At 44.7% G+C, this 574,854-nt stretch overlaps 12 protein-coding genes, 1 long non-coding RNA gene, 3 other non-coding genes and 4 pseudogenes across 69 annotated transcripts; 7 read left to right on the plus strand and 13 right to left on the minus strand.

The window, feature by feature from the left end:
- Positions 1-1,938: 1,938 nt before the first annotated feature.
- LOC129041473 (phosphoserine phosphatase-like) lies at positions 1,939-24,259 on the minus strand (annotated as a pseudogene).
- Positions 6,043-6,145, plus strand: LOC129041912 (U6 spliceosomal RNA). The gene has a single exon (XR_008504018.1). It is a non-coding gene; the product is annotated as a U6 spliceosomal RNA (small nuclear RNA).
- A 16,396-nt stretch (positions 24,260-40,655) lies between the features above and the next one.
- Positions 40,656-61,216, minus strand: LOC129041474 (beta-glucuronidase-like; annotated as a pseudogene).
- Positions 61,217-89,150: 27,934 nt separating this feature from the next.
- On the plus strand, positions 89,151-90,396 carry LOC129041475 (cyclin-J-like; annotated as a pseudogene).
- Positions 90,397-155,669: 65,273 nt separating this feature from the next.
- Positions 155,670-156,151, minus strand: LOC129040758 (interferon-induced transmembrane protein 3-like). Its single transcript, XM_054495596.2, has one exon. It carries the CDS (start codon positions 156,125-156,127, stop codon positions 155,729-155,731), a length of 399 nt encoding a protein of 132 aa, XP_054351571.1. The 5' UTR covers positions 156,128-156,151; the 3' UTR covers positions 155,670-155,728.
- An 11,062-nt stretch (positions 156,152-167,213) lies between these two features.
- On the minus strand, positions 167,214-206,473 carry LOC129040760 (uncharacterized). 3 transcript variants are annotated; one of them, XR_008503723.2, is made up of 5 exons: positions 205,788-206,124; positions 196,994-197,102; positions 177,322-177,474; positions 168,137-168,197; positions 167,214-167,531 (listed from the first exon to the last, which is right to left on the minus strand). It is a non-coding gene; the product is annotated as an uncharacterized LOC129040760 (long non-coding RNA). The 3 variants fall into 3 exon arrangements; XR_008503725.2 differs by having other exon boundaries at positions 196,994-197,113; positions 205,788-206,096; XR_008503724.2 differs by lacking the exon at positions 177,322-177,474 and having other exon boundaries at positions 205,788-206,473.
- Positions 206,111-207,861, plus strand: NUPR2 (nuclear protein 2, transcriptional regulator). Its single transcript, XM_054495597.1, has 2 exons — positions 206,111-206,570; positions 207,645-207,861. Exon 1 carries the CDS (start codon positions 206,271-206,273, stop codon positions 206,562-206,564), a length of 294 nt encoding a protein of 97 aa, XP_054351572.1. The 5' UTR covers positions 206,111-206,270; the 3' UTR covers positions 206,565-206,570; positions 207,645-207,861.
- A 7,401-nt stretch (positions 207,862-215,262) lies between these two features.
- On the plus strand, positions 215,263-220,895 carry CHCHD2 (coiled-coil-helix-coiled-coil-helix domain containing 2). Of its 2 annotated transcripts, none has more exons than XM_054495594.1 (4): positions 215,263-216,132; positions 218,030-218,279; positions 219,469-219,613; positions 220,612-220,895. In XM_054495594.1, exons 1-4 carry the CDS (start codon positions 216,083-216,085, stop codon positions 220,620-220,622), a joined length of 456 nt encoding a protein of 151 aa, XP_054351569.1. In that variant the 5' UTR covers positions 215,263-216,082; the 3' UTR covers positions 220,623-220,895. The 2 variants fall into 2 exon arrangements, with proteins under 2 accessions (XP_054351569.1, XP_054351570.1); XM_054495595.1 differs by having other exon boundaries at positions 215,977-216,132; positions 219,469-219,617.
- Positions 220,896-221,706: 811 nt separating this feature from the next.
- LOC129041876 (small nucleolar RNA U13) lies at positions 221,707-221,800 on the minus strand (annotated as a pseudogene).
- Positions 221,801-229,323: 7,523 nt separating this feature from the next.
- On the plus strand, positions 229,324-242,242 carry PHKG1 (phosphorylase kinase catalytic subunit gamma 1). 3 transcript variants are annotated; one of them, XM_063668343.1, is made up of 11 exons: positions 231,338-231,495; positions 233,201-233,317; positions 234,395-234,573; positions 235,141-235,195; positions 237,897-237,992; positions 238,436-238,501; positions 238,704-238,867; positions 239,900-239,990; positions 240,107-240,260; positions 240,398-240,523; positions 240,853-241,121. In XM_063668343.1, exons 1-11 carry the CDS (start codon positions 231,428-231,430, stop codon positions 241,096-241,098), a joined length of 1,362 nt encoding a protein of 453 aa, XP_063524413.1. In that variant the 5' UTR covers positions 231,338-231,427; the 3' UTR covers positions 241,099-241,121. The 3 variants fall into 3 exon arrangements, with proteins under 3 accessions (XP_054351544.1, XP_063524413.1, XP_054351543.1); XM_054495569.2 differs by lacking the exons at positions 231,338-231,495; positions 237,897-237,992 and adding an exon at positions 229,324-229,344 and having other exon boundaries at positions 240,853-242,242; XM_054495568.2 differs by lacking the exon at positions 237,897-237,992 and having other exon boundaries at positions 231,342-231,495; positions 240,853-242,242.
- Positions 241,475-257,932, minus strand: SUMF2 (sulfatase modifying factor 2). Of its 4 annotated transcripts, none has more exons than XM_054495572.2 (9): positions 257,639-257,932; positions 253,386-253,542; positions 249,010-249,124; positions 247,921-247,965; positions 247,402-247,552; positions 245,233-245,288; positions 243,969-244,053; positions 243,647-243,791; positions 241,475-242,611 (listed from the first exon to the last, which is right to left on the minus strand). In XM_054495572.2, exons 1-9 carry the CDS (start codon positions 257,739-257,741, stop codon positions 242,527-242,529), a joined length of 942 nt encoding a protein of 313 aa, XP_054351547.1. In that variant the 5' UTR covers positions 257,742-257,932; the 3' UTR covers positions 241,475-242,526. The 4 variants fall into 4 exon arrangements, with proteins under 4 accessions (XP_054351547.1, XP_054351546.2, XP_063524414.1 ...); XM_054495571.2 differs by having other exon boundaries at positions 247,351-247,552; positions 257,639-257,787; XM_063668344.1 differs by lacking the exon at positions 243,647-243,791 and having other exon boundaries at positions 247,351-247,552; positions 257,639-257,787.
- Positions 257,933-258,006: 74 nt separating this feature from the next.
- On the minus strand, positions 258,007-270,451 carry CCT6A (chaperonin containing TCP1 subunit 6A). Its single transcript, XM_054495566.2, has 14 exons — positions 270,037-270,451; positions 269,538-269,601; positions 267,524-267,658; positions 266,237-266,410; positions 265,603-265,706; positions 263,912-264,022; positions 263,492-263,651; positions 263,311-263,393; positions 262,369-262,465; positions 261,592-261,739; positions 261,062-261,195; positions 260,165-260,267; positions 259,247-259,319; positions 258,007-258,988 (listed from the first exon to the last, which is right to left on the minus strand). Exons 1-14 carry the CDS (start codon positions 270,171-270,173, stop codon positions 258,916-258,918), a joined length of 1,596 nt encoding a protein of 531 aa, XP_054351541.1. The 5' UTR covers positions 270,174-270,451; the 3' UTR covers positions 258,007-258,915.
- On the minus strand, positions 261,404-261,538 carry LOC129041827 (small nucleolar RNA SNORA15). The gene has a single exon (XR_008503963.1). It is a non-coding gene; the product is annotated as a small nucleolar RNA SNORA15 (small nucleolar RNA).
- LOC129041834 (small nucleolar RNA SNORA22) lies at positions 266,532-266,665 on the minus strand. The gene has a single exon (XR_008503969.1). It is a non-coding gene; the product is annotated as a small nucleolar RNA SNORA22 (small nucleolar RNA).
- PSPH (phosphoserine phosphatase) lies at positions 270,398-310,872 on the plus strand. 29 transcript variants are annotated; one of them, XM_063668350.1, is made up of 9 exons: positions 270,441-270,884; positions 282,848-282,966; positions 287,827-287,969; positions 289,883-290,013; positions 300,117-300,275; positions 301,599-301,733; positions 303,777-303,922; positions 305,987-306,135; positions 310,076-310,872. In XM_063668350.1, the coding sequence occupies exons 5-9, from the start codon at positions 300,136-300,138 to the stop codon at positions 310,181-310,183; spliced, it is 678 nt and encodes a 225-aa protein (XP_063524420.1). In that variant the 5' UTR covers positions 270,441-270,884; positions 282,848-282,966; positions 287,827-287,969; positions 289,883-290,013; positions 300,117-300,135; the 3' UTR covers positions 310,184-310,872. The 29 variants fall into 29 exon arrangements, with proteins under 29 accessions (XP_054351558.1, XP_054351562.1, XP_054351559.1 ...); XM_063668347.1 differs by having other exon boundaries at positions 270,447-270,884; positions 282,869-282,966; positions 287,779-287,969; XM_063668351.1 differs by having other exon boundaries at positions 270,453-270,884; positions 282,869-282,966.
- On the minus strand, positions 305,809-354,003 carry NIPSNAP2 (nipsnap homolog 2). Of its 4 annotated transcripts, none has more exons than XM_054495581.2 (10): positions 353,848-354,003; positions 341,535-341,674; positions 341,404-341,449; positions 338,204-338,298; positions 337,494-337,564; positions 335,885-336,025; positions 334,870-334,901; positions 324,534-324,628; positions 322,091-322,174; positions 305,809-306,028 (listed from the first exon to the last, which is right to left on the minus strand). In XM_054495581.2, exons 1-10 carry the CDS (start codon positions 353,937-353,939, stop codon positions 305,982-305,984), a joined length of 843 nt encoding a protein of 280 aa, XP_054351556.1. In that variant the 5' UTR covers positions 353,940-354,003; the 3' UTR covers positions 305,809-305,981. The 4 variants fall into 4 exon arrangements, with proteins under 4 accessions (XP_054351556.1, XP_054351555.1, XP_063524415.1 ...); XM_054495580.2 differs by lacking the exon at positions 305,809-306,028 and adding an exon at positions 319,366-320,540; XM_063668345.1 differs by lacking the exon at positions 305,809-306,028 and having other exon boundaries at positions 319,366-322,174.
- Positions 354,004-362,664: 8,661 nt separating this feature from the next.
- On the minus strand, positions 362,665-367,638 carry MRPS17 (mitochondrial ribosomal protein S17). Of its 2 annotated transcripts, none has more exons than XM_054495600.2 (3): positions 367,519-367,638; positions 366,126-366,265; positions 362,665-363,018 (listed from the first exon to the last, which is right to left on the minus strand). In XM_054495600.2, exons 2-3 carry the CDS (start codon positions 366,246-366,248, stop codon positions 362,749-362,751), a joined length of 393 nt encoding a protein of 130 aa, XP_054351575.1. In that variant the 5' UTR covers positions 366,249-366,265; positions 367,519-367,638; the 3' UTR covers positions 362,665-362,748. The 2 variants fall into 2 exon arrangements, with proteins under 2 accessions (XP_054351575.1, XP_054351573.1); XM_054495598.2 differs by having other exon boundaries at positions 367,501-367,628.
- Positions 367,639-384,105: 16,467 nt separating this feature from the next.
- On the minus strand, positions 384,106-432,806 carry ZNF713 (zinc finger protein 713). Of its 10 annotated transcripts, none has more exons than XM_063668371.1 (7): positions 432,396-432,782; positions 414,910-415,021; positions 413,923-414,011; positions 408,371-408,626; positions 403,043-403,169; positions 402,632-402,724; positions 384,106-386,662 (listed from the first exon to the last, which is right to left on the minus strand). In XM_063668371.1, exons 4-7 carry the CDS (start codon positions 408,536-408,538, stop codon positions 385,638-385,640), a joined length of 1,413 nt encoding a protein of 470 aa, XP_063524441.1. In that variant the 5' UTR covers positions 408,539-408,626; positions 413,923-414,011; positions 414,910-415,021; positions 432,396-432,782; the 3' UTR covers positions 384,106-385,637. The 10 variants fall into 10 exon arrangements, with proteins under 10 accessions (XP_063524441.1, XP_063524438.1, XP_063524442.1 ...); XM_063668368.1 differs by having other exon boundaries at positions 414,568-415,021; XM_063668372.1 differs by lacking the exon at positions 408,371-408,626 and adding an exon at positions 431,709-431,826 and having other exon boundaries at positions 414,568-415,021.
- Positions 432,807-455,882: 23,076 nt separating this feature from the next.
- SEPTIN14 (septin 14) lies at positions 455,883-535,074 on the plus strand. 4 transcript variants are annotated; one of them, XM_054495604.1, is made up of 11 exons: positions 455,971-456,053; positions 456,731-456,799; positions 471,704-471,824; positions 473,409-473,604; positions 474,997-475,183; positions 483,483-483,644; positions 501,547-501,643; positions 510,933-511,101; positions 512,798-512,930; positions 524,420-524,588; positions 534,396-535,074. In XM_054495604.1, exons 2-11 carry the CDS (start codon positions 456,746-456,748, stop codon positions 534,398-534,400), a joined length of 1,293 nt encoding a protein of 430 aa, XP_054351579.1. In that variant the 5' UTR covers positions 455,971-456,053; positions 456,731-456,745; the 3' UTR covers positions 534,401-535,074. The 4 variants fall into 4 exon arrangements, with proteins under 4 accessions (XP_054351578.1, XP_054351579.1, XP_054351580.1 ...); XM_054495603.1 differs by lacking the exon at positions 534,396-535,074 and having other exon boundaries at positions 455,883-456,053; positions 524,420-527,003; XM_054495605.2 differs by lacking the exon at positions 524,420-524,588.
- An 11,129-nt stretch (positions 535,075-546,203) lies between these two features.
- On the minus strand, positions 546,204-562,584 carry LOC129040765 (phosphoserine phosphatase-like). 2 transcript variants are annotated; one of them, XM_054495609.1, is made up of 4 exons: positions 562,303-562,584; positions 558,951-559,109; positions 557,134-557,269; positions 546,204-546,709 (listed from the first exon to the last, which is right to left on the minus strand). In XM_054495609.1, the coding sequence occupies exons 1-4, from the start codon at positions 562,353-562,355 to the stop codon at positions 546,602-546,604; spliced, it is 456 nt and encodes a 151-aa protein (XP_054351584.1). In that variant the 5' UTR covers positions 562,356-562,584; the 3' UTR covers positions 546,204-546,601. The 2 variants fall into 2 exon arrangements, with proteins under 2 accessions (XP_054351584.1, XP_054351582.1); XM_054495607.2 differs by lacking the exon at positions 546,204-546,709 and adding an exon at positions 547,490-547,643 and having other exon boundaries at positions 562,303-562,560.
- Between the last annotated feature and the right edge of the window lie 12,270 nt (positions 562,585-574,854).

The raw sequence follows: 574,854 nt of genomic DNA on the forward strand, positions 1-574,854 counted from the left end.
TACAGGCATGTGCCACCATGCCCGGCTAAATTTTTTAGTAGAGACGGAGTTTCTCCATGTTGGTCAGGCTAGTCTCTAACTCATGACCTCAGGTGATCCGTCTGCCTTGGCCTCCCAAAGTGCTGAGATTACAGGTGTGAGGCACCATGCCCAGCCCTGTGAATTACTCTTTATTGCTTTTCCCGTCTTGATAAATCAACTCTGTCTAGGCTGCAGGCAACATGAACCTCTTGGGCAGTTACAATAGGAGGAAGGATGTTCCCAGGTGGACAGGTATGCAAACCTCCCTACAAAGTCCAAGGAAGCTGAGGGGCCCAAGGAAGAGTGGAACCGCCCAACAGGTTCACCTTGCCTGCTGCCTAGAGAGAGCTCATTTACCAAGACAGGGGAATTGCCATAGAGAATAATTCACATGGAGGCAGCTATGCTGGAGACCTGAGTTTTATTATTACTCAAATCAGTCTCCCTGAGCATTCAAGGATCAGGCTTTTTTTTTTTTTTTTGAGACTGAGTCTTGCTCTGTCACCCAAGCTAGAGTGCAGTGGTGCAATCTCAACTCACCACAACCTCCACCTCCCGAGTTCAAGCGATTCTCCTGCCTCAGCCTCCGGAGTAGCTGGTATTACAGGCATGTACCACCGCTCCTGGCTAATTTTGTATTCTTAGTAGAGACGGGGTTTCTCCATGTTGGTCAGGCACCAGCCTGAACTCCAAACCTTAGGTGATCCGCCCACCTCGGCCTCCCAAAGTCCTGGGATTGCAGGCATGAGCCACCGCTCCCGGCCTTTTTTGTTTTTTAATCATAATACAATTTTTTTCTTATCAACAAAAGTCTGGCATGAAATGAAATAGAACATTTTGAAATACATACAAAGAGACCAGGCATGGTGGCTCACGCCTGTAATCTCAGCACTTTGAAAGGCCGAGGTGGGCAGATCACAAGGTCAGGAAATCGAGACCATCCTGGCTAACACAGTGAAACCCCATCGCTCTTAAAAATACAAAAAGTTAGCCAGGTGTGGTGGCGGGCACCTGTAGTCCCAGCCACTCGGGAGGCTGAGGCAGAAGAATGACATGAACCCGGGAGGCAGAAGTTGCAGTGAGCCAAGATCGTGCCACTGCACTCCAGCCTGGGCGATAGAGAGAGATCCGTCTCAAAATAAATAAATAAATAAATAAATAATAAAGACAGTGAAAAAAATTAGTCACATATTCTTGAAAGAATTACTGGTAACATTTCAGTGTCCTTCTAGCACTTTTTTCTAAGTATACATATAGATTTTCCCAACCAATCAGATTTTTCTTTTTTTCTTTTTTTTTTTTTTTTGAGACGGAGTCTCGCTCTGTTTTCCAGGCTGGAGTGCATTGGCATGATCTCAGATCACTGCAAACTCTCCCTCCCAGGTTCAAGCAATTATCCTGCCTCAGCCTTCCAAGTAGCTGGGATTACAGGCGCCCGCCACTACGCCAGGCTAATTTTTGTATTTTTAGTGGAAACGAGGTTTCACCATATTGGCCAGGCTGGTCTCAAACTCCTGACATAAAATGATCCGCCCGCCTTGGCCTCCCAAAGCGCTGGGATTACAGGCGTGAGCCACTGCGCCCGCCCTTAATCACATTTTTCTAAAAACTAAGTGGGAAATCTCATGGGGTACACAAGGTAGATTCGGCCACTGTCGTGTATGTTGGGGTTTTCAGAATGAGAGTCTGGAGGGGTTCCCCAGCACCGTCTCTTCAGCGGCAATACCGCTCTCGGCCACAAGAGGGGGATGTGTGCTCAGGAACGTCGGCTCCAAAGCTGGAAAGGGTAGCCCTGGCACCTGGCGCTGGCAGCTCCCACTTGGGTCATCCTTAGTCACTCCTAGCTTTATTGCTCACTGCTCAGTGCGCTTCTTGGAAACCTTGGTTCATGAGGAAAAAAAAAGACAACTCACATGCTCACTCTTGCACCGTTCTGCCCGAATTTGACAAATCTTTGGACAGCTCTCCCCTCGTGTTGCAGCCTCGGGCTTCGCAGGTCATCGCCCCCAGCCTCACACCCTTCACCAATTTCCCATCATTGCCCAGGACCCATAAGGCCTGCTGGGCCCGGATGCCCTGGTCCAGCTTCCGGCCTCCTTCCCTGTCGCCTGCCACCCCACACACTCTGTTTTCAAACAGCAGTGGGCTTACCTCAGCTGCGATTGCGATCACTCTCCTCTGCCACCGGCAGACCTTCAGGCGTGCTGCATTTTTTTTTTTTTTTTTTTAGACGGAGTCTGGCTCTGTTGCCCATGCTGGAGTGCAATGGTGCGACCCTGACTCACTGAAACCTTCGCCTCCCGGGTTCAAGAGATTCTCGTGCCTCAGCCTCACAAGTAGCTGGGACTACAGGCACCCACCACGATGCCTGGCTAATTTTTTGTGTTTTTAGTAGAGATGAGGTTTCACCATGTTGGCCAGGCCTGTCTCGAACTCCTAACCTCAGGTGATCCACCCACCTCGGCCTCCCGAAGTGCTGGGATTACAGGCGTGAGCCACCGTGCCCGGCCTGAACTGGGCAAACCTTTGGACAGCTCTCACCTTGTGTTGCAGCCTCGGGCTTCACAGGTCATCGCCCCCAACTTGACACCCTTCACTGGTTTCCCCTGATTGCCCTGGACCCAGTCTCAACCTCTTATAAGGCCTGTCAGGCCCCAATGTCCTGGCCCCACTTCTAACCTTTGTCCCTGCCGCCCACCACCCCACATACGGTTACCAGACAGCACTGGGTTCATGTCAGCTGCGACTGCGAACACTCAGCTCTGCCACCAGCAGACCCTCCTGTATGTAACTTTCCAGAAGGCTCTTCCCAGCATTTTTTTTTTCTTTTCTTTTTTGAGATGGAGCCTCACTCTGTGGCCCAGGCTGGACTGCAGTGGCATGATCTCGGCTCACTGCAACCTCCACCTCCCGGGTTCAAGCAGTTCTCCTGCCTCAGCCTCTCAAGTAGCTGGGATTACAGGCACGCACCACCATACCCAGCTAATTTTTGTATTTTTAGTAGAGACGGGGTTCAGCCATGTTGGCCAGGATGGTTTCAATCTCTTGACCTTGTGATCCACCCACCTCGGCCTCCCAAAGTGTTGGGATTACAGTGTCAGCCACCGTGCCCGGCCTTCCCAGTATTATAAGCAGTTACCTCTTCCCAGAAGTCTCCCTCCACCCTGCAATTCTGTGTTATGTAATTCTGAGCTTCTGTGGGGCACAATGAGCCCCCGTCACACCACTTAGCATGCTGGAGTGTCTGCCTGCCTTCTCAGATGGAAGCTGCATGAGTGTAAGCATGTGTCAGCCTCACGCACACATACCCCCAGCACCTCAACACTGTGCTTGGCACCCCATAGGGCTCAGTAAGGATTTTACTAAATATGGCCAGGTACAGTGGCTTGCACCTATAATCTCAACACTTTGGGAGGCCAACATGGGAGGATCACTTGAAGCCAGAAGTTTGAGACCAGCCTGGGCAACATAGTGAGACCCCATCTCTTCAGTATATTAAACACTTAGCCAGGTGTGGTGGCGTGCACCTCTAGTCCCAGCTACTCAGGAGGCCGGGGTGGGATAGTCACTTGAACCCAGGAGCTCAAGGGTGCAGTGAGCTATGATTGTGCCACTGCACTCCAGCCAGGCTGGCAGAACGAGATCCTCTCTCTAAAAAAAGTTGACTAAATGTGTGAATGAAGGAATGAATGAGTGTGTTCTTCCCTGTTCCCCGAGAAGGGTCTGCAAAAGCCAGTGCCCTTCCTTGCATCTCCTTCCCTCCCTGTTCACCAGGTGCCTCTCATTGTCTCCCAAGCCTCTGCAGACACATCCCAAGGAACAATGCTGCTGAAGGACTAGTTCTGTTCCTTGTGATGGTGGAAAGAAATGGGATTCAAGCCAGGCACTGTGGCTCACGCCTGTAATCCCAGGACTTTGGGAGGCTGAGGTGGGAGGATTGTTTGAGGCCAGGGGTTTGAGCCCAGCCTGGGCAATATAGTAAGACCCTCATCTCTACAAAAAGCAAAGATTAGCCAGGTATGGTGGTGCATGCCTGTAATCCCAGCTGCTTGGGAGGCTGAGGCAGGGAGATAGCTTGAGCCCAGAAGGTTGAGACTGCAGTGAGCCATGATCACACAGGTGCACTAGAGCCTAGGTGACAGGGTTAGACCCTGTCTGTAAAAAATACTAAAAAAAAAAAAAAAAAAAAGAGGCCAGATATGGTGGCCCACACCTGTAATTCCAGCACTTTGGGAGGCCAAGGCAGATGGATCACCTGAGGTCAGGAGTTCGAGACCAGCCTGGCCAACATGGTGAAACCCTATCTCTACTAAAAGTACAAAAATTAGCTAAGTGCGGTGGCACGCACCTGTAATCCCAGCCACTCGGGAGGCTTAGGCAGGAGAATTGCCTGAACCCAGGAGGCGGAGGTTGCAGTGAGCCGAGATCAGGCCACTGCACTCCAGCCTGGGTGACAGAGCAAGTTTCCATCTCAGAAAAAAATTAAAATTAAAAAAATAAATAAATAAAAGTATGGGATTTGGAGTGAGGCCAACCCAGCCTCAGAACTGGCTCTACCTCTTACCAGCTGTGCACTTACCTTATTTTCTCCATTTGCAAAGTGAGGAAAACAGGACCAAGCTTGCAAGGTTTCTGTGAAACAGCGCCTGCCAGCCTGACATGTGGTAGGCAGTCATTAGATCAGGGTCTTCCTCCCTCTTTCCCAGTGTCCCCGCCTAAGCTCCCTCTGGAGCCTTGAGACACACACACTCCTGTAATCTCAAGTAGCAGCCGCTACTTCCCTGACACACCTCTATCCTCCCCAAGGTTACCCTGTCCTCTATCCCCCCACAAAGATTAGTGCCAGACACAGAATAGATGCTCCAAAGATATGAAAAGAATAAAGGAGTGAATGAAGCAGCCATTGTAGTATCCCTGGGGGCATGTTCCCCAGTAGCCACCAGCCTCCTTTATTTTTTTTCTTTTCTTTTTTTTTTTTTGAGGAAGAGTCTCACTCTGTCACCCAGGCTGGAGTGTAGTGGTGTGATCTTGCCTCAATGCAACCTCTGCTTCTGCCTCCTGGATTCAAGTGATTCTCCCGCCTCAACCTCCCAAGTAGCTGGCATTACGGGCACCCACCACCATGCCCGGATTTTTTTTTTTTTTTTTTTTTTTTTTGAGATGGGAGTCTCAGTTTGTCACCAGGCTGGAGTGCAGTGGCGTGATCCCAGCTCACTGCAAACTCTGACTTTTTGGTTCAAGTGATTCTTCTGCCTCAACCTCTTGAGTAACTGGGATTACAGGCACACACCACCACACCCAGCTTATTTTTGTATTTTTAGTAGAGAAGGGATTTCACCATGTTGGCCAGGCTGGTCTCAAACTCCTGACTTCAGGTGATCCACCCACCTCTGCCTCCTAAAGTGCTGGGATTACAGATGTGAGCCACCATGCCAGCCGTCAGTTTCGGTACTTTTTTTTTTTTTTTTTTTTTTTTTGAGACAGAGTTTTGCTCTTGTTGCCCAGGCTGGAGTGCAATGGTGCGATCTCAGCTCACCGCAATCTCTGCCTCCCAGGTTGAAGCAATTCTCCTGCCTCAGCCTCCCAAATAGCTGGGATTACAGGCATGTGCCACCATGCCTGGCTAATTTTGTATTTTTAGTAGAGACAGGGTTTCACCGTGTTGGCCAGGCTGGTCTCGAACTCCTGACTTCAAGTAATCCACCACCTCAGCCTCCCAAAGTGCTAGGACTGCAGGCGTGAACCACCACGACCGGCCAGTTTGAGTGCTTTCTATCAATCCACCTTTGTCTCCTGACTCTTCCTCCTCTTCATAGTATTAATTGAGTCCATCTAGTGATTTTTAAATTTTCCTTATTGTATTTTTGTTTTAAAATTTCCATTTGCGTCTAGGTGCAGTGGCTTATGACTTTAATCCCAGCACTCGGAGGCCAAGGCGGTCAAATCACTTCAATTCAGGAGTTTGGGACCAGCCTGGGTGACATGGCAAGACCCTATCTCTACAAAAAACACAAAAATTGTGCTCTTTTCAGTAGCACATACTAAAATTGGAACGATACAGTGAAGATTAGCATGGCCCCTGTGCAAGGATAACAGGCAAATTCGTGATGCATTCCATATTCTCGCCACAGTCTGCTGCCTGTTACTTCGCTTTGCTTCCGTTCCCCGGATCCTGCCATAATGTCACAGGGCCCATGATGCCATAGCCTTCCCATGTTCGTCTCCCATTGCACCACTGAGGTTGGAGACTGGAGAACAATCTGGCCATCCCCACTCAGGCGTAGCACCTTGCCACCTGCCCCCTCGTGCAACAATAAATAAATTTTTAAAAATACAAAAATTAATCAGGCATGGTGGTACACACTTTTAGTCCCAGCTACCAGGGAGGCTGAGGTGGGAGGATCACTTGAGTCCGGGAGGCAGAGGCTGCAGTGAGCTGAAACTGTGTCACTGCACACAAGCCTGGGCAACAGAGTGAGACTCTGCCTTAAAAAAAGAGGGCTGGGCATATGTACCAGCTACTTGGGAGGCTGAGGCAGGAGAATCGCTTGAACCCGGGAGGTAGAGGTTGCAGTGAGCCGAGATCGGTCACTGCACTCCAGCCTGAGAGACAAAGCAAAACTCTGTCTCAAAAAAAAAAAAAAAATTAGCCAGGCGTGGTGGCGGGCGCCTGTAATCCCAGGTACTCGGGAGGCCAAGGCACCAGACTCACTTGAACCAGGGAGGCAGAGGTTGCAGTGAGCTAAAATTGTGCCATTGCACTCCAGCCTGGGTGACAGAGAGAGACTCCATCTCAAAAAACCAACAACCAAAAAACAAAAAACAAAAAACAAAAAAATCTAATAAAAGGATAGTAAGGAAACAGTAAGCAACTCTACCTATGTAAATCCAACCAGTTGGATGAAATGGACCAATTCCTTGAAAACTACAAACTACCAAAAAAATACTCAATATGAAACATAATTTTTAAAATCTTGTAACAGTGTTAAAAATTGAATTCATCGTTTTTCACTTTATTTTATTTTATTTTGAGACTGCATCTCACTCTGTCACCCACTGGAGTGCAGTGGCACAATCCCGGTTCACTGCAGCCTTGACTTCCTAGGCTCAGGTGTTCCTCCTACCTCGGCCTCACGAGTAGCTAGGACTACAGGTGCCTGCCACCACACCCAGCTAATTTTTTTATTTTTTGTAAAGACAGGGTTTTGCCAAGTTGTCCAGACTGGTCTCCAACTCCTGGGGCTCAAGCAATCCACCTGCCTTGGCCTCCCAAAGTGTTAAGATTACAGGCATGAGCTACTAGGCCCAGCAGAATTCTTTTTTTTTTTTTTTGAGATGGTGTCTCAGTAGTCTGTGACCCAGGCTGAAGTGCAATGGTGCAATCTGAGCTCACTACAACATTCACCTCCTGCGTTCAAGCAATTCTCCTGCCTCAGCCTCCCAAGTAGCTGGGACTACAGGTGCCCACCACCACACCTGGCTAACTTTTTGTATTTTGAGTAGAGACAGGGTTTCACCATGTTGGCCAGGCTGGTCTCAAACTCCAGACCTCAGGTGATCCACCCACCTCAACCTCCTAAATTGTTAGGATTACAGGCATGAGCCACCATGCCTGGCCTTGAATTCATAGTTTTAATAAAGCAATTTCTTGTCTTCGTGGTCGCATACAGCTAGTTTGGTGATTCCCTGGAAGGACCCATGTGACTCCAGATCAAGTTATACTCTAGTGAAGATTTATTACAGCGGAGGATACAATACGAGAACCGCAGGAAAAAGGACATTAATAGATGAAGGCTGGAAGGTCAAATGCACGCTTTCTTATCCTCTCTCTGCAGGGACAGCACAGACATAACTTTTCCAGGAGCAAACTGCAAGGACTTGTGTGAGATGTCCTTGCCCAGGAAATCCCACTTGAGTTCTGGAGTCAAAATTTGTGTGGTTAGGCCAGGCACAGTGGCTCACCCCTGTAATCCCAGCACTTTGGGAGGCCGAAACGGGAGGATTGCTTGAGTCCAGGAGTTTGAGACCAGCCTGAGCAACATGGTGAGATCTAGTTTTTATTTAAAAAAAAAAAAAGAAGAAGAAGAAAAGAAAGAAAAATCAGGCCGGGTGTGGTGGTTCATGCCTGTAATCCCAGCTCTCTGGGAGACCAAGGTGGGAGGATCACTTGAGGTCAGGAGTTTGAGACCAGCCTGGGCAACATGGTGAAACCCCATCTCTACTTAAAATACAATATTAGCTGGGCATGGTGGCAGGCGCCCATAATCCCAGCTACTCTGGAGGCTGAGGCAGGCGAATCACATGAACCTGGGAGGCAAAGGTTGCAGTGAGCCCAGGTCGCACCACTGCACTCCAGCCTAGGTGACAAGAGTGAGACTCTGTCTGGAAAAATAAAAACAAAAACAAAAACAAAAACAAAAATTGTGGGCCAGGCATGATGGCTCATGCCTGTAATCCTAGCACTTTGGGAGGCTGACGAGGGTGGATCACCTGAGGTCAAGGGGGTACAGAGCAGCCTGGCCAACATAGTGAAAGCCCGTCTCTACTAAAAATTTTAAAATATTAAGTGGGTGTGGTGGCACAGGCCTGCAATCCCAGCTACTCGGGAGGCTGAGGTGGGAGGATCACTTGAAACCAGGAAGCGGAGGTTGCAGTGAACTGAGATGACACCGTTGCACTCCAGCCTGGGTGACATTCCTGCCATGTGACCAAACACAGCCCTAAAGCACCAGGTTGGGCATCATAAATCTTTTTTCATTGTGTTTTAGAAATGGGGTTTCACTATGTCCCCCAGGCTGGAGTGCAGTGGCATGATCATAGCTCACCTTACCTTCTTTTTTTTTTTTGAGACAGTCTCATTCTGTCACCCAGGCTGGAGTGCAGCGGTGTGATCTTGGCTCACTGAGACCGCTGTCTCCCGGGTTCATGTGATCTCAAGTAGCTGAGAATACAGGCACTCGCCGCCATGTCCAGCTAAGTTTTTGTATTTTCAGTAGAGACAGGTTTTTGCCATGCTGGCCAGGCTGGTCTTGAACTCCTGACCTCAAGCAATTCTGCCCACCTCGGCCTCCCAAAATTCTGGGATTACAGGCATAAGCCAGTGTGCCTGGCCAAGCATCATGAATCTTTATGTTTACTTTAAACCTACTGACAGCCTGGTTCATCTGGGCTCACTGTTTTGGGCGTGGAGGATAACATCTGACCCAGTAGCTATGTGAATATTCCAGGAGTTGGTTTTCAGTTTGACCAACAGCCATCACCTTGGCTACAGAGATAAGTGAGAAATGAGTGAAACGGACCCCTCTGTTAACTCTTTCCTCCCACTCTTGAAAAAGGTATCTCCAGACCCAGATAGTTTCACTGGAGACATCTGCTCATAGTTAAAGAAATATCAACACCAATTATACATAATCTCCAGAAACAGAAGTAGGAGCACTTCTGGACTGATGAGGCCAGTAGAGTTGATCCTTATAACTGCAGGCTCCCCATCCATGGATTCAGCCAACCACAAATGGAAAATATTCCAAAATATGGACTCCTGGCATGGTGGCTCACGCCTATAATCCTGAGAATCACTTGAACTCAGGAGGCAGAGGTTGCAGTGAGCTGAGATCGTGCCACTGCACCGCTGCACTCCAGCCTGGATGACAAGAGTGAAACTCCATCTCAAAAAAAATAATAATAATAACAAAGAAAGAAAAAGAAAAAAATCACCCTGGGTGGGCATGGTGGCTCACACCTGTCATCTCAACATTGTGGGAGGCTGATGAGAAAGAATTGCTTGAGCCTAAGAGTTTGAGACCAGCCTGGGCAAATAGCAAGACCCTGTCTCCACAAAAAAATTTAAAAATTAGCTAGGCGTGGTGGTGCACCTGTACTGTAATCCCAGCTACTTGGGAGGCTGAGATGGGAGGATCGCATGAGCCCAGGAGTTCCAGGCTGCAGTGAGCTATGATTGCAACACTGTACTCCAGCCTGGGGAACACAGCAAGATCCTGTCTCAAAAACAAACAAAAAAACAAAAACAGAAAAAACTCAGCTCTGCCATTACCTCTTCAAAACTTTTCCTTAAGTTGCAGTCTAGAGTTGAAGACCCCTCCGCTCAGCTCTGGTGAGAGGCTAAACGAATAAGAACACTTGGACCATCATATTATAATAATTGCTTTATTTATTTGTTTGTTTGTTTTGAGACAGGGTCTTGCTCTGTCCCCCCAGGCTGGAGTGCAGTGGCACAATCACGATTCACTGCAACCTCAACCTCCCAGGCTCAAGAAATTCTTCCACCTCAGCCTCCTCAGTAGCTGGGACTACAGGCATCACCCATCACACCCAGCTAATTTTATACATTTTTTATAAAGAGGGGTGTCAGTTGGGCACAGTGGCTTACGCTTGTAATCCTGAAATGCCTAACCTTGTTTTTACTTCAACTCGTTACTTTAAATTTTGTCCTGCTTGTCTCTTTAAATCACCTAGCCTTGCTTCTCATGTGAATAAGACTCTCTCTAGCTAGGAAAGCCGGACAAACTCCAATTGACCCTTTAATTTACAAGACACTAGGGCTCCTCACTCAACCCCCTTTCCTGAGGAGTTGGCCTAGGTAAACAGATCCTCAGCATTTCAAAGGAGCCCAATTAACTGATAAGGTACCAACACCAACAATGTATGAAGTTCCCAGGAATTTTCTCCAAGAGATAACAACATAAAACCTTGAGTTCGTGTCCGGCATAGACCCTATATCTAATTATAATGAAAGATTTAGAACCTTGCACCTGGTACCGTTGCTCTTCTTGTAACCATTTGTCTTTTAAGTTGTGTATCACTCTGTAACCATTTTGATTCTTTTGATTCTTGCATGTTTTTACTTCTGTAAAATTATTACATTTGAGTCCCCCTCCCCTTCCTAAACCTAGGTATAAAAGTTAATCAAGCCCCTTCCTCGTGGCCGACAGAATTTTGAGCATTAGCTGTCTCTTTGGCCGCCGGCTTAATAAAGGACTCTTAATTCGTCTCAAATTGTGGCGTCTTCTTAACTCGCTGGGTACAATCCCAGCACTTTGGGAGGTCGAGGCGGGTGGATCACCTAAGGTCAGGAGTTCCAGACCAGCCTGGCCAACATGGTGAAACCCCATTTCTACTAAAATTACAAAAATTAGCTGATTGTGGTGCCACATGCCGCTAATCCCAGCTACTCAGGAGGCTGTGGCAGGAAAATCGCTTGAATCCAAGAGGTGGAGGTTGCAGTGAGCCAAGATCACGCCATTGCACAGCCTGGGCAACAAGAGTGAAACTCCGTCTCAAAAAAAAAAAAAAATAAATAAATAATAAATAAAATAAAATAAAAGAGGGGCATCTCCTCATGTTGCCCAGGGTGGTCTTGTATTCCTGGGCTCAATCGATCCACCCACCTCAGCCTCCCAAACTGCTGGGATGACAGGCATGAGAGCCACTGTGCCCAACCAGAGCTGGGCTACATATCTTTATTAAGCTTTTCATCAAGGCCAACTGGGCACTGGCTCCTGCTCCACCAGTCCTGTGTGGCTGCAGAATGAATGGCCCCAATAAAGGTTCTCCCCCGAGCCCCCTACCCCCAGATCTTCCTGCAAGGTTGGCAGAGCTGGATGCTCTGAAAGCTAAGGGCATGTGGGCCAACCAGGGGAGGAAAACATGTGAAGGCTCACAGGTCTGGAGTCTAATGCCTCACTGAACACAGAACAGCCACCCCGCGTGCAGCTGCAGGGCAAGGAAGGTCAGCTCTTGCCCCCTTCTCAACCCTCCTCCCAAACACCAAGCAGGTTTCTGAGAATAGCAAAAGGCCAGCAGACCCGTCTTGAGTCAGGGCCTCTGTGATCAGAAACATGCAAACAACCTTTTTTTTTTTTTTTTTGAGACTGAGTCTTGCTCTGTCGCCCAGGCTGGAGTGCAGTGGTGTGATCTCTGCTCACTGCAACCTCTGCCTCCTGGGTTCCAGTGATTCTCCTGCCTCAGCCTCCTGAGTAGCTGGGATTACAGACACCCATTATCATGCCCAGCTAATTCTTGTATTTTTAGTAGAGACTAGGTTTTGCCATGTTGGCCAGGTTGGTCTCGAACTTTTCACCTCAAGTGATCTGCCTGCCTCGGCCTCCCAAAGTGCTCGGATTACAGGTGTGAGCCACTGCTCCTGGCCCAAAGACCTTTTTCTTCATGCTTTTTGGGAGTTAATTAAGCACCAGTATCTGAAAAGCTGTTTCTGCCTCCCACACTTGGAGGGCATGGTGGAAACAGAGTCCAGGAATGCACAAGGCTGGGAATTAGATTCAGCAAGTTCTGGGATAGAAAAACTGAACCTAAAGGAAAATCGTATTGTGCTCTCAGCAGTACTTTGTAAAGAGTGTTTCAGTACCATTATAAAAAGAGGCTGGGTGTGGTGGCTCATGCCTGTAATCCCAGCACTTTGGGAGGCCAAGCAGGAGGATTGTTTGAGACCAGGAATTGGAGACCAGCCTGGGAAACATGAAGAGACCCCATCTCTACAAAAAAAATATATAAAAATTAGCCCAGCATGGTGGTGCATGCCTGTGGTCCCAGCTACTCTGGAGGCTGAGATGGGAGAATCCCTTGAGCCCAGGAGGTCAAGGCTGCAGAAAGCTATGATTGTACCACCACACTCTAAACTGGTCAACAGAACAAGACCCTGTCTCAAAAATAAAAATAAAAAGACATGAGTTAGCTGACTTTTTTTTTTTTAATTTATTTTGAGACAGAGTTTCGCTCACTCTTGTTGCCTGGGCTGGAGTGCAATGGCACGATTGGCCTCCCAAAGTGCTGGGATTACAGGCGTAAGCCACCATGCCCAGTGAAGAAATGATTTTTAGAAAACCAAAAAACAAAGATTGCAGCATCAATAGAGGGCAGTGTTTCAATCATAAACTGTTCCTGCAAAGAGAGGTAGGCCTGGCCTCCCCCAGGGTGCCTTTGCTGAGTGCACAGCGCCTTCCTCCTCGCCTCCTCCCGTCTTCGCCTCCTGGCCTTCTATCCCTCACTGCACTCTCCTGCATCAGTACATGCACCACTGCTCAGGACCCTTTCAGCTGGACAATGTCAGGGCTTTGGGAGAATGATAAGATGTGGTCCTGCCCTCTTCTAACCAAGGCAAGTGCCTACAAAAATAAAAATCACATCAGTAGGTTAATGTTTGAGTTCTCAACTAGATGGCAGGAGCTAGGCGTGGTGGCCCACACCTGTATTCCCAGTACTTTGGGAGGCTGAGGTGGAGGATCATCTGAGGTCAGGAGTTTGAGACCAGCCTGACCAACATGGTGAAACCCTGTCTCTACTAAAAATACAAAAAATAGCCAGGCGTGGTAGCAGACACCTGTAATCCCAGCTACTTGAGAGGCTAAGGCAGGAGAATCACTTGAACCCAGGAGGCGGAGGTTGCAGTGAGCCAGGATCATGCCACTCTACTCTGGCCTGGGTGACAGAGTGAGACTCTGTCTCAAAAAATAAAATAAATAAATAATAAATAAACGAGATGGCAGGCCAGGCGTGGTGGCTCATGCCTGTAATCCCAGTACTTTGGGAGGCTGAGGTGGGCGGATCACCTGAGCTCAGGAGCTTGAGACCAGCCTGGGCAACATGGTGAAACCCCATCTCTACTAAAAATACAAAACTTAGGCTGGGCACAGTGGCTCACACCTGTAATCCCAGCACTTTGGGAGGCCAAGGTGGGCAGATCATGAGGTCAGGAGATCAAGACCATCCTGGCTAACACGGTGAAACCCTGTCTCTACTAAAAATACAAAAAAAAGAATTAGCCGGGCGTGGTGGTATGCACCTGTAGTCCCAGCTACTTGGGAGGCTGAGGCAGGAGAATTGCTGAGCTGAAATTGCATCAATGCACTCCAGCCTGGGCAACAGAGCAAGACTCCGTCTGAAAAAAGAAAAAAAAAATTAGCCAGGCTTGGTGGCAGGTGCCTCCGGTCCCAGCTACTTGGGAGGCTGAGGCATGAGAATCACTTGAACCCAGGAGACGGAGGTTGCAGTGAGTGGAGATTGCACCACTGCACTCCAGCCTGGGCGACAGAGTGACACCTTATCTCAAAAATAAATAAATAAATAAATAAATAAATAAATACTGGATGGAAATCACATTCAGGCCCTGTAATTTCAAAGAAGGGAAGATCAAAGAGAAGTCTGCGGTGTAGAGGAAATCCCCTTGGACCTGGGATCTGGTCCAGACCAGGCACCGCCCTGCCTGGGAGGCCAAGAGTCACAGTGTGTGCACAAGAAATGATGGGGGATTTTCTCTTCTGGGATGAGGGAGAACTGTTGGTAGTACTCTAAGTTTTTTGTTTTTTTTTTTTTTTTTTTTTTTTTTTTTTGAGACAGGGTCTGGCTCTGTCACCCAGGCTGGAGTGCAGTGGTGCGATCTCAGCTCACTGTAACCTCCACCTCCACCTCCTGGATTCAAGCCGTCCTCCCACCTCAGCCTCCCAGGTAGCTAGGACTACAGGCGTATGCCACTATGCCCAGCTAATTCTTATAGTTTTTTGTAGAGATGGAGTTTCACCATGTTGCCCAGACTGCTTTGAAATCCTGAGCTTAGGTGATCTGCCTGTCTCAGCCTCCCAAAGTGCTGGGATTACAGGTGTGAGCCACTGCCCCCAACCTACATGCTACTTTTTTTTTCATTGATTGATTGATTGATGGAAACACTCTACTTTTTCATAGTTAAAACTGTTTATAGGCCATACACAGTAGCTCATTCCTCTAATCCCAGCACTTTGGGAGGCTGAGAAGGGAGGATGGCTTTAGGCCAGAGTTTGAGACAAGCATGGGCAATATAGTGAGACCCCATTTCTATAAAAAAAATTAAAAATTATCTGGGGGTAGTGGCTCATGCCTGCAGTCCTAGCTACTCAGGAGGCTGAGGCAGAAGGATCACTTGAGACTGGGAGTTTGAGGTTGCAGTGAGCTGTGATTGCACCACTGCCCTCCAGCCCGGGTGACAGAGCAAGACCCTGTCTCAAGAAAAAAACAACAAACAAATAAAAATTATTTACACTTATTATTTCACTAGTTGTACTAACCGATACCCTCTTTTTAACCATTTCTGAAAATGGTACTTCCTTCTTTTCTGCCAGGATATAGACACAATATTGCATATACTCATTTGAAAGTACAAAATTCTGTTACTTGCCTTTTATCTTCACTTTTTTTTTTTTTTAAGATGGTCACGCTCTGTCGCCCAGGCTGGAGTACAGTGGCACAATCTCAGCTCAATGCAACCTTTGCCTCCTGGGTTCAAGTGGTTCTCACGCCTCAGCCTCCCGAGTAGCTGAGACTCCAGGTGTGTCCCACACGCTGGGCTACTTTTTAAATTTTTTTAGGGTCTTGCTATGTTGCCAGGCTGCTCTCAAACTCCTCCTGCCTCAGCCTTCCAAAGTGCTGGGATTTACAGGTAGGTGCCACTGCACCTAACCAATTTTGTCTTTTCTTTTTTGTTTTTTTGAGACAGGGTCTCACCCTGTCACCCAGGCTGGAGTGCAGTGGCACAGTCATGGCTCACTGCAGCCTTGAACTTCTGGGCTCAAGTGATCCTCCTGCCTCAGCCTCCTGAGTAGCTGAGATGACAGGTGCACACCACAATCCCTGGCTAATTTTTGTAGAGATGGAGTTTTGCCATGTTGCTCAGCTGGTCTTGACCCTCTGTGCTTAAACAACCCTCCTGCCTCAGCCTCCCAAAGTGCTGGGATCACAGGCGTGAGCCACCGCTCCCGTCTGATTTTGTCATTTCTTAAAAATGAGATTGGGAGCTCCCTGAAAAAACTCTTCATTTTACTTGTATGTATTCCTCATTAAACTAGCCCAATGTTCACTGCTTAGCCAATCCCAACATTGGTTATAAAGTATCTATGCTAACAATAAATTATCTAAGCTAACAATTCAAAGGCAGCCATGTGCAGTGGCTCATGCCTGTAATCTGAGCAATTTGGGACGCCAAGGTGGATGGATCACCTGAGGTCAGGAGTTTGAGACCAGTCTGGCCAACATGCCAAAACCCTGTCTCTACTAAAAATACAAAAAAAAATTAGTTGGGAATGGCGGGTGCCTGTAATCCCAGCTACTTGGGAAGCTAACGCAGGAGACTCGCTTGAACCTAGGAGGCAGAGGTTGCAGTGAGCCGAGATAGCACCATTGCATTCAAGCCTGGGCCACAGAGTGAAACTCTGTCAAAAAAAAAAAAAAAAGATCCAAAGGCTCGGTGCTGTGGTTCACACCTGTAATCCCAGCACTTTGGGAGGCCAGGCGGGCAGATCACCTGAGGTCGAGAGTTGGATACCGGCGTGGCTGGAACCTTTTTTGTTTTTGTTTTTGTTTTTGAGATGGAGTCTCGCTCTATCATGCCCAGGCCGGAATGCAGTGGTGCGATCTCAGCTCACTGCAACCTCCCACCTCCTGGGTTCAAGTGATTCTTCTGCCTCAGCCTCCTGAGTAGCTGGGATTATAGGCACCTGCCACCATGCCCAGCTAATTTTTGTATTTTTAGTAGAGATGGGGTTTCACCACGTTGGCCAGGCTGGTCTCAAACTTCTGACCTTAGGTGATCCAACTGTCTCTGCCTCCCAAAGTGCTGGGATTACAGGCATGAGTCACCTTCCCACCCAGCCAAAAAGGTTCCTTTAATCCTTTTTCATTCATCATTTACAAAGATTATCTCTCTCTTTTTTTTTTTTTTCGACAACCCCTATTTTTAGATCTCAGGAATCTAGGTGGTAAAAACTTCAGCACTATATATATATATAGAGAGAGAGAGAGAGAGAGAGAGAGAGAGAGAGAGAGAGACGGAGTCTTGCTTTGTCATCCAGGCTGAAGTGCAGTGGCATGATCTGGGCTCACTGCAACCTCCACCTCCTAGGTTCAAGTGATTCTCATGCCTCAGCCTCCTGAGTAGCTGCAGTGATAGGCACCCATCACCACACCCAGCTTTTTTTTTTTTTTTGTATTTTTTGTAGAGACGGGGTTTCACCATGTTGCCTAGGTGGGTCTCAAACTCCTGGCCTCAGGTGATCCACTTGCCTCAGCCTCCCAAAGTGCTAGGATTACAGGTGTGAGCCACCGTGCCTGGCCACACTATATTTTTGGTGTAGTTTTTCTTATATTAGAATGACATGATAAAGGCTAAGCCCTATGTTAAATGGACACCTTTGATATTTATGACACTTGCTATATAGCATTTGCTTCCTGCGTTGATTTTTAAATGCTTAGAAATAAAATCCCTGGCCGGGCATGTTGACTCACACGTATAATCCCAGCTCTCTGGTAGGCCAAGGCAGGAGGATCACTTGAGCCAGGAGTTCAAGATTAGCCTGAGCAACATAGTGAGACCTGATCTCTACAAAAAAAAAAAAAAAAAAAAAAAATGAACAAAATTAGATGGGTGTAGTGGCATGAGCCTGCAGTCGCAGCTACTCAGTAGGCTGAGATGGGAAGATTGCTTGAGTCTGGGAGGTCGAGGCTGCAGTGAATTGAGATTGTACCACTGCACTCTGGCCTGGGTGACAGAGCAAGACCCTGTCTCAGAAAAGAAATAAAACCTCTGCTAGTCTCAGAAAATGACGTTAATTCAGAGGAATAAAGTGTTGTGGTGGTTGGGATGCAGTGGCACACACCTGTAATCCCAGCTACCCAGGAGGCTGAGATGGGAGGATCAATTGAGCCCAGAAGTTCAGGGCTGTGATAACCTATGATCGTACCACTGCACTCCAGCCTGGGTGACAGAGTGAGACTCTGCCTAAAAAACAAACAAAAAAACAAAACATAATATTTGACTTCACAGGGCTGTTATGAGAATTAAATGAGGTAATGTATGAGGAACTAGTATATAAAGCATAAAATGACATTAAAATCTTGGTTATAAGAGTTGTTGATGGTATTATTTAGGGAAATGAAACCAACTCATTGAGCACGCACCTAGGCTAAAAGGTGGTGCCCACCCTACAGGGATAAGGCATTGTTAAAAGTTTTAAAATGTTTTTAGTTCCTTATTCATAATTTTCTTGGGTTTGCACAAAGTCAATTGACATAACAAGATTGAATTTCTTTTTATTTCATTTTTATCTTGTAATAAGAGGTTTTTTTGTTTACTCCTGTTTTAAATCTTATGTAGTTCTAAATCAGCTGTTCTTATTTTATTTATTTATTTTGTAGAGATGGGGTCTCACTGTGTTGCCCAGGCTGGTCTCAAATTCCTGTGCTCAAGCGATCTTCTTGCCTCAGCCTCCCAAAGTGCTGGGATTATAGGATAAATCAGCTGTTTAAAACAAAAGTATGGCCAGGCGCAGTGGCTCATGCCTGTAATCCCAGCACTTTGGGAGGTCAAGGCAGGCAGATCACCTGAGGTCAGGAGTTCAAGACCAACCTGGTGAACATGGTGAAACCCTATCTATACTAAAAATACAAAACTCAGCCAGGCGTGGTGGTGGGCACCTATAATTCCAACTACTTGGGAAGCTGATGCACGAGAATCACTTGAAAACCCAGGAGGTGGAGGCTGCAGTGAGCCGAGACGGCACCATTGCACTCCAGCCTGGACAACAAGAGCAAAAATCTATCTCAAAAAAATATTAAGAAAAAATAAATAAATAAACAAAAATATACCCTGAAAAAATATTAGCATCCTTAATACACACAGCAGGAGGACAGGCTTCCATGTTTGTGACTCCATCTCCAATCATGATTATTTTCTTAAAATGAAAATTTTCCTTTAAATGTTTAATCACCTTTCCTTTTCCATCAGATTTGGCTGTTGGCTGCGTCTCAGCAAAACCTACATATTCACCTTAAAAGAGCAATAAAAACAGGGTTAAAGATTCACAGATGTATCTTACCAGTTCCAGCTTTCTGCATAGATGATATATTCACTTAAATGTCACTGAGAAGGCAAAAAATGGCCCTCGGTAAAGTCACGCAACCTGGAGTTCCATACCTGTTGCTGGGAATAAATAAGCTTTGCTTTGCTTTTATTTCCTTTTATGATTATGATTATGAATATAGAAATGGGGTCTTGATATGTTGCTCAGGTTGGTCTGGAACTCCTAGACTCATATGATCCTCCTGCCTCAGCCTCCCAAAGTGCTGAGATTACAGGTGTGAGCCACCACACCCACCCAAACTTTGCTTTTAAATTACAAATATCAATTGTAGAGATGGCTCTTTAAGGTTATAAATACCTAGGGGTGAATTTGTTGTATCCTTTAAGCTTCCAGTAATTGTAAAACCTTGTTGAGATGGCAGAACACCATAAAATATTAATATATCAAATTTATTTATTTATTCATTTATTTATTTTTGAGACAGAGTCTCACTCTGTTGCCCAGGCTGGAGTGCAATGGCGTGATCTCGGCTCACAGCAACATCCGCCTCCCAGGTTCAAGCCATTCTCATATCTCAGCCTCCCGAGTAGCTAGGATTACAGGTGCATGCCACCACACCAGCTAAGTTTTGTATTTTCAGTAGAGACAGGGTTTCACCACTTTGGCCAGGCTGATCTTGAACTTCTGACCTCAGCCTTGGCCTCCCAAAGTTCCAGGATTACAGGCGTGAGCCACCATGCCTGGCCTTAATACATTAAATGTAAAATGTTAATAGATAATGTCACCCAAGAGGAAATTCCAGATTATTTTTGATCAATTATTTCTATTCTTACTATAATTACCACACTCATTCCTGACTTCTTTTTTCAATGATCTCTATCTCTAGACCATTCAAGAATGTTCTATTAACATATTTACATTTTTAAAATATTTGGTTTTAAGAATATCAGCCCCCTTGGCTGGGCGCAGTGGCTCACGCCTGTAATCCCAGCACTTTGGGAGGCCGAGGTGCGTGGATCACCTGAGGTCAGGACTTTGAGATCAACCTGACGAACATGGTGAAACCCTGACTCTAATAAAAAAAATACAAAAATTAGCCAGGTGTTGTGGTGGGCACCTGTACTCCCAGCTACGTGGGAGGCTGAGGCAGGAGAATCGCTTGAACCTGGGTGGCAGAGGTTGCAGTGAGCCGAGATTGAGCCACTGCACACCATCCAGAGCAACAGAGTGAGACCCTGTCTCAAAAAAGTAAAATAAAATAAAAAGTAAAATAAAAAGAATATCACTATCAGTCACTCCTTGATATATCTGGAGATCTGAGATGAGATAACAGCTGTGGCACCGCTATGGACCAGAGAGGGGACAGGAGGCTTCTCCAGGGGCAGCTGTAGTTCAGTAATCCGTTTACAAAAGTCTCCCTTCTGAAGTCTCCATCTTTTTTTTTTTTAAGACAGAGTCTCACTCTGTCACCCAGGCTGGAAGTGCAGTTGCATCATCTTGGCTCACTGCAGCCTCCGCCTCCCAGCTTCAAGTGATTCTCCTCCCTCAGCCTCCCAAGTAGCTGAGACTAAAGGTGTGCATCACCACACCCAGCTAATTTTTGTATTTTTTTTTAGCCGAGTTGGGGTTTCACTATGTTGGCCAGGCTGGTCTCGAACTCCTGACCTCAGGTGATCCGCCCACCTCGGCATCCCAAAGTGCTGGGATTACAGGCATGAGCCACCATGTCCAGCCTACTTTTTGTATTTTTAGTAGAGACAGGGTTTCACCATGTTGGTCAGGCTGGTCTCAAACTCCTGACCTTGTGATCCACCTGCCTCGGTCTCCCAAAGTACTGGAATTATATGCGTGAGCCTCCATGTACAGCCTTATATGTGTTTTTCTAAATGCACTTAGAAATCAATGGGTAGGGCTTGGCTGCTTTAGGAAACCATTCCAGAATTCTACTCTGCCCATGGGCCTAGAAAAACACAAGGTGAGGACAAACAAGGAAAGCTTAGGTTTTCCCTGGAGAAAGAGGAAAGGCAGAAACAGACAGGACCAGACAACTGGCCAGACAAGACAATGTGTAAGTGCCAAAAGAACCACACAGGCCACACCTTTAATTTCAGCACTTTGGGAGGCTGAGGTAGAAAATCACTTGAGAACAGCCTGGGCAGCATAGCAAGACCCCATCTGTACAAAAAAAAATTTTAAAGGCTGGGTATAGTGGCTCAAACCTATAATTCCCACACTTTGGGAGGCTGAGGTGGGAAAACTGATCACTTGAGCCCACAAGTTCAAGACCAGCCTGGGCAACATAGTGAGACCCTGTGTCTATAAAAAATTTTTTTAAAAATTAGGCATGGTGGCCTACGTCTGTAGTCCCAGCTACTTAGGAAGCTGAGGCAGGAGGATCTCTTGAGCCCAGAAGGTTGATGCTGCAGTGAGCTGTGATCGTGGCACTGCACTCCAGCCTGGGTGACAAAGTGAGAACTTGTCTCTCAAAAAAATTTTTTTATATAAATTAGCTGGATATGGTGGCATGCACCTGTAGTCCCCACTACTAAGGAGGCTACGATGGAAGGGCCATTTGACCCCAGGGGTTTGAGACTGCCATGAGCCGTGATTATACCACTGTACTCCAACCTGGGCAACAGAATGAGACTCTGACTCTTAAAAAAAAAAAATAGGCCAGGTGCGGTGGCTCACACCTGTAATCCCAGCACTTTGGGAGGCCGAGGCAAGTGGATCATTTGAGGTTAAGAGTTGGAGACCAGCCTGGCCAACACGGCAAAACCCGTCTCTACTAAAAATACAAAAATTAGCTGGCTGTGGTGGCAGATGCCTGTAATCCCAGGTAATCTGGAGGCTGAGGCAGAATTGCATGAACCTGGAAGGCAGAAGTTGAAGTGAGTTGAGATCACACCATTGCACTCCAGCCAGGGCAATGGAGCAAGACTTCATCTCAAAAAAATAAATAAATAAAATTTTGCCAGGCACAGTGGCTCACGCCTGTGATCCCAGCACTTTGGGAGGCTGAGGTGGGTGGATCACCTGACGTCAGAAGTTTGAAATCAGCCTGACCAACATGGCGAAATGCCGTCTCTACTAAAAATACATAAACTAGCCTGGCATGGTGGTGGGCACCTGAAATCCCAACTACTCAGGAGGCTGAGGCAAAAAAATCGCTTGAACCCGGGAGGTGGAAGTTGCAGTGAGCTGAGATCATACCATTGCACTCCAGCCTTGGCGACAGAGCAAGACTTTGCCTCAAAAACAATAATAAATAAATAAATAAAATTTTAAAAAATAACAATAAAATTAAAGAATAAAAATGAAAATAAATAAGCCACCCAGAGGGCACTCTAAAGCAATAGTTAGATACTCTCAGGAGGATGTGTCCCCCAACACTGGTGCTGAAATACACCTGGAAGCACGACTCCTCTTACCTTATGCAGTGAGTCAGGTGTCCGGGGTGCTCTGCTATGAGTCTCTGCACCTGCTCCCTGGAGGGCTGGATTAGGGGTAGGCGCTCCGTAAGAGCACTTTTGAAAGGCACTGCCCCACCCATGGCTCGCTGTGTCCTGGGAGAAGACCCAAGAGTCAGGCCAGCCAGTTCCGATGTCCTTGAGGCTAACATGCCTTACTGCTTCGGGTCTACACAACATCCACCAAAAGGAAGATGCTACCAAGAGCCCCACTATGCAAAAGACAGGCTTTGCTGCTATGAGAGCAAGGCCTTGGAATAAACTTTTGAAGGTTTGCGTGAAAATAACGTTAACAGGCCAGGTGCAGTGACTCATGCCCATAATCCCAAAACTTTGGGAAACTGAGGTGGGCAGATCACCTAAAGCCAGGAGTTTGAGACAAGCCTGGCCAACATGGCGAAACCCCATCTCTACTAAAAAAGAAGGCAAAAATTAGCCAGGCATGGTGGTGCGTGCCTGTAATCCCATGTACTTGGGAGGCTGAGGCAGGAGAATTGCTGGAACCCGGGAGGTAGAGGTTGCAGTGAGCTGAGATTGCGCCACTGCACCCCAGCCTGGATGACAGAGTGAGACTCAGTCTCAAAACAAAAGAAGCCACACAGCCTATCCATAGGTAGTTTTCTTGAAAGCCATGAGCTGTCAAAATCAAGAAAGAGACCAAAGGCTAAAAGTTCTTCCATGAAAGGCAGTTGAAAATGAAATGGTGGCCAGGCATAGTGGCTCATGCCTATAATCTCAGCACTTCGGAAGGCCAAGGCAGGCAGATCATGAGGTCAGGAGTTTGGGACCAGCCTGGCCATCATGGTGAAACCCCATCTCTACTGAAAATACAAAAATTAGCCAGGCATGGTGGTGCATGCCTGTAATCCCAGCTACTCAGGAAGCTGAGACAGGAGAATTGTTTGAATCCGGGAGGCAGAAGTTGCAGTTAGCCGAGATTGCGCTGCTGTACTCCAGCCTGGGCTACAGATTGAGACTCAGTCTCGAAAAAAGAAAAAAAAGAAAAGAAAAAAGGCCGGGTTTTGTGGCTTATGCCTGTAATCCCAGCACTTTGGGATGCAGAGGCAGGCAGATCATGAGGTCAGGAGATCAGGAGATTAAGACCATCCTGGCCAACATGGTGAAACCCCATCTCTACTGAAAATACAAAAATTAGCTGTGCGTGATGGTGCACGCCTGTAGTCCCAGCTACCCAGGAGGTAGAGGCAGGAGAATCACTTGAACCCATGAGGTGGAGGTTGCAGCGAGCCGAGATCATGCCACTACACTCCAGCCTGGGCAACAGAGCAAGACTCCATCTCAAAAAGAAAAAAGAAAAGAAAGAAAAGAAAATGACATGGTGTATGACTGGGGGACTGGGGCTGTGGAGGGAGGTGCCCAGCTGCAGGGCAGGAGGGCAGGAGGAAGGGAGGGGCTCCAACCCAGGATCCACCAAGAGGCTCTGAACCTTTCCAGGGAACCATTAAGGCCACACTTTCGACCATGACACAAAGCCTCTGGATACTTGGGCCCCGCCCTCCAAGCCATCTTCTTTGGTTAGTGACAGTTGTCATTCCCCTGATCAAGCTAAGAACATGTCTTATCCATATCTGTTTGCCATAAATATTTATATAAATGAATGAATATATCAAATTCAGCTCTAAGGAATGAAAGAAAAAGCCTAGTGCTCATGTTCCATAGCCAGGGTCTAGCACTTCATCCAAAACAGTCACTCTTTAGAAATTCTTTATCATTTCATAAAGTGAATAAAAGCTATCCCTACATTTCTGACACCGCATCCTCAATGCCACACATTTGGGCTAGCTCATCGGTTCCTTCTTCTCTGATGACCGTGCTGTCAACATCAAAACACACAGCACCTGCTGAGGGGAAAAGCTTCCTCAGCTCTGAGCGGGAGACCATCCTTGGAAGAATTTTCCCCCTATAGAAAATAAAAGATAAATATATTTAAAGACATCCAATAAAATTATGAAAAGATCCTACCTCGTCTAATAAGCCAATCTAATTTGTGTCAAAGTCAGTGCAGGCCACATAACAGTGTACTCATGAGTTCATTCCTTTTTCCTTTTCTTTTTTCTTTTTTACTTCCCACATGACACCAATTTCTTTTCTATTTCTTTTTTTTTTTTTAGATGTAGTCTTACTCTGTTGCCCAGTCTGGAGGACAGTGATATGATCTTGGCTTACTGCAACCTCCACCTCCTGGGTTCAAGTGATTCTTGTGCCTCAGCCTCCTGAGTAGCTGGGATTACAGGCTCCTGCCACCACACCCAGCTAATTTTTTTTATTTTTTATTTTTAGTAGAGACGGGGTTTCACCATGTTGGACAGGCTGGTCTCGAACTCCTGACCTCAGGTAATCCGCCTCGGCCTCCCAAAGTGCTGGGACTACAGGTGTGAGCCACCGCACCCAGCTGGTACCAGCTTTTAAATATATTTTATGTTGAGGCTGGGCACGGTAGCTCACGCTTGTAATCCCAACATTTTGGGAGGCTGAGGCAGGCAGATCACCTGAGGTCAGGAGTTCCAGACCAGCCTGGCCAACACGGTGAAACCCCGTCTCTACTAAAAATAAAAATTAATATAAATTAGCCAGGCGTGGTTGCGTGCGTCCATAATCCCAGCTACCCAGGTGCCTCAGGCAGGAGAATCGCTGGAACCTGGGAGGCAGAGGCTGCAGTGAGCCGAGATCGCACCACTGCACTCCAGCCTGGGTGACAGAGCAAGACTCCATCTCAAAAAAAAAAAAAATACATATATAATATATATTTTATATATATCATCAAATATATATATGTATTGTTGAAACAATATTCAATTATTTTTGACCTAATTGTAGCAAGAAAGGAAGCATTAAAGTGGAGGTGTGCATAAGGCTCTGTGGGGACACAGGAAAAATGTTTAGCTTTATCTATGAAACAGGACTTCAGACTGGGCATGGTGGCTCACGACTGTAATTCCAGCACTTTGGGAGGCTAAAGCAGGAGGATTTCTTGAGGCCAGGAGAGTGAGACCAGCCTGGGCAACATAGAGAGACTGAGTCTCTACTAAAAATATTAATAGAAAAAATTAGCTGGGCGTGGTGGTACACGCCTATAATCCCAGCTACTCGGGGGGCTGAGGCAGAAGAATCACTTGAACCTGGGAGGTGGAGGCTGCAGAGAGCCAAGATCGCAACATTGCACTCCAGCCTGGGTGACAGAGCAAGACCCTGACTCTAACTAGAAGAAAAGAAAAGAAAGAAGGCTTCAAGGAGGCACAGGTATTTGAGCCGAATCTGACAGGTAAGTGGCCCTCTAAGTGGGTTGTCAAAGGGCAGGGCATCGATTTGGCATGTGCTGGGAGGAGAGGGATAGAGGTGAAGACAAGGAGAGACGCTTGTGATGGCAGAGGGAGGAGCATGAGCAAAGACAAGGAGGAGGAAGCAGATGACCTGCTGGAAGCTACCCTGTGGCTTGGCCCAGGGGCCTGGCAGTGCATCAGGAGTTCAGACTAAGAGGGTCCTAGGGCCAGGCTAAGGAGCTTAGATTTTAACTTCCAGGTACTGGAAAATGCTTTAAGCCTCAGAAGAAAGGTCAGAGCTAAATATAAGGGCTAAACATATACAACGTTGCCAATGTAGAGGGGATAGTTGATGACATGGTCTGAATAAAGTCCAGGGAAAGGCCGGGCATGGTGGCTCATGCCTGTAATACCAGCACTGTAGGAGGCTGAGGCAGGAGGATCACTTAAGGCCAGGAGTTCAAGACCAGCCTGGTCAACATGGCAAAACCCCATCTCTAATAAAAATACAAAAATTAGCCAAGCAGGGTGGCATGTTTCTGTAGTCCCAGCTATCCAGGAGGCTGAAGTAGGAGAATTGCTTGAACCTGGGAGGCAGAGATTGCAGTGAGCCGAGATCATGCCACTGCACTCCAGCATGGGTGACAGAGTGAGACCGTCTCAAGAAAATAAAAAATTGTAAAAGTAAAGGTCAGGGACAACAGGGAGAAGAGAAGAGCACTAAGGACAGAGCCTGCAGGACCACCACCTTTACGTCCTGACTTGAGCCTGGGAAGGAGAAGGAAAATGGTGAAGTTAAGGAAGAAACTCTGGGAGGCACAAGCCACAGAAGCTGCAGGGGACAGGGAGTCAAAACCAATTTTTTTTATTTGTTTATTTATTTATTTATTTATTATTATTTTTTTTGTGAGACAAGTTCTCACTGTCACCCAGGCTGGAGTACAGTGGTGTGATCGTGGCTCACTGCAGCCTCCAACTTCCGGGCTCAAGAGATTCCTCCTGCATCTGCCTCCCAAGTAGCAGGGACTACAGGCATGCACCACTATGCCTGGCTAATTTAAAAAAATTTTTTTTGTAGAGATGGGGGTCTTCTATGTTGCCCAGACTGGTCATGAACTCCTGGACTCAAGCAATCCTCCCACCTAGGTCTCCCAAAGTGCTGGGATTACAGGCATGAGCCCCCATGCGTGGTCTTTATTTTTTAGAAAATCTTTGGACTAGAATTAGGGTGAAAGGGATCCTCAAGGTTGCCTAGACCAGCCTCCCATCAGAGACTAATAGGTCATATACAAGGCTACACAAATAATATAAGTAGTCTATATTTAGAATAGATTGTGGTTAAAAACAGACTCAAAGCAGCTGACCAACCCACTGCTCAACTGATTTCCAACCAATGCAGTTGGCAGAATAATGCTATTTAAAGTTGTCCTGGAAAAAAAAAAATCTTTTAAGTCAGGGGTCAGCAAGCTATGGCTTGTAGGTCAAATCCACCCTGCCACCTGGTTTTGTATGGCTCACAAGTAAGAATGATTTTTACATTTTACTTTTTTTTTTGAGACAGAATCTCATTCTGTCACCCAAGCTGGAGTGCAGTGTTGCCATCATAGCTCACTGCAGCCTCAAACTCCTGGACTCAAGCGATCCTTCCATCTTGACCTCTCGAGTAGCTGGGACTACAGGTGTGAGCCACCATGCTCAGCTGATTTTTACATTTTAAACAGCTGGAAAAAAAATCATTAGAAAAACAATATTTGTTGGCATGTAAAAATTAATGAAATTCAAATTTCAGGCTGGCTGCAGTGGCTCACGCCTGTAATCCTAGCACTTTGGGAAGCTGAGGCAGGAGGATTACTTGAAGCCAGGAGTTCAACACCAATCTGGGCAACATAGCAAGATCCCATCTCTACAAAAGTATTTTTTAAATTAGCCAGGTGTGGTGGTGCACGCCTACAGACCTAGCTACTCAGGAGGCTGAGGGAGAAAGATTGCCTGAGCACAGGAGTTTGAGGCTGCAGTGAGCTACAACCATGACACTGCACTCCAGCCTGGGTGACAGAGTGAGAGCCTGTCTCAAAAGTAATAATAAATAAAAATGAAATTCAAATTTCAGTGTCTATTAAATCTTTTTTTTTTTTGAGAAGGAGTCTCACTGTCACCCAGGCTACAGTGCAGTGGCATAATCTTGACTCACTGTAACCTCTGCCTCCCAGGTTTAAGCAATTCTCCTGCCTCAGCCTCCTGAGTAGCTGGGATTACAGGCTCCTGCCACCACACCCAGCTAATTTTTGTATTTTTAGTAGAGATGGGGTTTCACCATGTTGGCCAGGCTGGTCTTGAACTCCTGACCTCAAGTGATCCGCCTGCCTCGGCCTTCCAAAGAGCTGGGATTACAGGTGTGAGCCACTGCGCCCTACCAGAGTCACCACACCCGGCCAATTAACATAATGTCTTTATTACACAGTTTATGCCATTCATGATCTGGCTCCTATGCCTATGTATTTTACCAACCTCATTCCCCACAAATATAATACACACACACACACACACACAAATTTTTACACACACATATTATTCACACGGACACACACATACTTTTTTTTATTTTGAGTTAGGGCCTCACTCTGTCACCCAGGCTGGAGTGCAATGATGCAATCTCAGCTCATTGTAACCTCTGCCTCCCTAGCTCAAGTGATTCTCCCACTTCAGCCTCCTGAGGAGTTGGGACCACAGGCATGCACCACAATGCCTGGCTAACTTTTTGTATTTTTAGTAGAGAAGGTGTTTTGCCATGTTGCCCAAGCTGGTCTCAAACTTTTGGCCTAAAATGATCCATGCTCCTCAGCCTCCGAAAGTGCTAGGACTATGGGCATGAGCAACCGTGCCTGGCCACACATCCAATTTATGGCTCAAGGAATACTAACAACATGTTTCTTTTCTTTTTTCTTTTTTCTTTTTTTCGAGACGGAGTCTTGCTCTGTCACCCAGGCTGGAGTGTAGTGCAGTGCTGCGATCTTAGCTCACTGCAACCTACCTCACCTGGTTTCAAGCAATTCTCCTCCCTCAGCGTCCTGAGTAGCTGAGACTACAGGTGTGTGCCACCACATCCGGCTAATTTTTATATTTTTAGCAGAGACAGGGTTTCACTGTGTTAGCCAGGCTGGTCTTGAACTCCTGACCTCAGGTGATCTGCCCGCCTCAGCCTCCTAAAGTGCTGGGATTACACAACTGAGCCACTGCACCCGGCCGGGCTTGTTTCTTATGCATGTCATGTTGTCATGTGTTCATGTGTGTGTGCCTGTTTTTTTTTGCTTTTTTTTGAGACGGAGTCTTGCTCTGTCGCCCAGGCTGGAGTGCAGTCATGCAATCTCGGCTCACTGCAACCTCCCCCTCCCAGGTTCAAGCAATTCTCCTGCCTCAGCCTCCCAAGTAGCTGATTACAGGCGCCTGCCACCATGCCTGGCTAATTTTTGTATTTTTAGTAGAGATGGGGTTTCACCATGTTGGCCAGGCTGGTCTTGAAATCCTGACTCAGGTGATCCACCTGCTTCAGCCTCCCGAAGTGCTGGGATTACAATCATGAGCCACTGCACCCGGCCACTAAAGAACTTTTTTTTGGGGGGGGTGCGGCAGGGGGACGGAGTCTCGCTCTGTCTCCCAGGATGGAGTACAGTGGCGCAATCTGGGCTCACTGCGAGCTCTGCTTCCCGGGTTCACGCCATTCTCCTGCCTCAGCCTCCGGAGTAGCTGGGACTACAGGTGCCCGCTACCACACCCGGCTAATTTTTTTTGTATTTTTTTTTAGTAGAGACGGGGTTTCACCGTGTTAGCCAAGATGTCTGGATCTCCTGACCTCATAATCCACCTGCCTCGGCCTCCCAAAGTGCTGAGATTACAGGCATGAGCCACCGCGCCCAGTCAACTAAAGAACTTTTTAAGAAGGTACATGAGAAGGCCAGGTGTGGTGGCTCATGCCTGTAATCCCAGTACTTTGGGAGGCTGAGGCGGGTGGATCACCTGAGTCAGGAGTTGGAAACCAGCCTGGCCAACATGGTGAAACACCGTCTCTACTAAAAACTCAAAAATTAGCCAGGTGTGGTGGCATACACCTGTAATCCCAGCTACTTGGGAGGCTGAGACAGGAGAACTGCTTGAACCTGGGAGGCGGAGGTTGCCGTTAGCCGAGATAGCGCCACTGCACTCCAGCCTGGGCAACAAGAATTAAAACTCCGTTCCCCCGCTCCGCCAAAAAAAAGAAAGAAATTTGGAAAACAGAATTGGCTAGAAACTGGAATTCACACTAATTACCCCCAGGATGCAGAGGGCTCAGGGAATGGGTGGGTCAGGGGGTAGTGGGTGTCTTGTTCTCATTAGTTGAGTGCTCATCAGGAGCACCCCCCGGTTGAAACTTTCAGATTTATACTAAAAAAATACCCAGAATGTCCACAGAGAAGAATAAATGTGGTTGCACCGTGGCTTGAAGAATTGAGGATCCTTCCAGAGCAGAGTTTTACACATGACTTCTCAACCTGGTCTTCTGGAAATGTCCTGGTCTCAGGGCCAGAAGATCCAGGCGAGAGTCCGGCTCTGACATCTCTCTGCTGTGGGACTTAGGCAAGTCCCTGTGGTTAAGCTACAATGCTTTCCCTATGTCGTGGCGGGAGAGAGAGGCATATGCTTTATGGACCATTCAGGGGCATGTAAAGCTCACATTAAATGAGATAATCTGTCTGCTCATTTTGATTTTCACATCACTGTGCAAGCATGGATTACCGTTACAACCAGGTGGGAGGGTGTCAGAAGAAACAGGAACAAATGTCTTCTAAAACCCAGGTTAGGTCAGGTGCGGTGGCTCATGTCTATAATTCCAGCATTTGGGGAGGCTGAGGCAGGTGGATCACCTGAGGTCAGGAGTTTGAGACCAGCCTGGCTAACATGGTGAAACCCTGTCTCTACTAAAAATACAAAATCAGCCAAGCATGGCAGCACATGCCTATAATCCCAGCTGCTTGGGAGGCTGAGACAGGAGAGTTGCTTGAATCTGGAAGGTAGAAGTTGCAGTGAGCTGAGATTGCACCACCACACTCCAGCCTGGACAACAGAGCTAGACTCTGTCTCAAAAAAAAAAGAAAAAACAAAATAAAATCCAGCTTAGGAAGTCTCTTTTTTTCTCTTTCTTTCTCTTTTTTTTTTTTTTTTTTTTGACAGGGTCTTGCTCTGTCACCTATGCTGGAGTGCAGTGGCACAATCATAGCTCACTACAGCCTCGACCTCCAGGGCTCAAGAGATCCTCCCGCCTCAGCCTCCTGAACAGCTGGAACCACAGGCCTGGCTAATTAAAAAACAATTTTTTTTTTGTAGAGACAAGGTCTCCCTAATGTTGCCCAGCCTGGTCTCGAACTCCTGGCCTCAAGGCATCCTCCAACCTTGGCTTCCTAAAGATCTGGGATTACAGGTGTGAGCCACCATGCGTCGCCTGGTCTCTTCTTTTCATCTGTGAGTTGGAGGCACAGTCTTTGGTAGCTCAGCTTCCTGGGAGAGGGAACGAAACACTGGGCATGCCTGGGGCCTTGGTTAGGGCAGAATTCTTGGTGGATGTGGGAGGAAGGGGTGAAGTGAGGAATCTGGGCAGCTGTCAAGATGAGGAATTCAAAATGTCAAAGGATAGAGAAAGATCTGCAAGAAGCACTAATGTATAATCTCTTTTTTTTTTTTCTTGTGATGGAGTTTTGCTCTTGTTGCCCAGGCTGGCATGCAATGGCGTGATCTTGGCTCACTGCAACCTCCACCTCCCAGTTTCAAGTGATTCTCCTGTCTCAGTCTCCTGAGTAGCTGGGATTACAGGCGCCCACTATTACACCCGGCTAATTTTTGGTATTTTTAGTAGAGATGGGGTTTCACCATGTTGGCCAGGCTGGTCCCGAACTCCTGACCACAGGTGATCCACCTGGCTCGGCCTCCCAAAGTGCTGGGATTACAGGTGTAAGCCACTGCACCCGGCCTAATGTGTTATCTTAATTGACAGCAATAAACATTCATTCACCAGATATCAATTGGTGGTTTTTATTTAACGGGTATATTTCTTTGAAGGTGATGCCACATTGGAACAAGGTCTCATGGGATTAATTTGGATTATATTTAGGGATTGACCATCAAAATTTTGGAACTCAGCTGTTGTGTTCAGTTGAACCACTTATTAACCCAAAGCTAGGTGCAGTGGCTCACACCTATAATCTCAGCATTTTGGGAGGGCAAGGCAGGAGGATCGTTTGAGCCCAGGAGTTAGAGACCAGCCTGAGCAACATAGTGAGACCCCATCTCTACCAAAAAAAAAAAAAAAATTAGCCAGTCCAGGCATGGTGGCTTGCATCTGTAGTCCCAGCTATGCAGGAGGCTGAGAGGGGAGGATGGCTTAAGCCTGGGATGTTGAGGCTGCAGTAAGCCATAATCACACCACTGTACTCCAGCCTGGGCAACACAGCAAGACCCCAACTCAGTAAAATAAAATAATCATGCAAGATCTGAGCTGTTGTATAATTAAAAATTTGTTCTAGAATGTGCCAGGCGTGGTGGCTCAGGCCTGTAATCCCAGCACTTTGGGAGGCAGAGGTGGGAGGATCATGAGGTCAGGAGATCAAGAACATCCTGGCTAACATGATGAAATCCCATCTCTACTAAAAATACAAAAAAATTAGCTAGGCGTGGTGGCAGGCACCTGTAGTCCCAGCTACTTGGGAGGCTGAGGCAGAAGAATGGTGTGAACCTGGGAGGCAGAGCTTGCAGTGAGCTGCGATCACACCACTGCACTATAGCCTGGAGGACAGAGCAGGACTCTGTCTCAAAAATAAATAAATAAATAAATAAAATAGAATAAAATAAAAAATTTATTCTAGAATGAAGAATTTCCCTGGTTTCTGAAAGGGAGCTTCTAAATCCTTGGAATTTCCTGAGTGATAGGAGTGTGTTGTTCACACACTCTGCCCCCGCCTGAGTTTATGTTAATGAGGTGACTTGGGATGGGAGCTGGCCATGCCAGAAATTCCAACCATGTGATTACAGGGTTGGAGCTTTGAGCCAGGGGATATCAGCCCAGCCTGTGGGGTGGGGTAGGGTGGGAGGCTGGAGATTGAGTTCAGTCACATGGCCAATGATTCACTGAATAACATCTATGATGAAATCCCAATAAAAATTCTGGACACTGAGGCTTGAGGGAGCGTCCTGGTTGGTGAACACAGAGGTGTGCCAGATTCTATGGGGACAGGGCCTGGAAGCTGTGCATTTGGGACCCTCCCCTGAGGCCTTGCCCTATGTGTCTCTTTGTTTGGTTGGTCCTGATTTGTACTCTTTATAATAAAACTGTAATTGCAAGTATAGAACTTACCTGAATTCTGAGTCATTTTAGCAACTTATTGATCCTGAGAAGGGTCATGAAACCCCTTTCCCTCCCAGATTGGGGGCCAGTTGGTCAGAAGTGCATGTGGCTTCGTGATCCCTGAAATGGCCTCTGAAATGAGGGTGGTCTTGCTGGGAACTGTGCCCTTAAACCTGTGGAGTCTGATGTTAACCGCAAGTGCCCAGCATCAGAATTGCATTGCAGTAATTGCAGAGCCAAGAGAATACCACACCTTATTTCATTTTGTCAGCCAAGAAATTAACTCTCCAGGGCTTATTTTGTGCCAGACCTGGTGGTGGGTGCCACAGGTACCACCTAACTGTTGAATGCTATGTTACTAAAGGAATTCATGAGGCTCAAAATAGCACCCATGTCAAAGGGACGACACTGTGGAAAACACCGCGATGGGAATTACTATTTTTGGGAGGATGCACAGATTTGGAGGACCAGATTTTCACACACTAAACCAAGGAAGTCAAAAAGCTTCATGAAGTTAAAGGCTGGAAAGGAATTTTTACCATTACCTTAAGAGATGTCCCATTTCTTAAGAACTTGGAGTCATTTCTTGATGGAGAAAGGATTCCGGTGGCAGACACGGTGGTCCTACCTGTGAAATCTCCTTGGGATGTGCCAGTTGTGGTGAGTTTGCTGTGGGGGAAATGTTTGAGACCACTGTTAGCAAGGACTTGAGAAGTGCACCAGGCATTGTGCACCAAGAGCAGGAGGAAGGGCTTGAGGTCTCCTTGAGTCCTCACGTGGATGGGTGGGCCCATGGCAGAGAAGCACTAGTAGATGAGTGTCTGTAAGATCCCATATTGGGGGTTTTCCTGTCCTGGAGGCCAACACCTCCATTTCTCTTTATCTCTCTCATTTCTCTTTCTCTCTGTCTCTCTTTGCATTTCTCCCAGATTCCCAGGTGGTCCTGATGCACCTGGACTCAGGACCACAAATAGAGAACCTCTGCTCTCAAGGGTGGCAGAGAAGTAGATGCAAGTAGCTTCAATTCCTGAATCACCACACATGAAAGGTCAACCAGCAAACACCAACCCGAGGCTCTGAGTGAGAGACCAGCCAGTGTGTGTTTAACCTCTGAGATTTGGGAATTAACTATCATAGAGGCTCAAATTACCTAAGGCAGAAGAAACGATAGTTGTCTCAGTGGAGAAGAGGAAGACCTCACTGAGGTCTCTGATTATTATTCCTTGGCTTAAAATACAAGACTCTTTAAACCCTAACATTCTCCCCCAAGTCTCCCACAAGCCTTGCACGCTGTCTAGATTCTAACTCGACAAGGCTGCAGCAGGAACACTGAGAAAAGGGGGCAGAAGTGAAGTCACCTCAGTTGGCTGAAGGACAGCCTTCTGAAAGCTGGGTATGAAATAAGAATATTGCAAACCCAATAATTTATGTATTCTTTAATTTTTGAGATAATTGTAGATTTGTATGCAGTTATAGAGAATAAATCAGATTCCACACAACTTTTACCCGGTTATTCCGATAGAAATTGCTTGCAAAAATACCGTACATTAACAAAATCAGAATATTGATATTGATACAACCAAGATATAAAACGTTTCCATCACCACAAGCATCTTTCCGGTTGCTTTTTTAATACCCACATCTACTTACCTCCAACCTTCTTTTCTATTGGCTTGTTTTAGCAAATTGCCAAACCATTTTTCCAACTTACATTCTCACCAGCAGTGTATAAATGATCTGGTTTCCTCACATTATCAATAGCATTTATTACTTTTTTTTTAATTTTAGCTATTCTGAGAGGTGTGGGATGATATTTCATTGTCGTTCTAATTTACATCTCCCTAATGGCTAATGATGTTGAATATCTTTTCATGTGCTTATTTGTCCTCTGTATATCTTCTTCAGTGAAATCTCTCATTCATTCCATGTCTTTTTTTTTTTTTTTTTTAATGAGACAGGGTCTTGCTCTGTTGCCTGGGCTGGAACACAGTGGCGTGATCATGGCTCACCGCAGCCTCTAACTCCTGGGCTCAAGCAATCCTCTCACCTCAGCCTCCTCAGTAGCTGGGACTACAGGCATGAGCCACCATGCCTGGTTCATTCAGGGGAATTGTTTGAACCCAGGAGGCAGAGGTTGAAGTGAGCCGAGATCATGCCACTGCACTCCAGCCTGGGTGACAGAGCAAGACTCCATCTCAAAAAATAAAAAAAAATTTTTTGTAAAGACAGGGTCTCACTACATTGCCCAGGCTGGTCTCAAACTCCTGGGCTCAAATGATCCTCCCACCTCAGCCTCCCAAAATGCCAGGATTACAGTCGTGAGCCTTTCATTCATTCTGTAAGAGATATTTGCTGTGTGCAGACTGTGGAGAGGCACAGTTCTAGGAAGTATAGATACAGTGAGAGGCAAGTTACCTAAAGGATCAGAGCAAAAAGACACTGTCATTGCTGGGGTACTGACTGCCTCCCAGACAGGAGCAAGATTAACCATGATCTAAGTGAATGAGTTAACAATCTCAAGAAAAACAATTCTTTTTTTAATTACAAGGGGCAGTTATTGGTCAGTGTGGCAAAGATTCGGAGAGGCATCTTTTTTATGGTGATATCCCTCAGCAGAAGAGAGAGAGAGAGAGAGCACTACAGCCCTCTGTCTCTTTTTATTAGGCAATGCACCTCAATCTGTCTTAACTGAGAAGCCATCTTCCATGTACCTATGTACAGGGGAAAAAGTGCTGATGTGCTACTGTAAGTACCATATATATATTTTTTTGTTTGTTTGTTTTTGTTTTTTCTTTGAGACAGAGTCTCACTCTGTCACCCAGGCTGGAGTGCAGTGGTGTGATCTCGGCTCACTGCAACCTCTGCCTCCCAGGTTCAAGTGATTATCCTGCTTCAGCCTCCCATGTAGCTGGGACTACAGGTGAGTGCCACCACGCCTGGCTAATTTTTTGTATTTTTAGCAGAGACGAGGTTTCACCATGTTTGCCAGGATAGTCTCGGTCTCCTGACCTCGTGATCCACCCGTCTTGGCCTCCCAAAGTGCTGGGATTACAGGCGTGAGCCACTGCACTCGGTTCTGTAAGTACCCTATATTTATAGGGATCTCAACGGAAGGTAACACAGGCTTTCTGGTTACACATCAGTCTACTGAGAGTTGGGTTAGTGTGAGTCTTTCTGAAGATCAATTCCCCCTCAGAGTGCATTGACAATATCAAGTTTCTAGGCATACTCAACTTAGAGGGTCATTTCACCGACTTTGACCCCATGTGAAGCCTCATGACAGCAAATCAATCAAAGTTCCTTGGTGACCTTCCACCTTTACCACAGACCTTTCTTAAAGTATTAACCCAAATTGTTGGCAGTTTCATTCTTCTCAGGCTTTGCGCATGTTCATCTGCCTGCCTAGAATTGTCTCTTTGCTTTGTTTACCTGGAGAACTCCTACATTTCCCCCAAAACCCAATTCAAATATCCCCTTTATTGTGATGACTCTTTTGTAAGTGTTTTTAGTTTTTATTTTTTTGGAATTACCTTGTACTTTGGATGTGCCTTGTTTTTAATCATCTATTAAATGCCTGTTGAATATAGGCTCTAAGGTTGCTATTTTGTGTATTCGATCCTCACACAAACTCCTTATAGAGATTTTATTTTTTTGAGACAGGGTCTTACTCTGTCACCCAGGCTGGAGTGCAGTAGCATGATCATAGCTCAATGCAACCTCAAACTCTTGGGTTCAAGCAGTCCTCCTGCCTTGGCCTCCTGAGTAGCTGGGACTACGGGCATGTACCACCATGCCTGGTTAATTTTTTTTAAAATTTTTGTAGAGATGGGGTCTACCTATGTCACCCAGGCTGGTCTTGAACTCCCAACTGCAAGGGATCCTCCTGCATCAGCCTCCAAACTGAGGAGAAAGAAGCAACCCAAACTAGGGAGCAACCCAAAGTACTGAGATTACAGGTGTGAGCCACCACACCTGGCCAGAGATGTTTTCATCCATATATTATAAATGATAGATTTAAGCCTCAGAAAGTTTAAGTCCAAAGTCATACGGTCAGTGAGTTTCCTAGGCTAAAATTCTAATTGAGATGTGCCAGCTGCAAAGGTCAGGCCCTTTTAAGAACCTCATTCTGATCATAGCACTTGGTTATTTATTTGCTTGTCTACACCTCCATTAGTCTGTGTTTATAAGACCCATGACTGTGTATCACACTCACACAGTCACCGCCTTGCACTGGGCGTGCCATGCACGTGTGTTGAGTGAATAAGTGGATGAGTGAACGAATGAATGAACAAATGAATTTTTCACATGGCAGAGATATGGTCATGTGTAACAGATTTTGAACAAATATTTTATTTCACTGTCTTTAGCTTTCTGTTTTGAATTAACTACTGTTATCTTCTCTTGCTATCCATCCTATATTTTAAAAAATTCCACTGAGATATTCATGGCAAGATGTTCCTCCCAGTCCCTTCTGGAGAACTGTCCAACCACACAGTACTAATTTCATACAACTTAAATGGCCCAGACATTTAGCTTACCTCTCTCATTTATATTACAGTACAAATCTGGGATGTGCTTCTTTAAGTGACAGAAGGAGACAGCCTCTAATCTACACATGATTTCTTCTCCACTGCTCTCTCTGTGTAATGGCAGATGGTTCACAGGCCCATCCTGTGAATGTTATGGTACTTAATGCATAAGCAGAGTCTGGGAGGGGAGGAGAGAGAGATAGAGATGAGATAAAAGACAATTACCATTTGTTCATATTTCAAATCCCACTTAGAGGAGGAGTTGTGGCTCAAAAGTGGAAGGTGGAGATGGAGTGAGGAGGAAGCCAGTTACATACAAGGTAAAATCCGGGAGGTTAGGTGGATATAATTGACAGCAGAGATGTTTATTTCATGCAAGCACAGCCTTGATTTCTTCCAATCTGCTTCCTTAAATATTAGGGCTTCAGGAAGGCAACCTCCATATTTTACATGAAAAAAATTTGCAGTTAAAATAATTATTAACATTTTACTACAAGTATAATGAGTGATTAATGTATTTAATATTTAATTATCTTCTACAGAGCAAATGAATAATTTAAATAAACACTGAGATCCTCTCATGAAACCAAAACACAAAGAAATTTCTAAGAAACTTTTAAAACAATATATAGCCACAGCAGAAACGGGAAAAAAAATACAATAAAGTAGGAGGTCCTTTTCTGACTATGAAATTAGCAAAGATACAAAAATGATGATCCAAATCATGGTAAATATATAATACAATGTGCAGCCTCATATACTGTTGGCTGGAATATGAATTAGTTCCATCTTTTCAGAATTATCTATAAAGAATAGTAAAAGTATACAGAAACATTATCTCTAAATTCTGGTTCTGAAAACTTAAAGAAATAATTCAAGATTGGTGAAGGAAGGAAAGTTTTATACAAAAAGACATTCATCACACTCTTGTTATTACTGGGGTAAAGTGGGTAAAAAATTAAATGACTAAATCTAGAAATCTGGTTTGGTCATAGTACAGTCCTACAACAAAATATTTTAGGTCTTTTACCCACTGCTTTTGTTCACATCTGTAGACAAGCTAAATAGTCAGTTGTATTTCCTTGTAGATTTTGATTTTTTTTTTTAAGATAGAGTCTCGCTGTGTTGCCCAGGCTGGAGTGCAGTGGCACAACCTCAGCTCACTGCAACCTCCCCCTCCCAGGTTCAAGCAATTCTCCTGCCTCAGCCTCCCAAGTAGCTGGGATTACAGGCATGTCACACCATGGTCGGCTAATTTTTTGTATTTTTAGTAGAGATGGAATTTCGCCATGTTGGCCAGGCTGGTCTCAAACTCCTGGCCTCAAGTGATCCACCTGCCTTGGCCTCCCAAAGTGGTGGGATTACAGGCATGAGCCACCAAGCCTGGTCGGATGTTCTTATTTCTTGGCTTTTTTTTTTTTTTTCCAGAGTCAGGGTCTCAGTCTGTCACTCAGGCTAGAGTGCAATGGTGCAATCGTAGCTCACTGCAGCCTCCAACTCCTGAGCTCAAGCAACTCTCCTGCCTCAGCCCCCCAAGTAGCTGGGACTACACCACTATGTACACTATGTTCACCACTATGCCTGGCTAATTTTGTGGGTTTTTTTTTTAATAGGTTTGGGGTCTTGCTGTGTTGCTCAGGTTGATCTCAAATTCCTGGCCTCAAGCAATTCTCCTGCCTCACCCTCCAAAAGTGCTGGGATTACAGGCATGAGCCACTGTGCCTGGTGCTTATTTCTTCCTTCTAACTTTTGACTCTATATAGAACTTATTTTAACATGTGATATAAAGAGTTAGAGGATATGGGTCCAAATCCTGTCTTAGGCATCAGCTATGTTACCTTTGATTCATGGAAACAAAAATGACCTCACCTACCTCACAGATTGCTTGTGAATCTGCTGTGAGTTGGTGCATACAGAATTAGTGAGATTTGTTTTAATTGGTTTCCTAGCTCATGGACAAGGGGCTGCCACACATCACCCCATCTATCAGGAGACCAATAGTAAGAACTGGGGCCGGGTGCAGTGGCTCACACCTGTAATCCCACATTTTGGGAGGCCGAGGAAGGCAGATCTTGAGGCCAGGAGTTCGAGACCAGCCTGGCTAACATAGCGAAACCTCGTCTCTACTAAAAATACAAAAATTAGCTGGGAATGGTGGCATGTGCTTGTAGTCTCAGCTACTCGGGAGGCTGAGATTGTACCACTGTACTTCAGCCTGGGTGACAGAGTGAGACCCTGTTTCCCCCAAAAAAGAGAGTGAGAGAATAGAAACTGGAACAGTTGGAGAAATCTATGTGGAAAAGGCAATCCTGAATCATGTATTAAAAATAAGGAGAGGCCAGGTGCAGTGGCTCACACCTGTAATCCCAGCACTTTGGAGGCTGAGTACAGTGGCTCACATCTGTAATCCCAGCACTTTGGAGGCTGTGTACAGTGGCTCATGCCTGTAATCCCAGCACTTTGGGAGACCAAGACGGGCAGATCACAAGGTCAGGAACTCAAGACCAGTCTGGCCAACGTGGTAAAACCCCGTCTCTACTAAAAATACAAAACTTAGCTGGGTGGTTGGCAGCTACTTGGGAGGCTGAGGCAGGAGAATTGCTTGAACCCAGAAGGCAGAGGTTATAGTGAGCTGAGACAGTGCCACTGTACTTCAGCCTGGGTGACAGACACTGTCCCCCCAAATAGAGAGAGAGAGAATAAAAACTGGAATAGTTGGAGAAATCTATGTGGAAAAGGCAATCTTGAATCACGTGTTAAAAACAAGGGCCAGGCGTGGTGGCGGCTGACACCTGTAATCCCAGCACATTGGGAGGATGAGGCGGGCAGATCATGAGGTCAGGAGATCGAGAGCATCATGGCTAACACGGTGAAACCCCGTCTCTACTAAAAATACAAAAAATTAGCCAGGCATGATGGCATGCGCCTGTAGTCCCAGCTACTCGGGAGGCTGAGGTAGGTGAATCGCTTGAACCTGGGAGGCAGAGGTTGCAGTGAGCCAAGATCATGCCACTGCACTCCAGCCTGGGCAACAGAGCAAGACTCTGTCCCCTCGTCAAAAAAAAAAGGTGAAAGATTTCCATTTCTAGCCATGAAAGTAAAACAAGGATCAGAGTTCCACTCCAGCCTTAAATGCCTAGAACACCAGATAAATGGAAGAACCAAGTGTTTTCAGAGACTGAACGATAGACAACACAGGACATTGATCCCTGCAAGAAGACCAGCAAATGATGTGAGCTGTAGGAGTACCCCAACTCACCACCTGCAGAGAGGTGCCATGGCTAATCCCAATGGACAGGGAGCACAGCAAAGCCAGGTGGCCTTGCACAGTCAAAGGGACAGAGTGTGGTTCTAAGGCAAGAGGCTGGAGCTGGCATGGATGTTTCCTGGAGATAAGGAAGCCAAGCCAGAGAGAGAGATCCAGTGATTCATAGACCAGCCTGAACATGGCGAAACCGTCTCTACTGAAAATTAGCTGGGCATGGCGGTGCGCACCTGTAATTCCTGCTACTCAGCATGCTGAGGCAGGAGAATCATTTGAACCCTGCTGGGAGTGGAGGTTGCAGTGACCTGAAATCGTGCCACTGCACTCCAGCCTGAGCAACAGAAGGAGTGAGTCTCTGCCTGAATCTTTGAATACTGCTTTGTGCGTGTGTATGAAGAAACTACCCAAACTGGGGCACAGGGAGAGGGCATCCCTAGCCTTCCCAAACCGGGTCACTATTCTAATGACCCGGTAGAGGTGGAGGATAATTCTAGGTGACATTGAAGTGGTGATCAAAGTCTTCCCTAAAGTGTTCCCCTTCAGTGATATCCAACTGCCCCCCTACTCACTGGCAAATTTTTATTTACCCAGAACACCAACCCCAGATCTTTTTATTTTTTCTTTTCAGACAGGGTCTCCCTCTGTCACCCAGGCTGGAGTGCAGTGGCATGATCAGAGCTCACTGCAGCCTCGACCTCCTGGGCTCAAGCGATCCTCCTACCTCAGCCTCCTGAGTAACTGGGACCACAGGCATGCCTTGCCGTGTCCAGCTCATTTTAAAAAATTATTTTTTGTAGAGATGGGGTCTCCCTATATTGAGAAAGCAAGTCAGGGTCTTGCTCTCTCACCCAAGCTGGAGTGCAATTGTGCAATTATAGCTCACTGCAGCCTCCAGCTCCTGAGCTCAAGCAATTCTCCTGCCTCAGCTTTTTTAAGTAGCTAAGACAACAGGTGTGCACACCATATCTGGCTTATTTTGTTTTTGTGTGTGTGTATGTAGAGATGGGGTCTTGTTGTGTTGCCCAGGTTGATCTCAAACACCTGGCCTCAAGCAATCCTCTCACCTAGGCCTCCCAAAGTGCTGGGATCACAGGCACGAGGCACCGCACCTAGTCTGAGCCCAAATCTTCCTATGTCTATACTGCTTTCCCTACAAATGCAAGAGCCTAAAAATATGTTCAGCCCAAGGCTACATCCCGACCACAAATACATAAAAACCACCACAAACACAACTATGGCCTTCTCCATTCACTATCGGAGACTGAAATATTTGTTGTTGTTGTTGTACACATAATATTTTATTTGTTCCTAATAATGATGCTGTGAATGAAGGATGGTAAATGTGCTTTGCCTGCTTTAAGAAACCCAGTACCCAGAGAAGTTTATTAACTTTTCCAAATCCGCACAGCAAAATAATGGGAGAAGTGGAACCAGAGTTCCATTTCTCTTAAGTAGTACTTAAGTTGATTCTTCCCATGAAATCAAAAATAAACTTGAAGGCTGGGCGCAGTGGCTCACACCTGTAATCCCAGCACTTTGGGAGGCCAAGGTGGGTGGATCACCTGAGGTCAGGAGTTTGAGACTAACCTGTCCAACATGGTGAAACCCCGTCTCTACTAAAAATACAAAAATTAGCCAGGTGTAGTGGAGCACTCCCAGCTACTCAGGAGGCTGAGGCATGAGAATCGCTTGAACCCGAGAGACAGAGGTTGCAGTGAGCTAAGACTATGCCACTGCCCTCCAGCTTGGGCATCAGAGCAAGACTCTGTCTCAAAAATAAATAAATAAATTAATTAATTAATTAATTAATTAAATAAACAAGCACATTCATTAAGATCCTTCTTGATATTCATTATCATTCCCTAGATACCTGGAAAATAAGAAACTCTACCTTTTCTGTGCATGAAACCAAACTCTGCAATAAGAACCCTTCTTGAGTCTGAATTTATTAGAAAATCTGCATTTATAACACTCTGGATCTCTGGAGAATGTAACTTTGTGTCCAGATGAAAATATGGTTTGACAACAAACTCATGCTATGAAAGCAATTTCAATACCACTTACCTGATGAAACCCTGCAATCATTTCTGCCCCATACTCACTCTGAATAATGGGCTTCTGAAACATCTTATACCAGTTCTCAAACTGGGTAGCCAGCTGCAGCTGAATCAACTCCAGGTGCCCGTAGTCATGATACCAAGAGTAGTAGCTGTTCACACAAACCATGTCCACATACGGAGCCTAGGACCAGAGCGGCAGAGCCCGTTCAGCATCCAGAAGACCACATGACTCAGAACTCACACACTTCAGGGGCTCTTCTGGCAGAGAAGGTAAGAAGGAGATGTAATCCAGGCATTCTGGGAGGCTGAGGCAGGAGGATGGCTTGAGGCCAGGAGTTCAAGACCAGCCTGTGCAACACAGCAAGACCTCAGCTCTAAAAATAAGTAGTAAGACAACTAACAGGGCACAGTGGCTCATGCCTGTAATCCCAGCACATTGGGAGGCCAAGATGGGAAGAGGATCGCTTCAGCACAGGAGTCTGAGACCAGCCTGGGCGACATTGCACGACCCCATTTCTACAAAACAAACAAACAAACAAAACTAGAAGGGGAAGAGCTGCCTCTCAGAGCTGAGAACATCCAAGTTCACCAGTTTAGATCCTGAAATTACCCTGCCCCTCAGGCAGGAAACATGGTCACAAAGTGGCCCAAAACAGGCAGGGCTATGACTCTGCACCGATGTGCGCAGCTGAAAAGGGCTGTGAGAGGCAGAGCAGCTGCCATCACACAGTCCGCAGCCAAAGCCCAGGGCCCCCACCACTGGAACTGACTCCTCTCCAGGCAGCAGTCCCATCACTGGGCTTCTCCTCACCTTGCCCTGGAGAAGCGCTCCCACCTGAGGGGCCGATGCAGTCATTCTCACAGAAAATCTTTTTTTTTTCTTTTTTTTAAAATTATTATTATTATACTTTAAGTTTTAGGGTACATGTGCACAATGAGCAGGTTAGTTACATATGTATACATGTGCCATGCTGGTGCGCTGTACCCACTAACTCGTCATCTAGCATTAGGTATATCTCCCAGTGCTATCCCTCCCCCCTCCCCCCACGCCACAACAGTCCCCGAAGTGTGATGTTCCCCTTCCTGTGTCCATGTGTTCTCATTGTTCAATTCCCACCTATAAGTGAGAATATGCGGTGTTTGGTTTTTTGTTCTTGCGATAGTTTACTGAGAATGATGATTTCCAATTTCATCCATGTCCCTACAAAGGACATGAACTCATCATTTTTTATGGCTGCATAGTATTCCATGGTGTAAATGTGCCACATTTTCTTAATCCAGTCTATCATTGTTGGACATTTGGGTTGGTTCCAAGTCTTTGCTATTGTGAATAGTGCCGCAATAAACATACGTGTGCATGTGTCTTTATAGCAGCATGATTTATAGTCCTTTGGGTATATACCCAGTAATGGGATGGCTGGGTCAAATGGAATTTCTAGTTCTAGATCCCTGAGGAATCGCCACACTGACTTCCACAAGGGTTGAACTAGTTTACAGTCCCACCAACAGTGTAAAAGTGTTCCTATTTCTCCACATCCTCTCCAGCACCTGTTGTTTCCTGACTTTTTAATGATTGCCATTCTAACTGGTGTGAGATGGTATCTCATTGTGGTTTTGATTTGCATTTCTCTGATGGCCAGTGATGGTGAGCATTTTTTCATGTGTTTTTTGGCTGCATAAATGTCTTCTTTTGAGAAGTGCCTGTTCATGTCCTTCACCCACTTTTTGATGGGGTTGTTTGTTTTTTTCTTGTAAATTTGTTGGAGTTCATTGTAGATTCTGGATATGAGCCCTTTGTCAGATGAGTAGATTGCGAAAATTGTCTCCCATTTTGTAGGTTGCCTGTTCACTCTGATGGTAGTTTCTTTTGCTGTGCAGAAGCTCTTTAGTTTAATTAGATCCCATTTGTCAATTTTGGCTTTTGTTGCCATTGCTTTTGGTGTTTTAGACATGAAGTCCTTGTCCATGCCTATGTCCTGAATGGTAATGCCTAGGTTTTCTTCTAGGGTTTTTATGGTTTTAGGTCTAACGTTTAAGTCTTTAATCTATCCAAAACAGAGATATAGATCAATGGAACAGAACTGATCCCTCAGAAATAACGCCACATATCTACAACTATCTGATCTTTGACAAACCTGAGAAAATCAAGCAATGGGGAAAGGATTCCCTATTTAATAAATGGTGCTGGGAAAACTGGCTAGCCATATGTAGAAAGCTGAAACTTGATCCCTTCCTTACACCTTATACAAAAATCAATTCAAGAAAATCTTTTTTTTTGTTTTGTTTTGGATACAGAGTCTCGCTCTGTCACCCAGGCTAGAATGTAGTGGCATGATCTCGGCTCACTGCAACCTCTGCCTCCCACAATCAAGTGCTTCTTATACCTCAGCCTCCCAAGTAGCTGGGATTACAGGTGTGCACCACCACATCCAGCTAATTTTTTGTATTTTTGGTAGAAACGAGGTTTCACCAGTTGGCTGGGCTGGTCTCTTAACTCCTGACCTCAAATGATCTGCCCGCCTTGGCCTCCCAAAATGTTAGGATTACAGGTATAAGCCACTATGCCCAGCCATCACAGAGAATCTTGAGGAAGCTTTCATGAGGCAGCGTTGTGGGCTGCAGAGGGCCTGAAAGAGTCCCACCTAGGAACAGGGCAGAGATGACCAAGTAGGACCACCATCAGCTTCAGCAAAGTGGTGCTCAGGGCTGAGCAGCAGAGGCTTCTGTGTCCAACTGGCTAGTTTCTAATGCGTCCTGAACGTACTTCCTTCTAGTAAGAATGCTGGCTGAGTGCGGTGGCTCATGCCTGTAATCCCAGCACTTTGGGAGGCCAAGGTGGGTGGATCACCTGAGATCAGGAGTTTGAGATGAGCCTGGCCAACATGGCGAAATCCTGTCTCTACTAAAAAATACAAAAATTAGCCAGGCATGGTAGTGTGCACCTGTAATCCCAGCTACACTGGAGGCTGAGGCAGGAGAATTGCTTGAACTCGGGAGGAGGAGGTTGCAGTAAGCCAAGATAGCACCACTGCACTCCAGCCTGGGCAACAGAGCAAGATTCCATCTCAAAAAAAAAAAAAAAAAAAAAAGAATGCTAATGTCAGCCAGGCATGGCAGCTTGTGCCTGTAATCCCACCACTTTGGGAGGCCAAGGCAGAAGGATCACTTGAGCTCAAGAGTTTGAGACCAGCGTGGACAACATAGTGAGATCCCATCTCTACAAAAAAATTTAAAATTAGGGGGAGGAGCCAAGATGGCCGAATAGGAACAGCTCCGGTCTACAGCTCCCAGTGTGAGCGACGCAGAAGACGGGTGATTTCTGCATTTCCATCTGAGGTACCGTGTTCATCTCACTAGGGAGTGCCAGACAGTGGGCGCAGGTCAGTGGGTGAGCGCACCGTGCGCCAGCCGAAGCAGGGGCGAGGCATTGCCTCACTCGGGAAGCGCAAGGGGTCAGGGAGTTCCCTTTCCAGGGGTGACAGACGGCACCTGGAAAATCGGGCCACTCCCACCAGAATACTGTGCTTTTCCGACGGGCTTAGGAAATGGTGCCCCAGGAGAGTATAGCCCACACCTGGCTCAGAGGGTCCTACGCCCACGGAGTCTCGCTGATTGCTAGCACAGCAGTCTGAGATCAAACAGCAAGTCGGCAGCGAGGCTGGGGGAGGGGCGCCCGCCATTGCCCAGGCTCGCTTACATAAACAAAGCAGCCGGGAAGCTTGAACTGGGTGGAGCCCACCACAGCTCAAGGAGGCCTGCCTGCCTCTGTAGGCTCCACCTCTGGGGGCAGGGCACAGACAAACAAAAAGACAGCAGTAACCTCTGCAGACTTAAATGTCCCTGTCTGACAGCTGTGAGGAGAGCAGTGGTTCTCCCAGCATGCAGCTGGAGATCTGAGAACGGGCTGACTGCCTCCTCAAGTGGGTTCCTGACCCCTGACCCCCGAGCAGCCTAACTGGGAGGCACCCCCCAGCAGGGGCAGACTGACACCTCACACGGCCGGCCAGGTACTCCAACAGACCTGCAGCTGAGGATTCTGTCTGTTAGAAGGAAAACTAACAGAAAGGACATCCACACCAAAAACCCATCTGTACATCACCATCATCAAAGACCAAAAGTAGATAAAACCACAAAGATGGGGAAAAAACAGAGCAGAAAAACTGGCAACTCTAAAAAGCAGAGTACCTCTCCTCCTCCAAAGGAACGCAGTTCTTCACCAGCAACGGAACAAAGCTGGACGGAGAATGACTTTGACGAGCTGAGAGAAGAAGGCTTCAGAAGATCAAATTACTCCGAGCTACGGGAGGATATTCAAACCAAAGGCAAAGAAGTTGAAAACTTTGAAAAAAATTTAGAAGAATGTATAACTAGAATAACCAATACAGAGAAGTGCTTAAAGGAGCTGATGGAGCTGAAAACCAAGGCTCGAGAACTACGTGAAGAATGCAGAAGCCTCAGGAGCCGATGCGATCAAATGGAAGAAAGGGTGTCAGCCCTGGAAGATGAAATGAATGAAATGAAGCGAGAAGGGAAGTTTAGAGAAAAAAGAATAAAAAGAAACGAGCAAAGCCTCCAAGAAATGTGGGACTATGTGAAAAGACCAAATCTACGTCTGATTGGTGTACCTGAAAGTGACGGGGAGAATGGAAACAAGTTGGAAAACACTCTGCAGGATATTATCCAGGAGAACTTCCCCAATCTAGCAAGGCAGGCCAACATTCAGATTCAGGAAATACAGAGAACGCCACAAAGATACTCCTCGAGAAGAGCAACTCCAAGACACATAATTGTCAGATTCACCAAAGTTGAAATGAAGGAAAAAATGTTAAGGGCAGCCAGAGAGAAAGGTCGGGTTACCATCAAAGGGAAGCCCATCAGACTAACAGCGGATCTCTCGGCAGAAACCCTACAAGCCAGAAGAGAGTGGGGGCCAATATTCAACATTCTTAAAGAAAAGAATTTTCAACCCAGAATTTCATATCCTGCCAAACTAAGCTTCATAAGTGAAGGAGAAATAAAATACTTTACAGACAAGCAAATGCTGAGAGATTTTGTCACCACCAGGCCTGCCCTAAAAGAGCTCCTGAAGGAAGCGCTAAACATGGAAAGGCACAACCGGTACCAGCCACTGCAAAATCATACCGAAATGTAAAGACCATCGAGACTAGGAAGAGACTGCATCAACTAACGAGCAAAATAACCAGCTAACATCATAATGACAGGATCAGATTCACACATAACAATATTAACTTTAAATGTAAATGGACTAAATGCTCCAATTAAAAGACACAGACTGGCAAATTGGATAAAGACTCAAGACCCATCAGTGTGCTGTATTCAGGAAACCCATCTCACGTGCAGAGACACACATAGGCTCAAAATAAAAGGATGGAGGAAGATCTACCAAGCAAATGGAAAACAAAAAAAGGCAGGGGTTGCAATCCTAGTCTCTGATAAAACAGACTTTAAACCAACAAAGATCAAAAGAGACAAAGAAGGCCATTACATAATGGTAAAGGGATTAATTCAACAAGAAGAGCTAACTATCCTAAATATATATGCACCCAATACAGGAGCACCCAGATTCATAAAGCAAGTCCTGAGTGACCTACAAAGAGACTTAGACTCCCACACATTAATAATGGGAGACTTTAACACCCCACTGTCAACATTAGACAGATCAACGAGACAGAAAGTCAACAAGGATACCCAGGAATTGAACTCAGCTCTGCACCAAGCGGACCTAATAGACATCTACAGAACTCTCCACCCCAAATCAACAGAATATACATTTTTTTCAGCACCACACCACACCTATTCCAAAATTGACCATATACTTGGAAGTAAAGCTCTCCTCAATAAATGTAAAAGAACAGAAATTGTAACAAACTGTCTCTCAGATCACAGTGCAATCAAGCTAGAACTCAGGATTAAGAATCTCACTCAAAACTGCTCAACTACATGGAAACTGAACAACCTGCTCCTGAATGACTACTGGGTACATAACGAAATGAAGGCAGAAATAAAGATGTTCTTTGAAACCAACGAGAACCAAGACACAACATACCAGAATCTCTGGGATGCATTCAAAGCAGTGTGTAGAGGGAAATTTATAGCACTAAATGCCCACAAGAGAAAGCAGGAAAGATTCAAAATTGACACCCTAACATCACAATTAAAAGAACTAGAAAAGCAAGAGCAAACACATTCAAAAGCTAGCAGAAGGCAAGAAATAACTAAAATCAGAGCAGAACTGAAGGAAATAGAGACACAAAAAACCCTTCAAAAAATAAATGAATCCAGGAGCTGGTTTTTTGAAAGGATCAACAAAATTGATAGACCGCTAGCAAGATTAATAAAGAAAAAAAGAGAGAAGAATCAAATAGATGCAATAAAAAATGATAAAGGGGATATCACCACCAATCCCACAGAAATACAAACTACCATCAGAGAATATTACAAACACCTCTATGCAAATAAACTGGAAAATCTAGAAGAAATGGATAAATTCCTCAACACATACACCCTCCCAAGACTAAACCAGGAAGAAGTTGAATCTCTGAATAGACCAATAACAGGAGCTGAAATTGTGGCAATAATCAATAGCTTACCAACCAAAAAAAGTCCAGGACCAGATGGGTTCACAGCCGAATTCTACCAGAGGTACAAAGAGGAGCTGGTACCATTCCTTCTGAAACTATTCCAATCAATAGAAAAAGAGGGAATCCTCCCTAACTCATTTTATGAGGCCAGCATCATCCTGATACCAAAGCCTGGCAGAGACACAACAAAAAAAGAGAATTTTAGACCAATATCCTTGATGAACATTGATGCAAAAATCCTCAATAAAATACTGGCAAACAGAATCCAGCAGCACATCAAAAAGCTTATCCACCACGATCAAGTGGGCTTCATCCCTGGGATGCAAGGCTGGTTCAATATACGCAAATCAATAAATGTAATCCAGCATATAAACAGAACCAAAGACAAAAACCACATGATTATCTCAATAGATGCAGAAAAGGCCTTTGACAAAATTCAACAACCCTTCATGCTAAAAACTCTCAATAAATTAGGTATTGATGGGACGTATCTCAAAATAATAAGAGCTATTTATGACAAACCCACAGCCAATATCATACTGAATGGGCAAAAACTGGAAGCATTCCCTTTGAAAACTGGCACAAGACAGGGATGCCCTCTCTCGCCACTTCTATTCAACATAGTGTTGGAAGTTCTGGCCAGGGCAATTAGGCAGGAGAAGGAAATCAAGGGTATTCAATTAGGAAAAGAGGAAGTCAAATTGTCCCTGTTTGCAGATGACATGATAGTATATCTAGAAAACCCCATTGTCTCAGCCCAAAATCTCCTTAAGCTGATAAGCAACTTCAGCAAAGTCTCAGGATACAAAATCAATGTGCAAAAATCACAAGCATTCTTATACATCAATAACAGACAAACAGAGAGCCAAATCATGAGTGAACTCCCATTCACAATTGCTTCAAAGAGAATAAAATACCTAGGAATCCAACTTACAAGGGATGTGAAAGACCTCTTCAAGGAGAACTACAAACCCCTGCTCAAGGAAATAAAAGAGGATACAAACAAATGGAAGAACATTCCATGCTCATGGGTAGGAAGAATCAATATCATGAAAATGGCCATCCTTCCCAAGGTAATTTACAGATTCAATGCCATCCCCATCAAGCTACCAATGACTTTCTTCACAGAATTGGAAAAAACTACTTTAAAGTTCATATGGAACCAAAAAAGAGCCCGCATCGCCAAGTCAATCCTAAGCCAAAAGAACAAAGCTGGAGGCATCACACTACCTGACTTCAAACTATACTACAAGGCTACAGTAACCAAAACAGCATGGTACTGGTACCAAAACAGAGATATAGATCAATGGAACAGAACAGAGCTGTCAGAAATAATGCCACATAACTACAAGTATCTGATCTTTGACAAACCTGACAAAAACAAGAAATGGGGAAAGGATTCCCTATTTAATAAATGGTGCTGGGAAAACTGGCTAGCCATATGTAGAAAGCTGAAACTGGATCCCTTCCTTACACCTTATACAAAAATCAATTCAAGATGGATTAAAGACTTAAATGTTAGACCTAAAACCATAAAAACCCTAGAAGAAAACCTAGGCATTACCATTCAGGACATAGGCATGGGCAAGGACTTCATGTCTAAAACACCAAAAGCAATGGCAACAAAAGCCAAAATTGACAAATGGGATCTAATTAAACTAAAGAGCTTCTGCACAGCAAAGGAAACTACCATCAGAGTGAACAGGCAACCTACAAAATGGGAGAACATTTTCGCAACCTACTCATCTGACAAAGGGCTAATATCCAGAATCTACAATGAACTCCAACAAATTTACAAGAAAAAAACAAACAGCCCCATCAAAAAGTGGGCGAAGGACATGAACAGACACTTCTCAAAGGAAGACATTTATGCAGCCAAAAAACACATGAAAAAATGCTCACCATCACTGGCCATCAGAGAAATGCAAATCAAAACCACAATGAGATACCATCTCACACCAGTTAGAATGGCAATCATTAAAAAGTCAGGAAACAACAGGTGCTGGAGAGGATGTGGAGAAATAGGAACACTTTTACACAGTTGGTGGGACTGTAAACTAGTTCAACCCTTGTGGAAGTCAGTGTGGCGATTCCTCAGGGATCTAGAACTAGAAATTCCATTCGACCCAGCCATCCCATTACTGGGTATATACCCAAAGGACTATAAATCATGCTGCTATAAAGACACATGCACACGTATGTTTATTGCCGCATTATTCACAATAGCAAAGACTTGGAACCAACCCAAATGTCCAACAATGATAGACTGGATTAAGAAAATGTGGCACATATACACCATGGAATACTATGCAGCCATAAAAAATGATGAGTTCACGTCCTTTGTAGGGACATGGATGAAATTGGAAATCATCATTCTCAGTAAACTATCGCAAGAACAAAAAACCAAACACCGCATATTCTCACTCATAGGTGGGAATTGAACAATGAGAACACATGGACACAGGAAGGGGAACATCACACTTCGGGGACTGTTGTGGGGTGGGGGGAGGGGGGAGGGGTAGCATTGGGAGATATACCTAATGCTAGATGACAAGTTGGTGGGTGCAGCGCACCAGCATGGCACGTGTATACATATGTAACTTGCCTGCACATTGTGCACATGTACCATAAAACCTAAAGTATAATAATAATAATAATAATAATAATAAAAGAAAAAAAAAAAAAGAAAAAAAAAAAATTTAAAATTAGCCCAACACAGCAGTGCACACCTGCAGTCCCAGCTACTTGGAAGGCTGAGGCAGGAGGATCGCTTGGGCCCAGGAATTCAAGGCTGAGGTGAACTGTGATAGCAACACTGCACTCCAGCCAGGGCAACAGAGTAAGACTTCGCCTCTACAAAAGAAAAAGAAAAACGCAGGCTCCAACTCTGGAGTTACTGAATCAGGATCTCAGAATGTAGAGATCTGCCATTTCAAAAAAACTTCCCCTAGAGATTCTGATCAGCCAGGTGTGGGCCACATGAACTCTAAGCTCCCTTAAACTTTTGATATTTTATGAGCCTATTAAATCAAAGTGCAAAAAATGTGAGTCCAAACTGAGCAAACAAATCCCATCTCCCCATGCCCAGCCTCCCTGGATTGAGAAAGCCACACTGCCTGGCGAGTAAGCAGGGAGAGAATTCTCATTAACCCAAAGACCATCTTTGAAAACAGACTGGCTGTGGCCAGGTGTGGTGGCCCACGCCTGTAACCCCATACCTTTGGGAGGCCGAGGCAGGAGGATCGCTTGAACCCAGGAGTTGGAGACCAGCATGGGCAACATGGCGAGACCCTGTCTCCATCTTTTAAAGTAAGAAAACAAAATAAAAAAACCCAGACTGGCAGCGCATGATTCTTTCCAGCTATTCTCATGAGCATGCTTCAGGACAAGCCCAGGCAAAGGTGGGGAAAAAAGGGGTAGGGACCCCCAGGCTCACCCCCTTGTCTGCTGCATAGTTGGAGTTGGTCACAAAGGTCACAGGCTGGGAGGGGTCCAAGGCTTTGATGTGAGCAATCACCATCCTGTCCACAAAAGGCAGAAGACACAGGTTCCATCCGTCCAGGAAGGGCTCAGACACTCTCGCATCCTTTCTGTCCCATCTTCCCCCACCAGAACACAACACAGGGCCAGGCACAATGGCTCACACTGGTAATCCCTACATTTTGGGAGGCCGAGGCGGGTAGATCACTTGAGGTCGGGAGTTCAAGATCACCCTGGCCAACATGGCAAAACCCCATCTCTACCACAAATACAAAAATTAGCCAGGCATGGTGGCACACACCTGTAATGCCCACTACTCAGGAGGCTGAGGCACAAGAATTGCTTGAACCCAGGAGGTGGAGGTTGCAGTGAGCCGGGATCATGCCACTGCACTCCAGCCTGTTCCACAGAGCAAGACCCTGTCTCAAAACAAACAAAAGAAAACAAAACAAACAAACAACAAAAAAAAAGCAGAAAGCATAAAGCCGCTGCTTTCTTCCCTAACTTGAGATGTATTTTACATAAGGGCACATGATTCTCTAGTCTTAGACCAAGCTCTCTAACATCACTCTTTCTCTGCCTCCGAATCCTATGCCCCCAGAGGAGCAGCCACCCTTCCAGGTACACAGAACTGAGGTCAGTGGGCTGGACACTGCCAAAAATGAGGTTGACTCCCTGAAACAGCTCTTGAACACAGGAGTGGATAGGTGCAGATATGGATGGGATATTTATTAATACATCAAGCAAACGGGGAGTGCGGACTCTCAGATGGGAAGCTTCAAAGCCTTGTGACAGCCTGGCTGAACCTCTCCAGCCTGGACAGCTCCCTCCAATTCCTGCTCCAGCAAACAGGCATCTCCTCTGGCCAACTCCCAAAGAAGCCTGTCTGTCAGGCACCTGCTCCTGGAAGCCTGTGCTCTCCACCTTCGCAACAAAGGTCCTGTCCACCCAGTCCTGCTGAGCACACCCCTGTGCCCCAGAGCTCTGAATTGTCCTTTGCACAGGCTGGGACAACTTCTCAGAGCCTTCTGCCTACTGCAGACTTGGCTCACCCCAAAGCACTCCATGAAATTGGGGTGTGGCGTCTGCCTCAAGGAGCATTTCTACAACCTCTACTACCTCTGCTGCAAGTGAAAAATCCACCTCTGAACTCTGAGTTAGAAATGCATGATTGTAAGGAATAAACGGGGCCTGGGCACGGTGACACACACCTGTAATCCCAGCACTTTGGGAGGCTGAGGCAGGTGGATCACTTAAGGCCAGGAGTTAGAGGAGGTCAGTCTGGCCAACGTGGTGAAACCCCATCTCTACCAAAAATACAAAAACTAGCCGGGCACAGTGGCTCATGCCTGTAATCCCAGCACTTTGAGAGGCCGAGGCAGGTGGATCACTGAGGTCAGGAGTCCAAGACCAGCCTTGCCAACTGGTGAAACACCGTCTCTACTAAAAAATGCTAAAGTTAGCTGGGCGTGGTGGCACTCGCCTGTAATCCCAGCTACTCGGGAGGCTGAGGCTGGAGAATCACTTAAACCTGGGAGGCGGAGGTTGCAGTGAGCCCAGATCATGCCACTGCACTCCAGCCTGGGTGACAGAGTGAGACTCCATCTCAAAAAAAAAAAAAAGGCAACAAAGAGCTGGGTGTGGTGACACACATCTATAATCTCAGCTACTTGGGAGGCTGAGGCAAAAGGATCACCTGAGTCTGGGAAGTCAAGGCTGCAGTGAGCCGAGATCCTGCCACTGCACTCCAGCCTGGGGAACTGGAGTGAGACCCTGTTCAAAACAAAAACAAAAACAAAAAACAGGCTAGGTGCAGTGGCTCATGCATACCTCTAATCCCAGCTACTCAGAAGGCTGAGGCAGGAGAATCACTTGAACCCGGGAGGCAGAGGTTGTAGTGAGCCGAGATCACGCCACCACACTCCAGCCTGGGTGACAGCAAGACTCTGTCTCAGAAAAAAAGAAAGAAAGAAAAAGAAAACCACAATTTGGGTGGGTAGATATTTGGTCCCCTGAACTATCCGGGTATGGACGGCCCTCCCATTGGGCTGGGACAGGAGGCTGATCTTGAACAGCACACACCCACTCCAGCCTGCCACCTGCCGGGGTCTCCTTCACGATCCAGCCCAGGGCAGGCAGGGGGCACTCACCTGAAGTAGTAGCCAGCAGATTCCAGGTAGGACGCAGGCTCATTGACCACACACCACATCACCACGGTGGGGTGGTTCTTGTCCCTGCGCACCAGTTCCTCCATCACCCGCATGTGTTGATGCATAGGCACGTGTTGAAGAGCTGCCTGCGGGCCAGGAGGGAAGGGACAGAGGGTCACCCGTGGGCTGGGCAGTCAGAGCGGGTGTGTGGTGGGGACTCACAGCAGCACCAAGCCCATGGTGGGACACTCATCAATGACCACAATCCCATAGCAGTCACACATCTGCAGCACTTCCTCCGCGTGGGGGTAGTGGCTGGTGTGGAAGGCGTTGGCACCAAGCCAGTGAAGCAGGTTGAAGTCCTTCACCAGCAGCGGCCAGTCGAAGCCCTTCCCTCAGATCTAGGAGTCAGCAGAGCCAAATGACCCTTTCCCTGTCGAAGCTGCACTTCCTCCGAGAGCCAGAACCCTGGAGAGCCACCCCATGAGCCCCCTCTCCAGCCCAAGCACCGGCTCCACTGTGGGGCAGTTTGGAGCCATTTACCTCATTGCCCTGAGCTGCCCTCAACTGCGGAACACAGGGAAGTCAAAAGTGGAAGGTGACCAGCAGCCCCTACAAGGACCCAGGAGCCCCAGCGCACCTCCGTATCCCTGTGCTTGTTGATGTTGTGGAAATAGAAAGGTTTCCCATTGATGAGGAACTGGCTCTCGGTGACAGCCACAGTGCGGATCCCCACAGGGAGTGTGTAGAAGTCAGACACAGGCCCCAGTGACTGTGTAGTCAGCCACACCTACGACAGCCAAAGCACCAGGTGTGAGCACCCCGACAACCTGAGCCTCATCCGGTCCGCCTTCCAGCAGAAAGGCCCCTGGTGTACCCCAGCAGCTGCCTCAGGGCTGCAAGCAGAGATGCAGCAATCAGAGGCTCTGCCCTTCCATGGCTGACCCTGGGACCTGCCCTACAAAACTGGGCCTTCCCCTTGACCAGATGAGGTGGCTCGTGGCTGTAGTTTCCATGCTTTGGGAGGCTAAGGCAGGAGGATCACTTGAGTTCAGGAGTTCAAGACCAGCCTGGCAACAGAGTGAGACCCCCCATCTCTATAAAAAGAAAAACTTTTTTTTTTTGAGACGGTCTCAGTGTTGCTGAGGCTGGATGCAGTGGCATGATCTCAACTCACTGCAGCCTCTGCCTCCCAAGTTCAAGCAATTCTCCTGCCTCAGCCTCCTGAGTAGCTGGGATTACACGTATGTACCACTATGCCCAGCAAATTTTAGTATTTTTCGTAGAGATGGAGTTTCACCATGTTGGCCAGCCTGGTCTCAAACTCCTGGCCTCAAGTGATCCACCCGCCTCAGCCTCCCAAACTGCTGGGATTACAGGTGTAAGCCACCATGCCCGGCCTACAAAAAAAATTTTTTTAATTAGCCAGGCATAGTGGCATGTGCCTGTAGTCCCAGCTACTCAGGAGGCCAAGGTGAGAGGATTGCTGCAGCCTGGGAGCTCAAGGCTGCAGTGAGTTGTAATCAGGCCATTGCACTGCAGCCTGGGTAAGAGAGTGAGACCATCTCAAAAAAAACCTGGGCTTCCCACAAAGGGTGGGAAACATCAGAAAGCTCAGAGGACCATGCCTACCTGTTCACCTGTCCTGAGCTCCTGCTGAAGCCCGGGCCACCAGATGGGGGCAAAAGACCTCCCTTAAGCAAGTCCCAGCCACCATTACCTCCAATGAGTACAGATAGGTGGAGCATTCGTGCATCAAGTACGGCCACAAGAGGCTGGCAACCAGCATCTTCAGCTGGCCCTGGGTCCTGGCTCCATTGATCACGACTTTGTTTTCTGCATCCAAAAGACGCACTTCCAATTCAAACTGGTTACTGCACTTGATGGAGATCTGGTCATTCACTGGCCCTACAGGAGGCAAGAGACCAGAGCTGAGGGAGGGACACGACCTGGGCCACACAAACAGGAGTGCCCCGCAGCCACCACTCCCAGGCAGCCATTTGTTTCTGTTGCTTTTTTTCAATTTAAATTTTTAATTTTTTTTTTTTTTGAGACAAAGTCTCGCTCTGTCCCCCAGGCTGGAGTGCAGTGGTGTGATCTCAGCCCACTGCAACCTCCACCTCCGGGGTCCAGGTGATTCTCCTGCATCAGCCTTCCAAGTACCTGGGATTATAGGCGTGCACCACCATGCCTGGCTAATTTTGTATTTTTAGTAGAGATGGAGTTTTGCCATGTTGGCCAGGCTGGTCTCCAACACCTGACCTCAGATTATCCTCCTGCCTCAGCCTCCCAAATTGCTAGGATTACAGGTGTGAACCAGCACATCCAGTGACTTTTTTTTTTAATTGAAAAAAAAATTCTTTTGGCCAGGCACAGTGGTAACACCTGTAATCCTAACACCTGGGGAGGCTGAGGTGGAAGGATCACTTGAGCCCAGGAGTTCAAGACCAGCCTGGGTAACATAGGAAAACCACTTCTTCCCTAAAAATACAAAAAATTAGTCAGGTGTGGTGGTGCATGCCTGCAGCCCCAGCAGCCCCAGCTACTTGGGAGGTTGAAGTAGGAGGAGTGCTTGAGACAGGAATTCCGGGCTGCAGTGAGCTATGATCTTGAGGCAGGGTAGGTAGTCGAGGAAGTGACTGTGTCCTTCGGATGGGCCAACCACGGCGCTGAGACATGCGACGTGTGAACAAGCATGTACAGCTGCTGCACATGTGCACCAAGAGGATGACCCAGAATGTGCTTAGAGTAACACCTCTTCCCAGATCCTTAAGAATTCATCATGGAAGACTCCTAGAAATGGAGTTTCCCCAGTAATAATCAGCGCTGTCTCATCCTTACAAGCAGCCTGCCCTGAATTCTCTCTCTCAGGGTGAACCATGTATTTTGCACTTCACTATTTTTTTTTGAGAAGGTGTCTCGCTCTGTCACCCAGGCTGGAGTGCAGTGTTGCAATCTCAGCTCACTGAAACCTCTACCTCCGGGTTCAAGCAATTCTCCTATCTCAACCTCCTGAGTAGCTGGTATTACAGGCACATACCACCACACCCAGCTAATGTTGGCCAGGCTGGTCTGAACTCCTGAGCTCAAGTGATCCACCTGCCTCGGCCTCCGAAGGTGCTGGGATTACAGGCAGGAGCCACTGTGCCCAGGCTATTCTGCACTTAACTGTTGAAACACTTTTTCCATTGCAATAAATTGCTCTATGCTGCATCATCTTTGCTGTGTGATTCCTGTTTAAATTCTTATTTACTTATTTATTTTATTTTATTTTATTTTATTTTATTTTATTTTGAGACAGGGTCTTACTATGTTGCCCAGGTGGATCTTGAACTTTCAGCTCAAGCGATCCGCCCACCTTGGCCTCCCAAAGTGCTGGGGTGACAGGCATTAGCCACCACACCCAGCCTAAATTTTTTTAAACTTAGAACTGCGGCCCCACAACAGCTGTCAATAATCTCGCCACTGCACTCCAGCCTGGGCGACAGTGCAAGGCCTCATCTCAGAAAAAGAAAAAGATACATTTTTAAAAAGTAAAAAAACTTAAATTTTTTTTTTGTTTGTTTTCTAAAAGACAGGGTGTCCCAGCCGGGCGTGGTGGCTCATGCCTGTAATCTTTACACTTTGGGAGGCTGAGGCAGGTGGATCACCTGAGGTCATGAGTTCAAGACCAGCCAGGCCAGCATGGTGAAACCCCATCTCTAATAAACAAATAAAAAAATTAACCAGGCATGGTGGTGAGTGACTGTAATCCCAGCTACTCGGGAGGTTGAGGCAGAAGAATCTCTTGAATACGAGAGGCAGAGGTTGCAGTGAGCCGAGATTGCACCACTGCCCTCCAGCCTGGGTGACAGCGAGACTCTGTCTCAAAAAAAAAGGGGTCTCTCTCTGTTGCCCAGACTGGAGTGCAGTGGAGTGGTCATAGCTCACTGCACCCTTGACCTCCCAGACTCAAGTGATTCTCCTGCCTCAGCAGCTGGGACTACCAGCACACATCACCATGCCTGGCTAATTTTTAAGATTTTTGTGGTGATGGTCTTGCTATGTTGCCCAGGCTGGTCTTGAACTCCTGGCCTCAAGTGATCCTCCTACCAGAGCCTCCTTGCAAAGAGCTAAGAGAACAGGTGTGAGCCACCATGCCCAGCCCCCTGAAGCTGCCTGTTCCTTGAGCACGATGTGTAGCAAGGGGAGCTGGGGTGACAGCAGCACCAGGGGAAGGGACAGGATTGCACCATGAGCTGTGTGACTTTAGGCCAGAACCCTCTTCTCCAAGTGAGGTCAAACAGGGCTGATTTCGAGAGCCTGTGCCCACTCAGACAGGCTGGATTTTAGCTTCATAGATGGATAGGAACCTGTGAGGGTTTAGAGATGCTGGGAGCACCTTTTTCCTGGGAGAACTCTCCAAACAGGGAACAAACAGAGCCACCCTGGGCCCCGCCGAGGGAGGATCCTACCAGAAGCCCTCACCACTGTCGTGCTCCACGCCATTGGTGACGGTGATGTCATCGATGTAGGTGGTGGGTGTCGTGTACAGAAGCACAGACCGCTGCAGTCCCGTGTAGTTGAAGAAGTCAAAGTCTGTGTTCTGGACAAAGTAACCCTTGGTATACCTAGGGTGGGAGGACTGTGGTTCGATGGGCCCTTGCCCTGAGTCCCTTGACTTCAGCTCACAGGCCTCCTCAGATCCAGGGCCTCCACCCTGCGAAGGCCACCCTGTCCCTAGCAGGAGGACCACGGGGTGGGGCGGGAAGGAGGGTGCATGTGGTGGAAAGAGGATGGTACCCACTTGGAGGTGTTGGTCACATAGCGGATGGTCCCTGGTGGCAGGCTGGAGGGAGTGAGGATGTTGTTGATGGTGATAGTGATGCAGAGGCAGAAGGGCAGGGGCCCAGCCTAGATAGACCAGGCTGCTGATGTTGGCCCCTCATGCTCTAGCGCGTTGATCCCATTCACCCACTGCAGACACAGGAGATATGGCGAGGGGGCAGCAGGTCAGGGCAAGAGGTGGGGCCCTGCTATTGGGCACTCCCTCACATAACCTGCAGCATGGGGGCTCAGGGGCCTGCCAGCCAGACAGGAAGAATGACATCCCAATGGGGTAGATCAGGCCACCTATTCCCCTACACAGGGCACAGCCCCTAGGGCAGGGCAGGGCAGGTACCCCCACCATCCCACCCCAGCAGGCAGGCTGTGGGTGGCAGCTGGGGATCCCATGCAGTTCAGCAGCCATGCCCACTCAACCCACCCTGCCTGCTCCTGGCTGCACTGACCACGATGGCATAGGAGTGGGCGCTGCCAATCATCAGCACCACTCTTGTGCGCAGGTCCTGTGTCCATCGCTCCAGCAGGGTCACCTCCTGTTCGTACCACACCTAGCTGAAAAAATGCCACAACTGCCAGTCCTGGTTGATGTCGTTGAAGCTGGAGGGAACCGACATGTCCAGGGTGGGGCCCAACTGCAGAGAGAAGAGCCAGGCTCAGCTCCTAGGCTCCCAAAGGAATCCAGACAAGCATGCTGCACAGCTGTGTCCCCAGGCCTAGTGTAAGCCCTGACACATAGCTGGGACTCTTGGTGGAAAGGACAGATAACTTGCTGATGACAGGTGAACTCCCAGGGCGGTTTGTGCACCTGGGCCAGCGGGGCCAGGACTTCCTCCTTGGAGTGGATGGGGCCCAATATCTCCTGAGACAGGGAAGAGCCCAGGACCTCATCCCAGCCCGAGCTAAGAGGATTCAGACCCGTGACTAAGAGGCAGATGACCCACTGCCTGTCACAGGGAGGAAGGCTGTTTGGGGGAATGGCGGGGGGGAGCTTTGCTTAGGACACTGTGAGTGGGACGCACGCTGGCACCCAGCCCTCTCCTCTCTTCCTCCTGTACTGAATGCCGCAAAGTCAGAAAAAGGGGATGTAGACCAGGCAAAAGCGGCCCAGACCTCCCTTGGTGCCATTTCTCTGCTGACCACATCCAAGTCAGGAGGGAAACAGGGGTGGCATCCTTGGCCTGATGTCACATCCTGTCCTCTATCTGAACCTTGAAAACCAAGGGACCTTCCTGCCTCGGCAGAGCTGACCTCAGGACGTCTAAATTCTCCCCTCCTCACGATCTCAGGGCCCAGATCTGTGCAGCACATGCCGCTCTGGCCAGATAGGTGTCTGGGTGGCTCATGCTTGTAATCAGCACTTTGGGAGGTCAGCATGGGAGGATGGTTTGAGGTCAGGAGTTTGAGACCAGCCTGGGCAATGTAGTGAGACCCTATATCTTTAAAAAAAAAAAAGCTTTTTGTTTTTCTTTTTTGAGATGGAGTCTCACTCTGTCACCCAGGCTGGAGTGCAGTGGTGTGATCTCGGCTAACTGCAACCTCTGCTTCCCGGGTTCAAGCAATTCTTCTCCCTCAGCCTCCCAAGTAGCTGGGATTACAGGCATGTGCCACCACGCCTGGCTAATTTTGTAGTTTTAGTAGAGATGGGGTTTCACCATGTTGGGCGACCTGGTCTTGAACTCCCAACCTCATGTGATCTGCTCACCTTGGCCTCCCAAAGTACTGGGATTACAGGCTTGAGCCATAGCACCCCGCCCAGGCAAATTTTTAAAAACATTTATTTTAGAAATGGGGTCTCACTATGTTGCTCAATCTGGTCTCAAACGATTTTTTTTTTTTTTGAGATGGAGTCTTGCTCTGTCACCCAGGCTGGAGTGCAATAGCATGATCTTAGCTCACTGCAACCTCCACCTCTGGGTCAAGCAATTTTCCTGCCTCAGCCTCCCGAGTAGCTGGGATTACAGGCACCTATCACCATGGCTGGCTAATTTCTGTATTTTTAGTAGAGATGGGGTTTTGCCATATTAGTCAGGCTGGTCTCGAACTCCTTACCTCATGATCCGCCACCACGTGGTGTGAGCCACCACACCCAGCCCTCAAAAGATCTTTCCACCTCAGTCTCCCAAGTAGCTGGGACTCCAGGCATGCACCACCGCACCTGGCTAACTTTTGTAATGTGTTTCCAGTCTTTATAACATTAGGATCTTGGACTTAGATGTCCCAGTTCCCATGATCATGGTAAGCAGAGTACTTTCCTTTTTTTTTTTTTTTTAATTATCTTTTTTCTTTTTTTTTTTTTTTTGGCTAGGCATAGTGGCTCATGCCTGTAATCTCAGCACTTTGGGAGGCTGAGGTGGGCGGATTGCTTGAGCTCAGGAGTTTGAAACCAGCCTAGGTAACATAGCAAAACCCCATCTCTAAAAAAATTACAAAGATTAGCCAGGCATGGTGGCACATACCTGTAGTCCCAGCTACTCAGGAGGCTGATGTGGGAGCATCGCTTGAGCATGAGAGGTTGAGGCTGCAGTGAGCTGTCATCACACCACTGTACTGCAGCCGGGGGACAGAGCAAGACCCTGTCTAAAAAAAAAAAAATGTGGGTAGTAGAGAAGAAATAACATTAGAAGGCTGGGTGCAGTGGCTCATGCCTGCAATACCAGCATTTTGGGAGGCTAAGGCGGGCAGGTCACCTGAGGTCAGGAGTTCGAGATCAGCCTGGCCAACATGGTGAAATCCCGTCTCTACTAAAATACAAAAAATTAGCCTGGTGTGGTGGCACACACCTGTAATCCCAGCTACTCGGGAGGCTGGGGCAGGGAAATTGCTTGAACCCCAGAGGCAGAGGTTTCAGTGAACCAAGATTGTGACACTACACTCCTGCCTGGGCGACAGAGCAAGACTTTGTCTCAAAAACAAACAAACAAATAAACAAACAAAATGAAAAGAAAAAGAGAAAAAAGAAATAACATTTGATATATATGGACCCAGAAGCTAAAGTGTGTGAAGTATTTCAAGTCCTCAGAGAAGTACAATTGTAAGCATATAATTTCATTCTTGTTGATACCTTGTCATAATGTATCATCACTCCTAAAAGAATGGCCTCAATTATTTGGTGTGTGCAATCTCACACACACAGAGTTTTTGTTTTGTTTTGTTTTGTTCACATGTTTTAGAGACAGGGATGTGCTCTGGCACCCAGGCTGGAGTGCAGTGGTGCAATTATAGCACACCACAGCCTCCAACTCCTGGATTCAAGCAACCCTCCTGCCACAGTCTCCTGAGTGGCTGGACACAGGTGCATGCCACCACACCTGGCTAACTTTTTAAAAATAGAGTTTACATTTTTATGAGAATTATGTGCACTAGAAGTTATTACAATTCTTGTGTTTATAGGGTACAAACCTGTACCAGTACTATAAACAATGATAATATCTTTTCATGAAGTAACAGCCCAATGTATCAGTTCACACTTTTTTTTGAGACGGAGTCCCACTTTGCCTCCCAGGCTGGAGTGCAATGGCACAATCTTGGCTTACTGCAACCTCCATCTCCTGGGTTCAAGCGATTCTCCTGCCTCAGCCTCCCAAGTAGCTGGGATTACAGGCACGCAACGCCACACCAGGCTAATTTTTGTATTTTTAGTAGAGACCATGTTTCACCATGTTAGCCAGGCTGGTCTCGAACTCCTGACCTCAAGTGATCCACCCACTTCAGCTTCCCGAAGTGCTAGGATTACAGGCATGAGCCACCACACGCAGCCAATTTCTCTCTTTTTTTTTTTTTTTCTTGGAGACAGATCTCACTCTGTTGCCCTGGCTGGAGTACAGTGGCACCATCACATCTCACTGCAGCCTCGACCTTCCAGGCTGAAGTGATCCTCCCATCTCAGCCTCCCAAGTAGCTGGGACCACAAGCATGTACCACCATGCCCTGCTCATTTTTAAATTTTGGGGTGACATTTCAGGGTCTATGTTGCTCAGGCTGGTCTGTCTGAAACTTTTTGGCTCAAACGATCCTCCCACCTCACCTCCCACAGTGCTGGGATTAAAGGTGTGAGCCACCCTGCCCGGTCTCCTGGTGCACTTGAAATATAATTCAAACTCCTTACTATGGCCAAGAAAGCTTTGTATGACCCAGCCCCTGCTCAATTCTTACTCTCATTCACCGTTCTCCAAACAGTCAAGCTACTACTTTCTGTTCCTTAAAAGCCCATTCCTGCCTTAGAGACTTCGCACATGTAGCTCCTATAATTTCTGCTTCTTTGTCATTGAAGCCTCAACTCAAATGTCGCATCCTCAGTGAGTTCCCCTCTGCCCACTTTTTAAATTATGATAACTAACCATAGAAGTTCACCAAATATTTCTTTCTCCCTCTTTTTAGACACGAAGTGGAATTGGGTGTCTTTGACCCTGTCATGTGAGGGGTGACCATGTGACGTTTTTGGTCAATGAAATATAAATGGCAAATTTTATTTATTTATTTATTTTTTTGAGAGAAAGGGTCTCACTCTGTCACCCAGGCTGGAGTGCAGTGGCACAGTCTCAGCTCACTGCAACCTCTGCCTCCCAGGCTCAAGCAATTCTCCCAACTCAGCCTCCCAAATAGCTAGGACTACAGGTGCATGCCACCATGGGGGCTAATTTTTTGTAGAGACGAGGTTTTGCCGTGTTGGCCAGGCTGGTCTCAAACTCCTAAGCTCAAGCGATCTGCCCCCCTTGGCCTCTCAAAGTGCAGGGATTACAAACATGAGCCATCACGCCCAGCCTTAAACAGCAAAAAAAAAAAAAAAAAAATTCTTTTGAGGTGGAATCTCACTCGGTTGCCCAGGCTGGAGTGCAGTGGCATGATCTCGGCTCACTGAAACCTCCACCTCCCAGGTTCAAGTGATTCTCCTGCCTCAGCCTCTCAAGTAGCTGGGACTACAGGCATGTGCCACCACATCCTGCTAACAGTATTTTTAGCAGAGATGGGGTTTCACCACATTGGCCAGGCTGGTCTTGAACTCCTGACCTCAGGTGATCCACCCACCTCAGTCTCCCAAAGTACTGAGATTACAGGCATGAGCCACTGCGCCCAGCAAACAGCAATATTTTTAAGGGCCAATGCCTGATTTTTTGCATCCCTTTTTCCTGCCTTGGTAATCATGAAAGCACATGTGAAATTGAGTATCCCTCAGCCGGGATCCCTGAGCAACTTATGGAAATCAAAGCCACCTTTCCAACCTGTGATGGATGTGTAGCATGAATGAGAAATAAATCTTTATCGATTCAAACAACTGAGGTTTTGGAGTTGTTTGTTACTGCAGCTTAATTAGCCTGTCCTGACTGATACACCATGTGCCAGACAGACCCTCATCTGGGGGCTCTACATGTATTATCTCATCTACTTCTCACAACAACCCGATAAAGTAGCTTGTCCTCTTAGTTTGTTAAAAGGAACAGCTGAGGCTGAGGCTCTGTCATTTGTCTCTTTTTTGTCAAAAAGAGATTTGTTTTGGCTCACGGTTCTACAGGCTGTACTAGAAGCATGGCCCCGGCATCTGCTTCTGCTGCAGCCTTGGAAACTTCCACTCACAGCAGAAGGGTGAAGGGGAGCTATGTGCAGATCACATGGCAAAGGAGGAAGTGACAGAGCGGAGGTGCCAAGCTCTTCCAACAACTAGTTCTTTAACTTTTTAACTTTTTTTTTTTTTTAATGGAGTTTTGCTCTTGTTGCCCAGGCTGGAGTGCAATGGCACGATCTCGGCTCACAGCAAACTTCGCCTCCCCGGTTCAAGCGATTCTCCTGCCTCAGCCTCCCAAGTAGCTGGGATAACAGGCATGTGCCACCACACCCAGCTAATTTTGTATGTTTAGTAGAGACAGGGTTTCTCCATGTTGGCGAGGCTGGTCTTGAACTCCCGACCTCAGGTGATCTGTCCGCCTCAGCCTCCCAAAGTGCTGGGATTACAGGTGTGAGCCCCTGCACCCGGCCAGTTCTTGCAGGAACTAAAAGTGAGAATTGGCCAAGTGTGGTGGCTCACACCTGCAATCCCAGTGCTTTTGGAGGCCGAGGTGGGGGGATCACTTGAGGTCAGGAGTTCAAGGTCAGCCTGGCCAACATGGTGAAACTCTGTCTCTACTAAAAATACAAAAATTAGCTGGGCATGGTGGCTGGCACCTGTAATCCCAGCTACTGTAATCCCAGCTGCTCGGGAGGCTGAGGCAGGAGAATCACTTGAACCCAGGAGGTGGAGGTTGCAGTGAGCCGAGATCGCACCACTGCACTCTAGCCTGGGCAACAGAGTGAGACTCCATCTCAAAAAATTTTTAAAAAGCCAGGCGTGGTGGCTTACACTTGTAATCCCAGCACTTTGAGAGGCCGAGGCAGGCAGATCACCTTAGGTCAGGAGTTCAAGATCAGGCTGGCCAACATGGTGAAACCCTGTCTCTACTATCAATACAAAAATTAGCTAGGTGTGGTGGCAGGTGACTGTAATCCCAGCAACTCGGGAGGCTGAGGAAGGAGAATTGCTTGAACCCAGGAGGCAGAGGTTGTGGTAAGCCGAGATCGTGCCATTTCCAGCCTGTGCAACAAGAGTGAAACTCCATCACAAAAAAAAAAAAAAAAAAGAAAGAAAGAAAAAGAAAACGTTTTGTAGTTAGGGTCTCACTATATTGCCTAGGCTGGCCTTGAACTGCTGGCCTCAAGCAATCCTCCCAGCTCAGCCTCCCAAAGTGTTAAGGTTACAGGCATGAGCCACCATGCCTGGCCTCAGACTTTCAAATTTATGCCTGAAGAAGGAATTGACAGAGTCATGGGTTTTATTATACACTCATATATAAAGAGAAAAGAGAATTGCCAATTTTCATCCACTGTGTTTATATATATATATATATAAAATAGTTTTTTTTATTATTTATTTATTTATTTTGAGACAGAGTCTTGCTCTGTCACCCAGGCTGGAGTGCAGTGGCATGACCTCAGCTCACTGCAGCCTCCACCTCCCTGATTGAAGTAATTATCCTGCCTCAGCCTCCCGAATAGCTGGGACTACAGGTGTGTGCCACCATGCTTGGCTAATTTTTTGCATATTTAGTAGAGACAGGGTTTCATCATGTTGGCCAGGCTGGTTTTGAACTCCTGGCCTCAGGTGATCCACCCACATTGGCCTCCCACAGTGCTGGGATTACAGGCATGAGCCACTGCACCCAGCGGCAGAGTTCCTTATATTAAGAAAATACCCTGTCTCCACTAAAAATACAAAAAACTAGCCAGGTGTAGTGGCAGGCGCCTATAGTCCCAACTACTCGGGAGGCTGAGGCAGGAGAATGGCGTGAACCCAGGAGGCGGAGCATGCAGTGAGCTGAGATTGCACCACTGCACTCCAGCCTGAGCGACAGAGCAAGATTCCGTCTCAAAAAATAAATAAATAAATAAAAGAAAACAAAATAGTAAAAACCAGCAGTGTTCCAAAACAAGAACCACAATTATGCTTTATTAGTTCATTCAGTCCCATGTAATTAATTCTTGTTCTGCTTGATCTTGTGTTACCAGTTTCATGAATGTCAGCTTCTCCACTAGAGAACTGGGAATTCTTACTCAGTCCATTGATACAATCTCAAAGTTATTGAAACTATTTCATCATGAAGCATTTTGTAGCTGAAACTACAGGATTGCGACACCACACCCAGCTAATTTTATTTATTTTTTCAACAAAGTCACCCTCTGTCACCCAGGCTGGAGTGCAGTGGCGCAGTTTTGGTTCACTGCAACCTCCACCTCCCAGGCTCAAGCAATCCTCCCATCTCAGCCTCCCGAGTAGCTGGGATTACAGTCATGTGCCAACACACCTGGCTAATTTTTAAATTTTTTGTAAAGACAAGGTCTCATTGTGTTGCCCGGGTTGTCTTGAACTCCTGGACTCAAACAATCCGCCTACCTCGGCCTCCCAAAGTGCTGGGATTACAGCCATGAGCCACTGGGCCTGCCTCTGCAACGTTTTATATTTTTACAGGTTTCTTTCCTTCTACATTTTCCACTTTCTCATTCTGGAACAATTCATTCTACTTTGTGACAAAATGATTCTCTTTCTTTTTTTTTTTTTTTGAGATAGAGTCTCACTCTGTTGCCCAGGCTGAAGTGCAGTGGCATGATCTCAGCCCACTGCAACCTCCGCTTCCTGGGTTCAAGCAATTCTCTGCCTCAACCTCCCAAGTAGCTGGGATTACAGGTGCCCGCCACCATGCCTTGCTGATCTTTGTATTTTTAGTAGAGATGGGGTTTTACCATCTTGGCCAGGCTGGTCTTGAACTTCTGACCTTGTGAACCACCCGCCTTGGCCTCCAAAAGTGCTGGAATTACAGGCATGAGCCACCGTGACCGGCCATCTCTTTTTCATTAATGGAAACATGTCCTTCATACCTCATACCTTTTCTTATAAAAAACATGCCTTATATTCCTTGCATACTTTTCATAGAGTCGTTTCCTTTCACCCTTATTATATTTAGTAGGTCAATTGTGTATATTGACTAGAATTCTTAACACTTCCTCAAACTCCAGGGCTCAACAGATCCTTCTGCCTCATCCTCCAGAGTAGCTGGGACTACAGGCATACACCAGCATGCCCTGCTAATGTTTGTATTTTTAGTAGAGATGGGGTTTCATCATGTTGGCCAGGCTGGTCTTGAACTCCTGACGTCAGGCTATCCATCTCCCTTGGCCTCCCAGAGTGCTGGGATTACAGGCATGAGACACAGTACCCAGCTTCATTTTCTTTTACTTCACTTTATTGTGTTTCACAGATACTGCATTTCTTATTTTTGTTTTATTTAAAAATATAAATAATATTTAAAACAATTGAGATGAGGCCTCGATATGTTGACCAAGCTGGTCTCAAACTCCTGGCCTCAAGCAATCCTCACATCTCAGCCTCCCAAAGTGCTGGAATTACAAGTGTGACTCACAATGCCTGGCCCATTTCTTATCATATTAGAGGATTGTGGCAACCCTATGTTGAGCTAGTGGATTGGTGCCGTTTTTCCTATAGCATGTACTCACTTGGTGTCTTTGTGTCACATTTCTGTAATTCTTATTGTATTTCAAACTTTATTACTATTTTTTTGAGATGGAGTCTTACTTTATTGCCCAGGCTTAAGTGCAGTGATTTGACCATAGCTCACTGCAGCCTCGACCTCCTAGGCTCAAGTGATTCTCCAGCCTCAGCCTTCTGAGTAGCTGGGAAGACTGGCTTGTGCCACTATTCCTGGCTAATTTTTAAATTTTTTTTTTTTTTTTTTTTTTTGTAGACATGGGTTCTCAGTATGTTGGTCAGGCTGGCCTCAAACTCCTGGGTTTCCAGCAATCTTCCCGCCTCAGCCTCCCAAATTGCTGTGATTACAGGCGTTAGCCACCGCGCCTGGCTGTTTCTTTTCTTTTTTTTTGAGGCAGAGTCTCACTCCGTCACCCAGGCTGGAGTGCAGTGGCACGATCTCGGCTCACTGCAACCTCTGCCTCCCAGGTTCAAGCAATTCTTCTGTCTCACCCTCCCGAGTTGCTGGAGCTTTGTCCAACTGGGCTGTTTTATTCCTCCTCCTTCCTTCTTCCTTTCCTCCTCCTGTTTCTTCTTCCACCTCCCTCCTTCCTCCTCCTCTTTCTTTTTCCTTCTCTCTCCTTCCTGCTTGCTGCCATTGCTGCCTCCCAAATTGACTCCTGGCGGGTCCTCCTCCTCCTCCTCCCAAATTGCTGGGATTATAGGCATGAGCCACCAATCCTAGCTGTTTCCTCCTCCTCCTCCTCCTCATTTACAGGCGTGAGCCACCACGCCTGGCTGTTTCCTCCTCCTCCTCCTCATTTACAGGCCTGAGCCACCACACCTGGCTATTTCCTCCTCCTCCTCCAACTCCTCCTCCTCCTCCACAGGTGTGAGCCACCTCACCTGGCTATTTCCTCCTCCTACTCCAACTCCTCCTCCTCCTTCTCCTCCTCCTCTACAGGCGTAAGCCACCTCTCCTGGCTGTTTCCTCCTCCTCCTTCTCTGAGCTACCTCGCCTGGCTGTTTCCTCCTCCTCCTCCTCCTCCTCCTCCTCCTCCTCCTCCTCATTTAGAGGTGTGAGCCATCTCGCCTGGCTGTTTCCTCCTCCTCCTTCTCTGAGCTACCTCACCTGGCTGTTTCCTCCTCCTCCTCCTCCTCATTTACAGGTGTGAGCAATCTCACCTGGCTGTTTCCTCCTCCTCCGCGTCCTCCTCACTTACAGGTGTAAGCCATTTCACCGGCTGTACCTCCTCCTCCTCCTCATTTACATCATCTTGGAAGTAACTAACTTGTTTTTGATTTTACACGCCCATAGGCAGAAGAGAATAAACCTTGTCTCAGATAAGACTTTGCGTACTTTTGAGTAAATGCTAAAACGAGTTAAAACTTGGGGACTATTGAGAAGGGATAATTGTATTTTGCAATGTGAGGAGGACATGAGATTTGATAGGGGCTGGGGTGAAATTACATGGTATGGATTTGCATCCCTGCCCCAAATCTTACGTCAAATTGGAGGGAGGAGCCTGATGAGGGGTGATTCGGTCATGGGGGCTGATTTTCCCCTTGCTGTCCTTGTGATAGTGAATGAGTTCTCATGAGACGTGATGGTTTAAAGGTGTGTGGCACTTCCCCCTTCACTCTTTTTCTTTCCTGCTCCCCATGGTAAGATGTGCTTGCTTCCCCCTCACCTTCCACCATAATTGTAAGTTACCTGAAGCCTCCCAGCTGTGCTTTCTGTACAGCTTGTTGAACTGTGGGTCAATTAAACCTCTTTTCTTTCTAAATTACCCAGTCTCAGATAGTTCTTTATAGCAGTGTGAGAACAGACAAATATATTGAGGCCCCTCCATCCTGTTTTCCATAGTGGCTATTTTAGTTTCACTCACACTGTACGAGGGTAGCCCTTTTTCCACATCCTGGCTAGTATCTGTTATTTTCAATATCTGTTGATAAAGGCAGTTTTAACGGGTAAGATGATACATCATTATAGTTTTGATTCACAATACTGTGATTAGTGATGCTGAACATTATTTAATATGCCAGTTGGCCATTTATATGTCTTCTTTCCAGAAATATCTATTCAGATCTGCTTATTTTTAAATCAGATTATCTGGGTTTGTTCGGTATTGAGTGGTTTGAGCTCCTTATGCATTCTGGCTTTGTATCCCTTGTCAGGTGAGTAGTTTGCAAATTTTGTGTCCCATTCTGTGGGTTCTCTTTCCTCTTATATTGTATCTTATGCCGTACAAAGAGCTTTTTAGCTTGATGGAATCCCATTTGTTTATTTTTGCTTTGGTTGACTGTGCTTTGAGGTCGCAAATCAAAAACCTTTGCCCAGACCAGTGTTCTGAAGTATTTCCTCAATGTTTTATTCTAGTAGTTTCATAGTTTCTAGTCTTCAATAAGTGTTTAATCCATTTGATTTGATTTTCATGTATGGTGAGAGATAGGGATCTAGTTTCATTCTTCTGTGTAAAATTATTCGGATTGCCAGCATCACTACAGGAAGGACTGCCCTTTCACCATACTATGTTTTTGGTACCTTTGTGAAAGATGAGCTGGATGTAAATGTGTGTGTGTATATCTAGGTCCACTTTTTTATTGATCTATGTGTTTGTTTTCATAACAATGCCATGATGATTTGGTTATTGTAGCTTTATAGCATATTTGGAAGCTAGGTAGTGTGATATCTCCAGCTTCATTCTTTTGGCTCAGGACTGCTTTGACTATTCAAGATCTTTTGTAGTTCCATGGAAATTTTATGATTGTATTTTCTATTTCTGCAAAGAAGGTCATTGATATTCTGATAGGTATTGCATTGACTCTGTCCATTGCCTGAGCTACTGTTTTCATTTTAACCATCTTCATTCTTCCAATTCATAAGCATGGAAGAGCTTTCTATTTTCATGTGTCTTCTTCCACTTCTTTCATGTTTTATAGTTTTCTTTGTATAGATGTTTCACATCTTTGGTTAAATGGAATCCTAGATATTTTTATATTGATTGCAGTTATTATAAATAAGATTGCATTCTTGATTATTTTTAGATTGTTCTCTCTTTGTAAGTATAAATGCCACTGCTTTTTGTATGTGGATTTTGTATCCTGCAACTTTACAGAAATATGATGATCACTTCTAACAGTTTTTTAGTGTATTTAGGTTTAGGCATAAGATTGTGTCATCTGTGTACAAAGCAAATTTGATTTCTTCCTTTGTTATGTAGATGCTCTCTTTTCTTCTTTTCTTTTGTTTTGTTTTTTATTTTTTCTTTTTCTTTTCTCTTTTCTTTCTCTTGCCTAGTTGCCCTGGTTCTGACTTGTGGTATGCACTGTTGAATGAGAGTTATGAAAGGGAACATGAGCCTGATGTTTGTTCTCTGGGACCTGAAGTTGCACTCATGTGACAGTTGCAAAGGAAATGGCACCACATGCCTTAGTAACATACTGTCCAGGAAAATGCAGTCCTAGTGCAGGGACATTTTGCTGCCACCACCCAGTGATGTGAAGATCCCAAGATGGTGCTGGGAGGTATGGCTTGTATGGTCTTTGCTCCCGTTCAGCAAGCCCTGCAATAAGTCAGTCTCCATGGCCATCCAGTGATTTTTCTTCATCAGTTACTAGAAGATAAGGTTCATAACATTTGGGAAAGACTAATAGGACAGTGATGTCCATTGTTTATTGCATACCTGCTCTGTGCTACATACTTTAAGCCAATCCCTAATTCTTGAAAGACTTGTGGAGTAGCAGGTGTTATTCCCATTTTTCAGATTGAAAAACAGGCTTAGAAAAAGAGACCCAAGTGTATGTGAGGGCCAGTGTCACAGAACAAGGGTTTAAATTCAGAACTGTTTCCCAGTCCAGACTTTATACAGTAATTAATCAAAAGCTAAAAAGCTAGAACCAGAGAATTTAAGGAAAATGTGGCTGGGCACAGTGGCTCATGCCTGTAATTCGAGCACTTTGGGAGGCCAAGGCAAGATGATCACTTGAGCCTAGCAGTTCAATATCAGCTTGGTCAACATAGTGAATATTCCCTCTTCGGGAAAATTAAAAAAAAAATTAGCCTGACACTGTGACATGCACCTATAATTTTAGCTGCTTGGGAGGTTGAGGCTCACTTGATTTCTCAAGGATTACTTGAGCCCAGGAATTTGAGATTGTAGTGAGTTATGATGCCATTGCACTCCAGCTTTGAGAACAGAAAGAGACCCAATCTCTTAAAAAAAAAAATGGAAAGGTATGCATCTGCTGATGGGAAGGTAATTTTAAACACAGACATGTAAAAGGAAAATAATCCTCTTCTTTTTCTATATGAAAACAATGCCCAGTATTTTATTTCTATTTTAGGTGACAGAACTAAGATTTTATGTAGCATTTTAAATATTTTTCCTTATATTACAATGCTGGATTTCATTGCTCCCTACAAATCCGCTCTGGATTTGTACATGTGTGATTCTATGATATGATATTGGGTAATCTTCTGAAACTTTCCCTAGGGGTTTCCATCCTTAACCAGGACCTATTATATATTGGGGTCCATGATTGTTGTTCTCAAACAATTAAAATGAAAAGATTCAAAGAAAAAATATATCTGACTGTATTTAAATAATGAACAGTGTTTTCCTCTGATGAGATGCGTTGTTCCTCACTCTGGAATAAGAGATCTTTAACAGTTTCTTTTTTATTCAACCAAACCATAGGAAAAGCCAAAATGATCAATACAAATGAGCAGTTTCAAAATTTAGAAATTAACTTTATTTTTGTTTTTTAATTTTATTTTATAGTTTCTAAAAATGTGGCAGTGCTTATGTTATACTTTGCTATGGTTTAAATATATTCCTCAGAGTTCATATGCTGGAAACTTAATCTGCAGTGCAACAGTGTTGACAGGTGGGAGCAGGTCATTAGGTCATGAGGGTTTTGCCCTAAGAATGGATTAATGCTGTTATCAGGAGATTTGGTTCTTAACTGTGGATTTTTGGTTCTTTATCCAGATAAAAGGATGTTTGGCTCTCTCTCCCTTCTCCTCCTTGCCATTCCCCCTTCTTCTTCTCCTTTTTTATTTATTTATTTATTTTGAGACAGGGTCTTGCTTTGTTGCCTGGGCTGGGATGTAGTGGTACAAACACAGTTTACTGCAGCCTTGACTTCTCAGGCTCAAATCTTCCTTCCACTTCAGCCCCCCAGGCTTCTGGGACTACAGACATGCACCACCATACCCAGCTAATTTTTATATTGTTTTGTAGAGATGACATTTTGCTACGTTGCCTAAGCTGGCCTTGAACTATTGAGGTCACGTGATCCACATGTCCCAACCTCCCAAAGTGCTGGCCTTGCCCTTCCCCTTTCTGCCATGGGATGATGCAGCAAAAAGGCCCTCATCAACAGTGGCCCCTCAGTCTTCCCACCTTCCAGAGCCATGAGCCAAATACATTTTTTATCTTTATAAATTACTCAGTTTCAGGTTTTCTGTTATAGTGGCACATAATGGACTAGGACATGGTTCAGATTTATAATATATAAAAAGTAGGAAAGCAACTAAAAAGACCAATGATAAATTACTGTAAAATATTCCTAATGCATTGGGCCAGAGGGATTATCATCAGAGTTTTCCAGATTCTTTTTAAAAATGAGTTAGAAGTTAGCATACACAATTATTGTAATGCTTAGTAACTGATTTGGATACTGGGAGTGGACACAGAGGCAATTTGGCAAAGAACATTAGGTTTGCCCTCCAAATGTAGCTGATGATTTATAGGTGACATTTGTAGCCATTGGGTTGCTCTGATGATTTGGCATGCTGGTTGGGATCTGGGCTGTCTCCAGGCAGGTCATTATTAACTTCTAGATCCTCCACTGCTGTAAGAACTCTGTTGCTTAGCATTCCATTGGGCCAAAGCATTTCTCCAATTCAGACCAAGCTGCCTCACTCCCTTGTAGCGGGCATTTTTCCATGAAAACCAGCTAGGACATCACCACACTAAGTTGCTGCATGTCATCTGCGTCTTCCTCCCCTTGAAGCCACTTGGGTGACTCCTGAGGCTTTGTCACTCTGGCCTGTTCTTAGCCCGCTCTTCCTTCCCGTTTTGATTCTTCTCTAGTATCCTGAAGTCCTCTTAGCCCTTGCTTGAGTAGCTTTCTACATTTCACTAGTATCTTCATCAGAGCCCAGTTTTTAAACAAGGGCAAGATTGCAGTCTGCTTCCTCTCCTGGTCCCTGCCACTCTTAAGGCCGAGCTGAGTCACAGGCCCTCACACACACTTGGGTGGGCAGCACTGGACTCAGCATTTTACAAAGATGATGGCTCTTGTGATATACAGAATGGCCAACTAACAATCTACCTTAATGGCAGCTGGAACAAGGCCAGTTTAACTTTCTGGAACTCATCACTTGGGGTCTCAGTAGCAGCAAACTTATTTCCGTTTGCCTGCTGCATTATTTCTTTACTTACCTCTGTAGTTTTATTTGTTTTATTTTGAACCTCAATGTCTGGCTCAATGACATTTTCATGATCAGTTCCTAGACTACTTCCCTTACTTGCTGGGCCTTTTGTAAGGATTTGATTTCTTGCCTTTTTTCCCCCTTGACATTTCCTTCTTAGCACTGAGGAGTAGAAGGTATGTCTTCCACCCTCTCCTCAGGGAAGTGCAGCATCTTTGGGTGCAGGAGGCCAGATTCCTGCTTACAAGCCCCCTGCAAGTCATTTGTGTAGTCTGTGGCCCAGGTGACAGTGCAGAGGTGAGGCACTGGCTGCAGAGGCTGAGCAGAGCCACGGTGGCTGCAGCTCTGCAGCAGGTGCTGACTCAGCAGGATTGAGGTTCAAGAGGAGAGGGAGGAGGTAGGTTTGGAAAGCTAACCCTCCTGGATTTTTTCTTAAAGGACCCTCAAATGGCACTATGTGAGGGGTCTTTAGAGTTATTCAACCTTTTTTCAGAGAATAACAATCCCTCTTCAAACCTAGGGTAAAAATGCTGTATATGTTTCAGTAGTCACATGGGCTGGGGGTTCAGTCTTTTTTTCGTGGATTTTCATTGTTTGTTTTCAGCCCCATGCCTCACTCCTACTCTTATGTCTTAGTGTCCCTGAGCCCTGTGCTTCTCCTACTTCCTTACAAAGACCTTAAAAAATAGACTCAGGTTAAAAACCTGCCCAAGGTGACAGCATGAGTGACAGGATCAGGATTTGAACTCTGGATGACTCCAGAACCTGTGCTTGTAACATTTGGGTGTTTGATGAATGAATGGATGCAATGTAAGGCCATAAGGAACATTTTTGTTTGCTTGACAGTTACAGTTGAATCTATCAGTCTCTTGTAAGGTTGGTTAGTACAAGTCTAGTTTCCAGGATCAAAGCAGAGGCCTCTGTTTCCCCTGCCCCAGTGTCACAGTACCCTGAGAGGTCTCCAGCCAATCTGCCTGTCTGTGCTCTATCTTAATGGTATAGCCAAACCTTACCATTTAAAGATTCCTCCAGGTTATGCCAAGACATGGGCTTTCTGGTGATTGTGTGAACTAGAGAAAAACATCACAGGCTCACATTTAAAACACAAATTCCCTGTTGTCTCTAAGACCTACCTTTGGCTGGGCACCCACTGGGAACTTAATGAGAATCTGGCATATGCCGGGTATTATGCTCGGAACTAGGGAACAAAGTTGAACACAGCCCTCAAGAACCCTGCAATCTGGAGTGACTCTGCCCAGTCCATTGGCCACTGGCTATATGTGACTATGTGAATTTAGGAGTAAAATTAAATAAATTGAAAAATTCAGTTTCTTAGTCACACTGGCAACATTTCAAATAATCAGCTGCTATATGTGGTTAATGGCTAGTTTTGACTACAGCACAGATACGGGACACTTTCGTGATTGAGAAATGTTATCTTGGACTGTGCCGGCCTATAGGGAAGGCAGACATGCCAGGCAGCTAGACGAGGCTGGCCATATAGTGGTCTCTACCCAGGAGGGCCCAAGAGGAGCCAAATCTGCCTTCATCCATTTAGTTCATACTTTCTGCGGCACTGCAGAAAATGCTTGAAAACAACACAGAAGGTCTCCATGCTCCCAGAGCTTTTGTCCTTTTTGTGTCAGACACTAAACAAATAACAGTATCAGGCAAGTAGAAGTGTTCTGGAGAGCAGTGAAGCAGCGTTTAAGTGGGTAGAGCTGACTGAGGGGCAGGATGGGTGGTGTCTATCTAGGGACGTACATTGGAGCAGAGCCCTGGATGAAGGCAGAGAATGCGCTGTGTGAGTTTGTGTGGGGTGAAGATGAGCGTGAGCTTGTTGGGTTTCAGGGATGTCAAGTAGCCAGAGTGGCTCAGATGGAGGGAGCTGGCTGGAGAATAGGAGGAAATGAGCAGAGGCAGGAGAAACACTGGGTTCCATTCCATTTATCTCAAGCTCCTAGCACTCAAAAAACTTGGGAGCACATATCCCTGATGCACCTGTATGTTTACATAGTCTGTATGTGCTATTAACACTATATTCAGAAGGTGTACTTTCTATCTTTAAAGACAAAAGTAAACATTAACACAGGTTCTCATGGTTTCTCACCTTACCCCAGTGGATCTCGTGCCCTAGTGACATGTGCTGGGAGACTTACTTCCTAGGAAGCCTCAGAGTTGCCTGCATTTAACTACAACGAACCAAGTGTGAACAGAATTGGGCATTCATTTGTTTGTTTTCCTGAAATTAGTAGCTGTGGGCTCCAGAAGAAACCCAGATTGTGAGTAAAGTGAATTCAGTGCATTTTTGTATAGAGTAGGTTTAGTGGACTTTAATTAGGCACAGAATTGGGAGGAGAAGTTGAGGAAGGAACATGTTTATGTAGGTAAAGTGGTAAGAAATGGCACTGATGTATTTAGGAAATGCATTTACTTACAGATGGGGGGAGAAAGAATGTGTATTGGATTCTTCAGCAGTAGTTGCTACAGAATAGGCACTAAAATCTGTATTAAAGAACCACGGAGCTGAGTGCAGTTGCTCATGCCTATCATCTCAACGCTTTGGGAGGCTGAGGTATGATTGCTTGAAGCCAGGAGTTTAAGACCATCCGGGGCTAACATAGTGAGGTCCTGTCTCTACTGAAAAATAAAAAATAAATTGAGCCAGGTTTGGTAGTGTGCATCTATAGTCCCAGTCACTCCGGAGGCTGAGGCTGGCAGGAGTTGAAGGCTGCGGCAAGGTGTTATCGCACCACTGCAATCCCAGCCTGAGTGACAGAGTGAGGTAAATAAATAGAGACATGAGTGCAGTGGTGGGGGAGAGTGAGGGTGAATCTAGGCAGGAACCAGAGCCAGACCCAAAGGGACTGTGTGTGCTGATTGATGTGATTGATGATTGTGAGTTAAACTTTAGCTCAGGAGCTGTGAGGGCCAATGAAAGACCTGAATGGGGATTGATGTGATCCAGTTGGCCTCCTAGCATAGCACTAGCTGGCAGGGGCAGAGGATATGGGTGGGAGGGAAAGAGAATAGTTGTGGAGCCCATCAGACCAATCCAGGCAGGAGTGAGCAGGGCCCTGCTGAGGCTTCGGGAGTGAGGACGGGGAGAGGCAGGTTGGGGTGCTGCTGGAAGGGTGAAACAGTGTGAGTGGAGGTGCAGATGCCTTCATATGCACAATGGAGTGTTTCAGGTAGGAACAGGTGAGGCGGGTGAGAGAAATGTGAAGAAATCAATAGGACTTGCACCTCCCTACGTGTGTGGAGTGAGGGAGAGACATTGGGGATGACTCCTGGGCTTTTAACATGGGAGAGGGGATGACTGTGGTGCCTTTTGTTGAGACACAGGACCTTCTGGAGTAGCAGAGAGGGTGGGGAAGAAGGTGCAGGGTGAGCCTGGCTTTTCACTCAGTGTGTGTGAGGTGCCTGTGGGTTGTCCAGGGAAGGGAGCTGGGACGTGGTTTTGTGTGTGGGTCCGAAGCTCCATTTAAGGCCCAATAAGTTAGTGGGAGCTTGTGTGACAGGCCCAGATGCAACCATCCATGGAGTGTGTGCAGTGATGAGAGTGGAGGGCAGGGCTGCTTCATCAGGGAAGCACCGTGGGACCTGAGGCTCCTACCTCTGAGCTTCCTGAAGGTCTATGAGAAGATCAGAATCCTGAGTAGAAACCTTTAGCTTCTTAGAAAGAAACCCAAATACCAGCTGGGCATGGTGGCTCACGCCTGTAATCCCAGCAATTTGGGAAGCCAAGGTGTAGGGTTTTTAATGTTTCTTGTGCTTAGGGTTCATCGAACTTCTTAGGTCTGTGGGAATATAATTTTCATCAAATTTGAAATTTATTTGGTCATTATTTATTATAATTGTATCCCCTCCCTCTCTCTCCATTAGGAACTCAAATCATGTGTACATTAGGCTGATTGAAATTGTCTCACAGTTCACTGATGTGCCATTCACTTTTTTCTTTAATTTTCTTTTTATGATTCATTTTAGTAAAAGGCAAAAGGTTTGTACAATTTGTAGAGAAATCAGAGTCTGTGTGTTTCATTTTGGATAGTTCCTATTGTTGCATCTTCAAGTTTATGAGTCATTGTTTCTACTGTGTCTAATTTTTGTTAACATCATATATTTTTCATCTCAGACATTATAGTTTTTATCTCTACAACTCTGATTTAGAATTGTTTATGTATTCAATGACTATGCTTAACCTTTTGAATATATGGAATACATTCATAAAATATATTTTGATGTCCTTGTCTGCTCTCTTCGTCATAGACTATGTTGTCCTATTTCTTTGGGTACCTGGTAATCTTATACTGGACGGTGGACTATGTAAATTTTACCTTATTGGATGTTGGATTGTTTGAATTCCTGTGATATTTTTGAGATAACTATATTATTTGGATTTTCATAAGAATTTTTGAGTTCTTGGATGGTTAAATTATTTGGAAATACTTTGATCTTTTGGGGTCTTGCTTTTATAATTTGTTAGGCAGATTTGAAGCCCTGTCCAATCCAGAGCAAATTATCTCCAAATACTGAGGCAAGACATTCTTGAGTATTCTACCCAATGTCCCATGAATTATAAGTTTTTCCAGTCTGGCTGGTGGAAGCAGGTGTTTTTCTTGATGCTATGTGAGCTCTGGGAACTGTTTTCTAATCCTTTTAGTTCCCTTGCATTCATGCAATCACCAGCATTTTGCTGGACACTTGAGGGGGCATCTCTGCAAATCTTCAGAGTTCTCTCTCCTTGCAGCTCTCTCCTCTCCAGTACTCGACCTTATGAACTCCATTCACCGTGGTCTCCCTGGACTCTCAGCTCCATCTTTTCAACTAAGGGAGTCTGCTGGGCTCTTTTTGGCTTCTTTCTCCTTGTGCCACAGCCTAGAAACTCAAGACAGTAAGTTGAGGCTATATTAGGACTCACCTCATTTTTTTTCTTGTCTCTCAAGGACCACTGTTCTTTGTCTTTTTTTTTTTTTTAATTGTTTTAAGGCCAGATGCAGTGGCTCACACCTATAATCCCAACACTTTGGGAGGCCAAGGTGGGTGGATAGCTTCAGTCCAAGAGTTCAAGACCAGCCTAGGCAACATGGCACAACCCCGTCTCTACAAAAAATAATAATAATACAAAAATTAGCCTGGTGGTGTGTACCTGTAGTCCCAGCTCCTTGAGAGGCTGAGGTGGTGGGATCACTTGAGGCTGGGAGGTTGAGGCTGCAGTGAGCTGTGATCATACCACCACACTCCAACCTGGGTGGCAGAGGGAGACCTCATCTCAAAAAAAAGATTGTTTTATACATTTTGTCTGAGTATTTTTATTGTTTCTGGCAGGATGGAAAATCCCGTCTCTGTCACTTCATCTTAGATGAAAGCAAAAGTCCTATAGGAGCTTAATCTGGGGCCAGAGCCTAGCCACAAGATCTCAGCAGAGGCCAAAGCTGGGGATTCATCACACAGCATCCAGCAGGAAAATTGTCTCTCTAGGTCCCACGGTCAGCAATCTCATTCATCATTTTTAATCCCAGTGCTGGTCTGAAATGCACAACCATACCTTCTCTTTGTGCTCATACTGGCTAAACGTGGGAAAGGAAAGAGAAGTTCAAAGTGAGTTTTATTTAATACAGAGTTTGTTGAATTTTTAAAATTGAAAACAGCTTATTGACCCAATTTTTTAAAATTGCAATGTAAATTTAATTTATTTTGGCCAGGCACAGTGGCTCATGCCTGTAATCCTAGTACTTTGGGAGGCTGAGGCAGGCAGATTACTTGAGGTCAGGAGTTCGAGACCAGCCTGGCTACCATGCTGAAATCCCATCTTCACTAAAAACACAAAATTAGACATGGTGGCACATGCCTGTAATCCCAGGTACTCAGGAGGCTGAGGCAGGAGAATTGCTTGAATCTGGGAGGTGAAGGTTGCAGTGGGCCGAGATTGCGCCACTGCACTTACAGTCTGGGCGACAGAGCGAAACTGTGTCAAAAATAAATAAATACATACATACATATATTTAGTTTATTTTAACTATCATATAATAGAATCTTAACACCATGGCTTTTAAAACAACTTTTAAAATAATTGTATTAAAAATCACGGAAACTATGTAGCTCTTCCAATTTACAAAGCAATTTCATATGTATTATCTTTTTAAACTTATATATATTAGTACAGATACATATACTCAGGCTTTTAATGGTTATTTGACCCCATATTTGTCAGCTAGAGCTAGGACTCAAATTCAGATTATTATTAAACTCTGATGTGTAATGTCTAAGTAATTACAGACTCTTAACTTTAAAAAGTTGATGTCATGGGGGCAAAAAGTTGGAGTCTGTTCTGAATTAAAGGAGTCCAGAGAGACAAAAATAACAAAAGTCAAAGCATCCCTCTTGATTCGATCCTGGTTCAAAAAAAAACTACAAAAATATTTAAGGAAAAAATTTGAATATGGATTGGATATTAGATTTTATCAGAGAATTGTCCTAAGTGTCAGAAGTGTGATCATGATAGTGTCATTTGAAGGGGAATGTTTTTATTCCTAGGACATACGTAGGGGAAAAATTGGGGGGTGAAATATAATCTTTACAACTTACAGGTGGTTTAGGATCAACTATATGTATATTCATACACATATATAAGTAAAGCAAATATGATAAAATGCTATCAGTTCTTGAGTCTAAGCAGTGGGTGTACAGGCATTTAATGTATGATTCATTCAACCTTTCTGTATGTTTGAAAGTTTTAACAACAAAGAAGATGGGGTGGCCTGGGTGCCGTGCATGCCTGTAATCCCAGTGCTTTGGGAAGTTGAGGTGGGCAGATCACTTGAGGTCAGGAGTTCAAGACCAGCCTGGCCAACATAGTAAAACCCTGTCTCTCCTAAAAATACAAAATTTAGCCAGGCATGGTGGTGGACACCTGTAATCCCAGCTATTCGGAGGCTGAGGCAGGAGGATTCCTTGAACCTGGGAGGCTGAGGTTGCAGTGAGCCTAGATTGCACCACTGCACTCCAGCCTGAGTAACAGAGCTAAACTCTGTCTCAAACAAACAAACGAATAAACAAACAAAGAGAAGAAGAAGATGGGGGAGGGAATAACCATATTAGCCTCTAAAACAAAACAACAAAAAGAATCTGCAGATGGACAAAGGATGGCTGTAATATTATCCTTGCAGAAAATAAAGAATTCCAGGACTGTGAATTTTCCTTCCCGACATTGGCCATGCACATGATCATGGCAGATGTGGAAAATGTGAAATGCATTTACTTGAAACCAAAAACCTATTTGGATTAAAGTAGGGTTGAAGTGAGTAAGCTACAATTTATGCAAATACATCTGAATGCTTTAGGCCCTCCTTGTTATAACTCAGATACATTTTATCATAGAAACTTACTTCCTAATAGCCAGAAAAAGAAATTTTTAAGTAACAATCTTAATGTGACATCATGTGTTGAGATGTACAGTCAACTTTCATTATTCCCTATAGTTTATGGTCTATAAAGTTTCTGCACATGCTTACTTAGTAAACACTGCATCATTGCTTCTAGCAGAAATATGTACATATATAGATATATATCACACACAGATTATAATCTTAAATTCTACATACAGTGAATCCTGGTGGATTATCTTTTCTTTATTTTTACAAAGGAGAAAATGAGGTTTAGAAGTGCTCAGTGACTTCCTGAGGCTACCCTCTCCCAAGTGTTAGATTTGGAATTCAAACCTGGTCCATCTGGCGCCAGAACCAGAGCTTCTCTCTCTACACTTCACTGTTCCACCTGCATCTCTGGTCATCTCTGTGTGAAGCTAAAACAATAAAAAGCAGCATTGCCTTGTTGCACCTCAACTGGGAATGCATGCCTCGGGTGGCTCAGATTTTTGTTGTTGTTGAGATGGAGTCTCACTCTGTTGCCCAGGCTGGAGTGCAGTGGAATGATCTTGGCTCACTGCAACCTCCAGCTCCCGGGTTCAAGTGATTCTTCTGCCTCTTCCTCTGGAGTAGCTAGGACTACAGGCATGTGCCACCATGCCCAGCTAATTTTTGTATTGTTACTAGAATCAAGGTTTCACCATACTGGGCAGACTGCTCTCGAACTCCTGACCTCGTGATCTGCCCACCTCAGCCTCCCAAAATGCTGGGATTACAGGTGTGAGCCATTGCACCCGGCTGGTGCCTCAGGTTTTTAACTGCTTCACACATATCTGCAAATGACCATGAAAGTGCAGGAAGTATTGGTTTGGGGGACTACAAATAAATTTTAGGAAGTTGGTAAATTTGTGAATACAGAATCTGCATATAATGAGGGTTGACTGTAATTTTACAATCTTTTTTTTTTTTTTTTTTTTTTTGACAAGAGTCTTGCTCTGTCACCCAGGCTGGAGTGCAATGGCAAAATCTTGACTCACTGCAGCCTTGACCTCCCAGGATCAAGCAATCCTCCCTCAGCCTCCCAAGTAGTATGCCACCATGCCTGGCTAAGTTTTGTATTTTTTTGTAGAGACGAGGTTTCGCCATGTTGCCCAGTCTACAATCTTGAACCTTTCTATTAAATTACAGTGGAAGGTATCCATGTGAAAGTTATTTTATTTATTTTTATTTTTAATTCTTTTTTTAAGACAGGATCTTACTCTGTCACCCAGGCTGGAGTGCAGTGGTGCAATTGTAGCTTTTTATGGCCCCAACCTCCTGGGCTCAAGTGATCCTCTCTGCAGCCCCCCTAGTAGCTGGGAATACAGGTACATACCACCTTGCCCAGCTAATGCTAGTTTTTCTTTTTTTGTGGAGATGGGTTCTGATGATGTTGTCTAGGCTGGTCTTGAACTCCTGGCCTCAGGTGACTCTCCCACTTCAGCCTCCCAAAGCACTAGGATTACAGACATGAGTCACCAAACCCATCCTAAATGTATTTTTGTATGCTCAGCAGTGGTCACCCCAAAAAGATGCTCAGTACATCTTTGATAAATAACTGAACAAGTGAATGTAAAGTTAATACCCTATACCCAATAATAGGTGGTGGTTTATGGATAAGACAATTTGGAACTAAAATAAGACCAGGCAAAGATTACCTCTAATTCTTACTCAGCTTTGACCATCAAAACCAAAGATAAATAAGCACTTTAGAAAAATGTTGGCAGAGCATGGTGGCTCATGCCTGTACTCCCAGCACTTTGGGAGGCTGAGGCAGGTGGATCACCTGAGGTCAGGAGTTCGAGATCAGCCTGGCTAACATGGCAAAATCCCATATCTACTAAAAATGCAAAAAATTTAATCAGGTGTGGTGGTGCACACCTGTAATCTCAGCTACTTGGGAGGCTAAGCCAGAGAATTTCTTGAATCTGGGAAGCCGAAGTTGCAGTGAGCCAAGATCATGCCACTCCACTCCAGCCTGGGTGACAGAATGAGATCCTGTCAAAAAAATAAATAAATAAAAGAAAGAAAGAAAAATGTTAAAGCTCATGATATTGCCTCCAGACTTAATGTGACAGGCTGAGCAAGAGTGCATGTAGAACAGTTGCCAAGCAGTTTCTAAATGACAAAATAGGTTACATACCTATGAAAATGGTAAATCATTCTTTAAAGATCAAGACAGATTTTCTCAGTTATGAATGGTGCTAGTTTCTAGTCTACAAAGGCATGTGTTAACCCAAAACATCTAAGACAGATCTCAGTCAGCTTAGGAAGTTTATTTTGCCTAGGTTAAGGATGCATCTGTGACAGCCTCAGGAGGTCCTATGACATGTGCGCAAGGTGGTCGGAGGCACAGCTTGGTTTTGAACATTTTAGGGAGACAGACATCATTCAATATATGTATGATGTACATTGGTTCAGTCCAGAGAGGCGGGACAACTCAAAGTGGGGAGGGGGCTTCCAGGTCACGGGTAGATAAGAGAAAAATGGTTGTGTTCTTTTGAGCTTCTGATTAGTCTTTCCAAAGAAAGCAATCAGATATGCATTTATCTTAGTGAGCAGAGGGTTTACTTTGAATAGAATGGGAGGCAGGTTTCCCCTAAGCAGTTCCCAGTTTGACTTTTCCCTTAGCTTAATGATTTTGGGGTCCCAGGATTTATTTTCTTTTCACACAAGTATTACACAGGCTGCAGCTCGTTACCACGGTATGTTAACTGTGAGGAAATGTGTTAACTGCAAGCTTTAGTGCTAGATTATCCATCTACAAATCACATGATCAGTGAACAATTCTGTCATTTGTTGCAAAGCCCATCACTGCACATCTGTTATTCAGTTCACACACAGCAAAGTGTGTAGGCATGTTGCCTCCCTATCTAATCCCAGTGTTAAATCCATGTGACATTTTATAAAAATGGATAAGTGGAAGAGGGGGTTGGCCAGCAAAGATCAAAGTGCAGCAAAGAAACATAAAGTGATAATACTGGGAACAAAATTTGATGGTGACATAAATGGAGTTATAAAAGTAATAGCTGACCGTGGAAATGTTGGTACTGCGGCTGATACCTTAGACACCCAATCAGAGAATTAGTGAAGGCGAACTTATCAACATAAATGAAGGATTTAAAAAAAGAATGAAGGTGTCCCTGAGGAAGTGGCCCCAGTGGTAAACAACTTTGCGTTAAAGGAACTCTCAGAGATATTTCCCAAGATTGAAAGCACAAAGAATAGAACATTGGAAGCTGATTCAATCTTACTCAGCAGTATGACAGTTCACCAAAATGTTCACTCTGCGTCACAGTTGTACAAACAGGAGACGGCAAGCACTGCTAAAACTACTCTTGATACATATTTCACAAAGAAAGATTTTAGTTCCCAATATTTCAATTACTTAAAATTTCAGTGTATGAAATATTCATTTTCTTATTTTTAAATTTTTCTATACATTTATAATTGACAGTAAGTTTTTAAAGTTCTGACTTTTAAAGTTCATGAAACAATCATAATTTTTCCCACTGATTTTTTTTTTTTTTTGAGATGGAATCTTGCTCTGTCCCCCAGGCTAGAGTGCAGTAAGGCAGTCTCAGCTCACTGCAACCTCCACTTCCCAGGTTGAAGCAATTCTCCTGGCTCAGCCTCCCAAGTAGCTGGGACTACAGGCACATGCCACCACCCCTGGCTAAGTTTTTTGTATTTTTAGTAGAGATGGGGTTTTGCTATGTTGACCAGGCTGGTCTTGAACTCCTGATCTCAAGTGATTCTCCCCCCTCAGTCTCTCAAAGTGCTGGGATTACAGGCGTGAGCCACGGGGCCAACCCCCATTGATTCTTAAGATTGTTTTGCATGGTTCTGGCTTGCACAGTCATTGGCCATTTGATGATCCCCACTAGCACAAAAAACAAGGATTGTCTGTATTTACAATGGTAAAAAAAAAAAAAAAAAAATGCTATTTTATTTGCAATGCTAGTCATTAAACAAAACAAGATAAAATAATGAGGTAAAATAATTCCATCTTTAAAACTTGTTGCATTTTTTCCATGAAAAAGTGTTGTGCATTCCTACAAAAGGAGCAACATGCTGGATGCGGTTGTTGCTCACGCCTGTAATCTCAGCACTTTGGGAGGCTGAGGCGGGGCAATCACCTAAGGTCAGGAGTTCGAGACCAGCCTGGCCAACATGGTGAAACCCCGACTCCTCTAAAAATAGAAAAATTATCTAGGGGTGATGATGCATGCCTGTAATCCCAGCTATTCAGGAGACTGAAGCAGGAGAATTGCTTGAACCCGGGTGGCGGAGGTTGCAGTGAGTTGAGATCACACCACTGCAGTCCAGCCTGGGTGACGGAGCAAAACTCAGTCTCCAAAAAAAAAAAAAAAAAAAGGAACAACATACCGGGGTATAAAATTGCAGCAGAATTAAATTTTATTAGACAGTTGGGGCTTTGTTTTTGTTTTTTCTCTTTCTCTCTCTCTCTCTCTGTCTTTTTAAGAGACTGGGTCTTGCTCTGTTGCCCAGGCTGGAGTGCAGTGGCACAATCATAGCTCACTGCAACCTCAAACTCCTGGGCTCAAATGATCTTCCTGCCTTTGCCTCCTGAGAAGCTGGACCACAGGTGCTTACCACTATGCCCGGCTAATTTTCTTATTTTTTTTTTAATATAAACGAGGTCTTGCTATGTTGCCCAGGCTGGTTTTGAACTCCCAGCCCCAAGGGATTCTCCTGCCTTGGCCAGCCACAGTGTTGGGATTACAAGCATGTGCCACTACACCTGGCCCCTTCATAATAAAAATTCATAACTCTGACATCATCAGCAAGAAAAAAACATTTTAAAAACTGCTGACCTTTAGAAAAGAAAGTTAGTTCAACCATTGTGGAAGACAGTGTGGTAATTCCTCAAGGATCTACAGAACCAGAAATACCATTTGACCCAGCAATCCCATTACTGGGTATATACCCAAAGGATTATGAATCATTCAGCTATAAAGACACATGCACACATATGTTTATTGCAGCACTATTTACAATAGCAAAGACTTGAAACCAACCCAAATGCCCATCAATGATAGACTGGATAAAGAAAATGTGGCACATATACACCATGGAATACTATGCAGCTATAAAAAAGAATAAGTTCATGTCCTTTGCAGGGACATGGATGAAGCTGGAAGCCATCATTCTCAGCAAACAAACACAGGAACAGAAAACCAACACCACATGTTCTCTCTCGTAAGTGGGAGTTGAACAATGAGAACACATGGACACAGGGCGGGGAGCATCACACACTGGGGCCTGTGGGGGATTGGGGGGCTAGGGGAAGGATAGCATTAGGAGAAATACCTAATGTAGATGACGGGTTGATGGGTGCAGCAAACCACCGTGGCACATGTATACCTATGTAACAAACCTGCACGTTGTGCACATGTATCTCAGAACTTAAATTATAGTAATAATAATAATAAAGAAACTATAATGCCAGAAAGATTAAATATATCGGTAAATGTAATGGAATACTAATATCTACCAGTTAATAGAGAATGTCAGATTGAGTTTATAAATACACACACACACACACACACATATATATACACTAGTATACAAATGAGAGTTTAAAAGACAAAAAAAGTCACATAGTTTACTGATATCAGAGAAAATAAACTAAAGCAAGCAAATATTATTGTGAGTAAAGAGGATTTCTATCATGATCAAAGCTTTGCTTCGCCAGGAAGATCATTTTATATTTGTTCATTATTAGTAGCCCAACCTCATTTATAAGATAAAAATTACAGAACTACATGAGAAATTGTCAAATCCATCAACAGAGTGGAATAGGAAAACACACCTTTCCTAGGAATAAATAAAGCAAGCAGTAAATTACGGATGGGTTGAAATACACAGTTAACAAACTTGACCTAATAAATATGCGTATGCGTGTCCCTGCACCAAACAATTAGGGGAATCATATTCCTCTCAACCACACACGAAACATTTATAAAAACTGACTGCACTGTAAGTCAGAAAGTTCTTTAAATTTTTCGCAGGACTGGCATCTAATAGACCACATCCACCATAATTTAATGGTTAGAAATCAGCAATAAAAAGGTAACTAAAACTCATGCATTTAGACATTTCAAAAACATACTTTATAAAGATCTTTTTATTCTGACAATCACACACTTTTTAATTCGTGGGTCAAGGAAGAAATTAGCATGGGAATGCTTCACTACTTCAGACTGAACCGTAATAAAATCTTATACATTAAAAATGTTAGTATGCACTGGGAGCTGCCTGCCGGTCCTTTAACAAGCGGCGGCGCGAGCCTCCAGTCGCTGGGCCAGAGCTGAGACCGGCGTTTAGCAGCAGACTGTCTGCAGCATGAGCGGGGCTGGCGTCCCCAGCACGCCGGAGGGGCTGGGGCTGTGAGGGCCGCGGTTCCGGACTCAAGTTGCAGCGTCGGGCTGGGCGCGCCGCCGGGTCCCATGGAGTTGGAGGGGCAGTGGTGGCGAGGACAGCTGGCCGCCGACATTCACCAAGCGCTTCGCTGCAAGGAGCTGGAGTTGCCCTCCTATAAAGGCCAGTCCCCTCAATTAAGTCTCAGACGGTATTTTGCTGACTTGATTGCCACTGTAAGCAATCGCTTCCATGCCTTTGCCCTTCTGCCCGCCATCTTGCTGTCTAGTTTACTGGACCTGTTCATGGACCGCTATGACATCTCTATCCAGCAGCTGCATTTAGTTGCGCTTTCCTGCCTGCTTCTAGCAAGTAAATTTGAAGAAAAAGAAGAACGTGTGTCTAAGCTGGAGCAGCTCAACAGCCTGGGTTGTATGACTAATATGAATCTAGTATTAACAAAACAAAATTTGCTACATATGGAACCATTATTATTAGAAACCTTTCAGTGGAACCCCTGCCTTCCAACAGCCGCCCATTTCATTGAGTATTATCTCTCTGAAGCAGAACACAAAACAGATCTTCATGACGGCTGGCCAATGATTTGCTTGGAAAAGACTAAATTCTAAATGGCCAAATATGCAGATTACTTCCTGGAAGTATCTTTGCAAGATTATGCCTTTCTAAAGTATACACCTTCTTTAGTAGCTGCTGTGTATGTGTCTTCTTCGAGGATTATACTTCGTCTTTCTCCACCGTGGCCTACAAGACTGCATCGTCTTACTGCTTACTCTTGGGATTTCTTAGTGCAGTGTATTGAACAGCTATTGATTGCTCACGATAATGATGTGAAAGAAGCAAACAAACGGAGAGGTCAAGCAGGACCTCAGTCAGCACAACTAAGTGTGTTCCAGCAAGCCTCCCAGCCCTCACGGCTAGTTCATTTTCAGCAACCTCAATATCTCCATCAGACACCTCAGACCTCACTGCAGTATCGCCATCCTAGTCAGAACAACCAAGCTGTCAGCAGATTGTATCGACCACACACACTTCATCTTACACACGACAGACATGCCCTGCTGGCTTCCAAGCTACTGTTCAGGGCCTTGGGCACATGCATACTGGTATTGGAATGTCACTGGCAATACCAGTAGAAGTTAAGCCCTGTCTGAGTGTTTCTTATAACCGGAGTTATCAGATAAATAAACATTACCCTTGTATTCGTGTTTTGAAAGGTGATTATGTGTGAAGTTGATAACTGACCCAGACTGCTTTGTGACATGAAGCTGTGGGTAAGCATTTTGTAAACTTCTGTTCAAAAGGAAGGGGATCTAAGTGACATCAGAACTCTTCCGGTACCAGCTCCAGGAAGACTGAATATCCCTTTTAATGCACCATGAATCCTGGGAGGACTAAGCAAATTAATAGTGTGTCAAATTCTGTTACAACAAATCCCTGTATGACAAAAATGTTCAAGTGCTGGCTGATGGTCCAAATATTGCGAAAATATTCAATACAACAGAAAATTTGGACAGACTCCAATTTGCCATTTTGAGATTTGACCTGTGGTAGCATCTGGGCCTAATGTTGGCTTCTAAGTCAAAGACTAAATGTTTACCTTATCTATGGACTTGCCAAACAGTCTTTTATGAAGGAAAGTTACAGTATTAATTTTTGAAAAGGTTTTTGATTCTGCAAATTTTTTTGTTCTACACATGATTTTTGAGCTAAGTTTAAACTCATGAATTGTTATGCTATACCAATCTGTGCAGTAAAAACATTTTTTTAGATGATTCTATATAACTTCCTCTCATAAATAGTATAGGTGTCTGGATTTATATACTAAAATTAATGGTGGAGTAGATCTCTTATTTTTAAAATCACGATCATAATTTTTCTTTTTTCCCTAAGTGATCAACCTCAAATTTTTAGAATTAAAACACATTTAACTCAGGGAATTTGTACTACTTGGAAACACTTAACTGTAATGCAACAAGCTTTGGAAATGTTATAGTGTGAACTACCTTTATAACATAGATTAAAATACTCTTGCTAGGGTGTGTTTTCAAATAAGAACATAATATTATAGCTCAGAATGAAGTGGTAGTTCCTGTGTTTCATAATACATATGTAGGTTTTGCCTTTCTCAGTGCAATCCGTGATTTATACTCAGAATCGACATTCTTAAAAAGTTATTTCAAAGGAAGGCATAACTGTAAGAGGCTGGTGCTAGAATAAAGTCCTGTAGGTTTATTTTGGAGGGGACTGTGGCCAGGGTAGTTCTCAGGTTGTGCTAGAGCAACACTTTGTTATGTGGAAGACAGGTTTTTTAAGCAACCTTTGAAGCCAACTAGTCAGTCTAAGCAGGCAAAGGTAACTGATGACTACATTTCAGTAGCTACTTTCATTGAATTGACCCTGCAACTGCCCTGGGACATTTCACTGTACTGGTATTAACTGCAAACAGCAATAATTGTCATTACAGCAAGGGCAGTTTGGGGGTAAAGCATTTTGGAGGAATAACCTTAAAAGGTTAAAAAGTCATTGTAATAACTGATGAAATGTATACATTGTGCTCGTTTCTGTAGGGGAAGAAAGATTTGTTGGAGGGAAGCTTTCTGGTTTAAAAATTGGTAAGGTGTGTCTTTTTGTGTGTGTTTTGTTTTCAAGATAGCACTTGAATAGAAGGGAATCTGCATGGCAGATATGTGACTGTCACAATACGCATTGAAGACAAACTTACTATAAAGATGTGGGTATGCAGCAGGAGTCTCAGTAATCAAGCCAGTGGCCTTTGTTAGGAAGGGAAGGGGCTCAACACAGTGATGGACTGATCCAGATGGCTTCCGGGGATGAATGTGGGTGGGTAGCTTCTGCCAGCATGAATGCTTGGAAAAATATCCTTTCCTTAAAAAGAAAATAACTTTTAGAGTACATAGGGCATAATGTGGATGTATTAGTCTGACAGATAAAATGAAAAAGCACTCAGGTAAGAACACTCACTCATGGCAGTTTTTAAGCATGAAAATTGTTTTCTGAAAGCACCATCACTTTTCCTTTTTAAAGAAGGCTGCTAATTGGATTTTGGTAGTTCTTACCTCAAGAAAACTTGAATTGTTTGGGGGAAAATAGGCTCAAAAGAGAATATATCTTTCACATTCACATTCAGAACTCAGCAACCTGGAGTCCAGTTTTCTGTATTTTAACTACCTCAATAATGGTATGAATGTAAGATATTGGGATGGAGATCCTGACTTGAAACAACAGCCAGCGCCTGTGGCAACTTCATGTCTTGTCAAATACTTTTATTTATTGGTTTATATGCCATTCTTGTTATAGAAGAATATGCCTTTCGAAAATGCTTATTAATAACACTTTCCCAATTTATATTTTAAAAAGCCAAAGAACACTGGATTAATAATCTTTTGGGAGGGTAGAATAAAATAATTACTATTGCTGCATACCCGGGGTGGGATGGGGTGGTTGAAGAACCAGAACTATTTTTAAAGCATTAGGTTTCAATATAAATACAACTCACAACTTCTTGCTTTGGGGGTGGGGGAGCATTGTGTGGGTTTTGTTTTGTTTAATTTATTGATTAGTCTTTGAAGTAGGGTTTTTTTTTGTAGATTATTGGACCATCATTAAATGTGTACTGTGAAGAGATTAATATGTATGAAGGATTTTACCAAAGTCCATTAAATAAACACTATTCAAGTACAGACTGCAAACCAAAATGTATTGGTGTTATGACATGAATTGCAAATAGCAAGTATGGTGCTAAAGTCTACGCTTTAGACCTTGGAATGGAATTAGATGAGTGCTATGCACTTAATTTTAAAATAAAGCTAGTTTTCAGTTTAAAAAAGTGTTAGTATACACTAAAGCAATGCTCATAGGGAAATTTATAATCCTAACTGCTTATATCAAAAATATAAAGAGTAAAAATTAATGGCCAAATCATCTACTGTAAGAAGTTAGTGACAGAACACAGAATAAACCTGAGGAAAGTAGCAGGAAGAAAGTAATAAAGATAGAAGATGAAAGGAATGAAGTCTAAAATAAAGATGCAATAGAAAGAATTATCAAAGCGAAAAATAGCTTCTTGGGAAAGACACAGAAAGAAAAATGCTGCATGATTTCACTTATATGTGAAATCTAAAAGAAAAAAACCAAAACTCTTGAATATCTAGAAACAGAGAATAGAACAGTGGTTACCAGGGGCAGAGGAGTGGGGAGATGGGGAGATGGAAGTCAAAGTGTACAAAATTACATTTATATAGAATGAATAAGTCTAGAGAACTGATACACAACATTTGGGACTATAGTTAATAGTATTGCACCGTATACTGAAAATTTGCTAAGAAAGTAGATTTTAGGTATTTTCACCATGAAAAATAGCTAACTATGTGGGATGATGAATATCTTAATTTGTCCATAATAATCATTTCACTATGTACATGCATATCAAAGCATTTTTTACACCAGATGTAGATGTAATAAAAATAAATAAACAAATATTCCATTGAGAGCATTTAAGAAAAAGGGAGAAAAGGCATAATATCATGATTTTAAAAGGCATAACTTGAAGAGAACAGGTTAGGTGCGGTGTCTCACACCTTTAATTCCAACTCTTTGGGAGACCAAAGTGGGAGAATCACTTGAGGCCAGGAGTTCAAGACCAGCCTGGGCAACATAGCAAAACCCCGTCTCTACAAAAACAAATTTTCTTTTTGAGATGGAGTCTCATTCTGTCGCCCAGGCAGAAGTGCAGTGGTGCGATCTCGGCTCACTGCAAACTCCACCTCCCAAGTTCAAGCAATTTTCCTGCCTCAGCCTCCCAAATAGCTGGGATTACAGGCGTCTGCCACCATGCCCAGCTAAGTTTCGTATTTTTGATAGAGACAGGATTTCACCATGTTGGCCAGGCTGGTCTCAAATTCCTGACCTCAAGTGATCTGCCCGCCTCAGCCTCCTAAAGTGCTGAGATTATAGGCATAAGCCACCGTGCCCAACCCTCTACAAAAATGTTAAAAATGAGTCAGGTATGATGGCACAAGCCTGTAGTCCCAGCTACTCAGGAGGCTGAGGCAAGAGGATAGCTTGAGCCCAGGGTTCAAGTCTGCAGTGAGCCATGATTGCACCATTGCACTCCAGCCTGGGAGACAGAGTGAGACCTTGTCTCTTAAAAAATATTATTAATTAAAACAAACTTTACAAGAGAACAGATTAAATAAAGATAACAAGAGAGATGATGTACATAGTAAGAAAATCAGAAACACCCTAGAAACACTCTAGAAGAAGAAATGGACATTGTCTTGGGGGGAAAAGTTTATCCAGCTTACTCAAGAAGAAATAGGAGATTTGAATGCTCCTGAAATAACTGAACAGATTGAATCTGTACCTTATCCATAACAAAGAACAAACTCACAGAATGCCCCCAAATAAGTAGACTTTTGGTTTTATAAGATTTTTTCCTTTATCCCTATTCATCCCCTACGGTAGAGTTATTCATATCCTATAAAGCTGAGATCTTCAGCTACCAAATCTGATAATGTTTGGAGATTTAGGGAAAACTGCTTAACCAGATACTTCAAACAACAACAGAATCAGTCATATGACCTCATAAACAGTGTAAGTTCCCCAAAACAGCAGAGCAAGGCATCAATGTTTAAGGAACTTCAAACCAACACTTTGGGAAAGTTGAGTTTTACGTTAAAGACACGAAGAGGCAATAAGATGTTAAGTGACCCAGATAAGAAATTAACATCTTCCATTCCCTGAGTTTTCCCATGAAAACCCAAAGTGAATCTAAAAAGTCCACAAGATCTTTCTAGAGCAGATGTTCAAAGTGTCCCAGGCTGTAGTTTTGTAGTTCTCTGAGCTACAGGTTTCAACCATTACTTAGGCTAAATTTCCTAAGTAATGTGGAATTACACCTGTAATTCCAGTGCTTTGGGAGGCCAAAGCAGGAGGATCACTTGAGGCCAGGAGTTTGAGACTAGCCTGGGAAACATAGTGAGACCCCATCTCTAAAAAACATATAAAAATTATCTGAGAAGGGTGGTACATGCCTGTAGTCCCCGCTACTCAAGAGGCTGGAGCCAAAGGATTGCTTGAGCCCAGGAGTTGGGGGATGCAGTGAGCTAGAATCATACCACTGTACTCCATCCTGAGTGACAGAACGAGATCCTAAAAAAAAAAAAAAAAATGGGTTTTATCTTTTTCACTTTGTGCTGCCACCTTTAGAAACTGCCCTCCTAGTTTTATGGGCCATGAGCCCAAACCAACACTGACCACTCACACAGTACTCCAGCCCACCCCTTCCCTGGATCCCACCCTCATGCTAAATTCATCACAAAACTAAGCAATAGATTATGTACAAAACAAAGACTCAGCTTCAACTTTTGCACAATAGCTTTCTACTTGAGCATTTCACAAATACACTTTTCTCCTGTAGCTAGACAGAGAACACTGAAGAATCCATTTTCAAGCAAAGTCTGGTTCAACAAAATATGAGTTAAAGGGGAAGGAGAGGCAACATTCTTCAAGGCAGATTGTCATCACAAATTAAAGCATTTTAACACTCAGGTATAATAGCTTATTTTCAGACAGCTGGGTGGCTTCCTTAGATTTTATTGACAAGAAAAAAATTAATTGTATAAAATCAGAATGTTTGAAAGTAATTTATCAATCACACACAAGGTGATATAAAATGGAGATATAACAGAAAATTAAAAATTTTGCTAGTCCCCTAGGTATTATGTCACATCTCACAGTCCTGAATCACTAGATTTCAAAAAAAGAAAAGCAAATGAAGTTACTATTAGGACTTTTTTTTTTTTTTTTTTGGAAGACAGAGTCTTGCTCTGTCACCTAGGCTGGAGTGCAATGGTACGATCTCAGCTCACTGCAGCCTCAACCTCTCAGGCTCAAGTGATCCTCCTGCCTCAGCCTCTCAAGTAGCTGGGATTATAGGCATGTGCCACCACACCCTGCTAATTTTTGTATTTTAAGTAGAGACGGGGTTTCACCATGTTGCCCAGGCTGGTCTTGAACTCCTGACCTCAAGTGATCCTCCCACCTCGGCTTCCCAAATTGCTGGGATAACAGGCATGAGCCACGGTGCCCAGCCTAAAATGAAATATTTTTACATGAAATATTTTGTTTAATGAATAGAATTTTAATTAATAGAAACACAGGAGGTTATTATATTGCCTAATGGCCATTCTCTTCTATATCAAATGTTACCACTTCATGATTAGGAACAGAGAGGTCTTGAGATGTCTGTTGGTTTTTTAATAAACCACGAGACATGAGGTTTTTTTTTTTTTTTTTCTGAAATGGCATCTTACTCTGTTGCCCAGACTAGAGTGCGGTAGTTCCAACATAGCTCACTGCAGCCCCCAACTCCTAGGCTCAAGGGATCCTCCCATATCAGCCTCCTGAGTAGCTGGGACTAGAGGCATGCTGGCCACCATGCCTGGCTAATGTTTGTATTTTTTGTAGAGACAGAAGGGGTCTTGCCATGTTGCTGAGGCTGGTCTCAAACTCCTGGGCTCAAGCGATCTAATTACTTTTGAGTCTATGTTGCCTGGGCTGGATATGAGTTTTTCTATGGGAGCATTGAAGTCTTTTTCATAACCCCATTCTCCTTTTTTGGTGATGCTAAATATGCAGCACAAGTACCAATACTAACGTGAAATTTAAAAGGAGACATGTGCTTTATATAAGCAAATGTAGTCACTCATTGCTGTTTATCCAGCTTTTCAAACAGACTCACAAAGATAAGCATGGAAGATTACAACTAAACAAGTGTGCTAAATGTGCTGCCTCATGTGAGATTCTGAATAGGTAGAAGATAGGTAGATATCCTCCATTCATTCAAAGGGACAAACAAAAACATTTATTGAACATGGTTATCTGCCAGACACTGGGCTTATTTTATATACATTATTTCCTCTGACTCTGTAATAGGGTAACATTAGCTGCTGTAACAAATAACCCCCCCTAATCTCCATGGATCATCACACTCTTCTCTAATTATCTACTGTAGATGTTCCTGGTTAATGCGTATATTTCTTCCATGCAGTGAATCCAGGACTTGGTTTTTTTCCATCTGTGGGCTCCACCTCTATCTCCCAGGATCCTGGAGTCTTCTTCAGTTTTCTCCCAGTTAGCAGGCAAGAGAACATGATGTGGAGGAGGCATCCAGTCGTGTAACTGTGTTGGCTCATATGTACAGAGATCACACCTGTCCATGTGGTGAGCATAGTTCCAGCCTCACCTGGATACAAAATGAGAACCAGCAAATGCATCACCTGGTTAGATGCCACCCAGAAAAAACTGTATATTACATAAAGGAAAGTGCATGTTTTAGTGCAAAACTAGCCATCTCTGCACAAGTGCTCTCTTTCTCTCTTTTCCTCCGTTCTTCCCTCCTTCTCTCCCTTTCTCCCTCTCTTCCTCCCTGTATCTCTCTCCCTCCTCCTCCTTCCTCTCTTTCTCTGTCACTCTTTCTCTCTCTCTCTCCCTCCCTCTTTCTCTCTCTCTCAAACACATATACCCACAGCCATGCACACACAAACAAATGCTATGAAGTCGGCATATTTTCTTTTCCATTTTACTACTGACAAAGCAAACCAAGAGAAGTCATAAATTTTCTGAGATCTCAGAGTCAATGGGTTGTGATAATCATCCCAGTCTACGAGACTCTAAAATCCTGAATCTTTCTAATATATCATGTGACATATAACAAGAATTTGTACAGCTACTTTGATAGAAAAACAGCTTAGGGCTTATTGGGGACTGGTGTGTGAAGTGACATGTCCTCCTTCAGTTCATATAAATAATGTATTTCTTACCATCTTACCAATCAATTTGGAATGAATTCGTGTGTACCCCAAAGGGCTTGAACAAATGACTATTTATTTATGAGTTTTTTTTCAGATTCATTTTAGAGAACAGCAAAATATTTTATAGTATAATAATTTTTAATATGGCAATAATTATTTACAAGACACATTGGATTGGTTGTAATTTTAATGGAATACTTATATTCATAATGTTTTAAACAACTTTGATTTGGTTTATGATTCACTAAAAATAAAAGTGATACTTGGAACTGGTTCTGCCTGGGTTCAGTAAATTAATGTGGTTAGTCCTGGTTTATAGTTCAGTGTAGTACTGGATCCTGGTAAAAACAGTCTTATTTCAAGTAAAATAGATTGTTATGTATTTTTAAAAATATCTTTCCGTATAAAGTTGTTTCCTTCGTCTTTGAGGCAGTAAATCTTTTATAAGACGAATAGCCCTGGGCCAGGTGCAGTTGTTCATGCCAGTAATCCCAGCACTTTGGGAGACCAAGGTGGGAGACTCGAGGCCAGGAGCTCAAGACAAGACTGGGCAACATAGTGAGACCCTGTCTTACACAAAAATAAAAAATAAAAAAATTAACCAAGCATGATGGTGGTGCTCGCCTGTAGATGCAGCTATTTGAGAGGCTGAGGGAGAAGGATTGCTTGAGCCCAGGAATTAAAGGCTGCAGTGAGCTATGATGGTGCCACTGCACTCCAGCCTGGGTGACAGAGCAAGACAAGACACTGTCTCAAAAAAGAGTGATGTTTCTGAGTTGAGGTTTCTAGAGAGCCTCACCTGGAAAGTAAGCATGAACAGTGTTCCAGCTATTTGGATTGGCATAATGATCCAATCCAAAACTTAGTGACATAAAACGGCCGTTTCGTTATGCTCATGGATTCTGTAGGTCTGAAATTTGAGAAGGACACTGGAGAAGAGCTAGTCTCTGTTCTACAATGTCTGGGGCCTCAGCTAGAAAGCCTCGAAGGCTGTGAGTGACATGACAGCTGGAGGGTGAAACCATCTGAAGAAATCTGGGGGTTGATACTGACTAGGACCTCAGATGAATCTGCTGGTTGTGACATCACCATGTGGCCTCCCCACGTGGCCAGGGTTTTCTCATTGTATATTGGCTGCATTCCAGGAGCCAATATGTCAAGAGAACAAAGCAGAAGTGCAGGACATTTTAATGACCTACTTGAGAAATCATATGGCATCATTTCCACCATCCTCTATTGGTGGAAGTGTTACAGGAGACAGTTGCCAATCCCAATCCCAAGACCCCAAGTGAGGGTTCTTGGATCTCGCACAAGAAAGAATTCAGGGTGAGTCCACAGTGCAAAGCAAAACCAAGTTTATTAAGAAACTAAAATTTAAAAAATAGCGGCCATGCGCAGTGGCTGACGCTTGTAATCCCAGCAATTTGGGAGGCTGAGACAGGTGTATCATCTGAGGTCAGGAGTTCGAGACTAGCCTAGCCAACATGGTGAAACCCCATCTCTACTAAAAATACAAAAAAATTAGCTGGGTGTGGTGCAGGGGCCTGTAATCCCAGCTACTCGGGAGGCTGAGGCAGGAGAATCGCTTGAACCTGGGAGGCAGAGGTGGCAGTGAGCCGAGGTTGTGCCATTGTACTCCAGCCTGGGAGACAAAAGCAAAACTCTGTCTTAGAAAAGAAAAAAAGAAAGAATGGCTACTCCATAGACAGAGGAGACCTGAGGGCTGCTGGTTACCCATTTTTATGGTTATTTCTTGATGAAATGCTAAACAAAGGTTGGATTTTTCATGCATCCCCTTTTTAGACCAGGGTAACTTCCTGACATTGCCATGGCATTTGTAAACTATCATGGCACTGATGGGAGTGTAGCAACGAGGATGACCACAGGTCATTCTCATTGCCATCTTGGTTTTGGTGGGTCTTAGCCCAGCTTCTTTACTGCAAACTGTTTTATCAGCAAGGTCTTTATGACCTGTATCTTGAGCCAACCTCCTATTTCATCCTGTGACTTAGAGTGCCTTAATCGTCTGGGAATGCAGCCCAGTAGGTCTCAGCCTCATTTTACCCAGCTCCTACTCAAGATGGAGTTTCTCTGGTTCAGATGTCTCTGACAGAGGCAATTGCAAAGCTCTTCCTAGGCTCCAGGACAGGGGACATGGAGCACGTCATCAGATGAAAGGGTTGTCAAGGTCACATGTCAGAAGAGGCTGTGGGAGAGGAGAGATTGTTGTGACTATCTTTGGAAAATACAGTCTGCTGTGGGGAGTTCAGGTGATACACTCAAGAAGGTGGCAGCTGCCTCTCTACTGTTTCTCATAAGCTGCTGCTGTTCCCTGAATCACCGCAGGTGTGGCCATAGCTTCTCCACCATTCTTCCCCACAATGGAAGCCAGGCAGCCAGACTGTAATGCTTGATGGACTTCAAGAAAGGCTTGAAATTAACAAAAGAGTATGATAACGTGGACAACTTCCTTCTATAGACTAGCTGTAGCTGTTCTCAGATGCACAGACTTGGCCCCTGAAGAGTAGAACCCTCATTCCAAAGGTCCTGGAATGACACCAGGTTGCAAGAGTCAGCCATCTTGGTTTGGTGGGTCTTAGCCAGCTTGTAAGAGTCAGCCTCTCCCCCAACATCGGCAATGCCCAGGAAGGCATCTCCTCCACCCAACATCCAGGACATAGTTCTCTGAGGCACAGATAAAGTCTATGATGTCCCACTCTAATCTGCCCTTCTCACCCCAAGCTGGTTTGCAGTGGAATACATCCCTTCAAATTTAAGATCTTACCCTTGGGTTCCCCCCAAAAAACATCAGAAAGCTTTATTATATTAGTCTATTTCTCAGAGCATAGAGCATTAAATACTGAATTCACCAGGTATAGGGCTTCAAAGAATAGTCCAGGCTAGGTTTCAGCCCTTCTGTTCAGGGCCCTTGGTATTCTCCAGCAGACAGGTAAGAACTTGCCTTCCTCTGTCTTCCAGGTTAAGCTCACAATTTCCTGTGAGCAAATACATGGGAATACAGACACCCACAGCTTCTCAATATATAATCACACTTGACACACAAAATTACCTATTGGAATAGGTATTCATTTTGCATACTAGGAAACAAAGGCTTAGCAGAAGTGAAGGAGCAGGCTCAAGTGTCTTAAACTAGGATTAATAGCTCAGCCGCTAACTCCCAGTTGTTCTCTCCCTTGGACTACATTGGCAGTACAGATTCAGATACTGTAATTTTGAATCTCATGCACATGAGTCAATATTTCCTACTTGATATTAACTCTTACAGGAGCCTTTGCCACGGGTTGTAGGGAGCTCCCCTGTCTCCCTCCTCCTTCTGCAACCCTCCCTTTTGAGGCCATCAATTTATTTCCCATCATTATCACTTTTGTTTTCAGTTTTCCCTAAGTGATAGAACACCTTGTATCCCAAAGAGAAATGCTGCTACTCTGCAAAGCCAGCCTTTGCACCTCTTTTTAGAGAGTTCCTACGGTGTGGCAGATTTTAATGACCTTTATCTCTCATGCCTGCATTAGGTCACCTGAGCCACGCTGCTCAAAATGATCTAACAACCTCATAATGTAGGCCGAGGCAGGCTCAGACTTACAGTGGGATGCCCGGCCTAATTCATTATACTACTCACAGCCATAAATCACAGGATTCTCCCACCTTTTCTCCCTTGCCTCCTACCAAAAGAAGAGCTCATATGAAATCTATTTACATGGAATCATTATTTAAGTTTTTCATTATATTTGCCAGAAAGCATTGCCAGGATTTCTAAAGCTGTCTTGTGTGTTTGCATTAATGATGACAGTGGTTCATGATATTTAATTTAGCAATTGTGGCCCATTTGGAGGTCATGCCCTGCCATACAGAGACTGGAGACTGTGGAGGGGTGGCTGTCTGGTCAGAAACGTGAGTACCTGACACATATTTAGGAAAATCACAGAGGTATTAACATCTCTGCAAGCTATCTCCACTGCTCCATCCCCACTGTGGTAGCCTTAACCAAGCTTGGACCCATGTCCTTTCTAGCCCAGGTGATTATAAGACCCCCCCAACCAATTCCTTTTTCTGTCTATTTGATCCCTTCCAACCCAAGGGGGAAGCTGAAGCAGGAGGATCTCTTAAGCCCAGGAATTCAAGGCTGCAGTGAGCTATGATCACACCACTGCACTCCAGCCTGCGGGACGGAGTAAGACCCTGTCTCAAATAAATAAATGGTACATCTGACTTTGTTGCTCCCTTGCCTCATACACATCAGTGGTACCCAGTGGCCCAAAGAAGAGAATCAAAGCTGCCAGCTCACCTTGCATGTAATACTCTTTGTGATCCAGCCCTGACCCCCCTAGCCTCAGCTCTCACTACCTGCTCTCCCAAGATGAGATCCATGTTTCAACCCAACACCACTAAACCACCACAACTTCTCAGACACACAGCCTTCCCTGGTGCCCACACTATTCCCTCTGCCTTGAAATGTCCTTTACCTTCTTGACCACCTGGAAAATGTGCTCCCATTATTCAATACCCAGCTCAAATATCACTTCTTTGGAAATGATTGCTTACACCTCCAGAGAAGGTCTAGCAATCCTTCTCTGTGGCCTCCATAGCACATTGTATATGCTTTAATCACAGCCCTTACCTCGTATTCTAATTACTTGCTTTCCTGTGAGTTGGTTAAAGTCAGAGTTCTGGTCATTCTTTCTTTTTCTTTTTTTTTTTTTTCAAGTAGAGACAGGGTCTCACTCTGTTGCCCCAGCTGGAGTGCTATGGTGTGATCATAGCTCACTGCAGCCTGGCTCTCCTGGGCTCAAGGGATCCTTCCACTCTCAGCCTCGCAAGCAACTGGGACTACCACCATGTCCAGCTAATATTAAACAAATTTTTTTAGAGACAGGGTCTCACTATGTTACCCAGGTTAGTCTCAAACTCCTGGCCTCAAGTGATCCTCCTGCCTTGACCTCCCAAAGCACTGGGGTAACAGGCATGAGCCACCATGCCTGGCCGCTGGTCATTCTTTCTTGTACTCCTAATATGGTGACATTCAAATGAGAAATTTTAAAAAAATATGGATTATTTGGAATTCACCTAGACCTATGGAGAAGCCCAGAAATTGGTATTTTTAAGTTTCCAAAACTGTTTTCTTTTGCTGCCAGCCTGGCAAAATCCATAAACACTGAGTTTGGGAACAACCACCCTAACATGTGGCCTGGGTCAGCCCACATGTTTGATGATTGCTTGCTGAATGAATGGAGGAAAATGCATCTGTTGAGCAGGTGGGATCACAGAAGAAGGTTACGCTGATGAAGACGAGGAGAGTAGCTGCTCTTTCCTTCCTCTGACCATTATAGGCCAATGCTGATCTAAGACAGATCCTTTTTAAAACCATTTAAAAAGAAATGGATGATTGATGGGCATTTCGAGTGGGTAAACTGTTATATATATATATATGATGGAATACTACTCAACCATAAAAATTAACGTCATTCACAGCAACCTGGATGAGTTTGGAGACTATTATTCTCAGTGAAATAACTCAAGAATGGAAAACCAAACATCATATGTTCTCACTCATAAGTGGGTGCTAAGCTATGAGGATGCAAAGGCATAAGAAAGTCACGGTGGACTTTGGGGACTCCAAGGGGAAGAGTGGGAAGGGGGTGAGGGATAAAAGACTACAAATTGGGTGCAGCATATACTGCTTGGGTGAAGGGTGCACCAAATTCTCGCAGATCATCTCTGAAAAACTTACTCAAGTAACCGAATACCACCTGTCCCCCAATAACCTATGGAAATAAAATTTTTTTTTAAAACAGAAATGGATGAGACATCAATTTGGGTCTCACATAAGTGCGCTTTGACTTCTAGGCTCCAAATACCATGTATTCCATTACCCTAGCATCTGCTCTTTCACATGGGTTCCTTGTCCTTAGCCCACACAGCCTCTGGAGCTACTGCTTAGAGTCCAAGGATGCCTCTGGAAATCCCAGCACTCACTCCCTTTGTCCAGGCACTGGGAGACCCTCCCAGATCCACTGGGCCTCTGGGCTGTGAACCAACATTGTAAATGTCACCTCCTCTTGGACTGCTTCTACTTCCTTTCTGGATGGGTGATATCTCAGGGGGATCATTCATAGCTCCAGAATTGTCTTCTTCTCCTGGATGTACTTAGAGAAAGCAAGCTTATTCTGAAGCATTGAGTAGCTGATTATAAGACTTTTGCTGGTCAGGCTTTCATCACTGGGTTTGCCAACATCCTCACTGGATGGACACAAACCTTTCCCTGTGAGGACCGGGGAGTGGAGAGGGGAATTTGTCTTTCCTTGTGGCTGTGGAAATGGCTGCTAAGTTCACGTCGGAAACTGTGATGCCTTTGTGCAAAGAACTGGTCCTCCCTACCATGCAGGGCTGGGGCAACCTCTGCATTGTTGACTTAAGGTTCACAGAATTCGCTGCCTGCCAGGGCTGTGTCCTGGCTGCCTCCCAGGTCATTGAAATGCCCACCAGAGATACCACCATAAGCTTCCTGACTTAAACACTTTACCTTCCTAGAAGCAACCAATACACTTTTAGGGACTGACCTCTTAGTCAAGTCATCATTACCCATCATGCCCCAGTTGAGAAAATTCCAGGGAAACGTAGAAAATTCTAGGAAAATAAAAAAAATGAGAAAAAGTGGGAAAAAACTAACATTTGTTGAGTTTCTCTTCAGTGCCTGGGTTTAAACATATATCATTCTACTAAAGGTTTACAACTGCCTCCTGAAAAATGTAGTAGTCTCCCCGTTTATGCATAGGGAAACTGAGGCTCCTATGGGCTGGGTTACTTGCCTGATTTTGTATGGATGTCAAGGCCATGGCTATCTGACCCCCAAAGCCCTTAATCTTTACATTATTCACTCCTTTCTCCAAGTGGGTCCTTCCAGCAGGGCCTAAAGTAAAAGTCTGAGGTTTTGTGTACCTATTGGGCATTTTAATTTGGGAAAATCCTGTAAAGAAAGAGACAGTGCTTGGAGTACACATTCCCAAGGCTTCAGCTGCATGAGACCTCAGGGTTCTAGAAGAGCGGGCTCCAGAGGGCTCAAGGCTCAAGACCCCTTCACTACTGAGCTCAGGAGGCTCAGCCCTCTCTGATCCTCTGGGAAACACAGGGAGAGGCAATTGGCCAATTCATTTCTTTGGTTGGGAGGATACGCTGGAAAGAGCCAGCTGTAAGAATCCAAAATTGAACATACATTTATTAAGAACATACACTCTGCAGGTATTGAACTATGGGACAGGATTTGGGGGAAGAAGGAGAAACTTCAAAAGAATGATTAGATGAAGATGTGTGTATGAGTCTGTTTTCACACTGCTAATAAAGACATCTCTGAGATTGGGTAATTTATAAAGAAAAAGAGGTTTAATGTACTCACAGTTTCACGTGGCTGGGGAGGCCTCACAAGCATGGTGGAAGGCAGAAGGCGAAAGGCGTGTCTTACCTGGCGGCAGACAAGAGGGAATGAGGACCAAGTGAAAGGGATTTCCCCTTATAAAATCAGGTCTTGGGAGACTTACTCAATACCACGAGAACAGTATGGGGGAAACTGCCCCCATAATTTAATTATCTCCCACCGGCTCCCTCCCACAACACATGGGAATTATGGAAGCTACAATTCAAGATAAGATTTAGGTGGAAACACAGTCAAACTATATCAATGTCTTCAAGGAGATGGAGGATAGACTCACAAAGGCATAACTACAATAAGCCTGACAGTCTCTCTGCGTTCTGATAACTAGAAATGTGCTTAAAATGTAGGGGGTTAGTCCACAAGGGGCAATTCATTCTGGTGGGCAAAAGGGGTGTAGGGAAAACAGGCACTTGAAGGATGAAGAGAACGTTTCCTCCCTGTGGCCCCAGCCTGTGTGAGAGCAGCTGGCGGGATATGGGTCTCTGGGGTCGTCAATTCCCTCCCGACCACATAAAGATGGCAGGTGATTATTTTGTGTGCCCGGGCAGATTTCTTTAACTTCCTTTTGGTGGAGACCTATAAATGTGATCATAGTCCCTACTGTAAACTTTTGCAGGCCCTTTTAAAAACTCGCACTCTTAATTCACTTCGTTACCTACCAGGGACAGTGGCACCTTCCACCGATACTTCAGGGGGAGGAAGGAGGTGGCACTTTCATCAGCACCAGCCCTGTCTCCTGAGGGGCCTTCTCCTGTGCTTCCTTCCTGCTCCCCTCACCTCTCCCTGCCTCCCCTCCTCTCCTCCCCTCCCCTCCCCTCCCCTCTCCTGTCCTCTCCCCTTCCCTCTCCTCTCCTCTGGACTTTGTGAAGTCTGGGTGGTAAAGTAAGCCAGCCAGTCACAAAAGACATGGGAGACCTTTGCGATGTGGAGGATGGTTTCATGATAATCCTTCAGTTTTCTGCTGTCAGGATGCCCATCACTTTCTGCCCCAGCCTCTCAGGAATCACCACCTGTGGGCAACCATCTCAGTTTCTCTCTTAGGGATTAGCAAAGATTCAGTCAGTTGACCAGTTCTCTGTTTTGCAGACACAAAGTCAGGAATTCGAATGTTAGTCTTTTTTTTTTTTTTAGACAGAGCTTTGCTCTTGTTGCCCAGGCTGGAGTGCAATGGTGTGATCTCTGTTCACTATAACCTCTGCCTCCCAGGTTCAAGAGATTCTCCTGCCTCAGCCTCCCAAGTAGCCGGGATAACAGGCATGTGCCACCATGCCCAGCTAATTTTTTGTATTTTTAGTTTCTCCATGTTGGTCAGGCTGGTCTTCAACTCCCAACCTCAGGTAATCTGCTGCCTCAGCCTCCCAAAGTGCTGGGATTACAGGCATGAGCCACCGTGCCCAGCCTCGAATGCTAGTCTTTAAGCTACTCGATGGCCAAGTTTCCTCTTCCATTATCTAACTAAACACAAGATTAACCTGTAACTTGAGCTCACTGGTCTCCATCTGAAACTGTCAGGCGAATCTGTGAAATGTCTCCTGATGTTGTGGAAAAGGCCATATGGGCTTTTGCTTGTGTCACTGAAGAAGAAAAACCAAGAGCTCTTTAATCTCCTTTGCATTGTTATTTAAAATTAATATGTGGGCCAGGTGCGGTGACTCGCACCTGTAATCCCAGCACTTTGGGAGGCCGAAGCGGATGGATCACTTGAGGCCGGGAGTTCGAGACTAGCATGGCCAGCATGGTGAAACCCCATCTCTACTAAAAATACAAAAATTAGCCAGGCATGGCGGCACGTGCCTGTAGTCCCAGCTACTTGGGAGGCCGAGGCAGGAGAATCACTTGAACCCGAGAGGCAGAGGTTGAAGTGAGCCCACATCACACCACTGCACTCCAGCCTGGGCAGAGCAAGACTCTGTCAAAAAAAAATTAATATGTGATCTTTCTGGAAAATTTGAAATATTCTAGAATGTATTTAAAGAAAAAAACTTCACAACTTCATAATTCAGAGATAATCACTGTTAACATGTTGGTAGATTTTCTTACACACATATACACATTATTTGCAGTTTATTACTTGCTCCTCCTATTTTCATCAACTAGTCATCATAAGAAGCCCATCTAGCACAGCCATGAGCTCCTGTGAGGAGTCTTGGCTCAGAATAGTCATCGATTGGCCTTTATTATCTTTGTTCTTGTATCCTATTAGTAGCAGCATAGAGAAGTCTGTAGGAATAAGATACTTGGACCTTTGAGGTTTGTGAAACTGCACAAACCCCAAAATTCTAAGTTAGGATTCAGTTAAGAATCTCTTGGTTGTGACAGAAAATATATTCAAAGTTCCTTAAGCAGAAGGGTTAAGGCACTTCAGGGATGTGTTGGTTCACACTACTAAAAATTCAGGGAGAAACAAATAATTAGACATAGTGGAATTCAGAGATTCAAACTATGCCACTAAGGGCTGGGCTTTCTCCACCTCAGCTCTGTTGCTGTGTGGTTTCCAGCTCACTTTGGCTTTTTCTTCCTGGTGGCAAAATGGCAGTGAGCTGTTCCAGCCTTTTCTTCATGACTTCATGGCTAGAAGTCATGAAGATTTGAAGAAAACTTCAAATCAAGTTCTAGCATAAGTCTCATATCATTGGCTTTGAAGCAGTCACCTGCTCATCTCTGAGCCAAACCCATGTCCCAGATGATATGGCTCTCTGATTGGCCAGGCCTTTGGCACACCCCCTTTTCTGGAGCCAATAGGAGTAGTTTCTGCCTCCAAACTTAATGGGCTGAGAAGGGAAAGGTCCTCCCCTGCCAGGAATTGGGGGCACTACCACCAATCTTCCAATCTTCTGATGGAATCAGTGTTAGAGACACTGTCCATTGCTGCTGTTGCTGCTACCATGTATGTAAAGGATTCCTGCTGCCCTGTCTCACACCTCCAGGGGTGCTGATGCCGAGACATGAGTAGCAGAAGAGAAATACAACATGCGACTTTCTCTCTTTTGATGAACCTGATTGATTTTCTTCACATGCTTCAAAGAAGACTTACAGAGTGATGCCTGACCCTCTTACCCTCAGTCCTAAGTTTCAAAACCCAGCTTAAATACCTTGCTAAATTCCATCTGCTTTGTGATATTGAATGAAGTCCAGCCCCTGGTCCCGTCATCTAGCACAGTCATGGGCTCCTGTAAGAAGTCTTGGCCCAGAATAGTCACTGATTGGCCATTGCTTAATTCTTTTTTTGTTCTCCTATCCCATTGGTAGCAGCAGAGAGAGAAGTCTGCAGGAATAAGATGCTTGGGCCTTTGGGGTTTGCGAAACTACACACATTAAATTTTAAAATGTAGAGGTTCTAGGCCAGGCGTGGTGGCTCACGCCTGTAATCCCAGCACTTTGGGAAGCCAAGGTGGGCGGATCACGAGGTCAGGAGATCGAGACCATCCTGGCTAACACGGTGAAACCCCGTCTCTACTAAAAATACAAAAAATTGGCCGGGAGCGGTGGCAGGCGCCTGTAGTCCCAGCTACTCGGGAGGCTGAGGCAAGAGAATGGCGTGAACTGGGAGGCGGAGCCTGCAGTGAGCCGAGATTGCGCCACTGCACTCTAGCCTGGGCGACAGAGCGAGACTGTGTCTCCAAAAAAAAAAAAAATTATATATATATATATATATATATATATATATATGTTCTAAGACTTATCCAGATGTTAGTTTTCAATGTCTCATTTGTCACTAGTTTCACTGTGTTTGCATGCTTCTTGTAACATTTTTGAAAATTTTGAAAACTTTCAGTAAATGTCTTGGCACTAAAAAAAAGTAATGGTAAAATAAAATAAAATGTATAAGTTCTAGATATGTGAGTGTTAGTGCCATGTAGAATATAGGAGAGCTCCCATCACAGCAATCAGAACAAAAGGAAAGAATATTGGTGAACAAAAATAACTATGTGCACAGCAAGCATTTTCCCATGACCTTAAACATTCTCTGAAAGCATGATTTTAATGGCTGCATAATACATTACTGTGTAATGTGCCGTGTTAACCAATCACTGTTCAATGTTTTCTGGTTTTGTGTTTGTTTTGAACTGTTATAATATAATGCTATAAGGAAAATCTTCAGATATAAATCTTTAACTGCTTCTTTATTTTCTCAGGATAAATTCCTATAGTGGAAGTATTTGGTCATAGCCTCAGAAAAGCATTAAATGACAGAACCACCCACTAGATGTGACATGGATCTCACCTGATCCTTACCATAATGTAGAATCTGAATCTTGGTCATTCATTCAGACAGTCTTCATTCGTGCATTCCATTGCTTTGTTAATATGAGGAAAATAGAATATTGGTATTGAAGGGAAATGTAAAGCAGATAACAAACTAAAAGTGATTTCTGCCATTCAGCTTTGGAAGAGTTAAAGTTAAATCAAAATAAGACAATGAGGTCAAAAGCTATACTTTGTGGACTTGTGTATTGGAATGAAGCCATGACTCTGTCCTGCTGGACTCCATCTTGACATGAAACTGCTCTGAACAGTGTGATATTGGTAGAACCCTGGGTCTTGGGCAAGTAGACTAGAAAATATTCTTTTGTCCACCATTTGTTTTTTGTTAAAGTCAACTAAATATGTTAAATAAAATCTACTTTTTTCTATTTAATCATTCAAGCTGCATGGAGACAAAAGTAAATCCAGTCATTCGTTCATTCATTCAATAAACATTTCATAAGATATTTATTTGAAGAACATTATTCTAGATATTTGAGGCTACAGAATTTGAAATGAAGAAAATGAATCTACTTTCTAATAGCTAAGTGAATTATTCTACACATAAAGAATGAAATCAGAAATATGTACATTACCCTTACGGAGATGAACTTGTTCCTAGGTAAAAATAAGACCTAGTGGGAGTTAACTGATTTTATTGTATTAACTTATCCAGAGAAAGAATGTGTTAGACCAAAGGGAAATGTGATCACAGAAGATAGAAAAGGGAGTATGGGAGAAATGCATTTTGGCAAAGCCCATCAAAGCACTCTTTTGGTATCCTAGAAGTCTGTAGAAACACATGATTTGTTTGATTTATCTGCGGACGTATATGCATCCAACTATCACTGCCTAATGATATTAAACATTCAAATCTGCCACCAAATCCCCTTGCTCTGATCTCTCATAATCCATGCAAACTTCTGATGACTTGGCTCTCTATGTAGTTTTCTTAGATGGAGAAAATGTGCAGATCAGGCAAATGCAAATGTCTCCTCTTCTTGTAAGTTGAATTTTTCATCATAAATTAATGAATTGACATTTTGATTTATATACACGAGATTTTTGAGAGCTGGGTTAATTTGCACCCTGAGAAATTGCTCCACTTAATATGCTGAGAAAATCAAGCTTCTATGCCCCCAAGGCTGAGGGTTAGAGTTACTAAAGTGGTACCATCCTATGTAGTCAGCGATGACCAACCAACCTGCCTGATATGTGGACATTGTCCAACAAATGCTTCTTGACTTATATTGGTTTAAATTGAGTGGATTTGATATAATTAAGGTTGGGTGAGCAATAAGGACAGGATCATAGACTTCGAAAGTCACCAGTATAGATCAGATGAATCTATATAAATACATGAGATTGTCCAGGAATCACGGAACTTGTTGAGGGGTGGAAATGGGAGCTGATGGCAGTAACTTAGGGAACGCCCATTAGAAGGATCTGGAGGCTGGGTGTGGTGGCTCACATCTGTAATCCCAGCACTTTAGGAGGCCAAGGTGGGAGGATGGCTTGAGCCCAGGAGTTGGAGACCAGCCTGAGCAACATAGCAAGATCCCATCTCTACAAAAAATTTAAAAGTTAGCCGGGTATGATGGCATGTGCCTGTAGTCCCCCAGCTACTCAGGAGGCTGAGGTGGGAGGAACACACCATCCCAGGAGGCAGAGGCTGCAGTGATCTATAATCATGCCACTGCATTCCAGCCTGGGTGACAGAGTGAGACCCTGTCTCAAAAAAAAAAAAAAAAAAAGGATCTGGAAGAGGAAGAACCGTTACTGGGGCATTTGAGTAAGAGAGAAAATATCAGTGGGCTGAAGATAATGTAATGAAACACTCCAAGTTCTAGTGTGTTCTTCTCTGTCTCTACTCTGTCCACAGATTATCTACCGGCTTTAAAGATTATTTACATAGTCGCAAATTTTTAGCTCAAGCCTTGACCTTTTTCCTGGGTTCCAAACTCCTATATCCAACAGACTGTTTGCCATGTATAATGAGATTTCTAGAAGGATTCCTTAACATATTTGAAACAGAACTGTGGGTGCTTTTCCTACTAAGGGGAGAAGTTTTTTCCTCTTCCAGTCTCCTCAGCTTAGTAAATGCCACTCCAGTTGTTCAAGCCAAAAACCAAAGCATCACCCTTGATTCTTCTATTTTCTCTACACACCTCCTTCATGCATCAAGTCCATCACTATCACCTGTGACTCTATTTCAAAAATAGGTTTCATTCATAAACTTTCCTCCATCCACACTACTCTTAGTCAAACCACCAGTATTTCTTGCAGTCTAGAAGATCCTCCTGACTATATCCCTGGCACCTCTATTCTTTTGTGACTGCACGTTGGTTCACGGTACTCCTCTAGAGCCTAAACATATGCAATGTTTTCCATTGTAACTAGGATAAAACACAAAGTCCTCACCATCGCTTCAAATTTCTGTGTGAACTAGTCCCAAATAGTCCTACAATTCCATTTCCTGCCATTGATGGCTACTATCCAGCCACACAGGGTTGCCTTCTTTTGTATGAATATGCCAAGCTCTTTCACTCCTCAGGGGCTTGGCACTTGCTATTTTTCTGCCCTAGGGCCCTATCTCCAATCTTTTCAAGACCATCAACTGTGATTCCGATCCCACTTGCAATGGACTGAATGTCTCTGCCCCCCACCCCCAAATCTGTGTGTTGAAATCCTAACCCCAAGTGTGATGATATTAGGAAGTGGGGCCTTTGGAAGGCAATTTAGGTCATGAGAGAAAAGTCCTCATGAATGGGATGAGTGTCCTTATGAAAGAGACCCCAGGCTGGGCTCAGTGGCTCATGACTGTAATCTCAGAACTTTGGGAGGCTGAAGCGGGTGGATCACTTGAGGTCAGGAGTTTGAGACCAGCCTGGGAAAAACACGTCGAAATCCCGTCTCTACCAAAAATACAAAAATTAACTGGGTGCACGCTTGTAATCCCAGCTACTTGGGAAGCTGAGATGGGAGGATCACTTGAACCTGGGAGGTGGAGGTTGCAGTGAGCCAAGATTATACTACTGCACTCCAGCCTGGCTGACACAGCAAGACTCCGTCTCAAAAAAAAAAAAAAATAGACCCCAGAGAGCTCTCCAGCTCATGTGAGGATATGAGAAGTTGGTGATCTACAACCCAGAAGAGGGCCCTCACCAGAACCCAACCATGCTGGAACACTGAGATCAGACTTTGAGCCTTCAGAACTATGAGAAATAAATTTTTGTTGTTTATAAGCCACCTAGTCTATGGTACTTTGTGATAGCAGCCTACGCTAACTAAGACACCACTCAGATTTCTCCTTCTTGCTGCCTCTCAGGACCTGATCACATTACCCAGTCCCACCCATAGCCACACTGCAACACATTACCTTGTTCCATTTTCTCCATGATGCCTCTCTGTTAACTCGTTAATTGTCTTTCTTACTCCACATCCCCATCACACCTAATCTATGAGACCAGGGACATTTTGTTCCCACCATGCATTCTCCAGAACCTGAAAGACTGTCTGGCACATAGTAGGTGCTCAGCAAACATTTATTCAATAAAAGATTAATAAATGTGTGGGAGGCCAATGCAGAAGGATTGCTTGACTCCAGGAGTTTGAGACCAACCCAGGAAATATAGCAAGACTCTGTCTCTACAAAAAAATTAAAAATTAGCCAGGCGTGGTGGTGCAAACTTGTCATCCCAGCTACCCAGAAGCCCAAGGTGGGAAGATCACTTGAGCCAGTTGATAATCTGTGGACAGAGTAGAGATGGAGAAGAACACACTAGAACTTGGGGTGTTTTCACATTATCTTCAGCCCACTGAGATTTTCTCTCTTACTGAACTTCAAATGCCCCAGTAACTATTCTTCCTCTTCCAGATCGTTTTTTTTTTTTTTTTTTTTGAGACAGAGTCTTTCTCTGTCACTCAGGCTGGAGTGCAGTGGCATGATCATAGCTCTCTGCAGCCTTGACCTCCCAGGCTCAAAGGATCCTCCCACCTCAGCCTCCTGACTAGCTGGGACTACAGGCACATGCCATCACACCTGGCTAATTTTTAAATTTTGTGTAGAGACAGGGCTTCAGTATGTTGCCCAGGGTGGTCTTGAACTCCCAGGATCAAGCAATCCTCCCTCCTTGGCCTCCCAAAGTGTTGGAATTACACATGTGAGCCCAGGGGTTCAAGGCTGCAGTAAGCTATGATTGCACCACTGCACTCTAGCTGGGGCTACAGAGCAAAACACTGTATCTTAAAAAAAAAAAAAAAAAAAAAAAAAGGAGTAAGAAGGTAAAGGTATGAAACTAAAAGGAGACTATATAAGAGGAGGAGGAGAAAATAGACCTCCTCATTTTTTGCCAGAACATATTATTCCCCACCAAGAATCCCCAGTAACAAACCTAGTTCCATTGGCAATTCTTTTTATTTTGCATTCAAAGACTCAAATTCTTGATCTCTGGCTCTTCTTAACAGCCTCAGGAAACAGACCAGAAAGGAAAACAAAATCCAACCACCCTGTTTAAATACCAGAAAAATAATTTTCATGCATTCAAACTCAATATTTATACTGGAATACAGAAATGTGATTCTGAGAAAGAAAAAAGGTAATGAGGAGATAGAATTAATTGTAATTGAGCCCCACTTTCTATTTTTTCTCACCTTGAACAGATAAGTTAACCTCTCTGACCCTTAATATTCCAGGCTGGGAAGTAGATGCACCAATGATTCCTCTTCTTAACTCTCAGGTCTATTTTAACTCATAAAATGTGAAAAATATATAACAGTGGCTTAAGGTTAGACAGCTTATAGGTTATAGAGCTTGAGAATTTTTTGACAGCTTTGGAGAAAGAGTAAATTATTTTTATGGTCATAAGTCAGGGTCAGTTTATCACATTATACAGCTTTGAAAAGAATTATTCTTTAACCAGAGAAATAACATATTTATATTACTGACTGTTATGCTAGGAATAAGATCCATGACTACAGCATCAACGAAAGGAAGAAACTAGAATGAGAAGAATGCCCAAGGTAATTTATAGATTCAATGCCATCCCCATCAAGCTACCAATGACTTTCTTCACAGAATTGGAAAAAACTACTTTAAAGTTCATATGGAACCAAAAAAGAGCTTGCAGTGCCAAGTCAATCCTAAGCCAAAAGAACAAAGCTGGAGGCATCACGCTACCTGACTTCAAACTATACTACAAGGCTACAGTAACCAAAACAGCATGGTACCGGTACCAAAACAGAAATATAGACCAATGGAACAGAACAGAGCCCCCAGAAAAAATGCCGCATATCTATAACCATCTGATCTTTGACAAACCTGAGAAAAACAAGAAATGGGGAAACGATTCCCTATTTAATAAATGGTGCTGGGAAAACTGGCTAGCCATATGTAGAAAGCTGAAACTGGATCACTTCCTTACACCTTGTACAAAAATTAATTCAAGATGGATTAAAGACTTAAATGTTAGACCTAAAACCATAAAAACCCTAGAAGAAAACCTAGGCAATACCATTCAGGACATAGGCATGGACAAGGACTTCATGTCTAAAACACCAAAAGCAATGGCAACAAAAGCCAAAATTGACAAACGGGATCTAATTAAACTAAAGAGCTTCTGCACAGCAAAAGAAACTACCATCAGAGTGAACAGGCAACCTACAGAAGGGGAGAAAATTTTTGCAATCTACTCATCTGACAAAGGGCTAATATCCAGAATCTACAATGAACTCAAACAAATTTACAAGAAAAAAACAACCCTATCAAAAAGTGAGTGAAGGATATGAACAGACACTTCTCAAAAGAAGACATTTATGCAGCCAAAAGACACATGAAAAAATGCTCATCATCACTGGCCATCAGAGAAATGCAAATCAAAACCACAGTGAGATACCATCTCACACCAGTTAGAATGGCGATCATTAAAAAGTCGGAAACAACAGGTGCTGGAGAGGATGTGGAGAAAGAGGAACACTTTTACACTGTTGGTGGGACTGTAAACTAGTTCAACCATTGTGGAAGTCAGTGTGGCGATTCCTCAGGGATCTACAACTAGAAATACCATTTGACCCAGCAACCCCATTACTGGGTATATATCCAAAGGGTTATAAATCATGCTCCTATAAAGACACATGCACCTGTATGTTTATTGCGGCACTATTCATAATAGCAAAGACTTGGAACCAACCCAAATGTCCAACAATGATAGACGGGATTAAGAAAATGTGGCACATATACACCATGGAATACTATGCAGCCATAAAAAAGGATGAGTTCATGTCCTTTGTAGGGACATGGATAAAGCTGGAAACCATCATTCTCAGCAAACTATCACAAGGACAAAAAACCAAACCCCGCATGTTCTCACTCATAGGTGGGAATTGAACAATGAGAACACATGGACGCAGGAAGAGGAACATCACACACCGGGGCCTGTTGTGGGGTGGGGGGTGGGGGGAAGGATAGCATTTAGAGATATACCTAATGTTAAATGACGAGTTACTGGGTACAACACACCAACATGGCACATGTATACATATGTAACTAACCTGCACGTTGTGCACATGTACCCTAAAACTTAAAGTATAATTTAAAAAAAAAGGAAGAAACTAGAATGAGAGGAATGGAAAATCAATTTGTCTAGTTTTCCAACCCAACATTTATATGCTGACACCAAGTGCTGATAGTTACTGAGTCAAGTATCAGATGTTTATGTAATGCCTCAAACACCACGGGCTGCCAGGATTTCCTTCTGCAAATTCCAACTGCCTGACTTCAGTTCCAAGTAGGATTTCTTTCTTCTTCTGCTCATTCGTGGTTTGACATTGAATATTTTCCAGCTGTGCTTGGTATGGTGAGATAAATGACTTAATAGTTATATATGTTAGACATAATTTTTGTTGCAATAACGTACGAAACCTTGACTAATATTGACTTTAAAACATTGGGGCGTATTTGTCTATCCAACAAGAATTCTGGGAGAGGGTAGTCTGAGGCTGAGATGTCAAATCAGTGATCCACCAGGAAGCCAGCAGTGGTGAGCTGGTAAACGTTTAACAACCATTCTGAAGGGACAGTACTTATGTTTTGTCAATGTCCATAGTGCACGTACTTCCACCATGGTTTGATTTCCAGCGATCAACGTGACACATCTAAGTGCAGAGTTGGGAAGAAACACTCAATTGCATTGCAGTATAAGATATTTCCGCCATAAATATTATACACATAAATAATCTCACAAGCATTAGATAGTAGTAAAATAGTAAAAAAAAATAGTTTGCACTATTACTTTTGTTTCAATATAACTTATTTCATTGTAAGTTTATGTAAGGCAATTTTTAATCATGGCTGTGCTAAACAACAGACATGCAAAATTTTTGAAAAGTTATTGGTCAATTCTTGTAAGCTGGTAAAGGCCAGTTCCAACACAGGCTCTTCACATCATTTTGCTCTGCCATCTTTAAGGTGTGGACCTTCATCCACCCGCCTACTGCTTCATGGTCACAGGATGGTTACTGCCCTTCTGAGCCTCACATGTGCATGCAAGAAGAGAAAGGTACAAAACAGCGAATGTGGCATACCAATTTAAAAATATGTATATTTCCCAAAACCCCACCTAGAGGCTTCAGTTTACAATGCATTGGCCAGAATGGAGTCACGTGTGCCTAGTCTGAAGATGGCTAGGTAGAAGAGGAAACACAAATGATGGCTGGGTTGGCCAACCAAATGGGTCTGCCATGATAATAAAAATGTATTTACAGAACTCCAAAGTTCAAGACACCGTGCTTTGCATAACGAGCCAAAGAAGAAAATAGAGTGGTTCAAAACTCAATGCTTGCCCTCCAAGATTCTTGGAAGATAAGGCTAGGCAGGGTGGCTCCCACCTGTAATCCTAACACTTTAGGAGGCCAAGGCAGGAGGACCACTTTAGCCCAGGAGTTCAAGATCAGCCTAGGCAATACAGCAAGACTTCTTCCTTACAAAAAAAAATTAAAAATTAGACAGGTGCAGTGGCACATGCCTGTGGTCTCAGCTTTTCGGGAGGCTGAGGTGGGAGTTCAGGAATTCAAAGCTGCAGTGGGCTATGATCGTGTCACAGTACTCCAGCCTGGGCAACAAAGCCAGACCCTGTCTTTTAAAAAACAAATAAACAAAGATTTTCGGAAGATAAGACAGAGAAATATAACCAACAATTCCAGTTGAATTTTCCTTTAATAACACACTAAGAGCCAAGTGTTCATTCAGAAGCTAAGTACCTCTGTAGTTGGTAGAGGTGGACATCACTCTGATCTAGGTGGTCCCTTCCAACAGAAGGGCTTATCCTTACAGAAAGAAAAGTCAAGTCAAACAAGTAACTGCCAATGAGTTTATAAATTCTGATTAATTTGAATAATAAATTACTGTACTTTGGGCACTCCCCTATTTCAGTTATTTTAGCTAATTGCATGGGAGGTTTAAATTTGTGTTGAAACATGTGGGCTAAAATTAAATTGCTCTATCAGCAGTGATCTACCTGCTTTTTCTGGGTAACAGATAACTCATTTTTCTAAGCTTAGTCCAATTCTTTTCAACGCCCTCTGGAAAAACCTTACTGGTATCAAATACTTTTTTTTAAGTATTCCATTTAAAAAATTATTTCTATGCAAGAAATATACCACCACGATGGTTAAAAGCATCATGTTACCATTTCCAAAGATGGGCGTAAAACTGGTTGGTATGTTATGGCCATGTCTCTGGACCTTTCTATCAGCATCAAGGTTGAATTAAATTATGCCCATATTTCTTTAAATTTTCTGAATCTCCTCCTGTACCTGGGCAGAGTGGGGACCCTTACTCTTTGCATGAATAACTTCACCAAAATGAACAAGAAGAATGGCTGCTGTAAGTTGCTGAGCTACACAAGCCTCTGGGGCTGTTGAATCAGCCATCAGTTTTGCCTGTTGTAAAATGTTATCCTCTTACTTCCTTCCAGTTTTGTCCTTTCAGCTCTGCACAGGCCACCACTGAATTTTTGCCTTAAAAAAGAAATTTTAGCCTTGTGGCTTGTCTGGCACAATGATAGATCTGGAAAGTTCAGAGAAAGTCTCGCTACGAGATCCTTCGTGAAGGACCTATGATAGACTCTCCTCCCTGGTAACCTAATAACCTTTCTTTTTTTCCACCACCCCATCTTTCTCTCCATATGGCCCACTTTGCCCCATATAAAAATAATATGTTAATCAGCTATTGCTGCATAATAAACTTCCCCAAAACATTCTGTCTCACTGCAGCAAGCATTTCTTTTGCTAGCTCCCAGGTCTGTGGAGTTCGTGGGACATGCCTGCTCTAGGCTGTGGGTCAGCTTAGCCAGGCTGCAGACTCCAGGTTGAATTCAAGTCTTATCTTCTTCATCCATTTGTGTTGCTAAAAAGTGTTGTTGAAGAGTCAAAGTCTGTAAAATATTTGAACAGATTTATTCTGAGCCAAATATGAGTGACCATGGCCTGTGACAAAGCTCTCCATGTGCTCAGGGTGGTCAGGGCACAGCTTGGTTTTACACATTTTAAGGAGGCGTGAAACATCAATCAAATACATTTCAGAAATACACTGGTTTTGTTCAAAAAGGCGGGACAACTCAAAGTGGGGAAGAGGGGAAGGGAAAGGGGGAGGGGGAAGAGGGAGAGGAGAGAGAGCAGGGGGATGAGGGGAGGGAGACTTCCAGGCTATAGGCAAATTTAAACATTTTTTGGATGACAATGGGTTGAGTCTGTCTAAAGACCTGGAATCAATAGAAAGGAAATGTTCAAGGTGAGATAAAAGATTGTGGAGACCAAGGTTCTTTTAAAGTCTCGTAGTGGCTGCCCTTAGAGACAATAGATGACAAGTGCTTCCTATTCAGATCTTTAAAAGGTGCTAGATTCTTAGTTAATTGTTGCGGGGTCAGGCAGAATACAGCCATATTTTTCTTCTTGCAGAAAGCGAGTAGGAGAAATATTGCTGAATTCTTTTCCCAGCAAGGAATAGCCCTGGGGAAGGAATGCATTCCTGGGGGTAGGTCTATGAACGGCCACTCTGGGAGTGTCTGTCTTATGTGGTTGAGATAAGGACTGAAATATGCCCTGGTCTCCTGCAGTGCCCTCAGGCTTGCTAGGATTGGGAAATACTAGCCTGGTGAATTCTAGTCAGACTGGTTCTCTGCTCTCGAACCCTATTTCCTGTTAAGATGTCTATCAAGACAGTGCATGCACAGCGGGACACAGACCCTCATCAGTAATTCTAATTTTGCCTTCACCTTGTGATCTTTATGGCCCGTTGAAGCATGTGATCCTTGTGACCTATTCCCTGTTCGTACACCTCCTCCCCTTTCAAAATCCCGAATAAAAACTTGCTGGTTTTGCAGCTTGAGGTCACCATCACAGTCCTACCAATATGTGATGACACCCCGAGAGGCCCAGCTTTAAAATTTCTCTCTTTGTACTCTTTCTCTTTATTTCTCAGACTGGCCAACACTTAGGGAAAATAGAAAAGAATCTACGTTGAAATATTGGGGGCTGGTTCCCCCAATAGTTAATCTCTTCAGGATTGGGAGGGCCCGGAAGAAAAAGATCTAGCTATGTTAGAGAGTCTTTACAGATGCAAATTTTCCCCCACAAAGGACAGCTTTGCAGGGCCATCTCAAAATATGCGAAAGAAACATGTTTGGTGGTAAAATATTTTGATTTTCTTCTTTATCACGTAATGTTATGCCAGAGTCATATTGGAAAGCAAGTTATGATATATAGTGTTAAGTAAAACCCATCTGATGAGAATTTACGGTTTGTAGGGCATGACTCCCCAGATCCCTTAGATAGGAATTTGGGCATTTTGTAGATGATGAAAAGAAAAATTGGGAGTTCAATAAAACTTTGACTAAAATCCAGGTCTCCTGATTTTCCAAGTGAAGGCAAGATTCTGCCAGTCACCTGCTAGCAGTGTCCTTCTTATACTCCTAGAGCATTTGCTTATAAGCCATCTCCTCTCCAGCCTCCACAAAACCGAACCTCCAGAACAGCCTTGACTTCAGATGGAAGAACTTGATTCAAATCACAGCTCCCACATATTAGCTGGGTGTCCTTGGACAAATTGTATGCTCTCTCTATGCTTTCATTTGCTCTTCTGCAAAGTGGGGCTGATGATGTCTAATGTGCAGTGGAAGCAGTGGAATAATGTATTTTACAGTGCCTGATATGTAGGAGCAGAGTGACACAGCCATGATGATGGTGATAATGAGGGAAAATGAGCATAGTGGACTTAGACACCTGTCCAGAAATAGACCTGCACAGAGAACTTAGAGAAGGGATGTGGCATGAACTTGCCTGAGACCCACGTGGGGCATCTGTGGTTTTTCTGCCTTGGGATAGCAGAAGCAGTAGTTTCCCTGAACTAGGTGTTATCATGAATTTAATGAGCTACTGTTGGATCAATGCACCTTTGGGGTGGGATAGAGGAAAGCAGTAATGGATCTTAAGATTCAGATATTTCCCTGAGGATAGGGAGATATTAGGTTGGTGCAAAACTAATTGCAGTTTTTGCCGTTACTTTTAATGGCATTACCTTTTTTTTTTTTTTTGAGACAGAGGCTCACTCTGTCACTCAGGCTGGAGTGCAATGGCGCAATCTTGGCTCACTGCAACCTCCACCTCCTGGATTCAAGCGTTTCTACTGCCTCAGCCTCCCAAGTAGCTGGGATTACAGGTGCACACCACCATTCCTGGGTAATTCTTGTATTTTTAGTAAAGACAGGGTTTTGCCATGTTGGCCAGGCTGATCTCGAACTCCTGACCTCAAGTGATCCGCCCACGTCCGACTCCTAAAGTGCTGGGATTACAGGCATGAGCCACCACACCCAGCCAAACGGCATTACTTTTAATGACAAAAACCACAATTAATTTTGCACCAACCTAATAGATTTCTCAAAAGGAAAATGGAGATGCACCCCATGGAGATTGGAAGAATGAGACAGTTGATGGGCAGGAAAAAAACTCTGAAGGTAGAAAACAGCAGGGAAAAAAGAATGTGCCACAAGGGACCCCTGTGGACAGTTTATCTTCCTGGGGGCCTTCCTGGTGAGCTACGGATAAATTATCCTTGACAGTTTTAAGGTTTTCCCTCCAATGTTGCAAGTCCCCAATTCCACAGCCTAATCCAAGCTTGAGTGATAATATGATGGAGGACAAAGTGTCAGGAGAATAATGGAGTGCAGTGGTGCAATCACAGCTTACTGCAGCCTCCAACTCCTGGGCTCAAGTGATCCTCCTGTCTCCTCACCAAGCCCCAGTGGTGAACTGCACCTTCTCTGTCTGCTAACAACCCTCAGATTGACATATTGGAACTTCCTTTCCCTTAAAGCCTCTTTTATTTTAACCAGCCCCTTGCACCTTGGTAGAAATGAACCTCCTAAGTAGCTTGAACTACGGGTGTTCACCACTGCACCTGGCTAACTTTTATTTTTTTCGAGATGGGGGTCTCACTATATTGCCCAGGTTGATCTCGATCTCCTGGGCTCAAATGATCCTCCCACCTCAGCCTCCCAAAGTGTTGGGATTACAGGCATGAGCCACTGAGCCCAGCAACTCAAGTGTTCTTTATAAAAACCATTGTTGGTGACCTTGGTCTCTTCAACTTCAGTGATTCCTGACCAGACACCAGCAGGTCAGGAATTCAGGACGATGACCTCACTTCCAGGCCACCCAGTGCTGCGAAGGTAGACAGGAGGCTCCAGATTCCTATGGATTCAGCCTTCAGGTATCTCCTTTCTGGAATGACTACTGCCGGGTTCCCCTGTGGAACTCAGCATGCTGTCCCCCAATCCTTGCTCCCCATGGGTCTCCACAGATTGTCAAAACGCCAGCTGGTTCTCCTCGGCTGCTAAGTCTGGGAGAGGAAAGAGCAGAGGAGTTATGGACATGGCTTTGAGGGTTTTTTCATCATCTAAGGGTTCAATATTTAGAGCAATATTGATTCAATTTATCTAGTATTGTAATGTTCCATTGGTTGCTAGACAACAGAGTTCTTTCTGCTGTGTACTCTGGATGGCTCATGGGAGTTTGACTACCAAAGAGATTACTTTGTGTATGTGGGACTAAATGGACCATAGGTGCCATACATAAGTGTGGGGGGGAATACTGTTTTACTGGGCAGTGTTAAGACCAGTTTTTCTATCATATCTCAGTAGTTGCAATCCAGCCTCCAGAACAAACACAGTAATTCATTTTCACATTCCCTTAAAAGATACCCTCTGAGAACAACTTAACACAAAGTTGTGCTGACGCATAAAACCCTATGTTGTGTGCTTACCATTCAATCCTCATAAAGTTCAAACCTGCACTGGAGCAAGGATGGATTTATTCCTCCCCCTTTCCACCCGCCACAAGCCCATTGATAACCAAAAATAGCAACGTGGATTACAAAAGAGCACATTCTGGTTTGCACTTCAATCCTAGTATGGCAGGGTCTTTCTTCATTTCCCTTATCCCATCTTCCCTGCTCATCCCAAAATTGCCTTCCCTGTTTTTGTTTTTGTTTTTGTTTTTGTTTTGGAGGCTCTTTTGTAAGTCCTTGACACCGATGCTTGCTGTGACTTTAAAATCCCATCAGAACAGCAGGTAATGAGGCACTGTCAGCTTGGGCTATATGGTTCAGTGACTTGGCATTGATGACGTTTATTTTAGAACCTGTATGATGGCCTGACCTATTTTAGGATCTCTGCTTTCACCTTACTTTCCTCCTCCATTTTTGCAATTAGAAGTGAAGATAAAGGGGAATTGGGGGAGGATGGAGAGGGAGAGAGAGAAGAACCTGGAAAGTGATTCTCCAGAAGTAACATGAGAAGCTGCCCATGTTGCCCTTAACATTGGAACCACTGTCATACAGACAATTTCAAGCCCTACTGAATATGCATGAACTGAGGCTGTGTCTGCAAAATGGGAAAAAACTCCAGGGGCAATTCTCTGACTAGTTGCCAGATGCAGCCACAAACCCAAGGCCACATTTGGTATTGTTCAGCATTTTCCCCTGGGGGAAGACCTGTTTGGGAGAGAAATGATCCTGTTCTTCCTAAGAGAAAAGCTGTCTAGAGGAGAGAAAGGAAGGGGAAGGGGCAGGGAGAGGCAAGTGCAGGTAAGTGGCCAAACAATGCAATTTGTAGGGAACAGAAATGGAAAACAGATGCTATGCAGAAGTATAAAGCATTGCCCTGGACCTTCATTAGCCTCTGGAGAACAGTTTCTCAGATCCAGGCAAATCATACAGTAAGTCATTGAGAGCTGTAGACTCATTGTAAGCAGCTCTAAACAATGGCCCTCCTGGGCTGCCTGGTACCCTGTCTCACCATCTTTCTAGTGGCTGTGCAGTAGCCAGCATTCCTCTGATAACCATTGAGGTTTTCTTGCGTTGTCCACAGTGCAGCTGCCCTGGGTCGTGGACCACCGACCTTGACTTCCTTCTTTCCTCCAAGAGTGCTACAACTCCTTTGTTAGACTCTCTGAATAGTGGCCTTGGTCCTTTTGCATCCTTGTAACTCCCACTCTCTTGGAACAAATTCCACTGGAGCCACTAGAAAATGGCTTACAGAGCCACTATCTCCCTCTTGGAGGTCCAGGTCTTGCTGCTCCTGCAAGGTAAGAAGCTCTGCTGTAGATGAAAACACCCCATTGCTAGTTAAAGAGACAAGAACACCTATTCAGAGGAATGCTGTCTACACAGAAGACTCAGAGAAGGCAAGAAAAAGTGACTAGAAAAAGGATGGCTTCTGATTTTGTCAATCTATTTTGCAGCTCATAGAAGTTGTTGATTTAAATAATCTATTAAAAGACTTCGTGGCTGGGCACAGTGGCTCACGTCTGTAATCCCAGCACTTTGGGAAGCCAAGGAGGGTGGATCACTTGAGGTCAGGAGTTCAAGACCAGCCTGGCCAACATAGTGAAACTCCATCTCTACTAAAAATACAAAAATTAGCCAGGTGTGGTAGGGTGTGCCTGTAATCCCAGCTATTCAGGAGGCTGAGGAAGAAGACTCGCTTGAACCCGAGAGGTGGTGGTTGCAGTGAGCCAAGATCGTGCCACTGCATTCCAGCCTGGGTGACAGAGTGAGACTCCATTTCGAAAAAAAAAAAAAATAGACTTTGTGGGCTCTGTCTTCAGGAAACAATTTGTTAGCTGGACTTATCACTACATTCAATTTTAGTTTTTTTTTCTCTCTTTTTGGTAGAAACAAGGTCAAGCGATTCTATTAGCCTGGTCTTCCAATGCACTGGGATTATATGCATGAGCCACTGCACCTGGCCACTGTGTTCAATTTTAGTGACTTGCCAGAGTGGACATTTCTTTCTTACTTGTATTTCTCTGCTTATGACTTGCCTGGGCCCTTTATGTTCTTAGGATCCATCTGCTCTAATGGACTTGCTTCCTGGGCCACAGCCTGGTCAGAGAAGACAGTTATACCTCTGGCTTTCTACCTCCCAGAATGCTGGGACCCCACACCTTTACATTCCTTATTCTCTTTTTTTTTTTTTTTTTTTTTTGAGATGGAGTCTCGCTCTGTCACCCAGGCTGGAGTTCAGTGGTGTGATCTCGGCTCACTGCAAACTACACCTCCCAGGTTCAAGTGATTCTCCTGCCTCAGCCTCCCGAATAGCTGGGACTATAGGCACCTGCCACCATGCCGGCTAATTTTTTTGTATTTTTAGTAGAGATGGGATTTCACCATGTTAGCCAGGATGGTCTCGATCTCCTGACCTCCTGATCCGCCTGCCTCAGCCTCCCAAAGTGTATTCTCTCTCTTTAACTGGGAATGAGGTGTTCCCACATACCCCAGAGCTTCTTACCTTGCAGAAGCAGCAAGACCTGGCCCTCCAAGAGGGAGATGGTGGCTCTGTGAGCCTTTTTCTAGCAGCCCTGATGGAATTTGTTCCAGGAGAGTGGGAGTTACAAAGAAGCAAAAGGACCAGGGCCTCTATTCGGAGAGTCTAACAGAGGAGTTGTAGCACTCCTTGAGCAATGAAGGAAGTCAAGGTCAGTGGTCTATGACCCAGGCAGCTGCGCTGTGGACAACTCAAGAAAACATCAATGACTATCAAGAAGTGTCAAAGCTTGAACCACCTGGGACCTGCCAAGGAGAAGAAAGGAGTGTAGAAGGTGTGGGTTCCCAGCATTCTGGGAGGTAGAAAGCCAGAAGTACAACTGTCTTCTCTGACCAGGTTGTGACCTAGGAAGCAAGCCCATAAGAGCAGGGGTCCCCAACCCTTGGGCCACAGACTGGCACCAGTACTGGTACTGGTCTATGGCCTGTTAGGAACCGGGCTTCACAGCAGAAGGTGAGCCACAGGCAGCTGAGCGAAGCTTCACCTGTACCATACAGCCGACCCCTATCACTCACATTCCCGCCTGAGCTCTGCCTCCTGTCACATCAGTGGCGGCATTAGATTCTCATAGGAGCGGGAACCGTGTTGTGAAGTGTGCATGTGAGGGATCTAGGTTGCATGCTCCTTACGAGAATCTAATGCCTGATTATCTGTCACTGTCTCCCATCACCCCCAGATGGGACCATCTAGTTGCAGGAAAATGAGCTCAGGGTTCCCACTGATTCTACATGATGGCAAGTTGTAGAATTATTTCATTGTATATTACAATGTAATAATAATAGAAACAAAGCGCACAATCTACGTAATGCACTTGAATCATCCCAAAACCATCCCCTTCACCCCCACTGTCCGCGGAAAAATTGTTTTCCGTGAAACTGGTCCCTGGTGCCAAAAGGGTTGGGGACTGTTGCATTAAAGCAAACAGGACAGCTCTGCTGAGGGATCCAAAAACATAAATGGCCCAGGCAAGTCGTAAGCAGAGAAATAAAAGTAAGACATTAATGTCCACTGTGACAAGTCACTAAAATTGAACATAGTGTCCGGGTGCAGTGGTTCACACTCTAATCTCAGCACTTTTAGAGGCTGAGACAGGAGGATTGCTTGAGGCCAGGAGTTTGAGACCAGCCTGGGGAACATAGCAAGACCCTGTCTCTAAAAAAAAAAAAAAAAAAAAAAAAAAAAAAAAAAAAAAAAAAAAAAAAAATTTCAATTGAATCTAGTGAAAAATCCAGCTAGCAAATTGTTCTCTGCAAACTGAACCCATGGAGTCTTGTCATAGATTATTTAAATCAACAACTTTTATGAGCTGCAAAATAGATTGACAAGATCAGAAGTCATCCTTTTACTAGAAAAAGAGTGACTAGACACTCTTTTTTGCCTTCTCTGAGTCTTCTTTTACAATTTCACATGGCAGGTAGGTGCTGCAATATTTTGGGCCCAAAAATATTTTTGAGGAAAGCAAGCTCAAAATAGCAACCTGTCAGACATTGTCTTAGGTTCTTAGCCTATCTCTTGGCTGCCTTGCAGAAGCTGGCTGGAAATTGGACCAGGTGTGTGTTTCCCCCCTCTTTCCCTACATATTTCCTTTCTTTGCCCAGCATATTTTCCTAGGATTATGATTCACATATTTAAAATTAGAGCAGAAAAAGGAGGGAAAGAGGTGATTCATGTTCTTTCCCCATTCCTAGAAATGCTTAGCCTCTGGAATCTAGATTAACAATGTGATGTGCTGAGAGCCTGAAGGAAAATGAAAGAGAGAGGAGGAGGAAGAAAAGGAGGAGGACAAATTGAAGAAGATGGAGCTCACTGCAAATTATATTTCCAGTTTCCAGACTTAGAAGGACATTGCAACTGAAATTGCTTGTGCTTATAAAATTCTATCTTGCTCAAAGAACCTCTTTTATAGATGAAATCAGGTTTACCAGAGGAATAGTGTGTCTTGAATAAATCAGTTCCCTAATGAAATATACCATCAAGCATGAAAAAAATCTAAGGGGTAAGAAGTATTAATGTGTCGATTAAGAGGAATGATGATAAGGATGTCAGCTTATGGAAAGTAACGCTGTGTCTATATACACAGATGGCTTTGAAAGATATCAACTCTTCCTGCAGTTGGATCACAACCAACCAGTTACAAACTGCTTGGTTGCTTGACTGAATTCAGCTGCTTTGGTTTGAAAATTACCCACACTCTGCCTAACATCATCACTTTCCAAACCACTTTGCTGGGTGCTAGCTTCACATGCCTGCCTGAGTTCAAACTGTTGATGGATGACACTTGGGAATTGGCTGAAGAAGAGATTTAACAGAATGTCCTGAAATCAGGAGAGGACCAAACAAGAGCTGCCAGCAGAAAGCCAACTTCAATTGAAGAGAGATACCAAACCGAGATGGTGAAAGTGCCCGAGAGAAAACCAGGCGATTCTAGAAAATTCCATCCTAAAACATGTGCCAGAGAGAACCAGGCGATTCTAGAAAATTCCATCCTAAAACATGTGGAGCCTTTTCTTTCCTAAGCACCAGTGCTCAGGTGGTAATCCTTGAAAACAGGAAGAAAGAACCAGCTCGGTGATCTGGTCTTTCCATACGGGAATTTAGTGAGGGGGGATTATTAGTCAATGACACCTTGGCACTCTCCCTGACATGAAATGTCATTCCTATTTTCATAATCCAGAATTTTTTAGGAACGGAACTGTTGATGTACTGCTTAACTGTTAGTTCCAAGAGAAAGATGGAGAAGTACACAGACAGCCGGCTCTTACTCCAAACATTTGGGATGGAGTTGGAATGACACAAATGTAGACATTCATTTCTAGCACCTCACAGTATTCACACAGCTCCAGAGAAAGGCAGGGGGATGGATTCCTTTCTAATTAGTCACAGAAGCTTTTGATAAGAGCCCCAAGAGATCCATGCCCCCAAATATCACTTGAGCACATAAGTCTACTAAATGCATCCTGGATGAGATGGATAGGTGGTGCCAAGTCCTAAATCTCCTATGGGGTTTCCCTTGACAGCCCACTCTTATGATTTAGGGCACCATCGGTGGCCCTGATTTGATTCCTCACTTGGTAATTCATCTTCTCCAACAAGCTATGGCTCTTGTTTTGTAACGTCCTTCCATTCTTCTCCTTTGAAGAGAAAGAAAAACAGTGATAAAAGCCAGACTTTGGAACAGAATTCTAGCTTTTTCCTTCCAGAATCAGCCCTCAGTAAGAAGAAAGAAACAGACAATGAGGTCAACTTAAAGAAAGACTGTACCTATGGGCAAAACAATGACCATTTACATCAAGTATGCCACCTGTATTATTTAACATGTTTGTATAAGTCCCCTGACCAGTCATAGCAACATATGAACAAGTGAGTGGATTTTTCCATCTGAACATTCTGACTATTTAAAAGTTAAAAACACATATGGGTTTTTGTTTGTTTATTTTGTTTTGTTTTTGAGATGGAGTCTCACTGTCTCCCAGGCTGGAGTGCAATGGCGCAATCTCTGCTCACTGCAACCTCTGCCTCCCAGGTTCAAACGATTCTCCTACCTCAGCCTCCCAAGCAGCTGGGACTACAGGCATGCACCACCACGTCCAGCTACATTTTTTTTTTTTTTTTTTTTGCATTTCAGTAGAGATGGGGTTTTGCCATGTTGCCCAGGGTGGTCTTGAACTCCTGAGCTCAGGCAATCTGCTCCCCTTGGCTTCCCAACATATGGGTTTTTTAAAGAAACTTATATTTTGACTCTTATTTATATAAATTTGTTAATATATTATGTCTCACAATTCTGTCCTACAAGTTATTACTGCCATTTTTTTTTTTTTTGAGACACGGTCTGCCTCCATTGCCCTGGCTGGAGTGCAGTGGCATGATCTTGGCTCACTCCAGCCTTGGCCTCCTGGGCTCAAGTGGTCCTCCCACCTCAGCCTCCCCAGTAGCTGGGACTATAGCTGCGCACCACCACACCTGGCTAATTTTTGTATTTTTTGTAGAGATGGGATTTCCCCATGTTGCTCAGGCTGGTCTCAAACTCCTCAGTTGAAGTGATTCTCCCACTTTGGCCTCTCAAAGTACTGGGATTACAGGCATGAGCCACCACGCCTGGCCATTATTGCCATTTTGAATTTTGTTATGTATTATCTGCTTTGGCAATTGTAAGTTCCTAAACTTCTTGCTTTTACAACATTTGTAAGCAATACTTACTGTGCTTTTATTATAGAAGAAATGCATATGCATTATAGTGAACTTAGAAAAATAACATATCTGGCTAATATAAAGAAAAAACAGTATACTACTATTACTATATACTAGAAATAATCATTATACATAACTTGTTAAATTTTGTATATTTACATGTAACATACATGTTAGATAAAATATATAAATATTAGGGTCCTCTAATCTAAAGGTAACATAGTAACATGTTGCTTTTCTCTGTAAACTTCCCTCATCCTAGTCAGCCCTAATCAGCCTGTAATAAACTCTATCAGTCTGAAGGGAGTTTATTATCAAAAGAAAGCATAGGAAAACTGAAGTAAAATTCAGCTTTTGAAATTCAATAATGGGATTCTGCATCGGACAATATCTTGCAATCTGAAGTATGTTCTGAAGAAAGGTTTGTCTAAATCTCATAATCTCCCCTACCCTAACACAACCCAAGCCAACTATTTTTGTCATTTAGATTGCAGATTTTTATTTAAGAGACTTATTGCTAGAAAGAGGAAAGGGAAAATCTCACCCTCTAATATAGATGTGCCAATTTTCCTCTCTCCAGCCTGAGAAGGGCAGCCATACAGATAAATGAAGGTGCTACAGCAGGCAGATATATGGATAAATGAAGGTATTACAGAGTGCAAAGGAGACCCCCAGCCTACATTTCTCATCTATGACTCTACCTCTGAGTCTTGCCTCTCATGTTTCCCCAGCACCGTCTTGGGGTGCAGTCACATGAATCTGGTTGCAGAGTATCAGACAGGGAAACACCCTGAGATTTGGCTCTCCTGAGCTGTCCTGGGTTCCGGGGTAGTAAGGATATGCAGTAGAGAGCCAAATGGGCTGCCCAGGGGCATGACAGAGCAAAGTGGGTATATTAGTCCATTCTCATGGTGCTATAAAGACATACCTGAGACTGGGTAATTTATAAAGAAAAGAGGTTTAATTGACTCACAGTTCTGCATTGCTGGGGAGGCCTAAGATGTTTAGATCCATGGATTTTAAACTTGGCTAAGTTTTTACTTATGGTTGAGGGTAGAAGAAAAATATTATAGAACATGTAAGGACCTAGGAAACTTACCAACTACTTGCTCTTTGTGGGAAAAAAACATGGTTTTGGAAGACATTCTCTAATTGACCTAGAGCTAAATCAATATTATGAACTCGTAAAAGTCAGTGCTCTGACATGCTTTGTATATAAAAATGAAACTTACAATCATGTAGGAAGGCACTTCTTCACAGGGTGGCAGGAGAGAGAATGGATGCTAAGCAAAGGGGGAAGTCCCTTATAAAACGATCAGATCTCATGAGAACTCACTCACTATCACAAGAACAGCATCAGGAAAACAGCCTCCAAGATTCAGTTAACTCTGCCTGGTGTTGCCTTTGACCCATGGGGATTATTACAATTCAAGGTGAGATTTGGGTGGAGACACAGAGCCAAACTATATCAGTGGGCCTTCTGCAGAGCTGAGATGGGCCCCTAGGCCAGCAGCCTGGATGGAGGATGAGGCAGAAGCTCCAGAATCATTTTTCTTGAGACAGGGTCTCACTGTGTTGCCCAGGCTGGAGTGCAGTAGTGCAATCATAGCTCACTACAGCCTCAAAGGCTGTAGCAATCCTCCTACCTCAGCCTCCCAAGTAGCTGGAACTACAGGCACACACCATCATGCTGGACTAATTTTTATTGTTATTTTGGAGGGACAGGGGTCTTGCTATGTTTCCCCAGCTGGCCTCCAACTCCTGGCCTCAAGCAGTCCTTTCACTTCAGCCTCCCAAAGCTCTGAAATTACAGGAATGAGCCACTGCATCTGACTAGGGATCATTTTTTATACAAAGAGTGTCAGAGCACTGATTTTTATGAGTTCATAATATTAATGTAGCTCTAGGTCAATTAGACAATGTCTTCTAAAACGATTTTTTTTCCCACAAAAAGCAAGTAGTTGGTAAATTTCCTAGATCCTTACATGTTCTATAATATTTTGCTTCTACCTTCAACCACAAATACAAATTCAGGCCAGTTTAAAATCCATGCATCTGGCCGGACATAGTGGCTCATGCCTCTAATCCCAGCACTTTGGGAGGCCGAGGCAGGTGGATCACAAGGTCAGGAGATCAAGACCATCCTGGCTAACACGGTGAAACCCCGTCTCTACTAAAACTACAAAAAAATTAGCCAGGTGTGGTGGCAGGCACCTGTAGTCCCAGCTACTTGGGAGGCTGAGGCAGGAGAATGGCATGAACCCAGGAGGAGGAGCTTGCAGTGAGCCGAGATCGCGCCACTGCACTCCAGCCTGGGAGAGCAAGACTCCATCTCAAAAAAAAAAAAAAAAATCCATGGATCTAAACACCTTTTCTGTAAAACCTGGGGGACATTATTCCATCCCTTTCAGCATTTCATATTAAGGAGTAGAAGTCTGAAGCCAACCTGATATTTTGCTGTCCTGTGGTGAAACATTATTTTCCTGCCTAGATATTTCTAGATGTTTGCAAAATCCTGGGCTTAAGTGTTCCTCTGCCTCTGCCTCCTGAGTAGCTGGGAATACTAGGCATGCGCCACCATGCCTGGTTAATTTTTTCATTTTTTGTAGAGACGATGGGGGTCTCACCACATTACCTAGGCTGGTCTCCACCTCCTGGGCTCAAGCTACCCTCCTGCCTCAGCCTCCCAAAGCACTGGGATTACAGGCATAAGCCACCACACTGGGCCTGTGTGACTTATTTTAATTCTTGGAATTTTTTTTATTGCTAAAATATGAGTGAGTGTGTGTGTGTGTGTGTGTGTGTGTTTGAGTTTTACCTGTAATATAACAAACCATTTCAATCTTTAAATTCAGTTTTTCAGATCATATAGATTCCTTAAACATACATTTTTTATTTTGTTCCATTTGTCTTGTTTCTTTCCTCAGAAATCCCTATCATTCTAAAGTTTTCTCCATATCTGTCTAATTCTTCTGGCTTTTATCTATTAGTTTTTTTCTCCTGAACTCTGAGACCTTCTCAAGTTTGTCTTCCATGTCACTGTGTTTTTTTAATTTTAATACTGTATATCAGCTTCCTTGATTTCTTCTGTTAATTTCTCTTTCTTCTTATTTGTCTCGGCTTGTTAAATCTGCATCTCATTCTGTTAAACCCTTCACCTCTTCCATTTCCTTCTTATGACTTTGCTTCCTCTTTGATCAAGGCAGTCTTCCCACAATTATTGTGGTCACCGAACAGTTTTCTAAAAGGTTGTCTTTGTTCTTTCAGTAAATATTTTCGGAACTATATTTTTCGACTTAGTACACCAAGAACTTCTGCCCTTTTTTTATTCTTCAGCATTTTTTCCACCTAGCCTATGTGAATTATCCTTTAATGTTCTCATCCTGAAAATAGGAAAGCATACCTATATTGGGGGGTTCTCAAGAGATTTCATGTGAACTTCTTTGGGCTTTACTCACAAGCCCCATAAGTGCCAGGATGTCCCCTTTTCTTTATATCAGAATGACCTAAATGAGATTCCCTTAATCAGTGGCTACTTTTACATTGTTTAGCCTGTTGATTTAATATATTGATCCCCTGCAAAATGCAAAATGTGTTGGAAGCTACTTTGAGGTTATAGTTCTTAAGAATAATTATGGGGAAGGAGCCAAGATGGCAGAATAGGAATAGCTCCAGTCTACAGCTCCCAGCATGAGTGACACAGAAGATGGGTGATTTCTGCATTTCCAACTGAGGTACCAAGTTCATCTCACTGGGGAGTGCCAGAGAGTAGGTGCAGGACAGTGGGTGCAGCGCACTATGTACGAGCCAAAGCAGGGTGAGGTGATGAAGTGCAAGGGGTCAGGGAATTTCCTTTCCTAGTCAAAGAAAGGGGTGACAGATGGCACCTGGAAAATTGGGTCACTCCCACCCTAATACTGTGCTTTTTCAACAGGCTTAAAAACTGCACACCAGGAGATTATAACCCGCACCTGGCTCAGAGGGTCCTATGCCCACGGAGTCTTGCTCATTGCTAGCACAGCAGTCTGAGATCAAACTGCAAGGCGGCAGTGAGGCTGGAGGAGGGGTGCCCGCCATTGCCGAGTTAGTTGTTTGATTAGGTAAACAAAGCGGCTGGGAAGCTCGAACTGGGTGGAGCCCACCACAGCTCAAGGAGGCCTGCCTGCCTCTGTAGGCTCTACCTCTGGGGGCAGGGCACAGACAAACAAAAAGACAGCAGTAAACTCTGCAGACTTAAATGTCCCTCTCTGACAGCTTTGAAGAGAATAGTGGTTCTCCCAGCACGCAGCTTGAGATCTGAGAATAGGCAGACTGCCTCCTCAAGTGGGTCCCTGACCCCCGAGTAGCCTAACTGGGAGGCACACCCCCAGTAGGGGCAGACTGACACCTCACACAGCCAGGTACTCCTCTGAGACAAAACTTCCAGAGGAATCATCAGGCAGCAGTATTTGCGATTCACCAATATCCGCTGTTCTGCAGCCACTGCTGCTGATACCTAGGCAAACAGGATCTGGAGTGGACCTCTAGCAAACTCCAACAAACCTGCAGCTGAGGGTCCTGTCTGTTAGAAGGAAAACTAACAAACAGAAAGGACATCCACACCAAAAACCCATCTGTACATCACCATCATCAAAGACCAAAGGTAGATAAAACCACAAAGATGGGAAAAAAAGAGAGCAGAAAAACTGGAAACTCTAAAAATCAGAGTGCCTCTCCTCCTCCAAAGGAACACAGCTCCTCACCAGCAATGGAACAAAGCTGGAGGGAGAATGACTTTGACGAGTTGAGAGAAGAAGGCTTCAGACGATCAAACTACTCTGAGCTACAGAAGGAAATTCGAACCAATGGCAAAGAAGTTAAAAGCTTTGAAAAAAAATTAGACGAATGGATAACTAGAATAACCAATGCAGAGAAGTCCTTAAAGGACCTGATGGAGCTGAAAACCAAGGCACGAGAGCTATGTGACAAATGCAGAAGCCTCAGTAGCCGATGCGATCAACTGGAAGAAAGGGTATCAGTGATGGAAGATAAAATGAATGAAATGAAGTGAGAAGAGAAGTTTAGAGAAAAAAGAATAAAAAGAAATGAACAAAGCCTCCAAGAAATATGGGACTATGTGAAAAAGACCAAATCTGCGTATGATTGGTGTACCTGAAAGTGACGGGGAGAATGGAAACAAGTTGGAAAACACTCTGCAGGATATTATCCAGGAGAACTTCCCCAATCTAGCAAGGTAGGCCAACATTCACATTCAGGAAATACAGAGAATGTCACAAAGATACTCCTCGAGAAGAGCAACTCCAAGACACATAATTGTCAGATTCGCCAAAGTTGAAATGAAGGAAAAAATGTTAAGGGCAGCCAGAGAGAAAGGTCAGGTTACCATCAAAGGGAAGCCCATCAGACTAACAGCTGATCTCTTGGCAGAAACTCTACAAGCCAGAAGAGAGTGGGGACCAACATTCAACATTCTTAAAGAACAGAATTTTCAACCCAGAATTTCATATCCAGCCAAACTAAGCTTCATAAGTGAAGGAGAAATAAAATACTTTACAGACAAGCAAATGCTGAGAGATTTTGTCACCACCAGGCCTGCCCTAAAAGAGCTCCTGAAGGAAGCACTAAACATGGAAAGGAACAACCGGTACTGGCCACTGCAAAAACATGCCAAATTGTAAAGACCATCGAGGCTAGGAAGAAACTGCATCAACTAATGAGCAAAGTAACCAGCTAACATCATAATGACAGGATCAAATTCACACATAACAATACTAACCTTAAATGTAAATGGGCTAAATGCTCCAATTAAAAGACAGAGACTGGCAAATTGGATAAAGACTCAAGACCCATCAGTGTGCTGTATTCAGGAAACCCATCTCATGTGCAGAGACATACATAGGCTCAAAATAAAGGGATGGAGGAAAACCTACCAAGCAAATGGAAAACAAAAAAAGGCAAGGGTTGCAATCCTAGTCTCTGATAAAACAGACTTTAAACCAACAAAGATCAAAAGAGACAAAGAAGGCCATTACATAATGGTAAAGGGATCAATTCAACAAGAAGAGCTAACTATCCTAATATATATACACCCAATACAGGAGCACCCAGATTCATAAAGCAAGTCCTTAGTGACCTACAAAGAGACTTAGACTCCCACACAATAATAATGGGAGATTTTAACACCCCACTGTCAACATTAGACAGATCAACGAGACAGAAAGTTAACAAGGATACCCAGGAATTGAACTCAGCTCTGCACCAAGCAGACCTAATAGACATCTACAGAACTCTCCACCCCAAATCAACAGAATATACATTCTTTTCAGCACCACACCACACCTATTCCAAAATTGACCACATAGTTGGAAGTAAAGCACTCCTCAGCGAATGTAAAAGAACAGAAATTATAACAAACTGTCTCTCAGACCACAGTGCAATCAAACTAGAACTCAGGATTAAGAAACTCACTCAAAACCGCTCAACTACATGGAAACTGAACAACCTGCTCCTGAATGACTACTGGGTAAACAATGAAATGAAGGCAGAAATAAAGATGTTCTTTGAAACCAACGAGAACAAAGACACAACATACCAGAATCTCTGGGACACATTCAAACCAGTGTGTAGAGGGAAATTTATAGCACTAAATGCCCACAAGTGAAAGCAGGAAAGATCTAAAATTGACACCCTAACATCACAATTAAAAGAACTAGAAAAGCAAGAGCAAATACATTCAAAAGCTAGCAGAAGGTAAGAAATAACTAAGATCAGAGCAGAACTGAAGGAAACAGAGACACAAAAAACCCTTCAAAAAATTAATGAATCCAGGAGCTGGTGTTTTGAAAAGATCAACAAAATTGATAGACTGCTAGCAAGACTAATAAAGAAGAAAAGAGAGAAGAATCAAATAGACGCAATAAAAAATGATAAAGGGGATATCACCACCGGTCCCACAGAAATACAAACTATCATCAGAGAATACTATAAACACCTCTACGCAAATAAACTAGAAAATCTAGAAGAAATGGATAAATTCCTTGACACATACATCCTCCCAAGACTAAACCAGGAAGAAGTTGAATCTCTGAATAGAACAATAACAGGCTCTGAAATTGAGGCAATAATCAATAGCTTACCAACCAAAAAAAGTCCAGGAACAGATGGATTCACAGCTGAATTCTACCAGAGGTACAAAGAGGAGCTGGTACCATTCCTTCTGAAACTATTCCAATCAATAGAAAAAGAGGGAACACTCCCTAACTCATTTTATGAAGCCAGCATTATCCTGATTCCAAAGCCTGGCAGAGATACAACCAAAAAGGAGAATTTTAGACCAATATCCTTGATGAACATCAATGCAAAAATCCTCAATAAAATACTGGCAAACTGAATCCAGCAGCACATCAAAAAGCTTATCCACCATGATCAAGTGGGCTTCATCCCTGGGATGCAAGGCTGGTTCAATATATGCAAATCAATAAATGTAATCCAGCATATAAACAGAACCAAAGACAAAAACCACGTGATTATCTCAATAGATGCCAAAAAGGCCTTTGACAAAATTCAACAGCCCTTCATGCTAAAAACTCTCAATAAATTAGGTATTGATGGGATGTATCTCAAAATAATAAGAGCTATATATGACAAACCCACAGTCAATATCATACTGAATGGGCAAAAACTGGAAGCATTCCCTTTGAAAACCAGCACAAGACAGGGATGCCCTCTCTCACCACTCTTATTCAACATAGTGTTGGAAATTCTGGCCAGGGCAATCAGGCAGGAGAAGGAAATAAAGGGTATTCAATTAGGAAAAGAGGAAGTCAAATTGTCCCTTTTTGCAGATGACATGATTGTATATCTAGAAAACCCCATTGTCTCAGCCCAAAATCTCCTCAAGCTGATAAGCAACTTCAGCAAAGTCTCAGGATACAAAATCAATGTACAAAAATCACAAGCATTCTTATACACCAATAACAGACAAACAGAGAGCCAAATCATGAGTGAACTCCCATTCACAATTGCTTCAAAGAGAATAAAATACCTAGGAATCCAACTTACAAGGGATGTGAAGGACCTCTTCAATGAGAACTACAAACCACTGCTCAAGGAAATAAAAAAGGATACAAACAAATGGAAGAACATTCCATGCTCATGGGTAGGAAGAATCAATATCGTGAAAATGGCCATACTGCCCAATGTCATTTATAGATTCAATGCCATCCCCATCAAGCTACCAATGACTTTCTTCACAGAATTGGAAAAAACTACTTTAAAGTTCATATGGAACCAAAAAAGAGCCCGCATCGCCAAGTCAATCCTAAGCCAAAAGAACGAAGCTGGAGGCATCACGCTACCCGACTTCAAACTATACTACAAGGCTACAGTAACCAAAACAGCATGGTACTGGTACCAAAACAGAGATATAGATCAATGGAACAGAACAGAGCCGTCAGAAATAATGCCACATATCTACAACTATCTGATCTTTGACAAACCTGAGAAAAACAAGAAATGGGGAAACGATTTCCTATTTAATAAATGGTGCTGGGAAAACTGGCTAGCCATATGTAGAAAGCTGAAACTGGATCCCTTCCTTACACCTTATACAAAAATCAATTCAAGATGGATTAAAGACTTAAATGTTAGACCTAAAACCATAAAAACCCTAGAAGAAAACCTAGGCAATACCATTCAGGACATAGGCATGGGCAAGGACTTCATGTCTAAAACACCAAAAGCAATGGCAACAAAAGCCAAAATTGACAAATGGGATCTAATTAAACTAAAGAGCTTCTGCACAGCAAAGGAAACTACCATCAGAGTGAACAGGCAACCTACAAAATGGGAGAAAATTTTCGCAACCTACTCATCTGACAAAGGGCTAATATCCAGAATCTACAATGAACTCCAACAAATTTACAAGAAAAAAACAAACAACCCCATCAAAAAGTGGGCGAAGGACATGAACAGACACTTCTCAAAAGAAGACATTTATGCAGCCAAAAAACACATGAAAAAATGCTCACCATCACTGGCCATCAGAGAAATGCAAATCAAAACCACAATGAGATACCATCTCACACCAGTTAGAATGGCAATCATTAAAAAGTCAGGAAACAACAGGTGCTGGAGAGGATGTGGAGAAATAGGAACACTTTTACACTGTTGGTGGGACTGTAAACTAGTTCAACCCTTGTGGAAGTCAGTGTGGCGATTCCTCAGGGATCTAGAACTAGAAATTCCATTTGACCCAGCCATCCCATTACTGGGTATATACCCAAAGGACTATAAATCATGCTGCTATAAAGACACATGCACACGTATGTTTATTGCGGCATTATTCACAATAGCAAAGACTTGGAACCAACCCAAATGTCCAACAATGACAGACTGGATTAAGAAAATGTGGCACATATACACCATGGAATACTATGCAGCCATAAAAAATGATGAGTTCATGTCCTTTGTAGGGACATGGATGAAATTGGAAATCATCATTCTCAGTAAACTATCGCAAGAACAAAAAACCAAACACCGCATATTCTCACTCATAGGTGGGAATTGAACAATGAGAACACATGGACACAGGAAGGGGAACATCACACTTCGGGGACTGTTGTGGGGTGGGGGGAGGGGGGAGGGATAGCATTGGGAGATATACCTAAGGCTAGATGACGAGTTGGTGGGTGCAGCGCACCAGCATGGCACATGTATACATATGTAACTTACCTGCACGTTGCGCACATGTACCATAGAGCCTAAAGTATAATAATAATAATATTAATAATAATAATAATTAAAAAATACAAAAGTTAGCTGGGCATGGTGGCACGCACCTGTAGTTCCAGCTACTCAGGAGGCCGAGGCAGGATAATCGCTTGATCCGGGACACAGAGGTTGCAGTGAGCCGAGATGGCGCCACTGCACTCCAGCCTGGTGACAGAGCAAGACTCTGTCTCAAAAAGAGAAAAAAAAAAAAAAAGAAAAAAGAAATGTAATGGAAAAGCATCAGGCAGCATGCTCTGATATCTCCTTTTTATGTTTTCCTCTAAAATGCCTGTGGTATCATAGAGATCTCAGAGAAATTTCCATTAACTTTAAGACAAATGGGCCTGAAGAGGGAACAGTAATCTGTGGGCTCCATAGACCTCATTTCACAAAGAGAGAAACCCAGGCATTGTAAAAGAAAGTGAGAAACGTGATTTTTCCCTCACTGACCCAAGAAACTAGAGCAAAAGCAACAAGGAATCTGGATCACACAGATGGTACACAAAACACTCTTTCCTATCACTTTCTCCTGCCTCAGCCTTCCCATATCATTTCAACAGCCCTTCAGAGACAGCACCTCCTAGGAACCCACTGGCTGACCTGGTCAGAGACGTTCAGTTTCTGAATGCAGTAAGAGTCAGAGCCATGCACTGTGGCAGAGCCAGAACATGTCAGAGACGGAGAGCAAGTGAGGCAGTAATGGGCTTGTGTCCTAGGTCACTGATAAATGGAGTTGGGTGACCCTGAGTTGGCTTTATGGGTGGTCTTGCTGCCTAATACCCCGTTGGCTTACACAGGGCTGGAATAGTCCTGGGAGCCCTGTTTACTTTGCAGTTGACTTTCCTCAGGAGTGGTGGTCCCTCCCATTTATTTTTTAGGGTGTGAACTAAAATAGTTGTCTCTCTGCCTTAACTTTGTAACTGGCTGAATTGGGTCTTTGACTTGGGAATCATTTTTTAATAGCTTTATTTATATATAATTAACATACCATACAATTCATCCATTGAAATTGTACATTTCAATGGTGTTTAGTACGTTCACAGATCTGTGCAACCATAGCCACAATTTTAGAACTATTTCATCACCTCTAAAACCCCATGCCCTTTCACTATCACCTTTCTATTCCCACATCCTTCCCAGCTCTAAGTAACCACTAATTTACTTTCTCAATAGATTTCCTTGTTATGAACATAATATGAATGGAGTCATACAGCACATGGTCTTTTTTGATTGGCTTCTTTCACTCAGCATAGTGTTTTTATGAGTCATTCATGTTGTAGCATGTACCAGTGCTTCATTCCTTTTCATTGCTGAATACTATTCCATTGCATGAATTGACCACATTTCATGTATCCATTCTTCGGCTGATGAACATTCGGCTTGTTTCCACCTTTTGGCCATTATGAATCATAGAACTGGAATTTTAGAATTGTCATCTAGTCTAAGGGAAAAAAATTTTTGAATTAGGTAATTTCCTTAATAACTTGCTGCTTTTACATTGTTTAGCCTAGTGATTTAATATATTGAGCCCCTGCAAAATGTAAAACATATTGGAAGCTACTTTGATGTTATAGTTCTTAAGAATATTTATAACAGTAGTAGTAATGTCTCTCTTACAAAGACATTATTATTAATGTCTTGTACATTATTTTAGGTAATCTTTGTAACACTATGAATCTGCTATTACCAGTCCCCTTTCATAGAAGACATAAACTCTGATAATTCAGGATCACTAGAAGACAGCTTGGAAGACTTCTAGTTCAGCCTCTTGGTAAGATATATTTTCATATAAAAGAAATCCTTTTATTACCATTTTCCATAACAATTAAGGATTTTGCAGCCCTAGGTTCTGAATCAGAGACAAGCCTGTTTCCCCTATTCTAAATTCCATTATCTCTTTTTCTGCTTTGTAAAACATCACCTTTCGCCTTTTATCATCACATCTGGGTTTAGGGTTATTCTCTTTGGGGGTAGTCCGTAGGAGAAAGATTGCATCAGAAGTCCTCTGAGATGGCTGCTAGCCCTAAAGGTTCTGTGGCATTTTATTCAGAGATGTAGAATGATTCCACCATTACAACAATGTCGGTGGCTTTCCTATCAGTCAATTCCTTTCTGTAAGGTTGGGTAAACCCAATAGAAATGCTGGCCATGTGGACTCATGCTGGCTGGATCTAGAACTACGGGAAACCAGGGTCTTGGGTGGGTCAATGCCAGGGAGGGTCATGTGTTTGCTACAGGAATAATATCATGAGGAAGGGAGATTACCACCAGAGCAAGGAATGAGTGAGAATTCAGAAGGCAAAGAGATGAGTTGGAGGCTGGAAATGGAAAGAAACATAACACGAGTTAGGGCTGTGGATGAATCAAGGTAACTGAAGTCTTAGTTATGTTGTATCTTTGTGTCTTGCTAAAAGGCAGAATTGTCTAACAACCTAAATGTCCATCAGTTGTGACGAATTAAACTATGATAAATCCATACAATGGGTATATCCATACTATCAGTTCTTTAAACAGTGGTAGAAAGCTACACATTTTTCTGGGAAGATATTCATGGTATAGTATTGAGTAAAAACAGGCTATGAAACACCATGTCATTAATGTACAAATGTGTATGTATATATGTGTATGTAATTATGTGTGTGTATATGTGTATGTAATTACGTATATGTGTGCACTTGTGTATAAAATTTTATGTCTCTAAGATGTCTCTACTTTAAGGTAATACTATTGACCAGACATTCACTATTTGCTAGTTACATGCATTATCTTGTCAGAACTTTACAGCAATTCTCAAGTAAAATATTAATATGTTTTAGATGAGGCAAGCAGGACTTTAGAATGTTGAGAAATTGACGCACAGTCACAGAGCAAGCAAATGACAGAGCTGGAACAGCAATGTCAGACTAACTCCACAGGAGATGCCCTCAATCACTGTATCACACCTCTATAAAGAATACAAGAAATATCTAGTCTCTAGTAAGGACCATGACAATCCATGAGCATCATTTCCCGTGTTACTTCTTCTCCAGGGACACAGTGAGCAGATCATTATGAACTTGAATCAGCCTTGAAAAAGAAAGTTCAGCACTCACAAACCTATTCAAAACTGAGTGACTTAATCCTCTTCATATACCAATGTGATGATTACTTTTATGTGTCAACTTGACTGGGCTAAGGGATGCCCAGATGGCTGGTAAAACATTATTTCCAGGTGCATCTGTGAAGATGTTTCTGGAAGAGATTAGCATTTGAATCAGTAGACTGAGTAAAGAAGACTGGCCCTCACCAATGTGAAAGGACACAATCCATTCCATTGAGGGCCCAAACAGTACAAAAAGGTAGAGAAAGGGCAAATCAACTCTTTCTTCTTGAGCTGAGACATCCATCTTCTGCTCTCAGACATCAGAGCTCTGGGTTCTTGGGCCTTTGAATAGGATGTAAGTCCCATTATATCAGCAGCACCCCCAGTTCTCAGGCCTTCAGATTTAAACCTGGAGTTAACATCATCAGCTCCCCTGATTCTCAGGTCTTCAGACTTAGACTGAATTACACCAGGGGCTTTTCTGGGTCTCCAGGTTGCACGTGGCGGATGGTGGAACTTCTCAGGTTCCACAATCCTGTGAGCCAATTCCCATGATAAATCTCCTCTCATATATAAATATACACACATTACATATACATTATATATGTGCATAACATATTATATATACATTACATATTATATAATATACACATTACATATTATATAATATATACATTATATAGTATATATACATTATATATAATATACATGATATACACGGCATATGTTATACACACATTATATGCTATATATAATATAGCTGACATATCTATAGATATACTGTTAGGTTGGTGCAAAAGTAATTGCAGGTTTTTTGTGTTTGTTTTGTTTTGTTGTTTTTTAGAAAGCTGCAGTTTGTGAATTTCTCTTGCTTTTTAAAACAGAATATTTCCCAAACTTGGGCATCAATGGTTGTTTTTTTTTAGGTGGGGGATAAAAGACTGGGCCATCTTCACATACCCTCAGACCCCGGCTCTTGGCAGCCCCATCCGCCAGCCAAACTTCCTACTTGGGGGACGGCTGCTTTCCCGCCACTACCCCCCGACCCATCCAACCTGCACTGCTCGGTGCAGTTTTGCAGCTACTGGCCTTGCTCAGTGAGGCAAAGTTCTGTCTGACCAATTGTCTGTACTTCCCCATCCTGGCTTCGCGGAAGGCACTGGATTTTGGGTATCACTCCATACACTCTGACAAGGGCATCTTTAAAATCTGCGACTTGGTAGTAATTGACAGATGGTTTTAGCCGCAGTTTTAGGAGCACACTGTTGCTGTCCAGCTCCCTGTAGAGTTCCAGGCTTCTGCTAAAGTACTTCTTCTGGGAGTTGAGTGCCTCCACCAGGGCGGCAGAGGTCCCATGCTTCTCCCACTCATGCTTCCAGAAGTGGCTACGATTGGGAAACGAGTGAATTACATCAGGCCAGTATGCCTTCATTTCCGGCAAAACATCCTTAATCTCTTCTACATTTAAGTGCCACGATCCATTACATCCTTCACTTTTATCGGGCCATAGTCCCATGTATTGTCCAGTAATCCGGAGGGTCTCTACAGTCGTTTTGAACTTTCTCGCGTACTGTCTCAGGCCAATGCTGGACCATAGTTTTTTCCACTCATGGTTATCACGCAGGCGCTTGTCCGCACCGCCCAGGCAAAGCAATGCCAGGCAGAGGCAGCCCAGCAGGGCCCCGCTCAGGGCTGCAGGTGCATGGTGCCGACCTGAGGAGACAGGACGCCTCCCGCTGCCGCCCCGGCCCCCACTTCCCACCCACCCACCGCCCCAGGAAGGCTTCCCGGACAAACGCTGTCTCCGAGGACCCCGCGCCGCCGCGCTCCTCCCGCTGCAGCTGCGGCCACTGGGTGCGACTGAGCCAGCGCCTCGCGTGCCCAGCACTGGGCTCCGGGAAGGGCCAAGCAGCCCCTGGCGACCCCGGCCCCTCGGCGCTCCCGTCCGGGCTCGGCGCCGCAACCCACTGCGACCCCAGCTCCTCCCCGTTGCAGCCACCGCCTGCCCAAGGCCACGGTCAGTCGCGTTTCCGCCCAGCCCAGCGACCTTCACCGAAGCACAGAGCCACGCTCCCTGGAGAGGACGCCCCTCTCCCCCCCCGCCCCCCCGCCCCGGCTGACACATCCCCACCGGACGCCACGCCCCCGCCCGGCGTTCACGCCTGGCTCCCCGTTTGGCCCGCAGAGGCCGAGGCTGGAGCAGCTCTGTGGGACTTGCGGGCGTGTCAGGCAGCTGAGTTCCTTCGCCACGCAGGCGCCCCGCGCCTTTCCACGCAGCTCTGCGCCACTCCCCCACTGCCGGGTACGAGCTAGCCCGGACCACCCGTGAGGAGCGCCCTCGGGGGGACTGCCCATGTCTGCGCCACCCCCCCCGCCAGCAAGTGGGTGTGCGGGACCCAGGGCCACCCGGCGCTCCAGGGACAGTCCCCAGCCCAACCCGCGCACTCCGCAGGCCGGCGGCCCGCACGCCGCAACCGCCTTGCACGCCGCCTGGGACTTCCTGACTGCAGACGGTGCGTGGCCGCCCTGGCTCCCTGCAGCTGTCACGTCGGCGCTCCACTGCGCAGCCCGAGGGACGGCTCCAGAATTAGGCGGGGACGTACTCGGGCCACTCCCCTGGAAACCTCTGGGTGCTAGGAGTACCAACATTCCTAGAAGGGCCTGGCCTCACCCAGTCCTGGGCCTTACCTAGCGCTGGGCCTCACCTGCCCCTCCCCGCTGGCCCCAGGAGCCCAGAAGTCATCTCTGTGGGGTCGGCAAAGAGCCGCCTCGGAGCGCGACCTGGGAAGTCATCTTGTGGAGGGATCCTCTCCCAGAGGGACGGGCCACCCCCGACAGATGAAGGGGACTTCATGTCAGCCCCACCTTGACGCAGCCGGGCCCAGTCCCAGAAGCCCAGGCGCCTCCCCCAACACGCTGGCCTTCCCAGCACCTCAAAGGCGGGGGCTCACCACCCCGCCCCCGCTACCGCCCCTGCCCACCCTGCCCACCCGCGTCCCCCTCCGCTCCCCCAACCTCCTCCCCGCTCCCCCACCCCCGTCCTCATCGTCCCCCCACCACCCACCACGCTTGGCTGCCTAGGCCTCCCAAAGTGTTGGAATTACAGGCGTGTGAGCCACTGCACCTGGCTCTTCCTATAACTTTTGATGTAATGTGTTGTGCTGGGTGGGATCATTGTCAAGTTAAACATTAGGATGGAAAACTGACAGCAGGCTTCTTAAGTCTCTTCTAACTCCAAGCCTCTATGAGTCAAATCTAGTCTTTTCCTCATTCATAAAATAAGCATAGTTATTACCTCCCCTGCCTACTTCACACCACGCCTGTTAGCATTGATTGTGACCACACTGGTTTGGAAAGTGCTAAAAATTTAAGGAGTATCCTTTCGGGCAACACGCATCATGCTTACCTCATTTCAGCATGCCAACTCCACATGACTTATGGAAGTTTCCAAAACGCCTCAAAATAGAAAGAATTCTAATATGACCCCTTCCTCCCATACCCATCACCCAGTGGCAGAAATTACCAGTATTTTTTATCTAAGCTCATCATATGGTTTATTGACCTTGTTCCCATCTGCCTTCTCCTGAGCACTTTCTACATTGCCAGCGTCCCCAATGAAATGGAATGATTCGTGGATTTTAAGCTATCGGAGTAGAGAGCATGTCTGTCTTGTTCATCATGGTATCTCTAGTGCCTGACACGGCCCCGGTCATGGTAGGCTCTTAATAAAAAAATTATTCAATAACTGGACTTGTCTGGGCACAGTGGCTCATGCCACTCCATCTCAAAACAAAATAAAACAATTGAACTCATGGAGCTAGAGAGTAGAAGGATGGTTATAAGCTGGGAAGGGAAGGGTAGTAGGGGGGATGTGGGTTGGTTAATGGGTATAAAAATATAGTTAGATAGAATGAGTAAGACCTAGTATTTGACAGCACAACAGGGTGACTGCAAAAATATGCTGGGTGCGGTGGCTCACACCTGTAATCCCAGCACTTTGGGAGGGTGAGGCCGGTGGATCACGAGGTCAGGAGTTTCAGACCAGCCTGGCCAACATGGTGAAACCCCATCTCTACTAAAAATACGAAAAAAAAAATTAGCTGGGTGTGGTGATGCTCATCTGTAATCCCAGCTAATTGGGAGGCTGAGGCAGGAGAATTGCTTCATCCTGGGAGGTGGAGGTTGCAGTGAGCTGAGATTGCACCACTGCACTCCAGCCTGGATGACAGAGCGAGACTGTGTCCAGAAAAAAAATTACCTAGGCATGTTAGTGCGAGCCTATAATCCCTGCTACTGGGGAGGCTGAGGCAGGAGAATCATTTGAACCCAGGAGGTGGAGGTTGCAGTGAGCCAAGATCGAGCCAAGTTCGAGCCACTGCACTCCAGCCTGGGTAACAGAAAGAGACTCCATCTCAAAAAAAAAAAAAAAAAAATTAAAAGACACCAGAAAGTATGAGTATTGCCTTATGGAAGAAGAGAAGCTACTGCCTGTTTGCTTTTACGTGCTCTTTATTCTTGAACATCTGCCTTCTGTCTATCTCAAGATGCATGGACATCATTGTCAGGCAGACCTTGGTTCAAGTCTGGGCTCAGCCTCTTTTACAGTGGTATGAACGTGGTGAGTTACTTAACCTCCAAGGCCATACTTTCTTCATTTGATTTTAAAAATACTTCACTGGCTCTTCGTGGGGATTAAATGGGATATTTAATATTTCACTTACTGTGCCCTACAAAATTCCTGATGGGTTCTCAGTAAGGGATACTTTCCTGATAAGTTCTCAGTAAGGGATACTTTCCTGATAAGTTCTCAGTAAGGGTTTACATTCTTTTCCTCTGTAATTTTCTTCCCTGTGTTATGTTTAAGTAATTTTTTTTTCTTTCATGGAGAAGGTACTAGGAAAGTAAGATGTGGGAAAATGGGACTATTTACATATCAGAAAATGAAGATTAGTAAAAAATTAATACGTGTTTATTTCTTCTGCTTGTCCATGTTGATTTCTCCTGCAAGAATGAACTTGTCTCTTTTTGCTCATTGCACCCAGGAGGGACAAAACCATGTCCAGAGGTCCCCTTGTTGAGGCTCTGACATTAGCTATTTTTTTTACTTTGTTTTGGGGCACACCACCCGCTGGGAACACCGGTCTTGCTGTCTACTGAGAGGCGGAGGTTGCAGTGAGCCGAGATCGTGCCACTGCACTCTAGCCTGGGTGACAGAGCAAGACTCCGTCTCCAAAAACAAAAACAAAAAACAAAACAAAAAAAGAAATGAAGGATGGATGAAAGGAAGGAAGGTACCAGTATGTAGCCTGTTAGGAACTGGGCCAGTGAGCACGCAAAACTTCATCTGTATTTACAGCCATTCCCCATGGCTCACATTATCACCCTTTCTTTATAAATAAAGATATTACAGTTGTATCCTTTAAACCACTAAGTTTGTGGTAACTTGTTATAGCAACAAAAGCAAAGAATACAGTCACCAAGGGTATAATAAACTGTTCAAAGAGGGAGTGGTCGGCAGGGTTCAATGCCCCTGGCATATGGGTGGCCACAGATGGGGTGGTACTCTAAGTCAAGGTGGGGTGTGCATTTTTTAAAATTAGGGTGGAGGCAACAGGTTGTGAGGGCAAGGCTCAGAGTAAGGAGTGGGGCTTCGTTGACCAGGGATGGGAAGGGTGAGCCAGGCTGGAAGGGGTTGGGTCTTTGCACCAAGCCCGCCTCCAGGGGTGAGCCAGAGTCTGGGGCCATCAGCCTAGCTGCAGGTACTGCAGCAGCAGATAGAAAAAAAGTGAGGCAATCTCTAGTTGCTGCTTGGACAAGATTGGCAGGTGGGCAGTGCACAGAAATAGAGCACCTGGGAAGGGGGTGGAGTGTATCTAGCTGGACAGTCCTGCAGACACTTGGCATTAAGAAGGCCTCTTTGGGGCTGGGTATGGTGGCTCATGCCTGTAATCCCAGCACTTTGGGAGGCCAAGGCAGGAGGATCACTTGAGGCCAGGAATTTGAGGCCCGTCTGGGCAACATGGCAAGATCCTGTCTCTTCAAAAAATAAAAAACATTAGTTGGGCAAGATGGCACATGCCTGTGTTCTCAGTTTACTCAGGAGGCTGAGGTGGGAGGCTCACTTGAGCCCAGGAGGTGGACTCTGCAGTGAGCTATGATCATACCTAGCTTGAGTGCTGTCCTGCACTCAAGCAGGACTGCGCCTCTAAAGCAGGACTTTGCCTCTAAAAAACAAAACAAACAAAAAGTAAATAAATGAAAAAGGCTTTTCCATAGGCAACAGGCTGAGTCACTCACTGACTGGGTTGGAATTGAAGGTTAGGGCTTCAGTCCGAGATGAGAATTAGAATGCTAAATGGGTGACCAGGAGCTGGATTAAAACAGAAAACAAATGAAAAGGTGAGACTCCGGGTAGATCCTGGTTTGGGTGAACAAGGTGCAAGCCTAGGTATCAGAATATGCTCCTAGAAGTGGGGGCAGAGGCACCTAGGTGATGGGAAACTGAAGCTGAATATTAGAGCAAGGCCTGGAGGGAGTTAGTTCTCCTTCCTCCACCAGTTCAGATCTGAGATTGTCAGGAGGGGGATCAAATAGCCACAGTCAGAGCCAGCAAGGCTTGCCATAGAGAGCAGAAGTAATGTCACAAAACTGTGTCAAGGAACAGTTAAGAGAAAAGCAGCACCAACCAAGGGTGAAGCCCTGTCTCATCCACAAGTTCTTCCAGTGCTCCTGGTGAGGCTCCTAGTCTGAGGATGGAGCAGATTAGAAGGTGAAGATAGGGAGGGAAGATGAGTGCATGAATATTAACTTAAGGCCAGGAGTTTGAGACCAGCCTGGGCAACATAGCAAGACCTTGTCTTTATATGGAAAACTATATGCTTTTATTACAACCCTGTTTCAAGTTGAAGATGCTGAGGCTTTCAGAGCGGGTTGCTTTGCCCAGATCCCTAAAGCTGTTAAGTTGTGAAAACAGAAATGGTTTTGGGTCTTTGAACTCTCGGGCTTGGGCTGTTTTCCCTGCACCACAGCCAGCTCTCCAAAAAGGACCAGGTCATGATTTGCATCTGGCTTGGGTCCACTTGCACATATTTTATAAGGATTGTACAATCTTGGCTCCTTTTTGGTAGGGAAAATTCTACGCATTTGACTCCTGAGATGTGGACACTAGATTTCATAAAGCTACTGCCTTTTCTGTATTGGCTGTCAGTCAACTGGAGTTGAGATGAGGTGAGAAAGGGCTGGAAATAAGAGCTAATGGATCTGGCATGGAGATATGACACTTGCATTTTTCACTCCATTTTAATCTACAGTGAGATGGCCTCCCATGGAATATTTCTGTGATGAAGTCCTGTCCAAAAAAGAAATCACTCATCACGGATGGTAGAGTGAGATGTAAAAATAAATGAAACTGCATATCAATATTTTCGAAAAACCATTGTTCTGAAAAGAGGAGGGGGCACAGCCAACTCATGCCTGCTGTCATTTACCATTAGGCACACCTGGATCCCATCCTCAGGGATTCCAACTAGATAGGTTTGCACCTGGACATTCAAAGAGCCATTCTGATGCACGTCAAAGGTTGAGCACCACGATGCTAAGTTCTTCCTTGTGACAATTTCACTTTTGTAGGTTTCATTATCGAGTGGCCCCATAACTCCTTGCATTGCAGACATCTGTGCAGAGGCGGGAATCAGAAACCTGCCCTATGTGAGACCTGTGGTGAGAATGACGACACCAGTAAGCCCAGCTGACTTCTTCGAATTTGAGTATTGGTTGGTTAGTTAGTCTCTCTATGACTCTACCTCATTTAGGGTCTGGAGTTGTGCTCCAGTTTTTGAAGAAAAAAATGTGCTGGCATAGTACTCACGAATTGGAGGATTTGAATGGTGCCCTTGACAGCATTAAAAGCCTATCACCTAAGCCTTTCCAAGTGTTCTCTTTGCTTACTTGCCACATGTAGGTTTCACGTCCAGAATAAGTCACCGGCCCTGAGAACATCTGATTTCCATTATCCTGGCGGTTTCTCTGATGGGGCTTCTCTGGGTGAGCAAATGTATCCTTCTTTCTTTCTTGTTTTACCTGGTTGGCATAGGAGGGAAGAAACCCAGCACAGATTTTGGTCTATAATGATTGTGGAATATTTCCAAATGTGAAGTATATAATCCTGTTGGTTCTGCTCTGTCTGCCAAGCGAGAGTCTAACAACTGCATTACAGAATAGAACAGAGAGTGAAACAAATGTGAAACATGATTCTGTTAGCAGGCTGTGCTTGAGGAGAAATGAACACAGTGTAATTAGCATGCATGCTGGGCTGCTTTTTCCCCTTTATGTGTATTCTAAAATAACTTTGGATGGAAAGACGGTTGAAGGGGAAAGGTAAGGCTGATTTGATGGAGCAAAAAATATTGATGAACAATGTGTTTCTCTGGTTCTAATTCAAGGAGATTGAATTTTTCTGAAAATTGTGGCTCAGTGAACAGGCTCATGTTAACCAGAGAGAAAGAGGCAAGCAGTCATCCAGGAGAGGTGGTGGGGTAAAGAACTAATTAATTGTCTCCTCTCTCTCCCTTCCTGGTGTTGACTTGTTTGGACAAGCCTTTCTCAGCAGGGGGACATGATAGGTTAAATGCAAAACTATATGGGAGAGAGGACTGGGCACAGTGGCTCATGCCTGTGATCCCAGCATTTTGGGAGGCTGAGGCGGGAGTATTGCTTGAGCTCAGGAGTTCAAGACCAGCCTGGGCAATGCGGCGAATCCCTGTCTCTACAAAAAAATTAAAAATTAGCCAGGTGTGGTGGCACATATCTGTAGTCCCAGCTACTCGGGAGGCTGAGGTGGGAGAATCGTCTGAGCCTGGGCGGTCAAGGCTACAGTGAGCTGAGCTGTGATTGCGCCACTGCACGCCAGAGCTTGGGTGACAGAGACCCTGACTCAAATATATGTATATGTGTGTGTGTGTGTGTGTGTGTGTGTGTATGTATGTCACCATGCTCAGTATATATGTGTATGTACATGCACATATATACATATATACACACATATATACATATATGTGTGCATATATAGTATATGTTTATTCATATATACACATATGTAGTATATATTTATATATGTATATATGTGTATATATATACACATATGCACATATATACACACACACATATATAAGGGAGAGGTTAGAAAAGTGAACACCTTGCCAGGCGTGGTGGCTCACACCTGTAATCCCAGCACTTTGGGAGGCCAAGGCGGGTGGATCACCTGAGGTCAGGAGTTTGAGACCAGCCTGGACAACATAGTGAAACCCCGTCTCTACTAAAAATACAAAAATACAAGAATTAGACCAGCCTGGCCAACACAGTGAAGCCCCATCTTTATAAAAAATATATAAAAATTAGCCTGTAATCCCATCTACTTGGGAGGCTGAGGCAGGAGAATCACTTGAATCCGCAGGGCGGAGGTTGCAGTGAGCCGAGATCACACCATTGCACTCCAGCCTGGGCGACAAAAGCAAAACTCTGTCTCAAAAAATTAAATTGAATTAAATTAAATTAAATGTAAAAAAAGTGAACACCTTAATACATACCTGTAATGGAATCTGTTTGATTTCTGACTGTGGGTGGTCTTGGAACCCTGCAAGTTCTCCTGAGCCCAGTACTCAGCCTCATCCAGAACATTTGTAGCTCTCCTGGAAGTTAGACCCTATTGCCTGCATCACGATGGACTTTCTTGATCCAAGGCTCTGCCTTTCTGCAAGACCTCTGATAATAATAGCCTAGTGTCATGCTTTGCAAATACTGACTGTCCCCCGATGTAGACTGCTTATTGCTTACTCCATTGCATCTCTTTCTGAGGACTGCTACCATCATTGATGGATTTGGTCCTGGGTCTTGGTCAGCTGCACCTCCAACATTCAGTGCATGTCTATGACAGCATCCGCAATACAAGCGTATTTTGCCTCATGTTACACTACCACTGTGATTCATGAATGCTTGACCTGTGTGATTTCTTTTTTTTCTTTTTCTTTTTTTATTTTTTAATTTTTTTATTTTTGAGACAGAGTGTCACTCTGTATCCCAGGCTGGAGTGCAGTGGCATGATCTCGGCTCACTGCAACCTTTGCCTCCCAGGTTCAAGCAATTCTCATGCCTCAGCTTCCCAGGTAGCTGGGATTATAGGTGTGTGACACCACACCCAGCTGGTTTTTGTATTTTTAGTAGAGACGGGGTTTCACCATGTTGGCCAGGCTGGTCTCCAACTCCTGATTTTGTGATCTGCCCCCCCTCAGCCTCCCAAAGTGCTGAGATTACAGGCGTAAGCCACCATGCCCTGCCTCTTTTTTTTTTTTTTTTTTTTGAGACAGAGTCTCACTCTGTCTCCCAAGCTGGAGTGCAGTGGCATGAATTCAGCTCATTGCAAACTTCGCCTCCCAAGTTCAAGTGATTCTTGTGCCTCAGCCTCCCACATAGCTGGGATTACAGATGTGTGACACCACATCCAGGTAATTTTTGTATTTTTCATAGAGACAGGGTTTCGCCATGTTGGCCAGGCTGGTCTCCAACTCCTGGACTCATGTGATCCACCCGCTTTGGCCTCCCAAATTGCTGGGATTACAGGTGTGAACCATGGCACACGACCAACCTTATGATTTCTAACTATCTTCATGGACAGTCACAAAGCAGTCCTGGGAACCTGGGTTTCAGTCTTGGAAGTTTGGATGTGTTGCTTAACTGCTCACTGTGTTAGTGGCTTTGTCCAAAGAAGGGATTGTGGAAGCTGGACCTCGCACCTTTGCAACTAGGTAAACCAAAAGTCAAAAGATGCTTGATAACAATGAACTGCACTAATGTCTTGGTGTCTTTATTGGGTCTGTGTTTGCTGTATTTCACCTCTGTAGGATGACAGGCATCCTCACAGTGGGACCCAAGTTTGTGGTTCAATTTGGAGAGCATGCAGGATGTTCCAGAAGTATTATAGGATGTCATCAGACATGTTTAAAATGTGTTAAATTTTACACAAACATTTTACTTCTATTTGCAATGTCATTGTCATCTAAATCATAAATCCACTTTTTGAGTCACTTAAATATTTTGAAAGCTCATTATCACTTTTGTCCAACATAGGTATATTTTTTGAGACAAGGTCTTATTCTGTCAACTAGGCTGGAGTGCAGTGGCTCAATCATAGCTCACAGTAAACTTGAACTCCTAGGCTCAAGTGATCCTCCTACTTCAGCCTTCTGAGTAACTGGGACTACAGGTGTGAGGTGGCTCAGCTAATTAAAACAAATCTTTTTTGGTAGAGACAGGCTCTCACTATGTTGCCCAGATTGGTCTCAAACTCCTGATCTCAAGTGATCCTCCTGCCTCAGCCTCCAAAAGCACTGGGATTACAGGCATGAGCCACGGTGCCCAGCTCGTTTTTGTTGAAATCTTTAAAACTTCTATTTGGCAGTGAGTGTGGCTCAAAGGTAAGCAATATAACAAGTATTTTTGGAAAGTGCAAGTTGAGCAAATGCAGGGATAAGTTCATTTATAAGTAGTGAACATAGTAAGTTTAGGCTTAAAATAAAGACACAGTTGTACTATGTAAATAAGAGCATCCTCTGTGTTTCTTTATGGATGGAGTAAGAGGAATTGATTTTGAAATTACCCATGTTAAATTCTTTGGAAGAACTATCGTGTATTTTTAAAATTCTGTTTGTATTTTAAACTCAGTGAAATTCACTCTCTTATATTTTAGCCCGCACCTATAGTAAAAATAAAACTGGCAACTTCTAGTGTTTATTCCATTAGTATTCAATTATATTTCCCAGATAAACAGCTGGAAGCCATCTCTCCAGTGACAAATGTGTTTGATTTGACTTCATCACCACCACAAGGCACATAATTTACTAACATTTGCTGTAGTACAATTTTAACAAGTAGGGTGATTCACCCTGGGAAGGGAGAGAAGAAGAATGCAAAAACCGAGAGACAAAAACAGAGGCAAAGGTGAGCATGGAATTAGTAAGGTGTCTCTGCCTTTAAAAATCTCTATTTTTACAGAAGCACAACCTTGACACAGAATCGTGCACAAATTATAAGGACACAGCTCAATGAACTGTCACAATTTGAGCACATCCACGTGCCAACATTCAGCTCAAGAAATGCAACACATCAACAATCTAGAGCCACCCTTCCATACCCCTCCTATACCTCCCTTCCCCACAGTACCTGAGATTGACTGTGTTTTTGTTGATTTGTTTTTGTTTTTTGTTTGAGATGGAGTCTCGTTCTTTTCACCCAGGCTGGATTGCAGTGGCGTGATCTTGGCTCACTGCAACCTCCACCTCCCGGGTTCGTGATTCTCCTGCCTCAGCCTCCTAAGTAGCTTGGATTACAGGCGTGTGCCACTACGCCCGGCTAATTTTTTTGTATTTTTAATAGAGATGAGGTTTCACCATGTTGGCCAGGCTGGTCTCGAACTCCTGAACTCAGGTGATCTGCCCACCTCGGCCTCCCAAAGTGCTGGGATTACAGGCTTGAGCTGCCGCACCTGGCCTTGTTGATTTGTTTTTAAGGATCTTTGCAAACTGTCATTTGAGCAGTTTCTCAGCCAGTCTCTTGTGAGGAAGTCCTGGGTGTGTTTGTAGATTAAGGTTTCCATGACTCAGGTGTTAGATTTGGGCACTGTGTCCTGAAGTTTCATAGTGGCTCAAAAGGGAGCAAAGGTTTATGATGAGAGGCACGAATCTACCATCCTTTCCCCTGCTGCCTTGGGAAGCCACAGTCATCTTTTTCTTTCTTTCTGCACTGACTTCTCCAGCATGGACACAGGCAGACACCTGATCTATTTCCTTTCAGGATTGCTGCGAGGCTCTGATGACATGATGGATGTAAGAACATTTTGAACAGGATGAAGTATTGCTAAATGATTGTATCCTTTTTTTTTTTTTTTTTTTTTGCAGCAGCAGCACCAGAAACATATACACTTTATTGAATGCCATTGTAAAAAAGTATGTGAGGATAAAGGGCTGATACAGGACTTGGCTCTGGGGCAGGGCAAGGAGTGGAAGGTGGAGTACATGGGATACAGGTCATGGGCAGAGCTCCTGGCCTCAGTGATGCCTCCTGATCTATCGATGGGCTTGGATGATCAACACTGGGATGACAATGAGCAGAATGGTCATGAGGATGCCCAAAATCAGGGCCCAGATGTTCAGGCACTTGGCGGTGGAGGCATAGGCCTGGGCCCCGGTCAGGTCGCCAACCATCTTCCTGTCCCTAGACTTCACGGAGTAGGTGAATGCTATGAAGCCCAGGCAGCAGGGGTTCATGAAGGTGTTGAACAGGGACAAGACAACATGGTCGGGCACGGAGGTCTCGCTGCAGATGTGGATCACAGTGGATGTCGGGGGAGCAGGGCTGTGGGGCACCCCTGGCACAGCCACCTCATGCTCCTCCTTGAGCATCTCATAGTTGAGGGGCTGGCCGCTGTTGACAGGAGAGAAGAAGGTTTGGACAGTGTGGTTCATGGTGTCCAGCAAAGACCAGCGGTGGTCGGGTTCGATTATATCCTTTAACCAATGTGATGGAAAGGTACTGATAGTGCAGGGAGTTATCTTGAACAAGAGGAAGGCATGCAAGTATATGTCCAAACCAAAAGAGGTACTGACCCCAATGGTTTTAAACGGTTTTCTCTGATTCTCTAATTTTGGAGAAATGCCATTAACTTATTAGCTTTTCAGGGCATAACCCTAATAAGGGCCAGTGACAGAATTATCTCTATAGGATTTTATGCAGTGGTCCCCAACCTTTTTGGCACCAGGGGCTGGTTTCATGGAAGGCAATTTTTTCATGGATGGGGGCTGGGGGTGGGGGGATGTAGTGGGATGAAACTGTTCCACCTCAGATCATCAGGCATTAGTTAGATTCTCATAAGGAGTGCACAACCTAGATCCCTCACGTGCACAGTTTACAATAGGGTTCATGCTGAAATGGGAAAAGTTTTTCCTTATCTCCCTCGCAGGGCATGCAATAGGGGTGTGGCTCACTTCTTCAGTGCCCTGCTGCTCAAACCCCTAGGGGGAGCGTGCAGATGGGCAAGTCTAGGGGTTAGTGTTTATAGCTCCCAAAGCCCCAGTGGGCATCTGTTACCACGTGCTCTTTCAGCTTAGCCATCCTCAGGCAGCTTGTGTTAATTAGCTCAATTACATCCTCTGCCTTATCGCAAAGACAGAGGGCTTTCTGTATCTTGGGTTCTTGCCCTAGTGTACTGAAAAATTGGATCACAAGTTGGCTTGGAGGATGGGTGCAAGGCTTTATTGAATGGTGGGAAGTAGCTCTCAGCAGATAGATGGGGAGCCAGAAGGGGGATAGAGTGGGAAGGTGCTCTTCTCCTAGAGTCGGGCTGCTCAGTGGCCGGGCTCTCCTCTGACCTCTGCCGAATTCCCCTTGGTGTCCATGTCATTCCATCATCAATGGCCTGCCAGCATCTGTCAGTGTGTTTTTCTGCCAGTGTGTTCCTCTTGATGTCCAGCTGCTTGTGTGTGTGCCTGCTGGGGTCTCAGGGTTTTTATAGGCACAGGATTGGGGGTGTAATGGGCCAGAGTGGTTTTGGAAAATGCAACATTTGGGTGCTAAAACAGGAATGCCTGTCCTCACGTAGGTCTGTGGGCACAGGCCTGAGGGTGGGGCCCTTGCCAGGGACCCCACTCCTGTCTACCCAGCACTTCCCTACCCCCCTCCCATATCAATGCTCCAATGAGAATCTAATGCTATTGTTAATCTGACAGGAGGTGGAGCTCAGGCAGTCATGCTCACTGGCCTGCTGCTCACCTCCTGCTCTTTGGCCCAGTTCCTAACAGGTCACAGACTGGTACCAGCCCTTGGCCTGGGGCTTGAGGACCCCTGATCTAATGAACTTTATTCTGTTTTGTAGCTGTTCCTATTTTCCCCAACTACATCCAATCCTAATAGCTTGTAATTAGATGCTTAGATTATCAGAAAAATCAAGATATATTAACCTACTAATAGAGGAGTATTTTTACACAGATCCCAGCATATTCTAATATTTAGGATATGAAGTGATGACCTTTTTGTGCTTTGCCTAAGAAATTTTTGGAATACAGGTTGGTACCCTATAGATGATGTGTTAGGCCTTGGAACTATAATAGTTAATGAAGTGGTCACTCTCTTTACCCAATGATATTTTAAATTTCTCAGCAAGTTTTTCTTATCTTTAGTTTCCTTCTTATTTTGTTGTGTTTCCATCTCAGCCTCTTCTCTTTTGGCTTTGCATTCCTGGATCATAGAGGTTAGATGTTGCCTATCAAGAATAAGTTTTCTAGGCCAGGTGTGGTGGCTCATGCCTGTAATCTCAACACTTTGGGAGGCTGAGGAGGGTGGATCTCATGAGCCCAGGAGATCAAGACCAGCCTGGGCAACATGGCGAGACCCTGTCTCTACAAAAAATACAAAAATTAGCTGGGCACAGTGGCTCACGCTTGTAATCCCAGCACTTTGGGAGGCCGAGGCAGGTGGATCACGAGGTCAGGAGATCGAGACCATCCTGACTAACATGGTGAAATCTCATCTCTACTAAAAATACAAAAAATTAGCCAGGCGTGGTGGCGGGTGCCTGTAGTCCCAGCTACTGGGGTGGCTGAGACATGATAATCACTTGAACCCAGGAGGAGGAGGTTGGAGTGAGCTGAGATCACACCACTGCACTCCAGCCTAGGTGTCAGGGTGAGACTCCATCTCAAAAAAAAAAAAAAAAGTGATCCTGATAAGTGATGTTAGCAGACCTCTTTTCCATTTGTCCCCATTTCTAGAGGCTTCCCCAGGCTCCCTGTACGCAGGAGCCTTCATGCATGGTAAGTCCTGCTATGGTTTGGATATGGATTGTGTGTCCCCACCAAATCTCATCTTGAAATTTAATTCCACAGTTGGTGGTATTGGGAGGTGAAGCCTAGAGGGAAGTGTTTGGTTTATGGGGCGGACCTTTCATGAGTGGCTTGGTGCTGTTCTCGCCGTAGTGAGTTCTTCCTCTTGCGAGACTGGGTTGGCTCTTGGGGGAAATGATTCATTCCTGAGATAGTGTGTTGTTTTAAAGCTAGTACCCCCTTGGGTTTGGTCTGTCTTCCCCTTTGACCTTCTCAGTTATATATTGATACAGCACAAAAGGCCTCACCAGAAGCCAAGCAGATGTTGCTGCCATGCATTTTTTTTTTTTTTTTTTGAGACGGAGTCTTACTCTGTTACCCAGGAATACAGTGGCATGCTCTTGGCTCACTGCAACTTCCACCTCGTGGGTTCAAGTGATCCTCCCACCTCAGCCTCCCAAGTAGCTTAGACTACAGGCATGCACAACCACACCTGGCTAATTTTGGTATTTTTTAGTAGAAACAGGGTTTTGCCATGTTGGCCAGGCTGGTCTTGAACTCCTGACCTCAGGTGATCCACCTGCCTCAGCCTCCCAAAGTGCTGGGATTACAGGAGTGAGCCACCACACTCAGCCAGTGCCATGCTTCTTGTACGGTCTGTAGAACAGTGAGCCAAAGAAACCTCTTTTCTTTATGAATTACCTAGCCTCAGATACTCCTTTATAGCAACACAAAATAGACTGAGATAAGCCTATGGGTTGAGCTCTAACTCAGTCTCTTCCCTAACCCCAAGCTTGCATTTCCAACTGTCTGGTTATCTCTCTGTCTAAGTCAAAGAGGCATCTCACATTTAAAGGTACCAAAACAGAATTCTTGATTCTTCTTTTCCCACCAAAATTCCTCCAAATGTACACCTCCCATCTTCTTATCTCAGCAACCCCATTCTACCAGTTGTCTAACCCAGAACTTGAGAGCCACCCTAGACTCTTCTCTCTTACATCATATTCAACCCTTCAGCAAATGCTACAGCTCTGATTTCTGAGTTCTTCCTGAATTTGTGCCCTGCTCACCACCTCCTACTCTACTTCTCTACTTCTCTATCCTCACCTCCTAAATGGGTTTCCTATTTACACTCTTGCCTCCATGGAGTCTAGTCTCCTTGCAGCATTCAGAATGATCCATCTAAAATGCAAAGGAGATCATGTACTTCCTCTGTTCCAAACCCTCTAGCAGTTCCTTATCTCATTGGCCTCATTAAAGAACAAAAAGTGCATTCAGAAAGAAATTCGTGCTAGCATGAATCATGAGATCTTGCCCATGCATCTTCTCTCTTCTCCCTCTCTGCCCTCCTTCTGTTCCCTATGCTTGCTGGAATGTTCTTCCACCAGATGTCTGCATGGTTCAGCCCCCTTTCCCTTACTGGTGTTCAAATACCATTTCATCAGCAAAGTTTTTTTCCTAATCACCCTGCTAAGTAACACCATCAATCATCCATTCCTTTGACTTCACTTTATGTTTCTTCATGGCACTTGACATGTTATATATTTATTAGTGTGTTGACTGTCTTCCCCATAACTGTGCTCACTGCTATATCTATTTATTTTATTTTTAAAGACAGGGTCTTGCTTTGTCACTAGGGCTGGAGTGCAGTGGTGCAGTCATAGCTCCCTGTAGCCTCAAATTCCTGGGCTCTAGTGATCCTCCTGCCTTGGCCTCCTAAAGTGAGATTGTAGGCATGAGCCACTACACCCAGCTGCATGGCTATAATCTTTAGTACTTAGAACAGCTCCAGGTACAATTCATATTTGATGAATGTATGGATGAATTGATCATAATACATTAGTTTTGCTCTTCCCAGGTCATTAAAGACCATCAGTCTGGTTAGTAGTTTTCAAACTATTTTTCTGCTATAGAACATTCTCTGCAAACAAAGTCTCGCAAAGAAGACTAATAATGCAAACCAGATGTATTTGGAGTAATGTGATGGAGTGGCAGGTGGCAGCCAGGGAAGGGAGGTGCTTCTTTCTTCCTGCCAAGCTCCTTTCAACTCTTCATCTCCCCTGGCAGCCTGGGTATGTTTGGAAACCACAAATGTAGATTACCTCACCCAATCCCCATGACTGCCATATAAGGCAGATATAATCACTGCCATTCATAGATGAGGTAACTAACAAGATGGTGTCAGCCGGCCAAGACAACATGGTGAATAAACCTCATGTCTGCCAATATAGTGAAACTGTGTCTCTACAAAAAAAAAAGTAATAATAATTAGGTGGGGGCAGTGGCGCATGCCTGTGGTCCTAGCTACTTGGGAGGCTGAAGCAGGAGGATCACTTGATATCAGGAGTTGGAGGCTTCAGTGAGCTATGGGCACTGCACTGCACTTCAGCCTGAGTGACAAAGCAAGACCCAGTCTCAAAAAAAAAAAAAAAAAAAAAAAAACCTTACGAAGATTTTTGCTGTAGTTGGGATTAAAAAGCATCAAGAGGGGTGGGCATGGTGGCTCATACCTGTAATCCAAGCACTTTGGGAGGCTGAGGCAGGCGGATCACCTGAGGTCAGGAGTTCAAGACCAGCCTGGCCAACATGGCGAAACCCTGTCTCTACTAAAAATACAAAAGATAGCCAGGCATGGAGGCACACACCTGTAATCCTAGCTACTCAGGAGGCTGAGACAGGAGAATTACTTGAACCCAGGAAGCTGAGGTTGCAGTGAGCTGGAGATTTTGCCACTGCACTACAGCCTGAGTGACAGAGCAAGACTCCATCTCAAAAAAAAAAATTAAAATTAAAAAAAATCAAGGGGTCTTCCAACTATTGATTTTCCCAGGTACTGAAGATTTCAGAATGTTTCTTTGTATTTTTTTTTAATGGATTCCCTCCTGAGGTAGGCAGGGGTAGGGGGTACCATCCAGACAGGAATTTGGTCCCCTCTTATAATGATGGAAGAAAGATCATTGAAATAACAGCAGCTCCCTTTTAATGAGCAGGGGCGCTCTGCCTTGCATTTGCTGAGGGTGTCTATGCCTTAACTCACCCAAACTTCCCGTGAACCTAGTAGGTAGGTACCAACATGATCCCAAAATGGAGGCACAGAGAAATCAAGTGACTTATCCAGCTGACAAAAGGATCTTGAGAGTAACCTTTAGTTTCCTGCTCCCCAAGGTTTTGCTCTTTTTCTTGTTTTGAATTCTCTAGCACCCAGGGAGGCCAGCCAGAGACTGACAAGGGCACTTAGGGAGTGGAAATAAAAAACAAAGGCACCTGCAAAGCCAATTAGCAAGTCAAAATTCAACTCCCAAACCTAAGGGTTGGTTCCTTGAGCTAAAGCAGAGAGCTTTGATCACAGTTACTAACTCGTAAATGGACTGACCTCCTTCCCTGCAGGGAAAGGTAAACATTCTTGTGGAAATGTAAACACATCACTAATGGTCTAAAATGGCCTGTAATGGAGGCATAATTTCTTTTGGAAACAAGCCCCCCATCAAGGTCAAGGTGGTGGTATTGTTGTTACCCCCTTTGGGGATGATCTTTCCAAATCCAGCCAGCAGTTTTTCTGTGGTAGTGACCCGCAGGGCAGATGAAGAATGAAATACTAATTTCCCAACCCCAAATCTGCCTTGATCTGCTTGAAAAATCAGCACCTCCTCTGCTTGAGAGGTAAGTATCACTCAGTATAGTTCTCTGAAAAGGAGGTAGATAGGTGAGGTTGAGAAGGTGTAATTACAGGTGGATCCCGGAACATCTCAGACTGTGATACCAGGTGAGACTTTCTCTGCCAAGTGCACCCATGAAAGAAGAACCTTCCTCGCCACCATTATGAAAACAGCTGTCAGGAAAGTGCCCCTGTTATTAAATGTCGCTCTGCACGTCTGCCTGGGAGGCATAATCACAGGTGCTCGACCTGGAGGGGAAGCTGTTCAAGAGGAGGAAGGAAAGAAAACACAAGAATGAGCAAACTAAAAACAAATAAATGAAGTGTAAAAATTCAATTAGAGCTCTAGAAACAGTGAGACGAAATGGAAAAGTGAGAAATGGGGGAGACTCTCTGAAGGTTTCTTTAGCTCTTTGATGAATGGATCTGTCCTTTTGGTGAAAGGATCTATCCTTTTTGTCTCTTTTTTTTTTTTTTAAGTGAGTTTTGCTCTTTTGTCCAGGCTGGAGTGAAGTGGTGAGATCTTGGTTCACTGCAACCTCCACCTCCTGGGTTCAAGTGATTCTCCTGCCTCAGCCTCCCAAGTAGCTGGGATTACAAGCACTCACCATCATGCCTGGCTAATTTGTGTATTTTTAGTAGAAATGGGGTTTGACCATGTTGGCCAGGCTGGTCTCAAACTCCTGACCTCAGGTGGTCCACCCACCTCAGCCTCCCAAAGTGCTGGGATTTCAGGTGTGAGCCACCGCACCTGGCCCCTTTTTGTTTTTCAATCCATGGAGCAGAGGGAGAGGTTCTAGAAAGGTGGCAAACAGGAGAATGTGCAGTCCTGGCACGGCCATGTCTCCCTGGCCCGCCCACCGCTTCCTTCAATGAAATAATGGACTCTTAAATCAATAAACTAGAAAGCTATTGGTGGCATGTCTGACCTGGCCTTTGCAGGTCACAAAAACACAAATGACTATCAAAGACCACTTATCAGGCACAGCTGAGTGAGGGGAAGGGGTAGGTCGGCCACCCAAGATTCAGGCATGAGGAAATTAAGTAGGATTTGTTATCCCCATAGTCATCCCCATGATGGGTCAGTGAACTAAAGACAATTGCTAGGTGTGTGAGTGTCAGTCACCAATTAATAACATTGTCTTTGAGCTGTGGCTGCAAACCCAGGTGTACATTAGAATCACTGGAGGGAACTGGTGGTTTAAAAAGAATTCAATGGGCTGGGCATGTTGGCTTTCGCTAATAATCCCAGTGCTTTGGGAGGCCAAGGCAGGAGGATTGCTTGAGGCTAGGTGTTCAAGACTAGCCGGAGCAATATAGCAAAACCCTGTCTTTACAAACAACCACACACACACACACACAAAACCCACAATTCAATGCTAGGTATCATTCCAGGACAGTTAAAGTAGAATTTGTGGGGTCGGGGCTCAAGTAGCCCCTTGTCTCTTTTTTTTTTTTCTTTGAGACAAGGTCTTGCTCTCTCATCCAGTCTGGAGTACAGCAGTACAAGCATAGCTCACTGCAGCCTTCAGCCCCTGGGCTCAAGTGATCCTCCTACATTAGCCTCCTGCATAGCTGGGACTACAGGTGTGTACCACCATACCTGGCTAATTTTTAGAAGTTTTTTTGTAGAGACAGAGTCTTGCTATGTTACCCAGGTTGGTCTCAAACTCCTGGGTTTAAGTGATCTTGCCTCAGCCTCCAAAAGCACTGGAATTACAGGCATAAGCCGCCTCACCTGGCCCCCATGTCTTTTTTATTTTTATTTTTATTTCTATTTTTTTGAGATAAGAGTCTTACTCTGTTGCCCAGGCTGGAGTACAGTGGTGTGATCTCGGCTCACTGCAAGCTTCACCTCCTGGGTTCATGCCATTCTCCTGCCTCAGCCTCCCGACTAGCTGGAACTACAGGCACATGTAACCACGCCCAGCCAATTTTTTTTTTTTTTTTTTTGTATTTTTAGTAGAGACGGGGTTTCACTGTGTTAGCCAGGATGGTCTCAATCTCCTGACCTCGTGATCCACCCGCTTTGATCTCCCAAAGTGCTGGGATTACAGGCATGAGCCACCGCACCCTGTCAACCACCCCCATGTCTTTTAAAGCTCACCAAGATGATTCTATAATGTCCAGCCATGATGGAATTACCACCTAGAAGGAAGCAGGACTTGTACCTTATCTCCCAGGAATACCCATCCACACCTAATCTAAATCCTCCCAACCTCGAAGGCACAACTCATATGTCACCCCTGAAAAACAGCCATTACTGAGCCCTTAGAGGGTGTAAGATAATGAGCTACACGCTCTCGAGGACACAAATAAGAACAAGACAGTCTCTGCCCAGACAGTTTATAAATGCAGGGAGAGAGAGCAAGTGTCTCCTATTTATAAAATAAAAGAATGAATGAATAAATAAGCAAATGACTTTACAATAATAATACAGCAGAGAAGCAAGTATTATGCGCAGAAGAAGGGATGATTGATGGGGTGGGGGCTGGGGGAGACTGTAAAGGTGGTAGCATTTGAATTGGGCATTGAAGGATTGGTAGTAATAACATGTAACATTTGTTCAGAGCTTTAAAGTTGACAAGTATTTTACATGCATGAACCCATTTAGTGCCTTTCTATAGTGCTTGAGGTTGGCATTGGTTGGTATTTTAGTCTCTACTTTAGAAGTGAGGAAAGGTCAAATGAGCTAACCATGCTCATGTAGCTGGTGAGGAAGGGAGCCCAGGTCTCAAGCCTGGAATCCACTGCCTCTCTGTAACACTGCTGTGGACTCAGGACATTCCTTTGCGGGAAGGACATTACAGGCCAGGAAAACAGCATAAGAGAGACATGGATGTGTCATTTTAAGCATGTAGTTTATACATGGAAGGGTAATTTTTTTTTAAGCAGCCTTCCTTTTAGGAAGAGTATTGTGAATGCAAGAAGGTCTGGCTGACATAAAAATAAATGAAACCATGTCCTTTGCAGGAACATGGATGGAGCTGGAGGCCATTATCCTAAGTGAACTAACTCAGAAGCAGAAAGCTGTTCTCACTTATAAGTGGGAGGTGAACATTTGGTATACATGGACAGAAAGATGGAAAATAATAGACACTGATGATTCCCAAAGTGGCCAGGGAGGGAGAGGTTGAAAAACTACCTATTGGATACAATGTTCAATATTTAAGTGATACGTTTACTAGAAGCCTAATGCTTACCATTATGCAATATACCCATGTAATAAACATGCAGATGTACCCCCGAATCTAAAATTTTTTTTAAAAAGGGTCCAGGTGCAGTGGCTCATGCCTGTAATCCCAGAACTTTGAGAGGCCAAGGCAGGAAGAGGGCTTGAAGCCAGGAGTTTGAGATCAGCCTGGGCAACATAGCAAGATCCTTTCTCTACAAAAAATATAAAAATTAGCCCAGTGTGGTGGTGTGCACCTGTCATCCCATCTACTCAGGAGGCTGAAGTGAGAGGATTGCTTGAGCTCAGGTTACAGTGAGCTATGATTGCACCACTTCACTCCAGCCTGGGTGACAAAGCAAGACCCTGTCTCTAGAAGAAAAAAAAAAAAAAGGCTGGCAGGGAGAGCTGAGATGTTGGTGAAGGTGTCCCCAGAGACCCCTGAACCCCCAAAATCATTAACATTTCTCTTGAGACTTGTCACATCCCGCCAGGCATTCTTCTTGGATGAATTTGTCTCATCTCTCCTCCTATATGATAAACTGCCGAGACCAGCTCAGACAGGGAGACCCTAACCCAGTGGCGCTAGAGGAATTAAAGACACACACACAGAAATATTGAGGTGTATAGTGGGAAATCAGGGGTCTCACAGCCTTCAGAGCTGAGAGCCCTGAACAGAGATTTACCCATGTATTTATTAACAGCAAGCCAGTCATTAGCATTGTTTCCATAGATATTCGATTAACTAAAAGTATCCCTTATGGGAAACGAAGGGATGGGCCAAATTAAAGGAATAGGTTGGGCTAGTTAACTGCAGCAGAGCATGTCCTTAAGGCACAGATTGCTCATTCTATTGTTTGTGGCTTAAGAATGCCTTTAAGCAGTTTTCCACCCTGGGCAGGCCAGGTGTTCCTTGCCCTCATTCCAGTAAACCCATAACCTTCCAGCATGGGCTTTATGGCCATCTTGAACATGTCACAGTGCTGCAGAGATTTTGTTTATGGCCAGTTTTGGGGCCAGTTTATGGCCAGATTGGGGGTGGGGCTTGTTCCCAACATGTCCCCCTTCTTTGATTTGCAAATTGATAAAAGCAAAGGCAGCTTTGTCATGGTGAGCTACTTCTCACAGGAGTCAGGATCCACATCTGCAGACTATACAAAGACAAACAACACAGATTAAAAGCACAATCATCATTGAAATTACAGAGCTTCCAAGTGTTTTTATCCATTTTAATGGGTTACTAGCTGCTAATCTGTTTGCAGCTCCTTTAAGCACTCCAGTTCTTGGCATTAAGGTCAGGTGTGCCTGGGATGCTTTAAATACTTGTTCTTTTAATTTTGCTATATCCAAAAACAAGTTTGTAGAGTGTACTTCAAGGTGCTTTTTTACTCTTTCCCAAATTTTGATCTTATTAAGAGCTATTAATAGTTTACACAAATCCTTAATGTTTAGCTCCTACAGTGGGCCATATCATTTGAGGTTGAGGTGCCACTATACCACCATGGTTCCAGATAATAGGAACTCTTGCCGTAGTTCTTATCATTTCTACCATCTGACCATTTTGTTCAGACCAGCTGAACATAGAGTGGCCGTGGCATGCAGACTGAGAGGTGTAATTCAAACTAAACATCCCCTTAGGGGACCAATTAATAATGATTCCACAGGAATCATTGTGCAGCACCTCTGCCTGTTCTGCAATGCAATCTTCCTAAACAAGTATGTTCGTTATTTCTGGCCAGGTTCAATTTTGTTTACAAATAGGTTTTTGAGGGTAGGATGCTTCAATTATAGGAGCAGATTTATTATGGTAAATACTGAGATCAGAAAGCATGTGTAACTATGTCATAGAGTGATTATATCCAGGCATTATTACCAGCCAAGATTGATAAATATGTCCATAAGTATCATTGTTCTCTGTGTCAGCCTTTATTGAAGGAATACTCATGGCAGTGGTGATAACCGCTATCATAGCTACCATTAAATTACTCATTGTGACTGGTTGTCCCGCTTTCCTCACGTTTTCTTCTGCCATCTGTGACAGCTTCTTGATCTGTCCCCAGGTGAGTGGCTGTGTTCGACAGGTGTTGCTTGTGACAGTTGGGGTCCTCCTCAGTGTCAGTCTCGCCATGGCTGCAACTGAGGGGTCCTTGGGATCCTCCCAGAATCTGGCTCATGATAAGGTTTCAGGTATCTTGATGGTATCCAAATTGGATGTTGATTTTGGCCTGGAGAAACACAAGAATAACCTCTACCCCAAGTTATTATTTTACCTATTTCCCAAATTTTTATCGGATCTCTCCACCAAATCAGTTGTTCTGCTTCTGTCTTTGCAGCTGGTTTCTGTAGATGCTGTTCAGCTGCTGATAACATTTGGCCTTTTGGGCAGGCTCAAAAAATTTAGTTAATAATGCTAGATTCAGTTGCATCTGTGGGGTTCCATATTCTCTGTCTCCCCCTTTCTACTTGTGCAACTGCTGTTTTAGGGAAAGAGTCATTCTTTCCACTATGGCTTGTCCTTGAGAATTGTATGGGATACCAGTAATGTGTTTAATATTCCACATAGAGAAAAATGTAGCTAGAGCTTGGCTAGTATAGCCTGGGACATTATCTGTTTTAATAGAAGCTGGAATGCCAATCACTGCAAAACACTGTAAAAGATGATGTTTAACACAGGCAGAAGACTCTCCTGTTTGGCATGTAGCCCAGACAAAGTGAGAAAAGGTGTCCACACATACATGTACATAAGCTAGTCTCCCAAATGAGGGAACATGTGTGACATCCATTTGCCAAAGAGAGTTAGGTTCCTGTAAAAGGTGAGGAATATACATACCATTTGTCAAGTTGGGCATCGCTGCATAATAGCTTTAGCTTCTTTCCAGGTAATGCTGTATCTGCATTTGAGACCAGAGACATTAACATGGGTTAAATTGTGAAAGTGTCTAGCATTAGATATTGCATTAGCAACTGGGTGATCGGCCATTTGATTCCCTTCAGTCAAAGGTCCTGGAAGAGGTGTATGAGCCCTAATGTGAGTGCTGTAAAAAGGATGCATTCTACTTCTAACTGCTGTTTGCAATTGGGTAAATAAAGTCATCAGTTGTTCATCTGTATGAAATTGTAACTGAGCATTTTCAATTAACTGTGTGGAGTGAACCACATATGAAGAATCAGAAATCACATTAATAGGCATATCAAAAGTAGTCAATACCTCAATTACTACTACAAGCTCTGCTTTTTGAGCTGAAGTATAGAATGTCTGGAAAACTTTACTTTTTGAGCCAGAATAAGAAGATTTACCATTACTAGACCCATCTGTGAAACAATGAAAATGCTTAGCAGGCTGCAAGTTGTTTACTGCAGGAATTGTAAATGCAAACCATTCACAGTCTTGCTCAGCTAAAGGGATAGTAAAGAAACAGTCTTTTAAATCTATGACTATTAAAGGCAAATTTTTTGGAATTATAGCAGGAGAAGGCAATCCTGGCTGTAATGCTCCCATAGGTCATATAACTGAATTCATGGCTCTTAAGTCAGTTAACGTTCTCCATTGACCTGATTTTTTTCTTAATTATGAAAACTGGAGAATTCCAAGGGGAAAATGTTGGAGCTATGCACCCATTTTCTAATTGTTCAGTAAATAATTCCTTTAAAGCCTCCAGTTTCTCTTTACTTTTTTTTTTTATTATTATACTTTAGGTTTTATGGTACATGTGCGCAATGTGCAGGTAAGTTACATATGTATACATGTGCCATGCTGGTGTGCTGCACCCACTAACTCGTCATCTAGCATTAGGTATATCTCCCAATGCTATCCCTCCCCCCTCCCTCCACCCCACAACAGTCCCCAAAGTGTGATGTTCCCCTTCCTGTGTCCATGTGTTCTCATTGTTCAATTCCCACCTATGAGTGAGAATATGCGGTGTTTGGTTTTTTGTTCTTGCGATAGTTTACTGAGAATGATGATTTCCAATTTCATCCATGTCCCTACAAAGGACATGAACTCATCATTTTTTATGGCTGCATAGTATTCCATGGTGTATATGTGCCACATGTTCTTAATCCAGTCTATCATTGTTGGACATTTGGGTTGGTTCCAAGTCTTTGCTGTTGTGAATAATGCCGCAATAAACATACATGTGCATGTGTCTTTATAGCAGCATGATTTATAGTCCTTTGGGTATATACCCAGTAATGGGATGGCTGGGTTGAATGTAATTTCTAGTTCTAGATCCCTGAGGAATCGCCACACTGACTTCCACAAGGGTTGAACTAGTTTACAGTCCCACCAACAGTGTAAAAGTGTTCCTATTTCTCCACATCCTCTCCAGCACCTGTTGTTTCCTGACTTTTTAATGATTGCCATTCTAACTGGTGTGACATGCTATCTCATTGTGGTTTTGATTTGCATTTCTCTGATGGCCAGTGATAGTGAGCATTTTTTCATGTTTTTTGGCTGCATAAATGTCTTCTTTTGAGAAGTGTCTGTTCATGTCCTTCACCCACTTGTTGATGGGGTTGTTTGTTTTTTTCTTGTAAATTTGTTGGAGTTCATTGTAGATTCTGGATATTAGCCCTTTGTCAGATGAGTAGATTGCGAAAATTGTCTCCCATTTTGTAGGTTGCCTGTTCACTCTGATGGTAGTTTCTTTTGCTGTGCAGAAGCTCTTTAGTTTAATTAGATCCCATTTGTCAATTTTAGCTTTTGTTGCCATTGCTTTTGGTGTTTTAGACATGAAATCCTTGCCCATGCCTATGTCCTGAATGGTAATGCCTAGGTTTTCTTCTAGGGTTTTTATGGTTTTAGGTCTAACATTTAAGTCTTTAATCCATCTTGAATTGATTTTTGTATAAGGTGTAAGGAAGTGATCCAGTTTCAGCTTTCTACATATGGCTAGCCAGTTTTCTCAGCACCATTTATTAAATAGGGAATCCTTTCCCCATTTCTTGTTTTTCTCAGGTTTGTCAAAGATCAGATAGTTGTAGATATGTGGTGTTATTTCTGAGGGCTCTGTTCTGTTCCATTGATCTATATCTCTGTTTTGGTACCAGTACCATGCTGTTTTGGTTACTGTAGCCTTGTAGTATAGTTTGAAGTCAGGTAGCGTGATGCCTCCAGTTTTGTTCTTTTGGCTTAGGATTGACTTGGCGATGCGGGCTCTTTTTTGGTTCCATATGAACTTTTAAGTAGTTTTTTTCCAATTCTGTGAAGAAAGTCATTGGTAGCTTGATGGGGATGGCATTGAATCTATAAATGACATTGGGCAGTATGGCCATTTTCACGATATTGATTCTTCCTACCCATGAGCATGGAATGTTCTTCCATTTGTTTGTATCCTCTTTTATTTCCCTGAGCAGTGGTTTGTAGTTTTCCTTAAAGAGGTCCTTCACATCCCTTGTAAGTTGGATTCCTAGGTATTTTATTCTCTTTGAAGCAATTGTGAATGGGAGTTCACTCATTATTTGGCTCTCTGTTTGTCTGTTATTGATGTATAAGAATGCTTGTGATTTTTGTACATTGATTTTGTATCCTGAGACTTTGCTGAAGTTGCTTATCAGCTTCAGGAGATTTTGGGCTGAGATGATGGGGTTTTCTAGATATAGAATCATGTCATCTGCAAACAGGGAAAATTTGACTTCCTCTTTTCCTAATTGAATACCTTTATTTCCTTCTCCTGCCTAATTGCCCTGGCCAGAACTTCCAACACTATGTTGAATAGAAGTGGTGAGAGACGGCATCCCTGTCTTGTGCCAGTTTTCAAAGGGAATGCTTCCAGTTTTTGCCCATTCAGTATGATATTGGCTGTGGGTTTGTCATAGATAGCTCTTATTATTTTGAGATACGTCCCATCAATACCTAATTTATTGAGAGTTTTTAGCATGAAGGGTTGTTGAATTTTGTCAAAGGCCTTTTCTGCATCTATTGAGATAACCATGTGGTTTTTGTCTTTGGTTCTGTTTATATGCTGGATTACATTTATTGATTTGCATATATTGAACCAGCCTTGCATCCCAGGGATGAAGCCCACTTGATCATGGTGGATAAGCTTTCTGATGTGCTGCTGGATTCTGTTTGCCAGTATTTTATTGAGGATTTTTGCATCAATGTTCATCAAGGATATTGATCTAAAATTTTCTTTTTTTGTTGTGTCTCTGCCGGGCTTTGGTATCAGGATGATGCTGGCCTCATAAAATGAGTTAGGGAGGATTCCCTCTTTTTCTATTGATTGGACTAGTTTCAGAAGGAATGGTACCAGTTCCTCCTTGTACCTCTGGTAGAATTCGGCTGTGAACCCATCTGGTCCTGGACTTCTTTTGGTTGGTAAGCTATTGATTATTGCCACAATTTCAGCTCCTGTTATTGGTCTATTCAGAGATTCACCTTCTTCCTGCTTTAGTCTTGGGAGGGTGTATGTGTTGAGGAATTTATCCATTTCTTCTAGATTTTCTAGTTTATTTGCGTAGAGGTGTTTGTAGTATTCTCTGATGGTAGTTTGTATTTCTGTGGGATCGGTGGTGATATCCCCTTTATCATTTTTTATTGCATCTATTTGATTCTTCTCTCTTTTTTTCTTTATTAATCTTGCTAGTGCTCTATCAATTTTGTTGATCGTTTCAAAAAACCAGCTCCTGGATTCATTAATTTTTTGAAGGGTTTTTTGTGTCTCTATTGCCTTCAGTTCTGCTCTGATTTTAGTTATTTCTTGCCTTCTGCTAGCTGTTGAATGTGTTTGCTCTTGCTTTTCTAGTTCTTTTAATTGTGATGTTAGGGTGTCAATTTTGGATCTTTCCTGCTTTCACTTGTGGGCATTTAGTGCTATAAATTTCCCTCTACACATTGCTTTGAATGCATCCCAGAGATTCTGGTATGTTGTGTCTTGGTTCTCATTGGTTTCAAAGAACATCTTTATTTCTGCCTTCATTTCGTTATGTACCCAGTAGTCATTCAGGAGCAGGTTGTTCCGTTTCCATGTAGTTGAGCGGTTTTGAGTGAGATTCTTAATCCTGAGTTCTAGCTTGATTGCACTGTGATCTGAGAGATAGTTTGTTATAATTTCTGTTCCTTTACATTTATTGAGGAGAGCTTTACTTCCAAGTATGTGGTCAATTTTGGAATAGGTGTGGTGTGGTGCTGAAAAGAATGTATATTCTGTTGATTTGGGGTGGAGAGTTCTGTAGATGTCTATTAGGTCCACTTGGTGCAGAGCTGAGTTCAGTTCCTGGGTATCTTTGTTGACTTTCTGTCTCGTTGATCTGTCTAATGTTGACAGTGGGGTGTTAAAGTCTCCCATTATTAATGTGTGGGAGTCTAAGTCTCTTTGTAGGTCACTCAGGACTTGCTTTATGAATGTGGGTGCTCCTGTATTGGGTGCATATATATTTAGGATAGTTAGCTCTTCTTGTTGAATTAATCCCTTTACCATTCTGTAATGGCCTTCTTTGTCTCTTTTGATCTTTGTTGGTTTAAAGTCTGTTTTATCAGAGACTAGGATTGCAACCCCTGCCTTATTTTGTTTTCCATTTGCTTGGTAGATCTTCCTCCATCCCTTTATTTTGAGCCTATGTGTGTCTCTGCACGTGAGATGGGTTTCCTGAACACAGCACACTGATGGGTCTTGAGTCTTTATCCAATTTGCCAGTCTGTGTCTTTTAATTGGAGCATTTAGTCCATTTACATTTAAAGTTAATATTGTTATGTGTGAATTTGATCTTGTCATTATGATGTTAGCTGGTTATTTTGCTCGTTAGTTGATGCAGTCTCTTCCTAGTCTCGATGGTCTTTACATTTTGGCATGATTTTGCAGTGGCTGGTACCGGTTGTTCCTTTCCATGTTTAGTGCTTCCTTCAGGAGCTCTTTTAGGGCAGGCCTGGTGGTGACAAAATCTCTCAGCATTTGCTTGTCTGTAAAGTATTTTATTTCTCCTTCACTTATGAAGCTTAGTTTGGCTGGATATGAAACTCTGGGTTGAAAATTCTTTTCTTTAAGAATGTTGAATATTGGCCCCCACTCTCTTCTGGCTTGTAGGGTTTCTGCCAAGAGATCCGCTGTTAGTCTGATGGGCTTCCCTTTGATGGTAACCTGACCTTTCTCTCTGGCTGCCCTTAACATTTTTTCCTTCATTTCAACTTTGGTGAATCTGACAATTATGTGTCTTGGAGTTGCTCTTCTCGAGGAGTATCTTTGTGGCGTTCTCTGTATTTCCTGATTCTGAATGTTGGCCTGCCTTTCTAGATTGGGGAAGTTCTCCTGGATAATATCCTGCAGTGTTTTCCAACTTGTTTCCATTCTCCCCGTCACTTTCAGGTACACCAATCAGACGTAGATTTGGTCTTTTCACATAGTCCCACATTTCTTGGAGGCTTTGCTCATTTCTTTTTATTATTTTTTCTCTAAACTTCCCTTCTCACTTCATTTCATTCATTTCATCTTCCAGGGCTGATACCCTTTCTTCCATTTGATCGCATCGGCTCCTGAGGCTTCTGCATTCTTCACGTAGTTCTCGAGCCTTGGTTTTCAGCTCCATCAGCTCCTTTAAGCACTTCTCTGTATTGGTTATTCTAGTTATACATTCTTCTAAATGTTTTTCAAAGTTTTCAACTTCTTTCCCTTTGGTTTGAATATCCTCCCATAGCTCGGAGTAATTTGATCGTCTGAAGCCTTCTTCTCTCAGCTCATCAAAGTCATTCTCCGTCCAGCTTTGTTCCGTTGCTGGTGAGGAACTGCATTCCTTTGGAGGAGGAGAGGTACTCTGCTTTTTAGAGTTTCCAGTTTTTCTGCTCTGTTTTTTCCCCATCTTTGTGGTTTTATCTACTTTTGGTCTTTGATGATGGTGATGTACAGATGGGTTTTTGGTGTGGATGTCCTTTCTGTTAGTTTTCCTTCTAACAGACAGGACCCTCAGCTGCAGGTCCATTGGAGTACCTGGCCGGCCATGTGAGGTGTCAGTCTGCCCCTGCTGGGGGGTGCCTCCCAGTTAGGCTGCTTGGGGGTCAGGGGTCAGGGACCCACTTAAGGAGGCAGTCAGCCCGTTCTCAGATCTCCAGCTGCGTGCTGGGAAAACCACTGCTCTCCTCAAAGCTATCAGGGACATTTAAGTCTGCAGAGGTTACTGCTGTCTTTTTGATTGTCTGCGCCCTGCCCCCAGAGGTGGAGCCTACAGAGGCAGGCAGGCCTCCTTGAGCTGTGGTGGGCTCCACCCAGTTCAAGCTTCCCAGCTGCTTTGTTTACCTAAGCGAGCCTGGGCAATGGCTGGCGCTCCTCCCCCAGCCTCGCTGCCGACTTGCTGTTTGATCTCAGACTGCTGTGCTAGCAATCAGCGAGACTCCATGGGCGTAGGACCCTCTGAGCCAGGTGCGGGCTATGATCTCCTGGGGCACCGTTTCCTAAGCCCATTGGAAAAGCACAGTATTCGGGTGGGAGTGGTCCAATTTTCCAGGTGCCGTCTGTCACCCCTTTCTTTGACTAGGAAAGGGAACTCCCTGACCCCTTGCGCTTCCCAAGTGAGGCAATGCCTCGCCCCTGCTTCTGCTGGCGCATGGTGCACTCACCCACTGACTTGCGCCCACTGTCTGGCACTCCCTAGTGAGATGAACACGGTACCTCAGATGGAAATGCAGAAATCACCTGTCTTCTGCGTTGCTCATGCTGGGAGCTGTAGACCAGAGCTGTTCCTATTCGGCCATCTTTCCAGTTTCTCTTTACTTAGCAGCCAATGCTCTATCTTGGCTTATCTGTTAACCATTTTAAAGGTATAGGTTCTGGAGGCTTAACAATGACCACCATCAAAAGCTATTTCCTAATCTTTGGCGAGAACTTTGTTTTTCTGCTTGAAGCGGTTCTTTCAAACCTTGCAAATTTTTTTCTAGTCCCATACCAGGGACATATCCCATTTCATGCATCATATGTTTACTTTGAGGGCTATATAATTGTTCTGGAATTAGAACTTGTGCTCCCCATTGTTGTAATAAATCTCTTCCCCATAAATTTATAGGTACAGAAGTTATAATTGGTTGAATAGTCACATGTTATCCATCGGGCCCTTCAAAATGCAAAATATAACTACTTTGATATACTTCAGGGGCTTTACCAACTCCAACTATGTTAAATTGAGTGGGTTGAATTGGCCACACAGATGGCCAGTGCTGTAGAGAAATGATTGAAATGTCTGCTCCTATATCTACCATACTTTTAAATTTCTTTCCCTGTATAGTTTTTTCACAGGTAGGACATTTATCAGTAATTTGATTTACCCAATAAGCTGCTTTGCCTTGTTTATTTGTGCTTCCAAATCCTCCTGTTCATTTAATTTCACTTTTTCCCATTCCCACATATGGCACGATCAGGAGCTGTGCCATACACTCTCCTGGCTCTGCTTTCCAGGGAACAGAAGTAGATACAACAATTTGAATTTCCCCATTATAATCTGAATCAATGACTCCTGTATGTATTTGTATGCCTTTTAAACTTAAACTAGACCTTCCTAAAAGTAATCCTATTGTCTCTGCTGGCAAGGGTCCAGAGACTCCTGTTGGGACCTTTTGCAGGGGTTCCCCAGGTTCACAACTTTCATGCAGCATAAATCTACTGTGGCACTACCGGCTGTGGGGGAGACAGACATTGTACAGGGGTGAGGGAATGGCCTGAGCTGGAAATGCCCTGGTTTAGAATGGGGCCCGGGATGGGTCCCTCATGGCATTTCCCGAAATCAGGTTCCCTTCTTTATCAAACTTAGAGTGACATTGATTAGCCCAATGTTTTCCTTTTTTACATTTGGACATATTTCAGGATCAGCAGTTTTCCTTTTTCCCCTATCTGGCTGCCTGACTCACTGATTTTTTTCTACATTCTTTTTTAGTATGACCATGCTTCCCACAGTTAAAACAAGCTCCAGGAAATGGAGTATTTCCCTTATCCACTCTCAGTCTTGCCATTGCCTGTGCTAGCAGAGTAGCTTTATGCAGATTACATCCAATATCATCACAGGCCTTGATATAATCAACTTAATGTGCTTTCCCTCTGATAGGTTGCAGAGCAGCCTGGCAATCGGGATTAGCATTGTTGAAAGCTAATAACTGCAACACTATATCCTGAGCAGCTGAATCTGCAATCATCTGTTTAAGAGACTCCTGTAACAGAGCTATAAAATCAATGTATAGTTCTCTTGGTCCCTGTTTTATAGCACTAAAGGAAGGGTATTGTTCCCCACCTGAAGTGATTTTTTCCCAAGCTCTAATGCACACTCCTCTAAGCTGTTCTAAGGCATCATCCTGCATGACCAGTTGTGCATCTAAACCAGCCTGGCTGCCAACCCCCAAAAGTTAGTCTGCAGTTATATTAATTTGAGGGTGGGCCTGGGCATTGTGAGCAGCCTGAATGGAAGCTTCATCTGCCCACCAAGTTTTAAATTGTAAGAACTGAGCAGGAGTTAGACAAGCTCGAGTAAGAGTGTCCCAGTCAGTAGGAATCATCCGACTAGAAACAGCAACATTCTTTAACAGTCCCATTGCAAAATGAGAATCTGGTCCATACTGATTTATAGCTTGTTTAAATTCTTTGAGTAATTTAAAAGGAGATGGCTCAAATGTAGCTATAATATTTCCCTGTTGATCTGGGGGGTGTATTCTAACAGGGAACTGCCAAGCCTCTAAATCACCTTCTCATCTAGCTTGCTAAATTCCTGCCTGAATAGAACTGAGAGCGGTCACTTGAGGTGCTGCTTGAACAGTCACTGGGGCAACTACTTTTCCCCCAGTGTCCTCCAGAAAAGAAAGATCTTGAGGGTTTTTATCTTCAAAATAATAATGAGGGAGTGCAAAAGGGTAGGGATGAACCTCTCCTTCCTTTGCCACTTTAGCTTTAGCTGGTAAATAAACATGTTCTGTAACCTCTTCTGTTACTTCACTATACTCTCCTTCCTCCTCATTATCAGTGTGAAAAAGTTCCAATGCGGAACAAACCAGACCCCACACTTGTCCCATTGTTACCCTGACATTTCTGAGCTCCCCTTCTTACTCACCACAGGGATTGCTTTAAGAGTACTCGGGTGTCCTCCAGCTAGTTCCACGTTCTCCAACTGTCACTCCGGTGACCCTTCCACCAGGATTCGAGCCCCATGTTGGGTGACACTTGCCGAGACCAGCTCAGTCAAGGAGACCCTAACCCAGCGGCACTAGAGGAATTAAAGACACACACCCTAAACCAGCAGTGCTAGAAGTGGGAAATCAGGGGTCTCAGAGCCTTCAGAGCTGAGAGCCTATAAATATTTGATTAACTAAAATTATCCCTTATGGGAAATGAAGGGATGGGCTGAATTAAAGGAATAGGTTGGGCCAGTTAACTGCAGCAGGAGCATATCCTTAAGGCACAGATTGCTCATGCTATTGTTTGTGGCTTAAGAATGCCTTTAAGCGGCTTTCTGCCCAGCCCTCATTCCGGTAAACCCACAACCTTCCAGCATGGGCTTTATGGCCATCATGAACATGTCACAGTGCTGCAGAGATTTTGTTTATGGCCAGTTTTGGGGCCAGTTTATGGCCAGATTTTGTGGGGCTTGTTCCCAATAATAAACTCCTTTGCCAGTCACTGGCCACATCTGTATTTAAATTTCTCTAAAACTCAGCCAGGGTGGATGTAGGTTTTGTGGCTCCTGTAGCTTATACAATTTGAAAAGCCTTCTTTAAGAAAAATAATCTAAAATTATAAACACCGGATTCAGTACAAAGTGAGTATTTATTTAGAATGAAGGAAGAGCGCACTACCAATTACAAATTTTAAAAATAGACAAATATAACAAAACCAGGAAAAGAACAGATATGTTTATTTCTTAACTACCTGACACCCCTTTGTAATACATTTTTAACCTCCAATTTTTTGGCCACATAACTCTTGATTGCCTTTTGAAATGATTTTTAAATTTGTAATATCATTTTTGCTAGCAAGTATGGTTGACTAAAACTAGGTTCGTATTATCGAGGGTTTGCAAATGTTTATTTGAGCATCATAACTTGTTAATAGTGATATTATGTTTATAAAGTTAATTTCTTTGATAACTGTAAGATTTGGAGACATTTCTTGCACAAGGACAAATCTCAAATACTCTTTGTCTTGATGACTCTGAGAGATAGGAAAAAAAGAAAATCACACATCACTCAACACAACACTTCTGACATCAGATGTGTAGGATATGGAGGGGGGTGTTTCCCCCACACACCAACCAAGCAGTTCTCCAGCAGACACCAACTGGAGGTCCTATAATTCAATTCAATTCAGTTCTGATACAATCTATCCAGAGATAGCATCAGATTTAAGACTCAGTCCAAAAACTACCCCCCTCTTCAGATGCCAATCACAAGCCCTAGGTTGTGATTTGTGCTTCTGACCAACTATCAATCAGGGATTCTCACAACCCCCCCTTGAGTTCGATTAATTTGCCAGAACAGCTCATATAACTCAGGGAAATGTTTATGTTCACCTATTTATTGCAAAGGATATTACAGAGGATAGAGATGAACAGCCAGATGGGAGATGAGCATGAGGCCAGGCATGTGGGAAGGGGAGGGGAGCTTCTGCGCTTTCTCCAGGCTCACCACCCTCCAGGAACCCCAATGTGTCCCGCTATCCAGAAGGCCCCTGAACCCTGTCCTTTAAGGTTTTCATGGAGGCTTCATGACATAGGTATGATTGATTACATCATTGGCCACTGATGATCAACACAACCTTCAACCCCTCTCCCCTGTCTGGAGGTCGAGGGTTGGGCTGAAAGTTCCAACCTTCTAAACACGTGGTTGTTTCCCCTGGCAACCAGTCCCATCCTGAGGCTCTGCAGGAGCCAGCAGCCACCAGTCATCATATTAGCCTACAAAAAGACACACTGCAGCTGGGCATGGTGGCTCACACCTGTAATCCCAGCATTTTGGGAGGCTGAGGCATGTGGATCATCTGAGGTCAGGAGTTCAAGACCAGCCTGGCCAACACAGTGAAACTCCATCTCTACTAAAAATACAAAAGATTAGCCAGGTGTGGTGGCAGGCACCTGTAATCCCAGGCAGGAGAATTGCTTGAACCCGGGAGACAGAGGTTGCAATGAGCCAACATGGCACTGCTGCACTCCAGCCTCAGCAACAAGAGCAAAACTCGGTTTCAAAGAAAAAAAAATCACTTTGGAGATTACAAAACCTTTTAGGAGCCATGTGCAAGGAGATGGGGGAATATAATATATATGTCTTATTATAAATCACAATTTTACAATGACCCTCATTTACCAACAGGTCATAGATGTTCTTTCAGTGGTGCTGTATCCTTCATGTTATATATATATATATATATATATATTTTTTTTTTTTTTTTTGAGACGGAGCCTTGCTCTGTCACCCAGGCTGGAGTGCAGTGGCACAATCTTGGCTCACTGTAACCTCTGCCTCCTAGGTTCAGGTGATTCTCCTGCCTCAGCCTCCTCAGTAGCTGGGATTACAGGTAAGCACCAACACACTGGCTAATTTTTGTATTTTCAGTAGAGACAGGGTTTCACCACGTTGGCCAGGCTGGTCTCTAAGTCCTGACCTCAAGTGATCCCCCTTCCTCGGCTTCCCAAAGTGCTGGGATTATAGGTATGAGCCACCATGCCCAGCCCACTGCCAAAGGAAAATCTTGAGTTCCTTCAAGGGAAATTCTAGGCACCCAGCCAGCTCTGAGATGTAAATGAGCAACTTGATAATCAAGAAGGTAATAGTGGCTTAAAATGATAGCCAAGGAAGTTACAGTGAAGAGATGTTTGGTCCCCTATAGAAACTAAAGATAACATCTTAACATATGACCCCAAGTTGCTTTTCAGAAACCCAGACCCTCAACAAATGGATCCACTGACACAGAGACCTCAGATGAGGGGAAGCTGAGGCCTGAACCCTGACCCCCGTTGTTCTAAATTTCTTCCTGCGGGACCTGGAGGAAGCCATGCTCACAGGCCAGAGCTAACATTGTTTTCTACTGAACCCTAATTTTTAAACAAAGCTTTGCCTCCTGAACCAATTTCAAATCAGAAAACCTTTGAAATCAGAAACCATGTATTACCTGTGCCCCCATGCCCCCATTTTTAGATGTCCCATCTTTTTAGGTCAAACCAACGTAGAGCCTCCATGCATTGATTTATGGTTTTGCCTGTAACCTCTGCTTTCCCATCTTTAAAAACCCCTCCTTGCAAGCCATCAGAGAGTTCAGGTCTTATGCATGAGTTACCTACTTCTCCTTGCTTGGCGCCCTGCAATAACCACTTCACTTTCTCTCACTGAAAATCCCCATGTCAGTGTTTGGCTCTGCTGCATTGGGTGGGGGAACCCAAGTTTGATTCAGTAAAAATGACACTTATAATGTATTAGGTTTATGAATTTAGGAAAAACATATGAGAATACAAACACATTGCTGAGGCTTATCCAACACCTTGGAAGAAAAACTGAGGCAAGAAAGGAGTTTGAAGCTTCAGTTTCACCAGCTTCAAAGTAGATCCACCTTTGAACACATTCAAGGGCTTTTGAGAGAATAAGTGCTAAATGAATGAATGAATGAATGAATGAATGCCTTTTTCTCATAATGTGGAAGCCTAGGCTCAGGACTGAGATTACAGAACACTCCAAACAAGGGGCCTGCAGGCACTCTCTTCCTGATATGTGTCCCAGGTTGGTGGGTCCAGCCCAGAATTAAGCACAGTATTCCAGGAGTTATCTGGGTCTGCAAGGTGTGCAGAGTGCACCTGTTGCCTTGCTCATTCCAGGCCATTTGCCTCTATTAATCCAAACTAAAATTGCTGTATTGGGCTTTTTTTCTTTCCTTCTGTTTTTGGTCAACTACTCTTGACATGGATGCATACTGAGCTTGTAGTCAACTAAAACCTTTCAGTGAGGCCGGGTGTGGTGGCTCATACCTGTAATCCCAGGAATTTGGGAGGCCGAGGCAGGCGGATCACCTGTGGTCAAGAGTTCAAGACTGGCCTGGCCAACATGGTGAAAGCCTGTCTCTACTAAAAATACAAAAATTAGCTGGGCATGGTGGTGCACACCTATCGTCCCAGCTACTCAGGAGGCTGAGGCAGGAGAATCGCTCGAACCTGGGAGGTGGAGGTTTCAGTAAGCTAAGATTGCACCACTGTACTCCAGCCTGGGCAACAGAGCGAGACTCCATCTCAAAAAAAAATAAAAATAAAAAATAAAACTTTCAATGTTTCACACTTGCTAAACCAGGTCTCTCTCAGGCTGTAACTGAGCAATTTAAGGTGCAAATGTATGATTCCATATTGATTTCAATTAAATTCCACATTTTTATGCTTAGCTCACCACTCTGGCCTCATGAGATGGGTTTCACTCTCCAGTGTGTCATCCAGCATGATGACTATGGCTACCCTTTCTAGAACATCTAAGTCACTGATTCCAAGACATCAGATGTGGCTCTGAGTGGAGCCCTGAATTCCATCTCCCTGAACTTCCACTCTGGCCTGACATTAATTCACCATCAATATCTTTTTAGTCCAGATGTTTAATCTATTTTGAATCCATGTGGTTGTAATGCCATACAACCCAAATTTCAAACTTAGAAAATATCAAATGCCTTGGTAGACTCTATGTATATTCCATAGTTCCACAATCCAATAGTACAGATATTCCATCAAAAAAATTAAATGGGCCAGGTGCGGTGGCTTACCATGTAATCCCAGCATTTTGGGAGGTGGAGGTGGGGGGATCATTTGAGGTCAGGAATTTGAGACCAGCCAGGCCAACATGGTGAAACCCCATCTCTACTAAAAATACAAAAATTAGCCGGGCATGGTGGTGTGCACCTGTAATCCCAGCTGTTCCAGAGGCTGAGACACAAGAATCACTTGAACCCAGGAGGCGGAGGCTGCAGTGAGCCGAGATTGTGCCACTGCACTCCAGCCTCGGTAACTGAGAGAGACTGTCTCAAAAAAAAAATAATTAAATGCAGTTGGTAGAAGATGCCTTTTTTCTTAACACATCTATTCTTTTTCCTGATTACCATCAAATTTTTTTTTTTACAAGCACATGACACTGGCTTATCAGCATCTGATGTGTTTTGAATCTGTGTCCCTGCCCAAATCTTCATGTCAAATTGTAATCCTCAATGTTAAAGAAGCGGCCTTGTGGGAGGGGATTGGATCATGTGGGTGGATTTCCCGCTTGCTATTCTTGTGATAGTGAGTGCTGTTCTTGTGATGGTGAGTTCTCACGAGATCTGGTTGTTTAAAAGGGTGTAGCCAGCACTTTGGGAGGCTGAGATGGGCAGATCACAAGGTCAGGAGATCAAGACCATCCTGGCTAACATGGTGAAACCCCGTCTCTACTAAAAATACAAAAAATTAGCCGGGCATGGTGGCCGGCGCCTGTAGTCTCAGCTACTCGGGAGGCTGAGGCAGGAGAATGGCGTGAACTCAGGAGGCGGAGCTTGCAGTGAGCCGAGATAGGGCCACTGCACTCAGGCCTGGGCAAAAGAGCGAGACTCCATCTCAAAAAAAAAAAAAAAGTGGGTAGCACCTCCTTCTTCACTTTCTTCCTCCTGCTTTGGCCATGTGAAAGATATGCCTGCTTCCTCTTCACCTTTCATTATGATTGTAAGTTTCCTGAGGCCTCCCTAGTTATTCTTCCTGTACAGCCTGTGGAACTATGAGTCAATTGAACCTTCTTTATCAGTTACCCAGTCTCAGGTAGTTCTTTATAGCAGTGCGAGAACGGACTAGTGCATCTCATTAGCTCATCTGACTCATGGGTCTCTCCAGGAACAACTCTTTGCAATAGGTAATAATACATCTTCCCATGTCTTTTAAGGTCAATGATTCCAGAATGTATTCATATGCAATTATTAATGTCATAATAATACTTCAAGGCTTGTACAATCTCATTTAACAAAAAGCTACCTAGGAAAAAATACAACAATTCTACTTTTGAAAAAGAGTAATGAATTCTAATTACTAATGCCCTGTCCAGCCCCAGGACATTTGACTCCAAAAGTCAGTGAAATTGTACTTCCCAATTGAGCGTTCTGAAATCCAGGTAACATGATACCAGGATTCTAAAAGCCTTCATCTCCATGACACTGTCTTCATTAAAACATGAAAAGAGTTCTACAAAATACTGATTTCCAAACTGCATGGGCAGCCTCTGTTAGGAGTTAGAATGTGTCTACACTTACCTTTCCCAAAGACCTATAATTTGCATTCAAATAACGGTATCAGATTGGAGACAGGATGAGGTGTTAAATACAGTCAAGGAAACCAAGTTCAGAAAGTGGACAAGTTGCATGTTTTACAATAGGGATAAAGCTCCTCAATCTTGAATTTGATTTCTTATTCACTACCTGGAGTTCAGTGTAGACTATGAGAAGAATGGATTAAATCAATGTAGACACCTGGAATATGTGGACTTCTTCAGAAGTTAAGAGCACAACCATTCCTGGCATGCTTCTCCTTCAAATGGGAAGGAAGCCAGATGGAGACAGAGAGCCTGGAGTTGCAGTCAGAAAAGAGTAATTTAAATCCCCAGCTCTGTCACTTAGTGGTAGCCACTTTGGCAACCATTTTGTCCCTTTTGCTCGACATACATTCTTTCTGTAAAACAGGAATGATTTCCCCCCTTGCTGGGCTTTTCCTGAGATGTCAGAGTTCCTGGCAACTAATCTAGTGGTTTTCAAACTTGGTCTCTGGACTGGCAGCATCGGCATCAACGTGGAACTGGTTAGAAATGCAGATTCTCAAACGCTTTCCCAATTCTATTGAATCAGAAACTCTGGAGATGGGGCCCAAGAATCTGTGTTTCAACAAGCTTTCCAGGAGATTCTGGTGTATGCTAATATTTGAGAACCTGACTTAATATAATATCAGTAAACATTTATTTATTGTATTTTATTATAGATTCAGGGGGTACATGTGCAGGTTTCTTCCATGGGAATATTACATGATGCTGAAGTTTGGGTTTCTGTTGACCCAGTCACCCAAAGAGTGAATATAGTACCCAATAGGTAGTTTTGCAAACCCTTCCCCTCTCTCTCCCTCCCCTCTTTTGGAGTCTCCAGCATCCATCATTCCATCTTTGTGTCCATGTGTACCCAGTGAATAGCTCCCACTTACAAATGAGAACAGGCAGCAATCAGTTTTCTGTTTCTGCATTAATTTCTTCAGGGTGATGGCCTTCAGCTGTATCCATGTTGCTACAACAGACATGATTTCATGCTTTTTTATGGCTGTATAGTATTCTATGGTTTACTTGTATCATATTTTCTTTATTCAGTCCACTGTTGATGAGCACCTACGCTGGTTCTAGGTCTTTGCTATTGTGAATATGGCTGTGAAGAACATACAGGTGTAGGTGTCTTTTGGTAGAATAATTTATTTTCCTTTGGGCCTATACCCAGTCATGGGATTGCTGGGTCAAAAAGTACTTCTACTTTTAGTCCTTTGATTAATCTCCAAACTGCTTTCCACAGGGGCTGAATTAATTTACATTTCCACCAACAGCGTATAAGCGGGGTTTTTTTTTTCCTACACAACCTTGCCATTATCTGGTGGAGTTTTTTGACTTTTTATTAATAGCCATTCTTACTGGTGTGCTGTGGTATCTCATAGTAGTTTTGATTTGCATTTCTCTAATGATTGATGATGTTGAGCATTTTTTCATGTTTGTTAGCCACTCGTATGTCTTCTTTCAAAAAGTGTCCGTTTATGTCCTTTGCCCCCTTTTTAATGGGGTTATCTGGGGTTTTTTTCTTGTTGATTTGTTTAAGTTCCATATAGAATCTGAATATCAGTCCTTTGTCAGATGCATAGTTTGCAAATATTGTCTCCCCTTCTGTCGGCTGTCTGTTTACTCTGTTGATAGGTTCTTGTGCTGTGCAGAAGCTTTTTAGTTTAATTAGGTCCCAGTTGTCAAGTTTTGTTTTTGTTGGATTTGCTTTTGAGGTCAGTAAATATTTAGAGTCTGCAGATGAAACACTGGATCACGTCTGTGGTCACTTTCCCACTAGCACACAGCTTGTGCTCTCTGCCGCTAGGACTCTCCAAAGTTAGGCTCCTGTCTCCTATAGGAGGACCTGTCACAATGGCCCACATTCAGAGGCTGCTATTACCAAGGGTACTAGTGGTTTACCAGGAAAGGCATGAGCAGGGTCATATACAACCCCTGACCCAGGGAGGTGTGAAAGTAGCTGAATCAGCTCTGCATGGTTTGGTTGTGCTGAGCCCTTCTTCACCACCACTAGCAATGTCACAAAGCAGAATACAGGCCAATCAACTTGTTCTATTATATATGGGCCCTACAAGGAGTATACACTGTGCTGGGTCCCCAGCAGCCTCCTTTCTGATATAGGGTGTGTCTGTCTAAGTACTTTCTGCCCCATCTCTGACCCTTTAAATCAAGGCAAGAAGTCAGGTATCAAGGGTGACCAACCATCCCAGTTTGTCCAGGACTGAGGGATTTCCCAGGAGATGGGTTTTTCAGTGCTAAAACCAGGGATGTCCCAGGCAAAACAAAACAGTTGGCCAGGCCAGGCACAGTGGCTCATGCCTGTAATCCCAGGACTTTGGGAGGCCCAGGCCTATGGATCACTTGAGGTCAGGAGTTTGAGACCAGCCTGGCCAACATGGTGAAACCCCATCTCTACTAAAAATATGAAAAATTAGCTGGGTGTGGTGGTGTACACCTGTAACCCCAACTACTCTGGAGGCTGAGGCCAGAGAATTGCTTGAACCTGGGAGGGAGAGGTTGCAGTGAGCTAATATGGAACCACTGCACTCCAGCCTGGGTGACAGAGTGGGATCCTGTCTCAAAAAAACAAAACAAAACAAAAAACAGTTGGCCACCCTACAGTGAGATAGCACACACTGCAGACAGGCTTCTTGAGAGATGTTTACCACATTCATCCCTGAGAAGGAGCAGGGAACCTTCTTAGAAGCCTGCTGGGCCCCCGAAGGATGGAAATAAAGGAAAATCTTGAGTTCCTTTAAGGAAATTCCAGGCACCTAGCTAGCCCTGAGAAGTAAGTGAGCAACTTTGTAAGCAAGAAGAAACCCAGGCCCCACCAAACAGATCTGCTGGTGTATCGATCTCAGATAAGGGGGAGCTGAGGACTGAACTTTTGCTGCTATTATTTGTTCTAAATTTCTTCCTGCAGGGCCTGGAGGAAGTCACAACCACAGGCCAGGCCTTAACATTCCTTTCTGCTTGACCCCAAGTTTTTAGACAAAGCTTCATTTTCTTAACCAATCACAAATCAGAGTCTTTGAATCCACCTCTGGCCTGCAAGCCTCTCCACTTCAAAATATCCTGCCTTTTTGGGCCAAATCAATGTATAACCTCCATGTATTGGTTTACAATTTTGCCTGCAATTTCCACTTCCCTGAAATTTACCCCTGCCTTTAAAAATCCTTGCTTACAAGCCATCGGGGAGGTCAGGTCTTAAGTGTGAGCTACCCAATTCTCCTTGCTTGGTGCCCTGCACATAAATGTCCTCATTTCTCCTGCTGCAAAACCTCAGTGTGGATGTTTGGCTTTACTGCACTGGGTGAGGGGACCCCAGTTCAATTTGGTAACATCCTGAGTCTTCTCTGATCCAGACACATTTACTGACCAGAGCCCTGTCTTAGTCTTTGATTTCAAGCCTGTTTCTATTAATAGTTTTTTGGACCTGATGACTGTACTCTGTCTTACTGAGGTTTCACCATTGGTTTCCCCTACTACATTTTGAGTAGATCCACATCTCTGGTTCTCACAGATGGTCTCTAAGAAAGCAATCCTGGCTGGGCATGGTGGCTCATGCTTGTAATCCCAGCACTTTGAGAGGCCAAGGTGGGCAGATCATTTGAGGTCAGGAGTTCAAGACCAGGCTGGCCAACATGGTGAAACCCCATCTCTACTAAAAATACAAAAATTAGCCAGCCATGGTGGTGCAGGCCTGTAATCCCAACTACTCTGATGCTGAGGCAAGAGAATTGCTTGAATCTGGGAGATGGAGGTTGCAGTGAGCCAAGATCATGCCACTGCACTCCAGCCTGAGAGACAGAGTGAGACTTTGTCTCAAATAAAAAAAAAAGAAAAGACAAGACAAGACAAGACAGCAATTGTGTTTCCAGTCATTAAGCCATATATCCATTCTCACTCCCACACACCCACAAGGGGGATATCTTAGCACTCACAGATGCATTTGGGATTCACAAAAGACAAGCACTTTGATTTAGATTCCTCTAGAAGGAGATGCATTCATAATTGACTGTTTTGCCTTCCAATTAGCAATAACATCAACAGTTTCTTGCATACTCTACCCCACTTTCAACAAGTTTGCATGGATAGACACTTATGCAAATGGACTCCTCAAGGAAATTGTGAAATTTCCTTGGGCCTTGTGTTTTGGAGTGGCCAGTATGTCAATAGCACAAGAATCATAAAACAGAATTCTAGAATCAGGATCTCCTCTACCCTTCCCTGGGGTCCTCTGACATATGACATGTAACTGGCTTAGAGAATAGAAGCTAACTGGGTGTGGTGGCTCACACCTGTAGTCCCAATTGGGAGGCTGAGGCAGGAGAATCACTTGAGGCCAGAGGTTTAAGACCAAACTGGGAAATACAGTAAGACACTATCCCTAAAAAAAAAAAAGTTTTTTAATTAGCCAGGTGTGGTGGTGCACACCTGTAGTCCCAACTACTTGGGAGGCGGAGGCAAAAGAGCAGTTTGAGGCCAGGAGTTTGAGACCAATCTGGGCAATATAGTAAGACTCCATCCCTAAAAATTTTTTTAATTAGCCAGGTGTGGTGGTACACACCTGGAGTCCCAGCTACTCAGGAGTCTGAGGCAGGAGAACCACTTGAGTTCAGTAGTTCAAGAAAAGCCTGGGCAATAGTGAGACCCCACCTCCAAAATTTTTTTTTAATTACCCAGGAGTGGTGGTGTTCACATCAGTAGTCCTAGCTACCTAGGAGGTTAAGACGGAAGGATCACTTGAGTCTAGGAGGTCAGGGCTGCACTGAGCTATCATCGTATCACTAAACTCCAGATTGGGTGACAGAGGGAAACCCTGTCTCTAAAAAATATATTTTTTTAAAAAAAGAGAAAGATAGGAGTCAGCAAGGAAACCTGAGGACCAAAGATAGATGATACCAGGGTCTTCAAGAGCTGTGATCATAAGAACAACCAGCATCTATCACATTCACCGTGCACACTGGGACACATCACATTAAAAAAAAAAAAAATTTGCTGGATGCAGTTGCTCACACCTCCCATCCCAGCACTTTGGGAGGCCGAGGTATGTGGATCACCTGAGGTCAGGAGTTCAAGACCAGCCTGGCCAACGTGGTGAAACCTCATCTCTCTAAAAATACAAAAATTAGCTGGACATGGTGACATGTGCCTGTAGTCCCAGCTACATGGGAGGCTGAAACAGGAAAATCACTTGAACCCAGGAGGTGAAGGTTGCAGTGAGCTTAGATTGTGCCACTGCACTCCAGCCTGGGCAACAGAGTGAGACTCCATCTCAAAAAAAATTTTTTTTAATAAAAATGTTTTGTTTTGGTTTGGTTTGGTTTTGAGTCAGAGTCTCATTCCATCACCCAGGCTGGAGTACAGTGGTGCAATCACAGCTCACTGCAATCTCCAACCCCTCAACACAAGTGATCCTCTTGCCCCAGCCTCCAAAGTAGTTGAGGCTACAGGGGCATACCACTATGCTTGGCTAAGTCACATGTTTTGAGCCTACCCACTGTGCTCCATTTCTTAGCATTCTTAACCTGTAAAACAACTTTCACATATTATCTCAGTATGACCTCATGATAAATCTGACAACAACCCTATGAAACAGAGAAAAAGGTACCATTGTCCTTTTTCTGATGAACCAATAGAGGCCCAGAAGAAACAAGTGACTTATGACCCCAACAGTTAAAACCATCAGTTAAGCTGCCCTTGATGTTGTGGGTCAGAAAGTCTCAGCTGATGGTGCATCTCTGCTCTCCATGTCACAAGCTGGGCAGGCGAGGACTAGAGGATCCACTTCCAAGAGGACTTCCTCACCCTCATGTGTGGTGCCTCAGTACTCCTTGGCCTCCATCATTCTACAGGTGCCACATCTTCCAGGCCTCTCCACATGACTTGGACTTTTTACTACACAGAGACCTAATGGTGAACACATGTCTAAGGCAGATGGCTCCCAAGAGGCAGGAACTGGAAGCTGCCAGGCCAGCAAAGAGCTATGCCTGACCTGACCCAGAGTCATTTCTTCTGTGCCCTCTTTATTAAAGTAGTCACAAGGCCTGCTTGGGGTCAAAGGGATAGACACTCTCCAATTCCTGATAAGGTGAAGTCAGGCTGAGAGATTATTCTGGTCACCTTTCCTCCATGTCAGGACTTTGATTTCCAAAATCCCATTTCCTAGTGCTTCCTGACAAATGACACTTTTTCTTTTTTTTTTTTTTTTTTAGACTGGGGTCTTGCTCTATCACCCAGACTGAATTGCAATGGCTCACGCCTGTAATCCCAGCACGTTGGGAGGCCAAGGTGGACAAATCATCTGAGGTCAGGAGTTCAAGACCAGCCTGGTCAATATGATGAAACCCTGTCATCATAGCTCACTGCAGCCTCGATCTCCTGGGCTCAAGTGGTCCCCCAGCGTCTGCCTCCTGAGTGGTTGGGACTACAGGTGTGTGCCACCACACCTGGTTATTTTTTTAATGTGTTGTAGAGACAAGGTCTTACTATGTTGCCCAGGCTGGTCTCCAACTCCTAGCCTCAAGGAATCCTTGCACCTTGCCCTCCCAAAGTGCTGGAATTGCAGGCATGAGCCACCATACTCAGCCAGATAATACTTCTTGATTATGTACCAAATGTAAATGATGCACATACATTTACCTTAGCAGAACATAAGTGCTTCATTCATCCCTTGTCTAACATTTTCCCCAAGAAAACAATCTGAATTTAACCCAATTTTTGGCAATTATAAATTCACAAGTGAAAGGTAAATTTTTGTAAGCCAATAAAATACACATCAGAATCAGCTCTTCTGAAATTAGTAGCGATTCTAGAAACATGTTTGCAAACCAAATGATCAATTCTAACAAAATCGGAAGGGGAAAAGTGAATCTACTTAAGAAAATTAACTCTGGATACTTGACATTCACGTTATCAGCATCATTTGCATGTAAACATTCTGCTCTTTTCAAAGATTCTTATCTAGTCATTAAAGTAGGCCTTGTACTTGGCTAAATGCTTGTCATAATTTCACATTTTCACTCACTAGGGCTGGCCACCCTCCAAGATATTCCAATTAAGAATTTATTCTTCAGGCTGGGCATGGTGGCTCACGCCTGTAATCCCAGCACTTTGGGAGGCCAGGGCCAGTGGATCACGAGGTCAGGAGTTCGAGACCAGCCTGGCCAATGTAGTGAAACCCAGTCTCTACTAAAAATACAAAAAATTAGCTGGGTATGGTGGCAGGCACCTGTAATCGCGGCTGCTTTCGAGGCTGAGGCAGGAGAATCACTTGAACCCAGGAGGCAGAGGTTGCAGTGAGCCAAGGTCACGCCATTGCACTCCAGCCCGGGTGACAGTGTGAGACTCTGTCTCAAAAAAAAAAAAAAAAAAGAGTTTATTACTCTGTCACACTTTCAGGAGCCTGAGTAGACACATAGTAAAATTCTATCTAAAGGATGTATCCCAGGCTATAGCTCCTCTGCCTCCGTGCGATTTTTTTTTTTTTTTTTTTTTTTGGCCTTGGGTTTCTAATGAAAGTAATCTATTGATCCTGTTCAAAAGAGAAACACACAGCTCCAAATCATTACCTCCTGGCAGTAACTGATTTTTGAGTCCTATGTGCTTCACCACACTCCTTTAATGGCAGTTGAATAAATATCTAAAATGAAGACTTTTCAGTCCTTTCTGAAGGATAGTGTCTTCCAAGAGGGGGGCAAAAATCAATAAAACCAATAAATATTTACTGCACATCAAACTATGTGTTCAATGCCAAGCTAGACACCCTCAGGGTCTTTGTCCTTAAGGACGTTACACACAGCAGTGGAAACAGGATAAGGTCAAAAGGATATTTCTGAACTGCCTGAAAGGGACCTCTAACCTGCCATTTGACCTTCCCTTGCTCTTGCTCAAATAACAGCTCAGGGGACCAGGGATGGACATGTGACCAAAGCCGGCCAGTGTGAGCCATTGCTTGTGTGTGGCTCAGCTCAGGGAGACAAACTGGTACAATCCAATTCTCACCAGAATTTGAATTAAAAGGCAAAGAAATTTTTGCCAACAGGGGTGGTGAGCACTAGAGCTGAAAGGTCATATCGATTTAGGGAAGAGGGCAATTTTCAACAACAACTAGAAGGGCTAATCAGCACAAAGAGATGAACTGCACAAATCCACAGCACACAATCAGAAAGAGAAAGAGAAGACAGGCTTCAGTTTGTGATGCCCAGACACAGTTCCCCAGAGACTGCTTCTATTTCTATTCCTTTCCTCAGATTCTGTGAGATCGCTTTACAAGACAACAGCTCCTTTTTGGGCCTGAGATGATTTGACTATGTTCTGTGCCTTAGAACCCAAAAGCCCAAAAGAAGCTCATGCACTTATGTACTAAATGCTGCATTGGCTGGGCGCAGTGGCTCATGCCTGTAATCCCAGAACATTGGGAGGCTGAGGTGGGAGAAACACCTGAGGTCAGGAGTTCGAGACCAGCTTGGTCAATATGGTGAAACCCTGTATCTACTGAAAATACAAAAATTAGCCAGGCATTTGGTGGGCATCTGTAATCCCAGCTACTTGGGAGGCTGAGGCAGGAGAATCGCTTGAACCAGGGAGGTGGAGGTTGCAATGAGCCAAGATTGTGCCATTGCACTCCAGCCTGGGCAACAGGAGTGAAACTCCATCTCAAAATAAATAAAGAAATGTCACATGGGCAATGTTGACAATTCTTGCAACCAGTGTTCACTTGACAGTGCTGGCTTTGGGCTGCAGTTGAGGACTAGAATTTTAAAACTGAGCACAACTTGAAATGATGCAGATAACACTGGCTCTTTCTAAGCCCAGAGACCTTGGATGTTGGCAAATAGCATGCAACAAGAACTCCTGACAAAACCTGCTACATTGTCTTAGAATAAAGGACTGGCTTGCCAGGGGGCAGGGGTGAGCAGGAGACTTAATTGGTGCTACATACCTTTTTGTGTCTTTTGGAATTTTGTTAACATATGCATATTCAAAAAATAAATAAGCAATTTATTTTTTCACAGACAGCACACTTGGGCATAGACAAAACATGTAGCAATGCTACGTTTTCATGAAAACAACATCTCGCCCTAGAAAAACATTTTGTTATTTGACCTGGTTACCGGGTCTACCATGGTCTGGTTTAAAGTAATTTACTCAATCCTGCTGCCAGCTACCCACCTTCCAGAACATTCCATTCCAGCCACTCTGGTCTGATTTTAAAAAGTTGCCTTTTTCCTGTATTTTTTAAAATAATAGTACTCTCTTGCAGCTCTACCAATATAATAAGTCCATTTACAGTCAATAAGTAAATATTTCAAGAAACTAAAAATCCAAAAACAAACTTATACATAAAAAAGTGTCTTCTGGATGGGCATGGTGGCTCATGCCTGTAATCCCAGCACTTTGGGAGGCCGAGTCAGGCGGATCACAGGTCAGGAGTTTGAGACCATCCTGGCTAACACAGTGAAACCTCATCTCTGCTAAAAATACAAGAAAAATTAGCCAGGCATGGTGGCACATGCCTGTAGTCCCAGCTACTCAGAAGGCTGAGGCAGGAGAATCATTTGAACCTGGGAAGTGGAGATTGCGGTGAGCCGAGATCATGCCACTACACTCCAGCCTGGGTGACAAAGAAAAAAAAAATTGTCTTCTACTTTCTCTATTCTGAGGTTTTGCTTTTGAGGTTCTACTCAGGAATGCTCTTCTTACACCAGTCCCTCACCCCCATGCCCCTCACTCCTCCACCCCCTGGTGCTACCTACCTGCTTTCCAGGCTGTGAAAAATTTTCCTCTTAAAGCCCTCCCAGATCCCACCAACCCATTTTCCTACTTCATCTATAGTTTGTTCAGGCCATTTGTCAATTTCTCATGTCTCTTCCAATCAGGCACTGTATACTATATAACCCTAAAATAAATATTAGTTTTTTCTTGGCTTAAACCATTGTATTGAGTGGCTACTGACATTGTATTGCTGTATAAGCTGTCACAGGTAGACCCTGCTTCCCTAGAGATCAGGGTCTGTGGTCTACTTCAAATTCCCTAACTGAATATAAAAGGTTCCCAGTAAATATGAATCAATTAATTGAAAGCTATACATGAAAAACTTTTATTAGTGCACACACATACAAAAATTAGAAGACCTGGGCCAGGTGTGATGGCTCACACCTGTAATCCCAGCACATTGGGAGGCCAAAGTGGGTGGATCACCTGAGGCCAGGAGTTTGAGACCAGCCTGGCCAACATGGCGAAACCCCTCTCTACTAAAAATACAAAAATTAGCCAGGTGTGGTGGCACGTGCCTGTAATTCCAGCTACTTGGGAGGCTGAGACAGGAGAATCACTTGAACCCAGAAGGTGGAGGTTGCAGTGAGCAGAGATTATGCTACTGCACTCCAACCTGGGTGACACAGTGAGATCACATCTCAAAAACATAAAAAATAAAAAAATCAGAAGACCCATGTTCCCAACTCATCCAGCTGCACAAATCGTTCGCTGTGTTTCCATAATCTTCTCAAAGAGCTACTATAGCCAATTTCCAATTATTTGTGTCAGTGGGGAACAGGAATAGTCTGAAAAATGAAACCCACATAATCCATACATTTAATTTTGGTGGATGCTTCCAGCCAGTATGAAAATTTCCCACTGTGAATGTCACTGTATTTTTGTATTTTTAGTGCAGATGGGGTTTCACCATGTTGGCCTGGCTGGTCTCAAACTCCTGACCTCAGGTGATCCACCCACCTCGGCCTCCTAAAGTGTTGGGGTTACAGGTGTGAGCCACCGTGCCTGCCCACCTCTTGACTTTTTATAGTTGTATTATTTTAATCTTGAGTAAATAAATGCTAGCTGAAATGATGCAGTTCAGGAGAATCTTCTGCTTCTGTTACTAAAAAAAAAAAAAAAAAAAAAAAATTCTTACAAGTCCAATAAGGTTATGCTAATGTTTATGTTTGGAAAATATTACCTCTTCCACCGGGTGCATCACTGTTGTTCCTGCGCCTCCTCTCTGGCAGGACTTTGGGAGGCCAAGGTGGGAGGATCACCTGAGGTCGGGAATTTGAGACCAGCCTGACCAACATGGAGAAACGTGCCTCTACTAAAAATACAAAATTAGCTGGGCATGGTGATGCCTGCCTGTAATCCCAGCCACTCAGGAGGCTGAGGCAGAATCGCTTGAACCTGGGAGGTGGAGGTTGTGATGAGGTGAGATCGCAGCATTGCACTCCAGGCTGGGCAATAAGAATGAAACTCCATCTCAGAAAAAAAAAAAAAAAAAAAAAAAGATTTCTTAAAATGATATTTTATAGATGATGTGTGAGTAGCAATCTTAATAGGATGTTACCTGACACTTTAGGGGACTAGAAGATGACAGTAGCAGCTGATTCGATCCAGATGTCTCTAATTCTTTTTTTGTTTTGTTTTGGAGACAGAGCCTGGCTATGTTGCCCAGGCTGGAGTGCAGTGGCGCTATCTCACTATCTCAGCTCACTGCAACCTCCACCTCCCAGGTTCAAGCAATTCTCCTGTCCCAGCCTCCTGAGTAGCTGGGATTATGTGCATACCACCACACTCAGCTAATTTTTGTATTTTTAGTAGAGACAGAGTTTCACCATGTTGGCCAGGCTGGTTTCAAACCCCTGACCTCAGATGATCTGCCTGCCTCAGCCTTGCACCTGGCCCAGATGTCTCTAATTCTAACATGAGGTGTATTGGAGAATCATAGCAGAGTGAGTTGCTGGTGTATCCACAAAGAAATGGGCATGGAACTCTCACGACAGCTGTCCTGAATAGTGTGTGTGTGCTGTTCTTGAATATCTCACTGCTCATTTATACACAGGCTTTCTGGTGACTGAGTCAACAGTATCTGTTTCATAAATAATGTAGCCTTATTTCTTTCTTTCTTTCTTTCTTTTTCTTTTTTTTTTTTTTTGAGACAGGGTCTTGCTCTGTTACCCAGGCTGGAGTGCAGTGGTGCGATCTTGGCTCACCGCAACTTCCGCCTCCCGCATTCAAGCGATTCTTCTGCCTCAGCTTCTTGAGTAGCTGGGATTACAGGTGCCACCATGCCTGGCTAATTTTTGTTTTTTGCTTTTTTGTGGCTTTTTTAGTTCGTTTTTTGAGATGGAGTTTTGCTCTTGTTGCCCAGGCTGGAGTGCAATGACACAATCTCGGCTCACAACCTCTGCCTCCCGGGTTCAAGCGATTATCCTGCCTTAGCCTCTTGAGTACCTGGGATTACAGGCATGCGCCACCACTCCTGGCTAATTTTGTATTTTTAGTAGAGACGGGGGTTTCTCCATGTTAGTCAGGCTGGTCTCAAACCCCCGACCTCAGGTGTTCCACCCGCCTTGGCCTCCCAAAGTGCTGGGATTATAGGCATGAGCCACCGCACCCAGCCTAACTTTTGTACTTTTAGTAGAGATGGGGTTTTACCATGTTGGCCAGGCTGGCTCAAATTTCTAACCTCAAGTGATCCGCCTGCCTCTGCCTTTCCAAGTGTTGGAATTACAGGCATGAGCCACCACGCCCAGGCAGCCCTATTTCTTTAAACCTATATATTTTGCACTTGTTAAAAGTATTTGTACATACAATTATCCAGCTTCCCTTGTTTATGTATGCTTGAATTTTGTATAAGCTTAAATATTTTTTCCAATCTAAGCTTTATTTTATCCCCTTTCTTCTACATTTGTATAACTTTAGGTGACTGTCTTTGTTAAAGTTTTTTCTGAAAAGGCTTAAAATAGAATATAGTTCTTGGCATCAACTTGAAAGTTATTTGAGGAGAAAGGGAGATTTATAATGATGACTCAAATGAAGCAAACTAAAAAATAATGAAGCAAGACAGGAAAAAGCAGTATTCACTTGAGCACATCCCAAAAGAATAACATTTCAAATGTAACTAGAAAAAGTATGCTGAAGATCACAATACAGAAATAATTATTAATACTCAAAATAGCTTTATAGCCCTGCTCAGCTTTTGAATGTTGGGAATTGACCCAGAGGTGGCTGTAACCTAAGATGGTTCCTTCAATAATGACCATTTTTTCTTTTTCAAGATGATGATTATTCTCCACCTTCTAAGAGACAAAGACCAACGAGCCACCACAGCCACCAGTGCCGGAACCCGCCAATGCTGGGGAACAGAAAGTGAGGGAGTTCAACTCTGATAAGTTCTCAGCAAAATCCATGACCTTTTCCTTTATCTTCTGGACTCTCAATGTGACTGATGAAAGTTACAACATGCTCTGCAGGGGTAAATGCTTTAGCATGTATTACTACATTTTAATCACATCTTTGTAAAGCCAGGAGCATTTTGAAAGTCACATTACATATATTGTTCAAACATAGTTTGTATTTACCAAAGCATAGGACATTGTATCATCTCGTATTAATTAGTTAGTTGGCTCAAAATTAGTGGTAATGACTTAGTAATTCAATAATTTCTCTTACCTTTAAAACCTTGTTTATTTCACAACTATTTCACCTCTTGGTTTTTGTTTTTGCTGTGCATCACCGCCTGCCAGCTGCTAATCTCTTATCTCCCAGTGGATTATGTGTCCTGTGAAGGAACTGAATATTAGTGGCAAATTATGTTGATGATTCATATTTTGAATAAATAGATTAAGCTTGTATACATTTTGAAAATAGTATTTTAATATTTTACTGTCATAGTCAATACCTGGGGGTACTCTGAGTCTCCCCAAGTTTCCCTGGCCCTGGCCGGTTGTGCTGCTGGCCTGGGCACCTGATGAGCCTGCAAGAGTGACTCCCGAGAGGTGGGTGGTCCAGGAGCTAGGGCAGGAACTTTGGAGTCACGCTGTTGGCTTTGAATCCAGACTCCTACACTTGGTAGCTGTGACCTCTCCAAGCCTCAGTGACCTGGAGAACTGAGCTCTGTCTGAGCCAGGTCCCATCCATGCACTACAGATCCATCCAGAGGGAAACTGCCCCAGGTTGCTCACTGTTCACTGCCAGCCTTGTGCGATGTCTCAAGGGCTTTCCCAAGCAGATCCTTGTCTCCTTCGAGGCTCTCACAATCCAGTGGAGGAGGCAAAACTCATCTGCTTCTGTCCCTCTGGGCATGCCTCATGCCAGGTGCATCTGCGGACATGGGCCATGCTCCTGGGCTTCCAAAGGTGGAGAATGTTGCCAGGCTCAGGTGGGTACATCAGAGCAGCTGCTGCCCTCTGGACACAGTGACAAAAAACACTCTTGGCCTGCCAGGCGCAATGGCTCATGCCTGTAATCCCAGCACTTTGGGAGGCCGAGGCAGGCAGATCACCTGAGGTCAGGAGTTCGAGACCAGCCTGGCCAACATAGGGAAACCCTATCTCCAGTAAAAATACAAAAATTAGCTGAGTGTGGTGGCAGATGCCTGTAATCCCAGCTATTCGGGAGGCTGAGGCAGGAGAATCGCTTGAATCCCGGAGGTAAAAGTTGCAATGAGCCAAGATGACGTCACTGCACTCCAGCCTGGGCAACAGAGTGGGACTCTGTCTCAAAAAAACAAAAAACAAAAAACACTCTGGGCCTGGAGTCCTGGTCTGGGGCATTGGGCAAGGCTCTTGCACTTCTTTGAGCTTGTTTCCCCATCTGGAAAGTGTGCTGATTGTATCTCCCTGTGGGCACTGAGGGGTCAGTGTTAGTTTGAGAGCCAGCATCTAGGGGGTCTATAATTGGTCTATAATTCCCCTTTGGCCCTATAGCTGGGGGGAACCAGAGACTTTGTTGGGATTACCTTAGGCATCAGTCTAGCTTCCTGCCCCTGGCTTGGGCTCAGCATCTGAAGTAGTCTGGAGGGGCAGGTGGTCTCAGTGGAGATTGGGGCTTTTCTCCAGCTGAGGTCACACCCAGAGCCAGAAATCTTGGCACCTGCTCTGGGCTAAGGATGCTCCTGGTCCCCAGGGTGCAGGTAACTTCCCACCTTACCTGGTTTCTGCCTTCCAGGGCCAATCTTCAGAACTTGGGACTTCTCAGCCTATCCCACCTCCCTCTCTGGCCAGCCTTGAATGCTTGTGGGTCCAGCACTTTTTCCAGGCTATCTCCTGGTTGTTCTCCTGGTTGTTCAGCCTGGGCTCATGCTGCTCCCCCTCCCACTCACCAAGACCCACAAGGACCACCCCACATCCAGCTCAGCCCCATCCCCTCAGATAGTCCTGTCTCTTTCCTCAGGTGACCAGGTGCACATTTTCATGTGAGGACCTTCACTGCACCTGGGAATGCCTACTGGTCACCTTGGTCACAGAGACCAAGGCATTTACCTGATACGAGTGCCCTTGGTTCACTGTCTACATGGCCAGGGAGGGAGTCAATAATGGGCTTTTCACTTGCTGCAAGGGCCAGTTCTCCTGGCCCCATGGCTCTAGAGATGGAGGATGCTGCAGGAGACACATCCCTCACTTCCCAGCTGAGGAGTGTGGGTCATCTCAGGGCAATTTCACTGTCCCTGCATGCATACCAAGCAGTGCTGCCTGCCTACGGGACGGTGGGCTCAGGAGTGCCCAGGTAGTCCCCAGAATGCCCTTGGCAGGCCCCTCACCTAGCTGCTCCCACAGCTCTGTAGCAAGAGTTCTAAACTTTCTTGAGTGTGGAGACTGCTGAGAGTAAGAGCTGTGGACCGTTTTCCAAGAAACGTGTGTACACACTCTCCACACAAAACCTTACATTGTTTCAGGGGTCTTACACCTTCCTAAGGGCCCAGTAATTGTACCCCTGGACCTGAGGGTGAGAAACCTTACCTCAGTTCTTCCCCAGTTGATCAGCCCAGGAGTAAGGGAGGAGAGGCCAGAAAGCAGAACCCATGGGAAGGGCCCCCTCCTGGAGTTTGAGGCCCACTCCCTCCTGCCCCTGCCTCTCCTCTGTCCAGGATTCCTCCCTGCTCTGCCCCACTCCTGGGGCCATGGCCATGGGGGTCTGCATTTTGATACAGGCCCCAGTGGCAACCCTGGGCCCAAAGTGGGCAGGCTCACCTGGAGGGGATCAGAGTAACATGGCAGGAAGTGAGGGGGAAAGCCACCCTGGAACCGCGCCTCTCTGCCCCCTCAAGTCAATGGGTGCACTCCTCCTTCCCCTCAATGAGACAGTGGCATGAGTTCCATGCGAGCGCTGTCCTACTCCCTCTGCTGCCTCTTTCTAGTCTTAGGGCTATCATAACACTTTCCCTTCCCCAGCCCTGCCAACCCGGTGGGACATTGGGCTTCCCTCTCACAGAGTCCTTGGGACAGGCCCATCCTGCATCATACCCACAGAGAGACCCTTTTTTTCTCCAGGGCCTGGGGAGCAGCCAGGTTCTATGAGTTAAATGCAGATCTGAACCATACCAAGCTGGGATTGGGGTACACACTCTCCTCTACTGAAAAGTAGCTGGGGATTCCAACTTGGTGAGAGGGAGAGTGGGGCAGAGCCAGACCAGACAAGGACTGATCACCTGGAAAAGGCCTGCTATCAAAGGTCTTGGCAAGTGCTGGGTGCGGTGGCTCACTCCTGTAATCCCAGCACTTTGGGAGGCCGAGACACGTGGATCACTTGAGGCCAGGCGTTCAAGTCCAGCCTGAGCAACATGGCAAAAATTCGTCTCTACTAAAAATACAAAAATTAGCTAGGCATACTATGCTCCTGTAATCCCAGCTACTTGGGAGGCTGAGGCAGGAGAATCGCTTGAACTGGGGAGGCAGAGGTTGAAGTGAGCCTCATCTTGCCACTGCACTCCAGTTGGGGAGACAGAGTGAAACTGTGTAAAGAATATAGCCTTGGCAGAGGAGCTGGCCTGGCAGTACCTTCCCTTGGGTTTCTCCTGGGTAGGCCTCTGCCATGAGGAGGTGCTTCCTTCTGCCTGTCCATGGCCCACAGCAAAGGAATGTCTGCTTCTGGGGGTTGGGTGGGAGACTGCTGACAGAACTGGAAACCTACTTCAGGTGGGTTTTTGTTTTCTTTTGTTTTGTTTTGTTTTTGAGACAGAGTCTCGCTCTGTTGCCCAGCTGGAGTGCAGTGGTGCAATCTCGGCTCACTGCAACCTTCACCCCCCTGGGTCCAAGCAATTCCCATGTCTCAGCCTCCTGAGCAGCTGAGATTACAGGCATGTGCCACCATGCCTGGCTAATTTTTGTATTCTTTGTAGAGACGGGATTTCACCATGTTGGCCAGGCTGGTCTCAAACTCCTGACCTCAAGTGATCTGCCCACCTTGGCCTCAGAAAGTGCTGGGATTACAGGCATGAGCCACCACCCCCGGGCCCTTCAGGTGGGTTTTGAGGCTTCACTGCAATACTACTTTCTAGTTGCTGCTGCAACAAATTACCACACACTTGGTGGCTTAAAACTACACGAATGTATTCCCTTAGAGTTCTGAAGGCCAGAATTCTAGTCAGTCCCACTGAGTGAAGGTGGGAGCAGGTCCGGTGCCTTGCAAGGCTCTCCGGGAGAATCCATTGCCTGGTCCTGGGGGCGGCCTTCACTCCTCAGCTTTTGCTGCCCTTTTTGAATGACTCATGTTTCCTGCTTCCATCACTACACCTCCCACCCTCTCCATCACCTGCTCTTCTAAGGATCTTGGTGAGTACATCAACCCCACAGGGACAAGCTGGGATAATCCTCCCGGCCAAAGATCCTTAACTTCATTATATCTGCAAAGCTCCTTTTGCCATAGAAGGTCATGTTCACCGATTCCTGGGATTGGGATATGAGCATTTTGGGGGGTCACTATCAGTCTACTACAGCTAGGCTGCAAAACTATTACACTCTCCTGGTGTTTCAGTGAGTGGGATTGGGAGAAAAAGCATTGGGATTTTTTGCTTTGGGGTCCCTCTTTTTTTTTTTGGGAGGGAGTCTTGCTCTGTCACCAGGCTGGAGTGTGGTGGCGTGATCTTGACTGTCACCTCCGCCTCCCGGGTTCACGCCATTCTCCTGCCTCAGCCTCCTGAGTAGCTAGGACTACAGTTGTGTGCCACCACACCCGGCTAATTTTTTATATACATTTTTAGTAGAGATGGGGTTTCACCATGTTGACCAGGATGGTCTAGATCTTTTGACCTCGTGATCCACCCACCTCAGCCTCCCATATCCCAGGCATGAGCCACCATGCTCAGCCGGGGTCCCTCTTAAACTTGTATTTTTAAGGTCCCTCTTAACCTTTTTTTTTTCCTTCTTTCTTTTTTGAGATGGAGTCTTACTCTGTCACCAAGGCTGGCAGTGGGGCACGGTCTCGGCTCACTGCAATGTTCATCTTCTGGGTTCAAGCGATTCTCCTGCCTCAGCCTCCCGAGTAGCTGGGACTACAGGCACCTGCCACAACATCTGACTTAGTTTCGTATTTTTGGTAGAGATGGGGGTGGGGGTGGAGGTGGGGAGGGGGGTTTCTGCTATGTTGCCCTGAGCTCAAAGCGATCCGCCCACTCTGCTCCCAAAGTGCTAGGATTACAGGCCTGAACCACCACACCTGGCCACTGTAAAGTCTTCTTTCCACACAGCTGAGACATGTTTTAGGAAGTTTGCTAACAGACCCCTGGAGACCTCCTCATTGTGGCCTCCCTGTTGTTTTTGATTCATCTTTTCTGCCCTCCTGCTTTTCAGAAATTAAAAGGCTAAAAAGAGGTACTAAACTTTAAAACTTCTCTTATAGTCTCCCATTAAACTAATTCTAAGAACCACCAAAAAAGGGAAAAAATTTTTCAAAAGTAGTAAAATGATATGGACTGTGAGGATGTAAAATATTGGAAATAAGTCATTATATGTTAGTGCTGCTCTGACATAGGGGCATATTATTGAGAATCAACTTTTGCTCAATTTTCAGAGAAATGGAATAATCGTATTGCTGATCTATGTAAACAAGTTGAAGAATTGTCTGAAAGAAAATATGGTATGTCTAAACTGGAAAAGTCCTGTAACCCTTTGTTCATGAGCATTTACACAATAGTTACTGTGCATCATGGGGTACTGTGGACAAGCCCAGGGCTGCTGGTGAATCCTGCCATACTTACAGGTTTCTCCTTGTAAGGTGCTTTGTAGTGTCTAAATATTAGAAACATTCTTTGTTTCTAGATTACTGCAAAGCTAAGGAAAAGTTCTATTTCTTTAATTATCATTATCATTTCTTTTAAACTTTCAGCATGGATATTGGGGATTTACTTACATATTTATTGCAAAGCCCTGGATCTTAGGGATTTAATTGAATTTTTTAATACTGTTTCTCTTAATCTGCTTTGTTAAATTTGGTATTCACCAAGATGCCCCTATTGTCTCTACTTTTATCTTTTTTTTTTTTTTGAGACAGTCTCGCACTGTTGCCCAGGCTGCAGTGCAATGGTGTGATCTTGGCTCACTGCAACTTCCGCCTCCCGGGTTCAACCCACTCTCTTGCCTCAGCCTCCTGAGTAGCTGGGATTACAGGTGCCCACCACCACGCCCAGCTAATTTTTTTTGTAGTTTTTAGTAGAGACGGGGTTTCACTATGTTGGCCAGGCTGGTCTCGAACTCCTGACCTCATGATACACCCGCCTTGGCCTCCCAAAGTGCTGGGATTACAGGTGTGAGCCACCGCGCCCAGCCTCTACTTTTATCTTGATGCATCACTGAGTTGATGTTAGATTTCAAATTCTTCTTTGCCCTTATGCCATTCTATCCTGAACCCACCTTTAATGATGATGAAGGAAATCAGCAATATGTTATTATCTATCTGTTGGCATATAGCAAATGCTCACCTAAAAATAGCAACAACCAGTGAAAAACATCATGTGCTTTGGTGTTTTTATTTGGATGACTATTTACTTTGCAATCTACTAGCAAGCTATAATATTGTATGATATGCAGAATTTTAACTGAATTGCTTTAAGTGAACATTTAAACATGATAAACCATATTGATGGTATTTATGTTAATATATTTGAACATTTTTTTCTTCATCATGAGTAATATAACATATCCCTCAATGAAAATCTAGAATTAGAGTAAATTTGCTAATGAATTCAATAACTTTTCCATAATATTTTTAGTTATGTGCTTAAGGTTCTCTTAGTGTTTCTCCCACTTTTTAATAGCTTATGCCTTTTTTGCCTTTGTTTTTTATTGGTTCATTTTAAAGCAAAAACCTCACAACATGTGCTCCCTAGAAGCACTGTAACCTAGTGGTAAGATCATAGGCTCTGGGGACACAGGCTGGCCACGTCTCTGCTGTCTGAGCCTTAGTATCCTTTTGTAGTCATGAGAACTGAAGATCTATCCTGAAGATTTGATAAGATAGTAAAGTGCTTCACATAATATCGGGCATATAAATACATAATAAATGCTTCCTGACCTCAGGTGATCCTCCCACCTCGGCCTCCCAAAGTGCTGGGATTACAGGCGTGAGCCACCACGCCCAACCAAGAAATTCTTGTGTAAAAAGAGGCTGGGCTCAGTGCCTCAATCCTAGCACTTTGGGAGGTCAGGGCAGGTGGATCACTTGAGGTCAGAAGTTTGAGACCGGCATGGGCAACATGATGAAATCCCATCTCTACTAAAAAATAAAAATAATTATCCAGGTGTGGTGGTGGGTGCCTGTAATCCCAGCTTCTCAGGAGGCTGAGGCAGGAGAATCACTTGAACCTAACAGGCGGAGGTTGCAGTGAGCCGAGATCATGCCACTGCACTCCAGCCTGGGCAACAACACCAACTCACAAAAAAAAAAAACAAAAACAAAAACAGACTCCATCTCAAACAAAAACAAAACAAAACACAAATGTGGTATGGCAATGAAAATAATTGCTGTGTTAAAGACAGTTTCATAGAAAATAAAAGACCACTCAAATACAATAAGCTGTCTTTTTAGATGAGTATAATTATTATTCTTATTTAACAGCTAAAGAAACAGGCTCAGAGAATGTTATTTGATTGGACTGTGTTGCATCTCTGGACAGTGCAGCTGAGATCAGACTTCATGTGTAACTCCACTAGCCTACCAGGGTGCCTCTTATAAAGGTAAAAAATGTAAATCTGGCCTAATACACAAAGTTGCCAGGGCAGCACTGGGTCAATTCTACATACAGTACTTCTATGTTCATAAAGAGAAACATTAAGGGAAGGTGAAAATGCTTCTAGAAGGCGACTGGACACCAGCACCCTTGCTTACTACCTTTGGGCTCTTCTTTAAGGCCAACAGTGACCTGAAATTATTGACTGACTTTTCCAATCAACTGGAGAAAATGGTACCAAGGTCACCAACATCAGACAAATTCACTTGAGGACCTATCTATGTGCTTTGAAAGACAAAACTGCTTTTGTAAAGGATACTGTATTTCAGAAAAACAATCATATTAACAACTAATAACACTGTAAAATGCTGATGTGTTGAATGCTACTTTAGAAAAACAGGTTCAAATCTAGGAAAAAAATTTCCGACAGAAAACTATGTATCAATTATCTAGCTAGCTATCTACAGACATGGTCTCATTCTATTGCTCAGGATGGAGAGCAGTGGGATGATCATAGCTCACTGCAGCCTTGAGTTGCTGGCCCCAAGTGATCCTCCTGCCTCAGCCTCCTAAGCAGCTGGGGCCACAGGTGGACACAGGTACACCTGGCTTTTTTTGTCTGTTTTGTAGAAACAAGGTTTCACTACATTGCCCAGGCTGGTCTTAAACTCTGGAGTCTCGATCTGTCGCCCAGGCTGGGATGCAGTGGTGTGACCTCGGCTCACTGCAACCTCCACCTCCCAGGTTCAAGCAATTCTCCTCTATCAGCTTCCTGAGTAGCTGGGATTACAGGCATGTGCCACCACACGCAGCTAATTTTTGCGTTTTTTGTAGAGACCAGGTTTCACCACATGGGCCAGGATGGTCTCGAACTCCTGACCTCAGGTGATCCACCCGCCTTGGCCTCCCAAAGTGAGGCGTGAGCCACCACACTTTCTTATGTTATTAAATAGCCTAACCCAGGAAGGGTGTGGTGGCTCACAGCTGAAATCCCAACAACTCTAAAGGCCAAGGTGAGAAGATCACTTGAACCCAGGACGAAACCGGCCTGGGCAACAGAGCGAGACCCCCGTCTCTACTAAAAATACAAAAATTAGGCCGGGGTGCACCGTGCCCGGCTGATTTTTGTATCTTTTGTAGGGACGGGGTTTCGTCATGTTACCCAAGCCATCCATCCTCCCACCTCGGCCCCCCAAAATGCTGGGATTATAGGGCCCAGTCAGCCTCCTGTTTTCTTTAAGCAGTCCCTCCCTGTTGCACACTTGGATAGTTTTCTTTTTTATTTTTTTAGACAGGATCTACCTCAGTCTCGCAGGCTGGGGTGCTGTAGTGGGAAGATAGCTCATTGGAGCCATGAACCTTGGAGTTCAAGTAGCTGGGAAGCTGAGGTGGGACTTCAGAGATGGGGTCGCGCTATGTTGCCCAGGCTGCTCTTGACTGCCTGGCCTGAAGGGATCCTCCCACTTCCGCCGCGCTTTAACATAGTTTCCTATTTTTGACCAACACAAACACTGTGCTGAGTTGGAGTTTGTCAGCTACCCTTCTCCAGCAACATACAGGATCTGGCGGGGAGGTCCTGGTTACCAGGCCGCACTCCAAGAAGACAGCCCTGCTCCAGGCACTGTACCGCCACTGTGACGTCGTCCAAGGTCAGCCTCTATGGCGTCGCCGAAGGCACCCCCACCTTCACGCTGAGCCCATCTGAACTGGAGGCGGGGCTGCTGGGTCTTCCAGGAGCGCCCAGACGCGGGCAGGTGGCCGCCGGTGGCCACAGGCCTGGGCAGGATGGAAGCGGCCGCAGAGCGGGCGCTTCCGCGTCTGCAGCCTCTGGCCCTGCCGCCGCCACCCATAAGCTACGAGGAGGAGCTTTACGACTGCCTGGACTACTACTACCTGCGCGACTTCCCGGCCTGCGGGGCGGGGCGCAGCAAGGGCCGGACTCGGCGCGAGCAGGCGCTGCGCTCCAACCGGCCTGCGGCTGGCGGGCACGAGCGCAAGGTCGCGCAGAAGCTCCTCAATGGCCAGCGCAAGCGCCGCCAGCGCCAGCTGCAACCCAGGCTGCGCACTCGCCTCACCTGAGCCTGGGTACGTGAGCCCAACACCTCCCCCAACCAGGGCCCCGGGGACCCTGGGAGCGTCCCCCCCCCACACGGCGCTGCTCGCCCTGGGCAGGGTCGGCTGCCTCTGAGGGAACTGCATTAGGGAGCGGCACCCACCAGCTTGGCCTCTTATGGCCGTTGCAATAGCATTAAAGCCTTTGGAACTTCATAGGCGGGTAGAAGGGGCTAGGAAACGAAGAAAACATCTTTTTAAAAATATAAACGATCGATGGCTGGGTGCAGTGGCTCACACCTGTAATCCCAGCACTTTGGGAGGCCGAGGAGGACGGATCACGAGGTCAGGAGATCGAAACCATCCTGGCCAACATGGTGAAACCCCATCTCTACTAAAATTTAAAAAAAAAAAAAAAATTAGCCGGGCATTGTGGTGCGCGCCTGTAGTCCCAGCTACTTGGGAGGCTGAAGCAGGGGAATGGCTTGAACCCGGGAGGTGGAGGTTGCAGTTAGCCGAGATCGTGCTACTGCACTCCAGCCTGGCGACAGAGCGAGACTCCGTCACACACACACACACACACACACACACACACACACACACACACACACACACGCGATCGAGCCCGGGAGGTTGAGGTTACAGTGAGCCAAGATTGCGCCACTGCTCTCCAGCCTGGGTGCCAGAGGGAGACCCTGTCTCTAAAAAAAATAGATGCAGGTAAGACCTTTTCTTCCGGCGCTCATACTCAGACTGAAGAAAGTAATTGGGCTGGACCCGGTGGCTCAGACCTGTAATTCCAGCACTTTGGGAGGCCCAGGCAGACGTATCACTTTAGCTCAGGAGTTCCAGACTACCCTGGTCAACGTGGTGAAACCACGTCGCTACAAAAATACAAAAAATAATCTGGGCGTGGTGGCGCGTGCTTGTAGTCCCCGCTACTTGCGTGGCTGAGGCGGCAGGATCGCTTGAATCCAGGAGGTCTAAGCTGCAGTGAGCCATGATTGCCCCACTTCACTCCAGCCTGGGCGACAGAGTGAGACCCCGTGTCAAAAAAAGAAAAACAAAAGAAGTAACTGACCTGTGTTTTTGTCTGATTTCCTACAGGATACCGAAGGACCTGTTCGAAGTATTTACTGTAACTCCAACTGTAACTTGGTTCTGAGGAGGAGAGAATCCATGCTTGGTCAACAGAACTTTTCGCTGTCACTTAAGTTTACTGCTTCGATATCTTTTCCTTACTAATTGATTGTTAATTAAGTAGTGCCCAAGTGGATTAGCCTTTTTAGGGTTTATTAATTAAAAGAGAGCAGCAAGAATGGCATTTTAACTTTCCCGGGGTTTTTTTCAGTTACTATGGTAACTCTTTTCAAGTCCACAAATGATTTGTTCTTATCTGTAAAGAAAAGGTCACAAAGATAAGCGGAGAGAGACCAAAGATAGGAATATGTGTAAGATTTCTACCTAAATGTCGGCTGGGCACTGTAGCTCACTCCTGTAATCCCAACACTTTGGGAGGCCGAGGCGGGCAGATCACCTGAGGTCAGGAGTTCGAGACCAACTTGGCAAACATGGCAAAACCCCATCTCTACCAAAAATACAAAAACTAGCCGGACGCGGTGGTGGGTGCCTGTATCCCAGCTACTCAGGAGCCTGAGTCAGGAGAATTGCTTGAACCTTGGAGGCCAAGGTTGCAGTGAGCCGAGATCATGCCACTGTGCTACAGCCTGGGCGACAGAGCAAGACTACATCTCAAAAAAAAAGGATGTCTACCTAAATGTCATAGACTACTCTGAAGGTTCATATTTGCATATTATAATGTATATTGCACTGCGTGCCAACCTCAAATAATCAAAAGAGTCAGAATCTAAAGGGAGTTTATTCATGCACAGAGTTTTAGGAAGGCCACCTGGGAAGCACAGATACCAAAGAGTGGAAGTCAGTGTTCCAAGGCTTAGAAGTTTGGGATCACTTACATAGACAAAGTTTAGAGAAGCTTAGCAGAATTAAAGCACCTCTCCGTTTAGTCCAGGTGGTCTTTCTTTCACTCTGTCACCCAGGCTGGAGTGCAGGGGCACAATCGCCGCTCACTACAGCCTCAACCTCTCAGGCTTAAGCCATCCTCCCACCTTAGCATCCCTAGTAGCTGGGACTACAGGCACACACCAATACACCCAACTAATTTTTGTATTTTTTGTAGAGACGGGGTTTTGCCACATTGCCCAGGTGGTCTCAAACTGCTGGGCTTAAGCAATCCACTCACCTCGGCGGCCTCTCAAAGTACTAGGATTACAGGCATGAGTGACTGTGCCCAGATGAGGTGGTCTTTTTTCCGGGAAAGACGTGTTTAACCTTCCACACTGAAGATGTAAGTCATAGAGTCTTTTGTGCCATCTGGTGTGAGTTAGGTACAGAATAATAAAGGAGGCAGTTAATCTCTAACAAAGGTGAGTGATTGGAAGGAGAGGAGGTCTAGTCTCTGGTCTCTCATAGTCATTTACAGAATGAAAAGAATAAGGAAATAATAAATTATAATTTAAGAACCAGAAGTTACGAACATGCTATGTGACTCAATCAGGGTGTAACTTCCCCCTTGGTGTGATAAATTTATATGGGGTCCTGAAACTTTTTTTTATAGTTGGTAGGTTCTCCACACAATTTATCCCACAACAATTTTTCGAGGTAGATGCTGCTATCCACATTTTTTTTTTTTGAGACAGTGTCTTGCTCTGTCGTCCAAGCTGCAGTGCAGTGGCATGATCTCAGCTCACTGCAACCTCTGCTTCCTGGGTTCAAGCAATTCTCCAGACTCAGCCTCCCAAGTAGCTGGGATTACAGGTGCCCACAACCATGCCTGGCTAATTTTTGTATTTTTCATAAAGACCAGGTTTCACCTTGTTGGCCAGGCTGGTCTCGAACTCCTGACCTCAGATGATCTACCCGCCTCAGCCTCCCAAAGTGCTGGGATTACAGGCATGAGCCACTGCGCCCAGCCCACATTTTAGAAAAGGGATTCTAAGGCACAGAGAGTTCAAGTACCTTTCCAAAGATGACACAGCTGATCAGATAGCAGACCAGGTGGCCTGACCCCAGGACTTTTGCCTTTGGCCTCTATAATACCTTGTTGAGCACAGCAGTAAATATTTCATATGTAGTTTTATCCAGAATTTTCCTGTTGGTTGTGGTAAACCATGTTTTGTTCTTTTGAGACAGGGGCAAGCTCTGTTGCCCAGGCTTCTGGTGTGCAGTGGCACAAACACCAGCCTCAACCTCTTGGGCCCAGACAATCCATTTCAGCCTCCCAAAGCGCTGGGATTACAGGAATGAGCCATCATGCCTGGCCTCACACTATATTTGAATGCTTTTTTTGAAAATGGAAACTTTTATAGGCAATTCACTTCCTTCAAACTAATGATAAGGAAATGATGCTGTTCTGTTTTGTTTTGTTTTTACATGTTTTTTGTTTGTTTGTTTGTTTCTTTTTTGGGACAGGGTCTTGCTCTGTTGCCCAGGCTGGAGTGTGGTGGTGCAATCATAGCTCACTTCAGCCTTGACCTCCCAGGCTCAAGCAATCCTTCCCCCTCAGCCTCCCAAGTAGCTGGGACTGCAAGTGCATGCTACTACACTTGGCTAATTTTTGTATTCTTTGCAGAGACAGGTTTTCACCATGTTGCCGAGGCTGGTCTCAAACTCCTGGGCTCAGCTATCCTCCACCCTCGGCTTCCCAAAGTGCTGGGATTACACGCGTGAGCCACTGTGCCTGGCTGATGCTGTTCTTTTCAAATGCATTTGTTGGTTTTTTATTTTTATTTTTATTTATTTTTTTTTTTGAGATGGGGTCTCTGTCTCCCAGGCTGAAGTGCAGTGGTGCAATCTCTGCTCACAGCAGGCTGGTCTCAAACTCCTGACCTCAGATATTCTTCCCACCTCAATATCCCAAAGTGCTGAGATTACAGGTGTAATCAACTGCACCTGGTGATTTTGTTCATTTAGATAGTAAAACTTTTTAATTTAAAAAAAATTTTTTGTTGAGCTGGAGTGCAGTGGCGTGATCTCGGCTCACTGCAACCTCTGCCTACCGGGTTCAAGTGATTCTCCTGCCTCAGCCTCTCAAGTAGCTGGGACTACAGGTGCATGCCACCGCACCCAGGTAATTTTTGTATTTTTAGCAGAGATGGGGTTTCACCATGTTGGCAAGGATAGTCTCGATCTCTTGACCCTGTGATCCACCTGCCTCGGCCTCCCAAAGTGCTGGGATTACAGGCATGAGCCACCGCCCCTGGCCAAAAAAAATTTTTTTTTGAGACAGAGTCTCACTGTCCCACAGGCTAGAGTACCGTTGCACAGTCACAGCTCACTGCAGCCTCAACTTCCTGGACTCAAGTGATTCTCCCACCATAGTCTCCCAAGTATCTGAGGCCACAGGTACACACCACCACACCCGGCTAATTTTTTTTGTATTTTGTAGAGCAGGGGTTTTGCCATGTTGCCCAGGCTGGTCTCAAACTCCTGGGCTCAAGCGATCTTCCAGACTTAGCCTCCCAAAGTGCTGGGATTACAGGCATGAGCCACTGCACCTGGCCTTTTTAATTAAATTTAAATTATAAGCGTGGTCACTGTAGGAAATATGTGTATTACTTATCTACTGCTATGTAACAAATTACTCCAAACCTAGTGGCTTAAAATAAATACTTAGGGCCGGGCACAGTGGCTCATGCCTATAATCCTAACACTTTGGGAGGCCAACGTGGGCAGATCACAAGTCCAGAAGTTCAAGACCAGCCTGGGCAACATCATGAGACTCCATCTCTACAGAAAATGCAAAAATTAGCCAGGCATGGTGGTACGCACCTGTGGTCCCAGCTACTCAGGAGGCTGACGCAGAAGAATCACTTGAGCCCAGGGGGCAGAGGTTGTAGTGAGCCAAGATCACACCACTGCACTCCAGCCTGGGTGACAGAGTGAGAGACTGTCTCAAAAATAAACAAATATAAAAAAATACTTAGATCTCCATTGCTGTGGGTCAGGAATTCAGGACTGACATAGCTGGGTCATTTGGGCTCAGGGTGTCTCGTGACATTGCAGTCAAGCTGTCAACTGAGACTGCAGTCACCTAAAGCCTGTTTCCAAGGTGGCTCACTTAACGTGACTGCTGACCTGAGGCCTCACTTCATGTCACATGAGCCTCTCTACAGGCTGCTTAGGTGTCATGGTGTGACAGCTGGCTTTCCCAAGTGAGTAATCAAACAGTGAACAAGGAGGAAGCCACAGTACCTTTTATGATGTAGTTTGCAAAGTTGCAAACCATCACTTTTGCTTTTTCCTATCTGTCAGAAGGGAATCAGTCAGGTAACCCAGCCCACACTCAAGGGGATAGGGACTGGGCTTCACCTTTTGAAGAGAATATCAAAGAATTTGTGGACATATTTTAAACTACCATGCTATGTTTAATTATGGCAAGTATGGTCACTGTAGAAAAACTGAAAAATAGGGACAAGCAAAAAAAAAGTCACTTATAATTCCATGACTCAATGGATGACATTACTAGTTGGGTATATATAATTCCAATATTTACTTTCTCAAAATACAAACACACTGTGTACTATCGCGTAATCTGCTCTTTCACACAATGTATTGTATGTATTGTAAAAATACCTTTCATGTCAAATATTCTTTCCTAACTTTTTTTTTTTCTTGAGACGCAGTTTCCTTCTTGTCACCCAGGCTGGAGTGCAATGGTGCAATCTCTACTCACTGCAACCTCCGCCTCCCGGGTTCAAGCAATTCTCCTGCCTCAGCCTCCCAAGTAGCTGGGATTACAAGCATGAGCCACACCCAGCTAATTTTTGTATTTTTAATAGAGATGGGGTTTCACCATGTTGGCCAGGCTAGTCTCAAACTCCTGGCCTCAAGTGATCCACCCACCTCAGCTCCCCAAAGTGCTGGGATTACAGGTTTGATCTACCGTGCCCAGCCCCTCATAACATTTTTTAATGGCTGCATACATTTCATCATGTGTATGTATCATAACTTATTTAACGAATTCTATTATAGGACACTTAGGTTGTTTACAAGTTTTTCCTGTTTTACACATTTTGTTAAATGAACATCCCTACAACACATTTATTTGTACAATCATGACTGTTTCTTAAATTCCTAGAAGTAAAATTTCTGGAATACAGTTTGCATAATTTTAAAACTTCAAACACCTGTTACCTAATTTGAGCAGAATGTTTACTATAATATTCAAGAGTCCATTTGGCCAATGTCATATCTATGATAAAACCTGCAAAAGTTCAGATATTAATAACTATAAGTAAATTTGTTGAGAGTGACTGAAATCACTATGGAATGAGAAGTTGCTATAGAAATTTTACTAAAAAGCGAACTAGCCAGGCACAGTGGCTCACACTTGTAATTCTAGCACTTTGGGAGGCTGAGGTGGGCAGATCACTTGAGGTCAGGAGTTTGAGACCAGCATAACCAACATGGTGAAACCCCATCTCTACTAAAAATACAAAATTAGTCAGGTATGGTGGTACACACCTGTAATCCCAGCTACTTGGGAGGGTGAGGCAGGAGAATTGCTTCAACCTGTGAGGCGGAGGTTGCAGCGAGCCAAGATTGCGCCTGGGCAACAAGAGTGAAACTCCGTCTCAAAAAAACAGAGTGAACTTCACACATCTGTCCCAGCAAACTATAAATGATATGTAGCAGAATTCTGGTATTTTCAATTCTGAGTTTTTTGTTCTTTGTTTTAATTTACTTTTTCTTAATTTGTTATTTGGATAGAATACATTAACTACTTCAAAATCCAAAAGCTACTGACTGCCCCCCTCCACCGTAGACACCCAGTCCCACTGCCTGAAGGCAACCAGTGTTATCAACTTCAGATATTTTATGCATATACAATATGGTCTTTTCTGTTTTACACAAATAATAGCACACTGTACTCAATTCTACCCCTTGCTTTTTTTATCACTTGTAGTTTATTTTGGAAATTATTTCACGTCAATATACAGAGAAGATTCCTCATTCTTTTTTTATAGTTGCATATTATGTGAATGTGCCTTTTTTTATTTTTGAGACAGAGTCTTGCTGTGTCGCCCAGGCTGGAATGCAGTGGTGCGATCTTGGCTCACTGCAACCTCTGCCTCCTGGGATCACGCCATTCTCCTGCCTCAGCCTCCCAAGTAGCTGGGACTACAGGCACGTGCCACTGCGCCCGGCTAATTTTTGTATTTTTACTAGAGACAGGGTTTCACCATGTTAGCCAGGATGGTCTCGAGCTGTTGACCTTGTGATCCGCCCACCTTGGCCTCCCAAAGTGCTGGGATTACAGGCGTGAGCCACTGCGCCCAGCCTGCCATTATTTTTTTTAACCAATATTCTATTGGCAGGAATTTAGGTTTTCTCCAATCCCTTACCAACACAAAATAACTTTGTATGAACATCTAATAGTCTTTCAATTTAGGAATGAATGACTTAGCCACGTTTGAGTAAAATGTTCTGGTCTGGATTCCTTTCTGTCTTGAACTATCCAAAGTTCTCCTCATTCTAAACCCTTCTTGTGCCAGAATGTATCCTTTATAAGACTCCTTGTCTTCATCTCTGCTTATGAATTATCTAAAAGCAAGTAAAAAGTCTTATTATTTGTAAAGTATTCATTCCTTTAAGAAGTTATGTAAAAATAAAGCTTTGTTTTTTACAAAAGGTTTTTGTATAATTCACCCTTTTTATTGTTCAAAATCTTTTTATTTCAATACTTTTGCGGGAACAGGTGGTGTTTGGTTACATGGAAAAGTTCTTTAGTGGTGATTTCTGAGGTTTTGATGCACCCATCACCCGAGCGGTGTACACCATACTCAACAGTGTAGTCTTTTATCCCTTACCCCCCTAGCACATCCCTCCAAATCCCCAGAGCCCATTATATCATTCTTTTGCCTTTGCATCCTCATAGCTTAGCTCCCACATTATTCACCCTTTAGTTCCAAGTACATTCTGCTGTTGCTGGGACACGGGAAGGCTGTTTTAAACTGTACTTCCTCTGGTGGAAGGGAGAAATTTCTGATTGACATCAAGCAGAAATGGTTCCATCTCTGCTTCCTCTCCTCAATAAACCTCACTCCAACCGCATGGGAGTTTCCCATGAGCCCATTATGAAATGCCACTAGCCAAATTTCCCCTTATTTTAGCGATGTTTAATGTAACTGTTGAAAGCACTTCAGGCTGGGCCTGGTGGCTTATGCCTGTAATCCCAGCACTTGCAGGCCGAGGTAGATGAATCACCTGAGGTCAAGAGCTCGAGACCAGCCTGACCAACATGGCGAAACCCTGTTTCTACTAAAATAAAAAATTAGCCAGGCGGGTTGACGTGCGCCTGTAATCTCAACTACTCCAAAGGCTGAGGCAGGAGAATCGCTTGAATCCGGGAGGCGGAGGCTGCAGTGAGCTGAGAAACGCGCCACTGCACTCCAGCCTGGGCGACAGAGCCAGACTCCATCTCAAAAAAAAAAAGCATTTCACACCAATTATCACTAAAGCACAGATCCTTGGGGCCTTTGCAATTGCTGTTCTCTCTTCCTGTAATGTTCTTATCTTCATAAACACATAGCTTGCTTCCCCACCTCTTCAAGGGCTCCGTTCAAATGACCCCCCCCCTTGCATAACCTCTAGTTATGCAGTCTGCTTCCTTGCTTTTCATGTCACCACCACCTGATTTACATAGGTGTTTGTGTCTCCCCTCCTTGAAACTTAACTTCGTGAAGGTAGAATCTTATCTGATTTGGTGCAGTATCTCCAGAACCTAGCTAGACACTCAGTAAATTTTTGTTGAATTTACCAGTGTGTGGTTACTATCCCAATTCTGGACACAAATTCTATAATACATCTGTAAAGGAGCTGAAAATATATAGTAATACATAAACGTAAAACATTATTGCTGCCTGAATTTAACTTTTGCTGACTGGATCCACAGACAAGAAAGAGAAATACCAAATACAACTAACTCAACTCTTTATTTTTGACGAAACCGATTTCTTTCATTCAGTTCATACTACGCGTCCACATTGTGCCTCCAAAAATATTTGCCCTTGTAACTGAATGCTCAGAAAGGCTAAGCAATCTGCCCAAGGTCCCCTGGCAATCCACCCAGAGATGTGAGTCACTCTTAAGGTTGGATTTAATACAAATGTTTGAAGGACGTAGCAACGGTCCAGCTGTCCTAAGGAAGCAAAATGCTAAGTGCTCCGATGCGACGACCGGAGGACAAGGTTCGCGGACCAACCACAGGAACTTCCGGGTTTTAAAGATCCTGGCGCCAAGTTCAGGGCGTTGGCCGCGCAGGACGAGGCGCCCCGTGACGTCCTGCTCTTCCAATGACCTTCAGGCCTACGGAGACGTCGGAGAACGGAAGTTCTCTGCCTGTGTGCTGGTTGGTTGCGCTTTGAGGCCGGCCCCGCCTCCCATCTTCCGGTCTTCTCAAAAGTCGCTTAGCTCTTCGCTGGTTGTCAAACGTCCGGAGGCCGAGCGGTCGCGTACCTAGGATGCCGCGTGGAAGCCGAAGCCGCACCTCCCGCATGGCCCCTCCGGCCAGGTGAGACCATCGCAGGGTTTGAGACCAAAGCGCGGCCGTCTGGACCCTACTGGGGCAATGACGCAGAGGGAGGCCGCGGGCGGGGGCGAACCAAGGTCGGCTGCGGCGTGGGCTCGCCTAGGCCAGGCGGGGGTAAATTGAACGTAAAGCGTATGTTAGGGGAGTGTGAGGAGGGAATTCACTTACGGAAAAAGCTTCCTATCCAAACAACGGGAAAGGCATAACGTTATGGCCAAATGGTAGGAAGGCATAAATATTGACCTAGCCTGATTTCGGGGAAAAGAGCACCCAAGGAAATGATCCGGAAATGGTCAGAGGGAGTGTGATACATATGAAGATTTTTAAATATGTGCAGGACACAACTAGCCTTTTGTTATTTGAGAAGGGGTCTCGAAATTGTTGAAAGCATCTGAATGTTGAACAGATGAGGAATAGTTGAAGTTACTTTTGGTATAATAGTTCAGACGAGTCACTTTGGCCAGTCTTGTTTTGTAATGTGTAAAATGAAGGAATTGGACTAGATTATTTCCTCAGTTGACCATCTTTAGGTCTTAATTAGAATGTTTATTTATATTTTGAGTCAGAGTCTTAACTCAGGCTGTAGTGCAGTGACGTAATCATGGCTAACTGCAGCCTTGACTTCCTGGGCTCAAGCTATTCTCTCACCTCAGCCTCCAGAGTAGCTGGGACTACAGGCATGCGCCACCTGTGCACCACACCTGGCGGCTTTATTCTACTTTATATTTTAGTAGAGACAGGGTCTCATTATGTGGCCCTGGCTGGTCTCAAAGTCCTGGCCTCAAATGATCCTTTCGCCTCCACTTCCCTAATCACTGGGATTACAGGCAAGAGCCACCACTTAGCAGCCTATGTTAATTATTTGATCCCTAACATGTAAACTCCATGAATGCAGAGATTTTTGTCTCTTGTTCACAGTTACATTACCAGCGCCTTGTAGTTACCTAATACTTGAATGAATGAATCCTGTAAGAATCTTTCTAACTTTTAGTAGTCTGTATTTCTTATGACATGTTGGATATGTCTTTAAAGATACTGTGGGCTATGCGAATACATGGAAATGGTTGCAAAGAAGCAGAAAAAACTAGTATGTCCTAGGCTATTACTATTATAAGAAAAGATTAAAGTGACCGGGTGTGGTGGCTCACGGCCTGTAATCCCAACACTTTGGGAGGTCGAGGCGGGTGGATCACTTGAGGTCAGGAGTTCGAGACCAGCCTGGCCAACATGGTGAAACTCTATCTCTACTAGAAATACAAAAATTAGCCAGGTGTGGTGGTGCGAGCCTGTAATCCCAGCTACTTGGGAAGTGGAGGCAGGAGAATGGATTGAACCCAGGAGGCAGAGGTTGCAGTGAGATGGGATCGTGGCACTGCACTCCAGCCTGGGCATCAGAGTGAGGCCCTGTCTCAAAAAAAAAAAAAAAAAAAAAAAAAAAATTAGGCCGCGCGCGGTGGCTCAGGCCTATAATCCCAGAACTTTGGGAGCCCGCGGCGGGTGGATCACCTGAGGTCAGGAGCTTGAGACCAGCCATGGTCACCATAGTGAAACCTCGTCTCTACCAAAAATACAAAAAATTAGCCGGACGTGGTGGCGGGTGCCTGTAATCCTAGCTACTCGGAAGGCTGAGGCAAGAGAATCGCTTGAGTCTGGGAGGCGGAGGTTGCAATGAGCTGAGATTGCGCCATTGAACTCCAGCCTGGGCAACAAGAGCAAAGCTCCATCTCAAAAAAAAAAAAAATTGAAGAGAGAAAATGATGTAAATAATTTGAAATGAAAATCTTGAGGTCCATTTTAATATGTAAGTTATTTTAAGTTGACAATTCCCAGAACTGGTTGGAATTGGGAACTTGATATGTTTTTTTCTTTTCTTTCACAGCCGGGCCCCTCAGATGAGAGCTGCACCCAGGCCAGCACCAGTCGCTCAGCCACCAGCAGCGGCACCCCCATCTGCAGTTGGCTCTTCTGCTGCTGCGCCCCGGCAGCCAGGTCTGATGGCCCAGATGGCAACCACTGCAGCTGGCGTAGCTGTGGGCTCTGCTGTGGGGCATACACTGGGTCACGCCATTACTGGGGGCTTCAGTGGAGGAAGTAATGCTGAGCCTGCGAGGCCTGACATCACTTACCAGGTGGGAATTTAGGCAGCATTTCCTTTCCATGGGTGGATTTTATGAGAAAACCCAGACGTTTATAAATTCCTTATGTGTAGGAATTGTCTTTGATTTTAGAACCCACTGTGCTGTTAATAGACAATGGGTTTTAAAGCCACATTTGGCCATTGAGTTGCCTTAGGCCAGCACCAACAAGTACTGTACAAATTGTATTTCTTCCCAAGGAGTAGACTTACAACAGTCCACTTGACTCACTGTAAAACAACCACTTTTCCCTTTGAATATTTCATCCCAGTGACACTTCCTACTAATCCTGTCTTGGATCTTAGTTAACGAATCAAAAATCTCACATAGCTCTGTGCTCTTTTACGTGATGTTTGCCATTACCCATCTTTCTGATGTGTGTGGGTTTTCTAGTCTAATGAGCATAGATGTGTATACTCTTGTATTTCCAGTGTGCTTGAAACTGCTCCATCCATTTTTCCTCCCTGAAGCTTCAGTAAACTAGTCTTGATAACAAGATAACAATTCCACTTTATTTGCATCTTTAATTATGAATCTTTCTGGTTGTAATTGGAATTTTGTTAAAACTGTTGGCTTTCAGCTTTTAAATATTTTCACTTTTGGCTGGGCACGGAGGCTCATGCCTATAATCCCAGCACATTGGGAGGCTGAAGTGAGGGGATTGCTTGAGCCTAGAAGTTTGAGACCAGGCTGGGCAACATAGCACAACCCTGTCTTCACTAAAAATATTTATTTAAATTCTTCTTTTTTGGAGGTGGACTCTCACTCTGTCATCCAGGCTCTACCACCCAGGTTCAAGCGATTCTCCTGCCTCAGCCTCCCAAGTAGCTGGGATTACAGGTGCCTGCCACCACACCCGGATAATTTTTGTATTTTTAGTAGGCACGGGGTTTCACCATATTGGCCAGGCTGGTTTCAAACTCCTGACCTCAAGTGATTCACCTTCCTCGGCCTCCCAAAGTGTTGGAATTACAGGCGTGAACCACCACGTTTGGCCTAAAATATTTTTTAAGTGAATGAAGATTTAAATGTTTTCATTTTCCATGTTAATAGATGGGAACTTTAATTTGCATCTGGTGCTAGTTCCATTTTCTGTTAACCTCAAAGAGGATGGATACTCTTCATTGTCTAGGCATAAGTATGATTTTGTTTCTCAGCAATGTTTAATGTTTTGCCTTCGCAGGAGCCTCAGGGAACCCAGCCATCACAGCAGCAGCAGCCTTGCTTCTATGAGATCAAACAGTTTCTGGAGTGTGCCCAGAACCAGGGTGACATCAAGCTCTGTGAGGGTTTCAGTGAGGTGCTGAAACAGTGCCGACTTGCAAACGGTAGGTGATTTGTCCAATTTACATCTGCTTAATTCACAGTGGAATTCCTGGATCCTGTAGAACTTAGGGGAATCTGTGTTTAATAAATTAATAAATTAGAGAAGACTTTGTTGAAATTTCTCTAGAATTAACTCCTAACAACTGGGCCAGAGGTTTCTAGTCATTTTTATGAGTAATTTTCTGAATTTTCTTCCTTTAGAAGGTATAGGCCAGGCACAGTGGCTCACGCTTGTAATCCCAGCACTTTGGGAGGCCAAGACGGGTGGATCACCTGATGTCGGGAGTTTGAGGCCAGCCTGGCTAACATGGCAAAACCCCATCTGTACTAAAAATACAAAAAATTAGCTGGGTGTGGTGGCAGGCATCTGTAATCCCAGCTACTCAGGAGGCTGAGGCAGGAGAATTGCTTGAACCCGGGAGGCGGAGGTTGCAGTGAGCCAAGATCCCGCCACTGCACTCCAGCCTGGGCAACAGTGGGAGACTCCGTCTCAAATTTAAAAGAAAGAAAAAAGGTATAAATCAGCATGCCAGATCTTACTGTGATTACTGGATGTAAGTGACCTTCTAGCCTTAAGGCTGTGAATATAAGATTAGATTCTGTTTTCACCAAAATCCAGGAATAGACAAAAAGACTGATACCTGGTATCTGTACCTCATTGAGTGAAAGGAGTTAATTAAATTCCTCAGGGGAACTCTTGAGATTTAGGGTGTCTTGTTAGTTGTAGGATGCCTTCAGTAGCTTACAAACAAAACCATAACCTTCCTGGAACCGAGCACTCTGGAAGGCCAAGGTGGGAGGATTGCTTGAGTCCAGGAGTTCGAGACCAGCCTGGGCAACATAGCAAGACCTCATCTCTTTTTTATCAAAAAAAAAAAAAAAAAAAAAAAAAAAAGCCATAGCCTTGGCCTTGTGTTGCTGCTTTCATAATTTGGAAGGCTTCTGTTTTATTGAGTATATGAAGCTAGCACTCTTCTAACTTAATCTTTTCTGTTTGCAGGATTGGCCTAATGAAGAAGTTCAACCTGGAGAGATGGAAAATCAGCTCTCATAACTAAGTTAATTTAGTATAAAAATAGAATTGATAGTGGGGGTATAAAGTGTAACCATCAGTTAAACCTTTCCTGTCATTCCTAGCTTCCTTGCTTCAGAATTGAAATGGAAGTGGGGGTGTCCCTACTCTGTAGAATCTGGGACTGGGCAAATCTTTGTGTGGCCTCCTTAAACTAGCTGTTATGATTTTATTCTTTGTGAGTTAATTAGAATAAAGTCATTTTCCTCCAAGATATGGTTCATTTAGTCTATAGTCTCTGGTTATGAAATTAGCATCCTCCCAGATCTGACAGCTCCCTGAGGGGTTATATAAGAAGTAGCTCACTTGCAAACATAACATGCTGCTCAATTCAGAGGTTCTAGGTGCTGTGGGTCTGGAGTTACGTAAGCTGAGCAGTAGCAGGAAACTCTGCTTAAAATATTGTTTAAAGCTGTGCGTGCTGGCATATGCCTGTAATCCCAGCTACTTGGGAGACTGAGGCGGGAGAATTGCCTGAACCCAGGAGGCACAGGTTGCAGTGAACTGAGACCATGCCACTGCACTCACTGACAGAGCAAGACTCTGTCTCAAGAAAAAAAAAAAAAATACATTGTTTTAATCAGGTGAATGATAAAGGAAACAGGAATAGGTCTATTTGGGGTGGGTTCCCCGTGGCTAGGTCAGCACTGCATGTCACTATTCCTCTACTGTTTCCAGGCAAGCTTGTGCAACCCAGCTTTTGTTCTGTTTTCGGCTTTTAGCAGCCTGGAGTCATAGTTTCTGTCTCTAGTGGTAAGTGGAAAAGAGGGATAAGGAAGGGGTTTTACTGGCCTAACCATAAACTAACTAAACCCATGACTGTATTCTCTCCCTTGGACGCCCCTGATTGAAGATAAAAAACCATTCTTAATATATGCAGTTCCCCTGAAGGTGCTTTTCCTCTGCTTAAGGTGTTGTAGCCTCCTCTTCCTAAAACACTCAGGCTAACTGCCATCCCCCACTCCGTGCTAGGGAAGAACTTTAAGGGGATGGAATTCAATTTGGAGTAGACCACTTTTTTCATGTCAGATGGGTAATGTGTCAGTGCAACCAGTTTTGAGGGAGGCACACTTCATGAGCATGAAAACCTAATCATCACACTTAACTACAAAAGGATCAGCAGGTCTTTTTTTTTTTTTTATAAAAAGTGAGCAGCAGAGATGGTTTCACTGTGTTGACTAGGCTGGTATAGAACTCCTGACCTCCATGGGTTCTGTTTTCTGATTTTTTTCCTGAGTTTCAGAGCCCTACATCACTGCCAGGTGAGTGAGATGCTGGTGATTGAGGGAATTAGCCAGTTGCTGTCTTGCCTCCTATCAGCTGTGTTCCTGGAGTGCCTAAACATTCAGTTCCTGAAAGAGGCTCTCTTTCAGAAAGAGGGCCTCAGCACAGTTCACTCCTGGCCAGTCCCCCGGCATATTCCCTCTTGGGTTTATAGAAGACACTTTTGCTCATTTTCCTGGAGGCTCGGGACCTCTGTGAGTCTGTAGTGTTAATGCTCAGATGTCCCTCGTGTCCAGGTGTAGTGGTGATTCAAATAAATTGAATCAAAGAAAAATGATGAAATGCAAGCATGACTGGCCAGGGCTACTCCCTGGTAGGAGTCATTGCTACAAGGAGAAAGGTGTGGAATAATCCTCTAGGTGCACTGGCCTTTTGCCCTAAGGTCAGAAAGGATTTTGTGATGCATTCATTGATTGTCGAGTCAGCGCTCCAATTCCCTGAGTTCGGTGTCCATGGATTCAGCCAATCGAGGATTGAGAATATTTGAAGTCTGTGCAACAAAGTGAGATCCCTACAAAAAATAAATCAGCCAGGTGCAGTAGCATGCACCTGTAGTCCCAGCCACTAGGGAGGCCGAGGTGGGGGGATCGCAGAAGCCCAGTTCAAGGTTGCAGTGATCTATGATCACGCCACTGAACTCCAGCCCAGAGTGAGACCCTGTGTCAAAATAATTTTTTGAAAAAATTCATGGTCACTTCTGTAGGAAACGTAGACTATTTTCCTTGTCATTCCCTAAACAATACAGTGTAACAACTATTTACATCCCGTTTACATTATACTAGGTATTATAAGTAATCTAGAGATGATTTAAAGTATACAGCAGGATATGCATAGGTTATATGCAAATAATGTGGCATTTTATATAAGGGACGTGAGCATCCGTGGATTTTTGTTATCCATAGGAGCCTTGGAACCAATCACCTGAAGATACCTTATAAACCAGCAAGAGTCAAATCTGTAGCTTAGAAATGTGAGGGAGAAAATAGGTTTTTAACGGTAAATTAGGCCAGGCGCAGTGGCTCATGCCTGTAATCCCAGCACGTTGGGAGGCTGAGGAGGGCGGATCACCTGAGTTCAGGAGTTCGAGACCAGCCTAGCTAACATGGTGAACTCTCATCTCTACTAAAAATACAAAAATTAGCAGGGCATGGTGGTGGGTGCCTGTAATCCCAGCTACTTGGGAGGCTGAGGCAGGGGAATTGCTTGAACCTGGGAAGCAGAGGTTGCAGTGAGATGAGATTGCGCCACTGCACTCCAGCCTGGGCAACAGAGCAGGACCGTCTCAAAAAAAAAAAAAATTAGCCAGGCCTGGTGGCACACGCCTGTAGTCTCAGCTACTCAGGCTGAGGCAAGGAGAATTGCTTGAACCCTGGATGCAGTGAGCCAGGATCGTGCTACTGCACTCCAGTCTGGGTGACAGAGTGAGACTCTTCTCAAAAAAAAAAAAAAGCAAATTAGACCTGGCACAGTAGCTCACGCCTGTGATCCCAGCACTTCGGGAGGCTGAGGTGGGCAGATAACCTGAGGTCAGGAGTTCAAGACCAGCCTGGCTAACATGGTGAAACCCCATCTCTACTAAAAATAAAAATAAAAATAGCCAGGTGTGGTGACGTTAATCCCAGCTACTCAGGAGGCTGAGGCAGGAGAATCGCTTGAACCCAGGAGGCAGAGGTTACAGTGAGCCAAGATTGTGCCATTGCACTCCAGCCTGGGCTACAAGAGTGAAACTCTGTCCCCAAAAAAAAAAAACAATTGCTGGCCATGGTGTTGCCCGCTTGTGGTCTCAGCTATTCAGGAGCCTGAGGCGAGAGGATCTCTTGAGTCCAAGAGGTCAAGGCTGTAGTGAGCCATGTTTGCGCCACTGTACTGCAGCCTGGGCAACAGAGCAAGACCCTGTATAAAAAGCAAAAAAAAAAAAAAAAAAAAGCTAAGTTAAAGAGTTCCAGGTATTTAAAACCTTGTAGATTTTGTGTTTCAATGTGTTGCATTTCAGTAAGTTGGAGGCTTTTATGCTTAGCACTCATTCCCTGAAGTCTTTTTCAGCTCTTTTGTATGTAAACAATTCAACAAAAATTTTCCCCAAAGTGGAAGAAACAGATGGTCAGCATTATTATTATTATTTTTTATTTTTGGGACAGAGTCTAGCATTATTATTATTATTATTATTATTATTATTATTATTATTATTATTTTTGAGACGGAGTCTAGCTCTGTTGCCAGGCTGGAGTTCAGTGGTGCGATCTCGGCTCACTGCAGTGCCTCCCGAGTTCAAGCAATTCACCTGCCTCAGCCTCCTGAGTAGTTGGACTTCATGTGCCACTGTACCCAGTTAATTTTTGTATTTTTAGTAGAGACAGGGTTTCACCATGTTGGACAGGGTGGTCTCAATCTCCTGACCCCATGATCTGCCCACCTCGGCCTCCCAAAGTGCTGGGATTACAGATGTGAGCCAATGCACCCAGCCAGATGGTCAGCATTATAAGGAAATGCTGGCGCCCACAACATCCGGGGTTAATCTAGGCTCTCCGACTCACCTACTTGGCAACCTTGACCAAGTCACAATCTCTCTAAAATTGGCTTAATACCAGGGTTTTGTTGTCCAAGTGAAACTGTATGACGTGCTTTGTAAAATGTGTCTCAATTAGGTATCTGTGGTCGAGTGTGGGTTCTCACGCCTGTAATCCCAGCACTTTGGGAGGACCAAAACAGGAGGATTGCTTAAACCCAGAACTTTGAGACCAGTCTAGGCAACATCGTGAGACCCCTATCCCTTGTTATTTTATTTTTTATTTATTTATTTATTTTTTTTTTGAGACAGAGTCTCGCTCTGTCACCCAGGCTGGAGTGCAGTGGCGCGATCTCGGCTCACTGCAACCTCTGCCTCCCGGGTTCAAGCGATTCTCCTGCTTCAACGTCCAGAGTACCTGGGACTACAGGCACCCACCACCACGCCGGACTAATTTTTGTTTTGTTTGTTTGTTTGTTTTTTGAGACGGAGTCTCGATCTGTTGCCCAGGCTGGAGTGCAGTGGCGCAATCTCGGCTCACTGCAAGCTCCACCTCCCGGGTTCACGCCATTCTCCTGCCTCAGCCTCCTGAGTAGCTGAGACTACAGGCACCCGCCACCATGCCCGGCTAATTTTTTTGTATTTTCAGTAGAGACGAGGTTTCACCGTGTTAGCCAGGATGGTCTCGATCTCCTGACCTCGTGATCCGCCCGCCTCGGCCTCCCAAAGTGCTGGGATTACAGGCATGAGCCACCACGCCCAGCCTAATTTTTGTATTTTTAGTAGAGATGGGGTTTCACCATGTTGGCCAGGCTGGCCTCGAACTCCTGACCTCAGGTGATCCGCCCACCTCAGGCTCCCGAAGTGCTGGGATTGCAGGTGTGAGCCACTGCACACAGCTCCCATCTCTATTTTAAAAATTAAAAATACATACAAAATTAAAAACAGCCAGGTGCCATGGCACACGCCTGTAGTCCCAACTACTCAGGAGGCTGAGGCAGGGGAATCACTTGAATTTGGGAGGCGGAGGTTGTAGTGAGACAAGATCTCACCACTGCACTCCACCCTGGCAACAGAGGGAGACGACATCTCAAAAAAAAAAAAAAAAAAGAAAGAAAAAAATTAAAAACATATCTGTGGGCTCAGATCATGGGTAAAGCACTGTCTCCCCTACGTTCACCCCCCGCCATCAATTTGGAATATTAGGAGTTTGGAAAAAGGTAGTTTTAGAATGAGAGGGAACAATGAAAACTAAGTGTCCACTGTGTGTGCCTGCGTGTTGCACAGTGCTGCCAGTTTTGTCAACTCCCTGTAAGGTAGAATCATACTGACGAGGACGCTGGCAGGAAGTTGCATGCACCAAGAGACCATATGTTTTTCCTGGCGTATGAAACTCCTCACAATAGAAACTGCAGGCTGAAAATGAAATGGGTAAGAAAGGTTCTTTAAAAAAATAAAAATAGGGCCGGGGGTGGTGGCTGACACCTGTAATCTGAGCACTTTGGGAGGCCAAGGCAGGTGGATCACGAGGTCAGGGGTTCAAGACCAGCCTGACCAACATGGTGAAGCCCCGTCTCTACTAAAAACACAAAAATCAGCTGGGTGTGGTGGCGTGTGCCTATAGTCCCAGCTACTCAGGTGGCTGAGGCAGGAGAATCGCTTGAACCTGGGAGGCGGAGGTTGCAGTGAGCCAAGATTGCGCCACTGCACTCCAGCCTGAGTGACAGAGTGAGACTCTGTCTCAATAAATAAATAAATAAATAAAATAATAAAAGTAAAAAGCCGGGCATGGTGGCTCATGCCTGTAATCCCAGCACTTTGTGAGGCTGAGGCAAGCAGATCACCTGAGGTCAGGAGTTGGAGACCAGCCTGTTCAATATGGTGAAACCCTGTCTCTACTACAAATACAAAAATTAGCCAGGCATGGTGGCAGGCATCTATAATCCCAGGTACTCAAGAGGCTGAGGCAGGAGAATCGCTTGAACCTGGGAGGCAGAGGTTGCAGTGAACCGAGATCGTGCCATTGTACTCCAGCCTGGGCAACAAGAGTGAGACTCCATCTCAAAAAAAAAGAAATACAAAAATTAGCCGGGCATGGTGGCTTGCGACTGTAATCCCAGCTACTCGGGAGGCTGAGGCAGGAGAATCACTTGAACCCGAGGCGGAGGTTGCAGTGAGCCGAGATGGCACCACTGCAGTCCAGCCTGTGCAACAGAGCAAGACTCCATCTCAAAAAAATAAAATAGGCCAGGTGTGGTGGCTCACGCCTATAATCCCAGCATTTTGGGAGGCTGAGGCAGGCGGATCACGAGGTCAGGAATTCGAGACCAGCCTGGCCAACATGGTGAAACCCCATCTCTACTAAAAATACGAAAATTAGCCGGGCGTGGTGGCGCATGCCTGTAATCCCAGCTACTCGGGAGGCTAAAGCAGGAGAATCATTTGAACCTGGGAGACGGAGGTTGCAGTGAGCCGAGACCATGCCACTGCACTCCAGCCTGGGTGACAGAGCGAGACTCTGTCTCATAAAAATAAAAAAATAATAAAAATAAAAGGCCGGGCATGGTGGCTCACGCCTGTAATCCCAGCACTTTGGGAGGCCGAGGCGAGTGGATCATCTGAGGTCAGGAGTTCGAGACCAGCCAAGTTAATATGGTGAAATCCTGTCTTTACTAGAAATACAAAAATTAGCTGGGTGTGGTGGCAAGCATCTGTAATCCCAGGTACTCAGGAGGCTGAGGCAGGAGAATCGCTGGAACCTGGGAGGCGGAGGTTGCAGTGAGGCGAGATTGCGCCATTGCACTCCAGCCTGGGCAACAAGAGCGAGACTCCATCCCAAAAAAAAGGGCCAGGCACGGTGGCTTACGCCTGTAATCCCAGCACTTTGGGAGGTCGAGGCTGGTGGATCACCTGAGGTCAGGAGTTCGAGACCAGCCTGACCAACATGGAGAAACCCCGTCTCTACTAAAAATACAAAATTAGCCAGGTGTGGTGGCACATGCCTGTAATCCCAGCTACTTGGGAGGCTAAGGCAGGAGAATTGCTTGAACCCGGGAGGTGGATGTTGCAGTGAGCCGAGATCATGCCATTGCACTCCAGCCTGGGCAACAAGAGCAAAACTCTGTTTCAAAAAAAAAAAAAAGAAAGAAATACAAAAATTAGCTGGGCATGGTGGCTTGCGCCTATAATCCCAGCTACTCGGGAGGCTGAGGCAGTAGAATCGCTTGGACCCCAGAAGCAGAGGTTGCAGTGTGCCAAGATTGCACCACTGCACTCCAGCCTGGGCAACAGAGCGAGACTCCATCTCAAAAAAATAAAATAGGCCGGGTGTGGTGGCTCACGCCTGTAGTCTCAGCACTTTGGGAGGCCAAGGCGGGTGGATCACCTGAGGTCAGGAGTTCGAGACCAGCCTGGCCAACATGGCGAAACCCCATCTGTACTAAAAATACAAAAATTGCTCGATGTGGTGGTGGGCACCTGTAATCCCAGCTACTTGGGAGGCTGAGGCAGGAGAATCGCTTGAACATGGGAGGCTGAGGTTGCAGTGAGCCGAGATCGTGCCACTGCCCTCCAGCCCAGGCAACAGAGCAAGACTCCGTCTCAATAAAATAAAATAAATAAAACACATGAATAATTTTAAAAACCCACACATCTGATGTAAGATTAAAGGAAGGTTTTTTTGTTTTGAGACAGGGTCTCCCTTTGTCACCCTGGCTGGAGTGCAGTGGCATGACTTCGGCTCACTGCAACTTCCGTTTTCCAGGTTTAAGTGATTCTCCTGTCTCAGACTCCTGAGTAGCTGGGATTACAGGTGCGCACTACCACGCCTGGCTAATTTTTGTATTCTTGATAGAAATAGGGTTTCGTCATGTTGTCCAGGCTAGTCTCGAACTCCTGACTTCAGGTGATCCACCCGCCTCGGCCTCCCAAAGTGCTGGGATTACAGGCATGAGCCACTGTGCCTGGCCTTAAAGGAAGGCTTTTTAGATGAAATTATAGAGGGTAGATCAGAGGTGGATTCCTGCAGGGGAAGGTCCCTTATTGATTGATTGATTCAGACTGAGTCTCTGTTGCTCAGGCTGGAGTGCAGTGGCATGATCATAGCTCACTGAAGCCTTGACCTCCCAGGCTCAAGTGATCCTCCCCACTAAGCCTCTTGAGTAGCTGGGACCACAAGTGCGTGCCACTACACCTGGCTAATTTTTAATTTTTTTGTAGAGCCAGGGTCTCACTTTGTTGCCCAGGCTGCTGTCAAACTCTTGGACTTAAACAATCCTCCTGCCTCGGTCTCCCAAAGCGCTGGGTGTGAGCCACTGCACCCAGCCTCCCTAACCTGTACAGGTCTGCATTATGTAGGGTGATCATGCACACTGTCCCTGCAACAGCCCGGGCAGTCAGCTGCTGCAGTCGTGCATTGAGAAAGCCTCCAGGGCAGTGCTCTCAGCATATGCGGAAATCAAAATTGCTCCCAGAGAAGCAAGTGCCTTCCGCACAAGGCTGGATTTACGTTCTCTGGGCCTGGAGGCCAAGGGAGCTCCAGAGGGGAGATTGATCACTATTGCATCCTGTCTGGCCTGGTCTCAGGCCACCGAAGCTTCCCTCACCCTCCACCAGAGGTCCCCCACCTCCCGCCTGGAGACTCGGCTCCATGCCCTGTCCCTGCAGGGCCTTGGCCTGCCTCCCAGGTTTGCAGTTGTGATTTATTTTTGGCACGTTAGCCTCCGGTCATCAAATAGCAAAACCCAAAACAACAGCAGACGATATCTTCCAAGTGTCTGCTCGGGACACGGCTTCAGCCCTCTGTGGTCCCCTCTTCCCGAGGGCTTTGGGATTCTTGTCAAGCTCCTTCAAGAGCCTGCAAGCACTTAACCGTGAGTAGCTAGTCCAGTGATGGACAAAAGCCAGGTGACAGGCAGGGAGGGGGGAGGACTGGGGGTGGAGAAGATAGAAACCCCCACATCCATTCCATCCATGTCTCATTTCTGAAGGCGGATGGACCAGGGAGAGTGGCAGCATTGACCCTTGAAACCCCCATCTGGGGGACTTTCCTACAGAAAAGAGGTCCCCAGGGCTGATCTGGTTTTTGGACTTTCAGAGTTCAGGGGAGGGAAGTTATGTTCCAAAAAGGACCAGGCCAGGCAGGCGTGGTGGCTCACGCCTATAATCCCAGCACTTTGGGAGGCCAAGGTGGGAGGGTCACTTGAGGTCAGTAGTTCAAGACCAGCCTGGCCAACATGGTGAAACCCCGTATCTACTAAAAATACCAAAATTAGCTGCGTATGGTGGCTCGTGCCTGTAGTCCTAGCTACTCAGGAGGCTGAGGCAAGAGAATCGCTTGAACCTGGAAAGCAGAAGTTGCAGTGAGCTGAGATCTCACCACTGCACTCCAGCCTGGGCGACAGAGCGAGATTCTGTCTAAAAAAAGGACTGGGCCACCTATTCCCATGTGGTGACCCTGTCCACAGGGGTCTTGAGAAAGGTGTGAGGGGTGGGTGGGGCAGTAGACAGAGGCACAAAGTTGGCCCCAGTCAGAGCTGGGGCTGGGGCAAGATAACCGCCTCCTCAGCCCCCCAGGAAAGGTGAGTGCAGCCACAACTTGGCCAAGCTGGCTGTGCCAAGGACTGGAGGCTTGCGCCTAGGCTGGCATCTCATATGGGGGTCCAAGCGTACTTTCTGCTCATGGAGGGCTGGGGGAGAGGAGAGAGCTGGCGCTACCCAGCTTTGGGAGGTGATGAGGCAAAGGTGCCCATTGTGAGGACTTAGGACTTACCAGCAAACGGGCTTGTTTTTATGGGAAACAGACAGTCCCGGGCTCCGCCGAGTTGCTGATGGGGCAGGCAGAGAAGGCCTGTGTGTGAGCAGCCCAGATGCCTGGCACCAGCAGAGGGGACTTGTTATTCTAAACCTTCTTCTGGTAACCAGGCACCCAGTAGTGGGGCCATCAGGATTCCTGGAACAGCCTGCCCAATCCCGGAGGCAGCCAGAGCTGCTGTTGGCTGGTCAGCAAATTGGCTCCTTTGCGAGACCAGGCCTTCTTAGGCCCAGAAGCAGTGGGGGAAAGGGGGTTGGAGGCAGCTTTGGCACTGCTGAGTGGCAGGTTGGGCCTGTTTTCTATTTGCCCTTTTCCCTGTTGGTTTTCTGCATTCCTCAAATCCTGCATCTGATTTTGTTTTGTTTTGTCTTTTTTTTTTTTTGAGACGGAGTCTCACTCTGTTGCCCAGGCTGGAGCGCAGTGGCACGATCTCAGCTCACTGCAAGCTCCACCTCCCGGGTTCACGCCATTCTCCTGCCTCAGCCTCCTGAGTAGCTGGGACTACAGGCGCCTGCCACCACGCCCGGCTAATTTTTTGTATTTTTTAGTAGAAACAGGGTTTCACTGTGTTAGCCAGGATGGTCTCGATCTCCTGACCTCGTGATCCTCCTGCTTCGGCCTCTCAAAGTGCTGGGATTACAGGCGTGAGCCACTGTGCCCGGCCTGTTTTGTCTTGTTTTTTGAGACAGAGTCTCACTCACTCCGTCACCTAGGCTGGAGTGCACTGGTGCGCTCTCAGCTCACTGCAACCTTCACGTCCTGGGTTCAAGTGATCCTCCTGCCTCAGCCTCCCAAGTAGCTGGGACCACAGGTCCAAGAGCCATCATGCCTGGCTAATTTTTGTATTTTTTGCAGAGGTGGGGTTTCACCATGTAGCCCAGGCTGGTCTCGAACTCCTGACCTCAAGTGATCTGCCCACCTGAGCCTCCCAAGGTGCTGGGATGACAGGTGTGAGCCATCATGCCAGGCCTAAATCCTACATCTGAAGCAGGAGTTGAGTTCCCTGGTAGGAGCCTCCATGTTCCTGATGCAAGGCCGGGTAGCTCAGCACCTCTGAGTCCAGGCCTGAGTGTCGTGGCTCTGTACTGCCTCTATGCTGCAGCAGGACCACTCAGGGCTCACTAGCCATTGTTAAGTAGGACATGGGGCATTCTGCCGGCAGGACCCTGAGCCAAAGGGGTACCTGCCCAACCCTTGACTCACATTCAAGGTATAGCCCCTGCCAGACACCTGCACTGGGTATGGGGGGCAGAGATGGCTAGGACATCCTAGAGATGATAATCTAGCGGGGGAGGTGACAGCATACACTGACAAGTGACACCAGAGGCAGAGACCAGGATGGACCCACCCAGCTCTCCATCCCTCAGAGCACCCAGCATGGTGGTTGGTAAAGAGTGGGTGTTGAGTGTCTGCAGAATGGAGATGAAATGAATGAGTGAGTGAGTGATTATGAAAGTCCCAGTTATGGATAGAATACATGAGGAAGGGCCGGGTGTGGTGGCTCATGCCTGTAATCCCAGCACTTTGGGAGGCCAAGGTGTGTGGATCATTTGCGGTCAGGAGTTCGAGACCATCCCCGCCAACATGGTGAAACCCCATCTCTACTAAAAATACAAAAATTAGCCAGGCATGGTGGTGCGTGTCTGTAATCCCAGCTACTCTGGAAGCTGAGGCAGGAGAATTGCTTGAACCCGGGAGGTGGAGGTTGCAGTGAACCAAGATCACACCACTGCACTCCAGCCTGGGTGACAGACCGAGACTCCGTCTCCACAAAACAAAAACAAAAACAAACAAAAAAACATGAGGAAGGAGCAGTGGGATGGAGTGCAGGAAGCCTGTCCTAGAAGCGGGTGTGTTTTCAGGGAACACAGTCACAACAAGGGGAGATAATGAGAGGCTACAGGAGTAGCCTATTAAAAAGGAAATTGTGGCCAGGTCCAGTGGTGGTTCATGCCTATAATCCCATCTCTTTGGGAGGCTGAGGCGGGAAGATTGCTTGAGGCCAGGAGTTTGAGACTAGCTTGGGCAACATAGGGAGACCCCGTCTCTACAAAAAACTTAAAATATTAGGGCCGGGCATGGTGTTTCACGCCTCTAATCCCAGCACTTTGGGAGACCAAGGTGGGCGGATCACCTGAGGTCAGGAGTTCGAGACCAGCCTGGCCAACATGGCGAAACCCTGTCTCTAATAAAAATACAACAAATTAGCCGGGCGTGGTGGTAGGTGCTTGTAATTCCAGCTACTTGGGAGGCTGAGGCAGGAGAATCGCTTGAACCCGGGAGGTGGAGGGTGCAGTGAGCTGAGAGCCAAGATTATGCCACTGCACTCCAGCCTGGGGGATACTTTAGTCCCAGCTACTCAGGAGGCTAGGGTGGAGGATCACTTGAGCCCAGGTGGTTGAGGCGGCAGTGAGCTATAATCGTACCACTGCAATCCAGCCTGGCTAACAGAGCATGACCCCATCTCTACAAAGAAGATTTTTTTTTTTTTGATCCGGAGTCTGGCTGTGTCGCCCAGGCTGGAGGGCAGTGATGCGATCTCGGCTCACTGCAACCTCTGCCTCCTGGGTTCAAGCGATTCTCCTGCCTCAGCCTTCCAAGTAGCTGAGAATACAAGCATGTGCCACCACACCCGGCTAATTTTAGTATAGTAGAGATGAGGTTTCACCATGTTGGCCAGGCTGGTCTCGAAATCCTGGCCTCAAGTGATCTGTCTGCCTCAGCCTCCCAAAGTCTGGGATTATAGGTGTGAGCCACCACGCCCGGCCTCAATTCACAAACATTTATTTGGAACATTCACTGTAGGCCAGTGTGGTGCCAGGAGATGGAAGGATGAGTGAAAAACAGTTCCAGGCCCCAAGGAAAACATCCCCTGGGGCAGGAGGGCTGACAGCTTCTTTCTTTTCCCCTCTCAGAGCCACCCAGAGTTCCCCCACTGAAGATCTGAGCATGACCCGGGACAAGGCACTGCCGGACTCTCATTCTGCAAAGAACTTCTATGAGAATTATGAGCCCAAAGAGATCCTGGGCAGGTAAAGCCCAAGCTTTCCCCACGAATTGCTGTCTTAGGCTCCAGCAGGCCCTGTAGGCTACAGCCACCTCTGCTCCACCTGGAGTACTAACGCCACTTTCATCCCCAAAGTGCTGTTCACTTGGAGAAACCCTTGGTTTGGGGTCCTGCCCTCCTGAAGCCAGGACAGATAAGAGAAACCTCTCCCAGCAAAAAGTTCCCAGGGGCAGGCGCAATGGCTCACACCTGTAATCCCAGCACTTTGGGAGGCTGAGGTGGGACGATTGCTTGAGGCCAAGAGTTCAAGATCAGCCTGGGCAACATAGCAAGACCCCGTATCTTTTGTTTTTGTTTTTGTTTTAAGATAGGGTCTTGCCCTGTCATCCAGGTTGGAGTACAGTGGCATGATCTTGACTCACTACGATCTCTGCCTCCTAGGCTCAAGTGATCCTCCCACCTCAGCCTCCCTAGTAGCTGGGACAACAGGTATGTGCCACCAGGTCTGGCTAACCATCTCTATTTTTTTTTTTTTTAAAGTGGGGGGCCAGGCACAGTGGCTCATGCCTGCAATAGCAGCACTTTGGGAGGCCGAGGCAGGAGGATCACCTATCACCTGAGATCAGGAGTTTGAGACCAGCCTGGCCAACATGTTGAAACCCTGTCTCCAGTAAAAATACAAATATTAGCTCTGTGTGGTGGCAGGCACCTGTAGTCCCAGCTACTCAGGAGGCTGAGGCAAGAGAATTGCTTGAACCCGGGAGGTGGAGGTTGCAGTGAGCCAAGATCGTGCCACTGCACTCCAGCCTGGCGATAGAGCGAGACTCCGTCTCAAAAAAAAAAAAGAGCACTGAATGGCTCAAAAAGGAAAAAGAAAAAAAAAAGAGTCACACGGCCTGAGAGCAGGCTTGTTACTCACCAGTTCTGGGTAAATCACCTGTCTATGCCTGTATTTATTCATCCACCATTTCCAAAAGCTCAGAGGAAGTTGGGGGAAGTGTAAATCTCTGACAAGGGCAGGACATCCCTGCTGCAGCCTCGAATCTGGGACCCCCCATGGGGTGAGGGGCCCCCCGAGGCCATCTGTCCTCTGCACTCCCAGGGGCGTTAGCAGTGTGGTCAGGCGATGCATCCACAAGCCCACAAGCCAGGAGTACGCCGTGAAGGTCATCGACGTCACTGGTGGAGGCAGCTTCAGCCCGGAGGAGGTGCGGGAGCTGCGAGAAGCCACACTGAAGGAGGTGGACATCCTGCGCAAGGTCTCAGGGCACCCCAACATCAGTGAGTGATGGCCCCAAGCCACACGGCGGGGTGCCTCCTGCGATTCTGCCCTGACAGCCCAAGCCAGGGAGTGTGGCCCCACCGCACAGCCAGCTAGAACCACCCAGGCTCAAGGCTCCCAGCTCCACCCTCACTGCTCTGACAGAAGGGGTCCCAGGCAGGGATGGATGCAGGCAGGAGAATGGGGGTTTGATGTCCCTGGGCTGAATTAGCCAGGCGTGCTGGTGCATGCCTGTAATCCCAGCCACTCGGGAGGCTGAAGCAGGAGCATCACTCAAGCCCAGTAGTTTGAGGCTGCAGTGAGTTATGATTGCACTATTACACTCCAGCCTGGGTGAGACAGTGAGAGCCTGTCTCTAATAATAATAATAATAATAATAATAATAGTAATAATAAAGTCCCTGGGCCTGCCCGCACCCCGGGTTGACATTCTTTGAGCACCCTCCTGATTCCCCTGTCAGCTTTTGAAGTTAGCCCACAGCAGCCTCGGTCCCTGACCCCCATACCCCAGCTGCCCCTGCCTGGGCTCCCCTGCTACTTGAGACAAGCTAGCCATTTCCATTTCAGTACAGCTGAAGGACACTTATGAGACCAACACTTTCTTCTTCTTGGTGTTTGACCTGTAAGTACCCAGCCCTGGAGGAGCAAGCCACACCTGAGAGAACCTCTGACTGTTGTCCCCTCCCCAACCCCAGGGCTGCCTGGAGACCACAGCCAGCTCCTGCGCTGAGGATGCCAAATACAATCACGGTGTTTAGACAGATCAGCCCCTGGGGTCAGGCTGCCGGGTTTGGAAACCTGGGTTCACCACTTGTGGGCTGGATCATTTCTTTAAATCTTGGTTTTCTCATCAGTATTATGGGAGTGATAATAGCACAGTGACTAGCATAGTGTGAATACTAATATTAGCTACAGGCAGGCGCAGTGGCTCACAACTGTAATCCCAGCACTTTGGGAGGCTGAGGCCCCAGCTACTTGGGAGGCTGAGGCAGGAGAATCGCTTGACCCCGGGAGGCGGAGGTTGAAGTGAGCCGAGATTGCACTGTTGAACTCCAGCCTGGGCTACGAGAGCGAAACTCCATCTCAAAAACAAAAACAAAACAAAAAAACCCCAAAACTCTTGGCCTCACGTGATTCTCCCACCTCAGCCTCCCAAAGTGCTGGGATTACAGGCATAAGCCACCAGGCCTGGCACAGTATAGTGATATAATTGTTCTATTTTATTATTGGTTGTTAATCTCTGACTGTGCCTAATTTATAAACTTTATCTTAGGTATGTACATATAGGAAAAACATAGTAAGTATAGGCTTCAGTGCTATCCGTGGTTTCAGGCATCCACTGGGGGTCTTGGAACATACCCTGTGCAGATAAAGAGGGATGACTGTAGACATATATAAAGTAGAAGAAGGGGTTAGCAAGAGACAGGGGCTTCCTTAGACCGAGTAGTCAGGAAAGCATGTCCAGGAAGTGACCCAAGCAGAGGGTGGCAGGTTGTAAGGTCGGTCAGCACCAAAGACCAGGTCCTGCAGACATTTCAGCCATGGTAAGGAGTTTGGAGGGTCAAGACTGGGAGGGTGACATGATCTGATTTACTTTTTTTTTTTTTTTTTGAGACAGAGTTTTGCTATTGTCGCCCAGGCTGGAGTATAGTGGTATGATCTCGGCTCACTGCAACCTCCATCTCCTGGGTTCAAGCGATTCTCCTGCCTCAGCCTCCCAAGTAGCTGGGATTATAGGCACCCACCACCATGCCCAGCAAATTTTTTATGTGTGTACTCTTTTAGTAGAGACAGGGTTTTGCCATGTTGGCCAGTCTGGTCTCGAACTCCTGACCTCAAGTGATCCACCTGCCTCGGCCTCCCAAAGTGCTGGGATTACAGGCGTGAGCCACCGCGCCCAGCCTGACTTCCTTTTGAAAAGATCTCACTGACTATCTAGGGACAACTGTAATGAGGCGGGATTGGAAAAAGGGAGGCCAGCAGTATCGAGGAGAGAGGCAAGTGGTAGAGGTTGCATCTGGGGTATGGTCCAAAGATCAATATCATCATCACCATCACCACCATCATCATGCCCCTGCTTTGGCATCAATAGGATTAGTAAGATGAGCCCCTTATTGCTAAGCATCAAATGTGAACAACACAAAGTGCTCTGTGAAATGCAAATTCCAGACTTATTATCGGCCAGGCACGGTGCCTCACACCTGTAATCTCAACACTTTGGGAGGCTGTGGTGGGAGGATTGCTTGAGGCCAGGAGTTTGCGACCAGCCTGGGCAACAAAGTGAGACCCCATGTCTACAAAAAAATATAAAATTAAGGCCGGGCATGGTGGTTCACCCCTGTAATCCCAGTACTTTGGAAGGCTGAGGCAGGCGGATCAGATGAAGCCTGGAGTTCGAGACCAGCCTGGGCAACATGGCGAAACCCCATCTCTACAAAAAATACAAAAGTTAGCCCAGCAAGGTGACAGATATCTGTAATCCCAGTCACTCAGGAGGATGAGGCACAAGAATGACTTGAACCCAGGAAGCAGAGGTTGCAGTTAGCTGAGATCGTGCCACTGCACTCCAGCCTGGGCAACAGAGGGAGACTTTCTTGGACCCCTCCAGACTCACCAGCCGCAGCTGTCTTGACTGCTCTGTGGCACTGTCCTGTATAGCCTTTGGGGACAGCTCAAATGTCTTTAACCTTTGAAGAAGTTGCTGGGGGAAGCTATTTTTAATGCTGCCCTGAGGAGCCCTCCAGGGTATAACTAGATTGTTCTAGCAGAGTTCTTTCTAGATCATCCCAGGAGGTAAGAAGATTGAACCTCAATTCTTAATCCTGTAGTTGGCAAACTTTGCTCCTGTAACTCTTGCACAGCCGATTCTTCCCATTCGTTTCCTGGGAAAAAATCGGGATACTCGACCAGGCGTGATGGCTCACGCCTGTAATCCCAGCACTTTGGGAGGCCGAGGCGGGTGATCACCTGAGGTCAGGAGTTCAAGACCAGCCTGGGCAACATAATGAAACACTGTCTCTACTAAAAATACAAAAATTAGCTGGGTGTGGTAGTGGGCACCTGTAATCCCAGCTGCTCGGGAGGCTGAGGCAAGAGAATTGCTTGAACCTGGGAGGCAGAGGTTGCAGTGAGCTGAGATTGCATCATTGCACTCCAGCCTGGGCAATGAGCAAAAACTCCATCTCAAAAAAAAAAAATCGGGATACTCATGTCCTTCTGAGCTGGGTCTGGGGTCCTGGGCCAGTGGTTCATAGTCCCCTCTTTCAGCCTCCAGCCATCATTTAGGCCCCGATACATCCCAGTCCACACTGTCACTTCCACAGATGGGAAGACACTGATATAATGGAGATGGAACAGAAATGGTGCTTGGGCCAGGACTCCCCCAAGTCCACCAACTTCAGGGCCCAGGGCAGGGCAAGGTACTGCTCACAGGGCCACCAGCTCGGGGCCCATTGCTTCCCTGGTCACTTCTAGCCATCCTGGCCTGGAACTAGGGTAATGGGAACCTGGGGAGGGGACTTAGCTGAAGAAATGCCTACCCCATGAAATGGTGGGAAAAATTTTTCCAGGGGAAAAATTCAGTCAGGGGAGAAACCTAGGCCATCTCTATTCCGCGAAGAGTTGATGAGAGCCTGAGCCCCTGATGTGGGCCACCTCTCCAGCCTCCTCTGCTTTTCTCCCAGTTCTTCCAGAACACTTCTCTCCTCACTTCCCCGGCTCCTCTCCCCAGACTGTGGTTCTCCACGGGGAGCGGCCCACTTAGCTTCTAGAGGTATCAGGGTGGAAGGCAGCTCTCTGGGAGCAGGGTAAGGGCGGTGGTGGTCTTGGGACCGATCCAGCTATCAACCCTCTGTTTCCACAGGATGAAGAGAGGGGAGCTCTTTGACTACCTCACTGAGAAGGTCACCTTGAGTGAGAAGGAAACCAGGTGAGGTCCCTTTGCCCTTTGCTCCCTCCCTTTTGGCCTAGGGCCACAGGCACTGGGGTCTCAGGGGAGGCAGGGCGCACACGTGTCTGGGCTGGGCATGTGTGCTGCTCCCTTGCAGTGTGGCTGAAATGTGAGCTGTGTCTCCCTGCCTGTTGCCTGACCCTGAGCAGAGGAAGAGTAACAAGTGTATGCCCCACCCTAGAAAGATCATGCGAGCTCTGCTGGAGGTGATCTGCACCTTGCACAAACTCAACATCGTGCACCGGGACCTGAAGCCTGAGAACATTCTCTTGGATGACAACATGAACATCAAGCTCACAGACTTTGGCTTTTCCTGCCAGCTGGAGCCGGGAGAGAGGCTGCGAGGTCTGGTAACATGGCCTTGGCCCACGTCCGGTCCTCGGGTGCTCAATCAACCCTTCGCGGAATAGAGATGGCCTGGGTTTCTCCCCTAACTTAATTGTTCCCCGGAATAAAAATTCCACCATTTCAAGGGCTAGGAATTTTTTTTTTCTTTTTCTTTCTTTCTTTTTTTTTTGAGATGGAGTCTCACTCTGTTGCCCAGGCTGGGTGCAGTGGCACGATCTCGGCTCACTGCAACTTCCACCTCCCGAGTTCAAGCGATTCTCCTGCCTCAACCTCCTGAGTAGCTGGGATTACAGGCACGTGCCACAACTCCCGGCTAACTTTTGTATTTTTAGTAGAGACAGGCTTTTACCATGTTGGTCAGGCTGGTCTCGAACTCCTGACCCTGTGATCTGCCCGCCTCAGCCTCCCAAAGTGCTGGGATTACAGGCATGAGCCACTGCGCCCAGCAGGGCTAGGCATTTCTTCAGGTAAGTCCTCTCCCAGGTTCCCATTACCCTTGTTCCAGGCCAGGATGGTTAGAAGTGACCAGGGAGGCAATGGGCTGTGAGCTGGTGGCCCTGTGGGCAGTACCCCGCCCTGCCCTAGGCCCTGAAGTTGGTGGATGTTGGGGGAGTCCCAGCCCAAGTACCATTTCTGTTCCATCTCCATTGTCTCTTTGGAGTTCCTCTTTTTTTTTTTTTTTGTTTGTTTTTTGAGACAGAGTCTCACTCTGTCGCCAGGCTGGAGTGAAGTGGGGCGATCTCAGCTCACTGCAACCTCCACCTCCCAGGTTCAAGCGATTCTCCCACCTCAGCCTCCTGAGTAACTGGGACTACAGGCACATGCCACCACGCCCAGCTAATTTTTGTATTTTTAGTAGAGATGGAGTTTCGCCATGTTGGCCAGGCTGGTCTTGAACTCCTGGCCTCAGGTGAGCCACCTGCCTCGGCCTCCCAAAGTGCTAGGATTATAGAAACGAGCCACTGCGGCCAGCCTGGACTTCCTCTTCTGAGCGCCCTGCTGACCTGCCCTGATGATGACTTCCTGCAGAGGTCTGCGGGACCCCCAGTTACCTGGCCCCTGAGATTATCGAGTGTTCCATGAATGAGGACCACCCGGGCTACGGGAAAGAGGTGGACATGTGAGTGCGCCAGGAAAGGAGGAGCACCCAGCTAGGCTGGGCAAGGGAGGAAGCAGGCAGGGCTGGGCCGGTGCCCTTGGCGCTGGGTAAGTGGCCCTGGGCCCTCGCATGTCCAGGTGGAGCACTGGCGTCATCATGTACACGCTGCTGGCCGGCTCCCCGCCCTTCTGGCACCGGAAGCAGATGCTGATGCTGAGGATGATCATGAGTGGCAACTACCAGTTTGGCTCGCCTGAGTGGGATGATTACTCGGACACTGTGAAGGACCTGGTGAGAGGCCAGGCCAACTGGCTCCTGGGCTCAGGGCCGCCATGCCAGGTGCCCCTGCCCAGGGAGGCCCCCCCTCTCCTGACATGCTGGAGGGGACCTGCGTTGACGTTCTCGGTTCCCCTCTCCTCCTCTCACAGGTCTCCCGATTCCTGGTGGTGCAACCCCAGAACCGCTACACAGCGGAAGAGGCCTTGGCACACCCCTTCTTCCAGCAGTACGTGGTGGAGGAAGTGCGGCACTTCAGCCCCCGAGGGAAGTTCAAGGTACGAAGCGTCCTGATCCAGGCCCGCCAGCTCCCCATGTGCAAACCTCTAAGCCTTCTCCTCTCCCAGGGGTCCTTACACCCCGTGAATTTCCAGAGTACCCACCCCTCCCCTCCCAGCCGCCCTGTGATGGCTTCAGAGATGGCAGGTGTCGGCCCACTGGCTCCATCCCTGCGGATGCTGGCCAAGTGGGAAGTGGGGGACACTAGGAGGGCCCCGCAGAAGCCACCCAAGGCTTCGTGGCAAACGAGCCCAGAGCGTCCCTGCGCTGGAGGGGCAGGGCCTGGCAGGGGGGTGCTGCAGCCCAACTTCTCTGGCTGGCCCTGCAGGTGATCGCTCTCACCGTGCTGGCTTCAGTGCGGATCTACTACCAGTACCGCCGGGTGAAGCCAGTGACCCGGGAGATCGTCATCCGAGACCCCTACGCCCTCCGGCCTCTGCGCCGGCTCATCGACGCCTACGCTTTCCGAATCTATGGCCACTGGGTGAAGAAGGGGCAGCAGCAGAACCGAGCTGCCCTTTTCGAGAACACACCCAAGGCCGTGCTCCTCTCCCTGGCCGAGGAGGACTACTGAGGGGCTAGCCAGTCAGGAAGGGCTGGGGGCAGGTGGGGAGGGGAAGCCACGGAAATACAAGTCAAAGGGGTGAGACGCGTGCAGGCCTCTGCAGAAGGAGCGCTTGGCCCTGGCCAGGAACCCCTGGAGCTGAGGCCACGATCCCCTCTCAAAGGCTGTGCACAAGGGAAGCGGGTGTTCCCACCACACAGCAATACCTGCAGGCTGGGGCAGGCCCTGGGTGGGCAGAGATCACACGTGGCCTGAGAACCAGGAACACCCTGCTCCTCCACTTCCTAGATGAGCCACCATCTCCATTTCTCTTTAGGGGAGGCCCAGAGTTACTGACACTCAGGCCTTAGGGTCACAGGGTGAGGATCAAAGACACAGAAATGTCTGAGATACACAATCGCAGGAGATTTTATTGGCCCCATGACATCCAGTGACAGGGTGGGAGCAGGCTACTCTCCAGAGACATGTTTTTGAAGGCATATGGAGAAGGGGGCCCAGGCAAGGTGGCTCACACCTGTAATCCCAGCACTTTGGGAGGTCGAAGTGGGAGGATCGCTTGAGGCCAGGAGTTCGAGACCACCCTGGGCAACAGAGTGAGATCCCATCACTACAAAAATTCAAAAAATTAGCCAGGCATGGTGGTGCACACCTGTAGTCCCAGCTACTCAGGAGGCTGAGGTGGGAGAATTGCTTGGGCCCAGGAGCTCAAGGCTGCAGTGAGCTGTGATCACCACTGCACTCTAGCCTGGGCAACAGAGCAAGAACCTGTCTCAAAACAAACAAAAAAAAGAATAGGAAGCTTCTGATATTTGTCTTTCTGGAGTACTATTTGCTTTGTGATTCCCACAATGCACTGCTTCACCTAGTACATCATTTGGTTCTCCCAGACCCTTTTAGGACTGAACTGTGCTTTAAATAGTTACATGTCTGCCTGTTACACAGTGGAAACTAGTTTCCTTCAGAGGGACACGAAGCCACAGATGAGGCCACGAAGAAAGCATTCTCCTTCCACAGCAACTGGCTGAGAAAACAGAACCAGGAAAATTCTGCCTTGAGGAAACAACGTCAGCTTCCTGAATCATCCAGGGAGAAAGGGGGAGAGAATAGATTTTAAAATGCTTAACAAATGGCCTTTCAGAGCACTCTGTTCCAATTGTTTGCGTGTTTGCAATCCTGTGTCAATAATACTTGGCCTCTAAGAGAAACACCTGGCTCCCAGCCACCGTCAACACACGTTGGGCCCCTTCTCCAAAACACAGGAGGCTGAGTCTTCTCCTACCCTGGTGAGAAGCGCCTGCCACAGAGGGATGGGAGACAGGGAAGGGGAAGTTCTTTCCTGAGGCTGAAGCTCCCGAGCTTGGAATTGCACTGTTTGCAACATGGCCAGGGAATGACAGTGACCCTGGAGGGCTTTTCTCCTTGTCACCATCCGGCTGCTTATAGCTCCCCTGGTGGCCGACCTGCGTCTGCAGCACAGCGGAAACCAAGGTTGTCTGAGGCTGAATCTGGAGTGTTGCCCATCCTGCCAGCAGAGAAGGGAAGAGAGGACGGACACGCCCTGAGAAAGAGGCCTGGGGGCTTACCCGTCTTCCCTGCCTCACCCACAGGGCCGGCCATGATCAGGGAGCCTGAGGGCTGGGGAGGGCATGGTCTGGAAAGAAGCCTGGTGTGAGGACAGGTCCTGAGCCTGTGCCAGTCCTGGGAGAAAGGGGACAAGAAGGGGCTTTGGGACAAAAGGAGCCTTGCAAGAGTAGGGGGAGGGACAGTGGCCCCGAGAGACAGCACTGGAGAGCAGAAAAGACAGTGACTGACTTCTTTGTTAGCAGTTGACAACAGCTCAGTAGAGAAAACCTGTCCACAAGCAATGAGAATATCACGGCCGGGTGCAGTGGCTCACGCCTGTAATCCTAGCATTCTGGGATGCCAAGGTGGGCTGATTGCTTGAGTCCAGGAGTATGAGACAAACCTAGGCAACATGGCAAAAACTCATCTCTACAAAAATTAGCTGGGCATAGTGGTGCACGCCTGTAGTCCCAGGTACTTGAGGAGCTGAGGTGGGAGAATCGCTACAGCCTGGCAGTTTGAGGCTGCAGTGAGCTGAGACTGCGCCACTGCACTCCAGCCTGGACAACAGAGCAAGACTCTGTCTCAAAAAAAAAAAAAGATTTTTCGTGTGCCCACCAGTTTGAAGAGTCAGTAAGTCCATGACCACCAATAATGACCTACTGGTGTGGTCATTCTACTTCCCTCCCTTTGCCCACCTAGTGGTAAGGACAAGAGGAGAAACCCCATAATTAAGATGCCACACACAGTCTCCCTGGGTACCAAGAGCTGGCAGGAGAGTCACAAGGTGTCCTGGGTCCCTTTGCTTTTCATAGCAAGTGCTGCTGGCTTTCTTTTCTGTACCCACAACTGGGCACAGGCTCAGGGAGGTGCTGGGACCAGCTCATTACACACAGACGGTTGGTGGTGTGAAGGTGGGGGCGCTCCGGGACTGGGATTCAGATCTCAGCCCCCAGCTATAAGGCCCCGCGTTGCCTGGAACCAAGCCCCTCACCTGGTGGTGACCCGGGCCCGGTGATTGGCAGAGCCATCAGCTGTGTCGATCCAGGATGCCCCCCGGAGGACGCGCATGTCCTGCTCAGCGGCCTGGTACGGTGATGCTGTCCACTCCCACACGTTCCCCAGGAGGTCATAGAGCCCTGCAGCCCCACCGGCGGGTCAGGCCAGGCTGGGACCCGCAGACCACCCCGCCTACCCTCTGAGGTCCTGGGGGCCAACTGGAAGAAGGGAGGTGCTTCCCTCTGCCTCCTCTCTCAGACACGATGGTCCCAGCAGCCAGTTCGTGGGCACAGCCGCAAGCCCAAGAGAGTTCTTACCGTAGTTGTTCTGGGCGGGGAAAGCATTCACTGGGGAGACTCCATGGAAGCCATCCTCAGCTTTGTCTCCCTTTGGGAACTTGCCCTGATGGGAGAAAGGAAGGGTAAAGGATTTACCACCTGTCCCAAAGCAGGTCCTCATGCCTATCCAGAGGAAAAACAAGGTCATCTTGCTGTTGCACGTCTTGCTGTGGGCATGGGGCAGTGACCTAAGATTCCTATCCAGAGCTCCCAAACCCATCACCTCACATCCCCAGGGTGACCCCCCTGCTGGATTAGGAAGAGTGTTTCCCCTGTACCCACAGGGCTCCAGGTCAAGCCCAGCCTACACCTGACTTCTCCACTCTCAGCAACATCCTGCCCTCTGCCTGGAACCCCACATGCCACAGAGCCTCAAGAAGACAGGATCCTCTGCATCCTGCCCCCGTGCCTCATGCCTGGGCACTGCAGCCTATTCCTGCTGGCCTTCTCAGGACAGTGCTTTTTTATTTGCTTATTTTAGTTTTATTTATTATTTATTCACTTTTTTTTTTGAGGCAGGGTCTCATTCTGTTACCTAGGCTAGAGTACAGTGGCAGCATGATCTTAGCTCACTGCAACCTCCGCCTCCTGGGTTCAAGTGATTCTCCTGCCCAAGTCCCAAGCAGCTGGGATTACAGGTGCATGCCACCACGCCCAGCTAATCTTTTATTTTTTGTAGAAGCAGGGTTTCACCATATTGGCCAGGCTGGTCTTGAACTCCTGACCTCAGGTGATCCACCCGCCTTGGCCTCCCAAAGTGCTGGGATTACAGGCGTGAGCCACTGCACCCAGCCCTACAAATCTTTAATAGAAAGTACTTATGCTGGCTGGGCATGGTGGCTCACCTGAGGTCAGGAGTTCAAGACCAGCCTGGCCAATATGGTGAAACCCTGCTTCTACAAAAAATAAAAGATTAGCTGGGCGTGGTGGCATGCACCTGTAATCCCAGCTGCTTGGGACTTGGGCAGGAGAGTCACTTGAACCCAGGAGGCGGAGGCTGCAGTGAGCCAAGATCGCACCACTGCACTCCAGCGTGGGCAACAGAGAGAGACTCTGTCTCAGGAAAAAAAAAAAAAAAAAAAAAAGAAAGTACTTATGACCCATTGTCTTTTGCTTTACCAGCTTATGAGTCATCAGTTGCATTAAAACCCAAGCCCTCTGGATGCCGCGGCCTAACAACACAGTGCCCAGCCTCCAGCAGGTCTCTGTCAATGCTTGGTGAAAGGAGGAACGTAGGTCTTACCTGCCACAGGTTGGTGCGGTTTGGCTGGAACTGGTTCCCCCATGGATAAACTTGACCTGCGAGGAGAGCAAGGAGGCAGCAGAGGAGGGGGAGGTGAAGAATTAGGGAAGGAAAAAAGAACACAGAAAGAGTGAGGGAACCAAAAGGAAGTTAGAGGGTGATGAGAAAAAAGAGTGAATGACCTGCTTTTATTTCCCACGCCCATCGTCTCCACTCGCTGAACTGCATTAGAGGGCCCTGGCCTCCTCATGTGCTCCAGGGCAATGCAATCCTAAGCATGGTTCTGGGAACTGAGCCAGTTTATAAAGCATCTGTTATCAGTTCATGTTGAGAAAAGTACAGAAACTGAGAAACTTGAAATTGGACTTAGATTGCATAAATGAACGAGCCAGAGGCAACCTCACAGGTCATATTAAAAACTTCGATCATTGGCTGGGCGCGGTGGCTCACACTTGTAATCCCAGCACTTTGGGAGACCGAGGCAGGTGGATCACGAGGTCAGGAGTTCGAGACCAGCCTGGCCAACACAGTGAAATCCCGTCTCTATTAAAAATACAAAAATTATGCAGAGCACGGTGGCTCACGCCTGTAATCCCAGCACTTTGGGAGGCTGAGGCAGACGGATCAGGAGGTCAGGAGATCGAGACCATCCTGGCTAACACGGTGAAACCCCGTCTCTACTAAAAATACAAAAAATTAGCTGGGCGAGGTGGCGGGTGCCTGTAGTCCCAGCTACTTGGGAGGCTGAGGCAGGAGAATGGCGTGAACCCGGGAGGCGGAGCTTGCAGTGAGCCGAGATCGCACCACCACACTCCAGCCTGGGCGACAGAGCAAGACTCTGTCTCAAAAAAAAAAAAAAAAAAAAATAGCCGGGCATGGTGGCAGGTGCCTGTAATCCCAGGTACTAGGGAGGCTGAGGCAGGAGAATCCTTTGAACCCGGGAGGCGGAGGTTGCAGGGAGCTGAGATCATGCCACTGTACTCCAGCCTTGGGCGACAGAGCTAGACTGTCTCAAAACAAAAAACAAAAAACAAAAATCTTTGATCACTGATGTACCTGGTGTTCACTGAAAGATTGTGTAGAGGGGTTTAATGTGGGGAGTTGCTTTTTGCTGTCCTAACTTTCTGTGTAATTAGGATTGCAGAATGACAAATGACCGAGTTAGGAGCAAACAGTGATTCTTTTTTTTTTTTTTTTTTTTTTGAGACGGAGTCTCACTCTGTCGCCCAGGCTGGAGTGCAGTGGCACGATCTTGGCTCACTGCAACCTCCACCTCCCAGGTTCACGCCATTCTCCTGCCTCAGCCTCCCAAGTAGCTGGGACTACAGGCGCCCACCACCAAGCCTGGCTAATGTTTTTTTTGTATTTTTAGTAGAGACGGGGTTTCACTGTGTTAGCCAGGATGGTCTCAACCTCCTGACCTCGTGATCCACCTGCCTCGGCCTCCCAAAGTGCTTTGATTACAGGCGTGAGCCACTGCACCCGGACGCAAACAGTGATTCTTAACATTAATCCCTGTACCCCAGAGGCAGAAGTGTGTAGTCTTGGTAATTCTTCTTTTTCCTTACGCTATGTTGCTCTAGTTATATTTATTGAAATGTAACATGTCTGTGGAATTTCCAATAAAATATTTTATGTCTGTTCTTTCAATTTTCCAGTTATTAATTTTATGATCAGTCTGAGATGGACTAGAAATAAAAACAAAAAACAAAACAAAAAAAACACTGGTCCTCCACCACAGATAGCTTAAGAAGCACTGCTCTAGGGAATACAGACCCTTCCTGCCCCACCACCCCCCCTTGTTTTTTGAGACAGGGTCTTGTTCTGTTACTCAGGCCAGAGAGCCGTGGTGCGATCATAGCTCGCTGCAGCTTTGAACTCCTAGGCTCAAAGGATCTTCCCACCTCAGCCTCCTGAGTAGCTGGGACTACAGGCACATGCCACCAGGCCCAGCTCATTTTTGTATTTTTCAGAGAGACAGGGTCTCCCTATATTGCCCAGGCTGGTCTTTTACTCCTGGCCTCAAGCGATCCTCCTGCCCCAGCCTCCCAAAGTGCTGGGACTACAGGCATGAGCCACCGCGCCCAGCCCCTTCCCACCCTTTAAAGCCCCTCATACTGGGCAGGATGGGGAGAAGAATAAAGGAAAATCGCCTTATCATCTGGATACCCTTCAAGCCCCCTCGGGCGGCAAACTCCCACTCTTCCTCCGTGGGCAGCCGTTTTCTCCGCCAAGCACAGTAGGCACGGGCGTCATTCCAGCTCACGTGTAACACTGGGTGCTCCAGTCTCTCTCGGATGCCAGAGCCAGGACCTGCAGGCTGACAGCCAGGATTAAGTGAGACAGGCTTCCGGGAGCGCATTAAGTCGGAGGCAGGCTAGGTTTAGGGCGCCCGCGTTCAGCTTTTACCACTAGATGGAGCAAGAGAGCTGGAAGAGAGCCGGGTGAGTGACGAGTGGTCGGAATCAGAAAAAGAGACTACAGGAGGCTGAAGGGAGAAATAGATGGGTAACAGGAAACAGGATTCGGGCAGGCGAAACAGGCCTGCTGAGCGATTTCCCTGATATTCCCCTATCCTCCTTTGAAACTCAGTGTTCCTGGATGTACGAGGGGTAGAGAGGAGGCTGGGCCTGGAGAATAAAAGAGTCAAGCAGGGGCAGAAAATGAGGTAGCGGAATCAGCCCTTACCTGCCTCCAAAATGCCTTTTCCACTGGAAGCCACCAAAGTACAGGCTGCAAAAAAGGAGACAGACTGCAAGATGCTCTGGCCCAGCAAAGGCACCTCCCCGACTGAGCCACAGGACGCAGAACAGAGACATCAGGCTGAGACTCAGGTGGTCTAAGTGAGGTTGTGGCTGAAATTTTTTTTTTTTTTTTTTTGAGATAAGATCTTGCTCTGTCACTCAGGCTAGAGTGCAGTGGCACCATCACAGCTCACTGCAGTCTCAACCTCCTGGGCTCAGGTAATCCTCCCACCTCAACCTCCTGAGTAGCTGGGACTACAGGTGTGCATGACCATGCCCAGCTAATTTTTTTTTCTTTTTTTTGTAGATATGGGATCTATGTTGCCCAGGCTGGTCTTGAATTCTTGGGCTCAAGCAATTGTCCCACCTCGGCCTCCCAAAGTGCTGGGGTTACAGGCGTGAGCTGCTGCACCCAGCTGAGACTGGAATCTTTATAGAGCCCATCTTACCACCCTTATTAGAGGTTGGCTTGCCAAGGTGATCTTTTTTTTTTTTTTTTTTGAGACAGAGTCTCACTCTGTCACCCAGGCTGGAGTGCAATGGTGCCATCTCGGCTCACTGCAACCTCTGCCTCCCAGGTTCAAGCGATTCTCATGCCTCAGCCTCCTGAGTAGCTGGGATTACAGGAGCATGCCACCACGCCTGTCTAATTTTTGTATTTTTAGTATAGACAGGGTTTTGCCATGTTGGTCTTGAACTCCTGACCTCAGGTGATCTACTCACCTCAGCCTCCCAAAGTGCTGGGATTATAGGCATGAGCCACCACGCCCAGCCCACCAAGGTGATCTCTTGATTCAAGTTCCTTGGACCCTATCCTGACTTGGACATTTAGGCAAGAGCTAACTTGGGTTCAGGGTTAACTTCCTGGGAGTGTGTACTGATCTGACGCTCCATGGTGAGTTTCTCTTGCTTCCCCTCTGCCTCCAGCTCTCAGGTCTGATTCTCCACTGTGTCCCAGGTAACCCATGTCCCACAGGATTCCCTGTCCAGGTCCCACTCCTATCCCCTCAGCTGCAAGACCAGATTCTCTCACCTTCATTGGCTGGGTGGCTTTGTTTCTCAGCTCATCGGAGACAAAGTCCTCAAAGACAAAGCTCCATCCAAACATCTCAGCCTCTGTCTGATACTTTTTCTCCCTGACAAAATCCCTGGAAAGACATAGTTCAGCTGGTTCAGCTGGTGAGGTTCTGTGCCCACCCCATCTTCTCCTGCTCCAGGAAACTTCAGATATCCCTGTCCCGTAAGTTATACACCACAGAGTGTTCATGATCTCCAAGGAATTAACCTGAAGCCTGAGTGATTTTCTTTTAAATTAGAATACAACAAATTCACATACAGTAAAATTCACTCTCTTCAGTGTTTAGTTCTGTGAGGTAAATTAATTTTTTATTTTATTTGTTTGTTTGTTTATTTATTTAGAGATGGAGTCTCACTCTATCGCCCAGGCTGGAGTGCAGTGGTGTGATCTCAGCTCACTGCAAGCTCCGCCTCCCGGTTTCACGCCATTCTCCTGCCTCAGCCTCCCCAGTAGCTGGGATTACAGGCGTCTGCCACCACACCCAGGTAATTGTTGTATTTTTAGTAGTGACAGGGTTTCACCATGTTGGCCAGGCTGGTCTCAGACTCCTGACCTAGTGATCCACCTGCCTCAGCCTCCCAAAGGGCTGGGATTACAGGCGTGAGCCACCACACCTGGCCTATTTATTTATTTTTTTGAGACACAGTCTCACTCTGTTGACCAGGCTGGAGTGCAGTGGCACAATTTCAGCTCACTGCAACCTCCACCTCCCGGGTTCAAGTGATTCTCTAGCCTCAGTCTCTTAAGTAACTGGGATTACAGATGCATATCATCACGCCCAGCTAATTTTTGTATTTTTTGTAAAGATAGGGTTTCGCAATGTTAGCCAGGCTGGTCTCGAACTCCTAACTTCAGGTGATCCACCCACCTCGGCCTCCCAAAGTGTTGGGATTACAGGTGTGAGGCACAACAACTGGCCAATTTTTTTTTTCTTTTTGAGACAGAGTCTTGCTCTGTTGCCCAGGCTGGAGTGCAGTGGTGCAATCTCAGCTCACTGCAACCTCCACCTCCTGGGTTCAAGCAATTCTCTTGCCTCAGCTTCCCCAGTAGCTGGGATTACAGGTGCACACCACCATGCCCAGCTAATTTTTGTCATTTTAGTAGAGACGGGGTTTCACCATGTTGGCCAGGCTGGTCTCAAACTCCTGACCTCATGATCTGCCCGCCTCGGCCTCCCAAAGTGCTGGGATTACAGGCATGAGCCACTGTGCCCAAATTATTTTGTATTTATTTATTTATTTATTTATTTATTTATTTTTAGACGGAGTCTCGCTCTATGGCCCAGGCTTGAGTGCAGCGGCGTGATCTCAGCTCACTGCAACCTCTACCTCCTGGGTTCAAGCGATACTCCTGGCCTCAGCCTCCTGTAGCTGGGATTACAGGTGCATGCCACCACACCCAGCTAATTTTTGTATTTTTAGTAGTGATGGGGTTTCACCATGTTGGTCAGGTTGGTCTCGAACTCCTGACCTTGTGATCTGCCTGCCTCAGCCTCCCAAAGTGCTGGGATTACAGGTGTGAGCCACCGCGCCCAGCCAATCATTTATTTTTTTGAGACCAGGTCTCACTCTGTCACCCAGGCTGGAGTGCAGTGGCATAATCACAGCTCACTGCAGCCTTGACTTCCTGGGCCCAAGCAATTTTCCCTCCTCAGCCTCCCAAGTAGCTGTGACTACAGGTGCATGCCACCATGCCTAGCTAATTTTGTAGAGATGGGGTCTCACTATGTTGCCCAGGCTGGTCTAAAAATTCTGAGCTCAAGTGATCCACGCACCTCGGGCTCCCAAAGCGTTGGGATTACAGGCATGAGCCACTGCGCTCAGCAGTTCTGTGAGTTTGACAAAGCATATAGTCACTACAATAATCAAGATACAGAATAGTTCCATCGGTCACCCTCCAAAAAAATTTCCCTGCAACTCACCAACCACGGACCAGGTTTTTTTGTCCCTATAGTTTTGTCTTTCCCAGAACACCATATAACTTGAATCATATAGTATGTAGTCTTCTGGGTCTGGCTGGGGTATCCTTCACTTAGCAAAAGGCTTCTGAGATTCATCCATGTTGTTGCCATTAGCAGTCTGTCCCTTTTTACCGATGAGTAGTATCTTATTGTATGGACACACCATATTTTGTTTATACACTTACCAGCTGAAGATCATGTGAGTTAGCTCCTGTTTTTGGAGATCCTGAATAAAGCCACTGAGCAGGAGATTTAAGGGTGGGGAAGGGAATGTGTCTCTTTTCTGAAAGGTCTCCAGCACATATCTTTTTTTTTTTTTTTTTTTTTTTTGAGAAAGGATGTCTCTCTGTTGCCCAGGCTGGAGTGCAGTGGTGCAATCATGGCTCACTACAGCCTCAACCTTCCACACTCAAGTGATCCTCCTGCCTCAACCTCCCTACTAGCTGGGACTACAAGCGTGTGCTACCATGAAGGGCCAATTTTTTTTTTTAATTTTTAGTAGAGATGGGGTCTGTGTTGCCCAGGATGGTCTCAAACTCCTGGGCTCAAGTGATCCTCCCACCTCAGCCTCCCAAATTGCTGGGATTACAGACATGAGCCACTGCATCCAGCCCTTCATCACATATCTAATCTCACAACAACCATTAGAGGTAGATGTAACATCACAACAATAACAGGTGTTATTGTTATTAACTCCATTTAAGAGGTGAAAAACACTGAACCAAATAGAAGTGAAAAATTGGGCTTTTAAAATGGATTTTCGGCCGGGCGTGGTGGCTCACAGCTGTAATCCCAACACTTCAGGAGGCCAAGGCAGGCGGATCACCTGAGGTCAGGAGTTCGAGACCAGCCTGACCAACATGGAGAAACCCTGTCTCTACTAAAAATACAAAAATTAGCTGGGCGTGGTGGTGCATGCCTGTAATCCCAGCTACTCAGGAGGCTGAGGTAGGAGAATCGCTTGAACCCAGGAGGCAGAGGTTGTGGTGAGCTGAGATCACACCATTGCACTCCAGCCTAGACAACAAGAGCAAAACTGTGTCTCTAAATAAATAAATAAAAAATAAATAAATAAAATAAAATGGATTTTCAAGGCCAGGCATGGTGGGTCACACCTATGATCCCAACATTTTGGGAGGCCATGGCAGAAGGATCACTTGAGCCCAGGAGTTCGAGACCAGCCTGGGCAACAGGGCAAAACCCTGTCTCTACCAAAAATACAAAACAAAATAAGCCGGGTGTGGTAGTGCACACCTGTAGTCCCAGCTACTCAGGAGGCTGAGATGGGAGGATGGTTTGAGCCCGGGATGCAGAGGCTGCAGTGAGCTGAGATCATACCACTGAACTTCAGCCTGGGTGACAGAGCCAGACCCTGTCTCAAAAAAATAATAACAATAACAATAATAATAATAAAATGAATTTTCATATACTTTTGTATGGTTTAGTAAGTTTCAGGGGGCAGATTGGCAGGGTAAGATGGATTGTTATATATATATATTTATATATATTTATGTGTGTGTATATTTATATACTTATTTACTTATTTATTTATTTTAGCAGAGATAGGGTCTCCCTATGTTACCAGCCTGGTCTCAGACTCCTGAGCTCAAGCAATCCTCCCACCTCGGCCTCCCAAAGTGCTCACATTGCAGGTGTGAGCCAGCACACCTGGCCTATAAGGGGAATTTAAAGGACTCTCTACTGTGATGTCCCTTCTCCCAATCCCTTTCCCCATGTAGAAGAGGGTTCTGTTGAGTGACTGGCGTTTGCTTATATTTCTCAGTGCTATGCCCAGTGTAATGGAAAATGCACTGGCTCAAGAGCCCAGGGATTTGAGTTCCAGGCCAAGCTCATCCACTAACTGAGAGAGTCAGTCAAACCTCTTTGGATTTCAGGTTCTTCATCTGAATAACATATATAACACTTATCCCATAGTACACTGCAAAGATGACACATGACAGTGAACAAGTTAGTTTTCCTTTAGATATTAAGAATGAGGCCAGGTGCAGTGTGGCTCATGCCTGTAATTCCAGCACTTTGGGAGGCTGAGGTGGGCAGATCAGTTGAGGTCAGGAGTTCGAGCCCAGACTGGCCAACATGGTGAAACCCCGTCTCTACTAAAAAAAATACAAAAAAAAAAAATTAGCTGGGCGTGGTGGTGAACACCTGTAATTCCAGCTACTCGGGAGGCGAAGGCAGGAGAATTGCTTGAACCTGGGAGGTGGAGGTTGCAGTGAGTGAGACTGCGCCACTGCACTCCAGCACCTGGGTGACAGAGTAAGTCAGTCTCAAAAAACAAAAAAAAAAAAGAAAGAAAAAAGAATGAGATTAGAGAGGGTCTTCATTCCTCCTGGAAGAACACCTGATGTACCTGAAATCTTTGTTGGTGACAGGAAATATGTCGATGGCAAAGGGTTTCACTGTCACCTCCTGCACAGGGCCTTCACCATCTCTGCTGTCTGGAGAATTTGTTCCCATCAGGAATCTCCCACCCTGCAGTTGGACCATGCTAGTAGCCTGTCCATTTCCTGCAGGAAAAAAGAGAGTTACCAGTAATACATGCATATATATAAAACAAGTGGTAATATTTGGATCATATGCAATACTCATGATGGTATAACAAAACACAACAAAAAATGTGGAGGCTTAAAAATCTGGCTTTAAATTCCTTTTGGGCTGGGCACGGTGGCTCACACCTGTAATCCCAGCACTTTGAGAGGCCGAGGCGGGCAGATGACAAGGTCAGATCAAGACCATCCTGGCTAACACGGTGAAACCCCTTCTCTACTAAAAATACAAAAAAAAAAATTAGCCGGGCGTGGTGGCAGGCGCCTGTAGTCCCAGCTACTTGGGAGGCTGAGGCAGGAGAATGGCGTGTACCCAGGAGGTGGAGCTTGCAGTGAGCCAAGATCGTGCCACTGCACTCCACCTGGGCAACAGAGCGAGACTCTGTCTCAAAAAAAAAAAAAAAGAAAAGAAAAAAAGAAAATTCCTTTTGCGTTTTGTTTGTTTGGCTTCACATTCTTGTTCTGCCACTTAATTTGCTGGGAAACCTTAGGCAAATTACTTAATCTGAGATTCAATTTCTTTTCTTTTTTTTTTTTTTTGTGACAGGATCTCGCTCTGTCAGCCAGACTGGAGTGCAGTGGTGCAATCTGGGTTCACTGCAACCTCTGCCCCCCGTCGGCTCAAGCAATCCTCCCACCTCAGCCTCCTGAGTAGCTGGGACCACAAGTGTGCACCACCACACCTGGCTAATTTTTGTATTTTTTGTAGAGATGGGGTTTTGTTACGTCGCCCAGGCTGGTCTCAAACTCCTGAGCTCAAATGATCCTTCCACCTCAGCCTCCCAAAGTGCTGGGATTATAGGTGTGAGCCAACACGCCCAGCTGAGATTCAATTTCTTCATCTGAAAAATGGGGATATCTATGGACGACCATAGCTTATTAATAAAAGAAAAAAAATAAGTATGAAAAATAGGGATAATATCTATCTCTTAGGTAGCAGCTGTATCAATTAAAATAACACGGAACCAGGAGCAATGGCTCAGAGACAGGGTGCAGAGGCTAAGGCAGGAGGATTGCTTGAGCCCAGGAGTTCAAGGTTGTAGTGAGCTATCATTGTGTCAGTGCACTCCAGCCTGGGTGACAGAGTGAGACCCTGTCTCAAAAAATAAAAAAAAAAAAAAGATAATAATAACAATAAAATAGCTTGGGTGAAATGTTGAACACATGGTAGATTTGCACTTACCTCTTTCTTCCTCTACACAAGCCCTTTTCTTCCTCTACACAGGAAGCCCTTGTCCCAGCTAGGCGAATTTAGACACTCTATCCTAAAATACATCTAGCACTTTCTTTCCATCCTTCTGCTCATGCTGTTTCTCTGCCTCTTCCTCTCCACTTACTGAACTCTTATCAGTTCTTAGTGATTCTCACCATTATATGCACCAGAAGAGAAGCATATAATACATATATGTTTGACAGTATATCCCTGGCCTCTGCCATAAGTGCATAATTATTGCCAAATAGTTGAATGAGCACCTTTAGACTTGTATGAATGCCTCAGAAAATCATAGAATTAAAAAGGACCGGCCAGGTGCGATGGCTCACACCTGGAATCCCAGCACTTTGGGAGGCCGAGGCAGGCAGATTACCTGAGGTCAGGAGTTCGAGACCAGCCTGGCCAACATGGCGAAACCCCGTCTCTACTAAAAATACAAAAATTAGCCGGGCATGGTGTCAGGTGCCTGTAATCCCAGCTCTCAGGAGGCTGAGGCAGGAGAATCGCTTGCACCCAGGAGGCGGAGGTTGCCATGAGCCGAGATCACGCCACTGCACTCCAGCCTGGGTGACAGGAGCGAGACTCCGTCTCAAACAAACAAACAAACAAAACCAAAAATAAGCCAGGTATGATGGTGTACACCTGTAATCCCAACTACTCTGGAAGCTGACGTAGGAGAATCACTTGAACCTGGGGGGGCGGAGGTTGCAGTGAGCCAAGATCGCGCCACTGCACTCCAGCCTGGAGGGACACAGCAAGACTCTGTCTCAAAATAAATAAATAAATAAAAAATAAAAAAGGGTCTTTGCTTCAACCTCCTTATTCCACAGGAGCAAACCAAGACCCAAAAAAGAAATATGACTTAAAGAGCTGGTTAGCAGGAGACAGGACTAGATTTAGGTCTCTTTACGGTGCTGTTTCCAATAAGCCACACTGCTTCAGCTTGATGCACCACTTCACAGTGTCTTTCCAAGAAAGGATGTCTAAGCACTACAACTTCTTTCAAGGCAGAGTCCTGGTCTTTTGACGTTCCTCAAGATCCTATCTTTGGATCTCTTATTCTGACACACAGTGATTTCATCCATTTTCAGTTTTTCGTTGTTTTTTTTGTTTTGTTTTGTTTTTGATTTTTTTTTTTTTTTTTTTTTGAGGCGGAGCCTTGCTCTGTTGCCCCGGTCGGAGTGCAGTGGCCCGATCTCGGAAAACTGCAACCTCCGCCTCCTGGGTTCAAGCGATTCTCCCGCCTCAGCCTCCTGAGTAGCTGGGACTACAGGCGCCCGCCACCCCGCCCGGCTAATTTTTTGTTTTTTTAGTAGAGGCGGGGTTTCACCATGTTGGCCAGGCTGCTCGAACTCCTGACCTCGTGATCCGCCCGCCTCAGGCTCTTAAAGTGCTGGATTTCAAGCGTGAGCCACCTCACCTGGCCCACTTTCAGTTTCTTTAACAAATATATTGCAAAGGGAAAAAACGGATCATCCTGGAGCGGTGGCTTACGCCTGTAATCCCAGCACTTTGGGAAACTGAGGCAGAGATTGCTTGAGGCTGCAGTCAGCTATGATGGAACCATTCACTCCACCCTGGGCAACACGTCGAGACCTTGCCCCCCACCCCACTAAAAATAAATAAATAAATAAAAGGAGTAAGTAGGGAAATCTCAGATTGAATCGGAATTAAGAAATAACATACAATTGCAATGTATGAGCTTTATTTTGTCCCTAATTCAGCCAGCAAACGTTAAAAAACATTTATGAGATAATAGATGAATCTGAACAGACTGGATGCATTATTAAGAAGCACTGTCAATTTTTTAGGTGAGAAACGGTTTGACTATTGGAGATTAATAAATCCCTATAATAAAATGGGATAATGTCTGGACCCACTTCCAAATGGCTCCAGGAGAGGGGGAGTGTGCGATTCCACAAGAGCAGGACTGGCCACAAACTGACAGCTATTTAAGCTGGCCAAGGAGTACGTGGGGGCGGGGGTCGTTCCTCGTTATATTCTCCTTTCCTTTTTTTTTTTTTTTTTTGAGACGGAGTCTCGCTGTCTCCCAGGCTGGAGTGCAGTGGCGCTATCTCGGCCCACTGCAGGCTCCACCCCCCGGGGTTCACGCCATTCTCCTGCCTCAGCCTCCCGAGTAGCTGGGACTACAGGCGCCCGCCATCACGTCCGGCTAATTTTTTGTATTTTTAGTAGAGACGGGGTTTCACTGTGTCAGCCAGGATGGTCTCGATCTCCTGACCTCGTGATCCGCCCGCCTCGGCCTCCCAAAGTGCTGGGATTACAGGCGTGAGCCACCGCGTCTGGCTTTCTTTTTTTTTTTTTTTGAGATAAAGTATCGATCTGTCGCCCAGGCTGGAGTGCAATGGCACGATCTCGGCTCACTGCAACCTCTGCCTCCTGGGTTCAAGCGAGTCTCGTGTCCCAGCCTTCCGAGTAGCTGGGATTACAGGCGCCCGCCGCCACGCCCGGATAGTTGTGGGGATTTTTTGTTTTTGTTTTTTTTGTATCTTTGTAGAGACAGGGTTTCACGTTGGCCAGGCTGGTCTCCAACTCCTGACCTCAAGTGATCCACCCGCCTCGGCCTCCCAAAGTGCTGGGATTACAGGCTCGAGCCACCGCGCCCGGCCTCTCTTTCCCTTTTTTAGGTTTGAAAGACTTCCACAGCAAGAAGTTGAAAAGTACAAGGCGGTGAGGAGCCACGCGCACCGAGAGCTACCTCCCCAGCCGGCCGCTGCAGCTGCATCCCAGAAGCCGGCAGAGGGGCTTCGGGCTCTCTCCCGTCAGGGCGGAGCGCCCCATCCCCTTCCCAGCGCCCCCGGGATGGACGGCCGGTTCACTGACCTAGCTTGAGCCACGCGCCGACCAGGAGCAACAGCAGGGGAAGCAGCGGTAACCCATGCCGGGCCATCAGGACTGCCGCGCTGCGCCGTGCATGCGCCCTCATGCACCGCAGCGGCAGTCGACCCCTATGCACATGCGCAGGCTACTCCACCACCCGCCCCGCACCCGACAGTTCAGCAGGGGGAAACTGACGGAGCGAAGCGGAGGACTGGCCACACCACCTTCACGGCTGCTCAGGGAATTAAGGAAAACCACGTTGAGGGTCCCAGCCGTTCCAGAGGCCCCTTCACTACTTTTCTGAACCTTTGGACAGTTTACATTCCCCTTAAGATTGCTTTTGTGCGTCATACCATTGCAAGAACAGAAAGGAGGTTTCAACTTAACATTTATTGCACAACTCACTTCAGACCAATGCTGACACCCCAAAACACAGCCTAGTAACACACAACTTCACCTTCAAGGACTGCAGAGATAGACCAACTATATATAAATAATCTCGTGGAAACGTAGTAATTTGGGTGAGAAAAATATGACGCTAGAGACTTTGGGATGAATATTTTGCATAAGTTCAGAAGCTTGAAAATACAGTTGGCCTACAATCTCAAATTTCACCCAATAACCGTAGCCCTTAGTCACCACACCTTCCATCATCTTTTTATCTCTGCCTGTTTTTGCCCTTTAAACTTGCAGCTCTCTCAACTCCCTTGCCTCTAGTTTACTCCTCTTCCCATTTCCTACAACTTTGTGGCGGGAGCATTTTAGCAAAGCCATTTCAAAAGCGTTCAAAGTCCAACTGATCCAATGCATTTACTCAGAAATTTATACCAACAGGGATGCTTTCAATATTTTAAATTACTTAACCATTTATATTAGCATAAAAATTTTAAAACCAAATGCTTAACAATTGGGTACTGTTGGATAATTTAACATACGTCCACATAAAATTAAACCATTAAAATTTGCTTTTCAAGAAATATTTAATAACAAGGTAAGTAACATATGCTTATCTAACATGGAATTTTATGTCACTGCTGCTAAAGCAAAACATCCTGTTCACTGGATAAAAGACCTGCTTTATGTGTATACACTTCGGTGCAATTTTTAAAAATACTGTAATTTCAGAACTTCTGAATTTCAACAGATGCCAGTGTTCTCTCCTTTTTTCATATGGGAAAATTCCTTTGAAAATTATTTGAAGCTTGGACAAAAATTCCACAGCTGTATTCCTCAGGATCACTTTGCAGTCTTCAAGATTCAGATACAGAGGAAGCTTCAATTCAACCTTTCAGAGAAGACATTCCAGCTCGCATGATCTCATCAACCAAGAGAATGTTGGTGGCAATCACAGTGCTGAAAGGGGGACAAAAATAAGATGGCTCAGATGATTAGGAGCCCTAATTCGACTCAACTTCACACTTCCAACCAAGCTGCACACATTACATCCAATTAAATTTCCCCCTTCCCCTCTACACATCAGACGGCTAGTTCAGTTTCCATACTTTCAGCTGATTACATTATTCATGGGGGGAAAGGAGCAACTAAACAAAGAACACCAAATGAAAAAAGTATGATTCTGTAACAGTTTAGTTTTCATTTTCCCAAACTTACCAGGAGTGAAGAAGCTGTTTCTTTACACAATAGTTATCCCATACGCCTACTTCTGCTGCTACCATTGGCTCACCTAAAAGGCAACCAAATCTTAAAATAAGTTCAGTCAGTAAGAACCAACAATATTGTGTGCAGCTTTGCTTATCACTGATGACTCATTTCCTCCAGTATTAACTATGAGAATTCAAAGCCTCTCTGTTAGCCCAATTTTCTACTCTAAACCATGACCCCCGTCCACAATATTTGATGAGTGTCTGACTTATACTTAGAAGTCCTGAACACCCCTCTCTTCTTCTGGATACATATGTTTATTCATACTGAAGTATAGCACTTCAACTATAATCTGGCTAAAATGGACTGATCATTTCCCTCATTCCAGAAACCTTTTCTATTAAATAATAATGTTGACAACAATAGGTCTTGCACATACTGCATGGATGTACCTGTTATCTCCTATTTTGTACTTAATTTGTGTTGTTTTGTTACAGGAACCTAAGAGATCAGGGCTGTCACCATTTCACTAGATTTCTAGATCCCCTTTTCTGGCATTAATTGCTATCTTTAGCTGGTTTTCACACATGAATATAATCACCACATCTATTTTCTTATCATAGTACTTGATTAAAAACTGAGTAAGGCAAATGCAATATGAAAATCCTTCAACATTAATCTGAACCATCTACCACCACTCAACATCTCCAAAATTGTATCCCCAAATTACTCATGTCTACTCTAGTCCCTTAATTATACCTAGTCATTCTATTTCTTATTAATATCCTATTTTATCCCATTTTAGAACCCAGAGTTCCCTAATAGTACTGGTGTCAAATTGCAAAGCAAAACATTTTTAATCTTTCCTGGCTTCAACTCACACGTATTACATCTAGTTTTCCCTCTACAACAGTTGCATTCTCTTACCTGTGTTCAGGTCCACACCCACAAGCTGACCTGATTCTGAATGTTCTGCTTGAATTTTAACTAATGTTTCCTGAAGGTCAAAACCAGAGTTCTGAGCAAGAACCTAAAGTAAACAAATTTAATTCTTGAGAAAACAGGAATAACTGATAGTAAAAAAAAAAAAAAAAGAAAAAAGAAAAAGAAAATCTCGGCCTGGTGCAGTGGCTCACGCCTGTAATCCCAGGACTTTGGGAGGCCATGGAAGGTGGATCACCTGAGGTCAGGAGTTCGAGACCAGCCTGGCCAACATGGTGAAACCCCATCTCTACTAAAAATACAAAAAAAAACCTAGCCGGGTGTGGTGGCAGGTGCCTGTAATCCCAACTACTCGAGAGGCTGAGGCTGCAGTGAGCTGAGATTGCACCACTGCACTCCAGCCTGGGCAACAAGAACAAAACTCTGTCCCCAAAAAAAAAAAAAAAAAACTCATTGCATAAAAATAGAATATTTATGTTCCCTTCAGAGAATACCAGACACAAGTTACTGATCAACTCTCTCATCTACCCCAAACCCAGCAGCAATACACCAGTCATAAATTATACATCAAAATTAGTATATAATAGAAAACAACGACATCAGTTTAAAACAAAAGCAAAAAGCAAGTTTGTACTCAAGTATAAACCCTAATACTGCAAATATTAAACTACAGGTTATCTCTTGCCATCTGCAACGTCAGCTATTCAGGCCTCCCAGAGAAACCAAATACATCTGGATGATGAGGAATACCTGTTCTAGAGTCAGGAAGAAAACTGATCAAACTTGCTTATCCAAAATCCACTTTATGAATAAAGCCTACACTATCAAAAAGGTTTGATCAGCTGAATCTTTTAGAAGACTGACTGTTAAAAGCATGCACACCTTGGGAATAATGAGCAATGCATCAGCAAATGCTTGGACTCCAAGCTGTGCCCTGCCCTTTACACTGGGCTTATGTTTAATCAGGGCTTCTGCCATTGCCACTTCCACAGCACCAGCACCTGGAACCACACAGCCTGTTGGATGGGGGAAAAGAAAAAATGCTAAGAAAACTGCAGAACTAATTATGAATAACAAATAAAATATACATATGAAAGTCATTAATTTCTTACAAATTTACTATGACAAAATACAAGCAACTAACATATCAAATAGGAGAATGGTTCAACCAGAATGGCTTCACTAGCCTCTGGCAGCTTTCAACAGATCAGTATTAGTTCATTTATTTGTATTCACCTTTAACAATGATATGCTATGAAAAACCTTAGCATACCATCAGTCATTCTGAAGGGAAGACTGCTTTTGCATGGTGTCTGGCTGTGTAAACTACTGATAAAAGAACACAGTATTCGGCCATGCCTTTCAGACCAGCAAAACAATATAAAAGAATTGAAATACGGTGAGGATCTTACCATCATCAATAGCATTTTTGACAGCCCTCAAGCCATCCCTCACTGCATCTTTGATCTGAGTGAGTGTGTGCTTATTTGGTCCTTTGATCAATAATGTGACAGAACGAGGGTTGTTACATTTCTCAATAAAGGTAAACTTCTCTTCTCCCTATGTGTAGAAAAAATATGATTTTCAAAAACAGGATTTGTGCAGAGTGAAGAGAGAAGAGGGACTTAGAGAATGACAAGCAGCATATTAATAAGGAACAAACTTGATCACATTAAAGCAAATTATCTCCTTTTGAAAAATAACATAAAAGAAATGTGATTTTCCCCATCAATGTCTTCCCATTACTACACATAAATCTTCAAAATGTACATAAACAAAAATCTGATCCTGAATTTCAATTGATTTTTCTGCTAAAGACTTCATGAACCAGGCACAGTGGCTCATGCCTGTAATCTCAGCACTTTGGGAGGATGAGGGTGAAGGACAGCCTGAGCCCGGGAGTTTAAAACCAGCCTGGGCAACACAATTATGAACCTGTTTCTACAAAAATTACCAAGAAAAAAAAAACAAATTAGCCAGTCATGGTAGCACACACATCTGTGGTCCCATCTGCTCAGAAGCCTGAGGCGGGAGGATCACTTGAACCCAGGAAGATGAGGCTGCAGTGAACTGTGATCACACCACTGCACTCCAGCCCAGGCAGGAGTGAGACCCCACCTCAAACAAACAAACAAAAATAATCCACGAGCTAAAAGGTTCTATTACCTTTAAGAAAAAAATACACTTACCAATGTATACTCATATACAAGTCCTGCATGTCCCAACTGGTCAGGACTTAGGTCGTCAAAAGAATTCAGGGCTACCCCACCACAAGCAAGAGTCAGCCTGAAATAGCATTTTAAGAGAGATGGATACCAGTGAATTTCAAAGATAAGACCAGTAATTTTTAGGAAGGAATTTTTCAGAATTACACACAAAATTAAATTTTAAAATGTACTTTAATCTAAGCCTTTCCATTTGCCATCAACCAGCTAAAAACTAGTCTTTTCTCTTAACCCTCCATTTAAACCACTCTCCCCAAGTTAGCAAATGAAATCTAAAGGTGGACAAGAGCTCTTTATTAGCCAGGCATGGTGGCTCACACCTGTAATCCCAACACTTTGGGAGGTCGAGGTGGGTGGATCACTTGAGGCCAGGAGTTTGAGACCAGCCTAGCTAACATGGCAAAACCCTCTCTCTACTAAAAAAACACAAAACAATTCAGTGGGCATGGTGGCAGACACCTGTAATCCCAACTACTCGGGAGGTTGAGAATCCTATGAACCCAGGAAGTGGAAGTCGCAATGAACCAAGATCATGCCACTGCACTGCACAACAAAGCAAGACTGTCTCAAAAAATAATAATAAAATAAAATTTTTTTAAAAAAAGCTTTTTATTGTGGTGAGCTCTTTGGAAAAAAGTACACTGAATTCAGAAACAAAAAGTAAAATAATGTTTACAAGGGGCAAGGGGGAGGGAGAAATGGGCAGTAACTATTTAATGGGTATACGGTTTCAGTTTGTGATGATGAAAAAAGTCCTAGAGATGGACAGTGCTGACGGGGTGCACAATGTGAATATAGTTAATGCCAATTAACTATACAGTTGAAAAACCCAAAAATAAAGTATAAGGAAAAAGAAATAATCCCAATTCACTTGCAAAATGAGTAAAAGTCAAATTACTCGGATACCTCTCCATGTTTCTCCTTTTAGCTCTGCGCAGAGCGACTATGCCTTCTTTTGAAAGAGCATCTAAGGAAAAGGGGTCAATTCCCTATAACAAAAATAAAAATTAATTTCAACATCTTTTACCTTAGAAGTAAAAAGGATGATACATAATATTTAGTTTATACAGTGGGTTTTCATTCTCACCTTTTGATTAATAACAACAAATCCTTTATCTGAATCGCCACAAACTTTCCTTTTCAGTTCTATTATTTTTTTAACTCTATCTTCAATGAATTTTCTTTCAGCTTTCACGAGTTTTTCTCTCTCTTCTGCACTCTTGTAAAAAAAGCCAGAATTCACTTCTCTATTAAGAAAAAAAAAAAAGTTACAGAAAGCAAGGAAACATTAAGAAAGTAGCTTCTGAAACTGGATTAGTCCTAAGATTTAACAGTTCACTGAGCTCCAATCCTGCCCCTTATGCATCTTCAGAGACTGTTTCCTATAGCTCCCCCAAACCAATTTGAGCATTATTGTCCTTACAGTGGGAAACAAACTTTCACAAAAAAGTAACTCGCCTAAAATACGAAGCTTCTCCATTTCACTGTTAAGGGGCTATAAACTTACGTTTTTTCATACTCTAATGACACGTTACAAGTGAGGATGTATGCATCCTCCACCCTTTTCTTCATATCAGGATGCCGTGCTCCGTGGTCCAAAACAAGCCCTCTGATTAAGCTGTTCAAACACACACAAAATTATGGTTATTGATTTTCAGATGGGTGTTTAATATGTCAAACACTGAAATGAAAAGGTATTGTTATTTCATGCAGTCGCTCTTTTTTTTTTTTTTTTTGAGATGAAGTCTCTCTGTTGCCCAGGATGGAGTGTAGTGGCGCCATCTCGGCTCACTGCAAGCTCCACCTCCTGGGTTCACACCATTCTCCTACCTCAGCCTCCCAAGTAGCTGGGACTACAGGCGCCCACCACCATGCCCAGCTAATTTTTTTGTATTTTTAGTAGAGAAGGGGTTTCACCGTGTTAGCCAGGATGGTTTTGATCTCCTAATCTCGTGATCCGCCCGCCTTGGCCTCCCAAAGTGCTGGGATTACAGGCAAGAGCCACCGCGCCCGGCCTATTTCTTGAATTACTTGAAGATCCTACGCTGTACAGAAAAGTCTGCAGAGAGAGTCTCACTGGTAGGCTGTCAAACTGTGATTACGTCCTTTAAAAACATGTTTTCTACCAAGCGCCTGTAATCCCAGCACTTAGGGAGGCAGAAGTGAGAGGACACCTCAATCCCAGGAATTTAAAACCAGCCCGGGCAACGTAGGGAGACTCCATTCTCCACACAGACACACACCCCAAAGGGAAAACAAACATGTTTTCTAACTAAGTCTTTGAAAAAAAAATTTTTTTTAATTCCTCTACTACTTCTCATTATGCTTTGTACCTAGCAATTCAATAAATGCCAAATGACTGATGTTCACTTTTCAGAATGATTCTAACCATAAACACAACATAACATTCACCTTACTTCAAGAGAAAATATTACCAAAAACAATATTCACCTAGCAATTTATCCAACTTATATCTTCAGGTAAACACATAACATTTTATATCCAAAGATATTTTTAAAATTGCCATCTCACGCCTGTAATCCCAGCACTTTGGGAGGCCGAGGTGGGCGGATCACGAGGTCAGGAGATCGAGATCATCCTGGCTAACATGGTGAAACCCCGTCTCTACTAAAAATACAAAAATTAGCCGGGCGCGGTGGCGGGCGCCTGTAGTCCCAGCTACTCGGGAGGCTGAGGCAAGAGAATGGTGTGAAACTGGGACGCAGAGCTTGCAGTGAGCCGAGACCACACCACTGTACTCCAGCCTGGGCGACAGAGCAAGACTCCATCTCAAAAAAAAAAAAAAAAAAACCAGCCAACTATCTATATTGTACAAAGCACCCCTAAATTTCTAAACACAGTTTATTTATTTATTTATTTTTTTTTAAATGAGACAGGGTTTCACTCTTGTCACCCAGGCTGGAGTGCAATGGTGTGGTCTCGGCTCACTGCAACCTCCGCCTCCCAGGTTCAAGCTATTCTGCTGCCTCAGCCTCCCGAGTAGCTGGGATTACAGCCATGCCCAGCACGCCTGGCTAATTTTTGTAATTTTAATAGAGACGGGGTTTTCCCATGTTGGCCAGGCTGGTCTGGAACTCCTGACCTGAGGTGATTTGCCCGCCACAGCCTTCCAAAGTGCTGGGATTACAGTTGTGAGCCTCCATGCCCATTAGTATTTCACAGTCTTCTACCACCTACCTTGTATCAGTTTCAGATTTATGTTTCATCTCCATGATCTCAATCATGAAGAGATCAATAGGTTCATCTTGCTTTTTAATGGCCAAAATGGAGTCCACTACAGCCTGCAATTGGAGGAGCATAACCATTAAGTAAATTCAATTTGCAAGCAGAAACATGTTGCTTTTCAGAAGGCTAAAGTAGACAGTCTCATTTTACAATTCTACACTCATTTAAGTCTTTTTCTATAAGCAAACAGAATACATTATATGTAAACGGCAACAGCTGAAGTCATTTACATTTCTGAAATCTCAATCTGTAATTCCCAAACATTAACATTAATTAACATTAACATTCCTTAACATTAACATTCTTCCTGTTTTATTAAAAATACTGGTAACTGGAAACTTTCTAATAAAAAAATCTCCACTTTATAAACCTTTTAATGAAAGCTTCAATTTTACTTCTATAAACTGGTTAGGTATACTATTATTTGAATTTCCTCATTTTTAGAGACACAGATTAGGTATCATTGCCACAAAAATGAACCTACACGGCACCTTGTAATTGAAATTGGTAATTATATTCAAGTTTCTACTATCAGAGATTTTCTATATAGGTGTGCTATACCAGACAGACAAAATTTCATACATACCTCTGTTAAGACATCTGCAAGTTCAGCATGAACTTTAGTACGAAGAGATGTTCTGGCCACATCTATAAGTGTTTCCCTGTCCATCTCTCTGCTTACTTTGACTTCTTCCAAAAACTGAAGGGCCTTTTCCTTTGCAGCTTCAAATCCTTCAGTGATTATTCTGGGATGAAGGCCCTAAAATAAACACACATTAACACTTACATCTTCAATTAGGTGCAACCATAGTTCATGATAAAGTTCAGGTAATTCTTGAAGGGGTGTTCAGGATCATCATACCTTTAAACACAAGGTAATATAATGTGCTGGCTTTCTGAATACATTTAAAAGGACAAATATTCCTTTCAATGCAGAGGAGAAGAACAGGTAATGCTCTAGCACAGGGTCAAAGCCAAGGGAACTATAAAGCACACTTGGGTGTTCACTGTGCAAACCACTCTGAATCATTTCAAAACCGACACTGCGTCCCAACAACTCACAGATGGTAGCATTATTCTTTTTTTTCTTTTTTTTTTTGAGACGGAGTTTCGCACTTGTTGCCCAGGCTGGAGTACAATGGCACAATCTCGACTCAACACAACCTCCACCTCCTGGGTTCAAGCAATTCTCCTGCCTCAGCCTCCCAAGTAGCTGGGATTACAGGCATGCACCACCACGCCCGGCTAAATTTTGTATTTTTAGTAGAGACAGGGTTTCTCCATGTTGGGGTCTCGAACTCCCAACCTCAGGTGATCCGCCCACCTTGGCCTCTCAAAGTGCTGGGATTATAGGCGTGAGCCACCGCGCCTGGACTATTCCATCTTTTCTATAGGTAATCTCAAACTAACTCACATCATTTACTAATAAAAATAAAGACTGTCTGCTCCCTTTTTCCAGGAAATTCTGACAATACATTCATATTCACTGAGGTTTGCTTTAACCTTGGAACTAGTCAGGGCTAAAAAAAAGTGGAATTTATCCAAATATAAGCTTTTGGTTGCCTTTTTCCTAACAAATATGCCTAGTCCTAAACATTCCATTTTTAGATCTCAATTATTAATCTACACTAAAGACAGATACAAATCACATAGGCAATGCAACTTGATTACAAAATTATTTTCAGGCCAAGAAAGGTTCCATAACCTGTCCAAGGTCACAATTTGTTTTAGACCAGGATAAAGACCCAGATTTAAGCCCCCTAATTCTACTGTATGGCCTCAGCTACTATTAACAGCACATCAATTTGTATAAATAAGTATCAGACACTTCCTATATACAATAAAATATTACAGAAACAAGAGTTGTGCATACTTCAGAAATGTAGAGATCCGCCTGTTTCAGCAGCTCTCCAATGATTAGGACATTGGAAGTCGTACCGTCACCAGTTATATCATCCTGGGCTGTTGCTACCTTTGCTATTAAGGAAGCTGTTGGGTGTTGAATTTGCTGAAAGCAGAAAAAGAATGAATCACTTAAAACAATATGAAGCAGTCTAAATATACCACAAACAAAATGCAGGAAGGGCCTCTTTGAGTGCTATCTACTTGAAAAAGCTACCCAAATGTTTGGCTACAAATTACTTCGATTAGCTATCATGCATATGCAATTATAATGATTGAAACGTTTTCATGTGTAATTTATTTCCCAGGTTATCTCTACTTTACAGATGAGGAAGCTTGAGGCTCAGCAGAAGTTTACTCAAGATGACAGAGCTACCAGTTAACAGTAACACATAATTGTACATCCTTGCCTCTTTTTGGCAAGTGTAGGGCTCCAGTGAGAATAAGCCAGGTATCTCCTAAAGGGCATACACATTATAATTATTTTTGTAGGTTTGTAATTTTTTCAAAGAAAACTGAAAAACAGACTTCTGGAGATTGGAGAGAGGTTCCAATGGGAAGAGACTTCTGAGGTGGTAGCAACAATTTATTTATTAGCTACAGTGGTGGTTGTCTGTGTCCATTTTATAATTATTTAAATTGTAAATGTTCAACGTGCTTCTCTCTACTTACACTGTATTTCTCACACACTAAAACCCAAATTTTTTGTTTTGTTTTGTTTTGGAGACAGCCTCACTCTGTCACCTACACTGGAATGCAGTGGCACAATCTCGGCTCACTGAAACCTCAGTTTCCCAGTTTCAGTGATTGATTCTCCTGCCTCAGCCTCTGAAGCAGCTGGGACTACAGGCATGCAGGACCACGCCGGGGTAATTTTTGTATTTTTAGTTGAGTCGGAGTTTTAACCATGTTGGCCAGGGCTGGTTGTGAACTCCTGGCCTCAAATGATCCACCTACCTCGGCCTTCCAAAGTGCTGGGATTACAAGCATTAGCCACCACACCCAGCCCCCAAACAATTCTGAAGTCAAGTTTAACTATGGCTCCACTTTTCTAACACGGGCCACCGAGCCCACTAAAAACAAAAACTACACCTCCTAGGTTAGCAAGTCCTTACTAAAGGTATTTCATCTGGATGTTGATGGCATGGTATACCACTAGCAAAACCCTACATATTACTCTGAACTCAAATCAGCAGGAAATAATTTCCTTTTCTTGGATTTGAACTGCTAAGTTTTGGGAACTTAGGGATGAGTAAAAATAATCTCCCCTCAATAATCTCACATTCTCCATCCCTAAGACTTGCAAAGAGACAGATTTATCTCCCCTCCAGTTGGAGATAGAGATGAGACCTAACAGAGAAACTGCTGTCTTAAAAAGAGAAAACCCGGCTGGGCACGAGCCTGGTAATCCCAGCACTTTGGGCGGCTGATACGGGGGGATCACCTTAAGTCAGGTGTTCAAGACCAGCCTGGCCACCACAGTGAAATCCTGTCTCTACTAAAAATACAAAAATTAACTGGGCGTAGTGGCGCAAGCCTGTAATCCTAGCTACTTGGGAGACTGAGACAGAAGAATCGTTTGAACCCGGGAGGCAGAGGTTGCAGTGAGCTGAGATTGTGCCACTGGACTCCAGGCTGGTCGACAGAACGAGACTTCGCCTAATAAAAATTAAAAAAAAAAAAAGAAGAAAAATCATCCTCATGCATTTTGCCCATGTGATTGTGTCAACCTCTCTTAATTTTTTAAGTTTTAAAATAATTAACTTTAATATACAATTACAGTCCTTTAGCCCAGACTGTGAATGGCAAAAAAGCAGGGATACAAAGGCAGGGCTGTCAGACTCCAGGCACTGAGTACTATTACTGATTACACGCCACTTCTGAATGTTCTCCTACCTTGAAAATGGACACTGCAAATCTTTCTACAAAGAAAACATTCTACGGAAAATCAAGACCTTTCTGACCTAGCCCAGAGAACCTCTCACCATTTCGTGAAGCAACACATTGCCGTCTTTAGTAAGTTTGATGTCTCCAGCGCCAGAAACGAGCCTGTTTAAAGGACAGAAATGAATCAGACTATGACTTTTTCAATGATAACTAAAAGTCCCATTAGAAAACGGGCTTTTCCCAGATTTTAGGGAGCCAGGGATGTGGGGCTAGTTATCTCCCACAGGATGGAGGACAGGTGTAGAGCCCATCCCGTCCCTGCAGATATTGTGCCGAGTCCTCAGGGTGCCTGGAAGCCCCAGAGGGCGGGGAACGCCGCGCTCTAGAGCCGCTTTGTTCTCCGCAAAGACTGCATCGACGCAGGAAGAAATGGCCGGGACGGTGGGGCTTAGCAGAAAACAGGACCGACCCCGGAGGACGCGGAGAAGGACGGCTGCGGAGCCCCGAGGCGGCGGGCTCCAGCCCGCGGTCCCGGACCCGCCAGGTGCGCGGCGGCGCGCGGTGCCCGCCCGGCCCTCCGGTTCAGCCCCGCCTTACATCTTCATGGTGCCCTTGGGCCCCAGGTTGGTCCTTAGCACGTCCTGCAGACCCCGCGCCGCGCTGATGTTGACCGCCAGCGCCGCCTGCGCTCGGGCCACCTCGGCCTTGGGGTTCAGGGTCTTCACAGCCGCCATAGCTGCTCCAGCGGAGGAAAAGTAAACGATGCTAAGTGCTCAGAGCCGGCGCGGCGTGGCCGGGAGGAACTATCCGGGTCTTCTGGAAAAGTCGGCGCGTCTGGCCCGCCCCCAGCGTGCCCGCGCGCCGCCGCCATTGGGCCACAGGTCGTCCGGCGCCCGCTCATTGGTCCGCGGCTGCACGGCGCCTGCGGTCCCACCCCTCGCGCCGCGGCCTCGGCGTCATCGCGCACGGGAGGAGCTTGTTCCCGGCAGTCCGTGCTCCTTGGTTCCGGCGTTGGAGCTCGGTGGGGCCCAGCTTTGCGGACCCGGGAGCTCAGGACGCAGGCGGGGCTTGTGCTCCGCGGGGGCAGGGCGTAGGGTGGGCCTCCTACCGCCCCTACTCTCGCGGTTTGTTCCGTTTGATTGGAGCTTTCTGGACCGTGTGCTCGACGGTGACCTAGGTGCCGTGGGGCCACACGCGAGTCTGATAAGCACCCTCCCCCGGGATCATGCCGTGCTGTGAGGCCTAGCGAAGATGAAGATAGAATGCAAGGTAGAAAGTGCTGGATACCTTTAGAAAGCTGCAGGACTGGTGCGATGGGAGTTGAGACGTAAGAACCTGCCCGTCCGTAGGGCTCTGGATGCTGCTGAGGCCCGAGGCCCCTATGGCAGATATGAAAATTCACCCTTGTAGAGTCATTCCTGCCTTTGAGCGGACTCCCTTTTAAGGTAAATTTCCAAAGAGCTCCACAATTGTTTCCAGTATCCAGTGTCCCGCCAAATACCAGGGATTCAGTAACACGTGATATTTTACTTTATTTATTTGTTTATTTATTTATTTTCTTTTTGTAGACACAGGGTCTCACTATGTTGCCCAGGGTGGTCTCAAACTCCTGAGCTCAAGTGATACTCCTGAGTTCAAGTGATCCTCCCACCTCGGCCTTCCAAAGTGTTGGGATTACAAGCATGAGCCACCGCGCCCGGCCGTATTTTATTTTTAATAAATAACGGAAATTGTTCTGAATTCAAAAGGCACCAAAGGGCATGTGGTGAAAATTAAATCTTCCTCCCACTTCTAGTTCAACACTAGAGACAAGCAAAGTTACCCCTGAGTATTCTATGAATTTTCGGAACGCTTTCTGAATTTATAAACATATATGAATATAATCATTTCCCCACACAAATGGAAATTCATAATACACACTGCAGGGTGTGTTATACTTTAAGTGTCTTGGAGATTGTGCCATATCGAGACTAATGGGACGTCCTCGGTAACAGCTGCATGACGTTCTTTGTAAAAATGACTCAACTAGGGGCCAGGGCTGGGTGGCTCACGCCTGTAATCCCAGCACTTTCGGAGGGTGAGGCGGGGGCATCACTTGTGCCCGGGAGTTCAAGACCAGTCTGGGTAACATAGCGAGACTCCATCTATACAAAAATTAGCCGGGCGTGGTGGTGCACGTCTGTGATCCCAGCTACTTGGGAGGCTGAGGTGGGAGGATCGCTGGAATCTGGGAGGCGGAGGTTGCAGTCAGCTATGATCTTGCCACTGCACTTCAGCCTGGGGCTACAGAGCTGACCCTTTCTCAAAAAGAATGACACAACTAACCGGTCACCTACTGACTGATGTTTAAGTTGTTCGCAATCTGCTATTCAGACTGCAGTGAATATCTGGGTATATGATGCTCTTAGGTGGGTTTGTGTATTTGAGAATCAGAAAAACATCTATATATGTGACTAGTAGCACTGCACGATAGAAGACTAGTTATTAGTTCCATAGGCACTACGTGGTGTGTATGCAGATTTATTATAACTGCTGTTAAAAATGTTATGAGGAGGCCAAGCATGGTGGCACACGCTTGTAATCCCAGTACTTTGGGAGGCTGAGGCGGGCGGATCACTTGAGGTCAGGAGTTCAAGACCATCCTGGCCAACATGGTGAAACCCCGTCTCTGTAAAAATACAAACATTAGCCTGGCCTGGTGGTGTGCATCTGTGATTCAAGCTACTTGGGAGGCTAAGGCATGAGAATTGCTTGAACTCAGGAAGCAGAGGTTGCAGTGAGCCGAGATCGTGTCACTGCACTCCAGCCTGGGCAACAGAGCGAGACTCCTCAAAAAAAAAAAAAAAAAAAAAAAAAGGCCAGGTACAGTGATTCACACCTGTAATCCCAGCACTTTGGGAGGCTGAGGCAAGTGGATCACCTGAGGTCAGGAGTTCAAGACCAGCCTGGCCCACGTAGTGAAACCCGTCTCTACTAAAAATACAAAAATTAGCTGGGCATGGTGGCGGCTGCCTGTAATCCCAGTTCCTCGGGAGGCTGAGGCGGGAGAATCACTTAAACCTGGGAGTTGGAGGTTGCAGTGAGCCGAGACTGCGTTACTGCACTCCAGCCTGGGCAGCAACAGCGAGACTTGTCTCCCAGGCGACATCTGATGGAAGTATATTAAATACATAAATAGGTGTTCTTGATCAGGGGGAAAAAACATTTTAAATAACATGTATAAGAAGTTCTCACTTTTGAAACATTTCCCATGGGTCTGTACAGGGAGTGGAACATCACACACTGGGACCTGTTGAGGGGTGGGAGCAAGGGGAGGGAGAACATTAAGACAAATACCTAATGCAAGCGGGGTTTAAAACTTAGAGGATGGGGGCCGGGTGCAGTGGCTTACGCCTGTAATCCCAGTACTTTGGGAGGCTGAGGCGGGCAGATCACAAGGTCAGGAGATTGACACTATCCTGACCCCGTCTCTACTAAAAATACAAAAAATATATATATATAGGTGGTCATGGTGGCGGGTGCCTGTAGTTCCAGCTACTCAGGAGGCTGAGGTGAGAGAATGGCATGAATCCAGGAGGTGGAGCTTGCAGTGAGCCGAGATGGAGCCACTGCACTCCAGCCTGGGCGACAGAGTGTGACTCTGTCTCAAAGAAAAACACAACCACCAAAGAAACCCTAGAGGATGGGTTGATGGGTGCAGCAAACCACCATGGGATATGTATACCTATCTAACAAAACTCATTCTGCACATGTATCCCTGAGCTTAAAGCACAAAAAAAAAAAAAAGCCAGGTGTGGTGGCACACGCCTGTAATCCCAGCTGCTTGTGTGGCTAAGGTGGAATTGCTTGAACCCGGGAGGCGGAGGTTGCAGTGAGCCAGAATCACAGCACTGCAGTCCCAGCCTCGGCGACAGAGCGAGACCCTGTCTCAAAAATGGAAGGAATTTGTAAAAAACAGTAAGAAGAATTCCCATACTCTACCCACAGATCCCCCAGTGTAAACATCACATTTAACCTGGGAATAAGAAATTACATTGATGCAGTATCCAATCTACAGATTTCATTCAAATTTTGCTAATTATATCATAAATCTTCTATCTCTGGCCCAGGATTCTATTTATCCAGAATTACGTTTCACATTTAGTTGTCATGTTCTTCAGTCTGGAACAGTTCTGCAATTTTTCAGTCTTTAATGATCTTGGCATTTTTTTGAATACTGGCCAGTTATTTTACAGACTGTCCCTTACTTTAGAGTTATTTGATGTTTCCTTATGATTTTTTTTTTTTCAAATTTTTTAAAGACAGAGTGTTGCTCTTTTGCCCAGGCTGGAGTGCAGTGGCACGATCTCTGCTCACTGCAGCCTCCGCCTCCTCGTGTTCAAGTGATTCTCCTGCCTCAGCCTCTGGAGTAGCTGGGATTACAGGCACCCACCACCATGCCGGGCTAATTTTTGTACTTTTAGTAGAAATGGGGTTTCACCATGTTAGCCAGGCTGGTCTTGAACTCCTGACCTCAGGTGATCTGCCTGCCTTGGCCTCCCAAAGTGCCGGGATTACAGGCATGAGCCACCACGCCTGGTCTGATGTTCCCTTATGTTTAAATGCAGATTATGGCCGGGTGCAGTGGCTTACACCTGTAATCCCAGCACTTTGGGAGGCCAAGGCAGGCGGATCATGAGGTCAAGAGATCCAGACCATCCTGGCCAACATGGTACAACCCCGTCTCTACTAAAAATACAAAAAATTAGCTGGGCATGGTGGTGCATGCCTGTAATCCCAGTTACTCAGTAGGCTGAGGCAGGAGAATCACTTGAACCCAGGAGGCGGAGATTGCAGTGAGTCGAGATCAGGCCACTGCACTCCAGCCTGGGTGACAGAGCGAGACTCTGTTATCAAAAAAAAAAAAAAAAAAGCAGGTTATTCATTTTTGGCACGAACACCAGAAAAATTATGTGTCCTTTTCAAGGCATCATAGGAAGAGTCACATGATGTCAGTTTTTCCCATTCCTGGTGATGTTAACTTTGTTCACTTGGTTAATATTTGCCAGATTGCTCTACTTTAAAGTTAGTAGTTTTTCTTTGTATTTAATAAGCATTTAATACACATCTTGTGGGAAAATATGTGACTGTTCTGTTTTTCATCATAACAATGCCTACTAATTTAAGCATCCATAGTTTTTTGTTTTGTTTTGTTTTTGTTTTTGTTTTTTTTTGAGACAGGGTCTCACCGTGTCGCCCAGGCTGGAGTGCAGTAGCTCAATCACACAGCTTACTGCAGCCTGAACCTCCTGGGCTCAGCTTCCTATCTCAGCCTCCTAAGTAGCTGAGACTACAGGTGTGCACCACTATGGCTGGCTAATTTAAAACTTTTTTTTTTTTTTTTTTTTGTAGAGAGAAGGTCATGCTATGTTGCCTGGGTGAGTTTCAAACTTCTGGGCTCAAGCAGTCCTCCTGCCTCAGCCTCCCAAAGTGCTGGGGTTACAGGCATGAGCCACTGTACCCAGCCCATCAATAATTTTTGCCCGAAACAATTATTACTGTGATCTTTGTATTGAAAGTCCTTCATGGATCTGTTGTGTGCTTACATGTCTTGCTGTGTGTGCCAAGAATGCAAGGCCCAAGAATGCTCTTTATCTGGGGCTTTTCTCAGGGTTGTTTATACAGCTGCTAATCTTCAGAGACAAGTTAATGTTTCTTCCTGGACAAAGAGCAGGCTTGCCCACTACTTGGTATGAAAACAATAGATTTCAGCTGGCTGCAGTGGCTCATGTCTATAATCCCAGCACTTTTTTTTTTTTTTTTTGAGGTGGAGTCTCACTCTGCTTACTCTGTTGCCCAGGCTGGAGTGCGGTGGTGCGATACCAGCTCACTGCAACCTCCACCTTCTGGGTTCAAGTGATTCTCCTGCCTCAGCCTCTTGAGTAGCTGGGACTACAGGCTCCCGCCACCATGCCCAGCTAATTGTGTATTTTTGTAGAGACAGGGTTTCACCATGTTGGCCAGGCTGGTCTCGAACTCTTGACTTCAGGTGATTTGCCCCCTCGGCTTCCCAAAGTCCTGGGATTACAGGTGTAAGCCACCGTGCACAGCCATCCCAGCACTTTGGAAGGCCAAGGTGGGAGGATCCTTTGAGGCCAGGTGTTCAAGACCAGCCTAGACAATACGGTGAGACCCCATCTCTACAAAAATAAAACAATAAAACACCGAGGTGGGCAGATCACCTGAGGTCAAGGAGTTCGAGACTAGCCTGACCAACATGGAGAAACCCCGTCTCTACTAAAAAAATACACAATTAGCCGGCGTGATGGCGCATGCCTGTAATCCCAGCTACTCAGGAGGCTGAGGCAGGAGAATAGCTTGAACCCAGGAAGCGGAGGTTGCAGTGAGCCAAAATAGCGCCATTGCACTCCAGCCTGGGCGACGAGCGAAACTCTATCTCTAAAAAATAAAAAATAAATAAATAATAAAAAAAAATAAAACAACAAAAACAATAGATTCCCCGAGCTGAGTGTTCCTTAGCTGTGATCCAAACCCACCGTCTTTGAGGCATCCATCTGGGCCACATCGTGTTACCCCATGGAAGTTGGAGGGAAAGGGGAACTGATGCAAATATCCTACTGCCCACATTGCTTGCTATGCTGTAAGTAATAAAGTTCTTTGTCTCTGACACAGGAGACTTGTTTCTTTTTTCTTTTTTTTTTTTTTTTTTTGAGACAGAGTCTTGCTCTGTCACCCAGGCTAGAGTGCAGTGGCACGATCTCGGCTCACTGCAGCTTCCGCCTCCTGGGTTTAAGCGATTCTCCTTGCCTCAACCTCCTGAGTAGCTGGGACTACAGGCACGCACCACCACACCCAGCTAATTTTTGTATTTTTAGTAGAGGCAGGGTTTCACCATGTTGGCCAGGATGGTCTCAATATCCTGACCTCATGATCCACCTGTCTCAGCCTCCCAAAGTCCTGGGATTACGGGCCTGGAACCACCGCGCCCAGCCAGGAGTCTTCTTTCTTAGGCCACATCCATAAAATGAGCAAGAGGCTAATGTATTAGTTTGTAAGTAGGGTAAAATAAAATCTCAGACCTAACCGTTTGCAAGTGGTAATTTCCTATTCATTTTTTATTTTATATATTTTTTTGAGATAGTGTCTCACTCTGGTGCCCAGGCTGGAGTGCAGTGGTGCGATCACTGCCTACTGCAACCTCGACCTTCTGGGCTCAAGTGATCCACCATCATGCCTGGCTAATTTTTTTTCAGAGACAAGGTCTCTGAAAAGCTATGTTGCTCAGGCTGGTCTTGAACTCCTGGCCTCAAGTGATCCTCCCACTTTGGCCTACCAAATTGCTAGGATTACAGGAGTGAGCCACTGCACCTGGCCAATTTTCTGCTTTCATCATTCATTATACATTTATTGGTTGGAATTCTGCCGTAAGGAAGAACTTTCCCTTCTCCTCCATGAATGAGTGAATGAATGAATGAATTTGTATCAGTATGGACTCAAGAATTCTATTTTTTTTTTTTTTTGAGACAGCGTTTCACTCTTGTTGCCCAGGCTGGAGTGCAATGGCACGATCTCAGCTCACTGCAACCTCCACCTCCCGAGTTCAAGCGATTGTCCTGCCTCAGCCTCCCGAGTAGCTGGGATTACAGGCATGCACCACCATGCCCAGCTAATTTTGTATTTTTAGTAGAGATGGGGTTTCTCCATGTTGGCCAGGCTGGTGTCGAACTCGTAACCTCAAGTGATCTGCCTGCCTGGATTACAAGCATGAGCCACCACACCTGGCCCTTTTTTTTTCCAGTCTCACTGTGTCACCCAGGCTAAATAAAGTGCAGCGGCACAATCATTAGCTCACTGCAGCTTTTAACTCCTGGGCTCAAGTGATCCTCCCACCTCAGCCTCCCAAGTAGCTAGCCTCAAGCGATCCTCCTGCCTCAGCCTCCCAAAGTGCTGGGATTACAGGTGTCAGCCACCATGATTGACCTATTATCTGATTTTAGCCAGCAATGTTATTTTTCTTAATATTATTCTTACACTGTTAATTAAATGTGATTTAAATAATCTTTTAACTCTCGGTTATTATAGATGAAACAGCCTGCAAAAACTCACCCTACTTCATTTATTCCATAATCTTTGTCCTCCTAATTTTTCTATTGTATCATTTCTATATTGTCAGAGTAGGTAACATTTACATTCTGTTTTTTCTCCCCCAAACCTGTTTGTTTAGTCTTAGTTTTGCAATGATATACACTCAATGCTCTTGCTTGTCCCTTTGCTGAAGTTCCCTTTGCTATCCATTGGTGAGTAATGTTTATTCATTAGCAGTGGCCTCAAGGAAAATATTCCCATGGGTGGCCAGGCACAGTGGCTCATGCCTGTAATCCCAGCGCTTTGTGAGGCCGAGGCGGGCAGACCACCTGAGGTCGGGAGTTCAAGACCAGCCTTACCAACATGGAGAAACCCTGTCTCTACTAAAAATACAAAATTAGCCAGGCGTGTATTCCCAGCTATGCAGGAGGCTGAGGCAGGAGAATCACTTGAAACCACGAGGCGGAAGTTGTGGTGCACTAAGATCGCGCCATTGCACTTCAGCCTGGGCAACAAGACGAAACTCCGTCTCAAAAAAAAGAAAAATATTCTCATGGGAAAAATATCCCCAGAATTCCTGTATGTTCAAAACGATCGTTTGTAGCCTTTGTGTGTGAATGATGGCTTGGCTTGTTTTAAAACAAAAAAATCACTGGCTCATAACTTTATTCATTTGTTTTTTTGAGACAGGGTCTTGCTCTGTTGCTCAGGCTGGAATGCAGTGGCGTGATCACAGCTCACTGCAGCTTCCACCCTGGGGCTCAAGTTATCCTCCCACCATAGCCTCCCAACAGGTGTGCGCCACCACGCCCAGTGAATTCTTTTTGTTTTATTGTAGAGACAGGGGTTGGGGTGGGTGGCGGGGGGGGTCTCATGTTGCCCAGGCTGGTCTCTAACTCCTGACCTCCAGTGATCCTCCTACTTTGGCTTCCCAAAGTGTTAGGATTACAGGCATGAGCCACCACGCCCAGCCTCTATATCTTTAAATATGTATTTATTTATTTATTTATTTTTAGAGATATGGGGTCTTACACTGTTGCTGAGGCTAGCCTTGAACTCCTGGCCTCATGTGATCCTCCTACCTCAGCCTACCTAGTAGCTGGGACTACAGGTTCAAGTCACCACACCCAGTTAAATACTTATTTGTTCTAATGTTTGGGTTATCTTCATTGGAAATTTCAATTGTGCATGTTGGCTCTCTTTGGTCTGTCCTCTATAGCTGTCTTTTTTTGTTTTTTGAGACAGAGTCTCACTCTATCGCCCAGGCTGGAGTGCAGTGGTGCCATCTCAGCTCACTGCAACCTCCCCTTCCCAAGTTCAAGCAATTTTCATGCCTCAGCCTCCTAGCTGGGATTACAGGCATGCACCACCTCGCCTGGCTAATTCTAATTTTTGTATTTTTAGTAGAGACAGGTTTCACCATGTTGGCCAGGCTGGTCTTGAACTCCCTACCTCAGGTGATCCACCAACCTTGGCCTCCCAAAGTGCTGGGATTACAAGCGTGAGCCACTGCACCCCGCCAACTATCATTTTTTCTCTAATTTCATTTAATTCCTTTTGTTTATATTATTTGCTTTTCTCATTTTTATCATCCATGTTGGTTAATATATTTTTCATAGTGTCCACTTTTATTTTTGCTCTTTTTAGCTTCATCTTCACTTCTGTGATGGTTATTTTACCTGTCTTTTGGAGATGGTGTCTCAATATGTTTCCTAGGTTGGATCTGAACTCCTAGGCTCAAGTGATCCTCCTGCCTCAGCCTCCTGAGTAGTTGGCATTATAGGCACGTGCCACCGTGCCCAGTGTGATAGTTATGTGTTTTCCTTCTACATCCTTTTTTTTTTTTTTTCTTCTGAGACAGGGTCCCACTCTGTTGCCCAAGCTGAAGTGCAGTGGCACGAACATGTCTCACTGCAGCCTCAACCTCCTGGGCTCAAGCTTTCCTCCTGCCTCAGCCTCCTGTGTAGCTGGGACCACAAGCACTCGTCACCACGCCTGGATAATTTTTTGATGTTTTGTAGAGACAGTGCATCACTTTGTTGCCTGTGCTGGTCTTGAACTCCTGGCCTCCAGCAATCCTTCTGCTTTGGCCTCCCAGATTGCTGAGATTACAGGTGTGAGTCACTGTGCCCGGCTCTCTTTTGCTGCTTTCCTGGATTTTCAGTTCTGTCTTGCCTTATTTTGTCATCTTGTCCATGAATCTCTATATTTGTATTTTTGTTTGTCCTTCTTAGAAATAATTCATTAAGTTTTTTTTCAGACAGATCTTTTTTTTTTGAGACAGAATCTCACTCTGTCACCCAGGCTGGAGTGCGGGGATCTTGGCTCACTGTAACCTCCGCCTCCCGGGTTCAAGCGATTCTCCTGCTTCAGCCTCCCAAGTAGCTGGGATTACAGGTGCATGACACCACACTCTGCTAATTTTTGTAGGTTTAGTAGAGACGAGGTTTCACCCTGTTGGCCAGGCTGGTCTCGAACTCCTGACCTCAGGTGATCCACCAGCCCCGGCCACCCAAAGTGCTGGGATTACAGGCATGAGCCACTGCGCCCGGCCCAAGTCTTTTTTTTTTGAGACAGAGTCTTGCTCTGTTGCCCAGGCTGGAGTGCCAGTGGCACAATCTCAGCTGACTGCAACCTCTGCCTTGCAGTTCAAGCAGTTCTCCTGCCTCAGCCTCACGAATAGCTGGGATTGCAGGCATGCACTACCACACCGGGCTAATTTTTGTATTTTTATTAGAGACGAGGTTTTGCCATGTTGCCCCAGCTGGTCTTGAACTCCTGGCCTCAAGTGATCTGCCCACCTTGGCCTCCCAAAGTGCTGGGATTACAAGCGTGAGCCACCGTGCCCGGCATACTCACATGTTTCTGATGTCTCTCCATGTCCAAATTTTCTCTTCTTACAAGGACACTGGTCACATTAGATTAGGGCTCACTCCGAAGACCTCATTTTAACATAATCACCTCTTTAAAGACCTTGTCTCCAGGCCAGACTAGGTGGCTCATGCCTGTAATCCCAGCACTTCAAGAGGCCTAGGTGGGCAGATCACAAGGTCAAGAGATCGAGACCATCCTGGCCAACATGGTGAAACCCCATCTCTACTAAAAATATAAAAATTAGCTGGGCATGGTAGCAGGCACCTGTGGTCCCAGCTATTCGGAAGGCTGAGGCAGAAGAATCGCTTGAACCTGGGAGGCAGAGATTGCAGTGAGCTGAGATTGTGCCACTGCACTCCAACCTGGGCCACAGAGCGAGATTCTGTCTCAAAAAAAAAAAAAAAAGAGAGAGAGAGATAGAGTCTTGCTATGATAACCAGGCTGGTCTTGCATTCCTGGGCTCAAGCAATCCTCTCGCCTTGGCCTCCCAAAGTGTTTGGATTACAGGCGTGAGTTTCCGTGCTGGCCAAAACAAAATGTTAGAGACACACATTGAATTTACTTGGAAGGCTGATTATATTCCCACGCCCTCCCTAGGAGGGTGAGCTGGGTGTTGGGACCTTAACTCTGCCCATAAGATGCTCAGGCCAGGAGAGATGCCCTTCACCCCTTGGGTTACAAGGGTTTCCACTCCCTTTCTGCTTGATTGAGCCTTGCCCTCAGTTCTTTGTATCCCTGCTCTGCTCTGCTTGTTTCAAACAACACATTTTTGTACTGTGGCATGAACAGCTCATCTTCAGAGAGTCTGTTTTTGCTGTTTTCTGGGATCTGCATGTGCCTTTTCCCGTGTAACTTTGGTAGCCCTTGTGCAGGTCTTGGAGTTTCCAGTGACTTTTTGTCTTCTAGTTTTGTTGAATATGGGATTTCTGCCTCATTCCCCCACCACCACCATATCTCCCTATCACTTTGCATAATTTCTAGGAGAAGGAAGGGAACAATTCAGTCAAATATTGCCAAGTTCTTATACTATAATCATATCGCTTTGTAATGTAAATTTCTCCCACTTTTTCCATTATAAAGATAGCTCACACCAAAATCCCAGCGCTTGAACCCAGAAGGCAGAGATTGTAGTGTGTTGAGATTGCACCATGGAACTCCAGCCTGGACAGAGACAGACCCAGACCCTGTCTCAAAAAAATAAAAACAAATAAATAAATAAATAAATAAATAATGTGTCCTTTTTTATACAGATATATAGACATAGATATATAATCATATATCATACCTGGATATAGACACACATAGAGATTTCTTTGTTCAAAAATGGCTCAAACGATATATACATTCTGCAACTTCCTTTATTCATGTGACATATCATGGGCATATTTCCATGGCATGACTTAGTTTGAATGCCAGTGTTTATATTAAATCACATTTCAAACTGTGTTCACTGTGCTCTTTCAAGACATTTATATTATTTTAGTGTATTGGTTTTTTTTTTTTTTTTTTTTGATAGAGTCTCGCTCTGTCACCCAGGCTGGAGTGCAGTGGCACGATCTCGGCTCACTGCAAGCTCTGCCTCCCGGGTTCACGCCATTCTCCTGCCTCAGCCTCCCAAGTAGCTGGGACTACAGGCGCCCGCCACCACGCCTGGCTAATTTTTTTGTATTTTTAGTAGATACGGGGTTTCACCATGTTAGCCAGGGTGGTCTCGATCTCCTGACCTCATGATCCGCCCACCTCGGCCTCCCAAAGTGCTGGGATTACAGGCGTGAGCCACCGTGCCCAGCCATATATTGGTATTATTTTTTATTTTATTTTTTTTTTTTGAGACAGAGTCTTTCTCTGTCGCCAGGGTGGAGTGCAGTGGTGCAATCTTGGCTTACTGCAATCTCCGCGATTCCCCTGCTTCAGCCTCCCAAGTAGGTGGGACTACAGGCACGCACCACCATGCCCAGCTAATTTTTTGTATTTTAGTAGAGATGGGGTTTCACCATGTTGGCCAGGATGGTCTCGATCTCCTGACATCGTGATCTGCCTGCCTTGGCCTCCCAAAATGCTGGGATTACAGGTGTGAGCCACCGCACCCGGCCAGCAATGTATTGGTATTTAACGTATTGATAAGTAATATTACAATTGTTAGCAAATATTTTATACACACAGATATAAAAAGCATCTGTATACCTACCATCCTACTTAAAGGAAAATTGTTATTATAATATAATTGATTAACTACATACCTTTTCTCAATCTCATTTCCTTTTCTTACTTTCAGAAGTAACTACTGTCCTGAATTTTATGTTGTAAGTTATCATTTATGACATTAAATGATAGTCTCTTTTTAAAGTTTCCACTGGCTATTAGAGCATCACAGTAACTGAGAATGTTCACAGTACTGCTGTGAGAATTCTTATATATGTGTCTTTTTTTTTTTTTTTTTTTGAGACAGAGTTTTGTTCTTGTTGCCCAGGCAGGTATGCAATGGCATTATCACAGGTCACCACAACCTCTGCCTCCCAGGTTCAAGTGATTATCTTGCCTTGGCCTCCTGAGTAGCTAGGATTACAGGTATGCACCACTACACCCGGCTAATTTTGTATTTTTAGTGGAGATGGGGTTTCTCCATGTTGGTCAGGCTGGTCTTGAATTCCTGACCTCAGGTGATCTGCCCGCCTCAGCCTCTCAAAGTGCTGTGATTACAGGTGTGAGCCACCGCACCCAGCCTCTTTTTTTTTCTGGGGGGCGGAGTCTCACTCTGTCACCCAGGCTGGAGTGCGGTGGCGTGATCTTAGCGTAGCCTCAACCTCCCAGGCTCAAGCCATCCTCCCACCTCAGCCTCCCAAGTACCTGGGATTCAAGGTGTGTGCCACCACGTCCAGCTAATTTTGTTTATTTTTTGTACAGATTAGGTCTTAATATGTTGCCCAGGGTGGTCTTGAACTCCTGGGCTCAAGCAATCCTCCCACCTAGGCCTCCCAAAGTGCTAGGATTAGAAGCATGAGGCACCACACCCAGCTTACTCATGCAAGTTTCTCCTGAGTGTCTTCCTCAGGTGGGATTGCTGGGTCGTAGAAATTGCATGTGTTCAATGTTTTTTGTTTGTTTGTTTTTTAGACGGAGTCTCGCTTTGTCGCCTAGGCTGGAGTGCAGTGGCGCGATCTCTGCTCACTGCCCACTCCACCTCTTGGGTTCATGCCATTCTCCTGCCTCAGCCTCCCGAGTAGCTGGGACTACAGGCGCCCACTACGACGCCTGGCTAATTTTTTTTTTTTTTTTGTATATTTAGTAGAGACGGGGTTTCACCGTGTTAGCCAGGATGGTTTCCATCTCCTGACTTTGTGATCCGCCCTCCTCAGCCTCCCAAAGTGCTGGGATTACAGGTGTGAGCCACCGCACCTGGCCGCATGTGTTCAATGTTACTGAATAATACCATATTGTTTTCCGGAGGGCTTGTTCCAATTTACTATACTTTAGAAGGCTATTAGCACTGAATGACTTTTAAAAAGAGTACATGATTCTAACATAATTAGCCATTAGAAAATTTGTGGCTGGGCACGGTGGCTGACTCTTGTAATCCCAGCACTTTGGGAGGTCAAGGCGAGTGGATCACCTGAGGCCAGGGGTTCAAGACTAGCCTATCCAACATGGTGAAACCCCATCTGTACTAAAATTATAAAAATTAGCCAGGCATGGTGGTGCATGCTTGTAATCCCACCTACTTGGGAGGCTGTGGCAGGAGAATCACTTGAACCCAGGAGGCGGAGGTTGCAGAGAGCCGAGATCACGCTACTGCACTCCAGCCTGGGTGACAGAGTGAGACTCCATCTCAAAAAAAAAAAAAAAAAGAAAAAAAGAAAAAAAATTTGTTAGCTTACAAAAATGTGATCTATAGAAAACCTTTCAGAGCTGGGTAAAGTAGATCACGCTTGGGCTTGAGCCCAGGAGTTGGAGACCAATGAGACCCAGGCTCTACTAAACATAAAAAACCAGCCTGGTGTGGTGGCACACACCTGTGGTCCCACCTACTCAGAAGGCTGAGGCAGTAAGATTGCTTGAGCCCAGGAGTTTGAAGCTTCAGTCAGCTATGATCGTGCCACTGCACTCCAGCCTGGGTGACAGCGAGACCCTGCCTCAAAAGAAAAAAAAAAAAAAGGAAAGAAAACCTTTCAGGAACAGTAGTATGACCTGTATTACTTTTGACTAACCAATTGTGATTAAAACTTTGCAAAATAATTTGCTAATATTTTTATTATACCTTCATTATGCTGTATTGTATTTGGTTCACATGTGCTATTATTCCACTAAGAACAGCAATGAAGCTTTTTTTTTTTTTTTTGAGACAGTCTGGCTTTGTCACACAGGCTGGAGTACAGTGGCATAATCTCGGTTCACTGCAACCTCTGCCTCCCGGGTTCAAGTGATTCTCCTGCCTCAGCCTCCTCAGTAGCTGCGATTACAGGTGGCTGCCATCAGGCCTGGCTACTTTTTGTATTTTTAGTAGAGATGGGGTTTCACCATGTTGGCCAGGCTTGTCTCGAACTCCTGACCTCAGATGATCCTCCCGCCTCAGCCTCCCAAAGTGCTGGGATTACAGGCGTGAGCCACTGTGCCTGGCCTGATGAAGCATATTTTAATCTGTTTCACAGTTTTGCCTTGTCTGGCAAGATTACCTCCTGGTTGTTACACTTGTATGTGACCACTCATTAGTGTCTTCTAGGCAACTATATATATATTTTTAATGTGATGTGCTCTAGCAAAACAATGTCTACAATACAGCCATCTCATGCTCACAAGTATCAGTATAGATGTGAGTGTGAGGTGGATTCCAGGACCATGAAGAGGTGGTAGATTTTAATTAATTAACTAATTAATTTTTCAGAGACAAGGGCTTGCTCTGTTACCCAGATTAGAGTACAGTGGCATGATCACGGCTCACTGTAACCTCGAAATCCTGGGCTCAAATGATCCTCCCGCCTCAGCCTCCCAAGTAGCTGGGACTGTAGGCATGCAGCACCACACCCAGCCAGATTTTAGTAAATATAAATATTTTATCTGAAATTTTTAAGAATATTTAATATTTTAAAGAATATTTAATATTAAACATTTATGAAATACAAATAATAGCATAAGTTAACTCTTCTAGCCTTCCACATTTACTTACTTGAGTTTCTTTTCCCCTCAAAATAAATTCTCAGTTACCACTTACACTTAGATACAAACATTTGGTGTTTAACATTTTGTTTTCTTTTATTATGCTTTTTATTTGATTTTTTGTTTTGTTTTGTTTTTGAGATGGATTCTCGCTCTGTTGCCCAGGCTGGAGTGCAGTGGCATGATCTCGGCCCACTGCAACCTCTGCCTCCCAGGTTCAAACGATTCTCCTGCCTCAGCCTCCTGAGTAGCTGGGATTATGCGTGCACCACCATGCCAGGCTAATTTTTATATTTGTAGTAGAGACGGGGTTTCAACTTGTTGGCCAGGCTGGTCTTGAACTCCTGGCCTCAGGTGATCTGCCCACCCCGGCCTCCCAAAGTGCTGAGATTACAGGCATGAGCCAAGGTGCCCGGCCTATTATGCTTTTTAAAAAACTACTGCAGGCTGGGCGTGGTGGCTCATGCCTGTAATCCCAGCACTTTGGGAGGCTGAGGTGGGCAGATCATTTGAGGTCAGGAGTTTGAGACCAGCCTGGCCAACATGGTGAAACCCCATCTCTACTAAAAATACAAAAATTAGCTGGGCATGGTAGTGTGCACTTGTAATCCCAGCTACTGGGGAGGTTGAGGCAGGAGAATCGCTTGAACCCAGGAGGCAAAGGTTGCAATGAGCTAAGATCGCACCACTGCACTCCAGCCTGGGCAACAGAGTGAGACTCAGTCTTAGGGAAAAAAAAAATTGTGTTTTGGTGGGGAGGGTCCTGTAGCTAAGGGTAGAGATGCTGTGACCAAGTGTCCTGCCCCAGGGATTGCATTCTCTGCGTGAGTGAGCAACTTAGAGTGAGCCTGGAGTGCAGACTGTCAGCCTTTGAGGTTTCAGGTTGTGTTTTAGAGTGGATCTCAATGCCCAGCTCCAGCCGGCTAACTCCAGTGGTAAATGTTTGGGGATAACACCCCTTATCTGTTGTAGTTAACATACAAGGAGCTGAGCAAGTGACACATGGAATAATTTTTTTTTTTTTTAAACGGAGTCTCACTCTTGCTCAGGCTGTAGTGCAGTGGCATGATCTTGGCTCACTGCAACCTCCTCCCCCCCACCCCCGGGGTTCAAGCAATTTTCCTGCCTCAGCCTCCCAAGTAGTTGGGACTACAGGCGTGCACCACCATGTCCCGCTAATTTTTGTATTTTTGCTAGAGACGGAGTTTTGCCATGTTGGCCAGGCTGGTCTCGAACTCCTGACCTCAGGTGATCCACTTGCCTCAGCCTCCCAAAGTGCTGTGATTACATGCTTGAGCCACTGCGCCTGGCCAGAAAATTTTTAAAAAGAAATAGGCCGGGCGCGGTAGCTCACACCTGTAATCCCAACACTTTGGGAGGCCAAAGAGGGAGGATTGCTTGAGCCCAGGTGTTGGAGCCACGCCTGGGAAATACAGTGAGACCCCCCCCATCTCTATTTAAAAACATAAATAAAAATTAAAAATAAAAGCAAGGTGCAAAGACTCATTTTGTTACTCATGGTTGCATTTTAATTAAGAATATGAGTAGTCTTGGCCGGGCGTGGTGGCTCACGCCTGTAATCCCAGCACTTTGGGAGGCCAAGGCGGGCGGATCACGAGGTCAGGAGATCAAGACTATCCTGGCTAACACGGTGAAACCCCGTCTCTACTAAAAAATACAAAAAATTAGCCAGGCGTAGTGGCAGGCGCCTGTAGTCCCAGCTACTTGGGAGGCTGAGGCAGGAGAATGCCGTGAACCCAGGAGGCGGAGCTTGCAGTGAGCCGAGATCGTGCCACTGCACTCCAGCCCAGGCGACAGAGCGAGACTGCGTCTCAAAAAAAATATATATGTATATATATATAAGTAGTCTTTGAAGTTCTTTTGGGACCTACACTGCTGCAAGCGTATAATGCCAAACGTGGATTTCAAAAGAGGCCCCCGACGGAGATTTCATTAATTGCAAAATCAGTGCAGCAGTCCCTTGCTTCCCTCACCTATCCTTATCCTAAGTGGTGGTGGCGGCAGCGCGGAGCAGCTTCTGAAGGTCCGGGAGCTCTTCTGTTCCTCTGCAAAGCAGAGGTGCCACAGGCACCGTGCACCTCTCAGACTGCAGGGGCTGAGCCCCCGGAGGAGGAGGTGGGGGCTGGTTCAGGGAGCCCCTCCCCTGGGGCGGGGCCAAAGCGTCCTCCCAGCCCGGCTGTGCAGAGCAGAGAGATCTGGTGTCTCCAGTTTACAGAAGCACTTGCAGAACTCATCAGAAGCCACCCCGCTTATCAGCAGATCTCAAGAGATCGTTCGGTGGAGGTCCTGGGTCTACACAGCTCACCCTGGGAACTGCTCGCCTGAGCGTCGGAGCCGGCGCTGGCCCCCTGCAGCCGGAAGGTTGCAGCCGCAGGAGCCCCGGAGGCCCAGGACATAGGGTAAGTCCCGGCTTGTGCCTTCCCTGCGCCCAACTTTTGCCGACTTTCCTTTTCCTCTTCCAGGCTTCCTCTCTGAGTCTACATTTCTTCTTAATCGCGTAGGCCGATCATTTCCTAAAATCTCCAGGCTTTCTTTTCATTGATTTATTTTTTGGGTAGCTTCACTTGTCTAATCTTACAGCAGCTGCCTGTTGCCAAACAGCATGAATGAATGATGCAATCCTACACAGGAGCACCCTTAGTGCAAGATTGGGGCAATCCCCAAACTCAGACAGAGTTGAAGTGTCCGACTTTGTCTTCTTTCCCATTAGAATTAGAATTTTAAAATAAGTACTTACCAGATACATTGTTATAACGATACAGCCTTAAGTTGGGAATTAAATAAATCATGCTTTCATTCATTAAATATATTTATTATATTTTCTTTTCTTTTTTTTATTTTTATTTATTTATTTTTTTTCAGACAGAGTCTCGTTCTGTCGCCCAGGCTGGAGTTGCAGTGGTGCAATCTTGGCTCACTTCAACCTCCGCCTACAGGGTTCAAGGGATTCTTCTGCCTCAGCCTCCTGAGTATCTAGGTGCACGCCATCATGCCTAGCTAATTTTTTAATTTTTGTATTTTTAGTAGAGACAGGGTTTCACCATGTTAGCCAGGCTGGTCTCAAACTCCTGGCCTCAAGCAATCCACCCGCCTCCGCCTCTGCCTCCCAAAGTGCTGGTATTACAGGCATGACCACTGTACCTGGCCACTATATCTTCTTTATGTATGATTTGCATATTATTACTTTTTAAATATTTGATGACTGATATTGGAATGAGGATCAGGGAGGAAAATAATAAAATCCAAGATTTCTGTATTACAGTGCCAGGTAGGTTTTCAATATCATGACCATAGCCCTGTCACTTTCATGTCGGTGAAACAAAGTAGTCAGGACTTTTAAAATTTTCAAATGATTTAATATATGCCTGATACCTACCTTCCTTTCCTTCCTTCTTTTCTTTTTTTTTTTAAGAGACAGGGTCTCACTTGGTCACCCAGGCTAGAGTGCAGCGGTGCAATCATAGCTCATTGGAATCTCAAACTCCTGAGCTCAAGTGATCCTCCTGCCTCAGCCTCCCAAGTAGCTGGGACTACAAATACGCACCACCATGCCTGGCTCATTTATTTTATTTTTTGTAGAGATGGCGTTTCACTATGTTGCCCAGGCTGATCTTGAACCCCTGGGCTCAAGCAATCCTCCCTCCTCGGCCTCCCGAAGTGCTGGGATTACAGGTGTGAGTCCCCATGCCTGGCCTTTTTTTTTCTGAGACGGAATCTCGCTCTGTCACCCAGGCTGAAGTGTAGTGGGGCGATCTCAGCTCACTGCAAGCTCTGCCTCCCAGGTTCACGCCATTCTCCTGCCTCAGCCTCCCAAGTAGCTGGGACTACAGGCACCCGGTACCATGCCCGGCTAATTTTTTTTTGTATTTTTAGTAGATACGGGGTTTCACTGCGTTAGCCAGGATGGTCCTGATCTCCTGACCTCATGATCCGCCCACCTCAGCCTCCCAAAGTGCTGAGATTACAGGCGTGAGCCATCATGCCTGCCCAAGTCTGCTTCTTTGTCTGTGCATTTAGTTCTCCTAAGAGATTCTCTTTCCCTTTCCCTTGTCTTTGTACCCTGCTAATCAGGTATACATGATTTCCTATCAGACCTGAATCTTGCAGAATTGAAGCCATAGAAGAGTATGTTGACTCTACAGTGCTTGAAGGGGGTAGGAGTAAAGCATTTCCCAGAGGAAGCAGTCTTAAGAAATTTTGCCTCTGACCCGTTTTTGTGCCAGTCCCGCCAGGAGAGAAAGTGAAGCCAGTCTCCCTCTTTCCTGTTTTGTGTGTGGACTTCGATGTTCATTTCCTCATTCTCTGTTTCTAGGCTGTTGCTCTTGCAGAATCCACAGGTCTTTCTTGAAGAAATCTGTAGTCAGAACTTTGTGCTGCATTTTTATCTAGGGAAGGAACAGAAGAGAAGAGTGTGGTCTCCTAGAAATCCAGCACTGGAGAAACGTGAGTCTGATTTGCCTTTTCTTGGTTTTGTTTTGGTTTTTTGCTGTCATTGTAATGTTTTTTATGCATTGAACTGTTACACGGTTGTCTATCTGCTAGCAGTTTAACTCTTTTTTGAGACAGAGTCTTGCTGTGTCGCCTAGGCTGGAGTGCAGTGGCGCAATCTTGGCTTACTGCAACCTCCACCTCCTGGGTTCAAGTGATATCTCCTGTCTCAGCCTCCTGAGTAGCTGGGATTACAGGTGTGGGCCACCACACCTGGCTAATTTTTGTATGTTTAGTAGAAACAGCGTTTTGCCATGTTAGCCAGGCTGGTCTCGAACTCCCGACCTCAGGTCATCCATCCACCTCGGCCTCCCAAAGTACTGGGATTACAGGCATGAGCCACTGCGCCCAGCCAGCAGTTTACTCCTCACCTGAATTTTAAAAATTGATGTCACCTATGTGGCATGCAGAAGATCTCAGCTTCCCAGAATAGCTGGTTATATTATGTATCATTTCAACTTTTATTTTAGCTTCAAGGAGTACATGTGCAGGTTTGTTACATGGGTATATCACATGATGCTGAAGTTTGGGGTACAACTGATCCCATCACCCAGGGTTTGAGCGCAGTACCGAGTAGGTAGTTTCTCAGTCCTTGCCCTCCTTCCCTGCCTTCTTGTAGTCCTCAGTTTTTTGTTGTTGTTTTTTGTTTTCACACAAAGTCTCGCTCTGTCGCCCAGGCTGCAGTACAATGGTGTGATCTCGGCTCACTGCAACCTCCACCTCCAAGGTTCAAGTGATTCTCCTGCCTCAGCCTCCTGAGTACCTGGGATTACAGGTGCCCACCACCATGCCTGACTAATTTTTGTATATTTAGTAGGGACAGGGTTTCACTATGTTGGCCAGGCTGGTCTCAAACTCTTGATCTCAAGTGAGTTGACTGCCTTGGCCTCCCAAAGTGCTGGGATTACTGGTGTGAGCCACCGCACCTGGCCATCACTGTGTGTGTTTCCCGTCTTTGTATCCACATGTACCCAGTTTAGCTCCCACTTATAAGTGAGAACATGTGGTATTTGGTTTTCTGTTCCTGCGCTAATTCACTTAGGATAACGGCCTCCGGCTGCATCTGTGTTGCAGCAAAGGACATGTTTTCATTCTTTTTTATGGCTGTGCTGGCTTTTTTGTTTTTTTAGGCTGGGCATGGTGGCTCACACCTGTAATCCCAGCAGATCACCTGAGGCCAGGAGTTCAAGACTAGCCTGCCCAACATGGTGAAACCTCATCTCCACTAAAAATACAAAAATTACCTGCGTGTGGTGGCACAGGTTTCTGATCCCAGCTATTCGGGAGGCTGAGGCATGAGAATCGCTTGAACCCAGGAGGCAGAGATTGCACTGAGCCGAAATCATACCACTGCACTCCAGCCTGAGCGACAGAGCAGGACTCCATCCCTAAAGAAAAGATAAAATAAAATATAGTGTAAGTGCATGTGCTGGGGATCCCAGCCCTTGTTACAGGGAACCTCTTTGACTCTCCTCTGATTCAGAACCTTTTCAGAATCTACTGTGTAGTCTTTTTTTTTTTTTTTCTTTTTTTTTGAGATGGAGTCTCGCTCTGTCGCCCAGGCTGGACTGCAGTGTGGCACAATCTCGGCTCACTGCAACCTCTGCCCCCGAGGTCCAAGCAATTCTTCTGCCTCAGCCTCCCCAGTAGCTGGAACTACACGCACGTGCCACCACACCCGGCTATACTTTGTACTCTTTCAATGCCCGGGGACCTGAACAAATTTATCCCTACTACCAAAGCAAATAAGCTTGGTTCTCGCAACTATGCGTGACCTTCACAACCTCTGTACAGGCTTTTATTTTTTCTTACACAGGTGAAGATAAGAGGTCAGTCCTAACAAGGTGAAAGAAGTAAGGTGATCTTAGAAGCCTCTTGAAAGATACAGAGATTAAGAAGTTGGGAAAGTGTTTCTTTGGGCAAGGAGATTTTTTCCTCTTATCCAAAATCAGGCCTCCGAAGGCTGGCCCTGCAGGAAAGCTTGCTTTTGTACTTTGGAACTAGGGATGAGAAGGCCTTGTCAGCAGTGGCTTTTTTTTTTTTTTTTTTTTTTAATCAGTTGGTCCTTTGTTTGCCAAGAGATGAACTAGCTGGGGCCAGCCAGGCAGAAGTTCTGTTCTGAGCTGCAGAAGGCAGTGGTCTGGATGGGGCCTGGGAGCCGCTGTGTCTGAGAATCTGAGAATAGACCTTCCCACCAGCATGTCTTCTACCCCGGCCCTGCCCTCTCCCTCTCTGTTAGAGCCAAATATGAAGAATCCAGAGTCCATTCTCCGGCAATGATTTTTCTGTGTGTGGAATTCTAATGTACACAATTTACTTTGAAGCAACTGACCTTACTCAGCAGATTTTTCTCCCCTATAGCCACGAGAATTTTAAATACACATAGATTGTAAGTCACTCCTGGTGGAGACAATGAAAAGAGGAGGAAATTGGCCAGGGGTGGTGGTTCACACCTGTCATCCCAGCACTTTGGGAGGCCGAGGCAGGTGGATCACTTGAGGTCAGGAGTTTGAGACCAGCCTGGCCGATATGGTAAAACCCCATCTCTACTAAAAATACAAAAGAATTAGCCAGGCGTGGTGGCAGGCGCCTGTAATCCCAGCTACTCAGGAGGCAGGAGAATCGCTTGAACCCGGGAGGCGGAGGTTGCAGTGAGTCGAGATCACATCACTGCACTCCAGCCTGGGCGACAGAGTGAGACCCCATCTCAAAAAAAGTAAAAATAAAAATTAAAAAGGAAGAAATCAAAAGTGTACAGGGAGGTACACCATTTTGCAGAGCAGGATGGGAAGAGCTAAAACGAGCTGTGGCTGAGTTTGCTCTGCTGCCCAGTCAAGCAGGGAGGGAGTGATACTCTTGTAACCCAGTGGGTGAAGGCCATCTCCCCTGGCCTGACCATTTCATGGGCAGAGTTAAGGTCCTAAAATCCAGCTCACTCTCCGAGGGAGGGTGTGGAAAAAGAATCAGCTTTCCAAGTAAATTCAATGTAAAGTGAGTCTCTAACATTCTATTTTGGCCAGCACGGTGGCTCACGCTTATAATCCCAGCACTTTGGGAGTCCAGGATGGGAGGATCATTTGAGGCCAGGAATTCAAGACCAGCCTGGGTAACATAGTGAGACCTCATCTCTACAAAAATAATAATAATAATAACTTAGCTGGGTATGGTGGTGCGTGCCTGTGGTCTCTGCTACTCAGGAGGCTGAGGCAGGAGGATTATTTCACCTAGGAGGTTGAGGCCGCAGTGAACTATGATTATACCATTGGCACTCCAGTGTGGGCAACAGAGTGAGACCTTGTCTCTAAAAAAAGCCAAAAATATTCTGTTTTCTCCTTGGGACCACATTACAATCCAGGAGGCAGGTGTCAACAATTCTGAGCTGTAAGTCAGGCCTAGTGTTCAGCTGGGGATGTGTAAATCAGTTCTCACTTATAGTGGAGGAAATGTACATTTCCTTTCAAACTCAAGGCTGATGGTCTTGCTTTTTTTCTTGAGACAGGGTCTCACTCTGTCACCCAGGCTGGAGTGCTGTGGCCTGATCTCAGCTCACTGCACCCTTGAACTCCTGGGCTCAAGCCATCCTCCCGCCACAGGCCACAGGTGTGCACTACCATGCCCCACATTTTTTTTTTTTTTTTTTTTTTTAGAGGAAGAATCTTGCTGTGTTCTCAAGAACTGATCTCAAACTCCTAGGCTCAAGCGATCCTGCTGTCTTAGCCTCCCAAAGTGCTGGGATTATTACAAGTGTGAGCCACTGCGCCCGGCCAATCTCATTGAAGCTATTGCTAGTGTCAGTGGTTGGAAAGAGGTTCAAGTACCTGGTTTGCCTTTTTTTTTTTTTTTTTGAGATGGAGTCTTGCTCTTGTCGCCCAGGCTGGAGTGCAGTGGTGGGATCTCGGCTCACTGCAACCTCCGCCTCCTGGGTTCAAGCGATTCTCCTGCCTCAGCATCCTGAGTAGCTGGGATTACAGGCACCCAACTAATTTTTGTACTTTTAGTGGAGACGGGGTTTCACCATGTTGGCCAGGCTGGTCTCGAACTCCTGACCTTGTGATTCGACTGCCTTGGCCTCCCAAAGTGCTGGGATTACAGGCGTGAGCCACCGCTCCTGGCCAAAGTAACTGGTTTTTCAAACATGGCCAGTAATTATTTGTCTAATCATTTCGACAAGACTGGAAGCCTCTTGAAGATGGCACCCATGCATTATGCATTCCTCTTTGGATCTTGTGTCAGGGTCCCTGGGGACTGGCTTTGAGGTTCTGGTGCCCATCAGTCATTCTCAGGAGCATTGCCCATTCTTAGTTATGTTGTGTTGCCTCATGCATCTTCTTTTTTGTTGTTGTTGAGATGGAGTTTCGCTCTTGTTGCCCAGGCTGGAGTGCAATAGCGCAATCTTGGCTCGCCGCAACCTCTGCTCGCTGCAACCTCTGCCTCCCGGGTTCAAGCGATTCTCTTGCCTCAGCCTCCTGAGTAGCTGGGATGACAGGCATGTGGCACCATGCCCAGCTAATTTTGTGTTTTTAGTAGAGACGGGGTTTCTCCATGTTGCTCAGGCTGGTCTCGAACTCCCGACCTCAGGTAATCCACCCGCCTCAGCCTGCCAAAGTGCTGGGATTACAGGCATGAGCCACCGCGCCCGGCCTTCTCATGTACCTTCTTAAAAAGTTCTTTAGCTTGTCCCACTTATCTCATTTTAGCTCCTCTTACACCATTTGTCTGTTTCTGGCTTCCTCTTCACTCACCTATGGTTCATTCTCCATTCTTAGTGGAATTGCACTACAGTAAGTGCTGCTTCTCTGCTGATAGACCTGCTGACTTCAAGGTCTTTACAGTGAGCCTGCCTGGGCATGTAGTATGAATTAGCTTGATTCCTGCTGGTCCAAAGCCAAATGACTGGTTTCTTTTTATTTTTTATCTTCTTTTTTTTAGAGAGACAGGGTTTCACCATGTAGGCCAGGCTGGTCTCAAACTCCTAGCCTTAAGCAATCCACCTGTCTTGGCCGCCCAAAGTCCTGGGAACAGGTGTCAGCCACTATGCTGGCACTTGTTGAGTTCTTTTTTTTTTTTTTTTTTGAGATGGAGTCTCGCTCTGTCACCCAGGCTGCAGTGCAGTGCAGTGGTGCAATCTCGGCTCACTGCAATCTCCACCTCTCCACCTCCCCACCTCCCAGATTCAAGCGATTCTCCCGCATTCAAGCGGTTCTCCCGCCTCTCCATCCCAAGTAGCTGGGATTACAGGTGTCTGCCATCAGGCCTGGCTAATTTTTGTATTTTTAGTAGAGGTGGGGTTTCACCATGTTGGCCAGGCTGGTCTCGAACTCCTGACCTCAGATGATCCTCCTGCCTTGGCCTCCCAAAGTGCTGAGATTACAAGCGTGAGCCACTGCAGCCAGCCCCTTGTTGAGTTCTTAATAACTGCTTAGGTTCAACTCTATTTAATTCATAAAATATTTAATTCATGAAACATTTAACTAACACCTATTGGGTGCTGGGTGCAGAGATAGAAGATAATTCAGCTGGAGCGATTGACTGATTTTCTGGGTTGATGGGGAGGAAATAATGTAGTATAGGGGAGGCCACTTGATCTGCACCGTGAAGAAGTAGGACTTTCTTCATGACATGGGGGATATGGTGATTCTAGGCAGAGGAGCAGCATTTGAAAGGGTGTAGAGGAATAAAAACACATGACATAGGCCGGGTGCGGTGGCTCATGCCTATAATCCCAGCACTTTGGGAGGCCAAGACAGGTGGATTGCCTGAGGTCAGGAGTTCGAGACCAGCCTGGGCAACATGGTGAAACCCCGTCTCTACTAAAAATACAAAAATTAGCCAGATGTGGTGGCACGTGCCTATAGTCTCAACTTACTCAGAACGCTGAGGGAGGAGAATTGCTTAAACCCGGGATGGGGAGGTTGCAGTGAGCCGAGATTGTGCTGCCGCACTACACTCCAGCCTGGGTGACAGAGCAAGACTCCGTCTCAAAAAAAAAAAAAAAAAAAAAACAAGTCCTTAGTATTCCTTGAGCCGTAAATGGTGTGTGTCACCAGGCACGGTTGCTCACGCCTGTAGTTCCAGCACTTTGGGAGGCCGAGTCGCATGGATCATTTTAGCCCAAAAGTTTGAGACCACCCTGGGCAACATGGTAAAACACCATCTCTACTAAAAATACAAAAAATTAGCCAGACATCATGCCTGCCTATAGTCCCAACTGCTCAGGAGGCTGAAGTGGGAGAACCGCTTGAGCCAGGGAAGCAGAGGTTGCAGTGAGCTGAGATTGCACCACTGCACTCCAGCCTGGGTGACAGAGTGAGGCCCTAACTCAAAATAAAAAAAATGTGTGTGTGTGTGCATGCGTGCATGTGAATAATGTGTGTGTGTAAAAATGTGTGTGTGTATGTGTATTTGTGTGGAATGAGGTTGGTAAAATACGTAGGCATAGGAGCCAGATCGTGAAGGGCATAAATTATGTAATAAAGACATTATGTTAATCGCCGGGTACGGTGGCTCACATCGGTAATCCCAGCTCTTTGGGAGGCCGAGGCAGGAGGATCATTTGAGGTCAGGAGTTCGAGACCAGACTGGCCAACATGGTGAAACCATATCTCTACTAAAAATGCAAAAATTAGCTGGGCATGGTGGCATACACCTATAATCCCAGCTACTTGGGAGGCTGAGGCAGGAGAATCGCTTAAACCTGGGAGACAGAGGTTGCAGTGAGTTAAGATTGTGCCACTGAACTCCAGCCTGGGTGACAAAGCAAGACTCCTTCTCAAAAAAAAAAAAAAAAAAAAATTTATTAATAGACACTGAAATTTGAATTTCATTTTTATTTATTATTATTCCTTTTGAGACAGGGTTTCACTCTGTCACCCAGGCTGCAGTGCAGTGTCATGGTCGTAGCTCACTGCAGCCTCAAACTCCTGTGCTCAAGCAATCTTTCTCCCTCAGCCTCCTGAGTAGTTAGGTCTGTTGGTGCGTGCCACTACACCTGGCTAATTTTAAAAATACTTTTGTAGAGATGAGGTCTTGGTATGTTGCCCAGATTGGTGTTGAACTCCTGGCTTCAAGTAATCCTCCCACCTCAGCCTCCCAAAGTGCTAGAATTACAGGCGTGAGCCACTGCAGCCAGCCTGAAATTTGAATTTCATTAGTTTTTACATGTCAAAAAAAATTATTCTTCTTTTGATTTTTTTTTCAACTGTTTAAAATGTAAAAATCAGCCAGGCATGGTGGCTCACACCTGTAGTCCCAGCTACTCAAGAGGCCAAGATGGAAGGATCACTTGAGCCCAGGAGTTTGAGGCTGCAGTGAGCTATGATGGCACCACTGCACTCCAGCCTGGGTGACAGAATGAGATCCTGTCTCAAAAAAAGTAAAGTAGGCCGGGCGCGGTGGCTCACGCTTGTAATCTCAGCACTTTGGGAGGCCGAGGCGGGCGGATCACGAGGTCAGGTGATCGAGACCACGGTGAAACCCCATCTCTACTAAAAATACAAAAAATTAGCCAGGCGTGGTGGCAGGCACCTGTAGTCCCAGCTACTCGGAGAGGCTGAGGCAGGAGAATGGCATGAACCTGGGAGGTGGAGCTTGCAGTGAGCGGAGATCGCACCACTGCACTCCAGCCTGGGCGACAGAGCCAGACTCTGTCTCAAACAAACAAAAAAAAAAGTAAAGTAAAATAAAATGTAAAAATCATTCCTACTTGTGAGCCATACCAAACCAGGTGGCAGGGTGGATTTGGCCTACAAGCTATAGTTTGCTGATCCCTGACTTAAAATATTTTTTTTTTCAGGTCAACTTAAAATGGCATTATTCTGCCAACTGTATTGGTTGGAAATCAGTTGAGCAGTGGGTTGTTCAGCTGCTTTGAGTCTGTTTTTAACTGCAGTCTATTCTAAACATAGATTACTTACATCATCTGTGTAGCCTTGTATATGACATATTAGTCTCTGATGGGAGGCTGGTCTAGGCAATCTTGAGGGTCCCTTTCATCCTAATTCTAGTCCAAAGATTTTCTAAAAAATAAAGGCCAGGCATGGGGGCTCATGCCTGTAATCCCAGCAATTTGGGAGACCTAGGTGGGAGGATTGCTTGAGTCCAGGAGTTGAAGACCAGTATGGGCAACATAGCAAGACCCCCATCTCTTCAAAAAAAAAATTTAAAAATTAGCCAGGCATAGTGGTGCACACCTGTAGTCCCAGCTACTTGGGAGACTGAGGCAGGAGGATCGCTTGAGCCCTGGATTTGGAGGCTGCAGTGAGCCATGATTGTACCACTGCACTCCAGCGTGGGTGAAAGAGTGAGAACTTGTCTGAAAAAAAAAAAAAATTGGTTTTGACTCTCTGTCCTCTGCAGCTTCTGTAGCAGTGTGCCTCCCAGAGTTTCTTCCTGTACCTTCACCATTTTCCTTCTCCTTCCCAGGCTCAAGTCAGGACATAAAGGTGGTGGTCCTGCAGGCTCTGTCCTTAGTGCTCTTCTCTTCTCCCTCTCTCTATTCTCCCTGGACTTTATTTTTATGATTTTTTCTTTTCTTGAGACAGGGTCTCGTTCTGTGGCCCCATGCTGGAGTGCAGTGGCGTGATCTTGGCTCACTGCAATCTCCGCCTCCCAGGTTCAAGAGATTCTCCTGCCTCAGCCTTCTGAGTAGCTGGGACTACAGGTGCATGCCATCCTGCCCGGCTAATTTTTGTTTTTTTAGTAGAGATGGGGTTTTGCCATGTTGGCCAGGATGGTCTTGAACTCCTGGCTTCAAGTGATCCTCCCGCCTCAGCCTCCCAGAGTGCTGGGATTACAGGCGTGAGCCATCGCGCCCAGCCTCTTCCTGGGCTTTAATCAGACCATGTCTTCAACTAGCCCCTGTACATTGGCGACATTGTATATGTTTAGCCCTCATATTTAGCTCTGACCTTTTTCCTGAGGCTTAAAGCCTTTCCTAGTATCTGGAAGTTAAAGTCTAAACTCCTCAGGCTGGCCCTAGGACCTGCTTAGTCTGAACTCCTGATGCACAGCCAGGCCCCTGGGCCAAGCCATGGGGTAGCTTCCAGCAGGTCATCTGCTTCCTCCTCCTTGTCTTTGCTCACACTCCTCCCTCTGCCATCACAAGCCTCCCTCCTCGTCTCCACCCCCCTCCCTCTCCTCCCAGCAAATGCCAAATCGATGCTCTGCCCTTTGACAACCCACTCAGAGGGCCACTTACCTGTCAGATTCAGCTCAAATACCTGCGCCTCCTTGAAGCCTTTTTTTTTCTTTTAGTTAGAGTCAGGGTCTTGCTCTGTTGCCCAGGCTGGAGTGCAGTGGCACGATCTCAGCTCACTGCAGCTCTACTTCCTGGGTTCAAGTAATTCTCCTGCTTCAGTCTCCCAAGCAGCTGGGATTACAGGCGTGCACCACTACGCCCAGCTAATTTTTTGTATTATTATTTTTAGTAGAGACTTGGTCTCTCTATGTTGCCCACACTGGTCTTGAACTCCTGGCCTCAAGCAATCCTCCTCCTGCCTTAGCCTCCCAAAGTGCTGGGATTACAGGGATGAGCCACTGCGCCCAGTCTGAAGCTCTGTTTCATAGATAAGGCTAAACATTTTTCCTGTGTTCCCATAGAGCCTTATGCACACCTCCGCTTTAATGCTTGCTTCCTCGCTACAATTAGGTCAAAAATATATATATATATATATATATAAAACTAAAAGAAAAGAAAGAAGGCTTCAAGGAGGCACAGGTATTTGAGCTACTCAGGAGGCTGAGGCACGAGAATCACTTGAACCTGAGAGGTGGATGTTGCAGTAAGCCAAGATCGTACCACTGCCCTCCAGCCTGGGCAACAGAGTAAGACTCCACCTAAAAAAAAAAAGAAAGAAAGAAAGAAGAAACTGGTGTAGTGTGGGAAGTAAACAAAAAGAAAAGGAAAAACAAATGAATCTGTGAGTACACTCTTATGTGGCCTGCACTGACTATGACACAAATTAGATTGGCTTAGTAGGCAAGGTGGGATCTTTTCATAATTTTATTTGATGTCTTTAAATACATTTATCTTTTAAATACATTTATCTTTTTTCTTGTAGAAGGAAAATTCTTCCAAGGATGGTCTCCCGCTCAGAGCTGAGGAAGCTTTTCTACTCAGCAGATGCAGTGTGTTTTGATGTTGACAGCACAGTTATCAGAGAAGAAGGAATCGATGAGCTAGCCAAAATCTGTGGCGTTGAGGACGCGGTGTCAGAAATGTAGGGATAGCATTTATTCAGTTTATGAAATGATAAAGAATTTCTAAAGAGTGACTGTTTTGGATGAAGTGCTAGACCCTGGCTATGGAACATGAGCACTAGGCTTTTTCTCTCATCCCTTAGAGCTGAATTTGACATATTCATTCGTTTATATAAATATTTATGGCAAACAAACCTGGATCAGGGGAATGATGACCGTCACTAACTAAAGAAGATGGCCTGGGGGGCGGGGCCCAAGTGTCCAGTGGCTTTGTGTCATGGTTGAAAGTGTGGCCTTAGTGGTTCCCTGGAAAAGTTCAGAGTCTCTTGGTGGATCCTGGGTCAGAGCCCCTCCCTCCCTCCTGCCCTCCCACCCTGAAGCTGGGCACCTCCCTCTGCAGTCTCAGTCCCCCAGTCATGCACCATGTCATTTTCTTTTTTTTTTTTCGAGACGGAGTCTCGTTTTGTCGCCCAGGCTGGAGTGCAGTGACACAATCTCGGCTCACTGCAACCTCTGCCTCCCAGATTCAAGCAATTCTCCTGCCTCAGCCTCTTGAGTAGCTGGGATTACAGGCGCACACCACCACGCCCGGCTAATTTTTGTATTTTTAGTAGAGATGGGGTTTCACCATGTTGGCCAGGGTGGTCTCAAACTCCTGACCTCGTGATCTGCCCACCTTGGGCTACCAAAGTGCTGGGATTACAGGCATGAGCTGCTGCACCCAGACACTATTTCATTTTCAACTGCCTTTCATGGAAGAATGTTTAACCTTTGGTCTCTTTCTTGATTTATGACAGCTCACAGCTTGCAAGAAAAATACCTATGGATAGGCTGTGTGCCTTTTTTTTTTTTTTTTTTAGATGGAATCTAACTCTGTCATCCAGGCTGGGGTGCAGTGGTGAGATCTTGGCTCACTGCAACCTCCGCCTCCTGGGTTCCAGCAATTCTCCTGCCTCAGCCTCCTAAGTAGCTAGGATTACAGGCGCGCACCACCAGGCCCGGCTAATTTTTGCATTTTTTTTTGTAGAGATGGGGTTTTGCCATGTTGGCCAGGCTGGTCTCAAACTCCTGGCTTCAGGTGATCTGCCCACCTCAGCTTCCCAAAGCGTTTGGGATTATAGGCATGAGTCACTGCACCCAGCCTGTTAATGTTATTTTCAAGCAATCCTTCAGAAGTTTATTCCAAGGCCTTGCTCTCATAGTAGCAAAGCCTGTCTGTTGCACACTGGGGCTCTTGGTAGCATCTTCCTTTTGGTGGATGTCGTGCAGACCCGGGGCAGTAAGGCATGTTAACCTCGAGGACATCGGACCTGGCTGGCCTGACTGTTGGGTCTCCCTCCTAGGACACGGCGAGCCATGGGCGGGGCAGTGCCTTTCAAAGCTGCTCTCACAGAGCGCTTAGCCCTCATCCAGCCCTCCAGGGAGCAGGTGCAGAGACTCATAGCAGAGCAACCCCCACACCTGACCCCCGGCATAAGGTAAGAGGAGCCCCTGCTCTAGGTGTATTTCAGCACCAGTGTTGAGGGGCACATCCTCCTGAGAGCATCTAACTATTCCTTTAGAGCACCCTCTGGGTGGTTTATTTATTTTCATTTTAATTTTTTAATTATTTTTTTAAATTTTATTTATTTTTTCAAGATGAAGTCTCGCTGTGTCACTCAGGCTGGAGTGCAGTGGTGCAATCTCAGCTCACTGCAACTTCTGCCTCCCAGATTCATGCAATTCTCCTGCCTCAGCCTCCCGCGTAGCTGGGATTACAGGTGCCCACCAGCACACCTAGGTAATTTTTGCATTTTTAGTAGAGATGGGTTTTGCCATGTTGGCCACACTGGTCTTGAACTCTTAACCTCAAATGATCTGCCTGCCTGGGCCTCCCAAAGTGCTGGAATTATAGCTGTGAGCCACTGCACCCGGCCTATTATTTTTTTTTTTAGAGTCAGCGTCTCATTCTGTTGCCCATGTTGGAGTACAGTGGTATAATCATGGCTTACTACAGCGTTGAACTCCTGGGGTCAAGTGGCCCTCCCACCTTAGCCTCCTTAGTAGTGGGGACTACAGGTGCATGCCACCATGCCCAGCTAATTTTTTTAAAAAAATTTTTTTGAGAGACAGGGTCTCGCTTTGTCACCCAGGCTGGAGTGCAGTGGCATGAATACAGCTCACTGCAGCATCAGCCTTCTGGGCTCAAGGGATCCTCCTGCCTCAGCTTCCTAAGTAGCTGGGACTACAGTCGTAGGCCACCATGCCTAATTATTTTTTTAAAATTTTCTATAGACACAGGGTCTCACTGTGTTGCCCAAGCTGGTCTTGAACTTGTGGGCTCAAATGATCAATTTTCCCACCTCAGCCTCCCAAAGTGTTGGAATTATAGGTTTGAGCCACTATACCCAGCCTTTAAAATATTTTTTGTAGAGATGGGGGTCTTGCTATGTTGCCCAGGCTGTTCTCAAGCTCCTGGCCTCAAGTGATTTTCTACCTTGGACTCCCAAACTGCTGGATTTAAAGGCGTGGCCTGTGTGGTTATTTTGGCACTTACACGTGGTCTTCTGTGGCCGGTTGTCTGGTCCTGTCTGTTTCTGCCTTTCCTCTTTCTCCAGGGAAAACCTAAGCTTTCCTTGTTTGTCCTCATCTTGTGTTTTTCTGGGTCCATGGGCAGAGTAGAGTTCTGGAACGGTTTCCTAAAGTAGCCAAACCCTACCCACTGATTTCTAAGTGCATTTAGAAAAACATATATAAGGCTGGGCATGGTGGCTCGTGCATGTAATCCCAGCACTTTGGGAGGCCAAGGCGGGCAGATCACCTGAGGTCAGGAGTTCAAGACCAGCCTGGCCAACATGGTGAAACCCCATCTCTACTAAAAATACAAAAAAAGTTGGCCAGGTGTGGTGGCTTACGCCTGTAATTTCAGCACTTTGGAAGGCCGAGGTGGGTGGACCATGAGGTCAAGAGATCGAGACCATCCTGGCCAACATGGTGAAACCCCATGTCTACTAAAAATACAAAAATTAGCTGGGCGTGATGGTGCGCATCTGTTGTCCCAGCTACTTGGGAAGCTGACGCAAGAGAATCACTTGAACCCAGTAGGAGGAGGTTGCAGTGAGCCGAGATCGCACCACTGCACTCCAGCCTGGTGACAGAGACAGAGCGAGACTCCATCTCAACAAAAAAAAAAAAAAAAAAAAAAGTAGCTGGGTGTGGTGGCAGGTGCCTGTAATCCCGGCTACCTGTGAGGCTGAGGGAGGAGAATCGCTGGAACCCTGGAGGCAGAGGTTGCAGTGAGCCAAGATCGCACCACTGCACTCCAGCCTGGTGACAGAGACAGAGCGAGACTCCATCTCAAAAAAAAAGAAAAAGAAAAACATATATAAAACATTAACACCCCAGGCAGTATACCTTGTCAAATATACCTCAGGCAAATGCATTCAGGAGAAGAAAATATATCTTATTTCCCTCTTCATGTTTCGTTTTGTTTTTCCTTTTGTATTACTCAGTGTTTGGTATTTTGTATTTTATTTTTGCAGGGAGCTGGTAAGTCGCCTACAGGAGCGAAATGTTCAGGTTTTCCTAATATCTGGTGGCTTTAGGAGTATTGTAGAGCATGTTGCTTCAAAGCTCAATATCCCAGCAACCAATGTATTTGCCAATAGGCTGAAATTCTACTTTAACGGTAAGATGTTAACGGTAACATGTTCCCTTTCTTAGCAGTTCCATTATTCAGTATTCTGGGTAATGTCTTTTGGAATGCAACTTGAACAGTCACATCAGAGTTAAATATTGAGATGAATGGTTCTCTGAATTGATGTCTTTTGCCCTTTGGTACCCTTTGCTCAGCAAAATAGACTTAGGTCATCACCTGTCCTAGCTTTGGTATCTATAACATCACCTGTCTGTACATAAATGTCTGCATTTCGTGAAACATTAATTCCTACAAAGCCCCCTATGACTTACTTTGCTGTATGTTGTATTTCAACTTTATGGGAGCTTCTATGCACTTGAAGAAATTTAGACTCAAGAAGGAGACTTTTGGCTGGGCATGGTGGCTCATGCCTGTAATCCCAGCACTTTGGGAGCCTGAGGTGGGAGGATTACTTGAGGTCAGGAGTTCAAGACCAGCCTGGCCAACATGGCGAAACCCCAACTCTGCTAAAAAAAAAAAAAAAATACAAAAATTAGCTGGGCGTGGTGGCACATGCCTACAGTCCCAGCTACTTGGGAGGCTGAGGCAGGAGAATCGCTTGAAGCTGGGAGGCGGAGGCTGCAATGAGCTGAGATCTCGCCACTGCACTTCCAGCCTGGGTGACAGAGTGAGACTCTGTCTTTAAAAAAACAACAACAAGACAGAGACTTTAGAAGGGAGACTTTTGTTAACGGATTACTGAACTATAGCCCTTGGGGAAGCCTCCTGTCCCCTCTCTGGTGCGTAGCAGTGCCACAGCTGTTATATTATCTCAGATCACCAGTTACATCAAGGAGTGACTGATAGCGATTTTTTTTTTTTTTTTTTTTTGAGACAGGGTCTCACTCTGTTGCTCTGGCTGAAGTGCAGTGGCTCCATCTCAGCTCACTGCAGCCTCTGTCTCCTAGGTGCAAGCGATTCTCCTGCCTCAGCCTCCCAAGTAGCTGGGATTACAGGCGCCCACCACCAAACCTGGCTAATTTTTGTATTTTTTTTAGTAGAGTCGGGGTTTCACCATGTTGGTCAGGCTGGTCTCAAACTCCTGGCCTCAGATGATCCACCCGCCTCGGCCTCCCAAAGTGTTGGGATTACAGGCATGAGCCACTGTATGTTAATAGAACATTCTTGAATGATCTAGAGATAGAGATCATTGAAAAAAGAAGTCAAGAATGAGGGTAGTAATTACTGTAAAAATAGAAATAATTGATCAAAAATAAGCTGGAATTTCCTCTTGGGTGACATAATATATTAACATTTTAAATTTAATATATTAAGGAAGGGTGTGATGGCTCACGCCTGTAATCCCAGAACTTTGGGAGGCTGAGGCAGGCTGATCATCTGCGGTCAGGAGTTTGAGACCAGCCTGGCCAACGTGGTGAAACCCGTCTCTACTAAAAATACAAAACTTAGCCGGTGTGGTGGCATGCGCCTGTAATCCCAGCTACTTGGGAGGCTGAGACACGAGAATGGTTTGAACCTGGGAGGTGGATATTGCAGTGAGCCAAGATCATGCCATTGCACTCCAGCCTGGGCAACAAAGTGAGACTCCGTCTCAAAAATAAATAAATTAATTAATTTGATATTACTATTTTATGGTGTTCTGCCACCTCAACAAGGTTTGAGAATTACTGGAAGCTTAAAGGATACAACAAATTCACTCCTAGGTATTTATGACCTAATAGAGCCATCTCTACAATTGATATTTGTAATTTAAAAGCAAAGGTTGGCTGGGTGTGGTGGCTCACACCTGTAATCCCAGCACTTTGGGAGGCCGAGGCAGGAGGAGCACATGAGCCTAGGAGTTCCAGACTAACCTGGGCAACATACCAAGACCCCATTTCTGTAATCATAAGCATAATCATAAAAGGAAATAAAAGCAAAGCAAAGCTTGTTTATTCCCAGGAACAGGTGTGGAGCTCCAGGCTGTCTGACTTTACCAAGGGCCATTTTTAGCCTTCTCAGTGACATTTAAGTGAAGATATCATCTATGCAGAAAGCTGGCACTGATCACATACTTCTCTGGGTCTTTAACCCTGTTTTTACTGCTCTTTTAAGGTGAATATGCAGGTTTTGATGAGACGCAGCCAACAGCCGAATCTGGTGGAAAAGGAAAAGTGATCAAACTTTTAAAGGAAAAATTTCATTTTAAGAAAATAATCATGATTGGAGATGGAGCCACAGACATGGAAGCCTGTCCTCCTGCTGTATGTATTAAGGATGCTAATATTTTTTCAGGTTGTACTTTTGTTTTATTTATGTATTTATTGTTTCTTTATTATTTTTGAGATGGAGTTTTGCTCTTGTTGCCCAGATTGGAGTGCAGTGGCATGATCTCGGCTCACTGCAATATCCACCTCCCGGGTTCAAACCATTCTTATGTCTCAGCCTCCCAAGTAGCTGGGATTACAGGCACACGCCACCATGCCAGCTAAGTTTTGTATTTTTAGTAGAGACGGTGTTTCGCCACGTTGGCCAGGCTGGTCTCAATCTCCTGACCTCAGGTGATCTGCCTGCCTTGGCCTCCCAAAGTGCTGGGATTACAGGCATGAGCCACCGTGCCCCGCCGTACTTTCGTTTTAGACAGCTGATTCATCCTATAATCCCAACGCTTTGGGAGGTCGAGGGAGGAAGATGGCTTGAGCACAGGAGTTTGAGACCAGCCTGGGCAAGATAGTGAGACCCCATCTCTACAAAATAAATAAATAAAATAAAATAAAAACAGCTGATTTAGAACTACATAAGATTTAAAACAGGAGTTAAACAAAAACAACTCTCATTACAAGATAAAAATGAAATAATAAAAACACATTCAATCTTGTTTTGTCAACTTTGTGCAAACCCAAGAAAAGTTGTGAATAAGGAACTAAAAACCTTTTAAAACTTTTAACAATGCCTTATCCCTGTAGGATGGGAACCACCTTTTAGCCTAGGTGTGTGCTCAATAAGTTGATTTCATTTCCCCAAATAATACCATCAACAACTCATAACCAAGATTTTAATGACATTTTATACTTGATATACTAGTTCCTCATACATTACCTCATTTAATCTTCATAACAGCCCTGTGAAGTCAAATATTATGTTTTGTTTTGTTTTTCTTAGACAGAGTCTCACTCTGTCACCCAGGCTGGAGTGCAATGGTGTGCTCTCAGCTCACTGCAACCTCTGCCCTCTGGGTTCAAGTGATTCTCCCACCTTAGCCTCCCAAGTAGCTGGGACCACAGGCGCATTCCACCACCCCCAGCTAAGATTTTGGGTGTTTGGTAGAGGCAGAGTTACGCCATATTGCCCAGGCTGGTCTCAAATTCCTGAGCTCAAGCGATCTCCCCCGCTTTGGCCTCCCAAAGTGCTGGTATCACATGTATGAACCACCATGCCCAGCCAAATACTGTGTTCTTCTTACTGATAGGGGAACTGAGGCTTGCAGAGATTATATGATTTACCAGTAACATATCAGAGCATTTTATTTTTATTTACTTATTTATTTTTTGGAGACAGGGCCTTGCTATGTTGCCCAGGCTGGAGTGCAGTGTTGCGATCATAGCTTATCACAGCCCTGAACTTCTGGGCTCAAACGATCCTCCCACCTCAGCCTCCTGGGTAGCTGGGATTACAGGTGTGCGCCACTGCATCCCACACCACCACAGCATTTTATTCCTCTGAATTAACGTCATTTTCTGAGACTAGCAGAGGTTTTATTTATTTTTTGAGACAGGGTCTTGCTCTGTCACCCAGGCCAGAGTGCAGTGGCGCAATCTCAGCTCATTGCAGCCTCGACCTCCCAGACTCAAGCGATCTTCCTATCTCAGCCTCCTGAGTAGCTGGGACCGCAGAAGCATGCCACCACACCCATCTAATTTTGTTTATATTTTGTAAAGATGAGGTCTCACTATGCTGCCCAGGCTAATCTTGAACTCCTGGCTTAAGTGATCTTCCTGCCTTGGCCTGCCAGAGTGCTGGGATTACAGGTGTGAGCCAACATGCCCCGCCAGGGATTTTATTTCTAAGCATTTTAAAATCAATGCTATATATATATATACACACACACATATATACACACACACACACACATATATAAAGTATATATATACGTCTATGTGTGTGTGTGTGTGTATATATATATAATCAAATGCTATATAGCAAGTGTCATAAATATCAAATGTGTCCATTTCACATAGGGCTTTGCCTTTGCCATGTCATTCTAACGTAAGAAAAACTACACCAAAAATATAGTGTGGCCAGGCGCAGTGGCTCACGCCTATAATCCCAGCACTTTGGGAGGCTGAGGCAGGTGGATCACCTGAGGCCAGGAGTTTCAGACCGGCCTGGGCAACACGGTGAAACCCGGTCTCTACAAAAATACAAAAAAATTAGCTGGGCGTGGTGATGGTACCTATCATTGCAGCTACTCAGGAGGCTGAGGCACGAGAATCACTTGAACCCAGGAGGTGGAGGTTGCAGTGAGCCGAGATCGCGTGACTGCACTCCAGCCTAGGTGACAGAGCAAGACTCCATCTTAAAATATATATATATAGTCCGGAAGTTTTTACCCCTAGTTTCCTGAAATCTGAAAATAGGGATTGTCGTAAAAAAAAAAAAATTCATACTCTTTGTGAATTGTCTAAAAAAAAAAAAAAAAACCATTGTGAATGATGAATGAAAAAGGGTTAAAGATAACCTTTTTGGCCAGGCGCGAAGGTGACACACTCCTGTAATCCCAGCACTTTGGGAGGCAGAGATGGGCGGATCACCTAAGGTCAAGAGTTTGAGACCAGCCTAGCCAGCATGGCAAAACCCTGTCTCTACTAAAAATACAAAAATTGGCCAGGCGTGTTGGTGGGCGTCTATAATCCCAGCACTCAGGAGGCTGAGGCAGGAGAATCTCTTGAACCGGGGAGGCGGGAGGTTGCAGTGACCTGAGATCGTGCCACTGTACTCCAGCCTGAGCATGACAGAGCAAGACTCCATCTCCAAAAAAAAAAGTTCCAGCCAGGCTAGAACTGCCTGGCAGGTGATCTGCCTGCCTAGGCCTCCCAACGTGCTGGAATTACAGGCATGAGTCACCACACACAGCCTTTGAATCTTTTTTTTTTTTGACAGAGTCTCACTCTCTCGCCTAGGCTGGAGTGCAATGGCGTGATCTTGGCTCACTGCAACCTCCGCCTCCCGGGTTCAAGCAATTCTCCTGCCTCAGCCTCCCAAGTAGCTGCGATTACAGACGTCCACCCCAATGCCCAGCTAATTTGTATTTTTAGTAGAGACAGGGTTTCACCATGTTGGCCAGGCTGGTGTCAAACTCCTGACCTCAGGTGATCCACCCGCCTCAGCCTGCCAAAGTGCTGGGATTACAGGCATGAGCCACCACACCCAGCCGCCTTTGAGTCTTTTTACTGTTAGCTTAGATAATTTATAACCAATGTTGGGGTTGTCTAAGTAGTGAACATTGGGCTACTAGTTTAATGAGGAATACACAAAAGTAAAATGAAGAGATTTCTCAGGGAGCTCCCAATCTCATTTTCAAGAAATGACAAAATCAGCCAGGAGCAGTGGCTCACGCCTGTGATCCCAGCACTTTGGGAGGCCGAGGTGGGAGGATTGCTTAAGCACAGAGGTTCAAAACCAGCTGAGCAACATGGCAAAACTCCATCTCTAAAAAATTATTCAGGGATTGTGGTGTGCACCTGTCATCCCGGCTACTCAGGATACTGAGGCAGGATGATCACTTGAGCCCAGAAGTTCAAGGCTGCAGTGAGCCATGACTGTGCCACTGCACTCCAGCCTGGGTGACAGGGTGAGACCCTGTCTCAAAAAACAAAAAAGGAATGACAAAATTGGATGGGTGCAGTGGAGCATACCTGTAATCCCAGCACTTCGGAAGCCAACGCAGGAGGAGGTTGAGAGCAGCCTGGCAACATAGCAAGACCCTACAAAAAATAAAAAAAAGTAGCCAGGCGAGGTGGGGCACACCTGGAGTCTCAGCTACTCAGGAGGCTGAGGCACGAGAATCACTTGAACCCAGGAGGCAGAGGTTGCAGTGAGCCGAGATTGTGTCACTGCACTCCAGCCTGGGCGACAGAGCAAGACTCCAAAAAATAAATAAATAAATAAAAATAAGAATCATTTCTCTCTTTTCCTACTTCTTAGGATGCTTTCATTGGATTTGGAGGAAATGTGATCAGGCAACAAGTCAAGGATAACGCCAAATGGTATATCACTGATTTTGTAGAGCTGCTGGGAGAGCTGGAAGAATAACATCCATTGTCGTACAGCTCCAAACAACTTCAGATGAATTTTTACAAGTTACACAGATTGATACTGTTTGCTTACAATTGCCTATTACAACTTGCTATAGAAAGTTGGTACAGATGATCTGTACTTTAAACTACAGTTAGGACTCCTAGAAGATTGCTTTTTTTTTTTTTATCTGTAGTTCCAGTATTATATGATGACTATTGATTTCCTGGAGAGGTTTTTTTTTTTGAGACAGAGTCTCGCTCTGTTGCCCAGGCTGGAGTGCAGTGGTGTGGTTTCAGCTCACTGCAAGCTCCGCCTCCCGGGTTCACGCCATTCTCCTGCCTCAGCCTCCCGAGTAGCTGGAACTACAGGTGCCCACCACCACACCTGGCTAATTTTTTGTATTTTTAGTAGAGACGGGTTTCACCGTGTGAGCCAGGATGGTCTTGATCTCCTGACCTTGTGATCCGCCCGCCTCGGCCTCCCAAAGTGCTGGGATTACAGGCTTGGGCCACCGCGCCCAGCCAATTTCCTGGAGAGTTTTGTAATCTGAATTCTTTATGTATATTCGTAGCTATATTTCATACAAAGTGTTTTAAGGGTGGAGAGTCAATTAAACACCTTTACTCTTAGAAATACAGATTCGGCAGCCTTCAGTGAATATTGGTTTCCCTTTGGTATGTCAATAAAAGTTTATCCATATGTCAGAACGGATTTGTGGAATTTGCAGATCTGCCTCTTGCATATTGGAATACCCAATATTTCAGGTACTGTGTTGAAGCATAAACACCCCCCAGGCAAGAAACAGGCTTAAGACTCCGCTTTGCTTAGTGCTGGGCACAATGTCCTCACCCCATGAGCCCACTCCCACTTCCTGAAGCCCTGGGACCTGGAAAGTCCTTTTTTTTACTTCTTGGGATTTGTCATATATGAAATGTTACAAAGGTTTTTTGTTTTTTGTTTGTCCTCCAATATAACAATAGAGTCTTAAACAAAAGTACTGATTAAAAATGGATATTTGGGCTCATGCCTGTAATCTCAGCACTCTGGGAGGACAACGTAAGAGGATCACTTGAGGACAGGAATTCGAGAGCAGCCTGGGCAACAGAGCAAGACCCTGTCTCTACAAAAAATAAAAACATTAGCTGGATGTGGTGGCACGCACCTGTAGTCCCAGCTACTTGGTGGGCTGAGATGGGAGGATCCCTTGAACTCAGGAGTTTGAGGCTGCAGTGAGCTGTGACTACGCCATTGTACTCCAGCCTGGGTGACAGAGTGAGACCCTGTCTCTTAAAAAAAAAAAAAAAGGATATTCGAAAATCACATAAAGTAAAAGAAATAAAAACAAGTTTTACTAATCACAAAGGCCAGCATTTTCCCCTAAATGAATTAAATATTAATAACTCCTAACAGCCTATATAAACCATTTCTTTTTTATAAATGACTTGGAAATACTCGAAAGCTAGGTTTATGTCTGTTTTGAGCAGAGCCAAGCAAGGGAAATTTGAGAACATGCTCTGAATGTGTGAGATTCTATACCCTCCCTGGAAGAAAAATGGGGGGAGGGGAAAGCCACGGGGTGAGGAAGTGGATACTGTTGGATAATTCAGTAGAAAAAGCCATAAGGTTTTAATATTGAGAATTAGTTGAAAAATTTATCATTCAACCAAATTTGGCCAAATAATTAAATAATTATTCGGCCACATAAGCAAATCAGATGAATCAAATTTCCTCCAAATCAGTTTCTGAAGAAGAGACATGAAATAGGTTTGGCGACATTTAAATGAGATTCCAAACAATGAGGCTGTTGTTCCCAACTGTGAATGCCTCCTGGCCACTCTCCTAGAAACTGTTTTGCGGTGTTTGCACTTTCAGTAATGCCAAGCTCTGGGCAGGACCAGGCATGCCAGGACCTTGAAAAGTGCTGCAAACGATGTCAGCCTCTATGCTGCCCGGTGCGCATGGCAGGAGCAGGCCATTGGTGGGCGGGTGGGAGGACCCATGCCTCCACTGGTTTTCACTGTCTGACCATCACAGCTGCTACTGCCCCACGGGTTCTTCTTGCCCACGGCCCAGATAGAGCCGATTTCTCAAGACAGGGGAATTGCAATAGAGACAGAGATTAATTCATGCAGAAGCGGCCAAACAGGAGGCCGGAGCTTTATTCTTACATCAATCACCCCGAAAATTCGGAGGCTAGACTTCTTCAAGGATACTTTGGCAGGCCAGGGGATTCGCTTCTGGCTGGGGCCATGGGGTGGGGTGGGGTGGTGGGGGTGAGGAGTCATCGGATCCAGGTGGAGCCACTGATGGTCAGAAATGCAAAAACCTGGGCCAGGCATGGTGGCACGCCTGTAATCCCAGCACTTTGGGAGGCTGAGGCGGGCAGATCACTTGAGATCAGGAGTTGAAGACCAGCCTGGCCAACATGCTGAAACCCCATCTCTACTAAAAATACAAAAATTAGTGGGGCGTGGTGGAGCACACCTGTAATCCCAGCTACTCGGGTGGCTGAGGCAGGAGAATCACTTGAATCCAGGAGGCAGAGGCTGCAGTGAGCGGAGATCACACTATTGCACTCCAGCCTGGGCAACAGGTGAAACTCTGTCTCAAAAAAAAAAAAAAAAAAAAAAAGCGAAAACCTGAAAAGACATCTCAAAAGGCCAATCTTAGGTTCTACAGTCGTGATGTAACCTGCAGGAGTAACGGGGAGTTGCAAATCTTGTGCCTGCCCTCTGGAATAATAATTGGAAATGGTGTTTATGTGTACACCTTGGGAGAATTTAGGCTTCTCTCATTCTCCTTGCCTGGTGGTCTCTCATTAGCGGTTGAGTTTTGGGGAAGGGCTATTATCTTTTTTTTTTTTTTGAGACGAGTCTCGCTCTGTCACCCAGGCTGGAGTGCAGTGGCGCAATCTTGCCTCACTGCAACCTCCACCTCCTGGGTTCAAGTGACTCTCCTGCCACAGCCTCCTGAGTAGCTGGGATTACAGGCATGTGCCACCACGCCTGGCTAATTTTTTTCTGTATTTTTAGTAGAGACGGAGTTTCACCATGTTGGTCAAGCTGGTCTCGAACTCCTGACCTCGTGATCCTCCCGCCTCGGCCTCCCAAAGTGCTGGGATTACAAGTGTGAGACACCACGCCCGGCCAAGCTATTATCATTTAAGCTATAAACTAAATGTCTCCCAGTTTAGCTTGGTCCAAGCCCAGCTATGATTAAGGACAGTCTGAAGGCTAAAGGCGAGATGGGGGGTGGTTAAAGTACATCTCCCTTGTTAGAGTTTTTGCAAACGTGGTTTCATTTGTGTGTGTGTGTCTGGGTTTTTTGTTTGTTTGTTTGTTTTTTGAGACAGAGTCTCGCTCTGTCATCCAGGCTGAAGTGCAGTGGCACGATCTCGGCTCACTGCAACCTCCGCCTCCTGAGTTCTCATTTTTCTTTTCTGGTCCATCTTTCACAAGCATGCAAAGGTGGTTTCAGAGCCCATCCACGGGGCTGTGGCCTGAACATAAGGTGGACATGAATTTGGCTCAGAGGGATCTGATCCTCCGAGAAATACTGATGACCGCATGGGACCCTTTATAAGAGGGGCTGGTCCCACAGGCTGCCCAGCTCTCAGCAAAGCGCCCAAAAGCTGCTGTCTCAGACAATCCCTGCTTTGTTGTGTTAGAGGAGTGAGTTTGAAATGATGCAAGAACTGCACTAACCCCTTTCATACTTATTGAATTCTGGACTCACTGGAAACAGCTACAGAACAGCTCTCCCAGGAGTTACGCACATGCCTACACTAGGATGGACTCAGAAAGGCAAGGCTGATTGTCCGTGTGACGCCATTGTTCATTCTGATTATGAACACCGCTTACGTAAACAGAAAAGAGCTAAGAATTGGGATCATGAAGCCAAGAGCAGAAATTTGTCAGGGTATTAAGTTGAAACAATAAAAGTCCTTTAAAGCTTTTATATGCTTAAAAAAAAATGACTTTATGCCCCCACCCACTCCATTCTCTCCTGGTTTAACTGCTGCTTATTTTTTATTTTTATTTTTTTGTTAAGACAGGGTCTCGCTCTGTCGCTCAGGCAGGAGTACAGTGGTAAGATCATAGCTCACTGCAGCCTGGAACTCCTGGGCTCAAGCGGACCTCCTGCTTTGACCTCCTAACTGGGACCACAGGTGCACACCATCACACCTGGCTAATATTTAAATTTTTTGTGGAGATGGGGGTCTTGCTATGTTGTCCAGCCTGGTCTTGAACTCCTGGCCTCAAAGGATCCTCTGTTCTCAGCCTCCAAAAGTGTTGGGATTGTAAGTGTGAGCCACTGTGCCCAGGCCTAACTGCTGGTTTAATGATTCTTCCATTTCTCTCTCTTCTACTGGAGACAAGTGTGTCTGTCTCCATGGAGGCCCACTGGAGCTGCTGGAGAGAGCGGCAGATTCCAGAGATTGGCCTCAGGAAGCGGTAACACGAACCTGATGGCTTTTGACCCTACGACCCTCAGAATCTTTAGGAGCAGCTTCAGAAAACCTAACCATGAGTCACAGTGCTTATTTTCACATTTTGCAAGGTGTTTTCATGTCTCCTCATGTGATTCTCACAGTCCTAAGGTCAGCAGTATAGAAACTGCTGTCCTTTTTTTTTTTTTTTTTTTTTTTGAGACGGAGTCTCGCTCTGTCACTAGGGCTGGAGTGCAGTGGTATGAGCTGGGCTCACTGCAACCTCCACCTCCCAGGTTCAAGTGATTCTCTTGCCTCAGCCTCCCAAATAGCTGGGATTACAGGCACCATGCCTGGCTAATTTTTGTATTTTTTGTAGAGACTGGGTTTTGCTGTGTTGCCCAGGCTGGTCTCAAACTCTTGGCCTCAAGACATCCGCCCACCTCAGCCTCCCAAAGTGCTGGGATTACAGGTGTGAGCCACCTCGCCAGCCCTGCTATCTCCTTTAACAGCTGGGAAACACCCTCACCAGAGTTCATGACTGCTGTGGGATCACATTCAGAGCTGGAACCCGAGGCAAAGATTTCCACACCATTCTGTATCTTGTAAGCATTACTAGAGAGTTAACAATTTACCAGGCCAAGATTATCCACTGCAAGTGAATACTTCACACTGTGGTCACAATTGCTGACATATGAATACAATGGAGAAATTTTCTCCCTGAGATGGAAGGTCTGTTTTGCAAAAACTTCAAGTGGTTTTCATCTATTTTTTAATTTTTTTGTAGAGATGGGGGTCTCATTATGTTGGGCTCAGGAACTCAAGATCAGCTTTACAATGTAGCAAGACTTATCTCTACAAAGAATACAAAAATTAGATAGATGTTGTGGCTTGCGGCTCATGCCTGCCGTCCCAGCTACTCAGGAGGCTGAGGCAGGAGGATGGCTTGAGCCCAGGAGGATGAGACTGCAGTGAGCTGTAATTATACCACTGCACTCCAGCCTGGGCGACAGAGTGAGACCCTGTCTCCACAGAAAAACAAAAAACCCCAAAACTGATAGTCTCTATACTTTTTCTTCTCCTTCATTCTCTTCTCTCTCCCTCTCTCCTTTTACTTCTTCCCTCCTTTCTTTTTGTTGATTTGTCTTATTATTGAACATCTATGATGTCCCAGAAAGAAACTGTAAGTATAAATTTAATAAGAAATACATTTATAGAGCAGAGCGCGGTGGCTCATGCCTGTAACCCCAGCATTTTGGGAGGCCGCGGTGGGCGGATCACGAAGTCAGGAGTTCGAGACCAGCCTGGCCAACATAACATAGTAAAACCTCGTTTCTATTAAAAATACAAAAATTAGCCAGACGTGGTGGTGCACTCCTGTAATCCCAGCTACTTGGGAGGCTGAGGCAGGAGAATCGCTTGAATCTGGGAGGTGGAGGTTGTGGTGAGCTGAGATCACACCACTTCACTCCAGCCTGGGCAACAGAGCGAGACTTCACCTCAAAAAAAAAAAAAAAAAGGAAAGAAATACATTTGTAGGCCAGGATGATGGGCACATGTCTATAATCCCAGCACTTTGGGAGGCCAAGGCAAGCAGATCACATGAGGCCTGGAGTTCAAGACCAGCTTGGCCAACATAGTGAAACCCCATCTCTACTAAAAATACAAAAATTAGCTGTGCTTGATGGCGCACGCCTGTAATCTCAGCTACTCGGGAGGCTGAGGCAGGAGAATTGCTTGAACCCAGGAGGTGGAGGTTGCAGTGAGCCGAGATCCTGCCACTGCACTCCAGCCTGGGTGACAGAGTGACACCCTGTCTCAAAAAATAAAAAAAAAATAAAAATTTGTAGTGAATTCTTATAACTTTATATTGCGTCAGCAACCTTTTGAAATTTATATTGGACTTTCTACTACCAGAAGCAGGGTTCAGTCATTCTTTTTTTTTTTTTTTTTTTTTTTTGAGACAAGGTGTCACTCTGTCGCCCAGTCTGGAGTGCGGTGGTGTGATCTTGGCTCACTGCAACCTCCTCCTCCTGGGTTCAAGCAATTCTTCTGCCTCAGCCTCCCAAGTAGCTGGGATTACAGGTGTGCACCACCATGCCCGGCTAATTTTTGTATTTTTAGTAGAGATGGGGTTTCACTATATTGGCCGGGCTGGTCTCGAACTCCTGACCTCAGGTGATGTGCCTGCCTCAGCCTCCCAAAGTACTGAGATTACAGGCGTGAGCCACCACAGCCCCGGGCCAACTCAGTCACTATTGACACTGTTTCCAGTTCTACTCCCCGATCCCCCCAGTTCCTCAGTGTGGTGGTTCCAGAAGTCTGCCTTACACAACTGCTCCCTGGTGGCCACCTTCCCGTGGGACAGTTCCATGCAGCCTGTTCAGCTGGCCCCGCTGACCCTCACACCCCACACGGACTGTGCAGATATGCTGCAGTGACCACCATTCAGTCACTGCGAGACCTCCTGGAACTCATGACTGTTTGCTTTATTTTTTGTTTTTTTTTTGGAGACAGGGTGTGTCTCTGTTGCCCAGGCTGGGGTGCAGTGGTGCAATCTCAGCGTACTGCAGCCTCGATCTCCCAGGCTCAAGTGATCCTCCTACCTCAGCCTCCCAAGTAGCTGGGACTACAGGCGCCCACCACCACGCCCAGCTAATTTTTGTATTTTTGGTGGAGACAGGGTTTTCACCATGCTGGCCAGGCTAGTTGCAAACTCCTGACCTCAGGTGATCCATCTGCTTCCGCCTCCCAAAGTGCTGGGATTGCCGGCGTGAGTCACCTTGCCTGGCCACTTGCTTGCTTTAAACCCACCAGTTAAAATCCCCATGTGAAACCTGCTTGGGTGATGCCCAGGACCCCACTAAAGGCACTGGCCCCCAAGTCTCTTTCTGACCTCCTGTGTATGACCTCCAGGAGTGTTGTGTATCCCTAGGACCTTTAAGTGATAAACTTTTTGTTTGTTTTGTTTTGTTTTGTTTTTTGACAGGCTCTCGCTTTGTCACACAGGCTGGAGTACAGTGACACGAACACAGCCCACTGCAGCCTTGACGTTCCAGGCTCAAGTGATCCTCTTGCCTCAGCCTCTCAGGTAGCTGGGACCACAGACACAGACTATCACACCTGGCTAATTTTTAAATTTTTTGTAGACACAGGGTCTACAGAAATTGCCCAGGCTGGTCTCCAACTCCCGTACCCAAGCGATTCTCCTGCCTCGGCCTCCCAAAATGCTGGGACAGGCATCAGCCACTGTGCCTGGCCAAGTGATAAACTATTTCCATCTTGAGCCTCTCCTAATCACTGGAGGGGTGCTGTCCATCTTAAAGGCCCTACATTAAAGCAATGGGCGGCCAAGCGCAGCGGCTAATGCCTGTAATCTCAACACTTTGGGAGGCCCAGGCAGGAGGATTGCTTGAGCCCAGGAGTTGGAGACCAGGTTGGGCAACATAATGAAACCCTGTGTCTACAGAAAATTTAAAAATTAGCCAGGCATGGTGCCCGCACTGTAGTCTCAGCTACTCAAGAGGCTGAGGTGGGAGGGTCACTTGAGCCTAGGAGGTCAAGGCTGCAGTGAGCTGAGGTCACGCCATTGCACTCCAGCCTGAGTGACAAAGCAAGACTCTGTCTCAAAAACAAAACAAAACAACTACTTGATATCAGCGGAAGCTTGTCAGGTAAACATCCAAAGAAAGAGAAGAAAAAAATATATATATATAGTTTTAGTCACCTAGAAATACAAGCCATTCTAAAGATTTTACTTATATAACACTAAAAGGGCGGGAAAGTAACTGATTATCTTGTGATATGGGCTGTCCCAGAGGGAGGCTACTGCCTAGAGACACTGAGTTAAAAATCTTCCTCCTTTTTTTCTTTTTTTTTTGAGATGAAATCGCACTCTGTCCCCCAGGCTGGAGTGTAGTGGCGTGATCTCGGCTCACTGCAACCTCTGCCTCCCGGATTCAAGCAATTCTCCTGCCTCAGCCTCCCAAGTAGCTGGGATTACAGGCATGTGCCACCATGCCTGGCTGATTTTTTTGTACTTTTGGTAGAGACGAGGTTTCACCATATTGGCCAGGCTGGTCTCGAACTCCTGACCTTGTGATCCACCCACCTCGACCTCCCAGAGTGCTGGGATTACAGGCGTGAGCCACCGCGCCCGGCCTATTATTATTATTTTTGAGACAGGGTCTAGCTCTGTTGCCCAGGCTGTAGTGCAGTGGCACGATCATAGCTCATTACATCCTCGGCCTCCTGGGCTCAAGCAATCCTCCTGCCTCAGCCTCCTGAGTAGCTGGGACTACAGGCACATACTACCACGCCCAGCTAATTTTTCGATTTTTTGTAGAGATGAGGTTTCATTCATGTTGCCCAGGCTGCTCTCAAACTCCTGTGCTCAAGGGATCCTCTGGCCTTGGCCTCCCAAAGTGTTGGAATTACCGGTGTGAGCCATTGGGCCCGGCCACTAGGGTCTTTCTGATGGCCTCCAACACTCAAGGGATCCAGCCCTGTGACCTCTGAGCTTATGTCCCACCACGCTCTCCCTCATGTCTGCTTCTGCCACTGGCTTCTGCTGCCCTCAGCACATACCAGGCATGACCTTGCCCAGGGCCTTGTAATTTGTTCCTATGGAGGGATTTTCCCCAGAAGCCAGCTGACTTCCTCACTTCCTTCAATCCTTTGTGACAAGCTATTTTGCAAGAGTGACAGGGTCATTCACAGCACGTTTGTCATTCTCAGAACAAATTAAAAAAAAAATCCAAACGTGATATGTGAAAATTAAGAGGATTTTATTGACTTTTCTATGTTCTTTGAGAAAATCATTCACATGTAAAAGTTTGACATTTGATATGAGATTTATTCACACTTTACACATACATTCTTGATTGTGGGGCAGACATAACTGTTCATTTCAACAGGACTTTCACATGGTAACAGTCACAAAATTGGCACACTATAAAAAAATGAAATCAAACAGCTAGACAAAAAGTATGCAGCTTTATGCCAATTTAAATCTCAACATGCACCACCCCTCATCCATGATCTCAGAATTAATCTGCTGTGAGCTTATTAAAATATTAGCCAGAGTGTGTCTGAGGTCACAAATGATCGTTTACAAAATAAAACCTCTTTTCCTAGTGCTACTTGTTTTGTTATAGAAAAATATCACAAATAAAAATTAGTGCTATTCAAGGTGTTCATTTCAAAATCACATATGATACACAAGTTTCAAGCCATTGTTTTTATGTCTCACATTGAAACATCACGATACATGATGTGAAACTGATTTACTGATTAAATGTACCTTGCCCAGCTTGGAAAACCCATTGTCTACTATGTGGACTGCTTACAAATGACAGTGAGTTAAAACATTTTCAGTTACTGGGTACACTTGTAATTTGTTCCTCCTCAGAAACTACTCAGAAAAACTGCTTGAGAAACATCACAAAATTTGTATTTCTTCCTGATACAAGAAATTTGTCTAAAAATCTGTAATTATAAAACAGATTTTTTTTTTTTTTTTTTTTTAAGTAAAGAAATGGCTAATTTTTTTTTGTGGTTGGAATCTTATTTTCAAGATGATTCAGAATTCAATGTGGACCCCTTCTGGAGGGTGGGGAGAAGTGGCTAAGTGTCATAAGGTATACTGGACAACACGGGGATGTTTCAAAGAGGACGACAGGGCACTGTCACAATCAGTCCAACTGTAATTCTTTCCTTTCTTGTGATTATGTAAATTTTAAAGAAAAGAGGTTTCTCACAAGCTATATACAGCAGCTTAAACCTCAGTGTTTCTTTTTTACTTGATATACAATTAAAATTAATTTATGACAAATGCTTGTCACAGAAATGTATGTAGGCACATAGAAACTCTACAGCTTTACTGGAGGGGCGAGGTCTTCAGTGGGATCATTATTCTGGATTCCATTTCCTGAATAAGTGGAACTGAAAACAGGATCAGGGTTACTGCACTTGTTATTTTCTAAACACATTATGGTAAATGACACTAACAGACAGATTGCCAAGAATGTTCACAGATGTGCTGCTTGAAAACAAGAGAATATCATAATATACAGGACTAACCTCAAGGGCAGAAATATACAAGTGGACCCTGTATCAGCTGGCATCCTACAGGATGCTATTAAAATTACACCAGATCAGCTGGGCGCAGTGGCTTACACCTGTAATCCCAGCACTTTGGGAGGTCGAGGCAGGTGGATCAACGAGGTCAGGAAATCGAGACCATCCTGGCCAACAGGGTGAAACCTGTCTCTACTAAAAATACAAAACTTAGCTGGGTGTGGTGGCGACTGCCTGTAATCCCAGCTACTCAGGAGGCTGAGGCAGGAGAATCGCTTGAACCCAGGAGGCGGAGGTTGCAGTGAGCCGAGATCGCGTCATTGCACTCCAGCCTGGCGACAGAACAAGACTCTGTCTCAAAAAAAAAACAGCAGATCCTATCTGGATATTTGTTTTATTTGTGGGAGGTAGGGAAAGTCCGTATTGTGAGGAGAAATGGTGATTTCTCAAACGTTCTTTGAGTAAGCAGCAAAATCAAATACAATTATATAACATGTAATTATATGTTATATAATCTCTTGAACGGAAAGACAAGGTAACACCTACTTCCTAGGACAAATTACTCTTTTATTTTCGTGGTAGTACAAGCGCTGAGATATACTTTTTTTTTTTTTTGAGACTGATTCTTGCTCTGTCACCCAGGCTGGAGTGCAGTGGCGCAATCTCCACCTCCCAGGTTCAAACAATTCTCCTGACTCAACCTCTCAAATGGAGACAGGTTTCATCATGTTCGTCAGGCTGGTCTCGAACTCCCGACCTCAGGTGATCTGCCCGCCTCGGTCTCCCAAAGTGCTGGGATTACAGGCGTGAGCCACTGCGCTCGGCCTGAAATATACTTGCCATGCAACATGGCTGGTACTGATTACCTCTACCAATGCCACTGGGTTACATTCAGCCAACTGTTTTCTTATAAAAATCAAGCAAACAGGGTTTCATAATATACCTATGTATGTGCACATGAATGTATTATGCACCCATGTATACATACTGTACATACAGGAAGTTTAATTTATCCAATTTCAAAATCACTCTTTAATTGATGTATTAAGTTCTGATTTGGGATACTAACAATTTTGATGGAAAAGAAAGCTTAGAAAAAAATTTTATTTGTGTAATAAGTTTTTAGAGAATACAGAAATCTACAAAAAAAGGTAGTGATGTAAAATTTACAATATCCAAGGGTCTGAAAACTGTAACAGATGATATACATATTTGAAAGCATGGATATTCTGCTTTATTGAAAAAAGTCATGTATGTATTAGAGAAAAATTGACTATCTCCCTTCCCCGCTCCAACCTGATAACTCACTATCCTAGCAACATACTATTACAAAAGCCACCTATTAGTGTCAGGGTGAAAGAACATGATTGAAACAGTAAGACAAAAAGCGTATTTCATGGCTGTTAAGAGATTACCTGTGTAATATACCAATTCCTCCCAGCCATGTTTGTGCCATGCTGCATTCCGTATGTCTTCCCTGGTCTGAAGATCCCTGTAAGCTTAAAAATAACCACACAGAGAAGTAAGACTTAAAACACACACCCTGCATTCCACCCATACATCCGTTAAGGTCTTGCTTCACCTGGGCATCTAGTGTTCTCAGGGACTACCTCAGGTGTGTAATATACTGGGCTGGGGAAATTCTGAGCAAAATTATATTAGGCCATGTGGGAAAAGCAAACTTTCAGTCTTTTTTTTTTTTTTTTTCTGAGACAAGGTCACTCTGTCAACCAGGCTGGAGCGCAGTGGCACGATGACGGTTCACTGCAGCCTTGACCTCCTAGGCTCAAGTGATCCTCCCAGCTCAGCCTGCTGAATAGCTGGCACTACAGGAATGCGCTACCACATTGGCTAATTTTTGTATCTTTTTGTCCCCAGTCAGATGTCAAACTCCTGGGCTCAAATCATCAAAACGCCTCAGTCTCCCAAAGTGCTAGAATTACAGGGGTGAGCCACCACGCCTGGCCCATTCTTAAGTTAAAAAAAGTATTTATTTGTTTGAGATGGGGTCTCACTATGTTGCCCAGGCTGGTCTCAAACACCTGGACTCAAGTGATCTTCCCGACTCAGCCTCCAAAACTGCTGGGATTCGAGGCGTGAGCCACCACATCCAGCCACAGTTCCCTCTTAAGCTTTACAATCTAGTGAATCTAAGATACACCTTTATAAACCAAGTGAAATTCTCCAATAACATGTTAAATTCATGACCAGAAACTGTGAGACGACAGATAAGCAATGTCAGATCAGTTTTACTCAACATTTATCTCGCACTACACTGATCTGGGCAGGGAGTGTGTTCCATGCGGTGAAGCCCCAGGATATGAGGCAGGTAAGGTCAGCTGTGGAGAGTGCCGTGGCCCATACGAGGACATGGTGTATAGGGGAGCAGGGCAAGCAACGGGAGAGCTGCAGGAAAAGTGCAAGCTGATCAGGTGGGTGTTGAAGTTGAAAAGGACATCACTGACATAGGAACGCGAAGAAAGGCGCTTCAGGTGGAGGGGGATCACCTGTGTCGTGGTACAATTCACAGGTATCTCATCCAGATGCCTTGGTTTCTTTTTTTTTTTTTTTTGAGACGGAGTCTCACTCTGTTGCCCAAGTTGGAGTGCAGTGGCGTGATCTCGGCTCACTGCAACCTCCGCCTCTTGAATTCAATCGATTCTTCTGCCTCAGCCACTTGTGTACTTGGGATTACAGGCATGCGCCACCATGCCTAATTTTCTGTATTTTTAGTAGAGATGAGGTTTCACCATGTTGGCCAGGCTGGTCTCTTAACTCCTGACCTCAGGTGATCCACCTACCTCGGCCTCCCAAAGTGCTGGGATTATAGGCGTGAGCCACTGTGCCCAGCCAATATCTTCTTTTTTGAGACAGGGTCTTGCTCTATTGCCCAGACTGGAGTGCAGTGGCACAGTCATAGCTCACTGCAGCCTCAAACTCCTGGCCTCAAGCAATCCTCATCTTGCTGTTGCTCTGTGAAGCCTTGAGTCCTCCCCACAGGGCAGAGACAAGAGATCTGCCCTGTGTTCCCCATAGCCTCTGTGAGAGCTCCACCATTCACACTCTGGTGCCTGCCTGTTCGCAATTCCAGGATCCTGCATCTGGGAGGCCCTCTCTGGGCAGCTACCGGTGCTGATGTGAACGGAGCATGCATCTGGCTTGACCTCTGCCCAACAGCCAAAGGGATGGAATCTTCCTCCATCCAATCCGGCCCTTCTAGCTCCTGTGCTTATTCATAGACGGGGATGCCTGGGAGGGTTGCACACCATATACAGCTGCAACGGTAATAACCAGCACCACACAAGGCTCTGGGGGCTCAGGAGGAGTGACGATGTTCACTAGTGGGGAGGGGTGACATCTGGGGCAGGCCTGGAAAAATACCAAAGATGGTGCCAAACAAAAGTGTGTGGGGATGGAAACGGTGAGGGGGTCCATGTCCTGAGACAGTGGAATCACGTCTACAAAGGCAGGCAGTGAGTATGTGCAGGAAGCTGCCACTCTGGGTAAAATGCAGGCCTGCCTCTACCAAGGAAGTAAGAAGTTAGTCTACAAATACAAAGAAAGGCTGGGACCACTCTGTGGAAGGCACTCTGACTTCCCTGACCTCCTTCTTCCATGGCTGCTTGCTTCACCCCTTATTCCTTTCCTCATCATCCCCACTCACTTTCAGCTCACTAATGCCAACAATCTAGGGACTTTCACTGTTGGCCTCACTAGTTCCAGTAGGGGCTGTCCCTCTGTGACACCTGGATTTGCTGTAGTAGTTAAGGTTATTGACTCAAGATGTGCTCTACTGCCCAGTACAACTTAGTAATGAACTCTTAAATCCCAGTAACTTGAAAAGGGAAAAACAGATACCCCAAAGATGGTGCACCATGTACAGCTGCCCGATCTGAGAGAAGAATCCTCCGACGGCTTCGTTACCATCCTGTCTGAAGCGGATCGCGCGAGCCCTGTAAAAGTGAGGTGATACTTGTTTATGACACTGAATTAGATATACTAACGAGAATTGGTAGACTAAATCTTCACCATACTCAGGGCAGGCTGTTTAAAATGAAGACTAATTTTTTATCAAATTGGTATCAAGTTATCTAACACAAATCAAAAGTTATTTATTATTATTTGAGACGGAGTCTCATTCTGTCACCCAGGCTGGAGTGCAGTGACACAATCTCAGCTCACTGCAATCTCCACCTCCTGGGTTCAAGCGATTCTCTTGCCTCAGCCTCCCGAGTAGCTGGGATTACAGGTGCCCACCACCACACCCGGCTAATTTTTGTATTTTTAGTAGAGATGGGGTTTCACCATGTTGGCCAGGCTGGTCTCCAACTCCTGACCTCAGGTTATCTGCCCATCTCAGCCTCCCAAACTGCTGGGATTACAGGTGTGAGACACCGCACCTGGCCTATTTTATTTTTGAGACAGTCTCGCTCTGTCACCCAGGCTGGAGTGCAGTGGTGGGATCTCAGCTCTCTGCAACCTCTACCTCTTGGGTTCAAGTCATCCTCCTGCCTCAACCTCCTGAGTAGCTGGGATTACAGACGCCCGCCACCATGCTTGGCTAATTTTTGTATTTTTAGTAGAGACAAGATTTCCCTATGTTGGCCAGGCTTGTCTCAAACTCCTGACCTCAAGTAATCCACTCGCCTCAGCCTCCCAAAGTGCTGGGATTATAGGCGTGAGCCACCACACCTGGTCTAAAAGTCATTTTAATGTATATGAAATGTAAGCATACTTTTCTGTAGCTATACTAATTTTTGTGAGAAAATGTACAGTATTTAATAATTATTAAAAATAGAAACAGCAACCTGAGGATGTATATATAGTTCCACTGGTGATGCTTGAAATAAAAGTCTAGAACTGGCAGAGGATGGGACGCGTCAACTTAAAATGCATTGCTTCTCCAGAACACCCTCAGAGGGGAAGTGAGGCAAACCTGGAACTAGAGTACCCAAGGTGCCACAGGGTACTGTAAAGGAAGACAGGGACCACCCCTGGGGCAGAGCGTTAAAACACAGGTGAAGGAAGCACACCTTCAAGGCAGCTGATGACTCTGAAATCCTGAGAAACACCCCTGCTCTCTGAACTACACAAGGGACTCTGCAACTTCTTGGATGCCACAGGGAGGAACCATAGGAATGAAGCTTTTTGGTGGTACAGCCTCAGTACTGCAGGCAAAGCTGCCTCTTGCTTTTTTTTTTTTTCTTTCTTACCAGAGCAAACCATTCAGAAAATGAGTACCAAAGGCATTCATTATGTACTAAATATGGAAGAAACCACTAATATACATTGTGCCTCTGTGGACAACATCACATTATCATCAGTTAAAAATTGGCACTTGGCTTAAAACTTTCCTTTTTAAGAATTTCCCACTGCAAAAAGGTATCAGCTCTTTAATTTTTTTTGAAACTGAGTCTTCCTGTCTCCCCAGGTTGGAGTGCAACGGCGCGATCTCAGCTCACTGCAATCTCCATCTCCTGGGTTCAAGCTATTCTCGTGCCTCAGCCTCCTGAGTAGTTAGGGTTATGGGCACATGACACCACACTTGGCTTTTTTTTTTAGATGGAGTCTAACTGTTGCCCAGGCTGGAGTGCAGTGGTGTGATCTTGGCTCACTGCAACCTCCACCTTCTGAGTTCAAACAATTCTCCTGCCTCAACCTCCCGAGTAGCTGGGATTACAGGCGCCCACCACCACGTCTGGCTAATTTTTTGTATTTTTGGTAGGCATGAGGTTTCGCCATGTTGGCCAGGCTGGTCTTGATCTGCCCCGCCTCGGCCTCCCAAAGTGCTGGGATTACAGGCATGAGGCACCAGGCCAGCCTATAGCCCTTTATTTTTTTTTAGACGGAGTCTTACTCTGTCACCCAGGAATGCAGTGGCAGGATCTAGGCTCACTGCAACCTCTGCCTCCCAGGTTCAAGCTATTCTCCTGCCTCAGCTTCCTGTGTAGCTGGGATTACAGGTGTGCACCACCACGCCTGGCTAATTTTTGTATTTTTAATAGAGATGGGATTTCACCACATTGGCCAGGCTGGTCTTGAACTCCTGACCTCAAGTGATCTGTCCACCCCAGCCTCCCTAAGTGCTGGGATTACAGGTGTGAGCCACTGCGTCTGGCTCAGAGCTCTTTAATTTAAACACCTTTCATACTTGCACCAGACACTTAAAAAAATATATTTAGTAATGCATCTGAATTCCTAAAAGTTTTAAAATGTGCCTATTTTTTTCAAAAGCAGTCTCTAGAATCAAAGCTGAAAAGGAAGGGGCTTCAAATGACATAGGGAGGTCACCAGAAGATGCATGGTTAAGGTCTATCAGGAGATGACACACCATGCGTTACCCAGTAAATCCATAACACACTGCCCAGGATCTGGCCTGAATTCTCAGTCACATCAGGGTCCCACAGGTGACAAGACTTGGGAAGACAAATTCATTCTAATTCATCCAAAAGAGCTGGCAGCATATAAACAAGGATAGCAACCTACTAATAATGACAGTGAAAGATGTCACTCTCAAGGCACAAGATGCTTGAGTTGGCTTGGCTGAGCATTCTCTTCCTGGAGGCAAACCTCATATTTACGGAATGATAACATCTCAAAAGGGGGAAAAAAATCCAAGTAAGAGTGATTTCCTGTGAGTGATGAAGCCAGTCTCCTTTTTTAAGACAGAGACTCACTCTGTCACCCAGGCTGGAGTACAGTGGCATGATCTTAGCTAACTGCAGCCTAGAACTCTTGGGCTCGAGGGAGCCTCCTGCCCCGGCCTCCTGAGTAGCTGGAACTACAGGCTTGCACGACTAAGCACAGCCAATTTTTTATTTTTTTATTTTTTGTTGTTGTTGTTGAGACGGGGCCTTGCTATGTTGCTTGGGCTGGTCTCGAACTCCTGGGATCAAGCAATCCAGTCTCCTTAAAATCACTCTACACCTCTGCTCTAATCCACCATGGGCTCAGTGCCATGATGGGAACCTTACCCTAGCGCTTGGGTTCCTTTATGGTGAAAAAGGGACTTCTTGCTCTTGCCCCCATGGATTATCCACAAGATGACATCTTTAATCTTTACATTGAGAATTAAGTGATCAATATCTTCACAGAAATTATAAATCTGATTATTGAAATTAAGCAAATCACTTCAATGTGCATTCTAACTCCATTCAGAAGAAAAAAACCTGGCTTTCATTGATAGTGATAAATATTCCAGATTATTCATTTCATTCCGAATTTTTGTAATTTAGTTATGGTAGGCAAAGAAAACATACTTGCCTTAGCCTGGTAACAATCAGAAGCCTATACAGACGATGTGGTCACCATCTTAGTTACCTATGTGCCAAAATATAAATTGAATGCGAAACTGGCTTTATAGATAATTTTTTTTTTTTTTTTTTGAGACAGAGTTTCACTCTTGTTGCCCAGGGTGGAGTACCATGGTACGATCTCGGCTCACCGCAACCTCTGCCTCCCGGGTTCAAGCAATTCTCCTGCCTCAGCCTTCCGAGTAGCTGGGATTACAGGCATGTGCCACCATACTTGGCTAATTTTTGTAATTTTAGTAGAGACGGGGTTTCTCCATGTTGGTCAGGCTGGTCTCGAACTTCTGACCTCAGGTGATCTGCCCATCTTGGCCTTCCAATGTGCTGGGATGACAGGTGTGAGCTACTGCGCCTGGCCAAATAATTTTTTAAATGACTGAATAACCCCAGTATGTCCCTGTGGATTCCACGGCAAGCGAGTCTTGATCGGTAATTTGCAAAAATTGAACTAGTGAGTGATCCTATTCTGTGAATAGTTACACGATTAACAATAGTCCAAAAACAAAACAACAAAAATTGTATACAATAGTAGCATACAACCAAATATGTATTTCTTAGTTTTCAAATGAAAAGAAATTCTAACTTGCATTATTTAGCCTTTGATGATCTAAGGAGGAAAGGTTCATTAGAAATAGAGATTATAGAACTATTTTTTGGAGCCAGAAGGGATCTTAGAAATCATTTCATGCACAGCAGGAAATTTCATAACCGAAAAAAGAGAAAAATGGGGGCCTAGCGCGGTGGCTCACATCTGTAATCCCAGCACTTTGGGATGCTGAGGCAGGCAGTTCACTTGAAGTCAGGAGTTCAAGATCAGCCTGGCCAAGATGGCAAAACTCTGTCTCTACTAAAAATACAAAACATTAGCCAGGTGTGGCGGTGCACACCTGTAATCCCAACTACTTGGGAGGCTGAGGCAGGCAAATCGCTCGAACCCAGGAGGCAGAGATTGGAGTGAGCCAAGACTGCGCCACTGCACTCCAGCCTGGGCAACAGAGCAAGACCCCGTCTCAAAAAAAAAAAAAGAAAAAAAAGAAAAAGAAAAAAGAAAAGATATTAAGTTGAAGTAAAAAAAAAAAAGGCAAAAAGGTACAAGTCCTCTCTTAAAGGTGAGAGCTGTCAAGTAACTCACACCCAGAGCTTTTTCTCAGCACCATGTGACCTCCCCCTTTGTGGGTAAATAGTTATGAAATGCCAGCTTAGGAAACAGAAATAGCAAGTTGCCAAAGAAAAGTAAGAGTTAACATAATTACTTCAAAGAAATAAACACAAACATCTCCCCCTAAAAACAAAAAACAGGCTGGGCGCAGTGGCTCACGCCTGTAATCCCAGCACTTTGGGAGGCCGAGGCAGGCGGATCATGAGGTCAGGAGATTGAGGCCATCCTGGCTAACACGGTGAAACCCCGTCTCTACTAAAAAACACACAAAAAATTAGCCGGGCGTGATGGCAGGTGCCCGTAGTCCCAGCTACTTGGGAGGCTGAGGCAGGAGAATGGCGTGAACCCGGGAGGCGGAGCTTGCAGTGAGCCAAGTTCGCGCCACTGCACTCCAGCCTGGGCGACAGAGCGAGACTCCGTCTCAAACAAAGAAAAGCAACAAAAATTAAGGTACAGAAATATGTCAAGTTTCAAAGAAAAAAATGCTCTAAATCTTTTGTTGAATTACATATAGATGTAGTCTTCAGATTATTTTAGGAAACTATCCCAATGTTTCAAAATTATATGTATATTCTGAGATGGAGTCTCACTCTGTCGCCCAGGCTGGAGTGCAGTAGTGCCATTTTGGCTCACTGCAGCCTCCATCTCCTCAGTAGCTGGGACTACAGGTGCCCGCCACCACACCCAGCTAATATTTTTTTTTTTTTTTTTTTTTTAGTAGACAGGGTTTCACCATGTTGGCCAGGCTGGTCTCGAACTTCTGACCTCAAGTCTGCCTCAGCCTCCCAAAGTGCTGGGATTACAGGCGTGAGCCACCATGCCCAGGCAGTATTTTTAGCTTCCAAAGAAATCTCATAATGAAGAAAGTATGGAGACTGGTAAAAAGAAAACACCAACAATCTCACCATCACAGAACCCTAAATGTCACTAGTGTTTTTCTTCCCTTTTCCTGTCCCAGGCACTGACTTCAGCTAACCAATGGCCAATAATTTATTCTTGCATCCCTCTTAATTATTGAGGCTTTTTTGAGACAGGGTCTTGCTGTTGCCCAGGCTGGAGTGGAGTGGCATGATCATGGTTTGCTGCAGCCTCAAGAGTAGCTGGGACTACAGGCAGGTGCACCACCGCACCTGGCTAATTTAGTATTTTTTGTAGAGATGAGGTTTCACCATGTTGCCAAGGCTGGTCTTGAACTCCTGGGCTCAGGGGATCCTTCCACCTCAGCAGCCCAAAGTGTTGGGATTAGAGGTGTGAGCCACAGCACCTGGCCTATTGAGGCTTTGTATGTCTCTGTCTTTTCCCATATTATAATAGTCAGGATTTCTAAAAACAGTATTAAATCATAATGGTGAAAGCTAGTATTTTGTTACAATTGTAATCAGCACGCTTCTTGTGTTTCTTGTGTTTTGAATTTAAGGTAGCTGCTGGGAGGACATGGACAGCTTTATCATTTAAATCAGGGCTAGTAAACCGGCCCTCTGGCTAATCCCACCCTCTTTTGATGGGCATTTAGGTTGTTTCTACTTGTTGGCTATTATAAAACATGCTGCTATGGTCACTTATTTAAGTGTTTACATGGATGTTTGCTTTCTAACTTGCATTACTTAGCCTTTGATGATCCAAGAAGCAAAGATTCTTGTATAAGAAACACTTATACACACGTATAAGTGTTTATGTGGATGGTACCTTTTGGGTAGATACCCAGGAATGAAACTGCTGGGTCATATGTAATTTTTTTTTCTTTTTTTTGAGATGGAGTCTTGCTCTGTCGCCTGGGCTGCAGTGCAGAGGTGCGATCTTGGCTCACTGCAACCTCCACTTCCTGGGTTCAAGCGATTCTCCTGCCTCAGCCTCCTAAGTAGGTGGGATTACAGGTGCACACCACCACGCCTGGCTACATTTTTGGTATTTATTTTTAGCACAGATGGGGTCTTGTCACGTTGGCCAGGCCAGTCTCGAATTCTTGACCTCAGGTGATCCGCCCCCTCAGCCTCGTTAAGTGCTGGGTAATTTCATGTTTACCATTTTGAGGGACTACTAGACTATTTCCAAAGTGGCTGCACCATTTTACATTCCCATCTCAATATCGGAAGGGTCCACTTTCTCCTCACCTCACTAACACATGTTATTATCTATCTCTTTTAAGTTACAGCTGTCCCAGTGCGCAGGAACTGGTATCCCATTATAGTTTCACTTTTCATTTCCATAATGACCAAGGAGGTTGAGTCTCTTTTCATAAGCTTATGGGCATTCATGTATTTTCTTTGGTGAAATGCCTATTCAAATCCTTTGCCCGTTAAAAAGTTTTAAAATTTATTAAAAAAAAATTTTTTTTTGATACAGGGTCTGTAGCCCAGGCTGAAGTGCAGTGGCACAATCTCAGCTCACTGCAACCTCTGCCTTCAGGTTCAAGTGATTATCGTGCCTCAGCCTCCCAAGCAGCTGAGGTTACAGGCATGTGCCACCACACCTGGTTAATTTTTGTATTTTTTGTAGAGGTGGGGTTTCACCATGTTGCCCAGGCTGGTCTCAAACTCCTGATCTCAGGTGATCTGCCCACCTCAGCCTCCCAAAGCACCTGGCCTAAAAATTTTTTAAATGTATTTTTTATTGTGGTAAAAAACATATAACATTGAATTTACCATCTTACCCGTTTTTATGTAGTGTCCAGTATATTTACACTGTTACGCCACAGATCTCCAAAACATTTTCCTTTGGTAAAACTGAAATTCTATACTCACTAAACACCAATTCCGTATTCCCTCTCTGCCCAGCTCCTGGCAACCACCTTTCCACTTACTGTTTCTATGATTTTGACGACACTGGATACTTCACATAAGGAGAATGATACACTATTTGTCCTCATTTCACTTAGCATTACATCCTCCTCAAGATTCACCATACTGCAGCATGCGACAGGACTTCCTTCTTTTTTGGGGGCGGGGGATGGAGTCTTGCTCTGTCGCCAGGCTGGAGTGCAGTGGCGCGATCTCAGCTCACTGCAACCTCCACCTCCCAGGTTCAAGTGATTCTCCTGCCTCAGCCTGCTGAGTAGCTGGGACTACAGGTGCACGCTACCACGCCCAGCTAATTTTTGTATTTTTAGTAGAGACAGGGTTTTGCCATGTTGGCCAGGCTGGTCTCAAACTCCTGAGCTCGGGTGATCAGCCTGCCTCGGCCTCCCAAAGTGCTGGGATTACAAGTGTGAGCCACTGCACCCAGCCCACAATTTCTTTATCCATTTATCTATTGATGGATATGTGGGTTGCTTCTACCTCTTGCCTACTGAGAATAAAGCTATGATAAACATGGGTATGCGAACCTTTTTGAGATCTGCTTTGAATTCTGTTGGCTATATACCCAGAAGTGGGACTGCTGAATCACAATGAATTCTATTTTCAATTTATTTATGTACTTATTTTTGTGAGACAGGGTCTCACTGAGAGTGCAGTGGCATGATCATGGCTCAATGCAGTCTCCACCTCCCCAGGCTCAAGCAATCCTCCCACCTCAGCCTCCTGAATAGCTAAGACTACAGGCATGTGCCACCACCACGCCCGGCAAGTTTTTGGTTTTTGTTTGTTTGTTTGTTTGTTTTTGTAGAGACAGGGTTTCACCATGTTGCCCAGGCTGGTCACCAACTCCTAGCATCAAGCGATCCTCCTGTCTTGGTCTCCCAAAGTGCTAGGATTACAGGTGTGAGCCACCACACCCAGCTGCTGTCTTTTCAAGTTATTTACCCATTTTTTAATTGAGTTATCTGTATTCTTATTATTGAGTTGTAAGAATTCTTTATATATTCTGAATTCAATTTGCTTATCAGACATATGATTTGCAAATATTTTATTCCAGTATATGACTTGTCTTTTTCATTAAATTTTTTTTTTTTAGTATCGCTGAGAGTAAGGCATTTTTTTGTTTTGTTTTGAAACAGTCTTGCTGTCACCCAGGCTATAGTGCAATGGGGTGATCTCGGCTCACTACAACCTCTGTCTCCCAGGTTCAAGTGATTCTCCTGCCTCAGCCTCCTGAGTAGCTGGAACTACAGGTGCACAATGCCATAGCTGGCTAATTTTTGTATTTTTAGTAGAGACAGGGTTTCACCAAGTTGGTCAGGCTGGTCTCAATCTCCTGACCTCAAGTGATCTTCCCACCTTGGCCTCCCAAAGTGCTGAGATTACAGGGGTGAGCCACCATCCCTGCCCTAATTTTTTATTTTTTTGAGATAGGGTCTTATTCTCTCCCAGGCTGAATAGTAGCACAATCATGGCCCACTGCAGCCTTGACCTTTAAGGCCCAGGTGATTCTCCCACCTCAGCCTCCCGAGGAGCTGGGACTACAAGTGTGTGTCACCATGCCCGGTTAATTTTTGTATTTTTTGTAGAGTCGGGGTTTTGTCATGTTACCCAGGCTGGTCTCAAAGTCTCAAACGCCTGGGCTGAAGCAATCCTCCTCCTTCAGCCTCCTCAAAGTGCTGGAATTACAGGCATGAGCCATCATGCCCAGTCTTTATTTTTATTTTTAATTTATTTTATTTTTTTGAAAAGGAGTCTCGCTCTGTCACCTAGGCTGGAGCACAGTGGTGCGATCTCAGCTCACTGCAACCTCTGCCTCCTGGGTTCAATCAATTCTCCTGCCTCAGCCTCCCAAGTAGCTGGGATTACAGGAGTGCACCGCCACACTCGGCTAATTTTAATATTTTTAGTAGAGATGGGGTTTCGCCATGTTAGCGAGGCTGGTCTCAAACTCCTAACTTCAGGTGATCTGCCCACCTCAGCCTCCCAATGTGCTGAGATTACAGGTGTGAGCCAACATGCCTGGACTATTTTTTTTTTTTTTTTTTTTTTTTTTTTGAGACAGGGTCTCACTCTGTGGCCCAGGCTGGAGTGCAGTGGTGCAATCTTGGCTCACTGCAAACTCCATCTTCTGGGCTTAAGCAATTCTCCTACTCAGCCTCCCAAATAGCTGGGACCTCAGGCATGTGGCATCACACCTGGCTAGTTTAATTTATTTACTTATTTTGGTAGAAGTGGGGGGGGGGGGGGGGGGGTCTTACTATGTTGCCCAGGCTGGTCTTGAACTCCTGGACTTGAGTGATTCTCCTGCCTTGGCTTCCCAAAGTGCTGGGATTACAGGCATGAGCCACACTGCACCTGGCTAGTCTTTTGCACTTCCAAAGCCTGTTGGGACTTTGATAGGGATTCTGCTGAATCTACAGATCAACTTGTGGAAAAATTGTTATTTTTCTACTCAAACTGGCAAGGAAAAAAAGAAGAAACTATTACTGACATGGTGTGTATATGTGACAAAAGTAATGTTTCAGAAAAGATGATATCCAAGAAGTATGTAAACTAACCTTATGCAATATTGGTTTTGCTTTTAAAAAAAGGTGCTTTTAGAAATATATATAGTACTGAAATATTTATGAATGAAACAGAATGCTGTCTGGGATTTAATTCCAAACAATCTGGGTTGAAGGAATTAGGCCTAAACAAGATTGGCCATGTGTTAATTATTGAAGCTAAGCGATGGATGTGGAAGGGGAGCCCCATTATTTTCTCTAGTTTTGTATGTTTGAAAAATCTCATAATAAAAACATCAAACGAAACATTAGTGTAGTGTCAAGTCAGAGTACTATCATCAGATTTTTTTTCCCTAGAATTAACACTATGGCCTAAACTAATCTATTCACAAGACTTAAGTCACCATTCAGTAATATACTCACCAGTAATTGCCCCATTCAATCATGGTTCCTGGCTGAAAACAGATTTAGATTTGGTTAGTTCTTCTGAGGAAAAAAAAAATACAGAAATAGCAAACAGCAGTAGAAAAAACATTAAGTGACAAAACTAACTTCAAAAAACTTTTTTTCTTTTTTTGAGACAGAATCTTGCTTTGTTGCCCAGGCTGGAATGCAGTGGCTCAATCTCAGCTCCTGCAACCTCCGCCTCCTGGGTTCAAGCAATTCTCCTGCCTCACCCTCCTGAGTAGCTGGGATTACAGGTGCCCGCCACCATGCCTGGCTAATTTTTTATATTTTTAGTAAGAGATGGGGTTTCACCATGTTGGCCAGGCTGGTCTCAAACTCTTGACCTCAGGTCACCCACCTGCCTTGACTTCCCAAAAAGCTGAGATTACAGGCGTGAGCCACCGCACCCAGCCAAAACTTTACTTTTTAGTTTAATAGAGACAGGGTCTCATTATGTTGTTCAGGCTGGTCTCAAACTTCCTGGCTCAAGTGATCCTCCAACCTTGGCCTCCCAAAGTGTTGGGATTACAGGCATTAGCCACTTTAATAATGCTGCTACGTGGGGCTTTCTTTCTAGTCCTCAGTAGGAAAATTTCTAGAAAATGTTATAAAATATTATTGCCTTTTACTCTTATCATGTTGTATAATTTGCTCAACAGTCACAGTGTTTATTAGCTGCTCTCATTTAACCACAATAGATGTTACATATTGTACCTTATCCTGCACTTTAGGTCTTTCTTCTTAAAAACAAAAATGTTATTTAGAAAAATGTCAAATAATAAGCATTATGTGTAAGGCCATAGAAAGCAAAAGAGCTTAGCCTTGGTGACAGTGTGAGACCCAGTCTTAAAATATATATATATATATGTATATATATATAATGCTAAACACACATCACAGAACGTACACACAAGTTCTGTTGTCAGCCTTACAAAGTCCTTGTGCTTCTTCACAGAGGAGTAAAAGGAATAACTTATATTTCTGTACTTACTCGGAGTTGGTAAGACCTGAGTTCATATATATTAGGTCCTGATCGTGGCACAGGCTCATTCCAGAAACTGAACTCCAACAGGAGCTGATTCTTCCTGGAGAGAAGCATGTCACTTCTTGCCTTACGAAATTCCAAAAATTCCTTTGAGTGAAAAAAATGTGCTCATGAAATCTTCTGATACTTACATATAAGCCTATTTCAGTAACATTTATGTTCCTACAGAATACTATAATAGGGTAATCAACAGGTCCCAGTTGGCCTGAGACAGTCCCAGTTTACATTTGTTGAACTTGCATAATCATTAACAGCATTCCTTCTCATTCTCAAAAGTGTCCAGGTTTAGATGACAAATTACTTGGTCATCCTAATTATTTAGGTGGCAATGCAAACAAATTTGATTTGCTATATTTTTAGATTCTTCTAACAGTGTTTGATGGCACATCAATAGAAGCAGCATGCAGACTACAAAAGAGCAGATAATTCAAAACCTATTTATATTTGTCTGGTAATCTATACAAAATAATTTCTTTCTTAATGATGTGTGGCTTTTAAATTTCTCCCTATTGACAAGCACCTGCTAGTGAAGGGAGGGTGGAAAGCAAAGTCAGCCCAAGAAAAACTCTACCCAAGATAAATGTCTGTGTGTGACAGACAGTTCCTGAAGCAGACACTTTTAGGTCATCCAGGGATAATTGTGTCTGCCATGCTGATTGATACACCAGTCACCAGCTTTTTGGGTTTTTTTTGTTGTTGTTTTTTTGAGGCGGAGTCTCACTCTGTTGCCCAGGCTGTAGTGCAGTGGCATAATCTTGGCACACTGCAAACTCTGCCTCCTGGGTTCAAGCAATTCTCGTGCCTCAGCCTCCCAAGTGGCTGGGATTACAGGTGTGCACCACCATGCTCGGCTAATTTTTATATTTTTAGTAGAGATGAGGTTTTGCCATGTTGGCCAGGCTGGTCTTGAACTCCTGGCCTCAACTGATATGCCTGCCTTGGCCTCCCAAAGTGCTGGGATTACAAGCGTGAGTTACCGCACCCAGCCCAGTCACCGGTTTCAAAGTACCACCTTTTCAGTTTCAAAGCATAATTGACTTTTATAATAAGAACAATAAGAATTGTTTTTTTTTTTTTTTTTTTTTGAGACAGAGTCTCGCTCTGTCGCTCAGGCTGGAGTACAGTGGCGCAATCTCAGCTCACTGCAAGCTCCGCCTCCTGGGTTCACGCCATTCTCCTGCTTCAGCCTCCCGAGTAGCTGGGACTACAGGCACCTGCCACCATGCCTGGCTAATTTTTTTGTATTTTTTTTAGTAGAGACGGGGTTTCACTGTGTAAGCCAGGATGGTCTCCATCTCCTGACCTCGTGATCCACCTGCCTCGGCCTCCCAAAGTGCTGGGATTACAGGCGTGAGCCACCGCGTCCGGTCAGAATTGTTGTTTTAATAGTATTACAACTGTTTATGTTTAAATACAACTTCAGGAGTCCAAACAATAAAATTTCTGTTACAAAAAATGAAGTTTATTAACAAAAACTGAAGACAGAAAAGTCATTTAATTCTGTTCTAACATCTATATATCATTAGTCTAAGTAAACATTTTTCAATATCATTACCTTATTTTCTCTGAGTTTATTCATGACTTCTGTGAGGGCTGGATAGCCTCCTTCATACCTCCAGAGGTGGACTGAAATGCATTTTAAAAGATATTATACATTTAGAATTTCATGATACTACTACTTGAAAATGTTCTAGATAGGTATAATGTTAACACAGCACAAAACTGTAGGCTGGGTGTGGTGGCTCATGCCTGCAATCCCAGCACTTTAGGAGGCTGAGACAGGCAGATCACTTGAGGTCAGGAGTTCCAGACCAGCCTGGCCAACATGGTGAAACCCCGTCTTACTAAAAATACAAAAATTAGCTGGGTGTGGTGGTGGGCACCTGTAATTCCAGCTACTTGGGAGGCTAAGGCAGGAGAATCGCTTAAACCCAGGAGGCAGAGGTTGCAGTGAGCCTAGATAATCATCACTGCACTCCAGCCTGGGCAACAGAGCAAGACTCCATCTCAAAAAACAAAAAAACTGTAATGCTCCATGTTTTGGCCTATGAGTTACATCATAATGGTTCAATAATAGATTCAAACATTAAAAACAATTTTAAAACCGTTTTTGCAATGAATTGTTGAAGAAACTACTTTAATCATAAAATGAGACTGAGACTTGGAAAGTTCTGATGATAAGAACAAGCATGAAATTAGAAAATTACTTAAGTGTTACATAAGGTTTAAGGAAGAAGTATTTATTCCAAAGACTTCGCTTCCTACCAGCTTGGTCCTGCTCGCCATACCACGTGTTCCAAGTCCCCACCAAAGTACAAGGGTAGTGTTTATCTTCGTGAATCTTTGGCAACACCTCTTGACTTAAAGAGAAGAAACAGCAACACTAATTAAACAACCAGCAAAATTTGACCAGGTGGACAGCACCTGATCAGTAACAGGAAAAAGACCACTTACTCTGTGTTCTAACAACTGACCTTAGAACATCATGATAAAACGGCATGTGGAATTAACCTTTTAGCTGAATTCTGTTGTATTCCAACACCCTGCTGATCAGAAGCTTAGGTTTCTGATAAGCTTAGGTTTCTGATACCCCAACTATCTAGAAGAGTTGTTGAATCAGCATAAAGATGATAAAGAAAAACCAAAGGTCCCAGGATTTTGGGAGCTATGGGTCTACTATTTTCCACTTGAGGAGAAAAAAACATCACCAAAACACATTCTGTTGGTTCCAAAGACAGGAAGAATGAGAGACGGGGAATAGTAGAAAAGAACACGGAAGAAATAAGGAAGATGGAAAGGGAGGAAAGTAATGTTCAAGACAGAGGCAGACAACACAAGCAGCACCAGCAGGCAGAGGTAACAGGAGCAGAGAACAAGCTGGCCTTCAGGAAGGAGCAAGAAGACAGAGCTGGAACACAACATAGTCTGGAAGCGACTCCAACCTCCAATAGTCCCCAAGGGCATCAACATGGCAGAAGAATAAAAATTAAAGATACAATGCGAAAAATAAATTATGTTCTACTCAATTCAATGGGCCAAGGGGATGGGTGGGGTGTTACATAGTCTCGCACCGAACACACCAACCAATTCATTCCCGCTCATTATGCAGGGACAGGGGCAACATGACAGGTCACGGCAGTGTATGAATTTAACAGGGGTGTCAGAGTGGAGCTTGGTTCCATGGAAGCTTTCCTATGGTATAAATTCTAATGTACAGGGAAAGGCAAAGGGAAGAGTGTAACTGTTTTACACCAAGAGAAAAGCTAAAACCTGCACACTTTTTGAATAGAAAAATTATGATGAAAAAGTATCATACAGATTCAACAATGGATGCAAAAGGGGATCAAGGGCAAGAAATGGAACCTGTTCACATTATTGGCTGTCACTGACATTTGGCTAGTGATCACCACCAGATGCTGGGGCTACAGGACCGAGGGTATGTAAGTACCATGTGCTAACTGATTGCGCCACTGGAGCTCCATAGGACCAGGGATATATAAATGGTTAACAGAGAAAAGTTCCAAAACAGTCTATGTCTAACTAACTGAAAACCCAAACATCTTTATGACCCAGTATAGTGACCACCATCATGTGTACTTTTGGAAGAGTAGCACTTACTTTTTAAATTAGGATCTGATATTAAATGTATCTGATGCGTGACTCATCAATGTTCAGAAATAACATGGGATCGATAAAAATTGAGGACAGGGAAAGAGGGATTCTGCTAGGGAAATGTACATCCAACATTTCCTTTTGGTCACATGACATGAGCAGGAATAGACAACCCTGCATTGGAGGCAGTGCCCAGGAGGAAGCCCAGTACACATGACTCAGGTGGGGTCCAGAGAGGGGCCTGGCAACGGGGCCTAGGTTTTTCACCAACACAAAGTCACACATGGATTTGTAGCCACTCTTCTTTGCTGGGGACCCCAAACCTGCTCTTGGGAGCCCTGGCCTTACCTGAATGGAGATTGTAAGGCAGGCAGTACTTGTACCCAGAACTGGATGGGTTGGGCAGAATCCCATTATTGGGACCCTTAAAAACCAGGCAGGAGTTAAGTCTTTACGTTCTGGAAACAGGGAGCTGCTGAAAGTTTCAGAGAAAAGAAAAAACGTGATGAAAAAAGAAAACAGAACTCAAGCAGATCAATCTGACAAACTTTGGGGTAATGTATTGCAGGGCAGGGAGGAGACACAGTTATAGCTTGGAGCCCAGAAAGGCAGTCAGAAAAAAGGCTACTTGGGAATGGGGCTCAAGAGTCTTGGAGAGGGAGATGAAGAAGGAAACAAGAGAACCAAAATACATGTCCGATGAAGAATGCACGGCTTAGGTGACAGACTCACCACAGAGAACTAAGGAACGGACTGAGTAAAACAAGGTGAGTGGCACAGACAGGGAAGTTGGAAGAGCAAGGTGATTCTACATGCTGGGTGTGAAGTGGGAGCACAACATCAAATAGAAATATGAACAGACAGCCAGAAACCCAAGACAGGAGATGAAGTGGTAAGACAGGACAGAAAAGGTAATCCAGGACAACATTGGCATAGGGAAAAATTCCATTTTTATGAGAAAAGACTTAGAAATAAACATCTGCTTTGTTTTAAGGGCATTTTTTAATAAAGAGAAATGTGCTGGAATGAGCAAGAAATTCAATGCTATTGTTAAATTTCATAAGCTAACTTCAAAAACAAAACAATAAACAACAAAAGGTTTTTCTTCTAAAAAGTATGCTGATTATAGGGACAAAATTGTTTGCTTTCTTATGAAAGTAGTAGATATTAAAGGTAAAAACAAAACAAAACACAACAAAAAACCTTTTTCTTCACATTTGCTCGCCATGGATCATTAGAATACTATTTCTGTTAACTTAAAAGCTGGTAAGCTTAGTTCTCCCCTTTCGTCTTAAAGTTTACAAATTCTGTAAGCAGGTTTGGATCTCAAATCATAGGAGAATCAGCGGAAGGGACTTGGATCCTGGAGAACAGAGGAGTTGGGAAGAAATGGCAGCTATGTTCAAATACATACAGGACTCTCACAGGGGAATCTCACAGGGGATTCTTAGGGGAATCAATGAAGGACTCAGAGATGTGAATTCTTATTCCTAACACCCAGAGTTGTCCAGAGATGGAACTTACTTCAGGACAGGCAGTGAGGAAGGTCTGCGGAAAGGACTCCAGCATTGGATAAGTAGATGGACTAGACAGCCTGGCAAAGTTCCTCCAAACATAAGAGTCTGGTAACATTCTAAAGTCTGATAGCTTATATGATGATTTAGCTGTGTGAGTGCTTAAAATAAAAATGCCTTCGGCAATCCCACACGAAGCTCAGTTTAAGAGCCTCTGAATGTTCAGCTTCAAAAGAGAGGGATGAAAGATCTCTCTCTATGCTATCAAGCGTCAGTGGAATTAACTAACAAATAAAGTCATTATTTTTCCCCAAGTAAAGGATAGTTTGGTATACACACCAAATTTTGTTGTATGCTTCTAGGCATTCCGGTTTAACATTGTGAACTGAAACAAAAGAAAATTCAACGATAAACTTAGGAACAAAGGGGAAAAAAAAGTCAACTATGAAGAGAGCAAAACTGTCACTCACACTGTAATTTGTATAGATTGCTTGTTTCCTTTTTGGCTAGGAGATTGGAGTGGGCATCTTTTCTTGGATCAACTTTCCGGACAAATAAGGATTTTAGCCAGCTGTCTTCTCGAGATCTGTTGCTGGAAGATGTCCACGTCCTATGGAATAACAAAGGTGTTGTCAGATAGTACACTGTTTTCATATATCCATCAGTTCACCTGGCAAACACACGGTGAGCAGCTATTCCAGGCACCGTTCCAGAACCTGGGCTACCACAGAATGTCTGCTTTCCATGACAACAGCATGCACTCCAAGAAGCAGAAGCAAAGAAAAATGTAAAATGTGTGGCACTCCTATAAGAGAGCCCACATTTATCTTTGCAATTTGTGCTATGTGTTTTTCAAAGCAATTTTTGACATAGAAAAAATATACATGGATACCTAGAGTAGATAAACCCACAGAGACAGAAAGCAGAACGGAGGTTGCCAGGAGGTGAGGAGAGGGGAGGTTGGGGTAAGGAGTTTCAGTTTGGGAAGATGAAGAAATTCTCAAGATGAATGGTAGTGATGTTTCCCCAAAATGTGAATATACTTAATGCCACTGAACTGTATGCTTAAAAATGGTTAAAATGGTGAATTTTATGTTATGCACATTTTGCCACAATTTAAAAAATATTATTTGATTTGGAAATAGATAGTGGTGATGATTGTACAACACTGTGAATGTAAGTAATGCCACTGAATTATGCACTTAAGATGGTTTAAATGGCAAATTTTATGTATATTTTTTACATGTTTTACCACAATAAAAATATTTTTAAAATACAAGGAAAATGAAATACATTCTTTCTTTAAAAAAAATTTTACCCCTCAAGTAAATTAAAAATCAAGGTTTTTTGTTTTTTTTTTTTTTAGATGGAGTCTCGCTCTATCACCCAGGCTGGAGTGCAGTGGCGTGATCTGGGCTCACTGCAACCTCCGCCTCCCAGGTTCAAGCGATTCTCCTGCCTCACCCTCCAGGGTAACTAGGATTACAGGCGCACACCACCACGCCCAGCTAATTTTTTGTATTTTAGTAGAGACGGGGTTTCACTGTGTTGCCCAGGCTGGTCATGAACTCCTGAGCTCAGGCAGTCCACCCGCCTCGGCCTCCCAAAGTGCTAGGATTACAGGCGTGAGCCACCGAGCCCGGCCAAAAAAAAAAAATCAAGATTTGTAAAAATTAACTTTAAAAATCAACTTTAAAAATCAAAAATTTTTTAACTGCCCCCACAAACCTCAGAATACCAACTTTATTAACACATAATTTGCTAATTTTCATCTTATAATTAAATTTCTATTGTGAATGCTTTCAGAAAGTGAGGATAAATTTGACTCAAGTCACAAACTATACTTTACTCACGGAATTTTTTCTTTCTTTTTTTGAGACTGGGTCTTGCCCTGTCACCCAGGCTGGAGTGTGGTGGTGCGATAGCTCACTGTAGTTCACTATAGCCTCAAATTCCTGGGCTCAAGTGATCGTCCCACCTCAGCCTCCTGAGAAGCTGGGACTAGAGGCATACGTCATCTTGCACAGTACATTTTTTAAAATTTTTTGTAGAGATGGGGTCTTGCTATGTTGCCCAAGTTGTTCTCAAACTCCTGGCCTCAAGCAATGCTCCCACTTCAGCCTCTCAAAGTGCTGGGATTATAGGTGTAAGCCACTGCAACTGGCCCTACTCACAAATTTCTATGTGCATGTTGAACTCCCATATGCCAGCTAATAGGAATACAAATTTGTTGACCTCCCAAGAGGGCAGTGTGGCATCATCCATATCAAAATGGAAACTGTGTATGACTTCAGCCCAACAATGACACTTGCAGTTATGTCCTACGGCCAGCTATATTTAGACACGTGCACAAAGTTGAATGCATACAAATATTCATTGCTGTCTTGTTTCCAGTTTTCTCCTGGCATAGGTCATTTGAATAGCCATTAATGCAGACTGGTCACATAAATTAGGAAATACTCCACGTCAGAAAATATGCACTCGATAAAAAGAATGAGGTAGATTTACGTGCACTGATGTGCTGACATCTCCGAGATAAATTCTGTAAAAAAGCCGGCACAGAACAGCACTATATATACACACACAGAGTGAGCTGTTGAAGAGTGATGACATCTGGGGAACATGACTGGGCCTGGGGTGGGAGTAAAGGTTTTTTCTTTTCATTGTATAACCTTCTAAACTACCTGAACATTTTCTACACACACACACACTTTTTTGAGAGAATCTCGCTCTGTCGCCCAGGCTGGACTGCAGTGGCACCATTTCAGCTGACTGCAACCTCCACCTCCCAGGTTCAAGCGATTCTCCCGCCTCAGCCTCCTGAGTAGCTGGGACTACATGGTGTGCTACCGTGCACGCCTAATTTTTGTATTTTTAGTAGAGACAGGGTTTCGCCATGTTAGCCAGGCTGGTCTTGAACCCCTGACCTGAAGTGATCTGCCCACCTCAGCCTCCCAAAGTGCTGGGATTACAGGTGTGAGCCACTGCGCTCAGCCCTCTTCTGAACTTTATGTAACCATGATCAAATGACAAATTGAGTTTCCTTCATCTTCTTGGTTTTTGTTCACATCTATGTACAATAAAATGTACTTTTTTTTGGCAGACAGTACTGAGTTTTGACAAATGCCTAAAGTAATGTAACCACCACCACAACAGTTTCTTCACCCCTTGAAGTTAATCCTTTTATAATCAACCCCTCTCCCCATCTCTAGCAACCACTGCTGTGTTCCTTGTCCCTCAGTTTTGCCTTTTCTAGAACGTCATATGTATGGAATCATACAGAAGGGTAGCCTTCTGAATCCCTGCCCCTTCTTTCTGCACAATCCCTTTTATAATTGGTGATCTTACCTCTGGCCAGGTCTATCAAAGCACACCCTTTATACTTTTGCTCTCTTTTTATTTTTGAGACAGGGTCTCACTCTGTTGCCCAGGCTGGAGTGCACTGGTGTGATCACGGCTCACTGCAGCCTTGACCCCCAGAGCTCAAACGATTCCCCCACCTCAGCCTCCAGATTAGCTGGGACAACATATGCACACCACCATGCCTGGTTAATTTTTGTATTTTCTATAGAGAATGGGTCTTGCCATGTCGCCCAGGCTGGCTTTGAACTCCTGGCCTCAAGTGATCCTCCTGCCTTGGCCTCCTGAAGTGTTGAGATTTCAAGCATGATCCACCATGCCCAGCTACTTTTGCTCTCTAACTGACCTACACGTAGATCTTTTCTTCCTTTTCCTAGATCAGTAATGTGCTGGGATTCCAAACAGCCAGCATAAATGTCCAGAATCTTAGTGCTTCTGGACATAAAAGTCCAGATGCTGACGGGCCAGTGTGAACCTCTTCTTGGGGATCTCTTTAGAAACACTAGATGATTTTCTACAACAGTATTTCTTTTTTTTTTTTTTGAGACAGAGTCTCGCTCTGTCGCCCAGGCTGGAGTGAGTGCAGTGGCATGATCTCGGCTCACTGCAAGCTCTGCCTCCCGGGTTCACACCATTCTCCGGCCTCAGCCTCCCAATTAGCTGAGACTACAGGCGCCCGCCACCATGCCTGGCTAATTTTTTGTATTTTTAGTTGAGACTGGGTTTCACCGTGTTAGCCAGGATGGTCTCGATCTCCTGACCTCATGATCCACCTGCCTCAGCCTCCAAAAGTGCTGGGATTACAGGCGTAAGCCACCGCGCCCAGCCTTCTACAACAGTATTTCTAATCTGCTTGGTAGACTTGCTTAAGCACCCAGACACCACCAGGTAAACATTAAGAGGAAAAGAGAGAGCAACTCCAGGTATTAAAAAGAGGGACCAGGAATTTAAACAAGGGACAAGAAAAACTCTCATGAGAGCAAATTCCCCAGTACTTCATGAAATGAACATACGGATTTCATACTATAATAATACAAATTCCTATTCTTATGCTGCAACGGTATTTTAGAAGTAGGACTCTAAATTTCACATGATACTGGCAGCCTTTTTCTTTTTTTTTTTTTTTTTTGCTTAAAAAATCATTTTGCTGCTTTATTTATTTATTTTTGAGGCAGGGTCTCACTGCACTTGCTGGAGTGCAGTAGTGCAATCTCAGCTCACTGCAACCTCTGCCTCCCAGGTTCCAGCAATTCTCCCACCTCAGCCTCCTGAGCATCTGGGACTACAGGTGCATGCCACCACATCCGACTAATCTTTGTATTTTTAGTAGAGACAGGGTTTTGTCATGTTGGCCAGGTTGGTCTCGAATTCCTGGCCTTAAGTGATCCGCCAGCCTCAGCCTCCCAGAGTGCTGAGATTGCAGGCGTGAGCTGCCGCGCCCAGCCTAGTTTGCTGCTTTCTTGAACAAACATTACAGAGCAATCTTCTCCCCAATATGATGTTCTTTTAATTTAAAAACCAATTCATAGGATATTGTCTCAAATAGGTAGAAATCAGATACAAAGATTTTTGAATGATGTGAACTTACAAATATAAAAAATACAAATATGTTGGCCAGGAGTGGTGGCTCACGGTTGTAAATCCCAGCTTTCTGGGAGGCCGAGGCAGGCGGATCACCTGAGGTCAGGAGTTCAAGACCAGCCTGGCCAACATGGTGAAACCTTGTCTCTACTAACACTACAAAAAAAAAAAAAAAAAAAAAAACAGCTGGGTGTGGTGGCACACGCCTGTGATCCCAGCTATTCAGGAGGCTGAAGGAGGAGAATCGCTTGAACCCAGCAGGTGCAGATTGCAGTGAGCCAAGTCGTGCCACTGCACTCCACCCTGGGCAACATAGCAAGACTCAACCTCAAAAAATAATAATAATAATAATAAAATAAAATAAATTAAAAATAAAACGTGCTCTATAAATAATTATAAAGAAACATAAAAGCACTTTTTCACATCCTTCAAAGATTAAAAAGAAGCAAACTCACTTTAAACAAGCAAAATAACAATACCAGTAAACGCAATTTTTCTTGAAAGTGCGTAAGATAAAAACATATAATATTAAGTGGCATTTGCAGATGTAAGTTGAAGATGCTTCCAATTTGTGTTTACTACATATTAAAATTCCTAAAAATTAAGAAAGCATTAATGGTGGTTTCCCAGAGAGAATGGTTTAAAGGGATAGAGGGGAAAGACACACAGCTTTCTCCGTATAATGTCTATATTGTGCTTTTCTCTTCTGTATTTTTTTTTTCTTTGAGACAGGGTCTCACTTTGTCACCCAGGCTGGAGTGCAGTGGCGTGATCTTGGCTCACTGTAGCCTCGACCTCCCAGGTTCAAGCTATCCTCCTGTCTCAACCCCTCCCAAGTAGCTGGGACTACAGGTGCCCAGCAGCACATCCAACTAATTTTTGTATTTTATTGTAGAGACAGGGTTTTACCATGCTGCCCAGGTTGGTCTTGAACTTCTGAGCTCAAGTGATCTGCCTGTCTCAGCTTCCCAAAGACCTGGGGTTATAGGCGTGAACCACCACACCCAGCCATATTCCAATAAAAATGAAAGCACATTTTGTCAATTAGTTTGAAGTGTTTTACACACACTACATTTAGGGATATCTGTTTAATAATATCATGGGCTGGGCACAGTGGCTCATGCCTGTAATCCCAGCACTTTGGGAGGCCAAGGAGGCGGGCGGATCACCTGAGGTCAGGAGACTAGATTGACCAACATAGAGAAACCCCGTCTCTACTAAAAATATAAAATTAGCCAGGCGTGGTGGCGCATGCCTGTAATCCCAGCTACTCAGGAGGCTGAGGCAGGAGAATCGCTTGAACCCGGGAGGTGGAGGGTGTGGTGAGCGGAGATCACGCCGGTACACTCCAGCCTGGGCAACAAGAGCGAAACTCTGTCTCAAAAAAAAAAAGAAAAAAGAAAAAAGAAACTTACCCATTACTTTAAGGCAACCATATAAAATTAGTGATACACAAAGGAGAAAGTTTTAAGATTTGTTTATGGGACTATGTAATTATGTAATTTCTGTGTGTTCTTTTTTTTTTTTTTTTTTTTTTTTTGAGACAGAGTCTTGCTCTGTTGCCCAGGCTGGAGGGCAATAATGGCACAATCTCAGCTCACTGCAACCTCCGCCTCCTGGGTTCAAGCGATTCTCCTGCCTCAGCCTCCTAAGCAGTTGGGACTACCAGCGCCCACCACCACACCCATCTAATTTTTGTATTTTTAGTAGAGGTGGGTTTTCGCCATGTTGGCCAGGCTGGTCTTGAACCCCTGACCTCAGGTGATCCACCTGCCTCAGCCTCCCAAAATGCTGGAATTACAGGTGTGACCCACTGTGCCCAGCCAATTCCTGCGTTTATTTTAGATTTTAAGTTCATTAAACAGAAATTGTGTCTACAATTTTTTTTGTTAAATAAATCGTAAAAGCTTAGGAATAACAATTATGAACAATTAAGAAAGGGATATAATAATAAGTTTCTAAAAATACTGACTAGGGAGTTTCATTTAAAATAAATACTAAAGCAATGACTACTAATAGTTTTAAGTATATCCTTCCAGAAATACAGAGGCAAACATGTATTATGTATATTTATAGACAATATTTTCACTAATAAAGGATGCCTTTGAAATAGAAATCTCCCCAACTGAGCATTTATTTCATATTTCAGTAACACCAAAGTCAGCCTGGGCAGCATAGGAAGACCCTGTCTCTACAAAAAAAAATTGAGTAGCTGGGCATGGTGGCTCGTGCCTATGGTCCTAGCTACTCAGGAACCTGAGGCAGGAGGATCGCTTGAGCCCACAAGTTCAATGCTGTAGTGAGCTATGATCATGCACTGTACTCCAGCCTGGGCAACAGAGCAAGACCCTGCCTCTAAAACAAACAAACAAATAATAATACCAAAGGGATTCCCCTTTGGGTGGGTACAATGAGGTAAAGGATGTGAAAATGCTAGTAATCGAAAAATGCAGAGCAGGGGGTGAGAATAAATCAACACAGCATACACAAAAGAACCTCTGAGTGGCATTTGCTTGTGAACTTGGGCAGCAATCGTCTTGACAAATGAAAAACAAGCTGGCCCAGTACCACCCCCAACCGTCAAACTGAAATCTTTGAGTGTCAGGTGACCAAAGCTGCCTAATATGCCCAGCCCATCTAGTCATTCAAGTCGCAGCTATGCCAATGGCTGCCCAAATGATAAGATCTGGCTTGGGCCTGGGTTCTTAACTGACAGTGACAATTGTTAAGATGGTACGGGGCACTTTCCAGAGGATAAGGAAGGGTGCACTATACAAAACACTAGACTTGAAATCGAGTCAGCATTCTATGCCGGGCTCTATGGATACAAAGATAAACCAGACGCCAAGCCTGTTCGGTCTCACAGGAAAAACCTATCGGTAAACAGCCAGAGTGGCCACAGATGCTGTAAACTTAGACATACACTGCAGGAGCTCAAGTGAACCCACCATCAGCTTGGCCTGGGAGGCGCAGGAGGGACTCCAGTAGGGGCATTCTGGCTCTGTTTTGGAGGGCAAGCAAGACAGGTGGACAAGGCAGGTGCTAATTCCAGTCAATGGGAACAACATGTACAGGGACATGGAGTCATGACACTGAATGGCATTGAATGGCATGGAATGTCTGGAATGGCAAGTTGTTTAGCAAGGCAGAAGGGCATGTGGGAGGACCGTGAGATACAACTGGAGGGCGAGGTGAGGACGACTTTATCCTGTGTAGGGTGAGATGCTGTCAAGTTTTCAAAAAAAATGTAAGTGTCGGACGAGCGCGGTGCCTCATGCTTGTAATCCCAGCACTTTGAGAGGCTGAGGTGGGTGGATCATCTGAGGTCAGGAATTCAAGACCAGCCTGGGCAACATGGCCAAACCCTGTCTCTACTAAAAAATACAAAAAAAAAAGGGCAGGTGTGGTGGTGGACGCCTGTAGTCCCAGCTACTCGGGAGGCTGAGGCAGGAGAACCACTTGAACCTGGGAGGCGGAGGTTGCAGTGAGCCAAGATCACGCCACTGCTCTCCAGCCTGGTTGAGAGTGCAAGACTCCATCTCAAAAAAAAAAAAAAAAAATCTAAGTGTCAAAAGCAGCCTGGCAGGAGCGTGGTATATGGCTGCAGCAACAAAGGCCAGGAACATGCTTCCTGGGCGCCCTGGCTGCCATGCCCAGCAGCACCAGGTATGCAGAAGGCACTCAATAAATACTCACTAGATGGTGTGGGGTTAAGATGGCAGTGGGGATGAAGAGAAAGCAGTGCATTCAAAAGAAGCTCGTGGGTGCTGATCAGGCGGGGAAGAGAAAACTGAAGAAGGGAAAGCACTTAAGGCTGAGACCACAGGATGAGGCAGCAGGAGCCTGCTGCCCTTCATTCATATGATCATTGTTTTTTGTTTTTTTTTTTGAGACAGAGTCTCGCTCCGTTGCCCAGGCTGGAGTGCAGTGGCGCAATCTCGGCTCACTGCAAGTTCCACCTCCTGGGTTCATGCCATTCTCCTGCCTCAGCCTTCTGAGTAGCTGGGACCACAGGTGCCTGCCACCACGCCTGGCTAATTTTTTTGTATTTTTAGTAGAGACAGGGTTTCACCGTATTAGCCAGGATGGTCTCGATCTCCTGACCTCGTGATATGCCCGCCTCGGCCTCCCAAAGTTCTGGGATTATAGGCGTGAGCCACTGAGCCTGGCAATATGATCATTGTTATTTACATACAGACTGTGCACTGCACCTGTCAGCCACTGACGATGCACAGATGAACCTGGCCCTGACTTCACAGGAGCTCAGTTTGCTGGTTAGGGCAGACAGACAAACACGATCACAACTCAAACAGGGACAAGCTCTTCAACAGTGACACAAGGTAGTAGGTAGCTGTTGTGGCAGGGGTAAGGGCAGCCTGGGGACCAGCTCTAACAAAGTACCTGTTGAGTGGAAGACGGGAAAGAAGAGGAGCAGATGGTCAGGTGGATACCCATGGAAGGGAGATTCTAAGCAGAACCAGTGACCGCCAAAGCCACAAGTGTGCAAATAGCACCAGCATTTGGAAGCACAGGCCCGGGGGAGAGAGGAGGTTGACAGACCCATGCCAAGAAGAGTCCTGCCTTAAAGCAGCAGCTCCCTGACTCCCCTCCCCACCACCACACTCCGTCCAGCCCCAGTACCCCTGTCTTCCACACTGCTGCTCCAGAGACCTGTTCCCACACCTTTCATTTCCAGAAACTTCAAACCCAGAGGAGTTTAAACATGACAATGAAGACTTTTCCGCCCTGCATCTAGATTTTAAAAATGAACATTTTACCATTAAAAGTTTTTCTCTACATATATTTGCTTTTTAATTTCTTTTTTTTCTTTTTTTTTTCAGACAGGGCCTTGTTCTTTCATGTCAGCTGGAGGGCAGTGGCGCGATTTCGGCCCACTTCAGCCTCCACCTCCTGGGCTCAAGCAATTATCTTGCTTCAGCCACCTGTATAGCTGGGACTACAGCCCTGCACCACCACACCCGGCTAAATTTTGTAGTTTTAGTAGAGACAGGGTTTCACCATGTTGTCCACGCTGAACAGGGCAAGACTATCTCCAAGGAAAAAAAAAAAATTCTTTAGTCGTCCCCTTCACTAACAGGTTCGAGCCTACACTCTTCGTAGGAATCCAGACGAGTATTGCTGAGGGTTGAGCTAGGGCAGTGAAGATGGAGAGGGTGGATTCAAGACATACTAGAGGCAGAACTGACAGATTTGGTAAATGACAGATCGGGGGAAAAAAGAGGGATGGGCTTGGGGAAGACCGTCTGGTGTCTGGCCTGGGCCACCACATGGAAAATGTTTCATGACTGGAGAAAAAGAATCCAAGAGAAGCAGGCTTCGTAGAAGGAAGAGGAGTTAAATCCTGGGTACAGCAGTGTTTTGAGCACCTGTGAGAAACTCATGCAACGTCTAGGAAGCGGCTGGGAATTCCAAGCTTGCTGCTGAGCAGCGCTAAGTGAAATACGCTGGCTAATGTACAGGCAGGGATGAGGCTCCCGGAAGGACACCCTTCTTCCTTGCTGAAACTGATTCGGCAAGGTCACCCACAACACCCCTGTTGGCAAATCCTGTTTTCTTCTGTCATTTTACCTAACCCTTTGGCAGCATATGGCACTCCCTCCCTCCTCCTGGCCACTGTCACATAACAATGACCTTGCCAGCTCCCCCTCCTACATTCAGCCTATATACGCTGCACGTCCCAGGGCTTGCTTTGCAGCCCCTTTTCTCTCCACACTCTCGCCTCAAGCAATCTCACACATTCCTATGGTTTTTTGTTGTTTGTTTTTGTTTTATTTTGGAGACAGGGTCTGGCTCTGTCACCTAGGCTGGAATGCAGTGGCATGATCTTGGCTCACTGCAACCTCCACCTCCCAGGTTCAAGCCATACTCCCACCTCAGCCTACCAAGTACCTGCGACTACCGGCGTGTGCCACCATGCCGGGCTAATTTTTGTATTTTTTGTAGAGATGTGTTTTGTCATGTTGCCTGGGATGGTCTCGAACTCCTAAGCTCAAGCGATCAGCCCAGCTCGGCCTCCCAAAGTGCTGGGATTACAGCCTGAGCCACTGCACCTGGCTTCCTATGGTTTCAAAAAAGTTTCATTATGCAAATTTTTATTTATGTACTTATTTATTATTAGGGACGGAGTTCCGCTATGTTGCCCAGGCTGGTCTCAAACTCCTGGGCTCAAGCAATCCTCCTGCCTCAACCTCCCAAAGTGCAGGGATGACAAGTGTGAGTCACCGCGTCCAGCCTTTATTATGAAAAATGTAAATCAAATACAAAACAGTATAATGAAATCCATGTGTCTATTAACATTTAGTATTCCTATATGCTGACAACTCCTAAATGTTACCTGTAACCCAGACACCTCCTTTGAGGAGTCATACTGCCAACTGTCTATTTGCTTTTCCACTTGAATAGCACACAGCCTTCATAAACTTTACCAGGTCCTAAACTGCTCTGAATTCTTCTTCCCCAGCCCTCCTGAATTACTGGTAAGCTCCAGATGGCCTTGGACGCCTTATTCACTGATGTCTCTCAACAGTGAACAGCGCTTGGCACGTGGTAGGCACTCATATTTTGGCAGAACAGCTCTCAGCAAACTGTCAACTCTCAGTGCCAGCGTCCACTCAGCTGGCCACTACCCTTAATTCTGCCCCCTCTCCCAAGTCAGACTCATCTTTTTAAAAAGATCAGGCCGCGCATGGTGACTCACGACTGTAATCCCAGCACTTTGGGAGGCCGCGGCTGGTGGATCACCTGAGGTCAGAAGTTCGAGACCAGCCTGACCAACATGGTGTCTCTACTAAAAATACAAAAATTAGCCGGGTGTGGTGGTGCATGCCTGTAATCCCAGGTACTTGGGAGGCTGAGGCAGGAGAATTACTTGAACCCGGGAGGCGGAGGTTGCAGTGAGACAAGATCGTGCCGTTGCACTTCAGCCAAGGCAACAAGAGCAAAACTCCGTCTCAAAAAAATAAATAACAACAACAATAATAATAATAAACCATGTTACTGAAACCTCCCTGGTCCACGGCGAGTTTAACACACAGTTCCTTTGGTAATTTAAACTACCCAAAGCAATGAATACGAGAAAGCAACTCTGGGTAAATCAGGATAGGCTTTGCTGTTTGAATGTGGAAAATAGCACATGCAAATGTTAAGGTGATGAATTTGGACAACCAAACGTCCAATCCACTGAAGTTAGAAAAAGAAAGTTTAAACAAGGAGCCCCACGCCTGAACTTAGTGCTGATAACTCTAAGTACTTTTAGATCCACGGCCGGCTTTAAATTTCAACTCAAAGACGTAACTGATTTGACCTCCTCCAAGCTCTAACTTCCCCCACCCTCCGCGGAGAGCTGGCCCAGAACAATGCTTTACGCTTTTATTCCCCACTCACAGCACCTCAGAGGCCAGGGTCAGCAACGTCCTCGGCAGACGCAGCCACTCAGGCTTGGAACAGCCTCCGGCGAGCACCCAGCAGACGGCGTCCGGGGCCTGCGGCCTCAGGCGCGCGCTGTCCCTGTCCCCGGCCCCGGGTTGCGCCGGTCAGGGCCCTGCAGGCCGGGCCAGCGCCGCGGGGAGGACGTGGCCTCCGGGCCGAGCCTCGGGCGCCTTCCCGGGCGAGGGTGGAGCCGCAGGGCGGCCCGTCCCCGCCGTGACCTTGAGCCCGAGGACGCCCCGACCCCGCCCCAGCTCCGGCCCCACCGCCCCGAGACGGGGCGGCCACCCGCGCAGGGGACAGGGCCGGGGCGGAGACCGGCGCCGGGAAACCCCGCGCCCTCCGCCACGCGGCGGCCCCTCCCCGGCCGCTCCCGGAAAGGGCGGCGCTGCTCACCGGAGCCTGGGCAGAAGGCTGCAGGGGGCCGCCCGCCGCAGGAGGCCGCCGGCCCAGGCCGCTCCGCGGGCGCGGAGCACTCGCACCGCCATCTTGCTCGGCGCCTCGGCTCCCACCGCCCGGGCGCCGCCGCTGACGCCGCCGCCGCGCGACCCCTCCCCCGGCCGGGCCCCAACGCGGCCACTGCAGTGCGGGGCGCGGCCGCCAGGGGGAGCAGGGCGCGCGGCCGCGGGGTTGGGCGGGGCGTCCAGGCGCCAAGGCCAGGCCGCTGCGGGAAAGCGCGAAGCCCAAGCGCAGTCAGTGCAAGCCGATCACTTCAGCGGGAGGAGCTCGGTGCCCAGAAGCGCGGGTGCAGAAGGGACAAGAGCATAGTTTCAATGATCAGGGAAAACCCCACAAGGAAACAGTAACACTGTGCCTAGGGGAATCCAGGGCCTGGGGCGGGGCAGTGGCAGTGGGGTTCCCCCCACCCCACCCCGCCAATGTCTTTTAAATTGTGTAGTATATGAATATATTGTCATTTCAAAAAGTCCCACAACGCTTTAACAAGTGCATTCTGGGGCCAGACGCAATAGCTCACGCCTGTCATCCCAGCACTTTGGGAGGCTGAGGCCGGAGGATCTCCTGAGGCCAGGAGTTCGAGACCAACCTGGGCAACATAGCGAGCCCTCACTCTGCAAAAAAATTTTTAAATTAGCCGGGCATGGAGGAGCACGTCTGTGGTGCCAGCTACACTGGAGACTGAGGCAGAAGGATCGCTTGAGTTCAGGAGGTGGAGGCTGTAGTGAACTATGATCGTGCCACTGCACTCCAGCCTGGGCAAACACACGACATCCTGTTGCAAAAAAGAAGGAGGGAGAGAGAGGAAGGAAGGAGAAAGAAAGGAGGGAGGGAGGGGAAAGAAAGAGAAAGAAGAAAGAAAGGAAAAGAAAAGAAAGAAAGTGAGGAAAAAATTAAAAAACACCACACACACACACACACACACACACACACACACTTAAGGAGAAAGGACTGGGAAGGTTCTCTTGAGGTCTTGGGACTGCATCGTTCCCATTCATTTCAGCACCAGTGGGCACTGGCCATGGGGAGACCTTGGTACCTACCCTCAAGGCCGTCTGGGTCTAGTGGGGACAGAATGTACAATGATGATTGGACCGAGTGTGCTAAGTGTCAAGATAGACAGGTTCATGAGACGCGATAGAGGCACGGAAAGAGAGCATGTAACCGGGGGTGGCTGTGAATTAGAGCATAGACGGGGAGAAAGTTCTCCAAGGAGCTGGCAGGACATATCAGTCCCAGGGGAAGAAGGGAGGGTATCCCTGGCTGAGGAAATAACTTAAGCAAAGGTGTGGATCTGGGTGGCTGGCGCTGTAGAGGGAAAAATGTGTCCTCTAGGAAGATTTAAAAAAGCCACAAATGTAGCCGGTCGCGGTGGCTCACGTCTGTAATCCCAGCACTTTGGGTGGCTGAGGCGGGCGGATCACCTGAGGTCAGGAGTTCGAGACCAGCCTGGCCAACACAGTGAAATCCCATCTCTACAAAAATACAAAAATTAGGCAGGCATGATGTTGGGTGCCTGTAATCCCAGCTACTCAAGAAGCTGAAGTGGGAGAATCGCTTGAAGCTGGGAGGTGGAGGGTGCAGTGAGCCGAGATCGTGCCACTGCACTCCAGCCTGGGCAACAGAGTGAGACTCCATCTCAAAGAAAAAAAGAAAAAAGCCACAAATATAACCATGAAAACTGCAACCAAGGCGAGGGCAGGAGGAAGGAAGCTGGACCCTGGGGGTGGGGGAGAACCTGGGAGGAGTAGGGGCTCTGGCCACCAAAGGGAGCATTTCTAGGCCAGTGTGGAGCTGCAGAGGTAGGGAGGAAAGTGCCCTCAGGACTGGGTTGCTTGCAGGTCATAAGGTGGACAAAAACTGGGAGGTTCCCTGAAGCTGGTAATCTTGGGGGCCAAGGGAGCATCAGGGCTCAAGTGGTGCAGTTTTCTGACTGGGGTAGAATTTCAACACGTTAATATGGCAAGGAGCCACCAGGGAGGACAGAGATGGACCCTGTGGATGGAGGAGGGCTTTGCCCCAGAGCAGGGAAAGGCACCTGTCCCTTGGAGGCCAGTGGGATGGAGGCCAAGGGACACAAGGATAGGAGGCCAGAGGCTGTGTGGCTGAGGACCTCCTGGCCTCAACTAGTGTATGCTTAGTAAAGCTGTGGAGAACCCTGTAAGAAGTACTTTTTAAGTGGTCCATTTTCAGAAAACAGACGGACAAGTCTGGGCAGCTCCCTTGTGGATGTGACAAGATGCATGGTACAGACATCTGGGAAGAGTGATAAAACTCACAGAAGTCAGAGGGGAGGAAGAAAAGTGGCGGGGGTGTCTAATCCACAAAAGGAAAGAAAACTTTGCCATTGGAAAATCGAAACTTCAAGTAGGGAAGAGGACAAGATGTAACCTAATAAGGGGATAATGAAACTTAGGTGATGTCCAGGAAGACTGCAACCCCATATTACTCAGCCTTTGAGGAAAGGGGGGAGGGACCTGTGCTCTAGGGAATAAATTGTTGAAACTGCACTGGGTGTGCCTGCCCATCACACATCCGATCTTGCAAAACCGTTACTAAAAAGTCTCACTTTTGTTTGGGTGTGGTGGCGCATGTCTATAATCCCAGCATTTTGGGGGGCTGAGGCGGGTGGATCACCTGAGGTCAGGAGTTCAAGACCAGCCTGGCTAACATGGTGAAACCCCATCTCTACTAAAAATACAAAAATTAGCCGGGTGTGGTGGCGCGTGCTTGTAATCCTAGCTACTCGGGAGGCTGAGGCAGGAAAATCACTTGAACCTGGGAGGTGGAGATTGCAATGAGCTGAGATCGCACTGTTTTACTCCAGCCTCAGTGACAGATCGAGACGGAGTCTCAAAAAAAAAAAAAGTCTCACTTTCACTGTTCTTCATGCCTCTAAGTCCATTCTTTGGGTTTGAATGGGTGAGTGTGTTTCTCACACTCCAAAGAGAGGCAGAAGTGAGCTCTCTCTCCAGGGTATCAAGGACTTGGCCCAGCCCTACAGAGCAGGAGGCCAGGCCTCTTTAAGGGTGGATGAGCTCCTGTGACTGTCACAAATGCCTCCAATTTCTCAGCTCTGTTTCATGAGACACCTGCTTTTAAATTTATTCTGAAATATAAACTGTAGCTAGACACTTCTTTGCTGACCTTGCTTTTGTGTTTAGTATTAGCCTTCTTAGCCTGCATTGCTTTTCTCCACTATCATTTTGTTGTGGAGTTCCATTCACTCAGGACTTTTTACTGGCGAAAAAGAGGGTACTCTGATTTCACAGCTGTGTGGCTTCAGATATTTGAAGCCATAGAATAAATATAGCAAGTCTTCCTGGAGCATAAGTTTTATACAAAGACTCTCAGGAAAAAGTATGTATTAAAATATAAACAAGTATCACTTATATGTTAACATTTCAATGGTACTTAGGTATAATTTATATTTTAATTCTTCGATGGTACTTAAGTATCATTTCTATTTTAATACTTGAATGATACTTAGGTATCATTTATATTTTAATGCTTCAATGGTACTTAGGTATCATTCATATTTTAATACTTCAATGGTGCTTATACATCATTTATATTTTATTTTATTCTAATTTTTATTTTTTTGAGACGGAGTCTCACTCTGTCGCCCAGACTGGAGTGCAGTGGCACGATCTCGGCTGACTGCAACCTCCGCCTCCCAGGTTCAAGCGATTCTCCTGCCTCAGTCTCCTGAGTAGCTGGGATTACATGCGTGCACCACCACACCCCGGCTAACTTTTGTATTTTTAGTAGAAACAGGGTTTCACCATGTTGGTCAGGCTGGTCTCCAACTCCTGATCTCATGATCCGCCTGCCTCGGCCTCCCAAAGTGCTGGGATTACAGGCATGAGCCACCATGCCTGGCCATCATCATTTATATTTTAATCCTTTGATGGTACTTAGGTACTATTTATATTTTCACATGCTTTTAATTTTATATTTATACTTTAATACTTCATTGGTACTTAAGCATCATTTATATTTTAACATATTTATAAATGATGCTTATTTATAAATGTTTAAATATTTAAACCTTTAAAATATTTTAGAGATGGCTTGGACTCCATCCCAGAGCTGGTGACACATGTGTCACCATATGCTAGGAGCACCACTTGGAGATGTCTGATGCTTTATTTTTAATTTTTTTTAAAATTTTAATGTCTGGGATACATGTGTAGAACATGCAGGTTTGTTACATAGGTATACATGTGCCATGGTGGTTTGCTGCACCTATCAACCCATCATCTAGGTTTTAAGCCCCGCATGCATTAGGTATTTGTCCTAATGGTCTCCCTTCCCTTGCCCCCAACCCCCCGACAGGTCCTGGTGTGTGATGTTCCCCGCCCTGTGTCCATGTGTTCTCATTGTTCAACTCCCACTTATGAGTGAGAACATGTGGTGTTGGTTTTCTGTTCCTGTGTTAGTTTGCTGAGAATGATGGCTTCCAGCTTCATCCATGTCCCTGTAAAGGACATGAACTCATTCTTTTTAATGGCTGCATAGTATTCCATGGTGTATATGTGCCACATTTTCTTTATCCAGTCTATCATTGATGGGCATATGGGTTGCTTCCAAGTCTTTGCTATTGTAAGTAGCGCTGCAATAAACATGTGTGTGCAGGTGTCTTTATAGTAGAATGATTTATAATCCTTTGAGTATATACCTAGTAATGCGATTGCTGGGTCAAATGGCATTTCTGGTTCTAGATTCTTGAGGAATCGCCACCCTGTCTTCCACAATGGTTGAACTAAGGTGATCTTTTTTTTTAAGCTGCTTATTACTGATATGCACTCTCAAAGCAAAAACAGCCAAGCTTGTTATTTTCACAGATGTCAGGCTACACAAGTGTGTTTTCAAAATCTCTGGTTACTCCTTGGGTTTCTAACCCTTCCCCTCAACTGTGTAGATGGTATTCTGGTGTTTTCTTGAACTTTCTATCACAGAGAAAAAGCCAGGGTCAGTCTGATTTTCATTCAGTTCTAAGTACTTTTCTCAGATCCTGGAATGGTTTAGTTTTCCAGCATTTCAATACATATTTTGCCAGGATATGCCTGTGTGAGGATCTCTTTTTATAGAACATGATTTTTCTAAAGGTCAAGAAAAAATGTTTTCTATTTCTTTTTTTCATTAGTTTGTTGTTTTTGTTCTACTCTATTCTGAAAAATGTATTATATTTATATTGGAGTTTTAAAATTGAGTCTCACAGAACTATCATTCTCATTACTTTCATTCCTTTATCCTTTTCCTCTACATTCTTAGAGAACTTCTCAAGTGTATTCTTACTATCACTGATTTGACTTTTTTTTCTTTTTTTTTTGAGACAGTCTCGCTCTGTTGCCCAGGATGGAGTGCAGCAGGGTGATCTTGGCTCACTGCAACCTCTGCCTCCCAGGTTCAAGCGATTCTCCTGCCTCAGTCTCCTGAGTAGCTGGGATTACAGGCGCGTGCCCTCATACCTGGCTAAGTTTTGTATTTTTAGTAAAGACGGGGTTTCACCATTTTGGCCAGGCTGGTCTCAAATTCCTGACCTCATGATCTGCCCACCTTGGCCTCCCAAAGTGCTGGGATTACAGGCGTAAGCCACCACGCCTGGCCTTATTTTTTATTTTTTTTGAGACGGAGTTTCACTCTTGTTGCCCAGGCTGGAGTGCAATGCTCACTGCAACTTCCACCTCCCAGGTTCAAGCGATTCTCCTGCCTCAGCCTCCAGAGTAGCTAGGATTACAGGCATCTGCCATCACGCCCGGCTAATTTTTGTATTTTTAGTAGAGACAGGATTTCACCATGTTGGTCAGGCTGGTCTCAAACTCCTGACCTTATGATCTGCTCACCTTGGCCTGCCAAAGTGCTGGGACTACAGGCATGAGCCACTGCGCCCAGCCGAACTCATTCTTTTTTGTGGGAGATGCCTGATACTTTCGTGTACCCTTCCAGGCTGAGCAGTCCCACAGCCCCACCTGCCGGAAACCTGGACAGTCTAAGATGCTTCCCTTTCATTCACCTACCCTGGCACCAGTTCTACCTTGGAACCTGTTATTCAGTCCCTCACTGCTGTTACTCAGTCCTTCCCTGCACAACTCAGTTTGGGTTTTAGGACCAGTCTTTGAACTGTGGTCTCCCCACCTCTATCTAACATGTCCCCTTCCAGTCTGTTCTCTACAATCATGCAATCACTTTTATTAAAATGCAAATGCAATTGTATCACTCTTTAAAACATTCAGCCAGTATCACTTATAGTTACTTTCACCTATTTCTAAGTTCCACCACTGCTGAAAATGTTGCAGCAATCCTCATCTGCTTCCAGAAGCCCTGGTTATACTTTCATTCACTTTGTGCATTTTACATTCCCTTTCCTCTGCCTCAAATGCCCTTTCCACCCCATCATCTACTGTCCTGGAGACTCTTGCTTCAATGCTTACTTCTAGCACCATCTCATCTCTCCTGAGAAGTGACCTTCAATTCACCCTCACCCATATCCTGTTTGCCATGGAGGCACCTGTGCATACCTCCCTAACTAGATTGATCCCTGAGGTGGGCCAGGCCTGTGATCATCCTGGAAACCCTGTGCTTACACAATACATGTATCAAGGCTGGGCCCGGTGGCTCAAGGCTGTAATCCCAGTACTTTGGCAGGCTGAGGCAGACAGGATCACCTGAGGTCAGGAGTTCAAGACCAGCCTGTCCAACATGGTGAAACTCCGTCTCTACTAAAAATACAAAAAATAATAATAAAATTTAAAAAAATTAGCTGGGCATGGTGGCAGGCGGCTGTAATCCCAGCTATTTGGGAGGCTGAGGCAGAAGAATCACTTGAACCCAGGAGGCAGAGGTTGCAGTGAGCCGAGATCACACCATTGTGCTCCAGCCTGGGCAACAGAGCGAGACTCCATCTCAAAACAAACAAACATATAAACATGTATCAGCTAAGATTGAAATATTCCCCTTTTGGCCAGTCACAGTGGCTCATGCCTGTAATCCCAGCACTTTGGGAGGCTGAGGCAGGCAGATCACCTGAGATCAAGCGTTCGAGACCAGCCTGGCCAACATGGTGAAATCTCAGCTCTACTAAAAATACAAAAAAAATTAGCTGGGCATGGTGGTGTACTCCTGTAGTACCAGCTACTCGAGGAGGCTGAGGCAGAATTGCTTGAACCCAGGAGGTGGAGGTTGCAGTGAGCCAAGATTGTGCCACTGCACTCCAACCTGGGCAACAGAGGGAGATTCCATCTCAAAAAAAAAAAAAAAAAAAGAAAAGAAATATTCCCCTATTCTCTTTCTAGGGGCCAGAAAACAGAAATATACTGCTCAATGCTTCCTTAAGTCAAAATCTAAATTATCGTGGTATATTAATGAATAGCAACAAAATTCACTCTCCATCTCAAATGCATGTGGGAGAAGTCCTACAACTTAATGTGTTAGATTTTAGGAACTTACACCTATTTAATCTAGCCTAGGATGTAAGATAAGTGACACAGAATTGTAAACATTTATTTTCCACACATCAATATTCTTACTAACACAGCTTGATTGAAAGAATTCTGACCAGTGGCTGGTCATTACATGCAGTGGCTCATGCCTGTAATCCAAGCACTTTTGAGAGGCCCAGGCAGGCGGATCACCTGAGGTCCGGAGTTCAAGACTAGCCTGACAAACATGGAGAAACCCCAACTCTACTAAAAATACAAAATTAGCCGGGCGTTGTGGCACATGTCTGTAATCCTAGCTACTCGGGAGGCTGAAGCACAATCACTTGAACCTGGGAGGCGGAGGTTGTGGTGGGCCGAGATCATGCCATTGCACTCCAGCCTGGGCAACAAGAGCGAAACTCCAGCTAAAAAAAAAAAAAAAAAAAAAAAGACTTTCTTCCTTCAAAATAAAGGTTCTAAGATAAATTCAAAATTCCTTTGAATGAAAAAAAAGGAAACCAGCTGGGCACAGTGGCTCAGGCCTGTAATCTCAGCACTTTGTTAGGCCAAGATGGACAGATTGCTCCCAGGAGTCCGAGACCAGCCTGGGCAACACAGGGAGAGCCTGTCTGTATAAAATTTACAAAAAAATCAGCCAAATGTAGTGGTATGCTCCTGTGTTCCCAGCTACTCAGAAGCCTGGGGTGGAAAGATGCTGGAGCCAGGGAGGTCGAAGCTGCAGTGAGCCAAGATCATACCACTGCACTCCAGCACGGGCAACAAAGCAAGACCCTGTCTCAAAAAACAAAAATAAAACCTTCTAAAACAGTAAGCTTGCCAAGCACAGTGGCTCACGCCTGTAATCCCAGCACTTTGAGAGGCTGAGGCAGGCGGATCACGAGGTCAGGAGATCAAGACCATCCTGGCTAACACGGTGAAACCCCGTCTCTACTAAAAATACAAAAAAAAAAATTAGCTGGGCATGGTGGCAGGCAGGCGCCTGTAGTCTGAGCTACTCGGCAGGCTGAGGCAGGAGAATGGCGTGAACCCGGGAGGCGGAGCTTGCAGTGAGCCAAGATCGCACCACTGCACTCCAGCCTGGGTGACAGAGCGAGACTCCATCTCAAAAAAACAAAACAAAACAAAACAAAAAAACAGTGAGCTTACAAAATGCAACAGACTGCTAGGCACACTTAGTGTAACGTGGAAGTATGTTCACTGAAATGATGAAAATTTGAAACATGACCATAAACCTTTATGAAAAACCATAGTATGCCCTTTACTTCATTTGCTTTTAGCTATTTCATAAACACTACAGAGAAACTGGACACAGTTTGCAATGAAACTTAGAAAAATTTCTTTTTCCATAACATAAACATGTCAGTTTTTCCCTTTAGATCTTTCTTCCACTCCCGCTTCACTGTGCTGAAGAGATATTGAGTTCTTCCAAATTTTTGCTTAGCTGGGTGGTTTCCGAACTCAGTGGACTCTCCAGGTAGGTAGTTCCTGCACAGGGCTTTCCTGTCACTGGATCTATGACTTTTCCAACTTTGAAAACGATCTCGGCCAGTTCATGTTTCACATGCTTTGCTCGTGGAACAGGTAAAGCTCTGAGAAGCACAATATCCCCAACTGTGCACTGCTGAAGGGCATCATGAGCAAAGTAGGTTTTCCGCTTATTAAAATACTGTTGAGAAAGGGAGAGAAGCAGATCAGTAGTTCCCATCTGTGACCTGGTAATGCAATATGTAATATGAAAAAGTAATGCACGGAAAACAAACCAGGACTTAGGAAAATATAAGATACTTAAGGAGGCTTCTAGTACAAAAATTAGAGCCTGAGTGATATAGTGAGACCCCTTCTCTAACAACAACAACAACAAAAAAATTGCCAGGCATGGTGACATGCCTCTAGCCCTAGCCACCTAGGAGGCTGAGACAGGAGGATGGCTTGAGCCCAGGAGTTTGAGGATGCAGTGAGCTAGAATCATGCCACTGTACTCCAGCCTGGGTGACAGATATCCTGTCTCAAAAACAAACCCTACAAAATTAGCTGCTTACTTTTTAGAAAACAGGATGACGTTTCCAGAGTTGATCTTCTCCCCAAGCTCTCCAGGCCATTCCCTTCAGTACCCTTGCTCTATCAGTTACCATCTCTTCCTATACTGTTTACATTCTTCCTTCCCACTGGAGCCTTCCCTCTAGCCTAAAAGCATGCTACCCTCACCACTAGCTGTGAGTCACTTAACTACTCCAAGCTCAGTGTTTTCCATGATAAGATGAGGCTCTAGTACCTGTACTTCTAAAGTTATCAGGACAATTCAACATTATAATATACATCAAGCACTTAGCTCTATGCCTGGCTCAAAGTATTGCAAATAAACTACAAATGGTAAGTAGAATCACCTATTATACTGGTTGATTGATTGACAGAGTTTCACTCTTGTTGCCCAGGCTGGAGTGCAATGGCACGATCTCGGCTCACTGCAACCTCCGCCTCCCAGATTCATGAGATTCTCCTGCCTCAGCCTCCCAAGTAGCTGGAATTACAGGTGCCTGCCACTATGCCCGGCTAATTTTTTCTATTTTTTTTAGTAGAGATGGGGTTTCACCATGTTGGCCAGGCTGGTCCCGAACTCCTGACATCAGGTGATCCACCTGCCTCAGCCTCCCAAAGTGCTGGGATTACAGGCATGAGCCACCGCGCCCAGCCTAGAATCACCTATTCTTTATAACAACCCTGCTGCAGCAGGTATTCCCATTTTACATATGAGAAAAACAAGTTCAGGGAGGTTAAGCCATGTGTGTAGCTGGTAAACAAGAGTCAGTATTCAAACTAAGGTCTCCCAAAGGTCAAGGATCATGCAGTCACTCTTTAGCTTGCTCCTGTTTCTAATCCTTGATAATGAACAGCATTGCTACCCACCTGTGTGCTGAACTTTGGATGTGAAACCATCCTTGGCACCTATCCGTCCCCTGGGCACAGCAAACAAATCAATGACTCTGTCCTTTCTTCTTGAAATATTTTTTCCACTCCATCCTCACTACATCAACTTTAGTTCAGGTCTTTATTTCCATCCTAGACTTTTGCAGCAGCCTCTTTGCCCATTCCCTTACCTCCAGTCTTCATCCCTACCCGTGTTTCCAAGTCTGTCTTTGTGTTCAAGCAGGGATCCCCAACCCCCAGGGCAGCAGACTGATACCATTCAGTGGCCTGTTAGGAACAGGGCCGCACAGCAGGAGGTGAGCGGCATTGAGCCAGCATGAGTATTACCGCCTGCGCTCCACCTCCTGTCAGATTAGCAGCGGCATTAGATTCCCATAGGAGCACAACCCTATTGTGAATTGTGCATGGGAGGGGTCTAGGCTGTGTGCTCCTTATAAGAATCTAACTAACGCCTGATGATCTGAAGTGGAACAGTTTCATCCTCCCCCCACTCCGCCTCTGTAGAAAAATTGTCTTCCATGAAACTGGTCCCTGGTGCCAAAAAGGTTGAGGACTGCTGGCTTAGAGGATGAAATCTAGCTACTCGGGAAGCTAATGCATAAGAATTGATTGAACCAGGGAGGCTGCAGTGAGCTGAGATGGCACCACTGAACACCAGCCTGGGTGACAGACTGAGACCCGGTCTCAAGAAAAAAAAAGGATGAAATCTAAAACACAAAAGACCCTTCACAGTCTAGCTCAACTGTCCTTGTCATTCATTTAAGAATGCCTACAAAATGCTAAGTTCTAGGCTCAATGTTGCCAAACCACTGTATGTTCCTGTGGAATGTCATGCCCTATCATGGCTAAATGAACTTCCACAAACCACTCATCATAGCTGAAATGACTTCCCCCAACTCAGTCCTCTGGATGAAATATTTTTCCTTTTTTGAGATGGAGTTTCGCTCTTGTCATCTAGGCTGGAGTGCAATAGCATGATCTCAGCTCACTGCAACCTCTGCCTCCCAAGTTCAAATGATTTTCCTGCCTCAGCCTCCTGAGTAGCTGGGATTACAGGCATCTGGCACCATGTCTGGCCATTTTTTGTATTTTTAGTAGAGACAGGGTTTTGCCATGTTGGCCAGGCTGCCAGGCTGGTCTCGAACTCCTGACCTCAGGTGATCTGCCTGCCTCAGCCTCCCAAAGTGCTGGGATTATAGGCGTGAGCCACTGTGCCCGGCTGGATAAAATCCGTTTTGAGATTCAGCTAAAATGTCCCTTAATCAAGGTTGCTCTCCTACAGCACCCATAGAGGAAAGAATAAGATGCCCTGCTCTCTGCTCCCACAGTACTTTTTTTTTTTTTTTAAAAGGCGGAGTTTTGCTCTTGTCCAGGATGGAGTGCAATGGTACAATTGTGGCTCAATGCAAACTCCGCCTCCCGGCTTCAAGCGATTCTCCTGCCTCAGCCTCCAGAGTAGCTAGGATTACAGGTGCGCACCACCATATCCAGCTAATTTTTGTATTTTTAGTAGAGATGGGGTTTCATCATGTTGGCCAGGCTGGTCTCGAACTCTTGATCTCAGGTGATCTAACTGCCTCGGCCTCCCAAAGTGCTGGGATTACAGGTGTGAGCCACCTCATCCGGCCAGTACTTTGCATACAGAATGACTACAGCAGTTAGAGTGGATTGACATTAACTCTGTTTTCTTGGAATGTGTGAACTGTATTATACCCACAGACCAGAATGCCTGGCTCAAAGCAGATGAAAGACAAGACATCTTTACTGAGAGAGAAATGTTTTTTTGCTCACGACCCAGGACATGGTGGTGATTTACCAAAGCCACCCGGAAACAAGAATGTTTCTCACCTTTAATAAATAGGGATCCAGAACAAGCCTGGTCACTCTCACTTTAGCAGTCTTTTGCATTTTTGTCCCAATCACCTTCCCCACAATCCATTTAGCATGGACGGATGAACGAACTACGGACATTACGTGGCTTTGGTCACCTGAAAAGCAAATTCCAAAGTCTCATATTCTGGTGGTTATGATGCCAAATGAATTTTGTCACAAGAACTGTCCAAGTTAGTCCAGAAACAGGTTTTTTCTTTTTCTTTTTTGTTCCCCCCTCCACCCAGAAAGTTTTTTGTTTGTTTGTTTGTTTTTAAACGGAGTCTCTCTGTCGCACAGGCTGGAGTGCGGTGGCGCGATCTGGGCTCACTGCAAACGCCGCCCCCAGGGTTCACGCCATTCTCCTGCCTCAGCCTCCCAAGTAGCTGGGACTACAGGCGCCCGCCCCAACGCCCGGCTAATTTTTTTGTATTTTTAGTAGAGACGGGGTTTCACCGTGTTAGCCAGGATGGTCTTGATCTCCTGACCTCGTGATCCGCCCGCCTCGGCCACCCAGAGTGCTAGGATTACAGGTGTGAGCCACCGCGCCCGGCCATATTTATTTTTCTTGAGATGGAGTTTAGTTCTTTCGCCCAGGCTGGAGTGAAGTGGCGCTATCTCGGCTCACTGCAACCTCCGCCTCCCGGGTTCAGGCGATTCTTCTCCCTCAGCCTCTCAAGTAGCCGGGACTACAGGCCCGCGCCACCACGCCCGGCTAACTTTTGTATTTTTAGTAAAGACGGGGTTTCGCCATGTTGGCCAGACTGGTCGCGAACTCCTGACCTCAGGTGATCCGCCCGCCTCAGCCTCCCAAAGTGCTGGGATTAAGAGGCGTGAGCCACCGCGCCCGGCTCGAATCACCATTTTAGAGATGCTTACACGTTCCCCACTACCCAACCTCTCATCTTTACAGCGGCTTACAAAGCGGTAACTTTAACTTCGTCAAGCCTCACGTTCCCCTTCTGCAAAATGGACGGGCCTATTTCACAGGAGTGCTTTGAGAATTTGAACCACAGAACGCTCAATACCACGGACAAACGCTGGTCGTTACTGGTCCCTTATCTTTCTCCACCCCGCTGGGCCGCCTCTCCCCACAGGCTCAGTGCCCAGGTAGCACTCGGCGGGGCCGCCGCGGTGTCCCCCTCCCCGCCCCAGCGACGGATGACTTGGGCTGCTTTTGATCAGTTCATAAACCATTCCACCAGGCTTCGGAAAGGTTGGGGTGATTCGTGCCCTCGCCCCGCACAACCCCGAGGTCAGACGAAGCGATTCACTCTCAAGGCTCTCATGCGAGGGTGCCTCGGGTCCCCAGCAAATCCTCCCCCGGCAGCAACACCCCGGAGCCCGTGCTCACCTCCACCACGGGACTCACCTCCGCCAAGACTGTGCAGCCACCTGCCTTGGGGAGCGCCGGTCGCAGCGGGATGGCGTCACGCCGTACGCATTGGCTCCGTCCCACACTGCCCCTCTCGTAGGCCTTGCGTCTCCTTAGTTGTGGGCGGAGTTAAAGGCAGGACCCCGCTCACTCTCCCTTAAAGGGACCCGCTGCGGTGGCGGGGCGGGGGGCGGTGACCTCTGCTTTCCTAACGCGCGCAGCTAGTGGACAGTGGCGCAGGAGGTTTCGGACTTTTCTTTCATTCTTTTGTTTTCTTTCTTTTTTTTTTTTTTAGACGGAGTCTCGCTCTGTCGCCCAGGCTGGTGTGCAGTGGTGCAATCTTTGCTCACTGCAACCTCCGCCTCCCGGGTTCAAGCGATTCGCCTGCCTCAGCCTCCCAAGCAGCTGGGATTACAGATTACAGGCACGCGCCACCACGCCCAGCTAATTTTTGTATTTTTAGTAGAGACGGGGTTTCGCCATGTTGGCCACGCTGGTCTCGAACTCCTGAGCTCAGGTAATCCGCCCGACTTGGCCCCGCAAAGTGCTGGGATTACAGGTTGAACCACCACGCCCGGCCTCTTTTTTTTGTTTTTTGTTTCTGTTTTGTTGTTGTTGTTAGTGTTGTTGTTGTTGAAGATAGTGTCTTGCTCTGTTGCCCAAGCTGGAGTGCAATAGCGGCGTGAACATGGCTTACTGCAACTTGACCTCTTGGACTCAAGCGATCCTCCTACCTCAGCCTCCCGAGTATCTCGGACCACAGGCGCGCCACCATGCCTGGCCAGTATTTGCATTTTTTGTAGATAGGGGCTCGCTATGTTCTCCAGGATGGTCTCTAACTCCTGAGCTCAAGTGATCTGCCTGTCTTGGCCTCCCGAAGTGCTGGGATTACAGGCGTGAGCCACCCTGCCCAGCCAGTGCAGAGAAATTTCTACCTTACCTTCCTTTCCTGCCTCCTTTCTCCTTTCCATCCTTTAAATTATTGTCTCTCCTCTCTTCTGTATTGTATTCTGTAATTATTTCATTCTGGAAATCTTTAATTTTTTTTTTTTTTTTTGACGGATTCTTGCTCCGTCGCCCAGGCTGGAGTGCAGTGGCGAAATCTCAGCTCACTGCAAGCTCCCCCTCCCGGGTTCACGCTATTCTCCTGCCTCAACCTCCTGAGTAGCTGGGACTACAGGCATCCGCCACCACGCCCGGCTAATTTTTTGTATTTTTAGTAGAGACGGGGTTTCACCGTGTTGGCCAGGATGGTCTCAATCTCCTGACCTCGTGATCCGCCCACCTCGGCCTCCCAAAGGATTTCAGGGGTGAGCCACTGCGCCTGGCCTAAAAATTTATTACTTTTTTTTTTTGAGTAGCTGGGATTACAGGTGTGGGTCACCATGCCCAGCTAATTTTTGCATTTTTAGTAGAAATGGGATTTTACCATGTTGGCCAGGCTGGTGTCGAACTCCTGGCCTTAAGCAGTCCACCTGCCTCGGCCTCGGACTCCCAAAGTGCTGGGATTACAGGCAGGAGCCACTGCGCCCGGCTGTTTATTTAATTTTCTATGGATGGTGTCTTTGAATGAAAAATTTTGTTCCCTTTTGTATTAAAATGTTTAGCTTTACTTTGGGAGGCTGAGGTGAATGGATTGCTTGAGCCCAGGAGTTCCATACCAACCTGGGCAACATGGTGAAACATAAAAAAATATATAAAAATTAGGCTGGGCATGCTGGCTCACGTCTGTAATCCCAGCACTTTAGGAGGCTGAGATGGGTGGATCACCGGAGGACAGGAGTTCAAGACCAGCCCTGTCTCTACTAAAAAAAAAAAAATGCAAAAATTAGCTGGGTGCACTGGTGTGCACCTGTAGTCCCACCTACTAGGGAGACTGAGGCAGGAGAATCGCTTGAACCAGGAGGCAGAGGTTGTAGTGAGCCAAGATCGCACCACTGCACTCCAGCCTGGGTGACACAGTAAGACTCCATTTTAACCACACACACAAAAAATTATCCAGCGTTGGTGGTGGCACATGCCTGTAATTCCAGCTACTCAGGAGGCTGAGGTAGGAGGATCGCTTGAGCCCAGAAGGTTGAGGCTGTAGTGAGCCATGCTCATGCCACTGCACTCCAGACTGGGTGACAGAGTGAGACTCTGTCTCAAAAAATACAAGAAGTTTTGCTTTCACATTTCTCCTAGCTGAAATGTTAGAATTATGTAATGTCGGTGTTCATCTAATTATCTGATCCCGAATATAAAAGTATCGCACACGGACCCAAGAAATATCCATCTTTCTTACCATACTGGGAGGTTGAGATCTATCTGGAAACATTTTGGTACTCATTGGCAGATATTATTATTATTATTATTTTTTTTTTTTTTTTGAGTCTCATGCTGTCACCCAGGCTGGAGTGCAGTGGTGCCATCCTGGCTCACCCCAACCTCCGCCTTATGGGTTCAAGCAATTCTCCTGTCTCAGCCTGCCGAGTAGCTGGAATTACAGGGGCCTGCCACCACATCTGGCTAATTTTTGTATTTTTAGTAGAGATGGGGTTTTACCATGTTGGCCAGGCTGGTATCGAACTGACCTCAGGTGATCTGCCTGCCTCGGCCTCCCAAAGTGTTGGGATTACAGGTGAGAGCCACTGTGCCCGGCCTATTATTATTATTGTTATTATTATTATTATTATTATTTTTGAGAGTTTTGCTCTTGTCACCCAGGCTGGAGTGCAATGGCGCGATCTTGGCTCACTGCAACCTCCGCCTCCCGGGTTCAAGTGATTCTCCTGCCTCAGCCTCCCGAGTAGCTGGGATTACAGGCATGGGCCACCAAGCCTGCCTAATTTTGTATTTTTAGTAGAGATGGGGTTTCTCCATGTTGGTCAGGCTGGTCTGGAACTCCTGACCTCAGGTGATCCGCCCACCTCGGCTTCCCAAACTGCTGGGATTACAGGCGTGAGCCACCACACCTGGCCTATTATTGAGATGGAGTTTTTGCTTTGTTGCCGAGGCTGGAGTGCAATGGCACGATCTCAGCTCACTGCAACCTCCGCCTCCCGGGTTCAAGCCATTCTCCTGCCTCAGGCTCCCGAGTAGCTGGGATTACAGGCGCGCACCACCATGGCCAGCTAATTTTTGTATTTTTAATAGCCACGAGGTTTCATCATGTACGCCAGGCTTGTCTCAAACCCCTGACCTTGTGATCCACGTGCCTCAGCCTCACGAAGTACTGGGATTACAGGTGTAAGCCACCATGCTCGGCCCACTCTGGGCTAATTAAAAAAATTTTTTTGTAGAGATGAGGTCTTTCAATGTTGCCCAGGCTGGTCTTGAACCAGACCTGCGCTCAAATGATCCTCTTGCCTCGGCTTCCCAAGTGTTGTGATTGCAGGCATGAGCTACTGCACTCAGCTTCTTTATAGCTTTAATAAAATTGATCTAGGATCTAATCAAGAATGACGCATTACATTTAGTTGTCATCCTTCAGTCTCCTTGACTCTAGAGCAATCCCTCTGCCTCCTTTTTTTCTTTCATGACACTGACATTTAAAGAGTCCTGGCCAATTGTTTTGCCAGCTGTCTGTCAATTTGGCTTTGATAGTCTCCTCATGGTTGAAATCAGGTTGATATCCTTGGCAGGAATATTACATGTGATGTGTCTTTTTTTTTTTTTTTTTTTTTTTTTTTGAGACAGAGTCTCACTCTGTGCCCAGGCTAGAGTGCGGTGGTGCAATCATGGCTCACTGAAGCCTCGACCTCCTGGGCTCAAGTGATCCTCCCACTTCAGCCTCCCAAGTAGCTGGGACCACAGGTGTGTGCCACCATGCCTGGCTATTTCTTTTTTTATTTTTCTTTTGTAGAGATTGGGTCTGGCTATGTTGATCAGGCTGGTTTCAAACACCCGGCTTCAAGCGATTCTCCCACCTCAGCCTCCCAAAGTGCTGGGATTACATGCGTGAGTCACTGCACCCTGCCCTGTCTTTTTCAGAGCATCATATCCAGAGATACATGGCAGTGTGTCCCACTTTTGATATCAAAATTTGATATTTGGTTGACATAGTGTCTGCCAGATTTCTCCACTGTAATTCTCATTGTAATTAATAAGTAATTGCTGAGATGATTTTGAAACTGTGTGAATATCCTGTTCTTGAAACAAATTTCAGACAAAAAAATGTAGCATCCATTGATGATTGTTGCCTCAAGTAATTATTACTATGGTGGTGATAAAATGGTGGTTTTTCTTCATCCTTGTGAGAAACAAATTCGCCCATCCAAACCCAAAGAATGGACTCAGAGACCCAGAGAACAGCAAAAATGAGATTTTTAATGACGGCCTTGCAAGATCGGGTGTCTCGCAGCAGGCACACCCAGCACAGTTTCAACAAGCAATTTATCCCCTAGTGCGCAGGTCCCTCCCCCGGTTCCTCATAGGCTGAGTACTATGGGGGTCACAATCTTCCTGGACGTCGCCTATTGATTGTTAGGCAGGGACTTCAAGTATGTTCTTTGGGGTCTTTCTGCTGCATTTTATTGTTTTATTGTAGCCCACCGTGCATTGTGACTGTCTCAGGACTCTTCAAACTTTTTTTTTTTTTTGAGACAAAATCCTATTCTGTCACCCAGGCTGGAGTGCAGTGGTGCGATCTCGGCTTACTGCAGCCTCTGCCTTCCGAGTTCAAGCGATTCTCGTGCCTTAGCCTCCCAAGTAGCTGAGACTACAGGAGCCTGCCACTACACCCGGCTAATTTTTTTTTTTTTTTTTTTTTTTTTTTTTTTTTTTTTTTGTATTTTTTGCAGAGATGGCGTTTCACCATGTTAGCCAGTCTGGTCTTGAACTCCTGATCTCAGGTGATCCACCCGCCTCAGCCTTCCAAAGTGCTGGGTTTACAGATGTGAGCGACCGTGCCCAGCCTCCTCTTCAAACGTTGGACTTATAGCCCTAGTGGCTGCACTTAGCTGATAAGAAAGGGTACAATTATCTATGTTGCAAGCTAGCCTAAACCAAATTCTTAGTGGGGTGGGGAGGGAGTTGAGGGGGCCCTGACTGCTAGGTGCCTGGCCGCTGGGTGAAAGGGAAGACAGGAAAGAGGTGGGCAGTGACTCAGTACACTCTGCTTCTTTATCTGTTTCCATGTGGCATGCTTAAAACTAAGGCACTTAGAATTCAAAATAAACCATCACATATAGGTTATTTCCTACACTATTATATTTTTAGTTGGCATTCTTTTGTAAAAAAATAGCTTTCCTTTTTCCCTACATCACATTAAAAAATTTAATTGCGTTTGGGAGGCCGAGGCAGGCAGATCACTAGAGGTCAGGAGTTCGAGACCAGCCTGCCCAACATGGTGAAACCCTGTCTCTACCAAAAACACAAAAATTAGCCGGGCGTGGTGGCACGTGCCTGTAATCCCACCTACTTGGGAGGCTGAGGCAGGAGAATTGCTTGAACTGGGCAGATGGAGGTTTCGGTGAGCTGAGATCATGCCACTGCACTCCAGCTTGGTGACAGAGTGAGACTCTGTCTCAAAAAAAAAAAAGCGATATAAAATGCATATATAGGCCGGGCATGGTGGCTCAGTGCTGTAATCCCAGCACTTTGAGAGGCTGAGGCAGGTGGATCATCTGAGATCAGGAGTTCAAGACCAGTGTGGCCAACATGGTGAAACCCCATCTCTACCAAAAATACAAAAATTAGCTGGGCATGGTGGTGCGTGCCTGTAATTGTAGCTACTCAGGAGGCTGAGGCAGGAGAATCACTTGAACCCAGGAGGGAGCAGTTGCAGCGAGCTGAGATTGCATCACTGCACTCCAGCCTGGGCAACAGAGCAAGACTCCATCTCAAAATAAAAAAATGTAAATAAATAAAAAAAATGCATAAGTTTTTTCTTTCTTTCTTTCTTTCTTTTGATACAGGGTCTTGATCTGTCGCCCAGGCTAGAGTGCAGTGGCTCAAACTTGGCTCACTGCAACCTCCTCCTGGGCTCAAGGGATCCTCCCACCTCAGCCTCCTGAGTAGCTGGGACTACAAGCATGCACCCCCACGCCCAGCTAATTTTTGTATATTTTGTAGAGATGGGGTTTTGCTATGTTGCCCAGGCTGATCTCAAACTCGGGCTCAAGCAATCTACCCACCTCGGCCTCCCAAAGTGTTGGGATTACAGGCGTGAGCCACCGTGCCTGGCCCTAAAGTTCTCTCTTGCTCCTTCACAGTCAACTGATCTTCTCCAGAAGCAAACACTGGTCTAATTTCTACCACCATACATCAATATTGCCTATTCTAGAGCGTCCTATAAATGGAATCATACAGTATCTATTAAGTCTGGCTTCTTTCCCTCAATATATTGTTTCTGAGATATTCAGGCTTTTGCACTCACACCTTTTAAAAATTTAATTTTTTTGTTATCTGTATGAAGTTATGGATTTTTAAATGTAATCTTTTAGTCCTGTTATTCATTTTGAAGTTCAAATTGTTCTCAAATTCTACTAGCATATTTGGGATTAAGAAAAAAAAACATTGTTCTAAAATTGGCCGGTGGGAGACTTTTTTTTTTTTTTTTTTTGAGACGGAGTCTCGCTCTGTTGCCCAGGCTGGAGAGCAATGGCGCAATCTCAGCTCACTGCAACCTCCACCACCCGAGTTCAAGTAATTGTCCTGCCTCAGCCTTCCAAGTAGCTGGGTTACAGGTACCTGCCACCATGCCCGGCTAATTTTTGCATTTTTAGCAGAGACGGAGTTTCACCATGTTGGCCAGGCTGGTCTCGAATTCCTGACCTCAGGTGATCTGCCCACCTTGGCCTCCCAACGTGCTGGAATTATAGGCGTGAGCCACTGCACCCGGCCAGGTGGGAGCCTCTTTAAGCTGAGGGCTGCATCCTCTTCTCTTGTATCCATCAGTTTTTGTGCATTTCCTTACTTTCTGGCACAAATGTATGATCCAGGTTTCCTTCCTTCCTTCCTTCCTTCCTTCCTTCCTTCCTTCCTTCCTTCCTCCCTCCCTCCCTCCCTCCCTCTCTCCCTCCCTCTCTCCCTCCTTCCCCTCCTTCCCTCCCTCCTCCCTCCTCCCTTCCCTTCCCTTCCTTTCTTTCGAGACAGGGTCTCTGTCACCCAGGCTAGAGTGCAATGGCGTGATTTCGGCTCACTGCAACCTCTGCCTCCCGGGTTCAAGCAATTCTTCTGCCTCAACCTCCCAAGTAGCTGGGATTACAGGCGTGCACCACCATGCCCAGCTAATTTTTGTATTTTTAGTAGAGACGGGGTTTCACATGTTGGCCAGGCTGGTCTTGAACTCCTGGCCTTAAGTGATCCAACCACTTTGGCCTTTCAAAGTGTTGGAATTACAGGCGTGAGCCACCGTGCCCGGCCTAAAAGTGTCTTTTTTTTTTTTTTTTTTTTTGAGACAGGGTCTCACTCTTGTCGCCCAGGCTGGAGTGCAGTGGCACAATCTTGACTCACTGCAACCTCTACCTCCTGGGTTTAAGGGATTCTCCTGCCTCAGCCTCCTGAGTAGTTGGGACTACAGGCATCTGGCACCACATCCAGCTATTTTATTTTTATTTTTATTAGAGACGGGATTTCACCATGTTGGCCAGGCTGTTCTTGAACTCTTGGCCTCAAGTGATCCACCTACTTCGGACTCCCAAAGTTCTGGGATTACAGGCATGAGCCACTGTGCCTGGCTGGTCCAGATTTACCTATACTTTTCCTGACCAGTTATTGTATCAGAAGTTTTTCAAAGGAAAAATATCAGTGGGGAGTGGTACTTAGCAACAAAGCTCTGAGTGCTAGGTGAGCAACTTGCTACTGGGATTTTCCTGCTCGTAGGCTATTTCAGCAGATGTAGCTATCGATATATTGAAACACACACACGCACACACACACACCCCTACCTTTAAACACCAGTGGGTTTCTTTCTTTCTTTTTTGGGACAGAGTCTGTCTCTGTCGCTCAGGCTGGAGTGCACTGGCACGATCTCGGCTCGCTGCAAGCTCCGCCTCCCGGGTTCACGCCGTTCTCCTGCCTCCGCCTTCCGAGTAGCTGGGACTACAGGCGCCTGCCACCAGGCCGGCTAATTTTTTGTATTTTTTTTTAGTAGAGACGGGGTTTCACCGTGTAAGCCAGGATGGTCTCGATCTCCTGACCTCGTGATCCGCCCGTCTCGGCCTCCCAAAGTGCTGGGATTACAGGCATGAGCCACCAGTGGGTTTCTTCTTTTGCTTCACCAGTTCCGTATTTTTATCTCCTTTCTTCCACAGTTAGAACTCTGGTCCCTACCCCGACAACATCAATGATTAATGCTAAATCCTATAGTATACACTAAATGCTTTTGGAGTTGTACTAACAATATCCCGACTAAAAACAAAGTTTCTAAGTGATGCGTGAGATTATTTTTTGTGGTTCTTGGTTCTTTTTGCCCTTAAGAGTGTACAATGACAGCACTGTGTTCAACATTTATTGGTATTCTTTTTTTTTCTTCTGTGTGGTTATATCAATATTCTATACAATTAGTTTGTTTTTTTTTTGAGACGGAGTCTTGCTCTGTCTCCCAGGCTGGAGTGCAGTGGCACAATCTCGGCTCACTGCAAGCTCTGCCTCCCGGGTTTACGCCATTCTCCTGCCTCAGCCTCCCGGGTAGCTGGGACTACAGGCGCCCGCCACCACGCCCGGCTAATTTTTTTTTGTATTTTTAGTAGAGACGGAGTTTCACCGCGTTAGCCAGGATGGTCTCCATCTCCTGACCTAATGATCCGCCCGCCTCGGCCTCCCAAAGTGTTGGGATTACAGGCGTGAGCCACCGTGCCTGGCCTTCATTTTTATATGTTTGTATACAATTTTGTATTCGAGGATAGGAAAAACTCTATCCTTTTATTTTTTGAATGTGTAAATCATTAAAATGGTTCAAAAATTAAAACTTTAAGGCCGGGCGCAGTGGCTCACCCCTATAATCCCAGCCCTTTGGGAGGCCGAGGCATGCGGATCACCTGAGGCCAGGAGTTCGAGATCAGCCTGTGGCAACATGGTGAAACTCCATCCCTACTAAAAATACAAAAATTAGCTGGGCATAGTGACACACGCCTGTAATCCCACCTACTCAGGAGGCTAAGGCAGGAGAATCGCTTGAATCTGGAAGGTGGAGGTTGCAGTGAGTGGAGATGGTGCCAGTGCACTCCAGCCTGGGTGAGGGAGTGAGACTCTGTCTCGAAAAATAAAAATAAAATAAAATAAATAAAAGAAAAGAAGAAGGGAAGGGAAGGGAGGGGGGAAGGGGAGGGGAGGGGAGGGGAGAAGAAAGGACTAAAACTTTAAAAAGATACAAGCAGAGAAATTTCATTCCGTTCCCAATCTTTTTGATCTTGTTCTTGTTTCCCATACGTAACTAATTTATTAGTTTCTGGTTTGGCCTGCTTATATTTCTTTTTGCAAAGATTGTATATATTCTTTCTTACAAAAGTAACATTCTATGTAGACTGCTTTGTATTTACCCTTTTCACTTAACATATCCTGAAAGAATCGCTCCAAATCAGCTTCTGGAGTGGACTGAACATGCTGATCTTTCTTTTCAGTTGCACAGAACTTTACTATGTGAATGTACAATAGTCTTTTTTTTTTTTTTTTTTTTTGAGACAGAGTCTCACTCTGTCACTGAGCCTGGAGTGCAGTGGGGTGATCTTCGCACACTGCAATGTCTGCATCCTGGGTTCAAGTGATTCTCCTCCTCAGCCTCCCGAGCAGCTGGGATCACAGGCACTCATCACCATACCCGGCTAATTTTTGTGTTGGTAGTAGAGACAGGGTTTCATCCTGTTGGCCAGGCTGCTCTTGAACTCCTGACCTCAAATGATCCACCCGCCCTGACCTCCCAAAGTGCTGGGATTACAGGCGTGAGCCACTGCACCCAGCCTTATTCATTATTGACCTAAAAAATATATATTTTTTCTTACTAGGTACGGGCATATGTACACACACACACATATATATATATGCATATATAGATTTGTTCCTGTTTAATCAAGAAATAATAAACACTGGGGTGCTAGGTAAGCCAAGTAATCTTGGAAAAAGTTACTTCAACAAAGTAGAAAGATGGTCTAACAGTTAAAATAGTTACTTCAACAAAGTAGAAAGATGGTCTAACAGTTACTTGGCTCTAATGATTACATACAATAATAACCAAGGAGAAGCAGGATTCAACAGTGTGTTTCAAAATGATTAAGCAGCCAAATGTTCTACAATGAAAAGCTGACTACAAAAACTGCACTCTTCACGAAGAAGGAGCTGGATGGCCTTTTAATTATATAAATAAGGAATATAAAGGCTTTGGAATAATGCTAGCTAAGAAGATCATTATGTCCTGTCATAAAAATGACCAGACAATGGCTAGATGCTTTTGGGAAAGTTCAAGTCTCAAAAATTTAAAGTTTATACAAAAGGTCTTAAAATGTCTCACAACATTACAAGTGATATTTTGTTATAAAAGGAGACAAAATAAGAGTTATTTCATCGATGCAAGGTCTTATGGATGACGGACCAAGGATGAGGCATTGCTAATGCATATGCTACAATTTAGTTTGAGAGAGTATTATTATTTTGGGTCTGGTAAGATTGGCAGGCGGATCACAAGGTCGGGAGTTGGAGACCAGCCTGGCCAATATGGTGAAACCCCATCTCTATTAAAAATACAAAAAAAAAAAAAATTAGCCGGGCGTGGTGGTGCATGCCTGTAATCCCAGCCACTAGGGAGGCTGAGGCAGGAGAATTGCTTGAACCCAGGAGGCGGAGGTTGCAGTGAGCTGAGAGCATGCCACTGCACTCCAGCCTGGGAAACAGAGCAAGACTCTGTCTCAAAAAAAAAGGTTGGGCGCAGTGGCTCACGCCTGAAATCCCAGCACTTTGGGAGGCCAAGGCAGGTGGATCACCTGAGGTCAGGAGTTCGAGACCAGCCTGGCCAACGTGGCAAAACCCCGTCTCTATTAAAAATACACAAAAGTAGCTGGGCGTGGTGGTGGGCACCTGTAATCCCAGCTCCTTGGGAGGCTGAGGCAAGAGAATTGCTTGAACCTGGGAGGTAGAGGTTGCAGTGAGCTGAGATTGTGCCATTGCACTCCAGCCTGGGCAACAGAGTGAGACTCTGTCAAAAAAATAATAACATAAACCTAGAAACTTATGGAAAATTGGAACCCTGGTAAAGTGTTCAAATAAGGATAAGAAAAAAATTAAATCCACGCAGTTAACATTTTTATAACTGGTTTTGGTATAATGACTGTGACATCTGGGTGTATCTTTTCTGTTTCTTGAAGTGTTTAAAGCATTTAATACAACCTGACAGTTTAGGTTTGGATATAATGAAACATTAAGATCTGTTTACATCTGAAGTTAATGTTTAAAAGAGTAGGCATATCTAATTTTAGAAATTCTTAATTTTTTATTTATTAGTTGCAAATGTCCAAATAAGTAGAGGAATGCTGACTGTTTAAAGAACGTCAATTGTTTTCTTAAATAAATACAGAGTTAGGTGTCGTACCTCATGCCTGTAATCCCAGCACTTTGGGAGGCTGAGGCAGGAGGATCACTTGAGCCTAGGAGTTCGAGACCAGCTTGGGCATGAGACTGTCTCTTAAAAAAAAAAAAAAAAAAAAGGGCTGGGCACGGTGGCTCATGCCTGTAATCCCAGCACTTTGGGAGGCTGAGATGGGCGGATCATGAGGTCAGGAGATCGAGACCATCCTGGCTAACATGGTGAAACCCTGTCTCTACTAAAAATACAAAAAATTAGCCAGGCGTGGTGGTGGGTGCCTGTAGTCCCAGCTACTCAGGAGGCTGAGGCAAGAGAATTGCTTGAACCTGGGAGGTAGAAGTTGCAGCGAGCCGAGATTGTGCCACTGCACTCCAGCCTGGGCGACAGAGTGAGACTCCGTCTAAAAAAAAAATACACTGAACATTAATCAAAATACAAATTCTAATGAGTATTTGTATTAGTCTGTTTTCTCACTGCTATAAAGAAATACCTGAGATTGGGTAATTTATAAAGGAAAGAGGTTTGACTCACAGTTACACACGGCTGGGGAGGCCTTGGGAAACTTACAATCATGGCAAAAGGGGAAGCAGGCATGTCTTACATGGTGGCAGGCAAGACAGAGTGTGAGTGAGCGAAGCGGGAGAAGTCCCTTATAAAACCATCAGATCTCATGAGAACTCACTCTTATCACAAGAACAGCATGGGGGAAAATGCCCCCATGATTCAATCACCTCCCATTAGGTTTCTCCCTTGACATATGGGGATTACAATTTGAGATGATATTTGGGTGGGGACACAAAGCCAAATCATATCAGTATTTTTCTCCATGCTAACAAGCTCTTTGGACATAAAAGAACCAATGAACAGGACGATTCTTTACTAATCCTTTGAGGTTATGAGAAATAGTCACACAGATTTTGGTGCTGAGCAGCAATCTTTCCTTTTATTAAAATTCATATATTTACTAAATGTTTTCAGAGTGTTATAATAGACTGTTCCACGCACCGTTTGTATCTACTGGATTAGGAGTCAAAGGACTGATGTTATAGTGACATTTCCCGAGTAGCTGGGACTACAGGTGCGCACCACCATGCCCGGCTAATTTTTGTATTTTTAGTAGAGACGGAGTTTCACCATGTTGGCAAGGCTGGTCTCGAACTCCTCACCTCATGATCTGCCCGCCTCAGCCTCCCAAAGTGCTGGGATTACAGGCATGAGCCACTGCGCCCAGCCACAAAATTAAGCTTTGATCAAAGATTTTACCAAGTGTAATTAACCATTACTTTTAAAAAGTACATACTTGGCTGGGTGCGGTGGCTCACGCCTATAATCCCAGCATTTTGGGAGGCCGAGGGCAGGCAGATCACGAGGTCAGGAGTTTCAGACCAGCCTGGCCAACATAGTGAAACCCCCCCTCTACTAAAAATACAAAAAATTAGCCGGGCGTGATGGCAGGCGCCTGTAATCCCAGGAGGTTGAAGCAGGGGAATAGCTTGAACCCAGGAGGCGGAGATTGCAATGAGCCAAGATAGTGCCATTGCATTCCAGCTCAGGCGACTGTGCGAGACTCCATCTCAAAAAACAAGCAAAAAAAAAGTACATACCTCTGCTGTCTGAGACGTCACTTTCACTCACTCTCTCCCCTCCTGAAATCTGAGCGCCCTATATCCTGCCTCATTATGGCAAATGAATGTTAAATGTGGCTTTTTTTGGGCGAGGATGCTTCCAGAATTGATTTGCCCTGAAAATGCATCGCCACTGCACAGATGTTTGGACAAAATACTATTAGAAATCCTCCCTGATTACAGTAACTCAAGGTTTTATTAACTATTTCATACCTACTGTTGCATGGGACAAAAATGCTTTTGAAAAGTTTAATTTCTACAATGAAATGAGGTTTTTTTTTGGGTTTTAGTGTTTTTGTTTTTTAAAGTCTTTAAATCATTTCAGCTTTGACTCAGGGCCTATAAAATCTAGTCCTTTCTCGGGGAGAAGAAATCAGGGAAGTCTTAAGCCAGGCTTAAGTTAGAAGAAAGATGAGAAAGCAAGTGGGCTGCACTCCTACCTTAACCTTATGGTTTCTTCAGCCATGCCTGAGAAGACATAGGAAACCTGAAAACCAAGAAACTGAAGTGTCCCTATGCTTGCAGCTATTCATGGTTTATGACCGTTTACATTTTGAATGCTTTAAAACATCAAACGTGGGGCCGGGCACGATGGCTCATGCCTGTAATCTCAACTCTTTGGGAGGCTGAGGCAGGTGGATCCCCTGAGGTTAGGTGTTCGAGACCAGTCTGACCAATATAGTGAAACCCTGTCTCTACTATAAATACAAAAATTAGCCAGGCGTGGTGGCGTGCACCTGTAATCCCAGATACTCGGGAGACTGAGACAAGAGAATTACTTGAACCTGGGAGGCGGAGGTTGCAGTGAGCCAAGATCAAGCCACTGCACCTCAGCCTGGGTGACAGAGCGAGACTCCGTCTCAAAACAACAACAACAACAACAAAAAAACAGAAAAAAACATCAAATGTGACTTCTGTCAAACAAGGCAGCAATCATAAAAATCAAATGAAATCACCTTAAATTCTGATATATTATACTTTGGATATTTGTCCCTTCCAATCTCAGGTTGAAATGTGATCCCCAATGTTGGAGGTGGCGCCTGGTGGGAGGTGTTTGGGCCATGGGGGTGGATCCCTCATGAATGGCTTGGTGTCCTCCTGTGTTATTGAATGAGTTCTTGTAGGGAAAAGAAAGAGAGATCAGACTTACTGTGTCTATGTAGAAAGGGAAGACATAAGAGACTCCATTTTGAAAAAGACCTGTACTTTGAATAATTGCTTTGCTGAGATGTTGTTAATTTGTAGCTTTGCCCCAGCCACTTTGACCCAACCACTTTGATCCAATCTGGAGCTCAAAAAAACGTGTTGTATGAAATCAAGGTTTAAGGGATCTAGGGCTGTGCAGGACGTGCCTTGTTAACAAAATGTTTACAAGCAGTATACTTGGTAAAAGTCATCACCATTCTCTAGTCTCAATAAACCAGGGGCACAATGCACTGCGGAAAGCCACAGGGACCACTGCCCTTGAAAGTGGGGTATTGTCCAAGGTTTCTCCCCATGTAATAGTCTGAAATATGGCCTCATGGGATGAGAAAGACCTGACCATCCCCCAGCCCGACACCCGTAAAGGGTCTGTGCTGAGGTGGACTAGTAAAAGAGGAAAGCCTCTTGCAGCTGAGATAGACGAAGGCCACTTTCTCCTACCTGCCCCTGGGAACTGAATGTCTTGGTATAAAACCCGATTGTACATTTGTTCAATTCTGAGATAGGAGAAAAACCGCCCTATGGTGGGAGGCGAGACATGTTTGCAGCAATGCTGCCTTGTTATTTACTCCACTGAGATGTTTGGGTGGAGAGAAACATAAATCTGGCCTACATGCACGTCCAGTCGTAGTACCTTCCCTTGAACTTAATTATGATGTAGATTCTATTGCTCACGTTTTTCTCCTTATTATCACCATGCCCTCCTACATTCCTTTTTGCTGAAATAATGAAGATAATAATCAATAAAAACTGAGGGAACTCAGAGACCGGTGCTGGTGCAGGTCCTTGGTATGCTGAGCGCTGGTCCCCTGGACCCACTGTTGTTTCTCTATACTTTGTCTCTGTGTTTTATTTCTTTTCTCAGTCTCTTGTCTCACCCGACTAGAAATACCCACAGGTGTGGAGGGGCAGGCCACCCCTTCAAGTTCTCACTCTGGTAGTTCATGTGAGAGCTGAGTGTTTAAGAGGTTGCAACCTCCCCCATCTCTCTTGACCCCTCTCTTGTCATGTAATATGCTGGCTCCCACTGACCTTCTGCCATAATTGGAAGCGTTCTGAGGCCATCAACAGAAGCAGACACCAGCACCATATTTCCTGCACAGCCTGCAGAACTATGAGCCAAATAAAGCTTCTTTTCTTTATAAACTACCCAGTTTCAGGTATTCCTTTATAGCAATGCAAACAAACTAACATGAATTCTCTTTGGAAAAAAGTGTTACAGATATATATTTCTTTTTTCTTTTTCTTTTTCTTTTTTTTTTTTTTGAGATGGAGTCTCACTCTATTGCCCGGGTTGGAGTGCAGTGGCGCAATCTCGCTTCACTGCAACCTCCGCCTCCCAGGTCCAAGCAATTCTTCTGCCTCAGCCTCCTGAGTAGCTGGGGTTACAGGTGCACACCATCATGCCCAGCTAATTTTTGTATTTTTAGTAGAGATGCAGTTTTACCATGTTGGCCAGGCTGGTGAACTCCTAACCTCAAGTGATCCACCTGCCTTGCCCTCCCAAAGTGCTGGGATTACAGACGTGAGCCACCGCGCCCAGCCCAGATATATATTTCAATAAATAAAATAAAAGATTAAGCCAATTAGACTACTTCTTCAGGTGTTTATATAAGCCACTGCAGCTCTCCCAATTCCCACCGTCAACATGGCACCAGGGCTCACCCGCAGGTACAGTTCCTCAGTTCTCCATCTTCCACAGTGATACAGGGTGGCACGGGAATTCTTAGCCTCTGGTCAGTATTTTACAAAAACCCAAAACTTCTATTCTACAAATACAGCAGAAATAATTTTAACTGAAAAAAAATCTAGACTTGCCACAGGGAAATTTAAAGCTAAAACAAAATAGAAAAGCAGACTTCTCTGAATCAATATTTCAAAGTTCATCAATAGGACCCTCAAGTCTTCTTCAAGGCTCTTCTCAAAGTGATCCTAGGAATCATTTGATGAAAATAATGTCAAGATTGCAAAAAGAATCATCACAGGATATTGCCACAAACTATCACACTGTTTCTCAAACAACGGCACACAAGATTTTGGGTGGTACATCAATGAATATTTTTAATTTCAAGGTTATGTATCTATTTTGATGAAGAGTAGAATAAATTTAATTAGCATATAAAACTAGCATATAACTTATTAGTTTTATATGCTAAATAGTATTTCCTAGGAGAAGGCTAAAAATCTTGCATCCCTTTATAAAGAATATTAAGTAAATACTAGATATGGTAAAAACTGTAAAGAAAGCATACAAATAACTGATGTTCGTGAAATATTGCTCTTTTATGTTTATTTCAAGTTAATGTGACTGGCTGCACTACAGCATTGCCTTTATTTTTAAATTTGACTTTTTTTTTTTTGAGACAGTCTCACTCTGTTGCCCAGGCTGGAGTACAGTGGCATGATCTTGGCTCACTGCAACCTCCGCCTACCGGGTTCAAGCAATTCTTCTGCCTCAGCCTCCCAAGCTGCTGGGACTACAGGCGTGCACCACCACACCCAGCTAATTTTTGTATTTTTAGTACAGATGGGGTTTTACCATGTTGGCCAGACTGGTCTCAAACTCCTGACCTCAGGTGATCACCCCACCTCGGCCTCCCAAAGTGCTGGGATTATAGGCGTGAACCACCGCCCCCAGCCAGCATTGTCTTTAATTAATCAAAATTTCTGATTTAAGTTTTATACCATAAACTGCCAGGTGCAGTCGCTCACGCCTATAATCCCAGCACTTTGGGAGGCCAAGGTGGGCGGATCACAAGGTCAGGAGTTTGAGACCAGCCTGGTCAATATGGTGAAACCCTGTCTCTACTAAAAAATACAAAAAAAAGTTAGCCGGGCGTGGTGGTATGCACCTGTAGTCCCAGCTACTCGGGAGGCTGAAGCAGAAGAATCGCTGGAACCCGGGAGGTGGAGGTTGCAGCGAGCCGAGATCGCGCCATTGCACTCCAGCCTGGGTGACAGAGCGAGACTCTGCCTCTAAAAAAAAAAAAAAAAAGTTTTATACCATAAAACTTACAGATGAGTAATTACAAGTTGTTGCCTATAGGCTTTCTTTTCTTTCTTTTTTTTTTTTTTGAGACAGAGTCTTGCTCTGTTGCCCAGGCTGGAGTGCAGTGGCATGATCTCAGCTCACTGCAACCTCCACCTCCCATGTTCAAGTCATTCTCATGCCTCAGTCTCCAGAGTAGTTGGGATTGCAGGTGTGCACCACCATGCCTGGATAAGGATTTCTGATTTTTAAAAAAGTTTTATATCAGATTTGGAACATGACTCCAAATATAATCTCATTTGTAAAATAAATTATTTTTTCTTTTTATAATCCCTCCTGCTAGTTTAAAGTCTAAATTAATTTGGTTTCTACGCATTGAAAGTTTATGGCCGGGTGCAGTGGCTCACGCCTGTAATCCCAGCACTTTGGGAGGCCGAGGTGGGTGGATCACCTGAGGTTAGGAGTTCGAGACCAGCCTGGCCAACATGGTGAAACCCCGTCTTTACTAAAAATACAAAAAATTAGCTGGGCATGGTGGTGCGTACCTGTGGTCCCAGCTACTCAAGGAGGCTGAGGCAGGAGAATCGCTTGAACCCAGGAGGCAGAGGTTGCAGTGAGCCAAGACTGCACCACTGTACTTCAGCCTGGGTGACAGAGTGAGACTCAGTCTCAAAAAAAAAAAAAAAAGTTTATGTATAAAGCTTTCTCTCCACTATGAATAATTTGATATTGAATGGGATAAAAAGGTCTGACCAAAAAATCTCCTACATTTATATATTTATCTGATATCCCCCACCATGAGTTATGTGCTGCTAAGTGAAGGACTGTGGCGAACAGTTTGCTCACATTTATATTCACATAATTTCTCCCGAGTATGGATTTTCCTATGTTGATTAAGGTGTGCACTCTGGCTAAAGGCTTTCCCACATTCATTACATTTATAGGGTTTCTCTCCTGTATGAGTTCTTTCATGTTGATTCAGATGTGTCCTCTGACTGAAGGCCTTGCCACAGAAACCACATTCGTAAGGTTTCTCTCCGGTATGAAGTCTATGATGTTCAGTAAGGGATGTGATGCGGCTAAAAGCTTTACCACATTGATTACATTTATAGGGCTTCTCTCCAGTATGAATCCTCAGATGCTGAGTAAAGGATGAATGCTGACGGAAGGCTTTCCCACATCCATTGCATATAAAAGGCTTTTCTCCTGTGTGGATTCTCTGATGTTGAATGAGATGTATCCTCTGGCTGAATCTTTTTCCACATTCATCACACTTATAGGGCTTCTCTCCTGTAAGCACCATCTGAGGCTGGGTAAGAGATGAGGTGTAGCTGAAGGCCTTCCCACACTCACTGGGTTTCTCTGCAGTATGAATATGATCAGTAAGAAGAATATGTTGATTGAAGATTTTTCCACACTCACTATATTTATAAGGAGTCTCTCTTACATAATTTCCCTGATAGTAAATCAAGTCTGAATTATGTTTGATGCTGTTTCCCTGTATGTCAGAATTCAGAGGTATTTTAATGGAAGGAATTCTCTGCTGCATAAGGTTTGAGTTCAGATTACAGTTTTCTGCAAATTTATTACACTCAAGGCTTCTCTCCTGTGTGATCTTTTTGTGGGTCAAAGTTACTTGTCCTAAATATCTCTTGTGGTTTTCTTGGTTAAACTCTGGATGGTAATCAAAATCCCAGAGTCCTCCTAGGATGGAGTACCAGAAGCTGTCTCCTGCGAGTCTCTCCATTATCATCTCATGGGTTTGATTTTCATCAGAAATATTCTGGCTTGTGGTTGACTTTTTGATTTCGGGTCTGTTTTCTCCATCTAAAAGAAATTCAGAACGTACAAATACTTTCCAATATTCTCGTGTTATCTATGATTTGAAAAAGAAATTGTTGCACAGCGAATTACCAAATAAAACTGACAGTAATGTGTATAAGGCATACATGGCATTGAAAGTTTTCCAATGTGGTCACGTCACAAAGGGAAAGATTATGAGAAGTCACAAGAAGCAAGGAGCAGGGGGAAATTTTTAAACATGTGCAGTAATCACAGAAAGAAGAGATCATCCAGGAGTATCCGTGCTTGAAAGCAGATGGACAGGAGAATAAGACGTATCAGGGAAGTTTCTGATCAGTGGTGGGAGACAGAGGAACGACTAATTAGAGAAGGCTGGTCTGAGGCCAGGCCTTTATAAATCTCATATGCCAATGACTTGATTGTAATGCCAGCTACTTGTTCATTTAAAAAGTATTTCTTCCTATTTTTATCTTGTTTAAAATGATAAAACTAATACTTGCTGACAGAAACATATTCAAATAATGTAAGAACATGTAAAGAAAGAATCCCACCCATTAAAGGAAATCCTTGTTAATCGTCTGGAGCCTGTCTTGTCAGATTTTCCCTATGTGCACACAGGTATATATGAAAAACATATTTTGGACAAGCATGACTTATGGATTATGATTTTTAAATTTCATTTTAGTCTCCCACAACTTCTTTAAACTTTACTTAGTGGAGGTATTCTTCCTCTGCTTCTAGATGAAGACTTGAACAGGTCCCATGGCTTCCCTCCGCCTTTTTTTTTTTTGAGATGGAGTCTCACTCTATCACTCTATCGCCCAGGCTGGAGTGTAGTGGTGTGATGTTGGCTCACAGCAACCTCCACCTCCCGGGTTCAAGCAACTCTCCTACCTCAGCCTCCCGAAGAGCTGGGATTACAGGTATGCACCATCACACCCAGCTAGTTTTTGTATTTTTAGTAGAGACGGGGTTTCACCATGTTGGCCAGGCTGATCTCAAACTCCTGACCTCAGGTGATCTGATTGCCTCAGCCTCCCAAAGTGCTGAGATTATAGGCATGAGCCACCATGCCGGGCCTCTTAATTCTTATTTTTTGAGAAAGTGTCTCCCTCTGTCATCTAGGCTGGATGTAGTGGCATGATCATAGCTCCCTGCAGCCACCTCCTCAGCTCAAGCAATCCTCCCACCTCAGCTTCCCAAGTAGCTAGGACTGCAGGTGTGTGCCACCATGCCTGACTAATATTTTGATTTTTTTTTTAGAGACAGGGTCTCACTATGTTTCCCAGGCTGGTCTGGAACTCTTGGCCTGAAGCAATCCTCCTGCCTTGGCTTCCCAAAGTTCTGGGATTACAGGTGTGAGCCACTGCTGCCAGCCTCCCCTTAATTCTTAGGTAACAGATGTTCCTACTGTTACATTGTCACAAACACAGTATCTACTCAATAATTAAAATGCTCAGTCCTGGGTAATAGTCAAAACCCCAAAAGTAATTCCTTTCCCTTTCCCTGGATGGGTTACAGAAAGGGTCATGTTCCATCTTTCTCCCTGCTTGAGTTGCTCCCCGACTCTACCCTCTCCCAATGAGTCTCTCTGCCTCTACTCTCTTGCTTCTTTCCCCGCTTAACTACTTCTCTGCTCACCCTTGCCCTCACTCACTCACTGTAGTTTTTTTTTAATTTTAATTTTAATTTTATCTGGAGACAGAGTCTTGCTCTGTGGCCAGGCTGGAGTGCAGTGGTGTGTTCTCGGCTCCCTGCAACCTCTGTCTTCTGGGTTCAAGCGATTCTTGTGCCTCAGACTCCTGAGCAGCTGGGACCACAGGCATGCACCACTACACCTGGTTAATCTTTTGTATTTTTAGTAGAGACAGGGTTTTGCCATGTTGGTCAGGCTGGTCTCGAATTCCCGAGCTTAGGCAATCCGCCCGCCTTGGCCTCCCCAAGTGCTGGGATTACAAGCATGAGCCACCGCACCCAGCCCATTCACTGCAGTTTAGTTTCTAACAAGAGTTAGGGATTAGGGACTGTGTGGAGGGAGGAGAGAAAGGCTCATTTTTGTATGGCTGAGTGGCTTCACTCAGCTTGGCAGATGGTTAAAACGGCTTCATTTTGGAGAACTTTTACCACTTTCGGGAGGCTCTTGCTAGACACCTCCCCCTCACCCCTTGTCATTTCCATAATCTAGATAGATATATCTCTACTTTGGGCATGCATCCTACTTGACAAGATCCAAGACCACGCTGGCTGACCCACAGGAAACACTGATGATACCTTGCCCCAACAAAGCGGGGCAGTGCAGACTCATCTCAATTCAGCAGCTTCTCCTGGCTGACCCACAAAGGCCATTTAAGTCATCTCTTCCTGGTCTTGGACTTTCTGAGTGGGTCAGCTTCAGCTTTCTTAGACATGAGGTCCACGCCAGTCTTCACCTTCCAACCACAGGGAACAGACATTACAGGTGCCAGAGTGGTCCCCTTGAAGCTGGGTAACCAGGTAATTATTGTCTTAATTGGGACACTTGATGGTAAAAGGCAGTATCATCACTAATTCTGCCAGGAACTGTCATGGGAAACTGGGTGGGGAGAATTCTGACCATTCCACCTTGGCTCACCCCTTAATATGCACCCTTCTACCTCTTCCCTCAAAAGGGGGTTAGGAACTCACAACATGGTTTTCTGCTCTTTACCCAATCTCCTCACAGAAGTCACAAGTCCCTCTCAGATCTTTTTATTTTTTTTTTCTTTTTGAGACAGAGTCTCATTCTGTTGCCCAGGCCAGAGTGCAGTGGTGTGATCTCAGCTCACTGCAACCTCCGCCTCCTGGGTTCAAGTGATTCTCCCACCTCAGCCTCCCGAGTAGCTGGGACTGGAAGTGCACACCATCATGCCTGGCTAATTCTTATATTTTTAGTAGAGACGGGTTTTCACCATGTTGGCCAAGTGCGTCTTGAACTCTTGACCTCAAATGATCCGCCTGCCTCTGCCTCCAAAAGTGCTGGGATTACAAGTGGGAGCCATCATGCCTGGACTCTCTCAGATCTTTCTTTTTTTTTCTTGAGACAGAGTCTCGCTCTGTTGCCCAGGGTGGAGTGCCGTGGCGTGATGTCGGCTCATTGCAAGCGCTGCCTCCCAGGTTCATGCCATTCTCCTGCCTCAGCCTCCCGAGTAGCTGGGACTATAGGTGCCTGCCACCACACTCGGCTAATTTTTTTTGTATTTTTAGTAGAGACGGGGTTTCACCGTGTTAGCCAGGATGGTCTCGATCTCCTCACCTCATGATCCGCCTGCCTCGGCCTCCCAAAGTGCTGGGATTACAGGCGTGAACCACTGTGCCCTGCCGTCAGATCTTTCTTATAGCCTTGCTCTGGCTGGCCAAGGAATGAGGTTCATGAGGCCATTTCCTATGCTCATGGAGATGTGGGTGAGGGTTCCTACACCTACTTTGATACGCAGGTATCTTCTGTCAACTCTCAGGGAGGAAGAGTCCCTTCTAACACACACATATATATGAGTAACTATGTGTATGTATTTATACATACATAGTTTTAATTTATTTTTAAACCAAAACAGGATAATGTATGTATTGCCTATGTAATTTTATTACTTAACAATATTCTTTCTAAATGAGTATATATATATATAGGTCTACTTCATCCTTTTTAAAGGGCATATCCTACTTTTAAAAAATCTTTTCTCCTGCTGTTAAATTTTAGGTTTCCAGTTTTCTTTGCTATTTCATACAATAATGCAATGAACATCCTTATACAAACATCTTATGGACCTAAGCTAGTATTTCAATATGACGGACAATATGCAATGCCAGGCCAGGCACGGTGGCTCACGCCTGTAATCCCAGCACTTTGGGAGGTCAAGGTGGGTGGATCGCGAGGTCAGGAGTTCAAGATCAGCCTGGCCAACATGGTGAAACCCTGTCTCTACTAAAAAAATACAGATTAGCTGGGCGTGGTGGTGCATGTCTGTAATCCCAGCTACTCGGGAGGCTGAGGCAGGAGAATCACTTGAACTCAGGAGGCAGAGGCTGCAGTGAGCCAAGATCGTGCCACTGCACTCCAGTCTAGGCAACAGAGCAAGACTCCGTCTCAGGAAAAAAAAAAAAAAAAAAAAAAGGCAATGCTAGATCATAGGGTTTGCACACTACACATTTTGATAAATTCTGTCAAATTGTTCTCTTAAAAGGCTCTACCATGGCTGGGCACAGTGGCTTACACCTGTAATCCTAGCATTTTGGGAGGCCAAGGCAGGCAGACTGCTTGAGCCCAGGAGTTCAAGACCAACCTGGACAACAAAGCGAAATCCTGTCTATAAAAAATACAAAAAACATAGCCAGGTGTGGTGGCATGTGCTTGCCATCCTAGCTACTAGGGAGGCTGAGGTGAGAGGACCACCTGAGCCCAGGGAGGCTGGGGCTACAGTAAGCCATGATTGTGCCACTGTACCTAAGCCTGGGAGACCAAACACACATAAGGCTCTACCAAATGCACCTAACAGTGTGAAATGTAACTCATTTCACCCACACCATTCCCAATACAAGATGTGATAACATTTTGATTTTGCCAATTTGATGGGTGAAAAATGGTACCTCATCCATGCTTTAATTTTTATTTCTTTCATTATGTTTAGCTTGAGCATTTCCCCATATATTTATGGGCTGTTTTATTTCTTTTGTGAATATTTTGGTGGTACTGGGGATCTGTAGACCTGCTAAAATTGAACACGAAGTTTTGTGCGCAAGTACATACATATATTTTTCTGGAGCGAGAACCATAACTTTCATTAGATTTTCAAAGGGGTCCAAGATTCAAAAAAAGTTTAAGAGCCTCTGTTTTAAGGAGATCCTAACTAGTCTCTTTGCCAACAATCTTTCCTCCCATTTCATTATTCAGCATAATAAAACTAAATTATTCTTCCTAAGTCACTGATTTCATCATGTTCACCCACACAAAATCTGGTGGCCCCAACCCTTTTAAATTATCCTTAACAAAAAATTAGGCTCGGTATGGTGGCTCTTGCCTGTAATCCCAGCACTTTGGGAGGCCAAGGTGGGCAAATGCTTGAGCCCAGGAGCTCAAGACCAGCCTGGGCAACATGGCAAAACCCTGTCTCTACAAAAAGATGCAAAAATTATCTGGGTGTGGTGGTGCGCACCTATAGTCCCAGTTACTGGGGAGGATGAGGTGGGAGAATTGCTTGGGCCTGGGAGGCAGAGGTTGCCGTGAGCTGAGATTGTGCCACTGCACTTCAGCCTGGGTGACAAGAGCAAGACCCTGTCTCGCAAACAATGACAAAAACAAAACAAAACAAAACAAAAATTAGTTTATGCATGGCCAACAAGCTATTCCTACTCATTTAATACAGTACATTCAAATAAGTAAATTCAAGCATAAAATTATAGGAGGAGGCCAGGCGTGGCAGCTCACACCTGTAGTCCCAAGCACTTTGGGAGGCCGAGGCGGGTGGATCACCTGAGGTCAGGAGTTCGAGACCAGCCTGGCCAACATGGTGAAACCCCGTCTCTACTAAAAATACAAAAAATTAGCCAGGCGTGGTGGCACATGCCTGTAATCCCAGCTACTCGGGAGGCAGAGGCAGGAGAATCACTCGAACTCAGGAGGTGGAGGTTGCAGTGAGTCGAGATCGTGCCATTGCACTCCAGCCTGGGCAACAAGAGTGAAACTCTGTCACAAACAAACAAAAATTACAGGAGTAAAAGTAGGCCTTAAGACCTTATGTATGAAATTATTATTATTTTTGAGACAGGGTCTCGCTTTTTCACCCAGGATGGAGTGCAGTGGTGTGATCTCGGCTCATTGCAACCTCTGCCTCCTGGGTTTAAGTGATTCTCCTGCCTCAGCCTCCCAAGTAGCTGGGATCACAGGCGCCTGCCACCACGCCCAGCTAATTTTTTGTATTTTTAATAGAGATGGGGTTTCACCATGTTAGTCAGGCTAGTCTCGAACTCCTGACCTTGTGATTCGCCCTCCTCAACCTCCCGAAGTGCTGGGATTATAGGTGTGAGCCACCACGCCCAGTCAATACCAAAGTATTTTTAACCGACTCACATTTAGGTTGTAGCTTCTTATTACAAATAGCACAGCAAGAGTAGTTAGTTGCCCAAACATATATTAGATTTTTTTTTTTTTTTTTGAGACAGGGTCTTGCTTTGTCACCTAGGCTGGAGTGCAGTGGTGTGATCATAGCTCACATCAGCTTTGACCTCCTGGGCTCAAGTGATCCTTTTGCCTCAGCCTCCAGAGTAGGTGGGACCACAGGCTCATGCCACGATACCCTGCTTTTTTTTTTTTTGGTAGAGACGAAGTCTCCCTACATTGCCTAGGCTGGTCACAAACTCCTGAGCTTAGGTGATCCTTCCGCCTTGGCTTCCCAAAGTGCTGGAATTACAGGCGTAAGCCACCGCGCCTGGCCACAAATTTTTAAGAGAAAAAAAAAAGTCCGAGTCAAAAAGTTATGGAAAATAGATCAATGGATGTACAAAATATATACAAATGACTATGGTCTAAGATTAAATTACATGCGGAAAAATTAAAAGTATATGTGATTACAGTTATACCTGATTGAGAAGATTAATTTTAAACCAATGTATTATTTCAACCAAACTATCAACTGGAACACTTTCTTTTCAGCCAAAAGGCTTCTGTTTGCACGTGGACTTTGACTCCAGAGTGTTTGAAATGATTGGCTGGAGCTCTACAGACTGCCTCTCATGTCTCTTAGCACTGAATCTGCAGCCTGTGGACCTGGTTCCTGAACCCACAGGGAGGTATGGTCCTCTAGGCTCCTACTGCACGGGAGTCTGGAGTTCAAGGCATTCATTGCCTAAGCTCTAGCTTCCAGAACTTTAGTTTATCCCTGGAAATATGGCAGCTGGATCACCATGATCATGGCCACTTTTGCTGGTCTCCTTCCTTCCACATCTTGCCTCTGTGAGGGAAATGGAAAAACTCCTGCAGCTGCCTGACACACTTGCTATCTACTGATACCAGGAGTGCCTGTGCATGCACCGTAGAGACACTGATCACTCACTGAGGATGGTCCCAAGGCATACTCACACCTTCAATCAAAGGGCAGCCCATCTACATCCTAGCACCAAATTGCAGATTGAGGCAAAGACTGCCTTGGGCTTTTAGGCGGCTTTGAGGAACAAACTGTATTCTATTTGCCCCAGCTCCTCAGCTAATCTACGTCCCCTATGTTAGGAGATATGATTATAACTGCTCTCAAAAGGAAGGTGGGCACTGAGGAGGATAAAGCCCCCATTAAGCCATGCATAAGGGAGCATGCAGAAATACCGGTCACTCATTATCCACTGTCTACTTCCTTCCTGGTTTGGCCTCACCTGGCTAGAGACCCAATCATTCACTGAAACCTCCAAGCCCTTCTTTGTACTTTCACCTAAGTCTGCTATCAGATCTCATGCTACCTATCTGTCTGCTGTCTGAGATTATAGACAAAGTGCTCTTTGGGAAGAAACTGTTTTCAGACATAGAAGCAGAGGAGCTTCCCTTGCCCACAGTGAGAATGACATGAAATCTAACTTGAGTACAAATCCCAAGTTAAGTGATTGTAAGACCTTGGGCATAGCTACAGACTAAGGCCCTCTGGCTTACGGCAGAGGTTCATCAGGCTTCCATTAATCTTGCCTGAGGGCTCTTTATAAAAAATAACAAAAAACTGGGGATTAGCACAGATTACTGTAGTCTCAGTGTCTCTACTATTTTTGCCCATTATCTGTCCCCACTGACTCTATATTCCCTGGACCCACTTTAGGGGTATGAGTCTTTAATAAAGTTAGATGTCTGGGGCACCTATGACCTCCTTTGTATCTAAGAATGGATACCTTCTAGACAGGCCTGTGGTCAGTATGAGCATGCTGTGATGCCACTGGGCAACCTGAAGAACATCTTGCAGCACCTCCGCACCAGGGCATGCCTTGCCAAGCAGATGTTTCCCCTGCTCAGGCTCATCCATGCCTTTTGAACTACATTGTTTAGGAAACAGGAAGGAAGGAAACAAGGAAGTAAGAAAGAAGGGAGAGAAGGAGAGAGGGAAAGATGGAGGGAGAGAAGGAGAGAGGGAAAGAAGGAGGGAGAGGAGACAGGAAAAGGAGGGAGAGAATTAGGGAGAAAGGGAAGGGGGAAAACAATTTTTTTTGAAAAAATATTAATCCTTTCTACATGTAAAGCATCATCATATTTTCAGTTCTCTTTTATTAATTTAAAAATGTGTCACAATTTATAGTGGGTTATGACTTTAATTCAGTAGTTAATTCAAATTAGAAACAAACAGAATATGCTAAAAAAAAAGACAGAAAATGTCAGAGTTCATCAGACACAGTGATAACGATAAATATTGTTGGGTAACACTTCTGTTTCAATTTTTTTTTTTTTTTTCTTTGAGACAGTTTTGCTCTTGTTGCCCAGGCTGGAGAGCAATGACGTGATCTCAGCTCACCGCAACCTCCACCTCCCAGGTTCAAGCGATTCTCCTACCTCAGCCTCCCGAGTAACTGGGATTACAGGCGCCCGCCACCATGCCTGGCTAATTTTTGTATTTTTAGTAGAGACAGCGTTTCATCAGGTTGGTCAGGCTGGTTTCAAACTCCTGACCTCAGGTGATCCACCCGCCTCGTCTCCCAAGTGCTGGGATTACAAGCATGCACCACTGCACCAGGCCTCAATTTCAATTTTATAGATTATATAGATCTTATGGATGGCAAGAAAAATGCATTTTTTAATGAGAGTGGCGGTTAACAATAATTTACAACTATTGCTTTGGCAAGGTTGACAAGTTTTTTTTCTGTAAAGGGCCAGATAGTAAATATTTTAAGTTTTGTGGGCCATATGGTCTCTGTTGCACTCAGCTCTGCTGTTGCAGGGTGAAAGAATCCACAGACAATGGTTTTTTGGTTTTCTTATTTTTGAGACAGTCTCTGTCGCCCAGGCTGGAGGGGAGTGGCACGATCTCGGCTTATTGCAACCTCCACCTCCCAGGCTCAAGTGATCCTCTTGGCTCAACACTCAGCCTCCCGAGTAGCTGGGACTACAGGTGTGCACCACCACACTCAGCTAATTTTTGTGTTTTGTGGCTATGTGTGTCGTCATGTTGCCCAAGATGGTCCTCAACTCCTGAGCTCAAGCAATCTTCCCGTCTCTTATGTAAAAGAATGAGTGTGGTTGTGTTCCCATAAAACTCTATTTACAAAAACATGTTACTCTAGACTACATTATTTTTCATCCAAAGAGCCTACAACACCAAACAAGGTATGTGGAAAGGAAGGCCTATGACTGGTCTAGGACATCTTTGTGCTGACTTCCAGTTCATCTGATCCCAGTAATGTACGAAAATGCTTTCCTCCTCATGGACCCAGCGGTGTATACTACCAAACTTTTCAACTTTTGCTAACATGGTAGGCAAGAAAATATAATTTGTGTAGCTTTAATTTGCATTTCTCTTATTATGACTGAGATTGAACATTTTTTCATATGTTAAATGTATCTGGATTCCTTTAAGAACTGTTCATAACCTGGGAGGCAGAGGTTGCAGTGAGCGGAGATCGTGTCACTGCACTCCAGCCTGGGCAACAGAACGAGACTCTATTTCAAAAAAAAAAAAGAACTGTTCATATTATTTTTATTGGGCTGTTGGCCACTTATTAATTTAGAGGAGCATTTTATAATATTCATGGATGATCAGCTCTTTTGACCTAAGTTGAAAATATTTTCCTCCATTGTTGTTTATCTTTTTACTTAGTTTATTATTTTACATCAAGCAGAATTATTATTTTATACAATGCAGAATTTTTGGATTTGTGTGTACTGAATATATGAATCTCCTCTTTAATGGCTTCTGGATTTTAAATTATAGTCAGAAAAAACTCCCCCATTTCAAGGTTATAAAAGATTTCTCCCATGTTTTCTTCCAGGTCTCTCTCTCTCCATTTTTTTTTTTTTTGAGTCTTGCTCTGTCACCCAGGCTGGAGTGCAGTGGTGCAGTCTCAATTCACTGCAACCTCCACCTTCCAGGCTCAAGCAGTTCTCATGCCTCAGCCTCCTGAGGAGCTGGGACTACAGGTGTGCGCCACTGCACCCAGCCTCTTCCAGATCTCTTATAGTTTCATGTTTTACGTGTAAAATCTGTTTCCTTTGGAGTTTATCTTGGCTCAAGGGGTAAGCTATAGATCCAATTTTGTCTCTCTCCAGATGGCTACCTACCATATATGAAGAGGTGCACATTTCAAAAGCACCAGTTGTCTCAACACTTTACTACAATGCCCACTTTTCACCTCCTAATTTGAAATGATGCCATTATTTAAAATAATGCCTTTATATTAAATGCCCACATGTATTTGGGTTTACTTCTGACTTGTCTATTCTGTTCAGTTGGTCTGACTTCATTAATGAAATTTTACTGTATATTTTAAATATCTAGTAGGAATAATCTCCCTTATTGATTTTCCTTTTCAGAATTTTCTTGATAATTTTTGTGCTTTGGATTTTCCATATGAACTTTAGATAAGCTTACCTAGCTTTCCCCTCAAACTCTTGTAGGCAGGTTTTTTATTTTTGAGACGGATTCACATTGTAGCCCAGGCTGGTGTGCAGTGGTGCAATCATAGCTCACTGCAGCCTCGACCTCCAGGGCTCAATCGATCCTCCTGCCTCAGCCTTTTGACTAGCTGGGACTACAGGCGTGTGTTACCACACCTGGCTAATTTTTTTTTTTTGGTAGAAATGGGCTCTGAACCTGTTGCCCAGGCTGGTCTCAAACTCCTGGACTCAAGTAATCCACCTGCCTCAGTCTCCCACAGTGCTGGGATTATAGGTGTGAGCCCTGGCACCCGGCCTGCAGGCACTTTTTATGGAATTGTATTACATGTATAGTAGGGACATTGCCATCTTGGCATGTCTATTTATTCAGGTTTATTTTTGTGTCTGTCAGAAGTGTTTAAAGTTTCTCCTATGAAGGTATTGCATATCTCTTGTTGAAGTTTATTCCTAGGTGTTTTATTTTTTTCAGTTCAGTTGCTATTACATGGGTGCTTCTCTTCCATCTTGTAATCCAACTGGTAGTTGTTTGTGCCTTCACCTTTGTTCCACCTTCAACAGTCTACTTACATGGCAATACATTCATATTCTGGACCTTGCCTGCTCCACGTAAGAAATCTCCAACTCGTTGTAACACTCTCCTGCCTTACTCACATTCTGCCTCTTTCTGACCTCTTCTACATCTCCATTTCTTTGACTCTCCTTTGGTCTTTTAGTTTTAAGTCCTCTTCAGGCCTCATTCTACTTCCTGTCACTTCCTAGACTTGTCAAATCACTTGAGTTAACTCTCATACAGTTTCACACAGTTTTCCTCCTTTAGTCCCTAAAATCTAACACCCTCAACCCCTGTCCTATAAACCCTTTCCAGTGTTAAATATAACAGGAGGAAGAGCATACTCATGCAAATTAGAAACCACAGCTGTATGGGGCAGAGTCTCAAGGGGGCCCTCATCGCTGCTCAGTGCTGCCTCTGCTCGTCTTTGGTCAGCTTCCACTGACTCTTGTAAGCTTCAGCAAATGTACCATGAGTCCTCTACCTGCCTTCCCAATTCCCTTACGCTCAACAGAGGACACTGCTTCCTAATTTGCCAAGAAAACAGAAGTCATGATGTGTGAACTCCCCCAAATCTTCCATTGACATATTTACTGACATATACAGTCACCCTAATGTCCTTCCCTCTAATCCCACTCCCATCTCTTCTAGAACCTTGCTCCATCTCTTGTAGCTTTTTTTTTTTTTGAGACAGAGTCTCGCTCTGTCACCCAGGCTAGAGTGCAGTGGTGCAATCTTGGCTCACTGCAACCTCTGTCTCTGGGGTTCAAGCGATTCTCATGCCTCAGCTTCCTGAGTAGCTGGGATTACAGGTGCGCGCCACCAAGCCCAGCTAATTTTTGTATTTGTAGTAGAGACGGGGTTTTACCATGTTGGCCAGGCTGGTCCTGAACTCCTGACCTCAAGTGATCCGTCCATCTCAGCCTCCCAAAGTGCTGGGATTATAGGCGTGAGCACCCAGCTGTATCTATTTTTTCACTTGTCCTCTCTACTGGTTCCTTCCCTTCAGCATTATAAACAAGTAAAATCGTTCTGCTTAGAACAATTCTTTTGTTTTTTTCAGACAAGTTCTCACTCTACTGCCCAGGCTGGAATGCAGTGGTGCCATCGTAACTCACTGCAGCCTCGACCACCTAGGCTCAAGTGATCCTCCCAACTCAGCCTCCCAAGTAGCAGAGACTACAGGCTCATACCTCCACATCCAGCTAACTTTTAATTTTTTTTGTAGAGATGGGGGTCTCACTATGTTGCCCAGGCTGGTCTTGAACTCCTGGGCTCAAGGGATCCTTCCACGGTCTCCGAAAGTGCTAGGCGTAAGCCACTGAGCCTGGCCTAGAACAATCCTGTTTTGACACTACCTTTTATTCTGGCTGCTAATATCCTCTTTATTATTTCCCCTTCCCACTCCTCACTCTAGCTAGCTGCTGTTTCTTTTTTTTTTTGTTTGAGACGGAGTCTAACTCTGTCACCCAGGCTGGAGTGCAGTGGCACAGTCTCGGCTCACTGCAACCTCTGCCTCCCAGGTTCAAGTGATTCTCCAGCCTCAGCCTGCCACGTAGCTGTGATTACAGGCGCCCACCACCACGCCTGGCTAAGTTTTGTATTTTTAGTAGAGATGGGGTTTCACCATGTTGGTGAACCCCAGGCTGGTCTCAAACGCCTGACCTCATGATCCATCTGCTTTGGCTTCCCAAAGTGCTGGGATTATAGGCATGAGCCATGAGCCACTGTGCCCGGCCCTCACTCTAGCTGCTTATAAGAATATTACACACTTGCTAGCTCTAATTTTTTCTTTTTAAACCTCCCCGTTGTTCATGCAACAATGTACAAACTGACTGTTCTTCTAATCATCCCCCTGTCACTTCTCTCAATAATATAATCGCCAATCTTCTTGCTGCTAAATCTACTGGGTATTTTCCAGGTCTCAGCTTAGCTTAAGAAAGATTTTGGATAAATAAGGACCAGCAAATGTCAATAACAATGAGGCATGCAGTACCCTAGCGGGCGTGCAGAATTAGACTGCATAAGCTCTATCATTCTCTTAGCCTCCTGACAAACAGAAACGTTTTACTACATCCTCTCAGGGGAACCCCTGATTCTGTCTCACAGGATATTGAAGAAATGCAAGCAGTCACCTTAGGGAAGACGGTTAGGCTGCCTGTCCTTGATAAGAGATGTGAAAAAAACCACTTGCTCAAGCTTATATGTGAACCAAGAGCCTTGGGCATCCACATATAGATGGACAATGAAATTTGGAAGTTTTCTTTTTATTTTTATGGAGACAGAGTCTCGCTCTATTGCCCAGGCTGGAGTGCAGTGGCACAATCTTGGCTCACTGCAACCTCTGCCTCCCAGATTCAAATGATTTTCCTGCCTCTGCCTCCCGAGTAGCTGGGATTCCAGGCACCCGCCACCACGCCTGGCTAATTTTTGTATTTTTAGTAGAGATGGGGTTTCACCATGTTGGCCAGGCTTGAACTCCTGATCTCAAGTGATCATCCGCCTTGGCCTCCCAAAGTGCTGGGATTACAGCCACGAGCCACTGCGCCCGGCCAAAATCTGGAAGTTTTCCTAAATTAGCAATTATTTTTTCGAGTTGGGGGTCTGTGTAAAGGGACACAATAGGAGATAGTGTGGGTCCTACAGATGGCAGCATATGTGCCTGTGGGAAGGAATAGCTCTGCTCTCTGCTGTAGGTCCCCGCCCTGGAAATTTACCTGAAAAGGGAGTTCTCTAATTTGTTCCTTTAGTTTCCTACTCCCCAGGTTTGGGGATGTGGAAGGCTGTAGAAATATGTCCCAGCGTTGTCAGGGAAGGTGCCCGGGCTTCTTGACAAAATGTCTTAATTACCAGCTCTATTCATGGAATGTGAGCACTGGTTAGGTGAAAATTCTGGTTCAGTAAGGCTAAGAGATCTCAGTGAGGCTGAAACAGGAACAAGGTTTTCTTTTCTTTTCTTTTCTTTTCTTTTTTGAGATGGAGTCTTGCTCTGTTGCCAGGCTGGAGTGCAGTGGCGCGATCTCGGCTCACTGCAACTTCTGCCTCCTGGGTTCAAGCGATTATCTTGCTTCAGCCTCCCAGGTAGCTAGGACTACAGGCGCACGTCACCACGCCCGGCTAAGTTTTGTATTTTTAGTAGAGACGGGGTTTCACCATGTTGGCCAGGATGGTCTCGATCTCTTGACCTCGTGATCTGCCCGCCTCAGCCTCCCAAAGTGTTGGGATTACAGGCGTGAGCCACCGTGCCCAGCCAGGAACAAGGTTTTCTACCTAAGATCACTTAGAGCATTAAAAGCAAGAAGGATAGCCAAGTCAAAGTCAACTTGAAAAAGCCGAAGAGTTTGAATGACAGAAAACCAAGTCCAAATGATGAAGCCAGGTACCAGAGCAAAGAGCCAGAGTGGGAACTCACAAGAGATGGGGTAGGTTCGCCTGGTGTCATGGACCAGAGTAGAAACTACCTAACTCAGCATCTGGTGTACAGTCAGCAGTCCACTCCTTGTTAAAACAGCCAAGCAGAACATCGTAGGTGGTATGCCAGCAACAGGAAACTAAGGTGGTTGGGACTTTTTTTTTTTTTTGGTCAAGAAATCCCGTATTTAAGGGAATGCTTTAAAGAAGAGAGTATAAAGCCAACAGATCCAGGTTTTGAAATATTTAAGTAAAATGACAGCATGACACTAATAAACAAAAATATAATCTAAATTGTTTTTTTATTTTTGAGATGGAGTCTCGCTCCGTTACCCAGGCTGGAGTGCAGTGGCGCGATCTTGACTCACTGCAACCTCCGCTCCCAGGTTTAAGCAATTCTCCTGCCTCAGCCTCCCAAGTAGCTGGGCATACAGGCGACTGCCACCACGCCTGGCTAATTTTTTGTATTTTTAGTAGAGACTGGGTTTCACCATGTTGGCCAGGCTGGTCTCGTACTCCTGACCTCAGGTGATCCATCTGCCTCTGCCTCCCAAAGTGCTAGGATTATAGGCGTCAGCCACCATGCCCAGCCATAATCAATTCTGACACGAGAATGTGGGTGAAATACTGGGACTAGAAATGGAGAAATGGGAAAATGATACAGAAGGACTACTTAAAAGCACTTTACTGCAGAGTGGAATAGCCAGTCCATAGGGATACATATTTTTAGGAGAATAAGGAGAAAGAAAATGCAGGAAAGGGGCAGAGGGAGATACAGAGAGAGGCTGGAAGAGACAAGAATCGTGTGCATCACAAGCCAGGGTGGAAGAACATTTCAAGAAGGGAAAGTCAACACAATCCTAACTGGCTTTGTAGCCAATTAGTAAAAAAATATTAGTAGTAGAGGTAGGAATCGGGGTCATATCACAAAGGAGAGCAAGAGAATTAGAAATTAGGCTGTGGGTTGTAGACAAGTGTCAAGAGTTTGATGATAAAAGGAAAAAGAAAAGATGAAAAATAGATTAAAATGACAGAAGATTTTTGATATGGAAAAGAAAGCTTTTTAAAAAATTTCTTCTCTGATCACCTCTCACGGAAAAGAAAGATTTAAAGAATACTGATAAGGGATGTGTAAATAAAAAATACGAAGAAAGTGCTGTGTGGATATCTGCAATATCGAGATATTTATGGGTGTTTAAATGGATACCTTCAAAATAACCTTTGTTTTGTGTGCATTTTTAAAACAATAAGTGTATATTATCTGTTCAATGAGAAAAAATAAGACAGCCATTTCAACTTCAGAAAAGTATAAAATATGAACTGTTTTTTTTCAAAAGGCTTAGTATTCCTTAAATCCCAGAGGGAGATTTTTGGAACACTCCACTGAGTGGTTCAGAAGTGGCTGTTTTCCCTCATTAAGTAGCAGTGCCCAAGAGTGTGCACTTACCCAGATGAGTGTCCAGCAGGCTGTCTCTTTCTATCACCCATTCTTCCTCTAGCTCCAACTGCGCGATTACCTCTGGCTTATAAAGCTGATACCCTATTGATGGGAGTAACATACATCTTAGGAGTTTGTACTGGGAACAAAATTCTCAGACACATTCCCAACCTTTTCAATCTTTAGAGCCTCTGGAGGGGAGACTTCAGAGGCAGCAAAATAAAGCTACCTATCTCAAACTCAATCAAGGTGTTCCGTCGGAGGAGAAAGAGCAGAAAACAAAGGTCTCTGACTCCAAAACTGATTAGCATTCTTCTGTCCCAGCCCAAACTATATTCACAAAAGCTTTGGAGGCTTCCACTAGTTCAGGAAATAAACCCATGTGAATGGCTTCCAGTTTCACAGGGATGCCATCCTCACCCAGTGCAACTAGATTCCTGTAGTTCTCCAGCATCACGTCTCGATAGAGGTTCTTCTGGGCAGGGTACAGCTGGTCCCACTCCTCTCTGGTGAAGTCCACGGCCACATCCTGAAACGTCAGTGATTCCTGAAACATCAAGCACATCCCTGCTCAGGCAAAAACGGTTCTTACAGGGACCCTCAGGGGAGGGAGTGAAAGCGTAGCACCAGGTTATCTAAGCCATTGTGCTAATAGTCTTCAGGACTCTGAGTTGTTCAGGTCAAACTTTTCTTTTAAAAAAATTAGCACCTTTCTACCATCTTTCAAGACAAAAACATACATGAAATAATTTCTGCATTTAAGTGTTTACAATTTGCTGCAGGGGAAAAATGACTCTCACTTCATCCAAATGATTAAAAACTACAAGGACACCTCAGAGATATTGTGGATTCAGTTCAGACACCACAATATAATATTGCAATAAAGTGAGTCACATGAATTTGTTGGTTTCCCAGTGCCTATAAAAGTTAAATTTACTCTGTATTTGGTCTATTAAGTGTGTAATGGCATTACATCTAAATAAATAATATGCATACCTTAATTTAAAACATTCAATTGCTAAAAAATGGTAATGGTCATCTGAGCCTTCAGCAAGTTGTAATCTTTTTGCTAGTGGAGGGTCTTGCCTTGATGCTGATGGCTGCTGACTGATCAGGGAGGTGGTTGCTGAAGGTTGGGGTGGCTGTGGCAACTTCTTTTTTTTTTTTTTTTTTTGAGACAGCGTCTCACTCTGTTGCCCAGGCTGGAGTGCAGTGCCACAATCTTGGCTCACTGCAACCTCTGCCTCCCAGGTTCAAGCAATTCTCCTGCCTCAGCCTCCCGAGTAGCTGGGACTACAGGTGTGCACCACTACACCCAGCTATATATTTTTGGTAAAGACGGGGTTTCACCATGTTGGTTGACCAGGATGGTCTCAATCTCTTGACCTTGTGATCTGCCCGCCTCAGCCTCCCGAAGTGCTGGGATTACAGGCGTAAGCCACTGCGCCCAGCCAAGGCAACTTCTTAATATAAGACAGCAATAAGGCCGGGCGTGGTGGCTCACGCCTGTAATCCCAACACTTTGGGAGGCCGAGGTGGGCAGATCACTTGAGGTCAGGAGTTTGAGACCAGCCTGGCCAACATGGTGAAACCCCGTCTCTACTGAAAATACAAAAAAATAGCCAGGCATGGTGGCACGTGCCTGTAATCCCAGCTACTCGGGAGCCTGAGGCAGAAGAATTGCTTGAACCCGGGAGGTGGAGGTTTTTAACGAGCCGAGATTGCACCACTGCACTTCAGCCTGGGCGACACAGCGAGACTCTGTCTCAAACAAACAAACAAAGAAAAGACAGCAATAAAGTTTGCTGCACTGAATCTTCATTTTACGGAAGAGTTCTCTGTAGCATGTGATGCTGTTTTATAGCATTTTTACCGCAGTAGAACTTCTTCCACAATTGGAGTCAGTCTTTTCAAATCCTGCTGCTGCTTTATCTAATAAGTTTATGGAATATTCTAAATCCGCTGTTGTCATTTCCACAGTATTCAAAGCATCTTCACCAGGAACTGATTCCATCTCAAGAAACCACTTTTTTTGCTCATCCATAAGCAGCAATTCCACCACATCTTCAGGCTGCACTTCGAATTCTAATTCTCTTGCTATTTCCACCATGCCTGCAGTTTGTTCCTCCACAGAAATCTTGAAAGCCTCAGTCATTCATGACAGTTGGAATCAACTTCTTCCAAACCCTTGTTAATGTTGATATTTGACCTCCTCTCCCGAACCACAAATGTTCTTAATGGCATCAGAATGGTGAATTTTTTCCAGGAGGCTTTCTTTTTTTTTTTTTTGAGACAGAGTCTCGCTTTGTCACCCAGGCTGGAGTGCAGTGGCGAGATCTCGGCTCACTGCAAGCTCCGCCTCCTGGGTTCACGCCATTCTCCTGCCTCAGCCTCCCGAGTAGCTGGGACTACAGGCACCTGCCACCACGCCCGGCTAATTTTTTGTATTTTTAGTAGAGACGGGGTTTCACTGTGTTCACCAGGATGGTCTCGATCTCCTGACCTTGTTATCCGCCCGCCTTGGCCTCCCAAAGTGCTGGGATTACAGGCATGAGCCACCGTGCCCGGCTCCAGGAGGCTTTCAATTTACATTGGCCAGATCCATCAGAGGAATCACTATTTACGGCAGCTAGAGCCTTATGAAATGCATGTCTTAAATAATAAGACTTGAAAGTCAAAATTACTCCTTGATCCGTGGGCTGCAGAATGGTTGTTGTGTTAGTGGGCACGAAAACAGCATTAGTCTTCTTGTACATCTCCATCAGATCTCCTGGGTAACCAGGTGCATTGTCAATGAGCAGTAATTTTTAAAGGGATTTTTTTTTTTTTTTTCCTGAGCAGTGGTTCTTAACAGTGGGTTTAAAATATTCAGTAAACCATGCTGTAAACAGATGTGCTGTCATGCAGGCTTTGTTGATCCATTTCTAGCGCACAGGCAAAGTAGACTTAGCATAATTCTTAAGGAACCTAGGATTTTTAGAATAATATGAACATTGGCTCCAGCTTAAAGTCACCACATGCATTATCCCTTAACAAAAGAAGTCAGCCTGTCTTTTGAAGCCATGCATTGACTTCTCCTTCTAGCTATTAAAGTCCTAGATTGGGCTGGGCATGATGGCTCACGCCTGTAATCCCAGCACTTTGGGAGGCACAGGCAAGAGGATCACTTGAGGTCAGGAGTTCGAGACCAGCCTGGCCAACATGGTGAAATCCCGTCTCTACTAATAAATAAAAATAAATGAATAAATAAATAAATAAAGTCCTAGATGGCATCTTCTTCCAATATAAGGCTGTTTCATCTGCACTGAAAATCTGTTGTTTAGTACAGCCACCTTCATCAGTGATCCTAGCTAGGTCTTCTGGATAACTTGCCGCAGCTACTATATCAGCACTTGCTGCTTCACTTAGCACTTTTATGTTATCGAGACAGCTTCTTTCCTTAAACCTCTTATAGCTTCCAACTTTTCTTCTGCAGCTTCCTCACCTCTTTCAGCCTTCAGAGAATTGAAGAGAGGTAGGGCCTTGCTCTGGATTAGGCTTTGGCTTAAGGGAATGTTGTGGCTGGTTTGATCTTCTAACCAATCCATTAAAACTTTCTCCATATCTGCAACACAGCTGTTTTGCTTTCTTATCATTCATGTGTTCACTGGAGTAGCAATTTTAATTTTCTTCAACAGCTTTTCCTTTGTACACATGACTTGGCTGTTTGGCCCAAGAGGCCAATCTTTTGGCCTATTTCAAATGCATTCGACATGCTCTTCTCATTAATCTTAATCAGTTTCAGCTTTTGATTGTCATTCCAACAATGTTCAAAGCATCTTCACCAGGAGTAGATTCCATCTCAAGAAACCACTTTCTTTGCTCATCCATGAGTGGCAAAAAATCCCTGGTTCCTTTTAGTGAAGAATGCGACTCTTCCTTTCACTTGAATGCTCAGAGGCCATTGTAGGGTTATTACTTGGCCTAATTTCAATATTGCTGTGTCTCAGTGAATAGGGAAGCTGGGGGAGAGGGAGATGGAAGAACAGCCGGATGGTGGAGCAGTCAGAACACACAACATTTATCAATTAAGGTTGCTGTTTTACATGAGTGCTGTTCATAACATGTATACCCTTGTAACAAACTTGCACGTTCTGTACACATACCCCAGAACTTGAAGTATAATTAAAAAATAATAATAATACACTTGAGGAGGCAGAGAGTAGGAGAGAACACACAGAAGGATCTTCTGGGATACTGGTAATGTTCTGTTTCTTGATCCGGATGAAGACTGCACGAATGAATTCATTTGGTGATAACTGAGCTTTTAACATTTATAGTATGTGTGTTTTTGTATGTTCCTTTACTTCAATAAAAAGTGTAAAAAATTAAAAAAAAATTAGCCAGGTGTGGTGGCACACTCCTGTAGTCCCAGCTACTCGGAAGGCTGGGGCAGGAGAATTGCTTGAACCCGGGAGGTGGAGGTTGCAGTGAGCCAAGATCGTGCCACTGCACTCTAGCTTAGGCGACAGAGCAAGACTCCATCTCAAAAAAAAAAAAAAAAAAAAAAAGAACCAAACTGGAGTGTTTACCAATTTATAATCCAGCTACACTATAATACAAATGCCACACCCATAAATCTCTTTGAGATCAGCCATTCTCCCCTTTGGGTTCCCTGTGAGACTGCAGTGGCACATCACCTTAACCATTCTTAGAAACCTTGCATTTAAGAGAGGACAGGTCCTCTGAGGCATTGCCCTGGATCCTTCTGAAGTTGTTACACAGCATATTATAGTCCACCCTGGGCTAGATCTTTGGTGTGAATCCCTTTCTGAATTTGGTTATTATTTGCTGCTTATGTGAATGAGAAAGTTTTCTTTTCAAACTCAGAACTTCATTGTTCACTTATATTTAACATTTCTTCATTTAGTTTATCTTTTTCCCTCACATTTTACTTTAGGCAGCCAGAAACTGCCAGTTGGCACTTTCAATCTTCTACTTGAGAATCTCTTTAGTAGATCGTTGAGTTCATTAAGTATATTCTCTATTTTCCTTTTTTTTTTTCTTTCTTTTGAGGCAGAGTTTCTCTCTGTCACCCAGGCTGGAGTGCAGTGGTGCAATCTGGGCTCACTGCAACCTCTGCCTCCCGGGTTCAGGTGATTCTCCTGTCTCAGCCTCCCGAGTACCTGGGATTACAGGTGCAAACCACCATGCCCTGGCTAATTTTTGTATTTTTAGTAGAGACGATGTTTCACCGTGTTGGCCAGGCTAGTCTCAAACTCCTGACCTCAAGTGAGGCCTTGGCCTTCCAAAGTGCTGGGATTACAGGCGTGAGCCACCATGCCTGGCCTCTATTTTCCTTGTTACTGAAGGTAACAATGTTATCCAACATTTCTTCTTCAAGGGTCCTCTATCCTCCAGCTTCTAATAACATTCTCCTTACTACCCTTTGAGTTTTGACAAAGGCCCTTTAGTTTTCCATTAACTCTCCTTGAGGCCCTTTATTATTTCACTCGTTTTCTATCTTATTCCCAGTGCTCAGTTCCAAAGTCAGTGCCCTATGGTTTAAGTTTCTGTTTTTGCAACACTCCACTTTCAGGTACTAAAATCCCTAACAATTATCTTGCTGCATAACAAACCATCCCAAAACTTGGGGGATTAAAATAGCAAGTATCATTTACTTTGCCCATAAATCTGCAATTTGGGCAGGACTAGGTGGGAAGGTTTGACTGGGGATTGGAGGATTCACTTTCAAGATGGCTTACTCACAAGGCTGGCAAATTGGTGCTGGCTTTCAGCTGGGAGCTCGGCTAGGGCTGTGGGCCTTGGCTCCTCTCCATGTGGGCTTCTCCATGGGCTGTCTGGGTTTCCTCCTGACAAGGTGGCCGGGTTTAGAGTAAGCATCCCAACAGAATGAGGTAGAAGTCTTACTGCCATTTATGATCTGCCTTGAAAGTCACAAAGCTTTGCATCCTCCAGTCATAGCCTTGCCGAGATCCAATGGCGAGCACACAGACCTCCACATCTATAATGGGATGAGTGTCAAAGTCACTTGCAAAGAAAGCATTTGGGATGGGAGGTATTTTGGCCATTTTTCTGAAAATGCAATCTGTCACATTCACACCAGCAATGTAAGAGTGTCTGTTTCCCCACAGCTTTGCCAACAGAATATGTTATACTTGTGGAAAATATCAAACTCATGGCAAATATCAAGCTTGTTGATAAAATATCCAGCTTTCTCTGGTTTTAATACAAATTTCCTCGTTTTCAGTACAGATGAACACTTTTCCTGTGTTTAAGATCCATTTGAACTTTATTTGCTGCGAACTGTCTTTTAAAAATTTTTTTCTTTTTTTTTTTTTTGAGACAGGGTCTCACTCTGTCACCCAGGCTGGAGTGCAGCGGTGCAAACATGGCTCACTGCAATCTTCACCTTCTGGGCTCAAGTGATCCTCTGACCTCAGCCTACTGTGTAGCTGGGACTACAGGTGCACACCACCACTAGTCCCCCAGCTAATTTTTGTATCTTTGGTAGAGATGAAGTTTCACCATGTTGGTCAGACTTGTCTCAAACTCCTGACCTCAAGTGATCAGCCCGCCTCGGCCTCCCAAAGTGCTAGGATTACAGGCATGAGCCACTGTCCCTGGCCTTTTGTACCTTTTTCTGTTGGACTCCTAATCTCTTGCTGATTTAGAGAAGTATTTTATATATTAGAAAGATGAGACCACTGTAATTCGAGTGGCAAAATATTTTTTTCAACTTGACATGTCTTTTTACTTTGCTTATAGTTTTTTTTTTTTTTTTCTCCATGCAGATGCTTTTTGTTTTTTGTTTTTTTTTTTTGAGGCGGAGTCTTGCTCTGTCGCCCAGGCTGGAGTGCAGTGGCGCAATCTCGGCTCACTGCAAGCTCCGCCTCCCAGGTTCACACCATCCTCCTGCCTCAGCCTCCCAAGAAGCTGGGACTACAGGCACCCGCCACCACACCTGGCTAATTTTTTGTATTTTTAGTAGAGATGGGGTTTCACCGTGTTAGCCAGGATGGTCTCAATCTCCTGACCTTGTGATCCACCCGCCTCAGCCTCCAAAGTGCTGGGATTACAGGTGTGAGCCACTGCGCCCGGCCGCTTTTGGTGTTTTTAATGAGTTGAACCCATCAATCATTGTGATTAGAAAGTTTTTCTTTGGTGAAAGTTATAAAGGAATTCTCCCATTTTTTTCTTGCATAACTTTTTGTGGTTTCATTTTTCATATTTAAATATTTGATCCATTTGAAGACTATTCTGATGTAAAGTATGAGGTACAGATCCAACTTTATCTTTTTCCAGATGGTTTCCCAGAAATCCCAACATCAATTATTGAACAAAGCAGCTTTTTATCACTGGTTTGAGATGTTACCTTTATCATATGCTAAATTCCCCATGTGTTTAAAGAATGGTTATTCAGTGCTTCCTATATATATGCCAGGCATGGTGCTTGGGATGTACCAGTGAATAAGAAACAAAAACTCCCTGCCTTTATGAAGCTTATATTCTAGAAAAGAAAGTAGACAACAAACAGCATAACTGGGTAAATTATATAGTATGTCAGAAGATAAAAGTAGGGTAAGGGTTCGAGAATATGGGTGTGGGGCAGTTACAAATTTAAATAGCGTGGTCAGGAAAGATGGCACTGGAGAGGTGACATTTGAGAAAGAAGCTTGACAGGTTAACAGTGCAAAGGCCCCAGGGCCATGTTTATGGAAGAAGAATGAGGCCAGGATGGCTAGAATGGAATACGGGGAAGAAAAGTAAATGATGAACTTTGACAGGTAATAGGCCAGATTCTATAGGACTGTTTAGGCCATCTTAAGGACTTTGGGTTTTACTCTGAGTGAAATGGGAGCCATGCACTTTGAACAGAGGAATGACATGATCTGATTTACCATTACCAATAGTGCCATTTCCTGGGTTCCACTCTTTGAAGTCATCTTTTTTCTTCCTTTGCTTTTACCCCTTAGCTAATCTCTGCTGTTTCCAAAAGAAAGCACTCAAATCTCCCTCCTTTCCTCCAATGACTAGTTTTACGCTATTTTCTATCACTGAGAATGCTACAGTAGCTTAACTGGTTTTTCTCCTTTCAACTTCGGCCTCTCACAAATTCAGTTAGTATATAGCACCAGGATGATTTTTAATGTAGAATTGGATTACTTATTTTGTTATCTTTCTGCTTAAATTCCCCCAAAGGCTTTCCACTGCACTCACAGTAAAAGTCAGACCTATTTTCATGGCCACAGGCTTTGTGTATTTAAGACCTGCTCACTTCTCCAAGCTCACTTCAAGTCATTCTTTCCCTCCTTCCACACCAACCACAGTGGTCTTCTTTTAATTTCTCAAATATACCCATGATTTTTGCAGATGATTTTTAGCACATGTCCAAAATGCTCTTTTCCACTTACTTTTCGTAGGTTCTACTTATCTTTTCTTTCTCATCTTAAATTTCATTTCCCCACAGTTTCTCCCTGATTCCCTAATGTGTATTCATAGCACCCTGTGTTCATTTTGTTTAAAAAACATCTCTTTTGCAATTTATTAGTATAGTTGCTAAATGTCTTTCAATAAGCTCCTTGGGTTTGGGATCATGTCTATTTTTCTCAGTGATGTCTAGCTGATAAAAAGCATAATTTTTGTCACATATGAAATGACCAATAGACCATAAGAAGAAAAAAGGAAAAGAAAAAAAATTTGTCACATACTAGCTGCTCAAAAAATATTTATTGAGGGAATGAATCATCTTCCTTCTAAACATAATAAATGGTTCCAGAAAATTAAAACTAACTCCTTGGGCTAGAATGTGAAAAAGCAGACATGCCACTTAGTTCTAGATGTCTTTCTATTCCTGTCTTTGGGGAGTCTTACAGTTAATTAAGATTAAACCAAATGGGCCAGGTGCGGTGGCTCACGCCTATAAGCCTAATACTTTGGGAGGCTGAGGGGGGCGGATCAGCCTGGCCAACATGGCGAAACCCCGTCTCTACTAAAGATACAAAAATTAGCTGGGCGTGGTGGCACATGCCTGTAGTCCCAGCTACTTGGGAGACTGAGGCAGGAGAATCACTTGAACCCGGGAGGCGGAGGTTGCAGTGAGCCAAGATTGTGCCACTGCACTCCAGCCTGGGTGACACAGTAAGTCTCTGTCTCAAAAAATAAATAAATAAATAAATAAAAATAAACCAAATGAATCTATCCCTTGAAACCCAAAGACCCCAAAGCACTAATATACACCAAATAAAAGCTCAGCTCTAGCTGACAGTCTCCTTATTGTCCCTGCTCTTGCTCAAGTTTTATTTCCTGTCTGCAATGGTCCCCCGTTTTCTCTAATCTCCAAACCCTACCTGCTGATATCAGCACAAATTCAAACTCTGCCTTTTTCATGAAGTCTTCCCTCATCCCTACAGTCTCAATCAGACTTCTCCCTTCTCCCAGCACCTGTTGTATTTGTTGTCTTTTGCATTCACAGCAGCATCCAACATTACGCATTTCTGAATATTAGTTGTGTGATGTGGGTTTTAACAAGCTCCCCATGCTGCGTGTGGTGGCTCACACCTGCAATCCCTGGGAGGATGGCTTGAGCCCAGGAGTTTGAGAACAGCTTGGGCAACATAGTGAAACCTTGTCTCTACAAAAAACAAAAAACAAACCAAAAAAATCCCCTTCAATGAGTTTATTGGCTACATAAGGACAATGATTATCACATATACTTGGAATGATAGAAATCCTATCTGAAGCAATTGAGACCAGTATCTGATGTGTTAAGCAAAAAAGATGGCTAAACTAGCGATCCATAAAAGAGATTTTAAATATTTTATTTTAATTTAAAACATATAAATGTGCATTCATTTTCTCATCTTTGGAAATAAAGCTAAGCCTGTTTTTTGTTTGTTTGTTTGTTTTTTTGAGATGGAGTCTCGCTCTGTTGCCCAGGCTGGAGTGCAGTGGCATAATCTCGGCTTACTGCAACCTCTGCCTACCAGGTTCAAGTCGTTCTCCTGCCTTAGCCTCCCGAGTAGCTGGGACTACAGGCACCCACCACCACGCCTGGCTAATTTTTGTATTTTTAGTAGAGACGGGGTTTCACCATATTAGTCAAGCTGGTCTTGGAACTCCTGACCTTGTGATCTGCCCACCTCAGCCTCCCAAAGTGCTGGGATTACAGGCATGAGCCCCTGCACAGCCCGCTAAGCCTTTTCTATGAGTGATTTTAAAGACTGGGTGCTCATACCTATAATGCAACAGTTTCTGTTTCATGAAGCAGTTTCACAAGTCAGTTACACAAGCAACTGACACGTGGCAAATAATATTTGTGGAGGAATCCTGAGAGTTTTATAATTTTTCTTCAGTGATGTAGTATTGCTAACACCTAATTTGATAGCAATTTTTAAAAAGTGACAGCATTTATCAACTCCTTCCAAAGCATTCGACTAGTTTTCATACAAACAACTCTTGTTGCACTCATACTCATCAGTTTACATAATACCGAATCAGATTATAGAATCATAACAGACTTAGGCCAGGTGTGGTGGCTCACACCTGTAATCCCAGCCCTTTGGGAAGCTGAGGTGAGTGCATCACAAGGACAGGAGATCGAGACCATCCTGGCTAACTCAGTGAAAGCTCATCTCTACTAAAAATACAAAAAATTAGCCGGGCGTGGTGGTGGGCACCTGTAGTCTCAGCTACTCAGGAGGCTGAGGCAGGAGAATAACTTGAACCCAGGAGGTGGAGGTTGCAGTGAACCAAGATCGCGCCACTGCACTCCAGCCTGGGCAACAGAGCGAGACTTCGTCTCAAAAAAAAAAAAAAAAAAAGGAATCATAACGGACTTAAACAGGTTTTGGAAGAGATACAACAGAAGATGCTTGGGAAACATTAATTTGTGATAGATGTTACCCTCAGGCATTCTTATTAATCCCATTAGCTCCAAGCAGTCCTAGGGCCTGGGCATCAGTCACTGTGTTTACACAGAGAATGCAAGCATTGTTTAAATTTTAGTGAGCTATTTAAGGATGATTAAAAGACAGTCCATTGTTTTCTTTTGTTTTCTTCACAGCATCCAGCACAGGCATGAATTCATGAAATTGAGTCTGGTGAAAACGCTGGAAGGAGTGAAGAGCTAGAAAGAGCTACATAGGTGAATGGAAAACATGCTGTGGAGAGTATCATCTGTCACATGAATCTCCTGGGCTCTGGATCTTTGGGACTCAGCACTTCTGAGAAGTGAAAAAGTAAAAGTGCCCACATTCTGAGAACACTGGCATTTCAGAGGAGAGGAAAACTGAACTTACCTGAGATCTCACCATCTGTGAGCCATCATTCATTTCTTTCTCCTCCATGTTCCCCTCCTGAGAAAAAACAGCATTCTGAGAAGCCATAACTAGGAAAAAGAGAAGCACCTTGTTAATATATGACACGAAGGCTGAATTTAAATCCTGGAGATTCTGCTTTGTGTAGGTATGGCAGACAGTACTGAGAAGCCCTCTAAGACATAAGCCTAAAGGCTGTGACGTCTCTACTCCTCTATGACATTCGGGAATTCAATGCAGAACTGTCTCTTCGGGGGTGCAATTCCCCTTGTTGTGGCATAGGGGAGCTCAGGGGCTTTCAGCCCTGGCTAAATACTGATGGCAATTTAAAAAGAAGCCAGTGTTTAGCCCCTACACTCAGAGATCTGGATTTAATTGATCTGGGGTGGGTCTGAGCAACAGCATTTTAAATTGTAAAGTCTCCAAGTGACTCTAAGTGTAGATGAGAACTACTGGGATAAGGCGATGGAGAGCACATGGGTGAGGGCCCATTCTTACTCTTTATCCCCACAAGGAATGAATTCACCCCAAAGTGAATACTCCAGAGATCTGCCTCTCCTCTCTCCTAAGGTGATCCTTCCAATATGCAAAGGAGACGTCACTATTCTCATTTTTCCGAGTGTTTACCTTCCTTTTTGAGTCTCTTGATTCAGTCTTCTACTGGGATTACACCTCTCTGCAATTCTTATGTTGCAACGTCGCCAAAGCTCTGCTATCTTCTACATTAAAGTCAGGAGATGCACCAGGACCAGCAGCTTCAGGAGCTGGGGCTGCTCTTGAAAGTTGATGTCCAGTACTTTATGGGCAATAGCCACTCCCTGGTATTAAAGGGGCCCCATCTCTGATTAGAGCCTCAGGAGCCAATGGATAGCCACAAGAATAATTTCTGCTTCCAGAGGCGGCCACTCTCAGAATCTTGCCTTGTTTATGCCGAGCTGAGATGTAGGGGCTCTTGAAGGTTGGTATTACCTTTTTTTTCCTCCCTAAAAGCATCACTTCTTCATGTACAGACTTCACTATGGTATTCAAGATCCTTAAATCCTGGCAAGGATCTTGTAAGATAGAATTTTAGGTTGAAGACCTGTAATGAGATGCACTAGGGTCAGCAGAAGAAATCCAGCAGTCTCAGCCACCTAGGGGCTTACAGAGTCTGTAAGGAGACATACAAACTATTCTTCACACAGACAGAGCACAGTAAGGTGTGGCATTCTTGAATCAAAAAGCACTTTTAGAATTTCTCAGATTCACACATTACAAAAGGCAGAGGTGTACATGTGTCAATAACAACAAATTCAGCCTCAGTCCTTTTCTTACCTTTTCTATAACAGAGAACACATGCTCTCTGCCTCGAGAAACAGTGACTGTTTTCTTTAGAAGGATGGAAAAACACATGTTTCAACAACAGAGTAAGATTGTATTATTATTTGCTAATAATCATGAAGGAATACATCTTTTTCTGTTCACAAAGGTTGACCTGAGAAATCTATTTTAAAATGTGAGTGATGGAAATAAAGAAAGAAGCCATTCTGAGGAGCAATTTTTTAAAAGAGAAAGCCGCAGTTCCAGTGAAATGGTCCTGTGAGATGAGGCAGCCATTCACGGCCCAAGCATGGCAGGAATCTAACATTTCAAAACTCCTTCATTAAGAGTCAGACCTTTCAGGAGTGATTTAAAAGCACTTTAAGAAATAGGTTCTTCATTCCCCAAGCATAAGCTTGGAAGAAACCCCACAGTCAGGAGAAGCAGATGGGTTTTTCCCCAAGATGGACGACTAGAGATGGCAGAGCCCGTTGTCTGCAGAAAGAACCAAAGTTACAGGTGAGAATGACCGTGGCTGGAGGGGAAGGCTGAGGGAAGAGTGCTGGAACCTGTCAGAGAAACCACGGGTAGAAGCTGGGGCGCAGTGGAGCCAGGCACGGTGGCTCATGTCTGTAATCCCAGCACTTTGGGAGGCCGAGGCAGGCAGATCACGTGAGGCCAGGAGTTTGAGACCAGCTAGGGCAACATGATGAGGCCCTGTCTCTACAAAAAATACAAAAATTAGCTGGGTGTGGTGGCTTGTGCCTGTAGTCCCAACTACTTGGGAGGCTGAGGTGGGAGGATCGCTTGAGCCTGGGAGGCAGAGGTTGCAGTGAGCCAAGATCACACCACTGCACTGAAGCCTGGGCGACAGAGTAAGACCCTGTCTTCAAAAACAAAAACAAAACCAAAAAACCCTCAACAAACCAGGCATCAAAGGAATATACCTCAAAATAATAAAAGCCATATATGACAAACCCACAGCCAACATCATATCGAATGGGGAAAAGTTGAAAGCATTCCCCTAAGAACTAGAACAAGACAAGGATGCACACTCTCACCACTACTATTCAACATAGTACCAGAAGTCCTGGCCACAGCAATCAGGCAAGAGAAAGAAATAAAGGATATTCACACTGGAAAAGAGTAAGTCAAATGATCTCTGTTTGCTGATGACATGATCTTATACCTAGAAAACCCCAAAGATTCGATAAATGACTTCAGTAAAAGTTTCAAGACACAAATTAGTGTACAGTGTCTCATGCCTATAATCCCAGCATTTTGGGAGGCTGAGGTGGGAGGATAGCTTGAGCCTGGGAGTTCAAGACCAGCTTGGGCAACATGATGACACCTTGTCTCTGCTTAAAAAAATACACATATACATATATACACACACACATAAACATATATATACACACATACATATATTTGAAAAATAAGAAAAAAATTAATGTAAAAGAATCAGTAATATTTCAATATACTTTTAACGTTCAAGCTGAGAACCAAACCAAGGCAAATCCCATTTACAATAGCATTCCCATTTACAAAATGCAATCCCATTTACAATAGCCACACAAAATTACCTAGGAATACATTTAACCAAAGATGTGAAAGATCTCTATAAGGAGAATTACAAAACACTGATGAAAGAAATGGTAGATGACACAAACAAATGAAAAAACATCCTGTGCTCATGGATTTGAAGAATCAATATCATTAAAATGGCCATACTGTTCAAAGCAATCTACAGATTCAACACAATTCCTATCAAATTACCAATGTCATTTTTCACAGAATTAGAAACAACAATCCTAAAATTCCTAGGGAACCAAAAAAGAGCCTGAATAATCAAAGCAATCCTAAGCAAAAAAAACAAAGCTGGAGGCATCACAGTATGTGACTTCAAATTATACTAAAAGGCTACAGTAAACAAAGTAGCATGGTACTGGTACAAAAATAGACACACAGATCAACGGAACAGAATAGCTAATCCATAAGTAAAACCACTTACCCACAATCAACTGGTCTTTGACAAAGTTAACAAAAATATACATGGGGAAAGGACATCCTGTTCAATAAATGGTGCAGGAAAACTTGGATAGACAACATGTAGAAGAATGATACCGGACCCCTATATATATATATATTTTTTTTGATGGAGTCTTGCTCTGTTGACCAGGCTGAAGTGCAGTGGCGTGATCGCAGCTCACTGCAACCTCCCACTCCCTGGTTCAAGCAATTTCTCCTGCCTCAGCCTCCTGAGTAGCTGGGATTACAGGCACGTGCCACCACACCCAGCTAATTTTTTGTATTTTTTAGTAGAGACAGGGTTTCACCATGTTGGCCAGGATGGTCTCGATCTCCTGACCTCACCTCAGCCTCCCAAAGTGCTGGGATTATAGGCATGAGCCACCGCGCCCGGCCAGGACCCCTATCTTTTACCATCTACAAAAATTAACTCAAGATGTATTACATTAAGACCTAAGCATGAGACCTGAAACTATAAGAAACCTGGAAGAAAACCTAGGAAAAACTCTTCTGGACATTGGCCCAGGCAAAGAATTTATGACTAAGACCTCAAAAGCAAATGCAACAAAAGCAAAGATAAAGAACTGGGACTTAAATTAAGAAGCTTCTGCACTGCAAAAGAAATTTTCAACACAGTAAACAGACAACAGGAGAAAATATTTGCAAACCATGCATCTGACAAAGGACTAATATCTAGAATCTACAAGGAACTCAACAAGAAAAAAAAACACAACCCCATTAAAAAGTGGGACACACAAGCAGCCAACAAACATATGAAACAATGCTTAACATCATTCATCAACAGCGAAATGCAAATTCAAACCACAAGGAGATACCATCTCACACCAGTCAGAATGGCTATGATTAAAAAGTCAAAAAACAACAGATGTTGGCCAGGAGCAGTGGCTCACGCCTGTAATCCTAGCACTTTGGGAGGCCAACGCAGGCGGATCATGTGGTTAGGAGTTCGAGACCAGCCTGACCAACATGGTGAAACCCCGTCTCTACTAAAAATACAAAAATTAGCTGGGCACAGCGGCACGTGCCTGTAATCCCAGCTATTCAGGAGGCTGAGGCAGGAGAATCGCTTGAACCTGGGAGATGGAGGTTGCAGTGAGCCAAGATCATACCACTGCACTCCAGCCTGGGCAACATGGCAAGACTCCGTCTCAAAAAAAAAAAAAAAAAAAAACAATGGATGTTGGTGATGATGGAGAGAAGTGGGAACATGTATACACTGCTGGTAGGAATGTAAATTAGTATTAGTACAACCTCAGTGAAAAACAGCATAGAGATTTCTCAAAGAACTAAAAATAGAATTACCATTCGACCCAGCAATCCCACTACTGGGTACCTATCCAAAGATAAATAAATTATTATATTAAAAAAGACACCTGCACTTGTATGTTTATCACAGCACCATTCACAACAGCAAAGTCATGGAATCAACTTCAGTGTCCATCAACGGATGATTCGATAAAGAAAATGTAACATATATACAACATGGAATATTAGGCAGCCATAAAAAAGAACGAAATCATGCCTTTCGCAGCAACATGGATGGAGCTGGAGGCCGTTATCTTAAGTGAAATAACTCAGAAACTGAAAATCAAAGACTTCACATTCTCACTTGTAAGTGGGAGCTAAACAATGGGTACATGTGGACATACAGAGGGGAACAACAGACACTGGAGACTCCAAAAGGAGGGAGGGTGGGACAGGGGTTAGGGTTGAAAGATTACCTACTAGGTGCAATGTTCACTATTGGAGTGATGCGTACATCAGAAACCCAGACCACATTGCTAGGCAACATGTCTATGCAACAAACCTGCAGGTGAAATACCATGCAGCCACAAAAAAGAATGAAATCATGTCTTCTGCAGAAACATGAATGAACTGACTTCAGGATGAAGCCCTTTAATGAATACAGGACAAAGAAAGTATCTGCAGTTTCCAGGGCCTAATATTTAAATACATGAAAGGCAGGCACAACTGGAAGGCAGTGCACCTAGGTATTTAAAAATCAAAAATCTCACTTTTATATTTAATCCCCAGTCCCCCAAAAGAAGGAAACACCACAATACCAGGCTATGCAATGCGTCCACAGTGCTCCTTGCTACAAAAGCTTTCAAAAAGGCCAATGAAGTTTTACATTTTTCTCAGCAAAAATGCCAACATAGGAAACAAACAGGGAAGGAACACATTTAAAAAGGGACTTAAGCTGGCTAAAAAAATTCCCAGAAACAGGATCTAAAAGAGAAAAAAGTGGAGAGGCCTTCCCTGCTCCAGAAAACGTTATAACCTAAATATAGGCTTTTAATTAAGCTGATTTCTGACCACAGAGCTCTAACATAAAAAGTCTTTCCAAATCTCTTATCAGATTTCAGCCGGGACAAACCTAAAGTAGGTCTCCTCTTCAGGTTGTCTGGTTCTAAAACCAGCTTTTCCCCCCTAATTGTGTATGCAAATGAATTACTTTACATTTCAAAGGATCCCATTTTGGCTACTGCTGCTTATGACCACCACGTGTTAGGTGGGTCCACTTTCCTAGATATTTACAAGAGGATGCCCCATAAGTGTCATACACAAACCCAGCTGGTGATGGTCACAAATGAAAAACCAAGCCCCAATCCCCAAAAATAAAACACAGCTGCAATCTTAAAAGTATGCTGTATAAAATGAGACCATAGGTGCCACACTGCCAATCCCTTACCCTAACCTCCCATCCCGAGGCAGAGGCAGAAAAATCTTGACCTGAACTTTCCACTGTGACAAAGGCAGAAAAAAAAAGGCAGTTCTCTGCAGATATCTTGACCTGAATCTCCTGTCCAAAGACAGAGATTGAAGCCCTCACTCTTAAGGAAAAGGAAAGATTTGAAAAACAGCTGAAATAATGTCTACACCTTCACCCAAATAATGGGAGGTCTGAATTCAGGAGAACTTACCCAAAACACCTGGTGGGATTGCTGAGGACAGGGAGTTCATGCTGGTGCCAAGTGCCACTTTCAAAGAGAAACACCAGTGGTGAGTGAGAGTCACTCTCAATCCTGCCTCTTTAGGTATGTTGACATAAAAGGAAGAAGTTGAGGCAAAGTTAATCTAACTGGAGAGCTTATTTGGGCCAAGTTTGAGGACTGCAACTTGGGAGTATAGGTTCAAGTTGCCATGAAATTACACTCTGATTAACAGCAGTTATAAGTGGATTTTTTTTTTTTTTTTTTTTTGAGACAGAGTCTCCCACTGTCGCCTGGGCTGGAATGCAGTGGTGCAATCTCAGCTCACTGCAACCTCCGCCTCCCAGGTTCAAGTGATTTTTCTGCCTCAGCCTCCCGAATAGCTGGGACTACAGGTGTGCACCACCACACCTGGCTAATTTTTGTATTTTTAGTAGAGATGGGGTTTCATCATGTTGGCCAGGAGGGTCTCGAACTCCTGACGTGGTGATCCGCCCGTCTCGGTCTCCCAAAGTGCTGGGATTACAGGTATGAGCCACTGCGCCCAGCCATAAGTGGATTTCTAAAGGAAAATAAGGAGCAGTTCCTGAGTTGTTTACCAAAAATCTACATCAAAATCACATAAGGTATTGATTGGCTATACATTGTTCCTTGTATCATAAATTCCAGGAATGTGAAGATAATGGGTGAGTCTGGAACAAAATGACTCTAAACAAGTGCGCCCTGCAATGGGTGCAGTGGGGCAATGTTCACAGCTCAGACCGATCCATTTTTCTTTTCAGTACAAACTGAAGAGGGCTCCAGAGATTACCTAATTGTAGTTTTCCCAAAGTGTGCTAAATTAGTATTTTATGTCTGTTACATTGGTTCTAGAACCCCCATGGATACCAAAATCCATGTCTAAGGAATACCAGTGAAGCTCACTGCCTGTGTAGTGGTTCTGTCTGAGCTGTGCATTAGACACACTAGTGCAGTAATGAGTCTAATGTAGTGATTTTAAAATATACAGATGTAAATACATAGACATCCAGGTTCCACCCGAGAGTTCCTAAGTCAGAATCTGAGAGGTGAAAATCTGCTATCTACATATTTTTTAAATGCCCCACAAGTGATTTTGATCCAAGGCAGAGTTCAGAACAACTACTGGAGCCTTTCATTTCCTTGACTTCTTCAACCTCAATGTTTTTCACCATCTTTCTAATTCAGTCATCCACTTCGGAGGCCACGCCCCTTCTGAAATCTTTCTTACCTTAGAAAACACTAGACAGTGGGATCTAGACTGGATAGGGAAGAAAGTGAAGACAAGAGTGGCTTAAAAGGAAAGAAATTAGGCTGGGCATGGTGGCTCACACCTGTAATCCAGCACTTTGGGAGGATGAGGTGGGTGAATCATTGAGGTCAGGAGTTCGAGACCAGCCTGATCAACATGGTGAAACCCCGTCCCTACTAAAAGTACAAAAATTAGCCGGGTATGGTGGTGCATGCCTGTAATCTCAGCTACTTGGGAGGCTGAGGCACAAGAAATGCTTGAGCTGAGGGGGTGGAGATTACAGTGAGCAGAGATCAAGCCACTGCACTCCAGCCTGGGTGACAGAGTGAGACCCTGTTTCAAAATAATAATAATTTAATGTCTCTCCAACATTAAAAACTCTCACTGGCCATACACCCCTTTTGCAACTACCATCCTCTCTTTTTTTCAAGGCCGTAACTCTTCAAAAAATTGTCAATACTTTCTCTACTTCCTCATCGTGCATTTCTCAGTTCTCTATAGTCTGGCTTTTGTTCTACCCTCAGTACTCTGCTGAAACTGCTCTGGTTGTGACCACCAAAAACCTTTATGTTGTTGTTCATGCAATGGACCTCATTTTTTTTTTTTTTTTTTTTTTAAGATACAGTCTGGCTCTGTTGTCCTGGCTAGGGTGCAGTGGTGTGATCTTAGCTCACTGCAACCTCTGCCTCCTGGACCCAAGCTGTCCTCCCACTTCAGCCTCCCAAGTAGCTGGGACTACAGGTGTACACTACCATGCCTGGCTAATTTTTGTATTTTTAGTAGAAGTGAGGTTTCACCATGTTGCCGAGGCTGGTCTCAAACTCCTTAGCTCAAGTGATCCACCCACCTCGGCCTGGTGCTGGGATTACAGGTGTGAGCCATCAGGCCTGGCCTGACCTCATTACTTCTTCCAAGACAGTATCTGATACTGGTGACTGGTGACTCTTGCTTTACTTCCACTGTCTCTCTCAGGGAGCTGTGATCTAGTCTCTTTTCCTTTGCTTGCCTTTTACGTGTTGCTGCTTCTTAGGTTTTCCCAAGATCTACTCTTGTTCCTCTGTAGTTGACTTACAGGGATCTTAAAGAGACAAAAACCTTATCATATCAGTCCCACACTTAAAATTATTCAGGGCATCCTGCCACTCTTAGGTTGGAGTAGAAAGCCATAAAGAATCCTATGACTGACTGCTTTCTGCTCTCTGCAGTCACTCTCTTGTTTGCTCCAGAGGCTTCATTCACACAGACCCACTGTTAGGTGCTGAAACGTGCCATGTGCCCTCCCTCCACCCCCATGACAATGTCTACTCCTTTTTCAGGTCTCAGGGAAGATTTTGACATCACAGACCACGTGAGGTTGCTCATTTACCTCTTCCTTTTCCAGGTAGGTTTTTGTTGTTGTTGTTGTAGTTGTTTGTTTTTTGTTGTTGTTGTTTTTTAAGACACAGTCTGGCTCTGTTGCCCAGGCTGGAGTGCAGGGGCACGATCTCGGCTAACTGCAATCTCTGCCTCCTAGGTTCAAGTGATTCTCCTGCCTCAGCCTCCCGAGTGGCTGGGATTACAGGAGTGTGCCACACCTGGCTAATTTTTGTATTTTTAGCAGAGATGGGGTTTCACCATATTGGTCAGTCTGGTCTTGAACTCCTGACCTCAAGTGATCTTCCCGCCTTGTCCTCCCAAAGTGTTAGTATTACAGGTGTGAGCCACCACACCTGGCCATGGGTAGCATTTTTTTTTAAAATCACTGTAATTATTTGTCTAGTAACCCATCTTCATACCTCACCATTGTGTTATGTTAATCTCCATGACAGTAGGAACCTGGTCTATCTGGTTAACTATTCTATTAATATTTTCAATGTCCAGTGCCTGGCACATAGAAGGCACTTAATAAATATTTGCTAAATTTGTAAATGAAAGGATTCTGGTGTTTGCTTTTTTTAATTTTCAAAAAATTTTTAATTTTAAATCCATTTTAGACTTACAGGAAAGTTGCAAAATAGTGGAGTTCCTGTATACCATTCACTCTGCTTGTCCTAATGTTAACAGTTTACAAAATCACAGTACAATGCTCAAAACCAAGAAATTAACACTGGTATTTTTTTTTTTTTTTTTTTGAGACGGGAGTTTTGCTCTTGTTGTCCAGGCTGGAGTGCAATGGCGAGGTCTCGGCTCACTGTAACCTTTATCTCCCTGGTTCAAGAGATTCTCCTGCCTCAGCCTTCCAAGTAGCTGGGATTACAGGCACCCACCACCACACCCGGCTACTGGTACAATATTATTAGCTCAAATTATTCACATTTCACTAATGTTCTTTCTCCACTAATGGTCTTTCTCTGATCTAGGATATACACTGCACTCAGTTTTATTTTTCCTTAGTTTCCTCCAATTTGTAATAGTTTCTTAGGCTGTCTTTCATGAGCTTGACACTTTTTAAAAAGATTCAAAAGCATTTTATGACATTACATATATTTAAGAGGGGGCAAAAATGGAGAGATATAGGTTATACGCCTGAGCATCAAGCCTGAGAGACCACCTCCCTGTTCAGGCCCAGGCTCTGGAGTTCATTACCATCAATGCCATTTTGATTGTGTAGTAAGATGCAAATTTGTCTTTACAATAGTTAAGATGACAAGAGAAATTCACACTATGTATCGAATAGCAAGGTGATGAAGTAAATTATAACAGCATGACAATGCAGGAGCAAGTAACCAATAGATTAACATTACTTTGTCTATTAAATGCTTCAGTGCTCTTGTATACTTACCAATGATTTCAATGGTTTAATAAACATCTAGTTTTATTACACTTTGTACTAGAATAATCTCAAAGATATAATGTATTTTAGCAAAAGAGTAAAATCCTATCAGTTTTCTATTCCTTCTTATATATTGACATTCTTATTTTATTTTTATTTTTTGGAGATGGAGTCTCACTCTGTCACCCAGGCTGGAGTGCAGTGGCACAACCTCAGCTCACTTCAACCTCTGCCTCCCAGGTTTGAGTGATTTTCCTGCCTCAGCCTCCTGAGCAGCTGGGATTACAGGCATGTGTCACCAAGCCTGGCTAATTTTTGTATTTTTAGTAGAGACGAGGTTTTGCCATGTTGACTGGCTGGTCTCGAACTCCTTACCTCAGGTGATCTGCCTGCCTTGGCCTCCCAAAGTGTTGAGATTACAGGTGTGAGCCACTGTGCTCAGTCATATTGACATTTGTAACAGTCACATCAGTTGATGCAGCAAACTACATGTCATGTGTTAGTAAGTGATACAAAGGTTTGCTCTGTAGAGTTAATAAGCTGCACTATGGCTGCAGTGAAATCATAACATGTGATCTGTTTAATGAAGGTTAAATCCTTCATGTTCACTTAACTCAGGAACAGCCAAATGTAAGAGGTATATTGGGCAAGGGGTGGAGGGTTGGTGGGTGCAGAGCTTCCATGCCCTCTCTGGGCATGGCAACCTCCAGCACCTGTATGTGTTCACCAATCTGGAAGTTCTCCAGACTCCTTTTTTTAGTGTTTCTATGGAGGGTGCATTATATAGTCAAGATTGATTAAACTACTAGACATTGGTGACTTAAAAATTTTTTTAAATTTCTAATTGACAAATAAATAATTGTACACATTTATAGAGTATAATGTGATACATTAATATATATTTACATTGTTGATGTGGTTTGGCTGTGTCCCCACCCCAAATCTCATCTTGAATTCCCACATGTTGTGGGAAGGACCCAGTGGGAGGTGACTGAATCATGTGGGCAGGTCTTTTCTATGCTGTTCTCATGATAGTGAATAAGTCTCATGAGATCTGATGGCTTTATAAGCTAGAGTTTCTCTGCATAAGCTCTCTCCCTCTCTCACTGCCTGCTGCCATCCATGTAAGATGTGACTTGCTCCTCCTTGCCTTCCACCATGATTGTGAGTCCTCCCCAGCCACTTGGAACTGTAAATCCATTAAACCTCTTTCTTTTGTAAATTGCCCAGTCTTGGGTATGTCTTTATCAGCAGCGTGAAAACAGACTAATACACATTGTGGAACAGCCAATTATCATATCTGTCACCTCACATACTTTTAAATTATTTGTGGTGAAAACATCTAAAATCTACTCTTTTAGTAATTTTGAAATATACAATGCATTATCAGCAAGACGCAGTGGCTCATGCCTGTAATCCCAGCACTTTGGGAAGCCAAGGTGGGCGGATCACTTGAGGTCAGGAGTTCGAGACCAGCCTGGGCAACATGTTGAAACCCCATCTCTAAAAGAAAAAAAGAAAGAATGAGAGAGAGAGAAAGAAAGAAAACAATGCATTGTTATTTTATTATTTTAGTCATCATTCTGTGTAATAGATCACTAAAGCTTATCCCTCCTGTCTCACTAAAACTTTGTACCCTTTGGTCAATATCTCTCTAGCCCCCTCCCACACAGCACCAGATTCTAGTAACAACCATTCTACTCTCTACAAGTTCAACATTTTTAGAGTCCACGTTTTAACTGAGATCATAGAGTTTCTGTTTTTCTGTGCTTGGCTTATTTAACTTAATACAATGTCCTCCAGGTTCATCTATGTTGTCACGAATAATATAATTTCCCTCTTTTTGAAGGCTGAATAGTATTCCATTGTGTATATATACCACACTTTTTTTTTTTTTTGAAACGGAGTCTCGCTCTGTTGCCCAGGCTGGAGTGCAGTGGTGCAATCTTGGCTCACTGCAACCTCCACCTCCCAGGTTCAAGCAATTCTCCTGCCTCAGCCTTCTGAGTAAATGGGATTACAGACACGTGCCGCCATGCCTGGCTAATTTTTGTATTTTTAGTAGAGACGGGGTTTCACCATGTTGGGCAGGCTGATCTCAAACTCCTGACCTTGTGATCTGCCTGCCTCAGCCTCCCAAAAAGTGCTGGGATTACAGGGGTGAGCCACCACGCCCGGCCACCACATTTTTTAAATCCATTCATCCAGTGGACATCTAGGTCACTTCCATATCTTGACTACAGTGAATAATGTTGCAATAAACATAGGAGTACAGATATCTCTTTGGTATACCCATTTGAATTCCTTTGAATATATACTCAGGTCCTGGTGTGGTGGCTCACACCTGTAATCCCAGCACTTTGGGAGGCTGAGGTGGGTGGATCATCTGAGATCAGGAGTTCAAGACCAGCCTGGCCAACATGGTGAAGCCCTGTCTCTACTATACATACAAAAATTGGCCAGGTGTGGTGTGGGGCATGTCTGCAATTCCAGCTGCTCGAGAGGCTGAGGCACAAGAATCACTTGAACCTGGGAGACAGAGGTTGCAGTGAGCTGAGATCGTGCCATTGCACTCCAACCTGGCTGATTGAATGAGACTCTGTCTCAAAACAAACAAACAAAAAAAGAATATCTACTCAGAAGTGGGACTGCTGGATCACATGGTAGTTCGATTTTTTTATTTTTTAATTTTTGAGATGGAGTCTCGCTCTGTCGCCCAGGCTGGAGTGCAGTGGCGCCATCTTAGCTCACTGCAACCTCTGCCTCCTGGGTTCAAGCATTTCTCCATCTCAGCCTCCTGAGTAGCTGGGATTACAGGTGCCTGCCACCACACCTGGCAAATTTTTTGTATTTTTAGTAGAGATGGGGTTTTGCCATCTTGGCCAGGCTGGTCTTGAACTCCTGACCTTGTGATCAACCCGCCTCGGCCTCCCAAAGCGCTGGGATTACAGGCATAAGCCACCATGCCTGGCCTCTTTTTTTTTTTTTTTTTTTTCCCCGAGATGGAGTCTCGCTCTGTTGCCTAGGCTGGATGGAGTGCAGTGGCACGATCTCGGCTCACTGCAAGCTCCACCTCCCGGGTTCACTCCATTCTCCTGCCTCCCGAGTAGCTGGGACTACAGGCGCCTGCCACCACGCCCGGCTAATTTTTCTGTAGTTTTAGTAGAGACGGGGTTTCACTGTGTTAGCCAGGATGGTCTCGATCTCCTGACCTCGTGATCCGCCTGCCTTGGCCTCTCAAAGTGCTGGGATTACAGGCGTGAGTCACCATGCCCGGCCTTTTTAATTTTTATTTATTTATTTTTTTGAGACACAGTTTCGCTTTTGTTGCCCAGGCTGAAGTGCAATGGCGTGATCTCGGCTCACCGCAACCCATGCCTCCTGGGTTCAAGCGATTCTTCTGCCTCAGCCTCCTGAGTAGCTGGGATTACAGGCATGCGCCACCACACTCGGCTAATTTTGTATTTTTAGTAGAGACGGGGTTTCTCCATGTTGGTCAGGCTGGTCTTGAACTCCTGACCTCAAGTGATCCACCTGCCTCGGCCTCCCAAAGTGCTGGGATTACAGGCATGAGCGCCCAACCTGTTCCTGGGAGATTTAAATGTTATCTGTAAAATTCCACAGAGAGCGAGGACAATGGTAAGCCTGCACCTGGTCTCTCCTGGACCTTGGAGCTTGCTCTATCTATGTGCTTTTCTGTTGCTGATATTTTTCTTTTTTGATACGGAGTCTCGCTCTGTCGCCCAGGCTGGAGTGCAGTGGCGCGATCTTGGCTCACTGCAACCTCCACCTCCCAGATTCAAGCGATTCTCCTGCCTCAGCCTCCCAAGTAGCTGAACTACAGTCGCGCGACACCACGCCCGGCTAACTTTTTGTATTTTTAGTAGAGACGGGGTTTCACTGTGTTGGCCAGGATGGTCTCGATCTCTTGACCTCATGATCCATCCACCTCAGCCTCCCAAAGTGCTGAGATTACAGGCATGAGCCATTGCACCCAGCCACTTGTGATTTTTATAAACAGGGGTTTACTACTTCCCACTTTAGATTCATAGATGACAGTCCATCTTAGTTGAGATTTACTTTTTTTCTATGATTTAATTATTTTTCTATTAAATAAGTGGACATCATTTCTCTTAATCTTTTTTCTTTCCTGATTTCTATTTTCATACTTTGCCTTGCAAGTCAGATTATACTTTTGTTCCTGCAAACCATTATATATCATGAACTAGTGCGGGTGAAATAAAAATTACATTTTGCAGGCGTGTATATACTCAGATGTGTTTCTGTTTATTTATGTTTTTGTTTTGAGACAGGATCTCACTTTATCACCCAGGCTGTAGTGCAGTGGCACGATCATGGCACACGGCAGCCTCAAACGCCTGGGCTCAAGAACTCCTCCTTCCTCAGCCTCCCCAGTAGCTGGGACTACAGGTGCACACCACCACGTGCGACTTTTTGTTGTTGTTGTTGTTGTTGTTAGCAACCAGGTCTCACCATGTTTCCCAGGCTGGTCTCGACACAATTTTTTTCTATAATTTAATTTTTTTTCTATTAAATAAGTGGACATCATTTCTCTTAATCTTTTTTCTCTCCTGATTTCTATTTTCATACTTTGCCTTGCAAGTCACATTATACTTTTGTTCCTGCAAACCATTATATATCATGAACTAGTGTGGGTGAAATAAAAATTACATTTTGCAGGCGTAAATGTAGACACAATTTTTCTATTAAATAACCATGTGACTTTGGAAAGGTATTTAGACTGAGCTTTAATTTCATTCATATTTATATTAGAAAGTTGAAACTGAATCCTTAGTTCCTGTATATAAACTTCTAACTGTCCACATTTATTTGCTGATGAACTAATCAAATAGTAACTTTTTCATTTAGTGTTCATTCAAAACTTAACAGTTTAAAACCTTAATCTATGCTAGGAATTGTTCCAAGCATGTGTGGGAGTAGGCACACTCCTTAATTTTTTTTTTTTTTTTTTTGAGACAGAGTCTCACTCTGTTGTCCAGGCTAGAGTGCCGTGGCACAATCCAGGCTCACTGCAACCTCTGCCTCCAGGGTTCAAGCACAATTCTCCTGCCTCAGGCACGTGCCACCATGCCCAGCTAATATTTGTATTTTTAGAAGAGATGGGGTTTCACCATGTTGCCCAGGCTGGTCTCAAACTCCTGACCTCAAATGATCCATCCACCTCGGCCTCCCAAAGTGCTGGGATTACAGGCATAAGCTACCACATCCAGCCTCTCCTTAATATTTGATTCTCCTGTGTATCTGTGATACCAGGATAATTCTTCTTATATCTTTATATAGAATTCTTTTAAGGGATACTTTTTTTTCTTGTAATAATGATTTAATTGAGGCAGTTTTAATCTTCATTTTGATATTGTAACTGTTATGGACTAAATTATATTCCACACCCACAAATTAATATGTTGAAGTCCTAACCCCCAATGTGACTTTATTTGGAAATAGGGCCTTAAAGGTTGTAATTTTTTTTTTTTTTTTTGGAGACAGAGTCTCTCTCTCTTGCCCAGACTGGAGTGCAATGGTGTGATCTCGGCTCACTGCAACCTCCGCCTCCCGGGTTCAAGCAATTCTCCTGCCTCAGCTTCCCAAGTTGCTGGCATTATAGGCACCCACCACCACACTCGGCTAATTTTTGTATTTTTAGTAGAGATGGGGTTTCACCATGTTGGCCAGGTTGGTCTAGAACTCCTGACCTCAGGTGATCCACCTGCCTCGGCCTCCCAAAGTGCTGGGATTATAGGTTGAGCCACTGTGCTGGGCCTGTAATTAAAGTTAAATAAGGTCATAAAGGTGGGGTCTTAATCCAATAGCAGTAGTGTCCTCATAAGAGGAAGAGGCACCAGGAGTGCATGCACCCAGTGCAAAGGCCAGCAGAAGAGGACACAGAGAGAAGCCAGTCCCTTCTGCAAGCCAAGAAAAGAGGTTCACTGGAAACCAACAGGGCAGGCACTTTGATTTTGAACTTCCCACCTCTAGAACTGTGAGATACCACATTTCTGTTGTTTGCACTCAGTCTGCAGTATTGTATAGCAGACTGAGCAGGCTATGACAGTCACCAAAGATGCATACTCTAAGGTAAAATTAAAAGCATGGTCTTAACAGCTGACATTTCCAATCAGTTGAAAATGACACCAACATGTTACAGGAACTATAGCTCATACAGATTTATATAGTCCTCTTTTCTAATGAAATTCACATACAAATCTGCTCTCAAATTAAACTGCTTTTTTTTGGGGAAAAAAAAGTGCATGGGTGTAAGGCAAAGCCAGATGCAATATCAAGATCATAAAGGGCTTTGAGGGCATCGCTAAGGAACTAGAACATCTTCCTGATGGCGGCAGGGATCCGCAAGTTTTCAGCAACAGAGTGACTTTCCACCAATATTCATCACTGAATAACTATCTATTTAGAACGTACTAATTGCTACAACCTACTAAGTGTTCCAACCTGCCTTTTAAAAAATTATCTTTTTTTTAACTTTTCTGTATCTTTTAAATGCCTCACAATTTCAGTTAAAAGAAATAGATCAGGCCGGGAACCATGGCTCACGCCTGTAATCCCAGCACTTTGGGAGGCCGAGGTGGGCGGATCACCTGAGGTCAGGAGTTTGAGACCAGCCTGACCAATATGATGAAACTCCGTCTCTACTAAAAATACAAAAATGAGCCAGGTGTGGTGGCATGTGCCCGTAATCCCAGCTAATCGGGAAGCTGAGACAGGAGAATCACTTGAACCCAGGAGGCAGAGGTTGCGGTGAGCGGAGATCACACCATTGCACTCCAGCCTGGGCAACAGGCGCGAAACTCCGTCTCAAAAAAAAAAAAATCATTATATGAAAGGACATAATTAAGGGGGATTTGCTTAAAACATTTATTTTATTTTTTGAGACAAGGTCTGGTTCTGTCGCCCAGGCTGGAGTGCAGTGACTGGCTCACTGCAACCTTCATCTCCTGGGCCAAAGCCATCTTCCCACCTCAGCCTCCTGAGTAGCTGGGGACTACAGGCACACACCACCAAGTCCGGTTAATTTTTCTAGCTTTTTTTGCAGCAACAGGGTCTTGCCATGGTTCCCAGGCTGGTCTCGAACTCATGAGCTCAAGTCATCCTCCTGCCTCTGCCTCCCAAAGTGCTGCGATTACAGGACCGCAACCGGCCTGAACATTTTAAATGAAAAAAAATCTATGTATGTATGTACGCATGTATGTATGTATATATATTCAGTGCAGAAACTGTCAGGGCAGTGACAGAATCTAGAAACAGTTGGCCGAACGCCGTGGCTCATGCCTGTAATCCCAGCACTTTGAGAGGCCAAGGCGGGAGGATCACTTGCGCCCAGGAGTTCGAGACCAGCCTGGGAAACATGGTGAGACCTGGTCGCTAACAACAACAACAACAACAACAAAAAGCCGCGCGTGGTGGTGCGCACCTGTGGTCCCAGCTACTGGGGAGGCTGAGGAAGGAGGAGTTCTTGAGCCCAGGCGTTTGAGGCTGCCGTGTGCCATGATCGTGCCACCGCACTGCAGCCTGGGTGATAAAGTGAGATCCTGTCTCAAAACAAAAACATAAATAAACAGAAACACATCTGAGTATATACACGCCTGCAAAATGTAATAAAAGTGTCACTGCAATTCCGTGGAAAAGTGACTCAACGGATAACGGCAAGGCAATGAGAGAAAAAGGTAAATCCCTACCTAACCCCTTACCACAAATATCATACTCAATGAAATACAGATAAAAAGGAGAAAAAGAAAATATTTTAAAAATTCTTTAAACGTATTATAAGAAAATAAAGGCGAACGTTTGCATAATCCTGAGATGAGGAAAAACTTTCCCCCAAAATGACACCTATGGACGCTTGCCCAAAAATAAACTGCAAATTTTTTTTCAGCCTCAGAGTCATTCCCAGATAGTAGAGGACAATGTGTTTATAATATTGGAACGGGTAAGACCTTCCTATAAAAGACCAAAAATCCGAAAGGGACACGGGGCGGGTGACAGGAACCCCGGGACAGTGGGGACAGCGGCCGCCCCTCCCCCGCCTCCTGCCTCCCACCTCTTGCCTCCCGCCTCCCACCTCTTGCCTCCCGCCTCCTGCCTCCCGGCGCGCACTCACCTCCGCAGACAAAAGGCGCTCCGGGAGGCTCCGCCCCCTGACGCCGCCGCCGCCGCCGCCGGGGTGGACCCGGGCGGGAGAAGGTGCCGAGGGCCCCGTCGCCTAAGCCAATGACGCCCGGTGACTGGGCTCCTGGGGCCGGTCCAGCCACCGGCGCGCCAGGCCTCCTCTGAGAACAGCCTCCCCGCAATGGCGGCGCAAGGCGCTGGCCTCAGATCCACAATACGCATGCGCCGGCGGCGCTCCGAGCCTGCTTCCCTCATCGCAACCCTCATCGCCGGGGCTCCTGACTCTCACCAGCTTCCCCGGGTCTGCTTTTCATCCGGGCTATGCGGACTCCGGGGGCCGCGACCTCGAGCCTTCCCAGAATTTTCTGGTCCGAGAGGGCCGAGGGGGACGGGCCGAGGACCCGTCCTTTCGTCCCTGCCAATCAGAAGCGTTGGACTGTCCGTCTCCATGGTGACGACACAGGCCTTCCTCTCAGTCGTGGAACCACCCCTCCTTCCCATCAATTTCATATTGATGAAACTCAAAATATAATGATGATGATGTTATTGGCCGGGCGCGGTGGCTCACGCGTGTAATCCCAGCACTTTGGGAGCCTGAGGCTGGTGGATTACCTGAGGTCAGGAGTTTGAGACCAGCCTGGCCAACATGGTGAAACCCCCGTCTCTCATAAACATACAAATATTAGCTGGGCGTGGTGACGGGCGCCTGTAATCCCAGCTATTCGGGAGGCTGAGGCAGGAGAATCGCTTAAATTCGGGACGAGGAGGTTGCAGTGAGCGGAGATCACATCATTGCACTCCAGCCTGGGCAACAGAGTGAGACTCCATCTCAAAAAAAATATATAATAATGATATCATTATATAGTATATGCTACTCATGCAAAGAATGGAATTTTATTTTATTTATTTATTTTTTTTTTTGAGACGGAGTCTTGCTCTGTCGCCCAGGCTGGAGTGCAGTGGTGCGATCTCCGCTCACTGCAAGCTCCGCCTCCCGGGTTCATGCCATTCTCCTGCCTCAGCCTCCCAAGTAGCTGGGACTACAGGCGGCCCCCACCACGCCCAGCTAATTTTTATTTTTATTTTTATTTTTAGTAGAGACAGGGTTTCACTGTGTTAGCCAGGATGGTCTCGATTTCCTGACCTCGTGATCCTCCCGCCTCGGCCTCCCAAAGTGCTGGGATTACAGGCTTGAGCCATCGCGCCCGGCCAAAGAATGGAATTTTTTTAGGCATAACATTTTGCTTAATTGGAGTTCAGAGTTAGTTAGTTTTTTTTGTTTTATTTTGTTTTGTTTTTCAGACAGGGCCTTGTTCTGTCACCCAGGCTGGAGGGCAATGGTGCCATCATGGCTCAGTGCAGCTTCAAACTCCTGGGCTCAAGCATCCTCCCACCTCAGCCTCCCCAGTAGCGAGGACTACAGCAGCCCTGAGCCACTGCACCCCGCTAATTTTTAAAACTTTTTGTAGAGAGGGGGATCTCGCTATGTTGTCCAGGCCGGTCTTGAACTCCTGGGCTCAAGGGATTCTTACTCCTCAGGCCCCCCAAGGTGCTGGGATTACAGACGTGAGCACTGTGCTAGGCCCCAGAGTTAGTGTTCTTCAGCATCAAAATTGTGTACATCTGTTTATACCAGTTATAATGAGATTTTACATATTTCATCTTTGAAAATGTCTTTAAGATAGATACGTACTGCCAAACACTGATATCATCCATAAACATATGATTTAACTTGAGCATATTCATTGCTTGGAAGAATAGAGTTCTGTTATATTCTCTTGAAATTTGCATTTTAGCATGTCATTATATGGCAGATTAATCACTTCCAATTGAAGGTTAGGTGGGAACTCCTCAACTGCACAGTTACAGGGATATTGAAATATAGAAATGTGCTTTGCATTTGCATAGAGGTCCAAAAATGCTACCAGAACTACCAGAACTATAGATTGAGCTTGGAAAATATAGCCACTGCAAATTTCTGCAAACCGACTAAGATAAGGTTATATAAGGTTGATGTAAAAGCAATTGTAGTTTTTGGCATTAAAAGTAATGGCAAAAACCACAATTACTTTTGTACCAACCTAATACTAAATTAGGGTTTTCTTAACTTCTTTAAAAATATTCTTGCCTGACCAGGTGTGATGACCCACACCTGTAATCCTAGCACTTTGGGAGGCTAAGGCGGGCAAATTGCTTGAGCTCAGGAGTTCAAGATCAGCCTGGCCAACATGGTGAAACCTCATCTCTACTTAAAATACAAAAATTACCTTGGTGTGGTGGTGGGCGCCTGTAATCCCAGCTACTCAGGAGGCTAAGGCACAAGAGTTGCTTGAACCCGGGAGGCAGATGTCGCAGTGAGCCGAGATTGCACTACTGCACTCTAGCCTGGGCAACAAGAGAAAACTCTATCTTCAAAAAAGTCACACACACACACACACACACACACACACACAAATTGACATGATACTTTTTAATGAAAGACAAAGTGAATTATATTTTAACTTCCATGGGATTTTGCTCACTCAAGTAACTTGAAGTTCATTGTTCTTATTCCTTGCCAAAGATCCACCAGGATAAATGACATGGAGGGGGAGACTCATTGTGGGATATGTTGGAAGGAGGCTCTTGGCTCCCCTTGTACCTCATCTTAGGACTCATGTGGTGTGTGACCGGAAACTGTTCAGTCTCCCAGAAAAAAATGACAGTTTTTTTTGAGACAGGATCTCCCTCTGTTGCCCAGGCTGAAGTGCAGTGGTGTCATCATAGCTCACTGCCGCCTTGACTTCCTTGGCTCAAACAATCCTCCCTCCTCATTCTCCTAAGTAGCTGGAGGTATGCACCACGCCTGGTTGATTTTTAAGTTTTTTGTAGAGATGGAGCCTTGCTATGTTGCCCAGGCTGGTCTCAAACTCCTAGCCTCAAGTGATCCTCCTGCCTTGGGCTCTTAAAGTGCTGGGATTACAGGCGTAAGCCACCGTGCGTGGCCCGTTAGCTTCTCTTTTGATGAGAGAAGCTCATCAAAAGAGAGCTTCTCCACCCTCCTCCCTGCTGCTCACTGCTAGGGAGGAGAGTGGAGAAGGAGGGCATCACTATCTATTGTGAGGAAAAGTTTTAGTTCTGGCAACCATGAATATCTTACTCAGCAAAACAGAGTACCATCTGGAAATTTAGTTCCTAGACTGACTTTGTGAGTGCAGCCCAATCCAGTTGCCTGAGCTTAGTGGGACATGTCTCAGGCCAGAATTTGGGGTTTGGAGGTGAGACGGACTAAAGTAGCCTGAGGAGCCCTGCCCGGGCCAGAACCTGGGTTGGAGAACATAGGATGCAAAGACAACCTTTGTGGGTTTGGAGAGGCCAAGGCTGAGGAAGTGCCCAGAGCCCACTCTGTATGCGTGTGTGTGAGTGTGTTGGGGCATCTGCCCTCAGCAGGGTGGGTGTGTTTGTATGTGTCACTAGTGGTCTGTGTGTGACAAACATCTGCTCTCCGTGTGTGTGTCTGTCTGTCTGTATTTGGGGGATGGTTAGTGTGACTGTGTAGTGTATTGAGGCAACCCATGCCCACAGTGATGTGTGATTTGTCTTTTCGTGTGCACGTGGGGTGGTGTGAGTCGCTGTGTGGTATGTGTCCTCTGTGGTGAGTGTGTGCATGTGCACATGCATGTGTTTTTGTGTGTGGTGGGGTGGATGTGTGACTGATGGTGTGTATGGTCTGTGTGGAGAGGAGCATGTGCACTAAGCATGTGAGTGTGTGTGTAGGGTGTATAGTTGTGTGGTGCATTGGGGGAATGTGCATCATCAGTGGTGTGCTGTTTGTATTTATGTATCAGTCAATGTGTGTGTGTGTGGTGTGTAAAGGGTGACCATTCTCTTGTGGGCCCCTGCCTTTTCCACATCGTGCAGCATACACACACCCAGGTGCAGTTCTGTGGGCCTTGAGGGTAATGCATCAGCATAAATCAAGTTTCATTGCAGCAGGAAGAAGGAAGACCAGGCTGGGCATGGCGGCTCACATCTGTAATCCCAGCACTTTTGGAGGCCGAGGCGGGCGGATCACCTGAGGTCAGGAGTTGAGACCAGCCTGGCCAACGTGGTGAAACCCCAACTCTACTAAAAATACAAAAGTAGGGCGTGGCGGCACATGCTTGTAATCCCAGCTATTTGGGAGGCTGAGGTGGGAGAATCGCTTGAACCTGGAAGGCAGAGGGTGCAGTGAGCCGAGATCGCATCATTGCACTCCAGCCTGGGTGTCGGAGTGAGACCCTGTCTCCAAAAAAAGAAAAAAAAAAAAAAAAAGAAAGAAGACAAAGTATGAATTAACAGGAGTTAGGAAAGGTTTCCTGGAAAGAAGGACTTCTAATCTATGCCTGTGCTCTATTTGGCTGGGATTTCAGCAAGCAAAGGGGTGAGTGTTCTGTTTAGGGGATACAGGGAGAGGTAAACTTATCATATAGGACCTCGCAAGTGACCAAAAAGCACAGCAGGTATTCCTGGGAGGGTGAGTGACAGGGAGCAGGGGCATCACAAGAGAGCTGAGGTGTCAGACCCAGAGCACCACATCCAAGAGCCAGGGTTTGCTTCTTCACAGGGAAGAGTCAGTGAGCATTCTTGGGCTTGGAAGTGACAGGTTCTGGCCTGGCCACTGCCAAATAGGTATTGAAGCTGGATTCAGTGGCTCAGACCTGTAATCCCAACACTGTGGGAGGCTGAGGTGAGCGGATCACTTGAAGTCATGAGTTCAAGACCAGCCTGGCCAACATATAGTAAAACCCTATCTCTACAAGAATACAAAAAGTAGCCGGGCGTGGTGACACATGCCTGTAGTCCCAGCTACTCAGAAGGCTGAGGCAGGAGAATCGCTTGAACCTGGGAGGGGGAGGTTGCAGTGAGCCAAGATGGAGCCACTGCACTCCAGCCTGGGCAACAGAGTGAGATGAGACTCTTGTCTCCAAAAAAAAAAGGTCGGACGCAGTGGCTCACACCTGTAATCCCAGCACTTTGGGAGGCCAAGGCGGGTGAATCATGAGGTCAGGAGTTCGAGACCAGCCTGGCCAACATGGAGAAACCCCGTCTCTACTAAAACATATACAAAAATTAGCGTGGTGGTATGCGCCTGTAATCCCAGCTACTTGGGAGGCTGAGGCAGGAGAATCACTTGAACCCATGAGGCAGAGGTTGCAGTGAGCTGAGACTGCTGAGACTGCACCACTGTACTTCAGCCTGGGCGACAGAGTGAGATTCAGTCTCTCAAAAAAAAAAAAAAAAAAAAAACTAAACAAACAAAAAAAACATTTGGGGGAAAGGGTGACATTCTTCAGAATAGACCGTATGTTGGGTCATAAAACACACCTTAATGCATTTTAAAAATACTGAATTATACAAAGCATCTTTTATGATCATAATGGAGTGATGCCAGATATCAATAAGCATATGAAAACTGAAAAATTTGCAAATATATGCAATTAAAACATTAAAACAATTAAAAACAAAACACTATTTTTTTGGTAGCAGAGGACAGGGTCTTGCTCTGTCACCCAGGCTGGAGTGCAATGGCACGATCATGGCTCACTGAAGCCTCAACCTCCTGGGCTCAAGCTATTCTCCCATCTCGGCCTCCTGAGTAGCTGGGTCTACAGGCATATATCACCACACCGAGCTAATTTTTTTATTTTTTGTAGAGATGCAGTCTCACTGTGTTGCCCAGACTGGTCAAACTCCCGGGCTCAAGCAATTCTCCCACCTCAGCCTCTCAAAGTGCTGGAATTACAGGTGTGAGCCACCATGCCTAGCCTCTTATGATGTTTTTATTTGGCTTTAATATTTGGATAATACTGGCCTCACAGAATGAGTTAGGAATTGTTTTTTCCTCTTTCCCTTTTGGAGAGTGTGAGAAGGATTGCTATTAATTCTTTTTGAAATGTTTGGTAGAATTCACCAGTGAAGCCATTTTTTCGTGGACTTGACTTTGTTGGAAGGTTTTTAATGCCCTGTTTTACTACTGCTATTCAATATTCTACTAGAAGTTCCAACAAGAACAATTAGACAATTAAAAAAAAATGAAAAGTATCAACACTGGAGAGGAAGTAGTCAAACTATATTTATTTGCAGATGAGAATACATATCCCAAATATATAGCAAATCCAAAAGAATCCATGAAAAAGATTACTAGAGCTAATAAATGAATTCAGCAAAGTTGCAGGATGCAAGATTAACATATGCACAAAAATACTATTATGTTTCCATACAATTGAAATAAATAAACAAAAAAGAAAGTAATTCCATTTACCATAGCATCTAAAAAGTAAAATACAGGCTGGGAGCGGTGGCTCACCCCTGTAATCCCAGCACTTCAGGAGGCCGAAGCGGGCAGATCACCTGACGTCAGGAGTTCAAGACCAGCCTGGCCAACATAGTGAAACCCCGTCTCCACTAAAAATACAAAAATTAGCCGGGCGTGGTGGTGTGTGCTTGTAGTCCCAGCTACTTGAGAGAGTGAGGCATGAGAATCGTTTGAACCTCGGAGGCAGAGGTTGCAGTGAGCCAAGATTGCGCCACTGCACTCCAGCCTAGGTGACAGAGTGAGACTCCATCTCAAAAATAAATAAATAAATATAAATAAAATAAAATACATAGGATAAATTTGACGTGAATGGCTTATACACTAAAAAGAACACAACGTGGCTAAAATAAATTAAAGAAGGGCTAAATAAACAGAAAGACATCATGTCATGGGTAGGAAGACTCAGTATTGTTAACATGTCAAGATTACTCAAAGTGATCTATAGATTCAACATAATTCCAATCAATATCCCAACAGCCTTTTAGGCAGGAATAAATAAGACAAAGTCTACATCCATATGGAATAATTATAAAGGGCTCCAAATTGCCAAAAGCTTGTAAAGAATTACAAAGTCAGAGGAATCACACTTCCCATTTCAAAGCTTGCTTTTTTTTTTTTGAAGGGTTTTTGTTTGTTTAATACATCTGAAAAGAATGCATACACAAAGAATTGAGACATGAGAAAGCATTGGTTCAACAATAATGAACCTACAAGAATTAGGATTGGGAAGGTGGAAAAGATTACTTCAACATTTTTAAAAATTAGAAACTGCAACCAAAATAAGCTGCTAAAATCCCTATTAATACTTATGGAGAGTCTTCATAAGACTCTTTCCGGCTGGGCGCGGTGGCTCATGCCTGTAATTCCAGCACTTCTGGGAGGCCGAGGTGGGTGGATCACCTGAGGTCAGAAGTTTGAGACCATCCTGACCAACGTGGAGAAACCCCGTCTCTACTAAAAATACAAAATTAGTCAGGCGTGGTGGCGCATGCCTGTAGTCCCAGCTACTCGGGAGGTTGAGGCAGGAGAATAGCGTGGACCCAGGAGGCAGAGCTTGCAGTGAGCTGAGATCGTGCCACTGCACTCCAGCCTGGGCGACAGTGCAAGACTCCGTGTCAAAAAAAAAAAAAAAAAAGAGGCTTTCCATGATTTTTATTAAACTAGAGAGCCTCATCTGGCTGCTCTAGGGTTCCTCATATGCAAAACAGAAATAAGAGGATTCCCCAGACTGGCCCCCATGTTGTTAAGTGTTCTCCTCACCCCCACCCTACGCCCAGCTTCTTAATGAAGCAGGCCTCCATCCTCCTAACCTGAGAGGATGTGAATCATTCCACAGATGTCTGTCTTCTAGCACCACCCACCCCTTATATTTCCTCTACATACCAGTTCTTCAGCTGCATTCTAGGAACACCATATACTACTGAGTTGCAAATCTATGCTAAGCATAGAAGACAATGACTGACAGGAAAAAAATTTTTAATTACAAACTCAATTCATTCGGTGTATTTCAAAGGTGCAATACTTTTCTTCATTTATTAGTGAAAGAAGTTAGAAATTAACTTCCCCAAAAAACCAGCAAATGGCAAACAAATGTCCTTGAAAGTCAGTCACATACAGTGCGTCCTAGAAAAGAGGACGGGCAAGACAGGCTCCACCCACTTTCATGAGTTTCATCAAATACTAGATCTACTCCAGGGTGGAGAGAAAAGGCAACTTCCAAAAAGGAGTATGTTATTAAGTGAGGCATTTACTATACTCCTTCCTAGGAGCGCCAGATGGGGGACATGTTTTGTCAACTAGATCTAGGAAGTGGAATGTGGAATCATTCTGTTCTCCTCCATTTAAGGGCTATCCACTAGTTAGTGAATTAAAAAAACAAGACTGAGAAACAAACCCCACACACACTCCCCCCAAAAGAGGAGAAAAAAACCAACAACACTAAGATGTGCCAGATTACACTCCAGAGTGGAACCAGGGAGCAGCTTCAACAATTGCAATTAGTTTGCTACAGAGTCATCCACAAGCATGTCTTGCTGTTTTTTTTTGTTTGAAACAGTCTTGCTCTGTCACCCAGGCTGGAGTGCAATGGTGCAATCTTGGCTCACTGTAACCTCCACCTCCAGGGTTCAAGTGATTCTCCTGCCTCAGTCTCCCGAGTAGCTGGGACTACAGGCGCCCGACACCACGCCCAGCTAATGTTTTGTATTTTTAGCAGAGACGGGATTTCACCGTGTTAGCCAGAATGGTCTCAACCTCCTGACCTTATGATCTGCCCACCTCAGCCTCCCAAACTGCTGGGATTACAGGTGTGAGCCACTGCGCCCGGCCCATGCCTTGCTTTTAAAAAACAACAAAAAATTTTTTTGAAACAAAACAAAAACTAGTACTAATCACTTTTCTGACAATACACTATTACTCAAAATTAACTAGTCCTGGGAGGGGGAAGGGGGGCCATATGTATGGGCCTTGTCTCACATGAGTGCATGTGGGTAGGTGCAGGGCATTTGTCATTATTGCAAAAATGAATTTTACTGTTTAATCTTTAGTTTGATTTAAACATTGCTTTTAGTATGATGCTGACACCAGCTATGCAGAAATGGCTCTGGAGAGATGTTCATAGCAGCACACACCTGTGGCTCTTCTTCGATTCTGGAGGCTCCAGCGCAGCCAATATTGCTTCGTCAAATACATTCTTTAGGCCTTTCTGTGTGAGTGCAGAACACTCTACATACTTGACAGCCTTCAGGTCATGGGCCAGCTTTTCAGCAGTCTCTGGAGTGATAGGCTTCTGTTTGTTCTTGGAAAGTTTCTCAATAGTAGAGGGGTCATCTCTGAGATCAGTTTGGGTCCCAGCAAGCAAGATTACACACACACACACAAAACACACGTTCTCTACAATGATTTTGTTATTTATGTTATGAAAAGTTCAGAATAACCATATTACTTTTGGGTCCAAATTGTACTAATATCAGAACGTTGAAAATAAAAATGTACCTTTCTGGGTTCTTGTATTCAGGGAAGAATTGTTCTGCTCCAGGACTGTAATAGAAAAATTAAAATGATTTTTATAAAAACTAATATCTAGATAAACCATAACGAGTTTAGTTTCTTACTTTTGAAACTTTGTGTGTTTTTTAAAATGGGGACAATCTTTAATAAAATTAACTTTTTCACCTCAGCTTCCCAAAATGCTGGGATGACAGTTTGAACCACTGCAACCGGCCTGTTTGCCTTTTGAGGAATGACCACACTGTTTTTCAGAGCAGCCGCAACCCCCACCAGCAATGTATGTGTTCCAGTTTCACCACCTTGCCACAACTTATATTCTGTTTTTGGCTTTTCAGTAGCCATCCTAGTAAGTATAAAGTTGTGGTTTTGACTTGAGTTTCCTAATAATATTGAATATCTTTGCATCTTATTTCCTGTTTGTATATTTTCTTTGGAAAAATGTCTGTTCAAGTCCTTCATCCATTTTAGTTATTTTTCCTTTTTGCTGTTGAGTTGTAGGAGTTATTTATACATTTTGGATATCATACCTTTATTGCATATACAATTTGAAAATATTTTCACCCATTCTGTAAGTTGCCTTTTCACCTTCTTGATATTGTCCTTTGATATGCCACTGCCACACAGTTTTGATTACTGTAGCTTTGTAGAAAGCTTTAAAATTAGGGAGTGCTGCCAACGCTCTCGTGGAGAAGCTGAGGTCAACATCAGATTTGAAATATTTAAAGTGGATACAAAACTATTTCAGCAATGCAGACAATTAGTGTGTTGTTGTGGTGATGGTGCTGTTGGTAAAACATGTCTCCAGATATCCTACACAACAAACAAATTTCCATCGGAATATGTACCGACTGTTTTTGACAATTATGCAGTCACAGTTATCATTGGTGGAGAACCATATACTCTTGGGCTTTTTGATACTGCAGGGCAGGAGGATTATGACAGATTACTACTACTGAGTTATCCACAGACAGGTGTATTTCTAGTCTGTTTTTCAGTGGTCTCTTCATCTTCATTTGAAAATGTGAAAGAAAAACCTGAGAGGTTAAGGCAGGAGAACTGCTTGAACGCAGGAGGTGGAGGTTGCAGTGAGCCGAGATTGTGCCACTGCACTCCAGCCTGGGCAAAAAGAGTGAAACTCCATCTCAAAAAAAAAAAAAAAGAAAGAAAAAAAAGAAACCGATTACAAAAAGCACTGTTGGGTTTCTGAGAAGTAATTTGTTGGGCAACTTATGCTTTATCTTTGTGTAACATTATTTTTAAAATCAACATATAACGTACACAGGAAAATGCAGGGATTTTAATGAGCTTTTACCAGCATTTAAATCCAGAAAGATTCTTCAGGCCCCTTTCAAGTCAGCCTTCTCATCTTAATGGCAAACGGTGTTCAAATTCCTCTTGCCGTGGAATAGCTTTGCCTTTTCTGAAGTTTCACATGAATGAAATCAAATAGTACAGACAATTTTGTGTCTGGCTTTTTCTACTCAGTATCTTGACTTCGAGATTCATCCACTGTTTCATATATAAGTAACTCCTTCTCCATTGCTGACTAGTATTCTTTGAATAAATACACCACAGATTGTTTATCACCCTCTTCTTGGGCATGTTGTTTATAGTTTTAGGCTATTTTGATAAAGATGCTATTAACATTCTTATATAAGTCTTTTTGTAGACATATGCTTTCATTTACATTAAATAGATAGCTAGGAATGTAATTTCTGGGTTATATAGTAATTGCATGTTAATTAAAAGTACTAAACAGAGGCCAGATGCGGTGGCTCATGCCTGTAATTTCAGCACGATGGGAGGCCAAGAGAGGAGGATTGCCTTAGCCCAGGAGTTTGAAACCAGCCCTGGTCAACACGATGAGACCCTGTTGCTACTAAAAATATAAAAATTAGCTGGGCATGGTGGTCTGTGCCTATAATCCCAGTAAGACTTGTCTCAAACCCCCCAACGCTCCCCCAAAAAACCCAAAACTACTGAACAGTATTTTTTTGTTTTTTTTAAGACAGAGTCTCACTCTGTCACCCACTTGAAGTGCAGTGGTACAATCTCGGCTCACTGCAATCTCCACCTATTCGGTTTAAGCGATTCTCCTGCCTTAGCCTCTTGAGTAGCTGGGATTACAGGCTCCTGCCACCATGCCTGGCTAATTTTGTATTTTTTTTTAGTAGAGTCAGAGTTTCACCATGTTGGACAGGCTGGCCTCGAACTCCTGACCTCAAGTGATCCACCCGCCTTGGCCTCCCAAAGTGCTGGGATTACAGGCGTGGGCCACTGCGTCTAGCCTCCAAGGACACCATTTTGAGAGCAAGCACCCGCCGGACTGCATCCTGCCCCGGGGCCCAAAAACTCCTGCGTCTCCACATTCCTGGAGCCCCACTGACATCCCCCTCATGTCCTCCTGGAAGGCTGCAGTGATGTAACACCAGCTGGACCCAACCCTGCGGCCAGGTCCCCAGCACTGTAGCCCACACAGTGTCATACTTCAGGGAATGGGGGAGGCTGCCTTTGGGACACAGGCAGCTAAAGCACGTGCTCTGAGTTACCTGCCTAGGACTGCCGCCACTGACAGCAACCCTGCTCCCCGATCCTCTGCAACAGAACTGCTGCATACTGCATAGAGCATACAGCATACAGCCTGGGACCAGCAGGCACAGATGCCATCCCAGGCTCAGAAGATAGGCTCTATTTGCCCACTGTTGCTGCAGCTGTTGCCACCCAAGCACACCACCTGGAGACCACCTTGGGGATGACATAGGGTTTGCTCACCCATCTGCTGCCCTGGGCACACGTGCACACCATCAGTAGGTCTGACAAAAGACCCAGCCGGCCTGCTGATGGTGCGGGAGCATGCAGTCCCAGGGCCCGGGGATCACACCGCCCCATGCACCACAGCCTGCACCCATGGGCACCATGGGGGGGGGCTGAGGAATGGCATGCCACAGCTGATGCCATCGCCCCAGTGCCAAATGCACTTTCCAAGGGTCTGGGGATTGCCTTGCCATGCCTACCCCCTCTGGCATCTGTGCACTCCTATCAGGGGACTGAAGACAGACCTGCCTACCCTGCCACCACTCCCATTGCGGGCACTCACTCTCACATGCCACCTGGGGGCCTAGGGAGTGGCCCGTCCACCCCATTGTCACTGCAGCTAACACCAGTGATTGCTGCCAGGGAGCTCAAGGGTTGGCTTGCCCCCTCTACTGCCACTGCCAACATCATGCATGCTGCTCAGGGGCCCGAGAACCTGCCCATCTGCTTGGCCCACCACTGCCACTGCCTGTGCTGAAGCAAGCCACCTGTGGGCCAAGAATTGGCTTGCCTGGATCTGCTAACAATGGCATCAGTGTAGGCTACCCAAGTCAAGATCTTTAACCTTAATCATAATCTCCCCAGCTCAAGATCTTTAACCTCATATCTGCAAACTGTCTTTTGCCAGGTTAAGATAAGATACTTACAGGTTCTAGGGATTTAGATGTGATCATCTTTGGGGGTGATGGGCATTATTCTGTCTGCCCAGCTCTGAATCCTATAACCCAGAAACCGGGCTAGTAAGCATTGGCTCCATAAAGTCGAATTTAGGAATAACTGAAGTTCCAATTACGCTCTGGTAACAATGAGTATAGTTTCTTATTGAACCTATGCAAATAATTATAAGGCCATGAAAATAAGAAAATAAGGGTGTTGGGAGAAAAGCTGAGTGTTGGGAGAGAAGCTGAGGCAGGGCTTGCAGGTCTGCTAGACTTGCTGGCTCCTTGCTTCCAGCACTCCCATTATCTCAAGCAGCCATATGTATCATTCACTTGATACACTGTTTCCTTTCAACCCCCACATCCTCACTACCTGTTTCTTTTTTTGAGCACCAGCAAATAGCGTGGGCTTCCAGGGCTCAGGGCGTTCTCAGCCTCCACACTCCTGATGGACCCCTCGTCCCACTTTCTCTCTCAAACTGTCTTTTTCTCATTCCTTTGACTCTGCCGGACTTCATCGGCCCCATGACCTGGTGTTGGGTCTGATCACCCCAACATAAGGGTTTTCAAACTCTGGAGGAGCCAGGCAGGGAAAATAAGATATATGTATAAATGTTTCACTTCCGTTTACAAAAGCATAGACTATTAAATTTTTATGTTATAGCTATCTCAAGAGAAAAAAGAGGTTTCTTACATATGCAAAAAGTAGAACATTGGAACATCAGCAAGAGTCCAAATAACAAAGTCATTACTCATAAGCTCACTCATTTCTGTGTAATTAATTCTTGTTCTATCTTGAATTTAGCAGTCTCCAGGACCAATCTGCTTCTTAACTAGAATTCTGGAATTTGTGACTCTGTTTACTGGTAGAGTCTCAAATTTAAGTGATGCCATCAGAAGCTGGTACCCCAAAGGTGCAATCCTTTTCAGTTGAGCTCTGAGATAGTGCTGCTGCTTTTTTTTTTTTTTTTTTTTTTTTTGAGATAGAGTCTCGCTCTGTCACCCAGGCTGGAGTGCAATGGCACAATCTCGGCTTACTTCAACCTGTGCCTCCTGGGCTCAAGCAATTCTCCTGTCTCAGCCTCCCAAGTAGCTGGAATTACAGGCATGTGCCACCACGCCTGGCTAATTTTTGTATTTTTAGTAGAGACAGGGTTTCACCATGTTGGCCAGGTTGGTCTCAAACTCCTGACCTCAGGTGATCCATCCCACCTCCGCCTCCCAAACTGCTGAGATTACAGGCATGGACCATGGCATCCAGCCTGTAGTGCTTCTTTTTTTAAGATGAAGTGCCATAGCCTGTAGGTGATGGCAAGTGCTTTCAGGCAATCATTAGGGTAAGACAAAAAGCTACTGGTAGACTACAAGAGACTAAAAATGGCTGTGGTTAACTTATACCTGTATGTAATAATGGCAGTGGCATCAGTGCCCAAGATGCCTGGCCTGAGGCACGAGAATCTCTTGAACCCGGGAGGTGGAGGTTGCGGTGAGCCAAGATTGCACCACTGCACTCTAGCCTGGGTGACAAAGTGAGACTCTGTCTCAAAAAACAAACAAACAAAAACAAAAAAATAGGCCGGGCGCGGTGGCTTACGCCTGTAATCCCAGCACTTTGGGAGGCCGAGGCGGGCGGATCACGAGATCAGGAGATCCAGACCATCCTGGCTAACACGGTGAAACCCCATCTCTACCGAAAATACAAAAAATTAGCCGGGCGTGGTGGCGGGCGCCTGTAGTCCCAGCTACTCTGGAGGCTGAGGCAGGAGAATGGCGTGACACCGGCAAGGCGGAGCTTGCAGTGAGCCGAGATCACACCATTCCACTCCAGCCTGGGCGACAGAGCGAGACTCCGTCTCAAAAAAAAAAAAAAAAAAAAACCAAAAAATAAAACTGGCATGCATGGAATGACAATGAGTCCAGGGTCCTCAGTGCAGGCTAGCTCACTGTGGAGGTGGTTCTGATGTCTGAGACGTGGGCACTCATGGAGCAGTGATGGAACTGAACTCTGGAGCACAGATGTGCAGAATGACCACGCTTTCTCTGGTGGTGGTTTTGGTGCCTGGAGTGTAGGTATGCACGGTGCAGCCACAGAGCTTGGGACTGGAGTGTGGACACACGTGGGGCGGCTTTGACTCTAGTATGGGGATGCTTAGGGTTGTAGGGGTTGGTGGCTCCAGCCGGGGTGGTACAACAATGGCTTTCTAGAGGGCACAGTAGCAGCTTTCTCTCCAGGAGGTATGCGGTGGCAATGGCTTTTAGTTACTTAACTGGCAATGCTGGTGTCCTCTGCAGAACAGGCCACTGGGGACCATGGTGACACCCACTCTGTGGCTGATACTGATAGCTTCTGCCCTTCTTTGTGCCTCGCCGTCCCCAGACATCTCAGATATGTCGATCTCTCCAGCAATTCTTTCTGTGTGGTAATTATCCATTTTTGGCTTTGTGGTGTTGCCGCAGGTTTTTAAGTGGACACGTGAGCCCTCCCAAAACCATTTGCATTCATGATCAGCTCTGTAATTTTTTTTCTATTTCCAACTTTTATTTTAAGTACATGTGCGGGATGTGTAGGTTTGTTACATAAGTAAATGTGTGCTACAGTGGTTTGCTGCGCAGATCATCCCATTACCTGGGTATTCAGCCCAGCATCCATTAGTTGTTCTTCCTGATGCTTTCCCTCCTCCTACCTCCCACCCTCTGACAGGCCCCGGTGTGTGTGTTGTTTCCCATCATGTGTCCATGTGTTCTCATCATTCAGCTTGCACTTGTGAGCGCGAGCTGAATGATGAGAACACATGGTATTTGGTTGTCTGTTACTGCATTAGTTTGCTGAAGATAATGGCTTCCAGCTCCATCCACGTCCCTGCAAAGGACATGATCTTTCTTGTTCCTTTTTATGGCTGCATAGTATTCCACGGTATATCTATACCAGATTTTCTTTATCCAATCTATTATTGATGGGCATTGAAGCTAATTCCATGTCTTTGTTATTGTGAATAGTGCTGCAGTGATCATACAAGTACATGTATCTTTAAAATAGAATCATTTATATTCCTCTGGGTATACACCCAGTAATGGGATTGCTGAGTCAAATGGTGTTTCTGCCTCTGGGACTTTGAGGAATCGCTACACTGTCTTCCACAACGGCTGAACTAATTTACTCTCCCACCAACAGTGTAAAAGTGTTCCTTTTTCTCCACAACCTCACCAGCATCTGTTGTTTTTTGACTTTTTAATAATCACTATTCTGACTGGTGTGAGATGGTATCTCATTGTGGTTTTGATTTACATTTCTCTAACGATCAGTGATCTTAAGCTTTTTTTTCGTATGTTTGTTGGGTGCATGTATGTCTTCTTTTGAGAAGTGTCTGTTCATGTCCTTTGCCCACTTTTTAATGGTGTTGTTTTTTTCTTGTACAATCGTTTAAGTTCCTTATAGAGGGTGGATATCAGACATTTATCAGATGGATGGATTGCAAAAATTATCTTCCATTCTGTAGGTTGTCTGTTTACTCTGTTGATCGTTTCTTTTGCTGTGCAGAAGCTCTTTAGTTTAATTAGATCCCATTTGTCAATTTTTGCTTTTGTTGCAATTGTTCTGTCCTCTTTGTTGTGAAATCTTTGCCCATGCCCATGTCCTGAATGGTATTGCCTAGGTTTTCTTCTAGGGTTTTTATAGCTTTGAGTTGCACATTTAAGTCTGTAATCTATCTTGCATTGATTTTTGTGTATGATGTAAGGAAGATGTCCAGTTTCAATTTTCTGTATATGGTTAGCCAGTTCTCCCAGCAGCTCTGTAATTTTTTAGAGACAGGGTCTTGCTCTGTTGCCAAGACTGGAGTGCAGTGGCACAATCCTAGCTCACTGCAGCCTCAAATCCCAGGCTGCTTTTGAGTTTTAAAAAAGTTCTTTATGTATTCTAGATTGAAGTTCAGTGTGAAATGTGTGGTGTGAAAATATTTTCCCCTAGTCTGTAGCCTTTTTATCCTTTACACAGAATTTTCACAATGCAAATATTTTTAATTTTTTAATTTTAATTTTTAAATTTTGTTGATATTTAATTTACCAGGTTTTTCTTTTATGTATTGTCTTTGTTGTCAAGTCTAAGAATTTTTCACCAGCACCAGGTCCTGAAATTTTTCTCCTTTTTTCAAAACTTTTATAGGGGCCAGGTGCAGTGGCTCACACCTGGAATCCTAGCACTCAGGGCGATCACTTGAGGCCAGGAGTTTGAGACCAGCCTGGCCAACATGGTGAAGCCCCATCTCTACTAAAAATACAAAAATTGGCTGGGCATGGTGGCTCACGCCTGTAATCCCAGCACTTTAAGGAGGGCAAGGGGGGTGGATCACCTGAGGTCAGGAGTTCAAGACCACCCTGGCCAACATGGTGAAACTCCATCTCTACTAAGAAAACACAATAATTAGTTGGGTGTGGTGGTACATGCCTGTAGTCCCAACTACTTAAGAGGCTGAAGCAGGAGAATCATTTGAACCTGGGAGGCGGAGGTTGCAGTGAGCCAAGATTGCACCACTGCACTCCAGCCTAGGCGACAGAGTGAGACTCCATCTAAATAAATAAATAAAATAAAATAATGAAAAATAAAAATACAAAAATTAGCCGGGTGTGGTGGTGCATGCCTGTAGTTCCAGCTATCTGGGAGGCTGAGGTGGGAGAATCACTTGAATCTGGGAGGTGGAGATCATGCCACTGCACTCCAGCCTGGGTGACAGAGTGAGAACCTGTCTCAAAACAAACAAACAAACAAAATAACCACAGTGATATAGGACTTCATGCCTGTAAACCAAAAACAGAATTCTAAGTCTTCCCAACCATGTGAACGGACCCCCCCTCTTAGCCAAAGACTTTCCAAGGTTAACCTGAAAAACTAGTTCAGGTCAGACATGCCTCATACACCCTCTTCCCTTTTCGAATTTAGGAAAAACTGACCAGCATTAACATCAGCAGACTTGGTCTGATAAGACTTTAAGTCTGATAAGAAACATTTACAATCTGTTCTCTCTGAATCCCGCTACTTGGAGGCTTCATCTGCATAATAAAACCTTGGTCTCCAGAACCCTTTATTGTAACCCAGACATTCCTTTCTATTGATAACAATTCTTTCAACCAAATGCCAATCAGAGCATTTAAAAATCTACTTATGACCTTGAACCTCCCCTCCCCCTACTACTTCAAGTTGTCTCACCCTTCCAGATCAAACCAATGTAAATCTTACACATATTGATTGATGTATATTATGTCTCCCTAATGTGTAAAAGCAAACTGTGCCCCTGACCACTTTGGGCACATGTCATCGGGACCTCCTGATGCTGTGTCACAGGAGTGTGCTTAACCTTGGCAAAATAATCTTTCTTTTTCTCTTTTTTTGGAGATGGAGTCTTGCTCTGTCACCCAGGCTGGAGTGCAGTGGGCGTGATCTTGGCTCACTGCAACCTCCATCTCCTGGGTTCCAGCAATTCTCCTGCCTCAGCCTATAGGTGCCTGCCACCATGCCTGGCTAATTTTTGTATTTTTAGTAGACAGGGTTTCACCATTTTAGCCAGGCTGGTCTCAAATCCTGACCTCAGGCAATCCACCCACCTTGGCCCCCCAAAGTGCTGGGATTACAGGTGTGAGCCATCGCGCCTGGCCTAAACTTTCTAAATTGATTGAGACCTGTCTCAGATACTTTTAGGTACACACACCCATTAGGATGGCTGCTATCCAAAACCACAGTAACATGTGCTGGTGAAGGCATGGAGAAGTTGGCACCCTGGGCATGTTGCTGGGAATGTAAAATGGTGTGGCTGCTGTGTTTGGGTTTTCTCTAAAAATTAAACATAGATGCTGGGCCCAGTGGCTCACGCCTGTAATCTGAGCACTTTGGGAGGCTGAGGCAGGCGGATCACCTGAGATCAGGAGTTTGAGAACAGCCTGGCCAACATGGCAAAACCCCGTCTCTACTAAAAATACAAAAAGTAGCCAGGCACAGTGGCGTGCGCCTGTAAGCCCAGCTACTCGGGAGTCTGAGGCAGGAGAATCGCTTGAACCCGGGAGGCAGAGGTTGCAGTGAGCCGAGATCACACCATTACACTCCAGCCTGGGTGACAGAGTGAGGCTTAGTCTCAAACAACAGCAACAACAACAACAACATTAAGCATAGAATTACCATACGATTCAACAATTCCACCTCAGGATATATGCCCAAAAGAATAGAAAGCAGGGTCCAGAAAAGATATTTGCACATTTATATTCACAGCAGCATTATTCACAATAGCCAACAGGTGGAAGCAACCCAAATGTCCACTGATAAATGAATGGATAAGCAATATATGGTATATATGTACAATGGAATATCATTTAGCCCTAAAAAGGAAGGAAATTCTGACACATGTTACAACAGAGATGAACCTTGAGGACATTATGCTAAGTGCAATAATTCAGTCACAAAGGAACAAATGTTACAGAATCCCATTTGTATGAGGTACCTAAAGTAGTCAAATTCATAGACACAGAAAGCACAATTGTGAGTCCCAGAAATAGGGGAGAAAGGATAGTTATTGTTTTATGGATATAAAGTTTTAGTTTGGGAAGATTTGGATTTTTTGAGATCTATTGCACAGATTGGTGAATATACTTAATAATTGTGCACTGTCGGCCGGGTGTGGTGGCTTACGCCTGTAATCCCAGCACTTTGGGAGGCTGAGGTGGGAGGATCACCTGAGGTCAGGAGTTCGAGACCAGCCTGGTTAACATGATGAAACCCCATTTCTACTAAAAATCTAAAAAATTAGCAGGGCGTGGTGGTGCATGCCTGTAATCTCAGCTACTCGGGAAGCTGAGGAAGGAGAATCGCTTGAACCTGGGAGGCGGAGGTTGCAGTGAGCCGAGATAGTGCCATTGCACTCCAGCCTGGGCAATAAGAGTGAAACTCTGTCTCAAAAAAATAAAAAAAATACAATAAAATACTTGTGCACTGTCCATTTCAAAATTACTAAGAGAGTAAATTTCAAATGTTCTCACCACAAAAAAACTAAATATTTCAGGTTATGAGTATGTCAATTTGATTAGTTATTTCATATTGTACTAAAAATTTATGACATCACTTTGTACCCATAGCTATATACAATGATAATTTGTCAATGTATAATAAAATTTAAAAAAATCTGGTCTGTCTGACTCTTCAAATGGATCGTAAACTCACGTATATCTTTGTAATGTCAGGCATTGGTCATTTGAAAAACATCTGTTGGCCAGGTGCAGTGGCTCATGCCTGTAATCCTAGCACTTCGGGAGGCCGAGGCAGGCCGATCACAAGGTCAGGAGATCAAGACCATCCTGACTAACATGGTGAAACCCCATCTCTACTAAAAATACAAAAAATTAGCCAAGTACAGTGGCACGCACCTGTAGTCCCAGCTACTTGGGAGGCTGAGGCAGGAGAATTGCTTGGACCCAGGAGGCAGAGGTTGCAGGGAGCCAAGATTGTGCCACTGCACTCCAGTCTGGGCGACAGAGTGAGACTCTGTCTCAAAAAAAAAAAAAAAATCAAACATTTGCATTGTTAATATCACTACCAATGTTTTTAGAAAAGTTTTTAAATGTTGGGAAGCTATCAAGATCGTGATGGCTGATAGAATTTCTCCAAAAACTCTAATTTTATCTGTAAAGCTCATATTACAAAATTTACAAAAGTGTAAATTTTATCGTTTAAAAAGTACATTTTCAGTTAGTTTTCTAATCTTTTCTTTTCATTCATTATTTTTTGTTTGTTTGTTTCTTTAGACAGGATCTCACTCTGTTGCCCTGGCTGGAGTGCAATGGCGTGGTCATAGCTCACTGCAGCCTCAAACTCTGGCGCTCCAGCAATCTTTCTGTCTCAGTCTCTGGAGTAGCTGGGACTACAGGTACGCACCACCATACCTGGCTAATTTTTAAATTTTTCTTTTGTAGAGACTGGGTCTCACTATGCTGACCAGGCTAGTTTCAGACTTCTGGGCTCAAACAGTTCTCCTGCTTCAGACTCCCAAGTGCTGGCATTGCACGATCCACCTTGTCTGGCTTAGTTATTTTTCTTGATGTTACAAATCATGTTTCATTCATTTTCAAGAATCTGTCTTAGAAATCACCAAGCTTGGCCTGGCGCAGTGGCTCACGCCTGTAATCCCAAAACTTTGGGAGGCCGAGATAGACGGATCACGAGGTCAGGCGATCGAGACCATCCTGGTTAACACGGTGAAACACCGTCTCTACTAAAAATACAAAAAAATTAGCTGGGCGTGGTGGTGGACGGCTGTAGTCCCAGCTACTCAGGAGGCTGAGGCAGGAGAATGGCATGAACCCAGGAGGCGGAGCTTGCAGTGAGCTGAGATCGCTCCACTGCACTCCAACCTGGGAGACAGAGCAAGACTCAGTCTCAAAAAAAAAGAAATCCCCAAGCTTAAATCATCAGTGTTTGTCAGTTGCACTTGAAATTAATAATGTTCCATGAAAAAAGGAGTTCCTATTTCTCAAAACTCAATCACAGAACTTGTTTTCCTCAAGGCAACCATCATACTTCTATACAGTATAAATGCTTTATGCGTATTCATTGGTTTTTGTTGTTGTGAATATGTGAGGTGAATAGTGCAATAACTAATAATACAATTTGGAGCCGTTTTTTTGGTGAAGGTAGCAGTTTTTTGTGTTTTGTTTTGTTTTGTTTTGAGATGGCGTCTTGCTCTTGTTGCCCAGGCTGGAGTGCAGTGGCATGATCTCTGCTCACTGCAACCTCTGCCTCCTGGGCTCAAGCAATTCTCCTGCCTCGACCTCCCGAGTAGCTGGGATTTCAGGCGCCAGCGACTATGACAAGCCATTTTTTGTATTTTTAGTAGAGACAGGGTTTCGCCATGTTGGCCAGACTGGTCTCGAACTCCTGACCTCAGGTGATACACCCACCTTGGCCTCCCAAAGTGTTAAGATTACAGGTGTGAGCCACCGTGCCCAGCCAAAGGTAGCAGTAGTTTTAACCACCATTGCTTTTGAACCATCAGTGTAAATATCAACACAGTAGAAAGGCAAATTAAACCCTACCATTGGCTAAGTGCAGTGGCCATACTACTCACACTTGTAATCCCAGGACTTTGGGAGGCCAGGCAGAAGAATTGCTTGAGTTCAGGAGTTCAAGATCAGCCTGCGCAACATGGCAAAACCCTGTCTCTACAAAAAAGTACAAAAATTAGCAGGGCATGATGGCAGGTGCCTATAATCCCAGCTATTTGGGAGGCTGAGGTGTGGAGGATCGCTTGAGTTTGGGAGGTTGAGGCTAAGTGAGTTGCGACTGCGCCATTGTGCTCCAGCCTTGGTGACAGAGTGAGACCCTATCTCAAAACAAAAACAAAAAACAAAAAACCCTAGTATTATTAGAAAAAAATTGAACCCATAGGCCCCCCTAAAAGAGTCTCAGGAATCCTCAGGGCCCAGTGATCGTACTTTGAGAACTTCTGCTCTAGACTTATGTGAAAGAAATAAACCCCTCTTTGTTTAAGACACTTAATTAGGCTTTTAAATACAAGATAAGTTGCATCTCTAGTTCTCAAATAATTTTTGGCAGATTTGCCAAAAATTCAGTCATTATACAGACATAGAGACTCTTGAATTTGTAGTAGTTTACTTCAAATTACTACAGTATTTCGAAAACAATATTTATTGTTGATTTAAATAAACATTGTTATTTATTTTTTGAGTCAGAGCTTGTTCTCTCTCCCAGGTTGGAATGCAGTGGCGGGATCTTGGCTTACTGCAACCTCCACCTTCTGGGTTCAAACAATTCTCGTGCCTCAGCCTCCTGAGTTGCTGGGATTACAGGCCTGCACCACTATGCCCAGCTAAGTTTTGTATTTTTAGTAGAGATGGGATTTTGCCATGTTGGCCAGTCTGGTCTGAAACTCTTGGCCTCAAGTGATCCTCCTGCCTCAGCCTCCCAAAGTGCTGGGATTATAGGTGTTAGCCACTGTGCCTGGCCAAACATTGTTGACTTAAATCAACAATGTTTGTTGCTGATTTCCATTAAAGGCTAGAAATTACTGGCCGGGTGCGGTGGCTCACGCCTGTAATCCCAGCACTTTGGGAGGCTGAGGCAGGTGGATCGAGGCAGGTGGATCGAGGTCAGGAGATCGAGACCATCCTGGCTAACACGGTGAAACCTCATCTTTACTAAAAATACAAAAAATTAGCTGGGCATGGTGGCGGGCCCCTGTAGTCCCAGCTACTAGGGAGGCTGAGGCAGGAGAATGGTGCGAACCCGGGAGGTGGAGCAAAAAAAAAAAGACTCGAAATTACTGCAATGTCCACCATTAAGTTTCTGATAAATAAATAAATTTTAAAAACGTTCATACATACTGGACTAGATTAAACCACACCACAAAACAGAACTCTATCTATATCAGAAAACATTGCTTAATTTTAGGGAAAATGATATACATTTGTATACTAAAGTGCAATAATCCTCAGGATAGAGCAAGTGAAGAGATTATAGCACAGAACCATTCTTTGATTCTGTTTGCTTCTCAAATATTTCAAATACTTGCTTTACAAATATATAATATTTCCTTTTGAAACATGCCTCATATTCTTAGTATCTTTGTGCTGTGTTCAAAAGTAGGGTAGCATGGCCTTCTCAGGCAGTTCTGCTTGGACATGAGCACAGCACGCTCTCTTGTACCTCTCCTCCCTGTTCCCAACTGTTACAAACACAGTGAATATTTATTTGGTCCACAACTGGGGACAGTAGAAAGGACACCAGCTTGGAATCAGTTCGGACCTGTGTCTGCTGCACAGCTGAATCCCTGGGAAAGTAAGTTACTTAATCTTTCTGAGTCTGAATTTTTTCACCTGGCATATGGCAATGAAAATACATATATCTCAGATCTACTATGAGGACTAACAGAGGTAAATAAAGCACATAAACCCTTAGCACAATGCTAGGTGTATAATAGATGCTTCATAAATGAGAATTATCATTATTTTAGTTCAGTGTCTAAAGGACTTGTTTAGGTTTTTTAATGTCTGCTTTCACAATTCTCTTTCAATGGGTAAATTCAAAAGCCCAAGCCTCCTCTGGTATGCTACTCTGGAAAGTTAAGTGCTTGTGAGTGTCTTGTTTTGTTTTTTTTTTAACCATTTTTTAAAGCAAAATTTTCTACTTTCCTTTCTTACGACCATGGAGTCATTTAAAGAAGAAGAATGCTCTTATCCTCTTGATTTCCAAAGGGAGTTTAACTTTAAGACGCTTTTTGTGTGCTTATGGTTAAATGTATTAGTCTACATTATAAGTTGAATATTACATATTATTCATCGTGTAGAAGCCCATCTAGCAAGACAGCCACAGTTTAAAACAGATGAATAGTGTGAACTAAAAACTAAAGCTTGCGAAAATACCTATATTATGCCCCCTAATTGATCTAAATTATATAGTAAGAATATAGCCTTTGTAAGAAATTTTAAAAAATGTTTATTTTTTTTAATTTCCAGCTCTTTTAGTGTAGCATGGCAGAAAGAACAATGCCTATGCCCACACAAATACCTGCTGATGGAGATACAGTTAAGTATATCTTTCAAATATAACTCTGCATTTTGTACTTCGGTAAGATTACATAGCTTAAAAATATTGACTTGGTAACTGATGTAGGCATAGATGATAAAGTTTGCTTGTTATGTTTGGGCATGAATTAGCTTTTATGCTAATTGGAGTTTTAAGTATCAATGGTGATTTAGATAATTGTTACATGTTTTTTGAGTCCAATGACCTTGTTAGCAGTGCAACAGACTATTTCTATTTAACACCAAATAAATTCAAAGTAAAACTTCTGAATCTCCCAATAAATGAGAAGAACAGTGCTGTTTTGATGGATATATTTGCAGAATGTATGCACTGACAATAAATAATTTTTTAATGAAGTTATTTTAGCAAATGGTTGGATGGCTGCTTGCTGATTGCTTTACTGAGTGTGAAGTTAGAGCAAGTTTTTTTTCCTTTTTTTTTTTTTTGAGACTGAATCTGGCTCTGTTGCTTAGGCTGGAGTGCAGGGGCACGATCTCAGCTCACTGCAACCTCTGCCTCGTGGGTTCAAGTGATTCTCCTGCCTCAGCCTCCCAAGTAGCTGGGATTACAGGCACCTGCCTTCATGCCTGGCTAACTTTTGGATTTTTTTTTTAGTAGAGACAGGGTTTCACCATGTGGGCCAGGCTGGTCTTGAACTCCTGACCTCAGGTGATCTACCAGCCTCAGTCTCCCAAAGTATTGGGATTATAGGCATGAGCCACTGTGCCTGGCCATTGCTTTTCATAAATAACCATCAAAGGAATTTCTCAGAGACTGAAACATTGGCCTATGCTCATTCCATTTTATCTTTGGGCTGTCTTGTTTAACAAATCATGGTTAATACTCCTTTGTTCACATGACTCTAAAACATAAAATTTTAGGATTAGAAGGGATCCCAAAAGCCAATTAGTCAAACATTATGCAAATGCTTATATGCAAATGCTAGCAACAAATCCTTTAGCAAGTGTCTTAGTCTGTTTGGGCAGCTATAACAAAATACCTCAGACTTGGTAATTTATAAACAATAGAAATGCATTACTCACAGTTCTAGAGGATGGGAAGTCCAAGATCAAAGCACCAGCAGGTTTGGTGTCAGGTGGGGGCTTACTCTCTGCTTCAAAAATGGCTTCTAGCTGTGTCCTCACATGGCAGGAGAAGCAAACAGTGCCCCTCAAGCTTCTGTTATAAAAGCACTAGTCCTATTCATGTGGGTGGAGCCATATGACCTAATTACTTCTCCAAGGCCCCCTCTGTTTTTTATAAAATTTAAATGATACGTAATATTAATACACATTGATGGGGTACATGCAATATTTTGTTATATGCATAGAATACATAATAATCAAGTCAGGGTATTTCATGTATCTATTACCTCGTATATTTATTATTTCTATGTTTTGGGAACATTTTAAATCCCCTCTTTTAGCTATTTTGAAATATACAATACATTGTTATAAACTGTAGTCTCCCTACTCTGCTATAGAACATCAGAACTTATTTCTTCTGCCTAACTGAATGTTTGAACCCACCAGCCAACCTCTGTTCATCCCCCTACTACTCACACACCCTTCCCAGCCTCTGGTAGCTATCATTCTACTCTACCTCTATGAGGTCAACTTTTTAAGCTGATGCATATGAGTGACATATTTGTCTTTCTGTGTCTGACTTACTTCACGTAACATAACGACCTCTAGTTCCATCCATGTTAATGCAAATAACAGGTTTTCATTTTTTTGTGTCGCCAAATTGTATTTTTTTTTTTTTTGAGATAGAGTTTCACTCTTGTTGCCTAGGCTGGAGTGCAATGGCATGATCTCAGCTCACTGCAACCTCTGCCTCCCAGGTTCAATTGATTCTCCTGCCTCAGCCTCCCAAGTAGCTGGGATTACAGGCATGTGCCACCATGCCTGGATAATTTTGTATTTTTAGTAGAGATGGAGTTTCACCATATTGGGCAGGTTGGTTTCAAACTCCTGACCTCAGGTGATCCACCCGCCTCAGCCTCCCAAAGTGCTGGGATTACAGGCGTGAGCCACCACGCCTGGCCCCAAATAGTATTTAAATGTGTATATATACAACTTTTTAATCCATATATCTGTTGATGGACACTTAGGTTGATTCTGTATTTTTGCTGTGGTGAATACTGGTTCAATAAACACAGGGATGCAGAGATCTCTTCTATATACTGATTTTTTTTTCCTTTGGGTATATACCCAGTAGTGGGATTGCTAGATCATATGGTAGTTCCATTTATAGTGGAAACAAAGAATGAGAGAAAGAGAGGGAGGAAGGGAGAGAAGGATAAAAGAAGTGAAGGGAGGGATTGAAAAAAGAGTGACTAGGATCATAAGAGAACTTAAGTTTCCATATCTTAGCTATTATAAATAATGCTGTAATGAACACAGAGCATCACACATCCTGATTTAAAATTATATTACAAAGCTATAGTAATCAGTATAGTATGGTACCATCATAGAAACAGAAACATAGACCAGTGAAACACAATAGAGCTCCCAGAAATAAATCCAAACATTCATGGTTAGCTAATTTTTGAAAAGGGCACCAAGAGGACATAATGAGGAAAAAAATCATCTCTTCACCAAATGGTTCCAGGAAAACTGAATTTCTATATGCAAAAGAATGATATTGGACCATTATCTTATACTATACCAGAAAACCAACTCAAAATAGATAAAAGACCTAAAAGTAAGACCTGAAATCATAAAACTCTGAGAAGAGAACATAGGGGAAAATGTCCTTGACATTGGTCTTGACAATACTTTTTTTTGTTTGAGACGGAGTTTCGCTCTTGTTGCCCAGGCTAGAGTGCAATGGCGCTATCTCTGCTTACTGCAATCTCCGCCTCCCAGGTTCAAGCAATTCTCCTGCCTCAGCCTCCCAAGTAGCTGGGATTATAGGAGCCCACCACCATGCCTGGCTAATTTTGGAGGCTGAAAACTGGACATCTTATGTAGAACCATAGAAACTGAGATAAGTAGATTTTATGTCTGAAACTGACATGCCTTTTCTTTTACCAGGCCTTTAGTACAGAGGTTTGTGTTTCTCTGAGTAAAGCTGGGCTTGAGATTTGATGTTGCTATAGTGTGATTCTTACTACTCTATGGGCTTTTTTTTGGGGATAGAGTTTCGCTCTTGTTGCCCAGGCTGGAGTGCAGTGGCACAATCTCTGCTCATTGCAACCTCTGCCTCCTGGGTTCAAGCGATTCTCCTGCCTCAGCCTCCTGAGTAGCTGGGATTATAGGCATGCACCACCACGCCTGGCTAATTTTGTATTTTTAGTGGAGAGGGAGTTTCTCCATGTTGGTCAGACTGGTCTCAAACTCTCAACCTCAGGTGATCTGCTCGCCTCTGCCTCCCAAAGTGCTGGGATTACAGGCATGAGCCACCGTGCCTGGCCTACCCTATGGGCTTTGAATGCCTCTGGTGATACCTTGTGTGGAGGGTGGAGTTGGTTTGCCAGAGGATGTTTTTCTGATGATGATTTCGCCTTCAACATTAAGTCTTCCTTTTGTGCTATGCCTTAGAAAGAGTATGTCTCTTGCAATATCTCTTGCAAAGAATATGTATCTTGACAGCAGTTAGCCTGGTGATGAAGGTACGTGAGAATACTTTTTTATTTGATTGCCAGTCTTAGGCAAACACTCTGCCTCTGGGCCCCAGGAATATGACCTTCTCTTTCTCTTCTTCTGACATGGTTCTGAATCCATTGTGAATTTCTGCACATCTTCTAGGGCTTCAAGCTTTCTTTGTGTTCCCTACTTTCAGGAGCAATGTGCTTTCACCAGCACCCTAAGAGAGTGCTTCTTGGCTCTTCACCCATAGATGAAGGCTTTTTTATTCCGTAGAGGAGAAAGTTCTGAGTGGAGCTTCTTGCCAGCATCGCTGCTGTTGCATGTTCCAGTTCTGTAACTTGAGAGAGGGTTTTTTTTTTTCCCGAGTTCTATCAATCTTTCACTGAATGTCTAGTTGAGTTCAAGGAGAAAGTTTTCAAGGAGCTACAGATTATTTTTTGTTCTACAAAAAAGAAACATGCTCCCCTCCCTTCCCCTGCCCTCCCCTCCCCTCCCTTCTTTTCTTTTCTCTTCTCTTCTCTTCTCCTCCCCTCCCCTCCCCTCCCCTCCCCTCCCCTCTCCTTTTCTTTCCCTTTTCTTTTCTTTTCGAGACAGAGTTTTGCTCTTGTTGCCCAGGCTGGAGTGCAATGCCTCAATCTTGGCTCACTGCAGCCTCTGCCTCCTGGGTTCAAGCGATTCTCCTGCCTCAGCCTCCTGAGTGGTTGGGATTACAGGCATGCGCCACCACGCCTGGCTAATTTTGTATTTTTATTAGAGACGGGGTTTCACCATGTTGGTCAGTCTGGTCTCAAACTCCCGACCTCAGGTGATCCTCCTGCCTCAGCCTCTCAAAGTGCTGGGATTAGAGGTGTAAGCCACCATGCCCATCCTGTTTTCTTTTTTTTAAATTTGAGATAGAGTCTCGCTCTGCCACCCAGGCGGGAGTGCAGTGGCACAATCTTGGCTTACTGCAACCTCCACTTCCCGGGTTCAACTGATTCTCGTGCATTAGCCTCCTGAGTAGCTGAGATTACAGACATGCACCACCACGCCCAGCTAATGTTTGTATTTTTAGTAGAGATGGGGTTTCACCATGTTGGCCAAGCTGCTCTCAAACTCCTGACCTCAAGTGATCTGCCTGCCTCGGCCTCCTGAAGTGTTGGGATTATAGGTGTGAGCTACCGCACCTGGCCTGCACTTGTTTTCATCTCAGCGCTATTCACAATAGCTGAGACAAGGAATCAACCTAGGTGTCCATCAATGGCAGATTGGATTAAAAAATGTGGTACATGGCCAAGCATGGTGGCTCACGCCTGTAACCCCAGCACTTTCGGAGGCCGAGACAGGCAGATCACCTGAGGTCAGGAGTTTGAGACCAGGCTGGCCAACATGGTGAAACCCTGTCTCTACTAAAAATACAAAAAATTAGCCAGGCATGATGGTGGGCACCTGTGATCCCAGCTATTTGGGAGGCTGAGGCAGAAGAATCGCTTGAACCCGGGAGGTGGAGATTGCAGTGAGCTGAGATCACACCACTGCACTCCAGCCTGGGCGACAGAGCAAGATTCCGTCTCAAAAAAAAACAAAAAAGTGGTACATATACACCATGGAATACTATGCAGCTATAAAAAATGAAATGTGTCCTTTGCAGCAACATGGGTGCTGCTGGAGGCCATTATCCTAAGTGAATTAATACATGAACAGAAAACCAAATACCACATGTTCTCATTTATAAGTGGGGGTAAACATTGGGTACTCATAGACATATGAGTATGAGACTCATGCCATAGATGGCAACCATGGACACTGAGGACTACTAGAGGGTAAGGGAGGGAGGGGGTGAGGGCAGAAAATCTACCTATTGAGTACTATGCTCAGTACCTGGGTGATGGGATCATTCACACCCCCAACTCAGCACATTCAGTATTCCCACATAACAAACCTGCACATGTACTCTCTGAATCTAAAAGTTGAAATTACAAATAAAAATTAAATACATACATTAAATGAAACCTTAATAAATTAAAAATATAATTAATATACTTTGTATTCTCTACTTAGAATGACAGATTTCCAAATAAGGACAAATAAAAACCAAACCAGAAAACAAACAATAAAAAGCAGCTGCAGGCCTGGGCATGGTGGTTCACACCTGTAATCCCAGCACTTTGGGAGGGTGAGGCAGGTGGATCACGAGGTGAGGAGTTCAAGACCAACCTGGCCAACATAGTGAAACCCCGTCTCTATTAAAAATACAAAAATTAGCTGGGCATGGTGGCATGGCTATAATCCCAGCTACTCAGGAGGTTGAGGCAGGAGAATTGCTTGAACCAGGGAGGCAGAAGTTGCAGTGAGCCGAGATCGCGCCACTGCACTCCAGCCTGGTCAACAGAGCGAGACTCTGTCTCAAAAAAAAAAGAAAAGAAAAAAGCACCTACAGATGATTCCTGTTTATGGCTCAAACTTTTTACTTGTCAGGCAAGGCATGTTCTAGCAATTTGCTCCTTGCTTTAGAACTCTTCTCACTGATGTCTGCGTCTTTCTTGCCTAGAAAAGTTGATGCTCCCATCTTGTCTTTTCCTGTGGGTTTCTGTCTCTCCTTCAATTCTGGAACAATTGCTTGACCTGAAACATCAGTACTAGGATGAGTTTTTAAAAAGTTGTGATCTGGCTGGGCGCGGTGGCTCACGCCTGTAATCCCAGCACTTTGGGAGGCCGAGGCGGGTGGATCATGAGGTCAGGAGATCGAGACCATCTTGGCTAACACGGTGAAACCCCATCTCTACTAAAAATACAAAAAATTAGTTGGGCGCAGTGGCGGGCGCCTGTAGTCCCAGCTACTCGGGAGGCTGAGGCAGGAGAATGGCATGAACCTGGGAGGCAGAGCTTGCAGTGAGCCGAGATAGCGCCACTGCACTCCAGCCTGGGCGAAAGAGCGAGGCTCCGTCTCAAAAAAAAAAAAAAAAAGTTGTGATCTTGCCTTAGTCCATTATTTTATTCCTGTAGTATTAGTAGTGATGTCTTTTTTCCTGCTCTCCCCATCTCTGAGGAGAAACTAGAAATGAATATAACTGATTTTTGTATACTGACTTTGTATCTTGTAATTTTGATATATTCTCTTAGTAGTTCTGGTAGATGCTCTGTAGATTCTTGTATATTTTCTACCTTTTTTCAATATAAAATAACAAACTTTTGAATATTTATGCTTTTTGTTTGCCTTATTGACTGGTAAGAACCTCCAGTACAGGCCGGGTGCGGTGGCTCACACCTGTAATCCCAGCACTTTGGGAGGCTGAGGTGGGCAGATCACAAGGTCAGGAGATTGAGACCATCCTGGCTAACATGGTGAAACGCCACCTATACTAAAAATACAAAAAATTATCCGGGCATGTTGGCAGGTGCCTATGGTCCCAGCTACTCAGGAGGCTGAGGCAGGAGAATAGCGTGAACCTGGGAGGCAGAGCTTGCAGTGAGCCGAGATCGCACTATTGCACTCCAACCTGGGTGACAGAGCGAGACTCCGTCTCAAAAAAAAAAAAAAAAAAAAGAACCACCAGTACAATGTCTAAAAATGGCAAGAGCTGACATCTCTGCTTTATTTTCAATCTTATGAAGAAAGCACTCAGATGTTTACTATTAAGTATGATGTTAGATTTAAATTTTTTTCTAATACAGTTTTTGTCAGATTGATGAAGTTCTCTTTAATTCTTATTTTACTAATAGACTTTAAAAATCACAAGTGGGTATTCAATTCAATTAATCAAATATAATATTTTTCATTTATTAAGTCAGTCATATGGTGGTTTTACTTTATACTATTAATATGGTGAAATATGTTTATTGATTTTTTAATTTTTTTTTTGAGAGGGTTTTACTCAGTTACCCAGGCTGCAGTGCAGTGGCACAGTCATAGCTCACTGAAAACTCAAACTCCTGGGCTTAAGTGATCCTCCCGCCTCAGCCTCCAGAGTAGCTGGGATGATGAGCATGTACCACCACACCCAGCTATTTTTTTAGTTTTTATTTTCAGTAGAGACAGGGTTTCACTATGTTGCCTAGATTGGTCTCGAACTCCTGAGCTGAAGCGATCTTCCAGCCTCAGCCTCCCAAATTTCTGGGATTACAGGCATGAGCCACCATGCTCAGCCCTTACTTTTTAATTTTTATGGGTACATAGCAGGTTTATATATTTATGGGGCACATGAGATATTTTGTTATAGGCACACAATGTGTAATAATCATATCAGGATAAATGGAGTATCCACTACCTTAAGTATTTTTCATTTCTTTGTGTTAGAAACATTTCAATTGTACTCTTCATTCTTCTAAAATGTACAATTTATTGTTGACTATAGTCGCCCTGTTGTGCTACCAAATACTGGGCCTTATTCATTCTCTCTAACTATATCCTTGTACCCATTAACCATCCCCTCACCATCCCCACTACCCTTCTTAGCCTCTGGTAACCATCCTTCCACTCTCTATCTCTATGAGTTCAATTGTTTTAATTTTTAGCTCCCACAAGTAAGTGAGAACATGTGAAGTTTGTCTTTCCATGACTTGCTTATTTCACTTAACATAATGTTAGGTTCCATCCATGTTGTTGGAAATGACAAGATCTCATTCTTTTTGGTGGTTGAATAGTATTCCATTGTGTATATGTACCACATTTTCTTTGTCCATTCATCTGTTGATGGACATTTAGGTTGCTTCCAAATCTTGCCTAGTGTGAATAGTGCTGCAATAAGCATGGGAGTGTAGATATCTCTTCAATGTACTAATTTCTTTCTTTTGGGTAGATACCTAGCAGTGGGACTGCTGGATCATAGGTAGTTCTATTTTTAGTTTTTTGAGGGACCTTCATATGTTCTCCATACTAATTCACATTCCCACCAACAGTGTAAGAGGGTTCTCTTTTTTTCCACATTTTCGCCAGCATTTGTTATTGCCAGTCTTTTGGGTAAAAACCACTTTAACTCAGGTGAGATGATATATCATTGTAGGTTTGATTGGAATTTCTCTGATGGTCAATGATGTTGAGCACCTTTTTATATACCTGTTTGCCATTTGTATGTCTTCTTTTGAGACATGTGTATTCCAATCACTTGCCGGTTTTTAAATTGGATTATTAGATTTTTTCCTATTGAGTTATTTGAGCTTCTTACATATTCTGGTTATTGATCCCTTATCAGGTGGATAGTTTGCAAATATTTTCTCCCATTCAATGGGTTGTCTCCTCACTTTGTTGATCACCTTCTTTGCTGTGTAGAAGCTTTTCAGTTTCATATGATCCCATTTGTCCATTTTTGCTTTGGTTTCCTGTGCTTGTGGGGCATTATCCAAGAAATATTTGCCCAGGTCAATGTCCTGGAAAGTTTCCCCAATCTTTTCTTTTAGTAGGTTCATAGTTTCACGACTTAGATTTATGTCTTTAATCCATTTTTATTTGATTTTTATATATGATGAGAGCTAGGAGTCTGTTTTCATTCTTTTACATATGGATATCCAATTTTCCCAGCACAATTTATTGAAGAGACTCTTCTTTCCTCACTGTATGCTATTAGCACCTTCATCAAAAATGAGTTCACTGTACATGTCTGAATTTATTTCTGAGTTCTGTATTCTGTTCCATTGGTCTATGTGTCTGTTTTCATGCTGGTACCATGCTGTTTTGGTTATTGTAGTTCTGTATTATAATTTGAAGTCAAGTAATGTGATTCCTTCAGTGTACCCAGAATACTCAGCATTGCTTTGAGTATTCTGTGTCTTTTGTGGGTACGTGTAAATTTTAGGATTATTTTTTCTATTTCTTTTTTCTTTTCTTCTTCTTCTTCTTTTTTTTTTTTTTAGAAAGAGTCTCGCTCTGTTGCCCAGGCTGGAGTGCAGTGGCATGATCTCGGCTCACTGCAAGCTCTGCCTCCTGGGTTCACGCCATTCTCCCGCCTCAGCCTCCCGAGCAGCTGGGACTACAGGCGCCAGCCACCACGCCCGGCTAACTTTTTGTATTTTTAGTAGAGATGGGGTTTCACTGTGTTAGCCAGGATGGTCTCGATCTCCTGACCTCATGATCCGCCCGCCTCGGCCTCCCAAAGTGCTGGGATTACAGGCGTGAGCCACCGCGCCCAGCCATTTTTTTTGTATTTTTAGTAGAGACAGGGTTTCACCATGTTAGCCAGGTTGGTCTCGATCTCCTGACCTCGATCGACCCACCTCAGCCTCCCAAAGTGCTGGGATTACAGGCATGAGCCACCGCGCCCGGCCTGTTTTTTCTATTTCTGTGGAGAATGTCATTGGTATTTTGATAGGGATTGAGTTAAATATGTAGATTGCTTTCGGTGGTACGAACATTTTAAAGATATTGATTCTTTCAGTCCATAAACATGGAATATCTTTTCATTTTTTTGTGTCCGCTTCAATTTCTTGCATCAGTATTTTATAATTTATCATTTATTGATTTTTGAGTGCTGAATTAACCTTGCATTTCTAGAATAAATGCCAATTGTTTTAATCTATAATCTTTTTTATATACAAGTGAATTGATTTAGTAATGTTTTGTTAAGATAAAAAAAAAAAACTCCATGCAGTATGATTTCTTCTAAATGAAATTCTAGAAAAAGTAAAACTACAGCAACTGAAAACGGATGAGAGGTTTCCAGGGCTGAGGGATGAGGGTTATGAATTGACTGAATTAGGGGCTAAGAGGGAAAGCTTTAGGTATGTCAGAAATGTTCTATATGGTGATCATGATGGTGATTACATTACTATACACATTTGTTAAAATTTATCAAATTGTGCACATAAAGTTGGTGAATTTTATTACATATAAATTATTCCTCAATAAAGCTAGCTAATTAAAATGTATAGAATTTTAGTAGAAAAAAGCAAGTTGCAGAATGTTTGCTTTTTTTGTGTGAGATAGAGTTTCACTCTTGTAGCCCAGGCTGGCGTGCAATGGCGCGATCTTGGCTTACTGCAACCTCTGCCTCCCGGGTTCAAGCAATTCTCCTGTCTTAGCCTCCTGAGTAGCTGGGGTTACAGGCCTCCGCCACCATGACTGGCTAATTTTTTTTTGGTATTTTTAGTAGAGACCAGGTTTCATCACGCTGGCCAGGCTGGTCTTGAACTCCTGACTTCTGGTGATCTGCCCACTACAGCCTCCCAAAGTGCTGGGATTACAGGCATGAGCCACTGTACCCGGCCATGTATGTGTCTTTAAAATTTAATACCTCTATATTTGTGTATATAAAAGTATTTTTTAATGTCTAGAATCATAAAAATCATAAAAATAGGGAAAAGAGGAAGGAGATAGGATGTGGGGAATAGTCAAATGGAATATTATCTTTTATTTCAATATTTCAGTTGTTAAGAAAAATTTATTTGCACAATTACTAGTTGTACAATTAAAATTAATTATGGTAGTAAAAAAGAATTTTTGCAGCTATGCACATGACAGAAATTAATGTATAATTTTCTCTTTTTGTGATGTCTTTGCCAGGTGTTTTTTGTTCGTTTGTTTGTTTTTTTGAGATGGAGTCTCACTCTGTCACCCAGGCTGGAGTGCATGGTGTAATCTCGGCTCACTTCAACCTCTGCCTCCTGGGTTCAAGGGATTCTCCTGCCTCAGCCTCCCAGGTAGCTGGGATTACAGGCACGTGCCACCATGCCCGGCTAATTTTTTGTATTTAGTAGAGGTGGAGTTTCACCATGTTGGTCAGGCTGGTCTCGAACTCCTGACCTCAGGTGATCCACCCGCCTCGACCTCACAGAGTGCTAGGATACAGGCATGAGCCACCGCCCCTGGCCTGTCAGGTGTTTATATTGCCATTATATCTGGTTTCATAAAATACATTGGAAAAAATTGCCCCCTCTTCTGTTTTGTAGAGAGTTTGTGTGAATTTTTCTTTTAACTGCTTGTTGATAGAATTCAATAATGAAACCAGCAGGGCCTGAAGATTTCTTTGTGGAAAGGTTTTTGGCTATAATTTCTTCAATAGATACATGACTATTTAGATTTCCTATTTCTCATTGTGTCATTTTTATAATTTTTTTTTCCAATGAAATTTATTTATTTTCAAGTTTGTTGGCAAAAGAGTTATTTCAAAATCATTGGCAAAATGTGTTCATAAATGTGTTTATAGTAGTCTAATTTTGTTATCTGTGTGGTCTGTAGTAATGTTCTCCCATTTCTGCTATGAGCAATTTGTGTTTTGGATGTTTTTTGTTTGTTTGGTTTTTGTTTTTTTGAGATGGCGTCTTGCTCTGTTGCCTGGGCTGGAGTGCAGTGGGGCGATCTCGGCTCACCGCAACCTCTGCCTCCCAGGTTCAAGTGATTCTCCTACCTCAGCCTCCTGAGTAGCTGGTATTACAGGCGTGTGCCACCATGCCCGGCTAATTTTTGTATTTTTAGTAGAGACGGGGTTTTTCCATGTTGGTCAGGCTGGTCTCGAACTCCTGACCTCAGGTGATCTCCCTGCCTCAGCCTCCCAAAGTGCTGGGATTACAGGCGTGAGCCACCACACCCGGCTGTTTTGGGTGTTTTTATTAGTCCAGCTAGGTGTTTATCAATCTTATCAATCTTTTCAAAGCAGCAAATTTTTGCTTATTTAATTTTCTCTAAGACCTATTTCCTATTTCTTTGCTTTCTGCTTTTATTTATTTATTTTTGAGATGTAGTCTCCCTCTGTCACCCAGGCTGGAGTGCAGTGTTCCGATTTCAGTTCACTGCAACCTCTGCCTCCCTGGTTCAAGGGATTCGCCTGCCTCAGCCTCCCGAGTAGCTGGGATTACAGGCTCCCGCCACCATGCCTGGCTCATTTTTATATATTTAGTAGAGACAGGGTTTCACTATGTTGGCCAGGCTGGTCTCGAACTCCTAACCTCAAGTGATCCTCCTGCCTCGGCCTTTCAAACTGCTGGGATTTCAGGCGTGAGCCAACGTCACCAGCCAAGCTTTCTGCTTTTATCTTAATTTTATAATTTTTGTTTTTCTCCTGGAATTTTTGTCTTTTTACTCATTGTGTATGCACACTTTCCTTTATGTCTCTGCACAGTTATAATAGCTATTTTAAAATCTCTATTAGTAGGCCGGGCGCAGTGGCTCATGCCTGTAATCCCAGCACTTTGGGAGGCTGAGGCGGGCGGATCACAAGGTCAGGAAATCGAGACCATCCTGGCTAACACGGTGAAATCCCATCTCTACTAAAAATACAAAATATTAGTCAGGTGTAGTGGCAGGTGCCTGTGGTCCCAGCTACTCGGGAGGCTGAGGCAGGAGAATGGCATGAACCTGGGAGGCGGAGCTTGCAGTGAGCCATCGTACCACTGCACTCCAGCCTGGGCGGCAGAGCAAGACTCCGTCTCAAAAAAAAAAAAAAAAAATTATCTGTTAGTAGATTGGGCTCAGTGGCTCACACTTGTAATCCTAGCCCTTTGGAGGCTAAGGCAGGAGGATTGTTTGAGCTCAGGAGTTCAAGACCAGCCCGAGCAACATGGTGCAACCCGTCTGTACCAAAAATACAAAAATTAGCCAGGTGCAGTGGATCACACCTGTAATCCCAGCACTTTGGAAGGCCGAGGCAGGCTCATCACCTGAGGTCAGGAGTTCGAGACCAGCCTGGCCAACATGGTGAAACCCCTTCTCTACAAAAAAGACAAAAGTTGGCTGGGCATGGTGGCGCATGCATATAGTCCCAGCTTTTCGAGAGGATGAGGCTGGAGAATTGCTTGAGCCCGGGTGATGGAGGTTGCAGTGAGTCGAGATCTCAGCTTTCTGCAACCTCAGGCTCCCAGGTCGATTAGCATGTTCTTGTTTTATAAAGGTACAAAATAAATGTAGACAACATCTACTGAGCTGATTGTTGATGCTTCTACCTTAACATCTTTCCTACTGATTTATAATTCCTTTATTCTCACATATACTAAAACATTTTTAAAGCGTGTTAATTTAGATAAAAAGGTATTTTGTATTCCTCATAAAATAGTGTTAAGAACTGTGAAGTATGCTGAGCTGTCATTGCAAAGTGGTATTTAATGTGTTTATAGGTGTGGAGGGGGTTGTATAATTCCCATTTTTAAAATAGAAGTGCTTAGAAATAAAAAATGAATTATCTTTTAACCTTTCAAAAATGATCAGTTGGTAACTTTGTGTGTAATACTGATGGATTTCTAATTTTCTAGAATGGTGTTATTAGTAGTAGATTTCTTCGATATAACACAAGTCCTCAGAGGGTATATAACAAATTTGAAGTATACATCATTTGATTTTTAAAAAATTTCAAATTGATTTTGATTTCCTCACATATGTAGAGGATCTCCAGCTTACAATCATTCAACTTAAATTGTTGACTCTATGATAGTGCTGTTTTTCACTTTATTCGATAAATTACATGAGATATTTAATTCTTTATTATAACATAAGCTTTGTGTTAGTTGATTTTGCCCAACTGTAGGCTAATGTAAGTGTTCTGAGCATGTTTAAGGCAGGCAAAGCTGAGCTATAATGTTCAGTTTTGTTATGTGTGTTAAATGCAGTTTTGACTTACAATATGTTCAATTTAGGAGGGGTTTCTTGGGACATAGCCTCATCATAAGTTGAGAAGCATCTGGATTAACGTGTGGGATTTCCTCAATATATTAATATGCTGCAGCAGAATGAAAGGATGTTAAAGTTTTTTTCTTTTTTCTTATGGAAGAAATAATTTATTATGTTACAGTAATACATTAGAGTTTCTTGTAGTATTTCCTTAATTCCCTATTTAATTAATTAATTTATTTATTTATTTTTTGAGACACAGTTTTACTCTGTCACCCAGGCTGGAGTGCAGTGGTGTGCTCTTGCCTCACTGCAACCTCCGCCTCCCGGGTTCAAGTGATTCTCCTGCCTCAGCCTCCTGAGTAGCTGGGATTACAAGCGTGCACCACCACTCCCGGCTAATTTTGTATTTTTAGTAGAGATGGGGTTTCACAATGTTGGCCAGGCTGGTCTCAAACTCCTGACCTCGTGATCCGCCCGCCTCAGCCTCCCAAAGTGCTGGGATTACAGGCGTGAGCCACCGTGGCTGTCCCCTGTCTCTTTTAAAATTTAGAAACAGAGCCTCTTTGAGTGTGCTGAGAGATAGATTCACTTTATTTATAAAAATAATAGCCAAATCTATGTGTCTGAACACAGATTTCTATTTTCACAAATTTACTTAATATATTTGCATCTTGTCTGAGGTATGATAATCAAATGATAATCAATTCTAATTTATTTGATGTACTATAATCATTTTCCTTTCAAATGACTTCATTTTTTATTCTAACACAAAACTCTAAATTTTTGTTTTATTTAAGCAAAAAGAAAATAATATTCGTTGTTTAACTACGATTGGACATTTTGGTTTTGAATGTTTGCCCAATCAGTTGGTGAGCAGATCTATCCGACAAGGATTCACTTTTAATATTCTCTGTGTGGGTAAGTGTCAAACACCTCGTTTGAATTATTCCTTCATTTTTCCCAATGTTCATTTCAACTTATCTTAAGCAGTGTAACATTGATGCTATTAATTCAAATATATCTTCATGTTTACAGTGATTCTCATCTTGGCCATATTATGTAATCCTTTTATTTTTTGAGACAGGTTCTCACTCTGTTGCCCAGGCTGGAGTGCAATGGTGTGATTGTGGCTCACTGTAGCCTCAGCTGCCTGGGCTCAAGCAATCTGCCCACCTCAGCTTTCCAAAGTCCTGGGATTACAGGCATGAGACACCACACTCGACCTGTAATGATTGTTAAAAATTGACACATTCCTGTGCTCTTAAAAGTCTGATGTAGCTTAGTGTATACTTTCTTTCTCCATTATGTTAATGACTGAGAGAATCAGGGCTAGCATGTATATATATGTAATTTTTTTTTTTTTTTTTGGGACGGAGTCTCGCTCTGTCGCCCAGGCTGGAGTGCAGTGGCACAATCTTGGCTCACTGCAAGCTCCGCCTCCCAGGTTCATGCCATTCTCCTGCCTCAGCCTCCCAAGTAACTGGGGCTACAGGCACCCACCAATACGCCCGGCTAATTTTTTGTATTTTTAGTAGAGACGGGGTTTCACCGTGTTAGCCAGGATGGTCTTGATCTCCTGATCTCATGATCCGCCCGCCTCGGCCTCCCAAAGTGCTGGGATTACAGGCGTGAGCCACCGCGCCCGGCCTAGCATGTATACTTTCAAGGCCATCCCAGTCTTTGAAGTATTTGAGACCCTTTATTTATTTTTAAAATTAGTATTATTTTTAATTGAAAAATCATAGTTATTTACATGTATGGATACAATGTGAGGTTTTGCTATATGTTTACAATTTGGAATGATTCAATCAAGTGAATTAACATCTATTACCCGGTTTACTTATCATTTTTTTATGATGAGAGACATTTGAAATTAACTCTCTTGATTATTTTGAAATATACAATACATTGACTATAGTCACTCTGCTGTGCAATAGATCTCAAAACTTATTTCTACTCCTGTTTGAAACTTTGCTAAGGATGATGGCTTCTAGCTCCATCCATGTTCCTGCAAAGGACATGATCTCTTTCTTTTTTATGGCTGAGAACATGTGCCATGTTCTGACTTATAAGTGGGAGCTAAATGATGAGAACACATGGACACAAAAAGGGGAATAACAGACACTGGTGTCTACTTGAGGGTGGAGGTTTGGAAGAGGGAGAGGATCAGATAAAATAACTATTGGTTACCATGCTTAGTACCTGGGTGATGAAATAATCTGTACAACAAACCCTCACATCGTGAGTTTACCGATATAACAAACCTGCACGTGTACTCCGAACCTAAAATAAAAGTAAAAAAAAAAAAAAAGAAACTTTGTACCCTTTGACCAACAACTCCACCTTTCCTTTCTCCTGCTCCCCCAGCCTCTGGTAGCCAGACTTCTACTCTACTTCTATGAGTTCAACTTTCTAAGATTTTAAAAACCACTGTAGGAATTCAAAGTGTTGCTTCTTCTTAGCCCTTTTATGCCCCTATGACAGTGACTCTGTCTATTACAGGGGAAACTGGAATTGGAAAATCAACACTGATTGACACATTGTTTAATACTAACTTGAAAGATGACAAATCCTCACATTTTTACCCAAATGTTGGACTTCAAATTCAGACATATGAACTTCAGGAAAGCAATGTTCAGTTGAAATTGACTGTTGTGGAGACAGTAGGGTATGGTGATCAAATAGACAAAGAAGCCAGGTTAGTGTTTTCTTATTTAAATTTAAAAAGGTTTTCTTATTTCAAGGAATTTGACTTCCTTTGCCATAGACTAATTTGTGTAAGTAATACCTCTTCTTCCAGATTTTAATATTTTCCTAAGTAATGTTCTTTTCTTATAAGATTAATACTTTTGTATATAATTGACTTTCTTACAAGATTTTTATTTAACCAGTTATAGCAAAAAATTTTAAATATAGCTTCTATTAGTTTTAGCTTATTTCCTTATTTCTTTATTTAACTTTATTTGTACAAATTTTCCGTAGAGGTTGTATTAATTTACATTCCCACCAACAGTGTCTAAGCATTCCCATTTCTCTGTACCCTTGCCAAATTATGTTATTTAATTATTTTTATTATTATTTTTTGAGACAGTATTTCATTCCATCACCCAGGCTGGAGTGCAGTGGCACAAGCTTGGCTCACTGCAGCTTCGACCTCCCAGGCTCAAGTGAATCCTTCCACCTCAGCCTCTTGAGTAACTGGGACTACAGGCACATGCCACCAAGCCTGGCTAATTTTAAAAATTGTTTGTATAGATGGGGTCTTGCTATGTTGCCCAGGCTGCTGTCAAACTCCTGGCCTCAAGTGATCCTCCTACCTTGGCCTTCCAAAGTGCTGGGATTACAGACATGAGCCACTCTACTTGGCCTGTTATTTTTTGTCTTTTTTTTTGAGACGGAGTCTTGCTCTGTTGCCCAGGCTAGAGTGCAGTGGCGCGATCTCAGCTCACTGTAAGCTTTGTCTCCCAGGTTCATGCTATTCTCCTACCTCAGCCTCCCGAGTACCTGGGACTACAGGCGCCTGCCCCCACACCCAGATAATTTTTGTATTTTTAGCAGAGACGGGGTTTCACCGTGTTAGCCAGAATGGTCTTGAACTCCTGACCTCGTGATCCACCCACCTTGGCCTCCCAAAGTGCTGAGATTACAGGTGTGAGCCACCGCACCCGGCCATTTTTTATCTTTTTAACAATAGCCATTCTGACTGAGATAAGATGATATCTCACTGTGGTTTTGCTTTGTATTTTGGTGTTCTGAAAAATGTCTATTCATGTCCTTTGCCCACTTTTTAATGGGATTATTTGTTCTTTTTGTTGTTGTTTAGTTGCTTGCATTCTTTGTAATTCTGGATACTAGTCCCCTGTCAGATTCACCCAGCTTTCCTCTATGTTTACATTTTGCATAACCATAGAGTAAAGCATGAGCCTTATTATTGGTTTAGAATTAATATCTTTGTATGGACATGTTATGAACTTTTTCTTCATCACTATAGCAAACTGCTTACATACATGTTAACTGTTCATTAAGCAGTCAAAAAGCAGGCTTTAGATTTTATTAATCTGTTATGCTAAATGTATAAATTTTTTTTTAGCTACCAACCAATAGTTGACTACATAGATGCCCAATTTGAGGCCTATCTTCAAGAAGAACTGAAGATTAAACGTTCCTTGTTTGAGTACCATGATTCTCGCGTCCACGTGTGTCTTTACTTCATTTCACCTACAGGACATTCCCTGAAGTCTCTTGATCTATTAACAATGAAGAACCTTGACAGTAAGGTATGTTTGGTAAATCCACCAAGCTTTCTTTTTTTTTGAGACGGAGTCTTGCTCTGTCGCCCAGGCTGGAGTGCAGTGGTGCGATCTCACCACAAGCTCCGCCTCCCAGGTTCACGCCATTCTCCAGCTTCAGCCTCCCGAGTAGCTGGAACTACAGGCACCTGCCACCACGCCTGGCTAATTTTTTTGTATTTTTAGTAGAGATGGGATTTCACCATGTTAGCCAGGATGGTCTCGATCTCCTGACCTCGTGATCTGCCCGCCTTGGCCTCCCAGAGTGCTGGGATTACACGTGTGAGCCACTGTGCCCGGCCTTCTTTTTCTTTTTTTTTTTTGGATTTGAGACAGGGTCTTGCTCTGTCACCCAGGCTAGAGTGCAGTGGCGTCATCACAGTTCACTGCAGCCTCAACCTCCTGGGCTCAAGCAATCTTCCCACCTTAGCCATCTGAGTAACTGGGACAGGAGTGTGCTACCAAGATTGGCTAATTTTTGTGTTTTTTGTAGAGACAGGGTTTCACTAGGTTGCCCAGGCTGAACTTGAACTTCTGGCTCAAGTGATCCACCCACCTTGCCCTCCCAGAGTGTTGGAATTACAGGCGTGAGCCATTGTTCCTGGTCTCAACCTTTCACGATGTAATATTAATTTTGAGATAATAACACATCTTGAAGGCACTTGCACGCAAGTGTAGTTACATATCTTTAGGTGATTTCATCATTATGCAAACATCATAGAGTGTATCTACACATACCTACATGATATAGCCTACTACACATCTAGGCTATAGCCTGTTATGGTATGGCCTATTGCTCCTAGGCTACAAACCTGGACAGCATGGTACTGTACGGAATACTGTAGAATTGTAACACAATGGTAAGTATCTGTGTATCTATTTTATTTTATTTTATTTTGAGATGGAGTCTTATGTCTCCCAGGCTGGAGTGCAGTGGCACAATCTCGGCTCACTGCAACCTCCGCCTCCTGGGTTCAAGTGATTCTCTGGCCTCAGCCTCCCAAGTAGCTGGGACTACAGGCCTGACAGGCCTGTGCCACCATGCCCGGCTAATTTTTTTTTTTTTTGGCGGAGTTTCATTTTTGTTGCCCAGGCCAGAGTGCAATGGCGTGATCTGGGCTCACTGCAACCTCCACCTCCTGGGTTCAAGCGATTCTCCTGCCTCAGCCTTCTGAGTAGATGAGATTACAGGCATGCGCCACCATGCCCGGCTAATTTTGTACTTTTAGTAGAGACGGAGTTTCTCCATGTTGGTCAAGCTGGTCTCGAACTCCCGACCTCAGGTGATCCACCCGCCTCAGCCTCTCAAAATGCTGGGATTGCAGGTGTGAGCCACTGTGCTTGGCCTAATTTTTGTATTTTTAATAGAGACGGAGTCTTGCCATGTTGGCCAGGCTGGTCTTGAACTCCTGACCTGAAGTGATCTGCCCACCTCAGCCTCCTAAAGCGGGAACCACCGCGCCCGGCCTTGTCTGTATATCTAAACATAAAAAAAGGTTCAGTATTAGACGAATAATAGACGCTGGGCCCTTTATAAGGGCGAAGGGTGGGAGGAGGTTGAGATTTGAAAAATTACCTATTGGGTACAATGCTCACTATTTGGGTGATGGGCACACAAGAGACCAAAACCTCACTAATATTCAATATATGTGTGTAACAAACCTGCACATATATCCCCTGAATCCAGAAATTAAATAAATAGATCTCTAAATAGCCAGGCGCGGAGGCTCACGCCTGTAATCCCAGCACTTTGGGAGGCTGAGGTGGGTGGATCACCTGAGGTCAGGAGTTCGAGACCAGCCTGGCCAACGTGATGAAACCCTGTCTCTACTAAAAATACAGAAAATTAGCTGGGCATTGTAGCAGGCACCTGTAATCCCAGCTACTCATGAGGCTGAGGCAGGAGAATCGCTTGAACCAGGGGGGCGGAGGTTGCAGTGAGCCGAGATTGCACCACTGCACTCCAGCCTGGGCGACAGAGCAAGAGTCAGTAAATAAATAAATAAATAATAACAAAAAAAAGCAAAGGTACAATATTATAATATTATGGGAACACCATCATATATGTGGCCCATCATTTACTGAAATGCCATTATGTGGTGCATGACTGTACCTGTCATTTTGTAATATATGTATATATCCTAATTATCTTTTTCTGTTAATATTTAAGGCATATGCATTAGTGTGTTAGGGCTGGGATAGCAAAATGCCATAGACTGGGTGGTTTAAACAATGAAAATGTATTTTCCTACAGTCTTGGAGGACAGAAGTCCAAGATCAAGGTGTCAGAAGATGTGCTTTCTTCTGAAATCTCTGTCCTTGTCTGGCAGATGACCACCTTATCTCTGTGTTCTCACATGGCGTTTTTCCTGGTGTCTCCTGGGTGTCCACATTTTATCTTTTTTTCGAGACGGAGTTTCGCTTTTGTTGCCCAGGCTGGAGTACAGTGGCGCAATCTCAGCTCACTATAGCCTCTGGCTCCTGGGTTCAAGCAGTTCTCCTATCTTAGCCTCCTGAGTAGCTGGGATTACAGGCGCGCACCACCACACCCGGCTAATTTTTTGTATTTTTAGTAGAGATGAGTTTCACCATGTCGGCCAGGCTGGTCTTGAACTCCTAACCTCAGGTGATCCACCCACCTCAGCCTCCCAAAGTGTTGGGATTACAGGCGTGAGTCACTGTGCCCGGCCTCACATTTTATCTTCTTATAAGGGTGCCAGTCAGTTTAGGTTGGGCCCCACTGTAACAGTCTCACTTTTTTTTTTTTTTTTTTAATGCCCAGGCTGGAGTGCCATGGTGTGATCTTGGCTCACTGCAACCTCCGTCTCCCAGGTTCAAGGGATTCTCCTGCCTCAGCCTCCTGGGTAGCTGGGATTACAGGCATGCACCACTACACCCAGCTAATTTTTGTATTTTTAGTAGAGACAAGGTTTCACCATGTTGGCCAGGCTGGTCTCGAACTCCTAATCTCAGATGATCTGCCCACCTCGGCCTCCCAAAGTGCTGGGATTACAGGCATAAGCCATCACATCTGACCCAGTCTCACTTTTTAATCACCTCTTTGAAGGCTTTATCTCAGTTAAGGTCACATTCTGAGGTACTGGGGGGTTAGGGCTTCAACACACAAATTTTTTGGTTGCTGGGGAAGACAATTCACATTTGATAGATTTCAACCTTGACTTACCTCCCAGATCATGGCCATTTGCCTATAGAGTAGCACCCTTGGGGGTAAGGTCCAAGATCCCCAGTGGATGCCTGAAAGCATGCATGGTACAGAGCCTGATATATACTGTTTTTTTCTATGCATACATACCTATCATAAAGTTTTATTTATAAATGAGATGCAGTTCTCTTTTATTATTAGTTACTATTGTTAGTTTCTTAGATGCAGACTGAAGCTAACAATAGTAACTAATAATAAAATAGAACAATTATAACAATACGCTGTACTAAAAGTTATGTGAAAGTTACCTGTGTCTCTCAAAATATCTTTTTTTTTTTTTTTTTTCTGAGACAGAGTTTTGCTCTTGTTGCCCAGGCTGGAGTGCAGTGGCACAATCTCGGCTCACTGCAACCTCTGCCTCTTGGGTTCAAGTGATTCTCCTGCCTCAGCCTCCTGAGTAGCTGGGATCACAGGTGCCCTCTACCACGCCCGGCTAATTTTTTGTACTTTTAGTAGAGACGGGGTTTCACCACGTTGGCCAGGCTGTTCTCAAACTAACCTCAGGTGACCCGCCCACCTCGGCCTCCCAAAGTGCTGGGATTACAAGTGTGAGCCACCATGCCTGGCCTCAAAATATCTTATTATACTGTACTCACTCTTCTTATGATGATGCGAGATAATACAATGCCTACATGTTGAGATAAAATGAGGTGAATAGTGAGATAATTCATACCCAGGGTGAGAAGGAGTGGGTCAACATGACATTTCATCACAGTATTTAGAATAGCATGCAATTTAAAACTCGTACATTGTGTATTTCTAGAATTTTTCATTTAATATATTTGGACTGCTGTTGATTATGGGAAATTGTGGAAAGTGAAACTGGGCTGGGCTCTGTGGCTCATGCCTGTAATCTCAGCACTTTGGGAGGGAGGCTAACGCAGGAGCATCGCTCGAGCTCAGGAGCTCAAGACCAGCCTGGGCAACGTAGTGAGACCCCATCTCTGCAAAAAAATAGAAAAATTAGCCAGGCATGGTGGTGTGCACCTGTGGGATTGCTTGAGCCCAGGAGTTTGAGGCTGCTGTGAGCCAAGATCATGTCACTGCAATTCCAGCCTGGGCAATAGAGCAAGTCCCCGTTGAAAGAAAAGAGAGAGAAAGAAAGGAAGGGAGGGAGGGAGGGAAGGAAGAAAAGAAAGAAGGAAGGAAGGAAGTAAAAAAGAAGAAGGAAAGAGAAAGAAGGAAGAAACAGAAACTGTGGAAAATGGGGGATGCCTGTATTTTTAAAATAAAATTTACTATATGATACTATGAAATAATCTCACTGATGTTTGACTAGTACCACTGATGGTGTGAAACAGAAAGCTTTTGTGATCCTGGTTACAGATCGTATCAGACAGGATTCAGAATACAAGAGCCTGCAGGCAGCTACTGCTTGTTATATAGAAACAGCTAAGAAAAGCATAATTCTTTCCAGCAAAAACCTGGGACACACGAGGACTTCCTTTCAATAGGCTGCTTAAGCCCCATGGCTTCAGCAAAATCTCAAAATCGATATGAGACTCTGTTCATTTGATTAATTTTTCTAATTATTCAGCAGTTTTTTGTAGTTCGGTTTTATTGTACAGAAAATCAGTCCGTTGAATGTTTATGAAGCCCAGAACATGCAACATTGTAGATTTATCCGTACAGAAGGAATTTTAATTTTTGAATATGTAAGGATCACAGGACTTGTCAGTGGAAGCAGCTTTTGAATATTTGCTTTATCACTTGCTAGGTGTCTGTGACCTTGGGAAAAATGTCTAGCGCTTTCTGTGATTAAAAGCATGGGGAGGGCTGGGAGCCATGGCTCACGCCTGTAATCCCAGCACTTTGGGAGGCTGAGACAGGTGGATCACCTGAGGTCAGGAGTTTGAGAACAGCCTGACCAACATGGTGAAACCCTGTCTCTACTAAAAAATACAAAATTAGCTGGGCGTGGTGGCACATGCCTGTAATCCCAGCTACTCGGGAGGCTGAGGCAGGATAATTGCTTGAACCCGCAGGCAGAGGTTGCAGTGAGCCGAGATCACACCATTGCACTCCAGCCTGGGCAACAAGAGTGAAACTCCGTCTCCAAAAAAATAAATAAATAAAAAAGCATGGGTAGTGGGTTCAAGCTGCCTGCTTTCACAAACCTGACCCTGTTACTTGCTCACTGTGTGGCTTTGGGAAAATTATGATGCCTCAATTTCTTTCTCTGTAATATTCATGCAACTCTTCCATAAGTCTAAAATTATTTTTCATAAAAAATTTAGAAGGGCCAGACATGGTGGCTCATGCCTGTAATCCCAGCACTTTGGGAGGCTGACGAGGGAGGATTGCCTGAGCCTGGAAGTTTGAGACCACCTAGAACAACATAGTGAGACCCTGTCTCTACAAAAAATACAAAAAAATAGCCAGGCATGGCAGCATGTGCCTGTAGTTCCAGCTACTCAGGAGGCTGAGGTGGGAGGATCGCTTCAGCCCGGGAGGTTGAGGCTGCAGTGAGCTGTGATCATGCCACCACACTGCAGACAGGGCCACAGATCAAGATCCTCTCTCTCTCTCTCTCTCTCTCAAAAAAAAAAAGGTTAAAAGTATATTTTCTTTTTTAAATATAGAAGGCCAATATACATATAAAGGAAATTGTCATATTATCTGATTCTTTTCTGCACTCGGCCCTAACAAAACATGCTGTCTTCAACTTAAATTAGTTGAAGACATCTTTATTTAGTTGAAGAGAGAAAAAGTTCTAAGTTGGGTTCCTTTTATCCGAGAAATCTCAACTTTTACTATATATTGTTCAAACTGAAAAGACTTTGTACTTAATCTCAGATGTCATTAAGTAGTTGAAATAAATTAGATTTCTAGTTAAATTAAGAGCTGCTTCAAGTTCTTAATTAGTAGTACATTCAATAGTCAGGAATATACACTATTTTTGTTGTTGTTGTTGTTGTTGAGGCGGAGTTTCACTCTTGTTGCCCAGGCTGGAGTGCAATGGCGTGATCTCGGCTCACTGCAACCTCTGCCTCCTGGGTTCAAGCGATTCTCCTCCCTCAGCCACCCGAGTAGCTGGGATTACAGGCATGAGCCACCACGCCTGGCTAATTTTGCATTTTTAGTAGAGATGGGGTTTCTCCATGTTGGTCAGGCTGGTCTTGAACTCCTGGCCCCAGGTGATCTGCCAGCCCTGGCCTCCCAAAGTGCTGGGATTACAGGCGTGAGCCACTGTGCCCAGCCTGTCCATGGATTTTTTTAAAAATGTGCTTTGAGCAATCTAAAACAAAAGCAGTCTGCCTAAAATTTATATTTATGTATTTCTACTATATTACAGATATTGATTTTGTGGAGCTATAATTTAATAGGATATTTTAACAGTAATAAAACATTTTATAATTTTGTATATTATTTCCTAAAAAGTTTAGTTATTTAAGTGCAAATGCAAAAGGCAGGAGAGCTCATATTGAAGCACTAGGAAAAAACTTTGTGGGTAAAAATTCAACCTCAAATATGCAAATATTTAACTTCCAATGTGGAAATTATGTCTTTTTACAAAAGAAAAATGAACATATTTGTTTCCAAGGTGTTCTTATACACACACACATACACATACATACACACACGGCCTTTAGAATATGGTAACCAGGCCAGGTGTGGTGGCTCACGTCCGTAATCCCAACACTTCGGGAGGCTGAGGTGGTTGTATCCTGAGGTCAGGAGTTCGAGACTAGCCTGGCCAACATGGTGAAACCCGGTCTCTACTACAAATGCAAAAATCAGCTGGGTAGGGTGGCGGGCGCCTGTAATCCCAGCTACTCAGGAGGCTGAGGCAGGAGACTTGCTTGAACCCGGGAGGCAGATGTTGCCGTGAGCCTAGATTGTGCCATTGCACTCCAGCCTGGGCGATGGAGCAAGATTCTGTCTCAAAAAAAAAAAAGAATATGGTAACCAAAAATATCTATATTCTTTTTAGGTGGTCTTTGAAAAACAATAGCAAATCTATCTGCAAACACATCTAGGTGGGGCAAGAGTGAGTGAAAATGGGACATTAATTAAGATTGATTGATGGAAAAAGTGATGTAAAAAGTAGAAAGACAAAATCCCTTCCACGATTTTGATGAAAGTTCTTTCAATTTGTCTTTTATCACTCAGCTTAATAAGAAATAAAATTGAAAATAAATTAAATAGGCTGGGCATGGTGGCTCACGCCTGTAATCCCAGCACTTTGGGAGGCCGAGGCGAGCGGATCACGAGGTCAGGAGATCGAGAACATTCTGGCTAACACGGTGAAACCCCGTCTCTACAAAAAATACCAAAAATTAGCTGGGTATGGTGGCGGGCGCCTGTAGTCCCAGCTACTCCGGAGGCTGAGGCAGGAGAATGGCATGAACCTGGGAGGAGGAGCTTGCAGTGAGCCGAGATCTCGCCACTGCACTCCAGAGCCTGGGCAACAGAGCGAGACTCCGTCTCAAAAATAAATAAATAAATAAATAAATAAATAAATAAATAAAACAATTTACATTGTCCTACTATTTACATTTTGCTAACTCCATATGTGTAGAGATATAAGGGATTTTTAGAAGAGAAACAAGGTTGAGACTTCTAAACCTGAATTTGGATAAAAGATGAATCTTCAAAAGTATTGATAATTTTGGAAAATAATTTTTAAGAAAAGCATGACAGCCAGTGATTACCTAATTACGCAATTTGTTGTCAGAGATTGTGAAGGCTTTACTATAAAAACTATAGGATGGCCGGGCGCAGTGGCTCGCGCCTGTAATCCCAGCACTTTGGGAGGCCGAGGCGGGCGGATCAGGAGGTCAGGAGATCGAGACCATCCTGGCTAACACGGTGAAACCCCGTCTCTACTAAAAATACAAAAAGAAATTAGCCGGGCGTGGTGGCGGGTGCCTGTAGTCCCAGCTACTCGGGAGGCTGAGGCAGGAGAGTGGCGTGAACCCGGCAGGCGGAGCTTGCAGTGAGCGGAGATCGCATCACTGCACTCCAGCCTGGGCGACAGAGCGAGACTCCGTCTCAAAACAAAAAACAAAAAAACTATAGGATGAACAATGATGAGATTTTGTTTGTCTTCTTTCTTAATAGGTGAATATTATACCACTGATTGCCAAAGCAGACACAATTTCTAAAAATGATTTACAGACGTTTAAGAGTAAGATAATGAGTGAATTGATTAGCAATGGCATCCAGATATATCAACTCCCAACAGATGAAGAAACTGCTGCTCAAGCGAACTCCTCAATTAATGTAAGTTTCAGTAACATATCTGACAAAGAGGCTAGAAATGAGTGTTTATCCAGAATCCAGTGTGAGAATTTTTAAATTTTTTTTTATTTTGAAAAGCTGCTGAGAATCGATTCTTTGTTAACAGATTTATTTAGATTTAATTCATACACCATGTTCCTCAAGGATATTGGCCTATAATTTTCTTCTTGAAAGTGTATTTTCTTGCTTTGATATCAAGGGGATGCTGCCTCATAAAATGACTCTGAAGGTGTTACCTCTTTTTTCTATTTTTTCAAAGAATTTGAGGATGTTTTATATTAAATTTTCTTTGAAAGTTTGGTAGAATTTACCCAAGAAGTAATGTGGTCCTAGGCTATATTTTGGAGTTTTGAAAAATTACTTCTTTAGTTTCTCTATTTGTTATTGGTCTCTTTAAGCTCTCTATTTATTCTTCATTCCATCTTGGTAGTTTATATGTTTCTAGTAATTTCACCATTTCTTCTAAGTTGTCAAATTGGTTGGTGTATAATTGTTCATAATAGTCCCTTATAATTCTGTTTATTTCTGTAAGAAATAAACTTCAGTAATAAGTTGTAATGTCTTCTCTTTCATTTCTTATTTTATTAACATATTCTCTCTTTTTGTTCTTAGTCTAGGTAAGGGCTTTGATTTTGAGTTTTTTTTCCCAAATCAACTCTTAGCTTCATTGATTAATTTTTTGTTTTGTTTTATTTTTTGAGACAGAGTCTCACTCTGTTGCCCAGGCTGGAGTGCAGTGGCACAATCTCGGCTCACTGTAACCTCCATCTCCCGGGTTCAAGTGATTCTCCTGCCTCAGCCTCCTGAGTAGCTGGGATTACAGGAGCGTGCCACCACACTTGGCTAATTTTTGTGTTTTTAGTACAGACAGGGTTTCACCATGTTGGCCAGGCTGGTCTCGAACTCCTGGCCTCAAGAGATCTGCTGGGATTACAGGTGTGAGCCACCGTGCCTGGCTGATTAAAATTTTTTTTATTCTCTATTTCATTTATTTATGCTCTAGTCTTTGTAATTTCTTTCCTTCTGCTATTTGTGTGTGTGTGTGTGTGTAAGTGTGTGTGTGTGTGTGTGTGTGTAAAGTTAGGTTGTTTATTTGAGATCTTTTTTTTTGAGACGGAGTCTCCCTCTGTCGCCCAGGCTGGAGTGCAGTGGTGCAATCTCAACCTCTGCCTCCCAGGTTCAAGTGATTCTCCTCCCTCAGCCTCCCGAGTACCTGGGACTACAGGCATGCGCCACCACATCTGGCTAATTTTTTTGTATTTTTAGTAGGATGGGGTTTCACCATGTTAGCCAGGCTGGTCTCAAACTCCTGACCTTGGGCAATCTGCCTGCCTCTGCCTCCCAAAGTGCTGGGATTACAGGTGTGAGCCACCACACAGGCGAGATCTTTTTTTAAAAAAAGATGTAGGTGTTTACTACTATAAACTTCCTTCGTTTTTTATTTTAGATTCAGAGGGTATAAGTGCATATTTGTCAAATAGATATATTGTGTAATAGTGAGGTTTGGCTTCTAGTGTAACTATCCTGAAATAGTAAACATTGTACCCAACAGATCATTTTTTTTTTTTTTGAGACATGGTCTCTCTCTGTTGCCCTGGCTGGTGTGCAGTGGCGTGATCACATCTCACTACCAATAGATAATTTTTTGACCATCAGCCTCCTCCCAATCTCTCCCTTTTGGAGTCTCACTATCTATTGTTTCCATCTTTGTGTCCTTGTGTACTCATTGTTTAGCTCCTACTTATGAGAACATGTGGTATTTGATTTTCTGTTTCTGAGTTATTTCACTTAGGATAATGGCCCCCAGCTCCATCCATGTTACTGCACAGAGCATGATTTCATTTTTATGGCTGCATAGTATTCCATGGTGTATATATGCCATATTAAAAAAAAATCCAGTCCACTGTTAATGGACATTTAGGTTAATTCCATGACTTTACTATTATGAGTAGGAATGTAATACACATGAGTGAAAGTGAGTTTTTTATATAATTATTTCTTGTCTTTCAGATGCCTAGTAGTATAATCACTGGGTTGAATGGTAGCTCTATTTATAGTGCTTTGAGAAATCTCTATACTGTTTTTCATAGAGGTTGTTATGGTCCCACCAACAGTGAATAAGTATTCATTATTCTCTGCATCCACACCAACATCTGTTGTGTTTATAGTAATAGCCATTCTGACTATGTAAGATGATATCTTATTGTGTGTGTGTGGTGTGTGTGTTTGAGACAGTCTTGCCCTGTCACTCAGGCTGGAGTTCAGTGGTGTGATCTCGGCTCACTGCAACCTCTGCCTCCTGGGTTCAAGAGATTCTCCTGCCTCAGCTTCCAAGTAGCTGGGATTACAGGTGCCTGCCACCATGCCCAGCTAATTTTTGTATTTTTAGTAGAGATGGGGTTTAACCATATTGGTCAGGCTGGTCTTGAACTCCCGACCTCAGGTGATCCACCCACCTTGGCCTCCCAAAGTGCTGGGATTACAGGTGTGAGCCACTGTGCCTGGTCTTTATTGTGGTTTTAATTTGCATTTCTCTGATGATTGGTGATGTTGAGCAATTTTTCATATGTTTGGTGGCCACTTGTATGTCTTCTTTTGAGAAATGTCTGTTCATATCCTTTGCGGTCTTTTTTAATGAGGTTGTTTATTCTTTGTTGTTGTTGAGTTGTTTGTGTTCTTTTTAGATTCTGGATATTAGTTCTTTGTCAGATGCAAAGTTTGCAAATATTTTGTTCCTATTGTGTAGGTTGTCTGTTTACTCTGTTGATTATTTCTTTGGCTGTGCTCTTTAGTTTAAGTCCCATTTGTGTATATTTGGTTTTGTTGCATTTGCTTTTCAGGTCTCAGTTATGAATTATTTTCCTAGGCCAATATCTAGAAGAGTTTTTCCTAAATTTTCTTCTAGGATTTTTATAGCTTCTGGTCTTTCATTTAAGTCATTAATACATCTTGAGTTAAAGTTTGTATATGATGAGAAATAGGAATTCAGTTTCATTCTTTTGCCTATGGGTAGCCAATTTTCCCAGCACCATTTATTGAATAGAATGCCCTTTCCCCATTGTTTATTTTTGCCAACTTTGTCAAAGATCACTTGGTTGTAGGCATGTGATTTTATTACTGGTTCTTTATTCTCTTTTCTTTCACAATTTTTTTCTCCCTTTTTAAGCTGTATGTTTCCTAGCAATGGACTCTCTATTCCATTCCATTAATCTATCTGTCTGTTTTTGTACCAATGCCATACTGTTTTATTTAGCATAGCATTATAGTATAATTTGAAGTCACACACATGATGCCTCTGGCTTAGTTCTTTTTGCTTAGAAGTACTTTGGCTATTTGGATGCTTTTTTGGTTCCATATGATATTTAGGATCGTTTTTTCTAATTCTGTGAAAAAATGATATTGTAATTTGATAGGAATTGTGTTTAATTTGTGCATTGCTTTAGTTAGTGTGGTCTTTGTAATGATGTTGATTCTTCCAATCCAAAAATTCCATAAATTTTTGGAATAGTTTCAGTAAGATTGGTACCAGCTCTTCATTGTACTTCTGGCAAAATTTGGCTGTAAACCTATCTGTTCTTGTTTTTATTTGTTTGAAATTATTAGTGAGTCAATTTCATTACTTGTTATTGGTCTATTTAGTATATCTATTTTTTCCTGGTTTAGTCTTAGGAGGTTGTATGTTTCCAGGTATTTACCCATTTTCTTTTTTTTTTTTAAAGGAATATAAAACTATTATTGAGCACTGTTCACCAATATTTACAATAAGGTAAACAATATACAGTTGGGGCCGGGTGTGGTGGCTCACTCCTGTAATCTCAGCACTTTGGGAGGCCGAGGAGGGCAGATCATGAGGTCAGGAGATCGAGACTATCCTGGCCAACACGATGAAACCCCTTCTGTACTAAAAATACAAAAAATTAGCCAGGTGTGGTGGCGGGCGCCTCCAGTCCCAGCTACTCGAGAGGCTAAGGCAGGAGAATGGCGTGAACCCAGGAGGCGGAGCTTGCAGTGAGCCGAGATCGCGCCACTGCACTCCAGCCTGGGCCACAGGGCGAGACTCTGTCTCAAAAAAAAAAAAAAAAAAAAAAACCAATATACAGTTGGATAACATTCTGATTACCACGAAGTTGTATTTCCTGGCTTTTGCTGAACCAGTAAAGCAAATACTGAAAAGATTGAGCCTACATGTAAGGAATGAGTTGGGGTAAAGAAAAAAACATGTAAGTCATTTTTTTTTGTTTTTTGAGACAGAGTCTCACTCTGTCGCCCAGGCTGGAGTGCAGTGATGCGATCTCGGCTCACTGCAAGCTCCGCCTCCTGGGTTCACGCCATTCTCCTGCCTCAGCCTTCTGAGTAGCTGGGACTATAGGCACCTGCCACCACACCCGGCTAATTTTTTGTATTTTTAGTAGAGACGGGGTTTCACCGTGTTAGCCATGATGGTCTCGATCTCCTGAACTCGTGATCCGCCCGCCTTGGCCTCCCAAAGTGCTGGGATTACAGGCGTGAACCACCGTGCCTGGCCAAAAACATGTAAGTCTTTTAGTTTTACTTTTGTAATTTAAGCTATGAAGAGGCTTTTTTTTTTTTTTTTTTTTTTTGAGATGGAGTCTCGTTCTGTCGCCCAGGCTGGAGCGCCCTGGTGCTATCTCGGCTCACTGCAACCTCTGCCTCCCAGCTTCAAACAATTCTCTGGAAGAGGCCATTTTTTATTGCAGACTTGAAGAGCTGTTATTCACTGCCTTCAAGCTGCTCTGGGTCGAAGGTCTGCGGCATCTCTGGCCCTCTGCGCCTCCAGCTCGAGCCACATCCAAGCAGGGAGGGATGAATTTAACCATTTTATCTAGGTTTTCTAGTTTGTATGCATAGAGATATTCATATTAGTCTCTGATGATTTTTTGTTTTCTGTGGTATCAGTTGTAATGTCACTTTTATCACTTCTGATTGTGCTGTGCTTACTTGAATCTTCTCTCTTTTTTCTTGGTTAATCTAGCTAGCACCATATCAATTTTCTTTCTTTTCTTTCTTTCTTTTTTTTTTTGAGACAGAGTTTTTGCTTTGTTGTCCAGGCTGGGGTGCAGTGGCACGATCTTGGCTCACTGTAACCTCTGCCTCCCAGGTTCAAGCAATTCTCATGCCTCAGCCTCCTGAGTAGCTGAGATTACAAGCACCTGCCACCATGCACAGCTGATTTTTTGTATTTTAGTAGATACGGGGTTTCACCATCTTGCCCAGGCTGATCTGGAACTCCTGAGCTCAGGCGATCCACCTGTCTTGGCCTCCCAAAGTGCTAGGATTACAGGCATGAGCCACCGTGCCCGGCCTAGCACCATATCAATTTTCTTATCTTTTCAAAAAACAAAACAGGTTTTTTGAATTAACACAGACAAAAAAAAAAAAAAGTAAATTTAAATAAACAATCAAGAGTTCAATAAATAGGAAATTATGTAAAGCAACCAAACTTATGAGTTGTAGGCATTTCTGAGAGAGAAGAGGAAAAGGTAAAAAGATTGGAAACATATTTGAGGGAATAATCAGGAAAATTGCCTTGGCCTCGCTAGAGAGGTACACATCCAGATACAAGAAGCTCGGAAAATACCTGAAAATATTTTGCAAGATGAACTTCACCAGACTATCCAAAGGCAACTTGAAGGAAAATACTCTGAAAGAAGCAAGAGAGAATTTTCAAATCATCTATAAAGGAAATCACATTAGACTAACAGCCGACTTCTCAGAAGAAAGTTTACAAGCCAAAAGGCACTGGGATCCTATTTTCTGTCTGTCTTCTGCTTAGTCTAGCCTATGGTTAAAGCTTTCATCTGGCCAGGTGCAGTGGCTCACGCCTGTAATCCCAGCACTTTGGGAGGCCGAGATGGGCGGATCACGAGGTCAGGAGATCGAGACCATCCTGGCTAACACGGTGAAACCCTGTCTCTACTAAAAATACAAAAAATTAGCCAGGCGTGGTAGTGGGTGCCTATAGTCCCAGCTACTCGGGAGGCTGAGGCAGGAGAATGGCGTGAACCCGGGAGGCAGAGCTTGCGGTGAGCTGAGATGGCGCCACTGCACTGCAGCCGGGGCGACAGAGCAAGACTCTGTCTCAAAAAGAAAAAAGAAAGAAAAAAAAAAAAGCTTTCATCTGTAACCCAACCCTTCAGTGTGTTTTTCATTTCCAGAAATTCCATTGTTTTTATTTTAAGATATCTGTACTTCATTCACATTCTGCATTGTTCTGGTATCTTTGTGTTGATTTTCAACTTTCTCTTGGATCTCATTGAACTTCCTTATAATCCATATTTTGAATTCATTATCTTTCATTTCAGAATTTTCATTTTGGTTAGGATCCATTGCGAAAGAGCTAGTGTGTCCTTTGGTAGTGTCAAAACATTCTGCTTTTTTTTTTCTTCATGATGTCAAACTTCTTATGATGGTTTCTTCTTATCTGGGAAAGTTGTCCCTTCTTATTTTTGAATTTAATTTAATTTAGATGGGGTTTTTCCCCCTTGTGGGTGTAACTACAGCGTATATTGGGTAGGGGGCTTTGGCTTTGTTTCTTTAGCCCTGTGCCCTTCTGTCAGTAGACTTTTTATTGATTTGTGCAGTTTAACCTCCATGCCAGTAAGTGGCGCTTATGAGTAAGAGCCAGCTATGGCAGAAGCAGATGGTGTGTGTTTGATCTTTGTTTACTGAGATTTCCTGTCTGTTGTTTCAGGTGATAGGCTGGTCTATACAGTGCCTAGACTCTGAGTTGCCTGTTCAGCAAAGAGGGGAAGACAAAGCTGGGCAGAGCTGGACCACAAAGCTTACCCACCAACATCTCAATGATGAATGTGAACAGTAGCCTTTACAGGGGTGGCTGGGGCAGCTCCTGGTGAAATGCTCACAGGTCTCTGTAGGGAGGGAGGAGCTGTACCAGCTCTACCTCCTGTGTAGGTAGGAACATGATCTGTTTCCCTGTCCTACCCCTGTCCCAAAGTTCATGACTCTCAGTTCATACAGACCCTGTCATCTATCTCTAGGTCATAATGGAGCCAAGAGCCATTGAAAATGCCTGTCTTGTGGCTCTTCATAGGAGCAACCTCAGGGTAGGACCTCTTCCCTCAGCCCGATACAGACAGCCCTGTGGCTTGCCTCTTCTCTCATGCAGGAATGCTGCTCCTTTGTGTACACAGGAGAAGCAGCTTCACCTTTCAGTACATGAGGGTGGATTTCAGCTGTTGCACTGTCGGCTAGCTGGGTCAGCACAGCCTTAGTCTCCAGAGGGAGTGATCAGGTGCCAATGGTGGACTGGACTAGCCATTTTCTTGATTCTCAGATCCCTATATGGTGCTCTGGATGGCATGCATAAGTACTGGAGGGACTGGATCAGAAACAGGCTGGCATATGTGTCCTCAGGTACCCAGGGTTCAGGTGCTGGCTGTGATAGAGAGGGGCAGGCTGGCCCCCACACAGCTGGCAGAAAACTTAGGCAGGGTCAGGAAGAATGCTCAGGCAACTGCAGAATGCTAAAGCGACAGCAGTGCCAGGGCAGATTGCAAGTATCTGGGGGCCGGGCTCTCAGAAGGGTGCCAGGCTACAGCTGAAAAGATCAGGTGGCAGCATTGTTCTTTATTCTTTTTTTTTTTTTTTTTTGCTGGGACAGTGTTTTGCTCTTGTTGCCCAGGCTGGAGTGCAATGGCATGGCCTTGGCTCACTGCAACCTCTACCTCCTGGGTTCAAGCAATTCTCCTGCCTCAGCCTCCTGAGTAGCTGGGATTACAGGCACCCTCCATCACATTGGCTAATTTTTGTATTGTTAGTAGAGACAGAGTTTTGCCATGTTGGCCAGGCTGGTCTTGAACTCCTGACCTCAGGTGATCTGCCTGCCTCAGCCTCCCAAAGTGCTGGGATTACAGGCGTGAGCCACTGGGCCCAGCCCATCCTTTATTCTTAAAGGACAGCTTTTTGGGGGTACAGTATTCCTTTTGGTCTTTCTCTTTCTTCCAGTACATTGAATCATCCCGCTGTTTCTTGATCTGCAAGATTTCTATTGAGAAATCCATTGATAGTCTCACGCAGGCTCCCTTATATGGGACAAGATGTTTTTCTCTTGCTGCTTTCAAAATTCTCTTTGTGATATAGGTCAGGGTATACAAAGATTCAGTTTGCAAAATGAGTAAGTTCTGAAAATCTAATGTATGGCAATGTGAATATAGTTAACAATATACAACATTGCATACTTGAAATTTGGTAGAAGAGTAGATCTACATGTTCTCACCCCCGAAAAAGCAAAGATAATAATAATTATTTGAGGTAATAAATATGATAAATAACTTAATTGTGACTTTTTTTTTTTTTTTTGAGACGGAGTCTCACTCTGTCGCCAGGCTGGAGTGCAGTGGCGCGATCTTGGCTCACTGCAACCTCCGCCTCCTGGGTTCACGCCATTCTCCTGCCTCAGTCTCCCGAGTAGCTGGGACTACAGGCGCCCGCCACCACGCCCAGCTAATTTTTTATATTTTTAGTAGAGACAGGGTTTCACCATGTTAGCCAGGATGGTGTTGATCTCCTGACCTTGTGATCTGCCTGCCTCGGCCTCCCAAAGTGCTGGGATTACAGGTGTGAGCCACTGCGCCCCGCCAATTGTGACATTTTAATAAATATGATAAATAACTTAGTTGTGGCAATTTTTCACAATGTATATACATATCAAAACATCAAGCTGTACACCTGAAATATATACAATTTTATTTCTCAAATACATATTTATTACTCATTCACAGAGGGATATGAATACTCAAAGGAGAGAGAATCATTAAAAAAAACCTCTGAATCCCCAAATTCTGTCTTTGACATTTGACAATTTAATTATAATTTGTTTACCTGTTTGGGTTTTGAATATTTGGGCTTCATGAATGTGGATGTTAATTTCTCTACCTAGATGTGAAAAGTTTTCAGCCATTGTTTCTCTAAATACTATTTCTATCTCTTTCTCTCTTTTCTTCTTCTGAGATTTCTATAATGCATACATTGGTTTGCTTGACGATTTTCCATAAGTTCCACAGGCTCTCTTCACTTTTTCCATCCTTTTTGTTTTTGTTCATCTAATGATAATTTCAAATAATTTGTCTTAGAGTTCACTCATTCTTTCTTCTGCTTGACTGAGTCTTGCATTGAAGCTGTCCACTAAAATTCTCAGTGCAATTATTTTACTTTTTAGAGCCAGAATTTTTGTGTTTTTTATTTCTTTATTGAACTTCTAATTTTGTTCATGTATTGTTTTCCTGATTTCATTTTGTCGTTTATCTGTGTTTGCTTGAAGCTTATTTAGCTTTTTTTTTTTAGATGATTATTTTGAATTTTTGCTGGGTGCAGTGGCTCACGCCTGTAATCCCAGCACTTTGGGAGGCCGAAGTGGGTGGATCACCTGAGGTCAGGAGTTTGAGGCTAGCCTGGCCAACATGGTGAAGCCCTGTCTCTACTAAAAATACAAAAACTAGCTGGGTGTGGTGGTGCATGCCTGTAATCCCAGCTACTTGGAAGGCTGAGGCAGGAGAATCACTTGAACCTGGGAAGTGGAGGTTGCAGTGAACTGAGATCACACCACTGTATTCCAGCCTGGGCGACAGAGTGAGACTGTCAAAACAGACAAACAAACACAATTATTTTGAATTTTTTTCAAGTAGCACATGGATCTTCATTATTTTAGGGCCACTTAATGGCTCTGTATTAGGGATTTTTTTTTCTCTTTTTTTTGTGGGATTATGTTTGACTGATTCTTCATAATCTTCATAGTCTTGCATTGGTCTTTGCTTAAAGGAGCAGTCTTGTCTTCTTGTCTTTACAGACTCGTTTTATTAGGTAAAGACATTCTCATGTTAGGCTCCCAACTGGCATAACTACTTTAGGGACCATGGTCACGTGGGATGGATCGGGTCCTGGTCTTCTGGGGGTTCTGCAGTCAGTCTGTGTGTGGGTGGGGCTCATGGAAGGACTTTTGGGCAAGGAGCTTCAGTGCTTCGGTCTTGTGGGATTGGAGCCAAGTCCACAGAGAAATGTGGGTGCTTATAGGTCTGCAGCTGAGTCTGCGTTTAGTCTATTTGCTACTAAGGTGTGAGCCTGCCTTCTTAAAGTGGCTTTCCTTGGTCTTCAGATGTACTAGAATATCATAATCTCCTATCTGGACCCCAAAGCTCCCACAATGGCACTTTTGTCCATAGATGCTTGCCAAATTAGCATTTTCTCGGGGGATAAGAACTGGGATCTCCTATTCTCTTATCTTGCTGATGTCACTCTTCTTTAATTCTTTAATCTTGGTTTCTCTTAGATCTATGGACATAATTATAATGGCTAGATAATGCATTGTAACAACTTGGGATAAGAGTTCTATCTCTTCCCCTAGAGTTTGTTATTGTTATTTATTTGTTCAGTAACTGGCAGAATTGTTTGAGTAAAGTCTATTTCTCCTCCTACAATGGTAAGCCTCTGATGTTGTTCTTCATTAAGGTGAAGTTTTAGGCAGCCTCATAGCCGCACTGAATGACAGTGGTTTTGGTTGCACTCTCTCTTTTCACATGATCATACCCAGCTGATAAGCTACACTAATTGCTAGCTGATTGCTCAGTGTTTGCAGCACTGCCCTGTTAAATATATTGTTCTATAAATGAATTCTATCAAATGTGTCTCCTTTTAGGGAATGATTTCTGAGGTCAGTGTTTGACATTTGTTGCAACCCCAGGATGCCTCCTCCCAGCTTTCTTATTATTTGTTTCTCTCTTGCAAACTAGTTGGACTACAATTTAGCCTTTATTGGAATCTCCTTATAATTTTATTTCACCCCAACCTCCATCCTTCTTTTTTTTTTTTTTTTTGAGATGGAGTCTCACTCTGTTGCCCAGGCTGGAGTGCAGTGGCATGATCTCAGCTCACTGCAACCTCTGTCTCCAGGGTTCCAGCGATTCTCCTGCCTCAGCTTCCTGAGTAGCTGGGATTACAGGCACCCACCACCACACCTGGCTAATTTTTTTTTCTTTTTTGAGACGGAGTCTTGCTGTGTCGCCCAGGCTGGAGTGCAGTGGCTCGACCTCAGCTCACTGCAAGCTCCACCTCCCGGGTTCACACCATTCTCCTGCCTCAGCCTCCTGAGTAGCTGGGACTACAGGCGCCCACCACCATGCCCTGCTAATTTTTTGTATTTTTAGTAGAGATGGGGTTTCACTGTGTTAGCCAGGATGGTCTCCATCTCCTGACCTCGTGATCCGCCTGCCTCAGCCTCCCAAAGTGCTGGGATTACAGGAGTGAGCCTCCGTGCCTGGCTAATTTTTGTATTTTTAGTAGAGGTGGGGTCTCACCACGTTGGCCAAGCTGGTCTCAAACTCCTGACCTCAAATGATCCAACCGCCTCGGCCTCCCAAAGTGCTGGGATTACAGGTGTGAGTCACCACGCCCGGCCCCATTCTTCTTTTTAAATGTAAAATACTTTTATTTTTTTTAGTAGTTTTATGTTTGTAGAAAAATTGAGCTGAAAGAACAGAGAGATCTTAATGCCCTCCCTTGATTTTCTTCTATTATTAACATCCTGCATTAAGTGTGGTGCATTTGTTACACTTGATGAGGCAATATTGGTAAGTTATAAAGTTCGTATCTGACAACAGTCTTCATTGTTTGTGTTGAACATTGTATGGGTTTCAACAAATGTCTAATGACCTCTATCCCATATTGCAGTAACATTCACCATAGTTTCACTGCCCTAAATATCACCTGTACTTGACCTATTCATTTCTGTCTCCCTCTTTTCCCTTTACCCTTGGCAACTATTGATCTTTTTACTCTCCGTAATTTTTTATTTTGGGAATATCACATAGTTGGAATCATAGTTCGTGTAGAACTTTCGGATTGGCTTCATCCACTTAGAAATATGTATTTAAGGTTTCTCTGTGTCTTTTTTTGTGGCTTGATAGCTGATTTCTCGTTATTATTGAATAATATTTCATGTTTAGGTATGCCACAGTTCATTTATCCACTCACTGATTAAAGGATATCTTGGATGCTTTCAAGTTTTAGCAATTATGAGTAAAGTTGCTATAAACATTTGTGTGCAGGCTTTTGTATGGACGCAAGTTTTCAACTTATTTGGATAAATACTGATGAGTGCATTTCTGGATCATATGGTAAAAGTACGTTTAGTTTCTAAAGAAACTACCAGTCTTACAATGTTGTTACTGCCATTTTGCATTCTAACTGGCAATGAGTGATAGTTCCTGCTGCTCTGTATCTTTGCCAGGATTTGGTGTTGTCAGTGTTTGGGATTTTGGAAGTTTAAAAACAAATTGTTTTTGTTTTTTTTGAGATGGAGTCTCATTCTTGTCACCCAGGCTGGAGTGCAGTGGCATGATCTTGGCTCACTGCAACCTCCACCTCCCAGGTTCAAGCAATTCTCCTGCCTCAGCCTCCCAAGTATCTGGGATTACAGGCACGCACCACCACGCCTGGCTTTTTTTTTTTTTTTTTTTTTTTTTGTATTTTTAATAGAGATGGGGTTTTACCATGTTGGCCAGGCCGGTCTTGAACTCCTGACCTCAGGTGATCCACCCACCTCAGCCTTCCAAAGTGCTGGGATTACAGATGTGAGCCACTGCTTGGCCTAAAAAAAAATTACTGACTTTTATTTTAGATTCAGTGGGTGGAAATTTAATAAATGTGTAGTACCATGTATTTTTCTTTTAATTTGCAGTTCCTTGAGGATGTATGATGTTGATCATCTTTTTTACATGCTAATTTGTTATCTGAATATCTTTTTTGTTGAGGTGGCTATTTGGATCTTGTGCCCATTTTTAATCGAGTTGTTCATTTTCTTGTTGGGTTTTAAGAGTTCTTTGTATATTTTGGACATCAGTCCTTTATCAAGTGTGTGTTTTGCAAAGATTTTCTCTCAGTCTGTGGCTTATCTTGTTATCTTTAACAGTGTCTTTTGCTAGCAGAAGTTTTAGTTTTAATGAAGTTCAACTCATTGATTCTTTCCATTCATCGATGATGTTTTCAGTGTTATATCAATGAAGTCATTGCTAAATCCAAAGTCACCTGCATTTCCTTTTATGTTATCTGTTGCAAGGGAGTGATGACTACCTGGCCTGGTGGTGCAGGCATAAAGGAATTTACCTTGTTGAGGCAGAGGTTGCAGTGAGCCAGGATTGCACCACTGCACTCCAGCCTGAGTGACAGAGTGAGACTCTCTCTCTCAAAAAAAAAAAAAAAAAAAAAAAATTTACCTTATTGTAGGTAAGAAAGGTAGATTTATTAAAGAAAGTAGGAAAATACATTGCTAGGGAGGCAACGGGCAGCTTGCAAGAAAGAAGCTGACTGCAAACAAAGGATTGCTGCAGATTTTATAGGCTAGTTCTTAGGCTGTATGCTGAAGAGGGCTTTGTGTAGTGCTGATAATGCCAAGGTTGTGATGCGGGATTCTTAGTCATTTTGCCAGCCAGGGACCTCCGGCCAGTAACACCCCCACCTGGGCCTTGCTTGCCACACAGGAGGCTCCCCATCCACTTGGCCCATTCTGGCTTGCACAGTGGCTCAGCCTGTGGCTGGGCCAGCATGCCCCAGCCTGCCTGTGTTAAAGCTTCTACCTGAGATCGGCAGTTCATGAACTCTTTTCCCACATCCAAGAAGAATGAGGATACCCTGACAATTGAAGGACGAGGAAGACAGAGAAGAATTTTATTGAGTGATGGAACAGCTCTCAGTGGAGAGGGGACCTGGGGGCTGTTTCTCTCCTTGTGTGGCTAAGTCCAGGGCTTTTATAGGATCAGAATAGGGGAGTGCATGCTGATTGGTTTGTGAGTACGCATAAAGGTTACAACAAAGGCACCACCCAAAGGTGGGCACAACAGTGTGAAAAAAACAATTAGGAAGTGTAGGTATATGTAAAACAGGTGAAGGGTAGGGATCAGTCAGAGGAAAGTGCACCAAGCAGGACGACAGGTTCTCAATCCAGCCCATGGATTTGACTTGTAGCTTGGCTTTCAGGCTTTAAACTATCCTTGGCTTGGAGGTGGGGCTTCCATGGGGACTTGCCCCTATCTGCCTAGGCATTTGTCCATCTCCTGCCACTATCAGTGGCAGTGAGCTAACTTGCAATTTTTTGTATCAGCCGAGGGTCTGCTGGTAGCTAGGCACAGGAAGATTGTGAGTTATTTGTGCAGGAGGGCCGTGTGTTCTGGATTGTGAAGAAAGGCAGACTTGTAGCTTATCTGCTTCTTTTTTTTTTTTTTTTTGCTTTCCCCTGCTCCCACCAGCCTGACTCCCTTTCTCTAATTAGGACTCTACATTGTCTTCTAGGAATTTTATCGTTTTATGCTTTACATTTAGGCCTGTGATCCAATTTGAGTTAATTTTGTGAAATATGTAAGGTCTGTTTATAGATTCTTATTTTTGCATGTGAGTATTCAGTTCCAGCACTGTTTACTGAAAAGAATATCTTGTCTCCATTGAATTCCCATTGCTTCTTTGTCAAATATCAGTTAACTATATTTGTGTAGGCATATTTCTGGGCTCTCTACTCTGTTCTATTGATCTGTTTGTCTATTATTTTGCCCATGCCACGCTGTTTTGATTACTATGGCTTTGTAATAAATCCTGAGGTTGAATAGTATGTCTTCCAACTTTGTTCTTCTTCAATATTGTGTTGGCTATTCTAGTTCTTTTGCCTTTTCATATAAATTTTGGAGTTAATTTGTTATTATTCACAAAATAATTTGGTGAAATTTTGATTGGGATTGTGGTGAATCCATAGGTTAAATTATGGAACATTGACATCTTGACAACATTGAGTCTTTCTATCCATGTACATGGAATGTCTCTCCATTTATTTAGATAGTCCCTGATTTTTTCAATAGAGTTGTATCTTTTTTCTCATCTAGAACCACTATTAAAAACAGTATGGTGGTTATATGGTTTAGCTGTGTCTCCACCCAAATCTCAACTTGAATTTTATCTCCCAGAATTCCCACACGTTTCGGGAGGGACCCAGGGGAAGGTAATTGAATTATGGGGGCTGGTCTTTCATGTGCTATTCTTGTGATAGTGAATAAGTCTCACGAGATCTGACAGGTTTATCAGGTGTTTCTGCTTTTGCTTCTTCCTAATTTTCTCTTGCCACTGCCATGTAAGAAGTGCCTTTCACCTCCCACCATGCTTCTAAGGCTTCCCCTGCCATGTGGAACTGTAAGTCCAATTAAACCTCTTTTTCTTCCCAGTCTTGGGTATATCTTTTATCAGTAGCATGAAAACAGACTAATACAGGTGGTTTCTCCAAAATTGAAAATAAAATTACCATGTGATCTAACAATCCTCTTTCTCTGAAAGAATTGAAAGCAGAGTCTTACTTAGATATTTGTAAAGCCATATAAATTGCATTATTATCCACAGTAGCTGAGAGATGGAAGCAACCCAAATGTCCATCAACAGAAGAATAGGTAAGGAAGGATTAACACTGGACTCTATTTGATTCCATTGGTCTACATGTCTGTCTTTATGCTACTTCCAAACTATTTTTATTACTGTAGCTTTGTAATATGTTTTGAATTCTAGAAGTGTGAGACCTCTAACTTTGGTCTTTCTTTTCAATATTTTTTTGGCTATTCAAGTCCCTTGGGATTACATATAATTTTTTGAATGGGTTTTCTCTGTTTCATGGCCTGTTTCTCCTCCAAGGCAAAATCTCTGAGGCAGGGTTCTGGAATTGTGGGTGGAAACAATGGCAGGTTATCCGCGCCGCCCTGAAGCTTCAGGCACCCACTGGTAACTGAGAGCTCAGTGAGGAGGAGCAGCAGTCTGAGGTTCTTTGGATTACTTCCCCACACAATGAGCCACTGCCTCATGAACTAGGCAAGGATGGTCAGGGCCCCCATCTTCTCTGTTTGCTGCATCCAAGGCAGGGCCCCTATTTCACAAGTAGGTCTTGAGTGGTAAAAGGGAGCCTCCAACTCTCAAATAGACTTGCCAAGGACTTAGCCTCAAAAACAGGTAGATGGGGGTTGGATGCGAATGCTGTGTTGTCTCCGGTTCTGGAATCAGGGCAGTAATAAAGATGACGAAACTCTTTATCTGTGTAAATATTTTAGGCTAGTAAATGCCTAAAATATTAGCTTAAATTTGAAAGATGATAATTTTCTTTTTTTTTTTTTGAGACGGAGTCTCACTCTTGTTTCTCAGGCCGAGGTGTAATGGCGCGATCTCAGCTCACTGCAACCTCCACCTCCTGGATTCAAGCAATTCTCCTGCCTCAGCCTCCCAAGTAGCTGGGATTACATGTGCCTGCCACCATGCCCAGCTAATTTCTGTATTTTTAGTAGAGACGGGGTTTTACCATGTTGGCAAGGCTGGTCTTGAACTCCTGACCTCAGGTGATCCTCCCACTTCGGCCTCCCAAAGTGCTGGGATTATAGGCATGACCCACCATGCCCAGCTGAAAGATCATAAATTTTGAAAGTATATAGATTTAGATTTCCATCCTAGCTTCTCTACTTAAAAGCCAAAAGATCCTGCACAATTCACTCATCTTCCCTGAGACTGTTAACTTATCTATGCTATGGGATCAATGACACCTCTATTAAGGCTTTTTTTTTTGAGGTGTAAGTGCCAAAATCTTTGTGAAGGATCTGAAACACAGAGTCTAGAATGTAACAGGTAACTGTAACTGATAACTGTTAATTCCACGTCTTCATTTCTCTTTTCTTATAATTTATACCTCCTTTATTTTAAGATACCTCAAACACTAATAGATTTCTGAATTGAAATGCTAAGTAATGTAAAATGTAAAAACTTCTTTGGGATGGGCGTGGTGGCTCACGCCTGTAATCTCAGCACTTTGGGAGGCTGAGGTGGATGGAACACCTGAGGTCAGGAGTTCAAGACCAGCCTGGCCAACATGGTGAAACTCCGTCTCTACTAAACAATACAAAAATTAGCCAGGCATGGTGGCAGGCGCCTGTAATCCCAGCTACTTGGGAGGCTGAGGCAGGAGAATTGCTTGAACCTGGAAGGTGGAGGTTGCAGTGAGCCAAAATCATGCCACTGCACTATAGCCTGGGTGACAGAGCCAGGCTCTGTCTCAAAAAAACAAACATAATTTATTGAGACATATACAGTATTGCTTATTAATATATTTTATATTGTGTATCCATTAATTATTATAATAGTTGTAGTCATTTTTAATATTTTTGTCTTTTAACTTTTATATCAGAGTTAAAAGTTATTTGCATGTTATTTCTTCAACATTCAGGGTAAAGATGGTTCAGGGTAAACATAGTGTGAGAAAAATGATGCCTACTAAAAATATTTTTTCTGTGTGTTTCCCACAGCAGGATACCTTGCTTTAGGCTCTGCTCAGTAGACAGTTTCCAATTGTGTGCACAGCCTGAGACTGATGCTGACAGAAAACAATTAGTGCATACTGTCAAGTCTTAAAATGAGATGCAGGGTAGATCCCTAATTAAATTTATTACAATATCATCATCTCTGTCATTTTTTTTGTGTGTGTGGTGGAGTCTTGCTCTGTTGCCCAGGCTGGGGTGCAGTGGTATGATCTCGGCTCACTGCAAGCTCCGCCTCCCAGGTTCATGCCATTCTCCTGCCTCAGCCTCCCGAGTAGCTGGGACTACAGGCGCCCGCCACCACGCCCGGCTAATTTTTTGTGTATTTAGTAGGGACGGGGTTCCACCGTGTTAGCCACGATGGTCTCGATCTCCTGACCTCATGATCCGCCCACCTCGGCCTCCCAAAGTGCTGGGATTACAGGCGTGAGCCACCGCACTGGCCTGTCATTTTTATAACAGGAATGAGAGTAATAGAGTAACCTCTATTGGTGCTAGAGAATTCAATTCATGTCATTCTTGTTTTCTAGGGGCTGTTACCCTTTGCTGTGGTAGGGAGTACAGATGAAGTGAAAGTTGGAAAAAGGATGGTCAGAGGCCGTCACTACCCTTGGGGAGTTTTGCAAGGTAAAAATGACAGAGGGCAGGCTTTGGAATGATTAAGTTAAATATATGTGTATCACTCATAGTCTCAAAATAACATTTTAACTTGAGCTAATATTGGTAACTCTTGCTAATCTCTAAGTTAACAGTTACTGATGAGGAACACAAACTCTGTTTTATTTAAACTAATGCTTACTTTGACTATGATTCATTCTCATAGAAGTTTGCTGAACGCTGCTTTAAGCCAAAATCTACAGAGGCTGGGAAGAACCTCTTTGTCTATCCCAATGCTACCAATGTGCCATGTACATATTATCTGTCTCTGTATAAATCATGACACTGAGAATGCTGGAAAGCACTTTCAACAAAATAGAAGCAAAAATACTAGTGTGTAGACATGTTACATAAACTCATTACTACCTAATGTAGAAACCATTTTAAACTGGTCACTAGAAAAAAGAGTTATAAACTTTTTAAAACAAGAAAGTACAATTTACCTTTGGCTACAGATTATACCTTTGACATTTATATTATTATTTAGCATCACTATTATTTAGAATAGTGTAAGCAGTAATTTATTGTCTGGCTCATATACTTGTGGTTCATATAATTATTGGGGAATGGAAGATTTCTACTTGTACTGGTTTCCAAATGATTTTTGTTTGTTTTTTTTTTGAGACAGAGTTTCACTTGTGTTGCCCAGGCTGGAGTGCAGTGGCATGATCTTGGCTCACTGCAACCTCTGCCTCCCAGGTTCCAGCTATTCTCCTGCCTCAGCCTTCCGAGTAGCTGGGATTACATGCGCTCGCCACCACACCCAGCTAATTTTTGTATTTTTAGTAGAGATGGGGTTTCACCATATTAGTCAGGCTGATCTTGAACTCCTGACCTCAGGTGATCCACCTGCCTCGGCCTCCCAAAGTGCTGGGATTACAGGCATGAGCCACCGTGCCCAGCCTCAAATGATGTTTTTAAAAAATTGACATATTAGAAAATTTTAAAATTTGTTAAATATACTTAAAACTTAATGTTTTAATATTTATTATGTTGTATTACATATTAGTATATGTTATAAAATATATATCTATGCTATATATTGATGTATAAAATTTGGTCACAGTATTAATCACAATAAACCATATATTGTGGTCAATCTTCTAGACATGATAAACACAGGAGGGAGCCATACAAATTATTTTTCATTAATTAATCTTAATTGACAAATAAAATTGTATGTACTTATGTACAACATGATGTCTTGAAATACATATACATTGTGGAATGGCTAAATTGATATAATTAACATGTGTTATCTCAATTATTTTTGTGATGAAAACTTAACATCTATCTTAGCAATTTTCAGGAATATAAAATATTGGCTGGGCGCAGTGGTTCATGCCTGTAATCCCAGCACTTTGGGAGGCCGAGGTGGGCAGATCACGAGGTCAGGAGATCGAGACCATCCTGGCTAACACAGTGAAACCCAATCTCTACTAAAAATACAAAAAAATAAGCCAGGCATGGTGGCGGGCACCTGTAGTCCCAGCTACTCGGGAGGCTGAGGCAGGAGAATGGTGTGAACCCAGGAGGTGGAGCTTGCAGTGAGCTGAGATCACGCCACTGCACTCTAGCTGGGCAACAGCTAGAGTTTTCAAAAAAAAAAGAATATAAAATATTGTTATTAACATGGTCACTATGTTGTACAATAGATCTCTTTAACTTGTTCTTATCTAACTAAAATTTTGTATCCTTTGACCAACATCTCTCCTACATACCCTCTACCTAACTCACGTAACCACCATTCTACTCTCTGTTTCTACAAGTTTAACTTTTAAAAATTTGATCTATTAGTGAGATCATTTACCATTTGTCTTTCTGTGTTTGGCGTATTCACTTAGTGTAAAGTCCTCCAGTTCCATCCATGTTGCTGCAAATGATGGATTTCCTGATTTGTAAGGCTGAATATTATTCCATTGTGTATATATACCACACGTTTTTTCTTCATGCATCCATACGTGGACACTTAGATTGCTTCCCTATCTTGGCTCTTGTGAGTAATGGTAGTGTAGGTATCTCTCCGACATACTGACTTCATTTTGGGGAGGTATATATATCCAGTAGTGAGATGGCTGGATCATATGGTAGTTGTTTTATTTTTAATTTTTTGAAGAAACTCCATACCATTTTTCATAATGGTTATCCTAATTTACATTGCCACCAGCAGTGTACAAGGGTTCCCTTTTTTCCACATCCTTACCAGCACTTGTCTGTCTTATTGATAATAGCCATTTTAGCATGGGTGAAGTTACAGCTTATTGTGTTTTTAATTTTTTTTTTTTGAGATGGAGTTTAGCTCTTGTTGCCCAGGCTGGAGTGCAATGGTGTGATCTCGGCTTACTGCAACCTTTGCCTCCTGGGTTCAAGCAATTCTCCTTCCTCAGTAGCTGGGATTACAGGCACGCACCACCATGCCTGGGTAATTTTTTTTTTGTATTTTTAGTAGAGACAGGGTTTTGGCTTGTTGGTCAGGCTAGTCTCAAACTCCTGACCTCAGGTGATCTGCCTGTCTCAGCCTCCCAAAATGCTAGGATTACAGGCATGAACCACCACACTGGGCCTGTGTTTTTTAATTTTTAATTTTTAATTTTTATGGATACATAGTAGGTGTATATATTTATAGGGCACATGAGATATTTGATACTGGCATTCAATGTGTAGTAATCACATTAGGATAGAGTACCCATCAACTCAAGCATGTATCCTTTCTTTGTGTCACAAACAATCCAATTATACTCTTTTAGTTATCTAAAATGTACAATAAATTATTGTTGACTGTAGTCACCCTTTTGTGCTATCAAATGCTAGATCTTATTCATTCTATGTAACTATATATTTGTACCCATCAACCATCCCCACTTCTCTCCCTCCCCAGTCGTTTCCTAGCTTCTGGTAATCAACATTCCACTCTTTATCCCCATGGGTTCAATTGTTTTAATTTTTAGCTCCACAAATGAGTGAGAACATGTGAAGTTTGTCTTCCTGTGTCTTGCTTATTTCACTTAACAGAATGTCCTCAGTTCCATCCATGTTGTTGCAAATGACAGGATCTCATTATTTTTTATGGCTGAATAGTACTCCATCATGTATATGTACCACATTTACTTTATGCATTCCTCTGATGATGGATACTTAGGTTGCTTCCAAATCTTGACTATTGTGAATAGTGCTGTAACAAACATGGGAGTGGAGCTATCTCTTTGATATACTACTTTCCTTTCTTCTGGGTATACACCTACTAGTGGGATTGCTGGATCATATGGTAGTTCTATTTTTAGTTTTTTGAGGAAACTCCATACTGTTTTCCATAGATACTGTACTGATTGACATTCCTATCAACAGTGTACAAGGGTTCCTTTTTCTCCACATCCTCACCAGCATTTGTTATTGCCTGTCTTTTGGATAAAAGCTTTTTTAACTGGGGTGAGGTTATATCTCATTGTAGTTTTTATTTGCCTTTCTCTGGTAATCAGTGATATTGAGCACCTTTTCATTTGCTTGTTTGGCATTTAAAAAAACCCACAGTGAGCAGTTATTTCACACATGTTAAAACAGTTATTATCAATAAGACAAAAGAAGACATTTGTATGTCTTCTTTGGAGAAATGTCTATTCAGATCTTTTGCCCATTTTAAATTAAATTATTAGATTTTTTCCTATTGAGTTGTTTGAGCTTCTTAAATATATTCTGGCTATTAATCTTTTGTCAGATAAATAGTTTGCAAATATTTTCTCATTGTGTATATTGTTTCTTCACTTTGTTGTTTCCTTTGTTTTGCAGAAGCTTTTTAACTTGAGGTGATCCTATTTGTCTATTTTTGCTTTGGTTGCCTGTGCTTGTGGGGTATTACTCACTAAATGTCCTAAAGAGTTTCCCCAATGTTTTTTGTAGTCATTTCATAATTTGAGGTCTTAGATTTAAGCCTTTAATCCATTTTGATTTGATTTTTATATGTGTTGAGAGATAAAAGTCTAGTTTCTTTCTTCTGCAAATGGATATCCAGTTTTCCCAACACCATTTATTGAAGCGCTTATCCTTTCTCCAATGTATGTGCTTGGCACCTTTGTTGAAAATGAGTTCTCTGTGGCTGTATGGATTTATTTCTGGGTTCGCTATTCTGTTCCATTGGTCTGTGTGTCTGTTTTTATGCTGGTACCATGCTGTTTCACTTACTATAGCTTTGTAGTATAATTTGAAGTCAGGTAATGCGATTCCTCCAGTGTTATTTTTGCCCAGAATTGCTTTAAGTATTTTTGTGGTTCCATATACATCTTAGAATGCTTTTTCTTTTTCTATGAAGAATGTCATTGGTATTTTGATAGGGATTGCATTGAATCTGTAGATTGCTTTGGGTAGTATGAACATTTTAACAATATTATTGATTCTTCCAATCCATGAACACGAACTGTGTTTCCATTGTTTTGCATTCTTTTCAATTTCTTTCATCAGTATTTTATAGTTTTCATTGTAGAGATTTTTCATTTCTTTGGTTATGTTTATTCTAGGTATTTTATTTTATAGCTGTCATAAATTGGATTAGTTTTTATTTCTTTTTCAGATTGTTCACTGTTGGCATATAATAATGCTAATAGAATTCTGAATTTCTTCTCTGTGTTATCTTGAATTTCACTGAGCTCTTTTAAAACAGCTATTTTGAGATCTCTGAGAAGTTACATATCTCTGTCCTGAGATATGTGATTGGGATTTGTCATTAGTGCCTTATTTGGTTCATTTGGTGAGGTCATGTTTTCTGGGATGGTCTTGATGCTTGTCAATGTTCATCTATGTCTGGGCATTGAAGTGTTAGATATTTATTGTAATCTTTGCAGTCTGGGCTCAATTGTGCCTGTTCTTCTTGAGAAGGTTTTCCAAGTATTCAAAGGGAATGTATTAGGTAGTACCCCAAGCCCAGTAACACTGTGATGCCAGCAGACTCATACTGCCTCAGTGGTCTTGGATAATATCTGGGAGAATTTCCTGGATCATGAGGCAGAATCTCTCAAACTCTTTTCTCACTTTCTTCCAAACAGAAGGAGTCTCTGTCTGTGCTAGGTTGCTTGGAGTTGAGGGAAGGGTGACATAGTCACTCCTGTGGCCACCACAGCTGGTACTGTGCTGGGTCACATATGAAGCCAGCAAATTACTGGGTCCTGCCCAAGGCCGATGGCAACTACTGCCTTGCTACTACTGATGTTTAAGGCCCAAGGGCTCTTTAGTCAGCAGGTGGTGAGTTCTGCTGGGCTGGGTCCATCTCTTCAGTGTAGCAAGTTCCCTTCTGTCCCAGAGTGGGTCTAGAAATGTCCAGGAAGTAGGGCCTGGAATTGAGGGCTTCAGGAATCGGCTTGGTGGTGTGTTTTACTGTGGCTGAGCTGCTACTCAAGTTGTAAGATAAAGTTCTCTTCTAACCTTCCTTTTCTTTCCCACAAGTGGAAGGAGTCTCTTCTTGAGCTGCACTGCCTGGAGTTGGGGGAGGTGTGATACAAGCACTCCTTGGCCACCAAAACTGGTGTCTTTCTGGGTCACACGCATTCCTATTCCACTGGCTCTGAGCAAGCTCAGTACCTGGACTTGCCCAAGGACTGTAGACCTTGTGGCTTGATTGCCTTTCAAATTTATTCAGGACCCCAGGGCACTTTAATTAACTAGTGGTAGAGGTAGCTGGAACTTAAGTTCCTATCTATCTCTGGCATGGGGTATTCCTCTTTAGTGGGAGCTAGGTTAAATGCTCCCTTTGGCCGGGAGAAGTGGCTCACACCTGTAGTCCCAGCACTTTGGGAGGCCAAGGCGGGTGGATCACCTGAGGTCAGGAGCTTCAGACCAGCCTGACCAACATGGTGAAACCCTGTCTCTACTAAAAATACAAAAATTAACTGGGCATGTTGGTGGGTGCCAGTAATCCCAGCTACTTGGGAGGGAGGCTGAGGCAGGAGAATTGCTTGAACCCAGGAGGCAGAGGTTGCAGTGAGCCGAGATCGCGCCATTGAACTCCAGCCTGGGTGACAGAGCGAGACTCCGCCTCAAAAAAAAAAAAAAAAAAAAAAAAGAACTTCAAAAGCACCAGCAACAAAACCAAAAGAAACAATTTAATAGCATGAAGATACAACCTAGAGATTGGAAAAAATATTTTCAACTTATATATCTGATAAGGGGTGAATGTCCAAAATATATAATATTTTTGATATTACTCTAACAACTCAATAGCAAGAAAACAAATAACACAAGGAAAAATGGGCAAAGGATCTGAACAGGCATTTCTCAAAAGAAGAAATATAAATGGCAAAAGAAACATGAAAAAAATAGCATCCCTAATCATCAGGAAAATGCGAATTAAACACATGATGAAGTATCTCCTCATGTCTGTTAGAATGACTATTATCAAAAAGACAGGCCGGGCGCAGTGGCTCACACCTGTAATCCCAGCACTTTGGGAGGCCGAGGCAGGTGGATCACGAGGTCAGGAGATCGAGACCATCCTGGCTAACGCGGTGAAACCCTGTCTCTACTAAAAATACACAAAATTAGCCTGGCACAGTGGCGGGCGACTGTAGTCCCAGCTACTTGGGAGGCTGGGGCCGGAGAATGGCGTGAACCCAGGAGGCAGAGCTTGCAGTGAGCCGAGATTGCGCCACTGCACTCCAGCCTGGGCAACAGAGTGAGACTCTGTCTCAAAAAAAATAAATAAATAAAATAAGACAAACCATTACAAGTGCTGGCAAGCATATGGAGAAGAGAGAATTCTTTTTTTTTTTAATTTTTATTTTAGGTTCAGGGGTACATGTGCAAATTTGTTATATAGATAAATTGCATGTTGTGGGGGTTTGGTGTAAAAGATTATTTCATCACAGAGATAATAAGCATATTACTGGCTGGAGCAGTGGCTCGAGTCTGTAATCCCAGCACTTTGGCAGGCCGAGGCGAGTGGATCACCTGAGTTCAGGAGTTCAAGACTAGCCTGACCAACATGGCGAAACCCTGTCTATACTAAAAAATACAAAAATTAGCCAGGTGCTCCTGTAATCCCAGCTACTTAAGAGGCTGAAGCAGGAGAATCACTTGAACTCAGGAGGTGCAGTTTGCAGTGAGCCGAGATTGTGCCATTGCACTCCAGCCTCAGCAACAGAGCGAGACTCTGTCTCAAAAAAAAGAAAGTCTCACTTCAGCAGCACATATACTAACAAAAAAAAAAAAAAAAGAAAGAAAAAAAAGTAAGCATAGTAGCTTTTCTGTCCTCACTCTCCTCCCACCCTCCACCCTCAAGGAGGCCCCAGTGTCTGTTGTTCTCCCCTTTGTGTCCGTGTGTTCTCAATATTTATCTCCTACTTATAAATGAGAGTATGTGGTATTTGGTTTTCTGTTCCTGCATTACATCACTTAGGATAATGGCTTCATCTCCATTCATATTGCTGCAAAGGACACGATCTTGTTCTTTTTTTATGGCTGTGCAGTATTCCATAGTGTATATGTACATTTTCTCTATCCAGTCTACCATTGATGAGCATTTAGATTGATTCTATGTCTTTGTTATTGTGAATAGTGCTGCGATGAACATACACGTGCCTGTGTCTTTATGATAGAACAATATATATTCCTTTGGATATAAACCTGGTAATAGGATTACTGGGTCAAATGGTAGTTCTGTTTTAACTTCTTTAAGAAATTGTCAGGCTGGGCGTGGTGGCTCACGCCTGTAATCCCAGCACTTTGGGAGGCTGAGGAGAGTGGATCACCTGAGGTCAGGAGTTCGAAACCATCCTGGTCAACATGGTGAAACTCCATCTTTACTAAAAATACAAAAATTAGCTGGGCGTGGTAGTGGACGTCTGTAATCCCAGCTACTTGAGAGGCTGAGGTTGGAGAATCACTTGAACCCAGGAGGCGGAGGTTGCAGTGAGCCGAGATCGCACTGCTGCACTCCAGCCTGGGTGACAAAAGCGAAACTGTGTCTCAAAAAAAAAAAAAAAAAGAAGAAAAGAAATTATCAAACTACTTTTCACAATGGCTGAACTAATTTATATTCCCACCAGCAGTGTATATACGTTCCCAAGAGAAAAGGGAATTCTTAAACATCATTGGTGGGAATTTAAGTTGGTACAGCCATTTTGGGAAATAATATGAAGGTTCCTCAAAAACTAAAAATAGTATTACTGTATGATCCAGTAGTACCACTTCTGGGTATGTACCCTAGTGGAATGAAATTGATCGGTCAAAAGACATCTGCACTCACATTTTTATTTCAATCTTTCAAAATATATTAAGACTTATTTTGTGGCCTAACATATAATCTGTCCTGAAGAATGTCTTGTGTTTGTTTGAGAAAAATGTGTATTACTTTGCTGTTGGATGAAATATTCCACATATGTCCATTAGGTCTATTTGGTCTAAAGTGTAGTTTAAATCTGATATTTTCTTACTGATATTCTGTCTGGATAATCTATCCATTGCTGAAAGTAGGGTATCTAAGTCCCTTACTATTATTGTAATACAGTGTATCTCCCCCTCAGGTCTACTAATATTTGCCTTATATATTTAGAAGTTGTGATATTGGGTGCATATATATTTACAATTTTTTTTTAATGAACTGACCTCTTCATCATGATATGATGACCTTCTTTATATCATTTTACAATTTTTGACTTAGTCTATCTTCTGTGATAGGAGTATAGCTTTCCATGCCTTCTCTTTTAGTTTCTAATTGCATGAAATATCTTTCCGTGTCTTCACTGTCAGTCTGTATGTATCATTAAAACAGCTATGTGAATTTGTGGATTGATTTTGAATATTGACTAATGGTGTCTCCTAAATATGATATATAAATGGAATTTCATAACTAAAGTATTTTCAATTGTAAGGCCTTTTTGCTAGCAGAATTTATTCTGATAAAATTATTTACACTAGTGATGTTATATTACATATTCTGTTAGCACTCCAAAATACCCAGAGGTAGTTTATAACATACTACACAATTGTTAATAAAAACCTATAGCATATATGCATATGAAATATTATTTCACTATTTCCTGCTTATTCTTCAGGTAATAAGTTTAAAGCAAATTTGCTAACCTATAATCTCTGCCGATGGTTGGTATGTATAGTACAACCACACTTACATGCTTAAAAGAATTATAGCTATTAATCAAATTTTTCAGTTGTGTGTTATTTTAAATGTGTTTTTTATTCATGTATTCATTCATGAACACTTACTGATTGTCAGGGATTGATATTGAATGTTGTTGATTCATTATTATTTTTTTACTAGTGGAAAATGAAAATCACTGTGACTTCGTTAAGCTCCGAGATATGCTTCTTTGTACCAATATGGAAAATCTAAAAGAAAAAACCCACACTCAGCACTATGAATGTTATAGGTACCAAAAACTGCAGAAAATGGGCTTTACAGATGTGGGCCCAGACAACCAGCCAGTTAGGTGAGTAAAAATATTGCTAGCACAACCAAATGGATAATTTAGGAGTCCCTACAAACACAAGGTATGATAATTTGGGTATGAGAATAATTATACTTCTCCCATCTTGAGCCATCCTAAAGAAAACATCCTGAATGTTAGATGTTTTTATCATCTTTCGATGAAGATAGAGATAGTTAGTAGGAACAACATAATGTGAGATCTCATTTTTATGCTGAAATATGTGTATTCAATATGTATATATGCTGAAATGTATATTGAAGAAAAACCCAGTATTTTGTTCTATTTTTTGTATTTATATGAAATGTATCTATTATATGAAAGAAAGGATAGGCCGGGCGCTGTGGCTCATGCCTGTAATCCCAGCACTTTGGGAGGCTGAGGTGGGCAGATCATCTGAGGTCAGGTATTTGAGAGCAGCCTGGCCAACATGGTAAAACCCTGTGTCTACTAAAAATACAAAAAGTAGCCAGGCGTGGTAGCACACGCCTGTATCCCAGCCACTTGAGAGGCTGAGGCAGGAGAATTGCTTGAACCCTGGAGGCGGAGATTGCAGTGAGCTGAGATTACCTTATTGCACTTCCAGCGTGGCGGACTGAGCAAGACTCCATCTTAAAAAAAAAAAAAAAGGATAAAGAAAAAGATGGAAAAATATTAGCAAAGTTTGACAAAAGACATTAAGAAGAGTTTGATGGAAGAACCAGCTGAAACGCAGTAGTGCAGCATCCTGGAAGTTAAATGAGAAAAGTTTGAGAGCAGGTGTTTGCTCTAACTTGAAGAAGAATAGAGCCGGGTGCGGTGGCTCCCGCCTGTAATCCCAGCACTTTGGGAAACCGTGACAGGCAGATTACCTGAGGTCAGGAGTTTAAGATCAGCCTGGCCAACATGGTAAAGCCCCGTCACTACTAAAAATACAAAAAAAATTAGCCGGGCATGGTGGCGGGTGCCCGTAATCCCAGTTACTCGGGAGGCTGAGGCAGGAGAATCGCTTGAACCTGGGCAGCAGAGGTTGCAGTGAGCTGAGATCGTGCCACTGCACTCCAGCCTGGGCGACAAAGCAAGACTCTGTCTCAAAAAAAAAAAGAAGAATAGGACTTGTGTTGCAAAAACATGGCACTGTAGTGTATATAATCTAGTTACATCATTCATTGTTCTTTGTAGACACCCAAAATTTAACTATCCTAAATGAATGATAATGATATTTTGAAAGACTTTTTGCTTTATTTTAGAGGATTTTTGAAAATCATCTCATACATTAGAGGTTTCCCTGAATGTTGTTGTCAAAAGATATGAAGATGTATGATATCCTGGAAAGTGGTGGGGATAAGAATTCACTCATATAAGTGTTGGAAAATTCTAATATTCTTTACATATATATACTCTCTATATACTCTGATCTTAAGTATTGTGCCTTGGTTTTTACATCTTATGATATGGAAATTTCCATTTTGTGCTGCTAAACATGAGAGAATGTTGGTAAATTTCCTTATATAGGATGTAACATACAATATATATTTTTTACATGTTTATACTAGCATTTTTTTATTTTTCATTTTTTTTTTTTATGATGGAGTCTTACTCTGTCTCCCAGGCTGGCGTGCAGTGGCGCAATTTTGATTCACTGCAACCTCCGCCTCCTGGGTTCAAGCGATTCTCCCACCTCATTTTAATATAAGACTAAGAAAACATTTATCTTTAGTTTTCAAGAAATCTTTGAAGCCAAAAGACAACAGTTCTATGATCAATGTCAGAGGGAAGAAGAAGAGTTGAAACAGAGATTTATGCAGCAAGTCAAGGAGAAAGAAGCAACATTTAAAGAAGCTGAAAAAGAGGTTAGTACTGACAGTTTGATATAATTTGTATTAATTTTTAGGTGCCCTATTAATTTGGGGGTTTTAATCTCAAGAGTTTACTTGATGTTTTTGGAGGATACTTGCTATTTTTCAAAAAGTAGCTTTTTACCACGTAGACTTGAATATAGCCTTTACAAAATTATAGTCTGTAGCGTTTTTTCTAGAGAACTTAATTTTTCCATTTAAATAACCCTTAAGATAATTTTATAAAAATTATTTATTTTATTTATAATTTAAATTTTCATGCATAAAGTTTAATTTGTGACAAACCCAAGCCATTTATTCTGAGAAGAGTCTTGTACTGTCTAATGCTATTAATGCAATAGAAAATTGTCTTCACTTTTATAAATAAGCAAATGTTGACTAATGCTGGCCTTGATTAATGAGAAAATTTTAAGTTGGTAAGTTATGTAAACTATTTATGTTATTCCATGCCATTTCTAATAAAATGGAAAAAAAAGTCTATTAATATAGTTTTAATTATTTGCCACAAATACGTTTTCGGTGAAGACATATTTTTGAAACCATAATTTCTTTCTCTCAAGTGTAGGTGGCTTTAGTTTAAGAACATTTAGTTTAATTGGTAAATTGGAACATTAACTTCCTTTTTCATAAGAACAAAATGGTAATTAGGCACTATAGGCCAGATGTCTCACTCAAAGACAGTTGAATTATAAGTAATAAAAATTCCGGCCGGGTGCTGTGGCTCACACCTATAATCCCAGCACTTTGGGAGATAGAGGCGGGCAGATCCCCTAAGGTCAGGAGTTGAAGATCAGCCTGGCCAATGTGGTGAAACCCCGTCTCAACTAAAAATATAAAAATTAGCCGGGCATGGTGGTGCATGCCTATAATTCCAGCTACTCGGGAGGCTGAGGTAGGAGAATCGCTTGAACCCAGTAGGCGGAGGTTGCAGTGAGCCGAGATGTTGCCACTGCACTCCAGCCTGGGTGAGAGTGAGACTCCGTCTCAAAAAAAAAAAAAAAACAACAAAACCATTAGCTTAGGTATAAAGGAAAAAGTTTGGATGTATACAAGGGTACGTCATGACATCTAAGGACAAGAGACATAGCTGGATCTCATGAAGTGTTTTTTTTTTTTTTTTTTAGACAGAGTCTCGCTCTGTTACCCAGGCTGGAGTGCAGTGGCGTGATCTCAGCTCACCGCAAGCTCCGCCTCCCGGGTTCACGTCATTCTCCTGCCCCTGCCTCCCTAGTAGCTGGGACTACGGGCGCTCGCCACCGTGCCCAGCTAATTTTTTTTTTTTTTTTTTTTTTTGTATTTTTAGTAGAGACGGGGTTTACACCGTGTTAGCCAGGATTATCTCGATCTCCTGACCTCGTGATCCGCCGGCCTCGGCCTCCCAAAGTGCTGGGATTACAGATGTGAGCCACCGCGCCTGGCCTCATGAAGACTTAAACCAAAACTAGGAAGTGACCAGAAACCGAAGCAACCATTTAAATTTTCTCTTTCTCTCCCACCTCACTTCCCTTAGTTATGAACCTTATTCCTGTACGTCTGCTTCTTTTTTCTTTCTTTCTGGAGATTAGTTTCTTTTCCATATCTCAACTATGTGTTCTCTTAGGGTTGATTACATGTCTTGATTATTGTCAATTAATGCTGCAATAAACATGAAAGTGTAGATATCTCTTTGACATACTGATTTTATTTCCTTTGAATATGTAACTATTAGTGGGGTTGCTGAACCATATGGTTATTCTATTTTCAGTTGTTTAATGAATACCCATATTTTTCATAATAGCTGTACTGATTTACTTTTTTATCATCGTTTTATAAAATTATTCTTGTAAACACTTGTCTTTATCTTTTTGTAAACACATCTTTCTTTCTATAAAATCATTCTTGTAAATACTTTCTTTCTGTTTTTCTGACAGATATGAGGTGCCATCTAATTGTGGTTTAAATTGGCATTTCTCTGATGATTAATGAGGTTGAATATTTTTTCATATCCCTATTTGCCTTTTATGTCTTCTTTTAAAAAATGTTCAGGTTCAGCCGGGCGCAATGGTTCTCGCCTATAATCCCAGCACTTTGGGAGGTGGAGGTAGGTGGATCATTTGAGGTGAGGAGTTAAAGACCAGCCTGACCAACATGGTGAAACCCCGTCTCTGTTAAAAATACAAAAATTAGCCAGATGTGGTGGCACACGCCTGTAGTCCCAGCTAATCGGGAGGCTGAGGCAGGAGAGTCACTTGAACCCGGGAGGTAGAGGTTACAGTGAGCCCAGATTGCACCACTGCACTCTAGCCTGGGCGACAGAGTGAGACTGCGTCTCAAAAAAAAAAAAAAAAAAAGTTCAGGTTCATTGCCCATTTTCAGAATGAGGTTGTTTTCATACTATTGAATTATTTGAGTTCTTGTATATTTGGGGCATTAACCCCTTATCAGATGTACAGTTCGCAAACATTTTCTCACATTTCATAGTTTGTTTCTTTAGTCTGTTGATTGTTTTTTTGGCTGTGCAGGAGATTTTTGGTTTGATGTAATTTTATTTGTCCATTTTTGCCTATGTTGTCTATGCTTTGGAGTTTGTATCCAAAAAATCATTGTTCAGACCCAAGTTAAGGAACTTATCCCTAATTTTTTAAAGTAGTTGTACAGCTTTAGATCTTACAGCAGTTAAGTCTTTCATCCATTTTGAGTTGAGATTTTGCATACGGTTTGAGATAAAGATCTAATTTTGTTTTTCTGCATGTGGTCACATTTATTGATTTGTGTATTTGAATCATCCTTGCATTCCAAGAATAAATTCCACTTGGCCATCTGATATTTAATGTGCGATCTAATTCAGTTTGCTCGTATTTTGTTGAGGATTTCCTAGTTGGCTCATCACAAATGTTGGCCTATAATTTTTTTTTTCTCATAGTGTCCTCTTCTGGCTGTAGTATCAGAGTAATAATGTCTTCTTTGAATGCATTTAGAAGTGTATTCTCCTGGCCAGGCGAGGTGGCTCATGCCTGTAATCCCAGCACTTTGGGAGGCCAAGGCAGGCGGATCACCTCAGGTCAGGGGTTCAAGACCAGCCTGGCCAACATGGTGAAACCCCGTCTCTACTAAAAATACAAAAATTAGCCGGGCATTACAGTAGCAGCTGTAATCCTAGCTACTCAGGAGGCTGAGGCAGGAGAATTGCTTGAACCCAGGAGGTGAAGGTTGCAGTGAGCCGAGATCGCACCACTGCACTGCACTCCAGCCTTGGAGACAGAGCAAGACTCTGTCTCATTAAAAAAAAAAAAAAAAAAAAGCATACTCCCCTCTTCCATTCTTTGGAAGACTTTGGGAAGTGTTTTTGTATTTTTCCATTTTATTTATCTATTTAAGACAAGATCTTGCTGTGTCACCCAGGCTGGAGTAAAGTGGCGCAATCTCAGCTCATTGCAATTTCCACCTTCCAGGCTCAAGTGATCCTCCCACCTCAGCTTCTCGAGTAGCTGGGACCGCAGGCATGTACCACCATGCCTGGCTATTTTTTTGTACTTTTAGTAGAGATGGGGTCTCACTATGTTGCCCAGGCTGGTCTCAAACTCCTGAGCTCAAGTGATCTGCCCGCCTCAGCCTCCTGAACTGCTGGGATTACAGGCATGAGCCACTGCACCTGGCCTATTATTTCCATTTTAAATGTTTTGTAGCCTTCCCCAGTAAAGTCACCTAGTACGACCTTTTCTTTGGTAGCATTTTTTGTTACTGATTAAATCTCCTTACCTATGAGTAGTCTTTTCAGATTTTCAGTTTCTTCATGATCCAATCTTTGTAGATTGTGTGGTTATAGGAATTTATTAACCAAGGTTATCCAATTTCTTTTTTAGGTTATCAAATTTTGTTGGCTTATAATTTTTCATAGTAGTCTCATGATCATTTGTGTTTCTTTGGTATCAGTGGTTATGTATCACTTTTCATTTCTGATTTTATTTGTTTGAGTTTTCTCTCTTTTTTTCTTAGTTTTTCTAAGGGTTGTTCATTTATTTATCTTTTAAAAAAACAGACTTAGTTCATTGATTTTTTTCTATTGTTTCTCTAGTCTATATCTTATTTATTTCTGCTGTGATTTTTACTATTTTCTTGCTTTTACTGACTTTGTGCTTGGTTTGTTTTTCTTTTCCTTTTGAGGTGTGAAATTACATTATTTGATCTATTTTTTCTTAATATAGGCATTTATTGCAATAAACTTCACTCTTAAACTGCTTTTGCTGTATCCCATAACTATTGATATGTTGTTTTTTATCTTCATTTGTGTCGAGATGTATATTTTTTAATTTTTAATTTCTATGGGTACCTAGTAGGTATACATTTTTATGGGGTAGGTTAGATATTTTGATATAGGCACACGATGTGTAATAATCACATCAAGGTAAATGGGATATCTATGCCTTCAAGCTTTTGTCCTTTGTGTTACAAGAAATCCAATGATACTCAGTTATTTTTAAAGGTACAATTAAATTATTATTGCGTATAGTCACCTTGTTGTGCTATCAAATACTGGGTCTTATTTATTCTTTCTAACTATATTTTTGTACCAATAAATGTCCTTACTTCCCCCCACCCCTACTACCCTTCTCATCCTCTGGTAATCATCATTTCATTCTCTATCTCCATGAGCTTAATTTTTTTTTTTTTGAGACAAAGTCTCGCTCTGTCACCCAGGCTGGTGTGCGGCTGTGGGATCTCAGCTCACTGCAACCTCTGCCTCCTGGGTTCAAGTGATTCTTCTGCCTCAGCCTCCCAAGTGGTTGGGATTACAGGCATGCGCCACCACACCCAGCTAATTTTTGTATTTTTAGTAGAGATGGAGTTTTACCATGTTGGCCAGGCTGGTCTCAAACTCCTGACCTCAGGTGATCCACCTGCCTCAGCCTCCTGAAGTGCTGGGATTACAGGTGTGAGCTACTGTGCCCGACTGAGTTCGATTATTTTAATTTTTAGCTCCCACAAGTAAGTGAGAACATGTGAAGTTTATCATTCTGTGCCTAGCTTATTTCACTTAACATGAGGTCCTCTAGTTCCATCCATGTTGTTGCAAGTGACAGGATGTCATTCTTTTTTATGGCTGAATAGCAGTCCACTGTGTATATGTGACATTTTTTTCATCCACTCATCTGTTGTGGACAGTTAGGTTGCTTCCAAATTTTGGCTATTATGAATAGTGCTTCAATAATAAAATCTTTCTGTTATTGATTTCTAATATTGTACTATTATGATAAAAAAGATACATAATATGATTTCAAACTTTTAAAATTTGTTAAGAGTTGTTTTGTGGCCCAATATATGATCTATGTTGGAGAATGTTCCTGTGCCCTTGAGAAGAATGTATTCTTCTACTGTTCAGTGAAATAAGCTATCTATGCCTATTCGGTCTATCGGGTCTATAGTTATTCACATCTACTCTTTCCCTACTTACTTTCTGTTTGGATGGACTATCTGGTGCTGAAAGTGGGATACAGTAGTCCCCTACTGTTCTCATATTGCTGTAAGTTTCTTCCTTCATTTCTGTTAATATTTGCTTTATATATTAGGTGCTCCAATGTTGTCATATATTTGATGATTGTTATAACCTCTTTATAAATTGATTTCTTTATTATTATATAGTGATCTTGTCTCTTATGACAACATTTGAACAAAAGTCTAATTGTCTGCAATAAGTATACCTGCCCTGTCCTCTTTTGCCTATAATTTGCATGGAATATCTTTTTCTTTTTCCTTTTTTTTTTTTTTGAGACAGAGTCTTGCTCTGTCACCTAGGCTGGAGTACAGTGGCGCGATCTCGGCTCACTGCAACCTCCACCTCCTGGACTCAAGAGATTCTCCTGCCTCAGCCTCCTGAGTAGCTGGGACTACAGGTGCCCACTACCATGCGTGGCTAATTTTTTTTTTTTTTTTGTATTTTTAGTAGAGATGGGGTTTCACTGTGTTGGCCAGATTGGTCTTTAACTCCTGACCTCAAGTGATCCGTTTGCCTCAGCCTCTCAAAGTGCTGGGATTACAGGCATGAGCCACCGCGCCCAGCCATGTTTTTCTATTCCTTCATTTTTAGTCTAAATGTGTCCCTAAGGCAAAAGTGAGTCTCTTGTAAGCCACATATTATTGAGAATTGTTTCTTTATTCATTCTGCTACTTTGTTGTCTTGTGATTAGTGGGCTTAATCTATTTACTTTTAAAGCAATTTTTATAGGTAAGGACTTACTATTATCATTTTATTAATTGTTTTCTGACTGTTTTGTAGTTTCTTTGTTCCTCTCTTTCTGTCTTCCTTTGTGATTTGTTGCCCAACACCACTCCTGGCTAATTTTTGTATTTTTAGTAGAGATGGAATTTCACCATGTTGGCCAGGCCAACTCCTGACCTCAGGTGATCTGCCCGCCCCGGCCTCCCAAAGTGCTGGGATTACAGGTGTGAGTCTCCAGGCCCAGCCTCTAGTTTTTTATTTATCTTTTGTGTATCAATTCCAAAAGTATGGAATTTTGGAATTGTGGCCACCATGATATAAAAATTGCAGGAGGTAGTTGTTTTGGAGTGAGTTTCTGCAGCAGGCCCCAACAGATCAGGCCAAACCAGTGTGAAGTCTAGTTTTTATTTTATTATGACTATGATTATTTGGTGTTAAACAGCTTTAATCTCGGTCATCGCGGCTTCTCGGCACAGTAAGAAATATCGCACATGATCAACATGTTCTATTCTGGGGAAGGGGGCAAGGGCAGGGGAATCACCTTCTTAGAAAGTACAACCCGAGTTGGAAGGGCAGGAAGGGGTGGGGAGCAAACCCTCCCGCTGCCTGTGGCAGAGTGCAGGAACCTCCACCCCCAAACTAACCTGAGTCCAGCCCCTCTGGGGAAAAAAGGGGTGCATGAGCTCCCCCCACTCTGCAGGCGCCTCCCTGTGGCCCAAGGTTCGCACCACACTCCAGCTTGCAGCCCTGGCAGGAGTTATGTTGCATAAAGTGAAAAGCTGTGAAGGTCACACGCTCCAGGTTATGTACAGGGGCTCGGAGGAGGGAGACTGCCCCTGCGGCCTCCCAGCTGTCCCCCGGCACCGGGAGGGAGCTGCAGGGGTAGGGGGTATATAAAAGAGGAGCAGGCCTCATTCCGCCCCAAACTGGAAAGGATGAAATGGCTTTACCCGGGAGGAGAACCATCCTGCCCTCCATTGCTACCCCCACATACTGTCCATGTCCTCAGTGGGTACTGTGAGTCCTGGGATCTTCTCCGGGGTGCCCCACCTGCCTGTGGTAGCTCTGTGAGGGACCCGGGGGTGGGGGGCAGGGCTGGGGAGTCCCCTTTCAGCCAGGCTGTCCAGGCCCCGACTCTGGGGCAGAAGCAGTGGCGGGGCAGCCAGGGCGGAGCCAGAGTCCCGAGCCAAATGAGGTGGGATCAGGACCCCCGCGGGGCTGGGAGTCGGGGCAGAGGCAGCTACGGTGCCAGTCGGGGGCGGTCCAGGGTGAGGAGCCTCAGCCTCGGGGGCTGCTGCGTGGGAGTGGCCGCTGCATGATCTTCTAGGCACCTCATGGATCTTCAACTGCAGGTGAAACGGATGCTGGTGGTGGGTGCCGGGCCTCCAGGAGCCGCTGCCTGGGTCCCAGAGGCTGGTGCTGGGGTAGGTGTCGCCTGAAGCTGCTGGGGCAGCGTAGGCAGCATATTCTGCACACAAACCTCGGAGGGGAAGGTGTGTGCATAGCGGACCTGGAGGGCGGCTGTGGCCTGGGGGACAGGAAGAAGCCGTGGTCCTGGAAGGGACGCATGACCAGGGCCCGCGCTGGTCCAGGGCGCGCGCAGTGAGGAGGACCGCGCCTTCTCGGACTCCATCTCCCTGAGCCAGTCCTCGGCTTCTCTACCCAAGGGGTGGGGGCCGTAGGGGGCCCGCTCTGCTGCTCTGACCAGACTCCTGGGCCTTGAACGTTCCTGGGCCCAGTGAGAAGGAGTTGGCTGCCAAAGTTGAGGATGAAGCATCCAAGTACATGAAGGAGGAGGACAGGGTGGGACCATAGCCTTTGCCAAGGATGCAGGTGGATCGGGGGGGCCCTTGGGGCTCAGGGTCCAGCAAGGGGTGGCAGCGGGTAAAGGAGGAACTGACAGGTGCAAACACCTTCCCACCAAAGCCCTTGTTGCCGTCTGGGTCCTCCCCAGAGCTGTCCGCACTCTCACTGTCGGTCACCTACTCCTTGCACTTGAGATCAATGTCAGTGGTGCTGAAGCCATCGTCAGCAATGACATCATCACCCCGTCCTCCTCATGGATGACCATGTTCTCCTCATCACTCGCTATGTCCTCACTGGCTACATACTGGGAATGAGAAGCTCAGGTGGGCAGCAGCGGGGCTGCTCACTGGCCACCAAGGCACCTCCCTCACCAGGGGCTGCAAAGGGGCCTGGAGCTCCATACTGGGTAGAAGGCTTTGGGCCACAGTCCGATGCAGCACCAGACACCGATGCAGCGCCAGACACCACCTGCCTCAGTTCCTGTAGTGCCTGATGGTCACTTCCCTGTCGTCCAGGCTGCGTACCCCACTGTGGGAGAAGGCTCGGAGCCCAGCTGAGACCCCTGACTGTGTGCAGCCTTTCTGCCCCACAGAAGCTGCTCCTTGGTATCCCAGCTCAGGAGTGTCTGGGATACAACTGCCAGAGGACACCCCAGGGGCAGTGGCAGTGCCCGTCTCTGACATGCAAGTCCTTGTACCCTCCTGCTAGCCCCTGGCTTGTGGGCTTGGCCTCTGAGCTGGACTTCTTTTGGTCCTTGTTGCAAGTGGGCCACCTTCACCTGGGAGGTCAGGTCGTGGTACTTCTGCATCTCATTGGGCCCCAGGGTGTACCACCACTCGCCCAGGATCTGGCTGACGGTCCAGTTGTCCTGGTTGGGGTGACACTGGTGGGCCCTGCCAGAGCCTGGTGCCGCTTGCTGAAGATAATGACCGCCACTCACGGGCCGCCGGATGTGGTCTTTGTCCCATTTGTTGGGGCTGCGTCCATCTTTCTAGAAGCTGAGTCCTGTTCCTTGGGCAGGGCACTCAGGGACTGGGCCTGACATCATCTGGGTGGTAGAGGCAACTGGGTGTCAGGAGACATGATGGAGAGGAAGGCATAATGATCGTCATTCTCTGTCTCACTGTCCAGCAGGGGCTCCCCTGAGGGGCCCAGGGCTCCTCCTCTGTGGTGGGAGTTGGGCCCTTACCAGGTTCCATCACCCCCAAAGTGTGTGGGGTTCCAGGCCCTGGGCTTTCAGGGCAGGTGGCTTCAGGGGGCCGCCCAAGGTCAACACTCCCTGTCCCACCTGGTGGACGCTCATGAGCAACAGCTGCCAACTCAGCAGGTTCTTTTGTCTGGTTGGAGGCCACTGAGTGACTGGCAGGTTGCTGGGCCTCACGTGGCTGCAGGGAGGGGTCAGGAAGGAGATGGAGTACCAGGGGAACACAGCCACAGAGCAAGGTTCCACGTTCCTCTACATGAACATGCAGAGGCCACGGGAGGCCTTGCTGGATGCAAGCATCAGGGGCCTGTGGGCTGAGTACATGGTCTGGGCAGGGGGTTCCTGGCAGGGGCTCACACTTCCTCGGCCCCCTCCTCAGCCAAGGTGGCTTGGGCCTGGAGAAGGGGGGTGGGAGGGGAGTAGGAGGCCAGGCCCCAAGTTTTTTGTTTGTTTGTTTTTTGTTTTTTGAGATGCAGTTTGGCTCTTGTCACCCAGGCTGGAGTGCAGTGGCTCAATCTCAGTGGCCGCCACGACACCTGGCTAATTTTTTGTATTTTTAGTAGAGATGGGGTTTCGCCATGTTGGCCAGGCTGATCTTGATCTCCTGATCTCAGGTGATCCACCCACCTCGGCCTCCCAAAATGCTGGGATTACAGGCATGAGCCACCATGCCCAGCTGCATTCTTTCATTTTTACTTGGAAAAACTCCCTTAAGCATTTCTTTTAAGGTAGACCTAGTGGTCCTGAGTTCCCTCAGCTTTGTTTGTCGAGGAAACATGTTATTTCTTCTTTCTTTCTGAAGGATAGCTTTGTCAGACATAGTATTAGTTGCTGGCAGTTTTTTCTTTCAGCACTTTGAATGTATTATTTGATTCTCTCCTGACTTGCAAAGTTTCTTCTGAGAAATCTGCTGGTAGTCTAATGAAGATTCTCTTGTCTATTCTATGTCATGCCACTTTTCTCTTGCCTCTTCAACATTTTAAAAAATCTTTGACTTTTGACTATTTGATAATATTGTGACTCGGTGAGTATCTATTTGGTTTGAACTTCTTTAGGAATCTTTAAGCTTCATGGATTTGGATGTCTAAATCTTTCCCATGATTTAGACAGTTTTCAGCCATTCTTTCTTTAAATAAGCTTTCTTCTCCTTTCTCTACTTTCCTTCTCAGACTCCCATAACCTGACAGTGGTTTGCCTAATGGTGTCTCATTGGCTTTCTTTTCTCTCTCTCTGTTTTTTTTCTTTTTTTGAGATGGAGTCTCTCTCTGTTGCCCAGGCTAGAGTGCAATGGCATGGTCTCGGCTCACTGCAACCTCCACCTCCTGGGTTCAAATGATTCTCCTGCCTCAGCCTCCCAAATAGCTTGGACTACAGGCATGTGCCACCACACCCAGCTACTTTTTGTATTTTTAGTAGAGATGGGGTTTCACTATGTTGGCCAGGCTGGTCTTGAACTCCTGACCTTGTGATCTGCCTGCCTCGGCCTACCAAAGTGCTGGGATTACAGGTGTGAGCCACCACACCTGGCCTTCTTTTCTCTTTTTTATTTTTTTTTCTTTGTCCTCTCACTGGATAATTTCAGAAGATCTATATTCAATTTTACAGATGCTCTCTCCTGTTGAAGTTTACTATTGTGTTACATTGCCCAGGCTGGTCTTGAACTCCTGGACTCAAGCGATCCTTCCACCTTGGCCTCCCAGAGTGCTGAGTTTACAAGCATGAGCCACTGCATCCAGTCAGTCCCGACACTTTGGGAAGCCGAGGTGGGAGGATCACTTGAGCTCAGGAGTTTGAGACCAGCCTGGGCAACATAGTGAGACCTTGCTTCTATATTAAAAAAAAAAAAAAAAGTCTTTGGGAGGCCAAAGTGGGAGGATCACCTGAGGTCAGGAGTTCAAGACCAGCCAGGCCAACGTGGTGAAACCCCATCTCTACTAAAAATTAGCTGGGCGTGGTGGTGCATGCCTGTAGTCCCAGCTTCTTGGGAGGCTGAGGCAGGAGAATCACTAGAACCAGGAGATGGAGGTTGCAGTGACCTGAGATTGTGCCACTGCACTCCAGCCTGGGCAGCAGAGTGAAACTCCATCTCAAAAAAGGAAAAAAGAAAGAAAAGAAAAATTCCATATCTCAGTGTTTACTCCTGAGTTTTGAGATTGTTATTAAGATCATGCTCTACTGTGATGATTTGGGTTTGTTTGATAATCAGAAAAAATCATATTCTTTTGGGTGTTCAGCCACACTGTGCTTTGGTGTCACAACTGCACATTGGTTTCACAGCTGCAGGACAAGTTCGAGCATCTTAAAATGATTCAACAGGAGGAGATAAGGAAGCTCGAGGAAGAGAAAAAACAACTGGAAGGAGAAATCATAGATTTTTATAAAATGAAAGCTGCCTCTGAAGCACTGCAGACTCAGCTGAGCACTGATACAAAGAAAGATAAACATCGTAAGAAGCAGTAGTTTCTCTTATTATTCTATCTGAGAGCCCTATCATTCTACATCACAACTTCGTGTGAGATTGTCTTTGTAGCATTTAACTCTGATTGAAGTTCTCATTTTAAAAATTGGCTTGCTTATTGTATATTTTCCCCAACTAAAGTGTGAACTCCTAGCGGGGTGTGGTGGCTCATGCCTGTAATCCCAGCACTTTGGGAGGCTGAGGCGGGTGGACCACCTGAGGTCAGGAGTTCAAAACCAGCCTGACCAAAATGATGAAACCCTGCCTCTACTAAAAATACAAAAATCAGCTGGGTGTGGTGGCCGGTACCTGTAATCCCAGCCACTTGGGAGGCTGAAGCAGGAGAATCACTTGAACCCTGGAGGTGGAGGTTGCAGTGAGCCAAGATCTCACCATTGCACGCCAGCCTGGATGACAAGAGCAAAACTCCGCCTCAAAAAAAAAAAAAAAAAAAAAAGGTGTGAAGTCCCAGAAGGCAGGTCCTGTGTCCATCTTTTCAGATTCGGTATCTTGGCACTTAGGATGTACACTAACACAAAGATGCAATCAATATTTGCCAAAATGAAAAAACAAAAGAAACATGTAGCATCATGTAAAAGGAGCTGGATAGGTGGAGAAATTTATTTACCATAGTCCTACTTTTGGATCCAGTAGTGACTTTTACATTTTATATCCAAATAGAAGCCGAAGGCTTTGTTGGGGACTCATAGGCATAAAATGTTAAGTTATACAAATCTAATTAATAGGCCTATTTTCCTTTTTAAATTCTACTACTCATAATTTCTTGACAGTTTTTATGATAAAAGGTTGGATTTTGATTAGAACTCCCATGCTTTTGTGTCAGACTTAAAACCAATATTAGAATAAAGAATTCAAAAGCTAGAGAAAGTCAGAGTACAATGAGAAGCCATGAGTTAGATTTGAATGATAATATTATGTGTTACAGATTTGGGGTATATACCAAAGTTATCAAAGTTGTAGAAAATACGGCTGGGTGTGGTGGCTCACACCTGTAATCCCAGCACTTTGGGAGGCCAAGGTGGGTGGATCACTTGCAGTCAGGAGTTTGAGAACAGCCCGGCCAACATGACGAAACCCCACCTCTACTAATAATACAAAAGTTAGCCGGGTGTGGTGTTGTGCACCTGTAGTCCCTGCTACTCGGAAAGCTGAGTCAGGAGAATTGCTTGTACCCAGGAGGCAGAGGTTGCAGTGAGCGGAGATTGTGCCACTGCACTCCAGCCTGGGTGACAGAGCGCTGAGTCACCATACCTGGTATGAGCAACCGTGCCCGGCCCACAATGACTTTTATACATATTGTTAAATCGTCTTACAGATTTTATAATTTGGGGGAAGAAAAATTTTACTAAATGGTCTTTTAATGGAAACTCTACAAGAACCAGAATCTTTGCTTTGTTCACTTACGTATCCATTCCTAGGCCTAGAACAATGTCTGATACATAGTGGCAATTATTCATTGAATAAATGGACCCAGCAGTAGTACATTAGCTATGCTGTATGCATACATTAAAAATATAGATTATTACTTTCAAAAGATAATTAATATAACTTCTTACTGCTTCTGAACATGTTTGTGAGTTATATTGCTGAGGGGCCTTTATCTTCTCATTCTTTCATCTTAATCCAATGTTATTAAAACTGAAATCACCAATATTATTCCATATTTAAAAATAACATCTGCCTTATAAAAATTATCACTCTGCTGCATTTAAGAATAGACTTTTTAGGTAATAATGGTATAATCCATAGGGTTTTTGAGGGCACAGAAGGATTCATGCTAACAGAACATTTTATTTTCTATTTTCCAAGAGCTATAAAACATATTATATGATACTATAAGGCATATTTTTACTTTTTCCATATTTTTTCTAAAAAAAAATTAGTGTTGGTTTTCCGTATAACTTTTAACTTTATAAGTAAATATTTGTCTCTTTCAGCTCCAGTTTCACGTGAAATAGAGTTTCCAGGTTTATGTAGCGCGGAAAGTTTTAATACGTCAGAGTTACTGATTTTTGCCAGTCATTTTCTCCATTATTTACTTCTTTTATCTTTAGTTGATTTTTTTTTGTAGTGACAAGTTTTGTTTCTATTCTCATTTCCTTTTGTGTATATTCTATGTAGATTTCGTTTTTGGTTACTATGAAAATTACATATAACATCCTAGAGTTATAACATTCTGATTTGAATTTATTTCCGCTTAACTTCAATCACATACCAAAATTCTACTGCTATATAGCTTTACTCTTTTTAGGTTATTGATGTAACAAATTGTATCTTTATTCATTGTACATCACCTAACAGATTTATAATTACGTTTTATGCATTTGTCTTTTAAATCCTATACAAAATAAAAAGCGGAGTTACAAACCAAAATTACAATAATACTGTTTTTATGTTTGTTTTTGTATTTACCTTTACCAGAGAACTTTATATATTCATATAACTTGCTTATTTACTTATATAATTACTGCCTAGAGTTCATTTATTTCAACCTGAAGGACTTTAACACTTCTTGTATGGCAAATTTAGAGGTAAATGGATTTTTTCAGCTTTTTAAAAAAATCTGGAAATGTCTTAATTTCTCCCTCATTTTTGAAGGACAAGCTTTCCAGCTATAGATTTCTCAATTGACAGGTTTCTTCATTATTTTAAATATATAATCCACTGCCTACTGGCCTTCCAAGTTTTCTGCTGAGTAATCAGCTGCTAATGTTAACTGGATCCCTTGTCTGTGAGAATTACTCTTCTCTCTGAACTTTTAAGATTCTCACATTGTCTTTTTTTTGTTCTTTGAGACAGAGTCCTGCTCTGTCACCCAGGCTGGAGTGCAGTGGTGTGATTTCAGCTCACTGAAATCTCCATCTCTTGGGTTCAAGTGATTCTCCCATCTCAGCCTCCCAAGTAGCTGGGGCTACAGGCATGTGCCACCATGCCCAGCTAATTTCTTTGTATTTGTAGTATAGATGGGGTTTTGCCATCTAGGCTAGTCACAAACTCCTGGCCTCAAGCAGTCTGCCCAGGACTACCATTTACCCAGCAATCTCATTACTTGGTATAGACCCAAAAGAAAATAAATCATTCTACCAAAAAGGCACATGCACTTGTATGTTTATTGCAGCACTATTCACAATAGTAAAGACATGAAGTCAACTTATATGCCCATCAGTGGTGGACTGGATAAAGAAAATGTGGTACATATACACTGTAAAATACTACACAGCCACAAAAAAGAATGAGATCATGTCTTTTGCAGCAACATGGATGCAACCAGAGGCCATAATCCTAAGAGAATTAACATAGAAACAGAAAACCAAATGCTGCATGTTCTTACTTACAAGAGGGACATATGGACGTACTTTGGGTACATATGGACATAAAGATGGGGACAGCAGACACAGGGTGCTACTAGAGGGGGTAGAGGGAAGAGAGGGGGAAGGCAAGGGCAGAAAAGCCACATATTGGGTACTATGCTCACTATCTGGGTGATGGGATCGTTCATACCCCCAACCTCAGCATCATGCGAAATACTCACATAACAAACCTGCACATGTACTCTCTGAATCTAAAATAAAAGTTGAAATTATAAAAGTATTTTAAAAAATTACACGTATATATACTTATTGGCACTCTTAAAGACTGTCGGGGCACACAACGACTCAATCACAGAAGCGACCCAACTACAAAAATGGATTGATTTAATCACATTAATTGATTTAATCGCAAAGATGTTATGATGGAAAAGTGAAGCCATCATCAGAAATTTTGAATATCTAAAATAGTATATTTAGATATTAAATTTTAAAAATATTTTGAAATAATACAAAATAAAAGCAAAACCTTTTTATTGTGCATCACAGAAAGGCGCTTTCCTCAAAAATATATATAGATCATACAAATTCATCACAAAATACACTTTTTTTGAGACAGAGTTTCGCTCTTGTTGCCCAGGTTAGAGTGCAGTGGTGTGATCTCGGCTCACTGCAACCACCCCTGGGTTCAAGCGATTTTCCTGCCTCAGCCTCCCGAGTAGCTGGGATTACAGGCACTGCCACCATGCCCAGCTAATTTTTTGTATTTTTAGTAGAGACAGGGTTTCACCATGTTGGCCAGGCTGGTTTTGAACTCCTAATCTCAGGTGATCTACCTGCCTTGGCCTCCCAAAGTGCTGGGGTTACAGGTGTGAGCCACCACACCCAGCCCAAAATACACATTTTTAACACACAAGAAGTAGAACATTAACAGCACCCCAGAATCCCCCCATACCCCTTCCCAAACATTGTCTTCTCTTTTTTTTTTTGAGATGGATTCTCGCTTTGTCACCCAGGCTGGAGAGCAGTGGCGATCTCGGCTCACTGCAAGCTCCACCTCCTGGGTTCATGCCATTCTCCTACCTCAGCCTCCTGAGTAGCTGGGACTACAGGCGCCCGCCACCACGCCCGGCTAATTTTTTATATTTTTAGTAGAGACAGGGTTTCACTGTCTTAGCCAGGCTGGTCTCGATCTCCTGACCTCGTAATCCGCCCACCTAAGTGCTGGGATTACAGGTGTGAGCCACCGCGCCCGGCCAACATTGTCTTCTCTTTCCTCCTCAAGGGAACCCCCATCCTCACTTCTAATACTGTAGATCACCTTAGCTGGGTTTGTTTTTGTTTTTGTTTTTACCTTATATAAATGGAACTATGCAGTTTGCATGCTTTTGTGTTTGGCTTCTTTTGCTCAACATTATGCTTGTGAAATTCATTTACGCTGTTATATATAGCTGTGGTTTCTTTTTTTTCATTACTATGTACTTTGGGTACATATGGACATAAAGATGGGGACAGCAGACACAGGGAAGCCAAGGTGGGAGGATCTCTCAAGCCCAAGAGTTCAAAACCAGTCTGGGCAACATAGTGAGACCCTTGTCTCTACAAGAACTAAAAATTAGCTGGGCGTGGTGGTGCACACATGTAGTCCCTGCTCTTGGAAGGCCGAGGCAGGAAGATCTTGCTTGAGCCCAAGAGGGCGAGGCTTTAATGACCCATGATCACACCACTGCACTCCAGCTTGGGTGACAGAGTGAGACCCTGTCTCAAAAAAAAAAAAAAAAGTAAATTAATAATTGCAGAAACATTTTCTATGCTCCAGGTGACTTTAAAAAATCGGCCTAATCTTGGCTGGGCATGGTGGCTCACACCTATAATCCCAGCACTTTAGGAGGCCGAGGCAGGTGGATTGTTTGAGGTTGGGATATCGAGACCAGCCTTGCCAACATGGTGAAAGCCTGTCTCTACTAAAAATACAAAAATTAGCCAGGCATGGTGGCAGGCATCTGTAATCCCAGCTACTTGGGAGGCTGAGGCATGAGAATCACTTAAACCTGAAAGGCAGAGGCTGCAATGAGCCGAGATCATGCCACTGCGCTCCAGCCTGGGCGACAGAGTGAGACTTGGTCTCAAAAACAAAAACAGAAAACAAACAAAAAAAATTAGGCCTAATTTTTATTTACAGTTTACTCTTTAGCTTTCATCAAGGCAGTTTTTGGGGTTTTTTTTTTTTTTTTTTTTGAGACGGAGTCTCTCACTGTTGCCCAGGTTGGAGTGCAGTGGTGCGATCTCGGCTTACTGCAACCTCCCGGGTTCGAGCGATTCTCCTGCCTCGGCCTCCCAAGTAGCTGGAATTACAGGCACCCACCACCATACCCAGCTAGTTTTTTGTATTTTTAGTAGAGATGGGGTGTCACTATGTTAACCAGGCTGGTCTCAAACTCCTGACCTCGTGATCCACTCGACTCTACTCCCAAAGTGCTAGGATTACACACATGAACCACCGTGCCCAGCCCATCAAAGCAGTTAACTAACATTTAGAGTAGATGGCCAGGCATGGTGGCTCAGGCCTGTAATCCCATCATCTGTTTGGGAGGCCAAGGTGGGAGGATCACTCTAGTCCAAGAGTTTGAGACCAGACTTGCTAACATAGTGAGACCCCTATATCTACCAAAAAAAAAAAAAAAAAAAACCCAACCAAACAAACAAATAGCCGGGTGTGGTGGCACAAATCTCTAGTCCTAGCTACTTGGGAGGCTAAGGCAGAACTGTTTGAGCCCAAGAGTTTGAGGCTGCAGTGAGCTATGATCGTGCCACTGCACTCCAACTGGGATGACAGAGCAAGACCCTGCCTCAAAAATAAATAAAATAAAATAGACAATAGAATCCTCTGAGCTTTTCACCCTTTCCACAGGTCATAGGTGCCTGCAAGAAATAGTGAGTGTTACAGGTAGACATTTTTCATTGCAACATAACTAGGATATCTTTTCTAACTATGTTACTATGCAGACGTAGAATGAAAAGCCGATTGGCTGGGGCTATAGCAGGAATTCAGGCATCGTGCAGATGACTCAGTTTGAAGGGCCTTTTCTTTTTTTTTTTTTTGAGGCGGAGTCTTGCTCTGTCGCCCAGGATGGAGTGTAGTGACGTGATCTCAGCTCACTGCCACCTCCACCTCCCAGGTTCAAGTGATTCTTATGCCTCAGTCTCCCAAGTAGCTTGGGAGGATATCAGCCTGGCTGATACCCTCCTCTTAAGTCTGGATTAGACCTGCTGGCTTGCTTCTTTTTTATTTTGTTATGAGACAAGGTCTTGCTTTGTTTTCCAGGCTGGAGTGCCGCTGTGCGGTAGTTCACTGCAGCCTCAACCTCCTGAGCTCAAGAGATCCTCCTGCCTCAGCCTCCCGAGTAACTGGGACCACAGGCACATGCCACAGCTCCCATTTAATTTTCTGTAGAGGCAGGGTCTCACTATGTTGCCTAGGCTGGTCTTGAACTTCTGGACTCAAGTGATCTTCTCACTTCGGCCTCCCAAAGTGCTGGGATTGCAGGCATAAGCCACTGTGCCGGCAAGAAATAAGGTTTAATTTATTGGTGCGAGCTGTCCAGTTGGCTATGCTGAGAGCTGCTGATGTGAGTGGGTTCAGGGCCAGGGTGAGAAGCCGTGATCCTTTCAAGCTTCTCTGCACCTTCACCTTCTGGAAAAGGGCAGGGTGCCCGCAGTCAGACTCCCCGCCAGCTCTTGGTGGGCCCTGACTCAACACCCTTTTGACTTGCTGTCATTGTGGTTCCTGGCATGTGGCACTAAGCACTATTTTTTTTTTGAGTCAGGGTCTCACTCTGTTGCCCAGGCTGGAGTGCAGTTGTGCAGTCTCAGCTCACTGCAGCCCTGACCTTCCAGGCTCAAGCAATCTTTCTGCCTCAGCCTCCCAAGTAGCTGGGATCACAGGTGCCCACCACCAGACCTGGTTAATTTTTGTATTATTATTATTATAATAGAGATACTGGGTATCCCTATGTTGCCCAGGCTGGTCTTGAACTCTTGGGGGTTCCTCCCACATCAGCCTCCCAAAGTACTGAAGTTACAGATGTGAGTCATCACATCTCAGACAGAGCTTTTTAAAAACCAAATTGAGATTTTATTTCAAAATTAAAACAAGATTTTAAAATGTTTAAATTAGGCTGGGCGCAGTGGCTCACGCCTGTAATCTTAGCACTTTGGGAGGCCGAGGCGAGAGGATTACCTGAGATCAGGAGTTCGAGACCAGCCTAGACAACATGGTGAAACGCTGTCTCTACTAAAAATACAAAAATTAGCCAGGCCTGGTGGCGCATACCTGTAATCTCAGCACTTTGGGAGGCCGAGACAGGCGGATCACGAGGTCAGGAGATCAAGACCATCCTGGCTAACATGGTGAAACTCTGTCTCTACTAAAAATATAAAAAAATTAGCCGAGTGTAGTGGCGGGCACCTGTAGCTACTCGGGAGGCTGAGACAGGAGAATGGTGTGAACCCGGGAGGCAGAGCTTGCAGTGAGCCGAGATCACGCCACTGCACTCCAGCCTGGGCTACAAAGCAAGACTCCATCACAAAAAAAAAAAAAAAATATATATATATATACACACACACACACACACACATATATATACACACACATATATATGTATTTCATATATATATTTCATATATATGTATTTCATATATATATTTCATATATATATTACATATATATATTTCATATATATATTACATATATATTTCATATATATATTTCATATAAATATTTCATATATATATTTCATATAAATATTTCATATATATATTTCATATAAATATTTCATATAAATATTTCATATATTTCATATATATATTTCATATATTTCATATATATATTTCATATATATATTTCATATATTTCATATATATGAAATATATATTTCATATATATATTTCATATATATATTTCATATATTTCATATATATTTCATATATATATTTCATATATTTCATATATATATTTCATATATATTTCATATATTTCATATATATATTTCATATATATATTTCATATATATATTTCATATATTTCATATATATATTTCATATATATTTCATATATTTCATATATATTTCATATATTTCATATATATATTTCATATATTTCATATTTATTTCATATATTTATTTCATATATTTATTTCATATATATATTTCATATATATTTCATATATAGATTTCGTATATATATATTTCATATATAGATTTCGTATATATATATTTCATATATATAGATTTCGTATATATATATTTCATATATATAGATTTCGTATATATATATTTCATATATATAGATTTCGTATATATATATTTCATATATATAGATTTCGTATATATATATTTCATATATATAGATTTCGTATATATATATTTCATATATATATCATATATATTTCATATATATTTCATATATATATTTCATATATATATATTTCATATATATTTCATATATATATTTCATATATATATATTTCATATATATTTCATATATATATTTCATATATATATATTTCATATATATATATTTCATATATATATATTTCATATATATGTCATATATTTATTTCATATATTTATTTCATATATTTATTTATTTCATATATATATTTCATATATTTATTTCATATATATATTTCATATATTTATTTCATATATATATTTCATATATTTATTTCATATATATATTTCATATATTTCATATATATATTTCATATATTTCACATATATATATTTCATATATATTTCATATATATATTTCATATATTTCACATATATATTTCATATATATATTTCACATATTTCATATATATTTCACATATATATCATATATATATTTCACATATATATCATATATATATTTCACATATATATCATATATATATTTCACATATATATCATATGTATTTCATATATATCATATATATATTTCATATATATTTCATATATATATTTCATATATATCATATATATATTTCACATATATTTCATATATATATTTCATGTATATATTTCACATATATATTTGATATATATATATTTCACATATATATATATTTCACATATATATATATATATTTTCCTCTCAGTCCCAGGTATTCTAACAAGCCTTGACGGCCCCCATTTTGAGATGACAGCCTGTAGCAAGGGCCTGGCGAACAGTTCTGTGTGTAGAATTGAGGTCGTTGTGGAGTAATATTTCCTCGGGCTGCATCAGCCTGTGGGTGAAAGTAAAGTTGGGTGCGGTGGCTCTCCCTGGATTCCTTGATGCTTTTAATACCCTGAGTCCTCCACCCCACTCTGAGCCACATTGACACTTGTGCACAAAGGTGCGTGGTATGTATGGCCCCAGTGCCCACAGGATCGCTTGTGAGAACTGCTCCTTCAGCCCCACCTGTGGTTTCTCCTTCTCCAGGGTGAAGTCTGGTTCCTGATGTTCATGCCATGCCCCTTCTCACCAGGGTGAACGGGCATCACTGCCTCCAAAACACCTGATGGAAACCTGTTCCTGGTGGGGCCAACTTACCTGTCCAGGATGGCTTTCTCTGAAGCCTATTCTCCCACCACAGTGGAAGTAAAGAAAATTATGAAAACTGGCTGGGCTGCTCACGCCTGTAATCCCAGCACTTTGGGAGGCCAAGGGGGGCAGATCACTCGAGGTCAGGAGTTCGAGACCAGCCTGGAGAACATGGCAAAACCCTGTCTCTACTAAAAATACAAAAAATGAACTGGGCATGGTGGTGTGTGTCTGTAATCCCAGCTACTGAGGAGGCTCAGGCGTGAGAATCACTTGAACCCGTGAGATGGAGTTTGCAGTGAGCTGAGATCGTGCAACTGCACTCCAGGCTGGGCAACAGAGCAAGACTCTGTCTTAAAAAAAAAAAAAAGGAAAGAAAAGAAAATTATGAAAACTTTCTCTTGAATATATGGGCACCTCCTGACCTGAACAGGGAGGTGGTTGAGGGGAGGTCCTGGCAGGTGGGACAGGGTATCCTGGCAGGGCAGGAGCTGGGACTTCAGCGTATTTAGTGTCTGGACTTCAATGGTGCCCTTTGTCACAAGTATCCATCTGCATCCACTGACTTATATGGGGGAACCTGGGGAAAAATCAGTGATATGGTTTGGCTGTGTCCCCACCCAAATCTCATTTTGAATTTTAGCTCCCATAATCCCCAGGTATTGTGGCAGGGACCCAGTAGGAGGTAATTGAATCATGGGAGCACGTTTTTCCCATGCTGTAGTGAATAAGTCTCATGACATCTGATGGTTTTATAAAAGGTCAGTTCCCCTGTACACGCCTTCTTGCCTGCTGCCATGTAAGATGTGCCTTTAGTCTTCCTTTGCCTTCCGTCACGATTGTGAGGCCTCCCCAGCCATGCTGAACAGAGTGTCCATTAAACCTCTTTCCTTTGTAGATTACCTAGTCTCAGGTATGTCTTTATTAGCACTGTGAGAATGGATGAATACAACCAACTTCAACGGCTTAAGTGGGTCCAGCCACCACTCCAGAAGATAAAGGATTATGAACCATGGTGGCATCCACATGGTGCTAACTCAGCATATGTGCACAGTATAAGCTGTGGGGCTATGGTGGCCTCCACCTAGATTTCAAAACATGTATTGAGCAGTCGGGAGCCCCAGGCAGAAGTTTGTCACAGAGGTGGAGCTACTGCAGAGAGCCCCCACCAGGGCAATGCCTAATGGAGCTGTGAGAGTGGGGCCATCTATGAGATCCAAGAACTGTAGAGTGTTTTGTTTGTTTGTTTGTTTGCTTGTTTTTTGAGACAGAGTCTTGCTCTGTCACCCAGGCTGGAGTGCAGTGGCACAATCTTGGCTCACTGCAACCTCCACCTCCTGGGTTCAAGCGATTCTCCTGCCTCAGCCTCCCGAGTAGCTGGGATTACAGGTGTGTGCCACCATGCCCAGCTAATTTTTGTATTTTTAGTAGAGATGGTGTTTCACCCTGTTGGCCAGGCTTGTCTCAAACTCCTGACCTCAGGTAATCCATCTGCCTCAGCCTCCCAAAGTGCTGGGATTACAGGTGTGAGCCACTGCACCTGGCTGACCTGCAGAGTGAATAATGTGCAACTCCAGCCTGGGAGAGCTGAAGGCATGATACTTCAACCCATGAGAGCTGCTGCGTGAACTGAGCCCAGTGGCCACAGCAGTATAGTAGCCCTATAGTGCTAGCTCTAGAGGGGCAGGGCTGCTCTAGGCTTTGGGGACTCAACCCTCCCGATGTATCCAGGTAGCAGTGCAGGAAATAAAAGATTATTCTGGAGTCTTAAGATTTAATTTGTCTGCCGTGTTGGGTTTGGACTTACTTTGGGCCTGTTACTTCTTTGGGCCTATTTCTCCTTTTTGAAATGAAAACGTCTGCTGGGCACGGTGGCTCATGCCTGTAATCCCAGCTACTCAGGAGGCTGAGGCAGGAGAATCAATTGAACCTGGGAGGTGGAGGTTGCAGTGAGCCAAGATCACGCCGTTGCACTCCAGCCTGGGCAACAAGAGCGAACTCCATCTCAAAAAAAAAGAAAAGAAAAGAAAAGAAAACATCTACCCTATATCTGTCCTACCATTGTATTTTGGAAGCATATCACTTTTTTTTTTTAATTTCACATGCTCACAGCTGGAGGAAAATTTGCCTCAGGATGAACTGTGCCCTGGTTCTCACCCATATCTGATTTAGATGAGACACTGAACTTTTAAACTTTTGAGTTGGTCCTCCTGAAACAAGTTAAGACTTTTGGAGCTATTGGGATAGAATTAATGTATTTTGCATGTGAGCAGGACATGCATTTGGGTGGTCAGGGGCAGAATGCTATTGCTTGAATGTATCCCTCGAAGTTCATGTGTTGGAAACCTAATCCCCAATGCAACAATATTGACAGGTAGGACCTTTAAGAGGTGATTGGGTCATGAAGACTCTGCCTTCAGGAATGGATGAATGCCGTTATTGTGGGAGTGGGGTTCATTATGATGTGAGTGGGTTCCTTATGAAGGATGAGCTCGGTCCCCTTTCTGCTCTCTCTCACGATGTGATACTTTCTGCCATTGTCCGCCACAGCAAGAAGGCCCTCACCAGATGTAGCCCCTCTACTTGGACTTCATCAACCTCCAGAACCCTGAACCAAATAAATTTATGTTCATTATAAATTACCTGTTATAGCAGCACAGAATGAAGACAAGTGCCTCTGAATGACTCACCCTGGAGAGAAGAAACTGGTTAAAAATGCAAATTTTTGAGTGTCTCCCAGAGCTCTGAATCTAAATCTCTGGATGTCTAAATCTCTGGATATCTAATTTTTAACAACTTTCCTGGTGATTCTTAAGCACATTAAAATTTGAGAACCGCTGCTCTATGTCCAGTATCATTTTAACCTGGAAAATAAGCACTCACCAACCCTTCAATCAATGTTATTGCCTGAGTTTGCCTGATCATAAAGGTCACTAGAGGGCTTGATAAAAATACACATTCTCAGGTCTCTCTGCTGGTGGGAATCATGTATGAAACAAAGCCCAAAAATCTATATTAAAAAAAATTTTTTATATGTTTTGCTTTTCTTGAGATAGGGTCTCTCTCTGTCGCCCAGGCGGGAATGCCGTGGCGTGATCTCAGCTCACTGCAACATGTGCCTCCCTGGTTCAAGCAATTCACTGGCCTCAGCCTCCTGAGTAGCTGAGATTACAGGTGCCCGCCAACATGCCCAGTTAATTTTTGTATTTATAGTAGAGACAGGGTTTCACCATGCTGGCCAGGCCGGTCTTGAACTCCTGAACTCAGGTGATTCCCCCCGCCTTGGCATCCCAAAGTTCTGGGATTAGAGGTGTGAGCCACCACGCCCAGCCAGCTTCTGGAAGAATTTAATCTGATCCAGTGTTGCATTTTTCTTTTTTTCTTTCTTTCTTTCTTTTTTTTTTTTTTTTTTTGAGACGGAGTCTCGCTCTGTCACCTATGTCACCTAGGCTGTAGTGCAGTGGCGCGATCTCAGCTCACTGCAAGCTCCGCCTCCCGGGTTCACGCCATTCTCCTGCCTCCTGCCTCAGTCTTCCGAGTAGCTGGGACTACAGGCGCCCGCCACCACGCCTAACTAATTTTTTTTGTATTTTTAGTAGAGACAGGGTTTCACTGTGTTAGCCAGGATGGTCTTGATCTCCTGACCTCGTGATCCGCCCGCCTCGGCCTCCCAAAGTGCTGGGATTACAGGCGTGAGCCACCGCGCCCAGCCATTTTTCTTTCACCCATAGAGACAAGAATGAAGATAATAGCTACAGCGTTTATTGAGCACTAATTATGTGCCCGCCACCATGTAATTGATTCTCCTCAAACACTCTGAGGCATGGACCACTGTACTACTGCCATCCCCATTTTGTGGAGAAGATGCTGAGGGGTTAAGTACCTTGCTAGGCACGGCAGTTATTAAAGCAGCAGAGCTGGGATTCCAAACCATTCTTGTAACCAAAGCAACGCTGTGTCTCTGGACTTAATCCAGACCAATTTCTCTGATGCTCAAAATTTGCCCGCATTAAATGTGCTTTCGTGAAATCTATTTCTTTTTTCTTTTTTGAGATGGAGTCGCGCTCTGTCACCCAGGCTGGAGTGCAGTGGCACAACCTCCGCCTCCCGGGTTCAAGCAGTTCTCCTGCCTCAGCCTCCCAAGTAGCTGCGATTACAGGCACCCACCACCACGCCTGCTAATTTTTGTATTTTTAGTAGAGACAGGGTTTCACCATGTTGGCCAGGCTGGTCTCGAACTCCTGACCTCAGGTGATCTGCCCGCCTTGTCCTCCCAAAATGCTAGGATTACAGGTAGGAGCCACCACGCCTAGCCAAAATATATTTCTTATGTAAAAGAGAGTTTTCCTTGGCTGTGTTCTACTCATGGCTAAAAGTTTCCTAAAATGGGCCTTGTTTCTTTTTCTTTTTCTTCCTTCTCCTTCTCCTTCTCCTTCCTCCTCCTCCTCCTCCTTCTTCTGTAGAACAGCTAGAAAGAGCCTTGTTCTTAACCCAAACAGGCCTCTTCTAAAAATGTTTTCTATATCAGCAAGACTAATTAAATTGGAAAAGATCACCAACTAAATGATAAAACAAGGTAAAGCCTATTGCTAATTATTTTTGAATAATTTATTCCTGGGCTCCCTATGACTTGTTGAGGAATTGCAAGATACTGGGAAGTCTCTAATTAGGGAGTTTTAGAATAAACAGAAGTATAAACATTCACAGGAGTTAGATTTGAAGACAATTGCTTTTAACACGCAGACTCACCAGGAGGTGAGCCTCATGGAGGGGGTTATTTATTATGTGTTTTACTTTGAACGGAGAACATGTGCGTTGATTAGGTCAAAAGTGTTCTTGTCCTAGCATAGTGAAGGAAATATATGCAAGATAAGGATGAATGTGGTATGCAGGGAGATCCAGGCACAGCTGGCGTTTGGCTTTGCTGTTGGCTGCAATGCGGACTGCGGACTGTGGGCAAATTAACACACCACTTTATGAATGGCCCGGCTGGGCGCGGTGGCTCCTGCTTGTAATCCCAGCACTTTGGGAGGCCGAGGCGGGTGGGAGAGGTCAGGAGATTGAGACCATCCTGGCTAACACAGTGAAACCCTGTCTCTACTAAAAATACAAAAAATTAGCCGGGTGTGATGGTGGGCGCCTGTATTCCCAGCTACTCGGGAGGCTGAGGCAGGAGAATGGCATGAACCCGGGAGGCACAGCTTGCAGTGAGCCGAGATCGCGCCACTGCCCTCTAGCCTGGGCGACAGAGCGAGACTCCGTTTCAAATAAATAAATAAATAAATAAATAAGTAAGTAAGTAAGTAAATAAATAAATAAATGGCCCTTAGAGAGGGAATCCTAAAAAGATCCCAGGACTTGCAGCAGCCACACAGGAGATTGAGTATGCAAGGGAATAGAATGCTGGAGAACACAGAGACAGTTAGGTTAGCTAAAGAAGATGAAAAATGAGGCTGGGCACAGTGCTTCATATCTGTAATCCCAACACTCTGGGAGGCCAAGGCAGGAGGATCACTTGAGTCCAGGAGGTTGAGGCTGGCCTGAGTGACATAGTGAGACCCCATCTCTACAAAAAATAAAAAGAAACCAATCGGGTACGGTGACATGTGCCTGTGGTCTCAGCTACTCAGGAGACTGAGGTGGGAGAATCACTTGAGCCTGAGGAGGTGAGACCCTGTTGAGGAGGAAGAGGAGAAGGAGGAGGAGGAAGAAGAAGAAGGAGGAGGAGGAAGAGGAAGAGGTAGAAAAAGAAGGAGAAGAAGGAGGAGGAGGAGGAAAGAAGGAAATAAGAAGAAGAGGAAAGAAGAAAAGAAGAAGAAATGGTCTCTGAGCAGCCATGAAGAGTAGGAAGATAACCCAACCTACCTCTCGCTGGGTCTATGGGGAAAACATTGATTAAAGCAGAGCAGGTGTTCAGAGAGAGACTAGGTTTGGGTGAGTAAGAGATTTGAAAAGCTAGAAGGAAAGGAGGATATTTAACTTACTCTTACTGTGTAATATATAACCCCAAAACTTTAGGTGCTTAAAATAACAATCTTGTGGGGCATGATGGCTCACACCTGTAATCCCAGAAATTTGGGAGGCCGAGGCGGGAAGATCACCTGAGGTTAGGAGTTCAAGACCAGCCTGACCAACATGGAGAAACCCCGTCTCTATTAAAAATACAAAATTAGCCGGGTGTGGTGGCACACATCTGTAATTGCAGCTACTCGGGGGGCTGAGGCGGGAGAATCGCTTGAACCTGGGAGGTGGAGGTTGCAGTGAGCTGAGATCATGCCATTGCACTCCAGCCTGGGCAACAAGAGTGAAACTCCATCTGGAAAAAAAAAAGTTTTTTATTTTCATGGTTCTGGGAGTTGATGGGTTCAGGCAGGTGATTTTCACTTGGGGTCTCTCATGCTGTTGCAGTGGCTGGGGCTGGAGTCTTCACAAAGCATTCTTCAGTCTCATGTCCGGCAACTGATGTTGGCTGTCATCTGAAACCTGTGCTGGGACTGTTGACTGGAACATCAAAATGTGGCTTCTCCCTGTGATCTGGGCTTCCTCACAGCACGGTGGCTGGGTTCAAAGAGCAAGCATCCTGGGAAGACCACAGAGAAATGGTGTCACCTTTTATGACCTAGCTTGAATCACTTCTGCCAGTCACAGACCTTCTTGAATTCAAGGGGGAGGAGCACAGACCCGACCTCACCATGGGAGCAATGTTAAGGTCATGCTGAAGAAGGACACATGCCATTATTATTATTATTACTACTACTATTATTATTATGAGGGAGTCTTGCTCTGTCACCCAGGCTGGAGAGCAGTAATTCAATCTCGACTCACTGCAACTTCCACCTCCCAGATTCAAGAGATTCTCCTGCCTCAGCCTCCCGAGTAGCTGGGATTACAGGCACCTGCCACCATGCCTAGCTAATTTTTGTACTTTTATTGGAGATGGGGTTTCACCATGTTGGCCAGGCTGGTCTCAAACTCCTGATCTCAAGTTATCCTCCCACCTTGGCCTACCAAAGTGCTGGGATTACAGGCATGAGCCACTGCACCCAGCACATGCTATTTAGTAAAAAGTCAGAAAACAGTCAGGTGTGGTGGTTTGTGCCTATAATCCCACATTTTGGGAGACCGAGGTGAGCAGATCACTTGAGGTCAGGAGTTTGAGACCAGCCTGGACAATATGAGACCCCATCTCTATAAAAATAAGTATAAAATTAAAAGTCAGAAAACAACAGATATTGGTGATGATGCAGAAAAAAGGGAATGCTTATACACTGTTGGTGGGAATGTAAATTATTACAACCCTTACAGAAAACAGTATGGAGATTTATCAAAGAACTAAAAATAGAACTGCCGTTCAACCAGCAATCTCACTACTAGGTACCTACCCAAAGGGAAAGAAATCTATATATCAAAAAGTACCTGTACTTACCTGTAATCTCAGCACTTTGTGGGGCTGAGGCAGGCAGATCACCTGAGGTCAGGAGTTCAAGACCAGCCTGACCAATATGATGAAACTCGCCTGACCAATATGATGAAACCCCATCTCTACTGAAATTACAAAAATTAGCCGGGTGTGGTGGTGTGCACCTGTAGTCCCAGCTACTCGGGAGGCTGAGACAGGAGAATCACTTGAACCTGGGAGGTGGAGGTTGCAGTGAGCTGAGATCGCGCCATTGCACTCGCCTGGAAACAAGAGCGAAACTCCATCTCAAAAAGTTAAAAAAAAGTACCTGTACTCATATGTTTATCACAGCACTATTCATGGTAGCAAAGATATGGAATCAACCTAAGTGTCCATCAGCAGATGACTGGATAAAGAAAATGTGGTACATGTACACCATGGAACATGACTCAGCCACAAATAGAATGAAATCATATCTTTTGCAGCACTGTGGATAGAACTGGAGGCCATTATCCTCAGTGAAATAATTCAGAAACAAAGTCAAATACTGAATGTTCTCATGCATGGGAGTTAAACAATAGGTAGACATGGGGAACAACAGATATTGGAGACTCCAAAAGATGGGAGGATGGGAAGAGGGTGAGGGGTGAAAATTTTCCTATTGAGTACAATGTTCACTATTTGAATCATGGCTACACTCAAAGCCAAGACCTCAGCACTCCACAACATGTGCACGTAGAAATCCTGTACCTGTACCCCCTAAATAGATCAAACATTTTTTCAGTTTTATTTATTAAAAAGTTAAACTGGCTGGGTGCGGTGGCAGGTGCCTGTAATCCCAGCTACTCGGGAGGTTGAGGCAGGAGAATCGCTTGAATCCTGGGAGTGGAGGTTGCAGTGAGCCAAGATTGCGCCACTGCACTGCACTCCAGCCTGGGTGACAGAGTGAGACTCCCTCTCAAAAAAAAAAAAAAAAAAAAAATTCAACTTTTTACAGGTGGCTAACACCTGTAATCCCAGCACTTTGGGAGGCCAATGTGGGTGGATCAACTGAGGTCGGGAGTTTGAGACCAGCCTGATAATATGGCAAAACCTTGTGTCTACTAAAAATACAAAAATTAGCCGGCCTGTTGTGACACATACCCGTTGTGGCTCATGCCCACAATCCCAGCACTTTGGGAGGCTGAGGTGGCTGGATCACCTGAGGTCAGGAGCTTGAAACCACCCTGGCCAGCATGGTGAAACCCCTGTCTCCACTAAAAATACAAAAATTAGCTGGGCGTGGTGGTGGGCGCCTGTAGTCCCAGCTACTTAGGAGGCTGAGGTTGGAGAATCGCTTGAGCCTAGGAGATCGAGGTTGTAGTATGCTGAGATCGCACAACTGCACCCCAGCCTGGGCAACAGAGTGAGACCCTGTCTCAAAAAAACAGACAAAATATAAAGCAAGCAGTCACGAGTTCCAGGAGGTCTTGCAGTGACTGAATGCACTGCAGCATATCTGCGTAGTCTGTGTGGGGTGTGAGGGTCAGAGGGGCCAGCTGAACAGGCTGCATGGAACTGTCCCATGGGAAGGTGGCCACAGGGGAGCAGTTGTGTAAAGCAGACTTCTGGATCCACCACACTGAGGAACTGGGGGGTCGGGGAGTAGAACTGGAAACAGTGTCAAGGGTGAGTAAGTTGGCCACGCACTGTGGCTCACACCTGTAATCTCAGCACTTTGGGAGGATGAGGCAGGAGGATCACCTGAGGTCAGGAGTTCGAGACCAGCCTGGGCAACATAGTGAAACCCAGTCTCTATAAAAAATACAAAAATTAGCCAGGCGTGGCAGTGGGCACCTGTAATCCCAGCACTTTGGGAGGCTGAGGCAGGAGGATCACGAGGTCAGGAGTTTGAGACCAGCCTGACTAACATGGTGAAACCCCATCTCTACTAAAAATACAAAAAAAAAAAAAAAAAAAAGAAATAGCCGGGCGTGGTGGCGTGCACCTGTAATCCTAGCTACTCAGGAGGCTGAGACAGGAGAATCACTTGAACCCAGGAGGTGGATGTTGCAGTGAGCCAAGATCATGCCACTGCACTCCAGCCTGGGTGACAGAGCCAGACTCCATCTCAATAAATAAATAAATAAATATAATAATAATAGCCCTTCCCCAAAACTCAACCACCTTCATAAAGCTAGTGAGAGACCACCAGGCTAGGAGGATGAGAGAAGCCTAAATTCCGCCAAGGTGTACACATAAACACCGTTTCTAGTTATTATTCTAGAGGGCAGGCACAAGATTTGCAAATCCCCGTTACTCCTGCAGGTTACATCACGACTGTAGAACCTAAGATTGGCCTTTTGAGATGTCTTTTCAGGTTTTTGCATTTCTTTTTTCTTTTCTTTTCTTGTTTTGCTTTGTTTTGTTGTTTTGTTTTGTTTTGAGACAGTTTCACTCTGTCACCCAGGCTGGAGTGCAGTGGCACAATCTCTGCTCACTGCAACCTCTGCCTCCTGGATTCAAGCGATTCTCCTGCCTCAGCCACCCGAGTAGCTGGGATTACAGGCGTGCCCCAACACATTTTGTATTTTTAGTAGAGATGGGGTTTCATCATGTTGGCCAGGTGGGTCTCCAACTCCTGACTTCAAGTGATCTGCCCATCTTGGCCTCCCAAATGCTGGGATTACAGGCGTGAGCCACCGTGCCTGGCCCAGGTTTTTGTATTTCTGACCATCAGTGGCTCCACCTGGACGAACTAACCCCGACCCCGCCCCCACCCGACCCCACCCCATGGCCAGTTCTGTGGCTCCACCCAGAAGCGAATCCCGTGGCCTGCCAAAGTATCCTTGAAGAAGTCTAGCCTCCGAATTTTTGGGGAGATTGATGTAAGAATAAAGCTCCGGCCTCCTGTTTGGCCAGTTCTGCATGAATTAAGCTCTCTATTGCAATTCCCGTCTTGAGAAATGGGCTCTATCTGTGCCGCGGGCAAGAACTAGTGGGGCAGTAGCAGCTGTGACAGTCAGACAGTGAAAACCAGTGGAGGCATGGGTCCTCCCACCTGCCCACCAATGGCCTGCTCCTGCCATGTGCACCAGGCGGCATAGAGGCTGACATCGTTTGCAGCACTTTTCAAGGTCCTGGCATGCCTGGTCCTGCCCAGAGCTTGGCACTACTGAAAAGTGCAAACACCACAAAACGGTTTCTAGGAGAGTGGCCAGGAGGCATTCACAGTTGGGAACAACGGCCTCATTGTTTGGAATCTCATTTAAATGGTGCCAAACCTATTTCATGTCTCTCCTTCAGAAACTGATTTGGAAGGAAATTTGATTAATTTGATTTGCTTATGTGGCTGAATAATTATTTATTTAATTATATAGCCAAATTTGGTTAAGTAAGTTTTTCAACTAATTCTCAATATTAAAAACCTTATGGCTTTTTCTACTGAATTATCCAACAGTATCCACTTCCTAACCCCGTGGCTTTCCCCTCCCCCATTTCTCCTCCAGGGAGGGTATAGAATCTCACACATTTAAAGCATGTTCTCAAATTTCCCTTGCTTGGCTCTGCTCAAAACAAACACAAACCTGGCTTTCAAGTATTTCCAAGTCACTTATAAAAAAGAAATGGTTTATATAGGCTTAGGAGTTATTAATATTTAATTCATTTAGGGGAAAATGCGGGCCTTTGTGATTAGTTAAACTTGTTTTTATTTCTTTTACTTTATGTGATTTTCAAATATCCTTTTTTCCTTTTAAGAGACAGGGTCTCACTCTGTCACCCAGGCTGGAGTACAATGGCGGAGTCACAGCTCAGTGCAGCCTTGAGCTCCTGAGTTTAAGGGATCCTCCCATCTCAGCCCACCAAGTAGCTGGGACTACAGGTGGGTGCCACCACATCCAGCTAATGTTTTTATTTTTTGTAGAGACAGGGTCTTGCTGTGTTGCCCAGGCTGGTCTCGAACTCCAGGCCTCAAGTTGATCCTCTTACCTTGTCCTCCCAGAGTGCTGAGATTACAGGCATGAGCCCAAATATCCATTTTTCAATCAGTACTTTTGTTTAAGACTCTATTGTTATATTAGAGGCCAAAAAAAAAAACCAATCTCTGTAACATTTCATATATGACAAATTCCAAGAGGTAAAAAAAGGACTTTCCAGGTCCCAGGGCTTTAGGAAGTGGGAGTGGGCTCATGGGGTGAGGACACTGTGCCCAGCACTAAGCAAAGTCTTAAGCCTGTTTCTTGCCTGGGGGGTGTTTATGCTTCAACACAGTACCTGAAATATTGGATATTCCAATATCCAAGAGGCAGAACTGCAAATTCCACAAATCTGTTCTGACACATGGATAAACTTTTATTAACATACCAAAGGGAAAAAAAAACAATATTCACTGAAGGCTGCCGAATCTATATTCCTAAGAGTAAAGGTGTTTAATTGACTCTCCACTCTTAAAACACTTTGTATGAAATATAGCTAGGAATATACATAAAGAATTCAGATTACAAAACTCTCCAGGAAATCAATAGTCATCATATAATACTGGAACTACAGTTAAACAAACAAACCAATCTTTGAGGAGTCCTAACTGTAGTTTACTTGAAAGCGCAGATCATCTGTACCAACTTTCTATATCAAGTTGTAATAGGTAATTGTAAGCAAACAGTATCAATCTGTGTAACTTGTAAAAATTCATCTGAAGTTGTTTGGAGCCGTATGACAATGGATGTTATTCTTCCAGTTCTCCCAGCAGCTCTACAAAATCAGTGATATACCATTTGGCGTTATCCTTGACTTGTTGCCTGATCACATTTCCTCCAAATCCAATGAAAGCATCCTAAGAAGTAAGAAAAGAGAGATAAATGATTTTTATTTATTTTTTTGGAGTCTCTGTTGCCCAGGCTGGAGTGCAGTGGTGTGATCTCCGCTCTCTGCAACCTCCGCCTCCCGGGTTCAAGTGATTCTCCTGCCTCAGCCTCCCAAGTAGCTGGGATTACAGGCACCTGCCACCACGCCTGGCTAATTTTTGTGTTTTTAGTAGAGATGGGGTTTCACTATTTTGGGCCACGCTGGTCTTGAACTCCTGACCTCTGATGATTTGCCCACTTCGGCCTCCCAAGGTGCTGGGATTATAGGTATGAGCCACAGCACCCAGCGGAGAAATGATTTTTAGAAAATCAGAAAACAAAGGTTGCAGGAGCAATAGAGAGCAGTAAGTGTTTCAAACTTTTTTTTTTTTTGAGATGGAGTCTCACTCTGTTACCCAGGCTGCAGTGCAATGGCATGATCTCTGCCCACTGCAACCTCCGCCTCCTGGGTTCAAGTGATTCTCCTGCCTCAGCCTCCTGAGTAGCTGGGATTATAGGTGCCTGCCACCACACCTGGCTAATTTTTGTATTTTTAGTAGAGATGGGGTTTCACCATGTTGGCCAGCCTGGTCTCAAACTCCTGACCTCAGGTGATTCACCCGCCTCGGGCTCCCAAAGTACTGGGATTACAGGCGTGAGCCACTGCGCCCAGCCAAGTGTTTCAAACATAAACTATTCCTGCAAAGAGAGGTAAGCCTGGCCTCCCCCAGGGTGCCTTTGCTGAGTGCACAGCACCTTCCTCCTCACCTCCTCCTGTCTTCACCTCCTGGCTTCCTCCTGTCCCTCACTGCACTCTCCTGCATCAGTACAGGCACCACTGCTGGGGACCCATTCAGCTGGACAATGTCGGGGCTTCTGGAGAGTAAGATGTGGTCCCTGCCCTCTTATAACCAAGACAAATGCCTACAAAAATAAAAATCACATCACTAGGTAAATGTTTGAGTTCTAAACTGGATGGCAGGAGCTGGGCATGGTGGCTCACACCTGTATTCCCAGTACTTTGGGAGGCTGAGGCGGGAGGATCATCTGAGGTCAAGAGATCGAGACCAGCCTGGCCAACATGGTGAAACCCTGTCTCTACTAAAAATACAAAAAATAGCGGGGCGTGGTGGCAGGTGCCTGTAATCCCAGCTACTCAGGAGGCTGAGGCAGCAGAACTGCTTGTACCGGGAGGCAGAGGTTGCAGTGAACAGTGATTACGCCACTGCACTCCAGCCTGGGTGAGAGAGTGAGACTCTGTCTCAAAAAATAAAATAAATAATAAATAAACTATATGGCAGGCCAGGCGTGGTGGCTCATGCCTGTAATCCCAGTACTTTGGGAGGCCGAGGTGGGCAAATCACCTGAGCGCAGGAGTTCAAGACTAGCCTGGGCAACGGTGAAACCCTGTATCTACCGAAAATATAAAAATTAGGCTGGGCACGGTGGCTGACGCCTGTAATTCCAGCACTTTGGGAGGTCGAGGCGGGCGGATCACGAGGTTAGGAGACTGAGACCATCCTGGCTAATGTGGTGAAACCCTGTCTCTACTAAAAATACAAAAAAAATTAGCCGAGTGTGGTGGCAAGCACTTGTAGTCCCAGCTACTCGGGAGGCTGAGGCAGGAGAATCGCTTGAACCTGGGAGGTGGAGGTTGGAGTGAGTGTAGATCACGTCACTGCACTCCAGCCTGGGCAACAAAGCGAAACCGCATCAAACAAACAAACAAAAATACCTGGATGGAAATCGCATCCCTGCCCTGTAATTTCAAAGAAGGGAAGATCAAAGAGAAGTCTGCGGTGTAGAGGAAATCCCCTTGGACCTGGGATCTGGTCCAGACCAGGCACCGCCCTGCCTGGGAGGCCAAGAGTCGCAGTGTGTGCACAAGAAATGGTGGGGGATTTTCTATTCTGGGATGAGGGAGAACTGTTGGCAGTGCTCTACGTTTTTTTTTGAGACAGGGTCTGGCTCTGTCGCCCAGGCTGGAGTGCAGTGGTGCAATCTCGGCTCACTGCAACCTCCACCTCCTAGGCTCAAGCCATCCTCCCACCTCAGCCTCCCAAGTAGCTGGGACTACAGGCATATGCCACCATGCCCAGCTAATTCTTGTAGTTTTTTGTAGAGATGGGGTTTCGCTATGTTGACTAGACTGGTCTGAACTCCTGAGCTCAGGTGATCTGCCCACCTCGGCCTCCCAAAGTGCTGGGATTACAGGTGTGAGCCACTGCCCCCAATCTACACCTTTTTTTTTTTTTGATTGATTGATTCATGTGATTTATTGAAACACTCTACTTTTTCATAGTTAAAATTGTTTATAGGCCATGCGCAGTAGCTTATTCCTCTAATCCCAGCACGTTGGGAGGCTGAGGAGGGAGGATGGCTTGAGGCCAGAGTTTGAGACCAGCATGGGCAATATAGTGAGACCCCATCTCTATAAAAAAAATTTAAAAATTATCTGGGGGTAGTGGCTCATGCCTATAGTCCTAGCTACTCAGGACGCTGAGGCAGAAGGATCACTTGAGCCTGGGAGTTCGAGGTTGCAGTGAGCTGTGATTGCGCCACTGCCCTCTAGCCCGGGTGACAGAGTAAGACGCTGTCTCAAGAAATAAATAAATAAAAAAAATTGTTTATAGTTACTATTATTTCATTAGTTGTACTAACTGATACCCTCCTTTTGTGCACGATTTTTCAAAATAGTATTTCCTTTTTTCTGGCAGGATATAGACACAATACTGCATATACTCATTTGAAAGTACAAAATTCTGTTACTTGTCTTTTCCCTTCACTTTTTTTTTTTTTAAGACAGTCCCGGCCGGGCGCGGTGGCTCACGCCTGTAATCCCAGCACTTTGGGAGGCCAAGGCGGGTGGATCACGAGGTCAGGAGATTGAGACCATCCTGGCTAACATGGTGAAACCCTGTCTCTACTAAAAATACAAAAAATTAGCCGGGTGTGGTGGCGGGCGTCTGTAGTCCCAGCTACTCAGGAGGCTGACGCAGGAGAATGGCGTGAACCCAGGAGGCAGAGCTTGCAGTGAACACAGATTGCACCACTGCACTCCAGTCTGGGTGACAGAGCGAGACTCCATCAGAGCGAGACAAAAAAAAAAAAAAAAAAAAGAAAAAAAAAAGACAGTCTCGCTCTGTCACCCAGGCTGGAGTGCAGTGGCACAATCTCGGCTCACTGCAACCTCTGCCTCCCGGGTTCAAGTGATTCTCATGCCTCAGCCTCTCGAGTAGCTGAGACTCCAGGTGTGCCCCACCTTGCCTGGCTACTTTTTAAATTTTTTGTAGGGTCTTGCTATGTTGCCAGGCTGCTCTCAAACTCCTCCTGCCTCAGCTTCCGAAGTGCAGGGATTACAGGTATGTCCCACTGCACCCAACCAATCTTGTCATTCCTTTTTGGTTTTATGAGACAGGGTCTCACCCTGTCACCCAGGCTGGAGTGCAGTGGCACAGTCATGGCTCACTGCAGCCTTGAACTTCTGGGCTCAAGTGATTATCCTGCCTCAGCCTCCTGCGTAGCCAGGATGACAGGTGCACACCACAATCCCTGAATAATTTTGTAGAGACGGAGTTTTGCCACGTTGCTCAGCTGGTCTTGAACCTCTGTGCTTAAGCAATCCTCCCGCCTCGGCCTCCGAAAGTGCTGGGATCACAGGTGTGAGCCACCGCTCCTGGCTGATTTTGTCATTTCTTGAAAATGAGATTGGGAGCTCTGAGAAAACTCTTCATTTTACTTTTATGTATTTCTCACTAAGCTAGGCCAATGTTCATTGCTTAGCCAACCCCAACACTGGTTATAAATTATCTAAACTAACAATTCAAAAGCAGCCAGTGCGGTGGCTCATGCCTGTAATCCTAGCACTTTGGGAGGCTGAGGTGGGTGGATCACCTGAGGTCAGGAGTTCAAGACCAGCCTGGCCAACATGGCAAAACCCCGTCTCTACTAAAAATACAAAAAATTAGCTGGGCATGGTGGCAGGCACCTGTAATCCCAGCTACTTGGGAGGCTGAGGCAAGAGAATTGTTTGAACCTGGGAGGCGGAGGTTGCAGTGAGCTGAGATCGCACCACGGCACTCCAGCCTGGGTGACAGAGTGAGACTCTGTCAAAAAAAGAAAAGATTCAAAAGCTGGGCACGGTGGCTCATGCCTGTAATCCCAGCACTTTGGAAGGCCAAGTCAGGCAGATCACCTGAGGTTGGGAGTTCGAGACCAGCCTGGCTAGAACCTTTTTCTTTTTTGAGATGGAGTCTTGCTCCATCATGCCCAGGCTGGAGTGCAGTGGCACGATCTCGGCTCACTGCAACCTCCTGCCTCCTGGGTTCAAGCGATTCTCCTGCCTCAGCCTCCCAAGTAGCTGGGATTATAGGCGCCTGCTACCACACCCGGATAATTTTTGTATTTTCAGTAGAGACGGGGCTGATCTCAAACTCCAGTTTGGTCTCAAACTCCTGACCATAGGTGATCCACCTGTCTCTGCCTCCCAAAGTGCTGGGATTACAGGCAAGAGTCACCTTCACACCCAGCCAAAAAGGTTCTCAAACCTTTTTGGCCAGGCTGGTCTCAAACTCCTGACCACAGGTGATTCTCCTGTCTCTGCCTCTCAAAGTGCTGGGATTACAGGCAAGAGTCACCTTCGCATCCAGCCAAAAAGGTTCCTTTTAACTCTTTTTCATTCATCATTCACAAAGACTATCATTTTTTTATTTTTATTTTTTAGACAATCCCTACTTTTAGATCTCAGGAAACTAGGTGGTAAAAACTTCACATATGTTTTGAGATGCAGTCTTGTTCTGTTACCTAGGCTGGAATACAGTGATGCGATCTTGGCTCACTGCAACCTCCACCTCCTGGGTTTGAGTGATTCTCATGCCTCAGCCTCCTGAGTAGCTGCAATGATAGGCACCCATCACCACTTCCAGCTAATTTTTTTGTATTTTTTGTAGATATGGGGTTTCACCATGTTGCCCAGGCAGGTCTCAAACTCCTGGCCTCAGGTGATCCGCCCGCCTTGGCCTCTCAAAGTGCTGGGATTACAGGTGTGAGCCACTGCGCTCGGCTACACTATATTTTTGGCGTAGTTTTCCTTATGTTAGAATAACATGATAAAGGCTAAGCCCTACGTGAAATGGACACATTTGATATTACGACACCTGCTATATAGCATTTGTTTCCTGCATTGATTTTAAAATGCTTAGAAATAAAATCCCCAGCCGGGCATGTTGGGTTACACCTATAATCCCAGCACTCTGGCAGGCAAAGGTGGGAGGATCACTTGAGCCAGGAGTTCAAAATTAGCCTGGGCAACATAGTGAGACCTCATCTCTACAAAAAATAAACAAAATTAGATAGGTGTGGTGGCATGCGCCGGCAGTCCCAGCTACTCAGGAGGCTGAGATGGGAAGATCGCTTGAGTCTGGGAGGTCGAGGCTGCAGTGAGCTGAGATCGTGCCACTGCACTCCAGCCTGGGTGACAGAGCAAGACTCCGTCTCAAAAAATAAATAAAACCAGGGCTGGGCGTGGTGGCTCGTGCCTGTAATCCCAGCACTTTGGGAGGCCACGGCGGGCAGATCACAAGGTCAGGAGTTCGAGACCAGCCTGGCCAATATGGTGAAACACCGTCTCTACTAAAAATACAAAAATTAGCCAGGCGTGGTGGTGTGCACTTGTAGTCCTAGCTACTTGAGAGGCTGAGGCAGAAGAATCGCTTGAACCCGGGAAGCGGAGGGTGCAGTGAGCCAAGATCATGCCACTGCACTCCAGCCTGGGTGACAGAGCGAGACTCCGTCTCAAAAAAAAATAAAAATAAAAAAAAAAATAAGAAAGTAAATAAAACCTCTGCTAGTCTCAGAAAATGACGTTAGTTCAGAGGAATAAAATGCTGTGGTGGTGTGGGATGCAGTGGCGCACACCTGTAATCCCAGCTACCCAGGAGGCTGAGGTGGGAGAATCGTTTGAGCCCAGAAGTTCAGGGCTGTGATAAGCTACGATCGCACCACTGAACTCCGGCCTGGGTGACAGAGTGAGACTCTTTCTAAAACAACCAAAACCAAACATAATATTTGACGTCACAGGGCTGTTATGAGGATTAAATGAGGTAACATATGAGGAACTAGTATATAAAGTATAAAATGATGTTAAAATCTCGGTTATGAGTTGTTGATGGTATTATTTGGGGAAATGAAATCAACTTATTGAGCACACACCTAGGCTAAAAGGTGGTGCCCATGCTACAGGGATAAGGCGTTGTTAAAAGTTTTAAAAGGTTTTTAGTTCCTTATTCATAACTTTTCTTGGGTTTGCACAAAGTCAGTTGACATAACAAGACTGAATTTGATTTTATTATTTCGTTTTTATCTTGTAATGAGAGTTGTTTTTGTTTAACTCCTGTTTTAAATCTTATGTAGTTCTAAATCAGCTGTTTTTATTTTATTTTATTTATTTATTTTGTAGAGATGGGGTCTTACTATGTTGCCCAGGCTGGTCTCAAACTCCTGTGCTCAAGCGATCTTCCTACCTCAGCCTCCCAAAGTGCTGGGATTATAGGACAAATCAACTGTCTAAAACAAAAGTACGGTCGGGCGCTGTACAAAAATTAGCCAGGCGTGGTGATGAGCACCTGTAATCCCAGCTACTTGGGAGGCTGAGGCAGGAGAATCACTTGAACCCAGGTGGCAGAGGTTGCAGTGAGCCGAGATTGAGCCACTGCACTCCAGCAGGAGCAACAGAGTGAGACCCTGTCTAAAAAAAAAAAAAAAAAAAAAAAAAAAAAATCACTCAGTCACTCCTTGATATAACTGGAGATCTGAGATAATATAACAGCTGTGGCACCACCATGGACCAGAGAGGGGATAGGAGGCTTCCCCAAGGGCAGCTGTAGTTCAGTAATCTGTTAACAAAAGTCTCCCTTCTAAAGTCTCTGTCTTTTTTTTTCTAAAGACAGTCTCGCTCTGTCACCCAGGCTGTAAGTGCAGTGGCACGATCTTGGCGCACTGCAACCTCCGCCTCCCAGCTTCAAGTGATTCTCCTGCCTCAGCCTCCCAAGTAGCTGGGACTACAGGCATGTGCCACCATGCCCAGCTAATTTTTCTTTTTTCTTTTTTTTTTTTTTTTTAGCAGAGTTGGGGCTTCACCACATTGGCCAGGGTGGTCTCGAACTCCTGACCTCAAGTGATCCTCCCGCCTCAGGCTCCCAAAGTGCTGGGATTACAGGCATGAGCCACCATGCCCAGCCAAAAGTCTCCTTCTTGAGTCTAAATTGCTTCAAATGCATAGAAGCTCCCATAAAATTGAAATATAACATATAGCAAAGTCACAGGGGCTATGTAGGAATTAATGTTTCATGAAATGCAGACATTTATGTACAGACAGGTGATGTTATAGATAATAAAGCTAAGACAGGTGATGATCTAAGTCTATTTTGCTGAGCAAAGGGTACCAAACGGCAAAAGACATCAATTCAGAGAACCATTCATCTCAATATTTAACTCTGATGTGACTGTTCAAGTTGCATTCCAAAAGACATTACCCAGAATACTGAATAATGGAACTGCTAAGAAAGGGAACATGTTACCGTTAACATCTTACTGTTAAAGTAGAATTTCAGCCTATTGGCAAATACATTGGTTGCTGGGATATTGAGCTTTGAAGCAACATGCTCTACAATACTCCTAAAGTCACCAGATATTAGGAAAACCTGAACATTTCACTCCTGTAGGCGACTTACCAGCTCCCTGCAAAATAAAATACAAAATACCAAACACTGAGTAATACAAAAGGAAAAAAAAAAAAAAACGAAACATGAAGAGGGAAATAAGATATATTTTCTTCTCCTGAATGCATTTGCCTGAGGTATATTTGACAAGGTATACTGCCTGGGGTGTTAATGTTTTATATATGTTTTTCTCTTTATTTTTTGAGACAGAGTTTCACTCTTGTCACCCAGGCTGGAGTGCAAGGCTGCGATCTCGGCTCACTGCAACCTCCACCTCTCGGGTTCAAGCGATTCTCCTGCCTCAGCCTCCTGAGTATTACAGGCTCGTGCCACAATGCCCGGCTAATTTTTTTTTTTTGAGATGGAATCTTGCTCTGTTGCCCTAGCTGGAGTGCACTGGCGTGATCTCGGCTCACAGCAACCTCTGCCTCCCAGGTTCCAGTGATTTTCCTCCCTCAGCCTCCCACGTAGCTGGGATTACAGGCGCCTATCACCATGCCCAGCTACTTTTTTTGTATTTTTAGTAGAGACTGGGTTTCAGCATGTTGGCCAGGCTGGTCTCGAACTCCTGACCTCAGGTGATCCACCCATCTTGGCTTCCCAAAGTGCTGGGATTACAGATGTGAGCTACCGTGCCTGGCTTAATTTTTGTATTTTTAGTAGAGACGGGGTTTCATCATGTTGGTTAGGCTGGTCTCGAACTCCTGACCTGGTGATCCATCCACTTCGACCTCCCAAAGTGTTGGGATTACAGGTGTGAGCCACCATGCCCAGCCTTATATGTGTTTTTCTAAATGTACTTAGAAATCAATGGGTAGGGCTTGGCTGCTTTAAGAAACCGTTCCAGAACTCTACTCTGCCCATGGACCCAGAAAAACACAAGATGAGGACAAACAAGGAAAGCTTAGGTTTTCCCTGGAGAAAGAGGAAAGGTAGAAACAGACAGGACCAGACAACTGGCCAGACAAGACCACGCATAAGTGCCAAAATAACCACACAGCCCATGTCTTTAATTCCAGCAGTTTGGGAGGCCAAGGTAGAAAATCACTTGAGGCCAGGAGCTTGAGAAGAGCCTGGGCAACATAGCAAGATTCCATCTCTACAAGAAGATTCTTAAAGGCTGGGTATAGTGGCTCAAACCTATAATTCCAACACTTTGGGAGGCTGAGTTGCGAAAATTGGTCACTTAAGCCCACAAGTTCAAGACCAGCCTGGGCAACGTAGTGAGATGCTGTGTCTATAAAAAAATTTTTTTTAAAAAAATTAGGCACGATGGGCCGGGTGCGGTGGCTCCCGCCTGTAATCCCAGCACTTTGAGAGGCTGAGGCAGGTGGATCACAAGGTCAGGAGATTGAGACCATCCTGGCTAACAGGGTGAAACCCCGTCTCTACTAAAAATACAAAAAATTAGTCGGGTGTGGTGGCAGGCGCCTGTAGTCCCAGCTACTCGGGAGGCTGAGGGAAGAGAATGGCGTGAACCCAGGAGGTGGAGCTTGCAGTGAGCCGAGATGGCACCACTGCACTCCAGCCTGGGCAACAGAGCGAGACTCTGTCTCAAAAAAAAAAAAAAAAAAAAAAAAAAAAAAAAAAAAAAGGCATGGTGGCCTATGTCTGTAGTCCCAGCTACTTAGGAAGCAGAGGCAGGAGGATCCCTTGAGCCCAGAAGATTGATGCTGCAGTGAGCTGTGTTCATGCCACTGCACTCCAGCCTGGGTGACAAAGCAAGACTTTCAGAAAAAAAAAAAAAATTCTTTTAATTAGCTGGGCATGGTGGCATGCACCTGCCGTCCCTACTACTAAGGAGGCTAAGGTGGGAGGGCCACTTGACCCCAGGAGTTCGAGGCTGCAGTGGGCCATGATTGTACCACTGTACTCCAACCTGGGCAACAGAATGAGACTCTGACTCTAAAAAAAATAATAATAGGCCAGGTGCGGTGGCTCACACCTGTAATCTCAACACGTTGGGAGGCCGAGGCAGGCGGATCACCTGAGATGAAGAGTTCGAGACCAGCCTGGCCAACATGGTGAAACCCATCTCTACTAAAAATACAAAAATTAGCCAGGTGTGGTGGCCGGCGCCTGTAATCGCAGCTACTCCTGAGGCTGAGGCAGGAGAATCACGTGAACCTGGGAGGCAGAAGTTGCAGTGAGCTGAGATTGCACCACTGCACTCCAGCCTGGGCAACAGAGTGAGACTTTGTCTCAAAAAAATAAATACATAAAATTTTGCCAGGCGCAGTGGCTCACGCCTGTGATCCCAGCACTCTGGGAGTCCCAGGCGGGCAGACCACCTGAGGTCAGGAGTTCGAGACCAGCCTAACCAACATGGTGAAATCCTGTCTCTACTAAAAATACAAAAACTAGCCTGGCATGGTGGGTGCCTGAAATCCCAACTACTCAGGAGGCTGAGGCAGGAGAATCACTTGAACCCAGGAGGCAGAAGTTGCAGTGAGCCGAGATCGTACCATTGCACTCCAGTCTGGGCAACAGAGCAAGACTCTGCCTCAATAAATAAATAAATAAATAAATAAATAAATAAATAAATAAATCTTTTTTAAAATAATGAAATTAAAAAATAAAAATGAAAATAAATAAACCACCCAGAGGGCTCTCTAAAGCAATCGCTAGATGCTCTCAGGAGGACTTGCCCCCCAACACTGGTGCTGAAATACACCTGGAGCAGCGGCTCCTCTTACCTTATGCTGGGGGTCAGGTGTGGGGGGTGCTCTGCTATGAGTCTCTCTGCACCTGCTCCCTGGAGGCTGGATTGGGGCTAAGTGCTCCGTGACAGCAGCTTTGAAAGACACTGCCCCGCCCATGGCTCGCCATGTCCTAGGAGGGACACCCAACAGTCAGGCCAGCCAGGTCCAATGTCCTCGAGGTTAACATGCCTTACTGCCCCGGGTCTACACAACATCCACCAAAAGGAAGATGCTAACAAGAGCCCCACTATGGAACAGACAGGCTTTGCTGCTATGAGAGCAAGGCCTTGGAATAAACTTTTGAAGGTTTGCTTGAAAATAACATTAACAAGCTGGGTGCAGTGACTCATGCCTATAATGCCAAAACTTTGGGAAGCTGAGGTGGGCAGCTCATCTGAAGCCAGGAGTTCGAGACCAGCCTGGCCAACATGACAAAACCCCATCTCTACTAAAAAAATGCAAAAATTAGCCAGGTGTGGTGGTGCCTGCCTGTAATCCCAGCTACTTGGGAAGCTGAGGCAGCAGAATTGCTGGAACCTGGGAGGGGGAGGTTGCAGTGAGCCGAGATCATGCCACGGCACCCCAGCCTAGACGACAGAGACTCCATCTCAAAAAAAATAAATAAATAAATAAATAAAAGTTACACAGCCTATTCATAGGTAGTTTTCTTGAAAGCCGTGAGCTGTCATAAATCAAGAAAGAGACTAAAGGCTAAACGTTCTTCCATGAAAGGGAGTTGAAAATAAAATGGTGGCTGGGTGTGGTGGCTCATGCCTGTAATCCCAGCACTTTGGGAGGCCGAGGCGGACAGATCACGAGGTCAGGAGTTCAAGACCAGGCTGGCCAACATGGTGAAACACCATCTCTACTAAAAATACAAAAATTAGCCGGGTGTGGTGGTGCATGCCTGTAGTTTCAGCTACTCAGGAGGTGGAGGCAGGAGAATTGCTTGAACCCAGGAGGCGGAGGTTGCAGTGAGCTGAGATTGCACCATTGCACTCCAGCCTGGTGACAGAGCGAGACTCCGTCCTGAAAAAAAAAAAAAAGAAAATGACATGGTGCATGACTGGGGGACTGGGGCTGCAGAGGGTGGTGCTCAGCTGCAGGGCGGGAGGTGGGAGGGCAGGAGGGAGGGAGGGAGAGAGGGGCTCTGACCCAGGATCCACCAAGAGACTCTGAACCTTTCCAGGGAACCACTAAGGCCACACTTTCAACCATGACACAAAGCCACTGGACACTTGAGCCCTGCCCCCTAGGCCATCTTCTTTGGTTAGTGATGGTCATCATTCCCCTAATCAAGCTAAGAACATGTCTTATCCATATTTTTTTGCCATAAATATTTATATAAACGAATGAATATATCAAATTCAACTCTAAGGGGTGAAAGAAAAAGCCTAGTGCTCATGTTCCATAGCCAGGGTCTAGCACTTCATCCAAAACAGCCACTCTTTAGAAATTCTTTATCATTTCATGGCCGGGCATGGTGGCTCACGCCTGTAATCCCAGCACTTTGGGAGGCTGAGGTGGGTGGATCACGAGGTCAGGAGTTTGAGACCAGCCTGACCAACATGGTGAAACTCCATCTCTACTAAAAATAAAAAAATTAGCCGGATGTGGTTGCACACGCCTGTAATCCCAGCTACTCAGGAGGCTGAGGCAGGATAATCGCTTGAACCTGGGAGGTGGAGGTTGCAGTGAGCCAAGATTGTGCCACTGCACTCCAGTCTGGGCAATAGAGTGAGACTCCGTCTCAAAAAAAAAAAAAAAGAAATTCTTTATCATTTCATAAAGTGAATAACTGCTATCCCTACATTTCTGACACCGCGTCCTCTACACCACAGATTTTGGCTAGCTCGCCGATTCCTTCTTCTCTGATGACCGTGCTGTCAACATCAAAACACACTGCATCTGCTGAGTAGAACAGCTTCCTCAGCTCTGAGCGGGAGACCATCGTTGGAAGAATTTTCCTCCTACAAGAAAAAAAGATAAATGTATTTTAGACATCAAATAAAATTATGAAAAGATCCCACCCTTGCCTACTAAGCCAATCTAATTTGTGTCAAAGTCGGTGCAGGCCACATAAGAGTGTATTCATGAATTCAATCATTTTTCTTTTCCTTTTCCTTTCTTTTTTTCACTTCCCACACTACACTAATTTCTTCTTTTTTTTTTTTTTTTTTTAGATGGAGTCTTACTCTGTTGCCCAGGCTGGAGGGTAGTGGCACGAACTTGGCTTACTGCAACCTCCACCTCCTGGGTTCTAGTGATTCTCGTGCCTCAGCCTCCTGAGTAGCTGGGATTACAGGCACGTGCCACCATACCCAGCTAATTGTTTTTTTTATTTTTTATTTTTATTAGAGACAGGGTTTCACCATGTTGGCCAGGCTGGTCTTGAACTCCTGACCTCAGGTGATCTGCCCACCTCGGCCTCCCAAAGTGCTGGGATTACAGGTGTGAGCCACTGCGCCTGGCTGTTACCAACTTTTAAATATATTTGATGTTGAGGCTGGGGGTGGTGGGTCACGCCTGTAATCCCAGCACTTTGCGAGGCCAAGTCGGGCAGATCACCTGAGGTCAGGAGTTTGAGACCAGCCTGGACGACACGGTGAAATCTACTAAAAAAAAAAAAAAAAAAAATTAGTTGGGCGTGGTGGTGAGCGCCGTAATCCCAGCTACCCAGGAGGCTGAGGCAGGAGAATTGCTGGAACCTGGGAGGCAGAGGCTGCAATGAGCCGAGATTGCGCCACTGCACTCCAGCCTGCGAGACAAAGCAAGACTCTGTCTCAAAAAGAAAAAAAATATATATATAATCCATTCATTATATTCTGGGAATGAACAGAGCCTCCACATCAAATTGAGTGGTGATTTATTAAAGGGAAGCCAAGGCCAGGCACCGTGACTCACGCCTGTAATCTCAGCACTTTGGGAGGCTGAGGAGGGTGGGTCACCTGAGGTCAGGAGTCCAAGACCAGCCTGGTCAACATGGTGAAACCCCATCTCTACTAAAAGTACAAAAAATTAGCTGGGCTTGGTGGCAGGCACCTGTAATTCCAGCTACTTGGGAGCCTGAGGCAGGAGAATTGCCTGAACCTGGGAGGTGGAGGTTGCAGTGAGCCGAGATCGTGCCATTGCACTCCAGCCTGGGCAACAAAAGTGCAACTCCATCTCAAAAAAAATTAAAATAAATAAATAAAGGGAAGCCACACGGAGGGGTGGAGAGGGAATACCAGCAACAGATGGGCCTGGGTGATAATTGAAGCTCTACCTTTTACAGTGATTGGGCAAATTACTCAACCCTCCGAGATTGACTTTTCTATGTAAAGTAGCTGTTCCTGTGAATGGCTTAAGGGGAGTGGAAACAAAGGTCATCAGAGTTGATGTATGATTCAACTCAGAGTTGAGGATGAAAAGTGGGAATAATGGCGCCTGCCTGTACCCTGGTACAGATAGAATGTTTATTTACTTATTTGTGGAGACAGGGTCTTGCTCTGTTGCCCACGCTGGAGTGCAGTGGCACGATCATGGCTCACTGCAGGCTTGAATTCCTGGGCGTGGTGGCAAGCACCTGTAGTCTCAGCTACTCGGGAGACTGAGGCAGGAGAATCGCTTGAACCCAGGAGGCGGAGGCTGCAGTGAGCCGAGATCACGCCACTGTATTCCAGCCTGGCGACAAAGCGAGATTCTGTCTCAGGAAAAAAAAAAAAATTAAACTAAAAAGTTGTAGTATCTAAAATGAGCAAAATCATTCGGCGTGGTGGATCACACCTGTAATCCCAGCACTTTGGGATGCTGAGGTGGGTGGACCATCTGAAGTCAGAGTTTGAGACCAGCCTGCAGTGAGCTGAGATTGCACCACTGCACTCCAGCCTGGGAGACAGAGTGAGACTCCATTTCAAAAAAAGAATTAGCCAAGCATGGTAGCATGCACCCGTAGTCCTAGCTACTGGGGAGGCTGACTGGGAAGGATTCCTTGAGCCCGGAGGTCAAGGCTGCAGTGAGCCATGATTTCACTGCCTCACTCCAGCCTGGGCAACAAAGCAAGACCCTGTCTCAATAAAGAAAAAAAAGAAACACACAAAACCAAAAAACAAAACAGAACAGAACAGCATCATTTCCTTATCATTAGTTTGAAGAAAGTGAATTGCCTGTAAAAGTTTCCATTTTCAAAAAAAGCATTAAAATATAGTGCAAGGCCAGGCACGATGGCTCATCCCTGTAATCCCAGCAATTTGGGAGGCTGAAATGGATTGCCTGAGCCCAGGAGGTCGATCCTTCGGCTTCAGCCCCTCAAGTAGCGGGGACTACAAGCGCATGCCACCATGCCCAGCTAATTTTCTGTATTTTTGTAGAGACAGGGTTTCACCATGTTGCCCAAGCTAGTCTGGAACTCCCGAGCTCAAGCGATCCGCCTGCCTCGGCCTCCCAAAGTGCTGGGATTATGGACATGAGCCAACGCCCCGGCCCAATTACTTTCTTCAGTCTGAGCATGAGCGCTGGAAAAAAAGCTCTCACTTGCATATAATTTTTTAGAGACATTGTCTCGCTCTGTCACACAGGCTGGAGTGCAGTGGCGCAATCTCGGCTTACTGTAAACTCAACCTCCCGGGTTCGATCACTTATATACATACACATATTTGTTTGTTCAGACGGAGTCTCGCTCTGTCGCTCAGGCTGGAGTGCAGTGGTGCGATCTCGGCTCACTGCAACCTCCACCTTCTGAGTTCAAACAATTCTCTGCCTCAGCCTCCCGAGTTGCTGGGATTACAGGCGCCCGCCACCACGCCCGGTTAATTTTTGTATTTTTAGTAGAGACAGGGTTTCACCATGCTGGCCTGGTCTTGAACTCCTGACCTCGTGATCCACCTGCCTCGGCCTCCCAAAGTGTTGGGATTACAGGCGTGAGCCACCGCGCCCGGCCGATCGCTTATATTTTTAAAAAGATGTTTTCTTCCTTTCCTAGCCCCTTCTACCCCGCTACAAAATTTCAAAGGCTTAATGCTATTACAACTGGCCGTCAGAGGTCAAGCTCGGGAGTGCAGCTCCCTAATGCGTGGCGGCCTCAGAGGGGGCCCACCCCGCCCAGGATGAGCGGCGCCAGGTGGCGGGGGACGCTCCCGAGGTCCCCGGGCCCTGGCTGGGGAAGGTGTTGTGGGGCGCACGTACCCAGGCTCAGGTGAGGCGAGTGCGCCGCCGGGGCTGCAGCTGGCGCTGGCCATTGAGAAGCTTCTGCGCTACCTTGCGATCGTGCCCGCCACTTCCCGCAGGCCGGGAAGTCATAAAGCTCCTCCTGGTAGCTTATAGGCGGCGGCAGCCGGGCAGAAGCCTGCGGACACCCAACAGCCAGTTCAAGGGCCGCCAGCCAGACAGCCTGTGGCCCCACCCGCGCATGCGCGCTCCAGGAAGAACCAACAGCCCCGCCTCGAGTTCCGATTGGCTCCGCGTGATGGGGCGGGGGGGCCTCTGCTACGTCACAAGGGCGCGCCTCCGGCGACGTCACAGGGGCGGGCCTTCGGCGGTGTCATGAAGGTGGGAGTTCGGCATCGTCACGGGGCGGGCGTTCGGCGACGTCACCGGGGAGGTACAGTGCTTGGAGCTGGGCAGTCTTCTACTTAGAGTGGAGCCTGGTAACTGTGACCTCCCCGCCAGGTCCTGTGTGTTGCTGGCTGGAGAAGGATAGTTGACAAACTCCGACTTAGCACAGTGTTTATGTCGGTCAAAAATAGAAAACTATGTCCGGGCGCGGCCAGCGGGAGGAGCCCTTCAGGCCAAGAGCAGCCTGGCAACATGGCGCGACCCCATCTCTGTAGTCCTAGCTCAGCCCCACAGCTACTGGAACCCCAAGGTTCAAGGCTCCAATAAGCTGTGATCCCACCACAGCACTCCAGCCTGAGAGACTGAGGTAAACTCTGTCTAAAAAATAAAAAAAAAAAAACCAAGTGTGTAACAGGGAGGGACTGCTTAAAGAAAACATGAGGCTGGCTGGGCCCTGTAATCCCAGCACTTTGGGAGGCCGAGGCGGGAGGATGGATGGCTTGGGCTCAGGAGTTCGAGACCGGCCTGGGCAACATGACGCAACCGCGTCTCTACAGAAGATACAAAAACTGGCCGAGCGTGGTGTGCCCCTGGCCTAATTTTTGTATCTTTTGTAGAGATGAGAGTCTTGCTATGTTGCCCAGGCCAGTTTCGAATTCCTAGGTTCAAGTGATCTTCTTACCTTGGCCATCCGAGTTTTCGGGATTACAGGCGTGAGCCACCGCGACCCGCCTTGGTTAGGCCATTTAATAGCATAAGAAAGTGTTCAGCGGCTCATGACTGTAATCCCAGCAGTTTGGGAGGCCGAGGCGTGTGGATCACCTGAGGTCAGGAGTTTGAGACCAGCCTGGCCAACATGGTGAAACCCAGTCTCCACAAAAAATACAAAAATTAGCCGGGTGTGGTGGCACATGCCTGTAGTCCCAGCTACTCGGGAGGCTGATACAGGAGAATCGCTTGAACCCAGGAGGCAGAGGTTGCAGTGAGCCGAGATCCCACCACTGCACCCCAGCCTGGGCGACACAGCGAGACTCCAAAGTTTGACACCAGCCTGGGCAATGTAGTGAAACCCTGTCTCTACAAAACAAACAAAAAACCCAGGTGTAACTGTGTCCACCTGTGGCCCCAGCTACTTAGGAGGCAGGAGGATCACTTGAGGCCAGGAGCTCAAGGCTGCAGTGAGCTATGATCATCCCACTGCTTTCCATCCTGAGCAACAGAATGAAACCATGTCTGTAGATAGTTAGCTAGCCAGATAATTGATATGTAGTTTTGTATTATAATTTTTTTCGTAGATTTTAACATGTTGTTGTAAAGTAGCATTCAATACATCAGCATTTTACAGTGTTACTAGTTGTTAATATGATTATGTTTTTCTGAAATAGTGTCCTTCGCAACAGCAGTTTTGTCTTTCAAAGCACATAGATAGGCCCTCAAGTGAATTTGTCTGATGTTGGCGACCTTGGTACCCTTTTGTCCACTTGATTGGAGCAGTCAGTCAATAATTTAGGTCACTATTGGCCTTAGAAGAAGAGCCCAAAGGCGCTGGTGTCCAGTCGCCTTCTAGAAGCATTTTCACCTTCCCTTAAAGTTTCCGTTGATGAAAGTAGAAGTACTATATGTAGAACTGACTCAGTGCTGCCCTGGCAACTTTGTATATTAGGCCAAATTTACATTTCTTACCTTTATGAGAAGCATCCTGGTAGGGTAGTGGAGTTACACATGAAGTCTGATCTCAGCTGCACTGTCCAGAGATGCAACACAGTCCAATCAAATAACATTCTCTGAGCCTGTTTCTTTAGCTGTTAAATAAGAATAACAATTATACCCATCTAAAAAGACAGCTTATTGTATTTGAGTGGTCTTTTATTTTCTGTGAAACTGTCTTTAACACAGTATTTTCATTTCCATACCACATTTGTTTTTTGTTTTGTTTTTGATTTTTTTTTGAGATGGAGTCTGTTTTTGTTTTTGTGTTTTTTGAGATGGAGTCTTGCTGTTGTCACCCAGGCTGGAGTGCAGTGGCATGATCTCCACTCACTGCAACCTCCACCTCCCAGGTTCAAACGATGCTCCTGCCTCAGCCTCCTGAGAAGCTGGGATTACAGGTGCCCACCACTACACCCGGCTAATTTTTTTTTGTTTTTGTTTTTTATTTTTAGTAGAGATGGGGTTACATCATGTTGCCCAGGCTGGTCTCAAACTACTGACCTCAAGTGATCCACCCACCTCGGCCTCCCAAAGTGCTGAAATTATAGTCGTGAACCACCGAGCCTGGCCTTTTTTTAAAGAAGGATTTCTTGGCCAGGCGCCGTGGCTCACGCCTGTAATCCCAGCACTTTGGGAGGCCAAGGTGGGTGGATCACCTGAAGTTGGGAGCTCAAGACCAGCCTGACCAACATGGAGAAACCCTGTCTCTACTAAAAATACAAAATTAACCAAGTGTGGTGGTGCATGCCTGTAATCCTAGCTACTCAGGAGGCTGAGGCAGGAGAATCGCTTGAACCCAGGAGGTGGAGATTGCGGTGAGCCCAGATCAGGCCATTGCACTCCAGCCTGGGCAACAAGAGCGAAACTCCCTCTCAAAATTAAAAAAACGTTTCTTAAAACGATATTTTCAGTATTTTATAGATGATGTGTGAGCAGCAATCTTAATAGGACGTTATCTGACTCTTTGCAGGACTGGAAGATGACAGTGGCAGCTGATATGATCCAGATGTCTCTAATTCTTTTTTCTTTCTTTCTTTCTTTTTTTTTGAGATGGATCCTTGCTCTGTTGCCCAGGCTGGAGTGCAGTGGCATGATCTCGGCTCACTGCAACCTCTACCTCCTGGGTTCAAGCAATTCTCCTGCCTCTGGCTCCTGAGTAGCTGGGATTACAGGCACGCGCCACCACGCTTGGCTAATTTTTGTATTTTTGGTAGAGACGGCGTTTCACCATGTTGGCCAGTCTGGCCTGGAACTCCTGACCTCAGGTGATGTGCCTGCCTCGGCCTCCCAAAGTGTTGGGATTACAGGTGTGAGCCATCGCGCCTGGCCCAGATGTCTCTAATGCTAACATGAGATGTATTGCAGGTTCATAGCAGAGTGAGTTGCTGGTGTATCCACAAGGAAATGAGCATGGAACTCTCACGACAGCTGTCCTGAGTAGTGTGTGTGTGCTGTTCTTGAATATCTCACTGCTCATTTATACACAGGCTTTCTAGTGACTGAGTCGACAGTATCTGTTTCATAAATAATGTAGCCCTATTTCTTTTCTTTCCTTTCTTTCCTTTTCTTTTTCTTTCGACATGGTCTTGCTCTGTTACCCAGGCTTGAGTGCAGTGGTGTGATCTCGGCTAACCACAACTTCTGCCTCCCTGGTTCAAGCGATTCTCCTGCCTCAGCCTCCTGAGTAGCTGGGATTACATGTGCCAGCACTCCTGGCTAATTTTTGTTTTCTTTTTTTTTTGAGACAGAGTGTCACTCTTGTTGCCCAGGCTGGAGTGCAATGGTGCTATCTCGGCTCACCGCAACCTTTGCCTTTTGGGTTCAAGCGATTCTCCTGCCTCAGCCTCCCGAGTAACTGGGATTACACGCATGCGCCACCACGCCTGGCTAATATTGTATTTTTAGTAGAGATGGGGTTTCTCTATTTTGGTCAGGCTGGTCTCAAACTCCCGACCTCAGGTGATCTACCCTTCTTGGCCTCCCAAAGTGCTGGGATCACAGGCATGAGCCACCGCGCCCAGCCTAATATTTGTATTTTTAGTAGAGATGGGGTTTCACCATGTTGGCCAGGCTGGTCTCGAATTCCTGACCTCAAGTGCTCCGCCTGCCTTGGCCTCCCAAAGTGTTGGAATTACAGGCGTGAGCCACCACGCCTGGCCAGCCCTATTTCTTTAAGCCTACACATTTTGCACATGTTAAAAATATTTGAACATATAATTATCCAACTTCCCTTGTTTATGTATGCTTGAATTTTGTATAATCTTAAATTTGTTTCCAATCTAAGCTTTATTTTATCCCCTTTCTTCTATATTTGTATAGCTTTAGGTGGCTGTCTTCATTGAAAGTTTTTTCTCAAAAGCCTTAAGATAGAATATAGTTCTTGGCATCAATTTGAAAGTTATTTGAGGAGAAGGGGAGATTTATAATGATGACTCAAATGAAGCAAACTAAAAAATAATGAAGCAAGACAGGAAAAAGCAGTATTCACTTGAGCACATCCCAAAAGAATAACATTTCAAATGTAACTAGAAAAAGTATGCTGAAGATCACAATACAGAAATAATTATTAATACTCAAAATAGCTTTAAAGCCCCGCTCAGCTTTTGAATGTTGTTGACCCGGAGGTGGCTGTAACTCTAAGATGGTTCCTTCAATAATGACCATTTTCTTTTTCAAGATGATGATTATTCTCCACCTTCTAAGAGACCAAAGACCAACGAGCCACCACAGCCACCAGTCCTGGAACCCGCCAATGCTGGGGAACAGAAAGTGAGGGAGTTCAACTCTGATAAGTTCTCAGCGAAATCCATGACCTTTTCCTTCATCTTCTGGACTCTCAATGTGACTGATGAAAGTTACAACATGCTCTGCAGGGGGAAATGCTTTAGCGTGTATTACTACATTGTAATCTCATCCTTGTAAAGCCAGGAGCATTTTGAAAGTCACATTACAGACAGTGTTTAAACATAGTTTGAATTTACCAAAGCATAGGACATTGTATCATCTGATATTAATTAGTTGGCGCAAAATTAGTGCTAATGACTTAGTAATTCAGTAATTTCTCTTAGCTTTAAAACCTTCTTTATTTCAGAACTGTTTCACCTCTTGGTTTTCATTTTTGTGTGTCACTGCCTGCCAGCTGCTAATTTATTAACTCCCAGTGGATCATGTGTCCTGTGAAGGGACTGCATGAGATTTTAGTGGCAAATTATGTTGATGATTTGTATTTTAAATAGTTTGAATAAATAGAACATTGAGCTTGTATAGATTTTGAAAATAGTATTTTAATATTTTACTGTGTCATAGTCACAATGATTGGATATATATTGAATTTATATGTACATTAAGTTGTTTTATGTTTATGTTCTTTAGCATTCTAACTTGCAACTGTATATTTGTTATGTCTTTTTTTTTTTTTTTAAGAAGATTAGACTCTGATTTATTGAGGCATCTGTTAAGTGGCCCAGGCTCTGTGTAGGGGGTGAGGTTAAAGCAGGAAGAAGGGTAGTGAGAGGCAGGGGTGCCAGGATTTGATTGGAGTACCTGGGGGTGCTCCAAGGCTTCTCAAGTTTCCCTGGTCCTGGCCGGCTGTGCTGCTGGCCTGGGCATCTGATGAGCCTGCAAGGGTGAATCCCAAGAGGTGGGTGGTCCAGGGGCTAGGGCAGGGACTTTGGAGTCATGCTGTTGGCTTTGAATTCAGACTCCTACACTTAGTAGCTGTGAACTCTCCATGCCTCAGGGACCTGCAGAACTGAGCTCTATCTGAGCCAGGTCCCATCCAGGCACTGGAGATCCGTCCAGAGGGAAACCGCCCTGGGTTGCTCACTATCCACTGCCTTCTCAAGCAGACCCTTGTCTCCTTCTAGGCCCTCACAATCCAGTGGAGGAGGTGAAACTCATCTGCCTCTATCCGTCTGGGCGCGTCTCATGCCAGGTGCATCAGTGGACATGGGCCATGCTCCTGGGCTTCCGAAGTTGGAGAAAGTCGCCAGGCTCAGGTGGGTACATCAGAGCAGCTGCTGCCCTCTGGACACAGTGACAAAAGAACACTCTGGGCCTGGAGCCCTGGGCAGGGGCATTGGGCAAGGCTGTTGCACTTCCCTGAGCCTGTTTCCCCATCTGTAAAGTGTGTTGATTGTATCTCCCTGTGGGCACTGAGGGCTCAGTGTTAGTTTGAGAGTCAGCATCTGGGGTTTGGGCTGTAATTCCCCTTCAGCCCCATAGCTGGGGGGAACCAGGGCCTTTGTCGGGATTAACCTGGGTGTCAGTCTAGCTTCGTGCCCCTGGCTTGGGCTCAGCACCTGAAGTAGTCTAGGGAGCAGGTGGTCCTGGTGGGGGTTAGGGCTTTTCCCTAGACTGAGGTCACACCCATACCCAGAAATCTTGGTGACTGCTCTAGGCTAAGGATGCACCTGGCCCCCAGGGTGCAGGTAACACCCCACCTTACCTTTCTTCCTGCCAGGGTCAATCTTCAGACCTCAGGACTTTGCAACCTATCCCACCTCCCTCTCTGGCCAGCCTTGAATGCTTGTGGGTCCAGCACTTTTTCCAGGCTGTCTCCTGGTTGTCCTTCTGCCTCGAGGCCTGGCTCATGCTGCTCCCCCTCCCACGCACCAAGAGCTACAAGGACCACTCCACACCCAGCTCAGCCCCATCCCCTCGGATAGTCCTTTCTCTTTCCTCAGGTGACCAGGTGCATATCTTGGTGTGAGGACCTTCCTTGCACCTGGGAATGCTTACTGGTGATCTCAGTCACAGAGACCAAGGGATTTACCTGATATGAGTGCCCTTGGTTCACTGCCTACATGGCCAGGGAGGGAATCAATAATAGGCTTTTCACTTGCTCCAAGGGCCAGTTCTCCTGGCCCCACGGTCTAGGGATGGAGGATACTGCCGGAGACGCACCCCTCACTTCCCAGCTGAGGACTGTGGGTCATCTGAGGGTTATTTCACAATCCTCGCATGCACTACCCCCTCAGCTCTGCAAATATCAAACAATGCAGCCTGCCTAGGGGACAGTGGGCTCAGGAATGCCCAGATAGTCCCCAGAGTGCCCTTGGCAGGCCCCTCATCTAGCTGCTCCCATAGCTCTGTAGCAAGTGTTCTAATCTTTTTTGACTGTGGAGCTTGCTGAGAATGAGAGCTGTGGACTGTTTCCCCAAGAAATGCATGTGTACGCTCTCAAAACAAAACCTAGCATCGTGGTCAAGCGCAGTGGCTCACGCCTGTAATCGCAGCAGTTTGGGAGGCCGAGCCAGGCAGGTCACCTGAGGTCAGGAGTTAAGAGACCAGCCTGCGCAACATGGTGAAACCCCGCCTCTACTAAAAATACAAAAAATTAGCCGGGCATGGTGGTGGGTGCCTGTAATCCTGGCTACTCTGGAGGCTGAGGCAGGAGAATCGATTGAACCCGGGAGGCGGAGGTTGCGGTGAGGTGAGATCGCGCCACTGCACTCCAGCCTGGGTGATGAGCGGAACTCTGTCTCCAAAAAAAAAAAAAAAAAAAGCCTTGCATCATTTCAGGGGGCTCACACCTCCCTAAGGGCCTGGTAATTGAACCCCTCAGACCTGAGGGTGAGAAACCTTGCCTCAGTTCTTCCCTGGGTGATCAGCCCAGGGGTAAGGAAGGAGAAGCCAGAAAGAAGGACCCATGAGAAGGGCCCCCTCCTGGAGTTGGAGGCCCACTCCCTCCTGCCCCTGCCTCTCCTCTGTCCAGGACTCCTCCCTGCTCTGCCCCACTCCTGGGGCCATAACCATCAGGAGCTGCATTGGGGTACAGGCCCCAGCGGCAACCCTGGGCACAAAGTGGGCAGGCTTACCTGGAGGGGATCAGAGTAACATGGCAGGAAGTGAGGGGGAAAGCCACCCTGGAACCGCGCCTCTCTGCCCCCTGACATCACTGGGTGCACTCCTCCCTCCCCTCACTGAGACAGTGGCATGAGTTCCATGCGAGCGCTGTCCTGCTCCCTCTGCTGCCTCTTTATAGTCTTGGGGCTACCATAACACTTTCCCTTCCCCAGCCCCGCCAACCTGGTGGGACATTGGGTTTCCCTCTCTTAGGGTCCTGGGGACAGGCCCATCCTGTATCATACCTGCAGAGAGACTTTTTTTCTTCAAGGCCTGAGGAGCAGCCAGGTTCCATGAGTTAAATGCAGATCTGAACCATACCAAGCTGGGATTGGGGTACACACTCTCCTCTACTGAAAAATAGCTAGGGATTCCAACTTGGTGAGAGAGAGAGTGGGGCAGAGGCAGACCAGGCAAGGACTGATCACCTGGAAAAAGCCTGCCATCAAAGGCCTTGGCGAGTGCTCGGTGCAGTGGCTCACTCCTATAATCCCAGCACTTTGGGAGGCTGAGACAGGTGGATCACTTGAGGCGAGGAGTTCGAATCGAGCCTGGGCAACATGGCAAAACCCCATCTCTACTAAAAATACAAAAATTAGCTGGGCATGCTATGCTTGTGTAATCCCAGCTACTCGGGAGGCTGAGGCAGGAGAATCGCTTGAACTGGGGAAGCAGAGGTCGAAGTGAATGGAGATTGTGCCACTGCACTGTAGTCAGGGAGACAGTGTGAAACTGTGTCTCAAAAAAAAAAAAAAAAAAAAAGAAAAGAAAAGAAAATGGCTTTGGCAGAAAGACCAGCCCAGCAGTGCCTTCCCTTGGGTTTCTCCTGGGTAGGCCTCTGCCACGAGGAGACACTTCCTTCTTCCTATCCAGGGCCCGCAGCAAAGGAATGTCTGCTTCTGGGGGTTGGGTTGGGTGGGGGACGGCTGACAGAACTGGAAACCTTCTTCAGGTGGGTTTCTTTCCCCCAAGATGGAGCCTCACTCTGTCACCCAGGCTGGAGTGCAGTGGCGCAATCTTGGCTCACTGCAACTTCTGCCCTCCTGGATTCAAACGATTCTCATGTCTCAGCCTCCTGAGTAGCTGAGATTACAGGCATGTGCCACCACACCTGGCTAATTTTTGTATTTTTGGTAGAGACGGCGTTTCACCATGTTGGCCAGGCTGGTCTCGATCTCCTGAAGTGATTCGCCCACCTTGGCCTCCCAAAGTGCTGGCATTACAGGCATGAGCCACTGAGCCTGGCCCCTTCAGGTGGGTTTTGAAGCTTCACTACAATACTAGTTTCCTGTGGCTGCTGTAACAAATTACCACACACTTAGTGACTTAAAACAACACAGATGTGTTCCCTTACAGTTCTGAAGGCCAGAATTCTAAAATCAGTCCCACTGAGGCAAGGTGGGAGCAGGGTCGGTGCCTTCCAAGGCTCTGCGGGAGAATCTGTTTCCTGGCCCTGGAGCTGGTGTGCACTCCTCAGCTTGTGCTGCCCGTCTCGAATGACTGGCATTTCCTGCTTCCATCACTACACCTCCCACTCTCTCCATCACCTGCTCTGCGCTTATAAGGATCCTGGTGAGTACATCAATCCCGCCGGTACAAGCTGGCCAAAGACCCTTAACTTCATTATATCTGCAAAGCCCCTTTTGCCCGTATAAGGTCATGTTCACCGGTTCCCGGGATTAGGATATGGGCATCTTGGGGGCATCAGCCTGCTACAGCTAGGCTGCAAAACTGGTACACCCTCCTGCTGTTTCAATGATAGGGAGAAAAAGGGTTGGCATTTTTTGCTTCGGGGTCCCTCTTAAACTTGTATCTTTAAGGTCTGGGGTCCCTCTTAGCCTTGTGTTTTTGTTTTTTTCTTTTTTGAGATGGAGTCTTGCACTGTCGTTCAGGCTGGCAGTGGCACGGTCTCGTCTCACTGCAACGTCTGCCTCCTGGCTTCAAGCTATTCTCCTGCCTCAGTCTCCTGAGTAGCTGGAACTACAGGTGCCTGCCATCATGCCCAGCTAAGTTTTATATTTTTGGTAGAGACCGGTGAGGGTAGGGAGGGGGGTTTTGGCTATGTTGCCCTGAGCTCAAAGCGATCTGCCCGCCTCTGCTCCCAAAGTACTAGGATTACAGGCCTGAACCACCACACCTGGCTGCTGTAAAGTCTTATTTCCACCAGTTGAGACAAGTTTTAGGAAGTTTTCTAAAAGACCACTGGAGATCTCTTTGTGGCCTCCCTGTTACCGTGTTTAATTTGATTGAACTTTTCTGCCCTCCTGCTTTACAGAAATTAAACAGCTTAAAAAGGGGTACTAAACGTTAAAACTTCTCTAATAGTCTCCCATTAAACCAATTCTAAGAACCACCAGAAAAGGGAAAAATTTTTTTGAAAGCAGTAAAATGATATGGACTGTTAGAATGTAAAATATAGGAAATAAGTCATTATGTGTTAGTGCTGCTCTGACATAGGGATATTTTATTGAGAATCAACTTTTGCTCAATTTTCAGAGAAATGGAATAATCGTATCGCTGATCTTCATAAACAAGTTGAAGAATTGTCTGAAAGAAAATATGGTATGTCTAAACTGGAAAAGTCCTGTAATCCTTTGTTCATCAGCATTTACACAATGGAGTTACATCACGGGAGTACCGTGGATAAGACCAGGGCTGTTGGTGAGTCATATCATCCTTACACGTCTCTCCTTGTAAGGTGCTTTATGGTGTCTGTCTAAATATTAGAAACATTCTTTGTTTCTAGATTACTGCAAAGCTAAATTAGGAAAAGTTGTGTTTCTTTAATTATTAGCATTTCTTTTAAACTTTTAGCATGGATATTGGGAATTTATTTACATATTTATTGCAAAGCTCTGGATCTTAGAGATTTAATTGAATTTTTTTTTTTTTTTTTTGAGATGGAGCCTCACTCTGTTGCCCAGGCTGGAGTGCAGTGGCGCAATCTTAGCTCACTGCAACCTCCGCCTCCCGGGTTCAAGCAGTTCTCTGCCTCAGCCTTCCGAGCAGCTGGGATTACAGGCTCCAGCCAGCCACCACGCCCAGCTAAATTTTGTATTTTTAATAGAAATGGGGTTTCACGATATTGGCTAGGCTGGTCTTGAACTCGTGACCTCTTGATCCACCTGTCTTGCCCTCCCAAAGTGCTGGGATTACAGGTGTGAGCCACCGTGCCCGGCCAAATATTATTTTTTTAAAACTGTTTCTCTTAATCTGCTAATCTGTTAAATTCAGAATTCGGCTGGGCACAGTGGCTCACGCCTGTAACCGCAGACAGGCAGATGACCTGAGGTCGGGAGTTCGAGACCAGCCTGACCAACATGAAGAAACCCCTTCTCTAATAAAATACTGAAAATACAAAATTATATGGGCGTGGTGGCGCATGTCTGTAATCCCAGCTACTCAGGAGGCTGAGGCAGGAGAATCGCTTGAACCCCCGAGGCAGAGGTTGTGGTGAGCCAAGATCATGCCATTGCACCCTATCCTGGGCAAAAAGAGCAAAACTCCATCTCTAAATAAGTAAATAAATAAAAGTTTGGTACTTACCAAGGTGCCCCTATTGTCTCTACTTTTATCTTGATGCATCACTGAGTTGACATTAGATTTCAAATTCATCATTGCCCTTATATTATTCTATCCTGAAGCCATCTTTATATAATGATGAAAGAAATGAGCAATTTGTTATTATCCTCTCTCTGTTGGTATATATCAAATGCTCACCTAAAATTAGCAACAATGAGTGAGAAACATCATGTGTTTTACTGTTTTTATTTGGATGAGTATTTACTTGTAACCTACTAGCAAACTATAAAATTGTATGAATGATACGCAGAATTTTAACTAAATTGCTTTAAGTGAACATTTAAACATGGTAAACCATATTGATGATATTTATGTTAATATGCTTGAAATGAACATTTTTCTTCATCATGAGTAATATAACCTTACTCCTCAATGAAAATCTAGAATTAAATTTGCTAATGAATTCAATAATATTTCCATAATATTTTTAGTTATGTGCTTAAAGTTCTCTTAGTGTTTCTCCCACTTTTTAATAGCTTATGCCTTTTTTACCTTTGGTTTTTTTTTTGGTTCATTTTAAAGCAAAAATCTCGCAACACGTGCTACCTGGAAACATTGTAACCTAGTGGTAAGACCATAGGCCCTGGGGACACAGGCTGGCCACATCTCTTCTACTGTCTGAGCCTTAGTATCCTCTTTTTGTGGTCATGAGAACTGAAGATCTATCCCGAAGATTTGATAAGATAGTAAAGTGCCTTACATAATACCGGACATATAAATACACAGTAAATGCTTCCTCCTTATATTTTTATTTATTTATCGAGACAGAATCTTGCTCTGTCGCCCAGGCTGGAGTGCAGTAGCGTGATCATGGTTTCTGCAACATCTGCCTCCTGGGTTTAGGCAATTCTGCCTCATCCTCCTCAGTAGCTGGGATTACAGGTGCCTGCCACCATGCCCTAATTTTTGTATTTTTAGTAGAGATGGGGTTTCACCATGTTGGCCAGGCTGGTTTTGAACTCCTGACCTCGTGATCTGCCTGCCTTGGCCTTCCAAAGTGCTGGGATTACAGGTGTGAGCCACTGTGCCCAGCCTGTCTTTTCT

The sequence above is a fragment of the Pongo pygmaeus genome, chromosome 6 (assembly GCF_028885625.2).
Source record: "Pongo pygmaeus isolate AG05252 chromosome 6, NHGRI_mPonPyg2-v2.0_pri, whole genome shotgun sequence".
Lineage (NCBI taxonomy): Eukaryota > Metazoa > Chordata > Mammalia > Primates > Hominidae > Pongo > Pongo pygmaeus.

What these genes read in the sequence shown, in the direction of transcription:
- LOC129040758 (XM_054495596.2), bottom strand. Translation starts at nt 156,127, where the DNA reads ATGAACCACACTGTCCAAACCTTCTTCTCTCCTGTCAACAGCGGCCAG.
- NUPR2 (XM_054495597.1), top strand. Translation starts at nt 206,271, where the DNA reads ATGGAAGCGGCCGCAGAGCGGGCGCTTCCGCGTCTGCAGCCTCTGGCC.
- CHCHD2 (XM_054495595.1), top strand. Translation starts at nt 216,083, where the DNA reads ATGCCGCGTGGAAGCCGAAGCCGCACCTCCCGCATGGCCCCTCCGGCC. An exon ending in CGCATGGCCCCTCCGGCCAG is followed by an intron (nt 216,133 to 218,029) that starts GTGAGACCATCG and finishes TTTCTTTCACAG; the next exon opens with CCGGGCCCCTCAGATGAGAG. An exon ending in TGCCGACTTGCAAACGGTAG is followed by an intron (nt 219,618 to 220,611) that starts GTGATTTGTCCA and finishes TTCTGTTTGCAG; the next exon opens with GATTGGCCTAATGAAGAAGT.
- PHKG1 (XM_063668343.1), top strand. Translation starts at nt 231,428, where the DNA reads ATGGGGCATTCTGCCGGCAGGACCCTGAGCCAAAGGGGTACCTGCCCA. An exon ending in ACCCTTGACTCACATTCAAG is followed by an intron (nt 231,496 to 233,200) that starts GTATAGCCCCTG and finishes TTCCCCTCTCAG; the next exon opens with AGCCACCCAGAGTTCCCCCA. An exon ending in TTCTTCTTGGTGTTTGACCT is followed by an intron (nt 235,196 to 237,896) that starts GTAAGTACCCAG and finishes TCACTTCCACAG; the next exon opens with ATGGGAAGACACTGATATAA.
- SUMF2 (XM_063668344.1), bottom strand. Translation starts at nt 257,741, where the DNA reads ATGAGGGCGCATGCACGGCGCAGCGCGGCAGTCCTGATGGCCCGGCAT. An exon ending in GTCACCAACAAAGATTTCAG is followed by an intron (nt 249,125 to 253,385) that starts GTACATCAGGTG and finishes ATGTCTTTCCAG; the next exon opens with GGATTTTGTCAGGGAGAAAA. An exon ending in CCCCGCCCAGAACAACTACG is followed by an intron (nt 242,612 to 243,968) that starts GTAAGAACTCTC and finishes CTCTGCTGGCAG; the next exon opens with GATGGGCAACACTCCAGATT.
- CCT6A (XM_054495566.2), bottom strand. Translation starts at nt 270,173, where the DNA reads ATGGCGGCTGTGAAGACCCTGAACCCCAAGGCCGAGGTGGCCCGAGCG. An exon ending in ATGTGTTGCTTCACGAAATG is followed by an intron (nt 267,659 to 269,537) that starts GTGAGAGGTTCT and finishes TTCTGCTTTCAG; the next exon opens with CAAATTCAACACCCAACAGC. An exon ending in TTGCAGATGTCTTAACAGAG is followed by an intron (nt 265,707 to 266,236) that starts GTATGTATGAAA and finishes CTCCAATTGCAG; the next exon opens with GCTGTAGTGGACTCCATTTT.
- PSPH (XM_054495583.2), top strand. Translation starts at nt 300,136, where the DNA reads ATGGTCTCCCGCTCAGAGCTGAGGAAGCTTTTCTACTCAGCAGATGCA. An exon ending in CACCTGACCCCCGGCATAAG is followed by an intron (nt 301,734 to 303,776) that starts GTAAGAGGAGCC and finishes TTATTTTTGCAG; the next exon opens with GGAGCTGGTAAGTCGCCTAC. An exon ending in TGGAAGCCTGTCCTCCTGCT is followed by an intron (nt 306,136 to 310,075) that starts GTATGTATTAAG and finishes CCTACTTCTTAG; the next exon opens with GATGCTTTCATTGGATTTGG.
- NIPSNAP2 (XM_063668345.1), bottom strand. Translation starts at nt 353,939, where the DNA reads ATGGCGGTGCGAGTGCTCCGCGCCCGCGGAGCGGCCTGGGCCGGCGGC. An exon ending in CAATCTATACAAATTACAGT is followed by an intron (nt 341,450 to 341,534) that starts GTGAGTGACAGT and finishes CTTTTGTTTCAG; the next exon opens with TTCACAATGTTAAACCGGAA. An exon ending in TGGCGAGCAGGACCAAGCTG is followed by an intron (nt 337,565 to 338,203) that starts GTAGGAAGCGAA and finishes AATGCATTTCAG; the next exon opens with TCCACCTCTGGAGGTATGAA.
- MRPS17 (XM_054495600.2), bottom strand. Translation starts at nt 366,248, where the DNA reads ATGTCCGTAGTTCGTTCATCCGTCCATGCTAAATGGATTGTGGGGAAG. An exon ending in TGGATCCCTATTTATTAAAG is followed by an intron (nt 363,019 to 366,125) that starts GTGAGAAACATT and finishes CTTTCTCAACAG; the next exon opens with TATTTTAATAAGCGGAAAAC.
- ZNF713 (XM_063668371.1), bottom strand. Translation starts at nt 408,538, where the DNA reads ATGGCAGTAAGACTTCTACCTCATTCTGTTGGGATGCTTACTCTAAAC. An exon ending in AGCACCAATTTGCCAGCCTT is followed by an intron (nt 403,170 to 408,370) that starts GTGAGTAAGCCA and finishes TTGATGTTTCAG; the next exon opens with GAATCACTGACGTTTCAGGA. An exon ending in CAGGAATCTAGTTGCACTGG is followed by an intron (nt 402,725 to 403,042) that starts GTGAGGATGGCA and finishes TCCCATCAATAG; the next exon opens with GGTATCAGCTTTATAAGCCA.
- SEPTIN14 (XM_054495603.1), top strand. Translation starts at nt 456,746, where the DNA reads ATGGCAGAAAGAACAATGCCTATGCCCACACAAATACCTGCTGATGGA. An exon ending in CAAATAGACAAAGAAGCCAG is followed by an intron (nt 473,605 to 474,996) that starts GTTAGTGTTTTC and finishes ATTTTTTTTTAG; the next exon opens with CTACCAACCAATAGTTGACT. An exon ending in AAGCGAACTCCTCAATTAAT is followed by an intron (nt 483,645 to 501,546) that starts GTAAGTTTCAGT and finishes CTTGTTTTCTAG; the next exon opens with GGGCTGTTACCCTTTGCTGT.
- LOC129040765 (XM_054495607.2), bottom strand. Translation starts at nt 562,355, where the DNA reads ATGGCCAGCGCCAGCTGCAGCCCCGGCGGCGCACTCGCCTCACCTGAG. An exon ending in GAGGACGCGGTGTCAGAAAT is followed by an intron (nt 557,270 to 558,950) that starts GTAGGGATAGCA and finishes TGTCCCTCCTAG; the next exon opens with GACATGGCGAGCCATGGGCG. An exon ending in CACCTGACCCCCAGCATAAG is followed by an intron (nt 547,644 to 557,133) that starts GTAAGAGGAGCC and finishes TTATTTTTGTAG; the next exon opens with GCATTTGTCTTGGTTATAAG.